Genomic DNA, 576,716 nt, shown 5'->3' on the forward strand with positions numbered 1-576,716 from the left:
AGTCTCCTGAATACCAAGATTACAGGCCATTGTTACCAGAATCAGCTAGTGCACAACTTTAATTTTTTTCTTGTGCTATGTAAGTACAGGTGCCTCTGTAGAGGCCAGAAGAGTGCACTGTATCTCCTGGAACTGGAGTTATAGGCATTGTGAGTCACCTCTGTGGGTGCTAAGAATTAACTCTGGCTGCCTGCAAGAGCTCTACAGTTAAGAGCTCTTAACCCGAGCCATCTCTCCAGATTCCAGTATGTACCTTAAAAAAAAAAATGTTTTATTGATTTGTGGTAAATTTCACACCATGCACCCAATACCACTCTTCACCGTCCCTTCTCTACCCTTTCAACTTCCCTCCCAAAAGAAAATACAAACACACATACCCCAAAACAAAAACTCCAAACAAAACATGTTTCTTGCAATGAGTCACTGCTGCAGTTTGAGGCCTCTGGCTTCTGCTACCCCATCAATACTGGATCCTTATGGGGACTCCACTCAGATACCCTGGAGCTTTGGATCTGCGGGACTGGCTCCTTCACTCATTCCAGATGTTCAAAGATGCTGGATGGAGTAAGCTAACTCAAAGTCTGGATCTGGGCGTGGGTATCAACTGAGTTGGTCAGCCCACAGCTCTCCTGAACCCACACCACCAGGGCACACTCTCCAGCCCTCCCTGGCAATGCTGAAGCAGGCAAGGGGTAGGGCCAGCTCTCCTGCCCTTGGGCTGGCTCATCCTCTCTTTTCACCACCAGGGCCAGCTACTATGCTTGCCCAGGTGAGGTACAGGGCCTGCTCTCCTGAGTGCCCTAGTATGTATCTTTGAAATACATTTTTGAATACTTGACAATTTATATTACCATCTTGATTTTACTAGATCCATTGTTCACCATCATTTTTCATTATTTGTAGTACTGGGGAATGAAACCCAAGGAAGGCCTCGTTTACGCTAGGTAATCAGCCTACCACTGACCCACAGCCCTAGTTCTTTTGGATTTATTGTTTGTGTATGAATGCTTTGTTTCTATGTATTTATGTGCACTACATACATGCTTGCATAGTCTGCGGAGGTCAGAAGAGGGCATCATATCCCTTGGAATTACAGATAGGACAGTTGAGAGCCATTATGTGGCTGCTGGGAACCAAACTCAGGTCCTTTCCAGTCCAACAAGTGCTCTAAACCATGAGTCATCTCTCTAGCCCCAGGCTTTTCCACCACCCCCCACCCCGCCCAGACAGGTTTTCGCTGTGTAGCCTTGGCTGTCCCAGACTTGCTTTATCTACCAGGCTGGCCTTGAACTCAGAGAGATCCTCCCGACTCTGCTTCCCTGAGTGCTGGGATTACAGGCATATTCACTTTGCCTGGCAGCCTTTCTTTCTGACAAGTTTACTATGTAAATTAGGCTGAATGTGAATTAGAGACCATCCTCTCTGGGCTTCACAAGTAACTGACGTTACAGGCCTCAGCCATGCTCAACATCCACCCTTGTCTCTTATATTATCTTCTCTTTACTTGATACATTTGAATTTTACTATTAATTTGCATGAATTTATTGTCACATTTCACAGAAAAAGGAATGAAGGAAATGGGTCACACATGCACACACAAAAAATCCTTTGAAGTTTATGTATGTCATTCTATGAACATGCAGGCCCAGGGAATCCTAATTAACATAGCTACTGCACTTGCTACCTGCCTTTTTGGGGACTTGATCCTGGCAACTTGCGCAGCCCTTGGAATAAGAGAACAGCAGTACTTTCTAAAGGATCAATTGCTGCCACCAGCAACCAGGATCTATTCCCAACCCACAGGAAGCTGGACTTTTTTACAAGAGAAAGAAATGAGGATGCAGAGCTTCTGGATGGCAGAATCTGTTTTTAATTTTCTTATTTTCCGTATAAAAAATTTTCTGTATAAAAGTATTTTGCTTGAGTGGATGTTCATGCACCATATACATGCCTGGTGGCTGCAGAAGAGGGCACGGGAGCCTCTGAAACTCAAGTTACAGATACTTGTGAGCCATGATGTGGTTCCAGGAATCAAACCTGGGTACCTTGGAAGAGCCACCAGTGTTCTTTATCAGTTATCTTTCCAGCTCCCTGTTCTGTTTTAACTTAAATTTAAAAGACTTTTTTCCTAAAGTTTGCCTGGAATTCTGCATTTCCAAACCACTGCATGTTCAAAATGTCTGTTGCATTCATATGAGTAGAAACTTTAGTTGCAATCAAATTTTTAGATTTTTGTGATTCTAGTAAACAATATAAATTATTTCAAGTTTCACTGCCATAGGAAATTAATTTTCTTCCCCTTGTAAATATCCTGTTTAAGACTGGACAAAGAGCCAAGCATAGCACCTCATGCCTGTAATCTCTACACAGCAGAGGATCAGATCTAAACTGCAGGCTTGCTTCGGCTATACAGTGTAAGTTCAAGATTAGCCTGCATAACCTATTAAGACGACACTTCAAAAAAAAAAAAAAAAGTAGGGGGAACCCATTGGGCTGGGAATATAGCACAGTTAGAGTGCTTGCTATCTTGGAGCTCTAAATTAATCCCCAGCACCACAAAACAAGTAACAACCCACCTAAATAGGATAGGGCTGACAAGGGATTTACAGCACTTACTAGCCTGTTACATGGGTTTTAGCATCAATATAAAAGGTAGGAGAGGAGGAGACAGAGGTTTTAAAACTTAGATTCATAAATTTCACTAGACTTTTTTTTTTTTTTCCATTAATGCTGCTTAGAAATCAGCTAAGCCCTTCAACTTAGGAACTTATTTTCGGTAGACCATGATCTTTTTGTTCCTACCTGAAATTCCTCACATACTGGTTTCCAGAAGTATTCTTTTATATTGCTATTAAAATTTAAAATATGGTTTTACTATCTTTCTCCACTAGTTTCATCTCCTAAGAATTTTCATTAAAATTCAAATAGAATCATCTGTTTCTTTCATTAATTTGTCTTCGCAGGCATTCACCTTTCTTCGTTAGACTGTACTCTGAACCGACTCCTTCGCTTTAAGCACTCTTTATGCCACACACACAGTCTACCAGTCTCTTCAGCTATTAAGTAAAAACAAATATCCCATTAAGGCATGGTGATGCACGCAAGGGGTTGAGGTAGAAAGACTGCCCTGAGTTTTAGGCCATCCTAGACCACATATCAAGTTCCAGGCCAGCCTGGGCTATGCATTAAGGCTTTGTCTCAAAAACAAAACAAACTTCACAAAGGAGAAAACTATTTTCATTCGTCCTTTTCCACACAGAAATTTTTGGGAAGCATGACATTTCTGTCTTAATGCTTAGAAGAGCATCCTAAGAGCCAACCAGTGAGGCACACTTGTAATCTTGGCACATGGGAGACTGAAGGGGACAAATCTGGAGTTTAAGGCTAGACTGTACTACGAACATAGACATAGTATTTTCAAAAGGAAAAAAGAAAAACACGGAAAGGGGAAAAACCAGCAAGGGGGTGCTGAGTGAAGGATGCCTTTGATCCCAGTACTTTAAGAAGCAGCTCTCTAGAGTTTCAGGTAGGCAGGGCTATACACCAAAACCCTGCCTTAAGGAAAACAAAACAAATGGAAGACAGCTATCATCAGTCTGCTTTACTCTAATAATGTGTAAGGACAAGTTTCACTTCCTCACAGGTAAAATGGGGAATAATGACAGTACCCAGGGCTGGAAAGGTGGTTCAGCACTTCAGAGCACCTGTTACAGAGATTCAATTCCCAGTACCTGTGTAGCAGCTCACAACCATCTTTAGCTCTGGTTCCAGGAAATCCTACTCCCACCCTTCTATCTCTGATGGCACACATACATATATTCAGGAAAAACACTCATAGGCATGAAGTAAAATAATCTAATAAAGTTTTTTTTTTAAAGATTAATTTTACGTGTGTGTTTTGCCTACACATATTTTACATGGACCCTCTTCTGCCTGAGGACAGAATTGAGCAACAGATACTGAATTGAAGCTCACAATGTGGATGCTGGAACAGAATCTGAGTTCTCTGTAAGAGCAAAGTATTCCTAACTGCTGAGCCACCTCTCCAGCTACCATCTCTCTTTTTTCATACAGGGTCTTGCAACCCAAGAATGGTCTTGCTCCTGATGTTTCTGCCTTCATCTCCAAAGTGCTAGGATCACAGCTATGCAGCCCTGGTGTCTCCTTATTTATAGACAGGGTCTCACCGTGGCTCTAGCTGGCCTTTAACTTGCTAGGTAGACCAATCTGGTCTCAAACTAAGAGAATCCACCTACCCCTGCCATGAGTGTGGGTGTATACATATATCTGTATACGTGTGTGTACATATATGTATTTTTATTTTTTCACTGGTCTTATACAGTAGGAGTGAAATAATGTTAAAGGCTAGAACCTGCCAGTGTGGTGGCACATGCCAAAAATCCTAGCTACTTAGGAAGAAAGAGGTAGGTGGTCTGGTCAGTTTATCAAGACTCTGCCTCAAAGGGCTGGAGATGCTGGTTGTTGCAAACAACACAAAACAAAAAGCCAAAAGCTATAAAACACTAACCTCTAATGTTAAAAGAGTAAGGGATGGCTCATTATTCTCTATCATTTTAGTCAACTGAAACACTATTCTATATAACTAGGTATTAAAATTTAAGACTTAATTCAACCCCTTTAGCCATGTACCAATTAAAGTCACTTTAATTAAAACATACTTTAGTTGAACCTGTCATATTTCAAGTATTCCCGCCCACACACACGATATCACTATGTAGCTATGGTTGGCCTTGAAACTCAGATATTTGCCTCTGCCCCCCAAGGGCTGGAATCAAAGGCGTTTGCCACCACATCCAGCCACCATATCTAGTTTAATTAATATTTACAAAAGTACTTAGACCAATGCCTAGCATTATTATTGTAGTTTTTCAAGACAGGGTTTCTCTGTGTGTTGCCCTGGCTGTCCTGGCTCTCACTTTGTAGACCAGGATAGCCTCGAACTCATGGAGATCTGCCTGCCTCTGCCTTCCAAGTGCTGTGATTAAAGGCGTGCACCACCATGCTTGGCTGCCTAATATTATTAAGTGCACTTGCTAAATATTCTGTCATGCTCCTGTTTTCTCAGCTTTAAAGTAGGTAAGAAAAAACTTGCTCTATTTCACAAGTTGCCATGAATATGAAAATGCTTTATAAATTACAAAATAATGTGAAAGAGCAAAAGCTTATTAAATACTACTGTCAATCTTGCACAGTATCCATTAAAGCTGCTATAACAGTGGACATTTTAAAACTTTCATTAAAATGAAGGCATCACTAGCTAGGGTCATAAAGTGATAAACCTGAATAAAATTACTTATTGTTGGAAAAACCCGCTATAAACTTACTCTGTTCCAAAGAGGATAGAAATTACCTACCTCAGATTGAGTTCTCAAGGACCAATATGCACAGCCTTTAACCATTACAGTGAATCGCCATTCCCCCCATCCCCTAAAGAAAGATAAATAGGGTATAATTTTTTGAAAGTTACCTATCTTTGTGATACATACTTCTGAGACTGGTTTTGTTCAAGGTCATTAACTAACACAAAGAGACTGTTCTCAATATCCTGTCATTCACAAACCACAATCAGAGCCACAAAACAGCAAGTACTGGATCTCATGCAAGTCCCTTTTCCTAGCTGAAACAACCTACAGCTGAAATTTCAGATGCTACTTAATGAACCAACACCTATTAACTGCTAAATGAAACGTGCCAAAAACGTGCCACCGTGACACAAGAAACGCTCAGTCAGCACAAGCAAAATGAGCATTTACTGAAATAAGCATCAAAGGCTGTCAGCAAATTGAAAACCAAATGCTTTCTAGGGCTTGGGAATGCAAAATCAAGAAAAGTAAGATAATAAACCAAGTCTTTTAGCGCGTATTAAGAAAGTACCGCGGGCTGCTGCAACACATTTTAAAAAATTAACTACACCAGAATCCCTACTATCCTCTTTCCTTTCACTGAGCTAGTAGTAGTGGTGAGTAAGCACATATTCATGAAAAGTGAGAGGAACAGCATCAAATAGTAAGAACTGAAAGGACCTTTTAAATTCATCTAGCTAAAGCCTTGCTGGTTTAAGTGTTCCCAGGGCCCCCAAACAAGAGGCCTATCTGAAGCACGTAATAAAGCTTAAAATAAAGGGGTAGGGATGGTGAAGGAATGGAAGAGGTGGAAAAAGATACAAGCCGTTCGACCGTTACAGAGTGCTCCCCTGAGACACCGCCAGCCTGCCTGTCCCTTTTCTCCCCAAACCCCAGCATCGGCAGAAACGCGCAAGCGCAGCAGAAGCGGCAGCGCGTGGCAACGCGCAGGCGTACAGTGGGTAGAAACAATGAGCTTTGTTGCCCAAGCGGCAAGGGGGGGGGGCTGGGGGACGCAGGGAAAAAGGTACTGGACAGGGTTAAAACAAAACAAAACAAAAAAGAGACCGAGGAACACAAGAAAGTGCTATCCCGGCAACACTCGCGCGCCACTAAAGACCCGGATAGAGGACTGTGCGACCGAAGTAAGTACTGAGAGAAATGAGCGAAGGCCATTTCGGATAGATGGAGCCTGTCCCAGCTTATCCCTCCGACTCGGCGGAAATGGTTCAGGAACAACCGAGGTCAAACCGGGCTCGGTGGCCCGTGGCCTGGGCGGCCCCTTTCGCCCCCCGTGGCCTTCGCTGAGCGTGGCCTCTCGACCGCCGGAGTCGCCGCGCCCTCACAGCCTTCCGTCCGAGGGGACCCCTCACCCAGTGCACGGCAGCGGGGACGGCAGCCAACGAATCTTGTCGGCCTCCGCGGATCTCCACAGGCAGCGCCGCTCCCCCGCTCGACGTGCGCTTCGCCCGCCGCCTCCCTTCTCCAGTCCAAACAAACAGCCCAGCCCGGAAGTGACTTCATTTCCGTCATCCCGGCCCCACCCACTCGTTCTGCCTTTGCTCCCCGGCTAGGCCACTAGAGTGCGCAAGAGAAAATGCGACTGGTGTCTGTGTTGTGCTCTTGTACAGGAGCAGAGGCCTTCCCGGGCTCCGCAGAGATCCACCTCGGGTTTTTCTAGTTCTGTTGACTTCTGTGTGAGGCAGGTACGGCTCCTCACTCGCCCGCCCTACCTGACGATGGATTCTGTGGATATGGGAGCTGGGAACCAAGGTATGCATCTGTGTCCTCAAGTATATATACCAAAAGGAACATTCCAAGTAATGACTCTACCCCGATATACATACTAAAAGTGTACAAAATAAAAGAACACGCACTGATGTCACATTGGGATCCTGACCTAAGCAAAAAGCAAATCAAAAGCATATGGCTAATCCACAAGAACTCGTACTCATACACCTTTTAAAGACCTTTACACAGTCACAGAATACCAGCAGGTGTTTTCTATTCAGCCTGCAGAGCCGCAAAACAAAACTAAGGAAGGCTCAACATTTTCCATGCCAGTAATTTCAACACTTGGGCGGAAGCAGGGATACAAGAGCATCATTTGCACATCAGTTCTTGTTAAAAAAAAGAAAAAGCCATCAAGATGTTTCAGGGAGTAAAATGCTTACAGTACGTGCTTTGTGACCTGAGTTCCATCTCCAGGACTTACATAAAGGTAGGAAAGCAGCAACTTGTCTTTGATCTCCACACGTGCCATAGCAAGCAACCAAACAACCAAAGGCAAAATCTTTTAAGTTTATAACTACCTTCAGTGTACTGGCCTATATGTCCTTAGTTACGTTTCCATGTTATCATCACTGGCTAGCTCTTAAGATCTATGTCTAGTGACAAAGATGTGTGAAAAACTATCGAGGCATATTTTTAAGAGGACATATAAACGCCATTAAATCTTTCTCTGATATAGGAAAGATGAACTTGGAAATAAAATTTTAATTCTTAAGTTCATATGCTTGTATTATTCACTGAAACAACCAAATTCTGGGAATTTCGTTTTTGGAAACAATGCAATCAGCTTTGTTTGAATTTCTATAGTATTCAAAGGTGACATTACCTTTGAATTAATGTCTTCACTTCCCCTCAGGTAGCATTTTAATCCTTGGCCAGTCTTGGTGACAAAGGGGGGGGGTAGGGTTTACTCCTCAGTTCTTTCTGGCCAGTTCAAAGCCCCACAGAAATCAACATGGGTCATCTAACATGGCTCAACTACTTCACTTACATTTACAGAACTGAACGCTAAACTGTTCTAATCTTAAACCTCTCATCTGTAAGATAAGCGCAGCCTGCTAAAGTCCCACAGTTATAGCCAGGGAAAATTTGTCTTTGTTGCTGCTGAGTAAGTGTACAGCTATGAGAGGAAAAACTGTTACAATTTATCCAAAGGATGCTGATAGCCAGCTGTTGTGCACAACTTGTAACCCTCGCACTCAGGAAACAATATGGACTTGTTGTAAATTTGAGCCTCAAAATCAAATGGTATTGGTGAGGAACCTGGAAGAGCAGTCCAAAGTAAAAAACACAACAGAAATCGATATGTTTACATGTTCTATAATTAATCTAATTAAAAACATTTGTACATGAATGTTAATATATTTGCCACATGTTGGTGCCTGAGCCTTTGAACTGGATTTAAAAGGTGGTTGTGAGCCTCTTGGGTGCCGGTAACTGACCGTCTGCTAAGAGCAGTACATATATATTGGTAACCTCTAAGCCATCCCTATAGTTCTATTCCCCCCACATCCCCAAAGACAAGGTTTTACCTTGTAGCTCATGTTCACTTTGAACTCATGGCAGTCCTGTCTCAGTCTCTGGAGTGAGGTTAGACTGAGATTACAGGCAAGAGACCCCACACATTTGGCCAACCCCACACCCCTAAAAACTCAGTACAAGCCAGACCTAGTAGAATCCCAGCTACTCTGGAGGAAAAAAAAAAAAAAAAAAGTAACTCGGGCCAATTTGGGCTATGCTGCAATTGCAATCCCAACTCCGAAAACTTAAAGACCTTATCCCAAAATAAAAAGCAAAGAGTTGGTCCTGAGTTCAACTCCCAGGAACCACATGGAGGCTCACAACCATCTAAAATGAGATCTGGGCCTCTTCGGCATTCAGTCATACATGTAGGCAGAATTGCTAAGTCTTAATTAAAAAAAAAAAAAAAACCCAAACACACGAAAGAGTTATGGGAAGAGTATTTGCTTAGCATGTTCTGAGTTCAATCTTTAACACTGGGTGCATTACTAAGAAAGCTTGAGTAAGATGATTCCAATCTCAATTCGGTGAGACCTGTCTCAAAGCAAAAACCAGGGCTAGGAGTACGTGTGTGCCTAAGACATGTAAGACCTAGGTTAAATCCCCAGGATTTCACAAAAACAAACACCTAATCTAAGCATGCCAGTCTAGAATCCCAGCACTCAGAAGCAGAGGTACATGACAGAATCTGCTTTGAAAGAAAAAAAAGGGGGGTGGGGACACAGGTTAGCTGAGTGCCTATCATGTTCTAAACTTTTGAGTTTGATCCCCAGCAATAAATAAAATTGGGCATGGTGGCCCACACCAGTACCTTGGAGGATAGGAGGATCAGACATTTAGATCAGTTCATTATCCTCAGCTACACATGGATGACAACCTAAGCCATACAAAACTTTTAAGTCCAGCATGATAGCAACATATCTTTAATCCCAAAACTCAGGATAAAAGAAACAGGCAGGCCTCTGTAAACTGAAGCCTGTAAACTAAGCTACATAGTGAGCTCCAGACCAGTGAGGAATACTTAGTGGGAACCTGTCTCAAAACCCCAAACAAAAACCTTGTTTCAAAAAGGACAAAAGTCTGCAAAAGAGCATGAATAATGGCCCTATGCCTCCCTCAATCTCCCAAATAAACAATGTCTAGTTAGTTAATACTTTTCAATGCTTCCATGTCTTTTATTCACTTTAGTGGATAATTACATAGCATTTTTCCCTAAAAGAACTTTCAATGAAAAGTAAAACTAGATAACCTAAAAAGGGTTATTTCTATGTAGTTTGAATGAGAAATTTGAATAGCATGAATGAGGGATAGACTAATGATGACCTGTGCAATATTGTAAAAGCAGAACAAGTCACTTCTCCAGTCTGGGTTGGCTTTCTACAGCCCAGCTTTAGAAAGATGGGAGAGCTACACTTAATGTCCATGAGCATCAGGCACACCAAAAAATTAGGAGTTATATTTAATCTCATAGCTCATTACATTAATAATTAATTGAATTGTAATCCGTTCCACAGGTTCACATGGCATTACAATTTAGGTGGCTTTCAAAGACACAAACAGGTTTCTTAGTGCTGAGAACTGAAGTACCCTTGGACATGCTAGGCAAAGGTTTTAAGACAACTCTGACTCCAGTCCAGGATTATCCACCTTAAAGATCAATGTATAACTTGGTAGGTAGCAGCTGGAAACTCTATTTACAGTCAAATCTAAATTAGGGTGTAAAAAAAAAAATCTTCAATTTAAATGTTTCTCACTGGGCAGCCGTGGCACACAGCCTTAATGCCACCACTCAAGAGGCAGAAGCAGGTGGATCTCTGAGTTCGAAGCTAGCCTGGTCTTTACGTTACAGGGCAGCCAGAGCTACATAGAAAAACTGTCTTGAAAAACCAATAAATGACTTTAGAAGTTCTCATTATGCTGTTGAAACTGCTCTTGACCTGTGACTTGAGTAGGCTGAACTACAAAGTGATCACTGTAGTGTTATCTAATCTTCCATTTCAGGACCCTGTCTCCAATCAAATAACTAAATGAGAAACCATGATTTCTGATTTATTCCTGGTAACTGAGCAGACCAAAACTGGTCTTCTGATAGGTGGCACTGAAACTCAAACCGTATTTTGTTCAAGTCAAATCTAACTCTTAAAGGAGTGGGCTCAATCCCAACACCAAAATTTAAAACAAAAACAAAACAAAACAAAAAAAACTCCAGAGGATTAGTAACTCAGTGGTATTTTGCACTACCTACCTAACATGTACATTAAAGTCCTGGGTTAGCTCTTTTACACTACACTGGACATCTTAAGATACCGCTTCAGGGCAGGACGAAGCACACGCCTATAATTCCAGCGCTCAGAGAGGCAGAGGCAGTCAAATCTCTGAGTTCAACGCCAGCCTGGACTACTAAACAAGTCCAGCACAGCTAAGGCTACACAGAGAAACCCTGCCAAAAAAACAAAAACAAAAGATACAGCTCCAGTTATGGAAGATTCTCAATTAAGGGTATCATGTTCAAGCCAGCCACCAGGAACTCCTTATCCTTCTCCCAACTTTGTACTTACCTGTTCTACTCCCTCACACTCAAGTTTCCGTTAGGCCTGGCTGTCCTGGAACTGGCTCTGTAGACTAGGCCGGCTTTCAAATTTAGGGATACCCCTGCCTGTACCTCACAGTACTGACTGGACTAAAGGCATGCGTCACCACCACACCCATGCTGGATGCCCAAAAAATTTGTGAAAAATGCTAAACAAATGTCACAATTCTTTATCTTATTTATGACATTACCCTAAAAAAAGAAACATTCAAAAGGATAAGGGCATAGCTCAGTGGTTGAGTGCTTATATTCAGCATGTAAAGGCCCTAGCATTGCAATCAACTATTCAAAAAAAGAGTGGGGGTAGAAAGAAAAATCTTTCCCTCCTACATAATGGATATAATCTTCAAAATTCTTAGAAGCCAGGTGTAATGGTGCATGCCTTTGATCCCAATATTTGGGAAACAGAGGAAGGCCTCTGAGAAGTCAGACTGGTGTACATAGCAAGTTCCAGCTACATAGTGAGACCATGTCTGAAAAAGCAAAACAAAACAAAACCATAGAGGGTTCTTTAATACGGCTCAGTGGGTAAACACATTTGCCATATAAGCCAGACCAACTTGAGCTGATCTGGGGAACCCACAATAGGAGACAAAATAAACCCACAAAGTTTTCCTCTGATTTCTACAAATGTACATGTGTCCACATTCCTATACAAGATTAAAAACCACGAACTTTCTTAGGTTTTTACTAACTAGTGTTGTTGGCATATGTTATACCTAGAAATTAATCTTTGTGTTTCCCCTAACTCCAGAACATTTATGCTACTGAGGCTGGGCTTAAACTGAAGCTTAACTCTGGGTACCTGAGTACCTAAATGGGCTGAACTTCTGCACAAAATAAAATAAAAATAACATCTGGGATACACAAAGCAACTCAAATGTCAACAATAACACTACCAGAATTCAAATTTCTTAACAATGAGTAAAAAAGGATTATAAACTAAATTGAGGCCATCTCTAACCTACACTCACTTGTATAATAGTAAGACTAAATAGGAGAAGTATGTTTAACTTTGTAGCAGGTATAAAATCAAACATTTCTTTTATAGGTTTGCCATAAACTAGATCTGGAGGAAGCAGGCATGTGATCACATATGTACAAGTTTGGGCAGGATCCCAAGTTCAAGCCCAATCTGGGCTATATCATATAACAGACTGAACTCAAACTCCCTATGTTGCTAGAAGATTATCTTACTTTTGATCTTGTATTTCCTGAGTTCTGGGAGTAAGAGCATGTGCCATCGCTCCTTGTTTATTGAGTGGACTTGGTCAATGCTATGAGAGCATTACGATATAAAATGAGCTGTATCTACAGATATCTCAAAGGTAAAAAAAACACCTGCCAAGTTGGACAGTGGTGTAACACATCTTTGATTCCAGCACATGGAAGACAGGCAGGTGGATCTCTGTGAGTTCAAGGTCAGCCTGGTCTACAAAGTGAGGCCAAGACAGCCACGGCTACAGAAAGAAACCCTGTCTTGAAAAACAAAAACAAACAAAAAAAACAAACAAAGAACAAAAAGATTGACATAATCTGGAAAATAGTATTACAGATTTCTCACAAGCATCTTATTTACAAAAAACAAAACACCAATCTGACACAATTTCTCATTTTTTGGGTTGTTTTTGTTTTGTAAGACAGGGATTCTCTGTGTAACAGCGCTGGTTGTCTTAACTCACTTTGTAAAATAGGCCAGCCTAGAACTGATCACAGAGATCTATCTACTTGCCTCTTCCTCCCAAGTGCTGAGATTAAAGTCCTGTACCACCATCACCCTAATGAAACCTGATTTCTTAAGGCCACAAGTAAAGCTAAACTGTTCAATTCTTCAAGTTATTAAATCCATATAATAAGTCATACAACATGTTTCCATTTATATGTGCACAAATGTTTTCTTGTTTGTTTACTTTTGAGACACGATTTTACAATTTTGCCACGACTGGCCTGGAACTCTATCTATGTGAGGGGAGGTGGGCTCTCAAATCAAAGGCAAATCGGGCTCTGTCTCCCAAGTGCTGGGTTTAAAAGTATGTGCTACCACACCTATTCCTGGCCCTTGTCCAGTTTTTAATAGCTGCTGTTAGATCAAAACAAAACAGAGAATTAACAAAGTGAATTATTAGTAACAGCTAAAATTAAACTGAAGAAAATTGGCAAGGATTTTTTGTGCATGTTACTCAAGAGACTAAAATTTTACCCAACAATATATTTGAAATACCCTTTTAAAACAATTAGGCCGGAGAGTTTGAAAGATAATCATTTGTCATATGATTTAAAACTGTCCTTTGGATTTTAGATTATCCAACAACATCAAAAATCTTTTTCTGATTCTGAAAGTGACAGAATGAATTTTTCCAATGCTATTTTTCAATTTGATTCTTAAAGGCATGGATATGATTGAATTTGAGCTTTTACAATTTCATTACCCACAGTATTTAAAATTGTAAAGTTAAAGAAAAAAAAATCTCATTTTTAGTTATGTAACAAGAACAAGAAATCCATCAGGACTAAACTGAGATTTTTAGTAGCTTTTAGAACATCCAACATCCACTTAAGAATTTGTTAAAGCATGCACAAAATTTAACGGTGAATAAAAAAAGTCACAACTGACAAATATTTTGGTTAACATTCCAAACATGTTTAACCAACCAATCAACATTGCCTAGATTTGTTTTTTATTTTATTGGTATTCACTTCAGTAACTTGAATCCACAGATATAAGCAGTATATAACCAGAGAGTTACAAGTAAACACAGATTATACATGCAAACTTCTGCTCACAAAGGTCACATGTGCAGGTACATGAATTAGAAGCGTGCGTCTAGAATTATGGCCAAACTGTTTTTAAAATGCAGAAATGTAAAATTACATCCTGAAAATATAGAGATGGTTTACACACTTCAAAAATCAAATGTTTGCTTATACCAGAGATGTATGACAGCTACAGGATTCAAGTAACAAGCAATAGGTTCTCAAGAAATTAATACTGGTCAAAGAGAACGGGAGTATTTTTACATTTCACTGAAATAACATTGACTACTGGAATATGAAACCTAGTAGGAACTGAGGGAAAAATATTACAAATCTAAAGCCAATTACTTATTATTTCTTATCATCTAAACAGCATGACATTAAAAGAAAACTGCACCTGCATTTGAATTGTCAATCTCACATGAATGAAGTTCTCTAAAAATGCAATGCAACCAAAGAGCTTCCAAAGTCAAAGGAAAAGTCTGCAAGGCTCAGATTAAAACGTGGAATGTTTCAGATGAAAAGTAATAAAAAATACAATTGGTTTTGTTCTTTATTGAATGGAATCAAAAGTTGACATTTCTTTGAAGCCTCAAACTACTAAATTTTCCGAATGGTTCTATGTTATCTTTCTCTTAGTGGTGCAAGTTGTTTTCCATAGCTTACAACAGTCAATCTCTACAAAGTACTTTTGTCTGTTGTCACTTTGATGAAACAAAAACATTTTCATTAACTTAACCGTATGTGTACTTTTTGCTATAACACTTAAAACACATGAACAGACACCTATTATTTTCCACTAGAACAAAAGAGTACAATAGTTCTAACTATCAGTATTGTATTTAAAAAAGGTTAACATTATAATCAAAGAACCATTGTTTTCTTTGAAATAATTAAGCTTCTTGTACATCTTTAAGTTTCCTTCTTCTGCCTCCGTTCTTCTGCCAATTTATTCAGAAATTTCTGAGGGGAAAAAAAATTATAGGGACTAAGTAACTTATGAAACACCTAGTATATATTAATTATAAAATATTCAGTCCAAGTTTAGAGACTTACAATATTTTATGAATGAGTTAATTTTAATGTACAAAACTAAACTGGCTCAGGACACAATAAAGCATGAAAAAAAATGGCAAATGTGGAAAATGGATATTCAATGTGCAATTAACCCTAACTTTTAGAAATGAGAAACGTTAAGAACATGATAACATAGGAAGACAGTTAGACTAGATTTTTACTATGACAATTTCACTGACCTAAAAGTGCCATAGACAAGATCTGAAAGACCATCGCTATGATTGATTGTATAATAAAACTTTATTTACAACAGAGGTGACCGGGCTACAGAGTATAGTGTGGTGACCCCTGCCACCTATAATCTCTAATGTACAATTTCTTGACACAGATTAAGGAACTATGAAAGATATTTAAAAAGCATTTCAATTTCTTTACTTCTGGTTAAAATAGATCAGTGCTGGTTATTGCAGACTGATGAAAGGGTTAAAAGCCATTATATCCTTAGAAAGAAAACGAAAACAAACAAACAAACAAACAAAAAACAGAAGGAAAAAAACCCCACAAAACATCTAGTTAAGAAAAGTGTCAAAATGAGCAACATAAACTGCTTAATGACTTTTTAGTGCAGCTGATTCATCTTTTTCTCTAAATATAGAAGGAAATACTTAGTCATTAAGCATATCCTTCTAGGTTAACACTGGTTTTGACTTCACATAGCCTAAAATCCAAACAGTGTATTTGTAGTCTGAATGGAGCCATACTCATTCCCCTCCCAAAATAAATTGTTGTTAGCACTAAAAATTATAACCACCCTTTTCTTACATTCATAAGAAACATATAAATTGCAAAGATATACTTGAAAACAGCAAAAATGATATAACCATGGACTAAAATTATTTTTTTAAATTTAAGGCTACTATTAGCCAGTCAAGACAGAAAATGTGCTGAGGTAACTCATCAGGTTGAGTTTCTCTTGTTTGAAACACTTGGGATTAGAAGTGGTCGGATTTGGCTAAGACCCCATGAAACAGCCCAGAAGTAATAATTTTTCTTTGCTCTTTTTGAGTCAAAGCCAGTATCTTAAACATGTTACCAAGAGCTCTGCCACAAGGCTACATCTCTATTCCCCAGAGGTAATTTTATTTTTAAGTTCATGGTTGGGAATCAGGAATCTCCCTTGATTGCCCTTCAACCTCATTTATTGCTGCAGGGTCTCTTAACCAAATCCAGACCTTGTTGATAAAGCTGGTTTCACTAGCCAGCATGCTCCATTTCTAACCTTTGACAGCTAGAATTACAGTCCAGCTGTCACCCGACTAGAAGTTTACTTGAGTTCTGGTGAACAGTCCTCTTGCTTTTACAGCAAGCAGTTTAACCACTGAGCTATTTCCCCAGCCCCCAAATATAACTTTACACACTTTTTAAAAAAAGTGTATCAGCATTCTGACTAAAATTTGTTACTAGCCTTTGTTGGCACTTTGTTGGACTGTCAGGGTAGGAATATTCAATAGGCAGCAACTTTTCAACACAAGTGAAAAAGTTTGAAAAACCAAGTCACCTATGATTGAGTTAAGTATTACTTTCAAGGTTGCTTGTATTACGTATTCATGCCTTAAAGAGGCTCCTAACTAAAAAACAAAGTAGGGATTCTTCTTGCTTTCTGTTGTACTTTATTCATTTAGGCTGTGATGCAGATATAACAATCTGTTGGTTATAAAAGTGAGAGCATCATCAGTAAGTAGCATTGGAATAATAATCTTTAATGGTGGCTCACACTTGTAACACTAGTCCTTTGGGAGGCCGAGACAGAAGGATCTCAAAGTATGAATATGGCCCAAGGAAGGAGAGCCAGGCTCTAACATAAAGAAATACAACAGGGACTCTGTACTCTACAAACTCAAAAGCTTTTAATTTTCTTTGCTTGTTTTTGTGACAAGAATTCCCTAAATATCTTGGACCTGGCTGGCCTCAAACTCAATCTACTGCCTCTGCTGGGATTAAGGGCGTGCAGCACCACCACGCCTAATTTTTTCATTTTATGTTTGATCTCTAAAATTTTTAAAATTTGAGATTGGTTTAAGAATACTCAAATAACATTACTACCTATTTTATTTTTTCTCAATTCACCACATAGCAAAGGGATGGCTGTGATCTCATGATTTTATCTCCCAGGTCTAAGAATTATGGGTGTACACCACTAATTCTGGTTTTGAGTGAAAAGAGGCTCAAGTTTATAGAACCATTAAATTCCTTAAAGCCCAGGCAATTATTGAAAAATGTCTTTGAGATAAAGCATTATGCTGGGTCCAGAAACACACACACATTTTACTTATATATCTCATTTATTTCCATAACTTAAATCATGTTAGTTTTCACAAAATGTCCTCTTATATCCAGCCTTACCTTTAATTTCTGATAATGAGGAAGGCTGCTGCAATGAGTATTCTTTGCAACTTCTTCATTTGTATAAAAGAGTGAACACAGCTTACAGTAAAACCCTGTTTTAGGTATCACATAGTCTATACCTAGAAACACAAAATACATTCTTACAAATTAAGTAAACTTAAATTTTACTTTGTAGACTCAAATCTTTTTCCTGTCAATATAATTTGAATCAGACAACATTATCTGTTAAGTCCAGTATGGCCTAAGCTAAAAACATGAACAATAATTACAATACTCTTTTTTTATTTAAGTGATGTTTAAGGTTCCACCTATCTGCACTCTTAAAAATGAAAGACAAGAATATAACAAACACAAAACAAAAAGCAATGTGTAATTTTGGAAATCATTATGAGGAGAGAACATAGTGGAATGGTAACAACACAAAATCAGGAGACATACAGAAGATAAAAATAGAGCAATATGTCAGTGAAAATTACAAATTAATACACAAGGGGATAGAACTTTACACACTACCAGAATTTATATAACATCAAGTTTAAAATCTATTTTAATCAATTTGTTGGGAAAAACAGAAAGGGGGAAGAAGAATGTCTAAAGCTCACCAACAGGAACATTAGGTTGATATGGTCCAATTCTATACTCATCTGGAATAGTATAGTCCTCCTTGTTTTCATCATTTTGGCCATCTGCATTCTCACTTGTGTCTTTGTTCGGATCATCAGCATTCTCAGCAGACTCAGCACCTGGTTCTGTATTTTCCTCATTTTTAATCCCATTTTCCAATGCAGCTTCATTTTCTTGATCAAGTTCCTCGATCTTGTCCACCTTAATTTCAACAAAACAAACATTTCTATCAACTGGTTTAAATACTCATGCTTGATTTCTGAAGTAGGGAATTTTCTTCATCACCAACCCCGTCTATAGTGACAGAACTTTCCATACTCCCTGGGAAACAATGCTGTTAAGACAAATTTACTCTGTAATAATTATTCTGCAGCATCCCTTCGATCTGTTTTACTTGAAGGGAAAAGGAGTGTGTGTTTGTCTTTTTTTTTCTTGAGACAGGCTCTTATAAGTATATAGTCCTGGTCCAAACTAAAGATCATCATCTTTCAACTTCCCTTCATTGTCATGCCAGCTGCCTTTGTATTCATTATCTCAAAAGAACCTTTTCTTGGGTTAATAAGGCAGTTCACAGATGATACAGGAGTACTTTTCTAGCATGTATAAAGCCTAGGATCAATCCTCAGCACCATAAATCCCTAAGAATAAATGCATTATTTATGAAAGAAAATAATTTTTCTGCTAGATTCACTAATGTCTTCAAAAGAGAACTCAGCTTTTCTTTTTCTTTCCGAGACAGGGAATCTCTGTGTAGCTCTGCTGTCCTCAACTTGCTTTGTAGACCTCAACTCACAGCAATCTGCCTGCCTCTGCCTCCCTGAGTGCTGAGATTAGAAGCATGCCACCACAACTGACAGAACTCAGCTTTTCTTGATTTCTTTTATTTTTAAAGGGCTGTTGCTCAGTGACGAAATTTTGTCTTTTAATATGCTACCATTAGTTTGACCTCTAACATAAAAGAATCCAAATAAATAAACCAAAGAAAAAAATCCAAGCTTCAACAACATGACACCCACTAATACCCACTTCATCAAGCAAAAAGCCTAATTAAAAAAAAAAAAAAAAAAAAAAGGAATATTTGGCCATGAGATGGCTCAGTGCTGAGCTGTCACTGCTCTTACAGAGGACATGGGCTCAATTTTTAGCACTCACATGGCAGCTATTTGTAATTCTTAGTTCCAAGGGCTCTGCCACCCTCATACAAACAGATGTGCAGTAAAACCCCCAATGTTCATAAAATAAAAATCATTAAAAAATAAAAAAAGCCCACAATTCACAAAAATGTTAAATAGAAAAATGAATGCATTTTATTGAGGGTGAGACTCAGTGGTAGAAAGACTTGTCAGGCACAGGGTGGAGAGATGGCTCAGAGGTGAAGACCACTGGTTGCTCTTCTAGAGTTCCTGAGTTCAATTCCCAGCAACCACACGGTGGTTCAATCTATACTGAGATCTGGTGTCCTCTTCTTGCCTGCAGGTGTACACGCACACCTGTAGTCCCTCCCTAGCCCTCAGGAAGGCAGAGGCAGGTGAGTTCAAGGCCAACTTGGTCTACAAAGCCAGGAAAGGACAGCTAAGGCTACACAGAGAAAAAAACAAAACAAAACAAAACAAAAAAACCTTGTCTGGTGATGGAAGGAAAAAAATAAACAACAAAACCACAAACAAAAAAACTTGTCAGGTCCAAGGTTCACTATACTTAGCATTATTAAAACAAACAGATTTGTTTTGCTTTGACTTTTGAAGGTTCCTCTGTGTAACTGAAACCTGGCTGTCGGCTAGCCTCAGCCTCTGATGAGGGATTAAAGGTGTGTACCACCACTAGCCAGGAAGTTTAGATACTTTAATGACTTTTAAGGGAATTTCATTTGAAAATGAAAGCTGGAGATATTGCTTAGTAAAGTGTTTGCTTAGCATTCACAAAACTGAAGAGTTCATTCTGGGTGGTAGTGGCTCACACCTTTAATCCCAGCACTAGGGAGGTAGAGGCAGGCAGATCTGAGTTTAAAGATAGTCTAGGCTACAGATCAAGTTCAGGGATAGCCAGGGCTACAAGAGAGAAAGTTTTGTTTTGTTTTCAGGTGTTGAGTCACCGCCACCTGGCTATTAATATTTTTTATGTGCATAGGGTACATATATGAGTTTCTGTGTACCATGCACATGCAGGTGCCTGAAGGGCTAGAAGAGGGAATCAGATCTCAAACTGAAGTTATAGACTACTTTAAGCTACCAGATATTGGTGATGGGAACTGAATCTGGGTGCACTGGAAGAACTGTACTGCTGACCCATCTCTCTAGCCTTTAGAAACATTTCTGCCCATAAATAAGTAAGTAAATAAGTAAGTAAGTAAATAAATAAATAAGGCAGAATCTCTGTATGTATCCTCTGTCTTGGAATTCAGAGGGATCTGACTGCCTCCACCTCCCTCCTAGATTTAAATGCATATCTGACCCTGCTTGAGGAGGGGAAAAATACTGAGAAAAAATTGATTTGACCTGGTTCTTATTAAAACATTACTATAAAATTTTACCTTTTTAACTTTTTTCTTAGATGTTGCTGAAGCACTTGAATCTTTTTTCACAGCTTTATCTGAAGGCTCCTTTTTCCCATCAGAAGATACATCCCCTAAATTAGCAAGATCGGTCTCATCGCCCACTGAACTACCACTTTCTAGGAGTGCTGCAGCTTCTTCCTCATCAACAAGCAGCTCATCTTCAGACTCAAGAAGCATATTGGGCTCTTGTTCTGTCTGGTCATCCTTGGTGTCTTTCTCCCCATCTTCACCTGACTTGTCTTCTTGTTCTTTACCCTCAGCTGGACTCTCAGTCTTCTGAGCACCATCAGTTTTAGACTTCTTATCACTTGGGGATTCTTTCCCATCTGGAGAATAGGATCTTTTCCTAAAATGAGTCAGATGCACATTTTGTTTGCCAAGTTGAAAAATAAAAGCCAATTGTCAGCTTACATGGTTAATACTGATTCCAATTTGGTAATATCTGTCTAAGCCATGCCAGCTGAGATAGGAAGATCCACCCTGAATGTGGGTGGTACCATTTCATAGACTGCCTGGGTTTCTGACTGAATAAAAAAGACAGGTAAGTTGAATAGAAGCATTTATCTTTCTTTACTTCCTGACCACTGATGCAAAGTTTGTGATTAATTTCTTCCATCTCTTACTGCCACTACGTCCTAGCTATGACTTTATGTTTTAACTTCCAGCCAAATATACTGTTCTTTCCTAACATTGCTTTGTTCAGATACTTTGTCATCGCAAAGACTAGTAATTACATAATAGCATGCGAAATTAAATTACCGGGATTTATCTTTCTTCAGTAAGTCAATTCCTCTGTTAGGAATCTGAAAGTTAAAAAAGCCATAAGTTAAATACACTAAAATTTACTAATTTGTAGACTATATAATCAATCAAGTGACAATCTACAACTCTCCTTTATATAATCAATCTGTATAAGCATAACCAAGAAAATCTGCCTAGAGTTTAAAATTTCATCTCAACCACTAAAACAACATAGAAACAGGCAATAAAACATTTTGGTGCTATAACTGTCCTAATAAACTTTGGAAGATGCGTTCATAAAACAAAACCTCTCTACTGGAAAGAAAAAAAGGTTCTTTTTAAGATTAAAAAAGAAAACAACAACAGCAACTTTTTTTTTTTTTTTTTTTTTTAGCTCTGACTGTCCTGGAACTTGGAGAGCTACTTGCCTCTGCCTCCCAAATGTTGGGAGACAGGGACAGATTTTTCTCATTTAATATGGGTTGTATTTTATAAGGATTTTGTCTGAATGTATTTAGTGCAGTGCAAGCATGCCTGATGTCCACAGATACAGGGTCAGATCCTAAAAAAGGAGTTGCAATTGGTTATGAGTCATGTAGGGGATGGAGCTGAACCTGGGTTCTTACAAGAACAGCAAGTACTCTTACCTAAGTCACATTTCCAACCTTTAAGATTTGTGTGTCTACCTGTCTGTGTGACTGCATGCCAATTAAATCCAGGGACTCACAGACCAGAAAGGATGTTGGATACCTAACCCTGAGTTACAGGTAATTGTAAAGCACTTGACTTGGGCGCTGGGAACCCAATCCTCTTGAAGTGTTTTTAATTGCTGAGCCACCTCAAGCCCCAAATCTTGTATTTAGTATGCAAAATGATTAAACTAGAACAGTGAGATGGCTCAGTTGGTACTGGTGGCTGACCCCAAAGCCTAATAACTATATGTGCACAGTGGCACTCACACATCCAAAAATAAATGCAAAAAGGATGGCAGTACACACCTGTTAATTTTAGCACCCAAGGGGGGCCTGACTTACAGTAAAGCCTAGCTAAGGTTCTTGGCAAAACTCTATCCTCTCCCTCTCTTCCCCAAAAGGGGGAGAGAAAACATTCTTGTGGCTTTTGCCAGGCATATGGATTTATCACCTTAGCTGTTTAAGAAGCAGAAACAGCAAGATGAGTTGAACCCAGCAGCTTAAGGCAGACTGGGTTACATAGTTAGACCTTGTCACCTAAGAGATCAAAACTATTAAGCACTACATACCCGCAGCACCAGTTTCTTGTATTTTTCAGACAAGTCAACTTTAACACATCTCCCTTGAAACCAAAGTGCCTTCTTTAGACAATGGTCAACCATTGCCATTGCATCTTCTCTGGTTTCCATTTCAATGAAGGCCTGGAGAGACGGAGGGAGAGAAACATACAATGACATTACTTTTCATGAAAATGAATTAAAACCATTTTATTCTATATCATGAAACCATCAAACAAACAAACAAACAAACACTCCAATACTCTCCTGACTGAGTCTGGGGATTGCACCCCAAGCCTTATACTTCTGAGCTTCATCTCCTGTTCTCTGAATCCTTTACATAAAATTTCCAATATGAGTAAAGTGAATGAAACTGTTAATTCTGAAAAGCTGGTTGTGGTGACTCATGTTTTTAAGTCTGGCACTACAGAGGCCAAAAGACAGTGATTCGTTCAAGGCCAAACTGGGATACATATTAAATTTTAGGACACCAAGAGATATTTAGCAAAGTTTACAAAACAAAACAAAGTCTATAACTACTACCCAACTCTGGAAAGCTGGGTGTCTACATATGTATCAGATCTGTAAGAAGAAAACTCTAAAAGCAGATTATGTTTCTACTATATGACAAGAGAAAAACTTTACTTTCCACTTTGTACTTTTCAAAACTTTAAGGCGTGACCATGAACTAAAAAAATTTAAAATTGCATATGTTAATGATTCAACCTACAAACTAATGCATTTCTACTACTGACACCTACTCCCAGTAAACCAAACTGTCTTAAAGCATATTAAAAATTACTCTTAAAATCTTATGAATGTGTATTACCTGACTTTTCATCCTCATCAATATGTAATTCTTTATTTTCCCGTAAGGCTCAGCAAGCTTGAGGACAGCACTGTCAGAATAGCCAGAATGAGGCAAATTGCTGAGATGGATCACACGCCCAAGTTCTTGCTTTTGATCAAACTTCTGATCTGGTTTTCCTTCAGGTTTCTTAAGGAAAAAAAAAGAAAGAAAGAAAAGGAAATTTAAAAAAAAATAATTAAAAAGCAAATAAAAGGTTGATAGACATGCTACAATTATCAACAGCCTAATTTTAATTAACCAAGGAAACATATTAAATAGTATTTATTAAGCTGATTTCATATAACCTAGAAGAAAGAGAAATAAAAGGCCACTACCTTTATTCTCTTATACTTCTGGGATAAATGAACCCTCACTGGCTTGCCAAATACTAACGCTGGTGTAGTTGTATAATAGTCCACGGCAGCCTGAGCATCTTCTGTGGTTGCCATTTCAATAAATGCCTGAAATTACACAGAAAGAAATTCCCAAAAATGTTACCCAATTTTCATAACTTTGTTAGTGTATTTAATCATTTTATAGAAAGCAACTTCAATAAAAGACCACTTGTCAAACTAATATTGTACTCAAGAATAACAAACCACGCATTTACTAAAAATCTATTTAGCATTAAGATCTTTTCCTGGTATTTCAAAATGATTTAAAATTACATGGAACTCTCCATAATATACCATTCAATTTCATCAATAGATAAATGGTATGAAAAACTGATGTCCAACACATACCTCATTAATTTTATTTAAAATCAGATGATTTGAAATGACTCCAAATGGTTCTACCAGTTGTAATAGTTGGTATCTCAAGTTTTTTCCTCGCTGAAAATCCATAATGTGAACAACTCGGCTGGTTTCCTACATATTTTGGAGAGACAGATAAAGTCAATAAAAATCCTTTTAAAAACATACTGAGAGTTGCATATGTACTTAAGAGGCATTATATATACTTAGCATATGGTAAGCATGGGTTAACACCTAGCATTAATTTGTACACATACAACTTTCACATAAATTTGTTTTTTATTATATGTATGGGTATTCCCACTTGAGTGCCTGTGGAGGACAAGAGAGGGTTAGATTCCTTGGAGCTGGAATCATAAATCATTGCAAACTACACAACACGGGAGTTGGCAAACAAACCTGGGTCACCTCCAATGGCAGTATGTGGTACTAACTGCTGAGCTATCTTTGCCCCTATTAGTCTTTTATCTACTTTGATTTCATGCGCACATGTGTACTTGTGTGTGTAAAGGACGGAGAGTGAGAGACAGAGAACACAAAACATCAATTTGGGTACGTGAGGAAGAAAAAAAAAAACACAATAAAAACATTGCTCTGTTTGTTTTTTGAGACAAGGCTTCCAGAGCCCTGCCTGTCCTCAAACTCACTTTGTAGACAAGGCTAGCCTTGAACTCAGGCCTCTAATTTCAGTGCTGGAATTAATAAAGGTATGTACACTCACACCCATCTACATCTACAACCAAAATGTTCTGTAAAAAAAAAAAAAAAAAAAAAAAAAAAAAGCTGAATTTGGTGGTAGAGCTACACTGGAGGCAGAGACCACATGAACAACAACAGTGTAAGGCCTGCCTAAGCAACTCAACTCAAAACAAAACAAACAAAAACTGTAGTGAATTACTAAGTACTTGGCCTAACATACCCAAGGCCTTAGGTTTGATTCCCAGTACCAAAAAAAAAAAAAAAAAAAAGTTTGTCAAAAATATTATGCATTATTATTACTATTATTTTGCTTTCAAGACAGGGTTTCTCTGTGTATCCTTGGCTGCCCTAGACTCACAGGAAAGCCTCCTAGAGTACTGTAATTAAAGGTATGTGCTACTACACCTGGCTGCCCATTAACTTTTCTTCTATAACCAACCTGGAAAAGTTCTTAATAAAGAAAATTTAAAGCTACACAGCATATTAAATCTTATTGGAATAAATTCATTAATTTTTTCTGAGACAGTATCTCACATGTAGCCCATGTTTTGGCTGACCCCAAAACTCACTATGTAGACTAGGTTAGCCTTGAATTCAGAGATCAAAACTGCCTCTGCCTCCTGAGTGCAGAGATTAAAGCTGTGTGCCACCATGCCAGGAATGGAATAAATAATTCAATAAATCAAAAAGTAGTTATTGTCAAGTTTCAAAATCAGTTTACTGATCCTCATTACTTTTTCTTCCTCTTCTTCCCTTTTTGTATGTGTGTGTTTAGAGACAGGGTTTCTATATAGCCCTGACTATCCTGGAATTTGCTCTGTAAACCAGGATTGCCTTGAATTCAGAGACCCACCAGCCTCTGATGGGATTAAAGGCAGTTGACACCAATGCCTGCCCTTATCACAGTCTCAAAAATTACATGTGCATAGCATATGCGTGGGCATTTGCATGCTATGCTGTTAGTGTGGAGGACAGAGAATAATTTGTAGGTCCTGGTTCTTCACTCCACCAAGTGGGACCTGGGAGTCAAACTCAGTTGTTGCTGCTGTTGAACCATCTTTCCAATCCGGATTCTGTTAATGAAAACTATACACACAACTGGCAATCGAAGCTCCTAAGATTCACGTAAAAGCCTAACAGCTTAAAAATATGTACTATTTCTTTGAGACAGGCTTTCCCTGTGTAACTGCCTCAGCTGTCCTGAAACTCTCTGCACATCAGAATGACTTCCATTTCTGAGATCTGTCTGCCTCTGCCTCATGAAAAACAAAAAACATTTTCTTGTGGTTTGTTTTCTTTGGTTTTTAAAGACGAGGTCTCATGGGGCTGGAGAGATGGCTCAGAGGTTAAGAGTACCAGCTGCTCTTCCAGAGGTCCTGAGTTCAATTCCCAGCAACCACATGGTGGCTTACAACCATCTATAAAGAGCAGATATGGTGCCCTCTTCTGATATGCAAGTGTACATGCAGAGAGAACAATGTATAAACAACAAACAAATAGATCTTAAAAAATAAAATAAAATAAAATAAATAAAAGATGAGGTCTCATTACATAGCCCTTGGCTGGCCTCAAACTCAAAGAGATCTGCCCGCCTTTGTCTCCTGAATGCTGGGATTAAGTGCATTGCCATCATACCCAGCAAACATAATAGTTTCCAAATTAAAATACCCATACTGTTACAAACACTGTGATTAATTAAATTAATAAGCAGTCAGACACGGTGGTGCATGCCTTCAATCCTAGTACTTGGAGGCAGAAGCAGGCATATCTCTGAATTTGAGGCCTGGTCTACAATAGACACCGCTACAGAGAAACCCTGTCTTGAAATTCCCCCAGGCTCCCAAAAATATTCAGTTAATAAGCATTTAAATGGAACAACAGCAACTATAATAAAAGTAATAGCTGTATTACGGACCACTCTGCCTTTTTGCATGTGTCTTGGTCCCTGTAGGTTCCCATTACCAGCACCTGTGTAGAAGGAAAAGAAAATTTTTTTAAAGATTCACAATAAAATTATTTCCTTTAAAATGCAAAGTAGCTTAATTTTAAAAAATGGACTTCTTTCAAATACAAAGGGAAAGACATTTAGAAGTGATTGCCTTTCATGCTATGTTACTTTAAAAGAACTTTTCAAGAAACACTCTTATACACCATTTACATTAAAAACAGTTAAGTTTAAGTTTATAGAAAAGTCAGTATGAATTGTATATAATCACCCAGATTTCCTCTTGGTCCAACCGCTGGTCCTCCAAGGTGAAACGAAGGAGGTGGAGGTCCCAGAATTCCTGGTGCTGGGTTTGTAGACTGCTGCAGCATGAATGGATCACCCCTAGGAATAACAACAAAGTAAGTAAAACACAACAAAGAGATTAATCAGAAATAAAGTAACTCTTAGTAACATTTTAAACTTTAAAAATATTTGTAAAGAGAGTAGAAAATGTGAAAAGTGAAAAGAAAAATTAATTATTTTCTGAAACTTCTTTATACTGTACTTACAAAAAAAATTCTTTTTTTTTAAAGATTTATTTATTATTTATACAACATTCTGCCTGCACACCAGATCTTACTATAGATGGTTTGTGAGCCACCCTGTGGTTGCTGGGAATTGAACTCAGGACCTTTCGAAGAACAGTAAAAGTCCTTAACCTCTGAGCCATCTCTCCAGCCCAAAATCAAATTCTTACTGGTGAAGAAATATAGAAAATATTTTTACAAAACGTTGAAAGTTAAACCTGGATTCCTCACATTGATCTCCTTTATAAACAATGCCTAAAAAATTTTAACTTACATTGTGTGTCCAGTATCATTGTCAGGATTCCATTCTGGGTAGCTTTAAAAAGATCAGAAAATTAATTTTAAAATCAAATGGTTCTTCTCAGAAAGTAGCCTCTTTAAGCCTCTAAAACAGAGATGATTAGTAAAGTTATCTGAGAATCTACATGTCAAAAGCACGAGATATTTCAAAAAGATCTTCACACACCAAATGACTTGGAATGAACCTACAGTACTTGTAAATGAATGCATGCTGAAACGTTCCTTTATTTGTTAAGTTGTAAGCAGGGAAAGTGCTGCACAAAGAATGGATGCAGATACATAAAAGTTCCCTGCCCTGATATTAGGTGTAAGAGCGGAGTTAAGCTGTTGCCCCGAAGGACGGACAGCCTCAAACGAGTTAGGTAGGTAGGGTAACATGTGCTATAGTGGGCAGTTTCTAAATTCAGAACTAAAGCCATGTATGTCAAAAGCTTTTCGCGGACAACTTCACTTGGTTTCTAGTAATTTCAACTGCTACTCCATATTTTCTGTTCTATAGCATATATTAGCTATTATCAAAGTGCTATCTTTTCATTAATACTACTGAATTTCTTTGATTAATAGTCCAATGTGCATTTATCCTAGGAATTAAAAAGCAAGTAACAAAATACCTTATTGTTCATTAAGACAGTTTTAGTTTATATGTAATTAAATATCAGACATTATCAAATGTGACAGTAACACCATATATATAAATAAATGATGATATTTCCCAAACCAATACTGGCTGTTTCTGATTCACAATAAGGGATGCTTTATATGTATTTCAAATTCCTACATTTCAAGAAGAAGCTGGCACCGACGACTGTGACTTGCTCCATTGATATGTTGACTCCACTCCTGCAGCAAAGTAAATTAGTAGAATTAACAAAAATTAAAAGCTAAAATATTTTATATGAACCATTAAATTAATATGTATGCAGTATCAGGTTGTACAAATACTTCCTGATTTCATTAAATCACAGTGGTTTATTTTAAAATCATTCCTGAGTCTTTAAAGCTTGATCCTGCCCTCAAATACTCTATGCACATTCTTGGAAAAACTGGATTAACTTGGTCAACATAATAATTGAGACCTCACATTGAAAAGATGTAGGAAGGAAAGATCATGAACAATGGAACTTGAGGTCAGCTGAACACAGTAACTGCTGTGGACCAAACTCAAGTATCCATTGTTATTGGAGCTGATATTTTATAATATTCTGCATGTCCAAATAGCCACATACCTAGACTTCTAGAAAATGGTGTATGAATAATTAGTTTAAAGTAGAATCTTTATTTTCACCTAACCTTTAGGCAAATTCCAAGTATAGTATACTTTCTACTACAGCAAAATCAAAACAAAAACCCAAACAAACATAAAACCAACCAACCAAACAAACAAAAATCCCCAACCCTCCAAAAAAACAACTACCCCATCATCATCATCAACAATAAAAGTACTATCAAAAAAGGCCAACATGATTTAATGGAAATGGCTTATCTACATTTATCAAAAGTTAAGTTCCCATGTTTCCCTAAAACAGAATCAATTGTAAGGAGTGCCTTTCCCAAAATTTGAGGGAAACACTATCAGTATTTTCTTCTTTGTGATTTATTTTAAAATACAAGGCAAACTAAGTTTATTTGATTTAATTTTCTTTTCTCTAGGAATAAAAAAATCCAGTTAACGTTTTATCCAACAGTAAGAGCCAAGAAAGGTAGCTTTGCTGCCAAAATGCCTTAGTTTATTTCCTAAATTACAATATAACTAGATATGATCTAAGTCTACATTATTTAAATTCATTACAACATAAGTCTCCTAACGTGGTGAAAAAACCAAATTAATTAATAAAAGGTAGACAAACTATCAGAACAACTGCCAAGCACATGAAGTTGTCTATACTGGACTGTTTTAAAAATCTAATTTTTTAATAAGTAGTTTTGATTTTTCACAAATTCCCACAAATCAGGCAATTTCTAAATATCCATTCTTCTTGAAAATAGAATATAAATCATGCAATGTATTTTTTTCAAACAGGGGGATTAGAGAGTTTCTTTTAAAGGAAAATAGAGCATTAAATCATACAATTTGCCTTTTATGAAGACTCAAAATGGCACTTTATAAATTGGATACTAATTCCTAAAGTTTTACTTATAACAGTCTTCATGTTTTGTGCTCTAAAAAAAGTCAACTAAAACCCCGTGAAAGAACTGAAATGGAACATAGCCAAACCAAATAGTAATTAGAATGTGAGGTGCTATCCACTACTATTCTTAGTATCTGTAACAACTAGATTGTCTCTCAAAAGCAATAGCTAATAGGAACTTGAGCAATTCCTATACCTGTTATACAGACAGATGAGCTAAAGCTTCTACTTGCAACACAATAGACCATTATTAGAAGCCATTTTAAAAATGGCTGTAAGCAAGAAGCACCATGGGTAAAGTCACAAAATTCAGAAAAGGGACTAAATGAAACCATCCACCTAAAGAATTTCAGAACAACTTCAGATACAAGTATCTATCCTTAATAAGCAATGTTTTAGGGAAAGCATGCTTCTGAATTTATGGGAAATGGAAAGGACACAGAGCTGAAAATAACCCAATCCCCCATGTCCTTAAGTTTCAAGTTTATGGTAAAAGTATGGCTGGTCTTTCAGGTAGTAGAAAGAAGGCCAAGATCAGAAAATCAGTTGTGTACCTCCCAACCCATCCATTATTAATCAGCTCCACTATACTTAATCTCTTAATGTCTAATTTAAAATGAAGACTAAGAATCCAACAGTTAAAAAAAATAAATAAATAAAAACTTTGTATCTTTCTTGACTCAATTCTAACCTAATTCCTACATGAGATAAAGAACAGGGATTCACTTTTTGAAGTCACAAGTTTAGTGAAAAAACTACACTACACTCACATTCGAGTATCTTTTTTTTTCTTTTTCTTTTTCTTTTTTTTTTTTTTTTTACTTTCTGAGGCAGGGTCAAAGATGGCCTTTTGAGCACTGAGATGAAAGACCCGTGCGTGGCACCATGCTCTTTTGAGATAGGTATTTAAATTTATTATTTATTTATTTAACTTTATTTTAGTGTGAAGGTGTCAGATCCCTTGGAATGGGCATTATAGACAGTTGTGAGCTGCCATGTGGGTGCTGGGAATTGAATCTGAGTCCTTTGGAAGAGCAGATAGTGCTCTTAACCACTGAGCCATCTCTCCAGCCCCGAGATATTTAAGTTTTATACTAATCATTCTAGGAGCATTTCCGAAGTGGCAAAATAGAATGCATTTTAAAGACCTAAGTAATACTAAAAGGAAAAAATAGAAACTCAATGATATGATATGATAAAAAAGGGACAGTGGGCAAAATCTTCTTTAAGTGAAAGGAACTTGAAAGAAGTCTTGAGATTGTATAGATATGCTACTTAATGTTTTTAAATGACCTTGAAATAAGAAAAGCCCGTTACTTAAAAATTACCTAAAAAAATAAAATGAAGGCACTCCATCATAACACGTTACATCATTCTTTTCACTTGAACTTTGTAAAATGTAGGCAATTTAACATTACCATTAAGTGAAAACAACAGATTTTCCAAGTTATGCAGTGATACCAGAGAGCAGGATACTTAGTTTTTCATCGTCTGTGTCCAGCACAGAATTTTTTTAAAAGTTCTATCTTTATCAGTTAACAGTTTATTGCTGAAGTAAATAACTGTTTCTTTAATGAAGCAGATACACAGAAAACATCAGCTAAGTTGAAGCAACTATAAAACACTAAGAAATTCATGTGCTTAAACTTGTTCCAAATTGGTCTAACCTACAAACACCAATTGTATAAATCCAATGGTTAAGCAAAAGCCCTCTAAAATAAGTGTTAAATATACCTAATTATTTTGAAAAATATGCAAGCTAACTAGAACCCAAGCATTTTTATAGGCTAAAAACATTCTTCAATCCAAAGTGTCAACAAGTATTTCAATTTAGATTCATTTAAGTCATTAGCCTTCCTTGGGAACTAGAAAGTCATAAAACTTGGAGAAAAAAAATAATAATCTTATACAAAATAGAAACTTTTATCTGACAAATCCTCTTATGGTTCCTTTTTGTGTTCCTTTCATCCAACAGCAAAGATTCACAGTACTTTAAGATCACTTTCATTTGATCACTGTAACTCCCTTGATTAGGGATTTCTGAGAACACCAGTCATGTAATTTCTGCTTTATTTCTTGGGAAAGAGGTAAAGAAGTAACAAAGATGTCAATCAAATTTAATGGACCTTTTTTCATTGCTATAATTTGCACTAGACTAAAAGTTTAATACAGAATAAAAGCTAAAATATTCGATGGCATAGTTAGCACATCTAAAAAAATTGGCAAAAGTAAAAATGTCTAACAAATAAGATTTTCTGACTCTTGAGCTCCAGGTTCTATTTTTTTGTTGAGACAGGGTCTCACCATGTAGCTCTTGCTGGCCTGAAATTTATTTTATACATCAGGCTGGCCTTGAGATCCACCACACCCAGCAGCTCTATTTTTAAATAAAAAAAAATCTACAAATCTAAATTTGGCATTTATGTTAATTTATCTGATATAGATAAAAATGCTGAGATCTATCACAGAAAAAACAATAAAATGTAAAAAATTTAACAACAGGGTTTAATGGATTAAAAAAACACTAAAAAAAAAAAATGAAGTTAAAAGAAAGTGATATGAAAAGAAAATGTCCCAGATGTTGCTGTAAAGAAAAACCCTGTAACAGTAACCATTAAATCAATTCATAGTAGCACTTATTCCAGTTAGGTCAGTTACTACAAAAGCACATGGGGGGAAAAATGGATGGTCATAGACCACGAATCAAGCTAGTGAGTGGGGTGCTGCATCATTGACTTTAAGTCAACTGCAATATATACTGAAAAATAGAATTTAAAAATCCCTCTTGAGAATGAGTAACACTGAAAAAGTTGAAAGAGAAGGTCAACATATTTAAAAGGACATTTTGAAAAGGTTTCCATTTTGCCAGATATGATAATTAAAGGAGAATTAGTTTTGTTTTGCTTTTTTCCCCCACAAATAACTATACTAGAAGTACAATAAGCCTAAGTCAGAAAAGATTTTTTTTAAACAAGGAACACAGAGCAGGATACTGTAGTCAATGATTCATCAGAGTCTCTAAAGGGACAGATGCAATAAATATGGGATAATAAAAAGTGAACTTTGAAGTATGTTTAAGGAAGTTGTGGAAACGGAGAAAAAAATGATGAAAAATTTCAGTCATAGTATGAGAGTTTGTGTTAAAGGGAAATTAAAAAAGGAAGAATGAACTAATCTAAAATATGAAACATACTGAAACACACACCAGGGCTCTACATTAACTCTTTCCCTGTAGCCACAGATAAGAAAAAAAGAGAATTGTACAAGAATATATATTTGACTACATACAAATCAGCAATCAAGACAGATGGAAAGCTGAAATCTAGCATCCTAAATGGAAAGCACATTGACTTTGGGGGAAAAAAAATGCTTAAAACAATTCAACAAAGCAGACCAGGGGGGGGAAAGCCTGCTTAAATATGATTAAGAAGAACATACTGATGCCAAAAAACCCAACAAGATAATCCCAGTAGATGACAGGTCTGTGGCTAGAAGCATTCTAGGTAGATTGTATTATTAATGTAAAGCCCTGGTTTATATTGCTCAAAAAAACAATTACCTTCCAAATAAAGTGTTCTCAAAAGTATATCAATTCTTGATCAACTCAATGTCATCAGACTACAGAATTAGAGTAAAGATATAGGTAAATACAGAATAGGCACTACAATGTAAAAGAAATTAGAAGCATCTGTTGCTTTAACTCACCTTATTAGAATGAACTGGCAAATCACATATAGAGCACAGATGGGGATAACCCTTCGGTAAGAGTCCATGGAAGTCTTCAATATTGCTACTTGGAGGAGCGCCCCTCTTTTTCTCAAAGAGAGATCTCTCTTGTAAGGGGCCAGGACCACGTCCCATTCTCTCATACTCACTGTCAAATTTATGATAGTTATGCGAGGTCTCACCAAAAAAAGAATCATCCCTACACCTTTCTCCATCTCTTAATCTGTCATCTTCATAATCCATTCTGTCATAATAACCAGATTCTTGAGAACGACTTCCATGGTCATAATCAAGTACTGGGTTGAGACTAGGACCACGATCATCAAAACTATCTCTTCTAAAGTGCCTTTTTTCTTCCCAATCATCCCTAGGTACTCTGTATGGTGGCTCCCGTGTAGCAGATCTGCCATCTCTACCATAACTCAATGTAGGGCCTTCTTCAGTTCTCCTCCTTTTAAGCTGTAGAAGAATTTGGGGCAAGTTCTCAGGAGTAATCTTGTCCTCTGGATAACGACTCAGTTCATCTAAGTCTCTAGCAGACAGACCAAAGCTGGCCAAAATATTACTGGCCTGGTCTGCATCTCCACGGTGTTGAGAAGACAAAGGGAGCGGACCTCTACTTCCAATGTTAAATATAGACTGCAAATTATGGGAAGAAGTACTAGCAGAAGACAGTGCACTATGAGCTCCTTGTTGATTCAATGAAGAACTCATTCCAAGATTCATTAAACTAGCAAGGCGTGCAGTACCCTGGTTCATCCTTCCAAGAGATGCTGGCATACTTAAAGACTGGGTAGCAGCAGCAAGAAGGCCTATTCCTGCTGCAGACAGGTCACGCCCATGACCCTGTGAGTCCCTACCGAGAGATGACTGCTGGAATGACTTGGACATTGTAGAACTAGCTCTTGTCTATTTTATAGATCAAAAAGGAAAAAAAAATGTTTTAAAAGACGGCCAAAAAGAAAGCTCAAACTAGAAAGCTAGGTTAACTTTGCTTCAAAAATCGTAACGCCAAGAAAAAGGATCAATAAGGACTGTAGAATCTTCTTCAAGCTGAGAACCAGCAGACAACTCTGTAGAAAAATAAGCAGTTTTAGTCATAAATCCCTTTAAGTAGATGCCGTTTTTTAAGAAAAAAAAACTTACGCATCATGTTGATTTAAAAAAACCACTTAAGATCTCAAACTTATAAGGAATTCATTACATATCTTAAACAGATTCCAGATGTATGCAGAGCCTGCATATAGATATTTAAAAAGTAGCTTTTCATGCTGAAATTTAACAAAGGGAATTTCATATTGGGCTTAAAAACATTTAAATCCAAGGGCGAGATGTTTGGGTGCATCAAAATTTCAGTGAAAACATAGATGGGTTTCTTCTTTTAGAAGAATAAAAATATACTCTAGTATAATGCTTAAGTTCTAGAAGACTAAAAAAAAAATTAAAATTAAAAAAAATCAAGGTCAGCAAGTCAAAGATGAACCAGTTGTGTTCTGCTTTAGAAAATGAGACCTATTATCACTCTCAGAAAGAACCAAGTAAAACCACAAGTAAATGAAGCTTAGGGGTGTCAAGCATCTGATGTAAGATCTAAGATCAAGTAACAGTTGAGACCTTCAGGCAGCAAAATTAACTCGAGGTGAAGACAGATGTGAATAAGAAAAATAAGTCATTTCCTACAATTTTAAGGATTTCTGCCCAAATTTAAGCCACACAACTAACTGCCTTCTTACTGACCATCCTATACCAGGCAGTGCTTACTTGATAACTATTCTTTATAAGGTAAGGAGAACAATTTTGGTCAGTATAGAAACAGATCTACCAAGAAAAAACCCAGGTTCAGGAAATACAGGTGATTTAAAGAAGGGAAACATGCCCAAGTTAGCACCTATTATTGCTCATTCATTTATTTTTCAGGGCTATACCATCTCTAGAGTTCAAAGCACATAAATGAAATCTAAGATCTTGTTAACAGATTTCTGCAAACTTTTCACAAGAATAGCCCAACAGCTTGAAAACTTTTAATTCTGATTATGATCCTTCAAGATGTGCTTCTGGATGAACCTTATTTTATTAGCACTGCATCTCAAAACTGTAATAAGAGTATGCAAAGCATTAACATTTGATTCCCATAAAGCATTAGTTAAAAGACATAATACAACCAAGGTTTTCTGTAAGACAATTGTATAATCACAATCACATACAAGATAAATCTGACCAATTTGCCACAGACTTCTCCTATGATGCATTGCTTCTTCATTTTGTATGCTTGATTAGCCATACACCTAAGCATTGGTAGTTTAATAAATTTTATTACACTAAACCCCCAAAAATATCCAAAAGTTAAAAGTCAGTTATAGGATCAATTTCATCAATGATAGATCAAAGCAAAGATATACCGGACAAACACAGTGGCAGAGGAAGAATTTAAAAAAAAGTTACAGGCAAGAAAGATTTGGACTAGAGTAAAAAAAAAAACTGATGTAATAAAGTAAGACACAAATGCTATCAGTGGTAGCTAGAATTACAGATGTTTTTGTACACCAAGAAAGATGAATTTGAGAAAAGACACCAAAGAAACTAGTTCTAGACAAGATCCACTTATGTAATCTATTTAAGATTAATGAAGAGAAGAGTTAGTGATGAAAGCTGTGTTTTGTTTTGTTTTAATAGTATCTTTAAAATGCCACATAGGACAGCAGACTGAAATACTATGCACTTTGGCAATATTACTGTCTACATCGTATAAACACTATTAAAAAAAAAGACGAGTCATTTTCAAAATAAAACTTTTAAAAGACTGGAGTTTTTATTTATTATGGCTTTGACTTTCATGTTACAGCCAAAGCCTTTTATTATTCAAAAGCCTGTCTTAAAATAAAAACAAAACCCTACTTCTATAATAGTATTTTGTTGTGCCTAAAAATTAAAATGACCATATCTTAAGGAACCAAGTTCATTAAGTTGCATGTACATCACTTATATTTTTGTACTTTACATGAGAACAGTGGATCTGGAAAACCAAGTTAGGGTAAAAGATAATTTAAAAGACAAACAGATAATGGATGTTAGAAAAACTCAGAAAAGGGAGGACAAACAATATAAACCTTGACATGGTGCAATTCTGCAAGAACCTCTTTACTACTTTTAACATAACTTCAAAATGCAGCTACGCACACAACACTGAAGTATTATTACTGAAAAATGAACTTAAGTTGGATTTTTAACTGATACAAACCAAATAAATTGTCACACTCCACACTCTCACCCTGGGCCAGTAAAGTTCTCTTAACTATAAACACAGCACTTTGGAAGCTGGGGCAGTAGGACTGCTATGAGTTTGAGGCTACACAGCCACACACAAATTCTAAGATATCTTGGAATCCAGCTTTAGAAAAACTTAAAAGTATGTTAGAAGAAAGAGAAATATAAAATGAAAACACTGCTTAGAAAATATAGAAATGGTCCCACATTTTTTTAATCAACAACCCTAAAATATATAAGCTATTAAGGGCTCATTCCCATGGGACTTGCTGCTCATCAGTAAAGTTAGCACAATACTGGAATACTTATTAAAGATTTGTTAAAAATCTTTAATAGGGATTTATTAAAAGTCTTTAATGAGAGCTGGGAATCATTTAGATGGCTCAGTGGGTAAAGACCTGGAAAGACCAGTGACACAAGTTTGATCTTTGGAACAAAGATTTGAAAAAGACCACACAGTTGTTTTCTTGTTGTGGCATGTGTCCTATCTCCCAATAATAAGTAAACAACATTTATTTTTTAAAAATTAGGGGATTGAAAGTTTGAGACGTTGCCCAGTGGGTAAAGTGCTTAAAGCCCCACGAGCTCAAGCCCCAGCCCTAGTATAGTGGCACATGATTTTCATCCTGATGTTATGTCTACTGTCCCAGCTTGGCTTCAAACTCAAGATGCTCCTGCTTCCACTTCAACAGCACTGGCACAGTGAAGGCAGGAAGATCATGAACGCAAGGCCATTTTCAGCTAGGAAGAGTTTGAGTACACACTCCCTGGGCTCTCTTCAGAGAACTAACCTATGACTGTAATGTCAAAATACAATTTACCCATAAATTCTAAATGTCCATCCATGAATACACAATTTCTACTCTCAAAACACAATTCCCCTAAAACGAGAAAAACAACAACAACAACAACAAAAAAAAAACCTTTACCAAGATGACCTATAATTTCACTTTAGGTAGGATGAGAGGGGAATAGTTTAGTGGAACACTTGCTTGTCTAACAATGTGTAAGGTCCTGAGTTCAAGTGCCAGCAACACACACACAAAAACAAATAAGTACAACTTACTACAATATGAAAACCAATTTAAAATTTATTCTAAACTTGGAAGAGGCAGAAGAATCTTAGTCTACATTCTGAGTTTAGAGCTACATAGTGAGACATGTCTCAAAACAACAACAAAAAAATTATATATATATATATGGACATGTCTGTGGTCATGAGACAGCTTGCAGGAATCAGAATTCTCCTTCCACTATGTGGGTCCTGGGGATTAAACTCAGGGTGTCAGGCTTGGCTGAAAGCAACTTAGCCCAATATAAAAACTTTAATCAATTCATTAAAATATATCTTTATATGTAAAACCTCTGATTTAACTGATTTAACAATACAACTTCCCTGAGGATCAAATGTTCTTTACTGGATTTTTTTTTTTTTTAAATTAAAAGAGTACTAGGTATGGTTTGACAGTTTAGTCATTAAAGTGCTTGCCTTGCAAACACACTGTTAAAAAAGGCTGGGGCATAGCAGTAGTTTATAATCCCTACACTGGTCAGACTTGCTTGGCCAACCATTGTAGTTTAATTGGTGACTTCAGGAAAAATGAGACACGGTCTCAAAGAAGATAGATGGCATGAGGACACCTGATTATCCTACCCATCTCCTCACACACTTTAAACACACACGAAAACACACAAAAAACTAAAATACGCTTTTAAAAGGTATGTATTACTGCCATATCTTGAGCTAAGTTCTAAATTATATAAAATTGCTTCTTAAAAACAAGTCTTTTAAAAAAATTTGTATATGGTGTTCATATTATCATCCCAGTACTTGGCAGGCTGAGAAAGTAGAGAATTAGTAGGATTTCTAGATCAACTTGAGCTACAGAGTAGGTACCAAGACAGTCAGGGTGACATAGCAAGAAAAACCTCAAAAACTAAAGCAACACAAAACAAATTAAAACCACTAGAAGCCCAGTGTGGTGGCACACACCTTTAATCCCAGCTTTCAGGGAGGCAGAGGCAGACAGATGTCTATGAGTTTGAGGCAAGCCTAGTCTACAAAGCTGAGTCCAGGATAGCTAAAGCTACAAGGAGAAACTCTGTCTCAAAAAAAAAAAAAAAAAAAAACACCAAACCAAACCAACAACAAAACCACTAGAGAAGTCAACTAATTTGAAGGTGATGTGACCACAGTGGTAGTTTATGGCATAACCAAAAATATAAAAACACGCATATCTTCATTGTACGTTATTTAACTCTTTAAATCTCACACACCTTAAAAAGCTATACAAATAGCCACAAAACACAATTTTTGTATTATCTTCTTCTGAGCCACACACAAGAGGATGGCAAGAAACTTTTAGATTTTTCCACTTTTGGTTATGTGCTTGTGAAGGCAGGCATGTGTGTCACAGTGCACGTGGAGAAATCGGTTCATAACTCTCAAAAGTAAATAATTCCAGGAGGTGGAGAAATGGCTAAGCGGTTAAGAGCAGTTGCAGAAGACCTGGATCTGGCTCCCAGCACCTGCATAGCAGCTTACAAGTATTGCTAACTCCAGTTCCACGGTATCTGCAACAGTTTCTGGCTTCTGCAGGTACCAGGCATGAATGCAGTGTACTTGCATACATGCTGGCAAAACACTCATATACATTTGTGTCATCTCAATGACAATGAATGTTTTACTGACTTTATTCATGTGAGAACACTCTAAACATGCTTAAACTAACAATAATGGTAAGAAAGATGTCAATAATGGTATTGACAGATGGCATGGATAGTTCATTACCAATCTCAAGTCAACATCATTTATAAAGGTTGCAGCTTTAGATTACAAGTGTGAGCCACCATATATGAGATTAGACTTCTAAATTTTCTTCCACGCTGCTGAGGTTCAAACCCATGGTCTCACACATGATAAGCAGATATTCTACTACAGGGCTATATTCCAAGCCCCAAGAAATTTTTATGCCAGTATGAAATTCATGTTCAAAGACAGGGTTGACAATTATCCTTTAAAAGTTTCGCTTGGTGGTACTGGCAATATGGCTGAGCAGTTAAAGAGGTTACTCTTTCAGAGGATTCAAGTTCAATTCCCAAAACCTACAGGGCAACTCACAATCATCAGTAACTTCAGTTTCAGGGTATGCCCTCTGTGGGCATCAGGCACATATGTGGTGCACAGACATACATATAGAGAAAAACATCCACACACACAAAATATTTTACAGTATTTCACTTGGAGGCTCAGTGGAGCACTTAATGTGCAAGGTCCTAGGATCAAACCTTAGAATCACAAAAATAATCTTTAAAAATTGTCACTCATTAAACCTTACAGAACAATTAATAAAAGTTACTAGCATAGGGCTAGAGATGACTTAATGGGTAAACCAGTTTCCTGTGCAAGAAAGCATGAGGACAAGTCAAATGCACAGCATGAATGTGTGTAAGCCCAGCACTCCTACAGGGAGATGGGAGTCAGAGATAAGATCCCAAAAGTTGGAAGGCCAGCTGGCTTGGAGTACAAAACAGGTCTGGATTGGGGATATGATTCTGTCTCAAACAAGCTAGATATAAGCCTGCACTTGCTCCTTCATAAACACAAGAAGTTACACAGCAAGACCCTGTTTTAAAAACAAAACAGAAACATTGTATTTTCTATTATGTGCTCCTGACTGATACCACAGTAAGACATATACCTTACTGAATACCTTAACAGGATGGAGGAGGAGGAGGTGTCATACTATGCATTGCATTCCAGATAGTCTTAAAATAAACTTGGGTCCCAAACCTCCCATACCAATTTCAATTTGAAAAGTTAGGTGTAAAACTCTTAAAGACTACATATCTAAAATTTTCTCCATTGTAGTTTCTTTCTGATCTACTTTAGTTTTCACAATGTTTTTTACACAATGTTTTTTATTAAGGATTTCAGAACAGCTGAGTATGGTGCTGAATGCCTTTAATCCCAGTGTTGGGGCAGCAGCGGCAGTCAATCTCTGAGATTGAGGCCAGCCTGATCTATACAATGAGATCCAGTTTAAAAAACAACAACAAAACAAAAAACAAAGCCTGGCTCAGTGGCACAGACAGTTGGATCTCTGTGAGTTCAAGGCAAGCCTGGTCTGGTCTACAAAGTGAGTCCAGGGCAGCTAAGGCTATTCGGAGAAACTGTCTCAAAACAAAAAAAACAAACAAAAACAAAAAAACAAAAAAACAAAAAAAAGGGAATTTTAGAAGAGAACATATTCTGTGCAGATATACTAAAGACATCTAACAAACCATTGTCTGATACCTACTCTTATTATTAATACAAGTACTAGGGTTTTTGCTATTTCTGATTATTCCACTTTCCAGATTTTGTTACAAGCTCGTCTACTTGTATCTTAAAAACATGTGAGATACTAAAACCTCCAAGAATCTAACCTGATAAGGGCTTCTACCATTTATACCTACACACTCATTTCGCAATACAAAAGCAAATGCAGGCAGGTTTAGTGGTACATAACTACTGTCTTAGCACTTGGGAGACAGAGGCAGGAAATTGGAGAGTTGGAGCCCAGCCTGGGTTATATACAGCGACAAAGACCACAGACCGTGATCTAACACAAAAAAACCCCCAAACAAATAGTAAATGCAACTTCTTGTATAAAACAGAAAATTACCAGGCAAGAAATATAAATCAACCCTAGTATTAACCTTCAGAGACAACATATTTTGGGTACATATTTTTTTACAAATTCAAAGCTGACATAAGCAATACTGATTTCCATTTCCATGTAATAATGCATAGCATAACTGCTTCCCAGTTGTATAGATTTCCACTCCCCCAAATTGAACTTTTCAGAGTCAATTTACCAACAAGCCCGGAGCCTCTGTGCATAAATGAATATTAAGAGTGAAACCACCCAACTACAATAATTATCATTATTAATATTTACCTAATACAGCTTAGCTATTAGGATGAATTCCTTTACGTGCAACCCTTCCATTTCAGGACCATCAAGGACCATACTGGTCCTATATGGTTAGCACTTGGGTCACTATAAAATTAAGACTTAACACGAAGGCTGGGCATGGTAGTGAACACCTTTAACTCCAGCACTCAGAACAGAAGCCAATGGATCTCTTGTGAGTTCAAAGGCAGACTGATCTACATACTGAGTTCCAGAGAAAACCTGTCTCAGAAAAACAAACGAAAACAATACTTTCTTCTCCCATACCATTTATGTGACCCATGATACTTCCACAATTATGTAAGCTATTATCACTGCAGTCTCAATTTAAAAAGTTTACTTATCACCTTATTGTACCATAATAATCTAAAGGCATCAGGTAAAAAGTTAAAATATTTTCAAATTCGTTTGTTTAAAATGCTACATTAAAGTATTATTTGTATATAATTGATGAAGTGAAAGCTAAAGTATAAACTAACTCTTGTACAATGCCAAGAAATGTAAATTAATTTACATTTAAATGTAAAAAAAATTCACAAGCAAAACACGTTGGGTAAATGCTATCTTTTTAAAGGATTATATAATCAATCACAATCTTCTTGTAGTAATTCGATGACATCTAGGTTTGTAAAAACATTTAAGTGCAAAGCCAACCTTGGATTTTTTTTCCTTTTTTCTTTCTTTTTTTTTTTGGGGGGGGGGTTAAATACTTTCTCCTCTCTTCTAGATCCCTGAAATACTAATGTTCAAAAGTTATGAAGCTGTGGGTGTGGTGGCACAAGCCTGTAGGTAATTCTGCTCTAGGGAGGTTGAGCCGGGAGGCCTAGGCTCTCAAAGATAGCCTCCAGCTGTCTCGAAAAATTTACATAATGCGTTGAGTGACTTAACTGTTAGTACAATAATGTTTTGAGACAATCTTGATGTTACCCAGACTGCCCCCCCCCCCCCCCGAAGTCGCTGCAATTCTTCCGGCCTTGGTCTCTTGAGTGACGCTATCACAGACAGGTATGCGTCACAACGCCCAACTATTAGGAGCTTTTCAACACCTATGGAAAACCGCCTAAGATACAATTTTTCCCCACAGTCAAGTCTAAATTTGCCTGAGCGAAACACGTTGTACCGACTGACAGTATTTAGCCCACTTAAATGCGCAACACACGCAGAATCAACACAAAAATCCCACGACTACTTCCTAGGAAATCAGCGACACCAAATTTTCAGAGCTCCAGAACGACTGGAAATTTTAGAACCACAACTGTTCTAGAAACGTCTAGATGAATAACTGTAACCTACCCAATAGAGAAATATTCCACAGTGGCTATTCCACAAGACACAGGACACGCGCGTAAGGGACAACCACCTACGGAGAAAGGAAAACACAAAAGCATGGCACAGCACTAGCAGTGAAAAGAAGGACTGAAGGACTACACCACGGTCCTCCAAACCCTTTGTCTGGAAACCGGAAGGTCCCACAACCCACGGTCCTGGCCAGAGGAACCTGGACTGTTTTGATAGAGAAAAGAAATGTGAGGTAACTAATTAAACAAACAAACATCCCACCTAGGAGCATGCAAAAAGCTTTGCCCGAGACGCAATCCAAAAAAACCCAAACGTTAACGCTTCGTTTCGGCCATTTTTACGCAACTGGGGGGATGGGGGAGGAATTGTTCCAGATCTCTGGCTGAAATCGCGCGCGGGAGAGGGACGCGGGAGTCTCGGGGATGGGGCAACACGAAGCGAAGGGTGAGAAATGACGTGAAGGCCATTGACGCCAGAGGAGGGGGAAGAAAAAAAAACGTTAGTGAAGACACGCAGGCTTTTCCCATCCCACGGAATCCTCCATTTTAGGGGCATTTTTCGGGGGAAAACCGGCACGCGCGCCCTCCGAGCCTCACGCCCCCACGGACTTGCCCTGGCCTAACCAGCCTCCTCGGACGGCGGGCCCCGGCGGCCCGGCGGTCGGTCCCCAGGCTCCGAACGCTCCTCCCCTCCTCCCCGGCGCCGCGGCCCGCGTGTAACGGGCTCGGCCCGCCCCCGCCCACTGCCAGTCCGGCGCGCAGGGCGCTCGGCGGCCCGGCAGCCCGGCGGCCTCCCCGCCGTCCTCCCGGGCCGTGGGCCGGCGGCGCGTCGTCCAGCAGAGCCGCTCACCTCGGCCGCCCGCGGGGGCCGGCTGCGCCGCCGCTGCGCTCCTAACATGGCGGCCGCCGCTCGGGCGGCTCACATACGCAGCGCCGGAGGAGGCAGAGCGGGCGAGCGGGAGAGAGCGGGAGCGGCTCCCCGGCTGCCCACAGCCCCGGCCGCGGCCGCGCCGCCGCCCCCGGCGGGCCCCCGGCCACCCACCCGAACTCTTACCCTCTTCACGCCTACCTTAGGGGAAGGGAGAGGGAAAAGGAGAGATACCTCTCTCAGAGAGCGGGACGCGGAGGCTCCCACAATCCCCCGCAGCAACGGCGCTGGCAGGAGGTGGCGACAGAACGAGAACTCACTCTCGCGAGAGGGCCCGTTCCCACCCCCGCCCCAGTTCTGGTTCGGCACGCGCTAGGCCCCTCCCCCCGCGCGGGGTGGGCACCAGACACACGAGGCCTGCGTTGTTCTCCAATGCCGAGGCCATCTCCCTCCTTGCACGAAGGCGGGAAAGGCTCGTCTACAGGTTCGAGCCCTCCTAGAAAATGCTCTGCATCTTAATACCTGAGTAATGCTGCAAAATAGCAGTTAGGCAGGCGTTTCTGCCGGAGGAACTAATTTTAGTACTGTACCATAAAATTAAGTAGGGGTGGACAGGGCAGGCCGACTCTTAAGGCCATCGCACCAATTAGAAAGCCGTCCGTTCTAGATAGGACTCCTGGATATAAACTGGATGCTGGCCACAGACCCGCCCTCTAAGAGTACTCACTCTTAAGCGCTGAATGCTTGCCAATGCAAAGCGCCCTAGGACCTGAGATGCTGGGGGCAGGTTAAAGTCGGCTTTGAGATTCTTCCTTTTGAGATAACTTACCAGTCTGCAACTATTCTCCAAAAACTTGTGAATTTGTAAGGCAGAGAATCTTCTACATAGATTAATGGGATGCTTTCTATGAGGTAGCAATGCTATTTACATGTAACCAGTTTGTTTTGACAGGCGAAAAAAAAAATGCAAGGCGCAGGCTCATAATTACTCAATTTATTACTTCATCAGTGCCTCAGAAAAGGTGGATTGTTATTTTTCTTCCTGGAGTGTACACTTATGCAAACTTATGTACATTCTGAAACAAATGTACAGAAATTTAGCCAGATGAATGAGAAAGCTAATGCCTCGTGTTAAACTGTTAGACAAGAGTGAAGTAGTCCCAGGTAGATGGAACATCAGGGGTAAAACCAGTGCTTTTGTAGGTAGAAGTCACTAAATTGCAGAAAAGTGTGAAGTTAATAAAGATCCATTCTCCTTAGGGTTGCAAGTGCAAAGGGAGGCAGTCAAGTGACATGCAGGATGAATTATCAGATACAAATCCTGGATATTAACAACAAAAACCAGAGGATGCACAACCATATTTACATCCTTGAAAAAAAAATTTTTTTTCTAGTCTGTAATCCTGGACAGAGATCTGAGTTCTCAGTGAGGCCAGCTGAGTTTAAAGACAAGGCTACAGAGAAACCCTGTCTCAAAAAAATAAAAAAATTATGCTTCCACTGTGAAGAAAATATAGGAAGGGCAAAGAGAATATGTATTTTAAAGACACCCTAAAGAAAACCACTATGGATTCCAACTCTAGGACAATGTTGTCAAGGACAATTAACAGAAATACTGGAATTTGGCTGGCATTTCTGCTCAGGTGACTAGAAAGCCAATTGTTGCTACACAGCATAGCATTCTCCAAAAATAGCCAACAGAAGCGGAAGAATACTTGGAGAGTAAGTTCATCACAATGAGTAACAAGATCAAGACTAAAAATAAGATTTAGCAACCTGGACATGGTAGGAGATGCTGAATGTATCGACCCATTCAGTGAAAATGGGTACTGTTTCTGTAGGAACAGAAATAAAGTTGAGGCAAGGTCATTTTACTACAGCAGGAGCCACAGCTACTAAATCCAATTGGTATGAAGAATATCTTAGGTAAAGAGAGGTTGGAAAGAGGAAACCTACAATAGAGGCTACTAATAGAAATGTTTCTAAAGACACCAGTATAATAGAGCTGAAATTTCAATTCTTGTTGCAAGACAAGGCTCAAGTGATTTTAATTTTTCTGACAATTATGTGGAGGGAGTAATTTCTCAGTGTTGGAGGACAAGGAATAAGGCTTTAACCAAAATCACACAGGGTTTCAAGTGATAGCAAGACCCAAAGGTCATTGAAATATCAAGATTTCCCTATCAAATCTTGTCACAATATACTTTACCAAATGTTTACAGCTGAAATGGTATGTGACTAAGAAGATCTGCAGTGAAAGACAGATTTTCAAGATTTTATTATGAATACAATGCATTCATGAAGTATATTGTAGTTTGGGGATAAAATGGGAAAGACTACACCCTGGAGGATTGCCCTCTGATGAGGCAGACTAAGAAATCTAGCCTTAAGGAGGCCCTGAGACAGACAGGGGCTCCAGATCTGACCTGGTAATGAAGACCTTCCTACCATAAAAAGGAATGTCTATGTAGGAAAAAATGCATTGAAACATCCGTTTTGATGGCTCCTGCCTTCAACCCCAAGCGAAGCAAGTTCAAACACACGAGACCCAGCCTTACAAACCACATCCACTCTGTATTTATTGGAAGCATATTAATTTATTTTTGGGCACCACAGATTAGATTAAACAGAGATTTGTATATTATAAACAAGAACAAAGCCGGGGATGGTGGTGCACATCTGTAATTCTAGCACCCTGGGAGGCAGAGGCTGACAGATTGCTGTGAGTTCAAGGCCAGCCTGATCTACAGTGGGTTTTTGAACAGCCAAGGCTACACATAACTTAGGCAATGTCTCTAAGAAGTCCTGTAAGGAGTCTCAAGGTCATTCACTATAGACCAAGGCAGGTGAGTTTTGGCTAGAAACTAGGTCACAAAAACTTTACCTGTCAATCTTTAATAAAATCTACCATTTACTTCTATATAAACAGTAAAACTGCCTTCTCTACCAGAGTGATGAGTTTTGCCCATTGCCCTAACATGTGGTCTTGAGTTCAGTTCCCAACAATGGGGAAAGAAATATCTATGTCTTGTGTTAAGCAGTTTAAACTAGATGCAGAGGTCCGCCATGCTGGCAACTCCAGTCCTTGGCAACATGGAAAGAGCTTATCTTAGACACACACCTTAGATGGTCTGGTGTTCTTGTAAAGGACTAAAGTTTGGTTTCTAGACACCCACAAGAAATTTAAATTCGTCATAATTAACATAACCTTTAAAATAAAGCACCCAAGGAGATTAAAGGGCAGAAGGTACACTTTTTCAGTTAAGCAAGTACTTGGTCCTGGATTCTATCTCCAGCAACCCTCCCCTAAAATGCTAGTCCACAGTCTCTGTAGGTTAAAAACAGCTCCCACCAATGACCAGGTAACTGGAGCCAGGTGGCTGTAGCCCACAACAGAGAAACACGCAGCTGACTTCTGGTCATTGCCTTTACCTCCAAATTATGGGATTAGATGTGACAACCGCCCACTGACCTTTAACACCAACAAGTAACCTTTAAACAAGGTCTCACTATGTATCCTTGGTGGCCAGAAGGCTATCCCCGAAAGACCTGCGAGTGTGTCCACAATGTTACTTCCACACAACAAATTGCTGATGTTTATTTGCTTGCTTTCCTTTTCAGTACAACTTGTGAGTGGGGTGGCACCTGAGAAACTATTTAGCAAATTGTAGGTGTTCCTACACAGTAGTTAGGGCAAGGATGCTGCTGGGCAAAAATCCTCAAGTATCAGTTCCTTAACTCAGTGAAATTGTTTCCTAAGAGCATACCAATTCCATTAACAGGAGCTGTTCACAACTCTCAAAAGAGTCATTTCCACTCTTTTCAAGTCCTTAATTAGTTGCTCTTACCCTGTCTTGTGCTTTGTGTAAATTCCTAGGCACTGGAGAGGTCTTGTGTCCCTTTGGGACCAGTAGAATTTATCCCTCTGGGTTTTGCTTTCTAATTATAATTTGAGACCTGGCCCAACATTAAGAAAGATCTAATGTCACTTGTTTAAACTGAGTGTCAAAATAACAAATGGCTTTTAGAATGGCTATAATCAGTGGGAGCACTAACTAGTTTAATGTGTCCCTTTGAACTTAGGCAGACCTGGGCCCTAAGATTTGCCAGCATCACTGTTGCTCAGGATGTCAGTGGTTCAGTTCCCAGCACCCACACATCATTATCTCCAGTTCAGACTTCATGGGCATCAGGAACGCACATGGATGACATATATATGTGTGTGTGTGTGTGTATATATATATATATATACATGTAGGTAAAGCACTCATGCATAAAACAAGTTACAAAGCTTTTTAGTTCTTCATAAATGGGTGTTTTGCCTGCATGTATGTCTGTGCATTACAGGAAGTGTCCACAGGAGCCACCAGATCTTTAACTGGAGCTAAAGATGGTTATGAACCATTTAGGGGCTGCTGAGCATTGAACCTGGGGTCTCTGGAAGGGCAGCCAGGGCTCTTAACTGATGAGTAATCCCTCCAACTCCTCCCACACACATACAAAATGTAAGCTGTTTTGAATGCTTTAATGATTCAATTTGAATTACCAGGACCTAAAGGACAACTTGGATAAGTAATAATTAGTTGACTCTACTTGTCAATTAGAAAACCCCATTAAATTATTTCAACTGCACTATTTATGTAATTAAAACTCACTAGGGCAGTGAATCCATACATTAATAGCCACAGTATTATCCTCTTTCAAGAAACATCACAGGAGGGTCTGCTCTTCCATAGATCCTGAGTTCAATTCCTGGCGACCATATGGTAGCTCACAAACATCTACAATGTGAACTGATCCCCTCTTCTGACAGGTGTAAATGCAGAAAGAACACTCATATATAAAACAATTCTAAAAAAAAAAAAAAAAGGAAGAAACATCACAGGAACCTCTGTGCTTGTTTGTGGGTATCCCTATGGCCAGGAAGGCAACCAACGCAAGACCCTATCCTATATCAAAAACCCCGCAGACAAGAAGAGAAGCTTATCGGGAGAAGCTGCCTGCTGCCAAGTCTGACAACTTGAGCTGATTTCCAGGACTCACATGGTAGAAAGAGAATGAATGCAGCGTTGCCCTCTGACCCTCAGTAGCGAGGGGCATGTGTATGCCCAGGTACACTCACGAAATGTAGATACAAAATTAAAATTCCCGCAGATTGTGCATGGTGTTACTTGCCAGTCATCAGAGTGCCTGCAAGGTACAGGGAGGTACATTTAAGGCCAGACTTGGTTACACAGGACTATCTCCATAAAAGTGGGATCACCAGATGTGGCCTATATAACCTCATAACTCAGGACACAGGCTACAGGATCTGCCTCATCTAATCCTAACACTTCAGGGATGGAGACAGGAATGCGATGCCAGCCAAACACAGGAGGATCTGTCTCAAAAGTGCTGGGTTTGGACAGATGGGTCAATGTTAATCTTGCCAGTCCTCTGGAGCACCCACTTCTCAGCACTCAATGTCTTCTTCTGGTTCCCCCCCCCAGCACCTGCATACATGTCAAACATGTTTAAATCTCCCCCTTAAGTTCATCACAGAACCAGTGAAAGCAGCCATGTAAAGCCCATATAAGAAACAAGGGTGATTTTTTTTTTCTGTTTGGATAATTTAGTCACCTGACTTCCCTGTAAGATAAAGAATGCCAACAAAAGCTTGGCATGTGATTCATAACACTTGGGAGGCTGATCCAGAAGGTTTGAGGTCAACCTGGGTTACACTACCTAAAAAAATAAAAGTGTGAAGATGTATTTCGATAGTGTGACTAATGCTGTTCAATCCTTTTGGCCTGAATTTCAAAGGTCAGAAATGTTACTAATCCCATCCTGCTACCTCTTGCTCTTCTTCCACAGGTCCTGAGTTCAATTCTTAGCAACCATGTGGTAGCTCACAATCATCTATGAGATCTGGTGCCCTCTTCTGGCCTGCAGGCACACATGCAGGTAGACCACTGTATAAATAAAATATTTTAAAAATTCCAATCTCAGTGTTTATCAGAGCCACCACTGCTTCTTCCCTCCCCCCAAAGTGTAGCATCCTCTGGAATCATATCACAGCTCTGCAACTCCCCATCTGAACCGAAGTACCTCCACATTACAGGGACAACATACATTACTCAAAACAGGGTGTCGCCAGAAACCTCAAGTCCTGATGGAGTCAGTTCTCATTCAGATCTAGAATTCAAGGAGGAAAAGGTCACATGCAGTCAGTAAGGTACAGGGCCTAGTAGGTACAGCCCCATTTTTTTTAACATGGAAAAAAAAATCTGTTTGCACCTAGACCAGGACCAACTCCACAAGGAGTCATTCCACTCTCAGGGATGCAAATCACTGCCTGAAGGTACTTAGCACCTGACACCAAAACAGTGCTCGGAGCTAACCCTTAGTTCAACAGCGTTTGCTCTTCCAACAGTGTAACACAATCACAGGCACCACATAGCCCGGATAGCTGACAACTGTTGGATTTAGGAAAAATCTCCCTTTCCTGTATACCTGGAACCCAGTCAGCAGACTTGTGTTTGTACACTGGCCTCACTATCACTGGGTGTTGACTCTAGAACGCATAGTATTTTCCATGTGTGCTTTCAGTTCATCTTAGTCTTAGTCAAAAAACATTCCTTTTGCTTCCCGGGATTCACAATAACTATATATCATTCCCTAGTTGGAATGACAGACACCAAAATCCTTTATACCTTCAAACAAAAATACCAGAGTTCAACAGTCACTGCCAAGAGTCAATTTGTTTTCCAATTGTTTCCTGATGTGTACCAAGTAGTGCTCCTGGCAGAGGCAGTCAACGCTAGAATAGACACTTACCCAGAACTATACTTGTACTTTTGTGAGTCATTACTTCCTTCAGGGGGCCAAAGACCACCTTACTTTCAAGTCATCCTAAAATAAGACAAGCAAGTAAGCTTTAGCAACTCACAAGAGAAGTGCCATAAACAATGCACAATATATTTACAGTTGTAAATAACTAGTTCAGTCCTTCCCTGGGTCCCACACATTCAACAGAGAAACCACTCCTGCAAGTTGTCCCGAGTTCTCCCACACAAATGGAACATACCACTATTCCTTTTTCCTACTCACTGCCTCTGAAGCTCTGTTTATCACTGGTCTTCAGAGCATTTATGTAAGTCTATTCACAGCTAACACTTGAGCCCATCTTCCACACAAAGCATTAGAGGCTCAGCTCTAATGTGAGTCCTTTAAAGAGAAGGTGAACTGACAGAACACTGATGGCCCGCCACCCACATTGTCCCTGAAAGATGAATCAGGAAGTAAAAAGGTTGGGATAGTTTTATTTTAGGACAATAGCAGTTGAGGGGTTGACTGGGGTTGAGAAATAAGGTTTAGTTAGCAAAGTTATTCTGAGTTGCTAGAAGCGGGATCAGTGTCAGGGGAGGAGTAAGAATTTGAGGGACAGGAAGTCAAAAACTATAAGACAAAGTAACTATGGGTATGAATCCAAAGGCAGGTAGAGGCTCAGGAGTGCATAATACAGCGCAGTAACTTTCCTGTAAGATCAGTTTTGGTTGCTGATTGGTTAAAAGTAGATGGCAGGTGTGTTAGATTGAGGAGGTGGGTGCCAAGTGTGATTAATAAGGCGAGCAATGTCAGAAGCACATATGGGGTGCTTGGTGGGCCAGCACTAGGCCTTTTAGCCTAGTTACTCAAAAAAGGTACCTAACCGTTCACATGGTACTGTTTGACCTAAGCTTAGTTCCCAGAACCCCACGATCAATTCTGAAGGGATCCAGCCTGCCCCACCACCAGATTTCAGTATTCCCAACAGTGAGCGCACTCCGTGGACACCTAGTTCTGAAATCCCTTAAAAGGGGGATCACGACATAGCTCTTATTACTGTGGGGAAGAAGAAGCTACGGACTTTTAGTGAAAGCACAGTCCAACAGCACATCCTCCATCGCCTATGCCCACTTTCATGAATTCACAGGCACGAAATCTCCCTTTTTCTATTCATCCCCAAGTTGTGATTTATGTAACCTCTCGGTCAAACCTGCCAGACCAGAACCATTGAGAAAATCCTGGATTCTAGGTATCTTCCTGCTGAGTTTGCTCTTACCTCAGTGGGTAAAGCAACTATGCTGACATCCTGGTATAGTTAATAACAAGAGTTGGCATGAACCAGGCCCAGAATGCCAACCAGCTATTGGCTGCTGTTCTCCCAGCAGTGTAACACTTGCCTAGGTACAAGGAAACCTAGGTAGCTGCCTACAGCTGGGCCAAGGGGAAACTAGCTCAGTTGTACTCACCAGGGCAGCCATCTTCTGAAACCAGCAGCTGGGCACTATGAAATCCAAACATTCCAGATTAGAGGCAGCCAGCTATTAATACCTGCGCAGTAAAAAGACAGAAACACCCTGCCCTCAAGCTCCCCCTCACTTCTGGGCCCGAGCCGCAGAAATAGTAGAGAAAACAGCTTGTGTGGGAGCTGTACCCCTATTCAGCCATTCCATTAACAAAACCTACTGTCATTGTAGAAATAGGAGTAGTATGACAGTACCCCATACATCAGGTAGACTGGGCCACAGTACCCCGATGTGGTGGCTAATGTCTGTCATCTCAGCACGTGGGACGCCAAGGCAGGAAGAACGACTCCAGAACCGGCCCACACTGCCCTGTACGACTCGTGTCTCAAAAAGCCAAACTGAGCAACAAAAATCCCACAGGATACATAATACTCGGTGTAGCGTGGGACACCTACTGAACAAAATGACTTCTTAGTAAAAGACAAGAGGGGATATGGGTGAAAAGAAGTGAAAAGCTAACCAGCGCGCTAAAGCTGGAGCGCAGGCTTGGAGACGGACCCTTTAAAGGACAATGAAATTACCACTTGGAAAAATAATTGAATGTAGCAACGGTGTGAAGGGACTTGTGCCAAGGACTCAACGGCTGGGGGTTTATATACCATTATAACACGTATAAGGGCACGTTATCCAACCCCAAACTGCACATACAACCCACTCCAACCAACTTCAAGGAATAGGAAAACGAGTACAGGCCTCATTGTTCGGATCTAAAAACCCTTTCAGGGTGTAGGCTGAAGCCTCTGTTTCCCCGCGGACCGGTGGTCCTCGTAAGCCTTTCTGGGTCCCTGCCCGTGGTTCCGGGAATGCTAAACGCTGAGCCGGATTCCAGGTGACTCCCTGGCTGGAGAAGGACCGCACCTCACTGCTTCGATTTTCCCTCGTCTCTTCAAGATGACCTCCAAGGCCGGAGGCGGCAGAAAACAAGCCCCAGTTCCTCCCCGCGGCCAGGCAGAAACCTTCTCATCCTCCTTCCCACCCGAGCCAGTAGAACCTCCAGGCCCTCGGCTCGCTGGGCCCTCACTCACCAGCATGTGCTCGGAGCTCCGCAGGACACAGCAGCCTCGACAGAGGCCGCGAAGGAAAGGGCGGATGAGAGCTGGCGGGAGCCCCGCCCTGGGGCGGCTGCGGGGCGGGGCCACGAGTCCCGCCCAGGAAAGGCGGGGCTAAGAGCTCAGCCGATGACGTGGGAGGTCAGGACTGACCTGGGTTAGGGAACTGGTTAGTCTGTGCACTAAGGGCGCGTTGCCTGGGATCCCTTTGGGTTCTTTCTGTATACCGCCCCGGTTTTGCTCGCTGCTAAAGGCAGAGCCCCTTGTGTTCTGGTTGGACCAGGCGGACGGCCTACCTGCGCCTAGTGCTCGCGGTCGCTGTTTTCCTTCCACGGGGGGCGCCTCTAGGTTGCTGTAGATCTAGCCCACGCTTTTTGCGCCTCCAGTGCAGATCAGATCCTCTTTCTAGCTTTCAGCATTTGCATTGTCATTTGGTTACTGGAGCTCCTACCCACGCAAGTGGCTTGGTCACGTTCTCTGGGTCTTTTCTGGAGGTTCATCAGATTAGGCGGTCAACCCTGATGTTCTTCAGTAAGATCTTTAACTGAGAGGCAGCAGCTAAGACCTGCTTTCTCTACCAGGTTTGGGCTGCTCCAGAGGCACAGTCAGCTAACGAAGACCTTATCCTTGGTCTGAACAGACACCTCTCTGTTACCAGGTTTTCTTTTGAACACTAACATTTCCTTTCCCCTGTAATTAGTGATGTAAAACTATCCTGCTGAACAAATGGTGAACGCTGGGGCCCAGAGGCGCAAGGCCCATCAACAGTAATTTCTGAATCCGTTTTGTATCGTCTTCTTCAAATCTTGCTTTCTGACTCCCACCCCATCCTCCTTTCCCAGCATCTCTGTTGATTATTACACCTGTCAATAGTAGGCAGTCAAGCCTCTGGGACTCAGCCACTGTCCTTGGCATCTGCCAGCATGATTTATTATCTATTTCCTCAGTTCCTTCATAGTGAAAGGTGGCAGGAAGGGTCCTGTGCATCCCAGCCCTAGCATACCTCCCTTGAAAACACGCGGCGCTCCAAATTGATTCGGACAAGAGACCCTAGGCTACAGAGCCAAAAACCTACCAGATGGGTAGCAATCCCCAGTCCCCCTCCCAGGTTTGATGGAGTTGGACACTGCTCCTGGCTAGGGAAAGGCTTACATAAACACAGTAATTTAAAAGGTCACATGATCAGTGCTGGGCTGGAAGACAGGGGCTCTGTTTCGCTCTTAAAAAGGAATGTAGCTGAAAACTGCTGCCATAATCAATGCAGCATCCGGCTGTCACAGTGTATTCATAAAAGGAGTGTTATGAGACCTATAAAGCCTAGCAGATTGGCAGGGTAATTGTCCTGCAGAGCAACCCTGAAGGAGGAAGTGCTTGGCACCTCAGATGTTTTGCTATCTTCCTTTCCAAACCTACAAATTAGACAAAACAGGACTACCTGAAGAATTCATGAAAGGGAGAGATGAGGGTAGTGTGTGTGTGTGTGTGTGTGTGTGTGTGTGTGTGTGTAAGAGACAGAGAATAAATGAGAGACAGGGTTTCTCTGTGTAGCCTTAGCCATCCTGGACTGGCTTTGTAAACCAGGCTGACCTCAAACTTACAGAGATCTGCCTGCCTTTGCCTCCCACAGTGCTGGGATTACAGGTGTGTGCTACTGTGCCTGTTAATTAAAAAAAAATAATAAAGACAGTGTATGTAGCATTGGCTGACTTGGAACTCACTACACAGACCAAGCTGGCCTGGAACTCATAAAGATCCACCTGCCTCTTCCTCCTAAGTGCTGAAAATGGAACTCAGGTCCTCTAAAAGAACCAAAAGTGCTCCTAACTTCAGCATTTCTCCAGCCCCCCTCTTTCTTACTTTCTTTCTTTCTTTTTTTTTTTTTTAAGAGAAAGAGAGGATTTCTCTATGTAGACCTGGATATCCTGTAACTCACTATGTAGACCAGGCTGGCCCTGAACCCAGGGACCTCCTCTGCCTCCCAAGTGCTGGGATTAAAGGTATGTGCTGCCACCACCTTCCTTTCTTCTTTGACACAGGGTCTCACTATATAGCTTGGTCTGACCTCACATTTCCTATGTAGCTCAAGCTGGCCTTGAACTCTTGGTGATCATCCTACAACAGCCTCTGGAAGTATGGGTGTGTACCACTGTGAAGGACTGAATTGTAGACTTTAAATGGCTGTATAATACGGTATGTGAATTATATCTCAAAGAAGATGTTAAAATAATAATGAGGAAAAAAATTGAGGGTCTGGAAAGACGGCTCAGAAGTTAAGAGCACCGGCTGCTCTTCCAGAAGACCCAGGTTTCGTTCTCAGCACCCACATGGCACTGTAACTACAGTCTGAGGGGATTCAACGCCCTCTTCTGGCCTCTGAGGTCACAAGGCATGTGAGTGGTGCATAGACACACAGTCAGAAAACCCATACATATAAAAATAAATGTTAGAGGAAAAGAAAAGAATACTTGAGGACTGGAAAAATCTGCACTTCTGCCAAGGATTTTTTGTTTTGTTTGTGCCAATTTTAAGGACTAGAAAAGACTTTTCCCTCTGTTTCCTGTGGCTTCTCAGCATTTCTTCCTTGGTCTCTGGGAAAAGGTAAGGCTTGTGGGCCAGAAGCATAGCAGATTGAAGAGTTCCGTTCATTCCCACCCTTCCACGCTCTAGCTCAGCTCCCTTCTCATGGCTCCATTCAGCATGTTTGCTGTACCTACTATGCACAAAGTAGGTAGGACTTAAAAGAGCCAATGTGTCTTTACTCTCTCCAATGTTTAAAATGAAATTATTATGTTAATGAACTCTCTATAAACAAATTTAGCTCTTTAGACAAAAGGGCAGTTAGGTGCCAATGATAGTCACAAGGCAGCCTGGGAGATTAGGTTCCTTCTATTGTATGTAGGGGAACATAGCTGAGCAAGCTCCAGGACTTGGCTCCCCCCTCACATTCCTCCAACCACCCCTTTATTTGGTTTCTAGACTCAGTTTGTTAGTCTATTTTCATACCCCTCATTTTCTCACCATCCCCACCCCCACACTGTCCAAATTGACCTTCCCATACTGAAACCATTTGCCGGAAATTCATTAAGCTGAACACATGGGAAATTACAGAGGAGGTCTCACTTGTCACTTAGGCTCAAATATAGAAAGTAATTTTAAAAGGACAGTGCTGAGAGGCTATTTTCATCTTGTATGTTTGTGCTGAGTTCTCTTATCTTGCAGTCTCTCATTCTCTTCCTGGCTATCTCCTGCCCCCTACCCCTTTTCCCCCTCAAACTAAATGGCGCTCTTTTAAATCCATATTCCAGCTTCACACTTGAGCTGGTCAGAGATTCTCTTATCTCACAAGTTACAGCCTGTTTCTGACTTCATTATTCATCCAACATGCAGCAGGCCCTGTGCTAGGCACCAGGAGGAAGAAGTGGAAAGATAGAGTCCTTGCTCTAATGGACTTACAGCCTGAAGGTGGGCCTCAGGGAGAGTGAATTTAGATTTGGTCCCTGGAAAGCTGGCAGGGATATACTTGTATTATTCTGATTTTCATATGAATTTTACCATCCGGTAAGTGGGGGTGTGAAAATAGCCAGAGGCCTGGAGTGTTTATCAAAAGGGGTAAGAAAACAAAAGGCCTTGGCTTGCATATGACATACAATTTCCCTGAGCAGAGAGAACATGGCTTTGGGAGCCAGATACAGGTTTGATTCTGACCACCCCACTCACAAATCTATAGTTTGCCTCTGAGATAAGTGACCTCTGGGCTTCAGTGTTCTCATCTATAAATTAGCAGCAGTATCTGGATCCGAAGGCCTGTACCTAGTCACAATTACTGAAGATACCCAGCTGGGAGGCCAGAATTTGGAGCTAGCCTGGGCAATGTATCAAGATGCAATCTCTTAAGAGGAAGAAGAAGAAGGAGGAGGAGGAGAAGAAGAAAAAGGAGAAGAAGAAGAAGAAGGAGAAGAAGAAGAAGGAGGAGGAGGAGGAGAAGGAGGAGAAGGAGGAGAAGGAGGAGAAAGAGGAGAAAGAGAAGAAGGAGAAGAAAGAGAAGGAGAAGAAGACGACGGCTACATTGTTTCATAGTGTAACCTCTCCCACTTAAAATGTTTTTTTTTTTGAAACAGGGGTGGAGATGGTCACTCTGTAGTCCAGGTTGTTACTGTGTAGCTCAAGCTAGACTCAGGGCCTGCTGAGCGCTAGTGACCGCCTTTTAGTATATATATATATATATATATATATATATATATATATATATCTGATCTGGGCGGTGGTGGAGCACACCTTTAATCCCAGCACTTAGAAGGCAGAGGCAGGCAGATCTCTGTGAGTTTGGGGCCAGCCTGATCTATAGAGTGAATTCCAGGACAGGCAGAGCTACACAGAAAAACCAATTGGTTTTGAAAAACCAATTCAATAAAATAAGGATGTGGGTGGGGAGGAGACAGCTCAGGCGGTCACGTGTCTGTGTGAGCATGGAGCCACCACGAGCCAAGTGTGCTGAGCTTTTATAATCCCAGCGAAGTCAGGTAAATGTCCCTAGGGTTTTTGGGCCAGACAGCTTAGAAAAATCAGGTCTCAGGCCAGAGAGACAAGAAGAGGTGGACAGCTCCTGAGGAAAAGCAATAGCCAAAGTTATCTTTTGGTTTCCTCACACACATGCACACCTGCACATATGAACAAACACATTAAAATCAATGTGTTCTCACACAGAGGAACAGTAACCTCATTTTAGAGTTGTTGCATGGATCAAAATGCCATGTCATAAATAATAATGGACCACACAAATGTCTATGTATGTCACTCCTCTTCTCTATCCTACCCTTGAATTTCACAATTAAAAGCTATACAGCTCGGTGGGCCACCGAGACTGTATGGCAGGTAAGAGTGTTCGCTGCCAAGTTTGATGACCTGTGTTTGATCCTTAGGATCTGTATGATAAAAATGGCCTCCCACATGTGCTAAATGGTACATGTGTGGCCGAGCACACATACACACATGCTCATTCTTTCTCATTTACATACAAAACAAATAAATGACGTTTGTCAAGGCGAGTAACTGTGGGCTGGGGTGTAGTGCGGCTGAGAGAGTTAGGCAGAATGCAGTGAACCCAGCACCACACTGGCCCAGGCTTCACGGCGTATTTCTTTAATTCCAGTACCTAGGAGGAGGAAGCAGAAGAACCAAGTTCAAGGTCACCCTGACGTACACAGTTCCAGGCCAATCCGAGCTAAATGAGACCCTGTCTCGAAACAAACAAATTAAATAAATAAATGCAAGACAGCTCTGGCGGCACAGACCTGAGGAAGAGAATCAGGAGTTCAAACCTGACTGACCTACACAGTGAATTCAAGACTAGACTAGACAACTCAGGGAGACCTGTCTCAAAATTTGAAAAAAAAAAAAAGTGGGGAGACTGTGTGTGTGTTTGTGTATGTGTGTGTGCATATGCATTTTTGCACCTACCTAATAGATCCCTGCATAAAAATCAGTTCAAAATGGATCATGGACTTTAACACAAGACCTGGTATTTTGGACCTGTCTAAGGAAAACAGGTCAAACAATTGAAGATGTGGACAGGAGGGAAGGCTTCTGAAAAGGGCTCCAGCAATACAGAAAATGAAACAAAACAAAACCCTCAAGGATTAACAAATAGGATGAAATTAAAAAGCATCTGCACAGCATAGAAGACAATCGGCAGTGAAAAGACAGCCTACAGAATAGGAGGCAATCTTTGCTAGCTATATATTGAATTAATATTTAGGAGATTAATATCTATAATCTATACAGAACAGTAAAAGATAATGACCAAAAACCTCTAAGCGTACAGTTACCAAATGGGCTAATGAATCAAAAGGACAGTTCTTAAAGGAAGAAATGTAAATGGCCAATAAATATTTGAGAAAATGTTCAACAACCTTAGCCGTTCAGGAAAATGCAAATTAAAATGAGTTTGCGATTCTATTTCATCCCAGTCAGAGCTGCTATCACAAAAAAAGAAAGAAAGAAAGAAAGAAAGAAAGAAAGAAAGAAAGAAAGAAGAAAAAGAAAGTATAACAAATGTTAGTGAGGATGTGGAGAAAGCCTCACTCAGCCCTGGTGAAATGTGACTCAGCTACTGTGGACTCCAGTACAGACATTCCTCAAAAACAGAAAGCCAGACCTGCTCTATGAGCCTAAAGAATTCTAAAACAAGTCAGCAAATCACGGAAGTACTTAAACATCTGTGCTTATTGTTGCACTGTTCACAGCAGCCGGGGCTATGGAACTAGCCATGGGTGAATGAATAAGGAGAATGTAGCGCATATACAAAATGGACTTTTATTGCGCTATAGAGAATAAAGAAGCTAATGACACTCACAGGAAAACAGAACTGGAAATCCTAAGTGAAATAAGCCAGACTCAAAAAGACTAAAGTCAATTTTTTTAGATAAATTTAATTTTTTTTTTTGAGACAATGTCTCACTATGTAACCATGACTGGTCTGCAGCTCTCTCTGTAGATCCGGATGGCCAAAAAGGCACAGAGATCTGCTTGCCTCTGCGCCCTGTGCGCTGGGGTTAAAGGCCTGCACCGGGTTCCAGGTGGTGGTGGTTGTTTGCAGCTGCTGCTGATTTGGTTCACCTGATTCCTCCTTTGTCAGAAAGAAATTGTTTCAACTGGAGGCAGAAATTGGCAGAGGCAACATTCAAAGGTGGGCTAGCAGCAGGGAGTGGATTCTCCTCCTGTGTGCTCCAGCCCGGGAAAGCTCAGTTTCCCTTTGTTCTACACGGTACATGCAAAGGGACTTAGAGGTTATACCTCTCTCCTCTTGGCAGCACCACGCCTTCCTTCCTTCTCCTTTTTCTTATTCTCATTTTCCTTTGCTCCTCTCTCGTGCCTCCTCCGTTTCTGTTTCTTCCTTTTCTTTCCTCCTAATTTCCATGTCAGCTGTTGGATCTCATCACCCACTCTACCAAGACTTCTGTTCCGAGAACACTGGCATTCCTTCTTGATCGAAAGTTTAATTTTATCCTGGTCACAAAGGCAACACTATATATGTGTAATCACATATATTATAAAGGCAGTAATATATACTACATATATTATATGTATGTATAAAGCTTGATTATTATATATAACACATAGTATATATAATAGATATCATTATATAATATATGTCAGTTTATTATACAATATAAATTTTATTATATCACATATAATACACAATATATCAGTCAAGCTTATATAATATAAATCGATTTATCTATCTACCTATCAAGCTTTCCCAATGTGTAGGCAGGTGTTTGGGGAAAGACTTTTGGGTATGAAATTTTTGAAGCTCTCTGTTTTGCTTTGTGTTTGAGACAGGGTCTTTCTGTAGCCCTGGCTGTCCTGGAACCTCGTATTCAGACCAGGCTGGCCCAAGTTCACAGAGGTCTACCTGTCCCTGCCTCTCAAGTGCTGGGATGAAAGGTTTGCACCACCGCACCAAACCAAGCCAGGCTGCTTTTTGAAAGGTTTCGTTTGTTTTTATTTTCTTCTGTTTTTGAGACAGGGTTTCTCTGTGTATCCCTGGCTGTCCTGGAACACTTTGTAGAGCAGGCTGGCCTCAAACTCACAGAGATCTGCTTGACTCTGCCTCCCAAGTGCTAAGACTAAAGGCGTGCGCCACTACTGCCTGGCTTGAAAGTTTTAGTATGCTGATGTGAACCGTCAGGAAGGCTAGAATACTGGACCGCACATTTCCCAGACTTCTTAGACTTTTTTTTTTTTTCTTTATAGAGCTCACCCTAGACCTGGGTTTTTGTAACAAAATTCAGAAATGTGTTCATCCTGTGTATTGGTTACTTTTCTTGTTACCATGGTAAGGAAGGGTTTAGTTCAGTTTGGCTCACTGTTTAAGGGTTCAGTCTATCATGGTGTACAAATTATGAGGCAGCTGGTTGCACTCCATCTGCACTGGAAACTGAGAGAGGTGAATGCTGTGCTGAGCTCCACCTCTTCTCTATTCAGCCTGGGGCCCTACCCTATGGATTGGTCATAACCCACATTAAGGGTTTAGCCAAACCTATCTGGAAACATTTTTATTTAGGTGTGTTTCTAGGGACAGTTAAAATACTCTCAAGTTGACAATCAAGATGAACTATCACATCACTTACTAGATTTTGTTTTGTTTCTGTTTTCTTTTGTGAGTATGTGTCTGTCTGATCACGCAAATGCTTGTTATTCCCTGGAAGGCATCATCCATCTTTAAACTGTGTTTTATCTATCTGTCTGTCTGTCTGTCTCTCTCTCTATCTATCTATCTACTTACCTACCTACCCACTGTGTGTGTGTGTGCCTGTGTGTGAGCACGTGCGTACTCGTGCGTTTCTGTGAGCCATGGTGTTTGTGGTCAGGAGACAACTTGTAGGAATTAGTTCTCTTCTTCTAACATGTGAATCCCAGGGACTGAACTCAAATCTTCAGGCTTGGTGACAAGTGCCAACAGGCTACTTTCCAGCCCCATCCACTTTTCTTTATCTTTTTCTTTTTACTGATCTGGAACTCACTCAGCAGGCTACGCTGGCTTTCTTGTTTCACCTTACTGTCTTTCTATGTGCTTTTTTGGGATCAAGCACAGGTCCTTGTCCTTGCAAGGCAAGCATATTAGTGACTGAACTATCTCCCCACCCCCTCCCTTTTCCCCTCTCTTAAAACAAAACAAAACCCCCAAACAGATTTTATCTTGTACTTAGACTGGCCTTAAACTTGTGTTTTTCACACTTGTGCCTCATGCTGGGATTATAGGCTTGTTCTATTACACCTAGATAGATTTTTTTCTTTAATATGTTCTTAAAATTTTCATTTTATGTATTTATGGGTAGTTGCCTGTATGTCTGCATACCACATGCATGCAGTACCCCAAGAGGCCAGAAGAGGGTAGCAGAACCTCTAGAACCGGAGTTACAGAGGCTTCTGAGCCTGGATGTGGACAATGGGAACCAAATCAAGATCCTCTGGAATAGCAGTCAGTGCCTGTAGCCACAAGGCTATCTCTCTAGCCTCTCCATCTCTGTCCATCCATGAATTCACTACATAGTTGAGGATGACCTGGAACCTCTGATCCTCCTGGTTTTGCCTTATGAGTGTTGGGATTACAGTTGTGAGACACAATAATTAGTTTTGTGTGTTACTGATTCCATTCATGCTAGGTAAATACTCTACATTCCCAGCCTTAGATTTTTCTTCTTAAATGCTGCCACATTCATTTCCTTATTTGATCACTACAACTATTATAAGAGAGAGAGTGTGTATTAGTCACGTTTTATAGGTGTGAGTGTGAGGCTCAGAGAGTTCTCATGTCCGATCGATAGTCACATAATTAGGCAACAAGCACAGAGGCAGGTCTTCCTTTGTTGTTCGTCTGCGTGTGTGTTTTGAGATAGGAGTCTTACTACACAGCTCAGGGAGGCCTCAAACTCATGATCTTCTTGCCTCAGCTACTGCCTGCACCACCGCGATACCCAGCTCAAAGTTATTTATAGTCTTAGTCTGTCTGAATTGCCTTGAAAGGAGTTTAAAGATAATGTAACTATGGCCTACCATAATATGGGATGTGCTGTACTATATGAGAACTAGAAACCATACTATAACCTGGTGAATTTGACGTCCAGTTTTTTTTCTAGTTAACTAAACTTGTACGGTAAATCCGCTATGTTCTGATACTACTGCGTATACTGGAAAGAGAGCAATAATAAACAGCAGTGAAAACACAAATTCTTGCCTTTGTGAAACTGAGGTTCTAGTGTATGTCTAGGAATAGAAATAACATATACACAGGAAATGTATTTATTACCCATTTATATTATATATTATATAAGAGATAAGAATTTAAAAAATAAACTAGAGGCTAGGACAGGAAGACACGGAAGTTGCAATTTAAGGAGGGGAAGGGTCGGTGAGCTGGCAGAGTGGGCAAGGTGTTTGCACGTGGCTGAAGGAGAAAACTAAGTTCCTCAAGGGGGCTGGGTCATGGAAAGCTACTCAAGGGGCTGGAGAGTATTTGCTTAAGATTGTTGCTCTTGCAGAGGTCCCCATTTCTTTCGGTTCCCAGCTTCACATGGTTATCTCATAACCAGTTCCAGGGCATCCAATACCATCTTCTGACCTCTGAGGTCAACAGGCATGCGTGTGATGACCAGACACACATGCATCCAAAAGACCCATGCACGTGAAATAAAAAAAATAAATAAACCTAAAAGTAGAATGAGGAAAAGCTGTTCTGGGATGTAGCCTTTGAGTGAAGGCCTAAGGGGTTGGGCTGGGGCTCAGCTGGTGGGGTGCCCGACACGTGTAAGTCCTGTGTTTCATCCTCTACACTGCACAGATCAGGTGAGGTAGCTCAGACCGTGATTCCAGCACCTGGGAGAGAAAGCCGGGACAAGTTCAAGGTCATCCTCAACTTCAGTAGGAGTTCAAAGCCATCCTGACCCACACTCTGTCTCAAAAAGAAAGACAAACTAATTCAAAGGGGCCAGAGTTAGAGCTGAGCCAAGGGTGAGACTAAGCTGAAGAGGCAGCTGGGTACCAGGAGGTGAGACCAGAGAGACTGTGGGGAGAGAATCTAGCCAGCTTTATAAGGTATTGAGGTGATATAATAAGATGATATAAAAATACCATATGGCAGGTCTGCTATGTTGCTTCAAAACAAATTATCTCAAAACTTTAAGAGCTTAAAATAACAAAAAGCAAATGTCTGTCTCAGAAGTTTCTGAGAGGCGGGAGATGAGCTGGTGTAGGGTCACTCGTGAAGCTGCAGTCAAGGTGCCCTAAGGCCTGCAGTCAGTCGTTGGACAGGAATCTTGTAATTTTGTCTTTTTTGCCCTCTGAAGTGGAGGACCAGACCCAGGACTTTGTGATTGCTAAGCAATCACTTTCCCACTGAGCCAAATGCTGGACCCAGATCTGATGCAATCTTATCCAGGGCTGGAGGACCTGTTTCTAAGGTTGTACACATGGCTGTTGACATGAGCTTCTCCATAAAGCGAATTACTACATAGCAACCGGCTTCCCCAGTACAAGTGATCAACGAGGCCAAAGGAAGTGACCAAGAAGAAACCGAGTATCTTTTATAATCTAATCCTGGAAATTAAACACAATTACACCTGCCATGTGTCATACAGACAAATCCTGGCACCAGGTGGAAGGGGACTACAAATGTCTGAAAATCAGAATCGCCACGGAGTGTTGCAGAGGCTGCTCTCCAAAGCCCTCTTCAAGGGCAGGCATCAGTGGGTAAAACTTCTTCAAGGGATAGTGCAGTGGGTAAAGGCGGCTTCTGGAACCTGCAACCTACGATGGAAGGAGAGAATGAACTCTAAAAAGTTGTCCTCTAGGGCTGGAGGGATGGCTTAGCAGTTAAGAGCACTGGCTGTTCTTTCAGAAGTCCTGAGTTCAATTCCCAGCAACCACATGGTGGCTCACAACCATCTATAATGTGATCTGATGCCCTCTTCTGAAATGCAGGTGTAAACGCAGATAATGCACTCACACACATAAAATAAATAAATCTTAAAAAATAGTTCTCCTCTCATCTCCAAACGTGCAACATGGCACGTGCATACCATTATCGACCATCAAACTATATCTTCAACCACGTGGCCATCAAAGCTCTTTCTGGGAAGAGGCGGAAACAGGAATAACAGATAGGGAGCTTCAGAAAGCTGCTGAGAATCTGTGTCAATTCAGCAGGAGCAAGCTTGTTTTTGTTTGTTTGTTTGTTTTCTTCTAGGCCTGTACTCCTTATCTTGCCCATCCAACGAACTCAACTTGCAACAGTCTTAAACCTGCACACAAACAAAAGTCACTTTGAGGAAACTACAGACTTTCAAAGGCAGGCTGGTGCTCCTCTGGGTAGATTAACCTTGAGAGGACACTGGAGTTTCTATGAGAATCAGAGCAGACTCACTATCTTCTCAGAACCCCCAGGTTCCTTTTTGTAGAAGATAGGCGCCCTGCCTTGTCTAAGATGAATGACTGACGACAATGATCAAAACGTTTGCCTTGTCCCCGAGGGCCAGGACTGGATTTGTCCAGAACAAAGACGCGGTTCTCCTGAGGCCCGGAGGGGGCCTCACAGCCAGCCTTCTCCTCCCAGGCTCAGCCTTGCCCTTGCAGTCTTAGCCAGTTTCCCCAGCTGAGCAGCAGATGGCGGTGCAGCCTCAGCAGCGAGCCGCCGAAGCTGCTGGCAAGTGCAGGGCCGTGCAAGGAAGGCAGGCTGCGGGTTTGGCGTCTGGAGGCTCCTGAGGTAGACTGTTGTGTTTTGTGATTGCAAATGAAGATACTGGCAGGCTGGAATATCAGAGAGCGGAGCCTGAGCCCTCAGTCTGAGAACAGATGGCGCACAGAGAGCCTCCAATAGCTGCAGGGCCTGTTTTCCCTTCAACTGGCCTGGAGGTTTGCAGGGAGTATGTCCTAGTTCAGGGATAGCCAGACCGGGAGAATTTCTGGGATGGCCAGATGCAGCCAGGAAGACTGGAGGTAACACCCACTACCGGAAAATATTTAGGGAATTTCCAGGGTTTAAAAACACTGATTATTTTCTTACCCTCAGTGACCAGATGAGAGGCTACTCTTAGTCCTGTCTACCAGCGATTGGCCTGGAATCCGACCGTGCTCTGCACCTGTCTCCTTCCCGCCCTGCTGTTCCTTTTTCTCACCTTCCCCTTTTCTCTGTCATCTCCGTCCTTTTACGCCTTTCCCTCTAGAAATCAATTTCGTTCCTCTCTCCACTGCAAGGAAGAAACCCCGGTACCAGACAAGAGAAGTGGCCACGGCACTGGGCTGCCGATACCATCACCCCTTTTCAGGGATCCGGAGCCTTCCCAGTGGGCTCTCCCCTTCCCTTCTGCTGGGTGATGGCGGGTTCCCACTGGGCCTAGATACAGGGAAGTCCAGAGGTTATCAAAAGAGTTTGTTTTCTTTCTTCAGCACCTGCGCTCCCTGCCTCCTGTCTCCAGAGATGAAAGGGACCTCTCAGTAGGGCTGAGTTTCACCGGGCACTCTTCTGTCACCGGAATGTCAGCTGGGAGACAGGCCCTGCCTGTTCGTTCCCTACTGCATCCACAGAATTGATACACTGGAGACTCAATAAACAGTTATTAAAAAAGCAACTGAGTGAGCGGGGCTGTTAAGATGGCTCAGCAGTTAAGAGCGTTTGCTGCTCTTGCAGAAGACGGAGGTTTAACTCCCAGCCCCCTTGTGGGGAGGCTCACGGTTCCTATAACTTTAGTTCTAGAGACTCAAATGCCCTCTTCTGGCCCCTGACGGAACCTTGTATGCATGTGGTATATATACACACACACACACACACACACACACACACACAAGCACATGCACACGCACACGCACACACACACACATACCACAGAGTAAAAATAAATAAAAATTTAAAAATAATGAGCGAATGGTGATTCAGTCGGTAAAGTGCCTGCCATACAAGCAGGAGAACTTGAGTTGAAGTCCCTAACACCCATGTAAAACAAAGCCAGCACAGCTGGGGGTACACACACCATGACCCCAACACAGGAGGGGTGAAACTGGCAGAGCTCTATTGCTCCTCCGCCAGCCTAGCCAGGTTTCGTGAGAAGCCCTATCTGAAAAAATCTGGTGAAGAGCAATACAAGTAGACACTGGATGTCTGGACTTGACCTGCACACATGTGTATGTATGCCAGCATACACAGATGCACACACATGCATGCACACAGAGTGACAACAGGATGATTTCTCAGCGTTGGGGGTAAAAACATAAAAATGCAATCCCAGTAACATAAAAATAGACGAAAACCTAATTAACCATCTGTAATCTAGATTAGATGCCGAAGCTATTGGTAAAAGCTACATGGCTCCTGCATTTGTATTGTGAAGGAGAAAGCTTGTTCACTTACCCACTCACCAATTATTCCTGTGACCTGCTAGGCTCTTGGCTACAGCCCAGATGCGGGGCTGTGGTTAAAAATACACTCCTTAGCGGGGCTTGGTGGTGCATGCTTTTAATCCCAGCACTCAAGGAATCAGAGGCAGGTGGATCACTGTGAGGCCAGCCTGCTCTAACAAATCGAGTCCAGGGCAGCCAAGGCTACATGGAGACACTGTGTCAAGAAAAACAAAAAACAATCAAACAAACAAAAGTTACTACTTGAGAGTCCAGTGCAGTGGCACACAATCTTAACCAGCAAAGGTTGGCAGATCTCTCTGAGTTTACCATCAGCTTTGGCTACACAGCAAGTTCCAGGACAGCCAGGACTATATAAAGAGACTCTGTCTCATAAAAACAAAAACTGGGCACTGTGGCCCACGCCTGTAATCCCAGCACTCGGGGAGGCAGGGGCAGAAGGATCTCTGTGAGTTAGACCATTCTGGTCTACAAAACAAGTCCAGGACAGCCAAGGCTACACAGAGAAAACCTGTCTCAAACCATAGCCCCCCTCCCCCCCAAAAAAAAACCCCCAAAACTAGGGGCTGGAGAGATGGCTCATCAGTTAAAAGCACTGTTTGCTTTTCCAGAGGACCTAGGTTTAATTTGCAGCACCCACATGGTATCTCAAAACTGTCTGTAACTTCAGTTCCAGAGAATCCAACACCCCACAGACATAAACACAGGCAAAAAACACCAATGCACATAAAACAGATAAATAAATTAAAAGATCGGTTGTAACTGGAATTTTTTTAAAACCCCAAAACATTTACACATGTATGTATGTGTATATATGTATATAATATATGTATATATGTGTGTATATATATTAATATAGCCCGTCTCTCACAATGGGCTAGGCCCTCGCACATCAATAATTTAGTTAGAAAACGCCCTACAGGCTTGCCTATAGCCCATGTGAAGTTGAGGTACAGTTACCCAGCACAGAGTTTAAGCTGAGAACCACCTAAAGATTTCGTAGAATTTACCTGAAGAAGGAGAGAAAGATTCTAGATCAAATGAGTATTATGCAGAGTCAAGGGAGAATGGTAAATTTCAAAGCATTGAGCAGAGGTATTGTGACTGGAGTAGCAGTAGGCTAGTAAGGGTTATTAATGGACTATGTAAAGAGACTATACAAAGGAGCAAGGGGAGTGGGTGGAGGTAGGCAGGATAGCTCTAAACTGTGCTATTTTGGAGTGGAGGAAACTTTGAAAAGTTGTAAGAAGGGAAATGATAAGACTAAGTTTTAGATTACATTAAATATTCTCTCTCTCTCTCTCTCTCTCTCTCTCTCTCTCTCTTTCTCCAAAGATTCTCACTGTGTAGCACAGGCTGGCTTAGAGCTCACTGTGTAGACCAGACTATCCTTGAACTCATAGAGATCTGTGTGCCTCAGCCTCCTGAGCGCTATAATTAAAGGTGAATGTCACCATGTCCCCCAGTCTTCTGTGTGCTTTCTGTAAAACAGAAAAGGTAAGATCAGAGGGAAAGTTATCCTGGAGACCATCTAGGGAGTAGTCCAGTTAGGATGTGATGGCCTGAGTGATGATGACATCAATGGAAGGAAAGGTCACTGTCAAGTTTAGGAGAGCTACAGATATTCATGGCTTCAAGAGTCAAGCATCTCCTAGAAAGCTCACATGGTTGTGTGTCTTTGGATTGAGAGAGGGGGCACAGAAGCAGCTGGTAGGAAACTAGGTCTGAAGAGCTAATTTTGAAGGTTTTGCTAGCTAAGGGTGAGACCAGACCCTTCGTTAGATCTGAGGAAGGAGAGAGGAGGAACAGCAACCCTCTGCAAGGAGGGAGGGAACAAATATCACACAAAGCCCCAAAGATGAGTGCAAACAGTGTCCATGGAGGTAAATGAGGACGTGGGAACTAAAGCAAGCAGGTGGACCAAGCAAGGGGTAGCGAGAGTAGGAAGAGACTGTCTGCTTGGCAGATAAACAAGCAAGGTTGGGCTAAATGTGTTCTTTCAAAACCTGAAAATCAGCTGGGTGCTGTGGCACACGCCTGTAATCCCAGTCCTCTGGGAGGCAGAGGCAGGTGCATCACTGTGAGTTCCAGGCCAGCCAAGGCTACACAGAGAAACCCTGTCTCAAAAACAAAACAAAAACAAAAACAAAAAAACAAACCAGAAAACTCCCTAGAAGTTTAGCTCATTGGTAGCATGCTTGCTTTCCATGTGCAAGGCTCTGGATTTGATCCCAGCACTGTAAAAACAAATAAACATACAAACAAAAATCCTAATACCCCTATCCTAACATGAGTCACTTGGGCCAACATGATGGCTCAGCAGTTAAAAGCATTTGCCAATAAGCCTGATGGTCTGAGTTTAATCCCAGGAACCCACATGATGGAGAGAACTAACTCCCTTGCTCGTTGTCCTCTGCTCTCCATCTCAGCGTGCACACACACGTGGGCATACATGCACATGCACGCACGCACGCACGCACGCACGCACACGCACACGCACACACACACACACACACACACACACTCACTCCACAAAACACAGAATAATGTACTTTTTAAAATAAGACAAGTTCCTGACTTATTCTCTATTCTGCCTCCAGACCTAAAGGCATCCTACAGATATTTCTAATTTTTCCCCCAAAGAAAAGACTTAGAAAGAGACAGAGAGCACGAGTCACTTAACAGAGCAGTGAAAAGACTAGGCTCTGCTTCTTCCTTGTTTTAAAACTCAGAGCAAATAATTTAATGGAGCCATTTTTCCTCACCTGTTGGTGCTGAGAGCTTGAAATGAGCTTAATGGGAACAGAAAAACTCCCTAATGAAGCTTCGCTATAAACTGCTGGTGTTCTCAGGAGTTTGGTGTCAGCCAAATGGAGTAGAGCGCACAGGGCGGAAAGAGATGTAACGGGAGAGAACGGAGTGAGGAGGGGAGTGGGTTCCAACCCGCTCAGGAGAAGCCTTGCATGGTCTCCACAGTGCACACAGCAAAATCCTCCACTGCTGTGGTTCAAGTGTCTTCCCCCAAAGCTCGCACACAGGCAACCATCCCCAGTGTAACACCGCCAAGAGGTGGAGCCGGAGGGGAGAGGTGGCTAGCCTTGGACCGCTTGGAATGCGGCGCTGGATTTCTGGAGTGGACTGGTTAGAAGCGTGCGTTCGGCTCCTTCTTGCTCTCTTCCTTTTCTGTTTCTTTATTCTCTTCCTGTGTGTGTTTGCACATTGCTGTGGTTGCAGATACATGCACATGTGTTTGTCTCTGCGTGTGGAGGCCAGATGTGTCATTCCTCAGGGGCTGTCCAGCCTACAGAGATTCTTGAGACGGAATCTCTTCCTTGGACCTGGAGCTGGCTGGCCGGTGGGCCCTAGGGATCTGCCTGTCTCTGTGTCTCTGCTCCCCCAGCCCTCAGATTACGGCTTCATGCCACACACCTAGCTTCCCGGGTGAGGAGTGAGCTCAGCTCTTCAGGCCATGCTTAATGGCACTCACATTACTGACTGAGTTACCTCTGCTACCCTTCTCCCCATCTTTGTTTTTGAGACAGGGCGTATCACTTAGCTCAGGCTGCTCTGGAACTTGCTCTGTAGACCAGGCTGACCTCAGAATCACAGAGATCCTTCTGCCTCTGCCTCTCGAATGTTGGGATTCGAGTGTGCACCACCATGCCCAAGCCTTTTCTGTTCCCAGCACTCACATGGTGCCTCACAACCAGCTGAAGCTCCAGTTCCAGGAAATCTAATGCCCTCTTCTGGTCTCTGCAGGCACTACACATGCATGACACACCTACAGACAGAGAAAGCACTCATACACAAAAGAAAAATAATTAAGTATAAAAAAAACCAAATAAGCAAAAGATAGAGTTTTATGTAGCTCAGGTCATCCTTGCACTCACCATGTAGCCAAGGAGGACACTGAGTTTCAGATCCTCTTTCCTTTACCCTCCAAGCATGGGGACCAAAGTCTTGTATTATGGGTGTGTGCCACCACACCCGGTCCATTCCGTGCTTGGAGTTAAACTCACAGCCTTGTACATGCTAGGCAAATACTATACCAAAGGACCTACATCTCCAGCCCTTTGATGCTTTCTTGCCATCTGCTTTCTGCTATGGCAATACCAGCAAGAAGACTCATCGCACATCAGCCTTTAATCTTGCCTCTGAGATGATAAGAAGCAGCCGTCCCCCGCCCCATCCTTTATAAGTTAGCCACTCCTGGGTACTGTGCTATGATAGGACGGCATAGTCTAGCATATCAATCAAAGACGGTTCCACCTGGCTATCTGGGCTCCTCTCCCTTCGCTTACAACATAATTTTCTAGATGAAACATGACACTACCACTTACAAAAACGCACCAGGCTCTCCAAGAATCTTTTGGAAACAAAGTGACCCTCCACCACTGTCTTCATATCAAATATGGAGAAGCCAAAGCCATCAGAGACCTGGAGCAGGTGCTGGGAAAAGACTTGCGTGCTCCAGGAGAGGCAGAGTGTCCTAAAGAGAGAGGAGCAGGAGGAAGTTAGTATGGCTCGAATGATGACATGTGACAGAGCGCTTAATGAGACAGAGGGGCAGACAGTGGTGGGCGTGCTTCTTTTGGCTGTGAGACTGAGATTGGAGGAGAAGAAAAGGAAGGGCTTAGCAACCTCAGCATATTCTGAGCCTTCAAACCCTCCATGTTTTCTCCCTCCTGCCTTCCTCTGAGGTCCGTGTTCTCTGGGAAGAATTGTAGACCTGCATACTGCCCAGGGGCTCATTTGTTCCAGCCAGGAGCCTCAACTGAGGCCCCCGATGCAGAATTGAGCTGTGTGGAGACACAGAAAGGTGTGTGCACGGGGATGGAGATGTGGTTGGGTCCTTAAAGCTGCTCTTGCAGAGGAATTGGGTTTTCTTCTTCATGATGGCTCACACCCACGTCTGTGCACCATGTGGGTGGTTTTCCATGCAGAGGCCAGTAGAGGGCGTGAGTTCCCCTGGGAGAGTGAACTCCAGTCCTCTGGAATACTAGACGGTGCTGTCAGTGGCTGAGCTACCTCTCTAGTTTGTTTTCTGAAATACGGTTTGACATTAAACCTGAAGATCAAGCTGGGTTCGGTGGCTCATGCCTGTGATCCCAGCACTTAGGGAGGCAGAGGCAGGAGGATCTCTGTGAGTTCAAGGCCCTCGTGGTCTACAAAGCAAGTTCAGGACAGCCAAAGCTACACAGAGATACCCTGTCTTGAAAAACAAAACAAACAAACAAATAAATAAATAAAAACCAAACAAACCTGGAGATCACTGATTGGCTAGTTTGGCTGGCCAGGAAGTCCCAGGATCCTCCCGTCTCTGCCTCCCCGTGCTGGTATTCCGCCCCTCTGCCATTTTTTTTCTTCCTCTTCCTTTCACTATCCATTTTTTGTCTTGCTATTTTGGAGGTGCTCACTTATCTGCCTCTGTCTCCAGCGCGTTCCGTTTAAAGGTGTGCACCGCCATGCCTGTCCCTCTCCCCCAGTTTTTGAGGATGGGTTTCTGGCTGTCCTGGGAGCTTGCCATTGCCGCCAGGCTGGGTGGGACCCACCTGTCCCTAAGCCCTCGGGTCGCAGGCAGTTGCCACAGTGCTGTTTGACATGGGTTCTGGGGAGCCACTCAGGTCTTTATGCCTGCACGGCATGTGGTTTGAACATGAAGCATCCCCCACAGGCTCACACATTTGGAGTTGGTCTCCATTTGGCGGTGCTGTTTGGGAAAGTTGGGAACTTCTAGGAGGTGGCGCCTCACTGGAGGAAGTAGGTCAGAAAGGGTGGGGCTTGTGATATCATTCCCTGGCTCACTTCCTGTTTACTTTCTGAGTGTGGATCCAAGGCAAACTGCCTCCTGCTTCTGCCACCATTTCTTCCAGGCCTGCTATTATTTATTTTCCACCAGAACGGTGTCCTGATGTTATAACAATATATATAAAAATGCCACGCACAACAGATCTGGTATGAAGGGATTTATTGTATGAAGGTAGCAGACACACACACACACACACACACACACACACACACACACACAGGCAGTGGGAGACCATAGGAGAAGAGAGAAAAAGGGAGAGGGTGAGGTACCCCAAGAGAGAAAGTCAGAGATGGAAAGAGAAAGTGAGGCAGAGAGAGCAAGGACAAAGGGGGGGGGGGAGAGAAGAGATGGGGGGGTCTTTTATCTTAGGCCCCTGGTAGGCAACAGGTGATGACTTCACAGGTTGCTAAGCAACCTAGAGGCAGGCTGCCTATATGCTAACAGGTAATATAAGCCAGAACAAACCCTTTCTCCCTTGATTGCTTTTGTCAGCCCAGACTGGGCTCGTTTGAAACAAAGGACTTGCTTTCTATTGTATAATGAGCCATTATAGCCCGATGTGTAGCACACAATCTGTAAATATTTATCAGATAAATAAATAGGTTCCTATTTCATCCACAGAGAAGCCACGGTTATTGAGAGTGGTGGTGTGTGTGTGTAATTCCAGACCTGGAGAGGCTGAGGCAGGAGGACTGTAAGTATGAAGGCAGCCCGAGTTGCACCGAGAGACTGGGCAGGAGGACAAAAAAGGTCACAGGATTAAATGCATTCAGTTAGGGCTGTGTTTGGAGATTCTTTGAACTCAGTTCTGATGCCTGAGGGCACACTTACACTCTGAATAAAGGCTTGTGCGGAAGGGGGGCTATGGGGCTCGATAGGATAGAATATGAGCCTTAAAGGACTTTGATACCTCATCAAAAGTGAGCTGAAAAGGAGCCTTCTGGCTCTCCTTATTTTCTTACCTTTTCCTAACTAAGGACAAAAGTGAGAGCCTGGCACAGCCTCTAAAGACCTGGGAATTTAGCTGGGCATGGAGGTATACACCTACCATCCTAGCATTTCAGGAGGGTCAGGAGTTTCTGTTCATCTCCGCTGTTGAAGGAATTCCAGTCTGGCCCGGCATATGTGAGGCTCTATCTCAACTCTGTCTCAAAAACAAACAACAGCAACAACACAGGATTGACCTGGAATCTTTCTCACCCTCCCCAGCAGCTGGTCTGGCTTCTGTGTCCCCATCTTATTTCTCCTCTGCTAAACCTTGGCTGCCAAGACGGTGGGCTTCCTTCTGTCTATTCCTTTTGTCCACCTCACCCAAAGCTCCCTTGTCCCCTCAGTATCTTCCCCCCTATTCATTCTTCTGTTTCTGGCTCTCTCATCATTGTCCCTCCCCTTCTCCTCCTCCTTCCTGCCCTCCCTTCATAAAGCAATAGCCTTGCTCTTTCCTCCCTAAATTGAAGGGCAGCAGTGTAGTAAAACAAATTGCTGTCAACAAAAGTACATTTTCACTGTATTTATCCTCATGCGAGAAAGATTTACAAGGGTCCCTCACCCTGCACTGTTATGTAAATGTGGTAATCCAATGGAAATATGACATCTAAGGAGCCCGAGGATAGAGTCACCATAAAAACTATCAATTACCCACTGAGGCTCCAGTTTGCTTAACTCATTCATTACCTTGCCTGCTCTTAGGGCTACATTTTGACAGGTTGTGGCAACTAATAAAAGATGCTTCCCGCTCTTGGGTCCTAGCAGGTCATCTAGAGGATCAAATGTTTGTAAAGTGCCTGAGAAATGATCAAGTGCTGCACCATTCAAGGTTATTATTATTTCTGCTTTCCTGTGGGTCATCTCTGTGCTTCTGGTTTGACAGATGTCAGCTCTGTCTGCAATTCAGAGCACACCCTGGGCATGTGTGTCTGTAGCTTCCTTTTGCTGTCTCTATAAGCAATGCTCCCTCTGTCCTATTTTTAGATAGGTAGTCCCTAGGCACCACAGAGTCACACAGATGTTTGCCTGTCCTGTAAGTCTGGTAGGAAGATTAAGGGGGTGAAAATTCTCAGAGCAGCTCTTAGTGAAGCTCTGGAGTGCAGAGTGAGATAGGTCTGCAGGAACGATGCAGAAGCAGAAAAGAGGTTAAGGTTGGAGTCCCTCCCTCACCACCCAAGCAGGGGTGCTGAAGGCTGAGGATGACCTACAGTATCCACAGTTGCTCAAAGGTTGTGCTCATAGGGGACCACATTGTCCTGCAGCCTCAAGGCAGGTAGGAGAGGCTTTTGGGTTAGGCGTAGGATGTAAGATGTGGGTTTGAGCCCCAGCTTTGCTTCCTTCCAGTTAGTTCTCTCTCACTTTTCTCATTTGCAACATGCCAGTGATACAGTGACTGTTTCGTAGAGTTGATGTGAGGATAAATGAGACAGAGCATGTGAAGGGCTTAGCAGGTAGTAAAACAATTTTGTTTTAAGTGACAGTTAGAGCACTTTCTAGATCATGAGCCTTCCCCTTGCAAGACCTACTCATCTTCCCCAAAAAAGGGTCGTAGGTCTGAGTTGTGCCTGCTTCTCTTGGGATGAGGATGTTTCAACCCAGCAGCCCCTGGGGGATGCGGTTGAAGTTCTGGAGGAGGCAACAGAAAGGCAAGAAGAGTTTTGGGGGAGGTGGGTGTCTCTTACTTAGAAATGTCAAGAGTCAGAGCTGGAAGTGAGGGAGGCGGTGGGGGTGGAGGGAGGAGGGAAGGGTATAGGATGTCTCTGAGCTGCCAGCCGGATGGGGCTGCAGTTCTCGGGGCCCTGGCACTTCCTGCCACCCCCAGTCTTAGAAATGAGTCACTAGAAGGAGGAGTGATGGAGGCGGCATGCTCTGCCCACAGAGCATCAGGTTCTGTTCCCCAAAACAGGACTGGTAGGAGGGAGATCCAGAGCTTAGGGGTGAGAGGTGGGCTGGGTGGGGCCTCAGGGCAGCAGGGAGGAGCTTCCAAGGCTCCGCTTGGATACTGGATCAGGCCCCGCCTTCCACTTGGAAGGCCAGTTCAGGGTCCACAGAGCCCAGGCAGAACCCTATCTACGGTTGTTCTTCAGACCTCTGCCTCTTTTTGCCCAGTTTTCTCCAGAGGTGGGTGCTTCTCATCCTTTCTGTCACCCACGGTAGGGGAGGGGACCAGAATCCATTCCTCCCTCTTCTACCTGGCCAACTCCAAGTCTCCTTCCATCTAAAGTCTTTTCCTTTAGCCTTGACTATCCTGTCCATAGTTCTGTTGTATCTCTTGGCTCATTTAGAGGGATTTTTTTTTTTTCCCTAGCAATGCTGGGTCCTTCTGTCTTCCAGTGCCTCAAAGTCGCGGTCTTTGTTATGTCCTTAAAGCCCCACCAAATGCTTACGCATAAATAACACAGTTCTCCTTCTCTCTTTCTTTTCCCCATTCTTCCGCCTCCTCTCCCTTACTTTCCCTTTTCCTCCTTGTTTCTTGAGACAGTGTCTCCTGTAGCCCAGGTAGGCTTCAAATTTTCTATGTGGCCAAGGTTGGTCTTGAACTCTTGTTGCTTTTGTCTGAGCCACCTAAATGCTAAGATTACAGGTATGTGCCGTCACCATACCTGACAAGAGGGTGCCTTGCTGTGTAGCTGTCACTGAACTGTTTATTCTTCTTTCAGCCTGTAGTCATTGTTATCTCCTCCTCCTCCTGCTCCTCTACTTTTTCCAAGACAGGATTTCTCTGTGTAGCCCTGGCTATCTTGGAACTCACTCTGTAGATCAGGCTGGCCTAAAACTCAGAGATTTGCCTGCCTCTGCCTCTGCTGGGTTTAAAGCTGTGCACCACCATTGCTTGACTTAGTTTTCTTTCTTTCTTTCTTTCTTTCTTTCTTTCTTTCTTTCTTTCTTTCTTTCTTTCTTATTTATTTATTATGTATACAATGTTCTATCTACATGCCAGAAGAGGGCACCAGATCTCATTATAGATGGTTGTGAGCCACTATGTGGTTGCTGGGAATTGAATTTAGGACCTCTGGAAGAGCGGCCAGTGCTCTTAATCTCTGAGCCATCTCTCCAGCCCAGTTTTCTTCTTTAATTGCTGTTTTCTAACTCTTCTTTACCATTTGCATTTGCTGAACATTTGCTGTAGCTAGGTTCTTTACACATATTTTTAAAGTACATAATTTTCATGTGGTCTAATACCTGTTTTACAAATAAGAAAACTAAGGCCAATAAATTCCTAAGGTCACTCAGTCAACAGGTGACAGAGCTGACGTTTGATGACAAAACCCTAACATTTTTATTATTTTAAGAGTTTTGAGGCCTGGATTATTGCTGTTGGTAGAGTTCTTGTGTAGCATACATGAAGCCCTTGGATCAGCCTCCAGTACCACATGAATCTGGGCATCATAACACGTGCCTATAATCTCAGCACTTGGGAGGCAGAGACAAGAGATTCTTGGCCAGTTCTTGGCAAGTTCTTGGCCAGCCTGGTCTACTTAATGAATTCCAACTCATTCAGGATTTCATGGAGAGACAAAATAATAATAATAATAATAATAATAATTTAAAACAGAGTAATCATCCATCTTAGCTATAATGTTTTCTGCTCACTCTTTCTGCCTTAGACTCCCCAGTTCTGGGATTATAAATGTGATCCACTATGCTCGGCCTTAAATGCTTCTGAAACATCCTGTCTCTCAGTATTAGACTTCATGGACTTTGGAGGAGACAAACATTCAAACTAGAGCATCCTTCATCTTAAGTGAGACACAACCCATCCAAATTCCTAAAAGAAAGGAAAAGGGAGGAGCATGTGAAGAGAGGAAGAAGAGGAGGAGAGGAGCGAAACGATCACCCAAAGAGAACAAACAGAATTCAGACACAGGAGAGTCACAGGCCAGTCAAGAGGGAGAATCTTGGGGAAATTGAATCCTTCCTCATCAGATGTGTCTTTGGTACTCTCATTTCAGATGATCAGTAGATGGCCCAGCTCCCCAACCCCATGAATATTCCTGCATTTTTTTTTCTATATCTTTTCCAAATACCTAGTGGGTATAAGGACACCAATTATGCCTTGATTTGTGGATTTAATGAGAGGTCCCTGTTGAGAAGCCTGTCTCAAAATGAACGTGTGCTTGGAGTGTAGCTCAGTGGTAGAATAGCGCGTAGCATGCCTGAGGTCCTGGGTTCGAGCCCTGGAACAAAACAAAACAGGGTCATGGCAGCTTATCCCTGTAATCCTACTCCAGACACTGAGGCAGGGGGACTCCACAGACGAGGCTGTACATCGAGTTTTAGGCTAGCCATGGCTACACAAAGATAGGCTGTCTCCAGAAATCAAAGCGATGGGGGAAGGTTAGGGAAAGACATGAATTTCATTTTCCACCAAGGCCTCATGAGGGCCTCATGCAGCCTAGGCTAGCCTGGAGCTTCCTATGAGAAGGAGGATGACGTTGAACTTCTGATCATCCTGCTGCCAGGCCCCTGGTGTTAGACCTACAGGTTTGTGACACTATGGCCAGTTTATGAAGTGCTGGGGATTGAACCCAGGGCTTTGTGCATGCCGGGCAAATACTCTATCAACTGAGCTACATCCTTAGACAGCTACAATCACGGGAGCGGCATGTACTCTGGCTTCTACTCAGGAGACGCTGGCGTATGGAGGGTAGGCACATATCTCCAATGGTGCTCTACTCTTGGGTGTATGGGGTTGGGATTAAGACTGTGACTTACTTTCTCTCTCCCTTCCTCCCTCCTTCCTTTCCTTCCTTTTTTTTGACAGGGTCTCATATAATCTAGACTGGCCTCAAGCTCTGTGCCCAAGGATGATCTTGAAGTTTAAGATCATCCTTCTTCAATGTCAAGTGCTGGGCTTTGCAGGCATGGGCCACAGGGCCCAGTTTCATGGGCTGTTGGGACTGAGCAACAGGGCTTCCTGCACTCTGCTAGCTGAGCTGTAACCCTAACCGTTACCTTCTGTGTCTCAACCGAGACCATCTTTGTAACTAAAGGCTGGGGAGGGGATGAGGCTGTGAGAGGTGGGGGGTTCAGGCTAGAGGAAAAGCAAGCTTAACTCCCTGCTAGTGAATAGAGGAAGGATGGTGGAAATTGCTCACTTAGCAAACGATTTAGCCAGCTGTAGAAAATCCTATTAAATGACAATTCTTATCTCAGTGTCTGGCTTCTGGGAAGCGCAGTTTTGGGCTTTCATGAGGACCAGGGCAATTTCTCCTGAATCCAGTGAAGCGGGCATTGCTAGTAAGAAGCTAAAAACCAGAGATGAGCAAAACCTCCCCAGTCTTCTGCTTTTTCATAACCCTTAGACCCGTCTCCATATCATCTGTCAATTACCTGGCCAGCTGAACCTTTCCTTAGCCCATTGTAATATAAATAGAGAGCATTTTATTGCTCCCCATTAAACAATGCGATCAGCACCAATTACTTAATGAGACTCTGGGAAGTCGTGATTTAAAATCCTGCCCTCAGTCGTGACTGGCTTTGTCTGGAGCCAATGTGATAATGGCAGCGACAACCAAACAAATTGTTCTACAGATGTGCGGTCTCTACCTCTAGCCTAGGTTTCATCCTGGTGAAAATTCACCCCCTCTCAAGGGACCCAAACTCTGTACTTTGCTCTAAAAAAGAAAGCTGTATATATCCTCCAAAAGCTTCAATGGTTGTGAGTGGGCCGGCCCAGTTCAACCCTACAGACTCCATGCCTCTGGGCAGGAAGAAAGCTTAGGCCTTGAAGGCAGTGCAGGGACAGTGGGGATGTTGGATCACAGGTGCTGCCCCTGTAGATGATCAGCCGTGTCTTACATCCTACCTAGTAGCTTCCTGCAGTTGCTAAACTCCTAGCTTGTATCAGCGTCCAGCTAGAGTGAGACAATAGCATCAGCTTCCTAAATTATGGCCTTATAAGGTGGCTGCTGCCTCTACTGATCTGCCAAAGTGATACCCTTCCCTTGTAAAGTTTAAGAAAGTAAGGAACTTTCTGTGTTCTGTTGGCTGCTGTTTGTCTCCATCATTTTCCTTTGCTGTGAGTGGCCAGAGTTATCAAAGGGCCTGATGGCCTGAGATTCCGCTCCCTGCCTGTCTGTAGTGAGCCAGTACTCCAGGTTTTTTCTTCTTCTTACTAACAGGTCGGTTCTCAAGGACTGGGTAAACTGAGGTAACGCTCTGGGCCTTGCCACTTTGACACCCTGTCCTGGGGAGCTTGTCCTTTCCAGCCTTTCAAAAACACTCTTCTCTTTCCTCTCCTCTGTGACCCTTTTGTTCTGAACCTTCCCCCTGACTGTTTTGCTCTGTTGTCTTCTCTGATTCACACAGCCTCCCCTTCTGCCTTTTGCTATCTACCAGCTCCAGATTGGGCCCCTTCGTGTGGTGAACTACATGTAACATATGGATGGTGAACATATGTAGTTCCAGCAGTTGAGAGACTGAGGCAGGTAGATCAGTCCTTCAAGATCATCCCTGGCTACATAGAATGAGTCTGAGACCAATCTGGGTTTACACATGAGACCCTGTGTAAACAAACAAACCCAAGCGTGCGCACATACAAAACAAAGAACTGGGCTTGGTTGTGTATGAATACATTTAGCATTAGAATTCAGTAGTGCTGTGTGTGTATGTGTTGCACACTTTTAATCCGAGCACTCAGGAGGCAAGAGGCAGGTGGATCTCTGTGAGTTCTAGGATAGCCAGAGCTTCACAAAGAAACCCTGTTCCAAAACAAACAAACAAAACAAACAAACACACACACACAAAAAAAGTGGGGTGTGGTGGTGCATCCTGTAATCTCAGGACTGGGGGAGGTGGAGACAGGATCCCTGGGGCTTAACTGGCGAGCTCTGGGTTCAGTAGAGACCTTGTCTTAAGCACTAAGGTGGAGAGTGACAAAGGATGACACCTGATAGTGACCTCTGGCCTCTCAAGGCAAGAGTGCTGGGTGTGAAGAATGGTGAATTGTACTTTACATGACTTTGTACCTCAGTTGAAGGCAAATACAATAAACCAAGTGTTGCAGCTTATGTTTCTAACCCTAGCACTTAGGAAGATGAGACAGGAGAATATCTAGTTTGACTCTAGCTGGGCTACATGACAAGCTCAAGGTCCCGTTGTGAGACTCTGTCTCTAAGTAAATAAATAGGCGTTCTTCGTGATCTGGTTCCTTCCTACGTTTCTACGTAGCTTTGTCACTTGGTTTGTCCCCTGACTCACAAACATCTACTGATTTCAAGACTTTAGTGTTTGTTTATGTGTCTGCGTAGTAAACTCTTCTCCTTAAAACATGTGTGGCTTCTTGTCTTACCTGAGTCACACGTCTTTAAATCACATTTTTACTTTATATTCTATTTTGAGATCTTGAACTTGTGATCCTTCTGCCTCTGCCTTCCAAGTGCTGAGATTACAGGATTCATCACCATGCCTGGCTTCAGAGCACATCCCCCTTCCCCCACCTGTGTCTGTACCTAGGCTGAACTATGAATTCAGCATGTAGCCCAAGCTGGACTCAAACTCACAGCAATCTCCCTGTCTCATTATCTCAAGGGTTGAGATTACAAGAATGATCTTTAAACAGAGATATTATGCTGGGAGATGGCTTAGTGGGGAAAATTTCTGCTGGGCATGCATGAAATCTGAGTTTCAATTCCCACTGGCCATATAACCCTAGTGCTTGGGGACAGGGGTGAGGTGATCAAGGGCTTGGATGGTGATGACAAATAGATCTCTGGAGTTCATTGACCAGTCAGTCTAGCTAATTGATGAATTCCAGGTTGTGACATAGCCACACGAACACACCAAACACATACACACATACACACACCCACACACAAGATATTTAGAAATAAAGGAAGGGGTCCTGAGCATGGTGGTACAAGCCTTACTACCAGTATTTGGGAAAATGAAGGGCAGGAGGATTGTTGTTAGTTTGAGGCCAGCTTGGGCTACATATCAGTTTAAGGTCAGCTGTGACTAAGTAGCAAAGATAAATTTAAAAAGATAAATAAAATGAAAAATAAAAACATGTCTCTGATTTGTTTTGTCCCATGAGACGATAAGTGTTTACAGATACACGAGGCCCTTGTTTCTGTTGAGTTCCATTGATTAGATAACGTAGTTTATTAATTTTATTTTATTTTTTGATGCCTGATTAGACATGTATTCTGGCTTAGTTTGTGATCAATTTCTTTAGATGGTCCATGGGTACTTGAAAGAATAATTGTTGACTATTTGATGGGGCTGTAAGTGTAAATATTAAATAATGCATATAGGACACTTCAAACTGTGCTTAGCACTTAGTAAGTAAAAAATTGGCAGCTTGGGCTGGAGAGATGGCTCAGAGGTTAAGAGCACTGGCTGCTCTTCCAGAGGTCCTGAATTCAATTCCCAGCAACCACCTGGTGGCTCACAACCACCTATAATGAGATCTGGTGCCCTCTTCTCGTCTGCAGGCACACATGCAGACAGAACATGTTATAAGGGAGGGAGGGTGGGATTGGGAGGGAATGAGGGAGCCGGATACAGCTGGGATACAGAGTTAATAAAATGTAAATAATAATAATAATAATAATAATAATAATAAAGAATTGGCAGCTCTTGTTTTTTGTCATTACTATTATTCCTGGTGGATGACAATCTTGGTCATTGCTCTGTCACTAGGTGCCCTAGGAAGAAATTTGAACCCAGTTCTACAAGTCAGGGCTCTGCAGCTCTTTTCCTGATGGTAGGGTTGAGGAATCCTTGACACACAGAAAGCACCATTCTATTCATTATATATAGGTACAAAAGTTCAGAGCTGGGCTGTGCTCCCAGCACTTGTGCGGTGGTAGAGGCAAGCATACCAGAAGTTCAAAGTAATGCTTTCCTATATATGGAATTTGAGGCCAACCTGGGCTCCATGAGACGCAGCCTCAACAGACAAAGTCCAGTTCAGAATAAGGCATGACTACTTGCACTGGAGCGCTTGCTGCCCCTCACGACGAGCTGTATGACTTTCCTACATTCACGCTCCTCTTGCTGAACACGTAAGAATATATATCATCTCGGACTTGAGGGGCTGCTGGAGGAGTAATGGGAAAGCCTTTGGCATGGGGCTAGCCAGAAAGCAGACCTCTGAGAAGTGTTGTTTTCTCCCCTGGGCGTCTACTGAGTCTCCAGGGACAGAGGAAGTGAAGTTGGAGTTGTAATGGTACAGCCGCCTCCGCTCTCCTTTCCTGGACTTCTCTCCTTAGAAAAGCCTCCTTCGCCTCCCTGCAAGACTGCGCTTGTCTGATGCCCTTCCCCAGAGAGCAGCTTGGAAACAGCTGTGACTGAGGGAGAGGGGAGAGGATATTGGCACATTCAAATCAGCACCTAGCCTCCTGCCGAGTTAGTACGACACCTGCTCAGACAGCATTCTCTCTCTTTCTCTCTCTTTTCATCTTATGTGGAGCAGCTTAATTAATTTTTCAGCCCACCAGTTACTATATCCTGCAGATGACAAACTCCTCACGCCCCGATAGCAGAGCCATCCAAACTGGGGATTTGCCCCTGCCCTGTCTCAGATTGCCAGGTCTCAAAGGCACCCACCCTGCTTTTCCGTGGATCTGCTGCCTGTGACCACTCCGGTCTCCCCTCCTTGAAGCCTCCATTCCAGTGTGCAAAGTGAGTCCGCTGATTTTCCTACCTCTGCATCCAAGGAGAGGAAGGCGTGACACATAAGCACCATGGGTAGGCTAAAGGGAACCTTGGGACTGGGGAGTTTCAAACGTGTTCTCAAGATGAGGCCGGCCATTTGTTCCCGTTCCCACACCCACCTCTCTTTCCCCTGCATCCTCTCATTTCATGCCTCCCACTCTAATTCTAGTGCTGACAAGGTTCATTTTCTCGGCTCCTGCCTCCAGGCTGCTAGGGAAAACGACAGGGTCCTGGTCACTGGCTTCAGTGTCTGATTTCCCAGACATTGGAACCTTCCCTGTTCTTTTGGTAATCTTTATAATCTCTCTCATTGTCCTGTTATGGACGCTTGGAGTTGTTTCCAATTTTAACTGTTGTGAATTATGCTGCTGTGTCTTTCATGTCCTCTTTGTGGGCATATATGCCTCCCTCCTTGGGTAAAATAGGAGTGGATTTGCCGGTCAAAGAGTTTAGCTTCATCAGAAACTGCCAACAATTTTCCAAATCGGTGCTTTAATATTAGTTGGGTCTTTCATTAAAAAGAAAAATCCCTGGGCTCTGTTCTGCACTTACTGATTCAGAATACTGTAGTTACGAAGGCCAGGAAATAGCGTGCTTAAAGGCTCTCCTCCATAATGATTTTTCTGTAGCTGTTATTGGCTGGTGTGGAATTAGCTGTATATAGACCGGGCTGGCTTTGACTTTGTGCGACACTTCTGTCTCTGCTTCCCAGCTTGAGGTCGTTGGATGTCCTTAGCTGTTCTGTCCAACGCACTTGCTCTCCTTACTCTGCTGTTCACCATCTTTGGCTCTTTGACTGGCTCATCGGAGTAGGTGGTAGAGACTAAGCTGAGAGCGCTGCAGGAGGTGGGGTCCCTGCCTTAACCTTCCAGCTCCTTCCTTAGAAAGCCACTTTGTTTGCTTTGGGGACAGGGACTTGGGTAGCCTAACCTGACCTTCAACTCTTTATTTTGCTGAGGCTGGCCTCGAACTCCCAATCCTATTGCCTTCATATCCCAACTCTTGGGGTTCCATGCATGTACAACCACACCCAGAGCTAACTGTTAGATCCATCAACTTCTTTCCAGGTTTCTTTGTCCTTGACCTCTCCCTGGTGCCTTATTTTGCTGGCTCAACTTTCTTGGAAATCTCCCAGTTTCTGCTATACAGTCTCTTTGCTTCTTTATCAATTCCCCATTGGGATCCTCCTTCTCTCCATCCCTTTCTCCCTCCCTCCCTCCCTCCCTCCCTCCCACACTCCTTTCATTCTTTCATTTCTTTATCTTTCTTTTCATTTAGAGTTTATGTTAACTCTTGCTTTTGTTTTGATATTTCAAGACAAGGTTTCTCTGTGTATCCCTAGCTCTTCTGGAATTCTCTCTGTAGATCAGGCTGGCCTGAAACTCAGAGATCCATCTGCTTCTGCCTGTGTGTGTCTGTGTGTGTGTACGTGTGTGTACGTGAGTACAGGTGTCTGAGGAAGCCAGAGGTGTCAGATCCCCTGGAAGAGATGGAGTTATAGGTGGTTGTGAGCTGCCTGATGTGGGTGGTAGGAACTGAACTTGAGTGCTTGCTCATCCAGAGCAACACATACTGCTGTTAAGTGGTGAGTCATCTCTCCAACCCCAAACAGTGCAATAATCCACGTGTCTGCGGATTCACCTGTTGTGCCACATGGTTGCTTTCTCCAGTTTAGCTACAGGTGATCTAGTTCCAGATAAATGTAGGAGGAAGCCAGGGACAGACACTCTTCAAAGAACGCCAACAGCCATCATAACGAAGCCTCTAAGCGAGAGAAAGAAGCCATGTTGGCAATCATGTCTATCAAAGGCCTACCAGTAAGGACTTGGAGTATGCCACCCAGAACAATTCTATAGTTTCATTTTGTGTTTTTGGAAGAAAAAATCAAAATATTCAACAAAACAACCACAAATACAACATTGCTAGTCCTCAGTAGTGCTTTGTGAAAAAAGTTGTTCCAAAGAATAGAAAACAAAATAAACAAGCAAAGCCCCCCAAAACCCTTAACATACTGTTAATCCCACTTCACTTTTCTGGGTGTCTGCTAGAGAGATAGTGACTGTAGAGGACAGCTGAGTCTCCAGAAAAACTCATAGAAACAACTCAGAAGAGAAGCCCCAAGTCTTTCAGAAATACTCCACCACTCACTGCCATCCCTTGTTCTTTATTTAAGCGTGCGTGTGATATGTGTGCATGTTTGAATGCGTCAAGGCACCTGTGTGCTGGTCAGAGGACAAATCTGTGAAGAGGCTCATCCCCCCATGTGGGGTTGTGAGATCAAATTCAGGTAGCCAGGCTTGGTGGCAAGTGCCTTTACATACTGAGTCATCTTTTTGGCCCTTGAATCTTTTTGATGCTGCTCCAGTTGGTGTTTTCCAAACCCAGGGTTCATGAATACTTGGTGTTTGGGAAAGTTTATTATTTAATTTCATGATTCATCTTTAAAACTAATAATTGAAGCGTAATGTGTAATACCCAAGCAACCTTCTGATTCAGCACTTTCAGGGAATTTTAGTGACCTGGTTTGCATTTATGTTATTTATTTGAGGTAAGGTCTTGGGTAACCCAGGCTGGCCTCAACCTTGCTGTGTAGTTATGGTTGGCCTTGAACTCCTCATCTTGCTTGTACCTCTCAACTACTGGGATTACAGTTATGGACCACTACACCTGGTTGCATCTGTATTTATTGATTGGATGTATCAAACGGTCTTCTGAAATGACAGCATTTCAATTCTGATGATGTAATTATTTTTATTTCATGGTTTGGAGATACATCCTTTGCATTTGGAGCAAACATGCTTGGCAATTATAAATGTGTGTTTTTTTTTTCTTTCTGGGCAAAGCAGCACACATCTGTAATCCCAGTACTTACGGCAGAAGGGTCGAGAGTTTGAAGACAGCTGTGCTACATAGTGAGATCATGGCTCAAGAAAAGACTGTATCTTAGGCTGGCAAGATGGCTCAGCAGGTAAAGGAATTTGAATTTGATGCCTGTGATTCACATGATGGAAGGAGAGCAGTGACTCTCACAAGCTGTCTGGCCTCCACATGCTTACTGTGGCATATCTGTCTATCTGTTGATCTATCTATCCATCGATTATTGTCGTATAAACATTTCAAAAAAGACCATACATCACAGGCTGCCTTTGGATTCACTACCCTCCTGCCCCTGCTTCCTGGTTGCTCGGATTACAGGCACACACCATCAGAGCATTATTAAATTTTATTATTTATCTGTTTATTTTTAGGCAGGGTCTCTTACGAAGTTCAGCCCGGCTCCAAACTCTCTAAGTAGGCCAGGATGGTGTCGAATTCATGATGTTTCTTCTGCCTCTACTTCCTGAATGCTGAGATTACAGGCATGGCGTGTATCACCATGCCCCCTGCTTTTACATTTTTATTTGCTTATTTATTTGAATGAAATTTATCAAATGAGGTTCCAAGATCCCCATGGATTGCTACAGTTAGAAATCTTCACAACATGACACATAAGCTCTTTACAATCAAACTAGGAATATTCAACCTGTAATTTTACCAGACAGTCTGGGCAGGATGTGGGGGTGTAGACCTTTTTAGAAAATTGAAAAAAAAAAAAAGTGAAAGTATAAAGGATTTATATACATTCTGACAGGATGGATGTGATATGCAAATGCAATGCAAATATAATGCAAATGAAGCACAACTACTCATGCAAATGAGCATCCTGTCTTTAGAATCAACTGCTGGTTATTCACTTATTTGTCTGCAGCACTGACAGTAAATCTTTCAAAAGCTTGGGATTCAAGTTGCTTTGGTGGAGACATGGATGCATTGTAGAGGAGGGAGTAGCCGGAAGGGGGCTGTCTCTCGAGGAGTCCGAGTGACGCTGTGAGCCTGGAGGCTAGCATTAAGTCTAATATGGCAGAAAGTTTCATATATAGTTATTCTGCCATGGTACTCCAAAAGCTGGTCTTTTGGGGAATAAGCTGAGGACAGAGGCGAGGATATTTTCCTATAGCCTTTCGAGGCTTCACCTCATCTGATTCTCCATCCCCCATCACACGCCATCTGGGCTCTTGTCTAGAGGAGCAGAGAATGGGTAGCCCCACATCCTCACCATAAAGAAGGACCAAGGAAGAGCTATGATTTATATGAGTTAAGAGCTCATATAAATCATAGCTAGATGAGGCTAAGAGTGTGGTGTGGCTCTGCATTTGTGGATCCCCCAGATGCGGAATGCAGCTGAAAGGTGGATTTCTAGGCCTGTTAGGACAACTCGGGAGGTACGGGAAGTGGGACTTGGGAGAAGCAGAGCTGTTTAGTCTCATGCCAGTGATGCAGTAACTGACAACACCAGGACACTTACTTGGAAATCTTAAAGGAAAAAACTGTCAACGGGTTTTGTTTTTGTTTTTTTTTGTTTTTGTTTTTTGTTTTTGCCTCTTCCCAGTATGAAAACCTGTTTATTTATTTATTTTATTTTTCTCCTTCTCTTGGCGTGAAAGGAAATTTCTGGTCGCACAGGCTCTTTCCTGTTGAGAACAGTGATAATGCACACACAAAATAAAAGGGCTGTTAGCAGATATATTTTAATAGAACTCAAAAATTATTATTATTTTTCTTCTTGGATACTCGCCAATCAGTCCTGGGTGAAAACATCACTGCCTACCTGTATAAACTTGGGCAACTTTCTCAACTTTTCTCAAGCTCAGTTCCCCATCTTTAAGGAGGGAAGAATACAGCTACTCTAGCATTGCTATGAAGGCTAAAGGAAATAGCATGTACATTTGACACAGTGCTTGGGTCCCACATTCAATAACATAGCTATTTGTGGTGGCCATCAATGGATTTGCTGTAAGAGTGTAGTCACCTGCGACCACCAATAACTGCCTGCACAAGGAGCTGGAAATTAAAAGAGACAGAGAACACGCAGAAGGACACCAAAACAGTGCCCTGATCAGGGTGCCATCTTTATTACAGAGTAAACCACCTATATAGGCAAACCACACAAGTAAACATATCCAAGCAAAACAGGAGGCTTAACCAAGCCAAACAGGAGGTGTCTCTGAAAACAACAAGAATAGCGAGCCAGCATGACTTGCATGCACATGACCACCTCAGGTCCAATGGAATGGCTACCTCACAAGAGCACTTTGCCCTCTACCTGGTAACTACATCCCACTTCTCCCCAGTGAACCATAATTCCTTCTCCAGTCTTTGTGGTTCTAGTGATGTCACCTGTCTCCCCTGCTCTAGAAGCAGAATTGTATAATTCATGTTCAAACCAACCACGTGTAAATCTATTAGGTTGAGCTGGGCCTGGTGGCACAAGCTTATACTCCCAGGCACTCAGGAGATTGCTGTAGGACTTTGGAAAGTTCAAGGCTTGCTTTGGCTAATCTAGATAAAGCGGGCAAATTTATAAAGAAAGGAAACAGATTAGTGGTTGTTGGAAACAGGAGGGAGAGGGGCTGGAAGTGACTATGGAACACAGTTCGGAGGCTGGTGGATTGCTCAGCAGGTAAAAGTGTTCGCCACGCAAGCCTGGCTACTTGAGTTCATATCCCTAGAACTCGTTTAAAAACTGGAGTCAATGGCTTGCTTGTGTAATCCCAGCATTACTGTGGCTAGAAGGGAGGAGGAGACATGACATGCCCTCGAAAATCTAGGACCTGCTAGCCTCGAGTGTGTAGCTCAGAACTACCTCAGACAGGGTAAAAGGCAGGAGCCAATACCCAAAGTTGGTCCCGGCCCTCTGCATGTGGGCTTGTGTCACATGTGAACTCTCACACATAAACATGTCTACACACACCGTATACACAAAAATGAATACATAAAGAAAAAATTTTAAAAATACTTTCTCTTAGCCAGGCATGGTGGCACACACCTTTAATCCCAACACTCAGGAGGCAGAGGCAGGTAAATCTCAGTTTGAGGCCAGCCTGGCCTACAGAGTGGGTTCCAGGACAGCCAAGGCTACACAGAGAAAGAAACCCTGTCTTGAAAAACCACACACAAAAAAATTTCTCTCTTTGGGGTGACAAAAGTGTTTTGGAATTAATACTATGTTTGCAACATTATAAAGACCCTAAAAACAACTGAATTATATATATAAATTATATATATAATTATATATATAATTTATATAATTATTAATATAAATATATTTCTATAATTTTATTATATTTATAACAATTTATTATATTTATAATAATTATATTTATATAATTTTTATATTAAAAATATATTTTTTTTTGGCAAAAGGACAAAGTCCTGATATGTAGATTGGCCTGGAACTCACAATGCAGAGCAGGCTTGCTTTGCACTTGTGGGTGTTCCTTTTGAGTGCTGGGTTGTAAGCATACCCCACATGTCCAGCTACATATGTATATGTATATTTAAACTTGTAATCCTCCTGCCTCAGCTTCCAAGGTGTTGGAACTATAAGCATGTACCATTATATCAGGATTGGATTTCAAGCTTTAAAAAGATTAATTTTATGGTATGTGAATTATAACTCTATTTAAGAAAGCTAAATAATGGCAATAACAAAGAAGAAGAATGTCACATGCTCAGGCAGTGAGGGCCAATAAGACTGCCCTACCCCTTAGAGCTGTGGGAGGGGCACAGTAATTCCTTTCTTGCATAATCCAACTTGAAATGATATAAGATATAGATGAGCTGAGCTGCCTTACTATGTGCAGAATATGAGGATGAACTGTTCAGCTCAGCTGAGAATAGAGCCAAGACATGGCAAGACTATAAGATCTGGGGTCTCATAGCTCAGGAGTTCAAGATTGCACCCTTCCCAGAAACTCCCCCAGACCAAGGCTCATTGCAAAAGCAAGAGGTTTATTAACCATTGTGCAATGGGGTCACCCCTGCCGGTCAGCAAAAAGTGGCACCCGGAGACAAAGGCCTTTAGGTTTTTAAAAGAAAAATTGCGGGAGATTTGAAGTTCCAGTCTTGGCAATTTAGGATTGGATGAGGAAGCTATAAAGTAAGATAATTGGTTAGTCTTAGGTGCTCAAGCTTGGCCAGTCCTGCCAAGTGTGGATGCAGCTGCAATTGAAGGTGGGGGTGGTTAGCTCATCCTTTGGCTGGAGGTCAGGAGCTACTCAGAAGAAGTCTGGGTTCGTTGCTAAGAAACACTATCACAAAGACAAGGGTCTGGTCGTTCTTTTTGCTGAATGAAGGTCATTGCTTGCGTGCCTTTTTTTTTTTTTTTTTTTTGTTTCTGTCCTCACAGATAGGGTCACATTTTTCCATTCTCTGGAAAAGTACTAAGAGGCTTTAGCTTAACTTGAACCTAAAACTCAAAAAACTATAGGCTTTAGAAGACATACAGGTTACAAAGTTAGTCTAACCCTTTCCAGACCACTAGACCTGGGTCATACAGGAGCTCTGTGACTGAGGCAGGCAAGCACAGGGAATCGTGTAGAAACTTGGTGCTCTGCTTGGTTTATGTTGTGTCTGCACACGCATTCCTTTCTTTGAAAAGAGTTCTGCATGGATTTTATTACATTTGTTCATTTGTGTGTGTGTGTACAGGTAAGTGTGTGCCACTGGAGGTATGTGGAGGTCAGAGAACAACTAATAGGAGTCCATTCTCTCTTTCCACCATGTGGGTCCTAAGGTTCAAACTCAGATCATCAGCTTAGTAGCAAATTAAACCCACTGAATTATCCCAGAAGACCACATCCTATTTTTTTTCTTTAAAAAAAAAGTTAATCAAAGATTTATTTTATGTGTATGGGTGTGTAGCCCCATACATATGCATACACTGTCTATGGATGCTGAAAGAGGTCAATGGATCCTGTGAAACTGGAGTTGTACACAATTTTGAGCAGTTATGTGAATCAAGTCCTCATCCTCTGGAAGAGCAGCCAGTCCTCTCAACTGATAAGCCATCTCTCTTACCCTCACTGTGGAGAGCTGCTTGTTTGTCAGGCTGCTTTGTTACTGAGTTCTTAGCGAAAAACATGGTTTCACCCTGCCCTTCACCTGGAGACAGGAATAGGCAGGATGTTTTGCCAAGTTACTTCCCCTTTGTTTGTGTGAGGATCGCACAGACAGGTGGTTGAAGTAAACAATTTTGACTTCTTGTTGGAACTGCTTCACTGTATTGAGGTTCTTTGCTCTGACTATAAAAAGGAATTGTGGAATAAACCAGGTGACAGTTTTTACTGGCAGCCCTCTTGAACTGATCTCGTGTATGGTGTGTGTGTGTGTGTGTGTGTTGTTTGTGTGTTTAATTTTCTTTCAGTCCTCACTCCCCACTCAGGAACTGTTGGACTCTGCCAGAGGGCTTCCTCACTCACTATGTACACTTACATGCACACACACATGCACCAACACACATGTACCTGCTTTAAACAATGCACCTAGCAACATGTTATCAACCCAAGATCCCTACTTGTATCAAATTGCATGCAAACTCCACTCCAAACAATGGAATATCCTTCTTTTCCTTAGCCACCAAGACACATTCTGTCCAATCCAGGTATGACGATGGGGGTGCCAATTTGGCCTAGACTGGTTTTGGGTGCATTGGCCATAAAGCAAGCTGTGTCCTTAATGTGAACTTTTAGGGGAGAATTCCCTCTTCTGTCTCTACACAACTGAGTATGAGAGACCAAAGAATTAAAAATTAGTCTTTTGAGTTAATTGAATTAAGTTTAAAGCACAAGCCTGAACAAAAGCCAGATAGGTGGAGCTGCCCAGCCACCTGCAGAGAGGAACCAGCCTTACTGCATTCTTTTCTTGCCCACCTGAGATACAGTTGCCTGGCCCATATGGCCAGGCCAGAACCATGTATGGACTTGGCACCTAAAGTTATCCAATTGTGTAAAGCTTGTGTAAGCAGGGGGCCTGGAGGCCCCCTGCTTGCAGTTTTGCCCTTTAAAAACCTTGTTCCCCTAGACTGTCCCACTGCTTACCTCTGTTTCCACAGGGATCTTGTGACCCAGGCTTGAATTTATATTCAATAAACCCTCATGTGTTTTGCAGCGGAGTCAATTCCTGGTGGTTTTGGGGGAGTCTCATAAACTGGGCATAACAGGTATGTATATAATTAAAATCAAGTGCATTATGAGAAAGGATATGTAACTGGAGTTTGCCACTTTGTGGGTTCTTCTTTCACCCTTTTCCACTCCTTCTTCTCTTTGAACCCCCTAACACTAAATAAGAGAGAGAGAGAAAGAGAGAGAGAGAGAGAGAGAGAGAGAGAGAGAGAGAGAGAGAGAGAAAAGGAGAGGAAAGGAAAATGATCCTTGAATAAAGTCAGGGGTCATAAAGGGGGTGACTTCATTGTTAGACTACTTCCTGCTGATTAGGGACATAAAGGTCCTTGGGCAAGTTTGATCTTTGATGACAGAATATCTAATTTCTAATTGTTGTTGTTTCTTCTTTGCATACAACTACTTAAATAACTGACCAACAGCAACCAACAACAACCAACAACAACCAACCAACAATCTTCCCCCCATACCTCTCAGGGCTCTAGCATTTATATACATAACCTTTGAAAAGTCCCCAGAATTCCAAAGGTCACACAATCACAGAAACTATCTGCAGCTGGCAAAAATCACATCACCACCAGAGCACAAGGCAAATTATAGTCAGCTGCAGCAAAGCAGCCCCATGTCCCCATACCTGGAATTAGAACAAAAACATATTCTTATACTGTTTCTAATTTTTGTTTCTTTGTTTGAGACAGGGTTTCTCTGTGTAACAGCCCTGCCTGTCCTGGAACTCTCTTTGTAGACCAGGCTGGCCTCAAACTCACACAGAGATCCACCTACTTTTGCCTCCCAAGTGCTGGGATTTAAGGCATATGCCCAGCTATTTCTGAGTTTGTAAAGAAACCAAAATTCCAATATTCACACTGCAAGGAAATGCACAATTGAAAAAAAAGGTTGTCAGGCATTGGTGGTGTATACCTTTAATTCCAGCACTTTGGAGGCAGGCCTATAGATCTCTGTGTGTTCAAGGCCAGCCTGATCTACAGAGTGATTCCAGGACAACCAGTGCTACACACCAAGAAACCCTGTCTCAGGGGGATAAAAAAGGTTAAATAAATTAATCTCTCAATCAAAATAGAACCATTTGCATTATACCTCTTAGTAACTAAACTCCTTCTCTTGAACCCTATAAAAGGAACCTCAAACAGCAATCAGGGACTTTGAGCAGCTTCACTTTTTGTGGCACACCATTGATCTCTACTATGAATTCATTTGTAATATGTACCATCCCTTTGCTTTCAGTAGAGTATTCTTGCTATGTCACAAAAATCTGTGTTCCTTTATGTCATTGAACAAGGTCCGACTACCAGTAACATAGTCAGGAGTTTGCCTGGTACTATCTTGGCAAAAAAAAAAAAAGTCTATTCATCATGCTGGCTGTACCAGTTTGAGAAATAAAGATAAACTAAACAAAACAAACAAATAAAAAAAAAACCCAATATGTGTGTCAGAGATTGTATATGGACTAGAAAGCTGAAAATATTTACTACCTGGGTCTTTTTTGAAATAGTGTGTGGCTCGGTGTATTAAAACAAACATCCCACACTCCCACAAGCCGAGAATTCAGACAGGGTTTGACTGGCCAATCACTCTGCTCTGTGTGGTGCCGTCTGATCTTTTGGGTGTACTCAGCTGAAGAATGAGCCAGTCTAGAGCTTCGGCTCCCAGCTTCATTTACATATCTGGGTCTTGGCTGCACGCCTAGAAAGGTAGGCTCGGTGGGGTCCCTCTTCCTTTGTACACTGTCTTTCTATCAGGCTGGTTGCAGTTATTACAGAACAGCGAAGGCAGGCCTTGAGGTAGGCTTACATCGGGATGGCATTTATTTCATCTGTAATAGATTCAAAGAGAATGGAAAATTTGAGGCTATCTTTACCTTGGGACCCAGTATGTTCATTCACCCTGGGAACCCTGGTTCGTACCATATCTACTGGAACATGGACTCTGATGGATGGAATAAGACTATTTTTAATATGAAGATGATTAGATTTTGAGTTAAATCTAGGCTGGGGTCTACTTGGAACCTTAGGGAGCACCCCTTGCTGCCCGTTCTAATCTGTGGGCTGCCCTGTGCCCAGCACTGAGCTGTATCAGCACATTTGAACCTCAGTTCCCATTTTGGTTAATGAAGAGCAATAAAACCTGCGTATCACAGAATTAAACAACATAAGGGATTGGAGAAGGCTGCAGATATGAGCCGTAATGTTCTCTTTAACGTTGGGTTGTTATTGTTGTCATTTGCCTGGAGTGGGGAGCAGACAAGGCTAGAGGCGCCCTGCCCTACAGAATGGCTCCTCAACCTTGTTCCATTTCCCAAGCGTGCACCAGCCTGTTCCCGAGAGAACCACGTGATAGGAGAGTGAAGCCGAGTTCCTACGGCTCCAGCCAAGGAAGATTTATTTCCCTATGGTGGCTCTAATGATGGTTCGATGAGACTCATAATTCCATAATGATCTTGGTGCCGGCGACTCTCCTCCCGGGGTGTCTCTGTAGAGGCTGTGGGAAAACAGGAAGCCACAATGGCTAAGCAAGTAAGAATGATGAGTCGCATCTAGCAAGCTTCTTGTTGCCTGGATGGGCCCATTGTGTGCTCCAACATACGGAGTGATAAAGACGCTTCCGAGAAAAACAGCGTTCAGCTTGTCATCTTCACCTGGCTGCGGGAACGCGGCACTCCGTTCCGGGAAAGGCCCCTGAAGCCCTCCGTCTGAGAGACACTTGCACGCCTCGGCTTTCCTCTGCGCCTCGCCTCACTTGTCTCTGGAGGGAGGGTTTGTCTACTTGAGCAATGCCCCTTCGTACAAGCCTTCCACAAAGGCTGCCCGACAGCCTAGGAATGCATAATGGCTGTTGTGCATTTAGGTCTGAAAGTGAGACCGTTACTTGGAATGCTAAGCAGCTTTGTGAAGCGGAGTCCCTGTGACCTCCTCGATACCCAGACGTGTGAATGTGCTATTTGACTTTCTCAGCCACGAGCGTGATGTCCGCAGGGCCAGCAGGGATGGAAGAAAACACCACCACCAACACAAATTGCTGAGGTTAGTTTGCACTTCCCTCTGCCAGGCACTGCGTGGAATGCCTCCCATGTGCATACAGCCACTGACTCCCTCCCTCACTGCTCTCCTTCCTTCTTTCCCCGCTGAAGATCCGACGCACGCGCACGCTGGGCAAGTGCTCTACCACTAGGCTACATTTCTAGTCTTCTATTTGTAAAATTAAAAACATTATTACAGTTAAGATTTTCACTGGGCGGGGGGCGCAGGGCACACGTGCCCATGTGGAGGCAGGAGGACAGCTAGCTGAAGTCTCTTCTTCCCTTCTGCCAAGTGGGTCCCCAGGACCGAATTCATGCTGTCCCGCTTGGCTGCAGGTGTCTCTACCTACCACAGACCGTCTCTCTGGCCCGCTGGGTGCTGTCAGGGGAGAGAGCGGTTCTCCCCTCCTTAGCTTGCTGACCCTGAGCTGCGTTGCGGTGCTCAGTTCTGGGCCTCCGGCTCCGGGATTCCAGGAGCCACCAGTCTTTCCGAAGGCCCCTGCCTGGAGATGCAGCCTTCTTGGCAGTTGGTGGGAGGCTAGTCAAAGGTTAATCCAAGGAGCAGGTAGAGCTGAAGAGCAGATGTGCAGTGACCTGGTTTTTAGGACTTTTTCCAAATATGCCTGAGGGGCAGGGGGAAAATTGCACAGAATTGTGACAGTCAGCTTGGTTCACCCCAAAATGAAACATTGTGTTCACCCATCTGACTTTTTCTTTTTCCTTTTGAGACAGGTTTTGATTTATCCCGGGCTGGTCTTAGGATGTATAGCCAAGCATGACCTCAACTTTCTGATCTTCATGCCTCTACATCGTCCGGAGGATGGAATTACAGGCCTTCATCACCAAATACATCCACTTTCTGCTTTTTGTTTTTGTTTTCCCTTTTCCTGTTAATCTTGCTCGCAGCCCTGGCTGTCCTGAAACTCCCTCCGTAGACCAGGCTGGCCTTGCACTTGCAGGGATCCACTTGCCTCTGCCTCCTGGATGCTGGGATTATATCAACATGTGCCACCATGCCTGGCTCTGACTAGTTTATTTGTTTATTTTTATTTTTAATTATGAGTTGTACTTGACAGTTTAATGTCAACTTGACAGAAGGAAACCTCAATTGAGAAAACATTACCATAAGATCCAGCTGAAAGGCATTTTTCTTTCCCTCTTTCCTTTTTTCCTTCCTTCCTTCCTTCCTTCCTTCCTTCCTTCCTTCCTTCCTCCTTTCCTCCCTCTTTCCCTCCCTCCCTCCGTTCTTTCCTTCCTTCTTAAGACAGGGTTTCTCTTTGTAGACCATGCTGGTTTTGAACTCACAGAGATCCATCTGGCATCAAAGGCATGCACCACCACAGCTGGCTTGCATTTTCTTAATTATTGACCAATGAGGCAGGGCCCAGCCCATTGTGGGTGTGGCCATCCCTGGGCTGATGATCCTGGGTTCTATAAGAAAGCAGGCTGAGGAAGTCTTGGGAAGCAAGTCACTAAGAAGTACCCTCCGAGGCTTCTGTATCATCTTCTGCCTCCAGGTTCCTGCTCTGTTTGAATTCCTGTCCTGACTTCCTTCAAAGATGAACAGTGCTATGGAAGTATAAGCTGAATAAACCCTTTCCTCCCCAAATTGCTTTTTGGTCATGGTGTTTTTGTCACAGCAATAGAAATCCTGACTAAGACATGTGTATATATGTTTATGTGTGCACGTTAGTGCAAATGAGTGCAATGCCCTCGGATGCCGCCGGCATTGGTGCTGGGAACTGAACCCAGGTCCTCTGTGAGAATCATGTTCTAGCTTTGCTTCTCTGCTGCTGTGATAAACATCATGTCCAAGAGCTCCTGGGGAAGGAAAAGGTTAATTCCCTTCTCACACTTCAAGGTCAGGTTCCTTCACTGAGAAATAACAGGGCAGGAACTCAAGTAGAAACTGAAGCGAAAGACATGGAGGAATGCTGTTTTTGGCTTGCTTTCGAGGTCATGCTCAGCTAACTTTCTTATAAAGCCCAAGCCTGCTTACCTAGGGACAATGCCACTATGGGCTGAGCCCTACTAATCAATACAGTCTCCCACAGACATGGCCATAGGCCAATCTGATGGAGGTGATTCTTAATTGAGGTTTCCTTTTCCCAAGTGACTCTAGGTTGTATTAAGCTGACAATAAAAACTAGCCAGAATTAGCAGAATGCACTTTATTTATTTTTTTTCTTTTTTTTGGTTGGTTTTTGGCAATTGTATCTCTGAGTTCTAGGCCAGCCTGGTCTACAAAGTGAGTACAGGATAGCCAAGGCCACACAGAGAAACCCTGTCTTGAAAAACCAAAAAAACCCAAACAAAACAAAAACAAATTACCCAGTCTGTGGTATTCTGTTATAGCAGTGAAAGATGGATTTAATAGGCCACGCAGAGACATGGAGAGGTTTGTCAGTGTCCTGGATGACAGCACCTGCTGAGATTCCAGCCATCATCCAGTGTCAACTCAGCCCCAGGATTGGGCATCTTGTCCTTGTCATGACATCCCAGTTGCCAATGCATGGAGTAGAGTCGATGCTTCTCTGCTGTCTCCTGCCCAAGCTGCTAAATAAATTATTGTTTTAAGAGACTGAATTGAAGGATGCTTTGTTGTGTAGCAATGAGTAACTTGAACAGGACTAACACTGGGTCTGCCCTGTGCGTGTGCTCACTCCTGCAGTTCCAAGCCTCTGTGGGTGCCCACAGGCAGTCATTTTGTCAGATGTCTGTGTACACGAATAGATGTGTGGCTGAAGCCCTTCTGCTGACAGAGCTGTGGTTCTTGGAGCTTTGCTTCAGCCTTGGTGTGAAAATACTTTGAAATCTTGTCTGTCTTCTGGCTCTCCCTCTCTCTTTTCAGTATGTTCCCTTTGAAACAGAAAGGCCTATTTAGCTGAGAGCTAGTGCAGTTTAAATTTACTGACCTTCCTCTGGCCCAAGCCCCTTGGAGCTGCCAAAGCCTTTTAGTGGGTTAGAGTCGGCCATCAAGAAACCTTTATAACCCTTTCATAAGGACTCAAAATACTGTGCTGTTTCATTCCTCAATCTGTTCTGTCTTTGAGGCCTTTAGCAATGCAGTCACGGGGTGTGGGGGGTGGTCCTGGGTATTGAAACTAGAATTAAACAGAAACTTGGTTGTAGTTTTACTTTTAATTATTCATGTGTATGTGCATATTTGTGTAGGCACGCTAATGCCACTCATGAAGGAGCAGGTCATAGGATAACTTATTGGGGTTTTTTGTTTTCTCTTCCCACCACAGGGGCCCCTAGGACCAAACTCGGGTCTTCAGGCTTTGCAGCATGTGCCTCTAGCCACTGAGCCATCTTGCTGGCCTGAGACTAGAATTCTTGACTTTCACCAATGAAGCTGGTGATACAGGCTCATGTGTGCCCAAGTCTAAGGAGAGGTCAGGTGGATTCTACCCTGCCTTGGCTTGAACTACCTCTTCCCAGTACGGCGTGGGCAGTTGTGGATCCCAGTTCTGAACATGAGTGCTCCCCTTAGTCTTTTCTGGACTTTTCCTTGAGTTCAGCTTCTCCATGCTAGCTCTCTGACTTAGCTTTTTTGGGACTATTCTCATCCTTGCACTCAGGTACTTTCTAGTCTAATATCCAGTAGTCGCAGCTGGACAGCACATCTGTAAAGGATTCGGAGATTTTGTTTCTATGGCAATGGGAACAAAATCCTCCCCACTACCTCACAAGAGTGTCTGGAACAGATCATGTATGTGAAGACTTTGCTCAAAAGGGGACCGGGGGAAGGAAGGGTTGGAGAGACGTCTCAATGGTGAAGAGGACCTGAGTTAGGTTCCTAGCACTCATACTGGGCAGCTCACAATTAATTGCCTGGTGGACACCCACACTCACACACACATATCATACACAGGCACACAGATACATACACACATATTTTAAAAAATAAAATTAAAAAAAAGTTTGAGGCAGCATCTCTCTTGAGCTATGACTGTCCTAGAACTCACTATGTAGACCAGGCTAGCCTAAAACTCATGGAGATTCACTTGCCGCTGCTTCCTGAGAGCTGGGATTAAAGATGTGCATCATCCACCAATACCCAGCAAAACAAATTAAAAAAAAAAATAAGGAGAGGGATTTTGGACAACTGCAGTGTGAACAAAGTGGATCGTAGTTTGAGCCCTTTGTTAATGTTACTGTAAAATGGTACTTTCTGGTTGTTCAATTTGCTCTCTTTACATTTTTGTGTTTCTTACTTGACCCCTGAGCTCTTTGAGCTTAAGGACCCAGAGGTAACACTTCACATACAGCCGCATTTCCACAGCCATGGCTGCATATAACTTGATGCTCACATCCAAGAGCCCCAGAAGTCTAGAACACAGAGGGGATTCCTGGCAGTAGGATTTGAGGTATGTGGTGAAAGTTCCCCTCTCGCTAGGTTTGGTAGCTTATGCCTATATTATCCTGCCTCCGAAGGCTGAGGCAGGAAGATTGTAAGTTCAAGGCCAGACTGCATACAAAGTTAGTAGTAGTCTGTCTAGGGTTATGAAGTGAGACCCTGTGTCACCAAAATAAAGACACAAATAAACACATGTATTCCCTTGTATCATTACTTTTTTTTTTTAGATAAGTACCTGTTGGAAGCAGCTGAAGGACAGAAGATTTTACTCTGGTTTGCAGTTTGCTGTCCTTTATGGTGGTAATAGGAGTACGAGGAGGCTGGTCCTATGTTGTCCCAGCCAGGAAGCAGAAAGAGATGAACACTGATGTTCGTCTTACTTTCCACGCTCTTCTCTCTTTAAACACTGTAAGAGATGCATCCAGAAATTCATCAGCGAGATGGTTCTAAATCATGCAAAGAAATCGATGATGGAGAGTATCTGTCACATCCCTCAAGATGCTGAGTAGTACTGGTTTCCAGTCAGCCATGTGATCAGCGGGGTGAGCAGCAGGCGCTCTATGGTATATGTGCTGCTAAGCTACTGTAGGGTAGGTGTAGAAAATGCAGTTCTCGTTTTATTTATTTTTTATTTATTTATTATTTTAGTGGGGTGGGGGGGTCGAAGAGCTTGCCATTGAGTTCATGTCAGAAATAGTCCCTGTTCCCCTTAATAGAGAACCCCTTACTAGAGATAGAGCCTCACTGTGTAATGCAAACTGATCTCAAACTCTCATCCCACTCCCTCAGCCTGCTAAGTGCCGGATTGTAATCCATTATTCCCAATGTTAAGTGCATTTTGGACTTACAATATTTTTGACTTAGTATAGCAATGACACAAGGTAGAATTATTCCTGGCTCCACCTCCTCCCACTGCTTTTCTGAGCATGCCATAGGAGGGTAAACTGTTTGCTGCTCTTTCCTATCTAGAACCCAAGGAAATGTTTTTAACATTTCTCATTAATTGGTACTTTCTATTCAGTTACGCACAGGAGCTCATTCTCCTTCCCTCGCTATGGATCAAGGCTTTGCTCAGTGATGATGAAGTCAGTTTTCCACCTGCTTGACATAACTAAGACGGCAAATTGAAAGTGGAAAGCTCACCTAATACACAAAGAAGGGAAAGGAATTCCAGAAACGAGTTGATAGCTGTTTCTTAGGGAACACTTGCCAGTTGAGGACATTGCTGGCTTAGTTTATCTTTTTCTTCATTAACAAATGGCCTAGAATCACTGGTAACTATTTTACTAGTCAGGTTTCATGGTTCTGTATAGATGTGGTGTAGTAGCACGAAAACAGGACTATATGGGGCTAGAGCGATGGCTCAGTGGTTAAGAGCACTGGAGGCTATTCCAGATGACCTGAGTTCAATTCCTAGCATACACAAGACAGCTCACACCTCACTATAACTCCAGTTCCAGGGGATCCAACACACAGACATTCATACAAGCAAAACACCAATTCACATAAAATAAAACTAAATCTTAAAAAAAAAAGGGAACCATGGCTTTGGAGGTGTCCCATCCTCTCTGAATCCCCGCTTCTGCCATTTTCATTCTATGTTCTTGTGTAAGTCCTTTATTCTGTTATAGCTAACTTTAGTTAAAGCTGCCAACTTGATGCACCCAGGAAGAAGGAACCTCAGTAGAGGAATTTCCTCCAGCAGATTGGCCTTCCATATTTCTAGATTGGTAATCAAGAAGGGCCCAGATCACAGTGGGCAGTTCCATCCCTATGAAGATGTAAGAAAGGTAGCCAAGCAAACCAGAATAAGAAAGACAGCAAGTTGCATTTTTCAATGGTCTTTGCTTCAGTTCCTGCCTCATGTTCCTGACCTGACTTTGTTAGATGATTAACTGTAACCTGTAAGTCAAATAAACCTCCCCGCCACCCCCCAAGCTGCTTTTAGTCATTATTTTCTTACAGCAATGGAAAGTAAACTAGAACATCCTTTTTGAGCTCTGTTCTATTTGTAAGAAAAGAGGACAGCAATCCTTTTTTTTTTCTTTTTTATATTAATTACATGTTATTTACTTTGTATCCCAGCTGTAGCCCCCTCCCTCATTCCCTCCCAATTCCACCCTCTCTCCCTCATCTCCTCCCTGCCCCTTTCCAAGACCACTATTAGGGAAGGACCTCCTTCCCTTGCATCTGACCCTAGCTTATCAGGTCTCTTCAGAACTGGCTGCAATGTCCTCTTCTGTAGCCTAGTAAGGCTGCTCCTCCCTTGAGGGGTGGGGGGTCGAAGAGCTTGCCATTGAGTTCATGTCAGAAATAGTCCCTGTTCCCCTTACTAGAGAACCCAATTGGGTACTGAGCTACCATGGGCTATATTCTGGCAGGGGTTCTAGGTTATATCCGTACATGGTCCTTGGTTGGAGAAACAGTCTCATGAAAGACCCCTGTGCCCTGATATATTTGGTCCTTGTGGAGCTCCTGTCCTCTTCAGGTCTTACTAACTCCCCCTTCTTTCATACGATTCCCTGCACTCTGCCAAAGGTTTGGTTATGAGTCTTAATATCTGCTTTGATACACTGCTAGTTAGCGTCTTTCAGAGGCCCTCTGCGGTGGGCTCCTGTCCTGTTACTTGTTTTCTCCTACCTCCAATGTCCATCCCATTTGTCTTTCTAAGTGAGGATTGTTCATCTTACCCTGGGTCCTCTTTCTTGTTTGTCTTCTTTAGGTGTATAGATTTGAGTATATTTATCCTATCTTATAGGTCTATATAATATAAGTGAGTATATACCATGTGTGTCTTTCTGCTTTTGGCATACCTCACTCAGGATGATCATTTCTAGGTTCCACCATTTGCCTGCAAATTTCATGATTTTCTCCTTTTTAATTGCTGAGTAGTATTCCATTGTGTAAAAGTACCACAATTTCTGTATCCGTTCCTCAACTGAGGGACATCTGGGTTGTTTCCAGGTTCTGGCTATTATGAATAAAGCTGCTACAAATATGATTGAGCAAATGTCCTTGTGTACTTGAGCATCTTTTGGATATATGCCTAGGAGTGGTATAGCTGGATCTTGAGGTAGCACTATTCCTAATTGTCTGAGAAAGCGCCAGATTGATTTCCAAAGTGGTTGTACAAATTTGCATTCCCACCAGCAATGGAGGAGGGTTCCCCTTTCTCCACAACCTCTCCAGCATGTGTTGTCCTTTGAGTTTTTGATCTAAGCTATTGTGATGGGTGTAAGGTGAAATCTCCGGGCTGTTTTGATTTGCATCTCCCTGATGGCTAAGGACATTGAGCATTTCTTTAAGTGTTTTTCTGCCATTCTACAATCCTCTACAGAGAGTTCTCTGTTTAACTCCGTGCCCCATTTTTTAATTGGATTACTTGATTTGTTGCTTTTTAACTTCTTGAGTTCTTTATATATACTGGATATTAGCCCTCTGTCAGATACAGGGTTGACAAAGATCCTTTCCCAGTCTGTAGGCTGTCGTTTTGTTTTGATGACAATGGAGGACAGCAATCCTAATCTTGTAAAATTATTCTGTATGTGCATCACTTAGTAAATATACAGTGTTACAGCAGGATCAAAATGCAGATGACAGCTGGAACGGTGGCGCAGGCCTTTAATCCCAGCACTCCGGGAGGCAGAGGCAAGCGGATCTCTGTGAGTTTTGTAGTCAGCCTGATCTACAAAGCTAGTCCAGGACAGCCAAGGCTACACAGAGAAACCCTGCCTCGAAAAAACAAAACAAAAAGAAAAAGAAAAAAAGTGCAGGCGATGTATTTATTTTTAAAATGATTATTTTATAAAACACACTCAAAACAGAATTATATAAAGCGAGTGGCTTACAGGTGCTCTATTTTGCATGAGTTTTTGAAAGGACTATTTATTGCTTGAGGATTCAATGTGTGTCACAAACTGAGTCATAACATCGTGATTTAAATTTACCTCCCACCCACTCGGGTTTCTTTCTGAAACCCTTACGCTAGAAAGAAGTTACGATCTTGGGAAATTAAACAAGAAACTGAAGTTCTAGAAGGGAAACAAGACCAGGCCCACGGATATCTCTTTTTAGACACTGCTCCCAGCGGAGGGACAGCATTTCAGCGTTGGAAGACGCTAAGGGCGGGGCTTAGCAGCCGCGGAAGGCGGGGCTAACAATGCCGCGCGGAGCGGGAGGTGCCGGAGGCTGTTCTGGCAGGTTACCATTGGGCCAGCTTGGGGATGACGTAATAGCCACGCGCCTCCGGACTCGGGCAGCCGCTGCCGCCGCGTTTGCGCATGAGGAGCTGGTTGCCGCTGCAGCCGCCTGGAATTGTGGGGCTTGTGTTTGCCCCTCGGCTGCGGTGAAAAGCCGAAGGTAGGGGGAGGTGGGGCCCCCGGGCCCCGGAGCGGGACGCAGGGTGGACGGCGCCGGCTCGGCCTCCTGCCGTTAGCGGCCTCCTCCCTCCCGCGCTCTCCGCACCTTCCCACAGTGTTCCGGGTCCCCCCACGTCCACCTCAGTGCCTCGCGGGCTAGACGTCCAACTGCGCCCTAGGCTGGCAGCCCCAAAGCTGTGCTCGGTCCTATTGCCGCTGAGCCACGCAGCGACGGCAGAGGGGCAGTGGCTTTGGGCTGCACGTCAGTTTTGTGTTTCCTTCTTGATTCTTCCCCTCCGGCCTCAGTTTTGCCACATCTGTCCAAAGAAGGGGTGAATTTGGTGTTGCTCACTGAGACAAACATTTTGGTAATTGGTCAGGACCTTCTGAGTCTCTTGACGAATGAAAGTGCACCCTACCCCTTTGGTATCCTACCTCTTCCTTTGCGTGGTTTCTTTTCTCTGGTAGATGTGAAACTTGCCTTTGACGTACAGGTAAACAGATGATGGATTTTGTTGTGATTTCAAATTACTTTGTGCTTAATCTCTAGGCTTCTCCCAGTGACTTCGGTTAAAGTACTATGTGGGCGCCTGCTGCTCACGCCTCTGTTGTTTCCATTCAGGTGGCCCCAGAATCCTTTGGATGGGAAAAGACTGGATTCCAGAAATGTCCAACAGCTGAGAAACCAGTAGGAACTCCTTTTGCACTGTTAGATGACTTTAAATATATATTGAGGGCCGGAGCTGTAGCTCAATCGGTGAAGCCCTGGATTCAGTCCTTAGCGTCGCATATTCCAGGTGTAGACGCTGTAGTGTATGCCTGTCATCCCGGCACCGAGGAGTAGACGCAGGAGCATCAGCAGTTACACCCTACACACAGCTACAGTGTAGCTACACAGAGTTCCAGTTTGACCAGGAAGGCTTGAGACCATCTATGTATCTAATCTATGACCCACGTGTAGGAAAAGTTTATTATTTTTTTCCTTTTGTCTTTTGAGACGTATTTTTCTGTGTGGCCTGTCCTGGACTCGCCATGTAGACCAGGCTGGGTCGAACTCACATCGATCCGCCTGCCTGAGTGTTGGGATCACAGACGTGCACCCAGTTGAGGATTAGTTTCTAAAATGTATTTATAATGCCAGGTTTCCGTTAACCTCCCACCTCAAACAAAACTGTTTCGAAGGAATGATTAGATTAACCCATGATAGGACGGAAATGAATCCTTCATGTTTGCTAAGAGAAGAAACTTGATGTGAACACAAATACTAGCAGTATTTGTTTTGAGGGTATGAGTGTGTGTGTGGGGGTGTGTGTGTACGGTGTATGGCCTTTTCAGCTTTACTCTCAAGAATTTCTTTCTGATAAAGTATAGACAGATTTAGAGATTAGGTAAAATTTTAATGGGATCCATAATGTAACATTAGGATTGCTGTTTGTGTAACATGGGTCAGGAATTGGCCGCTGGGCCTTGGCTCTTGGATGCTTAAGACATGCTGCCCTATCAGCTGTGTTATAACCTCTCCGTAACCTTTTCCGATAGTAAATTGGATCTGCATATTAATTCCTGCGCTGTTTCAAGGAAACTGGCAGTAGGGAAGACCGAATATTTTACTGGGAATGGGAAGGGGGAATGTGTTAGTAGGCATATGACAGCTCAGAAATAAAAATTGCATGGTATTTAATGTTGTTGTTTTTTTTCCCTCCTCTTTCCTGTTGTTTTTGTGAAGGCTGTTTCATCTCTACTGAGGCCAGCTTTGAGCCCCGATATGTCTCATGACAGGGAAAAAAGCCAATTAAGTAAAACTGAAAAATAACAAAATGGATTTCAAAATAGCAAACACACTAGAACCACCAGGCTTACTATCCTCTCAGTGGTGGTGTAGGTGTGGGCTTTGGGGGCTGGAGGTGGGCAGCATCTAAGCGATATGGCTACCCTCCAAAGCAGTTTTGAAAAGTCCATACCCGAAAATTGTTTTCACTGACATTTGACACTATTTCTTCCTTCCTTTCTTTAAATCTCTAAATGGCATATTTATAAAACCTTGATACTGGTATGTTCTCAGATGAATTAAATAGCTTTTTGTGTTGTTTTGTTTTGTTTGAAACGGGTCTCACTATGTAGTCTCAGGTGTCCTGAAATTCAGTATATACACCAAGCTGGCCTCAAACTCAGATCTGCCTGCCTCTGCCTAAAGGTGTGTCCCGCCACCACTTGCCTCCTGTCTCCCCTCACTCTGTCCTAAATAAAGCTGTTATGGAGGATGTCTTACAGGCCCATGGGGAAACCTTTCTTCAGAGAACCAATCTGAATATTCTCTTTTTGGGGGGTGGGGGTGGTGGAGGTTTCCAGACAGGGTTTCTCTGTATCCTTGGCTGTCCTGGAACTCACTCTGAAGAGCAGGCTGGCCTTGAACTCAGAGATCAGCTTGCCTCTGCCTCCTGAGTGCTGGGATCAAAGGTGTGATCCACCCAGCCTTAATGCTGTTATTTTTTAAAAAGGCATGGTTTCTCCTTTGTAGCCTCGGGTAGCCCCAGATTTACTGTGTAACCTAGGTTGGCCTCAAATGTGTGATCTGTACTGCATCCTCCCAGCAGGTGAACGAACAGTTCTTTGTATACAGTATGTATTATGTATACATGCCAGAAGAGGGCACCAGATCTCATTATAGGTGGTTATGAGCCACCATGTGGTTGACTGGGAATTGAACTCAGTACCTTTGGAAGAACAGTCAGTGCACTTAACCTCTGAGCCATCTCTCCAGCCCCTACGAACAGTTCTTTGGAGCAGGGCACGGTGGGTTTTTGAGCGAGGTGGAGAGGAATTTTAACTCCACCTCTATTGGCCATAAGACCTTGGGCAAGTCCTTCGCCTCTTAGGCTCAGTTTTCCACTGCTTACCATGGGGACATTCCTTAAAAGGATAGTTAAATAAAGTGACACACATGAAAACTCTCAGACATAGGAATGCAAGAAAGGTTTTCACTCTAGAAGAAACGAAACAGTTTTTTTGGGCTTGTTTTCTTTTCAGTACTGGAGATCAAACCCTACAGCCTTTGCATGCCAGACAACATGCTGCAGTTGAACCACATCCTAGTCCAAACATTTGCTGTTAATGAAAAAATTTAGAACATGGCAATCTATAAAGGGGAAGCTGTCCTTTTCTCCAAGTAGGTGGGTGCTGTCTGCTGTCTTTTTCATGTTTGTATATTTATACTCCAACACTGACTCCATCCTAAATGAAAGTGTTATGGAGCTATCTGCCAGGTCCTTGAGTTAGCCTCACTACAGAGAGCCCATCTGAATGTTTTTAGGATGCTTGCTCCTTGGTTGTAGTTCCTGAGGATTTTGCCCAGGGCCCCAGCTGGTGTTCCATCACGTTCTATAGCACAGGCTTCTCTAGTTCCTAGATTGGGTGTCAATTTGGAGACTCCTCCTTGTGGTGCTAATTTTTTTCTTCCTGAGTGAGGATGTACTTTAGCCTTGTCCGAGTTGGCCTTAAGCTTCAAGCTTTAGTCTTCTATAGTAGAGAGCTTCATGTTTTAATTACCTGCGGTCTGAAGAGGAGATATTCTGCCCTCTTTTTTTTATTTCATTTACGAGTTTTATTATGATAGCTTGTTATTCATGTAATGGGCCCTCCTGGTTCATGTTATCAACAGTAATGTTTTCTCTTTGCTCAGGTTCATGGAGAACCTCATGGACTTTTCTTGACCTGTGAGGAGCTAGTCTTTTGACACACTTGCGTAGTCTTCTAATGGAGACTCCTTAGGGGGACCTTCATTAGGCTAGGCTTGTAGTTCCTTCAGGTTCCACCAGCAGCCAGTAGTTTAATTTCTGTCACTGTGATAAACTTGCCCTGGTGAGAGCAACTTTAAAGAAAAAAAAAGTTTATTTTAAGCCCACAATTCTGAGTTATAGTCCTTCATTTTGGGGAAGTCAAGACAAAATGTAAGTCACTGGTCACATATTCACAGTCAAGGGCGGAGAGAAATGTATGCATGCATGCTCACCTGCTTAGCTCACTCTTCACTGTTGCACAGTTCACGGTCCAGACCATGAGCCGGAGTTGTCTGTAGGAGGGATGGAGGTCTTTGTGCTCACAGATAAGCTCTGGGGAAGCCTGAAATATTAAACACGCAGGATTGTCCCTTCAAGAGAAGGAATGCATAACCAGAGGATGGGGGTTGGCGTGTTTAAAGCCTGGTGACCTTTGCTCTACCTTTAGGGATGGAGACTTTTTGGATACTAGATCCTCTCCGAGACCCTTATCATAACTTTGTTTTTCTCAGTCTATAGAACCTGTCTCTATGGACTTTACAACGAGTTTTAATGTAGTCACATCTAATGTATATTTAGCTTATTTTGTTCCCAGAGAGATTCATGACCTGTCTCTATGGACTTTACAACGAGTTTTAATGTAGTCACATCTAATGTATATTTAGCTTATTTTGTTCCCAGAGAGATTCATGGATACTTTGTTGTGCATGCGGACTGAGTTCATTATCACCAGAATAGCTTTTCACCAAGTTGTGCTGTGCTTAAAACGCCTAAAATAAACTACCTGGGGTCAGATTCCAGAAGTTTGAACCAACACTGGCTCCTGAGTTGTGTTGACCCAAACTGCCGTCTGCCTCCCGGGGGTCCTCACTCTGCTGGCTGTGGAAATCACAGAAGACCCCTGCAGTTGTCTACATGCGACATGCAGAGTGGCTCTTGCCACATCAGCCAAATTAAAGTCTCCCTCCAGGCCTGGAGAGATGGGTCAGTGGTCAAAAGTATATGCTGCTCTCACATAGAACCTTGGTTCTCAACATCCATGTTTGTGGCTCACAGGTGCCTGAAATTCCAGTCCTGGGGAGATCTTATGCCTCAGACCTGTTTAGGTACTGACACACAGGTGTGCATACACAGACACACAATTAGAAATAGTAAAACGGGGCTGGGGAGATAGTTTAGCAGTTAAGAGCACTGGCTGCTTTTCCACTCAGGTTCAGTTCTGGGCACACACATGGGGGTTCACAACCATCTGTAACTCTAGTTCTAGGGGGTTTGATCCTTTCTGATCCTGGAGGGCACCAGTCATGCACACTGAAATAAAATAAAATAAATAAAATAAAAACTTTAAGGTCAACCTGATTGAGGTGGTCTCTTATTGAGACTTTCCCTGGGTGATTGTACATTGAGCTAAGCTGACAATTAAAACTAGCTATCACACACCGCTCATAGGTGTAGTGCTGGCTGTCCCTCCCAGCCTGCCCCCAGCCTCCTAATCTTGTCCTTGGCTTTGTTATTGAGAAGTAGCAGAGTCAATGCATGAAAAGTGTTTTGTGCCAAGGCCTTAAAGGTGAGGGACAGGGAGCTCTGAGCTTTGGGTGGGCAACTGGAAAGTGCCAGTCTTAGGAATGCTGCTGAAGTGCTGTGTCCATCGTATTGGTGTCACTCATTTGTGAATGCCCCATTAATCTCTCCCATAAGTGAGCGACCATTCCATATCTTATATGTGGGGTTCAATCCAGCCAAGGCTAGGGCAAGTGGAAACAGTTGGTCATCCTATCTTTGACCAGTTCACAAACTCAGTAACATGTCCATACGTAGCTTAGTCCACCATTTTGGGTTCATCAAGTATTTCTCAACCTTGGTGTGTGTGAGTGTTTTGCTTGCATGTATGTATTGTGTACCACTTTCGTAGTATTAGCAGAGGTCAGAAGAAGGCAATGGCTCCCCAGGAACTGGAGTTACAGAGAGTTGGGAGGCACCATGTGCATGCTGGCTGGGAACTGAACCTAACTCCTCAGTAAGTAGTAACACATGAGCAAGGGTGGGGAAGGGGTTGGGGGATCATAGGGGTGGCACACTCTTCAATCTCAGCCCTCAGGAGAGAGAGGCAGGCAGATCTCTGAGTTTGAGGTCAGCCTGGTCTACAGAGCAAGTTCCAGGACCCGCAGAACTACACAAAACACAAAACAAAAACGGCATTCTCATTTCTCTCTCTTTCACTCTCACTCTCTCATTCTCTCCCTCCTCTCTCTCTCTCTCTCTCTCTCTCTCTCTCTCTCTCTCTCTCTGTCTCCAGGGTTTCTCTGTGTAGCCCTGGTTGTCCTGGACTGGCCTTGTAGACCAGGCTGGCCTCAATCTCACAGAGATCACCTGCTTCTGCCTCCCTGAGTGCTGGGATCACAGGCGTGCCCCACTGCACCTGGGTGTATGTTCTTAACTAGTGAGCCATCTCCCCAGCCCCATTGTTTGTCATGTTTTGAGGACTTCTCCCCACATATTTACCCCATATGAGATTTAGAATAAAATTTTTTTTACTCATTTTGTATGTCTGCCACAGAGCACAGGTAAGCAGTGAGATGCATTGTCCAGAGTGGTTCTCTCCTTCCATCATGTGGGTTTGGGAATGAAATTCAGATCGGTAGCCTTGGCACCAAGTGCCCCTACCCACTGAGCCATCTCTGTGGTTCCCATATGAATTTTAATGCTTTTGATATTCTGTGTATCCCTTTGTATTGTGGCCTTCTGGATGGCCATGAATCATCGTACTGTTGAAGATTCTTCTTCCCTTGAAGCCAATTTTTACCATCTTCATGATGCTATCCTACAGGTTTTCTCTTGTATAGTTATCAAAGCCCATTTTCCATCTAAAAGATACAGCTGTTACCATCGGTTTTTTCAGTGCCTCAAACACAAACTAGTATAACAAAAATTTTTTTGTTGTTTTGAGACAGGGTTTTCTGTGTAGCCCTGGCTGTCCTGGAAGTAGCTTTGTAGACCAGACTAGCCTCAAACTCAGAGATCTGCCTGCCTCTGCCTCCTGAGAGCCGGGATTAAAGGTGTGCACCACCACTGCACCACTGCTTGGCAGGTTTTTAATAAAAAAAAAAAAAAGTGTATGATTGTTTCTTTTGCATGCATGTTTGTGACCATGTGTATGCCTGGTACCAGAGGCCAGAAGAGGTTGTTGGATTCCCTGAGACTGGAGTTGTAGATGGTTGTGAACAGTCATGTGGGTGCTGGAAATTGAACCTGAGTCTTCTGGAAGAGTAGAAGTGCTCTTAACTGCTGAGCCATCTCTCCCACCCCCCTTCTTTTTAGATGTTGTAAGACAGGCATTTCTGTTTTGCTTATGAATATTCCTAGTATTTCAAAATAGAAGTTGTTCTTTTTAACGTTGTTGGGGATTGATGTCTTCAAGATGGGCATGATGGCATGGCCTTTTCATCTCCAGCACTTGAGAGTCTGAGTCAGGAGAAGCCTGAGCTGCAGGTCAGCCTGGGCTTCTTAGTTCGAGGCTAGTCAGGACTAAAAGGTGATATCTTGTTTCCAAACTTGAGAACAACAAAAGCAGATTGTTTTCTTCAAGTCCTTATGCCAGGAGAGTAGCGAAAGGAATGCAGTGAGAGTAGAGGAGGAGGTGGAGAGAGAATTTCTACCTGGGCTCCTCCAAAGAGGCTAGAATTGGCTTTGTTCTTCATTGTCTCTATTTCAAACCTTAGACTTTGAGGTGTTTTGATTTACCATCTGCTTCTCTGGCGCCTCGTGGGCTGTCTGTTTTCACAGCTGACTCTGTTCCCAGACTGAACATTGTAGTCTTTGGAGGTTTAGGTTACTTTCCCGGTCCACAGGGAAGTGGGAAGGAGCATGCTTTTGAGGTTTGCTCCCTGGTGGGGAAGCTCACCAAGGAGCTTCTGTGTGTTTTAGCTGTCACTCATCACTGACAAAGTAGTAGCAAGTTGGTGAACCGACCTTCATATGCAGCTACTTCTCTCTAGGCTCTTTCTGCTTTGTATGTTAGTTCTAGAAACGGAAAGAAGAACCTGAAATGTACCCAAAAGATCTGGTGAAGACTTTTAAAATGAGCATTTCTTTTTTAAAAAGTACTGATTTTAATTTAATATGCATGTATGTCTCATGTAGCCCATATTGGCCTTGAACTTAGTATGTCGTGAGATTGGGCTTGAACTCTGATCCTTCAGCCTCTAACTTTGTGGTGGGGTTACAGGTATGTGCCACTATACCTAGCTTAATTTTAATTTTATATTTTGTTGTTGGGTTCCTGCTAATAAGCTTAAGCTAGCCTGTTGTTCAAACTGACCTCAACCTTGTGATTCTGTTGTCTTGGCCTTTTTTGTGCTAGAACTGTAGGCGTGTACCTCAGTTAAATGGACATTTCTTTACCTCTTGGTACTGTCTCAGGCTTAAATTCTTACAACCAGGGCTGGAGAGATGGCTCAGAGGTTAAGGGTACTGTTGGCTCTTCCAAAGGTACTGAGTTCAATTACCAGTAACTACATGGTGGCTCACAGTCATCTATAATGATATCTGGTATATCTGGTGCCCTCCTCTGGCACACAGGCATACATGCAGACAGAACACTGTATGCATAATAAATATATATTTAAAAAATAAATTAAAAAAATTTAAATAAAATTCTTACAACCAATTAAACTGGAGGTGTGACTGATCAATGCTAGTCCTCTGGACTGAAGCCTGCTAGTTTTCTATAGAGTTTTGCCTTTCTAGAGTTTCGCCAGATATCTGCTTCCGTTGTGGAAATCCCATAGAAATTATGTATGCATAATTATGTATGCATAATTATGTATGCATAAACACTGTATGCATAATAAATATATATTTAAAAAATAAATTAAAAAAATTTAAATAAAATTCTTACAACCAATTAAACTGGAGGTGTGACTGATCAATGCTAGTCCTCTGGACTGAAGCCTGCTAGTTTTCTATAGAGTTTTGCCTTTCTAGAGTTTCGCCAGATATCTGCTTCCGTTGTGGAAATCCCATAGAAATTATGTATGCTCTATGTGCTTTGTATGTTAGTTCTAGAAACTGAAAATGTTCTGCCTCCATGTATGGTTGCAAGCCAAAACAGGGCACCAGATCTCATTCTAAATGGTTGTGAGCTACCATGTGGTTGCTAGGAATTGAACTCAGGACCTCTGGAAGAACAGCCAGTGCTCTTAACCTCTGAGCCATCCCTCTAGTAGTCTCACAGAACTGTGTGAGATGGTTCTCAGAGGTGGAGAACTCATGAAACATCAGGACTAGCTCCTGAGCAGGTATTCAAGGGTAACTTCAGTGGTTAGCAGGGGTGTGATCATCTTTGTGGTGCGAAGTCTCCATTCTTAGGCTCTTTTGCTCATGGTACTTCATGACTGGAAGGAATCGCTGTAGGTGTTTTTCAGTTCTCACCCGCCTTGTAAACATGGTTCCCATGCAGTGAGTAGCTGTTGATGATTGTTATTCTGTTTCTATGAGCCTCACGTAGCCCAGGTTGGTCAAGTTGAAGATGACCTTGAGCTTTTTGAAACTCTGTTTGGTTCAGGTGTGTCATAGTGGTTGATGTGGTGCTGGGGTCAAACCCAGGACTTTGAGTATCTAAGCAAATACTTTACTAGTTGAGCTGTATCTGTATCTCCTGTTTGTTTTCGTTTGTTTGATTTTGTTGTCAGCTGCCAGGAGATACCTCTGTAGGTTTTTAATGCCTAACGTGTCAGTTTTGTGATTAATGGGTTCTCTCATTGATGATAAAACTGAGCCTCAGGGAAATTAAGTGGGCCACACACCTTTTAAAAAGCTCTTTGCATTTGTGATATTCTAGTGCTAGTGAAAGCCAGGATTCAAGCCAGGAAGCCAGCAGAGGGTGACCATAGAAATTATTAGGATTGTTGAGAGCATTGTAAAGAGGCAAGATGCTTTTGTGGTTAAAAGCCTTTGGTAACAGGATAAAAGAAATCTGTGGAGAAGGAGAAAACCTTTCCTTTTCCAAGACATGCCTCATCTATCTCATTGTTAAGCATTTCCTAATTATGCTCATGTGTTTTCTGCTCACACAGGGGTGTCTTCCTTCTTGCTCTTACCTCAAAGGAAATAAGAATTGAAGTCTTTCTCTGTATTAGAAATAGTACTCTGGCCAGACTGCTTTGTTTTCCTTTTGTTGTTGTTGTTTTTGGTTTTTCGAGACAGGGTTTCTCTGTGTAGCTCTGGCTCCATTTGTAGACCAGGCTGGCCTCAAACTCACAGAGATCTGCCCACCTCTGCCTTCCAAGTGCTGGGATTAAAGGCGTGCACCACCACTGTCTGGCTTGCGTTGTTTTCTATAAGGTAGGACTGTAGACACCAGTGGACTGTATCTGGCGACCTAAGCAAACCTTGGGTACATCTCTTATAGAGAAAGGAAGGAAGGAAAAGAAAGAAAAAGAATTTATGTCAGAACAGTTTTATACAGACTTACTTGGGCCGGCGGTGTAATGCTATCTATTTGCTAGCTACCAGATTTAAGTGTTTTCTGTAAGCCTTAGTTTTGGGTCTATAGAAAGGGAATAACAGTACCTTCTTTTGTAGCTATGTTGAGAAAATAGATATGGAAAGTGTAACTGCTTTGCTGTCAATAGTCACTAGGATGGAGATTTTATTGGGTTGGTGCTGGCTGTTCAGAGCTTGTAAGGAGGAGGTCCTTTGACACAGTGCATTCATCTCTTGCTTTCCGATCTTCAGGCAGATGTGAAGCAGCAATCTTATTAAAGGATCCTGGACTTTAGTCACAGCTTTCCTCTGATTTCTCTGCTCGTTTCTGGCCTTTGGTACAGGACTAGGAAGACAAAATTTTGTGCTGAAGTTGACTTTTTTTCTTCAATATTTATAGTTTATGAGCTAGGTTTGTGGTACACACCTTTAATCCCAGTATTTGGGGCAGAGGCAGTTGGCTTTGTGAGTTCGAGGCCAGCCTGGTCTACACAAGCTAGTTCCAGGACAGTCAGGGCTACACAGAGAGACCCTATTTCAGTCTCCTACAAATACATATTTATATCTGTATTGGGTGTGATGGCACATGCTTGTAATCCCAGCACTAGAGTCAGGAGTTTAGGGACATCTTCAAATATGTAATGAATTTGAGGCTAGCTTGGGCTACATGAGACACCATTTTCTAAAACCAAAACAGATGTGGTTGGTTAGCTCAGTTGTTTAGAGCATGGTGCTAATAAAACTAAAACAAACAACGGAAGGTCTTTCTAACTGATAGAATGGGGTAGATGAATGAATGCACCGAAGCCCTTCTCACTATGCTAATCTCAAACTCTTATTTTACTCTTTAAAGAATTTTAAACCTCTGTCATCTATCTATCTGTCTATTAATCTATCACAATTTATTCACTTTGTATCCCAGCTGTAGCCACCTCCCTCATTCCCTCCCAACCCCACCCTCCCTCCTTCTTTTCCTTCCATACTCCTCCCCTAGTCCACTGATAGGGAAGGTCCTCCTTCTCTTCCATCTGACCCTAGCCTATCAGGTCTCATCAGGACTGGCTGCATGTCTTCCTCTGTGGCCTGGTAAGGTTGCTTCCCCTCAAGGGAAGGAGATCAAAGAGCCACTGTAACTGTAGCTGTGCCTTGCTCTTCGGAATGAAATTATTCTGTGGGAAGCCAGTCTGACTTGGTTTAAAAAAAAAAAAAGGAATTAGAGAATTTTCAAGCAAATGCCATTGTTTTGAGCGTCTTGACAGGCCTCTGTGGTTCCTTTCTTACCTCATCTCATTGCTCTGTGTTTCCCATTACTGTGTTTCTCAGTCATTACAGAAACCACCTCCTATTTCTTGCTTCTGATTTGCTGCTTGTGGTCTCCCTGTACGCAGCAGACCTGGACGCCTTCCATGACACCCATTGCTGTAAAGTTGTCCTGGTGTTCCAAACCTATGGCCGTGTACCCTTGTCCTACAACTTGAATTACACACCGAGTTGTTACTCACTTGTGCCCTCTGCTCCTGATAAACTGGTGTGCTAAGCGTGCCATATGCTTGTGTTCCTGCCTGTTCTTTTGCTAGAGTATGGTGGGTGCCTTTCTTTCTGCTGCAGAGCTGCCTTCTTTGGTGAGCCCTGTTAACTCCTCATCTGTATCCCGTAGCAACACTTGCTAATTGAATCTGGCACTCCTTATTCTGGCTAGTTATTTGTTCCTTACTGTATGAGCTGCTCAAGGACGTGGGCTATACTTTGATTTTGTGTCTCTTAGCATAATGCTGAATATATTATAGACACCATAAATGCTGTTGAATTCATGAAACCTGAACACTGATGGTGAAATCCCATTTTCTCGATGCTCAGCTGCAGTGAGTTCACCGTGCTCTGTTCTTAAGCCAAAGCTGACCGATTTCTTAGCATATGTCTTATGCTTTTAACTGGATTAGAAATTGCTTTAGAGAGTGTTTTCTTGTCCCTCTTTGGTACTCACCCCTCAGCACAGTCTTTGCAAAGAGATGGTGTTTGATGGTTATGCTTATTAATACAGAATTCTGCTGTTTGCTCAATTTAAGGACCTGTTCAGTTGTGCCGTTTCTTCTGTTATTCACTGGATGGGAGTCATCACCTCAGGTATTTTCAGGGCAAAGTCAGTATGTAGCAGCAAAGAACGGTGGGCCAGTGTCAGACTGAAGCGTTTAAGGGAGTCATGAGGGGAGGCTGCTTGTTAGCTTGTCATTGTCCTGGGTGAGCACGGCTCCCATGGGCTTCGTTATTCCTACTACAAGACAAGCTAGAAGGAGGTTTAGTTTTTAATTTTAATTTAATTTAATTTTATTTTTGGTACAGTCTCTTGGGGTTACCAGAGCCCATTTGTGGTCTGTTTATCGACTGTAGGCTATGCGTTTGTGACCTTTGGGTAGAGACTAGAATTTACATATTTAATTTTCCATAGCTGAATAAGGAGAGTAGAGGACCTACCTGGAGGCTTTTGAGGGAGTTTTGGTGAAAGCCTGGCTCTGGTTTAGAGTACCTATTTTTTTATAGTAACTTAGTCTCTTAGGCTGGTGTTATAGAACATCACTTGAGTTCTGTGCTCCATTCACCCTTATATTCTATACTGGGTTATGAAAAAAACAACTTACAATATTAAACTATGTGTATGTGTGTGTGTCTGTGTGTGGTATGTGCTCATGAGGGCAGATGCCCTTGGAGCCATCTGATCTGTTGGAGCTGGAGTTATAGGCAGTTGTAAATTGTCTGATGTGGGTGCTAGGAACCTAACTTAGGTCCTTTGCAAAAGCTGTATGTGCTCTCTCTTTTTTAAAAGTGATTTATATTCATTTTATGTGCGTTGGTGTTTTGCCTGACTGTATGTCTGTGTGGGAGTGTCAGATCCCCTGGAACTGAAGTTACAGAGAGTTGTGAACTGCCATGTAGCTGCTGGGAATTAAACCCAACCCCCTGAGCCATCTCTCCAGCCCATCAAATTTCTTTTTGTTCTTTCTTCTTTTTTTCTTCTTTCTTTCTTCTTTACTTCTTCCTCTTCCTCCTCCTTTTTGGTTTTTTTTTTCTGTGTATCCCTGGCTGTCCCGGAATTCACTTTGCAGACCAAGCTGTCCCTGAGTTTACAGAGGTCTACCTGACTCTGCCTCCCAAGTGCTGGGATTAAAGGCGTGCACCATAATGCCCAGTACAGTGTGTGCTCCTAACCACTGAGCCACTTCTCCAGCCCCGGAAGCAAGTTTGGAAAGACGGCTTCCCCGAGATTTCTGGAAGTCCTACCTTCTTGCCCCGTCTCTGCTGAGGTGCTCGTGGACTGCAGTGTTCCAGCCGCTGTCGCGCAAGGTCCGGGCAGCACTCTGAGAAGAGCCCTGCTTGAGCAAACACAGGGAGGGAGTCCAGTGTATGGAATGATGGCCTAAATGTGGCCAGCTAAAGGGCAAAGCAGTGGAGTTCCTAAGGGACTTGGTAACTCCATGGAACCTTTTGCAGGGCGTGTCTTCCCTGCTGGCAGTCCCTGGAAGTGCTTCCTTATTTGGCCTTATCTTCAGGGAATGAGAGTGTTGCTGCTGCTGACCTTCCCAACCGGGGCAGACACTAGCCAATTGGGACATCTCTGGAAGAACATACGAGACACTGAAAGCAGTCTTTGGTGAGGGATGACCGAGAATTGGGGAGAATGGGATGAAAATTGGTATTTCATCATATACCTTTGTTTATATTTTCAAATTTGTATTGTTGGTGCTAGGAGTTGAGCCCTAGACATGCATTTTGCCCTTGAGCTATGTTTCTCCCCTGTTAGTAATAATATGTATTCATTAATTTTATTTTGTGTATGAGAGTGCAGTTGCATGTGTGCTATGGGGTGGCCGGATGGTAATGCTCCAAAGTCCATTCTCTTGCCATCTTGCAGGACCTGGGGATTGAATGTAGGACAACAGGTCTGTGCGTGAGTGCTGAGCCATCTCCCTTGCTGCTGCTGCTTTTATTATGTTATTATTGTTGTTGTTGTTATTGGGAGACACTGTTTCTTTATGTAGCCCTGCCTGGCCTGGAACTCATATAGAGCAGGCTCGCCTTGAATATTTGGGTAATTCTGCCTTTGCTGAGCCAATAATCATGTACTACTATGCCTGACATTTTCCCCCCCAAAAGATAAGAGTAATGTAGCTAAGCCTGGCCATCAGGTTGCTATGTAGCTGAGGATGACCTTAAACTTCTTGCAAGAGGATCACAGGTGTGCAATGCCACACCTGATTTATGAGGTTTTGGGGATTGAACCCTGGGCTGTGAGTATGCTGGGCAAATACTCTCCCAAATGAGTTATGTCTCTAGCACTCATCATTAATTTTAAAAACATATCTACAAGAGACTTATGTGTAGGTTTCCTTATTAGAGTTCACTTAGCTTTATTCCTGAGTTGTAAATATCTCTGAAAATACATGGACCCAGTCACTATAGACTGTAGTTCAAAGGTGACAGATTGGCCTTGGTGTTTATCATTCATTGGAATGATAGTCAGGACTAAGATATGTTCAGCAGTTTATTATTTTCAAATTTTAAAGTTTGAAGGCTTTCAAACACATTATTTTAAAAAGACTTACAAATATGCTATTTTATCTGATCCCTCGAGCACCTTTATTTTATTATAGTAGAAAGCTGAGGTTTATAGAGTCTTTCAGAACCACAGAGCCACAGTGATAGTGTTGTGAGTGTTCAGCAATTTTACCTCATGTCCACATCCTTTGCTTCTCATTCTTGTGGTCTGGTAGACTTATTTCTCTGGGTTTCCAGGGCTGTTTCAGCTGGGTTAGGAGTAGAACCCTCATGTTGTGTTTCTGCTTTTGCTTCAAGCCTTCCTAATTCAGGACTCTAAATTACATCAGCTGTTGGAAGGAATCGGTAATATAGTCTTTATTTTCAGGATGAGGTAATTCTAAGGCACTATTGGAATAGTGTATTTTGGGGGAGTTTGAATTGACAGCCTGGTTTCCTAGGCTTTGCTGAGACTTATTGCTGCTATAGGTAGAGGCTTTGCTTCCAGGTTACAGATCTTTTTAGCAAAGAAGTTAAGTATGGAATAGAATTGGAAGGACTCATGCAGTCCTTGGATATGCCAATTTAATCTCCACAACCCAGAGAGAGTAAGCGTTGTAAAGTGTGCAAGATGGGTTTGGATTAATATCCTGGCAATATATGACTTAGCATGTGGGAGATTCCCTGGAGACCCTCCTCGCTATGCAGGGCTTTCTTTTGCTGGGTGGCCTCTTCCCACAGGTCTTTCTAGCAGCTGTGTGCACCTGGGTGAGTCATCAGCTTTCCTGAGCTTCAAAAACAAACCCACCTTTAACTGATGGAAGCCCTTCTACAGAACCCTTAGACAGTTAATCGTCCTTTGCTGCCCCTGAATTTGTGAAGGATATTCACCTCCATTAGAAACACCAGTTTATCCTTATTGCTGGTCTCTTGAGAAATATACATTATACATCACCCGCTTTTCATAACTCTGCCACTCCTGAGGTCAAGGGTGTGAAGGTCTCTGGAAACTAGGAATTTTTTGCATGAGCACCATGGTAGGAAGGCTCTTTTATTTCTAAGGACCAAGAAGAAATCCTTGGCATGTAACCTCTGCTATTTCTACTTGAATCACAATTTAAAGCTTTTAAAGCTAATTCTGTGTGTCACCGACATAGCTGGGAGTTGGGGAGGTTCCTTTTTAATCTTTGAAGAAAATTTGTGTGTGTTGGTGCATGTGTGTCACAGTGCATGGCATGTGGATGTCACGTGTTTTTTTGTGAGACAGGGATTGTCTATGGAGCCTGCATCCCCCCTGCCCCCCCCCCCCCCGTCCTGGAACTTGCTAGAGCAGGCTGACCACGACATCAGAGCTATGTCTGCCTCTGCCTCCCAAATGCTGGGATTAAAGGCATGTGCCCTCCCCTCCCCCCTTGGACTTCACTGGGAGCTGGGGCTTGCCAGTTAGCTTAGGCTGGCTGGCGGGTGGTATCCTTAGTGATCTGCCTTTTTTTTCTACTTCCCCTGTTCTGGGATTATATGCCTAGGCCAGTAGGCCTGGCTTTTTATGTAAATCCTGGGGATTAAACTGAGGTCCTCATGCATATGCAAGAGGCACTTCACCAACTAAAGTATCTCCCCAGCCCGAAGGTCCCCCTGTGCTATGCCAAAGAGAGTTGTACAGATGTACAACTGGTAGCTTTTATGACCTCTGCAGACTTAGCTGGTCACCCAGGTTTTAGTTCCAGAGGGCTTCCACAGACACTTGAAATTCATAAAAACATGTTGAAGCAATAGTTCCAGTTAGCAAACTCCAGGAACATGCTTACCAAGTTGACTTGTGTAAACTGGTAAGAGCATTCTCTCTATAAGAAATCAAAGCCAGTCTGCCTTTGGAGAAATCAAAACACAGTGTGGTGGAAAGCTTCTGGTCATTGCATTGTTATGCCCAATGCTAGCTGGAAGACTTCCAACTTCCAGGGTATTTAAACTCTTTGCTCTTATTCCTTTCCTCATTTGTACCCATGGGGTTTTCAGGTTTATCTGTAAGTAGGCACATGGGCAATGTTTTGTACCATTTGTTCTCCTCTTCTCTTTCACCTCTTCACTCTTCCTCATTGTCCTTCAAGGGCCTATCTGTAATTTGACCAGACCCCTTCTGTCTGTTAGGACCCCAGATATTATATATACTCACTTTAATCTCCAGGTTCTCCTTTATTTATTCTTTGCAAATCATGTCTTTCTGTTAAGATTCTAGTAACTGATTCTAGGTTTTGTGATTTTCTTCCAACCAGTATCCTTTCTAGTTAGCATTTACTATACTGTTTGCTGAGTACCCACTGTGTGTCAGGTTTGTTTGGCTATTGGATAGTAGTAAATAAGACAGATGTGGTCCTTGTCCTCAGTAACACTTCTCAGAACTCCCTCCTTAGATGGCTTACTTTTGATTAATCTTGTTCATTCTGTGTGCTTATCTATGGGTTTTTTTCCTGAGAGGGCAATCTTCTCCTTAGTCCTAGGGGACAGTGCCTCTTTGTGCTGCATTGGCTTTGCCTACTGACTTGCCTGCTCCCAAGAGATGAAAGCAGCCTGTTGAAGCAAAAGGAAAAAGCCCCCAGGGCCACCACTGCCTTAGCCATACAGGTCCCATGAGCCTGTGCTTGGCACCCCTGAATATCCCTTTCTCCTTGTATATAAATTATAGTGTTCACTGGTAATTTAAATTCAAATAACCTTCCGCCCCCTCTCCTCCTTATTAAAAAAAAAAAAAAAAGCCCTGTGTATTACAGGGTAGAGAACAAAGCAAGCCAAGCCTGCTCTCCTCTCCTGGTGGGGTTGATTTTCTCTTCTGTTTTTAGCTAGCTTTGCTGTGAGCTGCCTTTGCTTTAATAGGGCTGATGTGTAGTTCAGGCATATTGATATTCTACAGTCACAGAGTCATATCTCTTCCAACCCTGTTTATCATAAATAGTGTGACAGGTAGATTCAGGGGCTTTGGCTGACAGGCCTCCTGATTTGCTTCTTTGCTTTGGGCTCTAAACTCCTTCTAGCTCCTAGTGGGCCCTGCATTAAAAAGGCCCTGTGGCCAGGATGCTGATACTCTGCTTCAAAATAGGAGCCCAAAGATATCCTTCTGCTTTCCCCTCCTCTCCCCATTGACAGGTTCAGTGGCAGTTGCCAAGAAATGTGTATGGGGAAGCAGGCAAAATAGCTCTCTGGGAACCACTTATTTGAGAACTCCCAGTGGAGAAATGCATTGTCCTTCTCACCCTCTCTTGTTGTGATTGGGCACTGCTTGTCCTTCTGTGTATGGTATATGACACCTCCAGCCTTGTTGGTGTTTTCCACAATAAATTGTTTTCTGGTTGGTGTTTCCAATTCCTCCTCCTCCTCCTCCTTCTTGGGAGAGTGGGCAGGTATGTTGACAATCAGGGACCCAGCTGAGCTTTTTGTTTCTGGTGTTATGACCACCAAAGGCCTGGTGAATGCTCCCTGAAGCACCCTGTTAACATCGTTGGGCTGATCATTCACTGTATTTGGACTTAGTGTAAAGAGTCACACTAGAGGCTTGGTTGGAAATGAGAAGGCATGGCATAATTATTGCTTCTGTACCAGTTAAACCTATCAGCCAACAGATGTCAAGTACAGGAAAAAAGCACAATAATGTTATTATAATGGAATAATAGTTATCATTTTAATAATCAGTTGACACAGATTTTGATAAGAGGCAGATTCTGAAATAAGTGCAGGGGGTGGGGCTAACCCTGAACTACAGCACAGTGAGTGGGTGTTACTCCTTGTAGGAGATGCTGTGTAGATGACGATTGAGGTACGGATTTACTATCCTCTCTACCCACGATTCACCTGGGGTTTATATCCTGAAAGTGCTTTCTGAGGAAGTGGTGGGGCATAGCGGATGTTGGTTTAAGGTGCTCTGGACATCATCTTAGTGCTTAGCAGTAGTGGCTCCTGGGAAAGGCAGAGACATCTTTGGGGTGAGGGTCATTGGTATTGTTTTTATTTAGGGGACATGGCTCTGGCTGGCCTGCAACTTGCAAGGTAGACTAGGCTGGTCTTGAACTCACAGAGATCCACCTTCCTTTAACTCTTGAGTGCTGGGATTAAAGGTATACACACCACTACATATAGCTTTTAAAGAAGATTTATTTTTAAAAGTGTAAATGTGTGGGTTTGTGTGTATGCACGAGTACTAGTATCTGTGGAGACCAGAGCATCAGATCCCTCTGGAGCTGGAGTTACAGGTGGTTGTGAAATGTCCAAATTATGGGTGTTGGAAATTGAACTTGAGTCATTTGTAAGAGCAGTATGCATTCGAAATCACTGAGTAATCTTTCCAGGACCTCATTTAGGATTTTAAGGGAACCCTGTTGCGGTTTTTCCTCCTGTCCTCAAGCTCCCAGAATAAAGACCTGTGAGACTCAAAATATATTTATAAATACTTAGGCCATACAGATAGGCTCTCCTTTGACTAGCTCATAACCCATGTATAGTAATCTACATTCTGTCACCTGGCAGGTTGCCTCTGTTTAGGTACCACCTGTGTGTCCTCACATCTTACTGAACAAATTTCTTGTGCCTGGTTCAATTCCAGAATCCTTTCTGTCTACTGGATGTCCCACCTTCTATTAAACCTATCCTATAGGCCGAATGTTTTTTTTAATTGATAGTTGATAGATGCATACAATACATAAGATATTCTCTCTACAAAACCCAACTTGATCTACTGTTGTACAGTGGCCACCCTCTTGGCATTAGATCAGCTGTGCTTGATTGTGAAAGACTATCCCAGTGATTCAGCTTGTTGGTGGTTGACATTCCCTTCTATCAAGAGGGGTAGGGAGGGTTTTTGGACCCTTACTTGATGTTTCAACCATTCCTCCCAAGCACTGTATGCATGTGGAATCTGGGAAAGTGCTAGAGGATAGAGGCTAGGGAAGGTTAGCTGGAGGAGGCTCCGCCCACATGAATATGGGGAAACCGTCATGCATGCTGAATGAAGACTTTCTAGTGTGGTTGCTTCGTGGTCATCTGTGTCCCTGTAACCAACCCCTTACCCATGCTCTGTAAATCGGTGAACTCGATGGTTTCCTAGGGCGAACTTGGGTGGAGTCATGTTGTTGTGTTCTTGTAATGAAGGGTAGATGATGTTTACATCTCTCCAGGGAAGAAGTTATTACACTGTCCCCGTAGCTGCAGATGCTGTCTCTGCTCCCTGCGGTGAACCGCTGTAGGAAATACAGCTGCAATGCATTTTGTCCAAACCCATGTGGTGGTCTTGTGTAGAAGACAGGATTTTTCTTTCTTGGAGAGCTTTGTCAAGAGCTGCATTCCCAGTTCTGGCTTGGAAGATGGTGGCGAAGGGATGAAGAGCAGACACATGACCCATATGGCACTGAGAGAAGAAAAAGTATTTGCATTCAGGGTGATCTAGTTTGTTTTATGACCTTGCTATTGGACTAGTTGCTTAATCTTGCAATATATCAAAAATTCATGTTTATGCTCCTGATTTGCATTTAAGGAATCTTTCACTAGCCTGACACTGTGTAAATATTTCTCTCTCCATATTCCACCCCTGCCACCTAAAAAATAGAAAGGTAGGGGGAAGATCCTCCGGCTTCTGCAGAGGAGAATTTTGGCCTCAATTAGAGCTTTATACGAACTTCCTGAGCTGCTGATGTCGCTTTGTGAGCCAAGATCTGTAGTCCTCTGAAGCTGCCTCATCAGGGGAGACTTTGATATTTAATGTTTGGGTACATTTATGCTTTCTACAAGAAGTAAAAGAGAGGATTTAAAGTCCCTTTAGGGAGCAGTGTGTGTGCTTCTGCAACCTTTCTTCCCTTCCCTTTTCCTTTGGGTAGGTCACTTGGGGGCACTGCCTGCCCTGAGGATCATTTATTTCTTGCAGGGGCAGCTGGTTGTTTGGCTCTGTGTCTTTACTGGGTAAAGGATTTTGTGTTTCTGCTTTGGCCTCTGCTGTGGACTTTTATTTTGGAAGACCAGATAGAACACACAGACAAGGTGATATCTTTTTAGACTATTTTTGGCAGTAGGCCAGCTTGTCACTATGGCTACCGCCCTTGGAAGAATGGCAGGACATAGAAAGTAACTTCTGTAAGAAATTTGGAAAAGAAGAGGGGAGAGAGAAATGATTGGGCTTAAGGTCATTTAGGGAGAACAGCTTCTCTAAGCAGAATCTTTTGACTTGGACAGTTTCATTTCCTGTCTCTGAAGTTTTGCCTTTTTAATAATAAACTTATATAGAACATCTGTTACATTCCTAATACTTGGAGGCCCGAATATTCATTCATGAACTATTCAGATACAGTTCTATTAAAGTGTATGTATGAATGTCTACATTAATCAAATGACAATCACACAAATATAAAACTGCAGCAGTGCCTGGAGAAGAAAGGAATGGCTTACCATGAAAATATTTGATAGGGATAGTCTGTGGCAAAGACTTCATCAAGGAAGGCTATCCTGAGATGATGGTTGGATAAAATTGTGAAGAACAAACAGTTAACTCTATGCAGTGTGGCATGGGGTTGAACATTTCAAGCGAGGGCCCAGCTTTTGCAAAGGCCCCACTCACTTTTTCTGTTCCTGTAACAAGTGCCTGGGGAGAACAATTTAAAGAACGATTGATTAATTTTGGCTCACAGGCTTAGATGCTAAAGTCTATAGTCTTTGGCTTCATTGATTCTGGGCCTGTGGTGAGCAGGATATCATGGTGGTCAGGCATGTGTCAGAAGCATTGCATGGTAGACAGGAAGCAGACAGAGATAGAAGAGGTCAGGACAGGATGTGTTCTTTAGCCAAGTGGTGGTGCCTTATGCCTTTAATCCCAGAACTCAGGAGGCAGAGGCAAGCAGAACTCTGTGAGTTCAAGGCCAGCCTGGTCTACAAGTACAGGACAGCCAGGGCTACACAGAGAAACCCTGTTCAGAAAAACAAAAATAAAAGACATGCTTCCTAAAGACTCTTCCCAGTGACCTCCCAATAGTCTGTTCAGATTGCTTATTTATATTTATGTGTGTGTGTGTATAGGTACATACACAGGTATGTGTGGAGGCTAGAGGTCAATCTTTTTTTTTTTAGATTTATTTATTTATTATGCATACAATGTTCTGTCTGCATGTCTAGCTGCACACCAGAAGAAGGCCTCAGATCTCATTATAGATGGTTGTGAGCCACCTTGTGGTTGCTAGGAGTTGAACTCAGGGCCTTTGGAAGAGCCGCCAGTGCTCTTAACCTCTGAGTCATCTCTCCAGCCGTAGCGGTCAGTCTTAAGTGTTGTTCTTTAAGTACTAGTCACCTTGTTTTCTTGAGACAGGGTCTCTCATTGGCTTGGGACTCACTGAATAGGCTAGGCTGTCTGGCCAGTGAACCCAAGGATCTTCCTGTCCCTGCTTCCCTAGTGCTCAAATGACAAGCATTGACCACCACTCCTGGCTTTTGGAGAAGGTTCTGGGTATCAAGCTCAGTTTTATCAGGCTTTTGTGCAACAAGAACTTTTACTCCCTGAGTCATTTTGATGGTCCTATTTTTATTTTTGTGTTGTGTGTGTTCTTGTGCACATGCGTGCAGCATGTGTGCCATAGCACTTAGAGTCCTTTTTCTCTTTTCTCGTCCTTTTTCTCTTTTCTCCTCCTTTTTCTCTTTTCTTCTTTTCGGTTTTTTGAGACAGGGTTTTCCTGGGTAGTTTTGGCTGTCCTGGAATTGCTTTGTAGACCAGGCTGGCCTCAGAACTCACAGAGATCTGCCTGCTTCTGCCTCGTAGACTGCTGGGATTACCAGCGTGGGCCACCCCGCCCTGCTGGTTGATTCTCATTCTACCTTGAGGGTTCTGGGAGTGGAACTCAGATGGTCTTGGCATCAGGTGTCTTTACCTGCTGAACCATCTTGTCTGCTTCCTAGTTTCTGTTCTTTTTTGTTTTGTTTTGAGCAAGGTCTCACTATGTAGCTCTGACTGTCCTGGAATTCACTATGTAGACCAGGCCAGCCCCGAATTCACAGAGATCTGCTTGCCTCTGCTGGGATTAAAGGCATCACCACACCTGGCTAGTTTTTGTTCTTTTGAGTCAAGGTATTGCTGTGTAGCTGACCAGCTGCAATCCTGTAGTTGCCCTCTTGCTGAAAGCCTGCTGAGATTATTAGTTTGTACTGCCATGTTTAGCCTGTTCAGACTTTGATCCATTGATTAGATCAGAGCCCTCACAAATGTAAACAGCAGTGTGCAGTGTTTTCCTGTGTGTCAATTCAGTTAAGTAGACAACCAAGGTTTATCATCACAACTGGCTGAGGTGGTACAGGCTTATGGTCCCAGCATTTGGGGGCAGAGACAGGATCAGGAGTTCAAGACCAATGTTGACTACATAAAACTTGCCCCCCCCCCCCACGCCCAGATTTATCATCACAGTTAGGGATGTGGAGCTTATTAAGGAGCTGAGGATATAGCTAGAACACAGAATTTGAAGGGAGGTGAGTGATCAGGTGAGGTTGGCCTGGCAACCTCCGATTCAGTTGTTTTATATCAGAAGCCTCTCCTCTACCTCCCTCAATCCATAGCGAGGAGAACTACTACAACTCATTTCTGAGGCTCTAGACATTAATTGCTGCCAAGAGAGAATGTGTGTACTCCTAGACCAGTCAGCCATGCAAGGGACCTCGCATTTGCTTATACAGAAGGAGAATGCCTTGTGAGGGCTTGTGGCTGTGCGGTGAGATGATTGGATTTGTAATGCATTGGGTGGGTTTTGATGAAAAAGAGAATGAGGATTTGAACAGGATTACTGTTATAATAGATTGCTTATTTTTCTTTAATCAGCAAATGGACTTGGGGAGGGATGAAAGGCCAGGGGAAGAGATGGGAGGATAAGATAAAATCAAAGCACACTATTTTCATGTGTATGTGTTACAGGAAAACCCCACTAATATTAACCATTAACACACATTAAAATTATAATCAAAATGAATAGAAAAAAGTATTTTTTCCCTCTTGACTCTATTGCAATGTCATAGTCAGTGTATTGTGAGGGCCACCTGGCCACTCAGCAGATGTGGTGGCCTAATTTGGCATTATTCCACCTGCCCTAGGAGATGGAGAGTTTTCAGTTCTGTCACTTGCTAAATGTCTGATAGCTTCAGGGCCATTTGTAACCTGCTATGTTAGCAGCATTCTGTTAGCTGTCATTTCTGGGTGGGAGCTACTTATTTAACCTTGAACCCCTTTAGCTGTTGGCACTGGTGACTCCCTGAGATGCAGGATCAAGTTAGCAAAGCTAGTGCCTACAGTTGGTGTAACGTTTGGTTTTAGCTGGTATAACAGTACACATATTCTTCCCTGGTAGCTGCTAATATCTGGAGGGGCAGAAACAAGCTGAATTGTTCCCAGTACGTGGCAAAGAGGATTTGTGATGTAAAGGAAACTGAGTTAGTGAGTTAGTGTTACATGCTACCAGCTAGTTATTACATACATGATGGGCAATTTCAGACCCCTGGCCCTTTGGGCTCTTCTTCTTTTATACTGTGGCCCTACCTATTGCCCCTCTCACTTATACAGGAAAGCTGTGCTACAGCATAGTGGTTAAGAGTAATGCCCTTTGATTTGGACTGACTTGAGTTAGACTTCAGAGCAGAAAGATCCAGCAGGGTGCAGCTTCATCCTGGGAGAGAAGCAGGAACCAAAGTCCTGTTTGTGAAAGCCGTGATGTGGTTTAGCCTAGCAGAGCTGTTTTGGTGGGATCACTCAGAACCTTGGGTGCCCATTGTAGCTGGAAGGCAGAAGATATAGTTAATGAAAATTTTTCTTGAGTATTAAAATTTAATCTCTGTCCTGTTTGGGTTTGGACTCTGATAATTTGTGCTCTTAGTTCTGGTCCAGTGACCATACTTTTGCTTACTATATCTTTGTAATAAGTTTTGAAATAAGAAAGGTTGCTGCTGTTGAGGGTGGGGTCTTGTACTGTAGTCCAGGCTGGCTTCAGCTTCCGAGATAACTGGACATTGATCTGACCATATGGTAAACTGGAACACTCTTACTTATTTTTATTTGATTGACTCTATCATTTACATCTCAGTTCTGCTGTATTCCCCACCCCCATTTTATCTTATTTTTTGACTTTTTATTGATTCTTGGTAAATTTTACATCATGCACCCCAGTCCTACTCATCTCCCTATCCTTCTATATCTGCTCTTGCAACATCCCCTGAAAAGAAAAACAAACAAACAAACAAACAAACAAACAAAACCATTTCACCATGGCAGGCATGTCTTAACAGTGTACACTTTTGCCCAAACAGCTTTATTTGCAAATGTTCATTGCAGTGAGCCTTTGGTCTGGTTTGAGGCCTCTGGCTTCTACTGTGCTATCAATACTGGATTCTCATGGGATTCTTTTCAGATATCCTGTTGTTGCCCTGTGTCATGGAGACCCTTCATCTTTGGTTTTGCAGGACCAGCCCCTTCATGAGTTCGAGCATCTTATAGATGGGGTAGATGATAGGGTGGGCCACTTGAAGCCCTGAATCTGGGCCTGGGGGGTAGCTGAGTTGGTCAGCTTGCTAGCTCTCCTGCTGCATTGCCACCAGGCCAGCTCTGCCACTTTTCCCAGAGGTAGGCCAGCTCTCCCTTGCTCATGCCAGGGAGTTGGGGACAGCTCTTCAGCATGCATGCCGCCAGGGCCAATTCTACCACACTGCCCAGGTGAGGTGCTGGACCACTCCCCCAGTGCTGCAGCCGGCAAGGTGTGCGGGCAGCTCTCCCACACCAGCATGCCCATGCTACCATGGATGAGGCCAGCTCATCTACTCTCACACCTTGGGGCCAGCTCTCCTGCACTCATGCCCTCCAGGAGCTCTGCTAGTATGAAATGACAAGTCAACATAACTGTCTCTCTTAATCCATTTTCTGTTGCTATAGCAAAATAAGCTAAAACTGGATAGGGCAGAAGTTTATCTTAGCTCATGATCTGAAGTCTGAGAAATCAAGAGGATGGGGCCAGCATTTTCTTGACTGGTAAGGCCTTCATGTTGCTTGAACTCATGGCAGAAGGCGTAAGGGCAAGGGAGCTTGTGCAGGAGAGACAAAGGGTAAAGGCAGGAAACCCACTTTATATCAGCCTCCTTTCTGGAAAACTAGCCCATTTTTGCAAGAAAAAAAGATTATGGAGGTTGTGTCTTCATGACTTAATCACCTCTTACTGTTCTTCTATTTTTCAGTACTTTATTTGCTACTGACTTACTATTTACTTTATTTGCACGGGTATTTTGCACACCTGCACCGTGCGGAAGAGGGCATCAGATCCCCGGGAACTGTAGTTGCAGGTGGTTGCGAGGGGCTAGAAATTGAGCCTGGGTTCTCTGGGAGAATAGCCATTGTCTTAGCCATTGAGCCATCTCTCTCCAGCCCCAGACCAGATTTTAATAGGAGTTTTTGCTGGGACTAATCATATCCAAAACCTGGTATTCCCCTTGCTCGATTGCTTCTTGTTGGCTCTGTCTTCCTTCCTTCACAGTGAGTGTACCTGTCTGCCTGGCAGTTGTTTCCTGTTGTCAGGAGCAGTACTGGACGGAGGGTAGACCACTAACATTTGCTGAATGAATGAGCTTGTAAATGAGAACGTGTTCTTTCATAACTCAGAACCTGGCCTTACAAGTGTTCATATTTGTACGGTGTTGTTTCCTAAACAAATGGAATCAAAATGATTTCTTTCTTGCTCATTATTTATTAAGGGCTTCCCCATCCCTTTGTATGGGCATGTTCTGAGGAGATGCTGTTGCCTCCTTGCTTCATTTTATGTAGTTCTTTCCTTTCCTGACGTTTGTTATTGGAAAGAAGAGTTTATAGCTGCTGTGGTTCAAGCATTGATTTTTAGGTTTTGTGTTATAAGGAAGCAAGCTTTAATGTATTTGCTTGGAATAAAACAAACACAAAAGCACACCAGGATGTGGAAAATTTATCTCACTCTTGATTTTCTCCTGGCTCTTTCTACAGTATTACTGAAGTTCTTAGGCAAAGTCATTAGCCAAGAATTGACAGATTGACAGTGGCCAGATAGAAGCACATTCACAGAGTGGAGTGGGTAGCAGGGTGAGGCATGGCATAGAAGGGCTTCTCTTCATTACAGCGGATTTTACGTGCCAGTTATTGGCTGCGAGTGAAACCCTGGCCAGTTTACTTGTTCTCTTGATGGTCCCAGTTCTTTTAGTCTCTTCTCACCAACTCTATTTCCTGTTCCCTATGTTGTTACTGTAGTTTTTTGTCAAGGAAGTGTTGTTTTTCAGAAAATTACACAGTTGTCTTCTGACAGGGTTTTAGGTAATATATTGTGTTCCATCTTTTCTACTACGGAGGTTATATCATGGTTTTTTTGTTTTGTTTTGTGATCATAGAAAGGTGGTTGGGACAGGAAGATGCATCTCCCACCCCATTTTGGTTAACCAGAATTCCATGTCATGTAACAGCGGATTAGCTGGCCTCCAAACTGAAGGTGCTTCACACCTTCAAGCTTTCTATTTTACTCTCTAATTCCGGTTTTTAAAACCAGAACCGCTGTTTTGTTACTGTGTTGTTAGGAGGGAACAATTGCACATCGTTGTTTGGGTTGCCGGGTTCCCTGGTCTTTGATTAACTCTCAGGTGAGAAGTCCAAATCAGTTGCAGCTTTGTCTTGACACGGATTTGGAGGACAGGCTTCTGAGTTCTGTTCGGCAGTTCTGTATCCACACCCCTGATGGATAATAGCCTGCTGTGGAAACAGCTCTCTGATGTCCCTTACACATGTGCTCACACACGCATGACAGCTGGGTCCTGAGGAAGAAGCTCTTGAAGAGGGAGTTCATCCTCATGCAGATGCCTGCCTTTGCAGCAAAACCCACAGGCTCTGAAAGATAGAATTAGTGACTTTCTTTCCCCCAAGAGGCCTCTCAAAGCTCTTAAAATAAACCTTAAAAAATCTGGTACTCAAAACCTCAGCTCTGAAAGCAGACAAATTGCAAACCTGGTACAGCCAGACTTGCCTTCTCTGATCTTTTTCTGTTTTCTCTCTCAATTTATTTTAATATTTCCTTTCATGGTCTTAACCTTTCAGAAACTTGACTCAGGCCTTCCTTGCCAGCTGCTGGCAGGAGAAGCAGCAGGACTTCCGATCCTAGTTTTTGTGCCTTACATTTCTTCTGTGTCCCCTTGCTTTGCTGCCCTAGATCTTCACTGGCCAGCAACCTGGGTTATTGTGATGTGGCTTTGGAGTATGGATGGTATAAGTTCTGGTTTGGTGATCTGTGGAGAATCTAGAAAGCAGTTCTAAAATTTATTATTATTATTATTCTGAGACAGGGTCTCACTGTGGATCCCTGACTGGACTAAAACCTGCTATGTACACCAGGCTAGCCTCAGACTTGCAGAGATCTTCCTGCTTCTGTCTCCCAAGTGTTGAGATTAAAGGCTTGTGTAATCACAGTTTTTATGCAAGTGCTGCTAAATGGGCGATGCGTCATCCCTGCCCCATCAGTGTAGTCTTTTGTTTCCCTTGCCCCTCTAGCCTCCATGAGCCCTGTTATCAGGGGAAATAGCAAATTCTTTACTTTGATTAATTTGGAGTATTAGCCTATGAAGTTACAAAATATCATGTCAGAGCAAGATGTCAGGGAGGCTCCTTGCAGTTCCCGTGGAGCAAGTTGACCTTTCAGTTAATTTTTTCAACATCTTTGGGGACCCGTTTGAAAAGAGCTCAAGCAGTAATTAGGACTAAGCAAAGAAAATGAATGTGAAGCCAGAATGTTTAATAAGACTCTTTAAAACTCAGTACCTCCCGATACATAATAAACAGGAGTTTGAACTTTGTTCTCTTATTCCCCCAACCCCAACTTTGACTTGAGGACTGTCTTGGATTTTCTTGTGGTAGAATAAGAATCTGACTTGTAACAGCCTGCTAAGACCCAGCTGGGAGACACTAAGGTGGACTGCCTTCAGGTACTGCAGATTCTTCATCTGGGAGGGGGTAAGCCTGATCGCCCGTCTGCTTCCAAAGTTTTCAAGGATTAAATATTTCCCGATGGTTCTTTGTGAGGAGTGGAAGAAATCTTCTGGACAGTTGTTAGAGTCTCTGAGACTTTGAACACGGCAGAGACTTCAAACCAAAGATGTGTGGCTTTTTCTCTGGTCTTTTCTAAGGTCTTTATAGTGATGGTGGCAGGCCCTACCCCCTAGTTCTTCTGAATCAGGTAGGCACTTTGATACAGTGCAGAGCTTTCGGGTGTGGTGGAGAGGTGGAGGCAGAAGAATAAGTATTCATGACCAATTTCAGTGTGTGCCCATGCCCACGCCCACACGGGCCAGAAAAGAATGTTGGAGCTGGGAGTTATACAGAGTGTGCTGCTTAATGTAGGTTCTGGGTCAGAGCTCCGGCCTCCTGAAAGAGCTGCGAGTGCTCTCCATCTGTGAGCCACCTCTCGAGCCCACTCAAGCTAGTCATTAAGAGAGGGGAAGGGAAGGGGCTTGGGGGAAAGGAGAAGAGGAGAACCTAGATTTCAGTTCTGCTTTCTAATTCTGGCTCTGATTAACATTGTGACCTTGGGGAAATGGCTTAACCTTTCTGAGTCTGTTTCCTCACTTTTAGTGGGTGGGTACTGATGGTCCATATGAAGTGGTCTGGGTGAATTAGTACATCCTGGGTAAATACCTTGCATGTTAGCTCTCATTGTGGTTTGGGGAGACAGATTTGCTGTGGCTGCCCAAGCTGGCATGTTAGAAACTTAATTCCGGGTGCAACAATGCTGAGAGCTGGAGCCCTGCCCTCAGGAGTGGGTTACTGATTAAGGGGTAAAGTTGACCTTTTTCCAGCTGTTTCTGCTCGCCAAGTGAGAACACAGCAAACAGGCCCTCACCAGGTCCTGAATTCTGAATTTTAGGCTTCCCAGCTTCAAAACTGTAGGAAACCTGCTCTTTATGAATTATAGTCTTAGGTATTCTGTTATAACAGCCTCATATGGACTAATATCCTTCTTGGCAAGAGAAAAGATGGTGCAAAGTAGCTAAAGGGAACTTAGAGAAGATAAGGGCTTGGAGGAAAAGGAAGAACATCCAGCAAAATGAAAAATGGAGAATTCTAAGTGTTTTAATTTGTTAGCTGCTGTTTTACTACCTTAGTAAATTCTAGGCCTTTCCTTTGTCAGTTTATGAAACTGATGTGTTTTAGGAACTGCAGACTGATCTTTCACAAAGAGTCAGTAATACAGCAGCCATGGTGTCCTCTATCAACAGAACACCATTACATTTTACAAAACATTGCTGTGTTTGTGACTTGCCTGCCCCCCTCCCCCCCTTTTTTTTGAGATGGCCTCAGTACTCTAGGATGATCATGAGCTTCAGCTCTTCTTGCCTCTCCTTCTAATCCCACCTTGGGATGATAGGTGTTTACTACTACACATAGTTTACTGTGAAGTGTGAAGATAATTAAAGCTGCACTGCACTTGTCAAAATTGCTTCAAAAATGTGTTTTAGGATGTTATACCTTTGTCCTGGCACATTATGCTCATTAACTTGTTTATTAATTCCAGAGTGGGTTAGCTTGAGGCACCTCCATGCCAATCTACTCAATACTGGCACTCAACCTGAAAGCTTCCAGAGAGGGGCCACCTAGCGTTCCTTGGAGTCTAAAAGTAGTCAGCAGTAATCTCTTTGGGGGCAGAAGGGGAGGAGAACTGCCTGGGGCTGTTACTCCTCCCCGCACACGTCTCTGTGGAGAATGAATTGTGGACTAGGTGGAGCAAACATCACAAGCCAGGAGCTTCTGCATGAGGACAACAGTTAAATGCCAACAAAGTTAGGCAGTTGCACGTGCTGTCACGTGATGGATCTTGGATGCTCTGTGTATGTATGCTCTTGAGAACACCGAGAAGTTGGTTCAGTCTCTGCTAGGTGTCAGCTGTGAAAGAAAAGGGAGGCTCCTCTGCGGGCCCCGCAGTGGAAGAGCTGTCAGTCCTGGTGCTTCAGACCGTGGCGGAGGCACTCACAGCCGGAGCAGTCTGCTGTTAGCAGAAAAGGACAACACGGTGCTCAAGAATGCAAGCTTGGAGTCACAGGATCCAGGGTCAGAACTGGCTTTAGCACTTGCTCTAGATTCCTGTGGCCGCTGTGACAACAGAGATCTATTTTCTTAGAAGAAGTGGGTATTACTAGCCTGAAAACCAGATGTTGGCAAGGCTGTATTTCCTCTGGAGGCTTAGGGCAGATTCTGATCCTGGTTTTTTTCTGTTCCTAGTGGCTTCTAGTGTTTCTTGGATAATGGCCACATCACTCTTAAGTCTTCACAGGTCTCATTTTTGAATCTATTTTTTTTTTTTTTGCTTTGTCTTCATTGTCACCATCCTCCTAGTCTTTGTCAAATCTTACTCTGCCCCTCCCCCCTTTTTCTTCTCTTTTAGAAGAAAGCAAATTTATTGAGTATACTACAAGAATGTAGCAAGCATGGCAGGAACAGAAAAACCACCTGCCTGAGACAGTAGGCTGGGGAACACCCAGAGATATTTTGGAATTCCTCTGTTTTAGCTAGAATTTTGGAAATCCCTCAACCTCATGCTATTTCCACTATGCAAATGAGGGAAGTCCTGGCTGGCTGATTATTTTGTTCTAGGTGGAGGTTGGGTTTGTAGAGTGTACTCTTGACTGTAGTAAATTGTACTGTTAATTTTATTGACAGTGTTTAGTTATTAATTCCACTGCTTCCGGCTTGACTGGAACCAAGCCACAGTTTTCTTTGGTGGGCTTCCTTTTTGGACCAGGCTTATCTTGTAGAATTCCAGAAAAGGATTTGTTTCCTTTCTACACTTTCAATCATGGCCTCCTCCTCCTCCTTTTTTTTTTTTCAAATGCAGCAGTATATCTTGATCCTATCCATATATTCACCTCCCATTGTCCCCTTCCAATTCTAGTACTTGACCCAGCGACACTTGGCCATGGCTTCTTGCCACATTTTTCCCTGATAAAGCAACAAGCCCAGGCTCAGCTAGTCAGTTGCGGGGCTTTGTTTTGTTTAATTCAGTAACTTTTTGAGCTGTTCAGGGATGACACATTAGTCCTTTCTGTCACTTGTTACTCTGACTGGTTCTCTGGGGTGCTATGAAAAGAGAGACATACCTGGGGTACTTTATTAGAAGACCTGTGTTGCCTGGCCAGGGCACTTAGGGGCATTGAGGACTTGGGTGGTAGGAGCTGAAAGCCTGATCTGGAGGTGGAATTGTTGGGCTCAGTCTGGTTGTTCTGTGGGGCTTTGAGTCTCAGGCAGTTGTCCAGAAGAGATGAAGAAGGGAAACTATAGGTTGGGGGAGCAGCTGCTATAAGGTGTGTAGATTGTGTAGTAGCTGTGAACAGAGGGAGAGAGAGAGGAGAGAGAGAGAGAGATTTCTCTTTCACAGGCTAAGGCTGTCCCAGGCTGTCAGATCCTACCAATAGTTGTCTGGCTAGAGATCCCTGGTTGCTGAGAGAGGAGGACATTTCCACTGCAAGGTGTGTTATGGAGGCTGGGTTTCTCACCTCTGAGAACTGTGTGGTTGTCTTGGAGAATAGGACGGCCTTTGGATCCCACCAGAGAGTTGCTTCAGGTCAGAAATCACAGCTCCTAAGCTGCAGTGGAGTCCCAAGAGTCCTGAGACAGGATACTGGGTTGCTCACCTCTCAGTATGTATTGGAACATGGGGACTGGGCATGCCCCTCCCCCTCCCCAGGCCTAGCAGCATGGAGAGAAGTTTATGAGAGTGGGTTCTCCTCTGCCATGTGGATTCCAGGGATGGAACTCAGGTCAAGACTGAGCAAAAGCACCTTTAATCCCTAACATCACCTTTACTCCCCTAACCACCTTTACCCACTAACCATCACCTTTACCCACTAACAAACACCTTTGCCCACTAACCACCTTCTTTACCCACTAACCTCCATCTTTACCCACTAACCATCACCTTTATCTACTAATTATCATCTTTACCCACTATCACCTTTATCCACTAACCATCTGAGATATGATCTCACTAAGGTAGCCCCCCAAAATTAAATAAGTGAATACAATAAAACTAACTTTACATAGAGAAAGAAAAATAGCCCACAAAATAATTCTGTCTTCCCCTCACAACCCAAGAATATTTATGCTATGCATGGTAGGGCAGTCCTGTAATCCCAGCAATTGAGAGGGTGTGCTATTTACTTTATTAACATGGCAAACTCCAGTTACCTGGAAAGAGGGAACCTCAGCTATGGAATTGCCTCCATAGACTGATCAGTAGAGCATTTTGTGGACTAATGGTTGCTGTGGGAGGATCCAGTGAACTGTTGGCATTACCATCTCTGGGCATATAAGAGTTGTTAAAAGTGCAGCTTGCACAAGCCAAGGGGATCAAGCCAGGGATTATTGTTTCTCTGAGGTCTCTGTTTCAGTTCCTGTTTCCAGTTCCTGAATTGGCTTCCCTCCATCATGGACTGACTGTAAAGCATATATGAAATAAACCCTTTTCTCTTCCATCTTGCTTTTAGTCATTGTTTATCACAGCAAAAAAGCAAACTAGGACAGAGGGTGAGGCAAGAGGATAACTAGTTTGAGAATTTACAGCTAACCTGGGCTACTTGGTGTCTTAAAAAAAAACCAGGCAATGGTGGTGTATATTTAATCCCAGCACTCAGGAGGCAGAGGCAGGCAGATCTCATGACTCCAGTTTGAGGCCAGCTTGTTCTACAGAGAGGGAAAGTTCCATGACAGCCAGGGCTACAAAGAGAAACCATGTCTCACAAACCCAAAAATAAATAAATGAGTAAATAAATACATAGGAAAGAAAGGAATTTATTGTCATCACACCTGTCTCTCAGCTTGGGCCTTTTGGTACTTGGAACCTTTACTATACCCTCATGGCCACTCCCATTGTAAACAGGTTTCTCCAAGGTTACTTCATTCCAGCCTTCCCTTTTTCTTTCTTGGACTGTGGGCTATTCTTTCAGAGTGTGTTATATCTGAATATGTGTCCCCCCAAGGGGGGGGGACTGCAAGCCTTGTCCCAGCTGGGTCTGGGTCTGTGTGGAGAATGGTAGTAATTAATTATGGGTGTGGCCTTGATTCCATAGAACTAGTGATTCTGTAAGAAGAGACACCAATGAGCTTGCTTGCTTGCACTCACTCACTCACTTTTGCTTTGTTTTATTGTGTGCTTTCTTTCATGTTTTCTGTGCATATATTTGGGAGAGGTCATGTTAGGACATTGTAAAGAGACAGCTGTCAGCAAGAACGCTAGGATGAGGTCTTCCTCCAGAAATTGAATTGTCTACAGCCCAGACAGATCTTAAACTTCCAGCCTCTAGAACGCTGAGAAAATAAACGTTTGTTATTTAAGACACTAGTCTTTGGTAGTTTCTTGTTTTAGCTGAAGCAATCTAATGTAGGGAGCTATAATCTGGCTTTTAAAAATCATCTGCTTGTGCCTAGATATTTAGAAATAAGCAAGGATATAAAATTAATCTTAGGTATTCAAAATGGCCATGTTGTTGTGTTCCTGTGGATATTTGTAACTCCATAGTAAAGAAGAGAAGAATATAAATTTTTACAGTGGTATTTAATGTCTGATAGCTATTAGCCAAAGGTAGCGGTCCCTGTGAGTTACTGTGAATACACTTCATCTGTTCTGCTACCTGCTGTTTCATGAATGCATCCTGGAAGCATCCTGTCTTGTTTTTCATACTTGTCTTCTAGTGAGAATTGTTCTGATTTGCAACTTCAGGGGATAATTACAATGTTCATTAATTTCTGTTCTTTTCTTCCCATTTATTTCTGGTTCCTTGAGAAAAATTTCCCCGCAATCTATACTAACAGGTGTAAGTTCCTTCATTAAAAGGGTGTTTTACAACTCTGGTTTCTCTCTTGGCATGGTAGTGGAAAGACTGTGTCAGCACCTTCTCACAGGAGAAAAGGTCTCTCTGGTATGGGCTAAATTGATTAAGAGGCTTGAAGCAGGAAAGGCAGGCCTGACCTCAGGCTACACTGGAGAATTTATTGTTGTTGTTATATTGGAATTTCTGAACAGGAGAGGATTATTTGGTTTTCATACCAAGGACTCAATCATAAACATTAATCATACATATTATGTGCAGGATATTGAGCATGGTGTTATAGGAAACATGACTCTTGGTTCATATTGATTAAATGAATGGATAGCTATATAGAGTAATTTTAGCATTCAGAGACCCAAGGACAGGCCCATAGGGTCAATGCCTATGCTAACTCTTCCTGGAATGTAACAGAACTGAGAACATCCATGTGGGGGCTGCTGTTCTAGTTTCATTTCTGTTGCTATGATGAAATGTCCTGTTGGAAAGCAACTGAGGGGTTTATTTGGCTTACAATTGGAGGTTACAGTCAATTACAGAGGGGAGGTCCAGGCAGGAACTCAAACAGCTAGTCACATCACATCCATGGCCAAGAACATAAAGAAATAAGTACACCAGTGCTGCCTTTGTTCTGCCTTAGACCCCTTGCCAAGGGAATGGTACCATCCACAGTGGGCTAGCTCTTTCTATATCAGTTAATAGTCAAGACAATCTCCCACAGACATGCTCACAGGCCAACATGATCTAAACAGTGCCTCAATTAAAACTATTACCAGGTGATTCTAGGCTGTGTCAGTGAGCTGACAGTGGAAACTAAGCCAAGAAAGTAAGGACAAAGTCTGTGTAGAGGATGGCTCATCACACTTTTAATTTTTCTTGGTATTTTGTCCATTTGTGTCCATTCTTTTGTGTGTGTGTGTGTGTGTGTGTGTGTGTGTGTGTGTGTTTGAGACAGACTCTCTCAAGGTTGGCCTTGAATTAATTGGGTATGTAGCTGTTGATAGCCTTGAACTTCTAGTCCTCCTCCACCTCTTTCTCCTCTTCTCCTCCCTTCCCCTTCCTAAGTGCTGGGATTACAGGTGTGTCATAACTGGGCACAGTGGTGTATGCTTGTAATCCCAGCACTCAGAGAGGCAGAGGCAGTCAGATCACTATAAGTTCGAGGCCAGCCTGGTTTACAAAATGAGTTTAGTATAGCCAAGGCTACACAGAGAAACCCTGTCCCTAAAGGAAAACAAAAACAAAACCCCAAAACAAACAAACAAACAAACAAACAAAAACCAAACACAGGCGTGTCACATCATGCTCAATTCAGGCAGTGCTGGGAATTGAACTCAGGGCTTCACACATGCTAAGCAAGCACTTTACCAACTGAGCTACACCACTGTTGTGTATAAATGCAGATTTTAAAATAAATACTAAGTGATCATTTAAGACTGTTGATAGTTCAAGGCCAGTTTAGGATAGGGCAGAAGCAAGAATATCTGTGAAAGATGCCAGAGAAAAGAACTGAAGAGAATGCGAAAGCAGAAGCCAAAAGAAATTTGAATTAAATGGAACAAGTAGAAACCCAGAGTGGAAAGTAGGATCTGGATTCGAGACCTTGGGGGTTGTGGAGAGATACTGGGAAAATTCCTGTCTGTGAGATGGAGACATGAATAGTTAGCTTGGGATGTACCGGGAAAACTGGGTTAATTGTCAGGCCACTTTTGCCATGCCTCCTCCATCCTGTATGTCTCTCTGTTGTGGTGCTTCTGATACTACATGTGGAGGATTCTTGTAAATAACCCTTCTGTCTTCTAAAAGGCATGAGGGGGCCCTAGTCTGTATCACAGTTACTGAACAGTGTCCATTGCTTAGCAAGAGCTACATAGACTGCTGGTGAACATATTCAGAGTCTGCGCCTGTTGTCTGTTAAGGGCAATGAAATGTGAGGCTTAGGTGGTGGGTGGTGATGTTGGCAGCACATACAGAACTGGCTTTGGGGGGTGAATCAAGACAGAATAGAGAAGTAAGGCTGGCTTTTCCTTTGTGTCAATTGGCAAGGTGGTCAGTCCATACTGTTAGGGATTTAGTTAGGACCACACACAGAGTGGAGTGTGGTCCCACCCTTAAGAACCTCACAGTCCACCAGGGAGAAGACCAGCTGAAAAGGCAATGCACTATGGTGACAAAGACAGGTGCTCTGACAGCGTTCAGTCTCCTCCAGAGGAGAGGATTGGAGAAGCGTGGAGGAAACACCTTTCAACCTAAGCAGGAAAAAGCCAGGTGAAAACTAGAAGGAAATGGTATTGCAACCAAAGGGAGCAACGTGCAAAAGCCTGCTGGTGAGAGACAAGGTGCTGCGCAGCAGCAGAGAAGAGGCTGTGCAAGGGCAAGGAGAGTAAGGCTGCAACTTTGACTGGGGCTGGGGCGCAGGGTTGGAAGCTAGAGTTTGCTCTGTGTGTTGGTTCTCTGGATAACAGAATTTATAGAGTGAATCTCTATAGTTATAGGAAGGGGATTATTAGAATGGTTTAAAGGCTGTGGTTCAGTTCTAACAATGGCTGCCTGTGAACGAAAGGTCCAAGAATCTAGTAGTAGTTCTTTCAGTCCAGGAGGCTAGATGTCTCAGCTGGTCTTCAGTCTATGCCAGAATTCTGAAGAAGTAGGCTCTAATGCCAGTGAAGGAATGGACTTGTTAATGAGGAAACAGGAAAAGAGTAAAAATTCCTTCTTTGGGTGATTCCAGCAGAAGGTGTGGCCTGGATTAGAGGCAGGTTTTCACACCTCAAACGATCTGGATTAAAGGGGTGTCTTCCCTGCTCAGAGATCCTGATTAAAGGGTGTCTTCTCACCTCAGAGTCAGATTGTGAGTGCATGGTCCCACTTCAAATTAAGCAAAAATCACTCACGGTGTGCCCCATTAGTTACTTCCAGATGTAGTCAAATTGACAATCAAGAATAGCCTTCACAATCTGTATTTTTTTTTGGATCATAGGAAAATACAGGTTTTCAATAGGGTGGGGGACGTAGGGTCAACTGTATGCAGTGGCTATTGAGTGATCCATGTAATCAAGGTATGTGTACATCCGCCGATCTTGATATCCAAGATCCTTTTGACAGAGTAAGGAGGGCTACCTGTTTATCCCCAGATTGTCACCTGTATGTGGGAGTCTGAAACAGGAGAGAGGGGCCTGCCACAGGCCTGGGGCCTGGTGTTTGATCTCAGCCCTGTAGCTCAAGGCAGTGCTGTTGAGCACTGGGTGTTCCATGAGAGCCACTGCTCACACCCTCTCAGCTCTTTCTGCCGTCAGCTCACTGCAGATGCCTGCTTAAAATTCCTCAGCCATGCGCTCTACAAATTGAAAAATTTTACAACAGTGTCATATCAACAGAAGAAGTCTTGAAAAGCAAGACTGAGAAATAAAGACCTCTCTGCCTTTTCTCCCTGCAAGGGAGTTTGAAAAATATAGAATTTCTAAGTTTCATGTTAAATATCCTTGGGGTTTTTTTTCTTCCCTTTAAAAAAGGTTTTTTTTTTTTTTTTTTTTTCCTACTAACTAAAAATCCAGCAGAGATGCTTGTGGGAAGATAATTCTTTTTTGCTGGAGCTTAAGCTCCATATTGTGAACTTTTTAATTTTCTTTCATCGGCAGTGGGTTGGGACCCAACTGTGTAGCCACTGGGGTTCAGCACAGCCCTGTTGTTGGGCCAGTAATCTCTGGGAATCTCTGTTTTCTCTTTGTACCTACCTAATGAAAGCCAAATTAAATCAATTTTTAATCAAGGAAATGAATGACAGGGTTTTCCTTACAAAAGAAATCATGAGGCTCCACAGTACTAGATACATTAAAAAGTGAAGTTTTTATTTTCATTGTGTAAAGCCTGGCATAATGTCAGGAAAACAGGAGGTGCTGTTAAAGACACATTCAGAAAGCTGCCGAGCCAGGGAGATCAAGGGGAAGGCTTGTCTCTCTGCTCTTTCGTTTCACAGTTTGGGCACACCTGTGTGTTCCAAGCATTTTGCAGAGATAGTGTTTAGAGGCGATGGGTAAAAGAAAGGTTGTTTGATTAGGATCTTCTTCCTCTCCTGTATCTCCTCCTTCTGCCCCCTCACTCTGCTGTGTGTTCATTTTTTCATGCATTTGTTCATTCAGTATATATTTATTTCTGCTGAGGTTCTGTGAGGATCAGTTTCAAGGACTAGGGTGAACAGAACATTTCCATTGAGTTGGGGTTGAGAGACACGTTTAGTTAGATCTTTCCTATATTTTGTCTTTTATTTTGGAAAGCAGAGTTCCAGAGTACTATCGATACCAGCACCCTTCTGAAAATTGCCTTCTCACATCTGCATTGGCAGAGGCAAATGCTTCCACCTACTGATTTTCCTTATGGCACTGTAGGACGGAGGATGAAGTAGGAATGGAGACTTCAGCCCAGTGGCTAGCCTTGGGATTTGCCTCCATGGCCAGTGAAGGGTGAATGTGTCAAGCCAAGCTCTCTTTGCTTGGGATTTGAGTTCCATCACCATAGGCCTCACTTATAGGTTCTGGGCTCTTAAAGCAGTGACATTTCTAAAGAATCGATGCATCTTCCCTGAAGCCTCTGGTGTCTATTGCTGCTGAATGGGCTCTGTAACTGCTTTTCTTTATCTGAAGAAAAAAGGGATTTTTTTTGTTTTTGTTGTTTTTGTTTGTGTTTTTTGTTTTTGTTTTTTTTTTTTTTTTTTGAGACAGGGTTTCTCTGTGTAGCCTTGGCTGTCCTAGAACTTGCTCTGTAGACCAGGCTGGCCTTGAACTTTTAAGAACACCTGCCTCTGTCTCCCAAGTGCTGGAATCAAAGGGGCAGCTGCTGCTGCCACTGGAAAAATAAATAAATAGTAATAATTGAGTTTTATTGGGAGCAATTTAAAGGGGTTCAGGAGAATGGATATTGGTTATTCCAGCAACCCTGGGTTGAGCAAGTAAAAGCTGCGTGACTCCTGCTTCCTCACTGTCATGTTCCACCTGAGTCTGACCTATTGAAAGCCTCTAGGGGCTATGTTCAGCCAAAACATGAGAATGGCTTCCAGCAATTAGGGATTTGAACAGGAACATTGGGAACTGGAATGCTTGGTAAATAAACTGATAGTAGCTGATAAGTATGGATAGAAGGAAGGGAAAGGTGGTCTCCAGAGCTCATGTGTTTCTGACTTGGGTAGGATAGCTAGGTAGGCAGCTCTTGAGGGGGAGCAAGCTTATATAGTGGAGAATAAGGGGCTCAGCTTTGGACTTGAGTGTGAAACATACAGGAGGAGACTATAGTAGGATTGTTCTCCAGGGAGAGGCAGCATGAAGGTTATGTTGAAAATCTCATGTTGCTTCCATGTTCAAATTAGTCACTATAGTATGTCTCTGTGGTAGGTGAAGTGATCCAAGTCCAAATTCTGTTTACTGCCTTCTTCTATTAAGAAAAATAGAAGCTGAGGGTTTGTAAGAGGTAGCCACTGAATTACAGGGCTAAGGAATGAGTTCATGGGCAGAGTTCACATATTAGAATGATCCATTTATCTAGATGCAGGCTTCATTCTGTCCCTCTGTTTCTCCTTCAAGACCATTCTGAGAAGAGAGTCCAGAGATTTGCTAGGATGGTGCAACGAGCTGTGTGTGCAGAACTTAGCAAATGAGTTTTGGATAGCATGGTATTTGCTGTCAATCAGCTTGTTGCTCCAGCACATTCTTGTTGAAATAAGTGCATATGCCTAGTTTTGGGTCTCCAGGTCTTCAAAAAGCACCGAGGCTTCTATTTGAGTTGTCCCCTTCATTGTCTCATGGCTAACCTGTTTTCCACATTCAGTCTTCCAAGCTCACTTCTTTCAGTAAGCCTTCTATGACCCACAGAGCAGGTCTGCACTCGAGCCTGAAAGCGGTCTTTGGCAGGGCCTTTAAGCTAGTGTGTCCCTCGCTCTTCTGGGAGCTCCTAGAGTAGAATATCCCTGTTTGTTTGTTTGTTCTTTGCATCCTCAGCATGTGGTACATATTTAGGATGTGCAGGCCTTGACAAACACACATGGAAGGAAGTGTTATCATCCAGTTGGATGTGTTGACAACTGGATATGAATGTTCCATTTAAAATAATTTTTTTCATAATGTATGAATTTTTGCTCTTCTTATAGTGTTCCTATTGGGAGGGTGAACAATGTCTTTGCAAAAAATACTCTTTTGGGATTGGCCTAACTGTTAACTGCTTTTCTAGGGTTGAGATGGCTTTTGTGTGGGTGTAAAACTCAGGTAGTAAGTGGACTGTGCATCAGGGCTGTGTGGGCACAGTACTTCTTTGTGTTTTTTTGGATGCTCTCCACATTTCCATGAATTACAAGCCAAACATCTGGCTTCTCTGAAGCCAGGGCTTATGTCTCTGTGGGTTGTTTATGGGAGTGTTTGTCTTTCATGGTGAGAGCCTGCAGTATTAACCAAACTTCCTGAACCTAGTATTTTCTCCTGGCATTACCAGAGCCTGCCTGCTACTGCCTGAGCGTGACCACAAGAGGAATCTGAGATGTGAGAGGCAGAATGGAATAATTACGAAGAATGGCTTCTCACCTGGGGAGGACAAGCTTTTTAGGCAAAATAGATGAAGGCGTAGGGAGGGACTGAGCAGCAGAAACAAAGCAAAATCAGCCAGGACTGAGGTGGCTGCTCTGTCGGGATGCCAGGGTAAACTGAGGTACTTGTTACAAAGCTGAGGCAAGGAGAGGACTGGGCATCTCTCATAACCCTGTTGCTCTTAAATGATGTTATCTGAGGGCTGGAGCACTGGCTCCTCTTCCAAACAGGTGATTTCTAGCACCTATGTGGTAACCATCTGGTTCCAGAAGATCAGACTCATTCTTCTGTCCTCCACAGACACCAGGCACACATGTGGTACACAGCCATACATACAGGCAAAACACCTATATACATAAAATAAAAACAAAAAAAATGATGTCTTATTTATGACCACCTGGGGTTGGGTCATGACATGCTTTCTGATTGTACCCAGAAATACTCTTCCTAAAAGCAGTTGGTATAGTGGACTGTTTCTAGGATGTGTTTACCTTGGCAAGTAAGGCTAAGCACGCACACAAGCACTCACGAACACACGCAGTGCTTGTCATTCTCTGTCAGCTAATCTAGTTCATCGAGAAGGCTAGCTGGCAAGCCATCTCCAAGCTTACTGTGGTAAGAGAGACTCAAGGGTCCTGTTGGCATCCCCATCAGAAGCTTGCTCATTGGAACCCAGAATCCCTTTGCAAATTCCAATTGTGGATGCTGCTGTTGGCTAGCTGTTCCTCTGTCAGTTGCAGGCTGTTGACTCCTGGCAGGCTGGGATTTGGTTGGTGGTATCTTGCAATGCCCCTTGACCCTGCCTGCTGTCACCAATCTTGCTGTGCATCCTCGTTCACATGCATGAATATTCCTTGATATATCACTCTTAAATCAGTTACCAGATGGGGACAGAAACTCTCTTGGGGTTATGTGTGCTTTTAAAAAAACTACACTAAAAAAAAAAAAAAATAAATTGTAGCTGCCTTTGGTGCTTTTCCATGCTTAGAATGTATGTATTTGTCGTGTTCTTGCTGCCCTGTGGAGACCAGCAGAGCTGTAAAGAGAGACAACCTTGTTAGGAGACGCTGGAAGAAAACCTGGGTAGCTCTTAATGCTCCCCCTGGGTCTACATCCTCCATTACTTGCCAAGGTCGGTGCCTGAATGACTTCTCAGAGCAGGCTACTGTTGTCCAAAGACTGTAAGTAACTAATAAGGGATGTTTGGCCTCCAACTCAGAGATCTGCCTCCCAAGTGCTGGGATTAAAGGCATCCACCACCACCTGGCTAATTGGTGTTTTAAAATACTGTTCCTTGAACTCAAGTTTAGTTACTGTGGTTGACGTCGATACTGGACAAATGCCGGTTCAATGTTGAGGCATGGGGTATAGTTGAACACGGACTCGGAGAAGAAGTGACAACACTCAGTGTACAGCTGCTGACATATTCGGCTGTTTCCCGAGCTGATTGCTCTCCCCTGTAGTGCTGATGCAGTGGATTGTTAATGGATAAGCTCTCGCTGTGCCAATCAGGGTTTCAGTGAGGCCATTTGGATAGTTGGAAATAAACTCTGAGATTGGGAGGACATTTAAAGCTTGAAGCTAATACCATATTCTCCCTTAGTCCTAGTGTAGGACCTAAGCTTTAGGGTGTGCTTTGATTTGAGGGCTGTGTTCCCATCACTTAGGGTAGTAATGAAAGATCAAATATTCAAAGTTTAAGTTCCCATTTTCAAATTGGATTTGTTTTTCTGTTGTTGAGTTGTATTATGTATTATATTCTTTTTTTTTTAAATCCAGTTAAAATGTTTCTATGTGTATCAGTGTTTAGCCTGCATATATGTTTGTGTGAGGGTGTCATATCTTGGAGTTCCAGACAGTTGTGATCTGCCCTGTGGTGCTGGGATTTCAACCCTGGTCCCCTAGGAAGAAAAGTCAGTGCCCTTAACCACTGAGCCATTTCTCCACCCCCTGATACTATATTCTTATCGGATATGATCTGCAAACATTTTCTGCTCTTCTCCCCAGCCCCATCTCCCCGTTGTTGGGCATAAAAAGCCCTGGCCTCTTGCATGCTGAGGGAGCACTTTACCAACCTAGCTCTGTCTCCAAACATGTTTTTTTTCTCCCAATCTTGATTATGTTTTTTTTTTATGCAAAAAGGTTTTGAAGATAAAATTTTAAAATAATTTCTGTGTCTTTATAAATGTATGTGTGCATGTGTATGTGTGAGGCCAGAAGGGAGAGCTGGATCCCATGGAGGAATTACAGGTTCTTGTGGGTTGTCTGGAGTACTGGGACCTGAGAACTCTTGTTCTCATGACTGAGGAGCAAATGATTTTTATGATTGAGCTATCTCTCTAACAACATGTTTTTAAAGTTATTAAAGTTCAGTTTACCTATTTTTCTCATATTACCCATGATTTTGGTGTTATATTTGAGAAACAATTGTCAGATTAGCCTCATAAAAGTTTTCTTTAAAGAGCAGTATAGTTTTTAACTTTTAAATTTAGGTCTTTGATCTATTTTTTAAGGCCTTGTTAAAAGTCAGTTGAGGGGCTGGTAGGATGGCTCAGTTGGTAGAGGTCCTTGTAAAGATTTATAACCTGAGCTCAGTCCCTAGGACCCATGATTTGGAGGGAGAGGACAGGCTCTCTCTTGGGTTGTCCTCTGACTGCCACACATACCCTATGGCACAGGTGCTCATATACATGCACACACATGTACACGGACATGCACATGAATGTGGAGAGGTAAACAGAATGTTTCTTAAAAGTCAGTTGCCCAGCATGGCACAGTGGCACACGCCTGTAATCCCAGCACTTGGGGAGGCAGAGGCAGGTAGATCTCTGTGAGTTTGAGGCCAGCCTGGTCTACAAAGTTCAGGACAGCCTTGGCTACACAGAGAAACCCTGTCTTGAGAAAAAAAAAAAAAAAAAGGTTAGTTGCCCATAGATGGTTGTATTCTGTCCTCCCAGTTTGTTTCCATTGGTTAATATGTTTATCCTATATTGGTCCTTTATTTTTTATTGATCTTTGTAGTAAATTTTGAAATAGAGACTTGTAAATTCTTCAGCTTTTGTCTCCTATTTTGTTCTTTTTCAGGATTGTATTTAGGGTCTTTTAAAATTCCATGTGAATTTTACGATTTTTTTTTTCTGTGAAAAAAATGCCACTGGGAATTTGAGAGGAATTTTGTTGAATCTGTGCATTGCTTTGTGTGGAACTGTCATTTTGACAGTGTTGAATCTTTTAATCCACCCCAAGATGTCTTCCTGTTTATTTAGGTCTTCTTAATTTCATTAGCAGTGTTTTACAGTTTTTAGTTTGTAGTCTTTCACCTTTTTTGTTAATTAATTTCTGAGTATTTTATTCTTTTTGGTAATATTTTAAGTGACCTTGCTTTCATCCCTTTCAGTAGTTTGTTTTTGAATTATGTATTCCTGTCAGTGTCTTTGTGGGTCAGTGAGCTCAGGTGCTCTTGGAGGTCAGTGCTCTTGGAGTGCTGGAGTTCCAGGCAGTGGTGAGCTGCCTAATGTGGGTGCTGGCGAGCGCACGAGGGTCCTCTGTAAGAGCAGTGTGTGCTCTTACCCACTTCGCAGTGAGCCATCTCCAGCTTCATTCTCCACTTTCATTCCTTTTTGATTAGTTCACCGCTGGTGTATAAAAATACAACTATTATTTTTCCCTTCATTTATGAACTCTAGCAGAATCTTTGGTTGATTTTTCTAGGTTTTTTTTTTAATTTTAATTTTTAAACATATAGGACCATGCTGTGTTCACATGGAGATAATTTACCCTCTTCTTTTCTGTTATAGACACCTTTCCCCTAATTGCACTGGCTGTTACTGTGCTTTTTTAGAAGTGCTCAAAGCAGTTTTCTTGTGCCTGATTTTAGTTGAAGGACTTCCGTCTTTATCAAGGAATATTGCATTAGCCATAGGTTTTTCATATGTGTTCCTTGTTATATGGTGAAATTCTATTTTGGTTTACTTTGTTTAGTTACTGTGAAAGAGTATTGGATTTTGTTAAATGCTTTTCCTCTATCAGTTGAGATGATCATGTGCTTCCCACTTTGGTCAAACTTCTTAGGACAAATATGATTTGATCATGTTGTATAAGCCTTGTAGTATGCTGTTAAACATGGTTTACTCATGTTATGTTCAGTATTTTTACATATGTATGCCTATGGGGGACATGTAATTTTCTTGTAGTGTCTCTGTCTGACACTAATAGCAAGGTTAGGCTGATCTCATAGAATGAATACGGAAGTGTTCTCATGCTTTTGGAAGAGTTTGAGAAGGATTTGAGTATTGCTACCTTTTATATAAACCATTCTTTGTCCCTCCCCGCACATGTAATACAAACTCACTGGCCCATGAGTTTCCCAGGATTTACCTGTTTTCTTGTGTAGTTAACATTTCAGGATAAAAGATTCCATTGAGCATAGCTTTCTGTAAATTTAGGTGTATATGTGATCATGGATGTGGCCACACATATTTTGTTTAAACTAGTAATTCATATCTATCTATCTATCTATCTATCTATCTATCTATCTATCTATCTATCTATCTATCTATAATAGCTCTGCTTCTTTCACTCAGTATTTTGAGAGGGGATGCATTTGAGACAGGTCTCACTGTGTAGCTCTAGCTGGCCTTGGACTTCAGCGATCCTTCTACTTCTGTCTCTTCAGTAGTATTTTATGTACTTATTTTCAATGATCTCAATAGATGTTTTTTTTTAATTAATTTTTGTGTGTATAGGTGTTTTGCCTGCATGTATGTCTGTGTACCACATGTGTGCCACTGCCAATGGATGCCAGAAGGTGTTAGATCCACTAGGACAAGAATTATAGACAGTTGTGGGCTGCCATGTGAGTACTTGGAGTTGAATTCAGGTCCTCTGGAAGAGCAGCCAGTACTCTAACTGCTGAGCCATCTCTCCACTCCCCTAAACAAAATTTCAAATGGCTAATCATTTGCTAGTCTATGATTTTTTAAAAAAACATTTTTGCTTTTTCTCAATTAATGGATTTTTTTTTGAGTGCTAGTTAGTGTTGTACCTTGAAGATATAAAGAATAGGTTAGGTAGACAATTATCCCTAACCCTTGTGGATTTGTCACTGAGATGGGTTTCACTTGTGACAAACCTGTGGAATAGACCTTGACTACCCAAAAGGACCCAGATGTTCTAGTTTCTGTTGTTAGGCTAAAATACTTTGGCTAAAAGCAAATTAGGGGAGAAAAGGGTTTTATCTTACACTTTTGGTCACAGTCTGTCACTGAAGGGAGCCAGGTGAAGAACCGTGAAAGCAAGGCTGCTTGTTATCCCACACAGCGTTTCCTCTGGTCCAGGAACTGTCACTGTCAGGGCAGTACAGCAGAAACTATGGAAAGATGCTGCCTGCTGCCTTGTTCTCTGGCGTACTTGTCCACCTTCCCCATAGAGCCCAAGAATCCCTGCACAGGGAATGGTTCTGCCCATGGTGGCTTTCCCACATAAGTTAACAATCAAGACAATAACAGACACGCCCATAAAGTACCTGATACAAGATAGTTAACTCAGACCTTCTCCAAGTGATGCTAGGCTGTGCCAAGTTGACAGTTAGCGCTAACTACTAGACTGTAAGTAGGCTTCCTTCCTCCCCTCCCCTCCTGTCCCCTTCCCTCCCCTTCTTCCCTCCCTCCTCCTTTCTTTTGACAGGCTCTTGTGTTTCTGAGGCTGGCCTGGAAACTGGCTGTTTTTAAACTTGTGCTCTTCCTGCTTGCTGATTCTGCTGGGATTACAGTGTCACCGCCCTCCCCCCATTTTGGTCACTTTTAATGTTTCAAACTTTACATTAGCATATATTATACATAAATAATTGATCTTATGATATTTTCATGTATGCATATATTGTATTTTTATCATATTCACCCCATTAACCACCTTATCCTGTCTTTTTTTTTTAAATAGTCTTTACTAGAACTCAACATATGATCTCCTTTGACCTCAAACTTCCTCCTGTCTCAGTGTGCTAAGTGTGTGATTATAGGCTAGTAGCACTGTGTCCATCCTTGTCTTGTGAGATGCAAAGGAGACTTTGGCAAAATGGTGGCAGTTCTACTTATAATGACTATCTCAGCAAAGCCCAGGAAGGCTAGTTGGGAGCATGGCAAAGGTAGTTCTGAAATAGGGCTGTAGCAGCAGAGAGGACTGCCGTTTCCAAGGCAATACTCTGCTTAATATTTTTAGCATGTGGTCACGGCAGAACTAAATGTAGTTTCTGATCCCAAATTGGTAATAAATGTAGATATATTTAGAGTCAGAAACAATGCATTTAAAACTCCCTTCTCCTTAACTGTGTGCCAAGTGCTGAGTTTAGGTTTCTTTGTTTCTTGGCTGCCTACCCAGCCTCCCACCATCTTTTGGAGAAGGCCCCTAGATTTTCTCTGGGTGTTGGGTGGGATTGTTAAAACCGTGAGTTATGATTCTCCGAGTTATGTTGAGAGGCATCTGATTTTTTTTGTGTGTTTCTGCCCACATATGTAAATGTGTATGTTTTAAAATTCCTTCTCTCTTTCAAATTTTTAAGGATGTGGTATTATAAATAGCTGTGGGCTCTCAGGCACTTTAAAAATAAAATGTAACGTTTCAGTTACCTGAAGACAGTCAAAGCCAACATGGATAGTTGTAATTGTTTGGTGGCCTGTCTTCCCATATTGTCACAAACTGTTTTTGCTGTTTTGTTTTGTCTTGTTTGTGGGTGTCCTCTGTAAGTTGAACATCCTAGTTGTTGCCTATCTTACAGTTACAAAGTTACACTTGAGGTGGCTAAAGCAGTGCTTGTTTTCTCATGGTATTTCCCCAGGAAACTTTCTTTAAATAACTGTACTACCTGAGCCTCAGATGTGGAAAGCCATATTAGCTGTTGATTGTGAAGAGGATTGTAAACCTCTTGAGGTCAGTAATGACAACTGTGGTATAGTCTGTTCTGTAGAATGTTGTACAGTAGGCTTAGGATACTGAGGCTAATGCTGAGATTTATCTGTTGTGGGAATGTAGAGATTTGCTGCTCTTGCAGAGGACCCGGTTTCCAGCACCCACATGGCACTGACAACTATCTATAACTCCAGTTCCAGGTAGTCTGATGCCCTCTTCTGGTCTCTGAGGGCACTGAATGCAAGCCATGCATTTACATACATGCAAGTAAAACACTGATACACATAACAAATAAAGATAAATAAAAACATAAACTGTATCTATATGAATATGAGTGCTTATAACTTACACCAGCACAGAATAAGGTTTGGTTTGTTATTTAGAGCTATGAACTGGAAGTTTTGCCTTCCTCCAGAATCTTCTGGTCCCACTAAGAGATCCGGCTGTCCTCTGGAAGCCTAGAGGCATTAGGAGAAAGGAAAGATGAATTCTGATCCCTGCTCTGCTGTGGCTGCCCCCGAAATCTTTGATACTCTGTAGAAATAGAAGAGGAATACAGCAGGAATGTAGAGATAGCACTGAGTTGTCCAGAAGCTGGGCTCTGAAGCACCTTTGTGCTTTTGGTCAACTGGCACTGATTCAGAGGCAGTCAGTGTCACTTAGGCTTCAGTGTGTATACCCACCCATCGTGTGGTCCAGGTGTGTGGGTAACTTGTGGCTCAGGACTGGGCTCCAAGCAGGAACTAAACTGGGAAGCAGAGACAATCCTGGGTAGCATCAGAATGCTTACTACTTTGCTTTGCTCAAAATGTTCTCTAATAATAGAAATTTAACTATAAGCTTTTTAATTTTAATTTTGTTATGAAAAGGTCATACTATGTAGTCTTAGCCAACCTGGAACTTGCTATGTAGACCAGGCTGGCCTTGAACTCATGGAGATCTGCTGGGCTCTGCTTCCTGAGTGCTGGGATCAGAGGCTTGTACCACTATGCTCAACTCAGCTACAAGATTCTTTGAACCTTTTTGTCTCAGACACTGTTCTGTATGTTTTGTTGTCTCATTTAATCTCATAACCATGCTAATAAGTAGTTATTTTCAAGTTTCTTTAAGAAGATATTGAGACTTAACAACGTTAACCATCTAGCCCGAAGTCACTCAGCTAGTCCAGGGAACCTGAATCAATCCAGAGCCATTATATTGGAGTAGAGATGAGAGAGTAGAGTTTCTTGTAACTTTGTCATCATCAGCACAGCTGATCACTCTCAGGCAAAGCCAAGGAACTGTTAGAAAGGAGTGCCTTCCTGGCCCATTCCATGCTCAGAGCTTGTCTAGCAGAAGCATACTAACCAGGCTGAGGCTCTTCCCCTCATAGCGTGTGTGTGTGTGTGTGTGTGTGTGTGTGTGTGTGTGTGTGTGTTTGGCACAGTAACTTGGACATGATAGAAGTAGGTATAGCCACAAGAGGGCCCCAGTAGGCTCATTTAAATTTTTCTGTCATGACTTAAAATGTGAGTTTTTATTTATACTATTGCAGAACAAATAAAATGATGGGCCCAGTTTCTGTGGCTGATTTCACAGATCACTGGAGAGCCAGCATGGCCTATGGAAACAGCCCTGGTTCTGGGGCCAAACTGGCTTTAAATTTTCACTCTATTGCTCTCTGACTGCATGAACTCTGGCTAGTTACTTAACCTCTGAATTTTTGTCCCCTCGTGGGTAAAATGAGCAGCATATTAGACCCACCTCAGAGAGTTGTTGGGAAGAGTAAATGAGCTTAGCACTTTGCTCAGAACATAGACAGTGCTCTATAAATGTCGGATGTAGTTCTTATTTGACAATTCATTTTCCTCTGGGATGCTGAGTTATTACATTGGAATACCGGCAGGGGAAGGAGTGTGGCTGGTGTGTTTCTCTTCCACACCAATTGCTACAGTTGTAATCAGGACAACTAACAAAAAACAAACGATTCTGAGCAGGCTAGGATATGACTGAGGGCTCAGAGTAAGTAAAATCATGTCTGACTTGAGTTTTTCCTTGGAGAATTTGCCTTCCTACCCCATTTTTCTCTGATGGGTGACTGTTCCCCTCCTGGGAATGTGTTAATTGGGACATAACTATATATTATCATAGTAACCTGTTTCATGGCATTGGAGAATCCCTCTATGATACCTTTAGAGTGTGTCTTTTGTTTTGGTTGCTTTGTTTTTTATACTGAGACTCCAGTGGAATGTTGAAAATCTCTAAACTCTAAAGTGTTCTGCCTCGTGCCTCCATTTTCTTTTAAACGTGTGACTCCTCTTTGAGCGGCCCTCTCGCTGCCTTATTGCCAAATCCTTATCAACTCCTCCTTATTTGGATTGATCTCTTGGCATTGCTGTCTACCCCTTGAATTTTTTTTTTTTTTGTAATTCTCTCTTTTCAAAAATACTTATTTTTATTATTTTTAATCGTGTATGTATGTTTCTTTGCATGTGAATATGAACATGTGGGTTCAGCTGCCCACAGAGGCCAGAGGGGTCAGAGCTCCTGGAGCTGGAGTTACAGACATTTCCAAGCTGCCTGACATAGGTATAGGAACTGAGCTCATGGCCTCCGGGGAGACAAGTACTCTTACCTGTTGAGCCATCTTTCCAGCTTCTTCTCTTGCTTTCTTTTTAAAAAAATATTTTAATTTATTGTTTGACAATTTTTCCCAGCACTTAAGAGGCAGAGACAAGTGGATCTCGGAGTTTGAGTCCAGCCTGGTCTACAGAGCAAGATCCAGGACAACCAGGGCTACACAGAGAAACCCTGTCTGGAAAAGAAAGCAAACAAAGGACAACTTTATAATGTATATAATGTATTTTGATTATACATCCCTCTTACTCATTCTTATCCCCTTTCTGTTTTCTTTGATTCCTTTTCTTCCCAGCAAGTTTTTCTCCTACTTTTATGTCACTTGTTTGTTTATTATGACTCAGCTTAATTACAGTTGCTTGTAAGAGTATGTAGATTTTGGCTTATTTACTAGAACATAGGTAACTTAACTAGTGGCTATATGACGAAGGAAAAATATCTTCTGCAGTACCATCAGTATTGCCAGTAGCTCTCTAGCTAGGGTGGGGCCTCGTGAGCCTCTCTCCCATCCATGTTGGAGCTCACTGGCTTAGTCTTATGCAGGTCTTACGCAGGGAACCACAGTGGCTGTGAGCTCCTGAGTGCAGTGGCCACGTCTCACGTTTAAAAGAGAGTTTCTCAGCACTCCTTGCCCATCTTCTGCCTCTTTTCTGCCTCATCTCTGGTGAGACTTTCTGAGTCATAGGAGAAGTGGGAGGAGGGAGGGGGGAGTGAGAGAGAGGGAAAGAGAGGAGAGGAAGAGAGAGAGGAGAGGGAAAGGGGAGGGAGAGAGAGAGAGAGAGAGAGAGAGAGAGAGAGAGATTGCTTGATTCCATTTAGGGAATTAGCATTCAAGAGTACTCAGTGGTCAGTTTTTCTTGGCTCTTTGACCCATATGAGTGCGTTAACTACTGCCTACTGCAGATAGTTTCTCTGGTCAAAGCTGAGACCAGCACTAATCTATGGAAGTAAATATATATAAAGGCAGTTTGCTAGCAGATCCATTTTGCAAAACAACAGCAGTAGATTCCCCTCTAGGGCCTATGACCTCTTTAGTCATGAACTTTTGACCAGATTTATAGTACTAGTTAGGAATTCCCTCCTGAGGAGTGAGCCTCAAGTCCAGTCAGAAAGCCGTTGATTACTACCCCCATATAGGCATGTCACTGTTGCCCCAGGGTTATATCTTGCCCTACAAGCTGGTTTTGTAGCACTCAGGTTCATTCCACTGTTGGATAAGGTGATTGATGATGATTCTTTTCCAGAGCACCTTCCAGCAGTCTAAAAGCTAGCCAGCATGAAGGAAATTGTCAGGTCAGTTCCAGCTTGGTTTCTTTATGTCCTCCAACCAATGTGTGATGCCTGCAGCATGAGGGTCTTACTGTCTTATTTTGGTGTGTAACCAAGATCAATAACATTAACCTATATTGTTTTGGGTACCTCTGGGGCCTCTCTGACATGGGAAGGTACCTCATAGTTGGCACTGGGATTTTCATTTAATAACTCATGGCTTCTAGGAGCAGCACTATTCATCCATGCTATGGTCTCTTGGACTGTGTAATTCTACATACTAATCTTACTGATGCTCTTCTGGTTTCTCAGCCTGATGCCTTCCTTTTCCTAAACTGCAGTGGGCACTGAAGACTATTTTTGCTCTGCTATCCTTTGCACTTTGTCTCCATGAGTCAGTGACTCTGCTTTTGTTGTTTTGGTTTTCATTCCTGTTCTAATGGTACCCAAATCCTTGCCCTACCCATTTTTCCTTTCTTTTTATTTTCAACAGGCATGATGTTACCAGAACCTTCATGGATCTGCTGCTATGCTCTGTGCCTGGTTAAGTGGCTGCCTTGTCATATGGATTTTAGCAATCCAAATGAAAACTGAGCCTTAGCTTCCAGCATTCAGATTCTTTGAAGGCTGTGGCCAATCTGGAGAGGGACAGGCAGGGCTTTCTTTTATTCAGTCACTTTACTTGTCTCTTGATTGCTCTTAGATAGAGCCATTATCTTTTGTCTCTGAAACTGTAATTTTCTGATAATCTACTTAAGATACTTTCTTGAAAATATGTACTTCATCCTGCTGGAGTGGGCATGAGGTAGGTCATGTTCTTCCACCTCCTGGAGTACAAAGGATTGAGAAGAGTCAAGAATGTGCCTTCACTGCCCTTTCATTTTGTATTGTTTCGCCCTCCTTCCAGGCTCTGGTTCCAGTTGGGCCCATCGAGCTCTCTTGGCTTCTCATGTTCTCTGGCAGAACCGGAATCTGCCCTGTGCTGCTGTTGGAAAGGCCTCTTGGGCTGTCTCTTCAGAACTTCAAGAGTGGCCTCTGACAAGGAAACTTCTGTCTTCTAACAGTCTGTCTTCACTTTTGCTCTTGGCTGCCTTGGATTTAAGAGGAGTCCCTACTCGCTTCATTCTAGGAATGGCTTTTCCACTTGGGGCAAATATAGTACCTGCTGTACAGATGGCCGGCTCTGAGTGCAATCTGGCCGGCAAGGGGGTGAACTGCAGCAGTCAGCCATATTGCCTTTGATATCCACAGACTCTGTGTTCTGTTCTTTCTTCGCTTTCAGCTTAGTTTGTATATTAGGGAAAAGCCCAGTTGACCATTCCAAATCTATTTTTCTTGTCTTTCAAGTTGTTCTTTAACACTCCACTTCTTTTCTTAAGCCTTTGTACATAGCCCTTCCATGTCAGGGCTGTCCTTTCAGTATCCTCTTGCATTTTCATATTTGTCTGCTTAATTTATGAGGCTAGCTTCTGTTTGTGGAGAGGTGAGTGACTGAGTGTGTGTTTGTATGGCCCATAAATAGTAATGAATGTGTCTGTGGGAAGAGCTCATACTCTAACCTTCAGTTTGCAAAGCACGGCATGGTTTCACAGCTGTTCCTGCAGCTGGCAGTTCTGTGTGCTTGGGCCTGGCTCTTGAGATGCTAGTATGCCGAGAAAGCTCAGAGCGGGCCATATTCAGGTGTGGGGGTTTTCATTAACATGTATTGTCTTTCCCTCCTAGGAGCAGATATGCAACAAAAGCCATGGGTTAGCTGGAGACTTTGTGGAGCTTGGAAGGGGTGTGGGCTCTAGAATGTGCTTCCTGGGTTCATGGTTGGCTGTGGTGTCAGGGACCACATGAGAGTCTTACCATCTCGTTTTGGTGTGTAACCAGGAGCAATAGCATTAGCCTATATTGTTTTGGGTACCTCTCGGGCCTCCCTGACATCCTGTTCCAGTGACTGAGGATAATTAAGTATCCAGTGCTATACTAAACACTTCTTATTCATTGCTCATTTAATTCTTCTGTCCATTCTTTGAAATTAAAACTCTTATTGTGCCCATTTTATAGATAAAAAAGTAAAGCTTAGCAATTTTTAATTTTTATTACATTTATTTATTTTGTATGTGTGTGGGTGCATGTATGGCACAGCATGTAGGTGGAGATGAGAGGACAAATTGTGGAAATCTTTTCCTTCTGCCACATGGGTCCTTGGGATTGAACTCTGATCATCAGGCTTGTTGGCAAGTGCCTTTACCCACTGAGCCCTTCTGCTAGCTTTCCAAGATGGTGTTTGAGATTCCGTAGCTAGGAATCTTTCAGTTGTTAAGTTAATCAAATGATGTGGGGCTAAATGTTGCTTATTATTTGCCCTATAATTATTTGAGTGGTTTTATTTAATCCACTCTCACAACTAATAAGACACAAACAACTGTTAAATGTCATAATTGCCTTATTTACCTTGGGCTGGGCAGATATGTTACCTATGCTGTCTCAGTAACCTCACCATCCACCCCCTAGCCCCATCCAATGCCATCTGACTTAACAATTCTTATTGGCTACCTTTCATCCATAGTCTTATGCTTGTATTCTTATCTGGGCCTTTCCACGCCATTATTGGAGTTCTTTCTTCCAGGCCCACGTGGTTCCTTCTCCATGCTAACCCATTGTGGCATCCTCCTTCCCCCTCTCTTCCTGTCCTTCTGTCTGTTTCCTGTGATTCTCCTGTTCCCCAAAGCCAGAAGAACCTAGCCAAACCTACCCCATTCTGCCCTGCCCAGGTTTTAGGCCTTTTAATCAACCAGTCAGGTATAAGGTCTTAGGCAGGTTTATACAACAAGGATAGGTGTGACCAGGCAGTCTCCAGATCTTGAGGGCCAGTAAGTGGCATCAAAATAGAAGCATCAGACCAACCCCCAGCAGTCAGCATTGATCTTTTTAACGCTGTCTGATTTTAAGTCACTGTGCTGTGCCTTCTCCCCAGTCTTTTTTGTCTCTTTACTCTAGTTTCCTTCTTATAAATGAAATGTGAAATTCTTGCCCTTTCAGTTCTAGAAGAGGGAGGAAAACAATATGTTTGCGTATGCTATGGGCAGGGCCAAGCTCCAGGGACACTAAGGGGCTGCTGGTACAGCTTGCCTTATACTCGACACTTACGTTTCAGGTTCTCTTGTTCACAGGGCTCCGTTCCCATGACTGGGGTCAGCTACTCTCTGTTTGGGTCAGCCAGCTGTGTCAGAGCCTGCCTGGGATCCAGAAGTCACCTGTCTCTCCCTTCACTGGTTTCTGGGTGTCTTCTTTCCATTTTTTTGTTTCCTTTTCTTAGAAAAGCCTAAAGTTACTATAGGTTGTCTTGTTTACACTGGTCCCAGACCTCTCCCCAGTCTGTCTGAATGGAGTAGAGGACAAAGCAGCATGAAGTACCAGGGAGGTGGCATCTCCTCAGCCATACCCCGAGTACCTGTTCTGGGCGACAGTAAACTGACCATACAGATTGCGGAAAGCACCTGGCCTCTGCTTAAGTAGAGGAACCGCCTACAAATGGCCAGATTTGATAGGAGAACTGCCATCTCAGGTACCTTATTATTTCCCTGTCTCAGAGCCCAAGGGTACTGAGGAAAGAGTCACTGAAATAGTTTCTCCTTTTCTGGACTGAGTGGTGCTTCAAGTTGGATGAAGGCCATAAAAATAAAGTTTGCTGATGAAGGCCTGTGAAGGCCAAGCCTGGTGGGATGGGTTGTTCACCCTGCATGGCCTGGGCTTGTGGGTGGCAGGTGCTCTGGGAGAGCACTCTGCTTAGGCCTAGTGGGATGCCATGACTTTAGCTTCATGTTCTAGTTTTATTTTGTGGTCTCAGCTGCCTGAGTCCCTGCTTGTGGCTTGAGGATTGTCCTGTCAAAATGCAGCTATGTACTGCTTCTGCTTTGCTTTCTCCCTCTCCGTTGGCTTCAGCCATAGCTCAGGGCAAGCTTTGCCTGCATTCTCTCTACCAAAACCAAGTGTCCTGGCTGTAGGCCAGGCCTTAAAGACAGACATTTGCTTGCTACATGCTGCAGAGTTTGTGCTTGTTTTCTGGATATCCCTGCAAAGCCTGGAAAACTTATTCCTTTGACCTAACCTCACTTCACCTAGATCTCTCCTCAGTCTTCCCAGCGGCCCACTCCTAACTCCATGCTACTCTTTTGCAGAAAAACAAATGGAAGCAATAAATAGGTCAGTATGTGGTCTTTGTGGTCCTTGAGGGGAGATGAAGGATCCATTTTCAATTGATCTGTAACCCTTTGTATTGGCAGAAAATGTTCCTGCTGGCATGAGTGTGTAGAGGATGGAGGTGATACAGGAGCCCTGTGGGAGCTGCCGTTTCTCTGCCCTCTATTCCCCTTCCTGCTCTAGGAGCCAAGGAAGCTGTTGTGTGTGCATCAGCTGTCCCTGACCTACTGTTCCTCAGTCTCTTCTGGGCCTCTTGTTCATTTGTCATTTTACCCTTGACTTCTTCCTTGTCATTTGTCTTTCCCATTGCCAGTTCCTTGTTTGCCCCTGGCTGTAGGAAGTGAGCTTGTGACTGCATGTGCATGTGCATTGCCACACAAGGAAGGGGTGGCTTAGTGTGCTGTCTCTTCTTTCCTCCTCTCCATTCTCTTCTCTTAAGATAGCATCTCGGTCTGTGGGCCAGCAGCCCGGCCTGGAGCTTGCAGTGATTTCCTTGACTGAGCCTTCTAAAGGCTTAGATTGCAGATGTGAGCCACTGTGCCTGATTATTTTCTTTTGTTTTATATTTTGATAATGTTAGGTTCCTCACATTATCCTGCCTCCCATTTGGGAGTTGTAGAGCTGTGTCCTCTTGAGACCCATCTCCCTGGGTCTCCCTAGTTTCTCTTAATGTGACAGCCCCTTTCCATCCTGGACATGGACGAGCACCTGCTCAGAACAGTGCAGTTGCTGTGAACTTACCTCCATCTCTCAGGGTGATTGGTGCTCCCAGGAAGCCAAAATGCTGGAAGGAACTTGTGTGACACTCAGCAGTTCCATTTTGTGATAAAAAAATAAAAATGGAGAGGGAGACTGGCAGAAAGCAAAAGCTGTTGCTGCTGGGTGAATGTAGCAGCTATTTTTAGTCCTAAGCCGTTGCTTTTCCGTTTGGCTGTGCTTTTTTAGCACAGTGCTGGTCCAGCAGGGCTGTTTTCTTTCAGGGCTGCAGATGTCCTTAGGGAAGGTTTCTGTCTGCCCCTGGGAAGACATGGGCTGGTCAAAGGGCAATAACTTCTGAGAGTACATCCATCTTGCTTCAGTAATGTCACAAATCCAGCAAATTAGAGCAGAGTAGAGAGTGGCAGGGGTAGGAGAGAGAAATGTAAACACCACATTCTTCTTGTATACAGAAATCCTTTTCTGTAACTGATTGAGTTACACCACTACCGAATAAAGTGCTGAGTGAGTTGCATCAGCTCACTATGTGTTGGTGGGCACCTGAGTTAGGTCTACTTGTTGAGAACTGTGAATAGTGTCTCTGAATACAGATGTACAAGTAGCTGCTTGAATTCCTGCTTCTTAGTTTCTTTAGGTGTATTCATAGGAGCAAAATTGCTGTATAACAATTTTATTTGCAGCTTTTTAAAAGATATCATCTATAGCTTTTTTTTGTTTAATGTAGTCCAGGATGGCATTAAATTCTTGATTCTTCTACTGGCTTGAATGTACAGTTTTTGTTTGTTTCTTTTGTTTTAGGTGTATTTTTAACCCCAATGTGTCAGTGTGTGAGTATCTCGCATGAGTGTGAGTGCTGCAGAGCACAGAGGGCAGGGCATCAGTTCCTTGGAGTTACGGGTGATTATTAGCTACCTGGCCTGGGTACTAGGAATTACAGAAAATTCCATGAGCTTTTGATAGCAGTTGCATTGACTTTGTGTGTCATTTTAGTTAGGATTGTCATTTCAATGATATTTTCTCCAGTCCATGAATATAGGATAGCGTTTTTGCCCTTATGTTTTAAAATTGTTAGCGTCTGCTAATACTTACACTATGATTTGTTTGGTTGTTAAAAAAAAGTAGTGTAGAAGACTTTTCTGGCTTGGACAGGTTGAGCCTTGCTAGGTTGGAGGATGTTTGCTGACGCTTTCTGTAATCAGCTATGATAGTGGGCGTGGCTAAAAGATGTCATAGGTATTCATGTGGGCTTGTTCCTATCTCTGTTCACAGACAGCTCAGGTGGTTAATTTCTTTCTTTCCACCATAGCCGGTAGCACTTTCCACAAGCCCAGATACTGTCAATGAGGAAGGAAGGGCCAGGGCTGTTAAAGCAAACACATTTCTAATCAGGGCATATCGTTGAGAGCTGCAGAGATTTATCTAGCAGTAGTAGAAGGCCTATTACACTTCTGTGCAGGAACTGGCTGACATTCGTGGAGTAGGCACTGTGATGGATCGTGATGGTGGGGAACCAGGCACTGACCTTCTGTCTCTGTGCTTGTACCCTCAGGTCCTGGGTATAGTTCTTCATTACCTGCCTTCAGCTAGAATGGCTCCTCGAGGAATACTACTAGGGCTGCTGTTGACTTCCTGTTTCACTCTCTGCCTCAGTTGTCAGAACTCGGTAAGTGTCTACCTGCTGATGGGAGCTGGCAGGAGGAGGCCTGAGACAGCCCCCTTGTCCCCAAGACCACTGTGGGGTGGGCCAGACTTGGAGTTTTCTGTTTTATGGGACTATGCTCTTTTTCTAATTTCTGGTTCCTTTAATCCATGTTTAAAAGTCATGGCAGTTTCCCTTTGGGGGCACAATGGTGATAGCAATGATGATAATAAAATAATAATAAGCTTTCACGCACCAAGCATTGAATTAAATGTTTTATATGTATTCTTTTTAAAATGTATTTATTTATTTTATGTGCATTGATGTTTAGTCTGCATGTAAATCTGTGTGAGGATGTCAGATCTTGGAGCCACAGACAGCTGTGAGCTGCATGTGGGTGCTGGGAATTGAACCCAGGTCCTCTGGAAGAGCAGCCAGTGCTCTCAGCTATTGAGACATCTCCTCAGCCTCCTTGTATGTGTTCTTACCTAACCATTCCAGCAGATCTTTAAAGCAGCAACTGTAATCTTACTCATTCTGAAAAGGAAGAGAGACTGAGTGTCAGGGATTTAAGTACCTTTGACACAAGCTGTGTGAAGAAGACCTGGGGTCAGCTGAGGCGGGTTGTGGGGGTAGTCAGGATTAACCTGAGATGGCAAGGTAGAAGAGAATACCAGCCCCCAAATAGACTCTTCTTCTCTGCTTTCTTTGTCCTTGTATTTTCTCTTCTGTCCAGATCATCTACTTTTCTTGTATTTTCTGGGCCTGTCTTGGTTAACTTTGCCGTCATTGTTCAGAGCTGCACTGAACAATAGCAAATGCCCATAGAAGCCAGGCCTGGCGCTGAAGCGCCTGCAGGGCCTTTTCCCCTGGGTTGTCCTAGCAATAGGCTGCCTTTGACCAGCTCCCAGTATCTCCCCTTCTCTACAGCTTTCCCTCCCAGCCACATTTTCCAACTCCCCTCCCCCGCTAGGGCTCTCACTAAATTTTGGGTAAAGCTTTGGAACCAGAGTCCCTTGAAGTGCAAATGATAGTTGTGATGAATTTAATAACAATCCAGCTCAGCTAAGGTTCACCTCTGGCTCATGGCAAGCTTCCACCGTCTCTCTGAAGTCATTTGTTTTCTCTTCCTTCCCCTCCCTTTGTGGACTAGAAAATGTACAGTTAGGAGTCACGAATCCTTTTGAGCTTTTGATGTTCTCTGACTAAGATCCTGTTGGCCTTGTTCTGCAACCCCCTCTCCATGCACCTTTTTTTCTTTTCCTTTTCTTTATTTTTTCTTTTTCTTTTTTCTTTTCCTTTATTTTCAAAGTTCTTTCTTTCTCTCTCTCTCTCTCTCTCTCTCTCTCTCTCTCTCTCTCTCCCCCCCCCCCCTCTCTTTCTTGGCTTTTCAAGGACATTGAGAATGGAATCCCTGGATTCCTGGGGATAGGACTAGTTACAGCATAATTCTCTGGCATAGCTTAGTAATAAAAAACGCCCAGAAAAGCACCCAAGAGTCTTGAGGGATCAGAAATGTGTCCGCTTCTCAGCTTACAGCTCAGGAGGGTCCTGTGATCCCTGTTGAGCGCTAAAGCAGATGCACAATTAACAAAGCTGGTGAATTTACTTAAGGACTGCATCTTAGCAAGTCCCCTTTGGATAATAGTCTAACGAAACAGATGAGCTTTCAGAACCGTAATTATTCTGGCCCATTTATATTAGCTCTATTGAATCTAGTCTCAGAAAAATGTTAATACTGACTCTCATCAAGAGAAGCTGCTTTTATCTTTGTCTGTTCCTAAGCTGTGTCTGTTTGTCATAATCTCTCATCATGTGTTAAGAGCAGTAGGAGCTAAAGCATCTTTTCTCTCAAACCATAAGAGTGTTGCCCTGATGGCATTTAAAATCCAAACTGCACTAACCACCTTCCCGGTATTGTAAATGGAACTGGTGCTTCAGAGACTGGAATCCAGAGTTCTTGCTGACCTGGAATTGTCCTGTGTGGAGGTATTTGTGATGGTTGATACCTACCCAGGACAGGGTATCTGTGTTTCAGTATGACCAGGGGACATCTCTACCCAGTACCTGCTGTAGTACTCCCTGGTGGGATAGTTAATATTTGCTGTCACCTGATAGGCTGGAGAGTCTCCTACGAGACAGACATCTGACGTGTCTGTGAAAGAGTCTCTAGGTGGGTTAACTGAGGTGGGAAGACCCACTCTAGCTCTTGGTGACACCATTCTATGAGTTGGGGTCCTGAACTACATGGAAAGGAGAAAAAAACACTGCACAGTATTTATTCCTCCTTGCTTTCTGACTGAGGATGCAGGGAGACTGCCTTAAGCTCCTGCTGCATGCCTTCCGCCATGATGGACACTGACATCTGCTTCCCTATTTAAGACACTAGCCAAACTCACCCTTCCTTTCTTAAGTGGCTTTTATCAGGCATTTCGTTACTGAAACCAGAAGTGTTAAATTGGATGTCACATCTTAAGAGAGGTATAAAGGGCTGAAGGACTGTGGCTATGATGTACCTGTCTTCAAAAATGGTGGTGAGTGAGTGGGGCAGGCTGTGGAACTTAGACGAGCACAGCCTGTATTTTCTCTTTTATTGTCTAATTGACAATTTGACCATGTCTGATGTTTGTTTCCTCTATTGAGAGACTGGCTGCTATCTCCTTTTCAAAAATTTATTGAGACTAAATCTGATTATATAGATAAACACTTAGCATTGGCACTAGTACAATATGGCCAATAAATACCCAATGTTACTTTTAGGATGGCGAGCCAGCTCCAGCGGTTAATTTTTCAAATAGGGTTCTATATGTTACCCCAGAAGTCTTTTCATGTCATGGTATTGTTAACACAAAACCCACAGCTCTCATCTTAAAGGGAATAAGAGATAGCTTATTTGTGATTTGTTCTGAGTGGCCTTGGACTGGGAACATAGATTTATTTAGGTTACCCAAAATTACATGCTCCAACATGCAAGCAGTTTCACAAAGTTTTTACAGGTCATAAATGAAGACAAGTTTAAAATACATGGGTGTGTCTATCAGAGATGAAGTTACATTGAGATGGGTGAAGCTTTCTTATAGGCCCAAAATGCTATCTGATTATATTTTTAGCTTTTGGATTGATACAAGCGAATTTTCTGCTGAGTCAGTAGATTCTGAAAGGTTTTTATCTTTTGTCACAAGATGTTGGTTATGATGTTTGTGTGGGGGTGGTTGTGGGAAGCAAGACATCGCTATTCTGGAGGGCCAAAACTTAGCCCAAGAGAAGGTAATTAGCCTCTTGACCTGTGACATTCCAATCTCTCCACGGCACTGAAATTATAATCAGCCAATCAGTTCCTGTGGACACAGATTCCTTCTGGGAATTTTTGCTCACAGACAGATGCATCTTCTTTTTAGAACTTTTTGTTCACAGTGTTATTAGGATTTATTCATTCTCTTTGATCTTGAAGGTTTTATTTAGGTTTAAGACTATCCTACTCATCTACAAGCACCAGAAAGTGTGGTTTGTTAAGCTGTTTGTTAGCTAACACCTTTGCTGGGCGTTCTTGCTAGTCAGATGGGAGGATATTAATACTTGGAATGATGTGGTAAGGAGGAGAGTGTTGTGAGCAAGAATGGGAAGGAGAGCACAGGAACACAGGGCAAGGGCAACTTGCCTCTCATCTTTTGGTTTCTCTCTGAGTCAGGGTACTGTTTTGCTTTCTTCCCCACCTATGGAGTTGTGGTTTTCTCACCTGGCCCATGAACATCTTTGCTTGGGAAGAGGGATGTGCTGATTGTTAGGACATATTTTAAAATGCCACATACAACAGATCTGATAGAAAAGAGATTTATTGATAGAGGAGGAGAGAGAGAGAGAATGCCGCAGGAGAGAAACTGAGGCAGAGAGAGTACAAGAAAAGAGAGAGAGTGTATGTGGATGGGAGTGGCAAACTGGTTATATCTGAAGCACCTGGCCCAGGTGATGTCATAGGACACAGGTAGTGACATAGGACGTTGTTAGGACCCTAAAGGCCCCTAAGGGCAGGGCAGTTGAATTGCCTGCAAAATATAACATTCCTCCATTTTTGTTTAATTAAAAAAATGAGGAGCTAGGGAGTGGCGGCAAGGTGGGAATGAGAATGTTGGACTGCTTCTCATGCAAGGCAAGTTAAAGTCTATAAATGTAGGCTCATTGGAAGCGGCTCTTGGCTGCTTCCATTTGATCTTAGCCTAGCTGGTCTCATCAGGACTCGCTTCACTTCTTCCTCTGTGGCTTGCTAAGCTTGTTCCCCCCATCACCCACTCCTCAGGGGGAGGTAGGTGAGAGAGAGAGAGAAGCAAGAACACCCAAAATGTCCCAATTATATGGTGAGAGGAGGGGAAGCCTCTGCCCTGGAAAGCTCAGGGTAGAGGGTGTGGTTTGCCAGTCATCCCCAGCAGCAGATAGGGACTGAGGAATGCTGGGAGAACCTGGAGCTGTTTGTCCTGGGCCTGAAGCACACTGTTCCAGCCTTTTGACATAAGGCAGGCACAGAAGAAGGCACCAGGAAGCAATCCCAAGGCTAGGCAAGTACTCAACCACCAAACTACATCCCTAGACCACACAGAAAGACCACATATTCTTAAACATACTGAGGCTAAACAGTTACTTTCATGGTAGGGAACAGAGAAAGGTACTTGGGATGGAGAAATGATTGGTGGATACAGGTGCTGTTACAATACAGATACAAGCTCTGTAACACAGTAAAATAACTGTGTTTGACAACAGTTAACTGGACACTTCAAAATAGCTAGTGGAGAAGAATATGAATGTTCCTGGTATGAAGAAATGATAACTATCTAAGGTTGAAACAGGACATTTACCTAGCCTGGTCATTATACATTGTGCACATGTACTTATATCTCAAAAATGTGTATGATTACTGCATTGTTTGACAATAAAACACATCCAAAGAAAGAAACAACATGCTTTAAGCCCTAAGCAAGCCTAACACTTACAATAATCCTTTCTGCTCAACATGTTTTTTTAACATATTTCTTAATATCATCAGATTTTAAGATACCTCAAATTTTAGTTGAAAATGATACAAAATCAGTGTTCTTCTGCTCAGTCTGACAACTTTTATGAAAAGAAAACATTTAATTGAGGGCTTCCTTACAGTTTCAGACAGTTTGTCTGTTAATCATGGTGAGAGTGAACATGGTGCTGGAATAGTAGTTGAGAGCTACATTCTGATCTGCAGGCAGAGGGAGGGAGGGAGGGAGGGAAGGGGAGGAGAGAGAAGAGCCTGGGAAGGGCTTGGGAACCTTAAAGCCTGCCCCTAGTGATACACCGCCTCCAACAAGACCACACCCCTTAATGCTTCCCAAAGGATTCAACCAACTGGAGAGCAAGCATTCAAACATAAGAGCCTATGAGGCCATTCTCATTCTTAGCAGCACAATGGTGCCAAACATTTTTCACATACTCCTTAGCTGTGTCTAAGCTATATCTATCCAGGGCTTTGTGCACAGCAGGCAGGTACTCTATTACTGAGCTCTACCTTTAGTCCAATAATTCCACACACTCTTTCCCCTTTTATTTTCTTTCCTGTCCAGTACTGGGGATGAAACGTAGGGTCCTCATATATGCTAGCCAAGCATTCTACTATAGAGCAACATCCCAGTCCCATTTGCCCATTAAAATTTTTTTTCCTATTGATTTGTTTGGTCTTCTTACATATTCTTAGCCTTGGTGGCTAAGAATCTTGTAAATGTTTTTCTCTTACTCTTTATTATTATTATTATTGTTGTTGTTGCATGTATGATGTTGTTTGTAGGGACACATGTATAGAGTCAGACTATAACTTAGTTGGTCCTTTATATGGATTCTAAGGCTTGAACTCAGATCTTTAGGCTTTGTGCCACAAATACTTTAACCAACTTTCTGGCCCCCATTCTTGAAATTGTCTGTTCAGCTGAGAAGAAGATGCAATACCAGTGTTTGAGTTTTGTATTTTGGGATCATATAAAATACAAGAGCCCTTTGTTCAGACCAGTGTCCTCATATAGTTCCCCTCAAGTACTTGTTTTGTTTGTAGTTTCTTATTTTATTTTCCTTCTCCTCCTGCCCCTCTCCTCTTGTCTCTTTTCTTTTTTAAAGTTAGTATCCTGACTGTTTTTCAACTCTGTATGTAGCTGAGGATAACTTTGAACTTCTGATCTTCTTGCCTCTACCTCATTAGTGCTGGGGTTACAGGTGTATACTACCAGTTTATGTGGTGATAGGATTTAACCCATTCTAGACTCGTGCATTCTAGATAAGCACTTTTGTGTCACCTGAGATACATCCCAGCCCTCACCAGCTTTGTTGTTTTGCTCAGGATTGTGTTGACTGGGCTTTTTTGCTTTTTTTTTTTTTTTTTAGTTCCACACAATTTTGTTCTTTTGTTTTGTTTTTTGAGACAAGGTTTAGCCTTGGATATGCTGGAACTCACTCTGTAGACCAGGCTGGCCTCAAACTCACAGAGATCTGTCTGCCTCTGCCTCCTGTGCTGGGCTTGCAGGTGTGTCACCGCAGCCTACTAAGTTCCACACATTTTTTTTTTTTTTTGCAGTGAATTTCTCTCTCCATTTGTTTATTTTGTGTGTGAGTATATGTGTTGGAGCATGTGTGTTTCATGACATGTGGAAGTCAGAGGAAATTTTGCAGGAGTCAGTTTCCCCACCATGTGAGTCCTGGGGATTGAATTCATGTTCTAAGGCTTGGTGATGAGAGTGCTCACCTGCTGAGCTATCTAGCCAGCCCAAATTTTAGCAATGTTAAAAAAAATTATCAGGGGCTGGAGGATGGCTCAGAGGTTAAGAGCATTGGTTGCTCTTCCAGAGATCATGAGTTCAATTCCCAGCAACCACATGGTGGCTTACTGCCGTCTAAAATGAAATCTGGTGTTCTCTTCTGGCATGCAGGTGTACATGCAAACACACTTGTATACATAATAAATAAATAACTCTTAAAAATTATCTGTAAAGTCACATGAACTCTGTAGATCATTTTGGGTAGTGTGGACATTTTGACTTTATAAAATCTGATCTATGAGTATAAGATGACTTGACTTTCCATTTTCCTAGGAGGGGAGGTTCAATTTCTTTTATTGGTCTTTTATAATTTTATTGTAGAAACTCTTTACTTCCTTGGTTAAATTTAACCCCCCACTCTCCCCACTGTGTGTGTGTGTGTGTATGTGTGTGTGTGTGTTGGTGGTGGTGGTGGTGGTGGTGGTGGTGGTAGTGGTGGTGTGTGAATAGGATTTCTTGGCAGTTTTGTTGTTGATATATAAAAGAGCTATTTATTTTTTGTATATTGACTTTGTATCCTGTAACTTTATTGAATTTGCTTCTCAGTTCCTTGTATGTGTGCACGTGTAATGCTGTTAAATTTTCTTATGTAGGCAGTCATGTCATATGCAAATGGATAATATGACCTCTCTTTTGGTTTGATGTCCTTTAGTTCTTGCCTTGTTTCAGATTTGCAAGGAAACAGTTTTACTTTCTGTTGCAGCATGCTGTTATTAACTGTGGTTTACTGTACAGAAGTCTGTTTCTGCTAGACCTAATGTTTTTAGAGTTTTGAATCATAAGCACCACTGAGTATTACTAAATGCTTGTTCTGTATTTGTTGAGATGCTCATGTGGGTTTTGTCCTCAGTTTTGTTGTGTGATTAATTGTGTTTATTGACTTTTGTTTGTTGAGCCATGCCTGTACCTGTGGAATAAATCTTACTTGATAACCCCTCAAGGAAGTAATTCCTTTTCTTTCGCCATGGAATCTGGGGGTCTAACTCAGGTCTTCAGGCTTGTGGGGTAAATGCTTTTACTCGTTGATCAATTCCAACAGCCTTGTAGTTTTTATAATTATTTTTTGTTTTGTTTTTGATATCTTGTTGGTTTTGATTTGCCATCAGTTTTTTAGAACTTTTGCATTTATGTCATCACATATATTGTCCTCTAGTGTCATTGGGTTGTTGTGTTCTTGTTTAGGTTTAGCCCACCCCACCCCCCAAAGACCAGTTTTTTTTTTGTTTTTTTTTTTGTAGCCTTGGCTGTCCTGGACTTGCTTTGTAGACCAGGCTGTCCTCGAGTTACAGAGATCTGCCTGCCTCTGCCTCCCCAAATGCTGAGATTACAGGTGTGTGACACCACGCCTGGCTTTTGATCTAGTCTTGGTATTTAAAATGATGCTGACCTCATAGAAGGAGGTTAGAAAAATTCTGAACCAGTTAGTTCTTTGGAGATTGTTGGTTTTAGTTTGTTGAAGGTTTGGTAACCTGCGCTGTGGAGCCTTCTGATCCTACACTTTTCTTCTGTGGGGAGCTTTTAGTACTGATCTGATCTCATTACTTTTTATTGGACTTGTCAGGCTTTTTAGGTCATGATCAGCTTCATAGGTTGTGTGTCTATAAGTTGATCCATTTCTTGTGGACTTTTAGTTTTTAGTATTTAGTTGTGTATAATAGTACTTCTATTTCTGTAATATCTCTTGTAATATCTCCCTTTTAACCATTTTCTTTTTTCTTTTTTCATTATATTAATTATCTTTTCTATGCACAAATTACCTGACAGAAAAAAAGAAGAAAAGTGTGTTCTGAATGATGGTTCCAGGGGCTTTGGATCCATTATGACAGGGATGGGTGGCCTGGTGGAGTGACTCTGTGGTGACAGGAACATGCAGTGGAGGCTGTTGACATTGTGGTGGACCAGGAAGCAGACAGAGACAGATGGCAACCAGAGTCAGTAGTCCCTGGAGACCTTTTCCTAGCAACCTGTTTGGTTTAGTGAAACCTCGTAAAGTTCCTCAGCCTTCAGAATAGTACAATGAGCCAGGGAACAGATGTTCAAAACATGAGCTTGTGGAAAAAACTTTAGATCAAACCATAACATTTGTGATTAGTCTAACTAATGTTCTGTCAGTTTCGTTTATCAAGAAAGCCAACTCTCCAGAGCTGGGCATAGTGGCATGCTTCTGTATCTCAGGACTCGGAGGTGGAGGTGTTCAAATCCAGCCTTGGCTACTTGATGAGCTCACCACCAACTTGGGCTGCATGGGGTTAAGTCTCAAGGACCAACCAATAGAAAAACCAGCTACAACTCTTTTTGCTGATATTTTGCTTTTCTTTTTTTGCTAATATTTTGCTTTTCTTTTTCAGTCTGTATTTTATCTCTGCTTTGCTCTGCTCTCGTTTTCTCTCAAGTTTCCCCACCTATGGGTTTGTCTGATTGCACTGTTGAATTGTTTGAACTTTTTTTTTTAAATGTGAACAGCCATGCTATAAACCTCTCTCTTAGTATTGTATACTTTGTCACAAAGGCTTTAATGTGTCATGGTTTGATTTTCATTTGTTTTAAGAAGTTTTGTTATTTATTTAGTTTTTTGAGATAGGTTCTAGAGTAACCTTGAAATCACTGTGTAGTTGACTCTGACTTCCAAGTGATGGTTTACAGGTATTCATCATATACTTGATGCAAGAAAGTTTAACTAAAAAAAAAAAAAAATCACCATTGGCCTGTTGGCCATTTAAAAGAATATTAATTTTCTCCTATGTATTTGTATAATTTCTTCTTAAAATTTAATCACATTTATCTATTTATTGTATGTAGTGTGTGCTCACCATGATATGAGCCTGCAGTGACTGGTAAGAATCAGTTCTCTCTTTCTACCATGTGAGTACTGGGGATTGAGTATTAGTTGTCAGGCTTGGTGGCAAGTTGGTGCCCCTCCCCAAACAATTTCTAAAGTCCCTCTTGTTGATTTCTAGTTTTATTCAATTGTGAGGAGAAAAAATATAGGTTATTTCAGGTTAGTTTTATTTTCTTTTTTTAAACTTGTCACCTAGCATTTTATCTATCCTGAATAAAATTCCATGTTCTGAGAAGAAAAATGAATGTCTTGAAGCTGTTAGATGAAGTGTCCTGTAATTGTCTGTTAATCTGTTTGGGCCACAGTATAATTCAACTCAATAAAGAGTTGAACCAGTGGTTGTTTTTTTTTTTTTTTTAATTTTTTTTATTGATTACCTATTATCTCTCCTTTGGCAAAAGTGGGTGTTAAGGTCCCATGATTATGTATTAGAGCCTGATTTGTACAATTGGATATTCCAGCATTGGGTGTATATACACTTATAACTGCTAGTGCATCTTGCTGAATTGGTTTATTTATTATTATGTGGTTACCTTATTTGTGTTTTAAAGTGTTTGGTTTATTTTATCTGATACCTGTGTGGCTACTGTTGCTCATTTTTTTCTGCTTGCATGATATTTTCCATCCATCTTTTCACTTTCAGTCTATGACCACTTTAGTGATGGAATGAATTTCTTGTAGGCAGCGTATCATTGGTTCTTATTTTCAACTCCATCGACCTGTTAACCAATTTTAACTGGGAAATTTAATCCAACAGGATAGGTTGCATTGGCTTTGATTCTAGATGAGTACTTTAGTGCATGTAGCTTCTTTATAATCAGTGTAGGTGATGCATTGGTGTGTTTGTAGCCTAGGCTGCAGTGTTTTTTTTAAATAGTACTTAAATTCTCTTAGGTGGATTTGGTTGTGGGTGGGGTATACCTGTCAGTTTCTCCTGGTCATATGATATTTCAGTTACTTGAGAGGACCTAGAAAGCATGGCAGCCAAATAATGATTCCTGTCTATTTGCAAGTGTCTGAGCACTCCACAGGGGCTGGGTAGCACCAATGGGCCCAGAAGGGGTATTTGTGTGTGACCATAGGTATTACTGGCAGTGCTTCAAAGGACCACCTGCCTAAAGTAGGCTGTCTGTGTGCTTCTCAGGGCTCCAGTAAGTGGAGAGTCAGAGGATGCAGAGCCTGGTTGCTTCTTGGAGCTGCAGGAGGACAGGCAGACCACAGAGCTGTTTCCTTGGGAGCTTGACCAGCTACACTGCTCAGTGCTGGTTGTCATTCTGCCTTCAGAGCTCAGTTGGCTAAACTGCTGGGATGGGTGTCCCACTGCTTCTCAGGATCCTAAGTGGGCAAAGCCTAAAGATAGCACAGGAACCTCTGAGGAGGAAGGCAGAGGATGGCTGGGTTTGTTCTCCATGGCAACACAGTGGTAGCTCCCAGACTGGGCTCAGGACCTGTGAAAGGTACAAAGGTACAGTTTAAAGCTCTCACAATAAATATTGCAGGTGTCAATGGCCTGAGGGAAAACTGTGGAGGGGCAGGGGGATGGGGGAAGCTGCTTACTCTTTCCCCACCAAGTGATTCAACTTGATTTTAAGAGATGGGACAGAAGACTGTATATACTTTGTTTCCTTCTTATTAAGACCATGATGCATCTTCATTCTTTGTACCATCTCTGCCACATCCTTACTATACTGAAGTGCTGTGCTTCAAATAGTAGGGCAAAAGCTATTGTGTTCTACTTTTTGGTCCTTTATTACGGAGGAAAGCATGTCAGGTCCATGTAGCAGCTTTGTTGAACCTGATCTGTTACCTTTGTTAATGAAATCTGGGGTGGGGGTAGGGGGAGCTTTTCTTACCAATGAGTCATCAGCATGAACACTACTAGCACGCCTGGATTTTGAAGTGTCATATTCCTCCAAATTATATGCCATTCCCTTCAAGTTGCAGCGTTTGCCCAAGGAGGGGGAGGCTGATTAACTTCAGGTGGTAGACAGGAGGGACACAAAAAGTCACACATCCAGGAAGAATAAAAGCCTGGAAGATTCTTGGGGCCTTCTACCAACAGCGTGAAAAGGAGTAAGTGCAGGGGTGATGGGTGTGTGGACATTCTGACTGGCCAAACTGCTAAAGAGCCTGGGACTGTGGTGTTGCATCCAGGTTGTGTAGAGAGACCAGGGTGACAGGTTGAGGAGTGGTCACCCTTGTTGGTGTGGGCTTTCTGCTGATGCAGCTGCTTCTGAGTTATCCTGCTCCCTGTAAATAATCCCTCCCTTACTCCTGATAGTAACCTCAGTAAAAGAGAACAAAACAAAAAACCAAAACAAAACAAAAAAAGAGAACAAAACAAAAAAATTGGGTCACCAAATTGGACTTTGATGCAGTCATTACCTTGGTTTATTTATTATTATGTGGTTCTGGGTTCCTTTTCTGGCATGAGTAGACCTATGTGTTGCATCTTACCAGGAAAAGTCTGTCATACAACAAAGGACTTCTTGCTTCTCTAGGTTATCCTCCTGCTTACTGTCACACATCCCAGAATTACCTCTTGGTACACTAAAGCAAAGTTGCAATTTAAAGCTTAGGTGTTTGGTTTGGTCTTCTTAGCCTTCTAAAAATGAGAACAGTTCGCAAACCCAGATTTCTGTTTGTGTTCACGTTGTGTGCCAGGGTGGACAGTGGAGCAGCAGCTGCCTCAGTGAAGCGGGGAGGGCTGCGTGTCATAGGCCCAGAGGTCCCTGTTGTGTCCACCTGGCCCACTTCACTCACTCTCCATTTCTGCCTGGCTCCTGCAGGCATGTGATCTATACACCTCTGAGGAAAATTTTATTAATACTGCTCTAACTCTGTGGTCTAGCACTTTTGGCCAAGGGCTGGCAGGATGGCTTGGTCCTAGAGTATGTAGGCTCTGGATACTTAGCAGATAAAGTAGTTAGAATATGGTACTGCTACTTGTCTGCAGAAGACTCAGAGTCAGGCATTGCCTTATTTCAAGGCAACAAAGTCATACTTCCCTATGAAGTGTGATTCATTAACTCATTCACTCCCTCATTATGAACTAAGTCTTGTGTGCTGGGTCTTGGGCATACAGTTATAACAGATGGACCTAGCACCTGCCTCAGGAGACTTGGTAGTTGACAGGTTCTCACAAACACATCTGCTATTCTATTCTTAATTCAATTTTTCTCTCTCCTTCTTCCTCTGTCTGTTATTTCCTCTTCTCTCTCCTTAACATTCCCTTTTGTGGGGTCTTCTGTAGTGCAGACTGGCCTTGCACTTGCTTATATAACTGAGGCTGGACTTGATCTCCCCTGACCCTCTTACTTTTACTTCACCCCTCTAGTGGTGATTACAGATGGATGCTGTGTATCACAGCCAGTGTCTAATTTTCTTTTCTTTAAAAACACATTTAGCTTGGTGCAATGGTGCATGTCTATAATCCCAGCACTTTTGGGGAGGCAAAGGCAGACCGATCTTTGTGAGTTTGTGGCCAGCCTGGTCTTCAGAGTGAGTCCAGGACAGCCAAGGCTACACAGAGAAACCCTGTCTTGAAAAAACAAACAACAAACAAAAAATCCAAACAAGGGTCTTCTGGAAGAGTTGCCAGTGCTCTTCACCACTGAGCCATCTTTCCAGCTCCAGTTTTTTTTCAAATTATTATTATTATTATTATTATTATTATTATTTGTGCAGACTTAAAATTGAATAGACAAGAGGGGCTTGAGCTAGGCGAATTCCTGGGGCACAGAGTGACCTCCCTCAACCTGACCTGCCTGAGTGAAACTGTAGTTGTCATAGCATAGGTTTCTCTGACCTGGAAACTTAGACTGCTTTTGTAAGTAATGTGATGATGAGGGTGATGATGAGAGTGAGGATGGTTATAGTGACAGTGATGGTGATGATGATGATGGGTACCATGTTCTCAGAGCTAGCGGCTTACACTATAGTGTCTCATCTAAAATATGAACTAGAGATTGGCATTTGTACTTTACAGATGTAGAAAGTCTTCAAAAGTTTAAATACCTGGTCCAGAATCACACACACATACATACACACACACACAAAATGGGGTTTGAACTTGTGTTATATGACAGAGAGCTCCAATTCTTTACCACTATGCCATAATCAGTGTTCTCATTAATTGTGAAATGATTTAAGAGCCGCCTTCTGCCCAATATACTTTCCTTTCAGGTCCTTAACAAGGTGTGAAATTCTGCCACCTGAATTTCATGCTTTTATTTCTTGTTAAAATGTGAAAATTCTTGGAAGGGCTCTGTTTTGTCATTAGCAACACCTTAACCCTTCCTCTGACAGCTAATTAAAGATCAGACACTGAGGGACCCAGGCAGGTGGAAGTCCCTTTCTAGGAAACTACTTGAGGACATGCATATAACACTAGCCAGGCAGGCTTAGACTTGAGAAATCAAGCTGAGGTCTGTGTAAAGTACTCAGCACAGATGTGGCAGAGAGGAAGACTATAAGAAATACGCCTAGTATAGTAGGAGTTTGGAAATAGATAAAAAATAATGTCACGGAGGTGGGAGGGCTGGAGTAGCCTCCCTGTGTGGTAGCATAACCTCCTCCTTACTAGCCCAAATGTGATTTTTTCCAAGCTCTGGAACCTTCTGTTTCCAGGTTCTTGAGGCTTAAAGCAAGACTGCTTTTATCCAAATGCAGGTTTAAAAATGGGAAGCCAGCTCTGTAGACACTCATGTGCATGTATGTACATAATTACATACACACTCACTCTCACATATATTCTCTCTCTCACACACACACAGTTTCATACACATAAATGCATGTACACACACATCAGGCAAACATACACATAAAATAAAAATAAACATTAAAAAAGGGAGACCAGGAAGAGTACTTGGTGTTCGTGCTTCTTCTCTTTCCTAAGCTCAGAGGGCTTCGTAGATGCCATCACACTAGTCTCCCATGGTGTCCGTGGGTGAAAAGAAGCAGCTTTGGGGAAACCGTTTTCAACTTGGCCATGTTCTTGCCTTGGCCCAGTTAGAATCCCATGTTCCCACTTGCAACTCTTGGACTGTTCTGGGACATTTATGCCCTGTTGGTCCTCATGGGATTTGGCAGGCTACTTGGGAATCAGTTAGAACTCAGCCACCAGCCTATTTCAAGCAGTTAAACAGAAAGGAAAGACTGTGCTGACCCTTCTCCCTAGTATTTTCTCTAACCCCCTCAAGAGAGTATGCAGTCATCTGCTGGTATTCCTTGAACATATATGAAAGTACTGTATACACCCGAAAACATTTAACTGTATAGCATCACATGCTGGTTCTGAGGCTGATCTTGTGAAAGGAACTGCAGTGTTGAAACAAGTCTGAAGACAGGGAGGGGCATATGGATGCAGTATATCACTTCAAGCTCTCTTTCTTCTCGCCTGGAGCCTTGTAGTGGTGGGTTCATGCACCATTTTCTTTTCTCAGAATAATTTTGCACTCATCAACACAGAGAAGAGCATCCACAAGGAATCAGAAACAAAGGAAACGAGGGGAGAGGAGGAGCTGGACACTGAGGTCCTGGAGGTGTTCCACCCCACGCAAGAGTGGCAGACTCTTCAACCAGGTACCAGACCACTCTGTTCCTTTGAAATACACAGAATTAAAACCACAAATGCCATTTGTTCTTGAAGATTGGGAGCAGCCATTCTCAAGGCGACCATTGGAGTGGTTGTTGTAGCACTGTGGGGTTTGGGGACCTTCATTCTCTAGCAGAGCAGAGTTTGTGGTATATGAGTGCCCTGGAAGGGAAGCATGTGGTGGGTGGCCGTGCTGTCTGAGCAAGAGATGGAAAACTTTCTTTCCCTGCACAGGAGAGGCAGTGACATGTGCCTTGCTCTGCAAGTGCTATTTTGGTCTCTGCTGCTCGGCTCAATGCTGCTGAAATAGTGTTCACGGGAGAGTCCAGAGCACTGATGTGGGGCCCAACTGTTCTGTTAAAGGAACCTGTGCCAAGAAGAAAAGGGCTGGTCCTTGCCTGATCATAACTGGGGCATTTTCAGAAGCAACAGCTTTCTAACCCTTTTATGACCCTGTGTTCAGGGTTTCAAGTAATAATGACAAGAGGCTGCAGTTGTGAAATGCTTATTCAGGCCCACTACTAAGTTTCTTGTGTGCACTGTCTTTAGTCTGCAGAGGAATAGAATTTACTTTTGTTTTCCAGTGGAAACACTGAGGCTTGAGAGTTAGATGACACGTCCTGTGATTTACCTGATGTCGTATGTCATGGACTTGATCTGTTCTCTTCCCACTTCTCTCCCCATCTCCAGCTGTCTTTGGCTGGAGCCTACTCTGCCAACACTTGAGACTATTCTCAGGTGCAGACTGCTTGTGTTCTGAACTATGGCAAAGTGGATGGCATGTTCTGGCAGCAGCCATAGTATGGTTCCATCAGGTCCTTGCTGATATTCATCACTATGTCCTCACAGCCCCCATTGCTGCTGTGCTGCCAGGGATAGCATTTGCTGTGCCAGCCAGCAATATCACTCCTGCTAAGCTCGCATATGGGTAGTTGCTGCCACGGAAGACTGATGAAGCACCAGAGAAGCCATGTGGAAGCTCATGGCATCAGGCAGAGGGAAGTTTGAGAACAGAGGTACTTGATTCAGGAGACACGACTCTGCCTGCCCTCTCTCAGCTTCCCTGAGAACAGAATTTAGTCTTTGAGGAATAGCTTAGAGGGGCTTCTCAGGAGTGGGGAGGTAAAGGATGTGGCTATGTCCTCTGATTTTATGTGGGGTTGCTGGCCTGAAATAGATGGAGGCTGGTGTTATGCATTCCTACTTCAACTCCATTCCTTTGGCTCGGTCAGTAGCCCCCGGTAAGCCTTTGGTCCACACTGCAGACAGAACAGGGCTTGTAGTTCTGATCTTGAGCCTTGCCTATGTCTCTGGCAGAGGCACTGCTGCCAATGGTTCAAGAGCTCCTCCCTGCATGTATACATTGGAAGGAAGAGCGAGAGAGTGTGACTAGAGTAAGGAGTGGGCCCCGAGAGCCCTCAGGAGAACTGGAGCAGAGCACTTGTCTTACAGTTAACTTGAGGCTGCTTTGACAGCACCCTCCACCTTGTAGTTTCTCAAGAGCTCCTTCTAAACTCTCCTGTACAAAATCCTCCTGAAGCTACTGCGAAGGCTGTCGCCGCTGAAGCACACTGCAGTGAGTCCTTTACCGGCACATGTCATGAAGGCATCGTTTGGATTAGATATTGTGGTTTTTAGAGGAAAATGTCCCCCTTGTACACACTTAGTTCAGTTGTGGAATTGCACACCACTGAGAGTGCATGAGCATGTAGCCTGCTTTTCCTTGAGGTCTTTACCTGGGGAAGATGATTTAGGGTGTGAGGGAAAGACTTCCATGGTTATGAAACGCTCTCCCTTCCTCTTTCCATAGCAGTTTTGGTAAGGGAGCAGGAATAAGCACAAACAGAAAGTTTAGTGAAGCATTTTTTTCTGCTTGAGAGCCAGAGGCAGGCACAGGAAGATGGTGGACACCCCTGGGGATTTTAAAGACAATGATGGTAAGTTCATGTCCATAGTGGTTGACCCTATCCAGGCCCACCAGCCCTGCCCTTCTGTTCAAAGGACTTTTGGCCTTTGATGGGAAGGCTCTATCTCTGATTTCCTTTTGCCTCAAAGGGAAGAATACTAGGGTTATGGGATGTTTGGGTTAGGGTATAGGTTCATTGGAAGGCAGATTGCCAGACTACCTGCTGCAGTCTGGCACACTAGGGAAACAATGTATGACTTATCAAATCTTCCTACTAGGACAGGTGGGAACTTGGATTCAGCCACACAGCAAAACGGAGACAGCTACAGGTCTCTGCCCTGAAGCCTGCCTGCCTCTGTTATTACTGTCAGCATCTTCACTGGGAGTTGCTCGTTCCTGGAAGTGATTTTTCCTGTCTCCCTTTCTTCTGGTTTATTTTGGGATCTGCCTCACCTAACGAAGGCACAGCAAGCATTTGCGTGTGGATTCATCATCAGCTGTTCATAAACAAGCAGGGAAAGCTGTTTGCTGGCAGGTCCTTTTGGTTCTGTGCAGGGAACTGAGACATTTGTCCTGGAGCTGAGGACTCCTGGAGTCTAGAATTTTGTGCCTGTGCACTTGTTGTTATAGAATACTGATTACAGCCAGAATCCTTGGCTTTGTCTTTCCTGAACATTTTTTGAGCTCCTACTTTGCTCTCCCCCCAACCTTTTTTTTTTTTTTCTGACTTGAAGGAGAAGTGGAGTTGATGAAGACACCTGGACAAAGGCTACTCCTACCCTTCCTGTTTGTCAGTGCTACCCATCGGTCCCCCTGGGCTCAGGAAAGCACAACCTAGCTCAACCCAAGGCTTCTTATTGACCCGATTTGACTTCAAGGTGGCTGTGAGAATCCTTGAAATATTGGCATTAGAGCCCACTCAATGGGAGCATGCAGGAAGCCTGTGCAGGAACACGTTATGTGAGGGGTGGAAAAGAAAAAAAATCCAAATAATCAACAACTGATGAGAGCAATTCAAGAATTATAGAGTACCAGCCATCTGGTCAGATCATTTCAGATCTGCACAAGCAATAAGAGGGAATTGAATTTTAAAAACCTCATTTATAGTAGACCAACTACTCTGACTTCAAGTATTTAAGAGAGGAGCCTGATTTCCTTCAGCCTCTGGACATCTGTCTGAAGGAGCATGTGATCCTAGTCAGGGTGATGGCAAGGCTGTTTCTCTGGAGCTTTGCAGCTTCAGAAGGGCTGTGTGGTTTTTTATTTTTGTGGTACCACTTGGGGGTCCATTTCAGATGTCACTTCTAAATCTTGGCTACCTGTACTTCTCACTCATCAGGATTCTCATACTCTGTTCTCAAGTTTGATGACTTTGATAATTAGATAACCTCAGAACTCAGAACACACTATGTATTTATATCTGTTTGGTGTCAAGAATGTACTCGAGGAGCAGTTAAGGGGAAGAGGTGCAGACTGTGAGCTCTTAGAGTGCATGTGGAGGCCAGTCTGCCCAGCTCCCATGCCTTCTGTGAATCCATCACCTTCCAGTTCAGGACGTGCTCTGAAGCCTATTCTTTAGGACCCTAAATGGAAGTTTCATTACCTAAGCACGATTGATGCCAAGCATTGGCTATAGCTGGCCAGTCGCCAGTCCCCCTGCACTCTCCAGAGATAGAGGATGGATAGTAAAATTTCAACCCTCTAAATTGTCAAGTAGTCTTTCTGGTGACCAGTCTACATGCTGAGTTATTCAAATCCCCACCAGAGTCACCTATTAGCATAAATTCTGGCATGGTTGAAAGGCACTTGTTGTGAATACAAAAGTCTCTGTCACTTAGGGAAATTCTATGCATTTTAGAAACACTGTGCTGAGGGGTGCAGGGCAAAGAAAGACTAGTTTTTTTATGCATGCCACAGATTGCAGCTGAGGTGAGACTAAGGTTCAAAGCTTCTCCTATTTCTGCAACCTCTTCTGGTCTGTGGTTGAGAAGCAAAATGACCATACTCTCCTAGAATCGTCTTTATAAGATACCACATTCTTCAGGATTCTTCCAAATGCCTCAGCTCTCCTGTTGACTCTATCTCATACCAGAACAGTAGAGCATCTGTGAGCCTAGTGGAGGACTAAGTGCAGTCCATATCTAAACATTTGTGAGGTCTGGGACTTCTTGATTGCCTCTAGGAGGTCATGACTTAAAGGAGGAGTCATCTGTTAGATGATCTTTAACTGTGGCTTAAATGTAGTGCTGAAAATGTGGAGGAGAGACTAGAGAGGAAACTGTAGCTTTGTGAGGGGTGTGTGTGTGTGTGTGTGTGTGTGTGTGTGTGTGTTTCTGACCAGCCTTTCTCAGGGTGAACTTTTAAGCACAAAACATATATTTTAGGTTGACATTTTTCAGTCAACAAGAACATTTAGAAGCAGAACTATAGGAGGAAGTTTTGTATATTTGTGACTTTCCCAGAATTATGAACTTCGATGGAGTAGGTCTTTGATTTTGTTTTGGCTGGTAGTGCTGTCTATGTGATGAGTTTTAAGGCCTGAATGGTAAGATTACTTATGTATAAGGTTTTAATTATTAACCCTGTGTTATAAGTTTTAACTCAATTTTGTTACAGATTTTATAGATTTTAACCATATCTAATGAACTTATAAATCACAGGGTTCAAAAAAATTAATAAATCTTGAGATAAGATTTATATCTTAGCAAAAGTTTTGGGCAGCAGTCTAATTGTTTTTAGCTGTTCTGCCTTGCTCTTTTTTTATGTATTTATTTTCCTGCCACAAAGTCAGGTGGCTCACCTGATATTAGGACAGAAACTTTCCCACTCCAGAGCCAGCTTTTTGATCCAGCACAACAGTATAAAACAACATTTCAGCATTATCAATACCCAAAAAGACATTTGAATCCCTGCCAACCTGAATCCAGTAACCAGAAAGCTCAGAGATAAGGAACTCTGAGCCCTGGCTGTCAAAGTAGCAATGGCACCTGGTGGGGGCAGATTCGGGCTTGGGAGGTGGGAGTGCACGAAGCTGCCCTGGTTTAGCAGGACTGCCTTGAGGAAGGCATGACGCCAGGCTTCTCAAGGCTGAGAAATGATTGCACGAGGAGAGAAGAGTGGCGGGCTGGCCTATCTCAGGAGACTCTGAGGACATTTTAGATTTCTTCATTTCAGAGAGGCCTCATTTCTCTTATAGGGAAGTTTCTTCTCTAGCCTGCCTAGATAGCTGTGCTGGCCCTTAGCTACCAGATCTGAGCCCCACCCCAAACTGAACAGGCAAGTGGCTTAGACAGCAAGACTTGTTGCCTCCATAGCAGAGACTGCGCAGGCTGAGGCCACTTGGTACTGTTGGCTGAGCTCTGCACTGCCACCAGAACATGTCTGCTCAGGATTTGGCTTTATTACCTAGACAGGCCAGGCCAGGGTCCAGGGTACAATCTGTGGGTTTGAGTGTGATAGAGAGCAGCTGCTGGCCAGCCTCTTCTTACCAAGTATTTGTATGCTTAATGCTTATCCTATGGCCCTTCGCCCCCCCTTCCTCTGCTTCCATCCACCTGTTCTCCCCAAGGTTTAATCAAGTGTACTTATCAGAGTGGCACAGCCTCAGCTTTCAAAGGTCAGCTCCCAAAGTGGAAAAGATGAACAACGTAGCTGAGCAGGGATGACAGAGAACTAGCTGCCAAAACCAGCGTCAGTCTTCGTGCCAAGGACTCCGCTTCAGTTCAGAAAATCTGTGTAGCTCCAACTGCCCTTCTTCGTTTAGTATTGGCTCACCCTGTGGTGAGATAGCTTGATCCGATCCCAAAGGTACTAAGCAGGGCTTACAATCGCTCTCAAGGGCTGGCCTAGAGCTAGAACAAGATGCCCTTTTCTAGAATGTCTTGCATGTCTAGAACACATGTAGGAATTAATCTGTAACTTAGAGAGTGGTGAGGAGGAAAGAGGATAAGGGAGGAAGCAAGAGTGGTGGGGAAATGGCATAAATAGTGACCTGAATGTGAGCGCGTACTTACTTGCTTTCCATTGGCTGGAGAGGCAAGGCATATTGGGAAATAATGACATGACAGTGTCCATTTTGTTATGGCTAGTATCCTATAAGAGACAAGAAGTGAGGAGAAGCAATAGCTAGTCAATTTTCAAGCATGAAAGTAAGTGTAGCCCATGACCTATCATTGAGTCCAGCCAGCGATTGGCACCAGCAGACAAGGAAATACAGAAGGACAATGTAGAGGCCTAGGTTTACGAGCACATTTGAAACCTAAAGAGTAACCTTAGAGAGAGCCATGTCAGAAAAGCTGTTTTGTTTCCTGTTCCATTAGTTGAACTCCTACAGCATTCCGAGGATAGCATCAGGAAGTCTCTAGCAGCATACAGCCATAGTAGAGGCCTGCCTGTCTATGGTACGGGGAGGACCCCTAGACAGGGACGTGGCTCGGTGATAGCATCACAGTACTCGAAGGAAAGACTTCCCAAAGGCACTCATTGACGATTCTTGAAGAGAGATTTTGCTATGTGTTGGAAAAGAGTTCATACAGATGGATTTAAAGTCCAGGCTGGGCTGGGCACTGATGACACATAGCTTTAATCCCAGCACTGGGAGGCAGAGGCAGGCAGATCTCTGTGAGTTTGAGGCCAGCATCTTCTACAGAGTGAGTTCCAGGACAGCCAGAGTCATACAGAGAAACCCTGTCTGGAAAACAAAACAAAACAAATCCAGGCTGAAACCCAGGTATAGTAGGACATGCCTTTGATTAGGAGGCAGAGGCAGGCAGATCTCTACGAGTTTGAGGCCAGCCTGGTCTATATAGTGAGTTCCAGGACAGCCAGTGTTAGAGAGACCCTGCATCAACAACAACAAAAACACAAAAACAAACAAACAAAACTCCAGGAAATTTCTGATGGGACAAAGTGATTTTGGTGACAGATGGAAAAGTCATGACATGACCTCTTAATTGGGTTGAGCTTTAGAAATTAGGACCAGGGGTGGGAGGAAAACATGGAAAGGTGAGAAAAGTGGAAAGAGGTTGAGGAAGCTTCCTTTATAAGAGTCAAACCAGAGGGTGGTTTCTGCCTTGGGTGATGAAAAGGAGGGGCTTGATTGTATGCTTGAAAAAATAGAGTTAGCTAGAAGTGTTGTGAGAAGTTGGAAACGATCAGGGCCCAGCATCTCCAGAGCATGAGGAGAAGGGCCTTGTAGAGACACCTGTGAATACAAGTTTGCGGTAGGTCAGGACCCACCTTTTAAAACAAGCTGAGCCCTGGACAGTGGCTGGCTAGAGTGAGATAGCAAACAGCTGAGGAACAATGAGCAAATTTCTCCCCATTGTCCATGGGTTGCTAATGGTGCCTGTGTCTGTACTGACTGTGGGCTTCTGTGAGGCAGGTCTCTTCTCTGCTAGGCTGGAGAGCTGTGAACCAGCTCTGACCACCCCTTTTCTGAAGACAGAACATCCGTGGGATGCTTTGAGGACCTTGACAGTGCTTGTCAGGGGCCCCTGTACTCCTCTAGCCCCTGCTCTCAGTGGCCTAGACAGAATGGCAGTGAGGCAGGACCCTGTGCAGGGGCTCTGCCAGCCTCCCGTTTCTGGGCTGATTGTGTTTCTGCTCATGGCAAGGCTTTCACTGTTATTGCTCATAAATTCACAGGCTATTGAGATTCCCTTATTTCCCATACTATGTTAATTTGGGCAAACCAAAATTTGAGCTTTATGTAATATTTTTTAAATTTTCAGAAAAGCATGTTTATATTTCGTGTAATGCCATTGTTTAGAAGATGGGAACTATTTTTTTGGATTAAAAAATTTGAAATTTGATTACCTGTGGCTGTAATTAGTTTATCAGGGCAGAGGGGAGTGTTTATGGAATAGTAATATGGTATATTTGTAAAAACAACCCTCCCCTAGGAGCGTGGAAAGAAAGAAATCTCAGGAGCCTCACCCTAGCAACAGCCTCAATGTTTCAAGAACATCTTTGCTTCTCCTTCTCTTAGCATTTCCTTTCCTGGTTTTGCCAACTCTGGCTTTGAGACCAAAAAGCAGAGGTTGTTTATTATCTTTCTCATGGCTGAGCATTATTAACAAGCTCCAGGAATTTTAGTCTAGCAATTAGGTAGAGAAGAAAATTTTTCTGTTTTCTTTTTTCTTAATTTTTTCTTGTTTTTTGTTTGTTTGTTTTGTTTTGTTTTCCCTGTGTTCTTTGTGCATACTGTTTAAAGGGGTCATCTCCTGAGTGTAGGGGTACACACCTGAACCCTGGCACAGAGGGTCACTCTTGGCTACGTATGGAGAGTTGAAGCTGAACGCTGGGCCATAGGAGATGCTTTCTCAAAACAGCGAACGAATAAAAAAGCAAAACAAACAGAGACCTGTGAAGAGATAACCTGAAAACAATCCAGTTTGAAGACCACGTGAGAACAAAATAGTGTGACATTTGGGGGCTTTTGATGTGAAGAGGGAGCAGTTACTCAGGCAGAGGCAAAGTCTTCATGCTGTCCTTGGCTTTCTAGATTAGACCTTGGGTTTAGATCCAGATGACCCCAGTGGAGTAGGCGGCTCTCTCTGCAGGTTAGAGGACTGTTTGGCCTCAAATCTAGGACTCCCGTGGCCCCCGTTTTAAAGCTGTCTGACTGTGATTAAGCCAGTCAGTTAGTGTCTTGGTGTTACAGTGATTGTACTACATACTCCTTTCTTTCCTCACTGTTTTTTGTTGTGTATGGTGTGTGTGTCATCACAGGTGTGGGAACATGTGTGAAGGCCAGATGTCAAGGTCAGAGCTGTCCTCAGTTGCTGCCCTCTTTGTTAATTTGTGTGTGTGTGTGTGTGTGTGTGTGTATCTGTGTCTAAGTGTGTGGTGTATATGCCTGCCTGTGCCCGTGTGGAGGCCAGAGGAGGGTGTCAGGTACCCTGCTCTATCACTCTACCTCATTCCCCCTGAGACAATCTCTCCCTGAACCTGGAGTCAGGCTGGTGGCCAGCAGACCCCAGCAATGTCCTCGTACCTGCCTCCTACAGGCTTGCCTGTGGCTATGTCCATGGATGCTGCCATTTGATTTCAGGTCCTCCCACTTGTGCAACAGGTACTCTTACCTTCGGGTCCTCTGCTTGAGCTTTTGAGACAGGGTCTCTCACTGAACATGGAGAGACACAAACATTGCTTGTTTGGCACGGCTGTCTACCGATGAGCTCCAGGGGAATGCTTCTCTCTGCCCTGCGAGCACTGGGACCCTAGACAGCATCATTCATTGTTTTCTTTGAGGAGGCAGGGGTCCTGAATCAGGCTTCATGCTTGTGCAACAAGCACTTTATCACATGAGCCGTCTCCCCAGCCCCCTCTGGTTTTCATGCTCTCAGCTTGTCTCCCTTTCCCCCTCACAGCCTGCCGTTGTCTCCTCCTTCCCTGCCTTGCTGTAATGGCCTCTACCTGCAGCTGAGTGGCAGGTGGCAGGTGGCAGCGATGGATAGATGGAATGTATGTAGCTAAGGGAATAGTTTCTCAATTCTGTTAGCATCAAAGAAAAGACTTCCAAGCCAGTCCTTCCAGCCATGCATTTCACTGATCAGTCAAAATGAGAGGGAAAACACATTAGTATCGCTAGAGAGGGGATTTGGGGAAAATCACGTCTGTGGAACTGAGTGATCTAAAGTCATAGCATTAAAAACAAATCTTGAAGTGTAGCTGGAGTATTTCCTAGTCTGTCTCCCAGGGCCAGGTCCCTTGATACATACCCTCTGTGCTGTATGAATGGTATGTGCTCAGCCTGAAGGAACCTCAGGCTGAAGAGGGGGTACTAGCCTGAACTGCCCATCATTAAATATTTCTGGGCCTAACATTGAAAACAGCAACCCCAAGGTTTTGTTTTTTTCTTTTAAAAATGATTTATGTATTGATTTTATGTGTATGAGTGTGTGCCTGACTATATGTATGTGCAGCGTGTGTATACAAATTGCCTGGAGAGGCCGGAAAAAGGTGTCAGATCTCCTGACACAAGTTCAAGAGGTTATGTGCTGCCCAGTGTGAGCACTGAAAACAGAACAGGGGACCCCTGGAAGAGCAGCAAGTGCTTTTAAATGCTGAGCCATCTCTCCAGCTTTGACTTTCATGGCTCCACATATTTGCAACGGTCTTATAAGAGTTCTCTTGAATTAAGCATGCTTTCATGATCATTATTATTTTTCCCCCTGCCTTGTACCAATCCAGAGCGAAGTCCCTGGAGAATAGCCTCTTTGTCCTGGTCTAGCTATCTGCTTCTTATTATAAAAAAGAAAACTCATTGTAAAGACAAAACTAAAATAGAGTTTGTCTCTTTTGTAAAAGAAAAGCAAATATAAAAATGCTCCTCTTTCCCCCCCCCCCCCCCAGTTCATTAAGTTCTTAGAGAAGGAGTGACCAGAGGCAGAGCTTAGGATGTATTTTAGCATTTGGTGGTTGTTGCAGTACCTTGAATGTCACAGCCTCCCTAGGTTCATACTTTGACCTATGTCTTTTATAGCTGTGTAGCCTTGGGCAAATTACTTAAATCACCAAGATTTAATGAGATATTTTCTCATTAAAAAAGAGGTTGGTAGTGGTGGCAGAGATTGCTCAGCACTTACGAATCTTGCAGAAAACTCAAGTTCAGTTCCCAACACCCCCATCAGGCAGTTCACAACTGCCTGTAACTCCAGTTCCAGGAGATCTTACACCTTCTTCTGGCATGTACATGGTATACAGAAACTCATGTAGGCACACACATGTACACAGGAAAATAGGTAAATATTTTTAAAAGAGAAATGTTCATCTATAAAATAGATACAGGGAAAAAATCAACTAACATTTATTGAGAAAATAATATGAACACGGCACTTTTATAAATTAAGTACTTTATAATACTTTAACAGTAAATACTAGCAGCTGTTGTTTCTGTTGTATTAAAATTGGTTGTATATTAGGCAAATCAAAATTGCAACAAGGACTGGAGGGGTAGGTAGCTCAGTGGTAAACCACTTGCCTGGTTCCACACTAAAGGAAATAGTAACAGATTCCAAAATGGGGTAGGGCATAATCTGAAAACAGTTGACCAGTACTCCTCAGGAGTGTCCAAGCCAAGAATGACAAACTGACGTGTGTAGGTCAAGAATAGCAAATGTGAGGAAGGTGTGGTGGCACACGCCTTTAATCCCACACTCAGGAGGCAGAGGCAGGCAGATTCTGTGAGTTTGAGGCCAGTCTGGTCTATATTGTGAGTTCCAGGACAGCCAGGGCTATAGAGGGAAATCCTGTCTCAGAAAAACAACAACAACAAAAATTAAAAACCCCAAACTAAATCAACCCAAACCAACAAAAAGAGAGAATAGCAAACATGGAGCTGATGAGATAGCTCAGCAGTTAAAACACTTGTTGAACAATGATGACTAGTCTTCTGATCCTGTCACTTTAATAACAAGCTAGTCACCCACAAATGTCTATAACTCCAGCACTGAGGGATCCAATGCCTTTTTCTGATAAGTATGCATGCACAGGCATGTCCATCTGCACATATATACAGGTATACATTCACACAAACACTTGAACATGTGAAGAATATAAATCTTAAAAAGAATGGCCAACACTGAGGATTGTCACAAGCTGAAAGGATACTAGGAAGATAAGACAATCAAATACAGTGTCATATCTTAGATTACGTTCTGGGACAGAAAAAAGTAGACAACTGGTGAAATTCACATAAAGAATATAGTTTAATTACTACTGCTTTTTTGTTTGTTTGTTTGTTTGTTTGTTTTTCAAGACAGGGTTTCTCTGTGTAGCCTTGGCTGTCCTGGACTCGATTTGTAGACCAGCTTGGCCTTGAACTCATAGAATGCTGGGATTATAGGTGTGCATCACCGTCCCTGTCTGCTACTGCTTTTTTATCAGTGCTTTTTATCAATTTTTTAGGTTTGGTAATCATTATATAATTATGTAAGATTTTACTATCAGGGAAATCAGGTAAAGGGTATATGATATCTGTGTGGGGTTTGTGTATGTGTGTGTGTGTGTTGGTTTTTTTGGCTTTTTTTTTCTACTTTTCTGGAAGTCTAAAAATTACTTCAGGATAAAAAGTTAAAGTACCGTAAATACATGTCCAGAAGACCTAAGTGGTAAAGAAGAACTTGACTGGAACATAGCCCTGTCCCTTGTCTAGCAAATGTTACGTGATTCTATCTCATACCCCATGGCAGAGCGAGGGCTCCTAGTAAACAGCCATTACCAGGCTGTTTTGTACCTGTACAACTCCCGTATCCTTAGGAGACGGCTGCTTTAGGCAGGTGATTGGTCAGACAGCAGTACAGACGTGCTCCGCAGTCCCATCCTGTGGCAGTGCTGCACATCAACTGCTGAGGAGGACACTCATTTAATATTAGAACTCTGTGGATCCCAGTGATCGGGGCACTTGCCTCAGTTCTTTGAAATATCATTTACATTCTGCCTGTTTCATCCGTCTGTCTAAGCACCCAGTCACTATGGCAATATGTTTTCAGATTGCAGTTCCTACCCCTACGCTCACTGTTTGATCATCCAGAAGAAGGAAGATAAGTTCAAACCCAGCTTGTAATAATTTATCACTTTCTTTCCTGCTCTGTTTCCTATTTTACATGCCCTGCCCTTGCATAAAGCACGTGTTTTGCTTGCTTTTTTTGAGTGCAAAAGGTACATGTGCTCTTTTTTTTTTTTTTTCAGGTTTCCAATATTTTATTTACCTCTCTATTATGTGGAAACACTTGAAATGTGAAATATATAGTCATATATTTGTTAAATAGTTTAATGTGGAGACGTCACAATTTCAGGTCCTTCTGGGCATTCCAGAGTGTTTCTACACTCTTCCTGAGAAGGGCCTCTTCCTCGGGGTTCAAGTTCACCTTCACAATGTCCGTGATGCCATTTTGTCCCAAGATGCAAGGGACACTGAGGAAGATTTCTTCCCTTATCTCATATTAGCCCTTAACCAGCATCAAAACTGGATGCACCCTCTTGGATTCTTCAGCATGGATCCTGCCAGATCACAGACAGCCCAAGAGCCCAGGAGGTGTAGCCCATCAGCCCAAGGACCTCATAGCCATTTTTTTTTCATCTGGGCCTTTTCTCGCAAGTATTGGAGTCCTTTCTCCCAGCCCTCAGTGATTTTTTTTTTTACCCCAGGCTAACCCATCCTGGTATCCTCCTTCTTCCTCTCTTCCAGTCCATCTGTCTCCTGTGATTCTCCACATGTGCCCTTCTTAAGACTGATATGGCCATCTCTGTCATACTGATAGCAGGGTGTGGAGAAGAAAGTCATTGTTATCACTGGGAAAATGTGAGTCTTCCACTTTTTATTTTTGCTTTGAAGTTAGCTATCAGGGGGGTATGGAATATATATTTCTGTTCTAGCCCATAACTCCCTTACAAGTAGTTATCAACAGCAGCCCATATTTTCTAAGTTAAAAAAAAATCAATGCTAAAATTTGTTCTTTGCATTTTAACTCAGTAACTGAGGTGTTCTGCTTTCTGTTATTGATTTTCAAATGTTATTGTCAGACCCTTGGGATGTTCGTGGATTACTCAATACTATGACAAATGACTGGGCTCTGAATTATGTATTGTGTTATGGGGGAGTTCATAAACTCTATTCCTGTATTGGTTATTTTAGGCATAAGACTACTGAACTGTAATTTCTCTTTTAATTACATGTGACTAAAAAGAAGATAAGGGGTGATGGTTAGAGGGAAAAGTGTCTGGTTCAAGACTGAACAGTAGTTTCCCTCCTGCTCAAACTGTGAATTCAGAGGTCTTAGATGGACAGGTTTGGGGTAGGGACTGGGAGAGTTGGAAACACCTGGGGTAGAAGAGAGAATCTATTGAAAATAAGCCCTTTTGCTGTATCTTTGCTGAGCAAAGAAGGGAAGGCTGATTAAGCTCTCTCTGGGCCTCTGAGGCCAGAGCCCTGATGTGGTCGTCTTTGCTGTTGCTTCTCCCTCTACCCGCAGCCACTTGAGCTGATGGATGTGCGAACTCTTCACAGACGGTTTGGCACTGCTTGGCTTGCAGAGATCATCTGTCTCTTTTGAATGAGCAACTTTATGCTTGCAGCTCCTTTTCCCAGCACAGAGAGAGATTGCCTCTGCTGGTTCCTGCCTTCTGATGAAAATGTTTACTTTCCCCAGGGAAAGGCACTATTTTTCGGTGTTAATGTCTACTAGCACTCTCCAACCCTTGTGGGAGCAAAGCCTGAGCTCAAGGGTGGACAGGAAGAGGTGGCCATTGGAGCATGCACAATTGCCACTGGGGTAGCCATCTGCTAGTGTTGTGACTTGCAGCCTGCCTCAGAGCAGGCTGTTGGGAGGGAGAGTCCATACTCCAGGGCCTGAATACATTATGCACAACCCATTCCCTAAATGAGCTTCCTAAGTGTATATAGCTCCTGTCTACCCTGTTCTTGTATGGCCCGCCTCAGGGCACTGTTCAGAATCTCCCCTAATTATACTTCTAGTGCAAAGCATTTAGAGTTTCTGGTAATAGCTGATTTTTTTTTGGGGGGGAAGTATATTTTTAAAATTGCAGTGAGGGATTGATTTATAGTTATGGGAAGATTTGCTTCTTAGAGGGAAATCATCACGCTGCGATGATACAGTTTCACAGCAGTGGTATTTTTCCTCCACCCAAAGCCATAGCCACCCTTCCCCCGCCCATATAGCTTCTAGAATGGATTCCCTGTCTTTGGTGGAGGCTCTCGACCATTAGAATGAAGTGTCTTCTTCCCATTGCAGACCACCACCCTGTTCTCATCACAGTCTCCTCCCCACCTTCTCTTCCTGAAATGAAGGAGTTTTTTACATGCTGCTTAGAAAAAGGAAATTTATAACATGACTCAGCCCTCGCCCACACAGTGAGGATGCCTGCTATGGAAGCATGCTGTGTATGAAGAGCAAGTCCTGCTTTTCATCCCTGTGCTGTTCCGTTTACTGTGGCATATGCCTCTTGGACGGAGTCTGGGACCTAGCTCTTTGTTTCCACTGCTCCCCTCCCAAGCAGTTATTTCTTCTCTTCAAGTATTGACTTGTGGTTAGACAGTTTTATGTATCTCAGGGACTTCCTTGTAGACACATGTTGACAGCTGAAGTCTGGAGGTGTTTTGTTTTGAGTGCTTGTCATGTGTTAAGTGCAGTGAGGGTATAGTAGAATGCCTTGGCCCACTTGGGAACCTGCTCAAACAAAATGTGACAGTCTCACCACCAGCCACTCCCAGGGTCTGATTTCCAGTGTCCTTGTTCTTCTCATAGTGTTGACATGTCAAGGTATTTGAGGCCTTGTGTTGGACCTTGGTTGCTGGTGATACTGGGTTCTTCCTGTTGTCCGTTTGCAGGACCAGGTGTGGTGTTTTGTTTTTCAGCCGAGCCACTGGCAAGCTCCTGTGAAAACCACATGGGTGTGGCTGGGTCAGCACAGCGGCAATATCAAGCTGAATTTTCTCCTCCACACTGGCTTCTGTAGGATTTCTTCCCATTTCTGCCCTTAGCTAACTGATTTGTCCCAGGTTCTGGAGCCTTCCTAGCCCTGCAGCAAATCTGGCTTGGCAATGACACTCTCTGTTGGAGGGATGCAGTTATTGTATGTCCTTTAAAATTAACCTGCGAGATATTCACAAGTGCTCATGGGAGACTCTTCCCTGACTCAGTATCTATGCTAGCTCCCATACAAATTGCTGTGTTTTTCATTCTAAGCAAGGTTGGCAATGACTTGGGGGATGGGAGTGAGGAGTTGCTTTCCTCTGCTACAGGAGTGAAGTATGTTTAATTTCATTTTTCACACTCTGTCTCGAGCTGAACACATTCCTCTGTGCCCATGTTTAGTACTGCTATGTTGCCGGACTCTCCTAGCAAAAATTAGGCTAATGTCTCCAACGACTACATTAGGCATCAAAATGAGGTTCTAAATTGTAGGTACTATACCAAGGCTCTCTCCAAGGTATTGCCTTGTTCTGGTTTTTATTATTCAAATTCATTCTCTCTGTGATTCTCTGCAGACTGACTGGCATACTGGTTCAGTGCAGTGCATTATATTAGCTAAAGTCAAGATCACCTTTTAAGAAGAGGGAGAAAAAAAAGCAAAAGGCAAAAGATGAATACTGCGGTGCAGATAGTTAGCATTAATCTATTCTGAGCTTCCAGTGGGTCTTGATGCCTAAGACAGAAAAGGAAGGGCCCAGTCCTAGTAGGCAGGGTGGCATTGGGTGGCACAATAGCATTGTAGCAGTGATACCTACCTTCTCTCTTTGTGGCTCCTTCTTCCCATCCCGTGTATTAGCCACCATGGTATTTGCTTAGCTGTGTGCAGGGTATCCAAATTCAAAACCACAAGTCTGAGGCTCTTGCTCTTCGGGAGCTGTAGTCCTAGAGATTCACCAGTTGTTTCTGTTGTGCCTGGAGGGGTGGGGGTCGGGAGGTAAGGGGAAAAGAAGGGACTGGACCTTAGGATTCTTGCATTTTATATGGGAAGTAGAAGTCCCTTGGCAGTTGGATACTTACAGAATTGAGAATTTGGCTCTTATATGTTTGTTTCTTAGAATGACTCTCTCCCACCCCCAGTGAGGAAAAAGTAGTAAGTATTCAAAGCAGAAAAGTTAGAAAACAGAAAAGCGCAAAGGGAAGCTTAACTAGACAACAGCAAAATTGCCCAAAGCCTACCATACAGCTAGAAAATCAACACTATGGCACTGTTTCTCCAGTTGTGTTTACGAAAGTGCTCTCATACTGCACTTACTGTTGTAAAGTTGGTGCTTTCCTTGCACAGATGAAGAAATTTTTAAGCCAGGCTTGCTAGCATCTATCCATAATCTTAGCCTGGGTAGGAGGCTGCCAGAGGATCATTCATGAGCTCAAGATTAGCCTGGGCTATCAACATAGTAAGCTCCTGTCTATCCCAGGCTACAAAGCAAGACTCTGTCTCAAAAAAGATAAAAAGAGGAGGAAGAGGAGGGAAGGAGAGAGAGGAGGAGGAGAAAGAAGAAGAAAGCAGGAGGCTGGGACTAGAACTCTGGAGGGCTTTCCTCATATGCTCAAAGCCCTGGGTCTAATCCTTATCACTACATAAACTGGGCATTGTCTTGTATGGCTGTCACCTCAGCACTAAGGAGGGTTTGAAGTTGAAGATCATCCTCAGCTGTAGAGTGAGTTCTAGGCCGGCCTGGGTTACATGAGATTCTATCTCAAAAGAACAACACAAGGGCTGGCGAGAATGCTTTAGTAGGCTAAGGCTCTTGCAGCCAAGCCTGATAATCTGAGTTCAGTTCTTAGAACCCACATGGTGGAAAGAGAGAACCAATTCCTGCGAGTTGTCCTCTGGCCTCCACACTCATGCCACGGACTAGCAGCCCCCTATAAATAAATGTAATGAAATGAGAGAGATTTTTGGCTTGTTTGTTTGTTTTTGAGACAGGGTTTCTCTGTGTAGCCTTGGCTGTCCTGGACTCACTCTGTAGACCAGGCTGGCTTTGAATTCATAGTGATCCCCTGCCTCTGCCTCCCAAGTGCTGGGATTAAGTGCCCCACCACCATCCATGAAGAGAGATGGAGGTTTTAAAAAGATCATTTCATTTTTATTTGTGCGTGTATATGGATATACCACGTGTATGTAGATATCTGAGGAATCCAGAGGCAGACATCACATCCTCTGGAACTGGAGTTACAGGTGGTTGTAAACAACATGACATGAGTTCTGGGAATCAAACTCTAGACTTCTGCAATAGCAGCACCATTAATGTAGCTAAGCCATCTCTCCATTCCTGAGACAGAGAATTTTGAAAGTTAAAGCCTCTGGTACATGATTAAGTATGTGGCAAACTTTTCTGGATGTAGTATGATTATGACATTTCATTCAACATAACTATGCTGAATTGATTATTGATGATAGGTAGCTTCCAGATTTTCACCTTACAAATAATTTTTCAGTGAACATTCTTGTATATATTTTATTCTTTTCTGAGTGTATATGTATCACACATACACAGGGATTTGAGTATTTCTTAACCTGTTTTGTATCACACATCAGATTCCTTGGGATATGGCCTCTGGATTATTCTGTTTTGACTGGGAAACAGCTAGCTTCCAATGAGACAGGACAACAAGTGCAGAACGCATGTCCTTACTGTGCCAAGATCGTGCTGTCCCCAGGGACAGAGACATTGTCATCAGCCTATTTAACTGTGAACAGTTATTGACTATCAGATGTGTCTGACCCAGCACAGTGGGGAGATACAAACAAGGCCCCTGCCACAAAGAACTTCCTGTGTCTTTGTAACAGTGTTGACATTAAGAAAGCCTATCACTTATGAACACTCACTATGTGGTAGGTACCAACCGAGGCTATTGTTGAGGGAAAGGAGGATGATGGTGCAGAAAAGGTTGTTCTCCCCTTCCCTTCCTCTTCTTCTTCCTCTCTTTCTCACACACATTCTCTCTTCCATGCTGGGGATAAACCTAGGACTTCTTGCATTTAGTCAAGTGCTATATCATTAAGGCACATCCCCAGCCCTTCCTGTTTTTGAGACAGGGTCGAACTATGTAGCCTAGGCTGTCTCCTGCCTTTGTCTCCCCAGCCCCAGCTATGCTGCCTCCCTTTCTTCCTTCTCTTTCACCATTCCCACTCCACCCAAAGCTCTTCTTACAAGAAGCTATAGTTTTAGGTAAAGTTCACTATCCATGTAGGGTACTAAGCAACATAGAGATACAAAATGCTATAGGGTTAATAGGCATTATAGAACTAAGGCTGTTCTGGAGAGGAAGCTCATTCATTGTACTAGATAAATTTCAAAGAGAAGATAGGACAATAGTTGTGGTCTAAAAATAGTTGTAATTTGATGAAGTGGGGTGGAGAGGGTTTTCCACATGGGTGATGGCAGCAGTGATTGTTTAATAATGACTGTCAGCTGTACAGCAGTATGGACGCAGAGTGAGGGTAGAAGAGTTGTAAGGGACCAGAGGAAGGCTAAGGTTGCATATTGAAGGCATTCAGAGTTGCAGGATCCATAGATACAGTAGATATGTAGTAAGAAGAAAGTTGCAACCTTGCCTTTGATTAAAGCCTTAGTGTTTCAGTACCACCGTGCCTCCAGGCGCATCCTTGGGCTTTCTCTACCGTTATCTGTTCACACTGTGTGCTTGGTGATCTCATCTAACCTAATGGCTTTATGTCTGTATGCCGATGACTCCTAGCTTATTTATTTATTTTCAAATCCCCAAGCCTGACTTCTTTAAACTGGAGATCTCTCTGCCTGCTAGATAATTTCTGCTTTGGTGAGTGCTTCAAATTTATTGTTTCTACAACTGAATTCCTGTAACTTTCGCCACTTAAGTTAATGGCAACTCTTTATCCTTCCAATTATTCACATTAAAAGTTTTGGAGCCACTTTCTATTCTTTCTCTAACATCCCACATTTATCTGACAGCAGATCCTGAAAACTGTCTTCAAAACACACCCCCAATTTGATTGCTTCTCATCACTCTAAATAGCTAACATCATTTCTCACCAGATTATTATGATAGACTCCAAACTTGGCCCCTTATCACTGACAGTCAGCTCTCAATTTTCACTCCCCTTCCAGTCCCTGTCCTCTAGTTAATCTGGTCCTTTCGTGTTCCTAGAGCACACCAAAGGCCACCAACCTTGAAATGTGCAATGTTCCTTCCTGACATAGCCCTAGGCCTGGCTCCCTCATCTCCTTTAGGTCTTTACTCAGAGATGACATCTTCTAGTAGCAGAAACTGGATTGATTTTCAGAAAAAAAAAAAAAAAAAAAAAAAAAAAAAAAAAACCAAGGTAGTTGTATTAGTCAGTTTTCTGTTACTATGGAAAAATACCTAAAGCTAAGTAAAGAAAAGAAACTTGGGCTGGCAAGATGGCTCACTGGGTAAAGAAGCATGCCATCAAGCTAATGACTTGAGTTTGATTTCCAGGACTCAGATGGTAGGAAGAGAGAATGGATTCCTGCAAGTTGTTCTGTGACCTCTACATACATGCTCTAGCATGTACACACCTCCTCAATAAGAGAAAATGGAATGAAAGGGAAATTTTATTGTTGTTGTTTTGAGACAGGGTTTCTCTGTGTAGCCTTGGCTGTCCTAGACTTGCTTTGTAGACCAGATTGGCCTCAAACTCACAGAGATCTGCCTGTCTCTGCCTCCCCAAGTGCTGGGATTACAAGTGTGCACCACCTCGCCCAGCTGAAATGGAAACTTTTAAAAAGAAGCTTATTTTTAAGAAAGAAAAAAATTTAACCAGGTGTGGTGGTACATGTCTATAATCATAGCACTTTATAGGTGGAGGTAGGAAGACCAGTAGCTTAAAGTAATCCTTTCTTGGTCTCCAATGCAAGTTTGAGGCCACTCTGGGCTACAGGAGACCCTGTATCAAAACAAACTAAATAAAATAAGAACAACAAAAAAAATAAGAATAAAAAGCTAAAAACCTTTTTTAGCTTATAGTTCTGAAAGTTCAGTTTCATTCTTTGACATCAGCTTTGTTCTAGCAAAGACCTCATGGAGGATGGAAGCATCTGTGAGTGGGAGAGGTCCTCTGGCAAGACAGTAAACCAAGGAACAGAAAAGGGCAATCTTGTACCTTTATATCACTCATCTAAGGAGGGTCCCTGGAGAACAGTATTAACTCATCCCCAGGACAGCCGTCTGTGTTGATAGTTGCCTTACTTCCTAGAGTCCTCACTGCCTTTTAACACCGGGAACCAAGCTCACAGCTGAGCTCTAGCTTTGGGGATTTTTTTTTTTTTTAAAGATAAGGTTTTGCTATGTATCTCAGGCTAATCTGAAACTTGCTATGTATTGTAGGATAGTCTCAGACTTGTTGTCCTTCTGCCTCTGTGTCCCTGACTCCTGAATTCTGGGAATAAAGGCCACATATCACTCTACTCCACCAGGAACACTCTTAAACCATGTCCAGTATAGATTTTAACCCAAAATATAAAATAAATGCTTATTAATCCAAACTGAAATAAACTATAAGCGAAGGATAAAAGCTAAGACTCTCTAAGAGGAAATCCAGTAGTCTATGAGATACTTCAGGTAGTATATATCTTCTTGAGCCAGCTGGACTTAGTGGCTCACTCCACAGAACAGACTTGAGGAAGGGAAAAATAACGACTCTCAGCTGTAGAAACTTGGTAACTACTGTTTGTATCAAGAATACCAAGAGGGGCTGGAGAGATGGCTTAGTGGTTAAGAGCACTGAGTGCTGTTCCAGAGGTCCTAAGTTCAATTCCCAGCAACCACATGGTGGCTCACAACCATCTGTAATGGAATCTGATTCCCTCTTCTGGTGTGCATGAAAACAAAGTGTTCACATACATATAATAAATAAAATAAATCTTAAAAAAAAAGAATACCAAGAGACCAATGGTAACAGCAGTGCTGTTGGGCAGGCATGCTGTGCCACTGTTATGATAGAGAACACTATGCCTTCTCAAATGCAGTAACACCAGTGAAATCACGGATAAGTATCAGACACACCAAAGTAAGGGTTTGGTAGTTCCTAAAAAATTAATTATATGTATGTTTTGTCTTTATGTATGTGTGTGCACCACATGTATGACACATAACACAACAGAGGCTATAAGAGGCCATTGGCTGTCTTTGGACTGGGGTTACGTACAGATGGTTGTAAGTCACCATGCAGGTGCTGGGAGTTGAATCGGGGTCTTATGGAAGAAGACTAAGCCAGTTGTCCAGCCCCTTGGAAATTAGTTTTGTCACCTTAACACAACCTAGACATAGCTCTGAAGAGAGTCTCAATTAGGAATTGAGAGGAATTGTCTAGATCAGGTTGGACTGTGGGCATGACTATAGAGAGATTTCTTGAGTTTCTCATTAATGTGGGAAGACGCAGGGTGAAAGTGGGCAGCACCACTCCTTGGTTTTGAGTCTTAGGCTGAATAAGAGCTGAAAAAGCTAGCTGAGTGATGAGTGAGTGAAAATGAGGACACGACTATTCCTAGGTATACTTGAGGAGGCTTTATTGTAGATACGAGGGAGAGCATAGCCAGAGGCATCTGGAAGAGTCCAGGCTGAACATGGCCAGCAGAATAGACCAGGCCGTTCTGGGGGTGGACAGCAAGAGAGGAAGAGAAGAGGGAAGAGGAGGCAGCAAATGGATGAAGAGTGGAGCCAGAAACCAGGAGAGGAATGAAGAGAGCCCCTGGGCAAAATGGCTGGGTTATGTAGGAATCAGAGAAGCTGGGGGAAGAGAAGGAAAGCTTGGCTTGGTTTAGGGTGTGGGTGGGAGTGAGAAGTGGTGAGAGGAGCCTGGACCCTGTAACAGGTACTTGCACTGCTGAGGGAGCCTGGTGGCCAGCATCTGCTTTGATATGTTAATAGACATCTCAGTTAGCCATTTGTCTCAGGTTTCCTCAGGACCTAACACCAGGTCATCTCTCTGCTCTTGACTGTGGTATGTGAGCTGTTTTAAGTTCCTGCTTTGTACTGTGTTAGGGTTTTTGCGGTGATTGAAGGACCAAGGAGTTCCATAAAGTCAAACCATGCAACAGATTTTACACAAGAGATTTATCAAGGGGAGGGAGTATATAAAGGCTCCCTCTGATTGAGGATGGGCGAGAGAGAGGGAGAACAAGCCATAAAGGCATGTGCTTTATAAAGGGAGAGTGCACATAGGGAGAGTATGGAGCTTGTGGTGACAGTGGGAATGTGCGATGTTTGGCAACTGGTGATGATGTGACTGTTGGCACTGAGTTGCTGAAGGCAGGCTGGGGGCTCACCTTGTTCTAGAATGTAGTTGATTCTTGGTTTACTAACATTCCTTTCTATAAAAGGTGAGGGGTACCCTCCTCCCCAGATCTGGGGAATCCTAGATCCCCTAAGGAGTGTTGCATAACTCTCAGGGAAGATTACAGGCCTGACCCTTCCCTGATAAAAAACCTGTTCAGCCAGCACCTGGGGATTCCTGGAAACATCCATCCTATGCTAATGAGATGTCTTAGTGTCTTGCCTTTCAACCAATGACTTTTAAGTGTACCTGGAGAGTCTTTCCACCCATAGGATAATTAAGTACTGCTTTTCCTGTCCTATGATAGGGCTGTGTTTTACATGTAAATCAAGTATCCCTGGCACGAGTAGCCCCAACAAATCAAACACCATCACCCTCAAAACTCCTCCCATTGCCCAAGGTTTATAAGTCCTTGATTCACGAAATAAAGCTTTCTCACCCCACTTCACCATGACTGCCTGAGATTCATCATTTATTCTGGGGAAGGGAGGGCTCCTCTCCTCCCTGGAAACTCACTGCTGAACTCCCAGGATTTGGCTGCTGTCCAAGCCAGCTGGAACCTGCCCGACAGCCATGAGCTCTGCATTGACTGCTGGGGAAGCACCCACTGGGCCTGGACCTGCCTTCCAGCCCATGGGTCTGCACCTCACCAGACCCACCCTCTGGCCCGCCAAGCCGATCAACCAAGCACCAGCTTTTACCTGAACCCCTGCCATTAATACAGCGGCTTAACTAAAGGGCTGTACTACTTTGGCATCATCACAGGCTTTTGGAACGCCTGAGTTTCCACTGCTGTCTGGTACCAGCAATCTCATTATAAAAGAGCTAACTCATTTCTACCTCCCCCGTGAGATTGGGAGCCTTGCCTAAATGCACAGGCCTCAACCTAAAACACTGTAGCCATTCTTGAGAGAAGCAGAACCTTTGATCCTGGGGATTTCTCTGTTCCCATCTGGAAGCAAACAGTGCCCAGAAACACGTTCGCCTGTTTCCAGCCCAGCAGCCCAGCAGTGGGCAACAAAGTATAACAGCCGAACCATGGGACACCCCAGGCTACCCCTGGACAAGGAACAACAGTGAGGCAGGAAATGAGCATATTGTATTCTTTGGACTGTTTCCTACTATCTGGGATCATCAACATTTGGGCACTGTTGATCCTCATCATCAGGACATATTCAGTAGTCATAAGTCTCGACCACTGTGACTGAGAGTTGGTAGTCCTATAACAACTGGTTAATTGTTTGATTAGAGAGTTTTTAAATTTGTTGTTGGAGAAGCATAGTGAATAATTCGATAAGGCAGGGTGCAATTAATAAAAATAGGAAAACAAGAAGGAAGGGGTCAGGAATGGTAGTATCCACTGCCATGTGGGGCTCCCAAAGGCCCAGTGGCTAGAGGTATCCAGTTGTTCTTTACATTTTTAGAGGTCTGTTTGAAGTTGTTGTATTTTGTTTTTTAATATTCTAGGTTGATTGACATCAAAGCAGCATTCGTCTGCTTCATCCTGCTGTGTGAAAAACGCACAGCAAGCAATCCCCAAAGCCGCCAGGTTGGGTGACATTAAGGAACTGGTAGGCCAAGGTCAGAGTCTGAGGCAGGAGACGAAATGTTAGGTTTGTATTATTTAGGAGAGGGTGTTTTAGAAGCTACAGTCTTGGAGGAATGTTGAATCACTTCCTCTATCGCCCCTGTCTTTATAGGTGGAGTAATAGAGCTAGCTTTTCTCTGGATTTTAATTGTGCTCACCAGGTGCCAGGGGTTGAAGAAACTTAGGGGTAACACCTGTTTCCCATCTGGGACCCTGTGGGTCCCTGATTTAGAGGTGGAGGGCCCCATCTTGTTGATAGAGGAGAGAGTGAAAGTGAGACCTCTCGTGTGACATATGGCAAGACAAATGTGGACAGCCACTCCACAGTGGCCTCTGCCTGGCCATGGAGGGAACACATGAAAAGGTCATGGAAGGAAGGAGGGGTAGACACAGGGGTCATGGGGATTTTAATTGGCTGACAACCTGCTGTGGAAGGGCTGTTTGTTAGAAGTAGAGGGTCTCTTGAACCTCGAATCTCCATATGTATCTCTGGACAGAATCAGACAAGAGGGGAAGGAGCAAAAGTTTATGTCCAGGCCATTAGGGTTGAGCACAGTTGCCACAGTGAAGCCTCATTCTTCTGAAACCAGGACTAAGATTGATCTCTGTGTCCTCTGAAACTTAAGGGAGCAGGGTCCTGTTGGGGTTGATATGTGGGAAGGGAAGTTATCTTGCGATGGGGGAGTAAAGGGATTGAGATGGAACAGGTGAGTTCAGTGAGGGAGACCCTCAAGCTTACCAGTTGTGGGGTTACAAGAATTACCTTGAAAGGGCCATGCCATTTACGGGAAAGTGCCGAGGGACATTGGTCTGGAGGGGAGAGAAGTACTTGATCCCCAATGCTGTTTGAGGGTGGATAAGAGTTGGCATAAGGCCGGGGTAGGTAGTGGTCAGTAAATTTCCATAGGAGGAAAAGAAATGACAGAGTAAGGGGGTGCTCAGGGAAAGGAGAGGGTTTGGGTAAAAGACTGGGGTTCAGAGCTGGTCATCCATATATGAGTTCAAATGACAAGATGGAAAGAGGTTGCTTGGTGAGAGCCTGTAGCCTGAGAAGGGCCAGTGGTAGGAGCTTAACCCATCTGAGGTGAAGTTCTTGTGAGAGTTTGACAAGGGTGTTTTAAGGAGTAGTTAGATCGTTTTTATCATTTTTTATCCTTCCTGAGGACTGGGGATAGTGTGGAATATGGAAACGCCAAGGGATGTTGAGAGCTTTAGAGAGGGTTTGGGAAATCTGAGAGGTGAATTCAGGACCATTGTCCGACTGAAAGGAGACAGGGATTCCAAGATGGGTATTGATCTTCCAGAGGAGGAGGTCAGAGACTGAGCACTTTCTCTGGTGATGGGAAATGCTTCCACCCACCCTGAGAAGGTGTCCACCTAGATCAAGAGCTACCCAATGCATTTGACTACGGACTTGTGAGTGAAGTCAAATTTCCAGTTGGTTCTGAGGAGAGAGTCTCTGGTCTGGTGAGTAGAAAATGGGAGTGGGTGGCAGGGGCTGCAATAACTGGAGTTGAGGTTTGACATTTGACAGATTTTACAAGAGGCAGTAACAGCCCTTAAGAAATGAAAACCTCAGGGGTGGGCTGCAGATGTACCTTAAAGAAGTGAGACAAAGCCAGGCAGTAGTGGCACAGGCCTTTAATCCCAGCATTCAAGAGACAGAGGTAGGTAGATCTCTGTGAGTTCAAGGCCAGCCTGGTCTACAAAGAGAGTCCACACAGAGCACTACACAGGGAAACTCTATCTTGAAAAACCAAAAACCAAACAAACAAAAACAAAAACACAAAAACAAACAAGTGAGAAGAAGTAAGACAAGGCTTGGCTATAGGATGAAAGACAGGATTTGTTCAGTGTCAGGGGGATAGTGGGGATGTGGTTTGTAATGCAAGGATGTCCTGCAGTGGGTGAATTGGATCCAGGCCTTCAAGGGATGCAACTCTAGTAAGCTCATTGACTCAGTTATTTCCCTTAGTGATGATGGAGTTGTCAGTCTGGTGGGACCGACAGTAGACAATTCATATAGCCATGGGAGATGGGAGGCTTTTAGCATGACCATGATATAGTCTGAGTTTTTTGGTCCTTCTTTTGTTTTAAGTAGTTCATGTTCTTTCCAGAGGGGAGCAGTGCACAGGAGAATGTGAAAGGCATGTCTGGAGTCTGTAGATATTTAGGGGTTGTCTTTGTGCCATTTGGAAGGCACCGTTCAGAGCTATTAGTTCAGCCTGCTAATCAGTGGTATAAGCAGGGCAGGCTGTGTCTCAGCCACCTCAGCATCTGACACTATGGTATAGCTCACTTCTCCAGCCCCTTTGCATACAAAGGAGCTTCCACCTGTGTACCAGGTGTAGCTGGCCTGAGGTAGTGTGCCCTCCTGAATGTTGGAGGGATGGGGCAGTGGTTTCTCTAAGGCTTCAATGCAAGAATGAGATGGGGAGTAGTCTGTGTTTGGTCAGGGAAGATTTGAGAAGTTAAGGGATGGGTATGACTGGAAAGTAAGTGTGGCAACTTTTACTAGTGCCAACTGGAGAGAGAGAACCCAGGAAAGAAGTAGATTTGTAAGCTCTTATATCGTAGGATATGCAGATTATGGGAAAAGAAGATAGTGGTAGGTAACCTGAACATTAGTTTTGTTGTTGTTGTTTGTTTGTTTGTTTGTTTTTTGATTCATGAAGAAGGAACTCAGTAGCTGCTAAAGTGCATATGCAGGGTGCCCATTCCTGGATGGTAAAGTCTAACTTTTTTTTTCTTTTTTACAGATATGCCATGGGTGCAAAGGAAGGTCCCGGTTGGTGGCCTAGGACCCTGAGGGCATATTCCTCTTTTTCTGTTACATAAAGGGGGGAGGGTCAGGTTAGGTCTGTTAAGTCTAGTGCCAGGGACTAGATGAGGGCCTGTTGGAGCTTCTGAAAGGGCTTGGTAGTGGGTGTGAGAAGGGGCTGCCTCATGTAGGGGGCAGGCAATGAGAAAAGGACAGGATCCAGGAACATAAGAAGCCAGCTATTCCCAGGAATGATAAAATCTTCTCTTTGGTAGAAGGGATTTAGAGGGACTTGATTAGGTTTTTTTAATGGCTTTGTGGGTTGGGGGTCATAGGTGACTTGAGGGATAGATAATTGGACCTTATATGGTGAGACTCCATCCCTGGTTGGGCAAGAAATTTGGAAAAGCAGAGATGTCAGTTTGGCCAATTTGTAGGGATAGACTGCAGAGAAGAAGGTCATCTACATATATAAGTTTAAATTTGGGGAGAGACAAAGAGAGTAGAACAGAGGCCAGGGCCTGGCCAAAAAGGTAGTTAGGACATTGTAGGTGTGTTGGGTAGAGAGGTGAAAGCAAAGATGTTTTGTGAGTGGGTGTGGAGGGGCGTAGAGAAGAAGGCATTCTTGAGGTTTAGGACAGAGAAATGGGAGACTGTAGAGGGTATAGCAGAAAGGAGTGTTACAAGGGTCAGCTATGATAGGGTGGAGGGAGACCACTGCCGAATTGAGGAGCCAGAGATCTTGAACCAGGTGTTAGGTTCCATTGGGCTTTTTAACTGCAAGTATAGGTGTATTAAAGGGGGAAGATGTGGGCAAAGTAGTTTTCTTACTTGGGAGATCAGAGATGATAGGTGTAAATCCTATGAGGCTCTGGAGCGAGAGTGGGTATTGGGCTTGGGTGATGTCCCAGGTGAGGTCCTGTAAATTTGATGATGATAGGGAATGGTGTTTGACAACAGAGGGGTTTTGGGTATCCAAGCCTTGGGGGTCCACGTGGGAGACTGGCAAAGGAAATGGTGTGTTGAAACCAGTAGGTTGAATGACTAGGAGGAGGTGAGGGGCTGCTGGTGAGCTTGGGGGTCAGGCAAATGGGGGAGGGGGAGCAAAGGAAATTGAGGCTCCCACCTAGAAGATCTTTTCCCAATAAGGGGATGGTACAGGTTGGCACCACTAGGAAAGAATGAATGAGAGGAACACCCCTGAAAATACAATTGAGGGTAGGGTCTGATGAGGTTGGGTCTGCCTCCCTACCCTGACAACAAGGAAACAAAGAAAGATGGGTTCCCAAAACTCCATCAAGACCAAGTAAGTAGCCCAGTGTCCAGGAGGAAGGAGATGGGTCAACCTGATAGTGCATTGACTATCCAGCCCCCCACCCCCTGTCAGAGATGACAGTGGTTGGGACAAGGGAGCCCAAGCCCCTTCAGGCATCATGGCCAGGCCTAAGAGATTGACTAGAGGGTGATCTGAGTCTGATGTTCCCATGCCAGGAGGGACACAGGTGCAGTCAACAACCCAGTGTTCCTCTTGATGGCACTTTGGACATAGCTAGGGTAGCCTGCAGGGGTTAGGGTTAGCCTGGGCCCAGTGACCACATTTGAAACAGGGAACCCAGTGGCCTTGAAGCCTTAGGAGGCAAAGGAGCCCAGGTAGTTGCCGAAGCTGGTTGAATGGCCTTGGCCAGCATTTGATATTTCTGTTTACGGGCTTTTTCATCTCTCCCATAATATACCTTGAAGGCCAACACCAAGACTTCTGTGTGTAGAATTAGGGGTCCCTTCTCCAAGTGCTTAATCTTGGCCCTAATGTCGAGGGAAATTCTGGAAAAGAAACAGATCATTAGAAGCTGTTTACCCTCTGAGTTTTCTGGGTGTAGATTGGTATATTGTAAGAGGGCCTTTGTGAGGTGTTCCAAGAATTGAGATGGGTTTTCCTGTTTGTCCTGGGACTACCTCAGCCTCAGTTGAGTGTGCTGCTTCAGTTTGGTGGATTTCCTCTGCATGTGCTGTAGCCTGCTTCCAAACTCACCTGTGCTCTTCGGGAAGTAGGTTGTTAGTTAGAATCATACATATGCCATAGAAGGTGAGACTATAGGATTGGGTGATATATTGGAATTCTTTAATGAAAGTAGAGGATTTAGAAGTATAAGACCCCACTTTGGTTTTTTGTGTTGTTTTTTACCTATTTGAGTGTTCACTTAATGAAAAGGGTATGTGTACCTTGAGCAGGCTGTCTACCCTGGGAGCCTCCCACAGTGGGAGAACTGGGCCATGTTGGGCAGGGTAGGGAGAGGTAGAGGGGGTCCCATGGTGAAGCAGGACTGAATAGGAGGGGGACTGAAGTCTACTGGTGGGTGAAAGTGGGTGCCAGGGTGGGATGGTTAGATCAGCCTGTTGCTGGAGAGGTAGGCAGGAGACTGAAGGAGCTGGAGGAACAGACGGAGCTGTGGGTTGAGGCTAGTAAGGTGGGGGGTTCATTAGCAGGCCCTGTTTCATAGCATGTGCTGAGTTTCCCCACTGTGCTAAGCACTAAAGATGTGGGACTGAGGATAGGCTTGAGAAATCCCTGCCAACAGAACCTGACAAAACCATTCGATCTCAAGGGGACTAAATTTAGGACAACCTAAAGAAAATATACCTTACATGGTAATAAAAGCATGGACTTAAAAATCCCTTGAAGCAGTATGAGGGTGACAGCAGTGTGAGGAAGAAGCAATGGAAAGGGAATTCACAGAACCCCCGAAGAACATCATGAAGAAGGATCTCTATCTTCTGCCCCTAATGCCCTTTTGCCAGGTGGACCTTTGGCATTCCTAATATGTTCATTAAGGGGTGGTGGTAGATGACTTACATCATTGCAGTTTTTCAGGAAAAGGCAGTGGGCTTGTGCAGGGGAAAGATAACTGGACTGTGAGCTTCGTCTGTTCATAGCACCTGCTTTTTCCTGCGCGGGAACATAATTATCTCATAATGTATTTGAAGCGTTCATTCCAGAGAATAGAGTCATACCAATCTGAGCCTAAATAAAGTCATGATGAATAACAGAACTATGAAGAATAAAAGCTATCTCCCTGTACAGTGCACTTTTGGCTCCCGTTGTTTTCAGTCCCTCCTGTCTTGAGCTCAGGAATGTGGCTTGTTTGTATTCTGTTTTTGGTGCAGTGCCTGCCACACCTGGGGTGCTCACTAAACAAAGGCCTGCTCCCCGCAGGGCACAGGAATTGGGCTAGGCCTGGGGTTGAATTCCTTTTGGAGAGAAATAAGCAGGGCATCTTGCAAGCCCTTCCATTTTGCTTATCTTACAGAAGAGGCCAAGGGTTCCCATCCTTTGCAAGTAAAATAGAATGTACTTTCCTCCAACTATTCAAATATCACAGTTGGATTCAATTATCTGCAGAAATAGACTTATATAAAAGGAAAACTTAAAAAAAAATTTGTATCAAATAATGGCTACCTTTTTGTTAAGGTTGTTATCCTTTTTTTTTTTTTTTTCTCTTTTCCTTTTTCAAGGCTGTCCAGTTTGAAGTCTGAGTGTCTGGAAAATAAAGTGTTGGGGGAAGGAGGGAGCTAGAAAAAATAAACAAAAACCCACAATAGAACTTGGAAATGCTAGAAGGTAAATTAGAAGTCTCAGTCATTGTGTGCTCTGAATTCATCTGCAGTGAGTGCAGTGTGCCAGGGCCTTCTCCACCCTGACTGCGTCCCTACTGGACAGTCAGGCAAGGAAAGCCCGACACAATGACCTAACCCTGCCTGATGCAGCCAAACTAGATGGCTCCGGGTCACACAGCCCATTATTCTCACCCTATGCTTTCTGCAGGGCAGTTACAGTGCTAATTACAGCCTGGAAACCAATTAGCACAAGCTCAGTGGATTTAAACCACACCGCATGCATTATCTCAGTTTATGTAGGTCAGAAGTCCAGGTACTGGTTAGCTGAGGATCTCATATTCTGAAACTAAGGACATAGCTAGGCTTTGTTTCCTTTTGGAGGCTCTGAGGGGAAATCTGCTTCCAAGGTTTATTGAGGTTGTTGCCAGTTTGTCTTTGCAACCCATTCCTAGAAGTCAGATACTGGGCCAAAAGTTTAACACAGGGTTTTATCACATGTCCTTGAATTCCCCACTGTGAGGTGTACCCTTTTGTATCCCAAGTACCTATGTGTGCAGTTTCTATAGACTAGATATAGGTAAGAATGGCTTATTCTATGGTAGTCTCATTTTACCTTTCTCCGCTGGAGCGAAGCTGAATATATTTTCATGTTCTTAAAAGGCTATATTAGCTACTTGTCTCACTGCTGTGACAAAATGTCTGACAGAAGCAACTTAAGCAAGGAAAGGTTATTTTTGGCATACAGGAGGAGGTACCATGCTTTCCCACCATGATGACAGGAGCTGGAGGCAGAGCTGGTGGCATTGTGTCTGCAGCAGGAAGCAGAGAGTAAGGAATGCTTGTGCTCAGCTCATTTTCTCCTCTTTATTGAGCTTAAGACCACATCCCATGGAATGGTGCCATCTACAGTGGGCACGTCTCCCCGTCTCCCCGTCTCCCCGTCTCCCCGCCTCATTAAACTCAATCTACAGGCTCTGTTGCAGGCGTGCCCCAAGGCTCGTCTCTTCAGTAATTCTAGTTCCTGTTAAGGTGATAATCAACGTTAACCATCACACAGACATAATATTTCTCTTCCTGTGAAATGCCTAGTCATGCCTAGTTATTTATAATAAAGTTGCTTTAAGCTCTTTCTGTCAGTTATTCATTTCATCTGTGGTATTAAGTACTTTACCCAGTTTGTCATTTCTCTTTCATTTTGCTTATGATAGTTTCCCACAGATCTTTGCTTTTTAAAATATTGTGTAAGTAAATGTATTTTTAATTGCTTCTGGATTTCAAATCATAATTAGTAAAGTTAAGCACTATTCCCAGGTAGTAGGCCAGTTCACCTGGGTTTTTTTTTTCTGTTTTCATTATTCATACTTAAAAACCTTTTTTGTCAGCTGGGTGCGGTGGCACATGCCAGTGATCTCAGCACTCAGGGAGACAGAGGTAGGAGGTCACTGTGAGTTCAAAGCCAGCCTGGTCTACAAAGTGCCAGCCTGGTCTACAAAGTGAGTCCAGGACAGCCAAGGCTACACAGAGAAACCCTGCTGTGAAAAACAAAAACAAAAACAAACAAAAAAAAAAACACAACCTTTTCTGTCTTGACTTTCTTCTGGTGTATAGACATAAGGAATGGAATTAAGATTACCTTCTTCAGTATAACAATGAAGTTATTCCAACACTGCTTATTAAAATTTTGATCACTGCAGCCAGGCAGTGATAGCGCACACCTTTGATCCCAGTGCTCAGGAAAGAGAGGCAGGTATATCTCGAGGCCAGCCTGGTCTACAGAACGAGTTCTAGGACAGCCAAGGCTATACAGAAAAACCCTGTCTCAAAAAAACAAGAAAAAGAAAAAAGATTGATCAGCATTAGAAAAATAGTTCTGTTATTTAGAGTACTTGCTATGTGTTCATGAGGATGGGAATTCAGATCCCAGGACCATCTAATTAACATCCTGCACACGCCTGTAACCCCGGCTTTGGAATCAGACGCAGGATGGTTGCTGGGCTTACTAGCTTCCTGCGTAGGTGAGAAAGTATGAATCCCTGTTGAGCGAGGCTCCTGGCCTGAGGGGAGTCAGTGGAGAGTGAGAACACCGCGTATGGCTTATGTTCATGCACACGCATCACACACACACACACACACTCAAAAATAACAAAGGCTATTTGTGGCATAACAGTTCCAGGGACCATGCTTTCATGATGACAGGAGATTGAGGCAACTGGTTGCATTGCATCTGCACTCAGGAAGCGGAGAGTTAGGAATGCTTGTGTTCAGCTCATTTTCTCCTTTTTATTCAGCACTATTTATCATTTACACACAGACACAAATGAATAAACAACTCTTTTAGAAGTGAGCCCTTTCTCACGCAGATTCTGTTCTACTTATTACTTGTGTGTATGGGTGTTTTGTCTGCATATATGTCTGTGCACCACATGTGCCTTGAGCCCAAGGAGATCAGAAGGCTTCGGCTTCGGCTTCGGCTTCCCTTAGGACTGGAGTCACAGACAAATGGGTGCTGGGGACTGAACCAGGATCCATCTCCCACAAGTTTTAGATGTTATCATCGTTTTATACTAAATTTCCATATTCAGTTGAGTCTTTTTAAATTTTCTTTTTTGTTTCATTGGTCATTCTCTCTACTCAATTGCTAAACCAAACCATTTTTGAATATAGGGTCTTTAACATTTATTAGCTTGTAAATTCTTCTGGTTTTTGTTTCTGTGCTATGCTATGCTCTCTCTCTCTCTCTTTCTCTCTCTCTCTCTCTCTCTCTCTGTGTGTGTGTGTGTGTGTGTGTGTAGATGGGATTTGGGGATTAAGATCTAATCAGCACCAAAGAAGAGAGCCTAGGATGACTTTTTAAGAAATTGTAGCTCTCAAAGGTCAGCTAGAAAAGGACACACTAGCAGTGGAAAAGGGTATCACAGAAAGTGCTGCTCTGATGTGTTCCATGCAAAAGTCAGGGCAGAGCCCTTCTGGGCTGAGATCCTGCTCTCTATTAGGCCCTCTGAAGTCTCTTGAGGTGAGGAATGAGAAGCCTTAGCGGCTGTCCTCGGGTGTTGGGTAGCGTGTCATAGGTCTGGGAGAGTGGGAGTTAAGGGGATGGAAATGGCAAGTGTAAGAAAACCGTTGAAAAATTTGGTTGGTCTAAAAGAAATGAAGGAAGTAAGAAAATGTGCTTAGAAGGGGTCTAAGGGGGGTTGTCTTTTTTTGTTTGTTTTTAATTGAGGTGAGATTCGTATAACAAAATCAACTTAAAACGAAAGCAAATAGAGCTAGGCTGAGGTGGCTTAGGCCTTTAATTTCAGTACTCAGAAGGCAGAGGCATGTGATTTCCTGAGTTCAAGGACAGCCTGGTTTATAGAATGAGCTCCAGGACAGTCAGGGATACACAGAGCTACCCTGTCTTAAAAAACCAAAAACCAAAACAAACAAAAACCAAACCAAACCAAAATAACAAAAGCAAATGGTTTAATGGCATTTATTATGTATACAGAGTGGTCTCTTACCCCTCACGCTTTCATTATTACAAAGGAAAACTCCAAATTTATTGACAATTACTCTCATTCTAACCAGCTCTCCCTTGAAACCACCAAGCTTCCTTCTGTACTTATGACTTATTGGTGTATATAACGGGTGTCTCTCATTATATTTAGTCAGATGTGACGTTCTTTTATCTGGCTTTTTATTTCTATTTTTTAAAAAGGATCTACCTACCTACCTACCTACCTACCTATCTAGTAGACTGTGTTCTGTACTGCATCTATAACTGCATGCCAGAAGAGCACACCAGAACTCATTATAGATGGTTGTGAACCACAATATGGTTGCTGGGAAAGAACTCAGGACCTCTGGAAGAGCAGCTAGTGCTCTTAACCTTTGAGCCAGCTCTCCAGCCCTTCATTTATATTTTTAAAACTCATCCATGATGCAGCATATATCAATATTTTTATATTTCATGTCTAACATCCTATTGTATGGATACACCATCTTAGGAATAAACTTATTTGTCTACTCATCTACTAATGGACTCTGTATAACCTTTTGCTTTGATAACAAAGAACTGGGGACCATGTATAAATGCTGATGGGAAAATACTCTAGTAGTTAAAGCCAAGTGCAAGATTAAGGAGAGGGGCTAGGTAGGAAAAAGGTTCTTAGAAACTTAAGCTACATTCATTTGAAAGTAGAAAGCTAGAAGACTCCATCTGCTATTTTTAATTGGCTCTATGTGCAGAAGGCCAGGCCTCAGCCCAGTGCCTGTCAGTGTACTTTAGACTCAGAGGTCCTGCAAAGGCAAAGATTGGAAGCTAGTGAGTGACTAGACTGTGCTAACTAGAGGACATGGACATGGTCCTAATTGGTGGGTGATACCAGATGCTATTAGTCTTGGTCTGCTGTTTTATTTCAGTTTGTAAAGTTTTTTTTTTTTTTTTTTTTTTTTTTTTTTTTTAGGAAGTCCTGCTCATATTGCATAGATACATGTTTATTATTGCTATTTCTTCCATGGTGGTGTTCTAGTCATACTAGAGTGTCGAGGTCTTCATTAGTTAGAACCACAGCATATAGCTGGTTCCCAAGTTTAAATAGTGTCTTGTAATTGGGGATTGGTTTCTTCTGAAGCAGATGTTAAGATGACAGTTGGGAATGTAGTATATTTATTAAGGTTCAATCCCCATGAAATATAGAGGAAAGAGCAGGATTGAACAAAAAAGTAACACTTGATAGCAGTCTGAATCCTTGGCCGCGTCCCATTGAGATATTCTGGAGTGAATCTTGTGTTTTAGATTGCCTGTATTTCACCAAAATAGCTTTGGTTTTTTTACCCCTACCTTGCTTAGTTTCCAATTACTGGTTTGCTCAGAAGTTCACGACCCTATGCAAAGTGGCAGTCTACAGTGGAGGCATACTATTGACTGCCAACTGGTACAAATCTTCCCTTGAAAGGGGGTCTGGATGCATCTGCCCTGGCAGCGGCAGGGTCGTTGGGAACCCAGCTGCAGAGCCCGGGCTGGGGACGCGTGGGAAGTAGACTTCAGAAGGCTCTCTCCTTCGGTGCCTCTGAAGTTGCTCTTAGAAAAATGAGCTAATAGGAGCGAGCTGGGCTGGTGCAGGAGTGGCATACTGCTTCTCAGGTGGGATGAGCTGAGCCGTCGCATTTGAGGATAGGGGCATGTGTGCCCATGGGGAACGAAATCTCCCCTATTAGAAAGGCTTTATTCTTGGCCAATCAACTGTCCAGGTTTGGAGTTTAAAAATGTTTCATGATGTTTTTGATTTTACTGTTCTTTGTCAGATACGTGACAGAAAGAAAAGGGCACCTAGTCAGCAGTCAGCAAATATTTGCTGAATGAGTCAATGAAAGGACCATTGTGGGAAGAGCACCAGCAGGAAGCAGAGGGTCAGATTCTGTGTCATCTTTTCACAGAAGCCTGATCTTTAGCAGTAGCAGCTCAATAGGAATTTTAATAATTGCTCAACACAGAAAGGGAGGGTGATGGACAGAACATGGAGCAGAGACAGCATTCCAGGGTGGGGTGGAACTACTCCAGTTACAGTAGACATGGGTACCAACTGCCTCAGCTGGCTTGGAGGAGGAGAGAGTGGGGGTGAACCAGACTTGCGTCACATGTAACTGAGCAATAGAGGTGTGCACTGTTAGCATTCCCCAGGCTGTGTTTGAGACCTTGGTACAAGGGAAAAGATACTCTCTTTTGTCTACTTTCTCCTCTGTTTTGAGAATCTTCAGAGACCTGGTTGCTTCTTGTTGTTTCCCTTTGGCAGCTTTCTCACAAGGCCTCAGGGCCCTACCTCCTATTCCTTCTTCCTTCAGTAGGCCTTAAGACAATGTAACCGACTTCCCACTATGGTCCATTGATTATTACTCCCCACTCCCCCATCCTCCCACCTCCCACCTCCCACCTCCACCAGTTCCTAGAGCTTCTTTTTCCTTCCTGGTTAGGTCTGTAACCCATCAGCCCTGTCTTGCTTCTTAGTTTGTGTCTTTGTTTCTTCCCCATACAACAGGGCCCTCATGGTACTGTTGATTTCCAAGACATTATTGCCAGCCTCCTTAATTTCCTCACTTTGCTGAACTGTGGAGAAAGAATCAGGACCAACAGATGATGTTGGACTAGGAGTGAAAAATGGCTATTGGGTGGAAGTTTGAGGTTTGGGGTTTTTTAGATGTTATTGATATCTAATTACTCTGGTTACTGAGGCTGGGAGGTTGGAGAAAGAAAAAAAAATAGGTGTTTTTTTTTTTTTAATTTAATGACCCCTATTTATGAAGTGGATGCATGTGAATGTGCATGTGTGCTTGCATATGGAGACATGTCCTTAATCTGTAGCCCTTTGAGGCCTGGAATTCAGTATGTAGCCTGGGCTGGCCTTCAACAACTCTCCTGCTTTAGTATCTGGGATTATAGGCGTGAGCCAGTGTGCCTAGCCAGTATGTAATCGCTTCTTCACGTCACTTTACTGGCATCCATTCTTTTCCTTTTAGGAATAATCATGTATTAAGGTTGTGAACATTGTCTCTTCTCTACTTACTTTCTGTCCTAGTACCTCTGGCATCAGCCCTCTTTGCCAAGTAGATGACTCCCAAACCTGTGTGTTTCCTGTCACAGTCTCAGCCCTTGGACTCTCGTCCATATTTTTGCTGCCTAATATATGTCTGTCTGATGTGTTGATACTATACATAGATAGCCTTATAAACCAAATATGATGATGTTCCCTTAGGCTTGTTCCTATTTAATTATGGCATCACCATGCTCCTTTGGCCCTCCAGGTGCTCAGTCTCAGTAGTCACCTTGCTCTGCCATGTGCCATCTCTTAACTTCCAGTGCACTGTCTTCTCTTGTTCCATCCTATGACTTCTTTCTCAGCAGTGGCAATAGCTCCTAAGTACATACATTTCTGCTAATAGGTGCAGCTTACACTCACTTGCCATTGAACTACTTGTTCTGAGTCCTAATTGTTTCCCCATTATCTAGAGAGTTAAGCTGTGCCTTCTCAGCCTGGACTGGAAGTCCCACTCCTTTGTCTCTCCTCTTCCTATAATCCTAGATGCTCAGCTATTGTCATTTTATCCATTGCTGTGATAACCACTGTGACCAAAGGCAACTTAGGGGAGGAAAGAGTTTATTCGGCTTCCACTTCCAGCTTACAATCCATCATTGAGGGAAGTTAGGCAGGAACCTGGAGACAGCAATCATGGAAAATGCTCACTCTCCATCTGGCTCATAGCTAGCTTTCTTATACAGCCCAGAATTGCCTGCCAGGGAAACAGTCACATCCACAGTGGTCCTCCCAGCTTGATCAATAATCAAGACTGTTCCCCACAGACATGGCCACAGTCCTGTCTTGTCTAGGCAACCCCTTAATTAAGGTTAACTCTTCCCAAGTTGTGTCATGTTGATGATAAAAACTAGCTAGCACATTATTCAGTTTTGAGGAGTTAGAGATCTGTTTCTGTATCCCCTGACAGTCCTGGACTATCCTGTAGTTGCCTCTTCACTTCTCTCCTTAGGCCCTTAGTTTATATATTTTCTACCTGTTAAAAACGTATTGGATGTGTGTTCTCTGCAGTGGAATGAATACTGTGACTCTGCAAAGAAGGCAGTGGGATGTGTGGTGCCAAAGTGATGCTCAGGACATGTTGTAGTGATAAAGCATGTTGCCCGACAGTGTGTAACTTCATTCTCAAAGAAATTATTAGTACTAATAAATGTAGATGAGTGTATAAAGACAAGATTTTTAGAAAACTATGCTCTGTTAATGATTATGCTTGAAGAAAGGTAATAATTAAGAGATTTTAGGGTGGTATTTAATACTTTAAAAAGCACTAAGGATTGTCTAGTTCTATAGTTACCAGAACACTAATGCAAGTTAAAAAAAAAAAAAAGGAAAAAAGAGTTCAAGTGTTGTTTTCCTAGTTCCTGGTGCTGTGAGCTGCTCTTGTTTGTGTTCGCCCACCTCACACCCTCGAGTGCTGTTCTCATCAGTGCTTGGATTACACTCACTTTAGGATTTGCATTGCCCTCTTTTCCTTGTTGCTGAGTCAAGAGCAGTCTGTGCCTCATGCAAGACTCAGCCCAGAGCCTGTGGTCAGCAATCCTCCATGAGAGCTTGTTGAGCAGGCTGCCATGCCCCAGGCATGCCCAGGTATTGTTCATGCTCACCTAGTTTAGGAGGGATTAAAGACTTTACTCTGCTGTTTGTATGGCCAGAGCTGTATGAGGGATGTGGTTGATTGTGAGCCTTCAGCTCTTACTAGCTTCCTGAGTAGAATCACATTGATTATGACTGATGAGGGTATAATTGGAAACCTCTTGTGTGTTTGTACTGATCTTGAGGAGAATCTGCTTTTGTATAGCAGCCTAGATACTGACCTAGTATTAGATTAATTCGGTTCAGCAGTCTCGCAAGACAAAGCAGTTCACATGTGGATTAATACCTGCAGGCTTGCTAGGTGGAATGAGAGACTGGTGCTCTTGGTTACTTTCCATCACTGTTACAAATAACCCGAGAGAAGTATTTTTAAAAAGGAAGAATTTATTTGGGCTTATGGTTTCAGCCAGGCATGGCAGGAATAATGTTACTGTTGGAAGTCTTTATGGTAGGCCAGCGAGAAAGGAGAGGAGATGATGAATGTGAATGAATGAATGAATATGAATATCTGTGCTAGCTGGTGATCGTTTTCTCCTTTTCTTTTTATTCCATCCAGGCCCCTAGCCTATGGGATTGTTCTGCCCACATTCTGGATTGGTCTTCCATTTAGCTCAGGAAACGCTCACGCAGATACACCAAAAGGCAGGGCTCTTGTAAAATAAGAAAATCAACATGTACTTAACTAGTATTCTAAGTGCTTCTCTATCCAATAAAGTTGGCAGTCAAGGTTTACACAAGTCTACCCTGCCAACTGAACACCTATACACTTCTCCTTGTATCATAATTCTTCACTCTTGTCTCCTAATAGGCTCATGTCCATCTCACCGTAAAATGTATTCAGTCTTTCTCCAAGAGTTCTGTAGTCGTAACAGTTCCCATATTCTTTAAACATTCTCTGAGACTCTGTGATCTGGGTGTAGTGGTGCACGCCTTTAATCCCAGCGTTTGGGAAGCAGAGGCAGGCAGATCTCTGAGATTTCAAGGCCGGCTTGATCTACAAAGCAAGTCTAGGTCAGCCACAGCTTGTTATACAGAGAAACCCCATCTAAAAACACCCTCCCCCCCAAAACAAAAATTCTGTGAGACTCAAGGCAGACTTAGCCGTCAGCCCCCCAAAAATAAAAAAACAAGTTGTATACTCCACTGACACAATGGCAAGGAGATAAAACATTCCTGTTCTGAAGAGGGAAAGTGGGCCCTTAGAAAGGAAAACTGGGACCAAAGCAAGACTGAAACCCAGCAGGGAAACATCAAGTACTGTGTGTGTACAGGGCCCATGGCGGATAATGTGAGCTCTGAAGTCTTAGGCAGACAACCTTACCATTTTTGGACCAAATGATCTATCTCTTGTGTTGATTTTAATCATTTCCCATGGCTTTCCTTGGGAAAAAAAATTTCAGTTCCTAGCATTTATAATTTTTCTAGGCCTTGTGATTGCATTTTCAGTTCTCTCTTCCAGCTTCATACATCATCCAGGACTTCCTGCAGGGGTTCTGACACTGTCACACATTACTTGGCAACCTAGATCTTTCTTTGAAATCTGGATGGAGGTATCCATGACCTTGAAATCCTTATATTTTGCATGCCTGTAAAACTAGCATCACATAGAGGATGCTAAAGTCTCCCATCAGCTCAAGCAGCTGCAGGGCCCCTTTGATGGTACCCACGATGGCTTTTGAGTGTTGAGGTGGCTGGATGTGGAGAAACACTTCTCTATGTGGACTTGTGTGAGCAGTGTATCCTGGAGCTTTCCTCTTAAAGCAGTCTTCGTCCCTCCCTCCCTGTCTGCCTCCCTCTCTCCCTCCTGTGTGTGATATGTATAGTGAATGTGTGTGGTATGTAGTGTTTGTGTGTGTGCACACATGTGAGTAGGTGAGTACAGAGATCAGAGTAGACTTGAGGTGTCTTCCACTGTCACCCTCCACTTTATCTTTAGAGTGAGAGCCTCTCACTGAACCTGCTATTCATTGATTGGCTCATTGATAACCATTGAGCCCCGAGGATCTGTTAGTATCTGTCCCCCAGCTCTAGGGTTACAGATTACCCAGCTCTTTACTGTGTATCCTAGAGATCTAAACTCAAGTCTTCATGCATACATGATATACTTTACCAAGCTAGCTATCTCCCTGCCCCTATTAAGCTCTGCTTATAGCACTCTAGAGCATCTCTAACCTGTGTCTCCAGCCTTTCCCTAATTCACTTTGCAAGCCAGATTGAAAGACTTTTGTACTACTATGGTAGTAATCGTAGCAGTGACCATACATCTCCTGTCCCAGTTTTCAGTTTTACTCAGTTGTTCATCGCTGTGACCAAATACTCAAATGAAACAACTTATTAAGAACAGACAATATATCTTGGCTCATGGCTTTCGAAGCTTCAGTCATGTCAGGAAGGTTATGATGGAACAGAATGTCACCTTACAGCTACGAGGAAGTGGGGTGGTTGTGTGTTGGAGAGTGAATATGAAGAGACTGTGGAGCTGGCTTTCTCCTTTTATCCTATTCAAGCTTGTGATACCACCAGTATTCAGGGTGAGTCTCTGCCATCAGTTAAATCTCCTCTATAAATTCTTTGTAGACACAGCTATTTTACTACTCTCCTAGGCACTTTTATACCCAGTCAAGTCGAGGCTGCCTTCTAAGAAAAGGACTGTAAGTAGCTCTTAATGGTAAGAACACACACAGAGGACCTGTTACATATGTAGTAGGGGAGTTTAAACTGCTGTGACAAAATACCTGGTGACATCTGAAGCAAGGAAGGCTTTATTCTGGCTCATGAGTTCAGAGGCTTCAGTCCATAACCCTTGAGTCTCCAACCTGAGTCTCCAACCTTTCCCTCCTTCACTTTGCAAACCATTGATTCTGGGTAAGGCAGAATATCAGGACAGAGGAACATGGAGCAGAAGCTACTTGTGTTCTGACAGGCAGGAAGGAGATGAAAAGGGGCCAGGAACATGATATAGACCCAAGAACATGCCTTCCCCCTCCTCCCCATCCCCTGAACCCTGACCCATTTCTTTCACTTAGGCCCCACTTCTTGCAGTTTCCTGAACTTCCAAGTTTTCAACACATGAGAAGAATGGTCCTGGTAATAACTGATCTAAGAGCATTTTTATAACAGACATGAGACTGTTTTGGAAAATGCCTTTTGAAACAATGTTGTCTTAGAAAATGGAGGGATTTTTTTTTTGTAATCTGATGCTTTTATAGACCCCTAATAAAATCTGAGGGCATTCAAGAGAGGATTTAAAGATTTGTTTCTTAGAGTCACAAATCTAGTGAGCATTCCTCTTTCTAAAATTGGTTCTAGAAGCATAGCATCAAACTGCATTAGCAGATAGTATAGTATCAAATTGCCTTATCAGATAGTGTAGTATAGAATTGCCTTAGAAGAATGTGTAGACGTGCCCTGTTGGCTGTATTTCTAAGTATTTGGTTGATTTTGTTTTTGAGGGGGGGACAGAATCTGAGTAGATTAAGACTGAAATCATTAGCTAGGACTCGGAACAGTGCAGCTACCAGTGTCTCACCTTTAAGAGAGCCTTGTCCCCACTCCACACCTCCTTATCTGCAGTGATCAATTTGTCTTCACTCTGTGTGTAATATGGCAATGTGAGGATGAACTCACGTTGATTTTTGTAATAAAAATTTTTCTGGAAGAATGTAAGAGCCAAAGAGAGGAATGCTGTGAAATGCTGTCTTCTGACCATGCCATGGTCACTGCACTCGTGAACTCATAGCAGCCGCGGTCACCTGCACAAGAGCAAGCCAGTCACACTCCAGCACAGATAGGGAAGAAGGTCCTGAGCCCCAACTGTCACTGAAGAACTGTCATCAGCTGATGGCTGCCGGGAAAAGAGAGTCTTTTCTTCTGGTGTGACCTTTGATAGGTTGCCTGTGCCCAGTGCCTCACATCTATGTTCATGTGGGTGGCACTAATTGGACCCAGGAAGTTATGTATGTAAAAAAAAAAAAAAGACATGAAGGCTAGAGGTGAAGAAGTGGAGCTGAGTTATGAAGGGGGAAGTGGGGACGGATGCAATCAAGACATAGACACATGCGTGCAGTTATCAAAATAAAGTTTTAAACTCTCCTAGGTTGGTAGTGTGTATCTGTAACTCCAGCCTGTAACTCCAACATTCAGGTAGACTTGGGAGGTTGATACAGGAGGATCACTAGTTCAAGATCAGCCTGTGCTACATAACAAAATCCTGTCTTGTATAAACACAAAACAAAAATCTAATAATTGGGTCTGGAAATGGCTCAGCAGTTAAGAATATGTACTGATTTTACAGAGGACCCAGGTTTGGGTCCCAGCACCCAAATCAGGTGGGTCATTACTGTCTGTAACTTGAGTTCTGGCGTATCTGAAACGCTCTCTGTCCTTCATGGGCATCCACGCAGAGGTGGTATATATATAAACATATAAGGCACACACATACACATAAAAATTTTAATGACTTGTTTAACTGTTTTTATTGGGTTGTCCAACGTGTGGTGTAGTATTGGTCAAGTTTTGTGTTTATATATAGTTTCTCTTGGAGCAAAGTAAATTATTTACAGCCTCTTGCCAAGAACGGCAATGTGGCATCGTCTCTCTCCTCTCACCTGATATCATAACCTTTAAACATATTATTCAGCCTTCAGCTACACATATTCTTTTTTTTTTATTAGCAATGATACAGAAATTTTATTTTCAACATTGCCGCTCATTTGAAGGGACATTATTATTTTTTCTTTATTAATTACACTTTATTCGCTTTGTATCCCCCCTGTGGTTCTTTCCCTCCTCCTATCCCAATTCCTCCCTTCCTCCACCCTCTGCATGTATGCCCCTCCCAAGTCCACTGATAGGGGAGGACTTCTTTTCCTTCCTTCTGATCCTAGTCAATTAGGTCTCACCAAGAGTGGCTGCATTGTCTTCTTCTGTGGCCTGGTAATGCTGCTTCCCCCTCAGGGGGAGGTAATTAAAGAGCAGGCCAATCAGTTCATGTCAGAGACAATCCCTGTTCCTATTACAATGGAACCCACTTGGATACTGAACTGCCATGGGCTAGGCTACATCTGTGCAGGAGCCTTAGGTTATCTCCATGGAATATCAGTCTCAGGAAATACCCCTGTGCTCAGATTTTTTGGTTCTGTTGCTCTCCTTGTGGAGTTCCTGTCCTCTTCAGATCTTACTGTTTCCCACTTCTTTCCTAAGATTCCCTGCACTCTGCCCAAAGGTTGCCCATAAGTCTCAGCATCTACATTGATAGTCTGCAGGGCAGAGCTTTTCAGAGGTCCTCTGAAAACAAGTCCGGCTCCTGACTTGTTCCCTCTTTTCTCCTTCTTCTGATATCCATCCTCTTTGCCTTTTTGGATAGGAATTGAGCATTTTAGCAAGAATAAAGGAAATGAGCCTCTACAACCCCCTCTTTGATGACCTCCCCACTTACAGACAATGTCCTCTGTGCTGTATTTGCCAATGAAAGTGGATAACAGCTATCCTGGGTTTGTGTGGTGATTGTAATTTCAGGTCTGTCACTCTTGTCACATTGTGTACATTCAAAAGGAAGAGAGAAATACATATGATAATCATTTCCACTTTACTAACTTTTACTTCTAGCAGGTAAATGTAGATAGCAGTGCAGGGTGATCTCAGCTTCCTGTGCCTTGACATGCAAAAGGCTATCCTAACACATATTCTTTTGAGATCAAATGTATAAATACAAGGTTTAGAGATGTGCTGAGAAATGTTGCTTGTGGCCCTATGAGGAGAAGTAGAAGGTTTCCTCATTCCTTTAGCTTTCTTTTCTTGGGATTATGAAGTTAGGTATGAGTATGAGCAGCAATCAGGGCCAGAGAGGTGGCTCAGAGGTTTAGACCACTTGCTTTTTTTTTCAGAGGACCTGGGTTCAATTTCCAACACCCTCACCAGGCAGCTCAGAACCACCTGGAACTCTAGGTGTTTCAGGGGATCCACCATCCTCTCCTGGCATCCAAGGACACTGCATTCACTCAGGTGCACACTTACATATAAAATATACAGACTTTTTTTTAAAAATATGAGATTTATTAGAAAATGTTGCCATAGCCTGTGCTTGTTTCCTAAGGTATATGACTCGTTCGCACATCTGAAATGAAGGAATCACTAGTTTTCATATGAAAATGATGATTATAAAGTGATTTTCCTTGTTGAATCTTTGGGTTTTGGTTAGTCTCATACTCTTCATTAGAGTATAGGTGTTCTTTTAGCTACTCCTGGGACTGAAAAAGTGCAGGTCAGTCCCTTTGCCCCTCATTAGAAAGTTCTGTTTTCATTTCTGAGAGGGTTTTCTGGGTTACTTGAGAGGGCAGGGCATCCCATACATGTTTTTATCCATCGTTTATGTTTTTGTTCAATTACGCTCAGCCTTCCTTCCGGCTATGGAGATGGCTCTTGGGCATTTTTGTTTCAGGGAGTAAACAACTGTTGTAGTAACAATTGGCTCTAGAGAGTTGGGGACATTATTGCCCATAACCCTTGCCCTAGAGAAGTGAGGGAGGTGGTTCTACTGGACCACTGGTCTGTCCACCTGCCGTGCAGAGCCGCTGCTCTTACTTGCTCTTTGCTTCAGAGGCTCTTAAGTTGGAACTCACAGGAGGTGCTTGCTCAGTTGTAAACTAGATACAGTCTCTTAAAGATCTACTGCAAGGCCCAGAATTCTGGCTTGTACTTTGCCTCCCAAAACATGTCCTTCTTGTAACCTCTCCCGATCCCATGTTTCCCTGGGTCCTTAGTATTCCAGTCATGCAGCAGGTATGAAATAACAACCTGTTACACTTTTTTAGTACGGCAGTCACTAGCCATTTATGATCGCCTTGATTAAAGCTGATTACCATGGAAGATTGACAATGCAGTCTCAAATGCTCAGTGGCCACTAGACCAAGGACTACTGAACTAGACAGTGTGGATATAGAATGCTTTTGTCACTTCAGAAAGTTGTGTTGACTCGTACTGACTTGGAAATTGGATGCCTGAAGCTGGTCCACCTTCACTGATGGCTGGTGTGGAGCACAGCCTCCTCTCCCTGCATGGAATCTCTTTAAAGTTGCTTGATAATGATCATCAGCATTTTGCTGCTTGGTTTAAAGTCACAAAATATCCTATAATCTTTGCTACTCAGGATGCTGAGGCAGGAGGATTGCTTGAGCCCAGGAATGAAGGACAACCTACCAACAAAGTAAGATCTCACTCTAAAACAATTTAAAAAAAAAAAAGCAATATCTGGGAGTGGCAGCTCATGCCTGGGGTGGAAGACTGCATCAGTTTAAGGCTGGCCTGTGCTACAAAAGTGAGTGGGACCCTATCTCAGAAGCAAACAAACAAGCAAAGACAAATGAATAATAAAGTCCCAGGTGGAGCAAGCTGAATACTTCTGGCTAAAGCTGTTGGCCTGTACCAGGTTTCTGCCCGGAATTTGTGTGTGTATGTGGTGACAGTTGTCATTTGGGAAGATGCTTGGCTTTCAGGCCATATATTATAGAAGCCAGATCCATAGACATTCCAGGAGAGTCAAGATGACTTCATAATTGAATTTTTATTTTAGATTTCAGAAATGTCAAAGAAATATTGGCAAGCTTTTTTGTCAATTACAACTTGATCCCTTATAAACTCCCATAACTTTTTCTAGGCTTGGTATGCTGGCTAACTATTAGGGACATAAGAATATATGTGACCCATAGTAACCAAGTATTGATTGCTTGTGTACCCAGAAATGCAAGTGTGGGACGTGGAGAAGCACAGCCGCAGCGTATAAGTGACCCTGGGCCGTGTACTGCATAGCCCCATCTCCCAGGTGCCTCCTTGCCCTGTGTTTTGTTTGTGTGGAGTGAATCAGGGAAGTAAGACAGTGGGATGTACATTCATAGTCACCACTCTTTACACTTCGCCTTCCCCTCCTCCCAAGGTGTACCACAAGATTTTTGGTACCATTACCTAAAGATTTTTTAACTTAAATTTATTTTTTTTTTTTATAATTTATTCACTTTACATTGCAAAGTAGGCCCCTTCCTCATCTACTCCTGGTTTTACTCACCTTCCCTCTTTCTTCCTCCGCCCTCTCCTAGTCCTCAGAAATGGGAAGCCCTCCTCCCCTACCATCTGACCCCAGCCTATGAAGTCTCACAGGACTGCCTACATCCTCTTCCTTTGTGGCCTGGCAAGGCTGCACCACCAGGAAGAAGTGATTAAAGAGCAGGCAACAGAGTGCATGTCAGACAGCCCCTGCTCCCCTTACTGGGGAACCCACATGGAAACTGAGCTCCTTGTCACCTACATCTGAGCCGGGGGTCTGAGTCCTCTCCATGCGTGGTCCTTGGTTGGTGCATCAGTCTCTGCAGACCCCCATAGGTCCTGATTTGTTGGCTCTGTTGGTCTTCTTATGGAGCTTCTGTCTCTTCCAGATCCTTTCATCTCCCTACTCTTGCCTACAACTCCCTGTGCTCTGCCAAAGTTTGGCTGTGAGCAGGATGATTCTGAGAGGATTTAATTAGCAGGGTCTGAGGGGCACTGGGCACATCAAGCTATCCTCTCAGATCCCAGTGCATCTGTGGGTTTGGCACCTCTGAATAGGACAGTGCTCACTGTTCAGCCTTTGAATGACAGGTATAGGTTCATTTGGAGGGGGGTCTTTGGGAAAAGTTCTTGCTATGTGGTGAGATGTCAGTTTCTGAACTCAGGTAGCATGATGGTTATTATTGGGAAAGACTAAGGACTGAACAGTAAATTCCTAGAGAGAATGTTTGGTACATAGGAATCAAGATCTAGACAAGAACAGTTTAGGGAGATGAGATTTTATTAGAGACTGGGACACATAAAGTATCTAAAAATGTAAAATATTGAGTAGTTGTAGGGATTGGATAATAGAAAACTTGGAAGAAGGGAGTTGAAATATGTGACACTTACTTTTTTTAAAAATCATTTTGAAGCTACTTAGCACTAATAAAGTATTTTTGTACATAAAGGTATTGTGTATTAAGCAACATGAGATCCCAGAAAAATGTCGGAAGCAGCTTAGAGTATTCAGGAAGGGATAAAGAACTAGTATCGGCCCTGAGGGGAGAATAATAGCTTTTTTACTTCTTTCTGGTGGCTCTTTCATTGCTCATTTTGGGTCACAGTGATCTTTGTGTAACTGTGACCATTAGCCATGTCAGTTGAAAGGAAATTGGTTTCTTAGTCCACTCTACTGGTGAAATAAATGGGTCGATTATAAATCTCTCTTTTTGACATCATGTTTCCAGTTTTTTTCACTGTCCACCCACCTGTCACAAACCCTAGAAACAATCCTTTACTCTTCTAAATGGAGGTGCTCTGAGGTACTGTAGCACAGGGATTGACGAGATTGATTGTGGGATGTGACAATGTGTAAATGACTATCAGTATCAAGTTTTGCTGTTCTCAGGGTCTATATATTCTGCTGTTTTAGTGGCTTTCCATGTAATGCATTTGACTTTTAGCTTCTGTTGCTGGAGTAATGGTAACACATTCTGTTTTCCATTTGTTTATTTATGGTCTTGTTTTCTACCCTTGCGGAACTTGATATAGGTACAAAGCTTCAGAAATGTACACATACTGGAGTAATAGATAACTCTGATTTTGTTATAAGGCAATAATTTAAGTTGGCAGGTTTAGCTGATAACATAAAACACAGGAGAGAAATAGGACCAGTTTATAAATGTCAGCAGAACCCCTGAGGGAGTTGCTGCCTTGGTGCTGCCTCCAGGACTGTCTTTCTGTCTGATAGAACGTGAAATAAACTGATGTCTATGAGGATCTGGCCGGTCAGATTAAGACAATGGGACTATAAATTAGCTGCTCCCTTTATGTCACTTTAAGCAACTTGCAGAAATGACTAAGTAATAGGAAATTGGGGTCCTTAGAAGGACTTGGGGTCTAGATCTTCTGGTAGGTCATGAGGTCAAAAGAATGCTTCTAGTGAGTGCTGTTGGAAACTTTAGTTCTCCAGCTCTCCTTATGCCACTGTGTCTGCTCTGGAAGAATAGATCTTAGACGAGGGGATCCCTTGAAGTTCAGATGCTCATTCAGGCCTGTGCAAGGTCTAAAAGCTTCTGTCACTATGATAGCCATAGCCATAGAAAATTATGAATATGGAACTTTTTAGTCATTTGCTAAAACTAACATCACTTCAGCATAATGGGGCATTGACACACAGGATCATCACCTCCTACACAACAGATAAATATTCCTGCCTTACCTTGACATTTATTTCCCACAAACACTCCAGAGCTTATGTGGTATTATCTTACGAGTGTGTTTTATTTTCTGAAATGTGCTTTTACTGGTGTCTGAAGAGCTGGGGACGTGGAGGGGACTGCTTAGGGCATTCAGGAGCAGGTTGGTTTTAGGGAACTAGTTTCAGTATTGCACAGTTAGGACAAACATAAAAACTAAGCACACACACTGGAGGAGGCAGAGGCAGGCAGATCTCTATGAGCTTGAGGGCAGCCTGGTCTATAAAGTGAGTCCAGGACAGCCAAGGCTATGCAGAGAAACTCTATGCTGTTTTTAAACAAAATACCAAACATTCAATTTTACCAATAAAGACTCAGGAGCCAGATGGCTGGGGTGAAAGCCTACCAGCTCAGAGAGGCAGAGAGAGCACTCAGATGACCTTTCTATTCAGGTGATATCTCAGAAGGCAAAAGCCCTTTCTCCATCTTCATGCTGTCTTAAATACCCTTCAAGTCAATGTCATTTCTTCCTGTGGTTTTTTGTTGTTTGTTTGTTTACTCCCTGTCAACTGGGTGCTTTCTCTGCTTTTTGACCTATGGTTGGCTTTATTTAGCCCTTGTTTACAGAAAGCTCTTGGGTCAAAGGTGTATGCTAGGGCTGAGCTACACTACAACAAGAAACAGGTTGATTTCCAATGCACAATCTCGGGGTTCACTGAGTGATCAAATATCCTGCAACAGTCATAGTGTCAACATTGTTTCAAAATCCAGTCTCTTTCTAAGTATAATGCAATCTCTTAACTGTAATTCCCTGTAAAATCAAAATAAAAAAGTGTATCACGTACTTCCAATATACAGTGGCACAGAAAATATATTACCATCCCAAATGGGAGGAAAGTGAGCATAGTGAGGAAATACTGAACCAAAGAAAGACTGAAAAACAGCAGGACAAACTCTAAATTCTACATCTCCATGTCTGACGTCAAAAGTGCTCTTCAGATCTCCAACTTCTTTCAGCTTTGTTGACTGCAGTACACTTCCCTCTCTTGAGCTGGTTCCATACCCAGTCTGCAGCTTTCCGTGGCAGTTTTCCACAGCTCTGGCATGTCTGACATTTTGGAGTCTCCAACACAATTCACCTTCACAACTTCATGCAGTGGCCTTGCTGGGCCTCCATGCAGTGACATCTCTGCCATACACCTGACCTTAGCAGCTTTTCTTTTCTTTTCTTTCTTTCTTTCTTTCTTTCTTTCTTTCTTTCTTTCTTTCTTTCTTTCTTTCTTTCAGATTTTATTTATTTATTTATTTATTTATTTATTTATTTATTTATTTATTATGTATAGAATATTGTCTGTATGTACACCTTCACACCAGAAAAGGGCATCAGATCTCATTATAGATGGTTTTGAACTACCATGTGGGTACTGGGAATTGAACTCATGACCTCTGGAAGAACAGCTAGTGCTCTTAACCTCTGAGCCATCTCTCCAGACTCTCAGCAGCTTTTTTTTTTTTTTTTAACCATGGAAAACCCTTTCTTGTATTCTTGACTCTAAAGCTAGAACCACATGGCCAAAGCTATCTAGTTCTGCTTGATGAGGCTGGAGCTTGGCCCTTCTTTCCATTACATTAGTATCAATTAAATTTGATGGTTTCCCTCTCTGCTTAAGCTTTTTAGTTGGATGGGGTCTTTCTCTGAGGTTGCCACTGCCTTTATTCTTGTAGTGTCAGGCTTTTCTTTACACTTTGTATCACCTTGAGCGCTGGACTTAGCTCCATTTCACTTCCTGGTGTCCTTCCTTCTCACACTGTATGTTTTGTATTTCTCTTTGTCTAGTTTGCTTACCTTCATTTTAGAGCTACATAAGAGTGATTACTAATAACCACACAACGGAATCTATGCTAGGCTGTCTTGAAATCTCTTTTGCCAATGTCATTAATACAAATTCTTCAATTTATCCTCAGGCAGATTTTTAGGACAAAGGCAAAAAGCAGCCACACTCTTTACCAAAATATTACAAGAATAATTTCTAGGCCATGTACTAATATTGTTCTCCTCTGAAACCTGTTGACTTGGCCCCCACAGTTCAAATTGTCCACAGCACTATTTTCCATGCTCCTACTAGAATTGCATATTTAGCCCTGCTTAATGCATCCAGCTACTTTTACAGTCCAAAGTCCAACAAATAGCATGGTCAGGCCTGACACAGTAATACTCAAGTCTTTGGTATCAACTTCTGTCTTAGTGACAGTTTTATTTCTGAGAAGAGACACCCCAAGGCAATTCTTATGAAAGAAAGCATTTAATTGGGGCCTTGATTAAATTTCAGAGATTTTAGTCCACTATCATCATGGCAGGAACATGGCAGCCTGCAGTCAGACACTGGAGCAGTACCTGAGAGTTTCATCCTGATCCATCAGGAGAAGAGAGAACCTGGGCCTGGCATGATCTTTTGAAAGCTCAAAGATCACCCCCCAGAGACACACTTCCTCCAACAAGGCCACACCTTCACCTTCTAATCCTTCTAATCCTTTCAAATAGTACCACTCCCTGGTGACTAAGCATTCAAATATTTGAACCTATTTGGGGGGCGGGGCATTCTTATTCAAACCACCACACATTATTTCCAATTTTTAAGGTAATGAAATGGGCCCTAGTCATCCTCTGAAGAGATTCTTAAGTTTTTTTCCTCTTTTGAACCCAAAGATTTAATCATATTTCAGTTTATTTTATCACAGTTACTTTGAAATTATTTATTCATTTGTTATCTATTCTTACATGATGGAGATTGCACCCAGGATCTCATACATGCTAAGTAAGTACTCTACCACTGAAGTTTAAATTGTCCCATCTTTTATCGGATAAAGGTTTTCAGGTAGACTCTTTTGATGTTACCCTCGTACTTTGGTCATTTACTTGCTATCAAGTGTGGCAAGATATTATAGCCTCACCTTGACTACTTCCTGCCTCTTCTCTAAGAAGCCTTGATTTCCTAATAGGAAATGATACTTTAAGAGTAAATTTTAGCCATTAAGATAGCTCTTTGTAACCATATTGGTCATAATTCCTAAGCCATTTTTTTCCAGGTGTTAGTAAAATCATAAGACATATCTGGTACATTTAAATATACTTCCTACTTACATTCAGGACTGCAGGGTCTTCATTTAATTCATTCATTAATTGATGTTAATTTCTTTTCTGATACATCAAGTCTTGGTTATAAACACAGGAATTATACCATTAGAATATCTAATAATTCCTCATCTGCTTTCTTTTATTCTACATAAGAGTTTCGGAGTGGCAGTTCTACCTTCTTTGATAGGATTATTGAAAACAATTTGAAACCTCTTTGTGTGTGTGTCTTTGTGTTTTCATTATTCTTAAGTAGCTGTACTGAATTGAGGTTGTCAGTGTGTGTTTATGTACTTTCTCTTTAACTCTCATTTTATCTCATTTCTACAAATAAGTATAAGCAGTGCTCACCACCAGGCCTATCTGGTTGACAGCATTATGTTCCTTGATAAATTCCTTAGGAGGGGCTCATGTTCTCATGTGTAAGTGTGATGTTTATACTCAAAAGTGGCTTGCCTCACATTTGCTTTTTTTAAATACTCCATCCCTTGCTGGCAGTAGGCTTTGCTGTTCAAACAAAAAAAGCAAAAACCGCTCATGACAACCTGATTTTCTTTAGAAGTAAGTTTTTCTGCTTAATACATCATTTTTTTCTTTACAATCCAGTGACTTTCTTAAAATATGTCTTGTGGGGCATTATTCTCAAGTACACATTGTACTGTTTTAAATATTTTTTAGTTTAGAAAAGTTTTCTTGAACTGTGGGAAAGTTTTGTTGCTCGTTTTATGGGAAATGAAATCTCTTAAGAAGTGTGGCTTTGGGTATTCTCTTCTCTTGTCTGGATTTTCTTCTTTCTGTTAGATGTCTTTACCTGTCTTCATTGTTTGTTACTTTCTTACAGATGTTTTTTCCATTTGCTTTGTATTTTTTTCCCCAATTTTACTCTTTTTTACTGATTTAATCTTAAGAGAGGACATTTTCTGTTGTGATTCTTATTTCTGGTAATTTTTGACTTGCACATCATTTCTGGGTTTTATTTTTTGTATTGTTTATGATTAAAAAATATTTTTGTGAATTTCAATGGATGTTTTCATTCAGTGAACTATAAGTGGAACCCCCAAGTCAAATGGATGAATAGACAGATTTAATGTTGCCGGATGCATAAAAGCATTTGACTAATTTTTACTCTTCTTGACAAGGTCAGGTCCTATCAATATTGCCAAAGCCTGAGTTATGCATGCTTGTGTATATATTTAGACAGTAACTTACATTCCTCTTTAGGGAAGTTTAAAATATGGACATCATTATTTATTTTTTATTAATTATAGTTTATTCACTTTGTATCCCAGCTGTAGCCCCCTCCCGTGTTCCCTCCCAATCCCACCCTCCTTCCCTCTTCTTCTTTCATGCCCCTCCCCCAGCCCAGTGATAGGGGAGGTCCTATCTGACCGTAGTCTATCAGATCTCATCAGGACTGGCTGCATTGTCTTCCTCTGTGGCCTGGTAAGGCTGCTCCCTCCTCAGGGGGAGGTGATCAAAGAGCCAGCCATTGAGTTTATGTCAGAGACAGTCCCTGTTCTTATTATTAGGGAACCCACTTAAGAGACTACGCTGCCATCCATGCAGGGGTTCTAGTTTTTCTCTATGAACGGTCCTTGGTTGGAGTATCAGCCTCAGAAAAGACCCCTGTGCCCGTATACTGGCATCTTGAACATTAGCAGGGGTATCGATACTTAAGAGGACAGCGAGGAGAATGGAGTAAGAAGGCGGTGCCATCCACACCGTCCTAGGGATGTGACACTTGACTGCAGTATAGGCAGGTGTTGTCCCAAGGGGAAAACACATCTTTTAAGTAAGAATTAGGTGTCAACATTGCCTCAGGTTTGTTCCTTGGATGATAGGGTCACTGTTGAAATTGGACACCTCTTTTGCAGATTTTAAATGGGATGCTGAAAGAGGGTGCCATGGAGACAGCGTTTTGTGACATGGCACTCTGCACAGATTCTAGTAGGACCTGTACATCGATGCAAAGTTCATGCTGGATAGTGGGGGTTGGGAGTGCAGGCACCTGTGCAGCCGCTCTGGCGGGGTAAACAGGTGGCTTGTCAGAAGTGTGTGCACCAACAGGTTTGCTAGGCTTCTGTCTCTGTGCCCACTGGACTGCAGTAGGCAGGCCTCCTTGCCCAAGCTTGGGCAGACACCTGCCAGGACTACCCAGTGAGGAGCAGAATGCCAGAGCGGGGCAGCTGTTTTCTGATCTCTTTGGTTCATTGTTACAAAACTCTCTTAAGCTTGTGATTGAGCTAAGCTTCCTAGAAACAAGAAGCTTCTCCCCTGTTGCTGGCATTTGTTCTAATTTAAATTCTTACCCCTGCATTCATGTAAGCTATACTGCTGGATTTGACCTCTTCGATTTTTAGATAGGTTTGCTGACCTACGGGAGGCTGTAGTACTTTTTTCAGTGTGGTCTTGGCTTGGCTTATCTAGCTTATTTGTTGCCTTCTCATTGCAGATACCCTGTAGCTTTCATTGTTATTGATTTTTTTTGTAGTGTTAATAAGACAGTTTGGCATGAAAATGCTACAAAAATCATGTGTTCACTTCTATTCTGTAAAACTTAAGCAGGTGTTTGTTGAGAACTGTTAACAGTTTGAGCATCTATCATGGCACAAGTCCCTGGCTCATAGCTGGGAAAACTGAACAAATCAAGCAAAAACAAGGTAAATGTCATATTGAGAGCTCTTTAATGTCAGCCCTACACATCTTCTGTGCATATTTCTTACTCCTTATGGTGAACTTTATTAACCCTGTCAAATTGATACCGTGATGCCCGATCTGTAGATGGGTTTCAGATTAGTGCAAGGTGTTAGACTCTAACTGGTAAAGCTATTAAGTGGTGGAGCAGGGTCTTCGTGAGCTGCTCCCTCTGCTGTCCAGGCTGAACAGCTGCTCAGGTCATCCACATGGCTCAGTGCTGCAGCTCAGTTTGTGAAAGCAGCAGTGCTAATGAAAAGAAAGCATAACACGGCGATACACACACTCAGACTTGCACATGCATTCACGTATTCACACACACTCACTCTTACAGGTAAAAGAAAGCTTAGTTTATTGACCTCATTTTGTTGTTGAAGGTGACCATAATGGGAAGGGGCCAGGTGTTGTGACCAGTTGTTTCTGTGGCTGTCTTCTCTGCACTGTACCTGTAGTTCCACCTGCCTTTATTCTTACTCTGGCTTGTACCTCAGGAGGGGAGAAGGACGCCCCATTTTTTGTGGATAATCTAGAGAAAAATTCCATTCTAGGAATTTTGCTTCTCCAGTCATCCCTATGGATCTCCTTATTTTGTGCTGCTGAGAGCATATAAGCAGAGGGACTGAGGGGCTTTTGTGGTTGAGAAATTACAGAGGTCAGTAGTACTTGATTCTGTTTTGAAATGATTCCTGGACCGTGCTTGGCTGTGGAAGTAACAAGTGCTATAAAGAGAACAAACAGTGCCAATTATGCTACAGGATCCCTGGGGATTGATATGGCAGAAAGGAAAGAGATTAAAAATTAAATCTCCATACCTTGGCACTTTGGTCTTTTAACCCTCTTATTAAATTATGATTTCTCCTGTAGGAAAACAAATGAGGACAAAACGCATGTTTAGAATGCAGCCTTTGTGTTTTACATTCGATAATGAGCAGGTTTAGCACTGTTTGGTTCTCTGTCAACCTGTGTTTAAAGTGTCAATTAACCAATAAATATTATGAGAAACAAGAGTCAGAAATGGCTGTGTCACTCCTGCTAATGAGCTGCTAATGAAACTGTGCCTGGGTGGGAAAGGCACACACTCTGGAGTCCTCAGGAGTCTCCTCTAGAAGATAAGCAAAAGCAAAACTGAGACCCTGTCCCTGAGAAACAGGCACATTAGTTCCTTCAGTCCCAGTCTGTCGGTTTTTCACCTCTTGATTATGAAGGGAAGCTTGCTGCTACTGTATCATGCCCAGCTTTAGTTGTGGCAATAAAAATTTTTTATGATCTTTATTTTACTGAATAGCTTTAATGCAGGTTTAGAGGCCAAAAGAACTGCACTTGTGGCATAGTATTTCCCCCAAACTAGTTGCCTTGAGTCTGTGGATGATTCCTTTTTCTTTTTTTTTTCTAATTTTCTTCTTACTCCCAACTTTTTCTCTCCTTCCCTTTCTCCCTCCCTCTCTCCCTCTGTTCCTCTCTCTGTCCCTCCCTCCAATGAAGTCTGAGTAAATTCAGGATGATATAAAAATGATAGAACAAGGAGTGGACTGTGGAATATATCTTACAAAGAGATATGGCAGTAAATAGTGAGCCCTACCAGAAAACTAGATACTCAACATGAGTGTAAAAGCCCAGGTGCCTAGATTAAGGGGTTCTGTTGAACTTGCTAGTTTTACTTGCCTGGGATTGTAAGGTAAGAAAGAGGGAAGAGAGAGGAGCATAGGCAGTGAGCTGGTTGGGAGCTGAGAACAGCTGTGCATTACAGGCGTCACCTTATTCATCCCACTCTCCTTTATTTTACCCCTGGAATTATTAAATGTTGGCCTGCGGTAGTCCCTGGGGCTGATGTGAATAGCTATTGCACATGCTTAAAGGTCTGATGCCTTTGTGGGGGAATGCTGATGGAAAAGTGGTAGAACTCTTAGTTTTTCTGGTTTTTATTGCTACTCAGTCTTCTCATTTCATCAGGCTCTGTTGTGTGTAAGAGGATGGTGAAGACAGCCTGATGATCTTTTGCTCCTTGAACTCTCCCAGTTTTTATTCTGAGAACCAGATTCCTCAAACATGCTCAGACATTGCTTTCAGGAAAGCATAGTTTAGATTTTGGATTTTAAATATCCTTCTCCCCCATTTATTTACTGGACCTCCATAACCTAGATTGTTCTTGTTTATGGGTATATCCTTCCTGGTGGGTACCAACACAAGTGGCTCAGCACATACACACTAGACCATGATAGAAGGAATGTCTAGAAAACATTAGGCTCTTGTCCAGACCTCCATAAATGTTCACTGGCAAGCTAGTTATAGAGCAAGGGGAGCACTATGTTTAGTTATGCTCAGCAGAGCCCATGGCATCATGCCTGCTTCAGGCACTTCTGTTGTAATGGAAATCTCTTCCTTGTTGTTGATGGTGGTGTACCCGTGTGTTTGTGGCTGTGTGTGCCCATGTGAATCCGTAAAGAGACTAATACTGGTAGTTCTTCCTCCATTACTCTTCACCTCATTTTTTTTTTTTTTTTTTTGAGAGAGAGTCTCACTGAATCTAGAGTTCACTGTTTGGTTAGGTTGGCTGGCCCACGAGCCTCCAGGACCCTCCTGTCTCTGCCCCTGCCAATGCTGGGGTCACAGAAGCCCGCCACCATCCCCAGCTTACAATGTGAGTTCTGGAGTCCAGACTCAGGTGCTGTTGCTTGCACGGAAAGCCCTTTATTCATGGAACCATTTCCCAGCCCCAGAAATCCTCTAAATAACTCCCATAGTATTTGTCCTTGGAGATTGTATTAGTTAGAACAGAACTGCCAGTGTGTGTGTGTGTTGTGATTTATTAGGGTGGCTTACAGGCTGTGGTCCAGCTAGTCCAACAACAGCTGTCTCCCAACAGAAATTCCACAATCCATTAGAGTGAATGCCTCACCTGCTCTTCATTATTCATTGGAATCCTGAGGAATAGGCTCTAATGCTAGTGAATCTAGACAGAGGGCAAACAGGCAAACAGCAAAAGCTTTCTCACCTTGTCCTTTATATAGACTGCCAGAATAAGGTGTGGCCCTGATTTAGGGAGGGTCTTCCGACCTCAAATGATCTGTTTAACTAAAATATTCCTTGCAGGTGTCCCCAGTGACTTGAGTTTCTCCTTAGCTCCAGATGCACTCAAGTTGACAACCAAGCATAGCATCATAGAGATGCTTGCTTTTGTGAATTCTGCATGGTAGAGCTTGGAGACCAGCAATCAGCTTCGTGCTGCAAAGGAGACGTTGGTTTGGGTACAGCAGTGAGGTTTTGAAGGTTCCTTCTGGGAGGATCATGAATGTTGATGAGATAGCTCTTTCAGGGGCTTTACTGCAGCCTGCAGAGCTCTGCTCACATGGAAGCCACCTCAGAGAGCCCTTAGGAGGCCCCATGCAGAGTCTAGATTCTATGACTCAGATCTTAGAAAAAAAGATCAGTTTGATAGAATTTTTATTTTTCTCAGTTTGTCACTGTTTAGTCCTTTAAAAAATGTGTCAGTATAACCACAACCCAGAATATCTCATTAAATGTTTTGTTGTTTAAAAAAAAAGTCTGTAATTCACATAAAAAATAACAGCACAAAGTACAGTTCAGGGTTCAATGCCCGAGAGATCTGTGCACACTCTCCTGTCCCTTATTCAACTTCTGCCTTGGAGACAGCGATGCTCATCTGTGTGCAGCAGGGACCTTGCCAGGGCTTGTTTGGGGTTTGAATAAAAAGGCAAAGGCAGAAGGATAGGGCTGTGGTTGTCATGGCAACCGGGCCTGGGCTGTCTCAGGGCTGACCAGCCCTTGTTAGGGAGTTAGCTGCCCCAGTGAAGCCTGTGGTGTTACTTCCTATGGCATATTCTTTCTATTCCTTTATTTCTGGTGTGGCAGAAGGCCTACTGTGTGCCCTGGAGCTGAGCCTGAGCTGTGGGCCTGAGTAATTGGTCCCTGCCCTTCAGAGGTTCAGTTATTTAATGGGGAGATTTTACTCTTAATATACCTGCAGAACTTAAAAAAAAAAAAAAAAAAGGTCTGTGTTTCATCTTGGTTGACATTTACCTTTTGGGGACTTTTGCGTTGCTTTCCTGAAATACTTTTTACTTCTCCTGAACAGTTAGTTCTCATTTGTTCTCTAAAAAAAGAGAAACATTAGGTAAAGCAGATATAGTACATTCTCTTTATTTGCTACAAAGGGCATAAAGATTCAAAAAGATAAGGGAATTTGGGTAATTTCACCTTGGTTACCAAAGGCAAACAAGCCTGAGTAGCAGGGTTCTAGGCACATGGGAGTATGATGTACTCTGTGACAAGTACAACTCACTTGTCACAGAGAAGCAGGTGGTCAGCTGTCTTTTTTAAATGCATAGTTTATTGTTCACACATCAAGAAAATGGAAACAAAATACAGCAAATGAATTTAACAGCCTCACAATCTAGTGCTAAGTAATGCCACCAACATCTGAGGGAAGGCAGGATTCCCTCACCAACAGTGGGAGAGGTAGCAGGTGGAAAGTCTGAGTCAGGCTGTCAGGTGCTTAGTGAGCCACCATGTCCACATCTATTGGTGGGGGAAGGACAGGAAGGGCTCCTTGAAAGCGATTTCTGATAGCCGGGCAGTAGTGAGGCTCCCCAGGTGGATCTCTAAGTTTGAGGCCAGCCTGGTCTATAAAGTAAGTCCAGGACAGCCAAGGCTATACAGAGAAACCCTGTCTCGAAAAACAGAACAAAAAAGAAGGAAGGAAGGAAGGAAAGAAAGAAAAAAGAAAGAAATAAACAAGGAAGAAAGAGAAAGAAAAAAAAAGAAGGAAAGCTATCTGAAAGAAAGATAGAAGCTATCTGATCAAGGCTTCAGTTGTGCTTAGCCCGGTCAGCTAGGTCACAAGGTCAGAGTCAGGCCAATGCTAGGGGATCCTGCTGGGAAATACAGTCACTGGAATGGCCCCTTGTTAAAGTCTGTGGCTGTGTGCTTGATTTACAGTGGAACCAGCATCTCTGGAGCTGCCTGTAGTCTGGGTTTTTTGTGCCATTAGAGGCTTATCTTGTCCTTGTTGCGTTTTGTTGGTCCTTGCTTCTGAGTGGGGCAGGCAGTGGCTCCCAGGCATTGCTCATCATGATGTCAGCACTTCCGTGTTAGGGTATTGATCGAAGGGCTTCCATCTTTGTCTTCTTCTCTCCCTCCCTCCCCGAGACAGGGTTTCTCTGTGTAGCCCTGCTGTCCTGTACTCTTTGTAGACCAGGCTGGCCTTGAACTCACTGTGATCCTCCTGCCTCTGCTTCTCCGAGTGCTGGGATTAAAGGTGTGCGCCATCACAACTGCCCCATCTTTTTTTATTTGTTGTTGTAAGTGTTCATTATATGTGGCCAGTGGAGCCAGCCTTTTGGCTTCTCTGTATCCAGGTTTAACTAGAAGCCCTTGGAGTGGAGAAGCTCTTAGTAGGAACCCACAGAATATACCTCATACCTCTTCCCTCCTGAAGCCACAAAATGGCGGTAGCATCTGCTGCCAGGCAGGCACAAGAGCATCCATCTTACCCGGCACTGTGTCTGTGGAGGCTGGGCAGCCAGTTGACATCACACCTCATTGCCTGTGATATCCCTGTGGTTGTGAGTCCAGGAGGGACAAATTTTAATCACTGGGCCCTAGGAAGAGCTAGGACAAATACTGAGTCAGGTAACATTTGTTAATGGGTGAGATGTATCTTTTCCAGCAGTGACAAATTGGCACCTGTGGGCTGAATTCTACTTATGGTTATGTTTTGTTTAGCTTTCATATGTGCAAATTTGACTGAATTTGAAAGGGTACTTCTCACAGGCCCTACCATTCTCTGTGTCCTGACAGATGACCCTTCTCTTCTTCACCAGCCTTCCTTCATGGACAGGTGTCTCCTTTCCCCGGGATCACCCTTTCTTATGTGCTCTTCTCCCAAGTCCCTCTGCCAGGATGCTTGATGGTCTCAGGCTTCCTGACTCTGTTCTCTTGTCCTTCCCAGAAGTGCCTTCCTGGAACTGTTTCTAGGCTCTGTGCTTAAAGGCTGTCCTGGCCCCTGGAACTATTTGCTACCATTAGATTGCATCTGATAAACTGATTACTGTGCAAGGATTAAAAGGATAGTATTCTTTATCGGAACAAATAAAAATTTTGAACAAATTTATTGAGAGATAGTTCATATACCATCAAGTTCAATCATGTAAAGTATACAGTGGGAATAATTCTCAAACAAAATACAAGTATAGTTTCTAGACTGTGGTGTTCCATGGAGCAGAAAAACTTCAAAAGAAAATTCTGGGAATCAAAGCCAACATCTTACTTTGCCGAGTTAAAGATTTTAGCATAGAAGCAGCCAACTAGCATCTATCATCATCATTATCACATTTGCAAAAGGACATTTTAACACTGAAAAGAAATTTTTTTTATTAGTTGTTCTTAATTTTCATGTTTCAGGACCACTGGGGTGAATTGCTGCTGTAAACAAAACACCTTAAAGCTTGTTGGCTTAAAGCATCAGTAATTCCTTCTTGTGTACCTCTGACTCTTAGAAGCAGTCATAGCTCATATACCCTTCATATAGCCCAGAAAAGCAGGTAAAGCAGCCAGGATATAGGCGGATGGGAACACAAATAGTAATGTAAATACCGAAAGTGAGCCAGCTGCCACAGATTTAATGATAGAGCCCTGCCAGAGAGGGTAGGGGAGAAACAGCAGCCTAAGTGGTGTTGAGCATAAAGCCAAAGACAAAAGTGCTGCACTTTAACGCTGGGGCCTGGTTTGGTAAATGTGTTTCTCATAAAGGTAGAGGTTGGCATTGCATTTTTGTTTATAGCATTTTACTGTGTTTATGCATACCGTGGCTCATGTATGGAGGTCAGAGGACAACTATAGGAGTTGGTTCTCTTCTTTATTCACTGAGCTATCTTACCAGCCCATAGCTTAGCATTTTTGAAACTATTTGCTTTACATTGTATCATTAATTTTATTATAAATGTGTCATAGATAATGAGATACAGGTTTTTCATGGATGGAGAAACAGTCATAGATAAAGATATCGAGAAGACAGATGTTTCTGTTATGATTGGAGTCTGTAGTATCAGTATAGATTTGTAAGTTTTGACATTATAGATAAGGGCTGGTGGAGTGCTTGACTAGCATGAGGCAGGGTTCAGTCCCCAGCACCACAGAAAGTAGACTTGGTGATACACATTCATGAAGGAGGGGCCCATGAGGAGCCTGAGCGTGGGCTACATATGTGAGACCCTATCTCAAAAGCATATATTAAATATACACAGACAAACAGAAATAGAGCTTTGTGTATATGTGTACTACTTTATACATGGATGATTTGTGTCCCCTCAGAGGTGCTAGGAGTAATGGCTCCCTGGTAAGAATGAGCATTTCTGTCATTTCTATCATTAATGTTGGTTTCTAAACACTGTTCTCCAATAAGAAATGAGGGCTGAGAAAAAGAGATTATAAAGTGAGGATGGAACTTCTTATGGTACCAGGAAGTAAAGAAATACTTGGAAAAAGAAAATGGTGTTGAGGAGGCAAGTACTTGTTAAAGTAATGTAAGAGCCAACCAAAGGAACAGTTTTAACAAACTAATTGTTAAAGTTGAAATAATTTGAGCAGCAAAATAATCACTCTTCTTGAGCTGGAGAAATGGCTTTAAGCATAAGGACCAGCATACTGATTTCCAGAACACACATAAATGGGGGTGAGCATGGTGGCTCCCCTACCATGCTCCAGCCTTAGAAGGTGGAGACTGGGTGTGGAGGTTTGAATGAGATGTCCTCCATACCTGGTCCCTAATTTGTGGCTGTTTGGGGAGGATTTGGAAGTGTGTCTTCTTTGAAGGAAGTATGTCACTGGGGCTTTGAAGTTTTCTAATGGCCATTTTGAGTTAGCTCTCTCAGGTTCCTATTTTGTGGTTCCAATTATGAGCTGTTGGAGGCTTTTTCTGCTGCCACATGTTCTCGCTCTGAGGGACTCTCATCTCTCTGTCTCTGGAACCATAAGCCCCAAATAAACCCTTCTTTTAATAAGTTGCCCTGGTTGTGGTGTTTCTTCTCAGCTATAGGAAAGTCACCAATACAGAGGGGATTCCGAGGGTGACCTTGCTAATGAAATTATCTTATTTGTGAGTTCTGGGTTTGATTGAGAGAGCCTGCCTTAAAGAATAAGGTGGAAAAATAAAGAGGACGATTCTGATATTAACCTTGAACTTCCACAAATGTGCACCCACACTTCTGTGAACATGCATATATATACATACATGAAAAGAGGGGGGAACCCAAAATAAAACCCAGTAACTTCTACAACAAGGAAATCACTGGATAATGGTAACTTTGATAAGGCTTGAAAGTAGTCTTTAATTACTTAACACTATTATTTTTCTATGAGTATGTCAGCTATTAACTTTGGGAAAGGGTATTTGTAATATGTGGAAACTGTCCCCCCCCTTTTTTTTTTTTTACAAATTTCAAAACAAATTTAAAAGTGGCTCAAAATAAATTTCTGCAGATCAGCTTGATGTGGCTGATTATGCCTGGACTTGGTGCCTGCCTCCAGCCGGCAGGTTTTATCTGATTGGCTCCATAGTCTCTAGGCTGCTTTGGACAGAGGTCTAGCAGTGACAGGGTTTGATGATAGAAACTCAAGGAATGAAAGCCTGCTCCAAATGGCACATTTGTTAGTATCTTGTTAGCCAAAGCATCTCCTAAGCCAAGTCCAGTGGAAAGAGCACTCTGTCCTTAGTTAAGAAGAAGTCCAGGGTCACATGATATAGTAAAGGGAGAAAACTGGTGAAACCTTGGAATCTGCTACAGATGACAAAAGCAGGAGCCACAGGCCTGTGTCCTGGCCTGTGATAGAAAGCATTGACAGTCAATGGAGGTAAAGCAGGAGGTGGCTTTCTTTAGAAATGAAATCACTGTGGAATGGGGTATTCGGGTTTAGACTCTATCTCCAAACAGTCAGTGGGGGGTCAGTAGCCTCTGTAGGCTTTGGGGCTTGTACGGGTTTGGGATCCCAGTCTTCTGCCCTTTGTCTTAGCTTCCATCCCAGCCCCTCTTTCTCTTTGGGGCTGTCTTGTGGCATTTCTGCTCTTTCCCAGTGCTTGGATTGTTTGTTTGTTTGCTGTTTTTTCTTCTTTTATAGACGCTAAGAGATGCAGGTCAGATCACACTCCAACTTGGCATTTTTCCCAGCAGGGTGGAAACATTTGAAATGCTGTTTTCTGCTGTCCCTGCAGCTGCTGCCACACTAGTTTTATAGACTAAGTGAACTTAACCTGTATTCTGAGTCAGTGCTATTGTGCTTTCTCTTGCCCCCTGTGGCGGCTCATGTGAAAAGAGCAATTTTGGAATTTTCTCCAAATAAAATAATTATTCACATAAGACCCCTATTCCTTCCAGGGCTGTCTTAGCACAGTCTAATCTGGTATGTCCAGAGCTTATGTATTCTTGTTATTCATATCTTTTCTTTATCCTGTTTCTAACTGAGACCAAGATTAGAAAATGTTAAGATATCACTATTGTTATTATAAACTTAGTACTTTACTACTAAAAATAGCTCTTAATGTGACTAATTGTTATGAATTTATTTGCTCTAGTAAAAATCTGTCAGTCAACAGATTTCTCTTTCTGTATTAAAGTTTTCACTCAACAAATTATTGAGCATTCACGGCGTACTGAGCCTGAAGTAATCGCTAGGAAGAAAATGGTGAACATAAGACCAGATACCCTTTACAAACATATAAAGATGGTTGTGGTTACATGCCATAAAAATGATTTGTGGTGCTGTGAAACCTACTAGACAGATATATCTGTCTGAGGATGTAGCCTCTGCTCAGAGCACGTGAGTGACCCTTAGCTAGGACTGGAGAGCTGAGGTGGAGGCTGGCACTAGGTGTAGCATTCTAGGCAGAGAGAACAGCTGGTAAAATGGGCCTCAATTGAGGGACATGTTCTTCCATAGAGCGGATCATGGAAGTAAGGGGTGGGCAGGGCTGAAGAGGCAGTCACTGGTGGACCTTGCTGACTCTTTTTGTCCTCCCCCAAGAACCACAGGAAACCATCAGAAGGTTTGAAATGGAAGGGTTACGTAGATTATGCTCATCAATTCTCTCTCGCCTCTCTTCCTCTCACACAGGGAGGTAGGGGAGAGGCTTTGGGAAAATTTATGATAGTGTCCAGATGAAAAATGGTGATAGTCTGGACAAAAGCCATTGTGGAAAGATGGAGGAAGGATTTGTTGTTGTTGTTTTTTTAATTAAATTTTTATTTTTTATATTAATTACAGTTTATTCACTTTGTATCCCAGCTGTACCTCCCTCTCTCATCTCCTCCCATTCCCCTCTCCAAGTCCACTGATAGGGGAGGTCCTCCTCCAGAAATAAATCCACACATTTAGAGATACTTGATTTTTGACAAAGAAGCCAAAACCATACAATGGGAAAAAAGACAGCATCTTCAACAAATGGTGCTGGTCTAACTGGATGTCTACATGCATAAAAATGCAAATATATCCATATTTATCACCCTGCACAAAACTAAAGTTCAAGTGGATCAAAGACCTCAACATAAAACCAGACACACTAAATTGGTTAGAAGAAAAAGTGGGGAAGAACCTAGAACTCATTGACACAGGAGACAACTTCCTGAACAGAACACCAACAGCACAGGCTCTAAGATCAGCAAGTAATAAATGGGACCTCATGAAACTGAAAAGCTTCTGTAAAGTAAAGGACACTGTTGTCAGAACAAAACGACAGCCTATAGACTGGGACAGGATCTTCATGAACCCTACATCTGACAGAGGGCTAATATCCAGAATATATAAAGAACTCAAGAAGTTAAAAAGCAACAAATCAGGTAATCCAATTTAAAAAATGGGGTACAGAACTAAACAGAGAATTCTCTGTAGAATAATATAGAATGGCAGAGAAAATTTTAAAGAAATGCTCAACGTCTTTAGTCATCAGGGAGATGCAAATCAAAACAAACCCTGAGATTTCACCTTACACCTATCGGAATGGCTAAGACCACAAATTCAAGTGACAACACATGCTGGAGAGGATGTGGAGAAAGGGGAACCCTACTCCACTGCTGGTGGGAATGTAAAGTTGTACAGCCACTTTGGAAATCAATCTGGTGCTTTCTCAGACAATTAAGAATAGCAATTCCTCAAGATCCAGCCATAGCACTCCTAGGCACGTATCCAAAATATGTTCAAGTACACAATAAGAACATTTGTTCAACCATGTTCGCAGTAGCTTTATTCATAATAGCCAGAACCTGGAAACAACCCAGATATCCCTCATTTGAGGAATGGATACAGAAATGGTGGTATATTTACACAATGGAATACTACTCAGCAATTAAAAAGGAGAAAATCATGAAATTTGCAGGCAAATGGTGGGATCTGGAAACGATCATTCAGAAGCAGAAAGACACACACAGTATATACTCATTTATAAGAATTTGTTTTTATTCTTGGTTTTTTTTTCCCCTTTAAATAATTTTTATTAGCCAGGCAGTGGTGGCTTACGCCTTTAATTCCAGCAATCGGGAGTCAGAGGCCAATGAATTTCTGAGTTTGATGCCAAGTCACTTTCTGGTCTACAAAGTGAATTTCAGGACAGTTAGAGCTACACAGAGAAACCTTGAAAAATCAAAGTAGATAGATAGATTTCATTAGCCAGGAATGATGGTGCAGGCCTTTAACCCCTAAACTAAAGAGGCAGAGGCAGACGAATCTCCGTGAGTTTGAGGTCAGCCTGCACTGCATAGTGGGTTCCAGGACATTCAGAGCTCTACATAGTGAGACCCTTCTCATAAAAGAAAAGATGGAGGAGAGATAGCAGAAAAACAATCAAACAAACAAACACACAAACCAAGAGCAGGTTTTGGAGATGGCAAAGTTGTGCATATCAAGGGTAATATACAGCCAGGAATGAACTGTGCTAGTCTGTGGTTTCAAATCTCTGTCATATACATCCAGAAGGGACTGTGCTGTTTGTTTTGTTAGTTTGCTGTACCTCTGGGTGCCTTTTTTTTTTTAAAACAAGGAATTTTTTGCAGACTGTCATTTGTTTTTAAACATCTCACTATGTAGCTCAGGGTGTCCTCATACTCACTGAGTAGCTAGGCTAGCCTCAAACTCAAAATTCTTTGGTTCTGAGTGTTGGGATTGTAGGTGTTTCTGCCATGCCTGTTTTTCATTTGTGTTCCTGAATCAAACTCAGTGCCAGTATGCAGAGAAAGCAAAGGCAAAGTGCAAGTGCCAGGATCATCTACCCGTCTTCCTTCCTTGCTTCCTGCCTTCCTTGCTTCCTGCCTTCCTTTCTTCCCTCTTCCTCCTCTTACTTCTTCTTGTTCTTTTTTACAGAAAAGCTCCCACCTCATGCTTCTCAATGCCAGGGTTAGAGGTGTGTGCCCACCATTCCCAGCTTTAGAAGCATCATTTTTGCTTCAAAAATTTTCAGTTTCCAAAAATCTCCTTCTGTGAAATGTTCAGTCCTGCAGCCATAGATGCTTATTTTTTTGTTTGATGTTTTGGTACATGTCTGTAATCTCAGCACTTAGGAGGCTCAGGCAAGAGGATCAAGAGTTCAAGGTCAGCCTAGGCTACATAGTGAGTTCGAGGCTAGCTGGGTTACATGGTGAGAACCTATATACTTCTATCTCTATATCATATCTATATAGTTTTAAAATAATTTTCTTATTCTTAGAACCTAAAAATATACGTTTGTATTCCTAGAAGCTGCTATGGTGGTCCACTGTGTAATGGCTGCCTGGTGAATCCAGTTTCTGTAAATGATTGAATGAACGAGTATAACATTCTATTTGTAGGACATAATATTGCATAGTTGCTTGTAAACTATCCCTGAGTACTTTATTGCATGCACATAACCCATCCATTCACAAAATTTGTTTCCCTAGCTAACGGATCTGTTCCTCAGAGATAAGTGGGCGTAGTTTTTCCGTTTCTCTTAGCTCTGCTGTCTGCTCCCTTGCTGCCTTCATGGCTTCCTTTTTTTTTTTTTTTTTTTTTTTTTTTTTTTTTTTTTTTTTGACAGGGTTTCTCTGCATAGTAATGGAACTCTTTCCGTAGACCAGCCTGGCCTCAAACTCAGAGATCTGCCTGCCTCTGCCTCTGCCTCTGCCTCTGCCTCTGCCTCTGCCTCTGCCTCTGCCTCTGCCTCTGCCTCTGCCTCTGCCTCTGCCTCTGCCTCTGCCTCTGCCTCTGCCTCTGCCTCTGCCTCTGCCTCTGCTAAAGGTGTGCACTCCCATGCTTGGCACCTTTCTTTCTCTTGAATAATTGTTATGAACCACGTATTTTATGTCCCAAACTGTAGCATACAGGCTTTGGACCCCCCCCCCAAAAAAAAAAAAAAAAGATATATAGTTCTGTGATCAGGGAAAAAAAATGAAAAAGAGCCTGGCTTTAAAAAATGAGGATGATGAGCTAGGAAGCTTGCTAGCGTTCTGAGATATCTTGGATGCTGTGGGACTGGCAAGGGAGGGGCAAGAAGAGTGTTAAGGAAAAGGACGGTAATGTCTCAGTGTCTTGATAGCTGGTTGAGGAGTTACTCACCATTTACTACTGCGTATAGCAACAAAGCGTGTTAGCCAAGTTCACAGAAGATACAAAGTGGACTCGATTATCATGTTCTTGATCTTGCTATGTTGGTCCTTTGATCACCTTGCCTTATCATCTTATAGATTCTGTCATAACAGTAAGGAGTCAGGATGAGCAGTGTGTGGGAGTCAGGAGAGCGAGTTGGGTTTAAGAGGTAAGCTGGACATGGTACTCTGATCTTCAGGAAGTGCTCAGGCCTGTTGGCATGTTAGCTGTTCTACCCTGCTCTACCCCAGTATCCCACCATGGTTCCTGTACCCCACACAACTCTTCTCTTCTTGACTTTCAGGTCAGGCTGTTCCTGCAGGATCCCATGTGCGACTGAATCTACAGACTGGAGCAAGAGAGGTGAAACTCCAACAAGAAGACAAATTCCAAAATAATCTGAAAGGATTTAAAAAAGGCAGAAGGTACTGTATTGATCCCAGGGTCTGGGAAGCTGAGTGATGACATTGATTTGGAAATAATAGCAAAGCCACCCAAATCCATGGGTGTGAATTGTTAGTTTGCTTGTTTTTTTCAAGACAGAGCTTCTCTGTGTAGTCCTGGCTGTCCTGGAACTTGCTCTGTAGACCAGGCTAGCCTTGAACTCAGAGATCTGCCTTTGTCTGGGAATAAAGTGTGCTAGGAATAAAGGCATGCCCACCATGTCCAGCTAAGTGTGTTATACTTTTTACTTGAAATTCAGTAGAATTTGTGATAAAATTGTCAGGGTTTTATGGAAGTTTGCTTCCACAATCTTTGGAAGGAAATATCTTGCAAAGATAATAGATTCTTTTTAAAAGGCAGTAGGGGGAAGGCTTAACCTTCCTTAAAAGTGAAGCTGTTTCCTCAGTACTTGAAGAGCACCCATTTGAATCCCAACAATTAATGCACTGATTACAGATGAGTCATCTGTTCATTAAAACAAGCCTGTTAGGCCTTCTGCTTTGCACTGATACTTCCTTGGTGAACAATAAAATTGCCTTTAAAAGTCTTTAATTCAGACCAACTTTTCCTCTCGTTAGTCAGTGTTAAAATAGGCTTTCTTGTAGTATGTGAGTAGAATTTAACACATTTCCCAGTGGGTATAGGTTTCCTAACTTTTTAATAACCAGTTTGAGAGATTTGATTTTACAGAATTAACAGTTTCTATTTTCCCTTTTAATTGCCTTGAATTAACAAGTTTTCCTTGCTTGGTATTTGCTGAATGAGAGGTAAGGAAATTTAGGCACAGTTGGCAAGGATTTCTAGACCCCTTTTCTTGACATACCTGACATACAGGTCATTTATGGCCCACACACTTGTTTAGTCAAGCTGTACTCGCCTGACAGAGTAGCGTGTCAGATGTGGGCAGTGAGAAGAGTTTACAGTTAGAAGATTCTAATTTACCTTAAGATGGAGGCAGCTGTCGTCTTCCCAAACTGGGGAAGCTCTCTCCTCCTCTCCATCTCTGTATATAGGCCTGACTTGAAGAGGACCAAATATTACAATTATTCCTGTTCCACAGTCATAGAAGAATGATCAGATATCATTGTATAGCCCTGCTTACTGTTTCCCACCTCCAGAAAGCATGCGTGCACACATACTTCACACCTACTTCATTGTATCAAGGTACTTTAAACTCTTCTCTCACATCTAGTCCAATTCTTATTTTGTAATGAAAAAGCCAGGGTCCTTGTCTTAAGACTATTGACCTAGGAACTTGATGAATTTAGAGCTGTTGGTGTATTGTTTTATATGCAATCTCCCCTGCCCCCGAGTGCAGGTCATCAGTAGAGGCACTTACTAGGTTGTCTTTGCTCCTTTTACAGCAAAAGTCTTTCTTGTGATATGTAGAGACACCATAAGAAGAAATACCTGTTCCTACTTTTCCTCTTTGCTTTTCTCCTTTGGACTATTTTCTGAGAGCTTTGCCCTAGGATGGCCTTCAGGATGTGCTGGACATTTCCTCTTCTCTCTCAGCTATTACAGGCTTTTCTGGGCAGAGCCCCCACCCTACCTCCTTTATCTTCCTGGCTATTCTACAGTGGCCTGGTGCCAGCGTCCTGGGATCGGCACATTATTCTGCTTATCTGACTAGTGTGCTTTGGAAGACAAGGCATGTACTTTCTATTAGCTTGCTCAGATGAGCTGGGAAACTGCTGTGCAGGAGAGAGATTGGGGGTGCCAAGCTGCTCCACCAGGCCTGCTGGCTGTTACTTAGAGCTACGATGCCTGTTGGGCTCTAGGCCTGGGTAAGGTTTTCCCAGAGGGTACTCTTGGCATTGCCTGACTTCAGGCATATTTTTAGGCATAAAAAACATAAAAGTTTTATTCTATATCCTGTCAACATCTTCATAGAACAAACATCTCTTTGCCCTGGAATCTTCCTTGAAGCTTCCTTCTATGTTAGAGGAGTGAAGGACAAACTTTGCTCCATCTGAATTGTACCATCTTGAGTCGGGTATTTGCCATGCTGCGGTCTGGTAAAATAGTGAAGAGAAAAGCCAAGGACAAACTGTTTACCTGCTGTATTAATTCATTTCACAAAGGCTATTGAAAGCCTGTGGGACAGGTGTTGGGGAAGGAAATCGTAAAACAGATGAAGTGGTAGCCTCCGTAAGGTGAGTGGAGGCCTCGTGGAGATTGACAGGCATAAAACCAAGAAAATAAACATATGAGTAAGATCATTACAAATTATAATAAGTTCTAGGGAAGAAATGAGCCAAGGTAATGAGTCTCTGCAGAAGACCAGGCTAGATAGGATGATTTGGGAAGGAAGGCCTCAACATATTTTAATTAAAAGCTAAAGAAAGAGAATTTAAATCCTATAAAGAATTAGGTTTGTGAGTTTAGGGATTATAGCACTTCAGGAGGCAGATGGAACAAAAAGAGCCCCAGGTTTGTCAGGTTTGAGAAATAGGGAAGTGATTCAGATGGTTAGAGGGGAAGAGAAGGTAGGAGACATAAGAGATGAGAAGAGGAGGTCGATGTGTGTCGGGTGGCACACAGCGTGTAGAGCATTAAGGGAGCATTCTGAGTGTTCTCCACTCACCTTTCATTAGAGTAGGAAGGACTAGAGCACTTTAGGCAAGAGAGTGACTTAGTATAGCTTAACAAATAACTGTAGTGTCTGGATAAGAGACTGAAAATAAGCAAAGAAGCAGATACCAGCAGCATGCCATTCAGTAGATCAGACACAATACAGTGGTGACTAAGTCCAGGGCATCACGGTGGAGAGTGGTGAATGCAGAGTTAATTTGAAAGGGCAGCTAAGAGGACTTGCTGAAGAATTGGATACAGAGGTTAAAGAAAGAGCAGAAGATTTGGAATAAGGCCTCATTTTGGGATGGAGCCTCTGGGTGCTTAGAGGTGTTATTTTTTGAAATAGAAAAGTTGCAGTTGGGCCAGATTTTTAGAGACAAGTATCATGAGTGATGCTTTTTATTAGATAAGTGTGAGGTATGTATTAAGCATCCGAGACTTGCTTGGATGGGCTGGCTTGCTAGCTCAGAGGGTAAAGGGACTTTCTGCCATATATGATAACTTGAGTTTTATCCCTGGGACCAACAAGGTGGAAGGAGAGGACCAGAACCAACCCCTGCAAATTGTCCTCTTAACTGCTGCATATATGCCATGTACCAAGCCAGAATCATAAGGGAATACATAGAGGTTGTTGTTTTTGGAAAAAAAAAATCTGAGACCAGAGGAGATTACATCAGTTAATATACTATCCAGTTTCCCCTTTTCTGTGAGCGCACACCAAGAATGATAACTTAAGGAGGATCTACCTTCTGTTTTCCATCACCTCTCCCAAATGCCACTGTATTGTGAACCCATCAAGAATCTAAGCCCTCGGTTAGGACAGGGTCCTCATGACCTAATTCCACTAGAAATTCCTTTATGGATACACTCAGAGGTATGCTTTATAAACCCATAGATATTTTGTCGTGAAATGAGGTTTAAAATTAATCACGAAATTAATCGTGATTAATTTAATTAATTAATTAAAATTAATCGAGATTAACCCTAGCAGGTTATCTGTAAGATCCTGCTGTTTGAGGGAGCTGAAGCTATTAGTGTGGGCATCACTGTCAGATAAATATTTTAATGTCTTACTTTAGAGTTAGGAAAAAGGTTGTTCAGGACCTAACTGTGAGGTATTCCAGAATATAGGGTTCAGGTGGGAGGTGAGGAATCATTAAAGAGATGGAGGAGGACTGAGGAGTCAGGCAAGCATCGTGAACAACCAGGAGAGTCAGAAGGAGGGAGGGGTGCACTGTGCAAAGGGTGCTAATTGGTGAAGGAGCACCAAGTTAGTGGAGGGTCCATCAGGTCTGATTATCAGTCATTGATGATTTTGATGAACTGTGTACTCTGCTTCTCAAGCAATAAAATCTCAGTTGTGAAAGAAAATGAAAGTCCTACTTTGTCTTTAACCTTACCACAGCTGGACAGTGTGGCTAGACATCAGCACACTTCCATCTGTCTGCCCCATGCTTACACTTGCCTCTGAGACTTCACCTTCTCTCCACCAAAAAGACTCTGCCCAGTCAAGATGGTGGCTGAAGCTGATCAGCTCCTGGGAGGTGTGGCAGAGACCTCTCTAGTCTCTGTAGGTTCTTGAAAGTACCCATTGTTTCCTTTCCTCTGTCCTCTTGGGCAGTGGCTGTGGAAGGTGGTTGTTGGTTCTGCTCCTGGGTCTGTCAAATCTGTTCATTGTTAGATTGACATAGACCACCTGTACTCAAACACTGAGACAAGTTAGCTTGTCAAATCAAGCATGGGAGATTTTTGAGGTCTCAGGTCCCTGTTGCTCTGCTTCCTGGAATATTATAGTCAAGGGTTCCTGTTACTCTTGTGTCTGAGTGCTTTTCCTCCAGGGGCCTTTGCTGGAGCAACAGGCTCTAAGCCTGTCCAGAGTCAGCCTCTGTTTGCCCTGTGCCTTGTCATTCTGTCTCATGAAGAAGGAGAGAGAAACAGAGAGAGACAGACAGAGAGAGAGGAGAGAAAGAAAGGCAAAGCCCATTTTGGTTTCAAGTATGGTTACCATGCTGGATCCTGGCTGCCCACGGCAGAGGTACAACAGTGTACTAAGAGCTAGAACTGACCTGGCCAGGCTCACTCTGGGTGCCAGTCACCCACAAGCACTGTCTTGGAGAAATTCGTCCCTCTGACTCTCAGCTTCTCTGTGGACAGGCTAGACATCAACACCAACACGTACACATCTCAGGACCTCAAGAGTGCACTGGCCAAATTCAAGGAGGGAGCAGAGATGGAGAATTCAAAGGATGAACAGGTATGTGATGGTCTTTCTAGTTAGTTTTTGCCAGGTTTGACCTAGAAGCTTTTGTGGTAGACATGCAATAATATCGTAAAATAATTTGAAAATGACTTGTGACAAATCACTTTAAAAGAAAAATCCTTCATATGCTATTTTTAAAACTGCTCAGAGCTGAGCGTGGTGGTGCATACCTGTAGTCCAGTACTTAGGAAGCCAAAGGCAGGAGGATCTCTGTGAGTGAAGACAGCCTGGTCTACAAAGTGAGTCCAGGACAGCCAAAGCTACATAGAGAAACCTTGTCTTAAAAAACAAAAACAAAAATGAATAAACAAAAGCCAAAAAACTGCTCAGAGCATTTCTGGGTTTTGTTTTGTTTTGGAATTTTTAGGTTAGGATTAAACCCAAATTTGCTCTGGTTTTCTTTGTTTTTAAAAATATATGTCTTGGAGAGGTGGCACAAGCCTTTAATCTCAGCACAGCCTTTAGTCTCAGGCAGAGCCAGGAAGATCTCTGAGATTGAGGCCAGTCTGGTCTACAGAATGAGTTCCAGAACAATCAGGGCTACACAGAGAAAAAAACAAAAACAAAAAGTGTGTTGGGGGGGTGCTTGTAGAGATAGCTCTGTGGTTAAAAGCAATGTCTGCTCTTGCAGAGGACCTAGGTTCAGTTTTCAATATCCACATGACAGCTAACAACTGTTTGTAACTCTGGTTCCAGGAGATCTGATGCTGTCTTCTGGCCTCTGCAGACAGTGCAGACATGCTTGCAGATAAAACACTCATGCCCATAAAAGAAAAATAAACCTTATTTTTCTTAAATAAGGAGTAGACAAGAGAGGAAGAAGCCCAAATCTTTGTCCTTTTTTTTTTTTTTTTTTTAATGTAGCAAATGTATTCTTTTTTCGTGGTCTCCAGTTTGTTTCCAAAGCATAAAATCAGGGTGGGACAAGAGGGTGACTGAATTTTCCCTAGCCCTAAATCTCCACACAGGCTAAGGTGTAAGAGGGAAAAGCAGGAGAATTTGTGCCCCTAACTTCTGGGATGGCTCACTGATACAGCTCTTCCCAGAAAGAAATTCTGCTTTGAGGTGGATGGTAAGCTCACATAACACCAGGGAATATCACAAAATACTGCTCTGTATTCTCAGGTGAGTCCTGTGGTCCTGGAAAAACCTTCTTTGACAGCTGCTTTGTAGATTCAGGTCCTCCCTCCCTCTTTTCTTCCTCATAGCCCCTTTTGCCTTTGTCTGCCTCTTGGCCCTTTTCCTTAAAAAAGGGGAGAATCTTAAAAGGGTAGCATTAGGTCCTTGGCAGTTTGTTTGTTAGTTCAAAATGGCTTAGGTCCCTCAGATTTAACAGTGTTTATTTTGCAGGGCTGTGGGGAGTGCACGCTGTGGTGCTCTGGTTTGGAGCAATTTATGGGGACTGGTTTTCTCTTTCTAACATGTGGGTCCTAGGAATCCTTTAGACTCTCTAGAAATGTTTCTGAGACTACCAAGACTTTTATAGTGGAGCTAGTGCTGACCTACTTAAGATGTGCTAAAGCCAGATGTTATGACACACAACTGTAATCTCAGTGCTCGGGAGGCTGAGGCAAAAGGTTATGACGTTTGAGTCTTTATATATATTGCCTAACATTTATCCTCAGGACCCAATGAGGCAGCCAGCTGTTACCCTTTCAATACCTTCTATCACATCTGATCACAACTAATCCAGGATGTGTATTTTATCAAATGTCCAAAAGTCAATATGCTAATCAGTAGAACTCGACCTCGTGGATCTGAAAACACTTCTGCATTCACAGGGCCAACAACTGTCAAGATGGAGATATTAATAAATGAAAAATGAGTTGTCAAGCATGGTGACCACACCTGTAACCGCAGTGCTATAATCCCAGCACTCTAGAGGCTAAAGTGGAAGATTATTTGAGTTCTAGGCTCATCAGGACTACGAGTAAATTCCCAGGCCATCTTGGGCTATATAGAGACTGTCTCAAATAACCAAGCCACCCCAATACAACCCCCCCAAAAAAGTGTTCATGTCTTTAGTTATCTTACAAAGTCACATGTCTGTCATAGAGACAATGCATGTTAGAAGGTAGCGGCAGGACTGCAGAGCTGGCCCAGAGCTGAAAAGTGTTTGTTGTTCTTCAGAGGAGCCTGGTTGGCTCACAGCCTTTTGTAACTGTACTCCCAAGGCATCCAGTGCCGCCTTCTGATCTCTGGAGGCACCAGGCACACATGGGGCACATACGTAGGTGCAGGAGAGTCACTCATACATGTGAAACAATAAAATATGTAAGTCTAAAAATCAAAAGGAAGGGACAGGAAAGAGCTGTGGCACATGAAAGAATGGTGCTGGGACTCTCCCCTACAGCTGTGCTGGTGGTCGGCTGGACAGGGTGAAGAAAAGCGCGTGTGCCGCCCAGTGAGGCAGAGGCTGGGACACGCTCATATCTGCTGCTCTGTGGCCAGGGCTTTACAGGTTTCCCACTTGTCACCTTTGCTCTGGGCATCACGTGGGTCTGTAAGAAGTTAGAAGTTGTTCCAGGTTCCGTGTATTCTGTGGATGAAAACCTACTTAACCTTACTTCTCTGTTTTCCTGAGAAAGTATGATTGAATTTTTGTTCTCAGACAATGACATTTTCTCTTCATAATTTAGTTAGTGTAGAAAAGCAAGAATAATTTTTTAAAGGTTTGAAAATGGAAAGGCAAAGATTATTAGTTTTCCATTTTTGTCTAAAAATCCATTTCCCTGTGCAAAGGGATCCACGGAACAGCACAAAAACATGACCCTCGTACCTGCTGGCCTGAGCCACGCCTTCCTCTTTCCATGCTCTGCAGTCTGGGTACTCAGGAGGCTGAAGTTAGTTAGGTCCTTAGCTCTGCACTGGGTGCCAGGACCTGGCCTTCTGCTCACATGGAACCAGTCTGTCCATGCCCTGTCAGCACTGGCTCTGGCACAAGCAGATTGACTTGAAACAGGTTTGCGTGCATTTATTTGTTTGTTTTTTAAACATGTCTCATATTCCTGGCTACAGATCCTTTCACACTTTTGGATAACTCATTTTTAAGTCCATCCTATGAGGTAATGCCTCATATATACAGGGTGATGCTTTCGCTCTGTTTACTAAAAGCAATCCTGTCAGATATTGGCCATGTCTCTGTGTTTCTCAGATTTGAGATGAAATTTGCAGGAAGAAGGGTATCAATTTTCTTGAATTGATAGTAACTTTAATCAATTTAGATGAAGTTTCTTTCTTCTCAAAAAAGTTGTTTCAGGGCTAGCCAGATGCGCCAGTGTATAAAGATGCTTGCCAGTAAGCCTGATGACCTGAGTGCAATCCTGCAAGTGTGTCTTCTAATCTACACACATGCATGCACACATACATAACATATATGTATGTACACATATACACATTAAAGAAATAAATATTAAAAAAATTAAGTGTGACTTTAAAAAGGTATAACATTCTTTAGCTTTTCACCCTGTGGCAAGCTCATGTCTCCTATTGCACCCACTAAGGATAACTAAAACCTGGGTTAGATGCAATATGGGAATTTCTAAAAGGTACCACCAAGAAAATGGCAGATTGGACCAGGGATCTTGGAGCCTTAGGAACAACATGGCAGTGTCTGTCTTGGGTCTTCTTTTAGCCCTACATATTCTAGCCTGGACACTGGAGAATCTCAGCTGTTGAAATTCCAACAAATTTTAGATAATCTAAAATATTTTTTGTTTCCCAAGACAGGGTCTTAGCACATAGCCTAGAGTGACCTGGAGTGCACTGGGGCCCAGGCTGGACTCAAACATGTGATACTTCTGTCAAAGCCTGCCAAGTACTGGCATGTGCTGCCAAACCTGGCTTAAGTAGTAGATTCTAAAACACTGAAAGAAGCTTTCGCTTTCTAGTTAGAAAAGGAACAGTCTTAAAACGAGAAAGAAAGAGAGAGGGGGAGGGAGGAAAGGAAGGAAAGGAAGGAAGGAAGGAAAGAAAAAGAAGAAAGAAAGGAAGGAAGGAAATTTTTAAAAAAGCACCTGTCTTACTTCTGTCACAGACCATCGCACCCTGACCAACACCCCATAATATACATTCATTACCAGTAGAAGATGAGTAAGGAAGTCTAGAATTCTACTTCCTGCTTGGTGGTAGCAGCAGCCCTGTGTTCTGATTCCTGTACCAGACTCAGCAGAAATCACCTGGGAAGCCTGAGCTTGCACCTAATCACAGTGGCAGTATGAATCAGGACTCTGCAGTGTTTCTACCCTCTGCCCAGTAGCTCCTCTCTATGGTCTTTCTTGTCATGCATGCATATGCGCACACACAGACACAACACCATACACACACACTCTCACACCACACATCTACATACCACACACACACACACACACACACACACACATTCTAGGCATAGAGACTGGTTGTGGTGCTGGGGTGGTGTGAGCAGAAATCTGATGGGGAACTTGAATACCACCTCTTACCTGGCAACAGTGAGATGACTTTTTACTTCCTCTCTGATGAAGTGGTGTAAATGGGGCTGATAGGGAATCGGTCCTTCCATTCCCACCCTAGTGGCAACAGAAAGCTGCCCTCTGTGGTACGGTGAATGGTGTAAGTGAACAAACAGCAGGAACTATTAATTTCCCCAAATGAGCACATCAATTGCCCTACAAGGGTGGTATTAGTAGAGGCCAATAGGGGGAGCTATTCTTCCATTAGCAAGATCCTGCACCTAGTGATCAGCCAAGTGTTCTTTATTCTCTCAGCCTAGAGTGAAGGACCAGGATTGGTTTAAGAATATATCTGAAAAGTTAAAATTTACCTACAAAGTTCTGGGATAATCCTTCATTTATATCCAGAAAACAAACAAACAAACAAAACAAGAACAACAACAACAAACTGACCAGCATCCACACAGCAAAAGGTTGAGAAACTGCCGTGTGGAAGGTTGCACAGGAAGGAGACAGGCTAGACTAGCACTGAAAACTGAACTTGCTACTTGCTAGAACCAGCCAAAACAAACAAACAAAAACTAGCAGGCCACTGACTACCTACTAAAAAAAGAAGATTAAATAGAATTTAAATATTAACTCTTGTAACCTTAGATATCTAGCATATACTTGAAAATCGTTCATCTAATTAAGAACTGGAAAGGCCACAGCTTGAATAAGGTGAGACAGTTTCACTGATGGTGTTATGAGTTGAATGTTTATGTTCTCCTCAAAAGCATACGTCGAAGTTATAATCCCCCCAGTATGATCCTGTTTGGAGGTACAAGCTTAGGAGATAATTAAGCTTAGGTATAAAAAGAACTCTTGTTTTCCTATTTCAGTTGTTTTGGAGGCTTACTGCCCCCTTTTGCTAACCTAGGCCTAGTCCTGGAAGCTTCTAGTCTTACAGTCTAACCTAAGCATAGAATATTTTCAGCCTCTGAGACTTAACTGCTTTATAAGCTCACCCTTTCTAGTTCTTTCTGAGGTCTGGGCTGGCTGGTTCAACTTAGCTATTCCGGCTCAGACTCCTCTCCCAGCTGATTTACTCAATCTGGCTTTTCTCTCGGCCTCTAAATTGCTCTGCTTGGCCTCAAACTGATTCTAGCTATCTTTTCTAATCTTCTGGATCCGTCTCATTCTCTGACTTGTTCTGTCTTTACCTGTGCCTACAGTGTTCTCTTATTCAACCTCTCTCTGTAAAGCTGTCCCAGTGAAACTGTTCTTGCTCTCTCTCTCTTCCTTCTCTCTTCCCCTCCTTCCCTCCTTAAGTTGCACATATCCTATTCTGTCAAATCTTTCTCTGATTTATCACTGTTTCTGCCACTCAGTTAGACATCACTTTCAATGGGTGTTTCCTTCTGCAAACTAAGTTTACTTTCATTGTTTGGGATTAAAAGCCCATACCAGGGGCTGGAAAGATGGCTCAGAGGTTAAAGAACATTGGCTGTTCTTCCAGAGGTCCTGAATTTAATTCCCGGCAACCACATGCTGGCTCATAACCATCTATAATGAGATCTTTTGCCCTCTTTTGGTAAGCAGGTGTACATGCAGATAGAATGCTGTATAAATAATAAATAAATAAATCTTAAAAAAAAAAGCCTGTACCACCATGCCTGGACCTAAGTTTTTCTTTCCCTGAAACTTGCTCTATACCAAGCTGGCCTTGAACTTAGATCTTCTTGCCTCTGTTTCCTGGATCAAAGGCATGTTTGTATTTCAGCCAGATGACACAAACCTAGAAGATCTTTGGATGTACTCTCTTGCTAGAGCAGCTATGTGTGAATTAAAGTTCCTCAACGCTTTGGCCATGGGTGTGGGATAGAGCTCTCCTGAGAGGGAGAAGAGAGAGCATCACTCCTTTGGGTTGTGTCATCTACACCCTGGGAAGGGCCCTTCAGTGAGGGAACGGAACTGGCCAACAACTTGGGTTTATATTTCTTAGTCTCTAGAACTGAGGAACAAAAGTTTATTATTTAAATTACTCTTAGTTTTTGGTATTTTGTTATAGTAGCCTAAACAGACTAAGAAAGGCACTAACACTGAAACTCAAAAGTTGAAAATCTAGTAACAATTTTTAAAGCAGCTATCATAAAATTGCCTAACAAGTTGTTATTAACACTCTTAAAACAAATGAAAGCATCAGCAAAGAAGTGAAACACAAACACACACACACAGAAGAATCTTAATTAATATTCTATTGCTGTGAAGAGACCATGACCATGGCAACTCTTATAAAAGAAAGCATTTAATTTACAGCTTCAGAGGTTTGTCCATTATCATCCTGGTGAGAAGCGTGGCAGTACAGAGGCAGGAGGAGTACATAGTGCTGGAGGAGCTGAAAAGGGTATATCCCTATATGCAAACAGCAAGAAGGGAGAGAGAGCCACTGGCTTGGGCTTCTACAACCCCAAAGCCCACTCACATATTCCTTCAACAAGGCTGCACCTCCTAGTCCTTTCAAATAATGTCACTCCCTGTGAGCCTGTGGGTACATTTTCATTCAAACCACCACACAGACCATGTAGAATTATGGCAGTTCCTCTTCCCTGGGAGAATATGTACTGGACTCCTTGTGTATAATATTGAACTGTTATATAGTACATTCCTGATATAAAAGTTTAAGTTATAAATTAGGTAATTCCTATATACTGTAATCGAACTTCTCTAGTGTGTAAGAAGTTGCATGGTTATGCTGGACAAAGGGGTGTTCATGTGTGTAGCAAGTAGAAAGCATGAGAATTTGCTGTTCAAAACAATGTGTAAATTAAACCTTAAGGTTTTTTTGTTTTGGTTTTGGAATGAAACCCTGTCTCAAAAAAGAACAAAACTAGAGAGAGAGAGAGAGAAGAGAAAGAAGAGTAGAAAGGTGAGTTGACCTGAACACAAGTAAAAATGCAATTGGTAAACCAGCCTTGAGCTGCATAGAGAGACCCCTATTTCAGAAACCCAGGCATCATGGATGAAGCTCAGCAGTAGGGTGGTTAGTAAGCACGCTCACAGCTCTTAATCCACTCCCAGCTTCAAGGAATCAAGTATATGCTGCCTACACTTAACATAGAAAACAATGTAAAGAGTCTGATAGCCTTTAAGGAGGTTTGATTTGTAGTGGGAATGGTCCAAGAAAGAATTCCTTAGGTTCAAATAGTTTTACCAGCAATATCTACCAAGCATTGAAAAGTAGTTACCATCAGCTCTACAGTCTTTTCTGGAAAATGGAAGCAAAAGTGATACTTCCTAATTTATTTATAACTCTGGTACTATGCTTCTGCCTAAACCAGATAAGAATTAAAAAAAAAAAAAAAACTATTCAGAATAACATTCCTCATGAATGTAGATGCAAAACTCTCCAACAAGATAGAGACAAGTCAAGTTCAGTAATTTATTCAGTAAATTATTCTTTCAGAAAAAGAATAATCACTGAAGGGTTGTTGTTGTTAGTGGTGGTGGTGTCGTATGTGTATGTTTTGGTTTTTCGAGACAGGGTTTTGCTGTGTAGCCCAGGCTGTCCTGGACTCACTCTGTAGACCAGGCTAGTCCCAAACTCACAGAGATCTACCTGCTTCTGCCTCCCAAGTGCTTGGACTAAAGGTGTGTGCCAGCATGCCCAGCTAAAGGGGTTTTATTACAGAAAGGAAAAGTTGATTCTATGTGGGAGTGTTTTAATCACACCTTTAATCACAGCAGAAGCAGGAGAATCTCTGAGTTCAAGGCCAACTTGGTCTATAGAGTTCCAGCCAGGGCTGCATAGAGAGACACTACCTCAATTTTTTTTCTATGTAACAAAGTCTAGTCTGTCTGGATAGGGTGGTGTACACCTGTAGTCCCAGCACAGAGGGTTGTAAATTTGAGGTTAACCTGGCTGCATAACAAGATTCTGACTCAAAAAATCAGAAACAAGCAAGCAAAAACCTAAAACCCAATGTTGTAACCACTAGTCAGCAGCTAAAGAAGAAAAAATACCTCATCATATATCAGTTGAGATATTAAGAACATGTGACAGAAATTCAATAGGTTTATGATGAAAAATCAAAAAATCCAGGAATAGAAACTTTCCCTGACTTGATAAAGAGATGATGAAAATGCAAACATGTAGAGGCTGTCTTTGCCAGTGAGATCAGGAAGAAGATCACCACTTTTGATGGCTACTCTTGATTGTCAACTTTACTACATCTAGAATTAACTGAAACCTAAGTGGCCGGGCACACCCGTGAGGGACATTTTTCTTAATTAAATTATTTGAAGTGGGAAGACCCACTTGTAATATGGATTTTTTTAAAAAATTTTTTTAATTTATTTAATTTTATTTTATGTGTATTAGTGTGAAGGTGTCAGATTCCTTGGAATTGGTGGTATAGACAGTTGTGAGCTGCCATGTGGGTGCTGGGAATTGAATCCGGGTCCTTTAGAAGAGCAGACAGTGCTCTTAACCACTGAGCCAACTCTCCAGCCCATAATCTGGATTTTTGAGGTGGGAAGATCCACCTTTAATCTGGGCCACACTTTCTGCTGCTAGCCTATATATAAAGGACACGGAAGATGAAAGGTGCCTCTCTCTCTGCCTGCTTGCTCTCACCCTTGCTAGCAAGTCCCTGCCTTCCCTGGTATATTAGTAGTATTAGAGCCTACTTCTTCCAGTTTCCAGTGAGATGAGCAGCTGAGACATCCAGCCTCACGGACTGAACAACTACTAGATTTTTGGACCTTCTGTTCATAGGCAGCCATTCTTGCCTGTGACCACACTCTGTAAGCTATTCTAATTCCCTTTATATGTATTTTATTATATATATTTTATAAATATATTTTAACAAATATATAACATTTCATATTATATATTTATATGAGTATCTCTGTGTAAATATTTAAATATATTTATGTAAATATATGTCTGTTCTGTAAGTTCTGTGTCTCTAGAGAGTCCTGACTAGTATACCACTCATTCGGAGCAGTCCCAATTTACCGAGACAAAGAAGAGAGACAAAAGGCATTAAACTGGAAAAGGAAAACAAAACAAAAACAACCCCAACTCTTCTTATTTTCAGATGACATAGATTATCTAAGTATAAATCCCAGAGAACACCTAATTAAAAAAAAAATACCCTTTTAGAGCTAGTGAATTCAGCTAGGACACAGGTAACAAAACCAACATAGTCCAATCATATTTCTATATACTAGTTATGAATATCTGGAAATTAAAATAAAAAACAAATTCCATTTATATTCTCCCCAAAATAAAATATTTAGTCATAAAGCCAAGAAGGCATATACCTTCAGTATAGGATTTCTGTGCCAGGTTCACGGGACCCTCAGAGAACACCAGCAGACGACTCAATGCAAAAGCAAGAGAGCTTTATTACCAGAGTGATCGAACTCGGGACCCAAGTCTCACTGATGCAGCAGTAGAGAAGTGGGACTCCGAGCCCTGGGTGAGCGGGGTTTTTAAAGGAACAACTTCAAGCAGGGGGTTTCATGCCTTGACGTTACAGGATTGGGTAAGAGTCAGAGGGATGAGATGACCTTCTAGCTGAAGTCTAACTTAAAATGGCTATTTTTCTAAACTACATCTGGAACATTGGGGAGAATTTTCCCAACCGATTCTCATTGATTGTTGCCAGGGAGATTGTCTCTATTTTCTATCAAGTATTTATTCTGTGATATTTCCTGGAGGCTGCTGCTAGGAAAGTTAACTTTGTTTTCTGCCACATGTGTATTCTGTGATATTTCCTGGTACCTGAGTTCAGCTCCCAGTCAAGATGGCTCCTCATTTCAAAATGGAGTCACCCAGGCTAACTTAAACTATTTCAGATCTATACTGAAAGTCAAGGGTTGATAACTGATGATGTATTTAAACTAAAGAGTTTAAAAGTAGACATGCTGTGTAGATGAATTGGAAGGTTCAACATTGTAAAATTTATATGTTTATATGTTTAATGCAGTTTCTATCAGAATCCCAGAAGTTTTTTGAATGTTACAAGCTTTTTTTTTTTTTTTTTTTTTTGGTCCTAAGGCTCCATATAGCCAACTGAACTCTGGGTCTGCCTCCTGAGATCTGGAATTACAGGAATGAGCTACTGCCACCAATTTATGAGGTTCTGGGAATTGAACCCAGGGCCTCACACACGCTATCAATTCCTATGAGGTATAAATGTATACAGAAATGAAAAGTAGCAATACCAATATTTACTTAGTACTATAAAGTATCAAAAACATTGAAAATTTAACTTCTTTTGTATCTTGATTAAAAAAAAAAACAAAAAACAAAAACAAAAACCTTACCAAAGAACGGAGCAGTCTCCACCCCGCTCAGCTCTCAATCATAAAACCTGGCATAAAGCAATCACTTTACATGGCAGAGTGTTGCACTCCTTTCTAAATGTGGATCAGCTTCTAGAATTTTACCTATTGAGCTTTCAATGTTGTGAATTTTCTGAGTTTCTCTGACATGAAGGGCTTTTGCTAATGTCACTTATCCTTTCTGTTACTTTATGAATTTGTCTTATTAAGTTATTTTTTGGTACTAGAAATCAAACCTAAGGCCTTATACTTGTATGTGCTACATCTTCAACTCTTCTTAAATTTTTAAAATGCATTTACTTAGTGCAGAGCTCTTAACATGTAGATTGTGATCCTTTTGGGGGTCAAATACAACCCCTTTTCACAGGGGTTGTATATCAGATATCCCAAATATCAGATATTTACATTATGATTCATAACAGTAGCAAAACCACAGTTAAGTAGCAGCAAAATAATTTTATGGTTGGGGTCACCACAACATGAAGAACTGTGTTAAAGGGTCACAGCATTAAGAAGGTTGAGAACCAGTGATTTAGAATGGGTGTGCACATGCATGCGTGTGCAGGGGTGTGTATGTAAGGCAGCAGACAACTGATGTACAGTGGAAATTTGATTTTCTCTTTCTACCATGTGGGTTCCTTGGACTCTGAGGATTGAACTCATCAGACTTGGTGGCAAGCGCCTTTATCCACTGAGACATCTTGCATGTCTCAGTGTCTCAGTCTAGCCCTCTTTGAAGGATTTGTTAATGTTACTTAATTAATGTAGAGCCTCACTTTATAGTCCAGGCTGGTTTGGAACACACTGTGTAGCACAGATAGCTATCAGTTCCTACTCTTCAGCTCAGCTTCTCAAGAGCTGGAATGACCCACCACCTCTGGCTTCATTGTTAATTTTGAAACAGGGTCTCATTAAGTTGCCCCATGAATCTTTTAATTCACTCTATAATCTGTTTGCTAGCCTCGAAGTTAAGAGTGACCTTCCTGGGGTTGGGGAATTTAGCTCAGTGGTAGAGTGCTTGCCTAGCAAGAGCTGGGTTCAGTCTTCAGCTCTGGAAAAAAAAAAAAAAGTGACCTTCTTTAGTCTCTTGTGTCACTGAGATTGCAGCATTGTGCCAATAGTCCTGCCTTACCTTAGTAATCTGTGTTCAGAAGAAACAATGACAGCATTATCAGCACCCTAGAGCTGCCTGCCTTTTGCTTTGTGTGTCTTCATCTTAGATCTTGTTGCCAAAGCTAACAGCATAATTAATACTGTATTTAAAACAAACATTTTAAAATTTGTCTATGAGGGGATCTGTCTTTGTGGGTCTTTGTGTCTGTGCGGAGGTGTGGGGTTTGTCCATGTGAGTGCAGGAGTCCATGGAGGCCAAAAGAGGGCACCAGATCTGCTGGAACTGGCCTCAGAGGCACTTGTGAGCCACTTGATGAGGTGCTTTCTTATTGAGACACTGTCTTACTGTGTAGTCCAGGCTGGCCTTGAACTTACAGACTTCCCCTGCCTCTGCCTCCTGAGCAGAGGAATAAAAAATTAAAAGGATTAATACGACGTCCAGCCATTGTATTCTCTTGACTGCTGAGCCATTTCTCTAACCCTCATTTTTACATTTGAGACAGACTCTCATGTATCTCAGTTGGCCTCAAACTCAAAATGTACCCGAGGCTGACTTTGAATCCTGATCCTGCTGGCTACACTTCTGAATGTTAGGATTACAGGTATATGCTACCACACCTAATGTATTTGATGCTAGGGATCAGACCCAGGGCTTTGTGCACATTAGGCAAGTGCTCTCCCCACTGAACTGTCTCCTCAGCCTTAAAAAATGACTACTTAGGATAGTTGCAGCTGATATACTGTGGCAGCTGGAATGTGAGCACCCATGGGTGTGAAGGGCGGCCTGTCCCTATCTAGCAAAGTAGATGTGCTTTCAGTGCGGTGGGCCTGGCCCTGGAGCCCTGTGTTGTTCCCATGCAAGTGTCCTTCCTACCATTTAAATTATACACTCAGCCCCACCTAGGAACTTTACCTAGAGTATATAAACAACCCTCAAAGTTCCGATAGTTATAAACAAACCACTTAGAAAGTGAAAAATTAAAAAAAAAAGTAAAAAAATGAAAAAAGAAACATTTTGCCAAAGAGAATATGTGGGTGGCAGATAAGCCATGAAAACCTGCTTAGCATCATTAGCCATTATAGAAATGCAAATTAAATCTATAGAGATATTGGTAAATATTTCTTAAGAGATAAAAAATGATGATAGTACTAGATGCTGGTGAAGATATGCTTCAACTGGACTATTTCATACATAGTTTATTGGAATGTAAAATGGTACAGATCCTCTGGGAAAGTTTGTCAGATTTAAAGAAATAACATGTATTTACCATATAACCCAGCAGTTGTGCTTATCTGTGTTTACCGTAGAAAAATAAGATGTATGTTTAAACGAAGATCTGTATATATACTTTAAACAAAGGTATCACGTGTTTCTGTCGGTTCTGTTTACTTACTCACCTGTCGTGTACATGACGTGCGAGAGAGTGCAGGTGTGCAATGCCGCAGCGCATGTGGAGCTCAGCGCGCAGCCCTTCGGGAACTGCTTCCCTGCTTCCCCCCGAGTTCAGGATCGGACTCAGCCTGTCAGGCTTGTGTGGCATTTTTTTTTTTAACCATCTGAACCATCTCTCCTGCTGAGCAGAGGTACCATAATGGCCAAAACCTAGAAACAGTTCAGATGCTCATAAGCAGGTAAATGATTAAGCAAACTGTACAGATGTGATGAAATACTCAGCAGTGAAAAGAAATGAACACTTGAAGTGTGCAGTAACTTGGGTAGATCTCAAGGGCATAATGCTTAGTGGAAAAAAATGCCAATCTTAAAAAAGCCAATCTGTGTGGTTCCATTTATATAACATTCCCCAAATGTCAGAATTATAGAGCTGGAGAAAAAAAAATCAGTGGTTATCAGGGCTTCGGGATGGGACTCAGTGGGAGCACGAGACGAAGCTATAAAGAGCTTGTACCGTGGGTTCCTCGTAGGGGTAGAGCAGCTCTATAGTTTGATTGTACTGACAGCTACATAAGTCTGTAACCTGTACAAAACTTTATAGAATGATACAGCTGTACATGCAAACATGTATATGTAAAAGGGACATAATGTAATAGATCTTGTAGTATAAGATCTATTTAAGACTTAGATTATAAGACCTGTTGACCTGTGTTCTTTTCTTGCTGTTGATGTTATCATTATATAAGATGTTACTATTGGGGGAAGCTGGCTAAAGGGTACATGAATACTCTATTCTTGTAATTTCCTATGAGTTTATTATTTCAGATTAAATTTTCTTTTTTTTAAACAGGCTTTCTTTAGAACCAGGAATCATTATTTTTGTGAGGCAGAAGTCACTTTGTTTTTCTTTTTCAAGACAGGTTCTCACAATGTAGCTCTGGCTGTCCTAGAACTCATTATGTATACCAGGCTGGCCTTGAACTCACAGAGATCCCACCTGAGAAGTCACGTGTGTTTGTTGTGCTTCCTTGTCTATTGTTTCCATTGTTCCTGGCTCTGAGAAGTGACTTAGACAGCTCAGACTTCCTTGCTGGCTTTGTTCCCCATTCGTAGACCTCTGCCCGAGACTTGCAGGAGCCTTTCACAGGGCTTTAGCCCAGAGTTGGAGTGTGGGACCACAGAGCTGAGATAACTCGGCTGAAGCATCTTTTTTAAGAGAGGGTGATTCATACTGTTGGTTGGTGTTTCTATAGAATACTTACGCCAGGGAGAGAAACCGTAGGTAATAGATGAATAATTAGGTGCTGACAACTGCTCATCACCCTGCTTTTTATAAATACCCATGCCTTTTAACTCTTCTTGTAAGATAGATACATAAACCACCACAACCTTTCAGATTCTCTGTAAGCACTATCCACTAAAATTGGGAAGAAAGCAGAGGGCCACATGTATAAAATACCCCATTAAAATCTTCTATTCACCTCCAGCATAACTTCATTTTAAAAACCTTTACATGTGTGTGGGGTAGAGAGGATTGAGACAGAACTGTTTGAGATTTGAGTATAGTACATACAGTAATTTAGCCATTTCAAACAGTTGAACAAACTGTACACCTGTGGTTGGATTGACAGTAATGACAGTGATTTAATTTTCATTGGCAAATCGCTTTTGCTCTGACAGCTCTTCCCCACAGTTTTCCCCATCCAGTTTTCCCTGCACCATGACTGGGTTGGGCAGTACAAGACCAGGAGTGTGATTGTTGCACAGTTCTGATTGTGGAAGTTAGATCCATGTGTGGATCCTCTTACCTTCTCCATCAGCTGTCCTGTGATGTTAGAGGTTAAAAGTGAGTTTGTCCTGCTTTCCCTCACCTCAGTGGTTGCGCCAAGAATACTTAGTTCTTCCAGACCTGAATAAGCATGACTAGAAAAGTCCTAGGTATGTTTTTGGAGCAGAGCCCTGTGTGGGTAGACCCTGGTGGCTTTTTCTCTGAGTCTCTTGGAAAGTAGCAATGCTTCTGTTCTAACAGATTTGATCCCCGATCTTGGAATGGCAGTTCTGTAAGGAGGGGTATCCGTGGCAGACTATTTGCATTTTAGGGAGGCAGCTCTAGCCCCTTGGACTAATCATGACTTTGCTGTTCTCTGTAGGCAAGACAGGCCACAGTAAAGCAGTTCTTCCGCCCCATCGAGGAGCTGAAGAAGGAATTTGATGAGCTGAATGTTGTTCTGGAGACTGACATGCAGATTATGGTTCGGCTGATAAACAAGTTCAACAGCTCCAGCTCTAGCCTAGAAGAGAAAGTGGCTGCACTCTTTGACCTTGAGTACTATGTCCATCAGGTATTGTATTTCCTTGGCCGTAAATCTGACTTTTTAATCAATAGCTCCAAACATAAACCACTATCCTAAAAACTGAGAAAACAGCATCAACAGTTTTACTTCTTTTCCATGGCACAGACATTTTAATATAGGCCAGTGCCTGTGTACTTACTTAGATATGTTCTTAGAGGCCAGAACAAACGTTTTTTTGTGCTTGAATTATTAGCCGTTTTGTTTTGTTTTGTTTGTTTTTAACATTAAGACAAAATAACCGTAGTCTCGTGCCACTTACGGTCTGGAAGGGGGAGCACATATAATGAACAGCTGAACAGATTAGCAAATAATGAGCTAACTGACGATTGTAATAAGGGCTTCAAAGGGTGATATGGGGTGATATATTACAGGGGAACTTAGAACTAATTGACTAGAGTCCATATAAGATGGCTTCTCAGAGGATGTGTTGTGTAGGCCCGAGTATTCAAGGAGGGATAGAAATTGGCTAGATGAAATAGAGAAACTCTTAAAGAGGTGATGGGTAGCTGTTGCCCATGGACCTAGTCTGGAGCAGTATCTGTATTTGTGATTCATATTGTATTGTGATAGCTACGCCCATTTGTTGACATAGTATTTATGATTATTTTATACTATAGTAGTACAGTTGAATAGTTGTACAGAGACCATGTTTACAAAGTCAGAAGCATTTGGTACTTAAATTTTCTTCCCACCGTTATTCCCCTTTCCCCCTTCATATCACCTGTGTTCTCCTCACCTTCCCCACAACACTCAGGAAATGTTGTGGAAGAGGTGACAAAAATACCATGAGAGCAGGAAGTCAGAGGGAGCGGGAGTGACAGTGGCCTTTGGACATAACAGGACACTGTACTCACACTCATGAGCTCACAGCCGCTGTGGCTGCCTGCACAAGCCCACCCCTAGCTGAGAAGCTATTGATCATGGATGGCTGCTGAGAGAGGGGGAGGAAGTTTTCTTTACGGGCATGGTCCCTCGTGGTTGACCAGTGCTCCAATGGATGGGCCCCACCTGTGCATCCATGAGCAACACAAATTAGACTCAGGAGGTTTTTTTTAAGGACATGGAATTGGGAGAAGTGGGAGTGAATGCGGGAGCAGTTGGGGGAGAAGAGGAGCTAGTGTGGTCAAAGAACATTGTGTGTGTGTGTATATATATATTTCTCAAAAAATAATAAAACTACTTTATCTATTTATTTAAATTTAGTTTGAGGCTGGACACGGTGGCACACACCTTTAATCCCAGCACTTGGAAGTTAGAGGCAGGCGGATCTCTATAAATTCAAGGCCAGACTGGTCTATGTAGTGAGCTCCCAAACAGCCACGGCTACACAGAAAGACCCTGTCTCAAAAACAAAGAATCAAAGAAAAAGGGAAAAAAAGCAACTTGGAGAAAATTTACTTACTGTTAGGAACTTTAGAAAAGTTTGTCAGTCCTTGACTTGGAACTTTCCAGGCAGAGTAAGTTACAAGCATAGACTCAAGGGCAGAGACGAGCTTGGTAAAGTGAAAGGCCTGGAGTGACTGCAGCACAGACACAGTGGGACTCCGGGAATCTGGGAGGCAGAGCTGGGGTGTCCTCGTACTCTTGGTGGTTGTGCCTTTCATCCCAAGAATGGAGAGTTTGAAGTGAGAAAGTAGCCATTCAAACATCTAATAGCGAATATTGAACACTCGGTACTACCTGCTGCTTCAAGCCCTTTGTGTATATTATTCCCCTAGGTGCCTATGAGTAGATGCCACTATTAGTCTCATTTTTTTCTTGTGTATTTTTTGTTTGTTTTTGAGTTAGGGCCTCTCTATATTGTTATCCAGGGTGCTCTCAAATTCTGGGTTCCTGTGGGTCATCTCACCTCAGGCTCCTCCTGAACAGGGGAATTGTAGCACATTTCACCCTGCCCGCCTGGCTGTTCCCACTTTTCAGTTGAGGACAGTGGAGCTCAAAGAGATGGTGTTGACTGAGGACCAACCAGCTGATGAATGAGAATGAGGATTTGTAAAAAGTTCAATCTAATCCTGAATTCTAAACTTTTAGACTTTGACCAGTGTACGTCTCACAGAACACTGGTATCTTTTACATGAAGATCAAAAGATAGAGGTAAAGAAGAGCTAAGGCACACCATTCATTTATTCAACATTTTTAACAAGCGAATTTATGGAGTGTCTGCTGAGTCTCAGGCACTTGAGATACATTTATGGACAAATTTGAAGCTTACTTTCTAACAGGCAGATAGGCATATTTACCAGATAATTTGTTTGAAAGGTAATAAATATTATGAAAAAAATAAAAAGAAGAGTATAGAAATTAATGGACAGGAGGTGGGAACATGCCTAGTATATTTGAGGAACTACAAGGCAACCCTGACTGGAGCTGAAAGAAAAGGAAGAGACCGTGGGTCCTCACCAGCTATGGAAGAGTGGCACTGGAGCGCAGAGGACAGAGGACACTGTGAAAACAGCCCCTCCAACTGTTGTGTTGAGAATCTGACCAGAGGAGGGAGCTTTGGTGGGAACAGAGCCCAGAAAGGAGACAGTTGGAATGGTGGCCCAAGGTCTGTACAGTCATAATCAAAGGCTTGTTTGAGATCCTTACCCAGCAGAATATAGCCCAGTGTTCCACAGACACACATGACAGTGTCCTTGTTCTCTAGAAATGAGGCTAAGAGACATTATTTTCTTCATTTGGGGTTTTGATAGCATCTGTGGTGAATGTGTGTGTGCTATCTGTTCAGAACTTTTTCTCAGACCCCAAATAGCAAGACTGTGACCTTCTTACGAGATGGGAAAAAATGAACCTAAGTTCTGTTTCCTCTTCCTAGTCCTTCCTTTGGGGTGAAAAGGCCTCACCCCCAGCTTTTCCATTAGAGATATTTAAGTGATCAAGGCTTGTAGGGGTTATTGACCAGCTCAGTCTTCTTTTGATGTTAGCAGTTTTTATTACTCTTTCACTTTTAACGCACTTGGGTAGATATTTAGGTATCAGCTTTCCAAAGGGTCTTTGCTTTTGTTAACATGAAAGGCTAAAATCACTAGAAAGCTTATCATGCTTGGGAGGGGATGAGTTACACAAAGGGTAAGCCAGTAGTGACCCAGCAAAATATCCCCCTGCAGGTCCCATCTGCCAGTGTCATCCTCAGGGTGGCATCCCATTCCACTTTTACACTTCGTTGGGCATCACCAGACTCAGCCAGAGGTCATCACAGAAACATTCCATTGGTCATTCCATTGGTTTCCTCTGTTGGCAAAAGTGCCCTCAGTGTTCTGGGCCATTGACTGGGGCTGGGCATTAAAGTGCCATGTGACCCTGGTAAATTGTGATTTCTCATGGAGATTCCAGGATACACAGCTCAGCCTGCTTTCCAGTTATGATGGAGACTTGGGTGATGTAATGCTAACTTTGAGGCAAATAGAACTTTTCCAGCCAGGACTTTCAGTTGATTCCCACTCTAAATTCACTGAATAGAGGTTTAAAAAGCCATGGGCTTCAAGGACCTGAACTGGGTCTGCCAAAGGATTCCTTGCAGCCATATTTTAATTATTAAAACAGGATATGTGAAAAGCAAAACCTTGTGTATAGAAAACAGTTTGTGAGTTATTTATGAAAAAGGCCTCTGTGTGGCCCCTCTGCCCTGGGCAGACTATCTGCTTTTTTCGTGTGACTCCTCAATTATTTACCCACATCTTTCCTTCTCAGATTCCTGTTCTTTCATCATCTTGTGTGCTCTGAATTTTTCCTGGTGTTGGCTTAGTTCCCTCCATCTCCTTCCTGATGGTTTCTCTCCCTACACACCTTTCCACTGGTTTTGCCCCATCCTGAAAGTAGCCTGAGAAAATTTCTGCCTCTCAACTTGCCATCTGTGTGGCTCTGGGGAGAACCACAGAAAAGAAACCACAGAAAGAAAAGGATAAACCTTTTCTTTCTCATTGTCAGTCAGATAATGATAGAACACCTTCGAAATATTTACGGAAATAGCAGCAATTTGTATCTCATGGAATTGATGTCATATAGAAAGCAGAAGCCAGAACAGTCCCTTGGTGACTCTGGCTGTGTTGCTTTGGGGTCAACAGAAAGGCCAACAGCTCTGCCAGGTTTTGGTAAGTGGCCATTCCTATGGGACTTGATGGGATGCTGAGTAATGAGTCTGGATCTTGGAAACCTGGAACAAGGAGGGTCAGAAGATAGATGTGAGTTGTTAAGGCCAAATGTGTGAAGAAGGAAGATGTATCAGCAGGGTGCCCCGGCCTGAGTCTTCCTTTTTAGCTGGGCTTTGGCTCTGTAGTCGTCCTTGCATAGGGACGGGTTGAGACAGAGAAACCCTAGCTCTTGGCCATCCTGTGGCAACCAGACTTTATACTGGATGGATACATTCTTAGCCTGAGGTAATAGGGCCACACACTTTGTCAGTACAAATACCTTGGGTTTTTTGTTTGTGTTTGTTTTTAATTTACAGATCATTTTCTTTTGGGAATAGTTCAAATTTCTATTCCTCAATTCAAGGATTAATCATTGAACACTGAGCCAGGCATGATAGCTACATGCCTGTAATCCCAGCACTCAGAGAGACAGAGGCAGGCAGATCTCTGTGATTTCAAGCCCAGCCTGGTCTACAAATCAAGGACAGGACAGCCAAGTCTACACAGACTTGGCTCAGAAAACCACCACCAACAACAAAAAAAAATCACGGAACACCTAACTCTATGCTAATCATTCTTCTAGTCACTGGACTGCAACAGTTATGAGAAAGCCTGCTCTTTTGGCAGTTCCATCAAAATGTATGACTGTAATTGTCCAAGTGCTAGAAATAGGCCAGGTCCACCCCAAGCATGGGCAGAGTCAGATAATACACTTTATACTTGCTGTTTCTCTCAGAACCTACTTTCTGGTTTGGAGGCAGAAGCAAGGAGAGTCAGGACCCTGAGTTCTAGGGGAAAGATCAGCATCCATAACAGTGCTGCTGGGCTTTAGCTTCTGACACTTTTTTATTTGCTGTGTAGTGGCACCAAAAGGGCAAGAGGTCACCTTTTGGGGCCAGTGATAGTAAAATGGTAATTTAATAGCAATTTAAACTAATAGTTTAAGTGCCACAAAAATCAGCATAACCATTACACCTCAAACTAGGATATATGATAAGACATCAATGTAATAATTTAGTATTGATTTCATTGTAAGGTTTTTTTTTGCAATTTTTTTTACAATCACTTGGGTTCATTGTTTGAAGTTATTCAGCTTATCAGTTATTATATGATGATAAAAATATTCTGCACTACTGGCATATAACCCTAGTTAGTAAAACAGACCTAGGCCAAAGCCTTTGGGAAACTGACTTTTGTATAGATTTTATTAAAAGTGTCCTGATTCAGCCAACCTTATCAAAAAAGGGGTAATATTGTTACTTTTCTCTTAGCACACTTGTAGCACATCTCCCACCCCCAACACACACATACACACACCACATACACACACACACCACATTGCATCGCACCGCACCGCACCGCACCGCACTGCACCGCACCACAGCCAAAACCTGCCACATTAGGAAGACTCATTTTCTTGTCCCTGGTTCTAATAAAAAGTCAGTTTTTTTTTTTTCTGCTCCCATTGTCTTTGGACATCCACAGGAAGTATGGCTCTGTTTAGTTGTGCCATGATGCCAGATTCTTTGTGTTAACAGCTTGCATGTTTGGAGTAAGCTTTGTGACTCATTGCAGCATTAGAATTCTCTGAGACATCCTTGGCATGAGCAATAGCTAGGTGCCATTTCCGCCGAATCCTACGCAGGTGCTTTTAAATGGCGCTATGTGAATGAGAAGTTCTCAGATGTAAGATTACTTTAAAACTTAGGCTGTTTTAATGCCTCCTTTGCAGTTACTCAGAAAGGCCACTGTCGCTTTTCGCATGTCCTTTACATTTGTTTTTTTGTAGTCATTAAAGAAACGATGTCCGAACAGGCCTCTCTTCCCTGATGGCTGTCCTGAGCTAAGCAATGCCTTTGTTGCAGATGGATAATGCACAGGACCTGCTGTCCTTCGGTGGCCTTCAGGTGGTGATTAATGGCCTCAACAGCACAGAACCCCTGGTGAAGGAGTATGCTGCTTTTGTGTTGGGGGCTGCATTTTCCAGGTGAGCAGCATGGATGGGTTGCCATTGGCCTGAACATTTTCCCTAATTGGCTTGAGGAAAGGTTACTGTAGGCTTAGATTTTTCAACAAACCTACTTTATTAGGGTTTTTTTTTTTTTTTTTTTTTTTTTTTTTTAATGTTTCTACCTCTCTTCCAACCCACTAGTAGGGGGAAAAGAAGGTTTTTAAAAAGGGGGAGTTGTAGACCTTTTTAGAAGTAGTTCCTTGGGATGAGTCCACTCTTCATTTTCCGGATACCAGCAGTCCAGTCCAAATGCCAACACCAAACAGCAACACGAGTGAGCAGATTGGGACAAGTCAGTGAAAGCTGAAAGACTATTGGATTGCTCTGAGAAGTTCTCTGGAGCATTTCCTTTTGCAAAGTCATGTCAAAGAACGAAGGCTAATGCAGCAATGTCAATCCGAAAAGGGTTGTCTTACTGTCCATGGGCTTCTATATATCTCTTCTCCTCAGAGTCCACCCACAATGTTTTCAGCTGGCCAAAGTCATGCCCCTAGCATGAGACAGCTCACAGCAAAACATCTCATGCCCTCTCACAAGCTAGCTTCCAGCTTCACATGACACAACTGAGTCTTCAGAGAAACTAGAAACTTGTACTTCAGGTTACTCTTGTCCTTCCTTCTACTCACTGGTCAGTGTGGTGCTGGTGAAGCTACAGTTGAGTCAATTTTGGTTTGTTTGTTTTTTTTTCAAATAGAAGTTTTCACCCATGTTATCTTGTTCTGTGAAGTCTGTTTCCTCCATCATATGTGTGTGGGTGTGTATGTATGTATGTACGTATGTATGTATGTATAGACACTTAATAGCAGATCTCAGGTCATATTTTCTCTTTTTTTGTAAAAATGAATAAAGTGACCGCTCACGTGTAGTAAGTAGTGAGAAACAAGAATAAGCTACAGGAGTTGGTCCTTCAGAGAGTGAAGCTACAGCTGGTGACTGAGTAATGAGGTTGACCAAGACGATGGGCCTTTGGCAGGGGCTGTGACTTCCCCTGGTTGCTGGAATCAGTCATGCAGTCAGGCTGTTGTATTGTCTGGATGGAGTCTTGTTAGTCCGTTATATACTGGGAAACATATTAGGCAAGATGAGCAGTAGAGCTTCTTAAAAGAATGGATATGGAGAAATATGTAGGTATCAAGCCATTTTATTCATTTAAAAAGGTCAGGATATCTTTATACTGCCACAATGTCATAAGATCATCCATATTTCTCAAATAGAGACAGATGCTCTGATTCTTGCTTCGGGGTGGTGACTGTTAGTGTTGCCTTGCGTAGATAGTTTGTGGTAAGATAGGAGAAAGGCTAGTCTGAATGCCATTATGTTGCTTGTTATCTTGTTTGTTTGACAAGACTTTAATTTTTTAAAATCCAATCTTACTTATTTAATTAGAATCTTGATCTGATCCTTTCTTTTCATAGCAGAATGAAGGATGGTTGTCCCATGGGGAGGGAGAAGCTGCAAGCAAGCAAGCCTTTGCTCCTTAATCACTTCCTGCCTTTAATCTTCAGGCTCTGGCTGTCCTGTGGTAGTGCTGTTGACAGAGGAGGCTCTGGCCTCCAAGACAGCTCCATCTCCCTTGGTCTCACGTTCCAAAGCCAAAGTTTTTCAGGAAGCCCAGGTTCTCCTGTGCAGCCTCTGAACATAGCTATGGTGTCAGTTCAGGATCTCCCCTCATACGGTTGTAGAGACTTGAGAATGTACTCAGGTTCACTGTTTGCTTCTCAAGCCAGCAGTGAACTAACTCACCTCTTCATCTAGACTCATTTTTTTAAATCTTTGTCTTATTCCAAAATATTTCCAGCATGAATATGATATTCTGCATGTCTCTTGCCATTGCTTCTGGAAATAGATTTTGGAGAAACAGTAGCATCTTCATGCCACTTTCTTGTTGAAGGGTACCCTGACTTGAGAAGCATGCATTTAGGCATTCTTAGCAAACCATACCTCAAGAGATGCTGTGACAATGTGTGGATTTACGATGACGTCTCCATGACTGGACTTTGTTAGTGTAAGATCTTATTAGCATTCATACAATATGCTAAAATTAATAGAGATAAATATAAAATATTACAATTTAGTGATTTGATGGCAAGCACACTTCTGTAGTTGGAGTGTTCCAGCTGGGTTTTTGATAGCTCACTGGAGGGCTGTTACAGTGACAGCAGGGTATGGCGCCAGAGCTTTTGGAAGCCAGCACCAGGCTTCCCAACACCAGGAAAATGTCAGTGTTTTATGCAAAGAGAAGCTTGACACAGTGAGACTATTTCTGTGCATAGAGGCTGGCTTCAGTGCTGCTGTCTGCTTTGCATGACTTACTTTTGATGTCCTAAGTATCGACTCTGCACCTCCCTAACTGCTGCAGGCTTCAGATGTGTAGTCACAGTGATTACATAATCCTGCTCTTTGCCAAAGGGCATTCAAGAAATAGCATCCTGGAGTCATAGACTTGTGGGAAACCTTTTGAACTGGGAACAATAATAGGTGTCCAGTGAATTTCATAAAGGTGAGTAGCAAATAAAAATATATAAGCACTTGCCCATAATAATGATATCAGTATCGTCGTTACCTCACCATGCTGGGTCCTTTTCTGCTATCAATTTTTCCTATAGGGAAATTCTTGCATCATTTCTTCCTACAGTATACTCTTTCCTCCCTGTTGTCCTGTTTGTCTTTGTTAAGGTGTTTGTGTCCCATCATGTCTCTTGCTGCTGACGTGACGTTGCTGCTTCATGAGAGTGTTTACTTGCCTACCTGGGTTAGTTGCTTAATAAGTCCTTCCATACACATTTCTGTGGACGAAGAGATCTCTTCCCCGATGTTAAACGTCAATTATTCTGAGATCAAGAAAAAAGATGACAGAAATATAATTGACATGGCTACTGAAATAGAATTTGTTCCTTTACTTAAACATGATTAACACCCAACTGTGGGTCACGCATACTCATTTTCTGCTGTTTATTGCCCATGTATAATAATGTAGGTGAAGTTCTATATAAGATATGCAAAAATTGGTATGGTGATCATTATCAGATTCATATTTTCATAGCTACTTTCTTTTAAAAGTCCCTTTCCTCTTCAGGTCGGTTATTTTCATTGGCCTTTTTGTGACCTGATTTCACCCCCCAGTGGCCCCTGTAAGTGTACCTGCAATCTGAATTACCAGGAGTCTCAGACAAGTCTGTTTTGCTTCTGTAGAAAGGAAGTTTTAAAAAGCCTTGCGAATTTCAAAAGCTCTATAGCTTTCTGTAATCTGGTTTTATTGCTTCTCTGTGAACTGGGTGCTCTTCTTTGCTCTTTTCTCCCTGAATGTAAGCTTTACATTGAACTGACAAGAGTTAAACTATCAAGAAACTGGTTTGCTTGAGCCAGTGAACACTGGCTTTGCTGTTCTTGCATTCTCTTCTCATGCACTTTTGTTGTTTTCTATCTGCATTTAGTGACCCATATTTATATTTACACGTGTATGAATTTTATGCATTTATACGACTGCGTGTAATGCTTTTATTTGAACTGTTCTCAGTGTGTATGATGTGATGAGACTTAGCCAGTACACAAAGGGTATACATGTATTATCAGCCACAGAGAAGGGTGTGTTCTACAACTGCTCTCCTTGGCATCTACCTTGGAATTTTCATGGCAGATTTTGAGTTGTATCCATTTCTTTAGAGAATGAGTGTGTGCCTGGCATTGCATATGCCCACCCTATGTTCTTTTGGCTGTGGTTCCCTTATTTGTGCTCTTCCCAAAGGTTTACCAATTAATTTTAAAATAATTTTTTAGATTGTTTTATGTATATGAGTATTTTGTCTGCTGTATGTGTGCTACTTGTGTGCCTGGTGCCCAAGGAGATCAGAAGAGGGCATCAGATCTCCCCGAACTGGAGTTATGGATGGTTGTGAGCGATCGTGTAAATGTTGGAAACTAAACTGGAGTCCTCTGGAAAAGCAATGGGTACTCTTAACCGTTGAGACAGCACTCCAGCCCAGTAAAAAATTAATTACCAATTTTTAATTATCTGGCCAGTGTCTTATTACCACGACTTGCCTCTGTGTTGAGCCTTTCATTCCCGGGTTCTTGCCTTGCATCCCTCGGTGAGTGTCTGTGCTGAGCTGTGTCTTCTCTCTGCCTGATGGACTTGTGGGCTCACATACTATCAATGCTGACAATTTCACAGGCTTTTTTTTTTTTTTTTTTTTTTTTTTAAAGACAGGGTTTCTCTGTGTCATAGCCCTGGCTATCCTGGCCTCACTTTGTAGACTAGACTGGCCTCAAACTCACAGAGATCTGCCTGCCTCTGCCTCCCAAGTACTGGGATTAAAGGTGCGCACCACCACTGCCTGACTAGCCGTATTTCTTATGTCTTCATCTTATGCTTTATATCCTTTGTCTTCATAATCCCCGTGAACATACTTGTTGCCCCTATTGTGGCCTGTACCCTCTCTGTGTTTTCCCCATCTGTGTTCCTCAGTTTTCCTCCTCTAAGTCATGGTCCTCCTAGTCCACTGAGGAATTCAGTATACACTGACTCTGTTCTACCTCCAGTACAACTTACTAACTTATTTTCCTTCTCTATGTTTCCAAATTTCTTAAAAGAATAAATAAAAAAAAAAAGGATACTAACAAGTTGCATATGTTAATGTACTCAAACCCACTACAGTTATTTTCTGGTTTCTTTCCCTCTGTCCGTGAACATTATCATAGGTACTTTGCCATCATTGACACCTCTATAGCAGTCAACAATGTCAGCTAAGATATTTCTTGGAAACTGTTCTTCTTAGCTGTTTTGTCACTATAGCCTCTTGTCTGTAATTATTGTTTTCCCCCTCCTTTTTTTCTGTGTTAGTGATCTAATCTGGGGCTTCACAGGCCAGGCATGGACTCTTCTACCAAGCTACATCCCAGCTCACCTTTTCTTTTATGGTGACATCATTCTTTTACTGTCTTCCAGTTGTAACTACTCATCAGGATTCTTCCAGCCTTGTCCTCCCTACTTATCTCCTAATGACTCTTTCTCTTCCTGTGGTTTCAAATCCCCTCTAATTGTGAGGCACTCCAAAGTCTGCATTCACGTTCAGCCCTTTTCCTGAGATTTTCTGATGCTGGATTCTACCAAAGTGGCTGAAACTCGCACTCTAAGCAGAAAAAGTAGAATCCACTACTGTTTCTTTGACAAACTAGATTTTTCTTCTTACATTCCCTTTTCGTTTATTCTTGTCACAATTATTATAGTTACTTATTATAGTTACTCCAACTTAAAACTTTTGAATGATATCTTGATCTCTGCTCTCCCTTCATTCTCTTGTGGATTTTTATCTCCACTGTTGTTCTCTACTGAACCATTTCTCTTTTTCATTAACTTTAAGAATCTTGATAAACGATTTCCTCTTTTCATTGACTTTAAAGAACCTTAACATTGTAAGTTCAGTATCTTGTTCAAAATGGGAGCTCCCTCCCCCTGTGCTAGGAAATGAAGCGTGGCTATTCTAAGGCAAGCATGGCAATCCCATTCTCCATGGATATGGGTTGGTTTAGAGATGGGCATATGATCCAGTTCTGAGTGATGCTACATAAAGAGATATCAGTTAGAAAGATTTCTGGAAGGATTGTGCTCCAGTGAGTACAAAGCTCAGAGGCAAATCTCACCCTCTGCTTCTTGCCTTGACTGCCTCCATTTTGGAGCCTTTGGACCAGTGAGGTGAGAAGTACAAGGACAGAGAGGGGAAAAGACAGGAGCCTGTGTCTTCTCTGATGCTTTGGAGACACTACAGTGCTGTTTGGAGATGTTCATGTACAAAGTAATTAAATGATTAAATGTCTTTATTTTTTTAATCACAGTTAATGTTCATACTGATCCTTGTAACTGAACTAAATATTGATAAATTTTCAAAATCCCTGTCATATTTTTCTCCCCAAGAGAGGGTTTTTCTGTGTAGCCCTGGCTACCCTAGAGCTCTTTGTGCCTAAGTGCTGGGATCAAAGGTGTGGGCCAGCACTGCCCAGGTCTCTCGGGTTTCTTGAAGTCTCTCATGTTCCTCTTGCTTCTTCAGAGTACTTGTCTCAGTTTGCAATTCTGTAGTTGTTTTATTAGTTATTCATATCCCTTACTCTGTAGTACCAGGAAGGATAGGATAACTTACATTTTAACTTCACTATTTATTATAGACATGGGGTCTGGGATAAAGTGAATGGTCATGAAGAGGAAATGAAGAAACGAATGAAAGGAAGTGATACCTAGGAGATGAGTTATTTCTGAGATAATGAATGAGGCTGAATGGAGAGTGCTGTTTTTTATTATTAATGATGTAATAGTGGATGATTCAGATGCCACACCTTGAACCTTTAAAACCTAAGATCATGGAAATGAGTATGTTACCCCACTGGCTGAAGGCCCAGAAAATAAGGCTAGCGACTGGGATGAGGTCAGACATTAGAGTTGCCAGCATTTAAATAAAAGTTTAAATTTGACCCTTAGGACCAGTCTGACATCTTGCCTCAAGTTCTTAATTTTCTACACTCTCCCAGTGACAAGGGAGGTGCTCAAATAATGTTTCTAATAAATTGATTAGTATAATAACCAAGACTGGCCCAGGCAATTGGATAGCCATAGTGCCTAAGCTGCATTCAAAAGCTGATTAGTGTTTTTCAGATGACAATTAATGACAAATAGAAAATGAGCTTTAAGCCTGACCAGCTGCCTTGAGTACTGCAGAAATCAAGACTTCATTCTGGAGAGGGAGGCACTATTTGCTTAATGAGCTTGTCCTCTCAAATTTCTTTTCACTCTGTCTCTGTGATGTGCTCCTGCCTCCTCCACATTCCCTTTGTCGCGCCTTCAGACTTTTCACTATTGAATGCTTCTTTTAATTTCTTCCTTGCATAGCCCCAGCCCTCAAAGTTCTTTTCTTTATCTTCAGTTTTATTAGTATTTATTGCCTGGACACCTAACCTCACTCTTTAATACATCAACTTCTTTGTAGCTCACCAATTAATTCTTCATTTATTTCCCCAACAAAATTAAATGCTTTCGGTAGTAAAAATGGCTACCCAAGTCTACAGTACTTTACAGAGTATAAGTCTATGTGGCTGCTTTAAGCATAAATGGTCTAACCCAAAACTAAATCACTAAAATTCAGAGAAGAAGGGAGTCACCAAGAGCATGGACTTGTCATTTTCTATACTTCATTTTATTTGATTTTTTACTTTTACCTAGTATGTATTATTTTTGTAGTTAAAATTTGAAATAGTAACAAAACAAAGCAGAGTAGATCAGGGATTTTTACATTTAATATTTTTTTCAAGAACCAAAATACCTGGAAATGCTAGATTAGCTATTTAAACATTTCTTTACATGCTCAATTCACCAGGCAAGAAAATGGTAGAACAGTATTGTTACATAACTTCAGGGGAAATTAGTAACGTCAAACCTTTATGTGGTAGCTCTAAAAGAAAATACAGAAATCCTAAATCCAAATAGAATTTAAATCCTAAGGGGCACAGAACACTGGAACAGACAGCTGCCTCGGGACATTGCCATCCTCTAGTGGTTGAAAGTTTCCAGTTTCTGCTCAAAAGTTACAGGAGACAAAATTTAAGACCTATGAATGACATAAAAACAAAATCTTCTAGTCAAAAGGAGTTGTTCATATGGCTTTGGGCACAAAGAGAAATATTTGTGCCAAAATTCTAACCCCCAGGGCAGCTCTGGAATACACTTGTGATAAAAACCATCCGTTTATAGTCTGAGAACCTCAAAGCACTATACTATGGTTGTTTCTGTTTCTTCCTAGAATCACACGTTTTGGGCCATATTTTGAGCTATTATTGTTACATGCTCATGTGGTTCTAGGAACTTCATATCTTTACCTTGTATATCTTTAGATAGAAGTATCTTTGTTTCTATGGAAGTTATTTTTGTCTTAAAGTTTGTTTGATATTAATACATCCACTAACCTTGTATTTTCTTGCATGTATCTTTTCCATGTCTCTTTTTTCAGTCTTTATTAGCATTGCATTTTTGACATATCTTTTATTAGACATCATATAGTTAGACTTTGTGTGTCTTAGTTACTTTTCCATTGCTATGAAGAGACACCATGACTGAGTCAACTTATAAAAAAAGGCATTTAACTGGGTACTTGCTTACAGTTTCAGAGGGGGAGTCCATGACCATCATGGTGGAGAACATGGCAACAGGCAGGCAGGCATGGTGCTAGAGCAGTAGCTAAAAGCGTTTATCCTAACTTGCAAGTTGAAAGCAGAGAAATAGAGCAACTGAGCCTGGCGTTGGCTTTTGAAGCCTCCACCTCCACCACAATGACACATCTCCTTCAACGAGCAGTTACAACAGGTGGAAGGACCAAAAATTCCAGCAGTCTGAGCCGAAGGGCCTTTCTCCTTCAGATGATCACATGATGTCTGTCTACATGTGTGTGCTCGTTCTTATGCCTGTGAAGGCTAGGGTTTGATCATGGTGTCTTTCTCAATGGTTCTCCATTTTATTTTAATTTTTAAAATTGATTTGCTTAATTTTGTCTGCATGAATGTGTGTCACACATGTGCCTGGTGCTCTCAGAAGCCAGGAGAGGGCTTTGCACTCCCCTGGAACTGGAGTGACCCAGCTGTGAGCCACCTTGTTGGGAACTGAAGCCAGCAAGTGCTCTTGACTGCAGAGCCATCTCTCCAGCTTTCCACTTCCTTTTTGAGACAGGGTCTCATGCATGCCAGGCTGTCTTAGACTCCCTCTGTAATTGAGGGTGGCTGTGAGTACCTCCTGAGTACTGGGTTATAGGCATGTACCACCATGGCAAGCATATTGCCAGTTTTATAATTTTGCCTTCTAGGGGCAGTTAGTTTTACAATTTTTAAAACTATTTTTATCCGCATCTAATTATCAGCAAATTTCATGATTATATGTCCAAGTATGATTTGTTTTAATTTGTCCTCCTTGGCTTTCGGTGTGCTATTTTAATCTACAGACTTCAGCTATGGAAATTTTCTGGTTTATTACCAGTACTATGTGGTTCATTGGCTTTCCCCCATATTCTCTATTTGCGGATGATATTAGGCCATCTGTTTCTAACATCTCTCAAGTGTTCTTTTTTTTCTCTTTTTCCCATGTCAGATGGATAATGTGCTGACATCATAACAAAATCTGAGGCAACACATCTCACACAGGAGCATGAAAACCCAATCATCACACTTAGAAAACCCAAAGGATCTCTAAGTGTCTATGTCTATGTCTTTCTGGACGAGTTCATTCACTTAACAGTTTTTTTTTCTTTAGTGTGTCTAATGTATTTATCACGTCCATGAAGTTTTTAGTATTACATGACTATATTTTTCACTTCTAGGACTTTCCTGCTAATTATTGTTTTAATTGAATTGAGAATTTCAATATGTAGCGTTTTGATTATTGTTCAATTGAAATGATTTAAATTTTAATTGTGGTTTCTTTGGTTTATATGAAATTATATTTCTCAATTTCCAAGTATAGTGGAAAGTTTCTAGTTAGTGTTTTGTTATAAACATGGAGGCTGTAGCCAGATAAATGCCCTCAATTACTAGTCCTTTGAAATACGTTTGAGATTTCTCTATATGGTTAGTTTTCTGGTAGGGTTTTGGATGAATGTCCCCTAAAAGCCTGCGTGTTAGAGGGTTGGGCTGCAGGGTAGCCTCTTTGGAGATAGTCAGCCCCTGGGGAGGGACGCTAATGGGCAGTGCATTGAGATAGGCCCTGGAAGTGGGTTGTGTCTGCCTGCCTCCTGGCTCCTGAGTTCAGTGTTTACTCCAGTACTTGTGACTTGTGCTCAGCAGAGACGGAGAGCAGTGCGATACCTGATCATGGACTGGGACATCCCAAATTGGCTCTCTCAGATATTCCGTGATAGTAATGTGAAGCTGACTGATACCGTAATATTCTTCTTTTGTAAATGTCCTGAATAAATGTGCCTGAAAAGACTGTGCACTTAGTTCTCCAGGAATGCAGTGTCTCCGTCTCGTATAACCCCCTCCCTTCCACATATGCTAACACTTGGTGATAGTGCAGAAACAACACTCATTTATGCCAACCGCGGTTCATGTTGTGAAGTCTGCTCTTCCCTACCCGGGTTAGCAGGCTCGGTTCAGCACTCTTGTCATGCTGAGCAGAAGCAAGCCCAGCTCCCAGTCACGAGGCAGTCGCGGGTAGCCAGCAGCGTTGTTCAGTCGAGTGGGGGCATTAAATACATTTTTAAACTTCGAAGGGGTCTGTTGAAATGTAAGTATCACACGGCAATACCCGTGTGTGCATTGCATTATACACACATATATATCCATGTATGTATGATCACACTTATTATGCACACAGTCTGTGCATAGAGGCACACATTATGTAAGGTGTCAAACTCCATTCTGTCTAAAAATGTTATGATTTTGTTCTCAACTTCAAAGGGTGTTTTCTCTGAGTGTAGAACTCTAGATAGCCTTTACTTAAACAGTTAAACATGCATTCTCTTGTGCCTTCCTCGCGTTCCTTTTGAGATTTGCTATCACTGACTTTGAAAGAACCACCCCCCAGCTAACGTGAAGACTTTCTCCTGAAGTTTCTGGTATTTTGCATGATTATATGTGTAGTTGTGGCTAAGACATATTTTCTTGAAATGTGTTAAGTTCATGTAGTCTGAATTTGTTTCTTTCACCTTTCTAGACTATTCCCAGCAATCTCGCAAATACTGTCTCTGTTGTCTCTTTTTCCTGGGGCTCCAACTGACTGTATATGTTGGGCCTTCTTACTTGGTTGTCCTGCGTTTTAGCCTGTTTGCTTAGTTTCTTTTCATGTCACATCCCTGATGGAGTCTGGATAATTATTTATAGCTTGTTTTTCTGTTTATTAATATTACCTTTGCTGTACCAAATCTACTATGGAATCTTTCCATTAAATGTTTAGGCATGGGCGTATAATTCTAAATTTTAGAAGTTTTGTTTCTGATTGCTGGAATCTGATCCTCTTTTTTGCAGATGCTTGTTCACTGTGACACTTGCAAGCTGCCTGCGTGCAGGAGAGCTAACGCTAGCACTCCTGTTATAGTCCAACTCCGCAGCTGTCATTTGCCCTGTGGTGTCTTCCCTCTATTCAATTGTTGTTTGTTTGATTTTGTTCTTTTGCTGTTTTGAGACAGTCCGGATCTATGGTTCAGGCTGTCCTTGAATCCTTGAACTCACTATTTAGTTCAAGGCCTCTAATTTGGAGACTTCTATTTTGCAGCCATTCCTTAGTGTTAGGATTATAGGCCACTATACCTGAGCTACTCATTTAAAAAAAAAAAAAAAAAATTGAGTTCAAAGGAAATTTCCTTTGTTAAGAAAGGATTGATGCTGTCTTCTGATAGGTGCCTGGAGTTAATTAATAATCCAGGACCATTTCACATGAAGCTCACACTTGACATTTCCCCAATACTCACGGTTGTCAAACAACATGTGGCTGGCCTGAGCTTGAACTTGTCACTTCTGTTCTGTGCTTTTCACCCATTCTTTGTGGCTCTGTTGTTCAGTTATTGCTCACACAGGTGCCCTTTAACTAGGACCCGAAGTGATAAACTCCCAGGATAAATGTTGAGATGATTCCCGTGTTGGGAAGGGGCTCTTATCTTGGCATAGTTGCTTTTTTCTGTACATAGTTAAATAAATCCAAAGTCAGTTTTATCTATTGTTTGAGTCCCAGCGGGGAGGCTTCAATACCATCCTTCCTTCCCTGGGCTCTTTCTCAGCTTTTGACATAGTGGTTCCTAAGTTTTGTTGCTTTTCTTTTTTCTTTTTTTTAATTAAATTTTTATTTCTTTACATTAATTATATTTGATTTGCTTTGTATCCCAGCTGTAGCTTCCTCCCTCATTCCCTTCCAACCCCACCCTCTTTCCCTTATCTCCTTTCATGTCCCTCTCCAAGTCCGCTGATAGAGGAAGTCCTCCTCCCCTTCCAACTGACCCTAGCTTGTCAGGTCTCATCAGGACTGGCTGCATTGTCCTCTTCTGTGGCCTGGCAAGGCTGCTCCCCCATGGGGGGCGGGCTTCAAAGATCCAGCCACTGAGTTCATGTCAGAGACAGTCCCTGTTCCCCTTACTAGGGAATCCATTTGGATACTGACTGAGCTGCCATGGGCTACATCTGAGCAGGGGTTCTAGGTTATATCCATGAATGGTCCTTGGTTGGAGTATCAGTCTCAGAAAAGACCCCTGTGCCCAGGTATTTTGGTTCTGTTGCTCTCCTTGTGGAGCTCCTGTCCTCTCCAGATCTTACTTTCTCCTACTTCTTTCCTAAGATTTCCTGCACTCTGCCCAAAGTTTGGTTATGAGTCTCAGCATCTGCTTTGATACCTTGCTGAGTAGAGTCTTTCAGAGTCCCTCTGTGATAGGCTCCTTTCCTGTTTCCTGTTTTCTCCTTCCAGTGTCCATCCATTTGTCTTTCTGAGTGAGGATTGATCATCTTACCCAGGGTCCTCCTTGTTTATGAAGCTCAGGCTAGCCTCAGATGTTCAGTCAGTCCCGTTAGCATCCTATATGATGGGAATTTTGTTGCTTTCTTATGCTAATTGAGAAGGGTTTTTTGTTGTTGGTTTTTGTTTGTTTGCTTGTTTTTGAGGAAGGTATATAGCAAGACCTTATTTGAAATGCATCAAAAGCAAAACCTTCAAAAATTTTGAAGTTAAAGCAATGATATCATTTACATTTTCCCCCTCTTCACTCTCCAAACCTTTCCCTGCTGCCTGCCCCCCTTATTGAAAGGACTGAAAGATATTCACCGTTTGTTTTTAAAAGGTAGGTGTGTCTGAATGTTATTGGAAATGGCTATTGGCCGTTGAAAGAAAGAAAGAAACAAAATCCAAAAAAAAACAAAAATCAAAGTGCCAGCCAACAATATTAAATGTTCCTCCATTTTTACTATAATGGTCCTAACAGATATTTTCATTTATTTCTGTTCTTGACAAGCATGATTTCTCTGTGTTTGATCATAGGCATGATGTTGGCATTTAATTGTATTTGTATTTATGCTTTATCTACTTATGTATATGTGTTTTTATTTACTTAGGTAGGTATGATAAAGTTGTGTGTGTTGATTTCAGCAAGGGCTGCTTAGGAATTTATGGTGATTTTATTTCTTTTTGCCTCTATTAGGATGATCATATAATATATTTCTGAGACTTCTTTTTGGTGAACCTACTTATATATTACCTAACAGCGAATCATCCCTACATTAATGAATGTTCTTGGTCATTGTGTTATATATTGCTACTTAACAAATTACTATACTCAGTGGTTGTAAACAATATATAGATATTTTTCATCACAGTCTGCATGAATCAGGAGTCCACATGATTTAACTGTGTCCTCTGAGGTTTTGTAGCCCAGCGTGTCTCTTGGAGCTGGAGTCTTATGTGCTACTTGACTGGGAAGCACCTTCCTCCGAGCTTGTGTGATTGTGAGCAGAATTCACGTTTTTTATAGCTTGTCAGACTGGAGGCATGTTTTGTGCTTGCTGGAAGGTTCCCTCAGCTCCTTGTCACATGGCGGTCTCAATCCACTGCTCACACCTGGCAGTTTGCTTCTTCAGACAGTGAGTGGGCGACACAGAGGCTCCGTGAGTAAAAGCCTTCACTGTGGAAGTCTCATGGCCGAAGTTTCCTCTCCAGAACCCTGGCTGGAGGAAAGAACCAACTCCTAAATGTTGTCCTTTGCTCATTACATGCATATGCTTTCTTACACACACACACACACACACACACACACACACATTCTCTCTCTCTCTCTCTCTCTCTGTCTCTCTCTCTAAAAATGTTTAATTCAAAGACATTTTTTAGAAAACCACTAAGGAAGAATATTTCTTAGCAAAAACAGATGTTAGTCTTGTGTCCATGTGTGTCCATGTGTGTCCATGTGTGATGGTACGTGTATGCTCGTGCAGTGTGCGTGTATGACTGTGGGGACCAGTGGTCAGCCTTGAGTGTTATTGCTTATTGAAATAGTTTCATCTCACTGGTTAAGCCAACGAGCCCCAAGTAGCCTCCTGTCCACAACCCCCCAGCACTAGCATTACAGGAGTGTGCCACCACAGTGATATGGTTGCCGGACACCAAATTCAGGTCCTCCTGCTTGAGTGACAGTAACTAGATGCTAGTCTTTGTAGGATAATCACATACATTAGCATCTATCTTGTCCCCTTTACTACATTCTGTTGGTTAGAGGCAAGGCAAACATTCATACTCTGGGTAGGGGGTGTCTGGCTTCAGTCTGCTCTTGGAGTTTGGCTGCAAGCGAGAGAATGCCATAAACAAAATAGATGTAAACAGCTTCAGATGCCTAGGACACCGTGTCTAAGAAGTTACCTTTTCCTCCAAAGACCAAGGAAGAAGAGAGCTATGAAAGTGGGCAGAGGTACTTGAGAGTCTCCTTGGGAGGATACAGAGGCTGTCAAATAACGCTTCACAGTGGCCCAGCCTAGGGAGGCTGAGAAATGCAGTCTTTTGTTTGTTCAGCAAAGATCCTGTTGCTGTGGAGGAATGCAAAAACAGATCGTGGGCACCACTGAGAGCCTCTACCACATGTTTCTTTAAGCAAGATAAGGCTTATTTGCTCTGTTCTTTGAAAAAGTATTTCATAAAGTTACCTGCGTTTTGAAATTGGAAAAGATAATTCAGGGCATTATCAGTGACTCAGCTTCTCTCTTTTTCTGTTTGGTGCCAGTATATTTTTATTTTTGTAGTGCTAGATATTTACAGACAAAGCCCAGGGCTTTGTCTACGCCAAGTACAAGTTTCACTAGTCTAAGGGTTCATCTTCATTGTCAGCCCTCCCTGGATTTGGAATCAACCCAAAGATACACCTCTAGGGTATCTGTGAAAGTGTTTGCAGACAAGTTTCACTGAGGGGAGACCACCCCAGACTTGGGTGGCAGCATCCATTGTCTGTGGAGAGAGTGAGCATCGGCATTCTTGACTGCAGATGTGGTGTGACAGCCAGCACCCCCCCGCCACGCCCTTCCACTGTGGTGGCTGCTGTAAGCCGGCGCACTCTCTCCCCACAGGCTGCTTCTGTCAGCTCTTCTGTCACATCGCCCAGGACAGTGAGTGATACCACTGTGGAGATATAGTCCTGGGCTCCTGGAGTTTGTTTTGTTTTTAATTAATATGGGTATGGTGGTTACACACATATAAATCCTGTTACAAGCACTATACTTGGGAAGTTGAGGCAGGAGGATTACTATGGGTTTAAGGACAGCCTGCACTACATAGTGAGTTAAGTCCAGTGTCCACTGCTTAGCAAGACTCTGTATTGAAAAAAAAATGGCAGGATATGGTAGCACATGCCTCTAGTCCCAGCTTCAGGAGGCAGAGGCAGTAGAGTTTGAGGCCAGCCTGGTCTACAGAGCAAGTTTCAGACCAGCCAGTGGAAAGACAGTCTCAACAAACAAACAAAACCCTCAAAAAAAAAAAAAAAAAAAAAGAAAGAAAGAAAAAAATTGTGTAAGCTTTTTAATTTTTCTATGTATTTATTTATTTATTTATTTTAGCTGTTCTGGAAATTAAACCCAACACAAGTTTGTTAATATGTGATTTTTAATTTTTATTTTGTATGTATTTTTGCTGTTCTGTAAATTAAACCCAGTGCTTTGCAAACACTCTACCATTGAACCACATGTGCTCAAGGGTCCTATTAATCCTTTGATGTCAGTGGAATGGGCAAGGTTTGAAGAACCTGTGCAAGGAGGACTGAACTAACGTAGGTGTGTTTGGGTGTGACAGGACATGAGAAAAAGGAGCTGGGGAGGGGGCCAGGGACTTTCCATATAATACAACATTTAATCACTGTAACAACCTGAGAGTAGTGTCCTGGTTTTGTAGAGAAGGATATATTCTAATGGCCCACAGATAAGTTATGGTAGCGTTGAACTGTAAACTCAGATGACCAAACCTATGTTCTCCTGTAGTGTGAAGATCTGGCAGGGAGATTCCTTCGAGTGTTTTTTATGAGGGCTCGTGTGTCCTTCTTGGTTACACAACATTTGAAGATGATATTAGGGGATTGTGGAGAATGATATGAAGAGAAAAGGGTAGGGATTCTTAGAGTCTCTCTATTCAGGCTAGTTTCCATATTTAGAATGGTGGCTACGATGCATCTAAGTCTTCCTTTCTCTGTGCATTAGATGTGCATCAGGAAGTCTTAGAGTTCCTCCCCAACCTCGTCAGCATCCTAATTGCTGTGATGAAACACCATGACCAAAGCATCTTGGGGTGAAAAGGATTTATTCAGCTTATGCTTCCATACCACAGTTCATCATCAGAGGAAGCCAGGATAGGAACTCCAGCCTGACGAGAAGCAGGAGGCAGGAACTGATGCAGAGCCACCTGCTTACTGGCTTGCTCCTCATGACTTTCTCAGCCTGATTTCTTATAGAGCCCAGGACCACCATCCCAGGGATGTGTCTACCCAAAATGGGCTGGGTCCTCCCCCATCAGTCACTAATGAAGAAAATGCCTTACAGCTAGATCTTATGGAGGCATTTTTCTCAATTGAGACTCCCTCCTCTCTGATGACTCTAGTTTATGTCACAAAACTAGCTAGTACAGGAGGTGACTGTGAGCCCCTCCTAGGCTAAGCTTGATAATTTCAGGATCCCCCATTGGCAGTGTACCCTGAAAACAGCTCTGACCAGCCTGTTTAGGGGCTAAGGAAGTAGCTCAATTGGTAACATGTTCAAGCAAGAGGACCTGAGTTCAGATCCTCAGCAGCCATGTAAAATGCCAAGCATGGCATTGCGTGTCTGAACCCAGTGCTGGGCAAGCAGACTAGAGGACCCCTGAGCCTTGCCGGCCAAACATGTGGGTTCCAGGTTCAGTAAGACCATGTCTCAAAAACCAACAACAAAAAAGAGGTAGCGAGTCATTGAGGAAGACACCTGTTAGCACCCTCTGTCCTATGCATGCGCACACACACACACACACACACACACACACACACACACCATGTGGGGAAAAAAGGAATAACCGTGATTGGACTGGAGTAAGCATGTTTTTAATTAAAAACAGGGTGGTGGCATATTCCTTTAATCCTAGCACTTGGGAGGTAGAGGCAGGCAGATCTGTGTGAGTTCAAGGACAGCCAGAGGAGAAACGCTGTCTCAGCCTTCCCCCCAAATAAACTAATTAAATACCATATCCTTTCTAAGGAGTTTTTCCCTAATTATTTAAGTCATGATGCCATAGATGGGACTCTTCCTGCATTGCACTGCTAAGCTTCCAGTCAAGCACTTTTTAGCGTTTTACTTGTTGAATTTTGATCAGCTAAAAGTTCTTTCCCATCTCCCCTTGTGCTGGTAACAGTATCCATTACTTAGAGAGAGGAAATGCAAAGGCTAGGGAGAGGGCAGTAATTGAAAGATGGCAGGAAATACTGACCCTTTTGCCCTATTGACTACCATCCTTCTCAGCCCTGCACTGACGTTTTGGTGGGAGGGCCTCAGTTTCAGGAAGTTGGCTGGATCTCATTATCTCAGAAGTATGTAGTGTGTTTAATGAGCAGCACTGAGTAAAGAGCCTGTCCTGTGCCTGTAGAACATAAGGAGTTCCTTGTATTGGACAATCCATAATTCCTTTGTTTCACGGAACTCTCCAAGAGCTACTTCCCAGCCTGCATTTCACTTGCATACACAACCTTGAGGTTTAAGGCTAATTTATTTCTATCCCATTTTCTCTCCACTTTTACTCTGCATTTAATCAGTTGCTGTAGTCCCATAGCCACACAGGCAGGCTTCTGGGAAAGGATACCCTAGGGCCCTCACTTCCATCAGTGGCTTCTGGTCCCCATGCCAGAAAGCACATTGTCTTGGACTGGAAAGTGCAAGATAGTGTAGACTACAGAGACTCCTGCCCCGGACTCTGCCCTGCACAGCACCCACAAAATGAGAAGAGTATGGAAGGCTATAAGCTTAGCAGAATGAAAAAGCAAGATAAATGGGGAAAACTAGCTGGAAAACATAGGGAAAATAAAGTGAAACCATCTGTCCAGTCCTGGGAGCCCTCTCTGAGTTACCTCTCATTTTCATGACATGGAGTAGTGTATAAGACCGGGAGTTCTGGCGGTCCTAGAGACCTTGACACCTAGAGGGACGCTGGCACCCACATTCTAAGGAAGAGTCCTTTTACAATCCTTATTTTGATGGGAAATTCTTTTGGGTAAGCTTAGACCCAATTTAGAGTAGGAGCTGAGATTCAAAGAAAAGCATAGGCCAAGGAGAAGATAGGCCCGGAGTAAATTTGTGGGACAGTTCTCCGCCAAGAAGACAAGAGTGGATAAGCTTTGGAGCATACATGTGTCGCTTAATATGGAATTCTTGTTGCTTAGATGCCTTTGCCAAAGGACTGAGAACAGCTGATCAGTGGCTGCATGGAAGGGCCTCACTTCCCACTCAGTGCCTCTGCAAAAGAGATTTGTTCAAAACCACTGAGCCAGCTGGCGGCAGAATGAGAAGATGAGTCAGAAGCTCGGTTTCCAGGCTAGGATGGGCTTTCATGTGGCATTTCTTGCCCATTTAGAAAGCTCCTGGGATCTAAAGGGATGTGTTCCTGCCAGGATCACACAAAGCCCCTTCCCAGCCCCATGACTCACAGGGAATTTTTACATCTGTAAAGGTGAGAAGCTACCGGAGGCTGATGGACAAGAAGGTGCCTAGTGGACAACTGGGCGTGCTGTGACAAGTCCAGCTTCTCTCTCAGCCTCTCCCCTCTCACCTCCCCTCTCTTCCTTTTGTCTCCATACTCCCCTTCTTTGTCGCTACAGCCTGTCCACAGATAGGTGTCAGAACCACCCAGGGTCTTTTGCTCTTGCTGCGGCTACACTTGCTCCTGTGCTCTTGAAGTCTGTAAACAAAGGCTCCCTGGAGCCATGCAGCTGAGGGCTGAGAACGGAATGTGGTTGATTGGTCAGTGTCTGAGGTAATTCACTTACCCCTTGTATCTTCAACTCTGATTGGTAATATGGTCACATGGCTCAAAGTGCAAAGGGCACAAAGAGCATGCTGACTCCCAGTCCACCCGTGCCAGGTCCCTTCCCCTCAAGGCAGCCACTCTGGCTGTTTCTGCCAGAGACACTTATTCATGTTTGAGTCACTTTCACATAAAAGGCAAATGCATGATTCCTCTCTGTGAAGTTCTTTTTATTTAATTAACTTCTTAGTTGGTGTGAAAAATAATGAGTTTTGTTTTAGTGTTTTCATATATATATATATATATATATATATATATATATATATATATATATAACCTGTACTTTGCTCTCTTATAGACATAATTCTATAATGCATCTTCTCATCCAGTAATATATTTTGAACATCGTGTTTTATCAATCCATGAAGATGTTCTTAGGAGGTAATTTTTTTTGTAATTATAAAATGGCTTAGCTGGAAGGTTTTGAGAGAATGCTTACATTGACACATTTTAAAATGACAGTGCTCTAATTAATTAGAGTTATTACTAGGCAAAATTTATTGTTCAGATGGAGGAGGTATTTGATTGTCGTGTCTATGAAATGATTGCTGGTGGCTTTTTAAAGCCAGTATGACTCACAAAGCATCTTTGATGTTAAGTTTGGAATGGCTGTCATTAGTTCTGATTGGGAGTTTGTGTAATTCAAGATCTTATTTTGAAAGCTGTTAAGGCATAAAGAAACCACATGCTGGGCCTTCTTGGCTGCAGTGCATCCCTTATGGGACCATTTAAAAACAAAACAAAACAAAACGGTTCAGAACCCATGCTAGGTACAGCTCAGCCACTAGAACTGTAGACGTGAACAGGCTGCAAGCTATGACCTCACAGCTTCTTAAACTAAGAATAAGGAGCCTGGCGAAACCCGCTGGTGAGCTAGGACGTTTCCCCCTTCCGGGGGGTCGATTGCCTAAACCCTGGCCACTTCTCTCTCATGGTCCCTTTAAAGAGACTGTCTTCAGGGGCACAGGGGGTGATTGAGTGGACCCAAAGTATTTGTCAGGAGAGCTAATATGGTTTTTTGTTGTTGTTTTTTTGAAGGGGGGAAGACTAGGCTGCTTACATAAGATGAAAGCAGCCACATTTCTTGTATTGTAGAGGAATGGGAGGACTTAGAGACCTCAGGGCCAGCTGGAGATTTTCAGAGGTTCTGAATGCTAAAACAATATGGTTCCGTTTTCCCCCTCCTGAATAGATTATTTAAAATAAAAGTAAGTCTGAGCTTTAAATAATTTAGGTCCACTAGCCCCAAGATGGATGACTAATTAGATTTCTTAAAATAAATCTATACAATATCAACTCAGCTCCATTTCTTCCCTCAATTTTGAGGGTGTCCACGCTTTGTTCAAAGATAGATTGACTGTTGTATCATCCAGCTCTAGGTTTGCTGATTCTCCAAGGAACTGCCTTTTTCTTAGGGTTTTTGGTGGTGCGCGTGGTGTGTGTGTGTGTGTGTGTGTGTGTGTGTGTGTGTGTGTGTGTGTTACGATGTAAAAAATTCTGAAGTTTCAAAAAATGTCCTATTAAAAAGTATCTTTATACAAACAAAAAGTTAAAATATCTCTGAAAATTTCTTCAAGAAATAATTTTGTTTTTGAGTACTCTGAGTTGAAATCAGTCTTAATTTCAGCTCAACTAGTGTGTAAAAACACAGTGTGAGTGATTGTTAGTCCCTGAAGGAGACAAGATAGATGGAGCCCAGAATGGAATTGGCTTTATGATTAATTGAATCCTTAAAGAGTTGAATAGAGTTAGAGCAGATCTGGCCAAATCAGGGCCCTGAGACTTCTGCTCTGCCTGGGAGAGAAAAGGGCACAATGGCCTAGATTTATTCTTCACTAAAACAGACTGGATATATGCGGCAGACAGTTCCCATGTTTAAACCGTTGATGCAGGATAATTGGAACAGAAGCACACAAGATTAGAACCAGATCACAGGTATTTGTGCACATTGCCTCCTAAATCAGTCAGAGCCCATGGTTTGTGTCGAGGGTGTTTTGTCATTAGAGTGAGTCTCTGAAACACCTCTGGAGCTGCCCAGCTAGGAGCAGAAGAGAGGAGAGCTGTGAGCTTTGTGGAGTTGGGAATTAGGTGTAATTCCAGACTGCTTTTCTGTTTTGGGGGGCAGAAATTTGTCACAGAGGATTATAATGTGATTTTGCTCTTTTTTTTTTCTTTCCAGTAGGGATGCATAATGTATAGATTCAAAATAACTGCCTCTTCTCCATAGTGAATAGATGGGAGTGTTCTTTTTTAATGTTTGGAGCAGTCAGCTAGGACAGCTGCTGCCTATGGGGTCCCTGCAAAGCAGGGAGAGGGAAGGGAGAAGAACCTGGTGCTGTGAGGATCACAGTTACGTTAATTACCAAGTCTGTGAGGACTGTGGGTTCTATGGGGTCATGCTGGGGCCTTTGTTAGTGTTGAAAATTGTCTGGTGAGCTAGATAGCCTGGGTTTGGCTTCACAGCCAGGCAGAGCTGAGGGTAGGAGGGAAGCTGCATTCCATCCCAGCATACCAACTGACCCGTCTCCAGCCATGGTGAGAGATAGACGGTGAGACCGGGGCGGGGGGGGGGGGCGGGAGGCTCAGACCCCAAGATCTGGGCTCAGAAGACTGACATATGGGACACAGACTCAGTTCTACAGAAAGATGATGATATATTCTCATTTTACTTCTCTAGGATTTTAATTTCCTTTGTGTAAAAACAAGAGGAATAGATAGCTAAGGCCCTTGGTGGCCTCAGAAATGTGCCAGTGAGTTAGTTGTCTTTCAAGTGCTGGTACCCATGCCAAGTTCCTGGCAGCATGCTGGGTGTCAGCAGTGAAGCTTCACTGCATAGGCGAGGCTCGCGTTTACCTTTGAACTATACTGTTTTTCTCTGTTTTTTCCATTTTGAGTTCCTGTGAGTCAGGCTGCAGGCAGCTCATTTACATAAGAGTCAGCCAGAGGGAAAGCCATTGAAGTCTGCTTTCATTTTGTGGTGGGAGGTGTTTTCCTGTTGAGTTGCTACCCAGGCAGGTCAGTGGGAATCATTATCCCTAGATGGAAACTAGCACAACAGAACCAGAGGGGTTTGCTCATGAAACCTAGGGGAAAGGTAAAAAGAAGGGAGAAAAGGAGGGGAGAATTCATCCTTACTGACATTTCTCAAACTGAACACACTTAAAAGTATTCCCAGGGGAAGGAAAGACGGTTCCTTACCCTCACATTAGCGAGGTTAAAATCAGGACCCATGTCCAACCCTTGAGTTGTGAGGTGTCTACCAGAGAAGAACACTTGGACGCCTGTGCAAGCCAATAAATCTTTAAAAGCTTACCCGTGACTACACTGGGTGTTTGTTTGGGACCCGGGTGCAGTCCTGAGTCTCAGGGTGGGCTTTTAAGCACAAAAACCAGATCCTGGGTTGACACACCTCAGCTAGCTAGAACAGTGAGCCAGAAGTGGAACTACAGAAGCCAAAAGCAAGGTTAGTACACTTAGGCACTCTCCCAGAACTATGGACTTTGATGGACCGAGTCTTTGTTCTCTTTTTAGCAGGTGGTGCTGCCTACGTGCAGGGTTCCAAGGCCTGAATGGTACTCCATCATGACATTAGCTGTGCTGAGGGCTGGGGGCCTGTTGCACCAGGGTCACAGTAACGCGCCAGTCTCTACTTGCATATTGCCATGTTCTGCACTATCCTGATCTCACTGGCTGCTCTGGCTATAGCTTTCATGGAGTTTAATTTGCCTATACTGCTAGGGTCCCTTTTGTGAACAGTAGCACTGAGACTGGGACGGCCTTTAGTCTAACAAGAAATGTGCCCTCCTTCACAAGTTCAGTCTCACACCCTCACCTAGGCCCCAGGAATAAACACCACTCCGGTTTTTCTCTCTACTTTTCTCGTGTATGAGGTATGACATGGAACATGGCAATACCATTCCTGATTGTCTGGAGCTCAGAGGCCTCAAGGAACTCAGAGGAGAGGAAAGCTTGGTAGTACAGTATCAGTCTTTCCTTAGGACCATGCAACTCTTGCCATTCAGGGTCTAGGCAGCTTTCTCCTGTCCTAGAGCCTGGTTCTTATTTCCCATCTGCCTTAAGCACCATTTCTCCTGGGGTTCTGGTAATGCTCTCTTCAGTGTCCAGAGGACCACTTAGATTCCTTATTCTGTTGGTTATATAAAGCAGAAGAGGAATTTTTTTTTTTTTTTAGTGTTTTTCCTAGCCTTTGATATCTTAGACCTTCCTTGGAACATATCCTCTAGGCTAGGAAACCATTCTGGCTACCTTCTCCAGTACACCTCAGTGTGATGAAAAGCCTTCTATTTTGGTGCCCAGGATGACACGGCTCCTAGCATATTCTGTGTTCCATGTGTCTATAGGCAAGGTATGTCCCAGGGTAGTTGCTATGTTCACTGTTTCCAACAGGGATGGGTAGTTAGGACCTAGCTGTAGTCCATGGCAGGAGGGAGGCCAAAGAGACTCCCTCTGCTTGGGCATTGTTAGCATGCACATTCACAGCTCCTGCCAGGCCTCCCTGAACCTCCTTTCTTCCTGGGCCACTGTTCTGTGTTGTATCCAGGAGGCTGAATGACTGCATATGGCAAGGGTTGGCATGGGATTCTCATTACAGTAGAATGAGGTTGCAGGACAGGCATCTGCTCTGACGTACGTCTACGAGAGGAAAAAGTCTCACCCTCGCCTTGCTCCTTTTCTGCATGGCATTCTTCCGGGCTGCCTGGTGAATGTAATTCTTCCAGGAGGAGAGGACCAAGCCAAGCTGCAGTCATAACTGAGGGCTCCGAGCTGAGGTAGATGCTTTGGAGAATTGTATCCGATGCCATTCACACCACGGGTGTTTGGTTAAACAGTTTTGTTCACAGATGTCCCAAAAGATTCGTACTGGGGAATCCCAGGACTGTAGTTATGCCATCCAGGGATGCAGAAAGACTCAAAGGCTAAAAGTACCAGGGTCTCACTAACTAGTACAATAACCTTGGCCAAACCCTTGGTCTTACTTAGCAACAGGGAAATTCTTCCTTCAGCTGCTGGGGCAATGGAGGGATAGATGAGTGCCACTGTAAGATAATGCGATCATCTTAGAACATTCTGTCTCTGCCAGTTATTAATAATGACACTTGAAAATCAATAGGACAGCACCCTGGGGAGCTGGGATACTGCCCATGCATTTGTTTTCCTGTTGACTCTCACCTTTCCTTCATGCCTATGGGACAGGCTGCCTTCCCGCATACCTTACTTGTGGGTAGGAAGGAGTGTTAAGGTATTGAGCAACCAAGAGCTGTGGACAGGAGAAACGCATTTTCTACTGTGCTTGCTGCTCGTGGTACACGCTTAGGGAAGCCAGCCGATCTGACAAATGTTTACTGAATTGCATCTCTGTTATGCTCTCAGGAGATTGAAAGATGCATTTGGCACAGCCACTGCTTTCCAAATGTTTAAGAGTCAGGGCAAGAAATGAATGCTTAGAAAATATGAGCACCTATATGGCAGGCATCAAACTAAGACATTTGCCATACATTCTTATTGGATCTGGGCAAGTGAACACTCTTGTGAAGTAAATACAATTATTATTTTCAGTTTATGTACTAAGAAGCTGAGGCTTAGGGAGGTCTTGGCTAGGGTACATAGATGGTCCATGCTACAGCTGGTGTATGAACCAGGCAGTGTCTTAAAATCCAAGCTCTTGCCACTTAAGCATTGAAGAGAGTGCCATATATCTATGGTCTTTCTCCACAGTAGGTTGTGTTGTTTTTGTTGTTGTTTGGTTTTTTGAGACAGTTTCTCTGTGTAACAGCAGCCCTGGCTGTCCTGAAACTCACTGTTTACTCCAGACTGGCCTCGAACTCATAGAGATCTGTCTACCTCTGCCTCCCGAATGCGGGGATTAAAGCCACTAAGGCATGCACTACCATGCTTGGCTCGCAGTAGTTTGGTATGTTTGAGATACAATCAGAACAGTGCCCTATGCTTACCACTAGCCTACTGTAATGTGGCTCCTATTGTTTTCTCTGCCTGTGAGTCATAGACCGCTGCCATGTGACAGAGGTCACATCTCTCTCAGAAGGAAAATCCCAGGCTGTGAACCAGAAGTGGGCACCAGAGAAGAAACTTGATTTCAGTGGCTCACCAAGCCCACACAGTGTCAAGCACCCCTGTTAGGAGGTGTGTTTTGATTGTTCCGTGGGGATAGTAGTTGAGGATTCTCCTGTCTGTTTAATTCACTGGTTCCATAAAGTCTTGAAGGCCTCCATTCTCTTTTCAGCTTCTTCACTGAGACTCCCTTTGGGCTTGATAACCTGTCCTCTAAAACATGAGTGCCCAGCTCAGCTTCAAAATCAGAGTCCCAGATGCTTTTCACAGGAGCTGTCCTTGCTGCTGCAGCCAGGTACCCAGGGTGAGCCTCTGGAGCAAGCATGAGGCTGCTGTGGCACAAGGAGGGGTGTCGAGGGGTTTGCCATTGTCACCAAGCACAGAAGAGTACAAGCCATGACTGAGAGGGTCAAGTGCAGGATTTTTATTTTTTATTTTTTATTAATTATACTTTATTCACTTTGTATCCCCCCATAAGCCCCTCCCTCCTCCCCTCCCCTTCTTCACGAATGCCCCTCCCCAAGGTGCAGTATTTTTAATGAGTGATCTTTTACCACTTTTCAGCCACTTTAAAAATAGATCCACCTTTTCTCTTTAACTGGTACCGTGTGTCATCCTCTGTCCCTGTTCACACACTGAATTATTCATGAGTATTTACTTTCCCAGAGGCAACTCCACACACACACACACACACACACACACACACACACACACACACACACACAGATGTGTGTGGGCAGCCAAGTCCAGGATCCCCGAGACGCTTTGGTAAGGATCCCTGGCTTGGACATTTGGCTTTTCAGGTAGTTCTTGGCGAAGATTAGGTGAGAGAAATAAGAAGGCAGCCTTGCCTTCTCCTTTCCCCTCATAAAAACCAGCCCTTGTCAGCTACATGACAGGAGCCCTAACAGTCTGAAGAATGGGTGCCCAGAGCCTGCCTCAGAGATGCTGCACTGAGCTGAGGATTCTGCAGGTGACCTTGGCTTTGTTTACACTGGAGAGCAGTGGCAAAGAGAGGGCGACTGCCTGAGCATTTAGATTATGGATGGTGATGCATGCTTCTCAGAGCACTTGCGTCAGGTACACCTCCGTGCTCCTTCTTGTTCTCTGGGAGCACCATAGTCTTTCTCCTGCTAGACATCGTCAGATTCACCCCTGTCCATGCCAGCATTTATATTGTTTGCTCTTAAAACTCCATTAATTCAAAAACCATGTGTTGAGGGACTGGAGAAATGGGTGAGTGATGAAGAGCAGCACTGAGGCCTGGCCTAGTGGCTCACTCCTTTAGCCCAGCATTCGGGAGGCAGGGGCAGGCGGATCTCTGTGATGGTGAGGCTTATTATATTAAAAAAAAAAAAACCCTGTTTGGGGGTGGGGGGCACTGAATTCAGTTCCCAGAATTCAGTTGAGGCATCTTACACCTACCTGTTCACTCCAGCCCCACCTCTGCTAACTACCTGCTAACTCCAGCTCCACCTCCATTAACTACCTCTTAACTTTAGCTCCACCTCCACAACTTTAACTACCTGCTAACTCCAGTTCCATCTCTGTTAACTGTCTGCTAACTCTAGATCCGTGATGCCTTCTTCTGGCTTCTGTAAGCTCGCACACTGTTCACAGACCCACAGGAGATCACACACATAATTTAAAAATGAAAGTCTTTAGAAGAGAAAAATATGTCCTGAGGATCTATTATGTACAATGTACTTTTTGTTGACCAAATATACAGTGATGAATAAAATAGGTCTTTCTTCCTTTGTGGCTTATCTTTAAATCAGAAATTAATTTTTAAAACTCTGTCATCAAAAAATCAATGCTTCTTTGCTTTTACTTTTATTTTTTATTTTTTTGCTTTTTGGTAGGATGCTACCAAATAGTGAGAAAAATAAATAAATAAATAAAAAGACAACTCACAAAATGAGAGAAGAATTTAACAAACTGTGTATCTGATAAGAAACTTTTATCTAAAATGTGTGAAGAATTCTTGAAAATCAACAACAGATGGCTTTATGGGTCAATAATGAAAAGACAACCCATTTTTGAAAGCAGAGGATCTGAAAAAACAACTATTCAAGCGAAGTTTGAGATAATATTCCCTACCCGGTAGCATGGCTCTTTTATCAGATAGACAGGCACTAACAAGTGTTGGCAGGGATATGGAGAAATTGGAACCTCATACATGGTCAGTGGGAATGTGGAATGATAGACCACTTCAAAAGACATTCAGCTGGCTCTGAAGTTAATCCTGGATCTGGGACCAAGAGAAGTAAAAACATATTATGCTCCTTGCCCCCCAAAGAACATGTATGTGAACATGGGTAGGAGCATCGTTCATGGTTGCCCCAAAGTAGAAGCCCCAACTGCCCACCAGCTGATGAATGAATGAATGAATGAATGAATGAATGAATGAATACAGTATATATCCATGTAGTAGAATGATATTCGGCAGTAGAAAGGTCCTGTTACCGAAGTGTGCTCTGAAATTTGGCGTGGTTGAAACATGCTAAGTGAAAGAAGCTGGTCCTGAAAGATTCGTAGTTTATAATTCCCATTTATATGGACTGTCTAGAATATGTATCTCTAGATAGCCAGAAAATAGATTAGTGGTTATCTAGTGCAGGGGGTCAGGGAGGTAAGGAGACAGGGGAGTAGCTGCTAATAGGGAGAAGGTTTTGTTTTGTATTCATCTTTGCATACCTTATGAATATATTAAAAGCCATTGAGTTTAGTCTTTTTCTGGTGATGCTGGAGAGAGAACCCACAGTCCCGTGCATGCTAGCCAGGTATTTAGCACCGAGTTGTACTCCAGTCCTGCGTTGTATACTTCAAGTGGGTAAATTTCATATATGGGTTTTTATCTCAATAAAGCTGTTTTCAAAAGCCAGTAATAAAATTTATGAAGAAAATAGAGCGTGTAGGGGTTTGTGGATGGATTAGTAATGGAGACTCTGAAGAGATGCCATCTGGACCCAGTGCTCACGTTAAAACTGAAAGCTTTCTAGGCAGAGGCAACAGTCGGAGCAGGGACCTGAGGAAGGACAAACTGAGCTGGCCAGTGGAGCAGAGGGCAGTGTGGCAGGAATTGTGAGCTGTGGGGTCTAAGACTAACAGGGTACATTTAAGGGTATTGGCAATGCACCTCAAGACAAGGGCATTATTTGGATATTTTTCTAGGACTAATGAGAAGGTCCTGGTGGCTTTTGATTAAGAAAATAATGAGATGTAATTTACCTGGCTAACGCAACCCTGGCTGTGTTGTGGAAAGAATCTTAGGCTCCAGCCTTGCGCTACTCTCTGCAGCAAGTTCTTTTTGATATCTAGCTGGAATCACCCCACTACCACCACCAAATTGCATGTCAGACCTTGTGGCTGTGATACTTGATACTGGGAACGTTTTTATTAGCCAAACTGGAAAATGTCTTTGTGGTTTTAGCTCTTCTGTCATAGAAACATGGCTGTCGGGCTTGGGACCAGTGTCTGCCTGGTTTTCTGGCCATCTCCCCTGGCTACCAGCACACCTGCTCCTTTTCTCTAAGGTCAGGATTGGGCAGAGCACAGTACAGGAGAGGCACAACCCAAGGGCAATGTTCGCAGCTTCTTTTTTATGGCTCCTGGTAGCTCTTGAGAGGCCATATGATATGTTATGTAAATAAAGAGTAGGGACTGTGTGGCTGGGATTGGCATCTGAATAGCTCTGAAACCTTGTAGGCAGTTTCACGTCTGTAAAATGGGGACAGCGGCGTGGCCTAGGGTTGGCTGTTGGAGAGCTGAGGGCTGATGCACGGCACCAGCTCTCTGAGAGCCAGGCAGGGGGGGGGGGCTTAGAACGGACGTGCCCTGCTGCCCTTTCTTGGTTCACCCTCACAGGTCCCCCGCCTCAGCTCAGGAGTTAGGCTTCTCTGGGAAAGTCCCATAATCACGAAGTTTTGTTGTCTCTGCTCATATTTCTTTCTAGTTTCATTTGTATCATTCCTCTGACCCTGTGAGTTATAGACGCTGAATAAGCTTTTCAGACATTAAAATAACATGGAATGTAGGAAGTTGGAGTTGTAGCAGAAGGACGTGGATTGATCGCAGAGAACTGCCTGACACTCATTCTTTACTCACGTATCAAATATTCATTTAGCGCCTACTGTGTGCCTCCTCTGAGGGTTGCCATGAAGGACCAGGAAGATGACAGAAATGCCAAGCACATGTTGGGAGCCAGGAACTGCTCAGTAGCTTTTGTTACCATCATCATCACCCTGCTGGGGACAGAGAGTTGCTCATGATGGGATACGTAATCTCTTTCTTGATTAGACTTCTAGGACATCTGGGACATGGAGGTCATTGTTCTCTCAGATGTGAACGCTGGGGCTTAGTATTGTTCTCTCAGATGTGAACGCTGGGGCTTAGTCAGGGCTTCAGTAGCCTCTGGCTCTAACACCAGGCCTGCCTTTGCCATTGATGTAACATTTGTTGGAAACATTTCTCTTCCTCCTGTCCATTTGTTTTTGGACAGACAAATGGCTATTGATGCTATTTCCCCTGTAACAAGTTATTTCCAAAGTTAATGTTAAATAACAATCCATAGTTTGTCATAGTGTGTGTCGATCAGGAGTGTTGATGTCTATCTACATCAGGTGTTGTCTGGGACTGAGATGGAAGTTCTGCTTCCGGGTCCTCGGCCTGCCATACTGGTGCTGACTTGGTAAGAGCCTCTGTTTTTCTCTCCACAGGCCTCTAATAGCACTGCCCACACACATTCAGGTAGCTAGACAGCATTGCACCGAAGAAGACAATTTCTCAAAGGCTCAGGTGTTTTGGAAAGACCTCCTTACAAAGTTGAAATGATAAAGTAGGTAGTAAAGAATATTTTGGGTAAGACCTGGGCTCTGGAAAGACAGTTTGAGATGGTGTGTCCCCAGGTGAGCTACTTAAGCCACCTGGGTCTCGACCTCCATAGCTAAGAACTAGAGAGGCAGCTTGCATCACAGACTCCCCGTGAAAGTGAGCTGTAATGTGTAGAGTGCACATGAAGCCCAGAGTCCAGGGCACAGCACATGGTTGGCAGGCACAGAAAGAGCTGTTCCCACACCACTGCTATCCCGCTGTCGCCTTCCTACCACTGACTGAGAGAGGGCAGCAATTTATTATGACTGTAAGGAGACCTGAGCTCAGGAGTAAGATCGCTACCATATTGTAGCATTCATTCTTTCCAGCTTAGTGTCCTTCAATGTGGTGCCTGAGCCTCTAACAGAAGTGTGGGCAATTCCCAATTATCTCTCATGTGAATATTTCACTCTGAGATAATCTATGTTACTGGCTGGCTTCCCAAATCAGCTGAGTGGATTATTCTCCTCTTTCAGTTTTTCAGCAGCAGAAGTAATTGGGGGCTGGCACTGGAATGTGAAGGCTATGAGGTCATCTCCTGTTGTTGTACATTTGCTCAGCCCTGTCAGTGATGCTTCTCAGAGGAGCTTGGAGGCTACAGTGCAAAGCTCAGAGAGGGGAGGACACCAGTGGTGAGAGCTACGGCAGTAAAGAATGAGCGCCCCTGGGTAGCTGGGACAGGCGATGCTGACAACTATAGGCAAGAGACTAGGGAAAAGCCATTTACAGAGACTCCTTCCCTGTCTAGGCCAGCCGAAGGGATCCTGTTGGCACCACGTTCACCCTGTCTGGAGGAGCACTTTGGTTTTGATTCCGGAATGCCAGGTCTCCCTGGAGTCTTTTAGGATGTGGTTGACCGTCCTCTTCTCTTCTGTTTACTGCTCATTTGACATTAAGGAGCTATTCTGGGGAACTGAGGAGCCTCCCTCCTGGGAAGTAGGGTCTTTATATCAACAATCACATGGATAGCAGTGGCTCATTAAAAGAGAAATGGGGAAAGATATTGTATTTTTTTTTAACTGAGGGATAAGATTTTTTCCTTTGTATTTTTTTAAAGCAGAGAATGTTTTGTTTTAAGATTTATTATTTATTATGTATACAATGTTGTGTTTTCATGTACACCTGCACACCTAGAAGAGGGCACCAGATTTCATTATAGATGGTTGTGTGCCACCATGACCTCTGGAAGAGCAGCTAGTGCTCTTAACCTCTGAGCCATCTCTCCAGCCCCTGTATTTTATTTTTTTATATGCTTGGACCTATCTTGTTTTCTAATTAAAAGAAGATAGTAATATCAAGACCATGAAGATATTGTTGGATTTTCTGGCATGAATCCTTTGAATTTATATGTCAACTCTCATGGTGTCTGTGCCACATCAGCCTTTCAGAGCCTTGAGTTTGGCTTGAGTTTGGGGTACACTCAACAGTTGGCTAAACCAGCCTGGTGACAGGTAGGTCCTCCCTTGTGCTGAGCAGCAATGCTCCGACATCATCACAGTGCTGCTCTTGGGTTGCCATCCTTCCTGCTTATCCACTCCTGTGTTTGCTTCCTGCACTGAGGACCCAGAAACCGTTTGTCAAGGCTCTGCTGGACCTAGCTTACAATGGGGCTCTCTGTGCAGTCTACTCCTCAGCTATGTTGGAAAGGAGTATTAAATTTTTAATTCAGTCTGTTTTGATTTGTTTAAGCTCAGTAGTTTTGAAGAAAAGGGTTGGCTAGCTACCTTTTAAACTGTTTCTCCAGGACTGATAAAAAAAAAATCTTTAGCTCAAGAAGAACTACTTGAGCTCAGTCTGGGGTTCAAAGCAGCTAGATTCACTAAGATGTTGGCTTGTGATTCATTCTGTACTGAGGAAGGCCAGGGCCAGAGTGGGAGGTGTGAACCTGCTTGTCTCTGGGGAGAGCTTAACCAGCAGTAAAGTGCTGTCAATGGGAGCTGGAGCAGGGCCAGCTTAGAGAGCTTCCAGCCAGAGGGCCGTCCATGTGCAAGCTGCCCTTCAGCCCGGCCCCTGGTTTTTACATCTGGGCTCAGGATAGCTGCTCTGAATTAGACCCTCCAGTGTGCCAGGGATAGGCGGAGGATTTAATTGTTCCATGTTAGCACTTAGCTTCATATTCTTACACTTCTCGGGTGCGCCTGACAGGATAATTAATGGAAGTGGAAAGAACTTGTTTGCTCAGTGTTGACTAGTTCCACCACTTAGGACAGACCCCAGGTTCATGGTGAAGTTGGAAAATCACTTAGGGATATGCAGAGCTAGGAGCTCAGGCCTAGTGATGGTCCTGCAGGGACCTGCCTCATGATGCCCTCACTCTCTCTGGCCCCCTGAACATCTTGGCACCTAGAGAGCCTATACATTTGTTCTGAGTTGCTGAAAGAAAAGTGTCTTCTGTGATGTGTGAAGTTAGGCCTAAGTCCCTGAAGGCCTTTAAAGGGGAAGGTCTTTGTTAACAGGCAGGTGATAGCTATCAGCTGGAGTGTATGTTATGTATGTATGCTGGAACTGAGATAGGAAGGCCTGTGTCATTTTTCTCTTGAAGATGTATGGCAGAGAGAACCCCACTGTGAGCTGTTGAGCAAAAATGGTAGTTTGTTTTTTTTTAATTTTTATTTTATGTGTATTTAATGTGAAGGTGTCAGATCCCTTGAAATTGGCGTTATAGACAGTTGTGAACTGCCATGTGGGTGCTGGGAATTGAACCCAGATCCTTTAGGAAGAACAGGTAGCGCTCTTAACCACTGAACCATCTCTGCAGCCCCGGTAGTTTTAAAGTTGTATGTGATGATGCATACTATAATCATAGCACTCAGGGTGCTAAGGGCAGAAGATGGTGAGTTCAGGGCTACCCTGGGCTACATAGCAAGTTCTAGGCCATTCAAGGATACGGTACTAATCCCTGTCTCATAGAAGAAAAACAGGATCAGGCAAGATGGCTCAGTGAATAAAGGTGTTTGAAGACCTGAGTTCAATCCCCAGGACCAACATAGTGGAAGGAGAGTTATCCACTGACCTCTCAGTGAACACTCAGACACCCCGACCCCCTAATTAATTCAATTTTTAAAGGAACTTTAAAGACAAGGGAAACCTCTGTGGATTGGGAATATGATAGGGCATCTTCCCTTGCAAAGAGGCAGAACGAGCTCCTGGGTCCACTGATGTGAACGGGAGCAGTTCATCCTGGTCCTTGGGTTCCTGTTAAAAGTGCTTGTGTTTACAGATGAGGAAGAACTTCTTCCAGTCAGTGCTCTGAGGAGATTCAGCCTGAAGCCTTATAAGGAACTGGGGGTCCCTCTTGGGGTTTCAGTACTCTATGAGTTTCCTAAGTGAAATAGTTTGTAAGTGTTATCTTTGAGCCTTGAGGACTGGTCTGCAAGGATGTGCTGCTTTTAAGAGTATGAGCAGCAAGACCTTTGCAGCACTTCCCACGTGCTAGAGTCAAATTGGATCTCTGTAACCAGAGCCCTGCTCTGGCTGCTAGCAACCCGCCTGGCCTCCTAATCTAGCCCCAGATATCCAGTTATTGCCTAGTAACTTGCTTTGAAGGGTATAAAACAGTGTGAACTCTGAAGGCTGTTGATTCATACAAATTTGGGCCTCTTCACATTTCTACGCTATTCCTTTGGGAAACAATACTTTCCTTCTTTGACAGTATCCTCACCAATACAGTGTGATCAGATGAGGCGGCTGCGGTCACCTGTCCACTTGCCAGATAAGGCCAATCATTTGCCTGAGATTAGCTCCTCACTTCCATTCATTTGTACAGTGACTGGCCCAGGATGGCCACACATATAAACAAGGTCCTTCTCCTGGAGGACTCTATGTTAGGATTGGTATATGTAGTGCCAGTGGCCATCAAACTCATCCCTGCCTGCAGAAAGTAACCCTTCGGGGAGGGAAGCCACACATAGGCAGCCCAAGAGAGTGGCCTCTCACTTCACATCAGTTGTGTTGCTTCTGCCATCACGTCTTTCGATAGGACCCAATAAATTTCATTTTCCTTAGATGAGTTTGAGTTTAATTTAGTCGTTTGTGGTGGTGCATGGCTTTAATCCCAGCAGTTGGGAGGCAGAGGCAGGCAGATCTCTGAGTTTGAGGCCAGCCTAGTCTACAAAGTGAGTTCCAGGACAGCCAGGGCTACACAGAGAAACCCTGTCTCCAAAACAAACAAAACCAAACAATCCATAAGCCCTTACCTAAAACAGATTCCAGATGATCTGTTTGCTCCCAGCTATCACCTGCCATGCTCAGGGAATCTGTTTTCTTGGTGCAGTAGCATACCTAATCTGTGCCTTTCACACAGTGGGTGCTTGTCCCCCTTCATTGCTACCAGCTTCTGGGAGGAAAGTGAAAGTCCTGATTCTGTCATTTGTTCCATGTGTGTTTCCCTTCCTCTTTGTCTCTGTTTCAGAAAGGTAAGTTCAGTCAGTCAGTCTCACTTTGCAGGGGCCCTGCCAACCACACTGGTGGAGGGGGCTTTAATGGTTTCCCAGGGCTGTGGTCTTCCGGATGTCGAGAAGAGACCATTTTTCCGTGGTGTAGCACAGCATGCAACCAGAGGAATGATTGTCTCTCTGAAACCAGGCCGTCCCCAGGGCCCAGCTTAGCTGGTGCTTAGTTTATTGTGCCTAAACATGAGGAAATGTGAGAGCTTCTTGCCCCACCACTCTCTCCCAGTCTGCTTGTGCCAGCTGCAAGGCCCTCATGAGGCTGTTAGGTGTCTCTCTGTGGCAGATTCATTGTTCCATATTTTTATTTAATTACTTACTTTTACAGCTCTCAGAATAAATCTAATTATCCATCTGTTATGCTATGTTATGCCACTGCAGTTCATGCAATTCTTTCTCATTGTGTGATATTTGTCAACTTGACCTTGCCCTCTCCCAGTGTGCTTGATCCTTTGTATTGGCTCAGTGCCAACTCCTCAGTGGGTCCCCTGCAGCAGTCAGGCTGTTAGGACCCCAAGCAGAGCTGACTTCAGGTTGCTCTTAGAACCGTGGTTTGTAGAGGACTGGTGGAAGAAGAGAGGGCCAAGGGGCCAGCCCTGAGGTTGTGCAGACCTGAGAGAAGTCCGGAGAGTTCGATGGAATGCCAGAAAGAGAGCAGAAGTCCTAACCACAGCTCCAGCCCTCACTGGGGGAAGGAAAGTGACAGTGGCCCCCTGTGGGCATGTGTGTGCACTGCGTAGCCAAAGGGTTGAATAACAGCTGGCTTCATACATGGCAGAGGCAGACATGTAATTTATTAGAAATGATTTCAAGAGCCATGTAGAGGGTACTAGCCTTCCCGTCTTTGTTTCTCTTTCTCCTGCCTAAACTTCTATTAATATGATTAGAAATTAGCTTATTGGTTTAACATGCTAGCTTTTTGTTTCCAGGCAGATGTAGATATTCCCAGACATACTCTGGCAGGTATTGACAGCTCTCTGTGTCCCTTTTCTCAAGTAGCCAGGGGATCAAGGATGGGGGCGGCAGAGGAGGGGCCAAACAGAAGAGGAAGGAGAGGAGGAAGAGGAGGTAATGTTCAGGACGTTGGTTGGGTGGTTTTAGTGAGCTCATAGGGTTGTCCAGCTCTCAGTAAAGGAGGGAGATCATGTAACAAACCTCTCTCCATACCTAGATGATGAGGCAAGACACAACAGGCCCCACTGTCTCGGCGGATACAAAGCTGGCACAGTCTGAGTAGCTTGGTAACACATGCCATGCACTGGATCAGGATGGACACCTTCAGTGACGCTGCATGTGATACAGCAGCAAAGCGCAGTCCATATTTTCAAGGGAATTTGTGTTTTGGCAGAGAAGCCGAATGAGCAGACCGATGGAATGTTGAAGGTGGGTAAAGTCACCTGGAAGGCAGAGCAGGGCTGCAGGGACGGCCACACGGCCCTCAAGTATGTTCCTGTGGAAGTGGTATTTGAGATGAGACTTGAAGGACTAGAAACTAGACAGCCGACGAAGGACTGGAGGAGAAGGGCAGGTAAGGGCCCCCAAGGGGGCTGCTGAGGAGCGCACAGCATGATTAAGTTGAGAATGTCACTGGGAGAAGGAGGCTCTCCTCCGCTACCTGTAATCCTGATAGGGTTATTTTCAGCAGATTCCCTGGATGGCAGCGGTAGGATGGTTACTATCCGCACTTCCAAAGCACACGCCTCAGCCAGGAGGGGTGAAGTATGGCATGCAGGCTGTCCTCGGGAGGCCCTCTGCTTAGGCTCTGTTGTGCTGGCTCATCCACCAAGCCCCTGCTCAGTTGGTGTCACTGGGTTTCCCCTGTACACACATGCTCTACTTCCTGTTAGGACTCCACCAGGCTGGCGCTCGTTATGGCCCAGTGGCTAGGCCCTCCATTTTTCCATTTCTGGTTAAAACTTGGCAGGCATCAAAGGCTTCAGCCTTTGCAGTCACTTTCCCACCCCAGCCACATGGCCTCCTAGCCAAGCTTTTCCTATCATCAGAGCCTCTGGTGATTTTCTCTAAATTCCCCTCATCCCAACAAGCAAGATTCAGTGACTAATTGCTGGTATTTTTTCCCTTAAGACTCTATTTATATAGGTTGTCATGTTGAAGGGATGGGGGAGGGAACCCAGTCTCTGAGAGGGCGGGTGGTGCTGTTCTCTGCTGCCGCCATGCCATCGCAGCCCATGTGCCATTGATGTCCACACTTTGTCTTTCTTCTCGTGGTGGTTTTTTTTTTTTTTGTCATTTCAACATTTGGCTCTTTGAACATCTAACATCCCTTTTATGCTTCCCATCTCCACAGAAGATTGTTGTATTTTGTCCCCCACTGAAGCTGCGTTTTCCTTTTGTCAGATTTTTCACTTTCTTCTTTATTGTAGTTTGATCAGTGTGGCCATGTAGGTCTGGGTTTTATTGGGAGCTTTTCATCTTCTTGGCAGTGGCCCTCACAGCCTGGTCTCTGCAAAAGCTGGGCTCTGCTGCCTGCCTGGAGGCCAGCCTTTCCTGACCAGGGCATGAGAGAGCTCAGCTTGCTGTGAGCTGGTAGATACTCTTGCCTAATGCTTCCCACGAAAACATCAGAGGCACCTGGAAGGTTTGGTAAATGCAGATGGCCACGCCCCTTCTCTACAGTAACTGATCCAGCAAAGGTGGCTTGATGCCTGAGAATTTGCATTTCTGCCTAGTTTCCAGATACTGCTAGTGCTGCTGGCCAGAGAGCAGACTTTAAGAACCGTGCTACAGAGCCTTTTGTCTCAAGCCTGGCACCCAGCACGGGAGACGTAGATTAGCAGGACACGCAGATAGTTCCTTTTCTCCATTCTGAGTCAAGCTCTGAAATTAAACAACGATGATGTTGGCAGTGGCATCGTGATGTGCAGTGATTCCACTTGCCTTATCTGTGTGATGCTCAGTGCTCCCAAGTGGCTTGGCGTCTTGACAAAAAAATGCAGGTAAGAGAGACACGGTTCTTGGCCTCCCAGCTAGCAGCTCACCATGATGCCTACTTGAGTCCTTTGAACTCCCATGCTAGGGCCTCCAGGACTCTGCCCCTTATGAGTCATGTGACCTTGGAAAGTTATCTTTCTATGACTCAGTTTGTTGGCTGGTAAAATGGGAGCAATAGCATGTGCTTCATTGGGTTGTTGCAGGAGGACATGAGCTGGTATTTGAGAAGTACTTGAGAGTTCTTGAACCCAGAAGCTGTTCTCCTTGGGCCCAGAGAACTGCCTTTATCCTTGCATTTCTGTCATCAGTGGCCCAAGGAGCTAAGGAGGGTATAGAGAAGTACCAGAGCCTACAGTGTCCAGAGCCCTAGAAATGAGGTTTGCTCACGGGAAAGTCACGTCTCTCTGTTGTCTACCCTGAAGAAACAGTGCAGGGGAATGGCATTTGCCACTGGGAGCTGAAGATGGCACAGTGGTGGCTGGGCCCAGTGTGTGCACTCTAGACCAGGAAGAGTGCTGCCTGAGGGTTAGTTTGAATGGGGACAACCCAAATCCACCCTGTTGGTGTGTTGTTCTCCCTGCCGTCCTTCCAGCTTCCAGCCCCAGCACTGGCAGAAGTGGTTGGTCTTAAGTAGATGGCCAATGTTAATAATGCTAACAACACCGACTTACTGAAAATAGTATCAGTTGTCTTATCATTAGTTCTTATTTAATAAGAAACTATGAAATAAGCTTTGTTTTATAGATGTAGAAGCCTTGGCAAAGATAGGCTAATTACCTTGTCTCAAGGTCATGCAGAAAGGAAATCTGGATTCAAATTCAGGTCTGTGTGACATTTTCTTCTTCAGGGCCATTTCTCCCTCTTTGTAGTCTGGCTTTAACCTGTTCCCAAGAACCCTCCCCCCAAGTCAGCATCCAGGTTCTGTGGAAAGTACTTTATTCACCTTTGTGTCTTCCATAGAGCCCAACACAAAGCTTCCTACAGACAGTGGCCAGCCATATGTTTTCTTTACGCCTTTCGTTCCAGTGCAGCAATTAATGGAAACCATCTTTCACTCTTATTGTCCTCCTTGAGTGAATAAATTATACGATCACCCTCCTTAAGTGTGACTGTTCCTCCCAACCAAGGGGCACTGGCATTTTAATGGGGCGCCCTGAAAGACTGAACTGTCTTTAAGACTTAAAGAGATAAATGCCAGGTGGTAAATTTTGAAGCTCTTTTATGGACTAGTGGGCAAGAGCATTGTCCCACAATCCTGTCATGGGAGATCAGTGTGCCTGCACTTATATTCCATGGGACAGGTGTCCTGCTGTGCTTCATGCAACTTTCTGACACACAAGGCAAGAAAGGGCAAAGCTCCTGCCTGCCGTTTATATACTCTCATCTTCACAACCCCACCCCCACCCCCACTAAGCTCCCGGCTTGGCCTTGTCCATAGTGCCCTCTTCAGCTCCTGGTGGGACCCTGATTCCAGTTTCCCAGGGTCTTCTGTTTATGCTTTTGCTTACCTCAGGCCCTGCCCCCGGATCCTGGCTGTGGGCTGTGCTACGATTGGGGTCCAGGCCCAGCCACGGTTCATACAACCCACACTCAGGCAGCTGTTCTTGTCCCATTTGCAGGCAGCTGGAAAGTGCCGTGCATATGGCAGTCCACATTTGAGCTGGTTTAATGTTTTCTCTTTGTAAGTTGTGATCTAAAATTCAGTCTGTAAGGAACACTAAAGCTTCAAGCCTTTGTTTCTCTTGCTATTTGGGCCATAGAGATTTTGTGTTTGATTCAGTGACAGTTGCTGAATCTTAAATAAACCATTCACATTCTGACACTAACTATTTTGAGTGCAACTTTTTTTTGACATTAGAATGATCCTTGCAGAAGGCCTTTTAATGATTTATCAGAGACAGAGTTAAAGAGCTTATGGAAAGCAATTTTTAACATTTTCTTAAAAGGAGAAAGATCTTCCTCCTTTTCTTTCTTTCTTTTTTTTTTTCTGTGTAGCCCTGGCTGTCCTGAAACACACTATGTAGACCAGGCTGGCCTCGAGCTCGCAGAGATCCCCCTGCCTCTGCTTCCTGCTGCCACTTAAAGGCATGCAGGACCATACCCCCCAAAAACTGGACTCTTCCCTGACTTCAGGTAGACAGTGTTAGCAGGGTTTAGGCTTTCCCTCTGCTCTTAATGACTTTGGCTCTTGCCAAGGCCATTCTTCCTGGACGGTTCCATTCTCAGGTTGCCATATCTCTCTCCACACATCTCTGTTGGCTGTTAGTTTTGCTAACAGAGGCAGGAACTGTTTGCATTCTTTGCTCTGGACCTAAGATGCTTAAATGCATGCTGAGCACAGTCACTATTTGTAAACAGTTGCAGGTGAACCTCATCTGGGTGCTGGGAAACAAACCCAAGTCCTCTGTAAGAGCGGGCAGTGCTCTTAACTTTTGAGCCGACCCTCAAGCCCCTTTGTATCCTTTGCAACCCAGAGTAGATCCCTCGTGACCCCTGAGCCAGGTTGGGGAGGCCACAGAGCTGTATCACCCAGTGCTGTCCTCTGGCACAGCATGAGCAGAGCTGCCTGGGTACCCATGTTAGTGGACTGTGAGACCTTCCTCACAGCTTGCAGCCAGCCAACGAAGCCATGTTGCTCTAACCCCACAGAAAACCAGGAACCTGGTGTTACATGTGCCTTTTAGAACCTGAACTAATTGTTTGTAAAGAACTTTCCAAATACCAATGATGTAAAATATTTGGATGGTTCACCATATTGTTCACCATATTTAAACTGTCAGAAACCTTAAATATCTGAGCAAAACCTCAGCAAACAAAGGATATTTTGAGTCTTGTTATGTATGTTGCACAGCAGAGACATTTGTAGACTATACGACTTCCAAATCTTGTAAATGAAGCTCTTCAGTGTTGTCATCTTCAGCTGCAGACCATCCCACGGCTGCTGCCTTTCTTTTGCTATTAAGAGATTGCTCATTCATAAACATTTCTACAGTTGTGTAGCAAAAGCACTCCAATTGAGATGATTTTCATACAGTGAGATAGGCTGTGTTTATCAAGCTTATTAGAGCACGGAGAAGGGGAGGGGACAAAGGTCTTTGGTTTCCCAGAACATGTCTCGCAAGGTATGGGCGAGTGGAGAATGTGTCCTCAGCCACACAGGACGGTGGTTTGTCTGTAGCTTGAAGCAGGGACTGACTCCACAGTTTTCTGGGAAGACCCCCTTGCTGGGCAGGATGTGGCCGATTCTGCTTCCCTCCAGCCACTGGCATGTGTGGGGATGGCAGACCACTAACTGGTTAAATAAACCAATGTGCACCTTCTCTGAGCTCAACGGTAAACTCGGTAAGTCAGTGTGGAAAAGAATCACCCCAAGCTTTAGCCCAAATTTTCCTCTGCGTAACCTTGTTATTCCTACCACACCTCCCTCACTGCCAAAGACAATTGCACAGAGACTTCTTAGAATAATTAGAGGCCACAGATTAATTCTCTTTAGCCTTCTCTTTTCCATGTTCCCCACTCTGTAGTCTCCCTCTAGCCCGGTCTAATTAGCTGCTTTGATCCTTCCTCCCGGTCTTTCCCTCTAGCTTGTTAATTACATTTCTCCCCCTTGGATTCTTTTAGTACTGCCTTTGTCTATCCAGCCACAGGAGCTGAGAATGAGAAGCTCAGGCCTGCTTTCAAGCTGACGAGTCTTCCTTGTTCCCTGCCACAGGTGGACACTCCCACTTCTGAGACAGCTGAAAACCCAGGCATTTTCTCTTAGCAGAAACATAAAAGCAAACATAAAAGCAGTGTGACGGATGACTTACTCTGGGACATCACAGAGCTTTATTAATTGCCTTTCATCACCTATAATTCTGTGAGGCATTATTGTCCACCCCCATTTGAGGCACACAGATTAGAAATGTTGGGTGTAGAACTTGAACCCAGGTTTCTCCAAGTCTAGATGAGTGCATTCTTCATTCACTTCACTCACTGAAGTTGGAGTTTGAGTTGAAAAATAAAGTGTTATGGTGCTTCACACCCATAATCCCCGGATTCAGGGAAGCAGAGGCAGGCAGATCTCTTTGAGTTCGAGGGCAGCCTGGTCTACAATGCAAGTCCAGGACTGCCAAGGCTACACAGAGAAACCCTGTCTCAAAACACCCACCTTCCCTCCAGAAGTCCAGGCTTTTAGCTGTCAAAGGACCTGCCATTTCATCAGTGGTCCTCAGCTGGGATCATTGTCCCCTTTTGTTCTCACCACAGGCAGTAAAACTGCTTCAGAGTAACCCACAAGGCTCTGCACAGCTATAAAACTGTTTCTGCAGAAAGTAGGTTCTGATCAATCCTTGGCTTGAATTTATTTATTTATTTATTTATTTATTTATTTATTTGAGGTAGGGTCTCGTGTATCCCAGGCTGGCACCACATTCACTCTAAAACCACTGATGACCTTGAGCAGGCGATCCTCCTGCCTCCACCTCTGAGCCTGGTTTATGTGGTTCTAAGGACTGAACCTAGGGCTTCATGTATGCTAGGCAAGCTCTCTCTTAACCGAGCTAACTCCCCAGATAACCTGCTCACGGTTTTAACTTGCTTTCCTGACAGTTACATCTCTCAGAAGGTTAGAAAAACAAAGAAAAATCCCCACCAAAATGGTACTGTGAACAGTAATTCATCTGGTGTGGTGAGAGTTTGGAGAACCTTTTAGAAACAGACTGTGTGGAGAGGCCAAGGGGAATGCAGAAAGTCTCTGCCTGTAGGTTTTAGGGAAAGCAGATTTTAGAAGGTCCCAGAAAAAGTAGATATGATGCCTGAACGAGATCTTTGAAAGGAAGGGTGACTCAGTCTGAAAACTGGAATGAGCTGAATAAAGTCCGAGTGATTGCTGCAGAGCAGGGGGAGCTGTCTAAAGAGCCCCACAGGCTTCGTGGGGACCAGCTGGAGTTGGGATTTTATGTAAAAAAAAAAAAAAATTAAAGCCCCAAAATAGGAAAGGAGCAAACCTCTGAGAACACTGTGAGGATGGGTGAGGCTGGGAGCACAGAAAGACGTGAGCAGCTAATGCTGAGAAGAGGACCAGGCAGCAGACCCCTGTCAGGGGACATGAGTTGGGCAGCCATGGTCCTTGTTCTGCTCTCCCAAGGGCAATGGGCTTCCTGCTGGAAAGAGTAAACAAGCACAGAGAAGGGGAGCTTGAGGTCAAGAGCGAAGGAGCTTCTGCAGATTAAGCTCTGAAAAGTCCAATGTCAAAGGAAACCTTCAGAACATCTTCGTGAGGCCTGGGTATGTGTGAATCTTTGTGGTGTGTTGGGGACAGAGAGGGACAGGGAGGTCAAACCTTGCAGACTAATTTAATCTTTGAGTCCTTCCCCCTCTCTTTAATGAAAAAAACAAATATCAATTTTAATGATCTCAGCCAACACAACACAGGATTATAAAACACGTTAGACTCATGCTAACATGAGTTTACAAACCTCTTATTATTAGTGCCCAGGACACCCTCATGGCTCACTCCTAGTTTTAATTTCCTTTTTCAGAAAAATTTTCCAGCCAAGAGATTAGTCCAGCGATAGAAGCTCACGGGAAGTCTGCATTTCTTAGAAACTCACGCAGCGAGACAGTGTGAGTTGTAGCAAGGGCCTCCACGATGAGAACTCACGCCACACTCTGTCCAGTCTGAGTTCTAGATCTTTTTTCTCCTCTCCCCCTCCCTCCATCTTTCCCTCTGTCCCTCCCTCCTTCCCCCTGCTCTCGCTTTCCCTCTCTTACTCCATTTTTTCTTTCATATTCTGGTACCTCTATTAAGGCATGGCACCAGATGACACAGAAAGGAGTGAGTAATTAGCATGTTGGATCCATGACAGGATGAAGACCAAAAAAAAAAAAAAAGTGACAGGCAAGGATGAAAGGCTCAAGTAGCAAAGTGATGTTCTAAATTTTGCTATTAAAAATTTAACTTTAGGCAGCTGGAGAGATGGCTTAGGGAGTAAAACCAGTTGTTGCTCTTACAGAGGACCCCAGGGGTTCAGTTCCAAGCAGCTACCTGTCACTTCAGTCCCAGAGTCCCAGTCAGGCCCTCTTCTGGCCTCCAGAGGCACTGCATGTGTGTGGCACACAGACATCCATGAAGATAAAGCACTCACACATAAAATTTAAAACAAATGTTTTTAGATATCTTTAAATAATTTCTCTTTTGAGATTATAATATAATTACATCATTCCTGCCTTCCGTTTTCTACTTCCTAACCCTCCCATATACCCTTCCTGGCTCTTTTTCAAATTCTTGGCCTCTTATTATTATTATTATTCTTAATTGTTGTTATGTGCGTATATGCTCATAAGTATAGCCTGTTCAATCTATGATTATTTGTATGTGTGTTTATTGTATGTTGTATTTGTATTATGTGTATGTGTGTTTGCAGCACTGACGTTTGGTATTGGACCTCACTCTCAGCATTCATGAATGGCCTGTAGATTTTTTTTTGGTGGATTGAGACTTCCTGGGCTCCCTGTTTCAGTCCATGTCTGCATGTGTACTATTGCGGTCTGTCCTCAGCTCATGTTTAGGTAGCCGTGTCGGTGAGACTTCACAGGTGTAGCTTCGGATAGTCCCTGGAGAGACACTCTCACAGTAAACTCTCTGTTCCTCTGGCACTTACAGTCTCTCTGCCCCTCCTCCATAGTGTTCCCTGAGCCATAAGTTGAGTCATATTCTGGATGTAGCCATTGGGACTGGACTCCACATTTTGATCGATTGTGGTCTTCTGTAACACTCTCCGTATGTTGTAAAGAGAAGTTTCCTTGCTGAGAGGGGAGACCTCCGCTTATCTGAGTACTAGGTTGTAGCTGTAGTTGGGTGTTATTCTGTCTTAATAAAGTAGCATTGTCAGTTCTTCTCCAAGATCTGTGACCTCACCACCCCTGGGTAGGTGACTAGGTTTCCAGTACCAGACATGGTTTCCCACTTGTTGAGGGGATCTTTTCTTTTCTTTTTTCTTTTTTTTTTTTTTTCCAAAGACAGTGTTTCTCTGTATAGTCCTGGCTATCCTGGAACTCACTTTGCACACCAGGATGGCCTTGAACTCAGAGATTCACATACCTCTGCTTCCCAAGTGCTGGTATTAAAGTTTTGTACCACCACCACTACCCAGCAGTGTTGAATGGGTCTTAAGTCTAGTTTGAAAGCTGTTGGTAACTGCCAAGATATGTGTGCCAATACTGTACCTTTAGGATTTTAATACCATGTTGGTCATTCTTTAAAAATCATTTAATTTAGAGACCATGGGTGGTGATATATACCTTTAATTCCAACACTTGCAAGGCAGAAGCAGGCAGGTCTCTGAACCAACTTTACATAGTGTGACCCCATCTTAATTAATTTTTTCTTTAAAATGCTAAAAAGAACTTATTTAATACATAGAATAATCTGTATTTGTTGTTTAGAGAAAATCTGACCACTGGAAGTAAATGTATGGGATCATAACACTCATATTATTTGTAACTTGATTTTTGCTTTCATATATAACATTTGTTCTTTAAGAAGCCGTATATTTAGTTTCTGAGTCATGTTGGGAACCCCAGGTTCATCAGAGGATCATGTAACCAGCCTCCAATGATTTAAGCAAAGTCAGTTCTATGAAGTATTGTCATAAGCATATGATAGCCTCAAGTGTAGGTACAGAGTGGCTCTATGACAGAGATGGCCGGGCCCACTGTGCTCTGGGAGGTTTGACCCCCGAGCATGGATGGTGGAGCATCCCTCGGAGCACTCACGGGAAGTCAGGGCTGCAGGGTCACAGTGAGAACACGAGCAGGTTGCTGTGGTGCCTGGCCGGGGATGGAGAAGCTTCTCTGGGCAGGTGTGCCCTGAGCTTCGGAAGGGCTGAGACCTAGCACGGCAGACTTGGGATGGCTGGGCAGGAGCTCCATGCAGGTGGCCTGCAGGTCTGTGTCAGAAGGCCGCTTTACAGCAGGTGGGAACAGGCAAAACTGCCTGCAGCTCTCTTGTCTGATGGTGATCTCCCTCCTGCTCTTCCAAGATAGACAGCAGGTTATCAGAGATGATGTACAGGGCCACAGGTGAGGCACTGGGGCTAGTTACCACAGATGCTGGTTCTTGGGATACAGATAGGCACAACACTTAGGGAAAAGCAAAGTGTAGGGCCAGTATCTTCCAAGACTGCAATTTAATATATGAAGGTAAGGTTTAGAAATTGTATTTTCAATAAGCACCCCAAAGAAGTGTTCCTTAGAGAAATCATGGCAATGTGCCTATAGTAGAAGAAATACAGTGTTTCAGATAAAAGTGTCTTGTGCCAGAAAATGAGAATGAAAAAAGCGCATCAGAACTGGGTGTTGGTGATGCATGCCTTTAATCTCACGCTTTAATTTGTTCTGGAGGCAGAGGCAGGCAGATCTCTGTGAGTTCCAGGCCATCCAGGTCTACAGAGTAAGTTGCAGGCAGCTGGGGTGACACAGAGAAACTCTGTCTTGAAAACAAACATGTCAGAAAGACATAAGCTATGGTGAAAGGGTACTGGTGATTGATTCAAGAAGAGTTTGAGCATCAAAATATTGGCAAAGGTGAGTTGCTAGCTTAGATAAGAATCTGTGACTCCATACTGATTTGTAAATGGACAAATGGAGAAAGACAGACCTATTTCAGGTCCAGCGCCAACATGCCAAGATGGAAGCCATGGTGGAGTGGGGTTGTTGCCATTTGACAGCACAGAAGTAATTAGGCAAGAGTTGCTGGTGAATGCCAAGACCAGTGGGTGAAACACTGGTAAGAAACCAGTTGTCTTACCTATTTCAAAGTGTCTCTATTCAATAGTTATTACTTTCTAAGGAATAAACAATATCATAGCAGAGAAATCTGACAAGAACCCCCATAATCAAATATTCAAAGTGAACATGACTAGTTGAGGGACTGATTGACACCTTTTGTCCCCTGATATGATGTACTGAGAAATAAACAACATGTTTCTTGTGATATTCCTGCCAACATGAATAACCTCAATCTCATCATGAGATAAATCTAAACTGAGGGACATTGTGCAAGTGGCCTGCACTCTTAAATGTCAGTGTCATACAAAATGGAACTATCGGAGTAAAGGAGACTAACAAAATATGCTTCTGCTATGGGCTTGGACTAGACCCAGGATGAAAAGTATTTTTCTAAAAAAAAAAAAAACATTATTGGGATGGTTGGCAAAGCTGGACATCTTGTAAACCACTCTGTCGGTGCTGGTTCCGACCTGTGCTGGGTAGCATATCTGCAACTTGCTCTCATATGTTTGGGGAACGTTCTGTGTAAATGTTTCTATAAAGGGTTAGAGTACAGCTCAGTGGCAAAGGCTTTGTGAGTGTGTGCAAGGCCCAGCACTGAAGACAGTGCTGAGAGAGATGCGGACAGGGGAAGGGAAAGAAAACAGAAAAGCTTATGTGAAAACATTAGCAGCTGGAGAGTCTTGACAGGAGGGTTCTCAGTAAAATACTCTTCTGTTTGTTGTTACTGTTGCTGTTGTTCTGAAATGGAGTCTTGAACCCACGAGTTCAAGTGATCCTTTTTTCTTATGAGACCCCTGGGATCACACTGCGATCTGTGTCTGGCTTATTTTTCCGTAATTTACAGTGCCTCATTTGAAATGACTTACAAAAAATAAACATTCCAGGGGCCGTATCTTGTGTGATTGATTACATACCTGCTTGTCCCTAAATGGCCTCTATGGCTCCTTCCTGCCCCCAAACTTACAGGGCTACACATACTGCAAACTGGTGCTTCGTAGAAGCTCAGGCCATGCATTGGGCCTAGACCAGGTGAGGACACCAGAGAAAGCTACTGTCTGCAAGAAATGAGTGCACAGTTCTCTCAGGCAGAACCATACGGGGTCCAGGCTGGGACAACCACCCAGAGATGCCTTTGTCCTGTGACGTGGCATCTTCTTAAGACTTTCTAGAATACGATGAAAAGAAATGTTTGCCCCCCTTCAGAGTGCAATGAGGCCCCATAAAAAAAGCACACCGCCCATGCAGTGTGTGCCCAGTGTCTTGTGGAGTGCCAGGGCCCATGCTCCATCTGGGAGTCTAGTGGATGCAAGGTGAGCTCCAGGCTTTTACCTGAGCATTTTGTGGTCCCATCCAACTTGTCAGCCTCCCTCATTTCTCATCCCAGTATCCTGTCTCCTCCTCCATCTTTTCTCCCTGTTCATAGATTCATACCCCACTTTCAGTCAGATTATCCCAAGCAGAGTTTCTGTGTCTCCTCCACACTGCATATACCATGGCCTGGAGACAGTGCAGTGGACAGAATACACACTCAAAAGGCCCATGTCTGATCCAGGGCTCTCCTCAAACCACCTTAAATTGCTAACCTCTGAAAGAGCCCACATTTCCGTGTTGTATGTGGGCCTGAGCATCATGCAGCTAGTCCTGAGGGCCAAGGCTGAAAAATGCAGGCCTAAGACCTGTGTGAGGCCATGTTGTCATGTGGTCTCTGGCCTTGCCTGGGTGCTCTTAAAGTCAGGCGTTCTGCTGGGAGCCAGACACTCGCTCAGCTTAGCTAAAATATGGCCAGTGGCCCCTGACAGATTGGCATATCGCTGTCACCTGACCCAAACTGTTTGATTTCAGCAAATGCCATCACTTCCAATTCTGAGATCCACCTCTCTCCCTGACTGCCCCACTTAAGATTTACAGAGTAGCAGCTGCTGCTGGCCCTCTGCGCGCAGCTGACTCACCTGCTGACTGTGAACACCGCAACAATCCAAGTGCTAACAGTATTTATTCAGGCCAGCCGGCTTAGCCCTAAACAAGGGTTATTCTCATCTCATTTATCACACCAGAGACAAGTGCCATCCTCACTATCCTGTGGACTTGGAGGTCACAGGCGTTGCTGGCATGTAAGGGGCAGGGAGGGCTTCTGACTGCTTAGCATACTCAGGTCCCCGGTGTGGACACCCCCTTCTAGCCAGGACTGGCTCAGCAGAGCTCTGGTCCGAAGCCCAAAGGCTGAGAAGGACGGAGCTGGCGTAGATACAGCTGTGCTCTCAAGGACTTAGGCAGGCCTCCTCGTGAAGCAAGTCCGCTATGATTGTAGTCTTGCGACAGCGTGATAGGAGGTCGCCCTAGCTCTGACTCCCAGGTGAGGAAACCGTCCCAGGATTTATCCAGGTCGTCGGCTGCTATTGACAGATTCACTCTGACTGTCCTCCAGGGCTTGGCCCTTCCACTTCCTTAGAACTTAGTCTGGGCTATTTGGGCACCCCTCACCACCACCACCCCGTCCCCCAGGTACACAGAGCCATGTACACTGAGGACCTATGGCTGGGTGGCCTGGAGAAAAGGTCTGTTTCTGAGAGCAGCATGTCTGCTCAGGGCTGACTGCAGACAACCTCCCTCTTGTTGTCTGCACCTGCCTTCATAGTCTGACGCCAACCTTCTTCCTTGTTTCCTCAACCCTTTGCCTGGAGAGCACTAACAGCCTGTGTGCTCTAACAGGGTGTTGTGTGGAACCCTGAGATCATGAGATCCCAGGGCTAGGGCCCAAAAGTTGACTCGGCACCTTGTGGAAGGCTAGGCCGCAGACTGCCCAGCTGCCGATGCCATGTCCTAGCCCAGGCACTGGGTAGTGTGTCTGTAGTCCTGCTGTCCACAGCCCCTTTGGGACTGAGCTGCAGATGAGAAGGCAGCTTCATCGCCCGGGAAAGCTGTTTCAGAAAGTCTTGAGAAGTCTTTAGCTTTCTTTTTCTTCTCTCAGATTTTCACCGCAGGGTTGGGAAGCCATTCTCCCTACTCTCCACAGGCTTCGCTTCCTGGGGGGAGGGGGCTGTGGTTGTCTTGGCTGTAGGTAGTCCCTGGTTTATGGCAACCTTCCTGAGAAGAAAGCCTTTGTTCTGTTCTGTGTGACCTGGGAGGGCTCTGACACTTAGCCCTGCCTGGTCTAAGGTCCTAGAGTGGGTGCTGCGGTGCATTTGCTTGTTCTGTTCAGAGGGCCTATGGGGATGGGGTGCTTCAGAGGTGTTTCCTGGGGTGATCTACTGTCGGGCCTCGTAGTCCCCCTTCTTTGGGAGACAGCATTTGGTGTCAGTGAATTTCCCGGCATGGCAGTCTTCCCTTCCTAGCCCCTGTCTGTTGTGGGTGAATGTTCCTAAGCCACATGATGACAGAAACGGCCCTAATTAACTCACACATTGATGAAGCAGCTGCCTGTCTCAAGTAGGGGGAATGGAGGCAGGGAAGAAGCTACACCCCAGCCCCCTCACAGACTGCCTGGCTGTCTTGAAAGGAGCTGTCAGCGTGCCATCTCCTGGGACATTCATTTCTTCTCCAGGCTGCTCCCTATGCACAAGGCTGGAGCTGCCAAGGAACTGGCCAGCACCCTCCACACCTCCCTTCTGATGGGAGGGCGCCAGGACAGAGGCATGAAGGAAAACTGGTTATGTGTCTGCTCTCAGGCTTGAAGCTGCTTCCTGGCAGGAACAGAGGGGCAGGCCACTTGGAGGGGGGTGCTTGGGTTCTCAGAGTTCTATTTGTCAGCTTTGGGGGTTACCAATTGTGTGCTGGGTCCCTTCCGAGGGCAGCAGTGTGCTGCACCATTTTTCCTGTTACCTGCCTGTCCCCCTCCTTCTGGACTCTGGACCAGGACAGAAGCTGACTGCCTCTAAGTTGTTCTTGCTTCCAGGTGGCCCACCACACTGTTCAGCTTCCCAGCTAGGAAGTTTGGGAGGGCAGATGCTTTGGAGGCGCTGGGGTACTTGTGGTCCCTGTGATGAACTTAAGCCAGGCAGAGACTCTTGAAGATTTTGGTACCCTTTATGGAATGCCTGTGTGTGTGTGTGTGTGTGTGTGTGTGTGTGACAGAGAGAGAGAGAGAGAGAGAGAGAGAGAGAGAGAGAGAGAGAGAGACTGTCTGACCTCTGTCCTGACCCTTCTGTTCCCTGGGAACTCCTGCGTGGGCCTTTTGAGTAGGAGAACCTTGGGTTTGCCTAAGAACCTGAGCACATAGGCCTCTGTGCTTGACACATGCTCCATAATTGATCATTAATATGATCTTAGAAACCTAAGGACCATGACGCATATGTGCAATCCCAGCATTTAAGAGCCCGAGGCAGGAGAATTGCAATGAAGGTGAAGTTAGCTTAGGCTTCATTAGCAAGACACTACCTCAAAACAAAAACATACATAAAGAAAGAAAGAACAAAAGAAAGAAGGAAGGAAAGAAAGAAAGAGGAAAGAAAAAAGAAAAGGAAGGAAGGAAAGAAAAAGAAAGTAAGGAATGTGCCAGGCATAGTGGTGTACACTTTAATCCCAGCACCTTGGTAGGCAGAGGCAGGTGGATGTCTGTGAGTTCAAGGCCAGCCTGGTCTGCATAGTGAACTCCAGTACAGCCAGGGCTACACAGAGAAACCCTGTCTCAAAAGGAAGAAAAGAATGTGAAAGGAGTCTTTCTACGGGCTTGCCAGCATCCCCTGCCTGCTCTGCTCTTTATGTTCAGGAGGGCTGGGCCTGAGCTAGTTTTTAAGGACTTATTTATTTTGTGTATGTGTCTGTGTGTGTGTGTGTGCACCATGCATAGACTGCTGAGTGGGGAGAGGATGAGCTCCTGGTCCCGGCCTCTTGCTCTGTCCTGGAAAGCACAGACCATTAGTGTGAGGCCTAGTGTGAGGCTGCCTGCCATCATGGAAGATGAAGCTCCCGGCGCTGGCTTTGCACGGAGGGAGAGAACCTCTAGATGCTGCTCCAATTTCAGAATGGCCGGACGGTGGTAGACATGATTTCTCTCCTAGAGTTCCTGAGTCGGTTGGCTTCTGGGGAGCCGCAGGCTGGCACGCGGCCCGTGGCCCTCATCTCTGCCATAGGCCACTGTACCCAGGTGGGTCCGCACACATTTATCTCTTTTTCGGCAGGTGAATAATAACTTCTCTAGGATAAGAACCGCCCCTTGTTCTCACTGCCTCTTCCAAGGAAGGCTGGTGTGGTATTAGCTCCCTAGCTCCCGGGATCCTGAGCCCAGCAAAGTGTCACAGTTTCATATGCTTGTCTCCACAGCAATCCAAAGGTCCAGGTGGAAGCCATTGAAGGTGGAGCTCTGCAGAAGCTACTGGTCATCCTGGCCACAGACCAGCCTCTCCCCGCCAAGAAGAAGGCAAGCCTGCCCCCTCCCCTGTCCAGTATCCAGCATAGCCCCAGGGCCTGACGGGGAAAGGCTCCTTTCCACTCATGCTGTGCGCAGGGTCCTGAGCACTGTCCATTGTCATCACAGAGAGCTCACAATATCTAATGCCGATGGCAGTAGCATCCGGAGGCTTGGGTACAGCTGCAGCTCGATGACCTTGCATTTCCCCCAGTCTCCTGAGCCATGCTGTTTGTCCCCCATTTGCCTACTCTGTTTTGTTGGGGTTATCTGAGGTCCCCTTGGCTTTTATCACCCCGAGTTCTGGGGTACAGATGGACCCAAGGGGATAAAGGGGCCAGGAATGGAGGCTGGGCTGGCTGACCGCAGCTGGCTTTTCTGTGCCTTAGCATTGGTACAAATCTGTGCGGCTCTCACTTACCCCTGGCCTGTGCCCCAGGTCCTGTTCGCACTGTGCTCCCTGCTGCGCCACTTCCCCTATGCCCAGCAGCAGTTCCTGAAGCTGGGAGGGCTGCAGGTCCTCAGGAGCCTCGTGCAAGAGGAGAGCGCGAAGGTACTGGCCGTGCGTGTGGTCACCCTGCTCTATGACCTGGTCACCGAGAAGGTGAGTGCCCACACCTGCCCCGTCTGCTTCTGGCCAGTTGACCGAAGTGCCCCCTCAAATGCCTCTGTCCAGCTTACTGGACGGACACATGGATGGATGGAGAGAGGAGACATGTATCAAAGAGGATGTCCTATGAGACATGACACTGGCTGCGTCCCGAGGGCTGGGGAAGAAGGGAGGAGGTGCTAGCAGTGGTTAGTGCCAAGTGTGCAGGCAGTCAGGCATGGTGAGGAAGGCATGGGAGGGATGGAGCCTCAGAGCCCGGGAGCCATGCAGCAGCCAGGAGACCAAAGAGCTAGGCTGGCCTGGTACTACCTCTGGATTCTGGAACCCTGGGTACACTTCCTCGGGGAGCTTTGTCTCTGAGCAGGTGCTCAGGTGGACCTATGTTTGTTACCTGAGGAGATTTGGTACCGGTTCACTTAGGTCTTGAGAAGAGAGAGTCAGGCGTGGGTTCTCAGCCTCTGCTGAGGGCTCTCCTTGGCTCTGTGCCCACTACTGACTGGTGGGATGGGGTTGGCTAGTATATGGTGGGCCTGAGCCACATGCCAGGCCTGGAGTAGGAGTCTGAACCCAGGCTGTGTGGCCCTGTGTCATGCAAACTGTTAGGACATTTAGGTATTTTTAAATGGTGTGTCTAGTGTATGTTTATGGGTATGTGTGTAGCCTGCACGTGTAGGTGCTGACGGTACAAAGTAAGTGTCGGGACCATAGGACATCTTAATGGCTTAGTGTTCTGGGGACTGAGCTCATGTCGCCAGGTGTATGGAAGTAGTGCCTTTACTCACTAAGCCATCTCATCAGCCACATGTAGGAATTCTTACTCACTTGCTAGACCCTGGGAGCAGGGACTGGGTCCCCATTTTGGCTTCCCAGAGCCTAACACTGTGAGCTGGTGTTCCAATGAATGGATAGACAGATGGACACACAGATGGATGAAGGCGCATATAAGAAGTCAGGAATCTAGTTGCTTGCCTCCCAGGAGGTCCCCAGAGGCCCAAAGTCATTTAGAAAGTAGCTAAGCATCCCCTAATGGGAACGGCTAGCCCAGAGCCAGATGACTGCTGTCTGTATTCCCCCCCTTACCCTGGCTGTGCAGATGTTTGCTGAGGAGGAGGCAGAGCTGACCCAGGATTCACCCCCGGAGAAGCTGCGGCAGTATCGCCAGGTGCACCTGCTGCCAGGCTTGAGGGAGCAGGGCTGGTGTGAGATCACCGCCCACCTCCTGGCCCTTCCAGAGCACGACGCTCGGGAGAAGGTGCTGCAGACACTGGGTGCCCTCCTGGCCACCTGCCGGGATCGCTACCGTCAAGACCTTCAGCTCAGCAGGACACTGGGCAGTCTCCAAGCAGAGTACCAAGCGCTGGCCTCCCTGGAACTCCAAGAAGGCGAAGATGAAGGCTACTTCCGGGAGCTGCTGGCCTCCATCAACAGCTTGCTAAAGGAACTAAGATGAGGCTGCCACCGTGATAGCAGGACTGGAGTTGGGATGCGGTAGTGTGAGCTTGGGTGGCTCTTCAAGGTACATCACCCAAGAGGGAGGACTTACTGACTGGGGCATGAGCTTTATCTGGACGGAGCTGGCTTGGCCATTAAACCGACGTGAAGAGTATGGTCTGTCTCTCGTGTCTGCAGATCGGGCTCCACCCTGTGACAGGGGACCCTACCTTGAGCCCTGAGGGTAGTGAGCACTGGTGATGGGCCTGTAGGTCATGCTGGCCAGCCCAGGGCTTGCAGGAACAGGCTGCTCGAGGAAGGCCTGGCCTAAGAGTTGGCAACCTTGGGTGGTTTCACTTTGAAAGTCATTTAACCTAGATAGAGAAGAATACTGTTAGTAACAACAAAGTGCGTGCCTAAAGACCCACACCAGCACTGGGAGCTCAGCTGGGTCCCTCCCTGCTCAGGCTGGAGGGTCATCTCATTGTCCTTCCACCTGGGCCAAAGGCTCCTGGTACTGATGAGGCCTGAGGGCATCTCCACAGGGGACTGCTCTGTCCTGTCCGCCAGGCAGCAAGTGAGCCTGTGCCGCTGAAGCCACAGCTGCCGCAGCCACATGCTGGGAGGATACGGCCCTTGCCTGTGGTATTGATCTGGGAGAGAAGTAATCTTGTTTCAGCTAACAGTGGATGCCGGGCAGGCCCCTAAACAGGGCAAAGGTGCCCCGTCTTGTGCCCTTGCCCCATCCAGTGTCTAGGGTAAGCCTAAGGAGGGGCAGACTCCGCCTGTGTGGACCCCCACCCCAGAGAGACAGAGTGCCAGGCTGGGAGCCTGCTGCAGGTTGCCATGGCAACTCCAGCTCTGGGCTTTCCTGATTTGGATTCTGGTGAGTTTGTTTTTCAGTCTTTCCCAGTGCACCAAAGGCTGGCTCTTGCTGGCTCCTACAGCCCTCCCAGCCCCAGGAGGGCAAGTTGGGAAGGTCACTGTTGGGCAGCCTGTGTGAATCTCGCCTTCCCAGACCCAGAGAAACAAAGGGTGAGTGGGTGGTCTCGCTCCTTGGGGGGCAGCTCCCCGCCCCAACCCAGGTCTTTCTCACACCGTCCCTTGTCCACTTTAGCCATAAAGAAGCAGTGAGCTGTGGTCCTCAGAGCAGCCCTCAGATGCTTTGGGAAGGTGCTTTCCACGGCAGGGATCAGAGTTCAGTCTGCCAAACGCTGGGCACCACCGCCTTTTGGCCCTAAAGACCCTCGGTGCATTTGTGGTGGTGCATTTTTCAGAGGCACGAACAACTCAGGAAGCCTGTGTGCTGCCTGCGCCGACACACTGCGGCCGAGCACACTGTGGGACGTGCACACGTGCTGTCGGGAAGCAGGCTCAGGAGAAACGGTCCTGCTGCCTTAGTCACCTGCGGGGCATGGCTCAGAAGGGCTGCACTAGAGCCTGGCCGTGGACAAATCAAGACGCACCTTGGAGATAGGGTCAGCAGTGTCTATGAATGGAGTTTTAGAAAAGAGAAAGATGAGGGGGCTGGAACAGGGCTGGCCGGGATGGGGGCACCGCAAAGGAGGCCCAGCCAGGCCTCTGTGCGGCAGCACGCATGCCGAGCCCTGGGGACCGCTGCACGTGCTGGGGGTTGGGCTGATCCCAGCCGCTGGAGGCTGATGTAGGTCCCCACTGCCCTTCTGTCCTCACATAGGATGCCTGGACCAGTGTAGGCCTCTGAGCCACAGGCCTGTTTGGGCACTCCTTCACACCTTTCCAGTGAACGGTGCTTAAAGCATCAGCGAAGGTGAGCTTAGCTTGTGACCTGCTCGGCATCATCCAGGCTGGGAGCCAGGGAGCCAGCTCAGGCTTCTTGTGGGTCAGCTCTGGGCCTGTAACCCCCGACAGCATTGCTGGGGTCTTCAGGGTTACAGAAAAGCCCTTCTTTGCCTCACCTTTAGGTACTGGGAGTGACAGCCAGGAAGCACAGCCAGCACTCGAGGCTAGTGAATGTGACAAGGCTGCAGCCACCTAAACTGGGGTGAAACCACCTCATTCCCCGGCCTCTGTCACACAGTGGGATGTCCTAGAGCTGTGAGCCCCCTACGACTGATGGCTAGCGCCCTCCCCTGGGCTGCATGTTCCCTGTGAGGATGCAGAGTGCGGAGGTGGGCCAAGGCCCCATCCCATCCCTCTGCAAGCTTGGTTGCTGGTCACTTGCTTGTTCCCTTTGTCATCCAATCTGTACTGACTGGTTCTGAGATAAATTGGACACAGATTCCTGCACCAGGGGTCGAGGCAGGTGGTGGGGACTTGGAGGGTAACAGAGCTGAGCAGACCCGGGAAAGAAGCCCCCCCCCCCCAGAGACTGATGGCGCCCAAGCCGAGGCTTGAAGAATAGCCCAGGTAAGGTGGAGAGGGTCTGAGCCAAGGGGGAGGGACCCCTGCTTGCGAAACCCACACTTGAAGGTGCTAGAGGAAGTGGTGGAGGGGCCAGGCTGCCTAAGGTGCAGCCACAGAGGCCATTAAGGACCAGGTGATCCAAGGCCCTGTCAACCTTGCCACGGAGCTTGTCATCCTGACACAGTGCGGAGCAGCCTGGCCGATGTCCCTCCCTCATTTGTTCATTTCTTTCACACATGTTCTGGCTTAGTGCCGTGGGTCAGGCCGTGAGCAGGATGGAGAGAGATGAGGAGAGTGGGTTCCATAGCACTGAAGGGAGCAGAACCCTGTCAGGGGCCCCAGGGGAGCCATAAGCCTGTTGGCCGGGGGGTAAAACAGCCTGTTAAAAATTAAATGATAGAAACCATAGTTCAGCAATAGATTGCAAAGCCAATGGTAATTTTATAAATTAGGAAAAAAAATCAAACAAACAAACAAACCCAAAGTGGGGGGAACCAATAAAAGTGAAAACAAAAACGTGGAGAAAGATTAATGAAACTGAAAGATGGTTCTGTGGAAAAGAGTCACAGACAACCAGCATTATGGATGAAGCGGCTCTCGCTGTGAGTCTGCAAGCATTAAAGGGTAAGAGGTGGACAGACCCCAAACGACAGATGCGTCACAAGGTCCATGTGACAGCTCGGAGGAAGCAGCGGGCCGTTCCTCCGAAGCGTGGACTCTGCCTGCCGCCTGGCTCTGTTGCTGCGCCATCCATCTCCACGAGCTCAGTGCCGGGAGCAGCAGCGACCGCCCTGCAAGTCCACAGGGTCTGCCTGACAGCGCTTCTCACGGAGGAAAAACCGAGGTGTCATGGGGCCTTTCCCAGCTTTGGAGGAAACCCCTTAGCGCAGTCACCTTTCCGAGCCACAGAACGCCGGCCAGGCTCCCACGGGGCACCACGATGAAAGCCGCCGTCCCTGCGGCCTCTTCACGCACTGAACAGTCCTTCCACCTGTTGGTTTTAATGTCAGTTTGCCACAAGTTAGGATCGCCTGGATAGGGAGGCTCACCTGAGCAAGTCACCCCAAATGTGGGCGGAACCTTCTGATAGCAGCCCAACAGAAAGGGGCGAGGAAGAGGACCAGTACTGGTCTTTGCTGGCTCGGCCTTCCACCCTCTGCCTGGCTCACCTGCCCTGGTGCCGCTGCTGCCTCCGTAGCTGCCATCAGAACTGGAGTTTCCACGCTTCCGGCACCGACCAGCAGCTCTCCGGGTTTTTGGCACCGGATGAAGGCTGTTGAGATGCCCAGCAGCTGCCGGGTCCCCAGCCTCTGGGGTGTGAGGTAGTTGCTGTGGCTATTTGCAAGTGAGCTGATTTAATAAATCCTCACATGTGCTTACAGCCACCACCCCATCTGTTCCGTTCCTCTGGGGAGCCCTAATGCACCACCCAGAACAAAAAGCTTCCCCAAACGGGGAATCGAGAGAACTTCCCAGACCTCCTGAGGGTCTCTGCAGAACCCACACCCGCCATCCTCAGGCAGAATGCTGAAAGACCGAATTCACCCCTCTAAGGGCGACACCAAGGGACTTCACAGCGCCTCAGTACTGTGCTCAAGTCCTGGGCGGGCCTTGGCAGCCAGGTGTCAGATGGTCAGTGTGTGGAACCCCCAGACTCCACGGAAGAAGGCCTCCCGGATCTGTGCGCCGAGCGGCTGTGTCTCCGTATACCGGCATAGACAGACACCAAAGTTTCAAAGTGCTACCTCACAGCGGCAGTGGAAAATGTGCGGCTGATGCCGGCAGAGGTGCAGGGAACCATGCTGGCAACTAAAACGCCAAAGAGGAAAATCAAACAAGAGCTCAGGAAATGAGACACCCTCTGAGCTCCCGGCCGGAAGGCTCAGTGCTGCGGGGATGTCTGCTTCCACAGTTAATCCTATGAGGAGAAATCATGAGTCTTGCTTGAAGCCTAAGTGGAAAGGCATTAGAATAGCTGAAATAATTTTGAAAAGGAGAAAGAGGGATCACACTACCCAATTTTAAGACTACGGGAGTCGGGACCAGTGGCTTGAGCCATGACAGGTAGCAAGACATGGAGGCAGGTGGATCTCTGTAAGAGCGAGGCTAGCCTGGCCTACATAGTGAGTTCAGGACAGCCAAGGGTTATGTGAAGAGACTCTGTTTCCAAAAAATAAACAGACATATAGATCAAGAGATCGGAGACCCCCCACAAATAATTCCCCCTATGGTCAGGGCTGATCTTCCGGGCTCCAGAGCAGGCCTGAAACACAGATCCTGCCTAACTCTCTAAAGCTGCCTACTTTCCCTTTCTGTCGGTGCCTCACTATGTAGACCAGGCTGGCCTTGAACTCAGAGTTCTGCCGCTCTCTGTCTCAGCCATGCACTTAAGCTGAGTAGCTGTTAACAGAACGAGAACAGCTTTCGTCTTCCTCCATAGTGTCCTGGGAAGAGGATTCATCCTGCTGCAGATCACAGCACATTCAGCAAGTGGACTTTCTTTTTCCTTCCACAAGAATGACCTTTCAAGAGAAGAGAGCGCGGTATCGCTTCTTGGAGGCAGACGGGAATTTCTCTACCATCACTGCTCTTGCGCTGTGGGGCCGTTATTTATTAAAAGTAAGCATTGCTTGAGCGTAAGAGCTGTGCTACCATGACTGGGGTTCCTCTGATAACCGAGAGCGACCACGTGACTCCTGGGCAGGGAGCAGACAGTGTGGACAGACTGGATGAAGGCCGATGCCCTTGCAGCAGGGAGGAGCTGAAGCGTGAGGTTGTCACTCCACACGGGCATGCAGCTCCAAGCTCAAAAATGTTAAACAAGAACCGGTGCCCTGAGCAGTCCATCCTGGTTTGGTTTTGCTTCATCTGTTTCAGCTACCCTTGGCCAACCACGGTTCAGTAGCCAATGGGAGACTGTAGAAATTGTTTGTTTGGTTGTCTGTCTGTTTTGGAGACAGGGTCTCTCTTACAAAACCTGGCTGTCCTTGAACTCAGAGATCTGCCTGCCTCTGCCTCCCCAGTGCCGGGATCAAAGGCGTGCGCCACCACAGCTGGCGATTTCTGACAAAGGTGCAAAGATGGAGAAAAGATTGTCTTTTCAATAAATGCTGCCACAGCGATTGGATCTCTGTGCACCCCTGTACTTCATGACTAATGCCCAGCTCAACTCGAAATCCATCATGGACTTAAATCTAAAACTTCTATTTACAAAAATAGATAAACTTTCATGATGTAAAATGTGGCAAAGAGTTCTTAAATGTAACACTGGACTTATCCAGATATTTTTTTTTTTAAATCTCATGAATTGTACTCAAAGTAAAAACTTCTGTTAAGAAATTAAGAAAATAAAAAAAAAAAACACAAACAAAATCCCTTGCAAATTACATATTTGACAAAGGGTTTGTAAGAGACTTTCAAAGCCCATCTGTAGAATCAACCCAATAAAAGACAAGAGATTTTAAAAGGCATTTCACCAAAGACACAGATGGCTGAGGAGCACGCAACATCCGAAGTTGCTAGAGAAATTCACGTAAAGCCACCATGAGACACCACCGCACACCTATACCCAAACACAGCCTGGGGACGCCATGTGCCAGAGACGGAACAGCTGGACGCCCGCTGCCGCTGGCGAAAAGCAAAATGGCGCCGGCTGGTTGTGAACAGTTTGCAAGTCTGTTACAGCCGAGCATTACTTTTTACAGAATACAACCTTCTCCTAGGTGTTTACCTGAGATAAGCAAAAATCTGTTTATACAAAAGTCTGTTCAAGTGCTTCTGTGAAAATGTATGTATTTAAAAACAAAACAAAACAAAAAAACACCTAGAAATAGTCCGTGCCCCATAAAGTGAGAATGAATGAACACACTGTGCCCCTTCTAAGGGAATACTACTCATTGCTGGAAACAGCCAGGGTGCTCGTGAGGGTGCTCCCCACAGGCTGTGTGCTCCCTGAGATGCACTGTAGTGTAAACGCACAGGCTGGGAACGAGGGATCTCAGTTCGAGGCAGCACGGGAGGGGAAGGGGGTGTGTGCGCCATCCGGGGATACCACAGAGGAGCCGGTAACTTTCCTTGTGTCATCACAAAGACTGGCTTTCCTACATGCAAGTTCCAAACTAATTTTTAATTTTAATTGTTTAAAATTTTTAAATTTTATTTAACTTATTATGTGTGTGGCTGTTCTGCCTGCACGTCTGCCCGTGCTTCATGTGTGTTCCTGGTACCTGCAGAGGCCAGAAGAGGGTGTTGGGCCCATGAAACTAGAGTTATAGAGGTTTGTGAGCCACCATGTGGGTGCTGGGAACTGAACCCAGACACGTACTCGTAGCCACTGAGCCATTTCTCCAGCCCCTCCCCAACCTAAATTATTAAAAAGAAAAAACAAACCAGAGCGTGCGTCAGCAAAGCCCTCGCTCTGGGGCGCCTATGCCATTCTTCCCAACTCCGGTTCAGGACAGCCAGCAGGACGGGCAGCTATCCGAGGTGGTGGCAGAGAAATTGAGACACCCCACAGACAGAAGCTCGACTCCTAAGAAAGTGGGGACACCAGCACGGGGCTCATCAGGCAGGTCGTTCTGACACTTGGGATCTCCAGAGTGGCCACACAGCTGTGTCTCTCGCTGCGTGGGATCACAAGCTCTGCAGGAGAGACAGGCGTATCCCGATTTGGGTCTGGGCTTCTTCGGTTGCCAGCTTTTCACAAAACCCTCCAATGTTGTGTCAGAGGACACAGCCAAGGCAGGCAAGCCCGGGAAGCAAATGTGCTGCTAATGGGCCAGGCCCCCAGGATCCCCAGGGAAGGCCTCTGTCTAAGGCGACGACAGATGGGCTGGTGTAGGTGTGACCCTCCGCAGCATCTGCAGATGGTTGGTGGCCTGTGCTGTTTTTACAAACAGACCTGAGGCGGCGTCTGTTATAAACAAGCACAGACGCTGCAGGGGAATCTGGTGGCGTCGGTGACGGGGGCACCCACCTCCCTAGGGCGTGTACTTTAGTAAGTGACCTAGGCCTTGGTCAAACTCGATCACTACATGTGAGCGGAGACAGACACGGTGATGTGTTCAATATACCGGTGACAGAGGGCAGGGGCTTCGTCACTCTCGTTAGGTGACCTCCACCCTGGAACTGCCAGCACACAGGCAAATCAGGGCGCACTTGGCAGGTTGAGGGAATGCCAGCCGAGGACACCGCTTTGCACGTCTGTGCTCAGGGCAGACCTCTGACTCACTTGGACGGGGATGACTGGCTGCGGTAGAGCAGAGGGGAGACGCTGGTAACTGGCTGCCCACCTACCGGAATGCACGCACACAGGCCCCTGTTGGTCACCAGCACAGTACAGCAGGGATGACGGGGAATAGCTTTCCAAAGAGCACCAGAGCACTCCGGAAAAGGAAGCGGACATGCTGGGTTTCTCTATGGAAGAGCCTATGCGGCAAGGAATGCGGCCTGGCCATGGCACCTGAGCAACAAGCCTCCTCTCCCTCAGCTGTGACGTCATGACCTGCAGCCCTGGGGCAGCTGCCGACCTCGGGGGAGGTTTGCCAAGAAGGAAGACAAGATGGCTCCGGCCACATGGTAATGCGCAAGGCGGTCACAAATTAGAGACTTTGCTTCATTTTAAAGGTAGTCTCATTTTGGTAGTTAGCCAACAAAAAAACAATGCGACTGGTAGTGCAAGCAAAGAGGAACACAGCAGGAGGGGCTTTAGGCTTGGGGAGCAAAAAGCAGGTGTGCTCTGGCCAGGGTGAGCATCTCCGATACCAAGCATGAAAGCAGCAGCCCAAAGCCAGGCACCCGGGCAAGAGCAGAAGAGCAACACGCGGAGGGTAAGGTTCAGGTTCCTCAGAAGAAACAGCTCGGGAAGGCAGGCAGGGAAGTGGACGGGTGTGTCCAGGAAGTGTGACCCACGGGGCACTCAGATGCAGGTTTGATAAGGTAACAAATGGCCAATCTGTCTGCCTGGGGAAGGCGGTCACCTCGACAAGGCGAGAGCTCACTGAAGTGGCAGAAAGAACAGGCTCCAGTAACAGTGCCACAGCCATCTTTAGGGCACTCCAAGGGGTAATGTCTAGTGCGAAGGGGCAGAAGACGAGGCCAGGGAATGGGGACGGCCGTTTCCATGTCATAGAGACGGCTGCGCCCATGGCTTTGACGGGCCCCAAAGAATGGTTACAAAAATCCTAAGGACAGGGATGCAGGGTGGGGCACTGACGGGAACCCGACCCTGTTAGGTGGCAAGAGCCCGAGAGGCCCCTCCCCCGGCTCCCTCACTGGGCAACCATCCCGGGAAGAAGCGCACTCGTGTGTGTGTGTGTGTGTGTGTGTGTGTGTGTGTGTGTGCGTGCGCACGCGCGCGTGCAGAGGCGTGGTGAGCCCAAGCATGACATTCTTCTCGAAGAAAAGGGAGTGACTTCTGTTTCTTAGACTTGGTTTCATAGTGGACTTTATTGGGAAAATTAGTGTAAAAAACAGTCAGATTCATACAATTTAAATAAGACAGTAAAATCTTTCCCTTGCAGCTACGGCAACTGCTACAGAAATCACAAACAAGGAAGAGTCGCTGCTAAGCAAACACGGTGCTGTCAGGCTTCTTTGCCAGCCTGCAGCAGGAAACACTGCGATTATTAGAAGTGAGCCCGAAAATGAATTTGCATTTGAAGCTGGAATAACGGGTGGGGGTGGGGCACGCCCTGATCACGGCAGCACAGCATTCTGGCCAGAAAAAAGCAACTCTATTAATGCCCTGCAGCAGAGGACATTAGTAACTGTAGCCACGCATCGTAATTCCCATTTTGTTTCATAAAGAAAGCAATCAATTCTTTGCGTAATGCATTATGTTTGTTTCCTATGGTTTCCTCCTCAGAAGAGGTCTCTGGTACCTCCTTCTCCAGGCTGTTTCAGAGGGTGCCCGGGGGCTTACCCGGGGTCACCCCTGGTCATTTAATTCCATCCCGCCCAATGGTAAGGCAGAAGGCGACCTCTCCCCTCAGGCCCTTACCTAGAAAGCAGACACCTCCGCCTACTCAGAAATGTGACTGAGACGTTAATGTGGTTGGTGCTCTTTGGTTACAGAACTTTTATTTCCATTGAAGCTTATAAAAATATAGCTAGAAATATATTTCTGAATTCTAAAAGCTTTTTTTTTTTCCCTAACCAGCTTTAACACAAACATGTCCTTGCAAAATTCACCACCTGGCTGAGTTTGAAATCTGCTACCTCCCTGCGGATTATAACAGTGTTCTCTACTTAGCAAATACATTTGAGTGAGGCACATGACTGCTTCTTAGGCCCCCGTGGGCTGTGCAGGCTTAGATGCTATCCATGGCTTTGAACTCGCTGAGGGCCTGCACAGGGTTCACGTGCTTCTTCTGAGAGGCTCGCTTAATCTTGGTCTGCGTCTCATCCTGCTTCTCTCTCTTCACCAAGGGCTTCTTCTCAGGCGCCTTCATCTTCCATGACACAGCAGGAAGGTTGAGGGACGCCATACCCTGTGACTTCTGGTATTTGGTGGAAGCCACATAGGACGCCTTCACCGTCTGCACTACGGCATTCATCAGGTTCTTGGCTGCCTGGATCAGGGACATGGCGCTGTCCACCTAAGAGGGACAGATAGAGTGGTGAAGAGACTGACTGTAGACCCCTCCATGCAGGCCTGGCCACGCCAGGTCTGAGGGTCCCCTAGCACTGTGTAGGCCCGTTCCTGCTTTCTCAATGGCAGTTCTTATCCATGTGGCCTGTAACACTTGCCTTTGGAAAGAAAGGTGACAGTACGCACACAAAGTCACCTCACCATCCCTGCCCCTCTGGGTGCTGAGTGACCACCACGCTGTGTAGCCCTGGCACCGTGAGCAGCAACAGAGAAGACAGGAGGTCAGGTGACTTCAGGTGTGGGGTCTTGTCCCCCATTAGAGAATGCAACCCTCTACAGACCTCTTGCCCACAATGAGAAGGACCTCAGAAATGTGACCTGCTGTGTTACTCCAACTTGGCTGTGCACAGAAACTGAGAAAGCAGCCTGCATAGTTCTACTTGGTAATTTCTGAGCGAGCTTAATTACTCTCTGGGGGAGGGGAGGGTTGAAAACACCTTTCCTTAAAGAACAGCTAGAGAGGAACAGACTAGTCCTGGTGATGGTTCTGAGTATCACCAACTATGCCACACTAAAAAGAGCATGTGGGTCAACAGAGATGGTGCCGGTGTGTGGCCTGTGGGCTCCAGGAACCGAGGAGGGCCTTGTAGTTTCTGTTCTCTGTACTTTGCATGTCTGGAGCAGGTGGGCAGTGTGTATTTCCACTGCAGACAAAGGTCAGCGAATCCCCACTGGCCACCACTCCTCATTGCTAACACTCACCCCAGAGACGACAAGCTCTCCACCCAGGTTCTGCACTTCTGCCTTGACCTTGCTACAGATGTTGAGCTGGTGGCAGTAGAGAGCGATGCGCTGAAGGTAGGCCAGCAGGTCTTGCTTACAGGCTGAGTCTGGGCACTGAAGGGACAAGAAGCTGAGCACTGAGTACTCCCAGCCCAGAGACAACCCCCCGCTCCCAGGGCTGTTTCTCAAAGGCTCCCTGTGGGCAGCAGCATGCTTCTTCCCTTGCTGAAGGAGCAAAGGGCGAGAGAGGGGTGAACTGTCCTATTCTCTAGGCTGTTACACTCCAGGCAAGTGCCCTCTGAGCAGCCAACACTTCCTCTCAGTAACTCGGTGCCCGCCAGCAGCTACTGCCTTGACTCCTAGGTTTCCACCCCAGAGAAGCTCACGGGCCAGCAAGCAAGGGCCTGGTTATACAGCAAAGCCAATACTCTAAGCTATGTACGTTAACCATCCAAAGAAACAATCTTCTGCCTAAGGCACTGTCTGCTCAGCAAGGGTACACGGGACAGACCTGCTCACAGACACACGTTAGGAACGGTCAGCAGCATAAGCCTGTAGCCCCGGCCCAGCTGGCACTGAAGCCTGGGTGGTTAGGCCTCCTGAGAGGGAAGCACGGTCACTCTCCAGTGTTTAGAACAGACATTTCCTTCCAGTGAGATGGAAGAGAGAGGCAGTGGGCTAGGAAATGGGCCTACTCCAAGCTGAAGGCTTTGGATTTGTTCTAAGATGTCGCAGAAGCAGGACGGACTCAAGTCTGATTTGTGTTTTATCATGACAATGTTCCTCCAGTGTTGTGTACAAACTGGAGGAAAGAAAACAGGCCGCAGTGGCCCATGTAGGTGAGATGACGGAGCTAATCTCAGAGAGGAGAGAAGAGGTGGTGAACTGGCCACAAGGCCTTAGTGGGTGCTCAAGAATGACTGTCAAATGTTGGGTTGAGTGAGGAGGGCCAGCCGTCGTTCATCCTGCAGCCTGGATATCCTGAAAAGCCCACACTGCTGTGCTTGAAGTCCAGCGCACCGCAGGAGTATGCTGTGCGGCTTCTTGGAGGTGTGCAGCAGCAAGCGCTGAGACAGAGAAGCCTGTGCCCCACCACACCCATGAGGCTTTCAACAGCAGCCAGAGCAAGGCCCACAGAAACCTCTGTATGAGGCTCTGACACACCAGTTCCAGTGCTGAGGCCAACAGAGTGTGCTTCTGCCCAGAACAGAAGTTCTGAGGAGGGAGAACAGAAACAACAGAAGAGGTTGGTTTTAAAGATTTAGTGATAGAAAGTTTTAGGATAGACACATCCAACTCCTGAGACTCGTCAAAGAAACAGGATTTGAGAAATCGTTAGGAATGCACGCTGGGATTAATCAAGTAAGTTAGAGCAATTTTCAAAGATGAGCTATGGCCCATGGAAATGCTCATTAACAGTTGCCTCAGCAGTGGGCCAAGCAGAGCGGCACTTACGTGATCCGCAATGGTTCGGCCAAGCTTATCCATCCTGGACCCTGCCTCAGCAATCTTCTTGGCAGCGCTGATCACATCTGATGTGTTTTTGAGTGGTCCTTTGCCTCTGAGAAGAGAACAGGGTCCCTGTCTGTGAGGCTCTCCTGGTTCTCGGAGTGGAGAAAAGATCTCTACAAAGCATCAGGGCCCTGGGGAAGAGAGCAGCCTCTCGGCTGGGCCTGCAGCAGTGGGCTTCTGCTTACCGGGTGAAGTCGGTCATCTCCATCATAATCATGCACATCTGCTTGGCCAGCACAATGATGTCATTGCCGCTGTCATCCCATTTGGACACCTCAGCATCCAGCTTGCTCTTTTCTTCCTGGAAACTGGCCACCTGTTCTGCAATCTTTGCTTTTTGCTCCTGAGGAAGCTGAGCCATGATCGCCTACAATCACAAGGCAAACCACTCTTAGGAAGTCCTCACAGTGCATTAGCCAGGAAGACTCTTAACAGCAATCTACAACATAGGGAGGATAATGCTTTAATACTTTCATTTTTGCCTGAAGGGCTATTTCCTCATTTTTGCAGGTAACTGCAACCTAAATTCCCGCCCCACTTTCAAAGCCATGTCTGAATGTGGAGGGAGCAGCATGGGGGGCTAACTCAGACGTTTCCCCAGCACATCTGTGCAGGGCTGACTGACTGACTCCTTCAAGGTTCAAGCTTGCTGCTGTCCCTGGGAACTAGGAAGGAGAGAAAGGGAGATGAGTGGTTGTTGGAAATGTCTATTCAGGGAGGGCTCCAAGTATGGAAGATCAGGCAGAAGGCGGGCGGAGTCTGCTGAGGAGCACACACCTTGGCTACCTGACAAGCACCGCTGTCAGTTGGAGACCAGCTGCCAACTGACGCCCACAGGCCTGAGCTCCACCCTCTCAGCTCTCCAGTGCTCACCACCAGGAGCAGGGACGTGCTCTCTGACAGATTTCCATGGAGTGAGAAAATAGACTCCATAGAAATATATCTTGGCATCCTTCCAAAAGCATGGATGCTATTGACTGAAGAGTTAATGATCCAATGCAATGGTGATGACTGCTTTTCTTGAATGTACCAGTGGGGTTTTTTTGGGTACTTTTTTTTCTTTTAAAGGCCCATGAATTTAAGAGCACATTCCCCTGGTTATCAATGCAATGGGCAGAAGCTTTTCAGAATTCCTTTTAGCGGATGTTATACTGACTAGATCCTCAGTCTTTCTGAACTCAGGGTGTACCATAAGCTGGCAGCCCAGCATGGATGGCCTCCTTACCCGGGCACTCTGGCCAGCTATCAGTTGGTCATCTTCTGTCTGGACACTTGTCCTACTTCTGACATCAAAATCTTCTGTCTCAAAGTCAGAGTCATCCAGTTCCTCGGGGGTCTGAAAAACAAAAGACTATGGATCAGATGCAGTGCCACCCCTCCGGCCTCCCTGAGTGGAACCTCCGGGCCAGAAGCACGAAGGCTCGGAAGGCAGGACTCCGCTCACCGGAGAGTAGTCTGCGTGGTACCCACGCTCACTTTCTTGTGTTGTTGTAAGCCAGCGTTTCTCTGTGTAGTGCTGGCTGTCCTGGACTTGCTTTGTAAACCAGGGTGGCCTTGAACTCATAGAAATCTGCCTGCCTCTGCTTCCTGAGTGCTGGATTAAAGACTTGCACCACCACTGGCTCACACTCACTCTTTAAAGAAAGCTCCCTTCATAGGGTTCAGGGCTCAGGCCGACAGCTGAGACAGAAGCTGTAACACTGTAACATGAAGATTCCACTTTAATGCTGTTTCCCAAAGCATCAGCATATGACAGTCAAAACCAATCCCTGGTCAAAAGTCTTTAAAGTAGGGATGTTTATACAACAGAAAGCAATCTCGTAACAAGCTCCACTTTACAACAAGAAAATAACACGAATTAATGCCAGGCTTTCTTTTGGGGTGCCAAAGGCTATTTTGAGGAATAAAAGAAGCAATATATTATTCCTAAAGTCTTATTTTATTTTTTATCAAAGGACAAGAGAATACAGTAGATGAGAGTTCAGTGCACGCCAAAGGGACTGACTGCTGGTCTAGTCCTCTGCTTTAGTCATTAGGTAAAATTTGTATTTTGTACTAACTACCAACCTTTCCTGATTAGCTACTGACTTGAAATAGCTCTAAGGAAGGGCCGGCAGGCAGAACAGCTGGGGTTGGCTTTTGGCCCAGATGGCTGGCCTGTGACAGGAGGACAGCGAGGCCTCATCTCCACTAGGCCCTAAGCCAAGCTGTGTCCAGAGCCTTGTTGTGAGATCAAATGACAGAACGTGTGCGAAGCACCGAGGACATGGCACTGAGGAAATGACAGGCAGAGGCTGGGTCTACCCCCGAGAAGAGAACAGTAGTGGGCAGGAATGACAAGGTGCCACAAAGTCACAAAGATGCTGTCCGTGTGTGGATCTGGAGCCCTCTGAGCTCTGGCCGCAGACTGCTGTAGTGCTGCTGGCATGCTAAGGCTAAGGAGCTTTTCAAAGCACCACTTGACATTGCTGCTTTCCTGCGCACAGCTTAGCTGGGTCCTGAGAACTGCTCTTGGCAAGAAAAGGAGCCCTTTTCTTTTGTTCACTCACTCACCTATTCTAACACTGAACTGGAGCAAAGGGCAAAAATAAGTAACTATACGACCCGACCCGCTACAAAGTGATCGGCACAACAAACAACCAGAGCCATCACGGTGACTAGAAACAGAAAGGTCCGGTGAGGCAGTGCAGTGGGAGAGGCCTGTTGGTAAACTGAGGTAAAAGAGCAGCAACTCGGCTTCAGGCTGGATGGCCGGCTCAGTTGACCGAGCCAAGGGAAGAACAGCAGCAGATGACAGGACAAATGATGTGGGAACAGGAGCCCGTGTCCAATGACTGCAGCGTCAGGGCTGGCTTGGAGGCCCTAGGCTGAGCAGACTTGGATCCAGGGCCTAGGAGGATCAGGTAAGTGATGCCCTGGATCAGGGTGGGAACATGCTCACATTCACTAGAGGGAAGATAAAGCCAATCAGATAGGAGGTGTGCAACAAAGCAATCCAAGGGAGGCCACAGTGTGGACGTGAGCTGAGAGGTGGTTAACTACTGAGTGATCTGTTTCTGAGGCTGGGGCTCACTCTTGGTCACAGTAAGTAATAAAAACAAACAAACAAAAACAAAAACAGTAGTAAGTTGGCTACATAAGTATGGATCTTAGCAAAATCAGTCTCTAAAGAAAGTATTTTTACAAAGGAGTGCAGGCAAAGAAAAAAAAGCCAGGGCTTCCCTGCCAGAGAGACTGAGACAGAGAGGGGCTCAGAGGTGTATTTTTCTCCACCTAAAATAAGGACCATAATCACACAGAGAAAAAGGATCCTGAGGAAATAGACTGAGTTTAAAGGTTGCTGTATCTAGTGCTGGGCAACCTCAGCCAGGAGCACTGACAGGGACCTCTTCCAAAGGAAAGCAATGGTCGCGGGGCACAGCAGCAGGGGATAGAGAGACAGTCCAGCTGCCTGGCATTGCCAAGAGAACTGGTTAAGACCAGACACTGGGTTAGAGGTTCAGGTGTGGGAAAGTTAAAGAGAAAAGGAAAACAGTTCTAGATTCTAGGGCCAGAGCTTTGAGGCAGCGACTTAAGCAACAGGATACCAAGGGCCCTCATGGGGGCCCAGCCTCAGAGACTGCCATCAGTATGGCTGTGTTGCTCTGATTTTTGCTCAGCAGGAAAGTGAGGGATACTAAGACTGCATTTTGAAATGAAGCCTAAAAAAAAGAAATGTGCCCAAAACCAAGACCTGGGGTTGGTAAGATGCCCAAGTGGATAAAGGCACTTGCTGCCAAGCCTGACAGCCTGAGTTCAATCCCTGGGACCCACATGGTAGAAGGAGAGACCAGGCCTTAACTTCCACAAAGTGTCCTCTGGTCTCCATACATGCGCACATAAAAATAAAAAGCGAGAGGTGGGGCCAATCAACGACCCTGCTAGCCTAAAGGACTGCTGAGAACCAAACGGAAGAAAGTCCAACACCAAAGCCTGTGTGCACACACGTGTTTGCATATGTGCACATGCGCGCTGAGGACGGAACCCTGGCTCAGGTTAATCAACACTTGGCTTTATCACTGACGCTCATTTCTAGCCAAGATGACTGCTGAATCAAAGGCAGTGATGGTCAGTGAGCAGGACGGTAGGCACACACTCAACTAACCCACAGGCAGCATCAAAGCTTCCCTTTGCCGGTCCCCTGACAAACCTCCCTTCTGCATTAAAGGCTTCCTCCCCTCGAGTCTATCACTCTACACACCTGGAGGTCCCAAGCGAAGTAAAGGCCTGTCATTCTTCATATCGGCGCAGAACAAAATATAGCAAGAAGCAGCCATTTGTGCTGAAAACAATGCCTATATTTCATCCAATAAAACCATTACTATTTTTAAACATTTATTTTGTGTGTACGGGTATTCTGCCTACATGCATGCCTGGCATCCTCAGAGGCCAGAGGAGGGGATGGGATCCCTTGGGACTGAGTTACAGATGGTTCCAAGGTATCTGTGGGTGCTCAAACTCTCAAAAAGCAGCTAGTGCTTTTAGCCACTGAGCTATCACTCCAGGCCCCCACTAAAGCCAGTTTTTAGAGATAATGACACATAGCAGAGGGACAAAGGAATTTTTTTGGAGAAGGCACCTAAGCTGCCAGATAGGTTTTCCCAGGACCCAGACTGCTGCTTCAGAATGGTGCTGAGCCTGGATCGCCTCCTAGGGAAGCACTACACAGCGTCTGACCCCAGTGGCTTTAACGTGGCATCCAGCTACACAGGCAGAAGTGGAGTATATGTAGTTTTGGGACCCATCTATATGGTATGACAGCCACTGGCTGCCATTGATAACTCAGACCAGCCTTTATAGGAGATAAGATTCTTCTGCTTTAACTTAAAAAAATATCTATTTTGTGCATGTGGAGCTCTGAGGCGAACTTGCAGAGCTAGTCCTTTTCAACCTATGGGTCCTGGGGATCACTGAAATTGAAGACACTATGTTCTATAGTTTCCCCCGTAACTCAGACTATTCTATGTTTACTCAACTAAATTCCCTAAATTAATTCATCAAGTCCAACTCATGTTAGATTTCTTTTTTTGGTCCATGCTTGAGTTCTATCTCATTCTAACACCTCTTAGATTCGTGGTTTTAATATACTGCCACTGTTATCTACTGAATTTCAGAATGACGCATTGCTTAAGTTAGCAAATGATAAAAAAGAAGCTGGAATGTGGTATTCACCCTTATCATCAGCACTGCTTTCCGGATGTCCCGGATGCCATCATACACCAGACGGGAGGCATCGATAAATTCATTCTCATCCATAGGCTGGGCTGGGTCCGAGCTCAGGGCTTCCACAGCTGCTTCCACTTGCTCAGTGAAACGTGGCATGACTACAGAGACAAGAGCAGGGCAGGTCACAGAACGCTGATAGCACTCCTCTAACCCTTTCCTGCATCCCTGGACAGGCAGAAGAGTCGCGCTCATGACAAGCCTATTTGCACTCGTGAGCCCAGGACTCACCAGCACAATACACTACCAAGTTCACATGAGAGCTAAGGCAGTATTCTCCAAGGACTCAGGCACCTTCTCACCAGTTCTGAGAATTAGAGCTGGGTGACGGAGAACCTGAAATGGTGCTACTTTGAGCCCTACAACAGCTTGGAATGGTTTAGTGGTCGAGTGCTTGCCTACCATCTAAACGGTCCTGGGCTCAGTCCCTAACACTGGAGGATGGACCCACCCCAATTTCACGAGTCCATAAACAAGAGACAACTCAAGCTCATCGCAGACACACAAAAGGAAATATGCTTATGAGCTGCCTGATAACCAGCTTCTCTGTGTGCGCCGAGCCAGTCGATGTGTGTCCACAGTTCTGTGAGCGAGCCACAGGATTTGGAATGAGGACGGCCTGTAGGAGCCAAGCCATGGCAGGACCAGGCAGAATGCTAGGAAGGAAGGCAGTCCTCAGACCTGTGTTGGAGAGCAGCTTGGTGGCTTCCAGAACCTTTTCTGTGTAAACTCCAGGCTCGTAGTTGTCCATCTCTGAGGTGACCACATGAATGACCCGAGCGGCCCGGCCTCGAATTGCACCAGCAGTGCGATCCAGCCCATCCACATCTTTTTCTTGGAGAGCGATAACACACTTGTTCACATCTTCCAAAATGTGGTTCTCTGAGGACAAACAGAAAGCTGAATGAAAGATCAGATCTTCTACTAGAGGGTGACTTGGTGCCATGGCATGCTTAGTTTACTGAGGAAGACCTTGTTGCCAACCCACATGTGCCAAGTTTTATGTATAGGATAAAGTTTTGTATGTGTACCGGAGTTCTGACTACATGCATGTCTGGCATCCTCAGAGGCCAGAAGAGGGCACGGGATCCCCGAGTGAGATGGCTCTGAGGTACCATGTGGATGCTCAAAAAGCAGTAGTGCTTTTAGCTAGCACGCATGGCACATATTTGCATACTAGCACTCAGGAGAGTGGGGCTAGAATCTAGAGTCTGAACCAACTCCTGCAAGCTGTCCTCTGTCCTAAACACAACCCATGAGCACCCCATACCCCAAATAAGCAATGTAATAAAAACAAACACACTGCCTCCAATAACCCCTTCTTTGCTGAATGTCATTGAAGAAGTGTCAGAAACCATCTAAACTCAGAACAGTTCTTCTTCCGGGAGACGCCAATAGTATTTAGGAGCCAGCAAGACCCTGCGATCAGTCAGAGGAGGTGCTGAAAATTGGGTTTAATCAGGGCACTGAGGGAATACATCTGAGATGAAAAAAGTTGAGCTTGTAATATCTGTGGTCTCTAGAGGAGGAAACCCGTGAATCCAGCTAAACTGACAAGAAGCTCCTACTAGGCATTTCCTTTCCAAGCCCAACACTGTTCAAAACCCTAAGAGCAAGTATTTCCAATCTCACCAGTAACAGCAAGGGAGAAACAAGGCAAAGGGCCAAGGGAACTGTGCTTAGATGAGCAAGCCACAAGTTGCACTCAGGCACCATGACAGGAGGAGCAGACCCAGAAGGGGGTGAGAGGCAGACACACAGCACACATGATGGGGCTGCAGGGGGTGGCAAATAACCTTCTCCTTTCCTAGAATGCATGACCGCTCTCAGAAGTTATGCAGTTAAAGACATGCTATCCTACCTACAACAGTGTGTGGCACAGCAGTAGAGAGTTCTAGCTCTTGGAGAAGAGCTGTAACAAATGTCGAAAATGCAATCTGGGGCCAGCTGGTGGTGACACACACCTTTAATCCTAGCACTCAGGAGGCAGAGGCAGGAGAGGTTCTCTGTGAGTTCAAGGCCAGACTTGTCTACATAGAGAACTCCAGGACAATCAGGGCCACAGAGAAGCCCTGTCTTGAAAAACAAAAACAAAGGAGGAGGATATTGAGGAGGGGGAGGAGGAGAAGGAAGGGGAAGAAGGGAAGAGGAAAAGGAGAGAAGTGGAGGAGGATGAAGAGGGGGGAGGAATGGACTTGAATGTCACTATAAGCATCTTTTAAAGCCAAACTCCCTACATGCTAACTAAACAAATGTATACTAAGCCTGATCATCATTCAAGGCCTCAGTGTTGAAACTGCTTTTTCTGAACCCAACACAAGACCAATGTGGAAGATGTATCTTGTTTTGCATAGGTAAGAAAGTCAAAAGGAAGGAAATATTCTGCTAAACAACCAACCAACCAACCTACAAACCAGTGTTTTTCCTATTATTTAAGTCACATCCCTGTTTTAGGGTAGTTGACACTCTGGAAGCAGTTAATGCTTCAGGTTCAGTGATGTACTCTACAAAAACCATCATCTAGATAACTGTATTTTCAAAAATAAACCCCAATTTTATTAAATTTATACTGACTTGTTCACCATCTGTGGCCACAACCAGAGAACGGGTGCATGCTTCTCTCTGGCAACAAAGGAAGTCCATTTAGAGAAGTTGGCCACGACTGTTAATCTCAGAAAATCTGAAGAGATGGAGAATGACGTGGGAGGTGAGCGATTTCCTTGGTTAGGGTAACTGAGGTGGCAAATTTTACCCATTGTTGGGGGAACCATTCCCTGGGTTGGGATCCTGTACTGAGAAAGGAGCCAGGCAGTGGTGGCGCACACCTTTAATCCCGGCATTCAGGAGGCAGGCGGATCTCTAAGTTTGAGGCCAGCCTGGACAAGTGAGTTCCAGGACAGTCAGGGTTACACAGAGAAACCCTGTTGGGGTGGGGATGGGCAGGGAGGGTAGAAGGGGGGAGGGGGGCTGAGTACAATTACTTACCCTTTGCCCTCCCCCCCACTACTACAGATAGAAAGTGGCTAGCTGCCTCAACCTCTAGCCACTGTAACAGACTGCACCCTTGAAATATAAACCCCTTTCTCTCAAGTTGCTTCTCACACCAGCATGGATAAAAAACAAAAACAAAAACACTAGTATTCTCTCTAGTGACTGAGCAGCTATCTTAATACTGCTTCCTTCCTCCAAAGAGAAATTTTCATCTATAGTTTTGCTTATTTTACTATAAAATAAAGTACAAAAATCCTTTTGTATGGAAACCAGACAAGGCAGGGAATAGACATTTTAATAATGGAAAATACTGTCAACTTGAAGGGATGCAGACTCACCAGGCAGATGAGACTGTGGACACACCTGTAATTGCTTACTTAAACTAGGTTAGCTAAGGTGGGAAGACCTGTCCTAACTGTGTGCGCCATTTCATGGCTGGGGTCTTAGAATAAAAAGAAGAAATGGCGATGTACAGCCAGTCAAAGCCCCAGAGCTGGGGAGGTCTGGGCCCTAGAGGTGACCTCACGACTGTTTAGTTAACCTGGTGTCACAACGCCTTCTCGGCACTTGTTTATACTCACAGGTGAATGCTGCTCAACCTCAGAGACCTTTTCTTTCCAACGAACAGTAGGGAACACAGGACATTTGGCTGCTCAAGATGCAGAGAATAAGGGATGGCTGAGTGCTCGGCCCTGAACAGGACATTCATACAACCCCTCTAAGGCTTGGAGAATGCCACAGGAAAAGGGACTCAACGAATGCACTAGCCAGAAAACAGAGAAAAGGCCCATCTTCTGGTTATGGCAGCCATTACAACATGAACTCAACAGGAGCAGTTGCCTGCAGCTGGCCTGCCAAGAGTCAGTCAAGGATGGGGGAGGGACTCACAGGACCCAAGCCATCCCTGCACTGTTGTCCACTGGTGGAATCTGGAGGAAGGGAAGGCAAGGTGCACCTGAGCGCTAGACTAACTGCTTATTCTCCTAGGACTTTACCCAGGCACCTACCTGGCCCTTCACCAGTTCTCTAAATAACCTCTTGCACTCCTCAGCAAGATTCAGACAGAACAATAGAAAAACACACCAGAGGCAGACATACAAAATCCAGATGCTCTGAAACACCACTAGTTCTTCAAGAGAACAATTCTGTGCCTGAATTCACTAAACAGAAACTGGCTTAACTGTTTTATACTAAGTCAGCCCTCTCTTAAACTCATATATTTACATAAAAGTTGAACCCATTCATCAGATAAAAGTATATCTGTTAAAGAATTTAATTTCTCTTTACTGGTCTTTTGTTTTATATTAAATAAAATTTAAAAGTCCTGTCTAAATCTCACCAAATACTGCTACCAAATTCCTTTTGTTATCTGATATGAAGAGTGTTATATGAGGGGCATTTTAGTTTATTATATTTTACTTTACTGTGAGAAAGAATGAAAATCCCTTGAGTCTAAGCCCCACCACCACCACCACCAATCTAATTAAAAAAAAAAAAAAAACTGTAAGAATGTAGTATTTATCCAGAGGGGGCTTTGCATTTAGATTTCCAAATTTGTTGTTTGCTTAAAAATGTGCTATGAAGGTGGAATGTTTTTCCCTAAACCTATGAAAAAGAATAATTCCATACTTCATTGGGAAAAACAACAGAAGGCCAAGATTTCCCAAAAAGGCCATTGCTGCATTTTTGGCACCTGCAACAATGAGCTCGCAAATGAATTTTTTGTTTTAAAGTAGCAGCATCTGCAATCTGGCAGTTCTGCGGCACCACGGTTTACCCTGTCTTTCTGCAGTTACCAGAAGGCCTGCACCCGACTTCCTCAAGTCAAAGCTCCCATCTCAAGGAGCTGATGCAAAGACAGGGGGCCATTGGTATGCAGAGCACAGAGCCTCCTTATATAGGTCACTGCTGGAGGACTGGGCTGTGCATGTACTTAAGTCCCGCTTCTCTTTCAAGCCCCATTGCCACTCACATCTTCCACATTCCAGCCTGTGCTTCCCTGGGGTGACAGGTAGTTTCGGCTCCACAAGAACCCAGTCACTAAATCTGCCCCTAGCCACCAGCCTCAGGAAGCCTGGCATTTCCAAGAAGACACAGCCAGGGGCAACGGAGGCCATATTAAATGGAGAATGCATTTAGTGTTACTCAATCCTAAGGAGATAGGACTGAATTTATTTCTGTGAGATAAACACTGAATTGCATTTGACAGACATGTTCTATATGAATGCAATTTGCTATGTCATTACCAGTTTATGTTTATATAATAAAATGAACTGTTTTTTTGTGAGGTGAATTACCCAGATTTACTTTTTGCAAGTTCATAATTAAATGGCACTTAAATATTTCCTCTCTGTTTTCTATCTGTGCATCATGCTCATGCAGACATGATCTTGGGGGAAGTAGTCAGTTAAACTACGATCACTTTCAAGAGACAGAAGCTTTCCAAGAAGGGAAAAAGGATTCTCTACAATAACCTAGCGGAGAGGATCCTCCCGAGTTTCACAGGCCTGTTATAAGTGACCAGTGACACCAGGATTCAGATATAAACTCAACAGGGAAGAAGGGCAGACTGCTACCTGCTGCACAGGCCCCAGCCAGGGTCCCAGTATACACACACAGTCAACAGTTCTGCTAGCCAGGGAACTACTGGTTTCAGGATGGACACCAGCCCCACTGTGAGGGAAAGAGCTCCAGCTCCAACTCCTGCTACTCAGGCCACAGTGCAGAACTTTGAAAAACTAGAAAACAGCATGTCATTGATAGAATTTTCTTGCCCAAGATAAGGTGTTTTGTCTGTGATTATGACTTAGACAGTAATTATACATGCCACACTAGGGAACCAGTTCATTACCTGAGACAGCCAAGAAGTCATCAATGGAAGTAATGTCATCAACCGCATCTGTGAGAACACGAACTTGTTTTTCCCATTGCTCTTTAAAGAGATCCATGTTCTCTTGGGCCAGTTTACTCTGTGGCTTTGCTGCTAAAGCCAATGCAGCATTGATAACCTGCAGAAGACATTAACACACATCACTCACTCTATCCCAAACCCTTGCAAATCAATCACGGGGGGTGATCTGGTCAGCACAGGAGCAAAGGCTGGCTCTCTGTCACCAGGAAACATGACTCTGTGTGCTCCACCAGAACTGGTACAAAGGGGAAGCACTGAACAGCAGGCCTTAGACTGTAACACCAAGTACTAAATTTTATTTGGAAACAATATAAAATAAATGAAGTCTCCCTCTAATTTCTCAAATCTGTGAAGGCAATCCTGTAATTTTTATCATGAAATCCAGGCTTCCAAATTTTTAACCATCCAAATACATCACCAAAGCTTACATATGCTACATATAATTAAGTTTGCTGGTTCCTTCTTTTAAATATTTATCAACATCATTAAGTATACAATAAAACATTATTCATTATTCTAGTTTATAGGTATCTTATGTTATTCTCTTACTGTGGGGTTTTTAGGTTCATCTCAGTTATCACTATTACAAAAGTAACAATTACATCCAATAAATGCATAATTAATGCCCAGGACCAAATGCCAAATTCACTGGAATTCATTCATCTTAAAGGTATTGTATTCCAATTCCAACGACTTTTTCCTTTGTCATGTTAACAGAGGTCTGTTTGACATATAAAAGTCCCACAGAAAAGTATGAAGTCCGCTCCCTGTAGTAAGCATGTAGGGCGCCACAGCTCCCTGGCAGCTGTGTGTGGCTCTAAAGTCCTGCCTCAGCACAGCATGCACACACGCTCAAGTGCTCTACCGAGATACAATTTATAGTTCATGCAATTCCTCCACTGAAGTATAAAACTCAGTGGCACTTAACACAGTCACAATGATATCACACTCAGTTATCTTTTTTCCTCCAAAAAAGCGGCTCCAAATGCATTAGCAAGCACTCCCATTTTCCTCCTCTTTCTCTATCCCCATCTTGAGGTAATTATGAAGTTACTCCCCCATTCCAAAAACACCAAGTGTCAAGGGTACATGTCTTCGTGTTCTTTCTCATCTCAAGGGGAAAGCACTTAGTCTCGGACCACTAAGTACACGTTCCCAACTCTCATTTTTCACAGATAGTCCGTACTAAGGGGTTTCTTCGGTTCCTAGTTTCTGAACATGGGTGGCCTACTGAGACTAGGGTACTTTTCTTTTGTAACTGCCAATAGTTTCTTAACAAAGGTGCTGTGAAACACACTCAGGTCTTTCCGAGTACAGTCCATGCACCGCCCAACCCCCTTTTAATGCACTTTAACCCTCTCTCTTTCCATTGATTTCTGCTGTCTCCAAGTTCATTTTCATACGTGAAGGACACACAATATATGATAAAAACAATCCCCACCCTTACCCATCAGGGAAATGTCAGCGGGGTCTCTTCCAATTTACCTAGATAACTGGAATTAACTTAAGAGAAGAAAGATAATTTGTCCACACGGTCCAATTTGTATCTGCCAATACTGAAGATGCCCGGCTCTGTGTGCAGAAAGAATAATCACCCCAGAAAAGGCCTTTTACTCAGGGCCTAGCCCTCATGTCAAGTGCAGCTCGGGTACTGTGTCTAAAGCCAGTCCTAAGGTCCATCTTAAGAAAAACTGAATGAGGAATTTGTGTGTGTGTGTGTTGGGGGCCCACCATGCTGTGACACAGGCCGAGTCCCATAGGCCATGCACTCACACACCGCCCTGAGGACTGACTAGACTCTCCCTCTGATTCTTTTTCCCTAGGCTTTAAGATCATTTATATAAATACTCTTGGTAGGTGTGATCAGCGTATGTTACCATCTGTCTCTGCAGATATGTGGAAGCATTGTCGCTTTTCAAGCATTTTAAAACGAAACGAAGAACCAAAGATATTAAAGTGTTGGAAGGATAAAATGGCAAACAAGAGGAAGAAAGTCTAATCTTTAGATATCTACTCTAAATTTATTTCATACAATTTAGTCATCCTGGAAGTAGATTAAATCTGCTGTGTTTATTATCTTATAGCAATCAGTCACTGGAAAAATTTATGACTGTATAAAGCTGGGGAAATGTTTATCAGATGGTGGGAGTTATAACTGGTCCACCACAGAAGGCTTGGAAGAGCTCTTTCACATGGAAGAGCCAAAGGGATGCTGACATGTGCATTTAATGTTGCAGACTCTACACAGAAATCTCATCCCTGAGACCTCTGGTTCATTACTCCAGGTCCTCTGCTTGTCCCCCTTTGTCGATGACTACCGCCAGTTTGGCAGGACACGCAGAGAGACGTGAACGTAAGTCCTAGACTGCTTCGAGCTTTCTCTACCTAGAAAAATAAAGACACTACTTAAGGTGCGTAGAACTCTCTGGTGACAGGGAACACTCCCTCCCAGGAGGCAGATACGCTGAATACCCAGAAAAGCATTAAGGGCATAGTGAGAGGACTCAGCAGGAAATGGTGCTTGCTGACAAGCCCAATGACCTGCGTTCAGTCCCTGAGCCCCATAGTGGTAGAAGAGATACAATTCTCACAAGCTGTCCTCTACATTCACACCATGAGTACATGCAACTTGTGTAACCACAGACAAATAAACTAACTGCAAAAAGAAAAAAATAAGCATTACTGTTTTATGTACTTTAGAGTCTTTCTAACGTCTCATACACTTAACTCAGCCCAATAACCCATCTTCCCAAGTGCCACTATTAAACAGAGGTTCTTAGCCTTTACTTGAGTGGTTGGTTCAACCAGGTTACTATTATCTGTGGAAGACCCTTCGACAAAGCACACTAGCTTTGTGACAAGAGTGTAACAACTATGCATAGGCTCACCAGACACCTGTGCACCACACATAACACACAACGACACATGTGTGGACAACAGAGGAACTTTGGAAGTCTGTTCTCCCCTAACCATCGTGTAGGCCCTGGGGGTGGAACCAAGGTCATCACACTTGGCAGAACTGAGCTATCTGGATGACCCCTCCTATGCATTTTAAATGAAAAGCAAAGAGGCATGATATGATACTTCAGTTTTTCTAAACTATGTGGTTTATCTACATCAGGATTTCTAGTTAAAATCCTTATTTTTCTTAAAGAGAAAGAGAAAGAGAGAGAGAAAGGGAGAGAGAGGGTAAGAGAGAAAGGGAGAGAGGGAGAAAGAGAGAGTGCAAGTAAGCTTAACAAAATAAATTCACACCCACCCTACTGAAAATTGACGCTAGAGACACTGTGAGCTTGCCAGCTACACTTTACCTGAGGACAGAGTGCTTCTAACTGGCTTGCAGACATTCGGACGAGTTTTACACCTTCTTCATTATTGGAGATTGAACAGGCCAAGTTGGCAACCTGCAGGAGGAAGAACATAAAAGTGCCTGTAAGCATTTTTCTCCTTTGACTAGAAGGCAGGCTAATGACTACCTCTTACCCTGGCCCTCCCTGAACAGAGAGGTAACAAAGCACCAAGGCTCTTCCCTTCCCAGACTGATTATCAATTCATTAGGAGACACTTAATTGCAAGGACTTCGGTGCTACATTGTAGGTTGGTATCGGAAGAGGTGGCTCATAGGCTTTGAAGGAGCTCTAATCTGCTTGAACAATGAGGCTGTCTATTGTAAATGATATGTAAGAAAACCCAACTGTCAGTATCCACAAATAATAAAATTTGCAGCTGTTCTTGAAGGGAGGAGATTAAAACTCCAAACTGCTGGTCATCTTGTCATATGCATAAATTACAGTTAAGTTTATTTGAACACAAGTCAATTAAGAAGATTTTAAAAACATGATAAATGTAACATTAAGATGGACCAAACGAACCCAGCACAGTGGTGCACGCCTTTAATCCCAGCACTGGGGAGGCAGAGGCAAGTGGAACTGTTGAGTTCAGGGCCAGCCTAGTCTACAAAGAGAGTCCAGGATAGACAGGGCTACACAGTGAGAGTGAGTAAAACAAAATGAAACAGACTAACAATACCACCCTTATAAGAAAAAGAAAGAAAAATGGTGACACTTCACAGATGTGAACAAAAGCATCCTTCAACTGAGTGGATGGACTTTCTTCTCTGGCAGTGTTTACTTTTAGTGGAAATCTTTACCTTCCCTCCCAACTGTCTCCATGGCACAGCTGACATAACCAGAAATGATTTTTACAGATTGTGTCACAGTTTAGCTTATGCTAATAAGCTAATAGCTAATGCTCTGGCTGCTCTTTAAGACTGGCCACACCCAAAGACCCTACCTCAAACCAAACAAATAAAAAACTTGATGCTCACCATAAAGCTCCCTGGTAAGATAAGATAGAAATGCAAAAAAGTCTGCTCACTGCCCTCTTTAAGGGCTCTCAGACAGGATCCACAGGTATAACGTTTCAAAAGAACAGGTATAACATTCTTTTGAAAGGTATACACCTTACCCTTGTTCATTCAAATGCTGATCCCTGACCCTCCCAATCACTCTCCGGTTTCATTCCCATTCCGGATATTGCATTATGATACTTATTCTAAGCATCCTGTATCAACTCTGTGTAAACAGGCCAAAAGAAAGCAACTAGACACAAAGTTGAGCTGGGAGGATCCAGAGGACAGGAAAGAGGGGAGGAGCTAGAGGGCAGGAAATGAGTGGGAGGAGAAAGGGTGAGGAGAGCTTGGAGAAGGGAGCTGGGGAGAGATCTGGAAACAACGTGAGAGATGGACTGGACCTAAGATTTCACAAAAAGCAAGTATAATGTGAGAAATGTAAATGTTAGGAAACTATGAGGGCTTGGAGGTTTAGGAGGGAGTAACTATTGCCCAGCATTGTGTTCTAGGTTAACTAAATAAACCCAGTCTCTGTGTGGTGATTTGGTTATACAGCTGTTTAGGATTAACAGCAAGTGTTACCAGAAGATATATCATTAGTAAATATTAATCACCGTCTACAACAATCCACCAAGGACCATCAGTGACCATCTCATTACTAACAATTTTATTTCAATTTATACTATCTTTTAAAACTTAAAAATACTTTCAAAATGAAGAAGTAAAGAATTATGTATTATTTACTACAAGTCAGATAGAAAGTGGTGAAGGGTACAGCTAAAATGGCCGAATTCTTTAAGCCGTTTGTTTCCTGCTATGATCTTACGACAAAGGCTACAGAAGACTAATTCTCTGTTTTAAACCATTACTCTGAAACGTTTCTGATGTACTGCTAGAGCAGTAACACTCTAGAGGAGGGCACTGCTTGTTTTAGCTGGCCTGGGAGGAGGAAGTGCCGCCTGTCACTGACAGTCTTTTCTGGATGGATAAGCTTCAATACACCCTCCAGCAACAAGACAACTCACTTCTCACAATGACAAACGTGCAAATGCAACAGCTAGACTACCCCTGGCTACCCTGAAAGGGAATATGGGGAGGGAAATCCTTCACACCTCTTACTCAGGAAAATCTGCACCTTTAAATTTGGAACAGCAGTCAATACAACTTAAAAAAAATCAAGTCTGTGGGGAAATGGCTCAGCCCAGTAAGCTGTTCTTCCAGAGGACTCAGTTTGAGTCCAGCATCTACATGGTAGCTCACAATGGTCTCTAACTCTAGTTCCAGAGGATGTGATACCCTCTTATGGCCTTCAGGGGCACCAGGAATGCACTAGAGACACAAAGACACACATTCACATTAAATAATAAACTCAGTGTGAAGAGTTTAGCTTTCCACACCCTGTAAACCCAGCAGCAGGGGAAGCCAAGGAGGGAAGATCCTGAGTTCCATGCCTGTCTCAAATCCTGGGCCTAAAGGCACAAGTTCTAACCCTACCTAGGTAGGAAGGGGAGTTCAAAACTAGCTTGGGTGAGTTATTAAGGCCCTGTTTTTCAAACCTTTAAAAAGTAAAAACAAAGTGTGGGATAGACCATTTACCTCCTAACTGTATGTCTGGGTTCAATCCCCAGTACAGTAGAGGTATTTATCAGGGGGATTTCAAGAGAATTCTGAAGTCTAAATAAAAACAAACAACAAATATGGGAGCATTTACCCCCACAGAAAACCTGAGGTAAGTTCTACTAATAAAACTGCAAGTATGCGGCATTGAAACTAAAGAGGAAAAGATAGAACTCAATTAAAAGAGAATTAAGAACAGAGAATGAGGGATGGATGAACAGGGTTAAGAAAGAAAGAAAAAAACTAATTGCACAAATGAATCCACCTATCAGTAATACTAATGAATGCTCCCAACTCTTTCACATAAAGGCACATACTGGATAGCCGCTCACATCATAGGTGGAAGCAAATGATCTTGCCATTAAAGAGTAATTATTTTCCTATATGTATGGTTAAAGTATTGCAGCGCAACTACTCCATGACTTATATACAAATCTCACAAAAGGACTCTTTCTCAAACTATTAAGATAAGCTTATTTCCCAGGGGAAAAAATATCATTACTCAGCCTACATGGCTGTTTAACACACTAACACACACACACACACACACACACACACACACACACGCACACACACACACACGCACACACACTGCAGTAATCCAAACCCCGGCATGACAATTGAGTTCAAATATACAATGCAGATCATTCAATTTGCAGTCAAAACACACATTTCAAACTCTTGAAGCCATGCCCTCTGCAGCTCCATGAGCAAACTGGGAGAGGGTGTACCCTACAGTTAAAGTTTCATCCACCTTGTAAGCCTTAATTCACAACAAGCAAATGAAATGCAACCTGACTGCAGAACAGTCGCCATCATAAAGACATTTTAATGCACGACCTGATTGTGAAGGAAAAAAGGATACTAAATGATACATGGTTTTTAGGCAGGAGTTCATGAATGGCATCTTCCTTGTTTTACTCTCATAAATTATAAATCTGAGGAGACTTTGATAGGTAAAAAATACTGGTTCCTCCTTGGCTCTTATGAGCACACAGTCAAAGGAGGAACAAAGGAGGGCTAGAAAGGAAGTCATCAAAAAGGACACATAGATGTTGCATTAGTGACAAAAAGGTTTCTAACAGCAAAAAATATTTCTGACAGCAAATAAATTTCTACCTTCACATACTTTCAATCAAAGACATCATTAGCTTGGTATGGGAGAAAAAGTCAAGCACACAAGGTGCTTTTGCCTGGAAGCATGCCTCACTATCCACAAGCAGGTGAGAGAACACAAGTCAGCCAGTTCAACCTAGCCTTCTGCTCCTCCACCCTCCTACCAATGGCGCTGGGGATATGGAACATCTATGCACGGTTTATTTAAAAAAAGAAAATGGCTGTCTCTCCTGCACGGGGCCAACAAGTTCTACTAACGACCACTACAACAAAGAGTCAGTCCTAGAGTCAAGGCGGAACCTCGGAAATAACAGTGGAAAGACGCCAGCAAAACTCTGCACTACTGTTTTAAGTAAAACCACAAAAGCACCTGAAAAATGATCGGAAAGGAACGGAAGAAGTTCAACGGAAAAAGTTGCTCAAACCTGAAACTGATCTTGTATGTTCACAATATAAGGTGCTCAATGAAGGCACCACACGATGTTCCCACTTTTGAGTGAAAGGAGCCATAATATCAGGACATTTGAGTAACTTCACAGGGGACTCCCACACTAAAGAAGTTTGTATCCTATTTTATATATCCTTTATGTGTTATAAAGAAAAAATATTTATAGTAAGGCATCTTTCTCTCTCTGACACACACACACACACCAGTACTGAAAAACAAGCTCTGTTCCAAATTTATGTTGGTCATGTATTAAAAAGAGTACTGAAACAATAGTTTTGTATTCGTTTCAAAGACTGATAAAATTGATAAAATAATAGTCCTCTAGTCCACTTCACATTTCATAATATAAAATATACTCACCTCATAAAATGCTATTTACTTTTACACACACCCCCCAGCAGAAGATAATATTCACAAGGGTAAGGACTTCTGTTATTTAGTGCTATACCTCTAGTTTTTTGCTTGCTTGTTTTGTTTTGTTTTACACAGTCTCACTATGTAGCCCTGGCTGTCCTGAAACTCACTATGTAGACCAGGGTAGCCTTGAACTCAGAGATCCACCTGTCTATGTATCTGTGCTGTGATTAAAGGTGTGAGCCACCAGGCCTGGTTTAGGAAGTCCACAAAGGTTTTGCTGACATAAACTTTGTACAATTTTTCTTTCTCTTCCAGTCTATAAAAAATTTGCTTAGGTTTTTGAAAGCTTAATTCAAGTTAAATAGAATAAATGAAACACTGTTCAATTCTGTCATTTAAACTTTCTCTCTTTTTTTTAACTCTCATATTTTTCTCAATTTCACATCCTAAAAGATGTGGTTGAGGCTGAAGAGATGGATTAGTGCTTGCTGATCCCTAAGAACCAGACTCGGGATATACTGATAAGCCAGGCATCCTGGAGTGCCTGTAAACTGTGTGTGCACAAACACACGCAAACACACATACAGATGTGCGTGCTATCTTCTATATAAAGATTACTTTAGAACAATCCATAATGCAAAGCTCTGTGTTTGTCAGACATCTACACACAGCGGAAGCAGAGGCTGCATGCTGGCTGAATCTGAAGAATGAGCATCTGCATAGCACTTATTAACACTGAGAGTGAGGACGTTCACTAGCCTGACAGCTGCTGGGGACCCAGTGTGTACTAAGTGTCATTCTAAGCCCACGCCCGAAAAGAACATTCAACTGCAGTGGACAGGGCTGGATAAATACGAAGATCAAGCAAACCTACTAACTTCAGATAGTATCGAGGCTGAGAAAAACATAAAAGACAAATATAATTACTAGAGGTGGTACTGAGAGCTAAGAAGATCTAGGGAGGCCTTTCTGTGGAGGTGACGTTGGGCAGAGACACATTTAGGCCTGGAGAAGGAGAGAGAAGTATGACGGGCCCGTCAGCAAGAAGACACGAGACTGAAGGCAGCTGGGAATGCAGGCGGGACACTTCATGGTTAACTACAGTTTCAAACTATATCACCTCTGCCTCTAGAAGCCATGGCAAAGATAGGTGAGAAAAGTTCAGAAGCAAAGGAATGACACGATCTGATTTAAGAAAACCATACTGGCTTCCTTCTCAGGAAAGAAGCTAGACAGGAATCAAAGTGCAAGCCAGACAGCCATTAGGAGCAGCTGCACAAATCCAACGCAGTGATAGTTAAACACAAAGAAAATGATGGGTGTTTACTGGTCAGATTTGGAGCTTGGGGAAGATAGAGGATGGGCCTTAGAATTTGGGTTTGGGAAGCTGAGTGGGGGCCAGCACCAGACAAACAGAACAGCAGTCCATCAGAGAGCGGCTTCGCTCCCTGGCAGGGACTGGTTACACAGACAACTAATAACCATTTGTTAAACGTGGCGCGCTGTGTGCGCTGCAGCAGCCACGACATAAGTGAGGTAGCCGAGGTCCAGGCCAGCACATCACACTGTTATCTGCCTTAGCAAACAGCCCTCCTCCGAGTCAATTCTGTATACATCAACCAAAGGGAAACAATGTTTGAATCTAATACATTTAATCTACTCTATCTTCTTCGTGCTCTGAAACCACATGCCCAGTTTCTATAAATGAGCTAACAAAAGCTGTATTTTAAAACACTAGTGTTCTACGACTGTGCCTATATCAAGTAGTACTTCCATTCCCAAGCCATTGGGCTACATCAACACGCTTCCAGAGACTTGTACTTTTTCCAGCAGAGTAAGATTGGGGGCATTAGGGTGTGTCTAGAACACTGCTTCAGCCAAATGCAGGCATATCTGGCTAGTGCCCTGGATGCCAAATTCAGTATCATAAACGGTTGCTTCAGTAAGTAGTAAGGTACTGCTCTACTCAGAGAGCACAGGACAGCTTTCAGGAGTTGGTTTTTTCCTGTCAGTGTGGTATCTGGAGACTGACCACAGATGGCCAGCCCTGCAAGGCAGGGTTTGTGCTGTTTAGTTTTATGTCAACCTGAAAAAAGTTAAGAGTCTTTTTTGGGAAGAGAATCTTCGATTGAGAAGATAGACCTATCAGATTGGCCTGTGGTACATTTTCTTGATTGATGATCAACGTGAGAAGTCCCAGCCCGCCATGGAAGGTGTCACCTGGGCTAGTGCCAGTTAGCAGGACTTTTCCATGGCCTCCACCAGCTCCTGCCCTCAGGTTCCTGTCCTGATTTTTCTAAGTAACGGGTTGTAACGTAGAACCATGGGCTGAAGTAAATCCTTTCCTCACCAAGTTGCTATTTGCTCATGGTGTTTTACCAGAGCAACAGAAACTCTAAGACTGAGCCACTGAGCCAGGTCTGGGGCGCATTTCTTTAAAAACTAAGAAATCAGGCTACACACCTCAGGAATTGGGTGTGAGATGGTGTCACCTGACTCCAGGAACAGTTCACTGCATGTATGTAACAGCAGCACCCACGTATTCATGGGAAAGCAAAGCAAAGAGCTTAAACTTTAAACATAGGTCAGAACATTCGTGAAGCATACCAATGATACTTAACACAAAGAGGAGCCAGAATCGTCGCCTCTAAGGCAACACTGATGAATCATGTTCCAATTACTGGCTAGCAGTTTGCAGAGCAGTTGTTCTCTATCATCCTTGCAAATTTCTTTCTTATTTTCTAGACTTATTTTTAATGACATGAAAACTGGACAGGACAGTAGTAAAACCTGCTCTAAGAAGAATATAGGGTGCCATCCACAGAGAAAACACCAGAACAAACTATGCTTTTCTACAATTATCTTATGCTTGATGCTGAAAGGGAGATGAGAATAGTGCAGACCCGTCCTATCTAGATGTCTTAGGAAGATAAAAATAAAAGGATTCTTGACCGGCTGAAAGACCAATTATACACAAGACCCATTCAATCAGGAGATTTCCAGTGCCAAGCTGAAAGGTTCTATCTTATCCTTTATCTTAGACAACATTTTAAAAAAATCAGATTAGATGAAGGGAGAAAAGATACATTTAAAAAAAAAGTAGAAGAGGAGATAGAAAAAAATGACACACGTTTGGAAAGAAAAGTTGGTAAAATAAAGAATTGACAGAGGCAATTCTGACAACAAATTAGAGCAGGTCTAAGTTTATACTGACAGTGTATCTAAATCCCACATACAGCAGAGTGTCCACCTGCACCCACACAGACAGAAATGGACCTCATGTCACTAAGGAGCAGATCCTCTATGGGGAAAACCTGAGCTCTAACTGACTGTGAGATCACTGGGAATCTCAGTGTATAGCCACTGCCCAGAAGGCCCTTACCCAGAAGGCCCAAATCATCCTGAGATATAATGATAAGTCGTTCTTTAAAATAATGAAGGCCTTGGCTACTGCCCTACCCTGCTTGCTGCCCCTGGGGCAGGTGCTCTTGAGTGGAGGATACTCAGGGGAGAGCTGTGATAAAAAGAGCTCCCCAAAGCCTGGAAACTACCTAGCATGTCCAGCAGAGATACAATGTGAACTACACAAAGATTCGTGACGTTTTTAGTAGTGACACTAAGAAACTAAAAAGGTGAAGCATTTAACTTAAAGCTATTATCATTTGAATATCTAATAAATGAAACAAACTCTTGTTATTTTTAAAAGAACGTCTTTTACACTGAAAGCACTCTTTAACTCACAAGTATGAGACTCAATGACTGGCACATATTGTCTGAAGACAGTGGGTTTTCTATGACTGAAAGATTGGAGGGCTCCCAGAAAGCCTACATGATGTTTAGATTGTAGGGTGGGGTTTTAGGGAAGCACAGACAACATAAGGTCCCATTACATAGCCCCAAGCTGGCCTGGAACTCACTACACAGACCAGGCTGTGTAGACCTGCCTCCCAATTACTGAAATTAAAGGCGTGTGCCACAATGCTAGGCATACATGATGCTTCAAAAAAGCTACACAGAAAGGGATTTACACGCCTGAGTAGAAAGCCTTTATAAGAAATAAACACTGAATAATCTCTTGATCCCTGGAGAGAACAGTAAATCTGACTGTTAAAGGCAGGAACTCAGCCAGGCAGCGGTGGCCCATGCTTTTAATCCTAGCACAGGAGCAGAGGCAGATGGTTCTGTGAGTTCAAGGCCAGCCTGGTCTACAGAGCAATTTCCAGAACAGCAAGGGCTACACAGAGAAACCCTGTCTCAAAAAACCAAAAACTAAACCAAATAAAAACAAAAGGCAGCTATTCCAAGGAATAGCAAACCTCAAAGCCAGTCATAGCATCTAAGACAAGTAATAAGTGATTAAGTGGGAAACAAACTTGCCTGCCTTAACCTCTTCTGTTGTATTTATATGCAGCAGCTAGGTAGACTGTGTGTACGCTAGAATTGATACTTTATGTTAATGAGGTGATCTGGGATAAGGAGTCAACCATCTGACTGAATAATTGGCTTTTGAGGCCAGCTTGACCTGGGGAAGAGTGAATGAGAAAAATGAGACTCATCAGTCAGGCACACACAGTGAAACCTGAACGGAAACTCTGGACGCAGAAGCTCCTGGGAGCGACCAGGCTGGTCTAGCTGCCAATGTTCCTGGAGGGTGGAGCACTGCAGCTTCATCTCTGCGAGGCACAAAAATTTTTCTGAAGCTCCATCCTATGTGTGTCTCTCTCTTTTCTGGTTTCGGTTTTTTGATACAGGGTCTCTCTGTCCTGGAACTCACTCTCTAGACCAGGCTGGCCCTGAGAGAGATCCATGTGCCTCCGCCCCCGTAGTGTTGGGAATAAAGGCTTCCGCCCCCACCACCTGTGTGTCTCTTACCTTGGCTGGTCCTGATTAAAAGTCTTGCCTTTCAAATGAAATGTTTTATGTGTTTGTTGTAGGAATTACCAAGCCTGAGACAGGTTATGAAAATGCCTAGGATTTGAAGCAAGCTGGTCAGAGTGGTAATATCTTGGAGCTCTAGGCTGGCATTTGAAATGTGGATCTTGCTGGGGCCTATGACCTTATCCTGTAGGTCTGCCCTAATTCCTGGCATATAGTGTCAGAACTCTGTTAGTGTTTCAGAAAGATCACTCCTTCCAAACACACCTGCAAATAGTGGTTGTAGAATGTGACCTTCTCCTTCCCAGTTATATTCATATCCCAGCAGCCATGCATATATTTTATATACGATTCTTAATTCTGCTGAACCAACAAAAGAAAATAGGCCCTCATATCAAAGTTGGCCTGTAGACATTTACTTCAGCTAGAAGGCAACTAATAAAATGAAATGAAGTCAAGGGATTAACAAAACACAGTGAAGCAAAAACAAGTCTGATTAGTTCAAGGTGTGCCATTATAATACAAAGGGTGGAGGGGGAGGAGAAGTCTTGTCATAAAAGAAAAAGTTCTGCCTTGAATGAGGAATTTGAAGCTTCCAAAACACTTTAAAAATTAATTTCCTTTTCATGGACATAGTAATTACATATCTTACTGTCTCAATTATCGTAAATATAATCATAACTGTTTGCAGAATGACACTACACAGGCTGGGGTTATGCCTCAAGTAATGAAAATCCTGTACCGTTTAATATACAGGTAAGACGTAGGAGAAGGTAATGGGTGTAGAGGGCATGCAGAGGGGAAAGAGGTGAGGAAAGGGTTAGATCTGAGCTCTGATGGGGAAGATCACACTCTCATCCCCAATCGAAATGCAATGAAAAGTCTGGAACAAAGTTGCCAATGACTCCAGGTCTAGTTAGTGACTGATTCAAACTGTCTTTCTGTCTTGCTTTTTTTTTTTTTTTTAATCCAAAACAGGGCCTTACTATATACTGGTGGGTGTCCCGGAACTCATTATAGAGACCAGGCTGGCCTTGAACTCACAGAGATCCACCTATCCCTGCTTCTCCAGAGCTGGGATTAAAGGCGCGTGCCACTATGCTCAGCCCAGTCACTGGTTCTCAGTGCTGTGGTCCACAGAAGCAACAAGCTCAGTGAGTTTGCAGGAGAAGTCTGCAAGCCAGGGGAAGCCCCGCAAGCCTCGGTTTTCACTTGATGAGAACTGTGGAGAGTCCTCGGTGCTGTATCCTGTAGGTGCTGGATGGAGAGGCTGAGGATGACCCAACTGGCCCTCCCATTTGGGTACAGACAAAAACTGCCCTCTCTTCAGCTGCTGATAGTTCAGGCCTTGATGACTATCTCTCAAAGGAGCTTTTTATTAAGTAGGATACTTATAAGAGACTGTTTTCCTGAACACAATTTCTGTCCACTTATGGCTCATATTATCACGTGACTGTTATGAACCAGATTATGCTTAATGAAGATACAAATGAAACTCTCCAATTTTAGTTCCAAATGTCACAACGATAACTTGAATAGCAGGCTGACCTGCTATTCTGTACATAATTCTAGTCAGAAAAACACTTCAATCAATACTCAATCAAAATGAGGTATAAAACTAGTAAGATGGTTTAATGTGATACTGCTATTTACCTTGAAATAGTTTTATACTGTTAACTTGGGCTGTATACTGTTACATTCAGGGCCAGTTTCTACTTTTACATAATGACCCCTTAACTAAAAAATATTGGTCTATCTATACAATATTTATTAATTATTGGGTTTCTGTACTAAGGTTATGTTTCGTGTCTCATTTCTAAAACACACTAATAATTAAACAATAAAAATTACTTTAACAAATGAAGAAACCTAACTATCTGGAAATTATGCAGCAACTCCCCTTATTTTATAATACAACCATTTCTACTCACAATTTTAGACAAAAGCAAGTCTAATTTAGTCGGTGTTGGGCTGGTTTACTGTTAAAAAAGGACTGGGCCGAGTCTGCCTAAAGCAGAAGACAAAACACCTGGCATATTGATCATTATTTTGGTCCTCAAAATGTGGGCATCACCTCAGCTTAAAAGCAGGAAATGGGAGCTAAGAAGAAGCAGGTAACCTGCTGGGGTGTAAGCCCGGGCGGTGCTCCTCAGGAAACACCAGTTCCCAGCTGCTGCCACTGTCTATGCTGTGTAAGCCTTACTATCAGGGTCTAGCTTTAGCCTCACTACCAGTAAGCAGTGTGTTACGTTTCCAGGACAAAAGCTATCCACGTGGTCAATGTGAACTGTGAAAAGAGTAGTTCTGATGGAGACCCAGGGATAATGAAAGACTGTTTATAAATGCGTGTGTTTGTGAGTCCTTGAAAGCTTACAGCTAATTCAATCATGTGACTAAAACGGACGACCTACCAAGTTACTTGCGTTCATCAGGCGACTAATGCACCTACCTCAATCAGTTTATTGGCATGCTCACGGAAGACTTGGGCATACTCCTTAACTTCCTTCTCATTTCCATTCTTGGCGGCTTCAATCAGCACTAAAAGAGGGACGTTGGTCTCCAGGAAAGAATCTGATACATGGTCCATGACAGCTTTGCGAAGCTAATAATAAAATCGTATACATATGATTTTATTTCTAAGAAGTTAAAGTATGACGTAACATCTGCTGGAAGCCTGTGAAAGACAGGCAGAACTCATACAAGTCCCCATATAAGACCACAGTGAAGCAAGCTCCAGCCCACGACTGCAGAGACCATGCTTTACACTACGCAGAACTTCAGTTCTGAGGCATTCCCTTTTCTTTGAAACTTACAAAACAAAACAGGACAATACTGCTCACTGAACTGGCACACAGCTTTGAAATATATATAATTACCTAATTAGTTAGAATGAAATGAAAAGGGAACAGTCTCTGCTACATCTACAAGAGTTAGCACACTATAAACTTTAAATGTTATCTAATGACTGTTGACTTGATTCAAAGGTATATAATTTTTAGTTTTATTTTAGATCACTATGAGCAATAAATATCTTTACTAGCTCTTGAATGCTGAATTTTCACCATAACTTAAGTCTTAATACCGTATGTATTACACTACATATTTATAGTCAACTCTAACCTCTTTTTAAAACTTTTAACACATAATTTAATTTGAAAATGTTAATGAGGTTATATCATTAAAGGAACAGAGTTTTAAATTTACTAACATGGAAAATTCAGTATCTCCAATATCACTGAACCGGAGATAAAGACACTTCTACCACTGCAAACAAACTGACAACATGTAAGCAGAATGGGCAGACATGAGGAGCTGTAATCGAGGACAGGGAAGCCTTTGAGGTTACTTCACAGATCCCCAAGTCCTGTTAAATTGGCTTTCCTGCCTATACATCTTTTTCGCACCGGAGCTAATTTATCCAGTCTACCCCCGAGGGAGCATAATAGTCTACATGACCCTCTGAGATTTTTTTAGACATTAATAAGCTTATTCGCAACAGAAGAGAAAGAGTCACTTTTCCGTGAAGATTTACCCTTTCCCTTAATTAAAAATATAAGCCTATACTTATTAGAATGTTAATCAAAGCTAAAGCGGAAAACATACAATTAACACTTTTTAAAGCTTACCTGTCTACGCAGGTCCCTGGTCTTCTTGGTCATTTTGTCTATGGCAGAGTTGAGAGCATCACTTCTTTCTTTGCGTCCAGCCTGAATAAAGAGACGCTCATGTGAGTACAAGAACCTTAATGACGTCTGTAAATAGTGTTAGAGTAGCGCTGAAAAAACAGACAGTAAAATGGGCACCCGCGTTAATTATTTTATTTCCATGTGCAGAGTGTTTGTCTGAAGACATGTCTGTGCACCTGCAAGTGTTGCTGCTGCCCACGGAGGCCAGAAGAGGGAGCTGGGTCTTCAGCCAGTACCCTTCACCACTGAGCCATCTCTCCAGCACCCCCTCCCCACCAACACACATACAGACAAAACAGTTTTTAGCCCAAAGATGGAAAAGATGCAATGGGAGTGTTCATATATGACTTCATCTAAAAAACACAATCTTGTACCTCTTAGGCTCATCATTTTAGCTGATCATTAAAACAAAGAGTTGTTTTTTGTTTTTGTTTTTTTTCCAAGAGAAACAAAAGACACTTGGGGAGCAAGGAAAGGTTTAATGAGCCTGGGGTACATAATGAGACCCTGTCTCCATTAAACACTATCCTTGACTCCAAAGTTCAGCACACAACAAGGCCGTGCCAGGACCCTTCTTCCTGTGCTACAAACAAGATTAAGTCACATCTGATGTGGATAAGCCACAAGAGTTAATGGCAAAGCTGTCGAGAAACAGCTAAGCAGGTAGAGTGCTTGCCACACAGTCCTCAGAAACAAATTATCTAGCATAGCAGAGGCACCTCTGTAATTCCAGAACTGAAGAGGTACCGATTGATAGATCTTTGGGTCTTACTGACCACCCAGCCACGTCTAACTGCTAACAGTTTCTCCATGAGAAACTGTTCCAAAAGCGCACAGTGGGTGACTCCTGAGGAATACCTGAGGCTGACCTCTGGTTTCCACCCTATATACAAAAAGACATGTACCTGCTATACATTCAAACTTTACATAAAAAATAAAATGTAAGCAAGTAAAAGATGGTTCTTGATATTAAAAAAATGTCAACAAGTTTTATTTCTTGAATTAAAAAAAAATTTTTCAAACAGGTTATGGTAGCATATGCCTTTAATTTCAAGACAGAACTCTACGAGCTGGGCCACCCAGAACTATCAGTGAAACCTTCTCAAAAGTTAAAAAAAAAAAAAAAAAAATTGGAGAGGCAAAGTTGGCAGGTACATGGACACGGGGGCTAGGGGTCAATCTTGGATGTCATTCTTCAAGAGTCAGCCACTGTGGTCTGTTTGTTTTTAAGATTTTGTTTATTTTTATTTCATGTGTATAAGTGTTTTGTCTGAATGCATGTTGTGTGCAACATGTGTGTCTATCGCCCACAGAGGTCAGAACAGGACGTCAGATCACCTAGAACTGCAGTTACAGTTGTCAATTGCCATGTAGGAACTGGAAACCAACCTGGGTCCTCTGCAAGGGAAGCAAGTGCTCTGAACCACTAAGCCGCTTCCTCACCCCACGCAGACCACTATGGGTTCTGAGACAGGGCCTCTGAATGAACCTGGAACTCATCACTGATTTAGCTAGACTGGCTAGATTTAGCTAAGAAAGCCTCAGGGACTCTCCTGTCTCCATTTCTTCTGCCACCATATCTAGCCTTTTTTTTTTTTTTTTTTAAATGAATTCTGGGAATCAAACTGAGGTCCAGGTCTTTGTGCTTGCATAGCAAGCAATTTACTTGAGCCATTTCCCAAGCTCCAAAACAACACATTTTAAAAGTAAGATGTGGGTTTGGACAGATGGTTCAACCATTAAGAGCACTGGCTGCTCCTCCAGAGGACTCAGGTTCACTTCCCAGCACCTCCTCAGTGGCTTACAACTGTCTGTAATTCCAGGTCCACACTACCTTCTGGTCTCCAAAGGCATATACAGATATATATGTAGGCAAAACACCCAACCACATAAAATAATAATTTAAAAAGTTTAAAGTAGGATATATTATGTTAATAATGTATTATACAGTTCAAATGAAAACGGTTTGTAAAATATTTTTAGAACTCCTATGCTAAGCTTAATGTAATTGTATTGAACAGGAAAAAAAAACACATTTGGCACTTAGAAATGTACTAAATCAGCATCTCTTCAAAGGTCAGGGGTTGAGATTTGTCTAAGTAATAAAAACTAAGCAAAAACAAAGCGAGAAGCTGAAATAAAAGGAATTAAAGTCCCAGGCATAGCCAGCTGTATCACTGGAAATACGAGTAGACATATGTATATTAAACTATTAATAGGAAATTATATTAAAAGTCTGTTTTCATACTTTCTATAACATGCTAGTACTCACTGGAGAGAAACAAAGGAACAAAGGAATTTAGTCCAACATTACGCCTCTGGGCACTCTTGAAACATTTAGGTGTGATGTGATGCCAGCACACAAGCCAAAAGCAGATGGACAACTGAGGCTGATACTTGGCTGTGCATACACTATAAACCATTGATGTAATTTCACACTCTGCTCTTATCTCCTGTCAAACAAGAACACTGTCACCTTTCTGTATTCCTCCATCTTATTTCTATGGCTTGTTAGAGTTTTTAAAAAGAATATTAATACAGGTGGTAATTTAACAGAAAGGAAGTAGGAGAAATCCAGAAGAGTTGAATGATACAATGTTATGGTATCAAATCTAGTCAAGAATCATGTTTCTTATTATTTATTATGTGTATTACTTATGAATGTAAGCACACATGAGCCATACCATATGTGAAGGGCAGAGAACAAATGTGCTGAAGGTTTTGTGTTTTGCAAATTGGTTCTCTCCTTTCACCTTGGGATCCAGAGATTCATCTTGGGTTGCTGGGCTTATTATACACAGCAAGGGCTTGTTACCAGACAAACCATCCTTCTGGTTCCAGGTCCCATTCTTACCCATTCCCCAAGTCCTCCTGTACTGCCAATAAAATTAAGCAGCCTACTAACACTAATGCCAGAGAGGGTGAGCCATTAACAAAAACAGGTCCAGATATGAGAATTACTATGTAAGGTTTGCTCAGAGCTATCAGTCAGAAAAAGACCTCAGCTAGAGCCTAATTACTCACTGATAACCTTAAGATAAAAACACCAGTATCTAAGACAAAGGTGGTGTGCTGGACAGTTTTATCTTGAATTGACACAAGCTAAAGTCATCTGAAAAAAGGGAACCTCAATTTTTAAAAATGCCTCCTTAAGATCAGGCAGGCATTCAGGCATTTTCTTAATTAGTGATTGCTGGGACCCCGCTTATTGTAGGTGGAGCCATCCCTGCAATGGTGATCCTGGGTTCTCTAAGAAAGCAGGCTGAGGAAGCCATGAGGAACCAGCCAGTAAGCAGCACCCCTCTACAGCCTCTGCATCAGCTCCTGCCTCCATGTTCCCTCCCTGTTAGAGTTTCTGCCTTGACTTCCTTCAGTGATGAACAGTGATATAAAAGTTTAAGCCTTTCCTCCTCAAAATGCTCTTTGGTCATGGTGTTTCATTGTAGCATGAGAAACAGTAATTAAGACAGGTATCCAAAAATTATATCTAAATAAAGCTGATCTAATTATTGAGTCTCAGAATATTTCTCCAATACTCAAGTCCTACTTTAAAAGAGGGCTTTTCTAAAGTAAATGACATAAAAATCTGTCATTGTTTCTAGCTAAATCTGGGGGGGCATTTGTATTAATTTCTTCAAGAAATTTTCTTAAGCTGAAACCCAAAGGTCAGAATCACTGACCTGGTAATAGCTAAATCAAACCTTAGTGCCCAAGAATTTCCTCAATTTGAGGAAAGGTTTACCACAGGCATTATTTAAAAAAAAAAAAAAAAAAATCACAGCCATGAACTGACTCTTGATGAAATAAATTAGTGACACAGAAATGTCCATTTAAGATACAATAGCACCACATGCTAATTCTCCCTTTGCTGAACTACTCTTTAAAAAAAAAATCTATTTGTCTTCTTGGGACAATAGGAACAAAAGTTTATGTCTCAAAAAAGGAGGCTGGTCAGGCTGGGAGGGTGGTACACACCTTTAATCCTAGCACTCAGGAGGCAGGCGGATCTCTGTAAGATCTAGGCCAGCCTGGTCGACAAAGCAAAACTGCAGGACAGCTGGGGGGGAGGGAGGGGGACTAGCTTAAAAAACGAAACAGGGAGGGATGAAGGGAGGGAGGGGAAGGGTCAGAAGCAGCCCTGACCCTTCTATAATGTTGTGAGTCAGTGTTCATTTGTTCTTCTTTGTTGTTCATTTTCGGTACAAAAATCAAGTTCAGGGTAGCACTCATCATCTAAAATGTAATGGGGGATATAATACACACATGCCTCCACCACCTAACACTCCAAACACTAAGCTTGACAAAAAGTTCAAGCGACTAAAGAGTTAAGAGCACCTGCTGCTCGTGGAGAGCACCCAGGTTAAGTTCCCAGCACACAGTGGATCATAACCACCTGTGCAGTTTCAGAGGCTCAGACACCGCTTTTAACCTCAGTGGGCACTGGGTACAGAAACACAGGCAGGAAAAACACTCATACACATAAAACTAAAACAAAAAATAACTTGTTTACTGCTTTATAAAATTGAATGTGTTCTTTTAAAATTAAAGTTGCTGTGAACTGCTCTTTATAAAATAAAGTAACTCAATATGAACAAAAGCAACACATGACTATTCAAAATGGCAAACCCAAGAAGTATTTCAGAACTATTTTTGGAATGTTGTATAGACGTTTGACCAACAAAACAAAAAATAAACACACACACACAAAAAACCCACACACATATTTTTGGAGAATCTAAGTTTTCAGATTAAGAATGTTGAACCAGTGACCTATTGTCAGGACAAAGAAACCAGAGTAAGTGACCCCGAGCTCTCACCAGACTGGGAACTGCTGCATGGAGTAGAGACCCCTGGGGGTGCTTCACGTGGGGCTCCGGTTAGCAGCGGCAGAGAGCTGCCGAAGCAACAGTAAAGCATGGTCCATGCTTCAGGATAAAGCCTCCCTTCAGCAAGTAAACACCAGCTGAGCGCAGAGAGGCGAAGGTTACTAGCAAGGCCAGCCCTCAGCAGCACAATTCTCACTAGAGATTAGGAATTCTATCTATCATAAACAATCTTTCACTCTTTGAGCCAAATTTGTGTTGCCGGCTTTCTTTGTAGTAATACGTCACAAATGTATATATGCACGCATGCATGCATTGCTTTGGCATATGCTGCTGCTCTTCCAACACCAAACTCTATTAAAGTTGTCACGAATGTGACTGGAACTCAATGATATAGTACTTGCTCTGGTTTGATCCTTGGTTCTACTAAAACATAAACAAAATAATTTAATTAATTAATTGGGGTTTTCTTGAGACAAAATCCTGGCTGTCCTTAACTGTCCTTCCAAGTGCTAGGACTAACAGCATGAGCCACCACTGCCTGGCATAATTATTTACTTAAATTTAAAAAAGTTCTCCGAGAATGCTGTTTCTAAGCTTCTGCAACCAATATACATGCCCTTTAAATTTAGCCAACTGGGTCAGACCCCACTAAAACCCAGGGATTCTAACTACAAGATCAGCGAGCATGAACCAGTATCTCACCCCTTCATTCTAGTCTGTGTAAATGGTTCTGCATAATCCACATAGGAGAAAGTGTGTCTAATTCAAAAGTTATTCAGAAATATAGACAGAAAGAAGCCAGGAAGGTCAACCCCAAAGTTGGCTGTTTTTCAAGAGAAACAAAAGCCTGCTAATAACAAAGAAGGGGCAGGGGAGAAACAGCAACCGGCAGGAGAAAAAAAAAAAATTAAATGTAGGCCATATACATTTTAATCCGTGTGTCAATGGGACTTAAAGACAGTTTGTACTACTTTTATTTTGGTGTTTATTTTTAAAGTACAACAACAAAAGACCCTCGTGCTAAGTTCAAGGATCCATCTGTCTAAATGTCTATAATCCCTCACCTAACTTCAGGTGTATCAAGCCAAGATTTATTGCTAAGCTGGTGGCTCTTGGCACAAAGTAACTCAAGCATAAAAAAAGTAGGGTGTTACATGATCCTGACACTTACCCAAGAAAAAATTCGAAAGTCTGCATGTCCCCAAACTAGAAGTTTTAAGACAGTAGAATATACTACTATTCAGAATAACCAATAAGTCTTTCTGTTTTATAAATCATGTTTACCAATGAAATACAAAAAGATTTTTCTAAAACTCAAGATCAGGAAAAGGGTCATGGATCTGAAAGGAGAGCCCAACCACCCCCCACACCAGAGAAATAACTAGGTTGTGTGGTGTAAACCAGGTTATGTGATGCACATGGTTGTTTTAGAAAAGAAAGAATCTTACTTCCTTCAAAGCACAAACAAAAACCCAAATCCTACTCCTTTTACCTCATACAATATAGTTTGAAGTTGCTACCTAAGCATTAAAAGATCAAACCAGGAGAAACACTGACACCCGGGCAATTCAGCATCTTTACAAGAAGAGATTTTCCAAGCAGTGACCAAGACTGCCAGCATAGTTTATCTCAACACGATACAGCCTCTGGTGCTGGTACTTTATTTTTTTTAGACTTGGGCACAATTAAGATTTTTTTTTTTTAGTCTTTTTTTTTTTTTTAAGATTTATTTATTATGTATACAATGTTCTGCCTACATGCATACCTGCCAGAAGAGGGCACCAGATCTCATTATAGATGGTTGTGAGCCACCATGTGGTTGCTGGGAATTGAACTCCAGACCTTTGGAAGAGCAGGTCATGCTCTTAACCTCTGAGCCATCTCTCCAGCCCCAAGATTTTTTTTTTTTACATAAAATATAAAGCTCATTGTCTACCTTAAAAGAATTGAAAGTTTCATTTACATATCTGTATGTCACTATCAAGTAACTCTAATCATCTATACATCTGTTAAAAACAAACTCTCATACGGAAGAATGTATATAACTACCACACTGCTCAGTTAATTTCCTTAAAACTATTTTATAGGAAAGTGTTGGGTTACTTTCTGCCTCCTGTGCCCCGATGCTAACACCTAAAGAAGTCAGAAGTGGTATGTACAATAAAGACCGTTTAAGTCAATAGCATCTATATGGAGAATAAAGGCACTCTAAAATGTCAAGGAAAAGTCTACTTCAGAAAGAACAAGGTGGAACTGGAGAGATGGCTCAGTAGTTCATTTGCTGCTCTTTGCAGAGGACCCAATTTGGTTCCAAGCACCCAAAGGGTAATGGATAACCACTTGCAACTCCAGGTTCTGGGGATCGGACACCCTCTTTTGACCTTTTCAGGAACCAAACATGCTTGTGTTTCACATATATACATGTAGGAAGAACACACATATAAACTGGACAGGAGCCTACCATAGACAACCTCTGAAAAACTCTACTGATCGAGGTATCAAAGCAGAGACTAAGACTCATAGCCATAATTTGGGCAGAATGCATGAAATTTTAGGAAACAAGGGGGCGACAGAAAGACCTGGAGGGTCAGGAGCTACAAAAGGAGACCAACAGAGCCAAAACAAAACAAACAAAAAACAAAACAACAACAACACACACACACACACAAACCTGGGCCCCTAGGGGCTCTGCAGAGACTGATACCTCAACCAAGGACCATGCATGGAGAGGACCTAAAACCCCTGCACAGACGTAGCCAATAGATTCAGTCTCCAGGTGGGTTCCCTAGTAAGGGAGCAGGGACTGTCTCCCGCATGAACTCAGTGGCTGGCTCTTTAATCACCTCCCCCTGAAGGGGTGGGGGCAGCCTTGCCAGGCCACAGAGGAAGACAATGCGGCCAGTCCTGATGAAACCTGATAGGCTAGGGTCAGATGGAAGGGGAGGAGGTCATCCCCCAACAGTGGACTAGGGGAGGGGCATGGGAAAAGAAGAGGGAAGGCGGGTGGGGTTGGGAGGAGATGAGGGAAGGGGCCACAGCTGGGATACAAATTGAATAACTTGTAATAAAGGCTGTTTCCTCAGGCACTCTGGTGAGGCACCCTCCTTTAGAGTGCAGCGGTGGCTCCTGTAATACCAGCTACTTTGGAGGCTGAGGCAAGAGGAGCTTTCTCTTATTTTAAAAAACAAAACAAACAAACAAAAAGAACATGACTTTCTATGGCACACCTGAACAATTTCTCTACAACAAAAGCTACTGTAACAGCAGAGATAATATAATTTGAATAGTTTCAGTTCAACAGTTACATCAATAGGTAGTAATATAATTTGAATAGGTTCAATTCACTCGTATATAACGGGAGATCAAGCAGACTAGAAATCAGAAAGGAACTTAAGAATCCTAAGAGTTTAAAAGTGAGGAAATACTTTCCATCTCGGTTTTTACATACAACCCATTCCTAACCATCGCTGGTCCAATCCAACTGGCTCACGTGTTTTTTCTATCTAAACAACTAAGGCAGTTACTTGTGTGAATAACACAGTTTCTGCATTAGAAAGGTTATTTTCATCAGAATGTGGTTCACTAAAACACTGACAACATCCTCATCCTATGGGCTTCCTTTCACTTAACAATATAGTGATAACTATGATGCTGATGACTGATGGTGACAAGACTATGAATGAATCTCTCTACCTTCTATCTTTTAGGGCCACAGCGCTCACAGTGAACCTGTCTATGAAACCGAGGCTCACAGACCCAGTAGGATCTGATTAAAATTTATCCGCAGGAAAATCAACAAGCAACATTTCACAATCCCATCTAAACAAAGACCTAAATTAAGAAGCAACAGAGCACAGAAAGGTATTACAGGAAGGATCAAGGTCAGTGGAAAAGCGGAACCTCACTCCTGAGGCTGTGGGTAACTTCTGCTTGGCAGTGGAACTGTAGTGCACCCCAGTCTGGCCGTGTCTGTACAGCCTTCCTTCCCTTCCTTCTCCCTCCACAGGTATCAGGTGTGCAATGTGGTCTGAAGACTTCACTGCCCCTCAGGGCATTGCTGCAGCCTTCTCACTCATCCTGTCTAGGCATTCACTGCCTTCCACACTTCGAAACCCATCTTGGGGTCACTTTAGAAGAACTAAAAAAAAGGCATCCTTGCCTTACTAGAGTTTCCAGAAAACCTTTACACATGACTCTAAGTAAGCGACCTTAGAGTCTTCTAGTCATTACCAGGGTAGCCATATTCCTATTCCAATACAGAAACTGTATCTCTCTCTCTAGATAATGACTTTTCAGAATCCACCAGTGGAATGAAGTCCTCAGAAGACCACATGCCAGTGAAGTGCTTGCTCCATGGACATCATAAACAGCTTGAGAAAGCTTTGAGGTTTCTGCTCTCAGGTGTGAGACAACTCATTAAGGGTAAGTGGTTATGTTATGGGGAAAATAAGTTCATGCAGCCAGATCACAAGACAAAGAAGTGTAAAGGGCAGTTCCTTAGTCTGGCCTGAAAACATATCCCTGATTCATGCTAGACACATCTTCTGCATTTATGTAACACTAGCCATAAACATTCCTATCTGAAAAGTTATCTAACAGGGAGAAGCTAGAGTTGTCGAGCAGGAACAACCAAAACAAAAATCCTACTCCAATACAAATGCACTTTCATATTCATGAGAGAAATTCAACAAAAGCTGGTATGAGATTCCAAGTCAGTTCATAAGTGTGCCAGTAAGAGGTGGTGTGAAAAGGCTCTATTATTTGGGGGTTACACATCCAATCTCAGCAGCAGCAGTGGCTTTTAGTTAAGGAATAGGTGAGGTGCTAAAAGTAGAAATCCTGAAGACTATGTCAGAATCCAGGCACACACACTACAATGCTTGTGCAAAACCGCCTGTTCCACTGTTAACATCTGGCTCACTGGTGTCAGTCTGCTCCTCTCTGGTAGGACATTCAAAGATCAACTCAGTGCTGTTTTCCAATCAGTGTGGTAATAAAACATTGTTATATAATCAGCAGAAAGAGATTAGAGTTCCCTTGAAATTCTCAATGGAAGGGGGAAAAGGCCAAAACGGTTTCTTTTGGACGCTACCCCCTTGTTCTGCTTTATAATGTCAAGTCCTTCAGGAGAAAGAAACTAAGCCGCTAGTTTACCCACACCGCCAGGCATACTCTGCTTTTTACCAAGCATGACAACAAGGCAATTGAGTAGCTTTCCAGACTACCAGAGCAGAGGCGTACCTTGCATAGGCTGGCATTAAATCAGACTCCATAAATCAATCGTGCCCATTTAGATGATCTCTATGCAGGATCGGCAGTCTAACACTAGCTCTCACACACACTAAAAATCATCACTCTGCTAGTCCAACTCACTGCGCAGACGGGTCTTCTTGAATGCAGCGTTTATTACAACCTCATTGTTGCTTCCTACACTGAAGGAATACCAAATTCTCAGATCGGGACTTCTTCTTTCTCAATTTAGTGTAAACAGGGGGTCTTGTAAACGACCCTGACACTGTTACAAAGCACAGTGCTTTTTAACAGTAAAGCTTCTGGAAAACCCAAACAAAAGACACGTCACCCGGTGACGTCAGCCTATATACAGTTCTGTGTGGTCGCAGCACATAAGCAAATCCATTCTTGTGCCGTTTCTCGGAAAAGCTTTTCAGTAAATGCACTCATGCCGCTCCAGAAGCTCTTCTCTGCAACAAGCCGCCCATCTGCCATCAACAAGTTAAGACCGAGAGAACTAACAGCTGCGGAAAGGAAAGCCTGACGCTCCGATGATCAGCGGTAATCAGAGGAGGAGGAAATTATTAACTTATAATCACAGCTGATTTAGGGGATCAGAGCACCATAGAAAATGAAACCAATGCTATCCAGAGGAATATCCTAAGGAGAAACCAATTCACCCTGACAAATTTGAATTTTACTTGGAAAGCCTGGGACACAGAAAACAGGAAACTGGTCAAAGGCTCCTGCATGTTAGAGCCTTTTACAGACTCACTGCGTGGAGTCTGACAACCTCGACTGAATGCAGCCTCCAATGTGCTCAGAAGAATGGGTAAGTCCATGCATTTTTATGGCTTGTACAATCAAAGAGGAATCACGCTTTTATAAAATAAGCCAGTGAATTCCCATTTTATGATGCAAATCACTTGGTTTTGGATTTTAAGATAATATGTAAAGGCATATAACACTAAGGAAAGGGACACACTGTAATCTCTCCTTTACATGCTTTAAGTTGTGTTCCAGACTATAAACAAGGTTAATTTTCTGCAGTAAATGAAAAATGTTCTATGCAGTGCAATCTTTCAGTATGATGTGACATTCTGTTGTTTTTATTAGCCCCCTGTATTCTGCTGAAACGTCTCCTATCTTCTTGTTTTCCTTAAATTGTATTCTGCAGGCTTACATTTCAAGTGGCCATTAGGGGCCCCCATGCTGGCAGCAATCTATGCAATGAGTGTGGTTTTAAAAATGCTGCCTGCCCTGGGCATGGCGTGTCCACCTAAATGCCGCTGTGAGAAGCTGCTATTCTACTGCGACTCTCAGGGCTTCCACTCAGTGCCAAACGCCACAGACAAGGGTTCTCTGGGCCTGTCCCTGAGGCACAATCAGATCACAGCGCTTGAGAGAGATCAATTTGCCAGCTTCAGTCAACTCACCTGGCTCCACTTAGATCACAATCAAATCTCAACAGTAAAAGAAGACGCTTTCCAAGGACTATATAAACTTAAGGAGTTAATCTTAAGTTCCAACAAAATATTTTACTTGCCAAACACAACTTTTACCCAACTGATTAACCTGCAGAATTTGGACCTGTCTTTTAATCAGCTGTCGTCTCTGCACCCCGAGCTTTTCTATGGCCTTCGGAAGCTGCAGACCCTGCATTTGCGCTCCAACTCCCTGCGGACTATCCCAGTACGCCTGTTCTGGGACTGCCGTAGTCTAGAGTTTCTGGATTTGAGCACAAACCGTTTGCGAAGTTTGGCTCGAAATGGATTTGCAGGATTAATCAAACTGAGAGAGCTTCATCTAGAGCACAACCAGCTGACAAAGATTAATTTTGCTCATTTCCTCCGGCTAAGCAGTCTGCACACACTCTTCTTACAATGGAACAAAATTAGCAACTTGACGTGTGGGATGGAGTGGACCTGGAGCACTTTAGAAAAGCTAGACCTAACTGGAAATGAAATCAAAGCCATCGACTTGACAGTGTTCGAAACCATGCCTAATCTTAAAATACTCCTAATGGATAACAACAAGTTAAACAGTCTTGATTCAAAAATCTTAAACTCCCTGAGATCCCTCACAACCGTCGGCCTCTCTGGCAATCTGTGGGAATGCAGCCCCCGAGTATGTGCTCTTGCCTCCTGGCTGGGCAGTTTCCAAGGTCGGTGGGAGCATTCCATCCTATGCCACAGCCCTGACCACACCCAAGGAGAGGATATTCTAGATGCAGTCCATGGGTTTCAGCTCTGCTGGAATTTATCAACCACTGTTACTGCCGTGGCTACAACTTACAGAGATCCAACCACTGAATATACAAAAAGAATAAGCTCATCAAGTTACCATGTAGGAGACAAAGAAATCCCAACTACTGCAGGCATAACAGTTACTACAGAAGAACACTTTCCTGAACCAGACAATGCCATCTTTACTCAGCGAGTAATTACAGGGACAATGGCTTTATTGTTTTCTTTCTTTTTTATTATTTTTATAGTGTTCATCTCCAGAAAGTGCTGCCCTCCCACTTTACGAAGAATTAGGCAGTGCTCAATGATTCAGAACCACAGGCAGCTCCGATCCCAAACACGACTCCATATGTCAAACATGTCAGACCAAGGACCATATAATGAGTATGAAGCCACCCATGAAGGACCTTTCATCATCATTAATGGTTATGGACAGTGCAAGTGTCAGCAGCTGCCATACAAAGAATGTGAAGTATAATATCTACTCACCATCAAAAGTCTCATCAGATAAGTAACCTATTTTACATAGTAGGGGCTAAATACATATCTAATTTTTACCAATGGTGACATTAAGCCTAATTTTCCAAACCAAGTGGAGACTTGAGTTTTTGAAGTGTTAAAGTATTTTTAATTTTTTAATGAAAACATATTTTAAGTGTTAAATGAAGCAATGCTCATATTAATTTGCACTCTTGTTGGAAAGTCTAAATGCTTACTTCAATATAAAACATTTCATGTATGTAATTATATACAATTGTATGTAAACATTTACATCAAGGTCTCCATATGTTATTTTTTTCTACTGAAAACAGTTCCAAAAGAAGCTACTAAACAAATATAGGTAGGGATGAAAACCTGTTTGATTATTATTCTCCATCCCATGGACCACAACTGGCTCCCTGCTTGAAAGGAGACAGCACAGTTCTCTTGTAAGATAATGTGGTATTTACTCAGACTATAATTTCCTGCCAGTGTGAGAAGTAGACTCACATGTGTGCTGAAGACTGGTACATATTAAACGCTATTCTTTCAGAGTGTGGCCTGGTTTAATAAATATTATCTAAGTTACATCATGAAACCAGCACCTTTTATATAACTCTAATAAAACCGGGTGACTCTTTAATGTATTTCAACAATAAATCCAAGCAATTATTAAAGGTCTCATTATAATAAATCAATACTAAATAACTACACTGACTTCTTATACAACTTCTAATGGACATGCTGATTTTTGTGGCACTAAGACTATTATTTTAAACTAGTACTAAATTAACATTTTACTAATTAACTTACTAAATCCGATACTTATGTGAAATTTGCATTTGGGAAAGAGAAAAACTGAATCAACTTAACAATCCTGATATACTTCATCTACTTTGAAAATACACCCCCTCTCATAATTAAAGATGCCTTGACAAACTGCTTAAGCCTCTTCCTTCTGGCTTTTTCTGATCTTTAAACATCAGGCTCGAATTAAAAATAATTGGCTACTAAAGGTGCCTAACCCTGATCCCTGTTGTATTAGAAAAAAAAAAAAAAAACAAAAAAAAAATTTGCTTTCAGAATATGTTCAAGCTTGCCCTTTAATAAAGATGCACATTTATATTACTAACTCCTTCTGAGACAGGACCAACCTATCTTAAGGCAGAACTCCATCTAGGGCCCTGCAGCCACACAGCAGTGAGTGAAGGCAGCAGGAAAGGGAGGGGGGGGGTAAAGAGCAAAGACTCTGAAGCCTGAACTCTCAGGTTAGGGGAAGTTACTAGGCAGCAAACCTGGCTGTGTACAATCTGCACCGAGTAAGCGAAGCTCAGGGGCCGGCATGATTTGGGAGGCTCTTCAGTGTAAATGTGAGCACTCCAATCAGAGTGCCAAATGACAATGATGCCACATTTGTCATGAAGAAAAGAACCGCAAGTGCTCGGTTCTGACTTCTTTACGGCAAACTGACTTCTTTATGGCATACTGGGGGTTTACATTCAAAATTATCAATTCACATAGAATTTTTTCTACAAAAAAAAGAGGCTCTACATAAAGGAGGAAAATGAAATTAAATCATTACTTTGCTTTCAGAAAAAAGTAAAAACCCAACCTTTTTTTAATGTGGAAATTATGTTCATCTTTAAAGAAAGTCACTTATTTTCTCCCCAGGACTGAATTGAAAATACTGCTGTAGACCTAGATTCAATCATCATTTTTCTCCTTTAGCACTAAAAAAAGATACCCACATTTCAAATCTCTTAGAAAAAAACAGACAATATTCAGGTTAAGTGAAAATATGCTCTTTATATTTCTGAAGGTGGGTGGATTAGTTTGGCAAAGCCTCAGAGCAGTTCAATTCGGCTGATTCTGAGTGGCGAGATTTTATCTCCTGAGAAGGCAGACGCTGGGTTTGTCTGAGCTGAGACAGATGCTGGTTTTCCGGCATAGAGCACAGCATACTGCTTCCCCACGGAGGGGCTGCATCAGAAGCCGGATTACAAATGAGCTCCATGGGCTAGAATTTACCAACTCATTTATCATGGTGACCACTGCCATTTGTCAGGTGACAGACAGCTTGTTCACAATACAGCTTTGAGCACGCAAGACTCCACTGGCTCTAAGGAACGAGTGTTTCTCATCAATTCAAATCACAACCAAAATTAATCCAAACTGTGAGTTAAAAGTAAGAAATATCAACTGGGAACTCCAATTAATCCTAAAGAATACCGTTAGTAAAGCGGACTCTACGAAGCAGAACAAGCTGGTTAGCCCCTGAGGAAGAGCATTGGAAGGCCACCGAGGCAAACGGCACACTGCTGGGGAGGGGGCATATTTATTCTCTCCTTGTTTTTTCTTCCACATTTTTGGTTAACAGTAGTCAGTAATGCCAATCAGGTATTTTTCTTCTCAGTTAAAGCACAAATTGCCATTTCTAACTGTCTACAGGAGACAAGGTTCCATTTAGTTCATATGTACTTGTATTGCAGTATCTGTGCTACAACCTGACCAGAGAACTGCCTCACACCAAAATCATACATAGTTCCTAGTCATAAATGCGAAAACTTTTAGGTGGGGTTCTATTCTCTAAAGCATTACTACCCAACTTCCCCTCTCCCCCATTTTAAAGGTTAGTGAAAAATGACCATCACAAGTAATCTCTCAGAAAAATGAAGTATCTACCTAGGAAATAAGAACTATCTGCAACTACTGCTACTTACTTCCTGAAACCTACAGGAATTCAAGCTTATCTCAAGCTTATCTTTCTGAAAAGAGAGTAGGCTGGTAAATCTGAAAATCCATATAAAACTCATAGTGCCAGCATAAAAAAGCAGACCCTAATTTTTAAACCAAAAAAAAAAAAAAAAAAAAAGAAAAGAAAAAACTTGTATTAACACATGTAATTTCTTAATGAGTTTAAATTAATTTCTGTACCAATTCAATGAATGGAATTGACTCAACTTCCTAATTCCACTAAGTATTAAAATCCATCTGCTTATGATAATGCTGGTTACCAAAAGCTAGACTCCATCTTTCCAATAAAAGCAAGCTCTATGTAGCTCTAGTCTGAATTCTAAAATATCAAACTGTCTTATTATTTTCTTAAGTCATACTTCCCACACATAGCTATGTAGGGGGTGGGGCTAAAAATCTCTCTCATATATATATATATATATATATATAGCTAGATAGATATAGATAAATAGATAGATAGATCATTTTTAGGAGTATTTTAACAGGTAACTTACATGGTAATTTTCCTAATACAGCAGTTCAGTGGCAGCACTATCTCAAGTCTGTTTGGGACATACTTTTCATATTGTCTCAGTTAAAATGCTTGAAATCAGAAAAGGTGTTTTCAAAAGGACAACATGGGTCATCTGTAGATAGTACATATTTCTTTAGCTAGCCTGGACAAACTCACAGCGCTTGAATAAAGTCCAAAACAGAAAATGACCACTCAAGCTTTCATTCTGCTATTGCAGACACTTGGAAGCGTCTCCAACGCCTTCAACTCATCTTTTCCTTGAGTTTTAAAAATCAGTATGATACATGGAATGTTTGGTGAACCTATGAACATTGAGACTGGAAACTCAAAATACAGTCCAAATCCACTTGTTCAGTTACCTTTAAGAGCCATGGGGGGTTGATGGGGGACAGGAAGAAAATACTATTAGACAAGGAACTGGGGCAGCGGGAGCACAATAGAGTGTACAGGAAAGTTTCGCTATTAAAATTGTGTATACTGTAAAAAAAGAAAACACAAATGTCTCCTTTGTTTATAATTTTCCCTTGAAACCTGCAACTGCTGACAGGAGAAACCTGAATAGAATTTTGACAGAAGTTACATGAACAGCTGTTGTGTACCATGCTGCTTTTCAGTGTCAAATGTGTGTGTGTTGAAAAACAGCAGTTAATCATGACTTTATTCACACAGGCAAAGTTTGGCTAAGGGGGGGGGGGGGCACAAAACTTGCAGCAAACCACACTAAGTAGTCACCACACAATTACTACTTCTAACAGCCTTAACGAGCAGGTAGAAAGTAAGGCTCACAAGCTGTGGGGCTGGTTGCTCCTCTCAATTCTTCTGGCATCATAGACTACCACAGCCTGAAACAGTTCAAAAAGCCATACTGGTATCTGGGCTTCATAAACAGAAACTTAGCCTTTACTTCAGTGGATAAATGCCGGGATCATTCGCATACCACTCCTGAAGTCCGTAGGTGCTAACCATGTTAGGACTTACTATGACTTACTCTGATGCTAGCTCAGTAGGTGTGAATGAGAAAATGAAAGATTGTTTTACTGGTCTGTGTTGCTTGGCCTGAATACCCTCAGACAGAATGCTATGCCTAGGCAGTGTTAGGGCAGAAACCATCTTGCCTTCTAGATACCACCTACCATGAACGGATTCACAGTTCTTGTTTGAACCTCCTACTTATCCAGCCCCAAAGCTGGCAAAGATAGCATTTCTAGTGCATCCACAAGGACCTGAGTTTGGATCCCAGCACCCATGTAACAAACCATGTTACACGCATGTTACAAACATCTTTTACACCTGCAATCCCAGCACTAGAAATGCGAAGAGATAGGACCACCTGGGCTTGTTGGCTGTCAGACTGGCCAAAACCCACTAGCTATAGGTTCAGGAATAAAGCCTGCCTCAAAGAAGTCAAAGGGCGAGTGAGAGAAAAGGACAACCCGCAGCTTCTTCTGTCCTCTCTGTGAGTATACAAATAGAATCTTGGCCTCACCTGAGCAGAGAGGCCTCAGCATCAACTTGTACACTAACGGAGTGTGTGCCCTCCACACACACATGCAAACCCTTCCTTCCCAATACTCCGTGATTCTCGCCAGCAGAGACTAGGACATTTCCCATGGCAGAAACCCAGTAACTACTGAGGGGAGAGGAAGCAGGCACAGCATACACTTTTATATCAAGAATAATTGTGTTGACACGAGCCGGCATCGGTAACAGTGATTTTACATTTTACAAAAGGAGCAAATTCCCATACTTTATAGAGCTAAAAATAGAGCTTATTAATACAGTTGTTTTATACTTTAATCTTCAAATCCCCATGTGGTTACACCTGACTTCTCTATCAGTTGTTCTAAGGTTGCCTAGATAACCACGGAATTTCAAGTTCCCAACGAAACACAAAGAAGATATTTCCATCAAGGTTAAAGTGTTCCCACATTCCTTTTATAAAAATGTGTCTGACCAACAAGGTTTAAGTCTCCCCTTAGACAAAATGTACCACAAATTATGTTTACAGAGAAGAAAAGAAGGGAAAGTCTATCTATTCTAAAGTTTCCCCATGCAAGCTTGACCTTCCTCTTCCCCAGCAGTTTAGAAATCTTGTAAGCAAATCTTTAACCTTTCTTCCACCGTCTAAAACAGACAGAATAAGAACAAGGCAAGAGTAATGAAGAATCTTACCCTGCAAAGCCTGTAAGTTATACCCTCCCTTTTCTCTCTGTGCCCCCAACCCACCCTGGCAACCAAGCCCAAGGCCTCAAAGGATCTGCAGGAGATCAGCACCAAGGAGCACCTGCGACCCATTCTAACTGGCAAAGGCGAGCGACTCCTCTCTTTCATGGGAACCGTATTTTAAAACTGCAGCTCCAGAAACAATTCTCAGGGCCTTTTTACAAGTGTCAAGAGACTTCGCCTAGAGGCACAGGGAAGGCATGCGAAAGGGCAGCGGTTAAACTACACCGCACAGCCACTCACACTTGTGCTTGAAGCACACCTCCATTGTTCGACTGGTATTTTTAGTTAAAGTAGGGTTATCAAAGCTCCAAGTTGCTTTTTCTAAAAAGTGAGCAGGTAAGAATCAATAGCTAATGTTTTGTTATTTTAGGGGCCAAAAAATTCTTGTGGGAAAAACAAACAAACAAACAAACAACTGCCGGGTGGTGGTGGTGCCTTTTACCTCAGTATTCAGGAGGCAGAGGCAGGCAAGATTCCTGTAGTACGAGGCCAGCCTGGTCTATGTAATGAGTTCTAGGATAGCCAAAGCTGTTCCACAGAGAACTCTGTCTAAAAGACATGAATGAATGAACAAACGAGATATTTCCCATCAGGATACAGCTCAGTGATACAGCATTTGCCTAGCATGTGTGAAGGCTGCCTCTCCATCCTCAAAGTTTTAGCTGTCAAATAAATGAAAACCAACTGGTTGGTGTCTAGAACTTTAAAAAACAATGTGGCTATAATTTACAAAGAACCTAATTCTACAGAATCAAAAAATGTAGAATAATACTATTTTTATGTGAAAAATAGCTAAATTGGATGTAAAATGATTAAAGCAAAGCTTCTTAACCCCAAAGGACCAGAATATATTTCACAGACTTCAAAAACCTTGAGAAATTAATACAATAGTATGTATGCATGGTTACAAAGATTAAACCAAATCCTAGAGTGCTTTTAAATAATTTGTAATTAAAGATTAGGCAACACTGACAGAACAATAAAATAGTTTTTGGCCTTGATCTTCCTCCTGACTAAGGCAAAAACAAAAACAAAACTAACAGCTCTCATCTGGTAAAAAATAAAACAAAACAAACAAACAACAACAAAAAACAGTTTTTAATCAGGTGTAAGGTAAATGCAGCATTCTGAATACTGAAGCAAAAGGATTACACATTAGAAGCCAGCCTGGGCAACAAGCAAAATCTTATCTCAGAACAATAAATCAAAAAAGAAAAGAAGCCCTAGTTTGTTTAGAGGACTTAAATGCAAACGTCTGAAAAAGTGGAGTCTGACGTGGAAACATTAAGAAAATGTCAGATGGCACCACCGAGGAGGTTTAGAAAACCAGCAAACCTGCTCCTCCGGTCAGTTCTTGACAAGCAGCCTACTGGTTCATGATACGTACTTTATGATCAGCCAAGGCTGGAATTCAGAAAGCCTAAAGAATGAGTAAGTACGCCTTTATCTCTAATGACGAGCTCCCCACACATATACAGAATGCCCACTAACCATTTAAATACATGTACACTTCTCTACTAGGAGTATGATTTTATTGTTTTTATTATTTAGATGTTATATAACTATGTAGGGCAGGCTGTCCTCCAACTCACAGAGATCACCTGCCTGCTTCTGCCTCCCATACTGAGACTACAGGCATGTACTGCCATAGCTAGCCCATATGATTTTAAATTAAGAATATGTGGTTGAGTTTGCCAAGCAAATGAAAGACTCCGGGTCTGAGCCCAGTACTCACAAAAACCCAGATACTTTCTCTAATGGGGAACAACAGAAGCTAGGTTTGTGCAACATGCCTAGCTGTGCCAACCACAGTCATACGTGTTCTCCTTGACAACGATGGCAACGAATTTCCCAGGAAAGAACAACTTAAAAATGAGAAAGTAATCACCAATTGACCAGCCAGAAATTTTAGCTTCTAACTCAGGCCATTATGTCTTCCCAGATTCGTTATGTTGCTGTATGTAGAAGAGAACTCTTTCCAGCCCTGTTAGTACTAATAATCAAACCTAGGCCTCAACATGCTAGGCAAGCCTCCTGAGACTGAGGTACACAGCTGGTTTAAAATAGCCAAGAAAACAACTCAAGAGAGGAAACAGTTTATTTTGGCTCGTGGTTTAAAGGACTTCAACCCATGCATGCTTAGCTGGCGACATTGCTCTAAGCGCATGCGGCAGACAAGGCTGTTCAACCTAGTGACCAGTTAACAAAGAGACACGGGGAGAGGGCAAGTCAGTGTGCCAGAGCACTCCTAGTCATCTCTCCCTCCAACTAGCCCATCTCCTCGTGTCTACCCCCTCCCACTAGCCAGTCGTGGCTACATCAACTGGGTCAGTATGCACGGTCCAATGCCTTACAAAGCAACATCATCTGGGTGGGAGCCAAGTCAGTTTTATCGGAAAAAAAGAAAACCAAAACCAAAACAAAACTCCAGGAATGATCTAAGCTACAGTATTAAGAATAAAGTTATATGTTGTCAAATGACTGAAATGCAGCAAAAGGTAGATCAGGGTAGTTAAGTATGTGATAAAGTAAATGTACCAAAACTTAATAGAATCAAGAAAATAGATATACACATGGGTGTCCAATGTATATTTTTTTTCAGCTTCTCTCTATATGTGGGTGTTTTCATAATAAAGTATTAATGGCAGAAAATGTTATTACTGTAATTTATAATATCAGCAATCCAACACAGTTTCTCTCAACAAGATACAATATTACATGATGGTTAAGGACAGAAATTCTGGAATCATGCTGGTTCAAAATGTAGCATTTCCAGTTTCTAACTGTGGGACCTTTTACTAGTCACTGAAGCATTATGCTTTAACAGTACCAAGTTTACACTTTAAAAATTGAATCAGACTGCATACAGCTACTTATTCTCGGCACATAGTAGATACAGGAGACCGAGTTCCTTTATCACGTTTATGCTGATACTATCAAATATCTACAACTAATTCAATGAGTGCCTCTTCTACTTCTACTATACAATTAATATATAAAACCCACAGGTCTAGGTCACTCCCCTCAGGAATTTATACCTAATCTAAAATAAAACTATTAACACTTATAGGTAACTAATGTAAGAGAATAAACCAGAAAAAATGAGAGGAGGTGGATCCCTCTTCACTGAATCTCCCTGACCAGCCAGCCATGCAAAAATGATGACGTTTAGATAAAGCTAAAGACTGTAATCAAAAAATAAAACTGGATGGTGCTGGAGAGATGGCTCCAGTTAAGAAGAGCACCTGGTGCTCCTGCAGAAGACCCAGGTTTGGTTCTCAGTACCCACACGGCAGCTTTCCAACTGTCTTCTTCCAGTTCCAAGAGATCTGACACCACAGGTACTAGAAAATATGTAGTACACACATATACATGTAAGTAAACACTCGTAAAAGTTAAAAAAAAAAAAAAAAACTTAAATAACTAGATCTGGAGAGCGACTGAGCAAAGCCGCTAGATAATACTCTCTGTCCTCCACATAAATGCGCTCACAGGAAGCCCATGCTAACACACACTACGAGAAGACAAAAGAAAAACTAATATGATAAATAATGGAATAGAGGAAGAACTTTTTTGTTTTAACTCAAGAGAAATGAACAGGCTGTTGAGGTACTGGGGAAAATAAGCAATCATTCATTTATCAGATGTACCTATGACATTCTAATTTTCTATGTATGAATGTTTCGCCTATATGTATGCATGTATAACACATGAGCACCTCATTAGTACACCTGGAGAGCAGCAGAGGGCATCAGTTCCCCTGAAACTGGAGTTGCAGGTAGCTATGGGCCACCACATACGTACTGAGAACTAAAAAAAAGTCCTCTACAAGAGCAGCAAATGTTCTTAACCCTAAAGCCTTATCTCCAACCCCTATCGTTTTTATTTATTAAATCTTTTCTTAAATTTTCTATGTATGGCTCTGTATGTGTACCAAATGCATACAGTGCGCAGTGAGGCCACGATAGGCTACTGAATCTCCTAGAACTAGTCACCGCAGACAGTTATAAGCACCATGTGAACACTGGGAGCAGCTGGTGATCGTAACTGTCGAGCCATCTTTCCTGTCCCTATTTGTTAGTTTTTTAAGAGAATTTGCCATGTAGTTTAGAATGGTCTTCAATTTCTGTTGTTTCTACCTCCACTTCCTAAATGCTGGGATTACAGGGGTGAGCCACCACAACCAGGCCCACATTAACTCTCAATGTTGATTACTCATTTCCAATTTAAAACTGCTTCCTGAAAAGACATATAATCTCTAAGATAGTTCCCTAATTCTGGTGATCTTTTCCATATCTCATAAACATATCCTCACATGGAAAAGCAAAACAATTATCTATTTGTAAAATACGCACTGGGACAGAGTAAAAGCTCTAGTTTCAGCTCTTTCCTCCTACTGGGTAAACTGAGTTTCAACTTCTTAGAACAATATCCTTCTGGCTCCCCAGTGTGATATAAATATTAAATACGAACAGCAGCATAGTGTAAAGACAACCTAATTTTGCTCCTCCTACTGCTACTAAAGAAACTTCTTACAAGGTTCTTATAAGGCTTTAGGCATTGTTTTAACATATAAGATGACATTAATGGCTTCACTGTTATAAAACTCACCAACTCACCAGAATTACTGATATTCTCAACAATTATTGGAGCTGGAGAGATTGTGCAGTGGTTAAAAACACTGGCTGCTCTTCCAAAGGACTGGGGTTAAATTCCCAGCACCCACAGAGCTCACAATCATGCGTAACTGCAGTTCCAGGGGAGTCCAACGTCCTCTCCTGTCCTCTGTAAGCACATACGGTGCAGACATGCGTGCAGGCAGAACATGCACAGTTTGTGCTGTGGCTGCCAGCATAAACTTTAATGAAAACCTCAAGCCTTTATCTACCTCCCAACTAAAGAGAAATTGAGACTGGAAAATTACACCTTATACGCTACATTTCATAACTGCCACTAGTTTCAGAATTTAAAATTACTTTATTTCTTACTGAAATTTAACTCTGGTGGCTCTAGTTATATCCATTATCAAATAGTTTCTTGTTCATTACAAAATATATATTCAAAACTCACTGTAATTGTAGTGCCTCTTTAACAACTCAAATAAAAAAGTTTCTTTCCAGATTTTTATTAAAGTCAAGACTAGCTCAAAACTCTAATTTCTCTACTTAGGCAAAGTAAAAAAAACATCAGATGAGCAGACAGTAAAATTCTACTAATTTAAATTTAACCAACCCAAATAAAGAACACCTAAGAGAAACCAATTCTTACTGTTTTTCCAAGCTTTCAGAACTAGGTAAAAGATGCTTTCTGCTCTGCCATTCGGCAACAGATTACTGAAGACTTGCCTCCCCTACAAACACTGAAGCCCAGAAGGTCCCAATACCCCCCCCAGGCAATGACAAGCAAGCAATTTAGGACAACGGGACAACGGGTAATACGATACTCTAAGGCCGTGGTTCTCAACCTTTCTAATGCTGCAACCCTTCAATACAGTTCCTCGTGTTGTGGTGACCCCAACCATAAAATTATTTCCTATACTACTTGATACCTGTAATGTTGCTGCTATTATGAGTGGCAATGTAAATATCTGTGTTTTTGATGGTCTTACGTGACCCCTGTGAAAGGACCATTTGACTCAAAAAGGTTAAAGACCACTGCTTTAAGGTCGAACTAAACCCTCTTTCTCCTAAGCAAAATAACTCACCAGGAAGCAATGGGAGGAGGGGGCCTTCTTAGTTTAAAACTGGATTTTCTTTTATCGACTATTCAAGAGATCCTAATAGTTAATTGCAGGTCCTCATGCCCACAGTGTGTAGGCACGTGTAGGTAGAAAACACAGGAGCTGGATCCCTGCCTGCAAGGTCAGACATCTAGGTTAAAAAGCCAGTCATGAGACTGATCTTTGTGTGATCAGACTTGCTTATCATATTCTAAACCCCAATATTTCTTTTGCCATTTGTCTGCTTTGTTTTTCTCTGAAATGGACAGTACTTGTAAATGATCAGAATCAATTCTCAAAACTATGAGGTGATCAATAAAAAAAACATTACCAATATTGAGGAAAAAAACATCAAAAAAGGGAGGCCTCAGATTATTTCCTAGTCTTGTACAGAATAACATTATTATATAAGCCATTATTAACTGTTTTAGTGAACAGTACTTACAAAGAATAAGACACAGACACACACACACACACACACACTTAGCCAAAGAGAAGGGAAGTGAAAAATGATGGAAATTTAATGACTTTTTTCTATTAGAAAGCCCTAATGGGCCAAATCAATTGTGCTATTACCATCCACTATCCTATTTTCAGATGCCTACATAAATTCTGTATTTTAATCAATGGCAGTCTGAGAAGTTTACCAAACTGTTCTTTCCTCTTCCTCCCCTACAACAGCTTTTCTTTGGTGATACCTGGCAGCCCACTCATTTAGCATTTCATTCTGTATTTCCTTATTTGAGAACGCTCACAAATTTACACTTTCTATTTAATATTGGGGGAGGGGGGAAAGAACACTTCATATACAAATCTGAACTCTAAGGGGATGGAGAGTAGGGGTGCAAATTGATCAAAACAAAAACCCAATTCATGTCAAAGAGAAAGCCACTACTTACCTCACTTCCTGTCGGTTTTATTTTACACCCCCCCCCACTATCTCCATTTTATTCTAGTACTGACTGCTGGATGGAATGAAGAACCGTTTACTTTAATATACACATAAAATGTGTGTGTAGCCACAGTCAATATTTCCAACCAGTGCTTGTAAAATCATAAATTATGTGCAAATTCTGCTAATACAGACAGAAAAAAATTAAAAAGCAAAACTATTTACAGGCCAATGAGATGTCTAAGGATCTGTACGCGCATGCACCCTCACAGAGGCACAGAGAGATACACACACACACAAACCAAAACAGAAAAATTATTTACATGAATAAATCCTTCCAATGTGGTATGAACAAGAATTATGAAAGGAATATCTATCACACAGAAAGACTCTAAAAACAACAGTAAAACAGCTACAACTTCGTTATTTCTTCCAGTCATCCAGGTCAAAGAATTTTGATCCAAAACAATTAAAATAGTCTATGTGAAAAGAACTTTTTTAAAAAAGCTAAGTACTCAAAGTGAGGCAATTAATTACTACCTTGTATTCAACCATGACATTTTTCAAAGGTATCTATATTTGGAATATGTCAATTTATATGAAACTCGTTTAAATGTAACAATTCTTTCCTAGAAACACCAACCTAAAAGTCCCTTTTCTTTTATAAAAGATATATAAAAGCAACAGCCTCACATAAACTTTTAATCTACTTCCATGATTACATAATGTTAAATCTCTATAATAAATCACATGCGCGCGCGCACGCACGCGCGCACACACACACACACACACACACACACACACACACACACTTTCCAAGTTGCTCTGCTTCCTGTGATTTAACTATGAAGTACTCAAATGTGTGTATACAAGACATCTAAAATAAGAAAGATGTTTTCATCCCAAACAAGAATTCCATTATCTAAAAAACAAAAAGTAAACAAAAATGAATGAAAATAAGAACAAACATTCCATGTGGACCATTTAAAATCTACCAACAGAAAGAGTTAAGAAAGCCAGGCAGTGGTGGCTCACTTCTTTAATCCCAGCATTCAGGAGGCAGAGGCAGGCAGATCTCTGAGTTCAAGGCCATCCTAGTCTACAGAGAGAGTTACAGGATAGCCTGAGCTATACAGAGAAACCCTATATCCAAAAAATTAATAAATACATAAGATGATATAAAGTAAGTGGAAGCTATTAGAAAAACAGCTGTGATATTCAAAGACTTCTGATTTTAAAAAAAAAAAAAAAATCCAGACTAGGCATGGTGGCACACACCTTTAATTCTGACATTTGGGAGGGAGAGGCAGGCAAATCTCTGAGTTCAAAACCAGCCCGGTCCACAAAGTGGGTTTCAAAACAGTCAGGGCTATTACATAGAAGTAATAAGTAAATAAATAAATGAACAAATAAATAAGCAGTGTGCTATTAGAAAAATGGTAGTTAACTAAAAGTACTTGACAAAAGAGAAAGACTACATGGAACACAAGCAAAATTCAGAAAAAAGAAAATCAAGTAAATAATACCTACTTTCAGAAGAGCATGAAGGTTATTTTCTTACACTGCTGGTTCAACAGCCACTAGGCTTAGCCCTTTGTGGAAAACAACTGCCCCTCTCAGTCCCCAACTCAACCATTTCCATAAAAATAAAACTGAAAATCTTTCATGCAAAAATAAAAGCACCAAATCCAACAGTATATCTTTCAAGGTTAGCCACTGCTACAACATATACAATGCTTTAGAACAATTTAAAAAGCAAATGCTCAAAAACAGCAAAAAGTAATGGCTAAATAATTTATAGTAAGCCCACATTCTGAATTGAAATACATTTTAAATAAATTATAAATAAACCCAAACTCAGCAATAAGAATAAGATTTTAAAGTTTCCTCAAGAGGGTTAGAGAGCTGACAGAGAGGTTAAAAGCACTTGTAGAGGACCCAGATTTGATTCCCAGCACCCACATGGTGGCTCACAACCATTCATAACTGATAACAATCAGAGAATCTGACTGCTTCTTCTGACCTCCATGGGCACCAGGCACATACATGGTATATACAGATAAGACACATGCAGGAAAAACACTCATACATATAAAGTAAAATAAGCAAATGCTTATAACAAAAAAAAAAAAAAAAAAAAAAAAAACAAAACCAAAAACAAAACACCTTTCCCATGAAGTACTTTTAATAAAAACATGCAAGATTGTAAGCAATGACAGCATTCATCTCCAACAGGAGAACATGCCAAGGGGGGCAATGATTACAGTTTGGTAATTTGGGCGAACTAAGAATTTATCATATAAGCAGAGGAAAGTGTGCAAAGTATTCATACCAGATTGCTAAGGACAGTTTCTTTGGGGGGAAGCATGTAGGAGAGATGTAGATAAAGGGAAGAGAAGAGGAAGACAATGAAAGGATCCAGCATGCATCAATGTAAACTAGATCTACGTAAAAGCTTTGTGTATAAAAATAGTAAGAGACAAATTTAAGTTACCTCTACATGACTTTTATTTTTATTGTACAGCCATATTTATTAAAGTGAAGCATAATTTCTCATTAAAAAAAGAAATATAGGCTGTATAAAAAGAACCTACAGTTGAACTATCATCCTCATGGGTCTCACTGGATCTTGAAATTAAGGGCGGGGCTCAGAAAAGGAAAAGTATACTGACAGTGGAAAATAAGATATATAATGGAAAAGAGGCTAGAATCGCTGTTCTGGAACACTGCTCAAGAAAGAAGTAAAGTGCATCCCTCAGCATCCCTGGAAGCAGAAAGGTCAAAGTCTACCATGGAGACTCACAAGCAAAGCTTACCTTCATGGGGTACACTGGGACACCTTTACAGGTACTGAAAGAGTCCACACCACTCAAGCACTCAATGCTTTAATGGCAGGTCCAGAACTATGACAATACTAATCAGGATTCCCAAGCCAACTGTGTAGACATATACTGAGTATCTCCCCTGCTTAGAGACAGAAGCTCTCTGTTCCCCTCCACTGTACAATCATAGCCCATAGGCAAAGTAGAACTAGCTGCCATGAATACCAGTACTGATTCCAGAAGCTGTGAAGTCAAGAATTCCAGAAAAATTATGGTCAGAATTTGGGCATACTAGTGTCCGCAGGATAGAAGAAACAAGGTCTCCAAATAGAGACTGAAGAAGGCAGGCTAGAATGTAGCTCAACAGAGTCAAGCATTTGGCTAGCATGCACAAAGCCTTACGTTTGCTTCCCAGCAACACAAAAAGGAAGAGAAAGGGAAGAGTTACTGTAGTCTCTCCTTTCTCCTAGTTACCTATGCCATGTTCAAAATAGAACACACTGTGAAATTGTCCTAAATCTCAACTTCCTGGACATCACTGCATATAAAACACTATACTGTGTGTTTTTACACTGATACCAGCTGGTACATGGCAGAGTGTACCTCCTGTTGATATACACTTCTTTTTCCCTAGAACACAGCATCCAATGACTTTTTCAGTATCCCTTAAACCAAACATAAAACTCTTTTTGCATGGTTACAGCTGCAATTCCAATATTAGAATGCAGACACTGCCACCACTCACAAAGAGAACTTATTAGACAGAAAGGGGGTCTTGTTTATGTTATAACAATGATTTAATAATAGCAACCAAAATTAAGAAAGAATAAAGTATGCATTTGTGTACAAGAACCAGATTTAGGAGTTAAAGACTATAGTAGATGAGCAAGCAAACTGAAAAAGACAGTACTAAAAAGATAAAGGTTCCAAAATTGTTAAAGTGAATGCTTTCAACAACCTATAATGACAAAAAGATAATAAATTAATAAAGTGTAAAAAAAACTACATCTCAAGAAAAGCATCTGAAAGAATATATTAAATGCCTAATAGCTGGAAAAGTAACACTAAGATAAATTATTATTAATTATTGGTTAAAGGAAATATCAACATTATAAAGAACAATTTATGTAAAATCACCTAGTCAAGGCCACTCAATATGACATGGCTGGAAAACAATTCAGATGTAAAACAAGACAAGATGGTGATTTCTACACTTATGACCTCTATAGCTCACTGTGTTAAGTAAGGGACTATAAACTGATGCCACAGCAGACACAGAGACAGAAAGTGAAGCACAGGGACCAAATCTAGTGCAGAGGCAAAGAGATGCGAATTATCTTCCTTGGGAGAAACAGAAAAAGAAACAGGTTTTAGATAAGAAGGGGTTGTAGAGCAAAATTGAGTGGTCTAAAAGCTAAGAAAAAAAGGAAAATTTCTTCAAATTATAGTAACACGTTCAATGACTCATTCATTATAAGGCTAGAAGGCTTTGTTTGTTTGTTTGTTTGTTTGTTTGTTTTAAAAGGATGTTTAGGAACTGGGTGTGGTGCTGCATGTGTGCAATTCCTGCACTCCAAGGGAAGAGAGCTGTAAGCTCAAGGCAAGCTTAACCAAACAATGAAGTCATGTCTGAACATATAAACAGAAAAACCTATAAACAGTTCAAGAAATACTACTTTCCTCTGTAAAGAGGTCTAGATTAACTTGCATGTGTATGCACATGACTTACTATATCCACATGTTTTGGAAGATACAAGAAGCTATATAGAAAACCTATATACGGCTATAAAAGAGATAAGAAAGAACTTCTTTTTACAGTCTCTTATACTCTTTACACTTTTTGAACATATAAATACAATGCCAATTTTAAGGATTTTTTTTTAATATGTTTTTCAGGGCCAATAAGATGGTCCAAGGAGTAAAGGTACTTGCCACCAAGCCTAACAGATCCTGAGAACTCGTATGGGAGAAGGAAAAACTGACACCTGTGACACACACAATAAATAAATGTAATTTAATTTCTAAGTAAAAATGTCTTACCAAGCATAAAGAAATGCCATGGGATGTATGTATTCCTCTAAACCTGAAAGCAAAGTCAGGTGTATCTCTGTGACTTGTAGGCCAGCCAGGGCTATATAGAGACAATTTGTTTCAGAGATCAGGGGATAGAGACAGTAGAAGATAACACATTAAACATCTCAGTTCAACACTAAGCTCTCTGTCAAAATGTGGATTATGTGCCGTTATTAGTTTTTGGTACGATTACCAAAGCAAGCAGCCACTGACTAAGTCCACAGGTCACATCTGAGAGCAACAGCTCACACTTCACACGCACAAGGTGGCAGCAGCCAGGCAGCAAGCCGGCTTCACAGTCAGTCCACCCATCTAGACAGACTCCCTCTCAGTAAGAATGTCCTCTCCATCTCTTGGAGAGCCTTGGAGAGAAAGACCCATTGTAACATGAAAGGAAAGGGACCTTCTAGACTCCACACTGCCTGCCCCACTGTCTTTTTTAGTAACATATAGACAATGTTTAAACTCACATGTGGCTAATTACTCATCCCGTTCCTGAAACAAGGAGCTAGAGGGCTTTTTAAATTAGGAATAAACGCTCATTCATAATAGCTTTCCCCTAGCATTAGATTTTTCTTAAATAAACTAGAGAACAAATACAAACACAACATATAAAAATGAGTAAGAAAAGAAACACATATAGTGTTCAAATAGCAAGTCTATTTCTAATTCAATCATCAAATAAATCGAAAAGGAGTAGAAATGAATAATGAAGAGATTTTTATACAGAGAAGCCTATTCAAAACTCAATTCAGAGAATGAACATTGATGATGAGTCTCGCTTCCCTATGCCAAATAACTCAGAATTAACTATGGAGTATGTCAGACTCCAGAAAAATGTAAATTTTAATAGTAAGGAGAATATAATATGAATCTGGGAACAAGGCCACCAGCTTCACTGAAGATAGTGGGACACAATAAAATAAGTTCTGCAACAGTCAGTGGAGATGTACTGACTGAAAATTAATATGTTCTTTAGCCATTATTACCAGGGTCCACATAATGACCATAGCTCAAAGCAGAGAGAAGGAAGTGGATCAAGAGAATAAGCTCTTTTACCAACAGAATGTTAAATGTAATTACCTGACAAAACCCTTGGAAACTTAAGTTTAAAAACAAAAGGAGGACTTGATGTTTGAACCACTTGGTTACAAAACAAAAAAAGTTCAGTAACCGCAGGGACATTACAGAGATGTGGCCACGCCCTTGGCGCAGCCCTCCAGCTTCACAGCCATGCTGTGTGCATAGGTACTACCGTCATGCCCAGCAGCCAGAGGCAGCAGCACACACTTGGGCACGGTTAGGTGATTTTCATCCTCAATGTAGCTGTCCAGGATCAGAACAAAGTCTCTCCACAGACAAGTCCTACACTAATGCAGTGCACATGTATTACAAGTCATTCAATATCCCTGAAAACAAAGCTTCAAAATAAGAATGTGTTTCTCCTACAAGCAAAACCAACCAATCTCACCAAGGCAAAAACGCAAATTTTTTCATGTGATTTCTTAGAACTTTCTACACTTTTATTTATGTAGTGCATGCCATGGTGTGGCATGAAGATGTCAAGAGTGGGTTTTATCCTTCTATGCTGTGGGTTCCAGGGACCAAACTCAGATCATCAGCTCGGTGGCAAGACCTCTCCCTGGCTGAGCCATCTCGAGGCTCACCAGATCTATCTAGAGAAGCACAGGTAACAAGAAGGACTCCTGCTAGCGTCACAACCACAAAAGACACATCCACCGGCCTGCACAGGCTTTGCCATCTTCAGGTTTTACCCTGGGCTCCTTGATCCTACAGGAGGAAAATGCCAGTGGCACACAGCCTTAAGAAGCAGCAGTGAAGAGCAGGCTCCAGATGTCCCTCCTCAAAATAAGCTTTGTTAAGTACTTGCCCACACAAATCTCTACCAAAAACTGATCTTATTTTCTAACACAGCAGTAGAAATACCATCAAGCTTCTTTTGAAAGAAAGAAATCCAATAAAGCAAAAAAAGAGGCATTATACTTGACTTTTTCAACCAATATGGCAGCACAATACGATGTAAGTGTGTGTGACTATGACAGACCCGGCATATTTTGTATGCTGATAAAAAGATTAAGTACAAATACTCTTTGAAAATTATGACAGGTTAAAGAAACATCAGTTTCTTTCTAGTTGCAGAAAAGGCTGTAGAATAATCTTTAAAATACCCTTTCACGCCGGGCAGTGGTAGCGCACCCCTTTAGTCCCAGGACCTGGGAAGTAGAGAGGCAGGGGATCTCTGTGAGTTGAAGGCCAACCTGGTCTACAGAGCAAGTCCCAGGGTAGCCAGGGCTACACAGAGAAACCCTGTCCTGAAAAACAAAACAAAAACCAAACAAAAAAATCCCTTCATATGAATTTGTTTTAGGAGCCTGTTAAATTTTTGTCTGGTTGCAAACACTTACATATCAATGTATCAAAGTAGGAAGCAGGTTAACATGGATGGGGAAAGCTAGCAACAGTACACAGTTATGGTGACCCTGACCTGCTGCTAGCAGCTATTCATTTTATACTTATATGATATATAAAATGTATATATAATTTATAGACGTATTTATATTATGTACACAGAGTATCTAAGGCTTGGTTTCTACTTATAAAATTCTTGCTACCTTCTACAGTGAAAATAAACTCATGCAACAAAGTTTCAGGATTACTAAATGCTGCAAAGAAGCTGCCAATTCTAACCACTCCTTCAACTAAAAAGAGCCTCCTTGAGACACACATGCACACCAAGAAGAAGGTACTCCCTCTTCGGGTTTGTCAAAGCTGACAAGATGGCAGCTTTGGCCTGCTGGACAGCACCAAACATTAGTGAATACTGCCAGGCGGGGAAGTCCCATAGGTGTATATGAAAGACCAATAAGGCCTGTATAACTACCTGAAAATTCAGGCTGTCGATGAACAAAGTACCACGGAGGAGACAAAAGAGAGTAAGCCCACAACTTCTGCTACACACTTTTTGTTTGTTTGTTTTATTTTGTTTTTTTGAAACAGGGCTTCTTCACTCTATGTAACCCTGGCTGACCTGGAACTTGCTTTGAAGAGCAGATTAGCCTCAAATTCACAGAGATCTGCCATCCTCTGCCTCCCTAGTGGATTAAAGGTATGTGCCACCACGCGTGGCTGTCACCATCTTGCTTACCAAGTCCTTCAGGCTCCACCAGTATTTTAACCCACATCTGTAAAGCCTTGCTCTCTCTGGCCCCTCTCAAATGCAGATATGTAGTTAACATAATAAAGTTAAACCCTTTTCACAGCTCTCAGAACTTCATAATCAAACTCTAGGTAAATATATGCACAATTTTCTATTAAGAACCAATATATGGTAATTGGGTCTAAGAGATGGTTCAACAGGTAAAATGCAGGTGGTATACAGGCCTAGAAACCTAATTTCAATACCTGAAACCTACAAAAAGAGAATCAATGCTACAAAGTTGACTTCTATCCTCTGTATGCATACAGACATATGCGCGCGCGCACAGCTATATACAAAATCCTAAATTTTTATAGAATATAAAGTACTCTAAAGGGAAACAATCTGCATTTTACAAATCCACCTGTTTTACAAAGGACATAAAATGTAAGTGAAAATTAATCAGCCTGACTTCTACTTCTCGGTTCATGAATGTTTTTGTTTTTTTCCGAGACAGGGTTTCTCTGTGTAGCCCTGGCTGTCCTGGAATTCAGAATTCTGCCTGCCTCTGACTGCAGGATTAGAGGCATGCACCACCCCCACCCAGCATTAACTATTCCTTTATATTGATTTATGTACTGGTGCATATGTCTGTGTAGGGCATGCTCAGGCTGCAGTGTAGGGGTGAAAGTCAGAGAATAACTTGTGGGACTCTGTTCTCTCTTGATGATTCTAGAGACCAATTCAGATCTTTAGGCTTAAAAGCAAGTACCTTTACCTGCTGAGCCATCTTAAACTATTTTATAATGAACAATTTTTGATTCAATAATCTTTAGCTCAACATTTGTATAATTTATGTAAAATAGCTACCAAAACTGTGGGCTATTACTGTACTCAAAACAAAGTTGGATCAACTTCGCACACAATATACGCTTTAAACACTACCCGTATAATTCTGTCTGCAATAACAGACATTGAAAATGTCCAAAATGGAAAAAACATTTCCTACTTCACACAGGATAAACAAACTGCCCAAATTCCTATAGAAATACCATTTAGTTATCACACCAGACAGGACTCAAACTCACAGAGCTCTGCTTGCCTCTGTCTCCCCAGTGCTGGGGCAAAGGCATGGGCCACCATTTCCAGTTTTGATGATATTTTTTTCATATAATATTGAGACTTAGTTTTCACACATATAAACAAACCATTTTTTCAGACCTACCAAGAAATAAAAACAAACTAAAGTCCATAAACAAGTTTAAATGTCGTCTGTCCAAAAAGATCTCCGTAACAGCAAATATCCACTCTTTTGTTCTGCTTCACTGAGATAAGAATCTCATTATGCAGCTTTGCCTGGCCTGGACCTCAATGTGTAAAGGAGGCTAGCATCAAACTCTCCGAAAGCTGCCGGACTCTGCCTCCCAACTGAACTAAAGGCATGTGCCATGCCCAATCCAAATATCTAGATTTTTTTATATATGTGTATATGTGTGCATGTGTACAAGAAAAGAGGATGTTGGTACCTGTGTGTCCACATGGAAGCAAGAGGTTGTTGGGTGTCTTCCTCCATTATTCTCCACCTTACTTTTGAGACAGGGTCTCTCACTGAATCTAAAGTTCACCATTTCAGCTAAGCTGGCTGGCCAGCAAATTCCCAGATCTATGTGCGTTCACATTCCAGTGCTGAGATACAAGCAAAATACAGATGTGCTTAACTTTCACCCAGGTGCCAGAGATCTAGAGTTAGAGTCAAGTCCTCCTGCTTGCCGGCCAAGTGCTCTTATCCAGAGAGCCGTCACTCATGCCCCATACCCAACTTTATTCTGTTGCATGTGCCTTTCTTGGGTTTAGAAAAGTAAAAACAGGCTTAACAGGGTATTGATCTTAACAGGGTATTAAAGAATGTTAGACATTCTCTTCCTTCGCCCACATTAAATACACACACCCTAAAACTGTTGATTCACCGGATTCTTGGCTGCCAAAAAAAGTAGACTAGCTTAGTGTTGACATTTCCTTTTGGCAGTCATTAGTCCTTAATGTGTCACTGTCTAGAAGATAAATGAAATTGTTTCCTTCATTTTTACTTCTGCAACTCATTTTCTTGGACCTCAGAATATGCATTAAAGACTAAATCTACCTTAGAAGAAAGCTGACAATTTAAAATTTCATAATATAATAACAATGATTATCAAAACATATCTTTCTCTCTCTTCCCCCCTTTCCTCCCTCCTCCCCCTCCTCCCCACCTTCTTTTCACTAGGGTCCAAGTCAGTCCTGGCTTCTTACACAGTAACTTCTACAGAGAGACAAATTAAAGAGAGAGGAAAAAAAACAATCCAACAGAGATTTACTAAAGTCTCTTGATGTTTGTTGGTGAGCTGCTCAGTGGCATGAGAAAAAGGACTACTAGCCAGTTTTGCTTGTAAAATAGTTTTTATTCCCACTAATCTAAATAGCTGCTGTTACTTGCTACCTAATAAAGCCCTGGTCCTTCCTGGTTCTATTATTCTCTTTACTCTCTTCCCAGTACCAACCCTTTCTTCCTATATGTATCTTACTCAGCATAAAAAGTTCTATGCTTGCTCTAGTGCTTTAGAAGGACAAGGTGCTTTACAGCCAAAGTTCTTCATTCTTACTTTTGTACCCCCAAAATGAGCACCAAAAAGAAAAAAAATTAGATAAAATGAGTAGTTATAGATGGGATGCTATCAAATAAGGCTCCCTTTAACTTTGCTACATTTTAATGATTAACTGCCAAAGCAAAGACTCTGAAATCATGCTGAAAAGAAAAGAAATTAGGTGTGGAATGTAGTTCAGCGGCAATATGCTTGTCTACCATGAGTGAAGATTTTGGTTCAATCCCAACACCTCCATCATACAGCCCCAAAATGCTTAAAGCACCTAAAATGGTAAGAATTTCTCAATAAAAAACTTTTATGATGTAAGCTAGCCCAAACAACAAAAACAAAAATACCCCATCACAATAATTTATTAAATTTCATCCAAAATCTAGAACCATAATGAAAATAATACCCAGTAAATTATTACAGTCAAATAAACACGCTCTTCTGCTATCCATAATAGCTCTTTTAAAATATGACTAAGGCTAGATGTGGCCATGGGAACATGGCAGCACATGCCCTGTGATCCCAACATTTAGAAAGTGTAAACAGAAGATCAGGAGTTCAAGGTCAGCCTTGACTACGTGGGACGAGAGGAGGGGAGAGGGAAGAGGAAGCCTTGGTATATTCCTCATTCACATTATTGCTCACCAATACTCGCGTGATCTGACTGTGCTCTATTATTTTTTCTCCTTTAGTTTCTACTGCTAAATGAACTATCATCCTATTATTGACATGCAAATCCTAGAATTACCTGAGACATCTCAGGGACTAGCAGGTCCACCAGTGGGGACTAGAGAGCTGAGTGGGATCAAGAGAAGCAGCTGGTGGTGCAGAAAGAAAATGATGGCAAGGACTGCCCTCCTAAGCATCTACTACAGTGACATGCAGCCACAATAATGGTCAGTGACACCTATTTCTTAAACATATCTTTTTCCAAACAAATCTTAGTCAGAGTTTCCACTGCTGTGATAAAACATCATAACCAAAAGCAACTTGGGAAGGAACGGACTTACTTCAGCTTACATATCCAATTTTTCACCAGCAATACAGCTTTTTTCCCCTCCCCAACCCCAACTCCCTATGTAGCCTGGTACTTACTATGTAAACCAGGCTGGCCTTTATCTCAGAGATCCTCTGCCTCCCAAGTTCAGAGATTAAATGTGACTCAAAGCAGTGAAAAGTAACTCCAACCATGAATTCAGTATTAAATTTAAAGAGTAATTAGCAAAAAAGCCATGGCATGTGATGACACCTGCACTATGCTTCACTGACTAACATAAACTGCAATCATCACAAAACCAGAAATTAGGGTATGTGTAACCATAAAACCACAGCAGAAGGCTAATTGTTGCAACACATCTGAAAATAAAACTTGTAAGACAACTTACTGGTCAGATGTTACTTCAGCATAAAGTAAACCTAAAGAAAACATTTTCCTTATAAGCTTCCAAATCACCCCATTATAAAAAGGTCACACAACCTTTTTTTTCTTTCTTTCTTGAGAATGACCAAAGAGAAATAGTCATTCTTTGGTTCAATAAGGCAAATGTTCTACTTTTAAATAAATAAGCTATTTAGTGATTGGCAAGTAGTACTAATTAGCAACCATCAGAGGTAACCACAGACATCCCAAAAATCAACAAAAAAAATGAGGACATACACTCAGAGAAGAAAAGCAGTATATCCTCTGCAAACTTCTGCTCTTCTAATTTTGTATTATGACAAAGATATGTCAACCAAAAAGGCAACTTTTAATAGAACAGGCCTGAAGCCAGGGCTGGAAACATCTTCACAGACAAGGTTCTGTGTCTGCCCTGGAGAAGGACAGTTCTGAAACTGTGCTCACAGAAGAGCTGGAATTGTGTGTCAGAGAGCATCTAAACAGACACCTCTAAGTACCTATATTTTGGGAACAGGGAGAGGAACATGCCACCCTAAAGGAAAAAGAACACACTCTGTTGCTGACTTGAGCTCTGACAATAAACATCCATCCCAGCCCCATTACCCTGTAAGAACACTTGGAAAGTAGAGGAAGGAGAATCAGAAGTTCAAGGTTCAAGGTAATCTTTTTCCTACATCAAATTCAGTTTAAGAAAATAAAACCATAATCTTTTTTTAATTTGTTTATTATGTATACAACATTCTGCCCGCATGTACACCTGCATGCCAGAAGAGGGCGCCAGATCTCCTTTTACATGGTTGTGAGCCACCATGTGGTTGCTGGGAATTGAACTCAGGTCCTCTGGAAGAGGAGCCAGTGCTCTTAACCTCTGAGTCATCTCTCCAGCCCTAAAACCATAATCTTAAGGAGTGCTTACGACTTTAAGCCCTCTAAGACACTCCACTATTCAAAACAAATTTTTACATAAACAAAAAAATACTAGTATACAAAGTTATCACTCATATGTGCATATGTATATATAATACATATCTGTGTGTTGTGATTGAGACTATGTACTGAGGCTGACTTAGAACTTACGAGGTCCAAGTGGGCCTCAAGTGTAACCCTCTTGTCTCCATCTCCAGGGTGTATGGATACCAAGTGTGAAACACAATTACCAGCAAACTTTTAGTTTTAGATATTTGTCATATATGGGGATCATGCATAAAATAAAAGAGGTAGCCTCCCCAAACCACAAATGTTATATTCAAACAATCATTATTTTAAATAAATCATTAGCAATATATGACAGCTTTGCCAAAAGCTAAAGCTATCTTGGACCAAAATGAATAAGGAAGAACTTGGGCCCAGACCCAAAGGATACATCTCTAATCCAACTCCTAGCTAAGGACGACTGCAGAACAGGGGTCAGAAAGACTGTAAGAGCCAGGGGAATAGGAGGTTTGCTGTGAGACTGTATCTCCTAGGAATATCAGAAGCTACACCCTTCAAGTCACACCAACATGACTGCCTAAAGATGCACTCAACAAAGACAACAACAGAAATCCTAAGCCAGATGGGAGAAAAGCCTACGAGGCTTCATTCCACATAAAGAACTGTAGGCCGCTAAGGACTGGAGAAAGTCTTACCTAGGAAAGAGCACACCAGTTGTTATCCAATACCAAATGGTCAGTCCTGAAGACATACATACAAGTAACATTATACAGACTGAGCAGGTTGTATTTATGTCTTTAGGAACACACACACAGAGAAAGAGAGAGACAGAAACAAAGAAAAAGAAAAGAAAAAGAAAAAGAAAAAGAAAAAGAAAAAGAAAAAGAAAAAAGACAGAGAAACAGGGGCGGGGGAGCTAAAGTGATTCCAGGAAAAAAAGACTGCAAAACTGAGAAGGGATTAACATCCAAACTGAGTGCTTCCCCTTACTATATTACAAAGTGAATATTAACTGTATTACAAATTCATGCATTCCACACCAAACTAGTAGCAAATTAAATTAAAGTGTTCTGCCTGATATATTAGCATAATGAAGGCTCAATACATGTCCAGTTCAATTCAAAAACTGGTCAGTTACTGTGTTCATCTTTTGAGATCTTACAACTACCATGTTCAATGTTTTAGAACAAAAACAAAGGAAGACTAGAGAGTTTGGAGCTCAGCAGTTTAGAACACTTGTTGCTCTTGCAGAAGACCTGGGATCAGTTCCCAGCACTCACATGATGGCTCATAACTTCAGTTCCACAATGTCTGATGACCACTTGCTGACCTCCACAGGTACCAGGAACACAGGTGGTACAAAGAAATACACGCAGGCACAACACTCAGACTCAGACACACACACACACACACACACACACACACACACACACACACACACACACACACAGAGATAAAATGGATACTTAAAGGGCCTGGAAAGATGACCAGCAGTCAAGAGCACCTGCTCTTACAGAAGTTAATCCCTAGCACCTACATGGTGGCTCATAACAATTCTTCATTGCAGTTGTTCAAGGGAGTCCCTAAGCTCTCATCTAACCTGAGCACAAACAGACATAAAAACAAAACATTTGTAATGCATACATGCTCATTAACGTATCCTTAGGAAACATCATCTTAGCTGGACACAGTGGTAGCTCACATCTGTAAATCCAGTACTCCGGGAGGCTGAGGCAGAAAGATTTCCCAAGTTTGAGGCCAGCTTGGGCAACAAATGGAAACACTAACTAAAAAGAAGAGGCAAAAGAGGAGAGAAAGGCAGCCAAGCAGGCAGGCAAACTCAGGTACAATAAATAGGCCCTGGACACCTTTAGCCTAACAGTACAGTTCTAAGCATCAGGAAATGCAAGGTATGATGGCTATAATGGATTATGGTACCATTCTAGGCAGTCACCCACCTGAGCTCGCTGGTTTCTCAATTAGAACTATCCAACAGAAATATGCAAGTCAGAAACACATACCACGCACAGACTTTTAAATTTTCTACCACTCATTCGTAATAAAGCACGGGTAAAAATAAAACTTTTTAATTCTTCTCTCATACATTACATCAAACCAGTTTTGTAAAAATAAACTCAAGAAGATATTTTACTTATTTTGATACTTATCAATGAGCTACATTACATTGTTTTTGCATACTATTTGAAATCCAGTATACACACACACACACACACACACACACTGGATTTATAGATATATATATAGAATATAGATATATATATTCTACATACACACACACACACACACACACACACACACACATAAAATAACTGCCTAAAATCTCACCTGTCAGCTTTCAAGTACTCTAAGGCTATAGGATGAATGGCTAACACAAGAAAAGGCACAGAGCTAGAACTGTGTAGGCCCATGCAAGAAGCTTTATTCTTGCAATTTTGCAAGCCCTCACTCCAGACATATATGACCAGACTGTTGAGTAAGACTGCTCAAGACAAAACCAAATGGATTTCATTTTTAAAACTGAGTGTCCTTTATGTCCCAAACATCCATTGTGGTAAACTGTAAATCCTACTTACTTGTTCTTATATACAGAACCCAAGTATTAAGGCTTAAATTTTTTTTTTCCTTTGAGACAGGGTTTTCCTATATAGCCTAGACAGGCCTCAAACTCAGTCTACCCATCAGTCTCCTGAGTAATGGGATTGATTACAAGCATGCCCAGCCGTAAAAGCTTATAATTAATTTCAATTCACTTACTTTGAAACCCTGAAAGATTATGACACTCATCCAAAGCTGTTTTTCTTTCTCTAGAGCCTCCATGCCCAGTTCAACTTTAGGCTGATAGATGAGAAGCGAAATAAATTGAACCACAATCAGCAGATATCATTTCAATGTAACTGAGTAGACACTTGTAAAGCCACAAGGCTCCACTCCTTACAATTCCTATATAGCTGTCTTATGACAGTACCACTGCTAACTCTTTTATTATTTTATGTGTATGTATATGAATTCTGCCTGCATGTTTTCTATATACCACATGTATACCAGGTGTCCTAAGAGTCTAGAAGAGAGTGTCATATCCTCTGGAACTGGAGTTGCAAATGGTTATTAGCTATCACATGTGTGCTAGAAATCAAACCTAGGTCCTCAGCAAGAGCAGCAGCCCATTCCCTTAACAAATGAGCAATTTCTCCAGGTCCCGATTCCTACAAAATTTTTCCTGCCCCTCTAATGATATTCTCAACTCCATGTGGAGAACCTGTCTGTTCCAAAAGGAGTCTCACATTCCCTTCTATATGATGCTCAAGACATTGCTCTACATGTGACGGGTGTTAACAAAAACCTGGCCAGTTAAATTCTGATGGTTACTGGGGGCCGAAATGTGTCCAGATGCTTCATAAGCAAAAGCCTATGTCCGGTTGCTTATGATTCTCTGGGCCTTTTTTCCATTCTTCCAGTTTGTTCCACTGGCCTTTTTACCACTACATTAATTCCTTATTTTTAAGGATTTTTTCCTTTTTTTTTTTTCTTTTTCTTTTTAGGTGAGATCTCACTTTGTAGCCCTGACTGTCCTGGAACTTGTAGAGATCCAGCTGCCTCTTCCACCCAAGTGCCAGGATTAAGGGTACATGCCACCACCTTACCCCACTTTTTATTTTACTTTTAGTTTCGCGTGTATTTTGTATATCTGTATGCAATTTTGTGTATGTGAGTTCAATACGCCCAAAAGTCAGAAGAGGGTATCAGACTGGAGTTACTGGTGGTTGTGAGCTACCCAACATGGGTACTGGAAACAAACTTGGGTCCTCTGGAAGAGGAGGAAATACTCTTAACCACTGGACCTTCTCTTCAAGCCCTAACTTCATTAATTTTAAGACAAGGTCTCACTATATATCCCTGGCTAGCCTGGAACTCATGGAGATTCAACTCCCTGTAGTGTGTGGACCACCACTCCTGAATTTCTAATCATTCTACACAAAATTGTGCCTTTTCTTGTTATATGAATTGATGAAATATAATACATAAGTTTTCTCTTTAGGAGAAACATAACAAAAAATAATTTTCCAATCTGAATCTCAAGCTTTTCCATGCATTTTAATGCACTTAATGCGGCCCATATTTCCACTGCGACTCATCAACCACTTCCTACTTAACTCAACTTCTAATCTCATTTTTTTAGATAGACCACCTACAATCAAAACATGGCAATGACTTAAAATAATACGCTTCCCTAACCTCACAATATGGTTGAATGTAGTAAAAACAGACAGGCATTCATCTGCGCCCTAGAACACCATCACGGCTCACCATCACCCTTTCATTTTAAAGGCATGTAAGTGAACAAAACAAGATGTGCAGCAAAAATATGAGAAAAAAAGCCAACAACCAATATTTTTATTTGGAAAAGTATTAATTAAATAAGTAAAACACCACTAGGAATAACTAATTTGTTTCATCACATCTCCCTCTAAAATACTTTACTTTGAAAAAGACTACAATGTATTACTAGTTAATGAAGCCGTTCTCTATTGTACACAGTAAGTGTCTTCACTATACCAAGCGCTCAGGGATGAGGTCATGCATACTCAGCACACCACAGGCAAAGGGTCAGAGCTGCCGTTATTTACACATGCAGAGCAGAGTGGGCATGGGGCAGTCGGCCTAGTGGTAGGAGCGCGGACAATACTTTGAGATACTTTTATTTATTTACTCCTCCTTAGAGCAGTAAAATATTGGGTAGAGGGCTGAGTCACAGTAAACTTAAGCTAGAACTAAATAACTGAAGTGGCAAAAGTATAAAGGAAGGAGAAGGAAAGGCACATAACTATAGAAAAACAACAGTTACAGTATTTTCTATGGTTAAAAAAGCCAAATACCAAATTTTATAATACGCTTTCTTTCTGATGTGCATTTTCTTACGCACCATGTGTGGAAGCGCCTGGTATCTTCCTCAGTTGTTCTATATATTGTCTTTTAAACAGTCACTTACTGAGCTGAGAGCGTACAAACTTGGCTAGACTGGCTGGCCAAGAAGACCCAAGTATCCACCTGCCTCCACCTCCCAGTCTAGGATTACAGGCAAGTACCATATTGCCTAGCTTTTCAAAAAAAAAGGTGTTAAGGACCTGAATTCAAATCATCATGCTTATAAGGTAAGACTTTACCAACTCAGCCATCTCCCCAGCACCATATGCAGATAAAGCACCCACATGATAAATTAGATTGATACAGAGATGATAGATAGATAGATAGATAGATAGATAGATAGATAGATAGATAGATAGATAGATAGATAGATAGATGGATGGATAGATAATCAGATAGACAGACAGACAGACAGACGGAGGCTGCCATCAGCCATAACAAATCCCTCGGATTTCTTAGACCAAAGGGGAGTTCTGACACTCACATTGCCCATGTATTCCGACAGTAAGTCCTGGAGAGCCTGGCGGACCGCATTGCACTCTGCCACGATGCGCTCACGCCGGTCATCACGTGTGCAGGATGAGTCGGCCATCAGAGCAGCTCCACTAATGATGCTTTCCAGGCGTTCCTCCAGTGAAGGCCTGAAACGCTCCTCGCTGAAGCTCAAGGGGTCCACAATGATTTGTTTCTACAGAGAAAGTGTTATGAAGTTAATATTCATGTCTGTTCCCTCAGTTATTCAAAAGGCAAGGAAAGCACTGATGAGGAATATCGAGATGCAATCCCAACAGCTAAAAAGCATTCATAGCAGACAAAGGCCTTCCCATTTAAGTTGTCAGTGATCACTACTCAAAGAGGGCACTGTTGACCAAACAGGGCCTGAATAAAGTATGACGTCACAAAAGCAAACACATGTATCATGTTCACAGTACTCTTCCTAAACATCTAAATGTCAGCCTGCAAAATATTGGCTATTAAAATTATCAAGTGAAAATTGTAGAGAAAGTAAGAACTCTACATGCAGTTTATAACTGCTACAAGACAGAACTGTTTCACTGTAAACAATTTAAGTTACTGACTTTTGCTCCTAAGGAAATTCATTTATAATAAACTAATAATCAACTACTTGCATACCTATTAAATACAATTGACCTTCACAACAGTAAATGTCTATGCAAATATTTTGGCTTTAATTTTTAATTTCCTTCCTTAATAATTTCTGCCAAAAGCTTGGTATTTTTCAGTGAACAAACATTTCTCCCTTTCTTTCCAAAGAAGCTTCAATTTTGAAAGTGACAGCGTAACACCTTCCGTTAATTATCAGACTACGATAATTTTAGCTGACGATTTCTCTGATCAAGGTGGAATCCAGAGCTGGAGGTGTAGCTCATTAACTGGAAGAGCACTGCCCTAACCATGTGTGTGGCCCTGCACTCTAACACTGTCAGTCATGGAGGAAGAGAATAAAATACAGAACATTCTGTACAAATACAAAATACATTCATATCTGGAGAACAGAAATGAAGAACAAATAGATCTTAACACTATCACTGAACTATAATGTAGTGATCAGTTAGTACAGTCCCTTATCTTGCAAATGAAGAAACTGTGACCATAAAAAGGTGGGTATTTCCAGTCTACTACTCTACTTAGTGTAAACATGTTCCTTACTTAGTACCTTGAAAAGACAATAATGCTACCAAATTTGAAACAGAAGAAAACGATACTAGTATGTTACAAGATATATCCTAACAATCAAAAAGGTCATTTTATGTTTATCTATAAGATAAGAACTAATGACCGAGTTCAGTAGTAATTTGCCGAATATGGATGAGTCCTTGAGTTTAATTTTCTGCAATACAAAAGAAAATAAAACTCCCAGGTAAAAACTCAATTTCAATACCATGGTCTTTAGGCAAAGCACTCCCTTCTCCTGCCATGCTTTATGAAATGGCCTGAATCATGCATATCAGCCAAGAACCAATTACCCAAGGACAGGGAAGACACAAGGCAGGGAGGTGGGGGCTCCTGAAAACAAAATATGTTCCATCAATTTGATGCCACAAAACATTTCAGTTATGAAAGATGATAGCTACCTACTGTTTTCTTCAACAACTGGCTTAAAACAAAGCTAGTCATGGTCGTACAAGGGGAGGCTAGGGAAGAATAATGGATTGGAGGTTAGCCTAGACTACATACCAGAACCAGTTTCAAAAAAGGAAAGAGCAAGACAGAGAGAGAGAGAGAGAGAGAGAAAGAAAGAGAAGGAAGGAAGGAAGGAAGGAAGGAAGGAAGGAAGGAAGGAAGGAAGGAAAGAGAGAAAGAAAGAAAGAAAGAAAGAAAGAAAGAAAGAAAGAAAGAAAGAAAGAAAGAAAGAAAGAAGAGAAAGAAACCACAACTGCTGCCATCTACTGGAAGCCATGACTCACTTTGGGTTAAATCAAAAACAAAGCCCAACACACTAATTAATGTTGAGAAGAAAGGATAAAAGAGACACACCATATACATAGGAGATATTTAGGGCACCATCTATAAAAGCATTATGATAAAAGAAATTTAAGTTAAAATCTGTTTCAAAGTGGTTAAATTTTTGTGTTCACAGTTCAAAGCAAACCCCAGAGAACAGCACTCTAACTAGGCAGTGAGAGAAGATTAAGATGATGGCAGTATGATTTGTCTCATTTCTCAGTAGATCGTGAGTTCCCCAGAGACAACACCTAACATGCTGCTTCTGTACCCATCACAGGTCTTCACTGGCCAGAGGGCCAAAATCCTGGTTGGAATGCACCACATTCACAGTCCCAATAAAAACCACATTAAAAGGAAGAACCACACAAGAAAACATAAGTTGCATAAAAGAATCCTGAAGTCTAACCACAGTAGGAAAGAGAGAGGAAAAATACATTAAGCCAAGTTACAATAAAGTAAACTTATGACTCATAACAATTTCTTTCCACTTATATTACAAATTTAATTGGAAAATGGGCTTTCATCACAAGCCTTGGTCATATTTCCCCAAGAACCAGTTATCTTTTGGCAGTTGATGAAGAGCCCAAAGTTTCCTCCAAAATGTAACTTACATCAAAGTTGTTGAGCGCATAGGCCAGCTCTCCGCCGCCGCCACCCTGGTGTTGGGAGGCATCATCTGATGCAGTAGCTTGGGCTGCATTAGAAATGCCTGTGACAGCCTGCTGCAGCTGCTTGTATATCAAATCCCGGTTGGCCTTATAGGCTGCAACGTCAGGGTGCTGTAGGCATGCCTGGGATGCAGTATAGAGGATTGGAACATTTTTCTGCAGGATTCCTCTAGCTGCAGCCATCTGGTCACGATGGCCCACATCTTTCAGTTCCTAAAGAAAAAATAAATAAATAAATAAACAAATAAATAAATAAATAAATAAGTGAAGGGTTCTTTATGAGGAGTCTATTTGTATCAAGACACACCTGCGCTAACCTAACAGTCACAAGCCTTGACTTGAATCTCCTAGCCTACTTTTTATTGTGTCCTTACTGTAAACTGTGTTCAGGCTTTTCCTTCTGTAAAACAGGAAGAGTATTATAGCTCTTTCAGCACTCTGAGGAATAAAATGGGATAATGTATACAAAGCATCTAGTACTAAATATGTACTAAATAAGGCATAAAAGTCACAACATGAAATTGCTTAACATCTACACAGAGAAACCCTGTTTCCAAAAACAAACAACAAAAAGCCTGCTTAACATCTTGATCAGGCCCAAATAACTAGCATAGATAAACGCACCTATTCTAACCAATCAGAAAGTCCATAAAGACATATTTTACCGGAATAACATGAGAACTTAAGTTACCTTAGTTCCTTACAAGAGTTTTATGAAATTTGGAACACAGTACCATGTGTGCATGAACTTTGCAAACCAACTAGGTAAGGGTATGACCAGCTAGTCTCACAAGTGCACACCTCCTCCCCCTTTTTACTCCAAAGACCATTCTGGATTATAAACTATATTATTCTCACAGAGTTCACTGGCCAGGAAGTCACAAAGTGGAGGCGCACGTGCTCCATGATTACAGTTCATGATCACAACATTCTGTCAGTGTGGCCTCAAGTGAAGATGTCCTTTTCCACTTCTGTTACCCCGTATTTCCAAGAATGAGGCTGCTGGCATTATTCTAATTAGCGATGTCTAGAACACAGGGGTCTGGGTGCGGGCAGTGCTATGGGAGGAGTCACTCTAAACTCTAAGTGTGCTTAACAGTATTTTATATGTTCGGGATGCAAAAAACATAAATGTTCAGTATTAATGTCACCAACTGAGTATTAGACACAGATTTAAATGTTTTTTTAAGATTAGTATTACATGTATAAACTGTAAAAGAATATATTTAAATAATGTAGAAAAGTCAATTTCTCAAAGTCTGACTTGACTATTTAATGGATCACTTTCCTAGATGACTTCTTTATATATACATATATTCTTTAAATTTAAGTTTTATCTTATGTGCATTGATGGGAGGATGTCAGATCCCTGGAACTAGAGTTACAAACAGTTGTGAGCTGTAATATGGGTGCTGGGAATTGAACCCGGGGAACTCAGGAAGAGCTCTTAACTGCTGAGCCATCATCTCTCCAGCCCCCTAGATGAATTTGTAATTAAACAGTAGAGATATCAACTGGTTTCTTTCTTCTGAAACTTCATCTCAGTATGTATTTGGGGATTTACATCTTTATTCAAAACTTGTACAGTGACAGCTTATTTTTCCACCTAGAATTCTTTTCTCATTTGGAACCTGAATTTGCAAGTAACAGCTCACAACACGCCAAATGCCCTGTAGCATGCCACATTAGGCTAAATACTAAGAAACAGGACCCTGGAGACTTAAGAGTGTGAGTCATTTCAATATTCTGGTTATGACAAGGGGCTGTGGCATTAATCTTAAACGTGTGGCACACATATTCTGTGGGCATTTTCTAAATATTTTGCCTTTACCACAGTGTCAAGGCCTCTTAAACCTAGGGCCACACCTGCCTTTAAGCATTTATACTGTGCTTTGTTTTATAAAATGCTTTACAATCAGCCTTAGTGTTCCTGGGTACTTAAAGGTACATCAGCACAGTTTCCTACAATGGCTGCACAGATATTCGTGATCACCCGAAGCTAAGAGGTACCAGAATGAGGAACCAACATCTGACTTTCCTAAGCCACTAATTACACTAATACAATACACTTCCACTTTTGCAAAGACTACATTAGGCTAAATATTCAGAAATATCCTGCGGCTTTAGAGATCTGGGGATCATTTCAAGAATCAAGCACAATAGGCACTGAGGCTAGTCATGAGGCTCAAATAACTGGAACGTATTTTCCATGTGCACATTTTCTGAACAAACTCTCATCTGCCAAGCATTAGGATAAATTTAAATCTATGATGAGAATAACAACCAAGTCTCATTTATCCTAGCTGTTGAAGGGTTCTACTTTCTCTCTTTAGAGACATTTTTATGTTGTACAAATAAACAAGACTTTTGTTAAAAAATAGGAAAAAGGACATTACTATGGGTTATCAGTTTTATATTATGAATAAATCAAAAAGAGTATTCCTTTCAAGCTTTATAGTGCTGATTAATAATCCAAATTTTGATGAAAAGCAAGCTATAAAGCAACATAACAAATTGCTTATAAAATAATTCTGTGTATTAGATTAAGTGTCATGATTTCTTGACTTCACCAATCTGGTTACAGCTCAAGCAGACTATGGACAAACTAGAAAACACACAGAAGAAAAACTACTTCCCATAAATCTGACTTATGCACCTCAGGCATTGTGAAAAGCTACCCTGTAAGTAATCTAACTCTAGCAAAAGAACTGGAAATCAAAGTGAAAGTTTCTTCTCATTTCTCTCCTAACAATTCAGAACTGCAGCCACAGATACATTTGATCACGTGTTTTAGATAAAAATGACTATACATGGTACATGATAAAACTCAACCAATACTGATCTTAACAAATAAAACCCCAACTGTACCAATGCCAAAAGAGCTGTTGAGGTTTTCAGAAAATAATCATCCAAGTCAGAGTACACAGACTAGCTAAGGAATAAGTTTCTCAAAAGCTTTCTGCATAGAAATGAACTTTTTGTTTGTTTGGTTGGTTGGTTGGTTTGGTTTTTTTGTTTGGGTGTGGTTTGGTTTTTGGTTTTTTTGAGACAGAATTTTTCTGTGTAGCCTTGGGTGTTCTAGAACTCACTCTGTGGACCAGGCTGGCCTAGAACTCAGAGATCCACCTGCCTCTGCCTCCCAAGTGCTGGGATTAAAAGGCTGCACCACCACTGTCCAGCCAATAGATGACATGTGAACATCAAAATACTCTGTATGTTGAGGAACCATAGCTGACAGTGTGGCAAAGGGATACTCTACAAAACTGCAAAGGGCCACCCTTAACTTTGTCATCACCTTTACTCTTGCTATGGTATTAATGTACCCAACCCCATATTTACATCTTTGAAACAATGCCCCAAATCACATTAATACTGAAGGGGCCTTTGAGAAGTAAATAGAAATTAAATACTTTATGAAAAGTGTAACCCCCCATGATGACATTAATGACTTTGTAAGGCAAGAAAGAGACCTGAGAAGTCTTGGGAAAATGGCCTCTGTCTGCTTAAAATGCAGTGAGTAGGGCCTTCTCAGATGCTACATGGATGGATAATGCACTCAGTTCTTGAACACCCCAAACCTCCAGAACCATGAGCTAAACAAAAATCTAATGGGAAAAGAATTAAGCAAACTACATTTAGCGATGTGGCTGATTATATAACACTTGCCAAGATACAAGGTTCAATCTCAGCATGGGAGATGATAGGGTGTATTAAGCATGACCTGTGACAACCAAAGAAAATGGTAGCATGTATCACTCAAAATCTCAACAAGAAAAGAGGCAATATACTGAGTAATTAAAATGATTACTGTTACAAAGTAAGATGTGAATATTGGGCCACTGGAACACTTAGCCTGACGGGACAAGAGGTGGCAATCAACAAAGTTTAGAAGCAAGGTTTACAGAGTATGCCTTTTAGCCACTTAACATGACCAGCCGGAAAGGGGCCTGTAAATAGCACACAGCTTCATTCTCCTTTCTCGTCAGATTTTCTGGTCATGTTTCCACTGGTCAAACCTCAACAGGAACCTAAGGAAAAAGGAGCTCGTGGGCACATCCAGAGAGGTTATGTTCCTGAGGCGGGAACAGGGCAAACTAAGGGTAAAAAGTAGACACAGAGAAACTAAGATTTTTGTGGTACCTTATTCCAAAAATATTTAACATTTACTGGTATTTCTCTTTAATACACCGAGTATCCTATGTAAGAGTAGTTCTCACCTTCTTTAATATAATTCCTCATGTTGTGGTGACCCCCAACCATAAAACTATTTCCTTGCCACTTCATAACTCTTAATTTTGCTACTACTATGTATCATAATGTAAATATTTTTGGAGACAGAGGTTTGCCGAAAGAGTTATGATCCACAGGCTGAGATGTGCTGATGTTTAAGGAACGCCTAATGGATTCAGGATACAGTATTAAAATTCAGGAATAATTACTTTCCAGTAAGTTTCTCTAATTAGACACAAATTCTGGACTGTTACTATGCTTTACCTCAAGAATGTCATCTAGCCAAGCATCCTGGTACACTACATGCCTTTAACCCCAGCACTCAAATGTTGGGAAGAACACATAAGGCAGGAAGATCACAAGTTCTAGTTTTTGTTTTGTTTTTGCTTTCCAAAACAGGGTTTCTCTGTGTAGGCTTGACTGTCCTGGACTCATCTTGTATACCAGGTTGGCCTCGAACTCACAGAGATCACCCTGCCTCTGCCTCCCAAAGTGCTGAGATTTCAGGTATGGACCACCTCACCCAGCTGGAAGATCACAAGTTTAAGGCCAGCTTTTAACTACTTAAAACAGAAACATTAATATGGAAATATGATAGCTTTGTTATTGATACAATATTGGAAATCAACCTCTCCTCTCCCTCTCTCCTTTTCTCCCTTTCTCTCTGCCCCGCCCCCCGCTAGCTTCAAACTCAAGAGATCCATGTGCCTCTGCTTCCTGAGTAATTGGGAAGCCACCACCGAGAGGCTGAAAAGATCTCTCTTAATTTAATCCCTTATTTTGAGCCATGAACAGGGAGAAAGTATGAATACCATTAAGGCAATTCAGGTCACCCCACTACATAATAAAATACACTCAAGCCTGGTATACAGTGAGTTTCAAGTCAGCTGAGGCTTCATAGTAAGACCCTGTCTCAACAAAGAAGTAAGTAAATAACATTATAAAATACTGGCAAATTATGCTCATACCTGTTGTCTCTTCGCTGCCATTATGTTCAGTTTATCTACTTCTGGTTTCAGAGCTTTGTACTGTATCCCTAGGTCTTGCTCGTTGCCAGCATTCCTCAGTTTCAATATACCATCTTCCACCTAAAAAACACAACCCCCCAAAAGCAAAAACTCTAAAACAGGCAAATCTAGATAAGACTACAAGATTCCATCTTCTTTGATAGTCATTCAAAAGCAATCCAAACAAGTATGTGTAGCTGATATGGTCCTTATATTATATTAGTGCTTTGAAGGAGAAAGGGGACACCTCATCATTTTATACATTGGTTTTCTAATTTGGGAACACGATTAGTACAAAGAAACATATAATGAGTACTATAAAAAGACAGTCAAAATACCTTTGCTATATAATTTCTTCAGTAAAACTGAGACAATAGGCTAGAACAGAGCCTGTATCATATATACTTGAAACAGAGAAGATATTAAACAATCCATCACTGATTCGAAATCAAACTAAATCTTAATACTAAACTAAGTATAGCCAGCATTGGCTTCACTATGACACAATGAATAAATTGTTTATGTAGACCCAAACTTACAACTTTCAGCTGAACAAGTAATTTGTAGACATCTGCCATGTCAGCCAAAATCAGCAGCCGGGTAACAGCGGAGAGCAAAGCTCGAGCTGCCCGCACCATGTTACCTCGCTTCACAGAAGAGCATGGATCATCTGCAAATTCCCCAGCAGCACTCTTCATCAAATCTCCTATTTTACAGAATAAAAACACAAGACCAGAAGAAATCAGCCCAAATTATTTATTTATTGAAAATTAATGTACTTTACTTAAAGGGTAAAATGGCTCACACACCTTTATTTCACATATACATGTATTTAAGAGTACTCATTTCTGTTTTTCTCCCTTTGGTTTGTACTATCACTTTAGCATCCTCACATAACACTGATCAAAACCTAATACCCACTTTATAACAATATAACAAAAAGGCTTAAAAATACTTCTTCCTTTAAACTCCATGACTGAAAGAAGTCAGATAAACGTTTACATCAGCTGTACGATCGTCTAGCTTTCAGCCATAACAACTCCTTAATCTAACAGGTGCTTATTAGTAATCAAAGAAAATGTGCAAGTCACAATGAACACCTAAGTGTGGAGGCCCGTAACTGCAACCCCAACATTCCAGAGGCTAAAGGCTGAAAAGCTACAGAGTCAGACCCAGTCCCCCATCAGATCCGGTCTCACCACCCAAAAGTCCAATACACATAACTGAACAATTCATGAAAACAATTTGTGTATTCACAAAAAAATAAGCTCTAAGAATAGTAAGTTCAAATGTCTGCTTAAAGACTATCCCTGTGACAATAAGATAAAATTATTTTAATTTCTTCTGCACGTGTGTGTGTGTGTGTGTGTGTGTGTGTGTGTGTGTCTCCAAGGTTAACAACACTCCAGTCTTCTTCAACCACCTTCTACTTTATTCACTAAGCCAAGGTTTCGTCACTGAATCCTGATCTGATCTGGCTTAGTCAAGAAATCTTCCCAGTGCTGCAATTACAGGTGTATGCCAATCTCATGCAAAATTTATGTGGGTTCTGAGGATTCAAACTCCAAGCCCCATACTTGCAGTATAAGCACTTTAACCACTGACCCTTTGTCCCAACTGAGTAAGATTTTAATAAGATTTTTTTTTCCTGTAAAATTAAGAGTAAAATGGGGCTGGAGAGATGGTTCAGCAGTTAGGAGCACTGTCTGTTCTTCCAGAGGTCCTGAGTTCAATTCCAGCAACCACATGGGGTCTACTACTACTCAGGGGTCTGATACCATCTTCTGGCAGGCAGGTGTACATGCAGCTGGAGCACTCATCTACATAAAATAATTAAGTGCAGGGCTGGAGAGATGGCTCAGGTTAAAAGCAGTGGTTGCTTTTCCAGAGGTCTTGCGTTCAATTCCCAGCAACTCGCATGATGGCTGGCAACCACCTATAATGAGATCTGGTGCCCTCTCCTGACATGCAGGCAGAACAGTATATACATAATAAGTAAATAAAAATATAAAAAATTAAAATTAAAAAATTAAGAGCAATTAAAAAACTCAATTAGCAATTGATTCTGATCAGCAAGATGATTCAGCAGATAAAAGTACTTGCCCCATGTCTGACCACCTTAATTTGACCTCTGAAACCCACATAACAAAAGGAGAGAATCAGCTCTCACAGGCTGAACTCTACCTCTCCATGCACACATACCTCTTTACATACACCTCCTGGACAATATATAAAATAAATAAAAATATTTTTAAATAAATTTAAGGAAGAAAAAAGAAAAAGAAAAAGAGTTCTAGGCCAGCCAGCAAAAGAGGGAGGGAGAGAGGGAGGGTGTGAGGGAGGGAGTGAAAAAGGAAGGAAGTATTTTTCAATTTTTTTTGGACAATTCCTTTTTATTTTTTATGTGTATTAGTGTGTTGCCTGCATGTATGTCTATGTGTGGGTACCAGATCCCCTGGAACTGGAGTCCGACAGTTGTGAGCTGCACGTGAATGCTAGGAATTGAACCAGGGTCCTATGGAGGAGCAGCCATTTTTCCAGCCCCAAATTAATTAATTCTTAGGTAAGACAAAATAGTTCATGCCTATCAACCTAGCATTTGGAAAAGCAACAGAACTACAAAGTCGGCTTTGAATACCTAAGTTCCGCCCAAGCCCGGCTCAGTGGGACCCTGGGTCTGAAAAAGAAAATGAAAGTAATAAGCCCATCAAGTGGTGGTGCGCCTTTACTCCCAGCAGCCGGAAAGCAGGAGTGTGGTGTCTCTGAGTTCAAGGCCAGGGAATCTCTGGTAGGTGTTTTTCACAATACTTTATCTTTTGAAAGTCAGCCCAATCCCATCAAGTTAACATCAAGTAATTTAAATCTGAACCCAGAGCCTAGAAAACCTCTCAATCTACCCTCCCTCCTACCCTGGTGGCACAGAAGAAGCTTTGCATTTTCCACTTTTTATAGTTGACAGAATATTTCTTTAAATTAAAATAGAGTGCCACACATATTCATGTTCTCATTTTCCTTTCTAATTCAAGTGTGCCCTGCTGCTATTCAGAAACACTCCAAAGAGAGACACTTGCTTCCTGATTACACATTCAAATAAATTCACAACATGCATTTCAACCTGGAATCACTTTCTTTAAGAAATTAACTAGTAAAAACCAAGTAACTGCAACATCACAAATGAAATCATGCCAAAGCCAAATGTTAACACCTAAATTAAGGTGGGTATGGTAGTGCACACCTGTAATGCCAGCACTTGGGATGCTTAGGTAGGAGGATTGACGCAAGTCTGAGGCAAGCCTGGGCTACAGAATGAGAGTCTGTCTCCAAAACAGAAAATCAAACCAGTTTAGTGGTGCATTCCTAGACTCTTAGCACTAGGGAGACAGAGGCAAGAGGTTCAGGAGTTTGAGACCATCCTCTGCTACACAGCCTACTGGAGGCCAGTCTTGGTGGCATGAAACCCCATCTCAAAATTAAAATGAGGGGTCGTGCAGCTGGCTCAGCAGTTAACAGCGGTATTTGGTTCTTCTCTCCCAGACTCAAGGAGCAAGGTGAGAAAAATGACTGTAACAAGCTGCCCTCTAATTTTGAAGTGTTACACAGCATAGCACACAAATGTACATACATGTATACATAAACAAATAAACATGTTAAAAGGAAGAAGATTTTAAACAAAAACAAAATACTGGGATAACTTCCTTTGCTGCATTGTGCAAATACGTTAAGCCAGTACTATTACCTGCCGTAACTTAAAAGCATTATCTCAGTGGGTGTTATTTTCTGAGTTTAACAAGATAGATCTTTAGAAGAGGAACAATTTGGAAATGGTAAGAAACATTAGAATTTAGTGATTTCACTTCTTTCCCCACTTACAAGCTGGCTGCATTAGCACTTGAATCTCTGCAGAGCAGCATATGCTCATACATGGGCACTGGTCCAGAAGCAGGCAGCATCTTTGACACATCCCAAGTCAAAGAAAGTACAGCCTCAACCCTGGAGACTTACAGTTTGAGACAGACAACTTAAGACGTAAAGCTCCCAGGTGACAACCAGTAAATGACTTCCCTGAATTTATATTTTGCTTCCCCTTCTCAAGTAAAATGAAGAGCAAGACAAGAATTAAGTGATGAGACTGGAGGCTTGAGGGTAAATAATGTATGAAGGAAATGGATGTACTGCTAACAGATCCAGACATAAACTCAAATGAGGAGACATACAAACAAAGAAGAAAAAAACTGGACAATTTCACTCATGCAGCAAGAGGGAGGGATGAAAAGCAAGACAGAGCTCAAAGACTATCAGAAAAATCAGTTGACTTATGAACCTAAAGAAGAAAGTTACGACCCCAATCTAAAATCCTAACTTAACTGAATGTTTTCATGCTCTTCCAGGAGCATCACTAACATGTCTTGAAACTCATACTCAGCATCCTAAAGCAGAAACATTTGTGAACTCTTTCCTATGAAAGAATCCCTGTATAAAATAAAAGCAAGTCCACAATCTCCACCTGACTAGAAAGGCCCACACACCCATACAAATCTCCTCATAGCTATTTTGTCTCTCTATCATAAATTCAGCAAACTCAGACTTCATTCTGCCTCTTGTTTACCTCTCAAAACCCTGTTCAAAGCAGTCATGGACAGTTACTCTGTCCTGTGCCTCTTAACAGCTATCATCCAGGCTCTTACACAGATGTGAGCAACATTATTCTGAAGCTGACAACATCTACACTCAACAGAGCCAATTTCCACTTCCTTCAATGTGACTTTAGTCAGATGCCAGAAGTAAAAGAAACATATATAAATATATACTTGCATATATATCAAAAAACTTGACAGCTTGCACTCAATATCCCTTTTGTTAGAAATGAAATACATCAATTAAAATTACCTTGCCCAGATTAACAATTTAAAAAATCTAAAATGCTCACCCCTACCACGCATGAAGACCGAAGTTCAGATGTCCAGAACCTACAAGCCTTAGCAGAGGTAAGAAATCCTCAGAGCAGACCGGCTTGTTGCACCTGCTGGATTGGCAAGCTCTGGATTCAGGAAGAAACCTGCCTCAGCTGGAAAGCACTCAAGGAGGACATCCAATGTCAACCTTGAGTTTCCACCCACAGTGCACACGCATGTGCATACACAGACCCATACAAACACTCGTGCCATCACAAACACACACACTCCCAAAATAAAGCCCACACACAATGGCACACATACACTCCCTACAAACAAATCATTTAAACCAAAAAGGAAGAGGCCTGCCTTACTACACAATGGCTAGGATAATGCTTTGATAACTACCAAATAAAAATAAAAACTTTCAAGCCGGGCATGGTGCCAAATACCTTTAATAAAGCAGTTGGGAGGCAGAGGTAGGCGGATCTCTGTGAGTATGAGACCAGCCTGGTCTGCAAATTGAGCCCAGGACAGCCAAGGTTATACAGAGAAACCCTGACTCAGGAGAAAAGAGAACTAAAACAAAAAGAAACAAAAAATTCATTATTCATCCTCTGTGGAATACTAAGAATACCAGTATTACATGACTATAAAATTGTGTATTTGTGAGTATACTTAAAAATAGCTGAAGATGGGCTGGAGAGATGGCTCAGAAGTTAAGAGCACTGGCTTCTCTTCCAAATGTTGAGTTCTTCCAAATGAATGAGTTCAATTCCCAGCACCCACATGGTGGCTCACAGCCATCTATAATGAGATCTGGTGCCCTCTTCTGGCCTGCAGGAACTTATGAAGGCAGAACACTATATATATAATAAATAAATAAATAAATCTTTTAAAGTAGTTGAAGATAACTAAGCCATCAGAGAAGTTCACAAAGCACCTATGTTTACAAAGTCATGAGATTCCATAGAAAAAGTTTCTTACTCTGAAATTAATCAGTCATGCTTTATATAGAAGGTGCTCAACAGACTAAAACAGTGGTATATGCCTGTTATGTCACAATTCAGGAAATGGTGGAAAACAATCAAGAATTCAAAGCCAGGGCCAGCTACATGGTGAGTTCAAAGCCAGCCTGAGCTAATAAGATTCTGTCTCAGGGAAGGAAGGGAGGGAGGGAAAGAAGGAAAGGTGAGGAAGGGAATGAGAGAGGAACTTACGTAAAAATTGATACTTAGAACAATTTTGTGGCTGGAGAATGGCTCAGTAGTTGAAAGTATTGGCTGTTCTTCCAGAGGACCCAGATTCAATTCCTAGCACCCACATGGCAGCTCACAACTGTCTCTAACTCCAGTTCCAAAGAGTCCAACACCCTCACACAGACATACTTGCAGGCAAAACACCAATCCACATAAAATAAAATAAATTTAATTTGAAAAAAAAAAAAAAAAGAATAGAACAATTTTGGTTGCTTTTAATAAGCTGAAATCTTTATGTCTACAAATGTGTAGCATTATTACCAAGGTTTGTGTAAAATGGAATACTAACCCAAATGCCAGAACTTAAAAAGTGCCCTCCCCAATCTTAAGACATTACTACTTAAATGCAAACAGGCATGAAGGGACACATTGCAAGCCAATATTAAAGCATTCTCTTTATATGTGCTAGACCACACTACTTACTAAACAAACTCTCTTTATCTAGCCATTTAAAGGTACTTGAGGTCCACACTACTGTTTCTCTGATACTGTAGAAAAGGCCGATTAGTCTATCAAGATGTTCTCAAGCTCAGCAGAACGAGAGTACAGACTAAGAAGTAACTGACTGTGGCTGATGTAACAGTCACAAAGCCATTATCAACCAAGCACGGTGGGGCACATCTTTAAGCCCAAGGAAAGAAGGGAGAAGGGAGATGATCAGGAATTCAACTCCCTGACTCAAAACTAAAAATGCTTGCAGAACCCTGATCATCAGAGTTCAATCTTCTGACTCTACCTGGAAGGAGAGAAGTGGCTTCCTCAAATTTCTCTGCTCTCTGTTCTCCACAAGCACATGCAAATGTGCTCTTTTCTCTTCTCTCTCTCTCTTTCTCTCTTCCCCCTCTCTTACACACACAAAACTTTTTTAAAAACTGGTAGAATTGCAATAAAACAACAAAGGCTTCAACAAATCAACAAAAGGAAACTAATGTTTATAGATAACCAGCACTGCTTTAAGTACTCACATGCACTACATTTCAGATAGAACAATAAAAACTTCAGCATCTATCACCACTAACTAGCGAAATTTCCCCCCTGTTGCTAATCAAACCCAAACTCCTATGCATGCTTAAAAAAAAAAAAAAAAAAAAAAAAAACCTTAACCACTGAGCTACACCACAGCTTGGCTAGAACAATTTTTTATTTATTCTATCACTTTATTATGTGTATGTATGTCACATGTGAACATTCCCATGGAGACCAGAACAGGGTGTTGGATCCCTTGGAGCTGGAATTACATACAAGCATGAGCTGCTTGGTGTGGGTACTATAAAACAAATTCAGTTTCTCTGGAAGTAGAGCAAATGTTCTTAACCCCTAAGTCATCTCTCTGGCTCCAGAGCAATGTTTTTAAAGGAAACATTTTAAATTTACAAAAGGAAAAAAATTCTATTGGGACATCCTAGTACTTATCAAGAATAATAGTTTTTTCCTACACAACATCACTTTATAAAGTAAATATGATCCTCTAGATAGAGAAAGAACTCTTCCCCCAGTGTCTTGGGTGGGGGTTAAAAATGTATCCAGATTTGTTTCACTGTCCTCTGCCAACAGAAAACCTATTCCAGACTGAGCATGAGTCAAGCTGGGCTCATTATAGACACTGAGAAAGAAAAGATTCTCTGCTGATGACCTAACTAAGATGACTGTCTAGTTGTGGGCATCTTGTCCAGTAGTACATGTACACAGAGTACATGAAAAATACAAGCAAACAAAATTACCAAAGCTAAAACAAGAGAATCCTATGATCAAGTCCCTGGATATTTGGCTGATACCTATACTCAGGAACCCTAACTGCAAAGGTTCGAATTCCCTCCTAGCTCAAGTCTGAACTGCATTTCTACAGTGCATAGTTGCAGAGGATATCTGAACATCACAAAACTGAAGGCAGAAAATTATTACCCGGGCTGAACAAATGACGACTCAGAGTTCAATTCCCAGCAATTACATGGTGGCTCACAACCATCTATAATATGATCTGATGCCCTCTTCTGGCCTACAGGTATGCACACAGATACGGTGCTCAGAAACATAAAATAAATAAATAAATCTTTTTAAAAAAATGCAAAGTGATTTACAAAACAATCTTTTAGATTCTTAGAAATTATGATTCTCAGGAAACTTCCTAAATGTTTACCAAGCTATAGTTCACCAAGATGTATGTTGAGTATATATATTTTGTTGTTCGTATCTTCTTTTTTTAAAAAAATTTCTGACCCAGACTGAAGACAGCTCAGTAGTTTGGAGCCCTGGCTGCTCTCCCACGGCAGCCCCCCCCCCATCAGTGAGCCTGACCCCTCTTCTAGGCTTCACAGGCACCAAGCATGTGTGATACACAGACACACGGAGGCACAGGCCTATACACATAAAACACAAACAAAAAATTATTTTAAAACGAGATCCACTGGGCCAGAGAAATGGCTCAGAGGTACAGAAACTTGCCACCAAGCCTGAGGGCCTAAGTTCCATCCCTAAGAGAGAGAACCAACTTCCTCCAAATTGCCCTTTGATCTCCACATATACACCACTGCACGAGCACACACACATACTTAATCAAAACATTAAAATAAAATAACACATATTCCTCTTGGAGCTGGAGAGATGGCTCAACAGTTAAAAACACTTGCAGTTCTTCCAGAAGACCCAAATTCATAACACAGTGCCCTTGTTAGGCAACTCACAAAAGTAAACAACTGCTGGGGATCCAACAACTCTGACCTCTGCAGGTACCCACACACCTGTGATACAAATACAGACCACACACACACACACACACACACAACTTTTAAAGCCTTAATAAAAATATTACTAATCTTAAAACAGTAACATGGGAGAAAAAATGCAATAAAAGGTTTCGGCGGTGAAGAGGGACATAGAACCATAGTAGAGGGCTTGCCTAGCATGTCTGAGGCTCCAAGGCTCAGTGTGCAGCACTACAAAATTAACAAATAAATAACTTTTCATTAAGTGACTATAGTTACGGTTAAACTTTTAAAATATATTAGTAAAATGTTAAAAAGCTAGAATTAAAGTAATATATTTATATGTAGCCAAGATTTTTAAAAAAATCAAAACTAAAGGAACTTACAATACTACTTATAACTGCTAACCTAGCTGGTAAGGCACCTGTTGCCAAGCCTGACAACCAAAGTCTGATCCAGGACCAGATCAGACTCTGGTACAGAGTTTTGAAAGAATTTTAAGGGCTGGAGAAATGAGTCGGTGCTTAGAAACACAGGCTGCTCTTCTAGAGGACCCAGGTTAGATTCCTAACCACATACCAGCTCGAAACCATCTGTAACTCCAGTTCCAGGGGGTCCAATGCCCTCTTCTAGTCTCTACAAGCATCTAGCATGCAAACGGAGCATAGATATAAATGCAGACAAAACATCAATACACATAAAATAAAATTAAAAAAAGTTGAAAGAATTTTAAATGCAATGTTCACATATAAATCTAAGCATTTAGACAACTCATATGCTAAACACTAACAAAAGAAATCAAAACAGAGTATCCTACTTATGGATTGGAACACTCAATTTAGTAAAAGTGTCATTTTTCGCTAAAATAATACTTACATTGAAAACTGAAACAAACTACAATACCTAAATAACTAAGAATATGTTCTAAAAAATATGTGCTATTATACTAGCTAATCTGTGGTCAACTTCACTGGATTTAGAATCACCTGAAAAAGCATGTGTAAAAAAGTGGGAAGAGATTCCCTGAGCTGGGGTGGTACCATCTCACTGAGTAGAAAGGGAAAAATGGAGGAAGGCAGCTTTGCACCAACATTCATCTGTTTCCTGATCTGCCCTGATGCCAGAAGAGCCCACTACCACAGCTGTGAGCAGTCTTCCTGCCTCACCTTGCCCACTCCCAGGTAGTCTACCCGTGAAACAAATAAAGCTTTCCTCCTTTAAGCTGCTTCTTCTGTTACAGAATTTTTTAAAAAAGTAATAAAGTGTATTACTTCTTTATACAGTGTATAAGCAAAGTTGTGTGGAATAGACAGAAGAAAAATGAAGATTAATAGATCAGTGGAAAGAAACAAAGAATCCAGAAATAACTCCATGCAAGTACAATCAATGGATTGTTAATAAATGTGCAAAATTAATTCAATTATAAAAGACATTTCCAACAATGCTGGAGCAACTGGGTTCTCCACAGACAAAAAGAGGAAGAGGGTGACATAAACATATTTGATAAAAATTAACAACTCAAAACAATTCAGATTTAAATACATAATTTAAAAATACAAAAGTAGCTGGGCATAGTGGCCCACAATTTTAGTCCCAGCAGGAGTAAGCTCTGTGAGTTGAAGACCAGCCTGGTCTACACTGTAAGTTCTAGTAAGAGCCAGTGCTACACAAAGAGACCCCGTCTCAACACAGACAACAGAGAGATGGATGGATGGATGGATGGATGGATGGATGGATGGATGGATGGATGGACAGATGGGCGGATAGGTAGGTGGATGGGTGGATGGATGGATGGATGGATGGATGGATGGATAGATAGATAGATAGATAGATAGATAGATAGATAGATGGAATGATAATGAAAGTTTTTAAAAGAAAATGGAAAAATCTTCATGAGCTAAAGCTCAAGAATTTAGGTCCATAAATGTATAGAAAATAATACAAAATTAATTCGTTAATTAATACGGCCTTAATCAAAATTAAAGTTTTGCTGTAGGGGGAATGAAAAGCTGGAGAAATAGTTCAATAGTTAAAGACTGCAGATTTCTCTAGTAGATGACCCAATTTTGATTACCAGCACTCATATCAAGCAACTCAAAACTTTCAGCTCCAGGGTATCCTCTGATATTTAAGTACACCTAGACCCACAAACATATATCCACACACAAATACAGACAGACAGACATATGCACATAATTAAAAATAACATCTTTAGAAACAAAACAAAAAAAAATGTTAAGAGGATAAAATACAAGAAGCAAAAAGTTTAAACCACACCTTTAATCCCAGCACCCAGAAGGCAGAGGCGGGGCTCTGTGAGTTTGAAGGCAGCTTGGTCTACAAAGCAAGTTCAGGACAGCCAACACAGAGAAATCCTGTCACAAAACAGATACCCCACCCCCCAAAAAAGTTTAAACAATCACTATGTACATCTACACTGATGGCCTTCAAGATCGGACAGTATTTATTCTCAGTTGAGAAAAAGCCAATGCCAAAAGATAAACATAACTACCTTAAGACAACAGAATTACAATGTGACTCAGGAAAGAGAAGAGGTAAATGAATGAGTAGATTAGATCTTTGAGAAAATTAACTAGCTCCTTGTATCTTGATTACAGCAGTAGTTATATATAATCTACAGATGTAATAAAAAGGACAGTTTTATATATATATATATATATATATATATATATATATATATATATAAGCAGTGTTAGTGACCTGATTTTTAAATCGCACTGTTATAGATAGTTCCAAAAGATGTAAACAAATGAGAAGCTGGATGAAGGATACACTGGACCTCTCCACTATCTTTTATCATGTCCAGTGAATTTATAATTATCTCAAAATAAAAAGTTAAAATAAGGCAACTTATTACTTGACTACTGTTAATGTAACTAAATTACGGAACCAAATATTGTCAAGCACTATTATTTAAATAATTTATTGAATTTTATGTACATTGGTGTTAGGGTGGACTGCTTACGGACAGTTGTAAGCTGCCATATGGGTGCAGGGAGTTGAACCCGGGTCCAGTGGAAGAACAGACAGCACTCTTAACCACTGAGCCATCTCTCCAGCCCCAGTCAAGCACTATTAGCCTGACTGAAAATTGGCCCAACTGAATTCAAATGGCTCTATGCTGAGATAAGAGTCTTCTCCTCATTTTATTTTCAGAGACTAGAGTCTCGTGTGTGTCAGGATGTATCGCAGGCTGGCTGTGTGCCTAAGGATGACCTAGAACTTCCTGCCTCCACCTGAGCACTGAGATTATTACATGGAGGTGCCACTACTGCCTGGTTTTACGTGATGTTGAGATCAGACCCTGGATCTCAAGCGTGCTAAGCAAGCACTCTCCCAATTCAGCACCTGGAACAAATACTTTTATCTTTAAATAATTTGTCTCAGTTCTTAGCACTCATTGCCTCAACATATTCCTACAATGATTCAGGTTACAAGAAAATAAATTACACAGTATATCATGTACTAAATTCCTTCATTTTATCTTCTAAAAGAAACAGTTTTTTGCACAAGAGCATGACAACTTACTCCTTTTTTGCATTTCTCCCTCATGTCCCCTATTACCACACAGCAATGACAATGATGTCCAGACTCAGGGTCCTGCCTCTCGACTCTCTCCTACCTTTCAACCTCTTTAACCTTTCTGTACAAAGATCTGTAGAGACGAAGCTCCCATGAAGCATCACCTTTTCTTATATTTTTATGTTGCCCAGATGGAAGAACTTCAACATAAAAAATTAAAGAAACATTTTGGTTTAAATTAAGAAAAAGGTCTAAAAAAATAAACACAAACCAATACAAGAAAGAGCTGCTTCCTGAGGGAAGGAGCCCTGTATCACTTGATGTACCAGGCTCTAACCCCTTCCCAACAACAAAATCCTGTGGTTCTACTTCATTCCCTAAGAGTCCTCCTTTCCATACATGGCATTCCAAGCTACCCTCTAAAATAGCACCCTATGCCAAGAACACAACCGTAACTCCAGGTATTTGAGAGGCTGAAAGGTAACTTCAAGGCCAGCCTGTGCCTAAAAACAGAACAAACAAACAAACAAAAATCACAAAAAAATAATAATTTTCTAAACCTAGGGAGATGTTTTCTGAGATCAAACCCAGGATATTGTGTGTACCTAGCACCTACTCTACCGTCTGAGCCAAACCCCAGACACCCTAGCCTTTCCTGTCAGCAGTGCTCCAGTGACAGCAAGAGCCTCCCCCAGGCATGACTTCCCTGGATGCCATTCTCCCTTTTTTCTCCATTTCAAGATCCAATGGACATTCTAACACATTAAGAAACACTTCTAACCTGTTTATCTTCTCATCATTCTTTCTACAGTCATGCTATTAATTTATGTTTCATGCCCATGTGTCTTAATTATAAATTCTACAACAAAACAGGAAAAACAGCCTATCTACTTGTTGTTTGAATGAGAATTGCCTCCATAGGTTCATATATTTGAATGTTTGGCTCCCAGTTGTTGGAACTGTTTAGGGAGGATCAGGAGGTATGGATGAGGTGTGTCCCAGAGGATGGGCTTTGAAGTTTCAAAAGTCCCCATGATCCTCAGTGTCTTTCTGCTTCATGCTTGTGATAAGGATGTAAGCTCTCAGCTACGGCTCTAGCACCATGCCTGCCTGCTACCATGCTCCCCACCACGATTGTCATGAAGTCTAACTAACCCTAGGAAACTTTAAGTCCCAACAAACTCTTCCTTCTTTAAGCTGTCTTGGTTATGTGTCTGTACAGCAACAGAAAAGCAGCTAAGCCACTACTAGAAGGGTGTCTTCCCCTTCAAAAGAACACAATCAGCCAGCTGGCCCCATTCTGCTTTCCCCCAACATATACTCTTCCCACAAATTCACATTTTCCTAGTTATGTGCTTATTTGAACCAGCTTCCATTTTCCTTCTGGTTTTGGTGGTGTTTTCCCCATCTTAGATAGAGTCTCCTTCTGTAATCCATGCTAACTACTTGGTCTCTTCACTGAACCAGATGCTGGAAGCAATGCAGGATTATATAAAGGTAGGCCTCTGTTTCTTTAAGTCTTCACTCAGACATGCACATGAGCAGCAGGGAAGAAGTTCCTGTTATTAGAGCAAGTCCGTACTATCAGCTTTTGAAAGCTAACCATCCAATATTACAAACCCTGCTGTTTTAGCTTAGTTCTTTTATATATAATTTATTTTTATTTTATGTTCACTGGTGTTTGCATGTATGTCTGTGTGAAGGTGTCAGAAGCCCTGCAACTGGAGTTATAGACAGGTATGAGCTGCCATGGGTATGCTGGAAATTGGGCCCAGATCCTCTGGAAAAGCAGCCAGTGCTCCTAACCACTGAGCCATCTCTACCCCACACCCCACACCAAGCCCATTTTTTAAAACTTTGAAGACTCAGTTGTGATATGTGATATTTTACTAGAAGCTGTCTTGTACAAAGGCATGAGATGTTTCGCTGAGAGCTGTCTCATTGCAAGGGGAATGATTTTGGCCAGCTGAAAAGATCCATGGGTGGACTCTGAGGAGAGGAGATATACAGAACCCCATGGACAGTGAGACAACGCTTTTTAGATCGATAACGCTTCACTGGTCTTTGTTCTTCGACACTCACTTAACAGAGAGAAACGTTCCAGAGAACTTCTTGGGGCAATCCAACTGAGTATCTTGGCTTTCACTGACTCGTTCCGATTCAGTGGAGTCTTACAGTTTCTGCTGAATCTGCTGATTCATGTTGCTGTTTGGTGTTGGCATTTAGACTGGACTGCCTATATCCAGACAATGAAGAGTGGACTCACCCCAAGGAAAGACTTCTAAAAAGGGCTACAATCCCCTTTTCCTCATAACCTTCTTTCTCCCCTACCTCTGGTAAGTGGGTTGGAAGGGAGGTAGAAGCGCTTCAAAACCCCAAATAAAGTAGGTTTGTGAAAAATCTAAGCCTACATACCCAGGCTTTCTAAAAGGTAAGATTATAGCCATGCCCCACAACAACCATCAAATAAAATCCTATTCCAATATGTAATAGCTATCTTGAGTGTTAACTTGTTCAGATTTAGTGTTATCACAGAAACTAATTCTGAGCATGTCTGTGAGGATTATCTAGATTATGTTAACTGAGAAAGACCTAAATGTGGACAATACTACCTAATGGGCACGGTACTGACTGAATAAAAAGGAAGAAGCAAGCTAAACCCAAGTATTCCTAACTCTCTACTTCCTGACTGGAGGTGCAATGACCAGGCACCTCCTATTTTGTCCCGACACCTTCCTTACCATCCTGGACAGCCTGTGTCCCCTGCAACTTCCAGCCAAAATAACTTCCTTATGTTACATTTGTCGGGTATTTTCTTTCAGCAATGAGACAAAGAAACTAATACAGAAACTATTCATCTCCCCACTTTCAATTTAATACCACTGGTCCTGTTTTTGAAATCTCTCCTCTTCTCATCATTTAAATCATCTCATCTGTCTGCTGAACATCCCCTAGCCAGCTAAATGTCTTCTTTTTCTAGTTGGAACTCTTATTATTCAAGGACTTATACACTTAAGATACCCAGGGGCAGCGCTCCTCTTTGTGAACTGCTGAAATACATATGCATGGGGCCAGGCATGATGGCACACATTTATAATCCAAACATCTGGGAAACAGGCAAAATGATCCAGTGTCCTGGACAAGCCTGAGCAGGGCAGCAAGACCCTACCTTTAGATAGATAGATAGATAGATAGATAGATAGATAGATAGATAGATAGATAGATAGATAGATGAGTAAATAAATAGATAAATAAAAAAGCTACTCTGTGTAAAAGACATTAGTGACACGATGAGTACAAGGCGTCTTTGGGGTGACAGAAATGCTCTGGACTTAAGACAACAAACACAGCTACACAACCCTATGAATATATTAAAAACACTGAAGCAATGAATCTTATACTGTACTCTTTAGGACATAGCTAATTATCCTAAAACAGACTAGGTACCATGTTAAGTACCAGAAAGAATGACCAGACTATAAAATAAACTGCCTACTAGAGACTGGAAAGGGGAGGCACAATCCATTTAATTTTTACTGTGATAAGAATTAGAAAGAAAACACTTGCCTGTAATCCCAGCACTAGGGGAAGCAGAGGCAGGCAGATCTCTGTGCATTCCAAGCCAGCCTGGTCTACACAGTGAGTCCAGAACAGCCAAGGCTACACAGAGAAACCTGTCTTGGGGGTGGGTGGAAAAAAAAAAAACAAAACACTTAAAACTAAAATTGATCTAATCAAACCCTGGATATGTGCGCAAGTGTCCCCTGAACAAGAACGGGCATGGATGAAAAGCTCCAAAATGCTTCAGCCCGTGAAGGCTCATAACCTAGCTTAAACAGATCGTCCTTATAATGTAACTCTACACCAGAGGAATTTAGGTGCTGTGAAATTGACAACTGGCTCCCATTTGCCATGGGAGGCTCATCTTATTACTCAGTTGGAAAACAGACCTGAGTTTTATGAATGCGGATGTTTCTGACCTACAGCACTATAGTGGTGTTTTAATGTACCCAAATTTTCATACATGTTATTCATGTAAGAGACTAATACAAAAAGAAAATTATGCTATAAAACTGTATGCATTCATTAACTATGGCTGCATTGAAAGCATGGGCACATACAAACAAACCCCAAATACAGAAGGTCTGACTTGGAACTCAAAAGTAATATAAATACATAAACAAATACTTCTTTGAACACAGCAAGCTTGTATTTTTAACAGTGTAGGAAAATCTTCCATTAGGAATTAACAATCTAGATTTTGTATATCCAAACAATGTGCCTTCTGCTTTTATAAAGCTTTATAGATCACATCTTGCACACTTGTGTATATATTCTCCACTGCAGGGCTAAATAGTTTCAACAGAGACTCTATGACCAGTAAAACTAAACCACCTGGCCCTGGACCTCCATCTACTCAAAAGTAGTCAGCGCTGACACTGAGCAAACACACCTCACACTTGCTTCAGGAACCAGGTGTTTCCACAGATCCCAAATAGGCACTTCCTTATAAATTATTTAATATTCTAGTAAAACAAGTTAGGACAGGGCTTAAGACACTAAAGACCTTCTAGAGAAGGAAATTATATTTTCTTCTGCTTACTAATAAATTATTCAAAAAATAATGGTAGCTTCAAAGGAACATTTATGATCCTTTGAGGTTACTTGGGAGTACTGTCTTCTCAATCTTGAATATAAATGGATTACATTTCCAAAATAGTTCATTCATATGCTTGGCAAAAGTATGCTGCTGGCTATTAGCAACAGACTTTACTTCCTTGCTACAGAACTTCCAAAATGTTCTCATGGCACACCTTCCCCTGGTGAATAACCCATGAGAAAAAAGCCAGTTCGGGCCAATGACATGGATCAGTGAGTAAGGCACTTGCTGCCACACCTGACCCCGAGCTCAATCCCCAAGACACACATGGTTTTTAAAAAAATTAAATATTAAAAAAACTGGTTCCCACAGTTGGCCTCTGACTTCTACGGGCTGTGACACCCAGGAGTAGAAAGCACGTATACAAGCACGTATACACATATAAAATTTTAATTTTTACTAAATTTCTAGGTAATTTAGTCTTCTTTCATATAAAAAGCAAATTATTGACCTACCTTGTTTTCGAACATCTTCTACAGCAGCCACAAGCTCCTCCTTGAGAAACTGGCTCTCTTTTGCAATTTTATCCCCCTTCTCTAAGAAATTCTCAGTTGCTTGTTCAACAGATGCTGCCAAAACATGGGCCTTCTTAGAACGGCCTCTCTTTTTATTAGAGGGCCCTTTACTATTGGTGTTTACCAGGGTTGTCACCTAAAAGTTTAATTAAAAAATATATATATAATCATTTAAAATGAAAAACAGCAGACGAATATCTTTACAGACAACCAGCATAAGTTCATCAGTAAGGCATCACACTTAGGAGGCCTTGCTAAGCATGAAATAACACTATTTTTTCCAGATCTGATAATAGAAAAATGTTGTTTAGTTTCCAAAATAATTTGTTCCTTAACGTGTAAGATAAAAACTGTAATGCATACTTTAATTTCTAGATAATCATTAGAGTAACTTCACAAACTAAAACTATGACTAGTGATAGGTAAAATGCTTTTTGTAGGTCAAAGAATTCCAGAAACAGGAGGGGCAGTTAATCTAGCTTTGCCCAAAGGCTACAGCTTGTCGCTGTCGCCAGTCTGAAAGTGTTCTAAGATAACTTACTTCGGAAGTCTGTTCAAGTTTATTAACATGAATCTTAGCGCTAATTAGTAAAGGTCCTTAATAAAGAAAAAAAATTGCCCATAGAAGCCTGTGATGATGCCTAAGTTCCAGAACATTAGCCATCATTAATAAGCTTAATATACCAGATGATCTGTAGGTTGAAGATGATGAAAGATTTGTTACAGTGTAAATCTGCTCCACACAAGACCTGAATGGTTCAGTATAATGGGTTCAAGAAAGCAAATATTCCACCTAACCCCTACACATCTACATATAGACATATAAAATAATAGTTTATGATTTGGAAGGCAAGTTTTTTAGAGACAGAAAATGCCACTCTTGTTTTCTCTCTGCTCTCATATATAAATACACACGTATCTTAACTATGCCAAGAGTAAAAATATATAGCTGCTAAGTTAATAAATGTCATCACATTATGACACATGTATTTGTTAATAGAATATAACAAACTTACAACCTCAAGTTAAATTACCTGCCAAGTAATCCTACACAGTGAATGGTGCATTAAGATGAGTGACGAACCTTAACTATCAAGTCCTACCTTCCTTGGATTTCCTCTCTAATGGACAGTGAAGTTATCTGCAAAGCACAAGTATTTGAAAATTTGTACTATATAGTAACAATAACCTTTGCTATCAGCAGTAAGACTTTAGAAAATGGTAGCAGCTATAGTCTAAAGAATTAAGTAAAATCAGGCATGGTGACACAGATTTACACTATAGCAAATCCACACAGCATTCAAGAAGTAAAGAGAGGGATCAAGGGAATTTAAGTCTAGCTTCGTGTTCCTAAGGAGTTTGAGGGCAGCCCTGGTGATATAAAACCCTGTCTCAACTACAGTAACAAGAAGAATTAAATAAATAATGTGCCAATATTCAATTAGTAGTGAAACCAAATCATCTGAGTACTGTCAACCTAACTAAAACTCAACTAACTCAAATTAAGACCTTGAGCTAAATAACCTTGTTCATGAGTTTGTTTGCCAGACCTATTGCTAAAGAATGTTAGAACAACTATGCATTTAAGTTTCCAGATTCTTACCTGTGTAACAAGAGGCTCCAAGAGTCTTTCAACAGCCAGAGTCCTGATCTCTAGGCTTTTGGGGTCCCATTTGAAATTTATGTTGCCTGTGTGGATGGCAGTCATTTCTAAGACAGAAACAAAAAGCCAGAGTCAGGCAAACAAACAGAAACATGAAATATATAATAAAGCCATCACAAAAACTTTACTGTCAGTAAAACAGCACAAAATAAAATAATTGCAACTAACCTGCAAATACCTCTTCTACCTAAAACTTTTGTGTTTACAAACACTAAGGGACAATCCAGAACACATAGAACCTTTTTTTTTCTTTCTTTTCTGCTACCAAGATGTTTCTAGCTCCAGTTTTTCCAGTCCAATCTTGGTGCAATATGAAAAGCTAAAGTGAGGGTTATTTGAAAATTAATTTCCACCAAGCCCGATGATGCCTGCTATTAACTCCAGCACTGAGGCAGAGGCAGGCAGAGCTCTTGAATTTGAAGCCAGGCTGTTCAGCATAGTAAGGAGGGAAAGAAGGAGAGAGAGAGGGAAGGAAGGGAAGAAGGGGAAAGGGAGAGGAGGGAGGGACACATGAAGGGATAGAGAGGGAGAGAGAGAATAAACCAGGGTCCTCTGCAAGAGCACTAAGTACCCTTAAACACTGAGGCCCCCCCACTTTGAATATATAACCTGGGTCCAAAGACATGAGTGAACCCTATTCCATGCCATGGATTTCTTTATATTTCACAGAATCTATATACCACAGAAATATAATGTGAGCCATTTAGGTAACTTAAAATATTCAGGTAGCCACAGTAAAAATATTAAAGAAAAAAATCTGGATTTTAATAGTACTTTATTTAACCCAATATAGCCAAAATATTCCAATATTTAGTCAATATTTTTTAAATTGGAGACATTTTATCTAGGCAACAAATGTTCAAAATATAGTATGAATTATTTTACACTTATGAAATAATTCAGACAAGACACATTAAGTGTTCAGTAGCCTTATGTAGCTAAAACATGTACCTCAAATACCCTGCCAAGCAGATAAAGAGCCCTGGTAACTACTTCCAACAGCGAGCATGAATGTTTTTCTTTCAAGACAAGCTCTACCATTACTACAAGTATGAGAAGCAATGATATTCCTACCGATTACAGAGTTACAGACAGGGCTAAAAACTGTAGCAAAAAGAAAGTTACTTTTACTGTAAGTAACTGTAAGTGGGCACTGAAAACAAAGACAAAATTTTTCAATACAAATGCACTGTAGATTAAGAAATCTCAATCTTGGCTGGAGAGATAACTCTGGTTCAGAGCACTCACTGGCTGCTCTTCCAGAGGACCCATGATCAATTCCCAGTACCCACATGGCAGCTCACAACTACTGTAACTCCAGTTCCAGATCTGGCACCCTCACACAGGCATACATACAGGCAAAACTCCATTGCACACAAAATTAAAATAAATTACATTAAAAAGAAATCTTAATTCATGCATGTGTGGTGGCACACACCTTTAATCCCAGGACTCAGGAGGCAGAAGCAGGTGGGTCTCTATGAGTTCCAGACCAACCTGATCTACATACTGAGTTCTGAGACAGCCAGAACTATATAGCAGAGACCATGTCAATACAGGACGGAGGAAGAGAAGAGAGAGGGAGGGAGGGAGGGAGGGAGGGAGGGAGGGAGTCAGTCTCATTACATTAATGAAGTCACTCAACAATTTAAAACACTGGCTGCTCTTCCAAAGGACCCTGATTTGGTTCCCAGAACCCATATGGCAGCTCAAAGCTGCCTGTAATCCCCAGCTCTAGCCACTCTGATTCCCTTTTCTGGCCTCGATCATTAGGCACACGTGTGGTACAAATACATACTTGCGGGCAAACCATTCATACACGTAAAATAAAAACAAATAAATCTTTCAAAAAAGATAAACCTCAATCTAAACTGAATTTCAAGTTTATAAATAAAGGGCATGCAGAAGTGTATCAACCATGACTATAAGAAAACAGATATAACTCTTAGCAGAGCATGGTGGTTCATGCCTGTATTCTCAGCACTAGAGAAGGGCTGAGGCAGGGGGGCTGTCATGAGTTCAAGGCCACCCTAGACTGCACAGTACATTTTCTGGCTAACTTCAAAGGTCTACACAGCAAGACCCTGTTTAAAAATTTTAATTGTGTATAGTGGTGTGTGCCTCTATGCTCAAGTACACTGAGGCAGGAAGTCATCTGAACCCAGGACTTCAGATTAACTGAGCATGTAATGGATCACACCTGTAATTCTAGCATCCAGAAAGCTGGGGGCCAAAGGACTGATGTAAACTTATGGCCAGCTTTGGCTACACTTGAGACTAAGTCTCACCAAAGAAAAAAGAAAAGTGGAAGAGCAGTCTAAGAGATTGCTGCCTCAGCAGATATCCCTGGAACCCAAATAAAGGTAGGAGAGTACCTACTCCAAAATTGTCCTCTGGCCTCCACAGACGTGACACTGAGTATGTGCGCACATCGCTATCATATAAACAATGCTAAGAAATAAAATGTGAAAGTTTTAAGTGAGGTAAACAAAGCTGGGTATGGTATAGCATGCCTGTAATCCCCAAAACTTCAGAATTGAGTCAGGAGTAATATGATGGGAGCTGAGCCAGTCTAAGCTATGGAGTGAGGCCCTATCACTGAAAAGGGGAAGAAAAAAAAAAAGGACAGAGGGAACTAGGAAACTGGCCATAATCCCAGCACTCAAGAGACCAAAGCAGGAACTTTGTGAATCCACAACTGCAGAGTGAATTCTAGGCCAGTCTGATCATAACAGAATAAAACACTATCTGAAAGGTGCCCTCCAAAAAGATTAGTAACATTTTGGAGAAGTGTGTGGAAAATGCTAAAAATGCACACTGCCAACTACAGAAAACAATGTGAAGTAGAAATGTAAAGAGGGGGAGGACAGCGTAAATGTATCCACCCAAATACTAACAAAGTCAAATATAAGAGTTGGGAATAACCTATTATGAGCAGTAGTAACATTTTCTTTTCCTTAATTGTACTTTCTAATATTATGGAACTACGTAATCATTCAGGGGGAAAAGCTATTTTCATAATTAACAAAATTAAACTCTTTACATGATATAATGAGAACAGAACCCAAGAGCACACTTAATCATCATAACTATTTTGAACTTAGACACTTACACAGGAAGACTACCAACATCACCTTTTCAAAAAGCTTCTCTACAGAGTTCATTAGATCAAACAGATTATGATCCTCTGGATGGCATGGTCTATGTTAGTATGAATTCCAAACAATGTTGAATTTCAAACAAAAGACCTAATAAATATAGAATAATGTATTTGGGTAAGACAGCACTTAGGTCAAGAATAGTTTACCCAATATAGTTAGTCCCAAGCACTCAAACAACTCAGAAAGAAAGATCACAAATTAAAGGCTAATCTAGGCTAAAAAATAAAACCCTACCACAAAATTCCATTATTTTGCCTTCGTGTGTGTGTGTGTGTGTGTGTGTGTGTGTGTGTGTACCGCACACCTGCAGAGTGCCATGAAGCCTGAAGAGAGCAGATTCAATCCCCAGCAGCTCACAGCTCTAACTCCAGCCCCACTGCCTGACGCCTCTGGCCCTGGTGGGTGCCCACACTCACACACACATAAACTCACACACACACATTATTAAAAATAAATTTCTTAAAATTACTTTTTACTACATCACAAAACTACATAACTTCAATCTAATATTAAGTAAACAACAGACATGTTCCACAAAAATTAAGAAAAGGTCAAGAAACCCAAAGACATAAAATCTGAAAATGGACTCTGGTTTTACACTAAACAATTGAGGTTAAATTTCCAAATTTTCATCATTTCACTTTAATTATCCAAGCATCAATAAAATGTTCAATTACACAATGGGAATGAGAAGGTGAAAAAAAGTAGATTTGCCTAATCTGACAACACAAAATTAAGTTTGCAGAGAATTTTCCCCTACACTTAAATTATGCCCAGCCTACATACTTTGGTTCTTAAATGTTATTTGTCCACTAAACTGATCAACACAAGTCAGGAAGCCTTAAGAGATGGGGTGGTCTAGGTCGTTAAAGACTGCTAACAGCTCAAGCAAATGTCATGAAATGTCACAGAGAAGACAGTTGAAAAGAAATTATTTGCCCTGTGGATCTTACTTTCCTAACATTTCAAAGAGACTGCTTCAATACAAATAAGAGAACCCTTCAGGATTAGAAGGCTAGACCTGTGATTAAGGAAGTAAACCCATTCAGAGCAACTCCTAGTCACTGAGCAAGCATAACACAAGTCACTTTGAGGGCAGAGGGCAGTAGTGCTTGCAACAGAATCCAGAGCCTGACACTAGGCAATTGCTCTAGCGCTGACAAAAATCCTCTTTCCCAAATAAATTCTTCTAATATTTTTCTGAAATAAACGGCTTTCTAGACACAGGGAAATCAACCACAAAGAAAACAAGTTTCACTGTTTCAAGTTTTATTATTTGAGACAGGGTCTCACAATATAGCCTTGGTTGGCCTGGAACTCACAGAGATCCACTTGCCTCTGTCTGTCATGTTGAGATTAAAGTTGTGCACCACCACACTTACAGTGAAATTAAAGATTTTTTTTTGCCTTCGTGTGTGTGTGTGTGTGTGTGTGTGTGTGTGTGTGTGTGTGTTGTGTGCCCATGAAGCCAGATGAGAGCATCTGGTTGCCTGGAACTGGATGAACTGCCATGTAGATACCAGAAACCAAACCCAAATCCTCTGGAAGAGCAGCAAGTACACCAGCCCCCAAATTAAATTATTTTAACAAGGTAGAAATGGTGGTCTATGCCTGTAATGCCAAAACTTCATTGAGGCAGGAAGGTCATCAAAATACAGCTTTAGCTGTAGAACTCAACCCAAAATAACTATCCCAAAATAACAAGAAGCCTTCTCAATCTTTTGCTTTCCTGATTTTGACACTTCAGAACCCCAGGGCTTCCCATGTGTTACGTGTGAGCTCAACTTACAAAATTAAGGCTCTGCTACTTTCAAAAATACAACAGCCACTAGCAATAAACACAACAATGAATGAATATTGAACCTGGCCTCCCCAGGTGGGTGATGGACAGACAGACCTATGTGAAGGAAACGACCAACTCAAAAGATTGTGCCCACATGATCAACTCCAGGAAAGAAATTATTATAGACTTCAGTTATTTCAAATGATCTGAAGCCAGACATACAAATTTCTATTTGAAATCTCCAAACTGTTCCAACAACTTCACCAAAATCTTCAGCTCCAAATTCCACAATCTCTTAAGTGAAGTCTCTAAGGAGCTCTCCTTTCTCCATGGAAATTCACCCTAATTAAAGAGGTTGAAGAAGAGTTCAAATACGAACACGGAGAAACATCAGTGTGGGGAGGCAGCGGCAGGCAGATCTCTGTGGTTCCAGGTCAGACAAGGCTACACAGAGAAACCTTACCTCAAAAAACCAAAAAGAGAAGCATCAGACACATAACAGAAGCTAATGTTTAAGACTTTTGAAGGCCATAATAGAAGCAGGCTGCCTAATGTAGTGTTTTTGTTTTTCGAGACAGGGTTTCTCTGTGTAGCCCTAGCTGTCCTAGATTCCCCTTGTAGATCGGGCTTGCCCAGAACTCACAGTGATCTGCCTGCCTCTGCCTCCCTGAAGGCTGGGATTAAAGGCGTGCACCATTAACCATATCTGGCTAATATAGAAGTTTTAGTGAAATGAAGTTTTATTTATAATATAAGGAAAATAATTTCAAGGTTGTTTAACTTTAAAGTATTAAGCCATAGATAGGTGAATAAAAATAGGCAAGTATCTGAATAAAAATGAGAATATGACTGCTCCTAGGTACAGTTGAAGAGAAGGGATTTATTGTAGGTATGAGGGAAGAACAGATGGAGGCATCTGGAAGTGTCCAGACTAAATAGTGCCATGAGGAGAGAGTGTGCAGGAGAGCAAGAAAGGAAGAGAGAGGGCAAGCTAACCAAGAGAGAAGCTGCAGACTAAGAGGCTCAAGAGCTGAGTCCAGAGAGCAGCATGTGGCAAACAAAGAGAAAAAAAAAGGCTGATTTATCGGGGAATCAGAAGCTGGGGCTTGGAAGGGAAGGGAAACTTCTCCCCTGGGCTGGAGAAGTTTAGGGTAGAGGATGGGGTGAGAAGTGCTAGAAGAAGCCAGAAATATTGAAGGAGCCTTGACCCAGGTTTCTTTGGGACACGACTATATCAATTTTGGAAATAACAAGTCCATTACTACAAACTGTACAGACTAGTGAACCCTCTATTTTGTTCAAATTTTATAAATTTGAAAGGCACGATCCATAACACAACTTTCCAAGCCTTGGACAAAAAAATCGGAATATGAATAATTGCACACACGCACACAGTGCACACACGCACACACAATAAATGTACTCTCTCCTGACCAAAGTGTCACCAAGCAATGTTCAGCTACACTACAGTGCCAAGTCAGGCTTTTGATGTCCCAAGATCCAAACAAGCTTACAGATCTTCAAATTTACAAAGATTGTATTCCAGAAAGACCACCAGTTTCTGACACCAGCTTTGTCACTAATTCTCTAACTTTGGGAATGTAATTTTTTCCTGTCTAGACGTTCATTTTTCTCATCTACAACATAAAAAGAGGAGTGCTGGAAAGATCACTCAGAAGTTAAGAGAACCTGCTGTTCTTATGGACAGAGCCCAATGCCCACATCAAGCAGCTCACAATCCCTTTAACTCCAGCTACAAGAAATCAGATACCTTCTTCTGACCTCTGCAGAGACATCCACATACACGTAGAATTCATTTACACAGACATACACACATACACATAAACAAATTTCAAAAATTGGTGCACACCTTTAATCCCAGTACTCAGGGAGGCAGAGGCAGGCAGATCTCTATGGGTTCGAGGCCAGACTGGTCTACAAAGTGAGTCCAGGACAGTCAGAACTGTTACCAAAGAAATCATGTCTTGAAAAGGGAAAAAAAAAAAAAAAAGTAAAGAAAGAAAGAGTAAATAAACATGATGGTATATGCTTGTAATCCCAGAATTTAGGAGACCAAAGCAGAAGAGTCATGAGTTCAAGGCTGGTCAGGACGATGAGACCCTGCCTCCAAAAACAAACAAAAAAACAAACGCTAAGGGCCAGTGAGACAGATGGGCTGGTTGGAGATTCCTGCCAAAACTGATGGTACAAGTTCCATCTTCATGGTAGAGAGAACCAACTCTCTAGTGTTCTCTAACCCTCACAGGTGCCACAAATACATCTGCACTAAATAAACAGATGTAATAAAAGCAATGTAGGTGTTAGAGAGGTGGTTAAGCATTTAAGAGTACTTGTTCAATTCCCAGCCCTGACATGGCAGCTCACAACTGCCTGAAACTATAGCTCCAGGGACCTGGATGCCCTTTTCTGACTTCCCCAGGTAATACATGTATGTGGTGCACACATAGCAAACACTCATACACATAAACATAAAATATACATCTTTTTTATTTTAAAAAGGTTAAATTCCATATTCTACATCGTTTCAAGCCCTAAAATTAAACTGTTCTTTTTTATATTAAATTTGTTCTTTGACACTTTCATACATGTACAAAATAGATTCTAACTGCTCTTCCCAGCCCTGTCAACCCTCCTTCCTACAAATCCCTTTCTGTGTGGGTGCCCTTGGAAGCCAGAGGCTTTGGACCCCCGAAAGACGAAGTTACTTATCAACTGTCTGATGTGGGTGTAGGAGCCAAATGTGGGTTCTCTGCAAGAGTAATAATGCATTCTTAATCACTGGGTCATCTCCCTGGGCCCAAACAAAGACATTTAAAGGACACTGTGATGCTATTCAATTTAAAAACTGTAATAAGTTCCCAATATGTATTTTTGACCAAGTTTACAGTATTGTGCATGGGTTTCTTCCTATGAGTAGGCTTCATATCTAACCAGAAAATGGTTGGTCACCCCCTTAACAGTCACATCACTATTGAACAAGAGGGCACATCTTTTTTACCAGGTTACTGAAGTCTGTAAGGTTCACATCTAATTGAAACCACTGAAGCCTTTTCTCCTCCACTAGCCTACAGAGACAGCACCTCTCACCATGACAGAAAGTAGCCGGTAAGCTTCGTTCAACTGCATCTTGCAACCAAGGTGTGTGGTATCTGCAGCAACAGGACCTTTCTAGAGCTCTTTTCACCTAGGTCAGCAGTTCTCAACCTTCCTAAAGGTGCAACCTTTTAATACAGTTCCTCATTGTTTGGATACCCCCAACTATAAAATTATTTTCATTGTTACTTCATAACTGTAATTTTGCTATTGTTCTGAATAGTAATGTAAATATCTGATATTCAGAATATCTGATATGTTACCCCAAAGAGGTCAAGACCCACAGTTTAAGACCCACTGACTTACATTCTCTCTCAACAACCTTTGAATTGTTTCATTCAACTTAATTTTCTCAAGCTTAGCAAGTACTCCCATGTTTTAAGTTTAGGGGTAGGAGACTAAGGAGACAGCTCAGTTCCAAGGTACAATACTTATACATTTTTATATTCCATAAGGTGCTAGCAAAGTACTCTGTACAGGGCATAGCAGTGTAAGCTGGAACTGAATTTATGCAACCCATTTGAAAATATTCACAAACCTACGAAGAAAAAAAAATCCTGCCTTCATCTTAATCATATTCTCCTGGTTATTTACAAGTAATGGTATTGTTTAGAATAGCTAAACAAATAACTTTTAAAGCTCTTGGCAGCTTCTAGTTTTCCAATTAACTTACAGAGCACTCTTTTCCAAAATCTATTATAAAATCTGTTAGAGCTGGCCAACCTTAATGAAAAACAGCAACCTTAAGTTTTTCCAGGAGGAATTATACTTAGTGGAATGAAATGAAAAGTTAAAATGCAGTTATTTGGTCTTCATTACCTTAAAAATAGGGATCTTGTCTAAAGCAAAATATTGCTACAAATTCCTCTGAATTAAATTGCTTGTCTAGCAAGCTGTATGAATAAAAAGAGAGAAAGGAAATACAGCACAGTTCCATCAGAACCCAAAGGAGCTGACTGTTGGCAAACTCTTTGTGAAAAGAGCTATATACCTTCTCACAAGACATTACAAGTTCATTTACAAAAGAATGGTCACATCATTCCTAAAATGTGTCTCTTCCAAAGCTTTTCCATCCTTGGGATGCTAGTCAATGCCAATTTTTTAAACAGCAAGGCTATGTTAATGAAATGTTAGGATGGTTCATTTAAATGTAAATCAGGAGATTGAGAAATTAAAAGCACCCAAAGCAACATTAACTGTCACACTGCACAGCTCCAGGATTGTGGATTACTCCGTACAGCCACAGGTATGCCAGGCTGTATCAGCATTAAGCAGACCTAACCCCAGTTGTAGGAACCTCAGCTCCCAAATCTCTTGGTAACTGCCAAAATACAAGGTAACCCTTATAATTAACTCACTCTGAAAACCAAATTTTGTTGGCCTAAATCTCCAAACCGCAGACTATCATCTTTGTTTTTGCACTATAAATTAGCTGAGGTTAAGGGAGTAGTAAGAAAATAAGTTTTAAATAGACAGTCCTCATAAACAAAAAGAAAATTATTTTCTTATAATTATAACCAATATTCCTAATTACAATTTCAGTATCATCATCTTGGTCAGGTTTGATGGCCAAAATATAACCAGAGCAAAAAGTTTCCCATACAGATGGAAAGAGGCTCTTGAAAAGGACCAAGAGTTCAGACCCCAACATCCATGGTGAGTAGCTCACAGTGAACCGTAATTCAAATTCTAGTGATTTACGTCTGGCCTGTGTAAGTACCTGTACTAATGCAGGCACAAACCCCACATACACTTGCATATATACATAAACAAAAGTAATAGAAAAAAAATTTCAAGTTTCCAAGGAGCTGGAGATGGTTTAGGAACACTGACTGACCTTCTTCCAGAGGACCTGGATTCGGATCCCAGCATCCACACGGAGGCTCACAATCATCTGAAACTTGAGTTCCAGGGGATGAGGCCTTTTGACATTTGCACACACCAGGTGCCCAGATGGTGCACACACATAAGGAAAAAGACACACAGAAAACAAATCTAAATATGTGTGTGTGTGTTTTAAGTTTCCCATCTGCTACAGAAGAGTAACTGGATTGAATGAGTCATCAATCGTGTCTTATGTGATCAACCCAGAGTATATATTTTATATCAGGTACTCATAAGGCACAAAGTAGATGTCACTCTATTAGCAATTATACAGAATTGTGATTTAAAAAAAAAAATAGGGGGAAAAAAATCAACAAAACACTCTAGCTAGGTGGTGGCGGCACACGCCTTCCACCCCAGAAGTAAGGAGGCAGAGGTAGGCAGATCAGTGGGTTGTCTCAGGCTGTGAAGAAGAACACAGGCACCTTCCAGCAACCACAGCCTAACTGAAAAACAGTGTGGGGCATGGCAGCCAAATCTAAAACAAAAACCTGAGAATTAGAAGGTATTACAGAGGATTGAACTTTGTTTCTCCTTACTTAAAATATTATAAAACCATTCTATTCTCATTATTTACAACAATTATTTTTGGAAATGCTTAAAAAAAAATAAGAAAAAAAAAAAAAAAAGGTTCCTCTCCAAAGGAGAAGAGAATCTATATTGAGTCAGTTTGCTATGTCTTTAACAAATACTTAGGATAATCAACTTTGTCTTGTTTTTTTGTTTTGTTTTTTTTTTTTTGAGACAGGGTTTCTCTATGTATCCCTGGCTGTCTTGGAACTCACTCTGTAGACCAGGCTGTCCTCAAACTCAGAGATCTGGCTGCTTCTGCCTCCCTAGCGGCTAAAGGTGTGCATGGCTACAGCCAAGTTTGAGACAGGCTTGAGAATAGCAACTAACTTTTACAAGATTGGTTTTGGCCAGGTGCAGTGATGCATACCTTTAAACCCAGCACTAACAGGCAGAGGAACAAAGAGAGCTCCAGAACAACCAGGGCTACCCAAGAGAAACCCTGTCTCAAAAAACCAAAAATATTATTTTGGGCTCATGGTTTTAGATATTTTAGTGTGTAACTAGTTGGTCCAACAACTGTAAACCTATGGCAACACATTAAGGAAAACATGGTAAAATAAAGTCTCCTGGCCAATTGGACCCCAATGCCCTCTAAGTCCCTTTGAAGACAGGCCTCCAGTGACTTAAAGACTTCCTACTAGGGGCCATCTCCTAAAGCAGTGGTTCTCAACTTGTAGGTCAAGACCCACTTAGAAAACCTCCATCTCCAAAACTATTTACATTACAATTCCTAACAGAAGCAAAATTACAGTTACGAAGTAGCAACAAACATAATTTTATGGTTGGAGTTCACAACATAAAAAACTGTATTGAAGAGTCACAGTTTGAGAAAGTTGAGAACCACTGTCCTAACCATCTCTCTGTGCAGTCCTGGCTGAACTAGGACTCAAAAGGTCTGCAGTACCCTCTGCCCGCTGAGCGGTGAGACTAAAGGATACAACACCACACCTGCATACTTGGGCCTTTGAAGGGTACTCTAGAGCCCAACTATACAGTATAAGCAAATCCTACTTTTTCCATCTCCTAAGTAAAAGTAAAATGTCCTTACAGTCATGTTCCTACAAGTCTATATATAGGATCTCTCCAAGCATTCAACTGCAGAGATGAATTCTTCAAACTTCACAGCGAACAACCCAACCATCCTCAGAATCCTACACTATCAACTCCTACAGCCTCCCCATCTCTGTGGCCAAAGCCCCACCAATCAGGTCCCCACAAGCAGACTCTCGGTTCTTTTCCCTCTCCTACTTCCCCCTCCTAGATCCTACCTAGTCAACACTTAACCCGTAACCCTCCTACTGGTACAATACACGCGGTTCTGGAAGCTCTGGCCTAGGTCTCATCTCTGGTCTGGAGGATGTGTGTGAGCCAGCAGTGTTCCGCTCAGAGACAGAGCACTTGCCTAGCACCAGCTGAGCCCTGGGCTCCATTCCCAGAACTGCTTATCAAGAGTGTGGGTGGAAGGGTTGTTACCCACGAATCTACAGTCCCCGCCATTCGACAAGCAGCTCTAGTTACCACTGTCACTGGATCACTCCTCTCTGAGAGGAAAAAAAGGATAAAGGCAAAACCTTACTCAGCCAACTTCACCTGCACTAGTTTGCTACCCTTCCCAGTCTGCACCCCATGAAAACAGGAGGGCCCCCAGATCTTTGCATTTACTTTTTCTCTGCCAAGAGAAAGAGCCTTCACATTTTTACACTGGAAAGCTACTCCTCTTCTTTCAAGACTCAGACACATCCTGTTCTACACTTCACAGAAAGGGTTGTCCCTGCTTCTTTAGATTCCCCCAGAATTTGCCATATGCAACTATAAAATGGAGCCATTATGAACACACATGGATCACAGCTGTTTGTTTGTTCTGAGACAAGATCTTGCCATGAAGCCAAGGTTGGCTTCATATACTTGTCAATCTTCCTGCCTCAACCTTCCACCCAAGTGATAAGACAACTGCAGGTATGTGCCACCAAAGCCAGTAAACAATCACTTTAAAAAAAAAAAAAAAAAAAAAAAACACAACTATCTTTCAGGGCAGTAATAGCACATGCCTTTAATCCCAGGACTCAGGAGGCAGAAGCCAGCCTGGGCTACAGAGCGAGCTCCAGGCCAGCTAGGGCTACACAGAGAAACCCTGTCCCAGATTCTTAACAATTATGTACAGGGGAGTGAAGGCCAGAGGACAACTTTGTTAATTCTCCCTTCTACTCTGTGGTTTCCAGAAATTCAAGCCGTCCTACCTGGAGGAAGATGCATTTACAAACGAACCATCTCATCTCTCTGGCCCATCTTCACTTTCCTGACCCAACTAAAGTAACACTCTAGCCAGGTGCAGGGGCACATGTTTGTAATGTTTCAAGTTTAACTTCAATAACTCAAAACTGTTCTAGTTTTCATCTAGCTACACTGACATCCAGAAAGCAATAAGGAATAAGATTAGCAAAAATAGATACAGATTGCAATTCCCACCCCTCACTGATATTACTAGGGTTAATCTCATTTAGCTGGGAAGCTTAACACCTCTCTAGCATCTTGCTTGTTGGCAGATTTTTAATGAAGGTGCTATATTTAATGGAATTCCTCCCAATGTTATTGACATTCAGCATAACACTTCCTTAAACTCTATAACACTACCTAGAAAACAGTTTTAAATAAGCTTAAATTTTCTTTCAGGGGTTACCTTCTTCCATTTCCTTGGATTTCACCACTTTCCAAGGGATTAAGCCCACATTTCATTTGACTACTTCCCTGTAAAATGACAGGCTTTTACAGATACACTTCAAAGTCAGTCTACAGCTTTTCTGAGAACCAAATGAACCCCAGGTCAATGACAGTAAGAAAAGGTGACACATGATTATTGGAAACCTTTGAAAATTTAGAGATCCTCAGAAACAGAAAATCCCAAACACTGCCTCCCTGGTGATTGTAACCTGTCTCTCCTTTTCAGCGTCCGGCTTTCTCACTCCATTATATTTTATAAACTATGATTATTTAGTACTGTGCACAGAAATGAAACTGAGCAAGTCAAGCCAGATTGTCCCAACTCATTACACTGTTGGGTCCTGACCTCCAACGTGAGGGCTGAGCAGACCCCTGCCAGGCTGCACAGGCAACACCTTCAGCTCAGGCTGCTCTGCGAGGACCTCCCTCATGCCTAATGGTCAACGTCCTGCACCCCAAAAGAAAACAGGCAAAGAGAAGAGGCGAAGTCTGTTTTAACTTGTGTCACTACCACTTTATCTCCATATAGAATGTAAGATGTGTTCTCCTATCTGAATTTAAGTATTTTCAATCTTTCCCTATTTTTGTGTATGTGTATGTATGTACATACATATATATATGTATATATAGACACACATATATGTACAGAGAGAGAGAGAGATGTGTTATTAGCGGGAAAAGGGAATGGTAGCAAATGCAGGCCTGAGCATGCTACAGCACACAGAGGTCAAAAAATAATCCATGGGTTTTCAGAAAACTGATGCACATGGAATGAGTCCAAAGACTCAAGAATGACTTAAGCAACATAGCTCTCTGGAACACTATTTCAAAAACCCCTTGCTTGGGGGGAGTATACACCCCCCAATGAATTTACCTCCAAGAGCTGCGCAAATATATAACTAAACCATACAATATTGCGTTTCAATTAATATTGAAATTATATAATATATAATCTGCTTCCAGAGACCCATCAACACAAACTCTAAAGAGGCTGAAAAAAAGAACAGCTGAGAAGGCGGGTCTGAACCCACCTGAGACACAGGGCACTGCTGACCGGACAGACACTAAGGACCATTGACACCATCTCCCGTGGAGACACACCACCTCGCAGACTTACTACATACCTACAAGCAGAAAGGACACTTCCACCCTATCCTAGGAGTGTGATCCGCCATCCAAATCCTCGAGCTTCACTCAGCAACCAGTCTACTACAAAATTGTAAAGTGCAAAGTGTCATGACATAACACATCTGACCCTAGCCTATCAGGTCTCATCAGGACTGTCTTTCATAGTCTGCTTCTATGGCCTGGTCAGGTTGCTCCCCCCTCAGGGGGAGGTGATCAAAGAGCCAGCCACTGAGTTCATGTCAGGGACAGCCCCTGCTCCCCTTATTAGAGAGCCCATTTGGAGACTGAGCTGCCACGGGCTACCTCTGTGCAGCTTATCTCCATGAATAGCCCTTGGTTGGAGTATCAGTCTCAGAAAAGCCCAGATTTCTTGGTTCTGTTGTTCTTGTGGAGCTCCAGACCCTTCCAGGTCTTTCTATCTCCCCCTTCTTTCATAAGATTCCCTGCACTATGCCCAAAGAACTCAAGAAGTTAAAAAGCAACAAATCAAGAAATCCAATTTAAAAATGGGGTACAGAGCTAAACAGAGAATTCTCAATAGAGGAATACTGAATGGCAGAGAAACACTTAAAGATATGCTCAACATCCTTACTCGTCAAGGAAATGCAAATCAAAACAATCCTGAGATTTCACCTTACACCTATCAGAATGGCTAAGATCAAGTGACAACACATGCTGGAGAGGATGTGGAGAAAGGGGAACCCTCTTCCATTGCTGGTGGGAACGTAAACTTGTACAACTACTTTGGAAATCAATTTGGCACTTTCTCAGACAATTAGGAATAGTGCTACCTCAAGATCCAGCTATACCACTCACAGGCATATATCCAAAAGATGCTCAAGTATACAACAAGGACATTTGCTCAACCATATTTGTAGCAGCTTTATTCATAATATAACCAGAATCTGGAAACAATCCAGATGTCCCTCAATTGAGAAATGGATACAGAAATTGTGGTACAATGGAATACTACTACTCAGCAATTAAAAACAAGGAAATCATGAAATTTGCAGGCAAATGGTGGAACCTAGAAACGATCATCCTGAGTGAGTTATTCTAAAAGCAGAAAGACACACATGGTATATACTCACTTATAAGTGGATATTAGACATAATATAGGATAATCACACTAAAATATGGACACCTAAAAAAACTAAGCACCTTGATAAGATGCTCAATCTTCATTCAGAGAGGCAAATGGGATAGATTGGAAGAAGCTGAAAATAAGGAGCCTACCACAGAGAGCATCTGAAAGACTCTACCCAGCAGGGTATTAAAGTGAATGCTGAGATTCATAGCCAAAGATTTATTTATTTATTACTTATAAAACATTCTGTCTGTGCACCAGAAGAGGGCACCAGATCTCACTATGGATGGTTATAAGCCACCATGTGGTTGCTGGGAATTGAACTCATGACCTTTGGAAGAACAGACAGTGCCATCTGAGCCATCTCTCCAGCCTGATCACCAGTGTCTTTACATATGGATTGAGTATGTTAGTCCCCAGTTGGTGGGGCTGAGAACAGTGGCATGACTGAAATCCCTAGCACTCTAGTATCAGCACTGGGAGGGCTGAGGCAGGAGGATCATGAGTTCAAGGCAAGCCTGAACTACATAGTGAGACTCTGTCTTCAAAATGGGAGGGTCTAGTGAAAGGTTATTAAGATACAGGGATGCTGCCCTCAGTAAGGAGAAAGCAAACATGGGTGCTCATGTGTGCATGTGTAAGTTTTCAATATATAATTCTGATTTTAAAAATTTAGAGAAATACAACCAGCCAGGCATGGTGGTGCATGCCTGCCTCTGCCTTCCTATTACTGGTGTGCCCACTTTCCGAGTGCTGAGACTCGGAACTCTGGCCCACGCGCTTGTGCAACACCACCATCCCCTGAACCATCCCCTCAACCAGTGACCTGCCACTTATTGGATACTGCCAACTATGAACAAGGAAACAAATCGAGTACCACAGGAAGCAGAAAGATAAAACATGAACATATTGACTTGAAGGACTTCACCATCTAGCAGAGCAGCTAGCAAAATAATTTCTACTATCAGAATTTTAGTAAAATTAAGTTAGCAAGCAGGGTGGTGGTGGTGGTGGTGGTGGCACACACCTTTAATCCCAGCACCTGGGAAGCAGAGGCAGGCAGGCAGCTCTCTATGAATTCAGAGGACAGCCCGGTCTACAGAGTGAGTTCCAGGACAGCCAAAGAAAATCTGTCTGGAAAAACCATAAAAAAAAAAAAAAGTTAGGTTAGCAACATGGTAATATTTAAATGATGAACTTGATTCACTGGTTTTACCTCTAAGAAACCCACTAATATGGATAAAAATATAGTTTGTCCCAGCACTCCATAACAGAAAGACTGTATTAGCATTTTATCACATCGGAAGTAAAAGTAAACACCCTTTATAAATCATCTTACTCATTAGACAGATGACAAAGTTCAAACTATAAGGCTGAGTCTCATAAGAATAAAAACTCCAAAGATTATGCTATCATAATTCATCAGGTTAACAAACATATAATCAATGACAAATTAGTAACAAGAAACAACTCATTCACATAATTCTAACTCTATTGTGTAATTTAACCTTTTAAGAATTATATATCAAGGGCTACAAAAATGGCTCCGTACTTCAGAGCACTTGCTACTCAAATCATTGAGGACCAGAGTTCAGATTCCAGCACCTACACTGGGCATTTCACAAATGCCTGTAACTCCAGCTCTGGGAATTAAACACCCTCTTCTGGCCTCTATGAGCACCAACACATACAAATGTGCATACATTCATGCATACACACAGATACACACGTGTACACACGTGAGTAAAATAAAATATACTTTAAAAATTCTATTATGCAGCCAGGTGTGGTAGTTCATGCCTGTAATGTTAGCACAGGAGAAATTGAGGCAGTATGATAGCCACTGAGCTTGAGGCCAACCTGAGTTAAAGAAACAATTCCAAAATAAAAGGATAGGGAATGCAGTCACATTTTTTTTTTTACCTTAGTGCTCACTGAGCAGACATAAAGCCGCTAGAATAACGAATTCCTTCCTGCCCAGAGTCTAAGTTAGCTGAGAGGGGTAGAAAGGAAACCACCAGGGGAAGTTCCAAGTCTTTGGATTTCATGATTTCTTAGAGCTGTAACACCAAAAGTAGTGAAAACAAATTCAATTATAAACTTTTTTAAGTTCAGCAGTAAGGTAAGTATTTAACCCCAGCACTCAGAGGGCAGAGACAGGCAGATTTCTGAGTTCAAGACCAGCCTGGTCTATAGCCAGGACTACAAAGAGAAACCCTGGGGTGGGAGAGTGGCGGACAGCAAGGGACTTCTGTCTAACAAAGGAATACTACAATCAACAGAGAGGAAAGAGAACCAGCGCAATCAGATAAAGTGTCTACAAATTACTTCTCTGGTAACGGATTACCATGCAGAATATTCTTTAGCACGAGAGAGGCACAGGAAGGCAGATAGCTGATAGTTAGAACCAGGCTGGTCTATATGTGAGGAGTTCCAGGATAGCCAGGGCTACATAGACACCCTGTCTCAAAAAACAGACAACAACAACAACAAGAAAGTATGTAAAAACTATCAAACACACCACCAAAAAAAAAAAAATTAAGCCCAAGCTAGGGATTTGGTCAGAGTATTGCTCTGACCTAGAACATGTAAGACACTGTGGGTTCAATTCCTAACACCCACATGCTAGCTTACAGTGGTCTTTAACTCTGTCAGCTTCACGGAAATCTGTGCAGGTTTCTGTGACCACCAGGCCAACAGAGAAACAATCCGCATGGAGCAAGAAGGAGATCTGGTTCAACACAATTCAGTAGTTGGTGCTGGCTCAAACTTTTATTTAGAGTCTAGCACTGGGCAGTTTGCTTTAGGCATATTTAAGTACAGTACAATTTGGAAAAATGTTTACTAGTGTTACATAATCCCCTGTATACAGGAGGCATAATCATATCAAAACTATTCTCAAAGTACATGTCACTTCTTCCATAAAGGTGGGTTCTAGAAACAGGCTACATGTACTATCTTAAGGGCCTAGGGGAGGATCTGGTTTAGTCTCAGTCATACAGATATAGTACAGAGGTCATTTGGGCTGTTAGCCACCTCCAGTCCTGGCTGTGGAAGCTTGCCATACAGATAACACAAAAGTCACCTAGACTATTAAGTATCTGGTCCTGATTGTGTGGGCCTGGGAGGGAAGGCCCTGGCCACACAGATCCTGCAAAGGTTGCCTAGATTATTAGCCACCTCCTGCCCTGCTTGTGGGAGCTTGGTGTGGCTTAACCCTACAGACAGCACAAGGATCACCTAAGTTACTAGCCACCATTCCTGGCCTTCTGGGCAGAAAACAGGTCATACATCTTTTCCTTTTAGAAGACAAGCCTGCATGTTTAACATTCCTGGTTTCCCTGGTGCCATCTGTGACCTCTGTGCTCCTGACAGAAATCTAACCCCCTCTTCCAGTTCCATGGCACTAAGCACATGGTGCAGATACCCATACAGGCGACCACCCATGCATATAAAATTTTAAAACTTAAAAAAAAAAAAAAAAAAGGGCCGGGTATGGTGGCACACGCCTGTGATCCCAGCACTCTGGGAGACAGAGGTAGGTGGATCTCCAGCCTGGTCTACAAAGTGAGTCCAGGAAAGCCAGGAAAAGGGAAGGCCACACAAAAATGGTCAAATTCAAAGAGACAAACAGAATGGAGAGAGCTGAATGAGAAGCTACTGTTTGAGGAGTACAGAATTCACTTTGTTCTAAGGAACAAGGAAACTTTTTTTCCAAATTGTACTGTACTTAAATATGCCTACAATAAACTGCCCGGTGGTTTGAACCAACACCAGCTGAGCTGTGTTGAACCAGATCTCCTTCTTGCCCCATGCAATTGTCACTGTCAGCCCCAGTGGTTGCAGAAACCTCCAGAGATTTCCCCAGAACTGGCAGAGATTGCATAATCACGTACACTTACTTAAAGTCAATAATCATACACTAAAAAAAAAGTTTAAATAGTAAATTTTGTTGTGCACATCTTACCACAAAAAAACTAATTGTTTCCCTGCACCCACATGGTAGCTTACAGCTGTCTTTAAATCTCATTCCAGATTAGGCACCTGTTCCAACCTCTCTGTGGATACCATTCTACATATGATGCTGAGATACATGTTCCGGCGCACACAAAAAATAAAATAAAATAAAAATCCTAAAAGCAAATGAAGGATGGTAAATAGCACTATCATTTATCAGTACAATTTTAGGATTTCTGGATCCTTTCTGCCATGGGGGGAAGGGTCTATTCAGTTTTTGGAGGGGAATAGAAACATTTATTACAAAACATTCCAACAAAATGGCAAAAGACCCAGCATAGGATACAAAGGACAAGGAACAACTGACAACAGAAAATCGGTCTGGTAGTCAAGGATGCAGCTCAGTTGGTAAGTGATTGTCTAGCATGCAAGTGGTCCTGGGACTCATGCCCAGTACCACATACACCGGGATTACAGCAGGTTGTAGGAACAGTTCCAGAAGTTCAAGGTCATCTGCAGCCATATAACAAGCTGAGTCAATTCTGAGCAATATGAGACACTGTCTCAAAAATAATAATTAAAGGCTCCCAAACAGCTCATTGGGTAAATGCACTTACTATTAAGACATAATCTGTGTTAGACCCCCAGGAACCACATGGTGGAAGGAGAGAAGCAACTCACAAAAGTTGTTCTCTACCTTCTGCATGTTTGTGAGAGTGTGCGTCTGTGTGTGCGTGCATGCGTATGTGTGTAAATGTGATTGTGAAAAAAAAATACTTTTTCTAAGACAGAATCTTATTATATAGCCTTAGCTAGCCTAGAACTCCCTATATGCAACAGGCTGCTTTGAACTCAATTCTGCTTCAGCAGTATGAGCAACTACATCAACCCTGCCCCACCCAGAAGAAAATTAATGAAAGGAAATTGGTCTGAAATTTTAAAAGCTAGAATTTAGAAGCTCTTGAATCTCAACATAAGACTAACCAGAACAGTTACAAAGCACTAAGTCTGAAAAGTAAGTGTATGAACTCTGGGCTGCCAAGACAGCTCAGCAGGCAAAGGCACCTGTCACCTGACAACCTCAGCTGGATCACTAGGACCCACAGAGTGGAAGATAAGCAACCTCCCCAAGTTGTCTCTTTCCTTTTAGGGACTTAAGAGCACAATCACCCTGAGCAGCAGAGTAGGACCTGGTTTCAAAACACAGAAGAAAAGAGCAAATAAAGTCAACTGATAGCAGGTATTCCTGGGGTGCTAACAGTTTGCTGTTTCTTAGTGGATACAATGATGTTCAGTTCCTACGAAATCACTAGCAAGTGACCATAATTCGAACACTTTTCTCTAATTGTACTTCAATTTCAAAAAGGTTTACTATTAAATATTAAAGACAAAGCCTTATACCAGGAGTACACACCTTTGATCCTGGCACTGGTCTATGCACAGCCTGGTCTGTGCAGAGTTACAAGACAGCCAGGACCACATAGAGAGACCCTGTCTCAAAACTAAGATAAAACCTTATTACCCACACACACTCACTTCCAAGAAGTCACAGAAGTCATGCACAGAAAATATTTACCAAACAATATAAAAGATGCAACTACAGAAGCTGTACAAGACATCAAAACAAGGAAAACCCAGGGGCTTCAAAACTATTAAAAAAAAAAAATTGCCAGGTGGGTGATTCATAGAAAGCAACATGGTCCAGAAGTTAAACCACAGGGGGAATAAAATTGAGGGAGTGTGGTGGTTCACAACTGTAATCCCAGTACTTGAGGGACTGCTGCAGGAAGACCACTAAATACAATCAAGACCCTCTGCTAAATGAAAAACAAATCAAATAAGCAACTAAACATCTTACTCAGATACTACTGAGTGGAACACAGCTCAAAAGTCTAGAACTGGAGTGGAAGCAAAAACATAGGAAAAGAAAGGCATGTAAATAAAACACTATACAGACGGTTCTGTCACTGATTAGATTTGGGTAGAAAAAAAGAAAAGGGATAAAGTTGATGAAGTTCAAGTTAACCAAAACAGCAGTTTGACTGGAATCAGTTACCTCACCTGTCACTGCACCATAAGCTAGACTCCAGAAGATCTTTTTCCTCATTCAATACAGCATCTAATTTGCCCTCCTTGCCAGATACTAAACCAAAGCCTAGGGCATGAGCCTTGCCTTGAAGGGGTTTACAAGGCTCACTTTCCAGCAAGGATGGCAACACAGCTCTCAAAACAGTACAACACGAACTAAAGTGACCAAGAAAACTTACCACAAAGTTTGCTACCAGAAATAAGAATGCTGGATCCTGAGACATGACTCAAGAGTTCACAGCTTCAGAAACTTTACTAACATGTCTTGACCGCCAACCACAATCCAATCTTCATTTGGGTCCTTTCCAAAATACAGCTCCATTCATCCAGATCACCTTCACCGGCATGACCCACCCTGTCAACCCCTCACTTTTACACCCGAATTCAAATCATCTGTCTCTAAGCACCAGCAAGAAATAAAAAGCTGCCCAGATCATGAATGCCCCTACAGTGGCATATTACAACTTTAGAATAAAATGTAAACACAACCATGTGTGACCTGGCCTTTGCCTCCCCTGACAATCTCAGGTGAGACCTCCTCCCTACTTCAGCACACACAATACACAGGTCTCCTCTAACCTCTAGGCCTCCAAAACCTTGCAAATGCTCAGGCCACTTGCACCTGTTAAGGATCCTATTCCTTCACTCCTGTCCCAGTTGTAGCCAGTACACATAACTTCAACAAGCAGCGATGTGTGTACTGTCATTATGTGAGTTTCTTTAATATTTTTTTCAAGGTACACGTGGGTCAGGAGAGACATCTACACTCAAAATAAGGTGCTGGATGTTAGCAACTAAGGTTGACCGCAAAGGTAGGGGGCGTGCAGCTCAATGGCAGAGCACTTGCCTTGCAGGCACAGGCTCTAGGTTTGTTTCTCCAACAGCACAGTAGTAGGGGGTGGGGCTTGATGAGAGAAGGCACTAGGCAGTTAAGTGATACTTTTTCCAGTCTTCAAAGAAAGGATTTTTAAAACCTTTTTTTTAACTTACTACGTCAGGAAGGATTAACATCTGAGCAGAGGCTACAAATGATTTCCCCACTCCATCCTTTTGTTAAAAAAAAAAAAAATAAACAAATTCCATTTCTTAGAGCAACATTCACCCGTAGTCTTTAAAAAAAAAAAAAATCAATGTTAAACATAAAACGTCCTTATCAAAACACCTACCATCAAGATACAATACACAACACAATGATATAAGCACAGGTTACATCGTGAATTGTAAAATTCTATACAAAACACATTTAAGAAACAAATGCTCTGGGGAGGAACATCAGAGGCCACCTATCAACAGCCGACCTGGGTCGACCGCAGATTATTGGGGTGGCCACTGCCTGCAAACCAAGGTTACAGTCAACACCCCGCCCCGGGCCCCCAAGTTCCACACACACGTTTACAAGTTCCTTTTAAAGTAGGAAGGCAGGGCGTGACCATGGCACGCCTGCGATGCCCGCCCTCGGGAAGCTGAGGCAGGCCGACCGGGCGTTCCGGGGCAGCCTGGGCTACTTGGCCAAGCCGCTCTCGGGGGCTGAGCGGCGCTAACTCCAACGACACTCCCGGAAACTGAAGCGTAAAGCCGGCCAGGCACCGCGCGAGGGAGGCGGAGGACGTTCAAAGTAAAGATGTAACCAACTCCCGGCCACAAGTCCACACGGACGCGGCGCACCTTAGGGACCGGGGCTCCGGGGGACGGGAAGCGGCGACTCCCCGCGTCGGCGGGCCGGACCGCCGGCCGCTCGGGCGTCGGGTCCCGGCGGCGGGGCGGGGGAGGGGAGCGGCCGGCGCAAAGCCGGGGGACAATCGCGCCCCCGGACGGCCCAGTGCCCGGCCGCCCGGGCCACGCCGAAGCTCGGGCCCCGGCGGGGGAGGGCGCCCGAGGCCCGACTCCCGCCCGCGCGCGCCCCCCGCCCCGGGAGACAAAGTTGACGGAGCTGGAGAAAGTTTTCCCAGGAAGCTTCGCTCCGCTTGCCCGGGCGCCGGGCTCCGCCCGCCCGGCCGCCCAGGCCCAGGCCGCTCCGGGAAGCCGCCCCGGCCCGACGCTCCGCGGGCGGCGGCGGCCCCAAGCCCGCGCCGTCGGCCCGGCCCCGCCGGGGGCCCGCGCGCGCCCCGAGGGAAGGTGCGGGGACTTACCTGCGGCGAGCGGGACGAGCGCGGGACGGGTCCTGAGGCGCCAAGCCGACGGCCGCCGCTTTGTCTCCCGCCCGTCCGGCTCCCGGGAGGAAATGGGCCGCCCTGCGCCCCCGCCCCCGGCCCGCCCCGCGCCCGCCCGCCCTTCCCGGCACCTCCCTCCGCGCGCTCTTCCCGGCGCCTCCCGCCGCCTCCGCGCCGCCCGGCCCGGCCGGCCGCGCCCCGGGCTGACCTGGGTGAGCCGTCCACGGGAGGCAGCTGACGACTCCGGGCCCGGACCCCCGCCCCGGGGTCCTGTCTGTGCGGCCTCGGGGCGCGCGGAGCCGGACCCCCGACGGGGAGGCGGAGCGGACACTCAGGGAACAGCCGGGGAGGGCGGGCGGAGGGCAGGTGAGTCACGGCTCCCAGCTCAGGTGAGTCTCGGGGCGCGGCCCCGCAAGACCCCGCCCCGTCCGGCTCCCCGGGACCGGGTTCCTGCTACGCACCCAGCAGAGGTGCCGCCCGGCCGGCTGCCTTGCTTTACTGGAGTTTTCCAAGTAAAAGTTCCGGACACAGTGGCCAACTTGTGGTTTCTCTTCTTTCAACCATGTGGACCCTGGGGATTGAACTCGGATTGCGGGGCTTGGTGGCCAATGCCAACTTACCCTAAACGCTTAGCCCTCCTGCACGCCTCCCAGCTGCTGGGATTCTAGGCCTGCACTATTACAGCTGGTCTTTTAGGGCCTCCTACAGTGGGCAGATGAGAAAGATGGCTCGGTGGGTAGAAGAGGTGTTTGACCCTCTACCAGCAATGCTAGCCTGAGATGTGGGAAGACAGAATCAAGGCCACAAAGTTGTCCTCCGACTTCCACACTGGTGCGCACACATACCACACATACACAATAATAAATACAAATGAATTTTTAATTTAAGAAAAGAAGGTTGGGACTGGTGAGATGGCTGCTCTTCCAAAGGGCCCAAGTTCAAACCCCAGCACCCGCGTGGTGGTTCACAACTTTCTGTAATTCCATTTCCGGGGGATCTGATAACTCACACAAATGGAGACAGAGCACCAAGGTAAATTATTGAAGAAGAAGAAGAAGAAAAGAGGGTTGGAGATGTCTCAGTGATGGAGTGCTTGCCTAGTGCTCCCTGAGTTCAATACTCATTACTACAAAAAGGAAAAAAAAAAAAATAGAACATACCTTCACAAGGCCATTCTTGTCCAACCACACTCTATTCTGCTTGTAGCTTTGGGATTTTTGATTCCCATAGTCTCCTCTGACTGGAGTGGCTATGGTTTCCCCTATTTCACTTGGCTATGTCAGAACATAATAATCACATAATAAATATTTGTGTTTGGCCTAGCTATGAGCACAATCTTCCGGTACTAAATCAAGAAAATTATCACTAAAAAGAATCTTTCTCAAAAAAAAAAAAGGCTTCTTTATTTGCCTAAACCAATAAAACAGTTAAAAATCTTTTGACTCAAAACCTTTTTAAAAAACTTTATTATTTAAAAACAAAAAAGCTGCCTTGGAAAGGCAGGGGGATCTCTGAGTTTGAGGTCAGCCTGGTCTACAGAGTGAGTTCCAGGACAGCCACGGCTACACAGAGAAACCCTGTCTTGAAAAAACAAAAAAATTTAAATAGACTAGTGAGATGACTCAGTGGAGAAAGGCTCTTGCCCAACCCAGACGACCTGAGTTCAGTCCCCAGCACCCACAAGGAGGAAGGACAGAACTGATTCCCAAAGGTTGTCTTCTGACCTCCTCGTATGCACCGTGGCTTGCATATGTGCACACACACAAATAAATACAATTTAAAGGAATTGAAAGAATTGGTGGTATGTGCCTGTAATCACAGCACCGGAAGGATTGAGGAAGTAAGATTGCTGTAAATTTATGGCCAGCCTGGGTCACATAGTACAGGCAGGCATGGCTACGTGGTAAGATAAATTAAGATTAAGTAAAGTAAGTGAATAAATAAACTAGGAAAAACAGTGTGAAGGGATGTTGGGTCCAGAAGGCGTTAAGAACTGTTGTGTCCTGGAGCCCAGTGACTGCCTTTTCTATGTGTTGTCAAGTCCTTGATGATGATCTTATCTACACTTGACAGGAAATATGCTGACAAGTCCAGAATTATGTTAACTCCTTATACCTTGTCTCTGAACTTGAGACTTAACATATTCAGGTCTCTGTTTGATACCTCTCTCCATTTGGCTTCCCTAGGCCTGTGAAACCTACATGACTACATAGCTAAAACTGCCTTCCCGATACCTCTCCAGACCTGCCTACCCCACAGCAGGGGTCATTGCCTAAATCAGAAGCTTTAATCCAGAGCTGGCGCTGTGACAGAGGCCTGTAATCTCGGCACCAGGGGAGGGAGAAGCAGGCGGATCTCTGTGAGTTTGAGGTCAGCCTGGTCTACAGACTGAGTCCAGGACAGCCAAGGCTACACAGAGAAATGAGCTCATTAAAAAAAAAGAAAGAAAGAAAAGAACAGAAAAGAAACTTTAATCAGGGGGCTGGAGAGATGGCTCAGTGGTTAAGTGCAGGGTCTGCTCTTCCAAAAGACCTGGGTTCAATTCTCAGCACCCGCATGGCAGCTCACAACTGTCTGTAACTCCATTTCCAAGGGATCTGACACCTGCACACTAATGCACATAAAATAAAATAAAAAAATTTAAAAAAAAAAGAAACTTTAATCATAAACCTTGGAGTTGGGGGTGGAGAGATGGCTCATTGGTTAAAAGCATTTGTTGCTCTTACAGACACCTATGTTCAGTTCCTAGCACCTTTAAAGTGGTTCGCAACCATCCATACCTCTGGTTCTAAGGGACCTCATACATTCTCACCTCCACAGGCCTCAGACACATGTGGTACACACACATATATGCGTATGTGCAGGCATCTCATGCTTATGAAATCAAATAATTTCAAAAAAAAAGCAATCTTGGAATTATCCTTGACTCTTCCTTCTCACACCTTTTGCCATCTTGTCCTCCTGCCTGAGTTTCACAGGAGACTCTTAGCCTGTCTCCCTTCTTCTGCCTTTGCCTGACTCATTTCAGCCTCAGCATTGCAGCATGAATGATCCTTTAAAGCTTCAGTCCGATACTGTTACCAGCTCTGCCCACAACCTCCAGTAGCTCTCACCCGTCAGAGCAAAAGCCAAGGTCCTTATAAGGACCTCAAGAGCTCACTTGCCCCTACACACTTCTCTGACACAGTGGCCTCTTTACCACTCCAGGATAGGCTCTTGCCTGAGGGCCTATCTTCCTGCCTGGAATGCTTTCCTCCAAATACCAGCCTGACTCACGGCTTTGTCTCTGCCAGGTCTGTGCTCAGGTTTCTCACATGAAACTCCCTCTCAACTCTCATATCTAAAACCTATCACCTTGTGGCATATAAAATCTTTTTTTTTTCTTTTTTGAGACAGGGTTTCTCTGTGTAGCCTTGGCTGTCCTGGACTCACTTTGTAGACCAGGCTGGCCTCAAGCTCACAGAGAGCTGCCTGCCTCTGCCTCCCTGAGTGCTGGGATTACAGGCATCTGCCACTGCGGCTGTCTTGAATGCATAATTGTATATATAATATATAAAGCCATATATGTGACAGCATATATGGTTTGATGTTTTTTCTTGATTTCACTAAAATTTAAGCCACATGAGGGATAGAATTTCTATTGTGTTCACTGTTCTATCTTTAGCGCCTAGGTTAGTACTTGGAACATAGCAGCCCCTCAATAAATACTTCCTAAATGAACTGTATGGAAGATGGGGATGGGATGAATTTCATTCTAGACCAAAGAAGTACGGAATAGGAAGCAGAATACAGTTCAAAGAGTATCCCAGCACTTAGGAGGCTAAGGCAAACATTCTTGCATCAAGGACTGCCTCATCTACAGAGTGAAACCCTGCCGCAAAAATACAAAAAGCGGGGTCCGGAGAGATGGCTCAGAGATTATTAAGAGCACTAGCTGTTCTTCCAAAGAGCACAGGTTTGGTTCGCAGCACCCTCACCGTGACCCACAGCCACCTGGAACTCTAGTTCCAGGGGCTCTGGCACTTCGGCCTCCCAGGCACATACAGTACACAGACAATACACTCATACAACTAAAATAAAAGAACTTAAAACCACAGACAACAAACGTAGACCAGGCTGGCCTGGAACTCACAGAAGCCCACCTGTCTCTGCCTCGTGAGTGCTGGGAATGACGGGATCAAAGGCTTATACCGTCATGCCCAGCTTCCTTTGTCCAGTCTCACTGTCCTGCTGTACTGAACGGCACTCAACACGCTATTTAGTTCTGCGTTCTGTTCTCTTTACTGCTGTGACTCCAGAACCTATTCCTCACAGATAACAAGTCCTCCACAGAATGAAAGAATGGCCACCAGTCTGTAAAGATAACAGCAAACTATTACAGCGTTTACATACAAGGAGGAGAGGAGGAAGGACTTCTGGCTTAAAGTTCAGGGAGTATTTAAATATGTGGGTGAAAAGAAGTAGGTAGATTTGAGAGCTATGCAGGAGGACAGAGGACTGGGTGTGGGACTCTAAGAAAGGGGTCACAGATGAGCCCCAGGTTTCCACTTTGAGCAACTAAGGAAACAGCAATGCCATTTATCCACATGGAGAGTTTGCACGTGAACCAGGTGAGAGAAATGCACATAGTTATTTTGGGTCGTGCAAACAGGAGAGAAAGTACCGGGTAGACAGGAATGTTAAAGGTGAGCTCAGAAAGGCTCCAAGGGGAACCAGAGATAGAGAAGTGAGCTGTGTGTGGCAAAAGAGATGACGTGGCTGACACAGCAGGAAACAAATCCAAACCAGGAAATTAAGTTCCCTCCTCTCTTTCTTCGCTAAAATGTGCCTGTTCCCTTCCTGCATCAAGTTCTGTGCTTTTGCTGGATTTGCTCCTCGGTGGCCAGGATTACATCCTCACCTACTGAGCTATCTAACCTGACCATCTCTCTTAGCTCTAGACTGGGTCTTTCCCTTCCTTCCTCCCTTCTTTCCTTCCTCCCTTCTTTCCTTCTTTCCTTCCTTCCTTCCTTCCTTCCTTCCTTCCTTTTATTCTTTCTTTCATTTGTTTGTTTTCATTTTGTTTTCCAAGACAGGGTTTCTCTGTGTAGCCCTGCCTCTCCTGGCACTAGCTCTGCAGACCAGGCTGGCCTTGACCAAGCTCCTGCCTTTGCCTCCTGTGTGCTGGAATTAAAGGCATGTACCCCTGATGCCCCCACCATCTGGACATCTTTGGAGCTTTCTGAGGAGGATAGATGATTGTCTCCCTGGGAAAGGAATTTTCACAACAGCTCTCTGCCAATGAGCAATATCGTTAGTTACTATTTTGTTTTTGTTTTGTTTTTTAGACGTCTCACTAAGTTGCTCAAGCTCTGCCTTGAATTACATCTGTACCCAGGCAGGCCATGTAAGCTTCCTGCCGTGGTCCTCTGGGTAGTTGGGAGTTACAGGCTTATACCCCCCAGGCTGGTACTTCATTTCTAGTCTTTGTAGTTTTGTTTTGTTTTTTTTTTTTTTTAGTTTTTTGAGACAGGGTTTCCCGGTGAAGCCTTGGCTGTCCTGGACTTACTTTGTAGACGAGGCTGGCTTCGAACTTACAGAGCTCCGAGTACCTGTGCTTCCCAGAGTTCTGGGATTACAGGCGTGCTCCACGGTGCCTGGCCAGTTCTCTCATTCTACCATGTGAATCCTGGGGATCAAACTCAGGCCCCTGGGTTTGGTGGCAAGTACCCTTCCTTGCTGAGCCATGTTACCAACCCAATGTTTCTCCCCTCCACCTTCTGTGTGTGTGTGTGTGTGTGTGTGTGTGTGTGTGTGTGTGTATTGTATACATGTATGTTCAGGTGCTTTTGCTTGTGTGTATTTGTATATGTCTAGGCCAGGGATCAATATTAGGTATCTTTTCTCACTTTCCATCGTACATTTTGAAATTAAATTCTGTTTATTTTTTTGTTTTGTATGGGGGAGTGGATCAGTGCCACGATGCATGTGTAAAAATCAGACCAACTTTGGGGCATTAGGCCTCTACTTCTACAGTGTGAGTCCTAGAGACCAAACTGGTCCTGGAGCTTGACATCCCACCTTTACCTGCTGAGATGTCTCACCAGCCCTTCCACTGATTCTTTAGACAGTCTCTAACTTAACCTAGAATTTGCAGTTTTAACCGGGTTAGCTAAGCAGTGATCCCGGAACCCATCTGCACCTTTACCTACCCACTCCCCCATCCTCACTCTGCCCCTGCCCAGGACTGGGTTCACAGATGCCACCTTGCCTGACTTAGGATCCAAACTCATGCCTATGCAGCAAGCACTTTATCTACTGAGCCATCTCCTCACCTTCAGTTAATTTTCTTCCTCCTCCAGTATGGGGTATTTCAGAAGGACACTATGTTGGTTTGTTTACTTTTCAGTTTTCTCCCATAATTTAGCGCAGTACTTGGAACATAAACACGAATTAAAACTATTTGTAGGGGCCAGAGAAATAACTCAAGGGTTAAGAGCAGTGGCTGCTTGCCAAGAGGTGGTGGTGCACACCTTTAATCCTGGCACTTGGGAGGCAGAGGCAGGCAGATCTCTGAGTTCGAGGACAGCCTGGTCTACAAAGTTCCAGGACAGCTAGGACTACACAAAGAAACCCTGTCAAAAAAAAAAAAAAAAGAGCTGTGGCTACTCTGTCCCCAGGTTCAATTCCCTGTACTCACATAACAAGTTAGAACTGTCTGTAACTACAGTTCCAGGAGATCCGATGCCTTCTTCTGGCTTCCATAGGCACCAGGCATGCTTGTGGTGCACAAATATACATGCAGCCAAAACACCCCTACACATAATAAAATAATAAAAAGTTAAAACTATGTGCATGGGTCAGAAGAAAGGGGCAACAGGAGAAATACAGCTTCGTGGCTATAGAGCAAGACCCCGTCTCAAACATTATCCTTTGCTGTGTGGTGTTTTCCATCTCTAATCCCAGTGCTCAGGACACAGAAGAAGAATTTCTGGGTTGAACCCCATCCTGATCTCCCCAGAGCTGTGAGTCTCAGCCTTCCTAATGCTGCAACCTTTCATACAGCCCTTCATGTGAATCCTGGGGATTCATGTTGTGGGGACCCCCAACCATAAAATTATTTCGTTGCTACTTCATAACTGTAATTTTACTACTGTTATGAATTGTAATGTAAATACCTGTGTTGTCCCATGGTCTTTTTGGGGGTCGCAACCCACAGGTTGAAAAATACTGATGTAGAGAGTTCTAGGACACCCAGAGACACATAATGAGACAGGGGTGGGGTCAGGAGAGAAAAGGAAATAGCCGTGATGGTACTATAATCCTTGTCCTCAGGAGGCTAGCACAGGAGGATTATGAACTCAAGCCAATTTACCTACAAAGAAGGGGCCATAGAAGGACATAGCTTAATGCACAGTGCCAGGCACAGTGGCACACGCCTGTAATCCCAGCACTCAGGGAGGCAGAGGCAGGCAGACCTCTGTGGGTTCCAGGCCAGCCTGGCCTACAAAGCAAGTCCAAGACAGCCAAGGCTACACAGAGAGACCTTGTCTTGAAAAAAGAAAGAAAAAAAAAAAAAAGCCTAGCACTGGTTAAGCCTCCCACACAGATTTACAAGAAAGAAAGAAGGGCCATGGACATAAAAATAAAGTATTTTAAGGTAAAGACTTAGTGTTTATGCCAACTGATGGTATCTAGGTTGGAACTTCAGGGTTCATTGTTTTTTTACCTTGCTGAAGATAGCTCACAAAGTTTACGCTGCCCTAAGGAAAACACAGGTCAGTCAGCACAAGTTGGAACATGAGGAGACAGTGACACTGACTCCGGGGGCTCTTTTCTCTGCTCACCAACCTTTTCCATTCTTAGGTGGGCCCTGTCCTCTTTTAATTTCTCTCCCATGTCTAACTAAAATTGCAAGACTTTTTTTCTGTCTCTCCTCCTGGCTGCTGCCAAGATTTTAACTTAAATTGTGCTGTTTTTCTTTTCTTAAACTCTTAATAAAAATTGTTCTTGGGGTTTAAAAAAGGAAACAGTAATATCAAAATGTCAATAAAGATGAACTAGCAAAGATTTTACAGATTCTCTGCATCAGGAGCACTTCATTATTATTTACCTACATCATGCTGGCAAATAGCTTCACAGTTTGCCAAGCACTCCCCTGGATGTTATTGCCTCTGAGACACCCGCAACCCTAAAGGAGGGAAGAATGATAAGGAAAATTCAAGAGTGATAAAGAAAAAGAACCAGTTCTGCAGCTTGTAATAAAAGTTACAAAATCTTGAGCTGGATTTGTTGACTCATGCTTGTAATCCCTGTTATGTTGTGCAGGCAATTCAGCTGGCCTGCCCTGAGGCACCTTTAGGGTCCTGACAATGTCCTATGTCAGTACATGCATCCTATGACATCATTTGAACCAGGACAATCCCAGCACTTGGAGGTGGAGGCAGGAGAATCATGGGTTCAGGGAAAACCATCTCAAAAAAACAACCAAAAAAAAATACTAATGTGGTCACAGGATAACATCACTCCCCACCCCCATTAAGTCCCAGAAGAAAAGATCAAAAGGGCTTTTAGCTGGGCCTAAAGAGAACCAACTAGAGAGCCTAGATTTGGAGGAAAGTCAGTAACAACAAAAGGGAAAGCCGAAATGTAGGATCTGTCCCTGCTGTCTTTCCTTTTCAGGTGGGGGAAGGCAGACCAACCCTCTGTCAGTTTAGGGAGCAGCAGGGTATTTTCCTTGTGTCTGTGGAGCTCACTTCCTCTCAACTATATCACAGGCAATATTTTTTTTTAAGCATTCCTAGGTAGCACCTCTAGCAGCTCAAATTCAAATCTTCAGGAGGGACTTAGCAGTTTTAAATCTCTCAGGATGAGTCTGGTGTTTAAGCCAAAGCTGAGAATCACATTGTCTAGGCCTGAGCAGGGAACAGTCAGTCATAAAAGCTTAATGTACTTAGTAATGTATGTGTCCTACACTAGTAATTGTTCTAATAATCTGAGTGATGAAAACTAACCACTGTTCCTATGCCCTTGTCATTGGGTAATAGCCCTCAGGTCATAAAGAACTGAGTCAGGCTGTACTTGGAAAAAAAAAATTGCTTGTCCCCAGCCTGACCTGTCCCGTCCACCTGTACAGACAATACGTTTGAATATGGAAAACAACCTACCCTGCCCCCATTAAACCACAAAAAGAAATCTGTAACTTCCTGGTAGCTACCTACGCATATGTCTATGTCCCTCAGCCCCTCTAAGAGTGTCCAACCCTCCCTCATCCCATAGAAAGGCTGAGCACCCCCTCCCCCACTGCTGCAAAAAAGCAGGTCAGCCAGGTGAGACGGAGCTTGTCCCCTGCTTCAGTTCTCTTATACTTGCTGTACTCGGTCTCAGTGCCCAGAGCATCAGACTTCATTCCAGCCTCTTCAGTGTGCTCAGACGGGCACTGTCGTAGTCCTCCTTCCGTAAGAGAACAGAGGCTTAGGCTACACTGACCCAGATCGGCCAGAATCCAGAACCAAACTTCCTTTTAAAGATGCACACATTTTTACTTTATGCGTACAAGTGTTTGCCCACATAGGTACGCATGTGGGCTACAGGCATGCTGCACCTGCTCAAGTTAGAAGATGGCGACTGAGCTCCTGGAGCTGGAGTTACAAATAGCTGTGAGCAGCCATGTAGGTGCTAGGAACTGAATCCCAGTCCTCTACAAGACCAGCAAGTGCTCTTAACTGAAGAACCATCAATCCATCCATCCTTTTTCACAAACCAAACTGTTTGTTTGTTTGTTTGTTTGTTTACCAGACAGGGTTTCTCTGTGAAACCATAGCTGTCCTAGAACTCACTCTGTAGACCAGGCTGGCCTTGAACTCAGAGATCCCACTGTTATTGCCTCCTGAGTGCTGGCATTAAAGGCATATGCCGCTACCACCACCACCCCAACTAAAATTTGTTGTTGTTTTTAATAAAGCTACATTCAGAATACTTTTCATGCCAAGACTATACCCTTGTAATCGAAATGTGTATTGCTGTGCCAAATACACTCTATCTTTCTGCACAGCTTCAAGAAGTGTGACAGGGGAGACTTAGGGGTGGTGGGGAATTTAGAGGACCCAGTGCAGAGTGTCATGTGTTGTTCCATGGGTTCTGAGAGGAGATCATTGGTTTTAATGGTAAGTTAAACTTGGGCCGAAAAAGGGAGATGTGTAAGCTTTTCTATTCATGTTATCCGTCTGTCTTACAAAACTGGCTTCCACAGTTAATTCTGAAAAGCTGTGGGAGCAGGGATTCATTCTTTCATCTCTGGTGAGATCAAAGCTTTGTACAGAAGAACAAATGTGTCCCACCCCTTTCATGTTTATATTTTAGTTGATAACAGCGTGGGTAGAGAACTTGTGTGGGAGAAAGTTAAAGGCTGACAACAGCAAAATTACACCGAAAAAGACGTCATTATAAAGAAGAAAGAGATGGAGGAAGGGAGCCTATATTTTTTTGTCTTCAAAGTATCGGTGGGATTTATTATGGAAACCTGGCTCTGAGTATTCAACCATTCTAAAGTTCCTTTTTGTATGGCATTTTCAGATTTTCATCAGGGTATGAAAAGGGCTATCAAAATAAGAATTGTTACATTGTACTATAAACTGAATTAATACATTTTAGCTCTCAGGTGCACCAGCAAATGAGTCATCTGTCTTCATTCATTGTTTCAGTTGCTCACCAGCATTTTTTTCTTAGTTCCAAGAAACTCCAAGAAAAAGAAAGCCTGCTGTAACAAAGTAGAGGCACAGTATGTCAGGAATCTTTCATATCCCATGGGTCCCAGTGTGGGCATTCTGGATATAGAGGGACATGAAGTAGAAGTCAAGGCAGTCCCTGGTTTTGCTTCATCCTTGTGAAATTGGTTGTGGGTTGGCTGGAGTCAGACAAGCTGAGCTGGCCATGAGGCTCAGGGTGCTGACATGGGAATCTGGCAAAGCCATGGTTCATCCTGGCTCCGCAGCTCTTAGTGGGCCAGGCTCTTTGTTTCTTTAATCACAATGTATCACTCTTACATCTGATTGTAAGTGTGACAGGACCTGCCCTCTGCCACAGAAGGCTATTATATTCATTCATTCATCCCTTTAATTTGCTTGATCAAATATTTTTAAGCTGAGCATGGTGACTCAAACTTCTAATCATAGTATTTGGGAGGCTGAATCAGGAGGATTACTAAAAATTCAAAGCCAGCCTAGATACAAAGTTAGACCCTCCCTTTCCCCCCCAACAGAAAAAGCACCTACCATGACCAGATCCTATTAAAACAGAGACAGTGACCTGTGGTGTCCTACGGTGGACAAAATGTCCAGAGGAACAAAAGTGATTACAAAATTCCTTGTGTGGAAGCAGGGGGGATGGGACATGATGAAGCACACACCTTTCATCCCAGCACTCAGGAGGCAGAGGCAGGCTGTCTCTATGAGTTCAAGGCCAACCTGGTCTACACAGTGAGTTCCAGGACATCCAAGCAAGATCCTGTCTCAAACAAACAAAAGGAAAAACAAAACAAAGGGCAGGCTAGTGTGCTGAGCAGCAGTGAATGGAATGAGCATAACAGTAATAAGAACAGAAAAGCAGACAGGAGTCAGATCATGGAAGATCTGACTTATGGTGAGGACTGAGGTCCTGATGGGAAATGCTCAAGGGAGTGAGTACACAAGATCAATTTGTAGTTTTTATTTTATCTTTTGAAAGAGGGTCTCAAGTAACCCAGGCTGGCTCTGAACTCCTGGTCCTCCTGCCTCCACCTCCCGGGTGCTGAGATTACAGACCTGTGCCACCATGCCCTCCATATGGCCTCCATCCCACCCCCAAATCTGAAATCTAGCCATACAGTACACACGTGTTCCAGCTACTGAGGAGCCATGACAAATGGGGAGAAGTCACTCCAATCCTAGAGGGCTTTCGCTATTGTTTTGCTTTTGCTGTTTTGGGCGCTTTGTAGCCAGGCAATAGGCCAGACCCTGGGAAATTATAGTAAGCTAACAGACTTCCACCGGACAAGGGGTGTCTCGGTTAGTTTTTGTCAAAGTGACACAAGCTGGGGTCATTTTGGAAGAGGAACCTCAACTGGGAAGATGCCTCCATCAGGTTGCCTGTAGGCAAGTAGGGCGTTTTCTGGTTAATGATTAATATGGGAGGGCCCAGTCTCCACTGTGGGGAGTGCATTCCAGGGCTACATAAGAAAGCAGGCCTGGGAGAGCAAGCCAGTAAACGGCATTCCTCCATGGTTTCCGCTTCAATCCCAGCCTTCAGGCTCCTTTTATTCATTTATTTATTTATTTATTTATTTATTTATTTATTTAGGTATTTAGGTATTTTTGAGACAGGGTTTCTCTGTGCAGCAATGGTTATCCTGGATCTCACTCTCACTCTGTAGACCAGGCTGCCCTCAAACTCACATAGATCTGCCTGCCTCTGTCTCTCAGCGTGCTGTGATTACAGGCGTACGCCACCAGGACCGGAAGTCATGGTATTTTATAACAGCAATAAAAAGCAAAATTAAGACTTGGCTTACAAGATAGCTGGGTAGATAGAGAAGTGAGGTCCTGGCGTTACAGTGCTGTCATAGGGGTAAGTAACCTCCACGTGTTATGAGAGTGCAAAGGCATCATTTAGTGAATGTTCCTGTCCAAGACTGCTGTAACACAGTGGTGAAGTAAACAGGTAAGCCCTCCCGCCAGGGTGTTTATAGAGTGATGAGGGAGAGAGAGTATATATGAAGGGAGTCTGGGATCATGAAAGAGGATCCAGAAGAAACTATCTGAGCTGACACCTGAAGGCCCCAGTGCTGGAAAAGAAGTTAGGGGAAGAGTGCTGTGGGTTGGGAAAGGTCCCGGCTTCTGAGCCAAATCCAGAGGAGAAAAAGAAGTTAGCCTGATGAAGAGGAATTGTCTAGGAAAAGTGACATCCCAGAACAACCCAGCATAGCCTGGTCAGAGGCATGGGGAAGCAGAACACAGTACCTGGGGGGAACAGCAAGGGTGAAGTATGGCTGGCTGCCCTATGGGAATGCAAGGGTCTAAGAGAATGGAGAGACGGGTGAAGTCAGCATCATGCCACGCTAAGAAAGCCTTTTGGGCGTCATTCCCAGCACCGATAAACAGCTGTTGATGAGTTTCATTAGCTTTTGGGTTTTCAAGATAGAGTCTCCTGTAGACCAGGCTGGCCTCCAGCTTGCCATGTAATATAGCTGAGGATACCCCTAATCTCCTGATCTTCCTGCCTCTGCTTTACAAGCACTCGGATTACATGCCAACAGCACTGGGCCTGGTTGTATGTGGTGCTGGGGATTGAAACCATGGTTCTGTGTGTGCGAGGCCACTTTAAACAGGACAGGGACTGGACAAGTGAGCATCAGGAACTGCTCTGGCCATAGACAGGAGGCTGGCACAGTCCCACAGGGTGCCGAACATCCTCTAACAGAGCAGACCCCGCCGAGCGTGCCAGTGGCGCCCTCAGTTAAGCAAAAACCAGTTAGCAAGAGACAGTGGTCGCCTCATTACCACTTCTGTGCGCTGGACCAGCAGGAGTCATTCAGTCATTTGCTTACAGTGTCAGACAGTCGATGTCCCCGGGAATGCCCCCCCCCCCCGCACTACCCAATCGCATAAACCTTCATCATCACAGCACAACACACGGTCCTCTTAGATAGCAATGGGCTGTCTCTTCTCGTTAATTTGTTTAAGGTAATTCTATATTCCTTACACACACACACACACACACACACACACACACTCACACACAACCCTGACTGCTGTCTGCCCTTGAAGCCTTTCTCACCTTCATTTTTCGGTTAAATATCTGGGTATTTGTACCAAAGATCTTTTTTTTTTTTTGATTGATTGATTGTGAATTTCACATCATGCACCCCCCTAGTCCCCCTCATGTCCCTGTCCCCTAGCATCTGCTCTCTACCCTTGCAAACGCCCCCAAAGAAAATAAACAATAGAAACAGTTTTGTCGTGGAAGCTGTAGCGTGTCACAGTGTGTCCACACATCGGCGCTTGCAGATGTTCCTTGCGGTGAGTCACTGCTGTGGTTCCAGGCCTCTGGCTTCTGCTGCCCCATCCATACAGGATCCTCACCAGGACTCCTCTCGGATATCCTGTTGTTGCCCTGTGTCATGGAAGTTCTGGTTTCTTTAAAAACTCAGTTATGGAAAAAAAAAAAAACATCTCAGTTATGCTATAAAAACATGTTTTTGTTTCAATCCCAAGTGTGGGGCTTTAGTTCGTCCACAGCCTATAGTTGCCCTCTGTAGGGGCGTGGTCTTTGCCAGCTGGAGTTAGTTGAATTCTGAGGACTTTGAGGGGTATAAATACCATAGCCCAGAGGGAGAAGGGGCGGCGGCCTGGAGGAGGCAAACAGACAGAGGACCGCTTGCTGCGTTTGCTAGTTAGCTGGAGTGCTGGATATCCTGACGGCTGAGATTGGTGTTGCCCCAGAAAGAACCCCAGGACACTACCCAGCCCGAAGAAGTAAAGAGGGCTGCGTCCCCTCTCCCTTCCAACCTTCCTTTCCCCTATCTGGGGCTGGGGGGTTGGAAAGGAGGTATAGGCTTTAAGGATCCCCAAATAAAGGAGAGTTTGAAAAGCTGGCACCTACAGCCCTGTGTCATGGAGATCCTGCAGCCCTGGATCTGCAGGACCTGTCCTTTCACACGCTTCAGCAGGTCATAGATGGGGTACCGGGTCAACCCAAAGCCCCGGACATGGGCCTGGGTGGTAGCTGAGCTGGTCAGCCCGCACCCAAACCATCAGGATGAGTTCTCCAGAGCTGCCCCAGCTAGCTCACCCCATGCTGTAGCCTGCAAGGGTGGGGGGCCAACTCTCCCACACTCATGCCCTCAGGGCAGTTCATCCATGCCCACCCCATCCCCCAAAACCTTATCCTATGATAAGGAAGAGCATCTTTTGGCCACCCTGACCTTCAAGAAGCCTTTAGATTTAAGGGGGCAAGGGGAGACAGCTTCTGTCTCCATTGAGGCTGAGACCAGTCTGAGACCAGACTATTTCTGAACTGAAATAGTCTGGGAGTATCCTCTCTGCCTCCAGTGCCTGGACCAGTGCTTTGGACTCTGCCTTTTCCCCACCATCTGTCCCCTCGCACGTAGGGCTCTTCCTTCCTGTGTCTACCTGTTAGAAGCTTCATCTAATGAAGGTCTCCAGATGTTGCCTCCTCAAAATGACCTTCCTGGCCACTCAGCCTAAGATATCTGAATGGCCGCTCCTAGCCCATCAACACAGCACATGTCATCATTTGAAACGACTCATTTGTCTACTTACTGGTTATTGAGCTTTCCCCTACAGGATGTGGCCTAAAAGCAATGACCTTGCCTGTTCTCTTTGCTCTCTATTTAGCTCAGTTCCATAAATAAACAAACAAACAAACAAACGGTGGGCGCTTATTTGATGCCAAGTGAATGAGTGAATAAATGGCCTTGTTGTGTATGTCCAGCTCATCCCATTCCATCCCTACACTCACTTCTTGGGGCTTGGAAGGGCGGAGGTCTACAAAGGTCTTTATATGTGCCTTCATAATGGAGGCCCCTAGTTCTTTAAGTCTACACCGTCTTTCTTCCTCTCCTGGTCATTCATTCCTTGTCACCACATTTACTCTCACTGTTCTGATGAATCCTGAAGTCCTTCCTGCTACTCAGTGCTGGCACACACCTCTGTCAAGACTCCCTCGCTGTATTTTCCAGGCACCTGTTGCACTCGTCTGAGCTAAAGAAAAGCATCCATTTACCTCCTCGTCCCCGGCACACCCTGACACGCCACAGGTAGCCGTCATGCAACAGCTGCTGCACTGTTTCTCCATTGGTGTGGTTTAGAGAATCACAAACTAGGTAGCTGTGGTCATTTTTATGGCGGTGGGTTGTGCCGAGGAAGGGTTGTTAAACTGAACGCTACAGTGGACCACACCAGAAAAGGAACATCATGTTAGCTGTTGCTAACTCGGAACAGAAGGAGGTGATGTGGCCTGCCTCTCACCACCTCTGTAGTGGTGCTCGCCACCTTCTCCCAAGTAGGAGGAGGCAATAAGAAAAGCACAGGAGCAGTTCTGTTACCACACTGGCAGGACCAGTCAGGGGTCCAAAGAAGTTCTCCCTCCACCAAGCCCATCCTAATCCTTACCTCACAGCGGATGGGTTAGTGAGCCTTAGTCCTCAGCCAACAGGAGAGACATGCTCTACAGCTATGCCTTTATTGTGCTACCCTGGCACCCTTCACTGGCTCATCTAAGCTTTACTTGCTAAGCTTCTAGAAGTCTCTGTGATTATTGTTGTCTAAAATATAGAACAGCAGGAATGGATAATTAGTTGCTTTTAATAAAGCTATTTTGTAAGATGTTGATGATGCTGAAGATGGCAGCAGTTTTGATAATGAGGAGTAGGGGCTATTGCCAAAGACTAAGGACCAGTTTTGTTTTTAAACAAAACAAAAACCATCTTACGGTGAATGGAGCCAGAGCCAGCATCACGGGCAAAGTTGATGGAACTTAGCATTCCAGCAGTTGAGCTGGACACCAACACCCTTGGCGCTGCCTGCAACTGCAGAGCTCTGTTTGCAGGACCTCGCCAAGTTTCAGCTTACCCAGTTCTAAATGAAGAAACCACTCCTTGACGCACAGGGCTGTTGGGAGCCCCTTCTGAACCAATCTCTCTACAGCATTATCGTGGGAGCCGTATGACACTAAGCAGACTGCATACTTGATAACAGGCCGTGTGCTAACAGCGTAACTTGTGTTAGCCTGTGAGTCAGGTTTGGTGTGGCGCCCCTGTTTTATAGATAAAGAAACTGGGCATACAGGCTCATACCTATAATCCCAACACTGGCAGGCTAATTAGGAGGCTCACCGAGGGGTAGAGGCCACATAGTGACTTCCAGACACTCACCGGAATGAGACTGGTACCTAGAAGACAGCAAGAGTGAAAGCCAAAAAGAGAGACAGAATAATTTGGTCCCATTAGAAAATAACCAAGGCAGCCTTAGCGGCCATCTCTTAATCAGCACAACTATGGCAGCCACGGGAGCGCGCTGCCCGTTGAAAGCAATCGTGGAAAGCAGAGCTGACTACCCAGGTATATGCCCCAGCATTCACATTCAGATCTCTCCTCCCACTGGGTGGTGGCACACGCCTTTAATCCCCTCTGGAGGCAGAGGCAGGTGGGTCTCTGTGAGTTCCAGGCCAACCCGGTCTACAGAGCAAGTTCCAGGACAGCCAGGGCTACACAGAGAAACCATGTCTCAGAAAAATGAATAATAAATAAATAAATAAAACAAAGAAGGCCAACAGAAGAAATGTCTCCTTTTGAAAGCTAAGGGAAGTAACAGCATGGAGGATCCCCCTTTCCTTCCTGCCTGCTGCCTGCCGCTCTATTCCACTGTGTCCTCTCCAGCAGGTGGACCGAAATCTCTGAAGCCATTAGCCAGAATAAACCATTCTTCCTTCAAAGAGATAAATAGTAGGGGCTTACAGGTGGCTGAGTGTCTTAAGAACTCTTATTGGTCTTCCAAAGGACCAGAGTTCAATTCTCAGCACCCACATCAAATAGCTCAGCGCCCCCCCCCCCCCCGCCCCATAACTCCAGCTCCAGGGTAATCAGATGCCTCCGGCCTCAGTGGGCACCTGTACTCATATGAATATATCCACACACAGATCCACACACATATTCGTAATTAAAATTAGTAAGTCTTTAAAAAAATAATAAAAACAAAGATAGAGTAGCATTCCATAATACATGGAGCACATTTTCTTCATTGGCTTCTTCCCCTTTTTTGGAGACAGGGTCTCTGTGTAGTTCTAGCTGTCCTAGAATTCACTATGTAGACTAGGCTGGCCTTGAGCTCACAGATATCTGCCTGCCTCTGCCTCTCTAGTGCTGGGATCAAAGGTATGTGACACACCTAGTTTCTTTGGGTCTGTCTCTTGTCGGTCAGTCTTTGCCAAGACCCTCAGTCAGCCCAGTGGAGACTTGCTCTGAAGTTCCTCCTAGCAATCGCCTCTCCCTTTTACAGATGTGAAATGTCTATCACAATCTTTACTACCTCCTGCTCCTCCCCGTCGTGCTTCACAGATGTTGTCCACATCTGTCTGTTGCTTACCTAATCCCTCGCTGTTTATCTCTCAGAGACCTAACCTAAGAGCCTCTCTTTTGCTTGTGGTAGTGGTTTTGAGACAGGGCCTCTGCACTCAAGGCTTGCCTCAAACACGCATTACCACACCCATATTCCCAGTACTCCCGGGGCTGGTGGGTGTGGAGGACTGCCGGTCCTATCCACCCTGGTCACGGAAGGCAACCCTATCTCACAAAACAAACTATGGTCTGGTGTGCACCTATAGTCCCGGTGCTTAGGAGATGGAGACTGGAGGTCTAGGAGGGAACTGGAAAATAGCCTAGAATGTGTGACTACAAAAGAGTCCGTCTCAAACAAACAAAATCCATAATAATTATGTGTGGTGTAATTTTTTAGCCTATTTTGGCATATACATGTAGATATTTGATTCCGTACATAAAAAGTTAGAAAATGTAAATAAGCAAAAACATGTTAAGTTAAGCTCACCTATTTTTATTTATTATTACATTTCTATTTATTAGGGGGTACTACTGCCACAGCACAGGTGTGGCCGTCAGAGGACAACTTGTAGAAGGCTGTCATCTCCCCTACCATGTGGGTCCTAGGCTTGGCAGCAAGGACCTTTTACTAACTGAATCATCTTGCCAGCCCACAGGCATCCGTTTTAGATTGCCACAAATTCAAGACTTACCTTATCTACACAGCGAGTTTCAGGAGCAAGAGCTACACAGTAAAACCTTGTCGTAAATAACGATAAGAAGAATTGAAATGTTTAAATTTGCGGGGGAGGGTGCACATCTTTAATCCCAGCACTTGGGAGGCAGAGGCAGGCCGATCTCTATGAGTTCGAGGACAGCCTAGTCTACAGAGTGAGTTCCAGGCCAGGCAGGGTTACAGAGAAATCCTGTCTCAAAAAACAAAAATAAATAAATAAAATAAATGTGAGTTCAAGATTTTGTTTGTGTATTGTACCCTTTGTTGGCTTTGAATTTATGATCCTCTTGTCTCCACCTTCCAATTACTGGGATTGCTGGTCTGGACCATTACAGCCATCTTAAGTTCACCTCTTTTTCTCCTATTCTGAATGTAATTTGATTTTCACAAGGATTCTTTTCTTTTCTCTCTCTCTCTCTTTCTTTCTTCCTGGCAGGATGAGTAGGGATTGAGGTACAGGTTGAGATAGGATCTCAGGCTGGCTTCCAACTCGTTTTTGTCCTCCTGCTTCAGACTTGAGTGCTAGATGACAAGCATGCTCTACCATGCTTGGCTGGCTAGTTTACAACCACTACTGGTTTCATCTTGAGGCATCTGACTAAGTCATACCTAACATATATAATGTCATATTTGTCAGGAAACCTGCTTTCCCCTCTACGACGAATTGGGTGGAGTTACCTCTGTCAAGCTTAGATTTCACAAGTTGACGATTTAGGAATACACCCATTCACCTATGCATTTACTGAGCATAAGAAATACAAAACATAGTTCTTATCAGTGGTTAGCCAAACACAGTAGTCTATGCTTATAATCCTGGCACTTGGGAGGCAAAGGTGATAGGATTATATATTTAAAGCCAGCCTGGACTATATAGGTGGTATTTTAGTTCTGAAGAATAACGAGGACATTACAAGGCTAGACGCTAGGAAGAGATCCTGGGGTATAAAAGGTCTGGCATTATGACTGACCATAACCACCAAAAAACACCAAGCATTAATGACTGTGTGTATGTCAGCTACTCAGACTGATCCCATTCAAGGTCTCTTGGGAAAGCCATCAGTGGAGAAAGTAGATACAGTCGCCTAGCAGAAGAGAGGTGCTGATTGATACATAACCTTGTACTGGAAATATGGACCAAGAAATAAGCTCTCTATGAGCAGGGATGGCAGCGTTTTCCTGCTCTGTGGAGTCCACAGTCACAAAATAACAAAGTATCCAAAGGACCCTTGGCTGGAGAGACCGCTCAGTAAAGCAGCTGCCTAGCATGCATGCTTGAGACCCTGGGATGATTCTCACTCTACAAAGCCAAGAACATTAAGACACTTGAGGTGGGTGTGCTGTTGCATGCCATTAATCCCAGCACTGTGGAGGCTGAGGCAGGCTGGATTTCGGAGTTTGAGGCCAGCCTGGTGTACAATGGGAGTCCAGGACAGCCAAGGCTACACAGAGAAACCCTGTCTTGAAAAACCAAGGGAAGGAAGGAAGAATGGAAGGAAGACAGGAGAAAGGGAGGGAGAAAAAGGGATGAAAGAAAGAAAGAAAGAAAGAAAGAAAGAAAGAAAGAAAGAAAGAAAGAAAGAAAGAAAGAAAGAAAGAAAACAGGAAAGAAAGAAAGAAAACAGGAAAGAAAGAAAGAAAACAGGAAAGAAAGAAAGAAAACAGGAAAGAAAGAAAGAGAAGGAAAGAAAGCTGGAGCAACAAGAAGACTCCAAAAAAATTCTGGTACCATCCCAAGCTGTCTCTTCAAAGAGGTGTAGTTAATTCTGGGTCTTGGAAGTGATGTAGGAAAAGAAATAAGAAAGCCCACTTTCCCCTTAGTTGTCTTGATCATTTATCAGCAGCACTGCCTGCTTGCTCCATAATGTAAGAAAAGATTATAGGCCAGCAAAAGTAAGTATTGTTTCAAATATTGTTTTTTAAGATTAATTTTTATTTGTGTATGTGAGTATTTTGCCTGCAAGGATATATGTGCACCACATCTCTGTGTAGGTCAGAAGAGTGTTGTTGTATCCCCTGGAAATGGACTTATGGACAATTGAGAGCCAACATGTGGGTGCTGGAACTTGAACGTGGACTCTCTGAAAAACACAATTACCGAGCCTTTTCTTTAGCCCCATGACATACATACGTTTATTCATTCGTTTGTTTGTTTGTTTTTGAGCCCAGAGTGTTGTCTCCCACTGAGCTACAGTCTGCCTCCAGCCCATTCTTTGTTTATTTATTTTTAAGGTACGCTGGTGCAATAGTGGCACACATGCTATGGGTGTAAATAATCATTTAAAAAAAAATTAGATGAAGGCCCATTCCATGAGATGGAAGCCACACTGAACGCTGCTACAGTGGCCAAAAACCTGAGACTACATAGATCATGGGCCCTGGCGGGAAGCCTACCACTCTTATTCTGCTAAAGGAACATAATAAAATGATTCCTAATGACACATTGCTGTGCCCAGTGATCAATGCATTACCCAACCCTTATCAGAGAAGCTTTTTCTTGCAGTAGATGGTAATCAACACAGAAACCCACAGCTAGACAATCTGTAGAAAGCGAGAGACCTAGAAGTACTCGCTCTTCAGTGGGATGTCTTTATCAAAGCCTTCCTGTGAAGGCTCAAGATCTACGCAGAAGAAAAGGTGGGAAGAGCAAGAGCCGGTGGATGACTCCAAGGAAACAGCATCTTCCATACACAATAGGACAGATACACATATGACCTCAGAGAGACCAGGATAGCACACACAAGCCCCACACAGTTCAAACCAGACAGACTTCCAGCACTGAGATGGGGAAGGAGACAAATTCTCCCTCCTAACCAAGAAGCTATTTGCAATTTATACCTGCTAAGAAAGGAAAACTTAGTTTCCATTAATGGAGTATCATTAGGTATATTAACCACTCCAGTACAGGACTCATGCCTGGGAGTGGTTGGCCAATGCAAATTGAACTCCATGTTTTTTTATGTGCTTTCTTTTTTTAAGATTTATTTTTTTAAGAAGTATTCTGCCTGCATGTACACCTGCACACCAGAAGAGGGAACCAGATTTCATTATAGATGGTTGTGAGCCACCATGTGGTTGCTGGGAATTGAACTCAGGACCCCTGGAAGAGCAGCCATTGCTCTTAACCTCTGAGCCATTCCTCCAGCCCTCTTAGGTGCTTTTTGTTTCATTTTGGTTTGTTTGTTTGTTTGTTTGTTTGTTTTTGGTCTCATTGGTCTTTTGTTTGTTTTGAGTGTCATTTTTTTGTTTTTTGTTTTGTGTGTGTGTGTGTGTGTGTGTATGTGTGTGTTTTTTTAAGAGACAGAGAAAGAACATGAAATTGTGCGGGGAGAATCTGGAAGTAGTTGGAGGAGGGGAAAGAATATGATCAGAATAAATTGTTTGAAAGATATTTTTAATTGAAATGTATTTTTTAAATTTTTATGTGCACATATACTTTTGTGTGTGAGTGAGTGTGCGTTTGTGGAAAGTTATGTCAGGTGCCGTCAGAGTAAGAAGAAGGTGTCAGAGTCCCTGGGTCTGGACTTACAGGATCTTCTGAGTTTTTGTCTTTTGTTTTGTTTTGTTGTTAGGTTTTTTTCGACACAGGGTCTCTCTGTGTAGCCCTGGCTGTCCTGGAACTCCCTATGTCGACCACGCTGTCTGGAATTCACAGAGAACTGCCTGCCTCTGCCCCTCAAGTGCTGGGACTAAAGGCATGCACCACCACCACCGGGCTCTTTTTTTCTTTTTTTTCTCTTTTCTTGGAAGCAGTTGATATTTTGTTTCCAGAATCCTGTAATTCTCACTGGGAAAGTTCTATTTTAGCATATCTATGTAAATACAACTATTCGATGAAATAATAATGAGAAGGTTGAAGTGTGCTGAAGGGCACCACTGTCTCCCTGCATGTATCTTAACAATGTAACCCGTTGTTTTACTTTTTAAGACAACCACAGTGTGGTACTTTCAGGTAGAGGTGAGGCGGGTACCACCACATCCCTTTGAACAATACAATTTGTTCTTCTCTCCTCCTGGCTTGGCAAGAATGGGGCCACAGTGACAGCACTTTCCTGGCAGCAGCACTTTCTCCATGTCCCTCTTCCTGAAACCCTGCGAGCCCCAACTCTCACCCCGAAATCCAGCAAAGCAGCTGACACAAAGCAGTATGGGGAACCAAGGATGAGCTTCTCTGACCAGGGAGGCCTGGCACCAGGATGGGCAGAAAGACTCCTTGGTCTGGTAGCTGGAGCCCTAAGCCAGGCAGCCACCAACAGAATTGCCTGAAGGGCTGTAGGCCCTGTGCGTGGGAGAAAAATACTTCCCTAAGAGACAGGCCTGGTGGGTCATCCCTGGGTGGGGGAACACCCACTGGTCTTCACAGCCAGTTTGATAGTCAGGATAAAAATACAACACCCACCACACCATTTTCCAAAATTAAGGGCGATGCTATAGCTCAATGTATGCAGATGTATACAGACACAGATGGGAACAAGTGTGTTTAATTGTAAGTGAGTCAGAATGGAGCAAATAAGATTTCCCTTATATTTGGGTTCCAAAAATTAAAGAGAAAATGTGCCTGAGGCAGAAACAAACCAAAAACTAAAAACCACATGACACAGACCCTTTGGCACAGAAGGGTAGATGGCTTTGGTCTGCTCTACCCAGATAACCTGATCCCGGGGGCCTTCCATGGCCACCAGGTTAATAGGGTGGACATGGCACAAGTGAACAGGACTCAAGGTACCTCACCATCATCTGTCTCATCAGTGTCAGAAGCGAGGGTTGTAGTTACTGTCACCCAAGAGAGCCTGATCAGCATCTGCCCTCAGAGAGAAACTGGGGAAGAGAAAAAAATGTCCAGGTCCCTACATCACTACGGAGCAGCTGAGGGCCTTGGCATGATGAACACATCGTTTATATCTAGAGAGCTCTGTTCCCGCTCAGCAGCTTCAGAGAGGGACCTCTTGGACTGTGAGGCTTTCGGTAGACAATGGTAAACATCAAGAGCCAGACATACGGGAGCATGCCTGGAATCCCAGCACTCAGGAGGCTGACACAGGAGGATCACCCTAACTGAAGGTCAGCCTGGGTCCCCTGTTGAGTTTAAAAAAGAGGCTAGGGGCAGTGCAGTTTATAAAGTTGCTGCCTGCCCCAGAACCCAAATAAAAAGCCAGGTATGGGACAATCCCAGCACTTGAGGCAGAGACAGGAGGCTCTCTGAATCCAAGGCCAACGTGGTCGACATAGAAAAACCCTGTCTCGAAGAAAGACAGGAGGAAAAATAATGTAGCATCTGTGTATAATCAATCCCAGTGATTGTGAGATGGGAGACAGAGGCTCTGGCAGGCCTTTCCCTTCTCCCCAGCTCCCTCAGCCTTGCTAAAAACAAAACAAACAAACAAAAAAACCCCTTTAGATTACATTCCTAAAGCTAGCCACCAAGGTCCAGTCCCTTCTTTGGCCAATTAATCTTCCTGAGGCTGACCACCAAGGTCCAGCTATCAAAGTATTGAAGTCCAGCAATCAAAAGCCCACCTAATTAACATGCTTTGGCTCACCTAATTAACCTGCTCAATTAAAATTAAACACCTAGTCCTAACACAGGGTTCCCCTTGTACCTTCATAAACTGCCATTTGCCGGTCTCCTCTCTAGCCAAAGGCAGTCCTTTGTTCCCCCCTCTGGGACAAATATACCTGTCCTCTCTCCCTTGCTCCCAAGCTTCACCTCACCCCTGTCTCCTATTCCCTGTCTTTTGTCTCTTAGGGGCAAATAAATGTCCTCTGTGCTGAGAACTTGGTCCTGGGTTCCTGAGTCTATCCTGGTCCTTTCAAGATGTAACCCTGGAAGCTCACGGGTCATCTATCCTAGACTGTGGGGCACAGTTCCAGGCCAGTGAAAGACCCTGTCTAAAACACAAGGAAGGTGGCACCTGAGGACGAATAACCTGGGTTGTTTCATGTCCCCACGGGTGCCATTCCCGCCTGCACACACATTTAAAACAACAGCAACCAGCTACGGTGACACAAACCTCTAATCCCAGAACTCAGGAGGCAGGGGCCGGCCAGCCACGGCGGCATAGTGACCTCCAGGCCAACCTGGTCTCCACAGCCAGCACCGCCAGCCTGGGAAGAGCCTGTCTCCTTCAAGTCCCACTCAGTACATGAAGAAACTGCAAAGGCCATAAGGAACACCCCCCCTCCCTTCGGGTCAAGACCTTGAGAGGGGGTGTGAAAGAGAGCCACAGCCCTGCCCCTGTAAAACCGTCCTTACAAAGGAAACAGTCTGGGAGGCACGTCTATACCTCTGCTGCCCCGGTAGTTGTTACCGGCCCCTCAGGACAGAAAAACAAGGCTGGTGATGTCATGACCGAGGAACTGGTGACTTCCTGAGACACAGGCAGACGTGCCTGGCAGAAGCTTTGATTACCAGAATGGGCCTGGCATCCTGTGGGCACCTAATAAGGAATGTGGATGAACGCCCCGAATGTGTGTGGGAGCGAGTGAACAGTACCGTCTACCCCCAGGCAAAAATGATCCTGGTCGGAGGCTGGGCTTATTCCTCTCCCTTTCAGGACTGTTTCCTCCCTCGGTGAATTGTTGACTTCGCCTCCCAACCGATGGGAGGAGCAAACCCAGCCTTTTTCTAGTGCATTCCGGGAGCTGAGAAAGCCAGAGGCTGCTCTAGGGGAAAGGGCAGGGGAGCTTTTTCCTCAGCCAACTCACATACTTTAGCTGATCACATGGGCAGGCCTGGCCTTATCTCTCCGAAAAGCCCAGAGGGCAAGATTGCCCTTTGCTGACATTTAAACCAAGGCAACTTCCAAGACCCCCGGCCCCATATTTCAACCTCTAAAATACAAAGAAATCGGGCTAGAGAGATGGCTCTGCGGTTAAGAGCACTGGCTGCCTTTCTAAAGGTCCTAGGTTCGATTCTTAGCCCCCACATGGTGGCTAACCATCTATAATTGTAGGCCCATGGGATCCAATGCCTCCTTCTGCTGTGCAGATTTATATACAGACATAACACCCTTATAGCAAAAACATAAATAAATGAGTCTTTAAAAAATATAAAACCAAACAACAAAGAAATCAAATCAGGTACAGTGTATCTGGAGTTCCACAGGTTGGCCTAAAGGGAGAGTGTTCTTCAGTGCCACACACCCAGGACGCCCTACTTAGGAGCCCACCTTGCCAGTTGCCAGTGAACCAAAAGTGAAAGCAGAAAATGAAAACAAAGCAAAATGAAAAACAGTTCTCAGCACCACCCAGCACAGCTGCCCAGGGTAGGCAGCTCTGCTCCCAGGCAGGTGGTTCTGGGTTATGTAAGAAGCTGGCTGCGTAAACCAGGAGGAGCAAGCCAGTAAGCAGTACGCACGGCACTCGTGGCTTCTGCTTCAGTCCCTGTCCCGACTTCTGTGGATGATGGACCACAGACTTTAAGATTAAATAAACCCTTTCCTCCCCACGTTGCTTTTTGGCAGGATTTGTTGTTGTTTGGTTAGTTTGGTTTGGTTTTTCGAGACAGGGTTTCTATGTGTAGCCTTGGCTGTTTTGGACTCACTCTGTAGACCAGGCTGGCCTCAAACTCGCAGGGATCTACCTGCCTCTGCCTCCCTGAGTGCTGGGAGTACAGGTGTGTGACACCACAGCCAGGCTTGGGCACCATGTTTTACCACAAACGTAGAGAGCTAAACCAGAGGGGGAAGAAAACCGTGGTGACACATGCCTGTAACGTCATAGGTAAAGAGAATTCCACATCAAAGGCAGCCTGAGTTCAAACACAGTTATATTGTCTCCAGAAAACAAAGAAACATGAGAAAAGTTACCAGAGCCTAGATCTGCTGGAGAACTCTGGAAGGCAATGCAGAACATGTCTCAGAGTCTGTCCGGTTGAGGGGGAGGGATCTGGGTATTTACCTCCCCACCAACATTACTGTCACTGATGACAGCTGCTTCCTGAGCTGAGCCATTAGCTCTGGCACTTCCTTCTTTCTCAGTACACAAACCAAGTATCTTCCTGTGGCCAGAGCAAAACCTCAGCACGGGCACCCAGATTTGCAGTGAGCAGCAGGGGCGCTGAGGACCTGGAAGGATTCTAGCTGAACCACATCTGCTGTGACTCAAAAGCTTTCTGGTCGGTTCCCTTTACCTGGAGCCAGGTGGATAGAGTTTGTATTCCTTGAAGCAAACAGCCCCACTCTGACATCACTCCCAGGAGAGTCAAAGCAGACAAAAGCACAGCCTCCCTCGCCTTCAACGTCTCCGTTCTCCACCAGAAAAGGTCTGCAAATGCCCATGCACTCATTTTAACTTGGATGTGCCCTGGGGACTTTCGTCCTTCCAACAGGTGAACTTGCGCACAGGCTCACACACATCCTGCTTTCTCAGAGGCTATTAGCAGTTTTCCCCTGGAGTGATGAGCAGTTGTTAAGGACAGAGAAAGAAGCAAGAGCCGGCACACACTTGGGGCCTCTGTGTGCCCCAACTCACCTGTAGGGGTGGCCTTCCATGAAACAAAGTCCTTTGGTCCAGAGCCTAAATGCGACACCCTTCTGCGGAGGATACCGCTTGATTGAGAGCCTCTCCTACCTCAGCATGGCCAGGAACTCGTTGTGTGGCCCAGGCTGGTCTTAAATCTCCTATCCTCCTCCCTCTGCCTACACAGCACTAGAATTACAGACACAAGCAACCAGACCTGGATGTAGAACTCAGCACCCAGACCCAGTTTACCAATTCTGCCTCTTTGCTTCTGCATTTTTCCTACACATCTCACTACTCAGCCAACATTTATAGAGGGCTTTACCTACCTTCACCAGGTGTAGGCCAGGCACCAGAGGACCAGGGAAAAAACAAGACATACTTCTTCAATTCTCAGAAGTTACGGCCAATGGTGACTGGAGCTGTCTGTGAAGAATGCCCTTTTCTAAACCAGACAGCAGACAGGACCCCAGAACCCCCAACTGTACTGAGCTCAGGGCCCTTCCCATCTGTGGGACCTGGTCTCCATCAGTCTCCACTCCCTGCTAGACAAATCTGGTATAGTTCTATAACTGCCAGCGCTGGTCTACGTGACCAAGAGAATAGCACAGACGTGATGCCATATCTCTTCTAAGATGCGCGTACCAGGATTTTTTTTATCTTTATTTTATGTGTTTGAGTGTTTGCCTGCATGTGTGTATGGCGCCCTGCGTGCCTGGGGCCCACAGAGGTCAGAAGAAGGTGTCAGATACATTGGAACTAGAGCTGCTGACGGTTGTAACCCATCTTTGCGGGTGCTGGCAACCAAACCGGGTCCTCTGCAAGAGCAGCCAGTGAGATTAGCGGCCCATGAGGTCTAAGACGGATCATGACTCTTACAGGGGACCTCAGCCCCTATCAGGAAGCTTGTAACTCCAGGGGACACAGGGCCCTCTTCTGGATTCTGAGACATTTGCACTCACACATGTACATTTCCACAGACACACATAATTAAATATAAAAAATAGAGGCTAATGATATGTCTCAGTGTTTGCTAGCGCAGAGAACCTGGACTCAGTTCCCAACACCCACATCCGGAAGCTCATGACCCTCTCTTCCAGTATTGGGAAAGAGAGGTAGAGAGGTGCTGGCCTCCATCAGCACCAGCATACATGTGGTACACTCAGACTTACACACATACATGAAATTTATTTAAATTTTTAAAAAAATAAATAAAAATATCTCTCGTTCTCCGTCATCGTCATTTGTTCTGGGATTCTCTTGCTGTGTCATAAGTGCCTTGTGCTGACTGGTTTATTTTAATGCTGTAATGCCAGGATCACGGGACCCTCAGAGACCAACAGGAGACGACTTAATGCAAGAGCAAGACAGCTTTATTACCAGAGCGATCGAACTCGGGACCCAAGTCTCACTGACACAGCAGTAGAGAAGTGGGACCCTGAGCCCTGAGTGAGCAGGGTTTTTAAAGGGCAAGACTGTAAGCAGGGGGGTACGTGTTTCCATGAGAGAAAGCAGGGAGGATTGCATGCCTTGACATTACAGAATTGGGTAAAAGCCATAGGGGAGAGGTGGCCATTTACATAATCACAATTGCCAGGGAGATTGTCTCTATTTTTTACTAAACATTTATTCTGTGAGTTTTCCTGGGGGCCGTTGCTTGGAGAGATAACTTTGTTTTCTGCCAGGTGCACATTCTGTGAGATTTCCTGGTACCTGAGTTCAGCTCCCCGTCAAGATGGCTCCTTATTTCAAAATGGAGTCACCCAGGCTAACTTAAACTCTTCAATGCCAACTTGACACAAGGTTGGGTCATTTTGGAAGAGGAAACTTCAACCCGAGAAAATGGCCTCACCAGACTGGTCAGTGTGCAAGCCTGCGGTGTGTTTTCTTGATTGGTGATTGATTCGGGAAGGCCTTGCTTCCTGTGGATTGTGCCCCTCCCCCCGGGCTGGTGTTCCTGGGTGCTGTAAGAAAGCAAGCAGGCTGAGCAACCTGCGTAGAGCAAACCATTGTGCAGCACTCCTCCACGGTCTCCCCTTCAGTTCCTGCCCTTCCAGGATGGAGGGTTACTGCGATGGTTTGAATAGGAATGACCCTCGTAGGCTCATGTATTTGAATGCTTAGTCATAAGGGAGTGATGCTGCATGACAAGGATTAAGAGGTATGGCATTGTTGGAGGAAGTGTGTCACTGGGGCTGGGCTTTGAGGGTTCAAAAGCCCAAGCCAGGCCAAGTGGCTCTTTCTTCCTGCTACCTTCAGATCTGGATGAAGAACTTTCAGTTACTCCTTCAGCATCATGTCTGCCTGAGTGACTCCATGCTTCCCACCATCATGACAATCGACTAAACCTCTGAAACTGTAAGCCAGCCCCAATTAAGTGATTTCTTTTAGAAGAACTGCCATGGTCATGGTCTTTTCAGAGCAATAAAATAGTGACTAAGACAGTGACTGAAATGAAACAAACCCTTTCCTCCCCAAGCTGCTTTTGGTCTGGGTGTTTATCACATCGACAAAAGCCCTGATACACACTGTTAGGATAGATATAAAAATGATGCCATGTACACAACAGCTCTTATATGAAAGAGTTTATTTGGGGTGGGGGGGAGGGGAAGCACAAGAGAATTAGGGCCTGTGTGAGCCATGAGGGCAGAGAGAGAGAAAGAGAGATGGGGGAGGGGTGCCCCAACAGAGAAACAAAAGCAGAGAAAGCAAGAGAGGAGGAGGAGAGGAAGGGAGCCCGGGAAAGGGGGAGAAACCAAGGCAGAGAGAGCAGAGAGAGCAGGTGGGAGTGGCAGTCCGGTTATATCTGAAGCACCTGGCCCAGGTGATATCAAAGGACGCAGGTGGTGACCTAGGATGTTGTCAGGACCCTAAAGGCCCCTAAGGGCAGGCTAGTTGAATTGCCTGAGCAACATAACACACACCTCTATGAAGAAACCGAACCCTGTAACAAATCAGTGACTCAGGAGTGAATCCTCCAGCCCACACATGCTTTCTGATAGCTGCAGCCCCAGTGTCACTTCAGAACTACCTTGCTCTCCAGTTTCTGACCTTCAGGAACTGTGTGAAATAAATCTCTCAGGCTCTCTCTCACCTCCGTGTGTGTGTCTCTCTCTCTCTCTGTGTGTGTGTGTGTGTGTGTGTGTGTATTTCTAGCCCACCTGGTACTCACTGTTAACTGTATAACCATGTAGCCTAGGCTGGCCTGATACTCATGTAATGCCCCTGCCTTTACCTCCTGAGTGCTGTGGAATTACATGATTGTACAACTGATAATGTCTATTCCTTAAACTTTCATGTTATCATTTGTTACATGATAATAAATGACCTTTCCCTTGTTATCCCCCTCCTCAGTGTCCCGGGGCTTCTGCTTGCATCATGGATTCCACCGTCCACCTTCTCACCAGCATCTCCCATTGGGCCCACCAGGCAGCGTTACAATATGGCTCTGAAGCTGCCCTCCATGCTTGTTGCTGGCTGAGATGCTGCACACGGCTCTTTCCTTGCCCCGCCCCCCCCCCTTAATTCATGTTCCCTTATACAACGCAAAGGAAGAAAAGCAGCCATCATTTCCTTATTCGTTTGCAATCACCCCTTCCCTGTGGCTCTGTGAGAGTGATTTTTCTCTGAGTCCCTTAAAGCTTCTACTCTCTCCATGAACAAAAGATGTTAGCTTGCCAAGAATAAATGGAACTTAGGCCTGCAAAGGTTAGAGTTGGGTTTTAAATTTGGAATTCCTGCTCTCTGAGTGGGCTCTAAACTTGGCAGCTTCCTTGGCCTCCTCTAATTCAATCTCTCTGCCTCACTAGATTGCTTTTTCCATCACAGCTACACAAACACTTCCCGGGGAGGTTTTCTTGGCGGTCCTAAAGGAAGCGTGCACTCAAATACTGATTTATCTCGATGCTGTAGCACAGAACTGTATATGCTTAGATTAGAACTGACTCACTGGACTGAGCTCTCAGTACCAACCCCTCAACCTTGCACCTTCAATTTTTTTTCTTATACTTTTGAGGCAGGGTCCTACTATGCAACTCAGGTGGCCCTCTAAACCATAATCCTCCTGCCTCAGCCTCCTGAGTACTGCTGGTAAGTGCCACCATCCCAGCTTTGGAGTTCCCCTTTTGTTGCAGTTTACTATCCCACGAAGCAAGAAAACCCAGAGACGCTGAACCTACCTACCTACCCCAAGGCATGACCCTAAGATTTGGCATTAAGTGCCCACCATTTCTTCAGACTTCAGTGGGGGGGCTGAGGCAGGTGAATTCTAAGTTTAACATAGGCTACGTAGAAAAACCCTCTCTCTCTCAAAGGAAGAAAGAAAGAGAGAGAGAAAGAAAGAAAGAAAGAAAGGAAGGAAGGAAGGAAGGAAGGAAGGAAGGAAGGAAGGAAAAGAAATAGAGAAGGAAAGCCCGAGGGGATGGCTCAGCTGAGAAGTGCTCTCCACAGAGCATCAGGACCCGAGTCAGGTGCCCACCCCACATAACATACAGGTGCAGCAATGTGTGACTGGAGCCAGCAGAGTCCTGGGCTCTCTGTCCAGCCAGTCCAGCTGAATGGTGAATGTGAAACCTCAAAAAATAAAAAAATATTAAAAAAAACCCCACATGCTCTTAATCCCAGCCCTTGGGAAGCAGAGGCAGGAGGATCTCTGTGAGTTCAAAGCCAGACAATCAGGGCTACACAGAAAGACCCTGACTCAAACAAACAAAACCATAAGGCCTGTGATTTTCCCATCAGGCATGAGGTGGAGGGAGGGACTGGCTGGTCAGGGGCACTGTTAACACTTCCCAGGCCAGCCGCACCCCAAATCCTGTACCCACTTCCCATCCCAGGGCCAACCTGCAGATACACTTTAATCCCTGGGGAGTATTTGCAAAAATGAGCCCAGTATCTCTGACAAACTGTTATCTGCATGTAGAAACCTGAGGACACCGAGGTCTGGGACCTCCTTTGCAGCAGCTCAGGCCTCTGGAGCCACGACGACCCATTTCTCCAGCGGAAAATGCCCTCCAAGAGATACCCTGAGCCGAGACCTCCCTGAGGATCCGCTCTTTGAAGCTGTCCACTGTGCAGAGGTGAAATAGGCAGGACCCTTTGCATCCTGAGGAGACCAGATGAGGGCCTGTCCCGTCGTTTCCCCCCCCCCCCCCCCCCCGTTTACAGTGGTGCTGAGGTTCCATTTCATTAGCCTTTATCCAGCCTCTGGGGGTTGTCAGATGCCAGGTGCTATAATAAGTGTGAAATTTAACTTCCTTTTCATCAAGACAAAAAAAGTCTTCTCCCAGCCCGAGGAGACTCAAGTGCTGCGAATCTGCTTGCAAAAGAGAGGAACCCTGTTGTCGACTTTAAATAAATTGCAACTGAAGCATGATCAGGCACCAAATTATCTCAGCAAGCCCTCTCAGGAGCTCTTGCTGTCCAGAAAGATCCACAGAAAGAAACTGGCCGGTGAATGAGGCAGACAGAAGCCACAGCCCTGTCACCTCTCTGGCCGGGGGCCTCCAATGTCCAGTCATTTTTCCCCTTCCCGATTATTGCTCTTCTCTTTACAGAAATTCTCCATTCCAATCTGCAGGACTTTGACCCCTCCCGCCCCACCTCCCACCCCGAATTCCAGCCCCACCTCCCTGCTGTTGCAATTACGGCTGCTGAGCACGGCCCCAAGGTTTCCCAAGGCACAACCCTGGCCATTAACCTTTGAAGAGCGAAATGCCAATAGTGCTGCGTCACAGGGAGCAGACTTTCTATTTACAGCTGCTTGTTCCCATCACAAGGCACTAGGTAAAGAGAGATTTGCTTTAATAACGAGCAGGTGCTTAGAATTAATGCCCAGGGAGGGGAAGCCCATGCAGGGATCTAAGCAAGCCATGACCAATCCAGGTCAAGCCTGAGGAGATGCTCAGTCTTATACCACAGGTGGGTCCCAGGATGGCTTTGAGGAATTCAGAAGGATGGGAAAGGATCATTTGCTCAGCTCTGACCATGTAACAATTACTCCACAACAACTTTTTGTTTGTTTGTTTTGTTTTCTTTTCTTTTTTAAGACAGAGATTCTCTGAATACCCTGGCTGTTCTGGAATTCATTCTGTAGACCAGGCTGACCTCTGTAGCCCTGGCTGTCCTGGACTCTCTTTGTAGACCAGGCTGGCCTCGAACTTAGAGCTCCACCCGCCTCTGCCTCCCGAGCACTGGGATTACAGGTGTGCACCACCACCGCCCAGCATCCCGCTTTCTATTTAGACAGAATCTTGCCCTCTAGCCCAGGCTGGCTTCCTAAAATGTTGGCATTACAGCCGTGAGTTACCACACCTAGCTTAAATACAAAAGGTCATCAAGTAAAGTCTCATTCCTCCGTCATACCCCATTCCAAGTGCTGGGTAGTCCCATGTGGCCAGTGCCTGCCATATTAGACAGAACAGATGCAAACATTCTCGCCATACCGAAAGGCCTACGGGATAGCACTGGTTTAGAGGATTTATTTTTATGTCCTGGCTGCTTGGAGCTAACTGGCTATTTAGACCAGGCTAGGCAGAAACTTGAATCAGTCTTCCTGTCCCCCCTTTCCATGTGCTGGGATCACAAGCAGGACCTAGCACGTGTGCACACTTGGCTGGCTTCGAAGCTGTGTTTGCCAGAAGGGAACTAATAACTTTAGAAAATGATCTGAGCAAATAAGCAAACTTCATGGCTTCCCGTCTGCACCACATCCCTTGCAAGGAGCGTCCAGGACATGTAGGGAATCCTGCTGCAGGCAAGGTGCCTGCTTGCGATCCTAGCACTTGAGGAGTTTATGGAGTAGGCTGGCCTTGAGCTCCCGATTCTCCGGCCTGTGCATCCCTGGTGCAGGAGATACCGGCGGGAGCCACCTGGCCCGATGGTGTCACTTCTGTAGAGCTCTGCTATGTGCTGTTCAGGTTTTTAGCCTTTTTAAATCTTTGTGTGTCACTGAGATTTTTTTTTTTCCCCTCACAGGTTCTGAGGAATTTTGCATACCTTGGTGATTTTTAGGTTCATACACATCACCCCAAAACAGAACTGACTGTAATTGGGTCTCTCTATCATCTTCAACAACTGACAATCGGTCCTTTAAGTATTCTTTATTCGTTCATGAATTCCATACCCTGCCGCCTAAAGACAGAAATCTAGTATGTTACGGATGCTGACCAGGCCTTTGCCACTGCCCCCAGCTTCATGACTCCATCTGCACCTTCAATGTGTCATACCAATCCGACTTCCTGTAGCCTGGTGACGAGGACCCTAGATGGAACCTGCCCAGGGATCTTGGCCCGCTCTCGAGTTTCAAGATGCACTGCTGAGATCAGTTCTCATCTGTGGTCCAGGGGGATGACACAGCCATGCTGAGGCAGGAGGCCCGCCTGGGCTGTACTGTGAGACTGTTAAACACACACACAAACCAAAATCAAAACCCTTCCAGTTGAACTAGCCAAAGCTATACCCTGCCACCACCCCCCACCCCCACCCCAGTCTGCTGCAGTGGAGCCTTTGCAGGCTGGTCAGGCAAACACATGGCCCCAGTGTCCTGGTCCTTGTAGAAGCAGCAATTCTACCCCCCCGCCCCCACCCTCACCCTCCATCCCCCACCAGCACCCTATGGATATAAAAGTTTGTACTAACACAGATAAAGTTAATGGACCAGAAAGGAAGAAATTAACATAAATTACCTTCCGCTGCCTTTTCTGGCAGCTAGGAAACAAGTCCCATGCATTGCCTGCGGTGGGAAGCTGCATTCTTAACAGGAACTCTCCATCTTCTGGATTTCTCTGTGTAGCCCTGGCTGTCCTGGAATTCACTCTGTAGACCAGGCTGGCCTTGAATTCACAGAGACCTGCCTGCCTCTGTCCCCTCCGTGCTGGGATTAAAGGCATGCGCCACTGCCACCAGGCTGTGCCTAGACTTTTTTAATTCTCCAGTGTCATCCCACAGGCTGCAATTACCCGCCTGAGTCATATCATGCCTGGTAAGGAAGTCAGAGTCTAACACACTATCTGCAGGAAGAGAGTCTGTGAGACAAAGGGTCCTACTCTGAAAGAGGTGATGTCATTTCTGCTAGTGTGCTACCTAGAACAAACAGAATTGCTCTCCTCCTGACAGTCACACCTTGTATGGCAAACAAGGCAGTAACAGGCTCAATGTGAGGATGTTTGCTTCAGAATGATGTATGTCAGATGAAATGCTTTACAGAAAGGAAAATCCAGGGAGACTGGGGGGGGAGGGGCGGGGAAGGCAGTCTTATTGCCCTAGAGTAGAAGTTAAGCTTTTCCCTCTTTCTTCAAGCCCTCCCTCCTCCCCTCTCTCCTTCCCTCCCTCCTTCTCTCCCTCCCTTCCTTCTTTTTTCCAGACCCTGTTATAAAATCATCAGAACACAGAATGGCACCTTGTGGAGAGGAGAGAGCCGGGTAGTCATTGTCCGGGTTGGCCAGTCAGTGCGCTCTGGTTCCAGAAAATGGTATGGTCTACAGACTGAGTCTGAAGGGAAATTCGGACTTCTCATCCCAAATTAATCTTTGATTTTTAGTTGAGATAGGATGCACTAGGCAAAACAGTAACCATTCTTAAATGCAGCACATAGGCGGGGCAGTGGTGTCACACTGCCCAGTACCGGCAAGGCAGAGGCAGGCAGGTCTCTGAGTTCCAGGCCAGCCTGGTCTTTGAAGTGAGTTTCAGGACAGCCAAGGCTACAGAGAAACCCTGTCTGGAAGAACAAAAACAACAAAACAAAAGTTCAGTGTAGACTGTGCTAGCCATCACTACGGTGTCCCTAGGAGGAAGGGCCCTGCTGCTGTGAGCAGGCCACCCCCATGCCCTACTGCCCCAGCTCCAATAACCACCGATGGCGTTCTGTCTGTCTGGATTGCCTCTTCTGGACATGTCCTATCAACAACATTTTATTTTACATGGTCTTTTGTATCTGGCTTTTTCATTTGGTTCATCCATTTGTGCCTTGGACCAAGATTTCATTCCTACTGTTCTAGCTTTAATAGCTGTCTTAGGGTTTCTATTGCTTTGATGAAACACCATGATCAAAGAGTAAGGAGGGGAGGAAAGGGTTTATTCAGCTTACACCCCCAGATCACAAACCTTCACCAACACCGGTCCACAGCCTGCTTTGAACCTTTTTCTTAAACTAGGACTTTGACTAAATAAATCTGCAGAATTCTGCCCTCACCAAGGCTCCGGTGACGCACTCTGGTGCTGGGCAGGTGTGAAAGAGCAGGCCCGCTGCTGTGCTGGGTCAACATTCGCTTGGCTCTGTCCCTCTCTGGCCACTCACCGACTCCCAGCCCTTAAATGCTGAGACAGGGGATTGTTCAGCCTTGTGACTCCAGGAAAGCATCTTCTCTTGGGCCAACCTGGAGCAGCAGCCCCGGTGACTTTAAAGTCTGGTCCCCAGATCCCGTATGTCCTTGAGTTTTCTTTTGCCAGGAAGGACAAGGTGTCTTCTCCAGGAATGTCATTTGCAGAGCCATGTAAATTATATTCCCCAACTTTTGCTAATCATATCAAAGTCCTATGCAAAGAGCCTCTTGGCCTAAATGGAATTTGATAATTACAAATTCTTTCTAGCAGAAGTGCTGACTGCAGGAGAGCAGGTTAGAGCTGACTGGATTCCTATTAAAGCCATGGTCAGATCTTCATGAACCTTGAGGGTAGTTATCCCATCAGCTCTCCCCTGGCTCTTCCCCTCCCACTTTGGTCTGGCTTTGCTGGAGACTGGCCTAATACAAATAACTGCATTAAAATAAAATCATGCGAGAGCTCAGGGGAACACGCCTGAGTAATGGAGAGGATAATAAACTCGGACAACCAGCCCTTAAGTCTCTTCTTACTCCCTCAAGGCTAGACAAAGGTCCGTGACAGATCTGGAATCACTTCTCACGGTAAACAGGAGGGGAGCTGGGGCTTAAGTGGTTTAAAGGGGGAAAAATGTAATAATGTAGCAGATTGCAATCCTCTGCTGACCCTCACTCAGTCCCCAGACCCTGTGTCTCTTAAGTCATTTCCACTTTCTCGGTGGCGGTAAGAACTGTGGTGGCGCACGCCTGTAATCCCAGCACTTGGGAAGCAGAGGCAGGTGGATTGCTGTGAGTTTGAGGCCAGCCTGGTCTACAAAGTGAGTCCAGGATAGCCAAGGCTACAGAGAAACAAACCCTGTCTCAAAACAACAACAACAACAAAATTTAGCTGCAGGCTCTGTGCCCAGCACTGTGTTGCTATGGGAGACTCAGGCTGCTCCTGGCCCCTAGCTGCTCTTCGTGTAAGAAGACAGATTGGAACCAAGAAGCTGCCTCCTGTGAACATCTGTTGCTTCCAATAATCTTCCACTTGCAGCTTCCCCAGCCTGGCTGCACTGGGGAAGGAGGCTGGTGAGAGATGGTTATCTAGTCTCAGCCTCTAGGATCCAGAAATCGGAGAAATCATTATTTTAAAAGCAAGCAAGGGCAGGGAAGTTCCAGGACAGCCAGGGCTACACAGAGAAACTCTGTGTGTGTGGGACGGAGGGGACTGGGAAGATGGCTCCATTGGTTACGCACCCACCTTGCAAGCAGGAGAATCCCAACTCCAACACCCTAAAAGACCAGGCAGCATGGCCTTTGGAATCCCAGCCAAGGGACACAGAGACAGGTGGGTCCTCCAGGCTTGGTGGCCGCCTAATCTAATGGGCCAGTAAGAGACCCTGTTTCAAAAACTAGACAAAATCAAAAACCAAAGGGGACAGAGATTGAATAACACCAAAGGTTGTCCTCTAGACGGCACACAGTCATACTCCCACACTCCCACACACACATACTCACACTCACAGGCATGCACACACAGACATTCATACTCACGTTCATACCTCCCCCCCACTCATACTCACATACATACCCTTCACACACACACACACACACACACACACACAATTATTATTGCGCTTTAGAGATGGCTTAGCTGTTAAGAGCACTGTGGCTCCTTCAGAGGGCCAGAATTCAGTTCCCAGAGCCTGTATTAGACAGCTCAAAGCTGCCTGTAACTCCAGCTCCAGGGAAATCAAAACTCTCTTCTGACCTCCTCAGACTGTGTTTGTTTCTTTGAGATGGAGTTTCTCTGTATAGCTCTGGGCTGTCCTGGAACTTGCTCTGTAGACCAGGCTGGCCTCAAACTCAGAGATCTGCCTGCCTCTGCCTCCTGAATACTAGAATTAAACGTTTGTGCCACCACCACAGTTCTATAAATTTATATATATATATTTGAGACAGTGCCAGCAGATGGCCAAGAAGGGCCAATGAAAAAGCAACCTGCAGCAGGGGTCTGGTCCCAGCAGGACAGCAGGGGGATGCAGCTGGGGCTACTTTACTTTATTAACACAAAAATGCCATGGCATTCTAAGGTTGGGTATGATGGCCAGATTTTTGGCTCCTCCAGTGCCTGGTTTTGGTGAGATTCATCCTCAGATCTCTGAGCTTGAAATGGATTGCTGCATTTCCAGGGCTTAATTGTCCACACCAGCTAAAAGCTCTGCCAGTAATGAAAATACATCCCGTCTTTTTATCAGGAAAAAAGGATAGCAGCTCAGCCAACTGTGTCTTACATTTTATTGAATATCAGCCTCGCTTGTTTCCAAGGACCTCTGATGTGGAGCACGGAAGGCTGACAGGCTGGGGTTGCTGAGGAAAGGTCTGGAGACCCGAGGGCCAAAGGGAACTAAGGCTGCCCTCCCCACCCCTCAGAGTACACAGCTTTTCAAAACCTCAGGCATTCCTCCCCACCCCCCAGGAGCAGGGCGCGAGTTTGAAATTCTCTACCGGGAGTGTAGCTAAGTGACAGAGCAGAGCCTCAGCCTGGGCCATGCCCTAGATTCAAACCAATAAAGTACTTTAAAAACAGAGAAAGCATCAGGCATGGTGGCACACGCCTGTAATCTCAGGAGCTCAAGGCCGTCCTTGGTGGCAGTTTGTCTTAATTACTATTGTTGCGGTGAAAAAAGCAACTTGGGGAGGAAAGGGTTTATTTCACTCACAGCCACCATCACAAGCAGTGAGGGCGGGAACTCAAGCCGGGCAGGAACCTGGAGGCCAGGAGCTGATGCCGAGGCCATGCTGCTCACTGGCTTGCTTTCCATGGTTTGCTCAGCCTGTATTCATAGAGCACCCAGGACCACTAGGCCTGGGATGGACCACCCACAATGGGCAGGGCTTCTCTCACCCACCACTAAGGCTGGATGTTTTTCAAATTTTATTTTATGTGCAACGGTGTTCTGCCTGTAGGTGTGTCTGTGTGAGGGTGTCGGATCCTCTGGACTGGAGTTACAGACAGTTGTGAGCTGCCATGTAGGTGCTGGTTTTTGAACCTGGGTTCTCTGGAAGAGCAGACAGTGCTCTTAACGGCTGAGCTATCTCTCTAGCCCCTACAGCTGGTTCTTATGGAGGCATTTTTTTTTCTCAATTGCAGTTCTTCTCGGATGACTTTAGCTTGTGTTAAGCTGACATAAAACTATCCAATAAACAGTTCAAGGCTAGGCTGTGCTACATAAGACCCTGTCTCAGCAAATCAAACAAACAAAGCAAATATGTGTGTAAGCCTATGTGTGTATCTGTTTCTGTGTTTGTGTCTATGTCTGTGTCTGTGCATGAGTGTGTGTCAATGTGTGTGTCTATGTCTGTCTATCTGGTATGTGTGTATCTATCTGGTGTGTGTATATGAGTGTATGTGTAGTTATGTCTGGATATGTGTGTATGTCTAGCTCTGAGAATGTGCGAGTGTGCATGCGTGTCTGTCTGAGAATGTGTGAGCGTGCATGTGTGTCTCTGTCTGAGAACGCCTCTGTTTCTCATGAAGATGAACTATAACAACTCTGGTCCATGCCATAGTTTCCTGGGGACATTCAGACGTCCTCTCCTTTGATGCTTCAATATCTCTGACTGTCGAGTGGGGGAAACAATGTTACTGAATATATGTGTCTCTATTTTTAAAAAACCGCAAACAAATACAGGTTCTCGTGTAGTCCAGACGTAGCTCGAACTCACTGTGCAGCTGAGGATGACCTTTTCGCTCCTAACACTCCTGCCTCCGGTGCCCACGTGCTGGGATCGCTTGTGTGTGCCCCCATGAGTGGCTTAGATCGTTTAATAGTCAATGAAGCCGAGACGTAAAGAAGGAAAATTGACCTAGCCAGTGTTCTTGGCTCATGTCTTAGTGTCTGATGCTGGCTGAGCAGTTTCCCGTAGCTCCACCCCTGGCGGTGGGATGTGTTCTGGAAGGTGGGAGTGCTAGAGGGAGTTTCCGGTGCAAATCGGGTGATGTATCTGGAGAGTTCGGCAGCTCCAAAAGATTGCATTCAAAGATTGCATTCAAATTAGTCCTGCGACCTCTCAGCTTCATCTCTGTGACCTCCTGCTGAGGTTGTGGCCAGTGACCTCCACAGCCCAATTTGACCCTTGGGCCAGCCCTTCCCCGTGTAAGCCGTGATGCATTTACTCTCAGAAGCCTGGCTCCTCCTCCTCCTCCTCTTCTTTCTCCTCCTCCTCCTCTTCTTAATCAGAAAGAGGAGGTGGTGGTTCTTGAATCTCTGTAGATACTCAGTCTTTTTGTTGCTCGATTCTCACATGGCACTAGTCACTGGTTCTTTCCTCCAGGGCCCAGCTAGGGAATGGGCATGCTGGCAATTTTTTTCCTTTCTTCCTCATTTGTATTATTGTGCACCTATGATGGTGTTGATTTGCAAAATTTACCAAGCTCAGAACCCTGTTTCTACATCCCTAGGCTTCTCTGTGTGTGGGGCTGGACTGGGGATGGGTATGTGTTTGTATGTGTGTGTATGAGCACAGGTGTACAGTCACATGTGGAAGTCCAGGTGTCTTCCTAGGTCATTCTCTAGCTTAGTCTTTGAGACAGGGTCTCTCACTGAACTTGGAGCACATCGATTTGACTAGACTGGCTGGCCAGCGAGCACCAAGAATTCTCCTCTTTCCACCCCTCTAACCCTGGCACTGGGCATATTCTTGTTGGATGTTGAGGCTCAAAACTCGGACCCTCATTTTGTGCCATAAGCATTTTGCCAACAGAGCCTTCTCTCCAGCCCCTTCACCCCCGGTGCTACTCTGTGTGGAGTCAGAAAACCCTTCCTCATTGTGCCATTTTAAATTGAGACTTCTCTTCAGAAGCATCCTCAGTGGCACACTTGCTTTCTGGTCCCCAAACCCTCTGAACTCTCTCATTCAAGGTATCTTTGCTTTTTTCACTATCTGGAAGAGCTTTCTTCTACCACATGTCACATGACAGTCATTTAGGTGTCACAGCAAATACCATTTCCCAGAGACACCTATACACCCTCCATCCAAATTAGTCTTCAGCCAGGCATGATAGCTCATGCCTCTGATCTCAGCTCTTGGAAGGCTGAGGCAGGGGGATTGCCATGAGTTCAAGTTCAGCCTGAGCTACAGAGTAAGGCTCTGCCTTGAGTGGAAAACAAAACACAAATGGTCTTCAAGTAACTGTTTTCCAGCAGCAAACAGCACCGTGGTGGCGCCTGTGATCCCAGCACTTGGGAGGCAGAGGGTGGTGGATCTCTGTGAGTTTGAGGCCAGCCTTGCTTACAAAGTGAGTCCAGGGCAGCCAAGGCTACACAGAAAAACCCTTTCTTGAAAAACAAAACCAAAAAAGGTAACTGTTTCCTTTCAACATTTATTTGGCATCAGAACTGATCTTTTCCTGTATTTGTTATGTTTTCCTCGATATGCTGTGTTAGGCTTGCTCATACTCTGCTCCCAGCACTCGGCTCAGGGCCCAGTACACAGTAGGTGCTCAATGAGTAGCTTGTGACTAAATAGAAGAATCCCTATGACAACTTCCCCATTATACTCTCCAGCCCCAAGTTTCCTTCTCCCTTGTTGGCTTTTATCAATTCTTTTACAAAAAAAAAAAAAAAAAATCTAAATATCAGGACCAGAAAGAAATATAGAAGGCAGCAGATAAAGAAAACATCATAAAGCAAAATTATATTTTAGGCTTAAATGTGAAAAGAGAGCAGGCTGATTGCATAACATATGTAGATCTATGCAAATTACCAAGCAGGTTAAATCGTAGTTTGAAGGAGTGGGAAGTCCAGAGATCCGTGCTGGGTTAGGTTTTTCTTCTGGTTGCTGGGAAAGGGCATCAGCTGCTCAGGCTCGGAAAGGAGGGATCCTGATGTTCCTCGAGAGAAAAATCAATACGTGTTTCAAAAGTAAAAAATAATTTCATCTAGATGGTAGGTTTTTCTGAGACAGAAATAAAAAGCATTCTCTCATCTGCTTCAAATAGTAGGAAAGAGCAGCACAGAACTCCATCCATCGTCAGGCTTTCAGAAGAGAAACGCCGACAGGGGAAAAGAGGAAGGACAAGAGAAGGAGACACAACCTCCACGTTACTCAAAGACTCCCAAGTCCAGAACCTTATCAAGGGTTAGGACACGGCTCGGTTGGCAGAGCACTGGCCAGAGCCCTGGGTTCGCTCTCCAGAACCCGTCATAGCCCCCACATCCACGTGATTCCAGCACTCAGGAGGATGAGGAAAGAGGCTCAGAGTTCAAGCTCGGCCAACATCCTTGGTTACAGTCTGGCAATTTTGAGACCAGACTGGGATACATGAGATCCCACCTCAGAATAAACAAAAACAAAACAAAATACAATACAAAAAAAAAGGATAAACCTAGGGCTGGAGAGATGGCTCAGCAGTTAAGAGTACCGACTGCTCTTCCAGAGGACCCAGGTTCAGTTCCCAACACCCACAGCAGCGCACAACTGTCTGTTACTCCAAGATCTGACGCCCTCACACAGACATACATGCAGGCTAAACAGCAATGCACATAAAAAATTAATTAATTAAAAACAAAAAATAAACCTACCCAGGCGGTGGTGCACACCTTTAATCCCAGCACTTGGGAGGCAGAGGCAGGTGGATCTCTGTGAGTTTGAGGCCAGCCTGGTCTATAGAGTGAGTTCCAGAACAGTCAGGGCAACACAGAGAAACCATATCTCAAAAAAAAAAGGAAAGAAAGAAATAGAAAAAAGAGAGAAAGAAAGAAAAAATAAGAAAGAATAAATAATGAGGAAAAAAAAAGAACTTTACAACATTCTTTAATAACTATTTTTTAAGAAGATTTATTTACTTTATGTATATGAGTGTTCTATCTGCATTCACATCTGCCAAAAGAGGGAATCAGTTTATATTATAGATGGGTGTGAGTCACCATGTGGTCGCCAGGAATTGAACTCATGATCTTCGGAAGAACAGACAATGTTCTTAACTGCTGAGCCATCTCTCCAGCCCCAACAACTATTTTCTGAGTATTGCATGTGTGTGGGCAGACCCATGTGTTGGTGAGAATCTGCAGCAGGCTATAGGCACAACACCTGTCCTCATGAAACTTGCAGCACATCAGGTCCTCTGATTGGCTAGGTGGAGAAAAACATCCTTTACTTATCATCCTTAAAAGAATTGATCATCCACCAAGTAACAGGGAAAAGATGTACTTTGGGGCGCCATGATCTTACATGCTGAATTTTCTACAATATTATTAATTTCAAATTCTATTTATTCACTATTTATTATTATTTTTGTATGTCTCTTTATTTATTCATTAATTTATTTTACATGTTTTTGGGCACATCTGTGAGTGTGGTGCCAGAGAGCCTTAAATGAGGAAGAAAGGAGGAGCCTGAGCGTCTGCAACACCATGGGAATCAATGCCAGACTGAGGAAATAGATGAAAAGAAAAACGTACCAGCATTTACCAGTCTCTGCTTCCTGATTGGAGACGTAGAAACTTGCCAGCCTCATGCTCCTGCTATCAAGCCCTCCCTGCCACAATGGACTACAGTCCCAGAAACCATCAGCCAAACTAAAATTCCCTTCCCCAAGTTGTTTCTGTCAGGTCTCTGGTCGAAGCAGCAAGAAAAGTAACTACATAGCCACCCTGTTGAGGTAGGGACCAGACTGTCTCTCCCTTTTTCTTTCTTTCTTTCTTTTTTTTTTTCTAGACAGGGTTTCTCTGTGTAGCCTTGGCTGACGTAGACTCTGTAGACTAGGCTGGTCTTGAATTCACAGCGATCCACCTGCCCCTGCCTCCCTGAGTGCTGGGATTACAGGTGTGTGTCACCGCGCCTGACTCTGGACTGTCTGTTTTGCGCACCAAACCTGCACTAGCTCCTTGCTCACTCAGAGTGAACGGTCCCCTCTTGCCCTTTCCTCTCCCTCCCCCACCTCTCCTTCCACTCATTCAGCTCCTGACCTGCTCCTTCCGCACTCCCACAGGGCCAGGCTGACCTTCCCTCTCAGCATCCCTCTGTTCAGAGCGCTGCCCCCACCCCGTGTTTCCCTCCTTCACTTCTCCAGGTCCTGACTTAGCTGTCACCTTCTCCTCAAGGTCTTCCCCAGATGCCCTATTTAAAGCCCAGACTCCTCCAGGCTGCGCACCCCGGTCCTCACTCCCTGCGTTATTATCCCCCACTGCTCCCGTTGCCTCTAACTTACTGCGTGTTTTACTCATTTGTCTTGTTTATTGCCTTGTCTCCCCCATAAAGGAAAGCTGTGGGGGAGTAGGGAGTGTGTCAGTTTGTTCACTGCTGTATCCTTCGTCTCTTGAAGAATGATTGACAAATTAAACGCTCGAAAGTACTTTCTATGGTTCTTTACCTTGAATTAACCGTTTTCTCACGGAAAATGTAATGATGTTATTGTTATTTTACCAATGACCTGAAGATTGCCGAAGGCTCACATGCATGCCTGAGAAGCAAGCCATGCCATGGGGCCAAGGCATGCAAATCCTGGCTCTGAACCCCTCAAGCAGGCCCCATAACGGTGAGTCCTGTTTGACACTCAGCTCATATCCTCTAGATGCCTGAACAGCAAATGCCAGAGCCTCCTCCTAAACTCAGGCACATTTACTCTGCAGACGGTGAGGATGCATTTTAATTTGTTGATGTGAAATCTTAATTGAACTAAACTGCTAGAGGTAGTCTCTGTTCTCTGTCATAGTCTTAATTTAGTTGGCAAAACAAGATATCATCAGAGGAAAATCACAGGCGACGAGGCTGTGCCCAGAGGGTTTGAGGAACACCCTTACGAGTTTGAAGGTGGGCTGTGTGTGACTGGAATGAACATAAGGGTGCCACCTCTGCTTTCCAGGGATGTGCAGGGCCCTGTGCAAGGGCTAAAACCCATACCCACTTCCCACAAGCACTAAGCACGGCACAACTCTTTCTCTCTCTGTTCCGTGCCCCATTTTGAGTATTAAAACTGGGGAGAGACATTGGGCTCAATACGCCAGGGTTCAGAAGTGTGGGAGATGCAGCTCTAGCACCCACTTCTGTGAGACCTTGAGAAGGTCACTTCCTGACCTGTACCTTGGCTTCTCTGCCTATGTAAGAGGTTGGAGCCTATGGGCCTAAAAGTTTCTGTCATCAGTGTGTCCTGATGACTCTCTCAAGATGCTCAAGTCTGTGGCAGTGTCTAGCTTGGGATCCTGCCTCTTGGCCTCCCCAACATTTACCTGTGTGGTTTTTGTTTTTGTTTTGTTTTTCTGTTTTGTTTTTGTTTTTCAAGACAAGGTTTCTCTGTGTAGTCTTGGCTGTCCTGGACTCACTTTGTAGACCAGGCTGGCCTCAGCGATCCACCTGCCTCTGCCTCCTTGAATGCTGGGATTACAAGCATGGGCCACTATGCCTGGCTACCTGCATTCCAGCATTGGTCTATCTTTGGCAAGAGGCCAGGATGTAGGATTTTTCACTAAAGTGGCCTCATCCCCTGCTCATAGAATCACAGGTTACCATTGCCCTGACCCAAAGCGAACCTTAGGAATCTCTGCTGCTCTCCAAGCTCCAGTCCTTGGGGGCCTTCTACCCAAGCTCCCTGCCCCACCCCAGCAGCTTCCGTCTTCTAGGCCTGTTCTTATCTGCAGACGCCACTGCCACTACAGCACTGCAAATAGGGAGAGACCGATACAGGTAGTGTTTGGCACGGTCTCCAGGTGTCATGCCACACCTCTGCGGTGTTTTATTCCAAATATATATAGGGAGATCCCAGGGGAATACTCAGACCTCAGTACCTAGCCCTAAAAGACAGCAGTGGCCCAAGCAGGCCAGGATCCAAGCTGGGTGCAGAACTCGTCAGTGTCATACATGTGGTACGGGTCTTGCAGGTGGGAAGGACGCATGACTGAGGAGGTCAAGGACTTTTGCTTCATGGTTTGTACAAAGCTGCTGAGACCAGGCAACATGTGGCAGGGTTGGAGTCCTTTCCAGGTGGCCCTGAGAAGTCACTGTATGAAATCATGAAGACAGAGCCTATGTCGCAATGGGGATCTTATGATGTTGGAGATGCCAGGACCAGAGACATCTGCCAAGGAAAGCTGAAGGCACAGGGTAGAGCTGGCCCAGGAGAGAGGCTATGTGTGCTGCAGGCAGCAGCTCTGGAAAGTCAGGGCTAAGCCCTGTAGATCCCAGATGGTCCTCTATGTCCCCAGATGTCCGACACAGAGCTGCAGGATTTGGTGTTCGGGCAAAGGCGTGCTTCACCACACTCGGCTGGCATAGGACTTTAATCCCAGATCCCAAGAGGCAGAGGAAGGTAGATTTCTGTGAGTTTGAAGCCAGACAAGTCTACATAGTGAAACAATCCCCACCCTCCCCCCAAAAGAAAAGTGCTAGAGAAAAGGCTCAGCTCTTAAAAGCACTGGCTCCTCTTCCAGAGGATCGAGATTCGATTCCTAGCACCAGCATGATGGCTCCCAATTGTCTGTAACTCCAGTTCCAGAGTATATGATGGATTGGACTTAGGTAGTCAGGCTTGGCAGCAAGCATCTTTGCCCATTGAGCCATCTTGCCAGGCTTCAGATGCTTTGCTGAAGCAACAGAGGAGGACAACTTTTGGGAGTGCTCTCCCTCCTCCATGTGGCTTTCAGGGATTTTCATCAGGCTTGGCTGCAAGTACCTCACCCCACCTAGCCATCTTGATAGCCATGTTATCTTTTCTTTCTTTCTTTCTTTCTTTCTTTCTTTCTTTCTTTCTTTCTTTCTCTCTCTCTCTCTCTCTCTCTCTCTCTCTCTCTCTTATTCTTTCCTTTCCTTTCTTTCTTTTTTTGTTTTTCTGAGATGGGAGTAGGGGGAAGTGCTCACTATGGACTCAGACTAGGCTGAAACCTGCAACATTCTATTCTATATCAAATTTCCTATCACTCTGTCAGCTAGGCTGACCTTAAACTTATTATATAGACAAGGCTGCCCTTAAACATATTCCTCCTGCCAGCCTGAGATATATAAAGAGATCCTCTCTCAAAAGAAAGAAAGAAAGAAAGAAAGAAAGAAAGAAAGAAAGAAAGAAAGGATACTTGCTTACCATGTATGAAGCCCTGTGGAGCTGTAGCAACCACACAAAATAATGTGGGAGTGGAAGGGGAAGGGACTAGACAGTGCTCTGGTGGTCTGCGGTACAGCAGTGATGGTATAGTGGTCAGCACAGCTGCCTTCCAATCTTAGTGCTTGTGGTTGAGCAGAAGAGGAAGTGGGTAGAAAAGGGGAAGGGATTGGGCAGCTCTGGTGTTCTGGGGTGCAGCAGTGATGGTACAGTGAGGAGGAACCAGCAGAAGAAAGAGACTGGCAGAGCAGAAAGCCAGCACACCATGATGTCTAGAAGCCACAACAAACCATGTCAAAGAGGAAGCAGCAGTCAACTAGGTTGGATGTGGCTCCCGAACCTGGCATCATGGTGGCCATTGGTGATCTTTACAGGATCCATTTAAGTGGAGTGGTAGGATTGGAAGCCCAACTGGAAAGGCCAGAAGAAAGAAGTATGTGAGGAAATGAAGATAATAACTACTAAAACCCTCTCAAGAAGTTTGCCATGAAACGCAACAGGGAATAAGAGTTGGCCATAGCAGGGGACAATTGGATTATGGGAGGGTCACTGTGGGGTTTGTTCTGTTGAGACAGGGTCTCATTATGTAGCTCTGGCTGCCCTAGAACTTGCTACATGGACCAGGCTGGCCTTGAACTCTCCTAGATCCTTCTGCCTCTGCCTCCCCAGTGGTAGGATTAAAGGCATACAACATAGTCATTTGTGTTTTAAAGCTGGCTTAGTAGAGAATTTGCATGTTCTGTTCTCTGTGCTCTTACCAGCTGAGCCAGCACTCCAGCCCCTAGCCTGAGTCTTATCTCCAGTGTCCAGAGGGTGAGATACTGCAACTGGGCAGAACTAGGTCACATGCCCACCTGCACTCAGAGGGGCTGGTGTTACAATTGGCACCCCAACCAGAATGAGCAAAGTAGTTTTCCAAAGCAAAACAGGGATGTGGAACAGACAACTGATATTTATTCTCTCTCTTTTAGAGTTGTCCTACAGTTCAATGAGATGCTATCTGTAGAATCTCATTTTGTCTGAAGCTGTACAAGAAGAGGGATTGTTAGCAGTGCGTGGTGACACATGCCTGTAATCACAGCGCTGTAGGAGACAGAGGCAGGCGGATGTATGTGAACTGCAAGCCAACCTGGTCTACAAAGTGAGTCCAGGACAGCCACGGCTACACAGAGAAACTCTATTTCAAAAATAAAGCAAAAACAAACAAACAAACAAACAAAAAAGGGGGGTTGTTGCAGTAACACTTAGTAATGCTGAGCTCATTTCTTTGTTCCCTTAGTTAACAGTTACTGAAGCAAGTCTTAGCCAAACTTTGACTATGTTCATGGAGGATCAGAGACAAATAATGAACAAAATGTGATTCTATCAAGGGACTGGACTTGCAATTCAGTAAAGATATGTTTTGTCTAAAGATTTATTTATTTATTACATATACAATGTTCTGTCTGCATGTGCACCTGCACACCAAAAGAGGACACCAGATCTCATTATAGATGGTTGTGAGCGACCATGTGGTTGCTGGGAATTGAACTGAAGACCTTTGGAAGAACAACTAGTGCTCTTAACCTCTGAGCCACCTCTCCAACCCCAGTAAAATGTTAATCAGGGCTGGAAAGATGGCTCAGCAATTAAGGGCACTTGCTCTTCTTGTAAAGGAGCCAGGTTTGAGTCCCAGCCCCTACAGGACAGCTCACACTGTCCTTAACTCCAATTCCAGTGGATCCATCACCCTCTTCTGACCTTGGTGGACACAGGGATTCACATGGTGAATGTGAATATATATAAATAAATAAATAGATAAATCTTTTAAAAATTTAAAGATACATTAGTCAGCTTCTGCTAGATTATGCTGTGACAACAAACAATGCCCAGACCAAGGGCACCAGCTTTTGATAAAGAGTCTCCTTTGTTCTAACACATGCCTCAGGTTAAGAGGATGTGATGGTGTGACAGGGAAGGACAGGCCGAGGTTCCATTTCAGGTTTAACTAGAGTTTGTTCTCCTTGATGAAGAATCTCAGGGAAAATTACACAGCTCTAGTCTAGGAACCTGAGGTCAAGATACCCAGCTAACTTATCTCAGCTTCTGCAAACTGCTTCTCCTCCAGCTAACTGCTTGTCCTAGCTTCTGTTAAACTGCTTGCTTGCATAAAATCTCCCTCTTCACCTTCCCAGGTACAGTTGTGGGTTTTGCCTTTTAAAATCCCTTTTTTCTGCTAGGTGGTGGTGGCACACTCCTTCAATCCAATTCAGGAGGCAGAAGCAGGCAGATCTCTGAGTTGGAGCCCAGCCTGCTCTACAGAGTTCCTGGACAGCCAGAGCTACAGAGAGTAACCCTGTCTCAAAAACAAGCAAGCAAGCAAGCAAACAAACAAAAACCCTTACCCTAAACACTTAGGTCCCAAATACTAGAGTGTAGTCCCAGTTGGCTGGAATACCGACTTTCAGCTGGTTGTAAACCATGTCTGAATGGTCATCTCTGGTGGGCTCCCCATAATAGTGCCTATCGCTTCTACTCACATCAACACAGCAGGTTACATGACCAAACTGTCCCCAAGGGGTGGCAAAGTGTCTTCCACAGGGAGTTATTGAAAGTCAAATGGCAATATGTTTTAGTTTTAACCAACAATACTCTTTGAACAAAGTGAATAATTAGAAAAAATATCATCACAAGAAACGTGTAAGCACATATATATACATATATATTATAAGTTAGAAAGACATGCTCCAAAGCCAGGTGTGGTGTCTCATGCCTGTAATCCCAGCACTCAGGAGGCAGAGGCAGGTGGATCTCTGAGTTCAAGGCCAGCCTGGTCTACAGAGTGAGTTTCAGAGGCCAGACAGAGAAACCTAGTCTTAAAAAACAAAAAGAGAGAGGTAGAGAGAAAGGGAGAAGGTGGAAGAGAGGGAGGAAGGAAAGAAAGAGAGAAAGAAAGAGATGGAAGAAGGGAGGGAGGGAGGGAGGGAGGAAGGAAGGAAGGAAGGAAGGAAGGAAAAAAGAAAGGAAGGAAGTTACGATCTAGATATCAGAATAGCAAGAAATGCAATACTGTCCAGTTTGAGGAGTCCAGAGAAGATTTCTGGGGGTCTTTTAGAATGGCCTTTGGATGGAGTTAGCAATGCTTTTATGTTTAAAGCAGGGTCTCAGACTGGCCTCAGACTTACTAGGTAGCCAAGGCTGACGCTGAACTCCTATCTTCCTGCTTCCATCTCCCAAGTGCTGGGATGATAGTGTGTGTGCACCACCACATTCTCTAACAATGGGATAGGGTATGGGAAAGGTAGCGCATGTAGCAGAGGGATCACATAAAGTTTAGGCAGGAGTAGTGGAGGCTTAGCTTAGGTAGCCCAAAACAGAGAAACCAGGAGGCAGCAATTGGAAACGTGACTCCTCTCTGAGATGTCTGAGGAGAGGCAGAGAGCCCAGCTCTACCCAGTAACCCTCCCACCTCAGTCTCATGAGTAGTTGGAATTTCAAGTCTATATTACTAGGCCTGATCCACATTATTTACAAGAAGTTCAGATTAGGCTGCTCTAGGCTGCATTCTTCTCTTTCACAGGCCACGGTCAACCTTCTCCTTTCAAACCCATTCCTAATGTTCTGTGTGTGTGTGTGTGTGTGTGTGTGTGTGTGTGTGCCTGTCTGTCTCACTCTCTCTGTGTGTATATGAGTGTCTGTAGGACATTAAATCCAGTGCTTCTTGATGCTAGGCAAGTACTCTGCTGCTGAGCTATACCCTCAGCCCTCTCAGAATGTTTCTATTTCCTCTGTCTACTTCAGCCAGCCTGCTGACCAGAGGATATTCCCAAACAGAGTTCTTCCCAAGGGCAGGAAGCAGGGAGGCAGGGAGGCAGGGAGGCAGGGAGGCAGGGAGGCAGGGAGGCAGGGAGGCAGGGAGGCAGGGAGGCAGGGAGGTGGGCAGGGAGGCAGGGAGGTGGGCAGGGAGGCAGGCAGGCAGGGAGGCAGGGAGGTGGGCAGGGAGGCAGGCAGGAAGCAGGCAGGCAGGAAGCAGGCAGGCAGGTGCCCTGGTGAGGCACACAGTCCTGCAAGGGACCCACAGTCTTCGCCACTTGCCTGTCAGTTCTCCAGCAATAAAATGAATTCTTGTTTTGCTTTGTTTCAGATGAGACCCTACCACTTGTTCACAGTGTCACAGCACCATCACAGTCACATCCACGACAGTGCACATCTCACAGTCTTTTTGGATTAAGCTTATTATTACAGCAATGAATTGGGTTAAGTGTTTACATAACAGGGATTTCCTGTTTTTACTCGATAAGAATGTGATGATCACTTAAAAATTAACTTTATAACAATCTCATTGGTTTTTCTTTGCAGTTATCAGATCCAGCACGCTTGTGGAGAAAACCTGGCCTTGTGAGGTGAGCGCTGGCTCGTTAGAATTAATGAGCCGCCCACATGGTGGGCGTGTAGCCTAATTGATACTGGCCCTGGGCAGGTTCGCACTTTTAATCGCTAGTGCCCTGCAGCCTGCTGGAAGCATGGAAAGGAAGAGGCTGTCTAGGATGTGCCAGGAGACAGGGAAGAGCCATGGGAGGCCACCCACTGCCCAGGAGAGGCCTGTCTGAAGGCACAAGGAGCTCAGAACCCAGACATTGGTAGTCCTGCCTTTGGAGAGGCCAGAGAGGTCACTCCCTGGGTGGCCTTCAATATCAGACATCTCAGTAGGTGCCAGGTGTGTCTGAGACTGGGGGTGTGGGGGGGGGGGGCTTGGTGTGCCATTCGGTCCATCATTTATTCTCTCAAAAATATGCAGTAAGTTCCAGCTCTGCACCTGCATCTGAGGAGACAGGAAGCTAAGGCTAGAAATGAGTGCTCTGAGGACAATGGCACGGGGCGATGGGAGAATCTGGGCGTGGAAGCCTCCTGCCGGACAGCGATATGGGAAGGCTGCTCCTCAAAGCTGACGTTGTGAGAAGGAATACAGTTCCTAAGCACTGCAAAGGCCTCCGAGGCAGGGAACATGTATCGCTGTGTGTGGAGCAGAAGGGAGACAAATGTGGATGCAATGACATGAGCAGAAGGGAGAAGGAGAGAGAAGGATGGGGAGATGGAGGGAGAAGGATGGGGAGATGGAGGGAGAAGGATGGGGAGATGGAGGGAGAAGGATGGGGAGATGGAGGGGGAAGGATGGGGAGATGGAGGGTGGGAGTCAATAAAGGTCAGACTACTTGAAGTCCTCTGCAGCCGCGTAAACTAGTAACCAGGACAACTCGGACACTGCCTCAGGTGTCACTATAGCATAGCAGAAGAAGTGCAAGAGAGATTGGTAGCTGACATGCTGGAAGGTCTGGAGGAGCAAAGGGGGATGAAGTTACCCAAAAATTAGTAAGCCAGGAAGTCCATACTGGCCCCGGGGCCAGAAAAGCAAAATGCAAAATGGGAACTTGTAATAACAGTTGAGAATTGCTGATTCTGCATGGTTGCTATGTAGGAACTGAATTGTATGGGTGATAACTTGAAAATAAGTGATGCAAGCCAGGCCTGAGGCTCATCCCTGCAAGTCTAGCTACCTAGGAGGCTAAGCAGGAGAATCAAAAGTTCATTCAAGACCTACCTGGCTACCAGGTATGGTAGGTAATACATACCTCTAAAGCCTGTAATAAACCTATCTCAAGACAGAGGAAGGAAGATCAGGAGATCAAGGCTAGTGCCTTTAATCTCAGCACTTGGGAGGCAAGTTTTAGGCCAGCCTGGTCTACAGAGTGAGCTCCTGGACAGCTAGAGCTACACAGAGAAACCCTGCCTTGAAAAAAAGAAAACAATATATATATATAGAGAGAGAGAGAGAAGCCAGCAACAAAGTGAGTTCAAGGCTAACCTAGGCAACTTAGTGAGGGATGGAGGGTAAAAGTCAGCAGTGATGCTCTTATTTAGAAAATAGGAGGCCCCAGGTTCATTCCCCGACACTGCAGGAAATGGTGATGATGACGACAATGATGATGATAGCACTGCCATTGCTACAGAGGCCATCAAAATGCAGAAAAGAGAATGGCTTTGGATCATTCTTACCTTTCAGAATCGCCATTGGGTCTAGTGGACAGAGCCTAAGAGGAAGCACATTACGTCACGGGGCTGCAGAATATTTTGCCTTCAGCTGTCAGGACTAGAGGTGAAAGTGGAGAAGAGATTCCTGAGCAGCTAGGAAGCAGATGGACAGCAGGCTTGAGCTCCCTGGACTAGCTTTCTTGCTGTGATAAACACTACCGCCAAAAGCATCTTGGAATTTTTCTTTATTTACTAGTTTGTTTTCCCAGATTTCTCTGTGTAGCCTTGGCTGTCCTGGAACTCTCTCTGTCTGTACAGCCAGGCTAACCTCAAACTCAGAGATCTACCTGCCTGTTTCCCAAGTGCTGGGATTGAAGGGGTGACCACCATCACCCAACTGATTTATTTATTTTTATTTTACGTACATTGGTGTTCTACCTGTGTGTATATCTGTGTGTGGATGTCAGATCTCCTGAGGGGCGTCAGATTCCCACTGAACTGGAGTTACAGACAGTTGTGAACTGCCATGTGGGTGCTGGGAATTGAACCCAGGTCCTTTGGAAGAGCAACCAGTGCTCTCAACTGCAGAGCCATCTCTGCAGCCCTGAGCTACCTTTCTCAGACTGCTCAGGTTCACCCGCCCAGAGAAGGTGTTGCCAGAAGTGGGCTGAGCCAACCTACATCAACCAAGAAAAGGCGCATGTAGGCATGCCCAGAGGCCAGTGTGGTGAAGTCAGCTCTTCAGCTGAGATTTCCTCCCAGATGCGTCAAGTGAACAGCCGAGATCAGTCATGACACCCTCTTCAGGGGATGGGCTTTGGATTTGATATGCGGTCCGTACTACCAAGACATTCCAACCTCTATTCATATCTGTAAAGTGTAAATGACACTTTTTAAAGGGATGCTGCTGGAATTTATTCTCCCCTGCCGTGTGTGAGTGTGTGTATGCACATGTGTATGTAGAGACAGACAGACGGAGAGACAGAGACAGAAATCAGTTACATTTTCAAACACGTGGAGTGCAGAGGTCAGCCTTGGTGTCGCTTCTCAGGAGCTGTCTAGCTATCTACCTTGTTTTCTGAGACAGAATCTGCCATTGGCCTGAGGCTCATCGATTTTGACTAGGCTCTGGCCAGCAAGTTCCCAGGATCCTTCTGTCTCTCTCTCCTACGTGCTGAGATTACAGTAAGCATGCATCTCACCAGGAGCAAGGCTTTTTAGTGGGTGTGGGGACTGAAGTCCTGCTCCTGCTTTCATAGCAAGCATTTTTCTAACAGAGCTATTTCTGCAGCTCCCAGAGTTGGAATTTATTAAGGAGAGGATTGAACACAGACTTAAGCATAGATGTCAGGGGAGAGAGTGGTGAGGGGAGGCTTAGGGGAAGCAGGGTACACATACAAGATGTGGGTACGGGCTTTCCTAGGAAGAACACAGACCTTATTAAAGTTCTTAATAAAGCCAGGCCTTTAATCCCAGCAGTCAGGAAGCAGAGGCAGGGGGATCTGAGATCGAGGCCAGACTGGTCTACAGAGTGAGTCCCAGGACAGCCAAGGCCACACAGAGAATCCCTATCTGGAAAAACCAAAAATAAAGTTCGTAATAAACATCAATTCTCAATGAAGCTCTCCTCAGAGTTCAACCATATCAGGGGGGACACACCTAACCGTTTTGATGAGACAAAGGCGGTCTCTTTTCGTTTTTTGGTTTTTCGAGACTGGTTTCTCTGTGTAAACAGCCTGCCTGCCTCTGCCTCCAGGGTGCTGGCATTAAAGGCATGCATCACCACACCTGTTGGCAAAGGAGGTCTTCATGCTCAAGGAGCTTGATAAACCAGTATTCCAGGGAGTCCAGCTGAGCAGATAAACCTCACGAGAGAACATCCATTGCAGTCTGAAGGTCCCAGAGCCTGCAGAAAACCTCTTTGGCATGCTTAGTTTGGGCAGGTTCTGTTTGGGACGATGTGGGAAATACAGCCTGTGTGGAGTGTGATGGGAAATGAAGGTGGCTGCAGGTAGAGAGGATTACAAACAAGATGGTAGCACTGTTTCAGTTGCCATGGAGTACAACAAAGCTTAGAGTTAAAACCGGCATTTTTTGTACCAACATTGGCCTGGGTTAAGAATTTAGACAGGGGGCCTAGAGGGTCGTTAAGAGCACTTACTGCTTTCATGGGGGGGAGGGGATTTGCTTCCCAGCACCCACACCAAGTTGTGCATACCAACCCGTAACGTCAGTTCCAGGGGCCCAATGCCCACAGGTCTTCAGGGGCACCTGCATTCATGTGCATATAAACACACACAGGCACACAGCTATACAAAGAAAAATGGAGAGATGGCTCAGTGGTTAAGAGCACTGGCTGCTCTTCTGGAGGTCCTGAGTTCAATTCCCAGCAACCACATGGTGGCTCACAGCCATCTATATTGGAATCTGGTGCCCTCCCCTGGCATGCAGGTGTATATGTGGTTATAAAGTAAATAAATAAATCATGCAGGTGTATATGTGGTTATAAAGTAAATAAATAAATCTTTTAATTTTTTTTCTTTTTTTTTTTTTTAGACAAGGCTCTGTATAGCCTTGGCTGTCCTGGAACTCTCACTGTAGACCAGGCTGGCCTCAAACTCAGAGATCCGCCTGGCTCTGCCTCCCTGAGCACTGGGATTACAGAGGTATGCCATTATGCCCAGCTTAAAGAAAAATCCTCTTTAAAAAAATTTAGACAGGGGTAAACCGGGCATAGTCATATATCTCTGTAATCCCAGCATCCAAGAGGTAGGGGCAGGAGGAACAGGAGTTCAAGCTCAAGGCCAGCCTAGGCTACACTAGATTCCATCCAAAAATTACCAGACCATATTACCTCAATGTGGGGCCATATTACCTCAAACAGAACCTGCAAGGAGTCAAGATGAATCATGGGAAGCTGGGGCAGGAAGAGCTATAGTTTGAGGCTAGCCTGGGCTACATATCAAGACCCTGTCTCAAAAAAAGAAAAAGAATTAGATACAGGCTTGGGGGTGTAAGTCAGTGGAAGGGCATATGCACCCTATGGGTGAAGCTCTGAATCCAATCCCCCAGCACCATAAAGAAAAAAATGGCAAGCAAAGGACATAGTTCAGTGGCAGAGTGCCTGGCTACTCTGTGTGTTACCCAAGACTCAATCCCCAATAACATCAACAGTAATAACAACAGTTATAATGAGTGAATTAAAAAGTTGGGAGTTGGATTTGTCTCGGTGGTGGTTTAAATAGGAATTGTCCCCATAGCCTTGTGTGTTTGAATGCTCGGTCATAGGGAGTGGCGCATTCAGGAGGCGTGGCCTTGTTGGAGTGGGTATGGCTTTGTTGGAGGAAGTATGTCACTGCAGTGGTGGGCTTTGAGGTCTTTTTTTTTAAACACTTATTTATTTATTATTTCTACAGTATTCTGTCTGCATGTACACCTGCAGGCAAGAAGAAGGCACCAGATCTCACTATAGATGGTTGTGAGCCACCATGTGGTTGCTGGGAATTGAACTCGGGACCTCTGGAAGAGCAGCCAGAGCTCTTAACCTCTGAGCCATCTCTTCAGCCCCCGGCTTGGAGGTCTTACATGTTCAAGCTACGTTCAGTGTGGCACACAGTCTCCTTTTGCTGTCCCTGCGGATCAAGGTGTAGAACTCTCTTCTCCTCCAGCACCGTGTCTGCCTGCCTGCTGCCATGCTTCCCACCATGACGATAGCGGATTAGCCCTATGAACCTGTAAACCAGCCTCAATTAAACATTTTCCTTTACAAGAGTTGCAGTAGTCATGTTCTCTCTTCACAGCAATAAACTGCTAAGGCAGTCTCATTTCCCATGTTTCTGGCACCCCTTAATAAGATTAGAAGGATCTCAAATGTCAGAACAGCTGGGAGTTGAATCAAGAAAGGCCCCATCATTAGCATGCCTACTGCCTGGGCTGCCTGAGAGATTAGGACTTTAGACAGAGACCCCTGGGCAGCTTCTTACAACACAGGGAGCCCTAGACTCCCTGAGCAGCTTTTAGCCACCCAGCTGGCGGCTGCACAGCTTTTCTTTCTCCTTCCTTCTTTTCTTCCTTCCTTTCTTTCTTGTTTTTGTTTTTCAAGACAGGGTTTCTCTGCATAGCCCTGGCTGTCCTGGAACTTGCTGGCCTTGAACTCAGAGATTCGCCTGCCTCTGCCTCTGGGATTAAAAGCGTGCCCCGCCATTGCCAGGCTTTTATTTCTTTTTGAAATAACTGGTTTTAATTATTTTTATGTGGGGTGTGAGCTGCCATGTGGGTGCTTGGAATCAAACCCGGGTCCTGTAGAAGAACAGCCACTGCTCTTAACCACTGGGCTTTCTCTCCACCCCCAACTGCATGGCCTTTCATAGGAAGGCCTCAGCAGCTCCTCAGCTTCACCTCTCTGGTAATCTGGTATGAGTCACTAGCCTGCCAGAGCCCAGGAAAATGGAATTATGGCCTGTCTCTTGATGGCTGAAGAACAGAGTTCTAGAGCAAGTAAGACTGGAGATATTATTGTGACCACCTTTGCAAAATATGATGAACCACGGGCCTTCAAGTTAGAATCACACTTCCCAAAGGGCCTCTGGCTTTGCCAGCCATCCCAGGAGGCTTAGGTAGACTATGGGAGCAAGCTGAATAAGAAGCATGTCCCCGAAACAAGCAGATCCTTAAGGGGTCAAAAAAGTCCAAATCCCAAGAACACAAAGTCTGGCTCTCCTCTGGGAAAGATAGAATGCCTTTCATTCTTTTGAAGCAAGCCTGCGGCTCAGAAAAACTAGACATGGCTGTTTTCTCAACATGTCATTCTGCTAAAAATTTTTGGTTGGTTGGTTTTCCTGTATTTTTGAGATAGGATCTTACTATGTAGTCCTGGCTGTCCTGGGACTCACGCTGCAGACCAGGCTGGCCTTAAGCTCAGAGATCTACGTGCCTCTGCCTCCCAAGTGCTAGGATGAAAGCATGCACTGCTATGTCCTGCCTACATTTAATTCTAAATAAGAAGCATGGCCTCCTCTGTGCCCTATCCTCCGTGCCTACACGGAGCCTCCTCAAGACCTCAGAAGGGAGGAGAACTGCTGCCCATAAACAGGTCCCCAGAGTCCCTGCCGCATGCCACATCCGTGGCCAAGAAGGTTGGAAACTGCTGGGGGGCTGTGGGTTCGCTTCCCAGCACCCACATCAAATTGTGCATAACAACTTGTAACATCAGTTCCAGAGACCCAATGCCCACAGGTCTTCAGGGGCACCTAGGTAATGTAAGGGCTGGGAATCTAGCTCAGCACAGGGCTTCTCTGCTATGCACACAGTCCTGGGTTTTATCGCCAGCACCCCATAACACAGCCATGGGGGTGCACACCTGTAACCTCAGCACTGGCAAGGTGAAGGCCGATGGGCCAGATGGTTAACAGCTTCAGCGACACAGTGACCTCGAGACCAGCACTCTAGAATTTCAAATGAAACTAACCAGCGAACGAACAAATAAACAAAACTCCTTGTTTGTGAGTTAGAATCTCAAAGTCCATGACAGTGCTCTGATCCCTTGTGCATTAGGAGAGGTCGGGACGCCAGGGGCCCTGTCAAAGCCAAGAGTTGAGCCCCAGTTGGCCAGACCCCAGAGCCCGCCGAGCTTAGCCATTATACCCTTAGCCCCCTTCCAATGCAATGCACGACCAGCAGCAGATAGGTGAGGGCAAAGGAGAGGGCCTGGGCCAGGAGTCCTAGGCACCAGGAGTTTGATTAAGTCCACTCTGAGAGGAACCCAAAGATCATCCCCAGGGCTGACCCACCATCTTCCAAATGCCAAGAAAGCACATCTCTGATCCTCTTCTATACCTTGTCTGCAGTGAACCACTGTTACCATGGCTTTTGCTGAGAATGCCTCAACCTCTTGAGACAAGAGACCCCAGTCTGAGAAAGCTGCATCAAAAAGATAAATGCTGGCCTCCAGCTATTGCTGGGGCTCAAAAAACTATAAGGCAGCTGCCATAGGCCTCTGGAACACCCAAAGCATGTTCCTGTTTAAAAGCATTTAAAGAGCTTTACTAAAATAAAATCTGAAAATGTAAATAACCTTGTATCGAACTTTGTGGCCCCTGAAGATAGCATCTCTTTACGACAGGCACTTTATTCTTTCTCTAAATCACAGCCAAATCCAGTCTTTGTGGGACTTTGCTCTGCCAGTAGGGAAGGACATTTTCTACACCTTGACCCTGGGTTCAGCCATATGATTTTGTTGTGGTGGCTGTTTTGAGACAGGATCTTGCTGTGTACCCTAGGCTAGCCTCAAATGTTCAGTGGTCCTCTCGCCTCAGCATCTCGGGTGCTGGGGTTACAGATGTGGGTCACCATGTCTGGAGACATGACATTAGGATCATGACAAACAGAAGGATAAAATGAGCTTGTGCTCTTGTGTTGACGAACGTAACGGTGGCCATGGCTGATGGATAGAAAGCCCTTCTTACAAGATTGCCAGAGACTGGCCGAGGTGCTGAGGCAGCTGCTCTCTTGTGTAACGTGTCAAGCTATGACAACCTTTGGAGCACAGGCTCCCCAGACTGTGTCCCTCTGTGGCCAGTCTTCACCGCCATACCTGGTTCCCAGTTTGCCTCAGACCTATAATCCTTGAGCAGTTCACAGCATCTTGCTTTGTGGTGTGTGTGAAATGAAAGCCACAGCGGTACCTACTTCAGAGAGTTCTTGTGAGAAACAGTGGAACAAGTGCTGAGCAAGCAGCTCAGTGAGTCGCAGTGCTATTGTGCTTGGTGCTTGTTTGTCGCATGGTTCTTCCTCCTAGAGCGCAGGTCCCCACCACCAGTAGATTTCCTGCTTCTGTTCCCTCCACAGCCCTGAGTTTAACTAACCTGCTTGAGCTAAAGGCATCGCTGTTTAGTCTGGAATCATTTGGCCTCCAACCCTACTTTTTGTTTTAAAAGCCTGTTTGGAAGTTTTCTTGCACTCAGCCTACTACTTACAGTATCTCTCTTTCTCTCTCTCACTCACTCTCTCTCTCTCTCTCTCTCTCTCTCTCTCTCTCTTCTCAAGACAGGGTTTCTCTGTGTAGCCTTGGCTGTCTGGAATCACTTTGTAGACCAGCGTGGCCTTGAACTCACAGAGATCCACCTGCCTCCCAAGTGCTGCGATTAAAGGCCTGCACCACCACCCCTGGCTAGTTTTTTCTTTCTACCCTGAAACAAGCAGATCCTTAAGGGGTCAAAAAAGTCCAAATCTCAAGAACACAAAGTCTGGCTCTCCTCTGGGAAGGATAGAATGCCTTTCATTCTTTTGAAGCAAGCCTGCGGCTCAGAAAAACTAGACATGGCTGTTTTCTCAACATGTCATTCTGCTAAAAATTTTTGGTTGGTTGGTTGGTTTTCCTGTATTTTTGAGATAGGATCTTACTATGTAGTCCTGGCTGTCCTGGGACTCACGCTGCAGACCAGGCTGGCCTTAAGCTCAAAGATCTACCTGCCTCTGCCTCCCAAGTGCTAGGATGAAAGCATGCACCGCTGTTTCCAGCCTACATTTAATTCTAAATCTCTATTGCTAGACTGTGTATCTCTTGGCTATTTGTTATGACCATATGCAGACCATAGGACACACCGCCACTTCATAGGTGATTGTGAGTGGTGGATAAATAATTGAGGATGACAGGTCACAGGGCCAGGGCGATGCACAAACGAGGGATGGAAACACAAACACGGCACATGCAGGTGGCTGTGGGCTTGATGAGGTGTGGGAGGCCGGAGGGAAGGAGGAAGCCGAGGTGACCTCAGGTCAGCAGGTCTGAGGGCTCGGAGGCCCTGGGTGGCAGTGAGTGTCAGCTTATCAGGTGTCCAAGGCCCTTGAGTTTGCTATCTGTGCCTGGTCTGCTGGGGGCCTTGGGACAGGGAGTCACGGGACATGGGAGGTGAGTGTGACTATTTTAGGCTTTGCACAAGTAGCCTGAAAGCCCAACAGAGACGAGATTCCTGAAGCGAACCAGTGTGACAGCCATCGGCTGGCAACTGGCACTCTTGTCTCCTCTCATTCCAAGGCCCGATAAGGTATTGTTTGTTGTGCTAGGGTACAAAGCCAGGGCTTCCTACATTCCAGGCAAATGCTCTGCCACTGGCCTGCCCCCATGCCCCCATGCCCCCATCCCCCCTTCCCTCCGAAAGAGACTGGAATCCAAGCCAGAGGTTCAGACATGAAATCCTAAGGAGGCAGTTGATGACATGTTGATGAAGAGGACTTTGGTTACAATGTCACAATCAGTTTGTAGAACTCTTACATGCTAATTTAGAAACACTTCTTTGCTTGCAAACAGCAAAAATACTTAACAAGTCAAAAGCAGTAACTACAAAGACTTGTATTAGAAAGGACGGATGGAATAGAGGTAGGTTGCAGTCAGTCAAAATGAAGATGTTCAAGAGGCTGTCCTGGGAGGAGCAGGAACCAAATCAGTGAAACCAGGATGTTCGTATTACATGTGAACTCAGTCCTCACAGTGACGCTGGGGACATTTCACCCCACCTAATATTCAAGTTTGAAAGGGCATCCAGGTCTCTCTGCCATACTTTTTTCCCCCCTCCAGACAGGGTTTCTCTATGTAGCCTTGGCTGTCCTGGACTAGCTTTGTAGACCAGGCTGGCCTCCAACTCACAGAGATCCTCCTGCCCCTGCCTCCCAGAGTGCTGGGATCACAGGCATGAGCCTAATCTTAGCACTCAGAAGACAGAGGCAGTCAGATCTCTGAGTTTGAGGCCAGGCTGGTCTACATAGTGAACTCTAGGCCAGCCAGGATTACACAGTAAAAACATCTCAAAGAAGTAAAAATTTGCTGGGTGCTGGTGGCACATGCCTTTAATTGCAGTACTTGGGAGGCAGAGGCAGGTGGAGCTCTGTAAGTTCAAGGCCAGCCTGGTCTACAGAGCAAGTTCCAGGACAGTTAGGGCTACACAGAGAAACCCTGTCTCAAAAAAAACCAACAAGGCTGATGTGATGGCATGTGCCTGTAATCTCAGCACTCTGGGAAGCAGATGCAGGCGGATCACGGTAAGTTCCAGGCCAGCCTGGTCTACAAAGTGAGTACAGGACAGCCAAGGCTACACAGAGAAACCCTGTCTCAAAAAACAAAAAACAAAACAAACAAACAACAACAACAAAAAGAAAGATTAGCGGCAGACATTTGTAGGCCCAGTGCTGGGAACATGGAGACAGAGGGGCCCTGAGGCTCACTGGCTGGCCAGCCTAGTCTAAACAACTAGCTCTGAGTCTCAGTGACAGACCCTGTCTAAAAACAAGGTAGTAGGCTGGCCAGATGGCTCAGCGGGTATCTTCGTCACTGTTCCATTGCTGTGAAGAGGTAGAATAACCAAGGCAACTCTTCTTCTTTTGTTTAAGTATTTAATCGGGGGCTCTATTGTGGTTTTGGAGGGTTAGTCCGGCATCATCATGGCAGGGAGCATGTCAACCTGCGAGCAGGCATGATACTGGAGAAGTAGCCGAGAACTAGATCCTGATTCACAGACGCCAGACACACACAGAGAAAGACACTGGGCCTCCTTCTGGCTTTTGAAACCTCAAGCCCTACTCACAGGGACCCACCTCCTCCAAGGCCACAGCTCCTTCAAGCCACACCTCCTCATCCATCCAAACAGTCCAACTGGGGACCAAGCCTGAAACTATGTGAGCCTGTGGGGGTCATTCTGGGTCAAACCACCACAGCAGGTGAAGGTACCTGTTAGTCGACAACCCGAGTTCAAGCCCAACGTGGTGCAAGGAGAGAACCAGCTTCTGCAAGTTGGCCCGTGACCTACACACGAGTCATGGCAGGCATGGCAGACGCCTTTAATCCCAGCACTTCGGAGGCAGAGGCAGGGGAATCTCTGTAAGTTCCAATACAGTCTGGGTCTACACAGTGAGTTCCAGGATAGCCAGGGCTAAAGAAACTATGTCTCAAAAAAAATTTTTTTTAATTAAATAAATAAAAATTAAAAAGAAAACAACAAAAACAAAAAACCAAAGAGTAAGGTGAATAACACCCGACAGTTAATGTTGTTCTTTGGCTTCCAAATTTGTGTACACCCCCTACATATGCACACAGGCACATCTGCACACACATTTGTTTCAGGAATGGGGCAGGTGGGTGCCAGATTAGGTCAAAAGGGGGCATCAGAGTCCCTAGAACTCACAGAGTTAAAGGCAGTTGCTGGCCGCCTGATATGGGTGCTGGGAACCGAACCCAAGTCCTCCACAAAGACAGCGAACACTCTTACCTGCTGTGTCAACTCGGCAGACCGGAGAGTCTTTTTTAAAAATGAATAAATAAAGAGGGGGATGGTGCTTAGAGCCTGGCACAGTGGCACACGCCTTTAATCCCAGCACTCAGGGAGGCAGAGGCGGTGGATCTCTGTGAGTTCGAGGCCAGTCTGGTCTACAAAGCAAGTCCAAGACAGCCAAGGCTACACAGAGAAACCCTGCCTTGGAAAACCAAAACCAAAAAGAAAACAAACAAAAAAAGGGTGTTGGGAGCGGAAGAGATGGCTCAGCAGTTAGCACTTACTGCTCTTCAAGGGGATCCGTTCCCAGTTCTCAGTATAAGACAGCTAACAATCATATATGACTCCAGCTCCAGGGGAGCCAGGGCGTCTTCTGATTGCCACAGGCCCTTGCATGCACATGATACACATACCTGCATTCAGTCATACATGCATACATATGATATGGTATATGTATTATATAAAATGTATGTATATATGTACATACATACATGCATGCATGCATACATACATGCATGCTTACACAGGCTGTCTACTGTTCTAAGCTCTGGTTCCTTCCATGCCCTTTCCTGTTTTCCAATAACCCGCCTAGGTGAGCACTTTCATTGCCAACTCCTTCGGCTTCCCCCTCTGAGCGCCTCATCTCCTTTCTGCAGGCCTCTGTGGTTACACAGCAGCCCAGAAACCCCCTGTCACCTCGGCCCCTAATTGGACATCCTTGCCCAGAGCTGCCTCGGAGCAACCAACAGCAATCAAGGCATCGCCAGTCAGTGTTCTGTGTTCTGTGTGGCCCTTAGAGGTTATCCTGTCAGCTCCACACAGGAGAGAACAATGACAAGCAGAGACTGGGCAGCCTGCGGAAGGCCTTCAGCCTGTGTCCTCAGTTCCCTGCTATGATGGATTCCCTCCCCTTATCCCGCCTCTGTTTCTACCGCTGCCATTTCTGCCTGTTCTTTGTCACTCAGTGAAAAACAGTCAATTCCGTTCTCCATGGACTCTTTGTAGCTACCCTAAATTTTAGCTGTCTTCCATTTCTTCCTTTACTCAAAAAAACTCCTTCCCCTCCCTCCCCACTGCCCTTAGACAGTGGTGGGTGCTGGGAGAAGATTGGAGTCTTCTCTGTGCTCTGTGTTCTCACTTGACCTTGGTTTCCCTGGGAAGCAACAGACCAGGGCAGGCCTACCTCAGATGGAAAAGACAGAGGCTCATTAAGGAAGCTGAGAACCAAGAGGGGTGACTAATGGTATCAGGAGCAGAGCCCAGCAGAGCAGATGACTAAGCCACTGGATCAAAACTGACCATGGGTGAAGAGGAGTCAGCACGCAAGGGCTGGCAGCGCTCTCGCTCTGGAGTCTCTTAGCAAAAAACAAACCACAGGGTGGTGACCCGTGACTATAGCTCAGCACTCAGAAGGCTGAGGCAGGAGGATAGAAAGCTGAAGCCTGCCTGGACCCTGCCTCAGAGAAACAGCAAAGCCAGGCTTGGTGACACACCCCTGTAGATACCAACACTCAGGAGGCAGAGGCAGGAGGATTGCCACAAGTTTAAGTGCAGCCTGGATACATACTGAGTTCCAAGGCCAACTACCTTCTGAGGCTATAATCCTAGGAGGAGGAACTGCTTTGGTCCTTTGTGTGGGGGAGGGGTGGCTGGGATACGGACACCCTCGATGATGTCATTCATTCACTTCACAATGAAGAGCCTGCTCTTCCCAGGGGTGAACAGTGAACAAGAGGAACAGGATCCTTGTTCCTGTGGGCTTGCATTCTGTCGCACTACGAGGGCACCGTCCTTGTGCCTGCAGAACCAGCTGTGGCCCGGCTCCTGGCCCCGTGGACTGTAAGCCCTTCTCTCTCACTCTGCACTCATTCTGTCCTGCTTTTGATTGTGTCATTCCCGCCAAAGGAATGGAGAACCCTTCTCCTGGACCCCTCGGCTGCTTCCTTCTGCTCATTCAAGCCTTGGCTCAACTTCCTTCGCAGAAACAAAAAGGGCTCCAGGCAGCTGGGAAGTCTTCTGGAAACCTTCTAAGATGAGGAAATCTGCAAGATTTTCTCTGAAAGAAAAGCTAATGGCTCCGAGGAGAGTGACTGAGGCTGAGTTCCCCTGAGAAAGGCTGGGATCCAGAGAGCAGAGGTGAAGTGGAGGAGGCACAGAGGTCTTTGTGCTCACAAATAAGGACCAAGCAAGCCTGGAACGCTAAACATGCAGGTTGTTCCCTCAAAGAAAAAAGGGTTTGCTTCATAACCTGTCATCCACCCAGAAGGCTGTGAGCCGATGTGGGTCCTGGTGACCCTTGCTGACCTGTGTGTCCTGTGACCCCATCGTCACAGCAATCCCCACACCCTTGTCTTTGTCCGTCAAGTCGTAGAACCCGTCTTTATGTAGGGTGTCAGGTGTACTTCACAAAGAGTTTTGAGGTGGCCCCGTCCCATCTTTATTTAGCTTATCTCATCCCTCAAGGAGATTTATGGATGCTTTACTGTGCACCTGGGACCGAGTGAGCTGATCACCAGGAACGTTTTCACCAAATCGTGCTGTGCTTAACTATGCCTGATATGAACTACTCAGACTCCAAAGTCTGAGCCAACCCCAGCTACTTAGTCATTTCAACAGAGTGCCTCCCAAGGACTGTTACTCTGCGAGCCATGGAGGTCACATGGACACCCCCACCCATGCAATGAGGGGCAGAGGACTGACACAGAGAGAGGGCCACAGGTTCAAGCACCAGGAAGGTTCAGAAAGACCTCTATAAACCGATCATCAGGGACTAAAAGGGGAATGAATGTACCCAGAGGTGCCCACCCTCATTGGCAAGAATTGTTCCCAAGGGATTAACCACCAGGCCCAGTAGTTCCCCTGGTAACAGAGGATTTGCAAAGAAGCCAAAGGAGACTGTCTGGGCCTGAGAGGACGCTGCTGTCGGGCCTGGGGCAGGGAGAGATGGAAGCCTATGCCCACCTCGCTGTCACTGCTGGTGGGCAGAATTCACAGCAGTGCAGAAGAGACATCTAAAAATGTGAGCGGGACACAGCAAGAGGCCGGCGATGGGAAGGTGTAAAGCAGGGTGGGGGAATGTTTCCAAATTGGGTGCAAGAAAGAAAGCAAGAGCGTGAGGTCTGAGACTGCGCCTCCTCTTTGTGGGTGGTCAGCTAGAACAGTGCCCACTCGGCCGTGTCTCCAGGAGGCCATTCCTCATATTTGGGGAGATTTACCAAACACCGTACAGCAGCATTCAGGAGACAGAGAAGCAGTGCTCCCGTGCTCTCAGGCTGGCGGTGTGACCTGTTGGGGAGGAAAGGCCTGAGGGATGCTCACTGTCTGTCAGGAGACGGCTGGAGGTCACCACAGTGTGCAATCGGCGTCTATGTTGAGCATCAGGTGGGGGCCAGGCACCGTCCCAGGGCACAGCAGTGAGCAGGAATGTGACTTTGCCCTGGGCAAGCCCAAATTCCAGAGGGTGGCAGGAAGACTTGGTATGTACTTCACATGTGTGTCACCGTGTACACATTAACAGGCGTGTGCTACCTTGTGGGGTCCTAGAAGGCCGTTTTATAGAGATCTCCTCTGTACCCACCCTCATGCCCTGTTCCCCCACCCGGTCCCATACCAAAGGCCCCAGGCTGGTAAGTAATCCCAACCCCCTTGGTGCCTGCTCCTTCTGATTTCTCAAGGAATTTAATTTTGCCAACAGCCAGAGGCAATGACAGCAGCCTGTGCCTTGCTCTGGGATAGGCAGCCCAGAAATAATTGCCTCTTTGAGTGCTTTATTGGAATGCGCACGTGCTTCCTGCTTCTGCGGGGGCTGGTCCCTCCCAGAGCTAGCTCGCTTCTTCCTGTGAGGAGCAAATTAGGCCTGTGAGGCTGGCGGGCTGCTTCAAGGACGGAGCAGGGAAGAGCGGCGGGCAGGCCTCAGGTAGCTCGTCCATCACTCACTTGCTTTCCTCGGAAATCACATTATTCAGGCAGGTGTGCGGAGAGCCCCTGCAATCTGTTTGTCAAACGCGCCAAAGCCTCCCCACCTCGCGGTCATAAAGTTTTCCCCAAAGCCTCCTCAAACCACGCCGTGCTGGCATCAGCTCCCTGCACTGGCAGAGGACAGGTGGCCCTGAGCTCTGGCGGCTGCCGAATCCTAGGAGGCTCCGCTTGCTCCTGTCCTCAGCGCAGACTGCCTGCCTCTCCTCGTTCCTGGTAGGTAGGCAGGATGCTAATGACGATGAGTCCACATTTCCCCAGCCTCAGGGCCAGTCCGGTGCATCCTGGCTCCGCCCACCAGACCAAGAGGGCACCAAGATGGCTGCCTTCTTAGTGGCTGCTATCAAAGGAAGAGAGCATGGAAGGAAAATGACTAGATCCAGCAAAGAGGTTCTTTCTTCCCCCTTCCTTCCTTTCTTTTTAAAATTTATTCATTTATTTGTTTGTTTGTTTGGTTCTGTTTTGTTTGTTTTGTTTTGAGACAGGGTTTCTCTGTGTAGCCCTGGCTGTCCTAGAACTCACTTTGTAGACCAGGCTGGTCTTGAACCCCAAGATCCTCCTGACCCTGCCTCCCGAGTGCTGGGACTAAAGGCATGTGCCACCACTGCCCAGCTATAATAAATTTTTCTTTTTGTTTATATATATATATATTTTTTTTTTTTTTCCAAGACAGGGTTTCTCTGTGTAGCCTTGGCTGTCCTGAAACTTGCTTTGTAGACCGGGTTGGCCTCGAACTCACAGAGATCCACCTGCCTCTGCTTCCTTAAGTACTGGGATTAAAGGAGTGTGCCACCATGCCCGGCTAATTTTTCCTTTTCTACCTGCTCCAGATCTGGTTGGAATTTCCCAAGGTTGTGAGGCTGTCCGTCTCTAGGCTAACCAGTGCCTCCTCGTCTTCCTGGGATCCTAGCCCCCATTTCTGACTTCTTGCAACTGGACCCCTAACCTAAGCAGCAGACATGAGGTGTCTGTGATTCAGCTGAAATCTTCTGGAATTATAGGCTTCTAACTATATCCTCACTAAAATAATTATCGTTCATCCATGCTATGATCTCTCTCAAATGACCACTCTCCAAGTGGGCTATGACATAGTTCGGAGAGACACTTGGGACTATTGGGTAGGAGCAGGGAACCGTGGGTACTTATGCTGGGCTCTAGACATGGGGAATGCCAGCGGGAGCTGCCAGCAGTTTGAGGTCTCCTGCAGAGCCACAGGGCTGCTGTGCAATGTCCTTCCTCTCTAGGCTCTGCTCCTCATCACGGAAACTGCCCCTGGTTCTTTTTCAGGCCCAGTGGATCACTCCCTCAGTACCGAGTCAACACATGATTTCAAAATTACCTGTTATTACGGAACCTGCATGAAAACGAGGTGGCACATCCTGTAAAAGGCTGCTGAGGAGTTAGGCAGCAGACCTCTAAAAGCTCGCGTAGCCGGGTGTTGTGACACATACCCTTAATCCCAGCACTAGAGAGGTAATCTCTGTGAGCTGGAGGCCAGCCTGGTCTCCACAGTAAGCTCCAGGCCAGCCAGGGCTGTATAGTGAAACCCTGTTTCAAAACAAACAAACAAAAACCCCCACCTTATCTATCTGGCACACCTCAGTGTTCAGAAGATGACAGCTTCTAGAGATGGTGGTGAGCACATGTTTTTCAGAGATCTGTTTACGCATTGTCACCTCTAACAAACTGTCTAAGGGCTGCAGTTCAACCATTGCTACCCTGCTTGGCCCAGGGGAAGCACCCAAACCAGGCTCACAAATTAACATTGGGATACCTCAGGGAATCCTAATTGGTCTTTAGCGAGTGTTTCCCACAGTTGGGCATGGCTCCAAGCAGTGGCCAAGATTATTTCACCTAATCTTTGCATAAGCCCTGCAAAGCGAGTGTTGTCATGCCCATCACGTAAATGAGTACACCAATGCCCGTTCAGGCTAGGCAACTTGCTCTGTCACAAAGGAAGAAATGGGGATGGAGGCAGTATTTCACCCAAACAGACAGATCATCTGAGCCACCTGCCACACTTGACCACCTCTCATGGTCTGTGTTGTATGGAAATCTTCCAACCACTTCTCTCTCTCTCTCTCTCTCTCTCTCTCTCTCTCATCCCTGGCAACAAGAGCCAGGCTTGGTTTCTGTGGGCCCTAACCCACACACAGACTCCAGCACAGAGGCTCTGGTCAATGTAGGTAGGCAGATGAAGAAAGACAGCCAGCAGCAGGTAGTAGGGGCTAGGCTAGGGCATACATCTCTTTGGAGTCCTGGGATGTGCTGTCAGCAGCAGTCAGGAAAGAATGTTCTCATGCCTTTCTGAAGGTTCCTGGCCATTCCCATACCCTGAAAGGCAAGTGTAGTTGAAAAGGTGCTCTGTTCTCATCATTCTGTGAGCATCCTGAGGTAGGGACGGGGTCCCATGAGCCATCTGACCTCAGGGTCCTTCCTTAGCTGCATAGTCCTGCTTCCTCAAGTTCACCTAGTGCTCGTGGGGGGAAAGAGAGGTTTCAACTTATATTTCTCCTTTTGATTCAAAGCCCGGACAGCTATTTTTGACTGCTTCACTGGAAAATTATTTAATTCTGAGTTTCTTTTTCTCATTACTCCCTAAAAATTAAAATATCTCTGCCTTGGGCAAGTGACGGCTGACTGAGGGACAGCCACCACACATTTCTTATTTAAGTCAATTTGGAAATACTGAGTGCTTTCCCTTGGGGCGGGTGACCGAGAGAAGAGGACATGGCAGACATTAGCGTCCCTCTTTCCCGTGTTGTGGGCATTAATCCTCCCATTATAGCAGCAGCTCTCACTGACCTGGCCTAATCACAGACTTAACAACACCGTGCTTTTAAAGCTCTTCTCCACGCAATACCGATTCCCCAGTGCCTCTGTACAGAAGCAAGGCAGATACTCTCTCTCTCACACACACACACACACCACTCTGAGCAGAATAATCTCAGGCAGCAGTGCCTGCTCACTGGGACCCTCACTTCAAAGGAGGCTTTCCCCAAATGACACGCAGACTCCTGCCTTGAGAAGGCTCTGTTGCTCGGCTCATCTCCAGGTTCCTGGCTCTCTGTCCTCAGATGGCCACTGCTCTCCCTGTGTGCGTCCATGGAGCTGTCCTGGCCCCACCCTTCCCTCCTCTCTGCATCTCTCTCCCTGATTTGTTCACGGCTCTCAGAGGAACATCTAGTCCCAGCGAAGCCCGAGAACATCCTCTCAGAGAGGGGCCTGAGATGGCATTCTGGTGGGAGGTGGCTTTGGGAGGACCTCAGAATCACAGCAGAAGGCTGGATGAAGTAGTGCAGCTAGTCTCAGCACCCTACTGAGAGATGCAGGTAGAGAGCAGAGAAGCCTCAGAGATCCAGAGGCCAGGCAGCCTGGCTACACAGCAACAAACCAGAGGCCTTGCCCCAAACATGGTAGAAGGCAAGCACCAACAGCCAAGGATGTCCTCTGACTTCCATAAGCATTATGATCTGTGCCCATGCAGATGCAGACACACAGATATACAGACACATGTGCACACACATACACACACAGGGGGACACACATACACAATTAAAAAACACAGCAACATGTCTTTCAATATTTTCCTGTTTCTCTCTCTCTCTCTCTCTCTCTCTCTCTCTCTCTCTCTCACACACACACACACACACATTTGTCCATCTGTCCATCTACCTGTCTTTACAAGATGCTTTCACTGTGTAACCCTGGCTGGCCTTGAATTCACAATCCTCCTGCCTCAGCTGCTGAGTGCAGAGAGACATGCAGAGAGTGCAGAGGTACTACCATGCCTGGCTAGCATGCTGTTTCTCCTGAGCTTACCAAAAAGTGCCTGTAGGACTTCCAAGATCCAGAAATGAAGGCTGCATCTACCACACAAATGAGAAGCTGTCACAGTCTGGTAGACACACAAAATCATCAAACACTAAGGACATAGCATCTGTTGAAAAAGGATCCCTTGCTCTACATCTGTCCATGACACCAGCTCCCTGCACGACGTGTAACTTCCTGTATTTTTGTGTCTCAAGACTCTTTGTAGGGCTTAGAGTTTTCACACACCTACTTTATTTAGGGTTCTTAAAAGCCTTTTCCTCCCTTCCAACCCCCAGACTTTAGGTAGGAGATTAGTAGGGAAAAGGGCTGTAGACCTTTTTTATCTACTTCCTGCTGATTAAGATCGTGGTCCTTAGGGGATTTCGGAACTCAGTCTTCAGGATATCAGCAGTCTAGTCCAATAGCAAAGCAGCACTTGCAACACTCGTCAGCAGCATAACAAAGCGGCTAGACCCCGCCTAAATGGCACAGAGTTCCCCTCAAAGCATAAAAATTCTGCCGAAGCAGTCCAGCAGTTCTCTGTAGAGATCAGCAAAGGATGCTAACCATAGCAATACAAAAACATAAAGATACAAAAAACATCGTCTCACTGTCTATGGATTTCTATATATCCCGTCTCAAAGTCCCACAAAGATGTTTTACAACTCACAACAACCATGCCTCTCACACAAGAGAGGTTTCAGCTGACCTACATCACTAGCCTTTTCACAGGAGCTGTTTTCCAAGGGGGCTGTTTTCCACAGGGGGGGAAAACATTCCTACATCTCACACTTGAGACTCACAACTGAGTTTCTGAAAACAAAAACAAAAAAACATTCCTACATCCCACACTTGAGACCCAGACTTAAAAACAAAAAACAGACACAACCGAGTTTCTAAAAAACCCAAAAACTTAAACTTCAAGTCTTGCCAGTGTCTGTCTATGGGAACCAAGGCCTGAGGCACCCTGTGACCCTAAATCATCCCAACAACCCCTGCTGCTGCTGATGTGAAGTGACAAGCCACTTTGACCTCCTTCTCCTCTTGGAGAAGGGGAGCTGAGGTCCAGGCTGTTCGTTTCATCACCATGTCAAACCCAAGCGCTACAGTGTAACTTCAAATCTAACTTGAGCCATCAGAACAGACAGTCTAGGAAACCTGGGGCTTTCTAGATGCCCCACAGGCCAGTGGGGCAGCTGAGATAGGGAGAGGTGAATGAATACTTCCTAGAGATGAAGGCTTCAGGTTGAAACTCAAGTGTCAACAAGATGGGTTAGAAAGACAGAGGAAGAGAAAACCAGCCAAGTGAGAGGCAGATCAAGATGCACATTTCAGCTGTATTGCAAACTGTGAAATCCTGGACAACCTCTGGGTCCTCAGTTTCTTCCTCTTTCCACAGTGGTGACTATGTCACAATGATGTAGAACTGAATAGAATAATGCACACAATGATATTGTAGCCTCTGGCATATATTAGGCATTTGGTAAATGCTGGCTCTTAGTATATCAGAGTCACCGTTGTTGATGATGGTGATCATGCACAGGCAGGAAGTGAAGACTGGCCACCAGACCCGTTTCTAGGATCGTTCAGTCAAAGGAAGTAGAAAGCTAGGTGAGTTCTCTGCTAGAAGTCAGTGCTGTCTCACAAGAGCCCAGTCTCTCTCTTCTGGAGCCATTTTGTCAACTCAGACATGGAAATAATAAAGGCTTTGATCTACTTTATGCCTTCCACTTTATGCTGGGAACAAACAGCATTTTGGAAAGTTAAGAGACCCAGAGACAGGGCAGAGTCCTCCTCTCTGTCAGATAAAGGGGCCCCTGTTCTGATTTCCGTCAGTGGCAAGAAATGACGCTCAGCCTGCTGCTGAGCACAAGGGCCCTGCCAGAAGGCACAATGACTGGGCAAGGGCCAAAGTCTTGGGGAGGTGGGGGACTAGGTCCCCAGAGAGAAAGCATAGCTGCCCCCATGGGCACTAACCTCCCTTTTGTGCCTCATTCTTTTTTTCACTTCCCACCCCACTCTAGACCTCATTTCTGAGGAGGGTGGGACCAACGGAGACAAGAGGTTACCTAGGTGATAGCATAGGCACTGAGCATCCCCGATTGGAGGGCCAGGAAAACAAGAGCGAGTGAAGACCCGGAAAAGGGAGAGCAATCCACAACTGTCAGCCCAGCCTCCTCCTCTTTTCGGCCACCATTCTGGTTTGCTGTTGTTTTTGTCGTGCGTGTATGTACGTGATGTATGTGAACATGCCTAGCTATATGAGTGTTCATGCACAATGTGGAGGGCAGAGGACAAACTGTCGCTTCTTGTCCTCCGCCTTAAGACAGGGTCTCCTTGCTGCTTGCTGCTGAGTAAGCCAGCCTAGCGGGTTTTCCATGGGCTCCGGCTATCTGTGCTCAGGTCCTCATGCTTACCACCAAGCTCTTCCCTCCTGAGTCATAGTGCCATTCTGCCCTGCTTCTCCGTTCTCTCCTCACACTCTCTCTCCATCCTCTTCTTTTGTTTTTTTCTGTCTCCTCCCCAGTTTGGCCTGCTACATTTTCAGCTTCTCTTCCCATGCTCCCGTCACGTACAAGAAAGCTGTTTGTTTTCTCTTCCTCTTATTATGTCTCTGCTTCACCCACTAGCTGCAGAGGCCCTGCCTTCCCTGATGGGGGCCTACAGGGCTGGGGTGTCTCAGGAACATCAGAAGCACATGGGGCAGAGGCCTAGTTGGGATAGGAGCATAAGGAAGGCAGAGACACGTGGAAGAGTATTGAGTGGGTTCTGTGACTCACTGCCCCAGGGCAGGGATCAGTGAGAGTGATGTCATTGCCAGGGTTGACACTGACACCCAATTTCCTGAGCCCTCTTCTTGCCTTTCTAACATCTCTGTGCCTCTCCATTGCAGGGTGGAGGCACACTGAGGAGGCAAGGTCCACCTTTGGTGACATAGAGTTTTCTTAAATGGAGGCTCCCCTTCCTCCATCCTCACCTCTGCCTCCTCTGGTGGGTACGCTAACGTGCTCATGGGCGTTCACAGACTCACATGTGCGCACACTTCTTATATGTGTATGCCAGCACACACACACAAAGTCACACAGTCTCCCACCTGCCATCTGCTTCTGACAGTCAGGGGAGTCATATAAACGAGGCTTCTGAACAATGCTGGGGACTGTGGCGGAGGTGAGGGGCAATCTGGGGAAGAAAGGGCCCCCTGTGTTCCTGTCTGCTGGCTTCTTGGCGACTCGTGCCTCCTGATTTAGGAGCCACTCCTTTGAGCCAAGGGAGCCCAACATCAGGGTGGGCATGTAAGTCCTTGAGTATGTGTTTTCAGTTTCCTAGTTAGAGGGAAACTGGGATATTATGATGAAGATGCAGAAATATAAGGAGAATGACAATCCAGGCAGGGAGGGCCAGAGACTTCAGGAACTTGTTTTAAGACATATCCATCTTCCCCTGGAATGTGTCTTTCCTGCTGCTCTACATTTAGGGAAGAAAGAAAGGTCTTTTTTTTCCCCCTTCTCCCTCGTTTTTTTCAAGTAAGTCCCAGGAAGCCAGCTTAAGTTGGAACAAAAGAAGGGTTCCCAAACATGTGTGTGAATATTAATGTTATGCAAATCACATGCAAATTCATCAAAGCACAAAAATAAATAGCTAATGAGTCATAAAAGTGAACAATTAGCATGAGATGAAGGCATTGGAGGAACCGAGCCCGGTAACGGGGTGACTTCTGGAGGCTGGGCCTCAATGCAGCTTCCTCCAGAAAGCCAGACCCACTGTGCTGGTGGAAGTGCTTTGGATATCAGCAGCTATCTGGTAAACCCAGCAAATGTCCACCCGGTGTTTCCAGGAAGCTGACGAAACTTAGGCATCGTGGCACTCCTCATCTGCACAGACCCTTTCCGAAGCCTGTGCTTAATTTTGAGGGTCATCATTATGATTATTTATTTGCATGGGGGTCTTGGACGCATTATCTGTCTACCACGTGCGGAGGCCATGGAAGGGGTAGGATCTCCAGAACTGTATTTATGGGTGATTGCAAACCACTGTGTGAATAATGGGAACCAAGCCCCCCAAAAACCAGTCTGGGCTCAGCTCAAGTTAGACTCTGACGGGGCAAACAGGAGGATTGTAGGTGAATAACACTCAGCATTCCTCAGAAACCTGTGACGTGGGTTTCTCTCTGTCCTGCATCTCCCCCTACGGTAGGGAAATAGGGCTTCTAGTCCCCTATCAGTACATACCTATAACACATGACAGAGCACCCACCTCCAACACAGACCTCTTCTGGCCCCCAAACCTCCCCTCTAGCTTCCAGGCTCTTCTAGTTTACAGGCTTCTTCTCTTCTCTGTGTGTTTCTTTAAAACTGATGAGAGCTGGGCTGGAGAGATGGCTTCGCAGTTAAGAGCACTGCGGCTCCTCCAGAGAGTCTGGGTTCAATTTGGCATCTACATGGTGGCTCACAACCATTTACAACTGTAGTCCTATGAACTCCAGTGCCCTCTTCGGAAGTGCAGATGTACATGCAGACAAAATACCCATACACGAACCGGGCAATGGAGCCATTGGCTTTAATCCCAGGACTCGGGAGCAGAGACAGGTGGATCTCTGAGTTCAAGCCCAGCCTGGTCTACAAAGTTCAGTACAGTCAGGGCTACACAGAAAAACCCTGGTTTGAACAAAAATAAACAAACTAACAAAATACATTAATAATGATATAAAATACATTAATAAATAAATCTTTAAAAAAAAAAACTGGGAGGTGGTGGCACACACACAGGAGGCAGAGGCAGGCGGATCTCTGTGAATCTGAGGCCAGCCTAGTCTACAGAGTGAGTCCAGGACAGCCAGAGCTACACAGAGAAACCCTGTCTTGAAAAACCAAAAAGAAAAGAAAAAGAAAGAAAAAAAAAAGAAAGAAAAGAAACTGGCAAGACTTTCCCTGTCTTTTGCTTTTTGCTCTACCTGCCCCTTCACCCACTTCCACCCGGAGAGACAGCCATGGCAGTTTCATATTTCCAATAAACCCTCCTTCTACCCATAGAGTGGTTTAGTTTGGTGGTTGCACTGTGCCCTTGCTTACACTCTGAAAGAGCAGCAAGAGCTTTTTTTTGCTTTTGTTTAGTTTTTTTTTTCAAGACAGGGTTTCTATGTGTAGCGCTGGCTGTCCTAGAACTCACTCTATAGACCAGGCTGGCCTCAGACTCAGAGACCTGTCTGTCCCTGCCTCCCAACGGCTGGGATTATAGGCGTGAGCCACCGCTGCCACCACCCCCGCCACCAGCGCCTACACCAAGTGTTCTTAACACCAATCTGTCTCACCACACCCTTTTGATCTTTTAGTTTTTAAGGTGTTTCTTAAATTGTCTAATCATACAACAGGTTTACTATGACCCTCACTTTTGTTGCTATTGTTGTTATTTTTAAAGATTATTTATTTATTATGTATACAGTGTTATGCCTGCATATAGACCAGCAGGACAGAAGGGGGCGCCAGATCTCACTATCCATGGCTGTGAGCCACCATGTAGTAGCTGAACTCAGGCCCTCTGGAAGAGCAGCCAGTGCTCCTAACCGCTGCTCCGAGTCTCCAGCCCCTCTTTTGTTGTTCTAAGGTCTTTTTGTGTGACCCTGGCTGGCCTTTAACTCACACAGCAATCCTCTCACTTCCCTGGCAACATTGTGGGTGTGCACCGTCAGGCCCAGGGGCGCTCCTCCTCTGAAGTCACCTACCAGAGGCGTGTTTGTCCATGTGGCCTTTGCTCTGGAACGGACGAGAACCCCAAGGCCGCCAGCCCCAAGTTTATCTGCCTTGAGGCTGGTGTAGGAGGAAGAAGGAAGCAATTGCAATGGCCAAGGAAATGACCCCCTTGCCCACACTCTGAGAATCCCAAGGAAACAAATGTAGATGGGTAACAGGAGGAGCCAGCCGGATGGCTCACCCTGCTTACATAGCCTCACGACCTGAGTTCAATCCACATTGCGGAAGGTGAGAGCTGACTCTCAAGGATATCTATGCAACACACCCGCACACAGCCTCGGCCAATCAATCAATGTAATTAAAATATTTGAAAAGAAATAAGGGGGCTGAAGCGTAGATCCCCACTGCAAAGCCTTGGGGCTGAGGACACGGCACCTGACTCAAAGGCAGACAGTCCCAGATGCAGCGCGGCCCTACAAGAGTGAAAACAGAGCAGCGTCTCTGTTTCCCACAGTTAGGGGTCATTTAATATTCACAACCACCCAAGGACAATGTTAGGAAACCAAGTATGGAGATTTGTTCCAGACAAGAAAGCAGAGGCTCAGAGAGGTCAAATTACAGTGATCACAGCTCAGGCACAAGACTATCGCGGGGTCTATAGTCACCCAAGGTGCAAGCTAGGTGCTACTGTTACTGCCCTCATTTTAGAAATGGGGAAACCAGACAGAGGCTCGGTCGTTTGTCCTAACCAAACTAGAGAGCAGCCCAGCAGCATCTGAAACCTGACAGGCCAGGCGCAGGCTGTCAGTGTATATGCTACTCAAATAACTTGTGCGGTCATGGGACAGAATTCAGATCCAGACCTGGCTGGCCTCTACATCCTGCCGCACCCTTGAGCCAGGAAGTTCAAAGTCAGAAGTTCAAAGTCACCCTCGGCCACATAGTGTATCTGAGGCCAGCCTGGGCTATATCCAGTCCTTGGAATTTTCAGACAATTTAAATTTAAGTTAGCACCAGATGTCAGAGTATGGTGGCAGCAGGCCCTTAATTCCAGCAGAAGCAGGTAGATCTCTGTTAGTTTGAGCCTGAAATATGTAGGGGGTCTAGGCCAGTTAAAGCTATACAACTGAAACCCTATCTCAAAATAAATAAATAAATAAATAAATGTTTAGAGCTATTACCATTGCAACACCTTAAAGAATGATGGATTAGGGGGAAGAGTGAGCTAGAGGTACAGGAATCTAGTCAGGCAATCATGACCAAAATTCAGGTAAGATTTCACAAGATGGGAAGAAGAGTAGCTGAGCAATAGGTCACCTGCCTAGCAGACATGAAGTCCTGGGTTTGAGCCTAGGATCTCCTGCTCAGTAATGGAAATAAAAAGATGTGGTCCCTGATGAACAAAGGCGGTGGCTGCAAAGCAAAGAGACGCTGCCAGGGCAAGGAATGGAGGACAGAGATGTCTCCAGCAACAGACACTGAAGTTGTTCGGAGCCCAGTGGAAGACAGTGAGAAATGCTGAGGCTGGGGGTGGGGAGTCAGCAGCGAGCTCTGTGGGATGCACAGCTCCTGGAAGCTGCCAGAATTAATAACAGCCCCACTTCCTCTCTGGCTCTCTACATCTCCAGTCAGGGAAGCCGGTTCCCAACGGGCTGCGTGTGGATGCGTGTGCATCCAGAAGTGTCAGCCCTGGGCTCTGGGGCCACATCACGGGAGTGAGCTACGGTGAGCAGCAGCGAAGTGTGATTTACAGCCTCATTCCCACTGCCCTTCAGGGTGCTGCAAGGACACTTCAGTGTGATGTGTGATTACCACTGCCCCATAGGGGGGCACCGTACTCAGACCCTTCCGTCCCCAACTCCTGCCGCCGGCTTGCACTCTATAAATCAGTTTCCGCTCCTGAGCGCTACGTGTACACGGTGAGGATCAGGATGCTCAGCTCCTGTTCCTGCGGCCCTGGGCGGGTAGTTCCGGCTCTGCGTAGCCCTTCCCTCAGTCCTCATCCTGACTTGTTCTTGTCCCCTGTCGGGGTGGGACAGGCATGGGGAAGCTGCGCTTGGGTCCAGGGGACTCTGGGACCATACTTCGGGTAGTGGGGTAGGTGTCTCTGGGTCTCCTTGACTCTGTCAGCCGCACTCTACCCAGCATGTGGTGCTGTGGCCCTATTCCAGATCAGTAAGGCAGAAAGTCATTGAAAATGGCCCCTCCCATAAATGGCAGCCTCTTCCCAGCCCTGCCAGAAGGGTGACAGCTTCCTGGAGAATATCCAAAAGAATTTCTGCGTGTTTATTTGGAAATGAGGAAGTGCCAGCCACGGACCTCTGCTGCTCAGGAACGGAAAAGTACTTAGTGGACCTTGGAGGTGACAAAAGGACAAATTAAGACAGAGATTCTTTTTATTTTGTTTTAATTAGGTTTATTTATTTTATGTGTATGAGTAGTGTGTGTGTGTGTGTGTGTGTGTGTGAATGTGTATATTTGCACTACATGTGTTTCCGGTGCTCTCTGAGATCAGAAGAAACCTCAGATCCCCAAGAACTGGAGTTATAGATGGTTGTGAGCCACGACGTGGGTGCTGGAAATCAAACCCAGGTCCTCTGGAAGAGGAAACAGTACCCTTCTCACTAAGCCATCTCTCCAGCCCTCTTGTGTTTTGTTTGTTCGTTTGTTTGAAGTACGGGCTCATGTAGCACAGGCTGGCCTCAAACTCAGTACTTGCTGACTGCTAGGAGTTCAGGCATATGTCACTGCCCAATATAATTGGTGCTGGGGACTGAATCGAGAGCTTTGTCATTAAGCAAGGACTCTATCCATTGAGCTGTCCTTCCCACCCTACGAGGAGGATTCAATGTAGACGTGGCTGCTTTGAACTCGTAGAAATGTATCTGCGCCTGCATCCTGAGCACTAGGATTAAAGGCGTACACTACCACACCTGGCCAAACAAAGATTCTTTTCTTTTTATTTATATGTCTATTTTATGTGGGGGGGGGGGGTGTTTTATCTGCACGTATTTCTGCGCACCACATGTGTGCCTGGTATCTGAGGACGTCAGAAGAAGGTATTGGATCCCCTGGGCCTGGACTGAGAGACATTTATGAGCTGTTATGTGGGTGCTGGTCCTTGAACCCGGGTCCTCTGAAAGAGCAGCCAGTGCTCTTAACCACTGAACCGTCTGTCTCTCCAGCCTCAAGACAAGGGTTTGATTCATACCTAGTAGGTAACAATGCTGTTTAGGGTGGCACACGCCTATAATCCCAGCACGAGGGGGAGGGGAGGCAGAGGCAGGCGAATCTCTGAGTTCCAGGCCAGCCTGTTCTACAAAGCGAGTCCTGGACAGCCAAGGCTACACAGAGAAACCCTGTCTCAGAAAAAAAAAAAAAAGTTTCCTTCTCCCGTTCACCATGATGACTGTAGCAGCCTCCTCAGTGATCTCCCTGTACCCACCTGCACCCTCTAAAAAGCCCTTCCGCTGAGTGGGAGTGAGGCCAAGCCTCTCCTCCTCAGGGCTTGTAACCTTCCTTCCTCTCCTAGGTTCAGATTCCCTGCCCTGCTGAGCCATAGCAGCCTCGAGCTTTCCACTCCTACCAAATCACCTTCCTAGCCACTCTGCCGTCTGTCCCTCCACTTACCCTGCCGTAGGGCTTTTGCCCAAAACGATCTTACTCTGCTCCTGTGCTCTGAGGCTTCAGTGCAGAGCCTTACACTTCCCCGGTTGGCCCCATCTGTTCTCTTTATAGTTCTTGCTATGATTTTGAATTATTGTCTGGTTTCCTCTTTTGTTTTCTCCAGGTTTTCGGCGTCTCCGTGACTGCAGGGAGAGCAATGTTGTTATCTCATTCAGTGCTGTGTTCTTAGTGCTTCGCCTCACACACGCTGGGTGTCTTAATAAATACTATGATTCAACTAACGGCATGTAGGTAACTGCCAAGAGCTTTAGAAGCTGAAACCACTCCCCAGCACCCTTCTGCCATCCCTCCTCTCGGATTCATCCTTCCATAGGCCATCAGGCTTGTACCCTCCTGGGGGAACTCTGAGGGCCTCCATAGCTCAGAACCCTTTCCTGTCCTTCGGGAGAACTTCACCTATGGCCTTTCTTGGCTGTGCCTGGAGCTGCCCTCTTGGAGAATGCCACCCTGAGTGGCCAGAAAGCCAAGGCAAGCCCAGATTGCTATTTTGTGTGGACCAGGCACTCCAGTTGGGTCCTGAGGAGGAAACTCCTTCAGGCATTATGTACCTATGAAGAAAAGGCACGTGAACTGAAAGCCCTTTTTGAATAAGCAGCCTGAATCGAGGGAGCTGCTCTAATCCCTAAATGGCTCTGCTGACAGCCAGAAGCTTCCTGGTGGCAGGGCGAGGGAGTGGGAAGTGAGGACGCATTTGTCAGAAACCAACTCAGCAGTGCCCTTGTCCCCGTGCTTTTCCATTCAGGACACGCTCCTTCTGGTTAATGGAACTCGGAGGTCTCTAACCTTGGCCTCCATTTTCCATTCCTGCTCCGCCCCGCCCCACTCAGCGCCCGGCAGCCTGGGCAGCCCGGGCCCAGCCAGTGTGGGAGGCTGAGGCTGCTGGAGCTGTGGCATTGGGCCCTATGGGGACTGTGGCAACTGTGTACCTGTCACGGCCCAGCTCCTTGGGTGTGACATGAAATCGCGCCCCCGTGATCCAATGTCATGGCGTGTGTCTGTATGCTAGTGGGTTTTGTCACACCCTGGGAACAGGTACCATTGTGCTGTCTGGGTGCCTGTGACCACCCTGTATCTCTGTCCACCTATACTCCTCTCCAGTGGTGGGGGGGGGGGCCTTTTCAAAGGACAGGTAACTTTTTCCAGAATGATAATGAACTGATGACAGAGGGAGGTACCTGGGTCCTAGAGACAAGCCAGAAAGGAGGAATTAGGAAGACAGTAGAGGCTGGAGGGGCTTGCAGTCTCCCAGACTTCCTTCCGGCACCATTCGGCCTTTAGAGGGCTTAAGGGGATGAAGACTAAGGTGGCCCAGGAGATATGGAAACACATTCTCCATCTCCCTGCTTCTTCCTGAACCTCATTCTCTGCTCTGTACTCTCTTTGGCTCTCTGGACAAACACACATGCACGTGCGCACGCGCGCACACACACACACACACACACACACACGCACACACGCACACACGCACACGCACATGGGTACACACACATGCGTGCACACACACACACCACTCTCAGCTTTAGGAGCTATAAAGGCTAAGACTCCCCTTCTACTCTCCCGGTCTCCTTTACCTTGGAGCTGAACCAAAGCTGGCTCCTACCCAGAGACGAAGGGAGGGCATTCCTAAGTACTGACTAATAGAATTCTCAGGCGGCGGAGACACACAGGACCCGTGCAGGCCTTGGGGCACCAGAAACTGGAAAGCTGCCCCTTGGACATGGAACTTGTCAAGGAAAATTAATCTCAATGCTGTTTTTTTCTTTTTCCTTTCTCCCTCCTTTTCCTTCCTTCCTTCCTTAGTGCAGGGGATAAAAATCAGGGCTCTTTCTTCCTCTCTTTCTTTATGTGTGTGTGTGTGTGTGTGTGTGTGTGTGTGTGTGTGTGGTGTACATACAAATGCACTTGAATGTGTAGGTGCATTCATTCACGCATGCGTGTGTTGAGTACAGAGGGGGATGTTGGGAGTCTTTTTTTATCGTTTCTCCCTTCTCTACTGTTTTAGCTTTGTTTTATTTGAAAAAAGATCTCACTATGTAGCCCTGGCTGTTCTCAAGCTCACCATGTGCCTGGACTACCTATCTGTCTGTCTGTCTATCTGTCTGTCATTTGTTTGTTTTTGAGACAAGGTTTCATACTGAGCCTGGAGCTACCTGTTTTGACTAGACCTGCTGGTCAGCTAACCCCAGAGATCTCTGCCTCACGGGTACTGGGGTTGCAGACATGTGCCACTGCCCCCAGCCTTTACAGGTAGGTGCTGGGATCTGGACTGAGGGCCTCATGGTCACACTCGCTTTACCCCTGGGCATCTCCGCAGCCCGGCACCTCTAGTCTGCTAGGCGGTTGTTTTACTGAAGAGCGGCATCCCCAGCTGGACCTCAGTGCTCTTTCCTAATGGACTTAGGTCAGTCGCCACCGGGAAAAGGACAGCAGAGTTCAGAAGCACACACAACATCCATCCTGAAAGTTCCAGGAGGGCATCAAACAGGACTCCCATCGCTGGCCAGAGATGATTAGTGATAACCTTCTCCGCAAGGTTTCAAGGTCCTCCGTGCAGAGGGCGAGCTTCTGCTCTCCACTGTAGAGGCAGACTCCGGTCCCCGAGCCCGAGCGCTCTGGCCTGCGGCACAGGCTTAGAGCCCGTAAGTGTTCAGCATTACTTGTTGTCAGTATCAGCACACCCCCTGGTGAAGACCTCTGACAACAGACAGGGCTCCTCTTCTGGCTGCCTGAGAGGCGGGTGTGTGTTAGGGTCAGGATGTGAAGGCTAATCTGCCTTGTCAATGTGACTGGACTTGGAGGTGTCACCTAGGAGACACCTCCAGGTGTGCCTGCGAGAGCATTTCCAAAGCTATTCAGCTGAGGGAAGACCCAGGCTCAAGGTGAGCGTCACTGTCTCCATATGCTGGTGTTCCGGACTGAATAAAAGGGGAAAGTGAGCTGAGCCCCAGCATTCATCTTCTTCTGCTTCCTGGCTGTGGTTGCCATGTGACCAGCTGTTCCTGTGACAGCTGCCATGCCTTCCCTCTCACACAACCTCAAACTGTGCAATAAAATAAGTCCCCTCTTTCTCAAGTTGCTTTTGTCACATAGCAATTAAAAAAGTAACTAATGCAGGTGGGAAGCTGGCCCCAGGAGGCCCCAGGAGGCAAGCATCATGGTGTGACAGGTGCTGTGTCCCCACTGGGCTTCTCCTTTCCCTTCCTTCCTTCCCAGAAATGCCTTTCCTCTGGACCTTGCAGAGACAGGAGTCCTCCTAGGCAGGCCAGGTGACCTTTCACTCAAGTCTGCAAATACGGTCTTTGCTAGTCTTGGAAATGAAATTGTGTTCAACATTTGTATAGGGCTTTTGCACCACCTGGTCCTTTATAGACATTAGCTAATTAAAAGGAGGAGGAAGGAAAGGAGGACAGAGGGGGAAAGGATTGGTGGGTGCACTGGGGAAATCCCAGCCTTCTGACCCAGGCAGCTCTTGCTCCTCCTTTGTTTCCCTGAAGACCGGACTTTCTCTGAGGAGTAAGTCATGGTCATAAAGCCAGGGGAGGTCGGAGCTTGGTGATCTGCTAAAGAGGAAAAGGCTTTCTATGGTCCCCTGTCCCACAGCCAGCTGACTCGAGGCTGGGCCCAATCTGAAGATGTAGGTTTGTTCCTGTATTTGGATATGAATTAGAAGCTTTTGCCCTTTTTTGAAGGAGGATACTGGGGACAGAGATGGGAGAACAGGACCGGATGACAATAACTGCAGCAGGTGCAACTGTCAAAATCCCTTCCTAGAGGACTAGAAAGAGCAGAGCACGCAGCTGAGAGCAGAGACCGGGAGCCAACCCTTCATTGTCTCTCTCTTCGAATCACAGTCCTGGAGAGTAGCATAAAGACGGACATGGAATCCTCTGCCCGCCACCCCCTTCTCTTCCTGCCCATGAGCGTTGGTGGGAAGCCACCCCTGAGCCAGCAAAATGCCTTGTCTTTCCTTTCCCCATCTATCCCCACCTTCCTCAGACCTCGCCTCTGCCAGCTCCGGGCAGTCAGTGGAACAGCACTCCAGCAGGCAGCTAGCCAGTTCCACCCCTGGAGGAGGTGGGGGCAGGGAGGGGGGACCGGAAAGGGATGGTCTATTACAGGATCCCTCCAGGAGGCCTAAGAAAGCTGCCCTAGGTCTTGAAAAGACAGCCACATAGGCACTCCTCCTGTCCCTGCTGCCTGCTCTCCCTGATCTCCCTTAGGTGCTTGGTAACGGTATGGTAGTCCAGGAGAGTGCAGAATGGGAATCAAAGAGGAAGGAAGTACACCTGATCCCAGCCAAGGGACCGGAAGGTAAAGGCAGGCCCTCCTCCCATGCTGAGTATCCCAGGCCTGGCTGCCCCCCTCCCCCCCGCCCACCCTGCTCCCATCAGTCTGTTTGGTGCTGATTGGAAAGTCAGCAGTTCTGGAGGCCCTGCCAAGTCTAGCAGAGGAGGGCCTGACCTCCCCTCACCATAATTATCTATCTTATAAAATACAGGCATTGAACTTCATAAAACCAATTAAGACTTCAGGGCCAGGGCATGGGAGCGAGCAGGAGTCTGTCAGCGCTGGGTACCAATGGCCGTCAACTCCAAGGACACAGCAGTCACCTCCTGGCTCTTTTCCTCACAGGTCTGACTGCAGAGAGCCCCTCCCCACCCTCCCCCAACAAAACTACTGCAGATGCAACCCAAGGCACCAAGGCCAAACCCAGGGAAGGACTGGCTGGCGGACAGGGGCATTGGGAGCCAGCACAGTTCCTTCCCTTTTGTGACCAGCAGCCAGCACAGCCTGGTTCCTCCCCCTCCCTGCAACATCCCTCTCTGGTTCCACAAAACCTCAAGAGCCTCCCATCAAGTTACCAAGGCAACCGCAGCCTTGCAAGATTCACAGTGATTCTGGGAGAGAGCAGGAGACTGACAGGAGCCCCAGACAGGAAGCCAGGATTGGGGTGTGCATCTGGGGGTAAATAAGGAGACAGGCTTCAGGCTGAGTGAGCAGCACCCCCTCTCTCCCTGCTCCACTTATTCTAGGCCCTGTGCTCAGGAGGTAGGCTTGTTTCCGAGGCCAGTCCCGTGTTGGTGAGAAGACAGCAGCTTCCCACCCTGGGGGTGGTTTGGGAAAAACCGGGGAAGGGCTCTTCCACAGCCTCCCAGGACTACAGTCACTCAGTTCCTGGCCTGCTATGGGCCAAGGGGACTTCTGCTCTCAAAGTCCAGAGGGACCTTCTCACCACCTGTTCTTCAGGGCTCCCCGTGGGAGGCAATTCTGCTGAGGGATCACGGCTTGTCTATGCAGTTTGGCTCTTGGCTCAGTTATGTTCTCGGACTCTGTTCTCTTAGATGGAAATGAGGATAATATGATAATATGATGAGTCCCAGGACTTACTAACCCTATACATATGTTCGCATAAGGCCCAACAACAGGTACACGGGTACGTTTTTCTTTAAGCTGCAAAAATTCCATCATTTTTGTCTTTTTTTTTTTTTTTTTTTTTTTTTTTGAGACAGGGTTTCTCTGGGTAGCCTTGGCTGTCCTGGACTCACTTTGTGGACCAGGCTGGCCTGGAACTCAGAGAGTGTGTACTAATACGTGGAAGTCAGAAGACAAACGGCAGGAGTTGGTTTTCTCTGTCCATCGCATGGGTCCCGGGGATTGAACTCAGATGATCAGGCATGCTGGCAAGTGTCTTTACACCCAAGCCACTGGTGGATTCCCATTTTGAATACTAAGTAGCGTTGAAGGCCAGCTTCAACATGGTCAGTGGTAAAACTGGGAAGGTGGGTGTAGGACTGGCAAAAGATCATTCACTCTTATTTATCTGTAAAATCAGAATCATGGTTAGAAATGATTCAATTGTGGCTTGCAGAGTCCATGAAAAATTACGTTTCTGACCTTAGCCTCAATGAAAAGAGGAGCCAGCCCTGTGCTCTCCAGTATACTAGAGAGTCATCACCAAGTGGCCCAAACTCCTGGTACCTAAGCAATAGGGAGACTTTGGGGGAGGGAGTACAGTCCACTGGGAGAGTGCATGAGGCACTGAGTTTGATTTCTAACACACGAGGAGGGGGAGGAGGGGCAGAGACTGACTAACCTCTGGAGCTAGAATGGGGTAGTAATGAGGTAGAGCTTGTGAACTCCAACTCACTTTCAGACCAGATAAGAGCCTTTGTCTCTGCTCTCTATCACCCCTTCTCTAAGTGGGAGGCCTCCAACAGGCAAAGGGCTATCTAGCACTCAGAAACCAGTAGAAAGGGCTTTTTAAATGGCCATTTAAGATGGAAAAGGGTTTTGTCCCTGTATAGAAAGGGTCAGGATGTCGGGCCAGGAGAACAGCTGTAAGGGAATGGCCAAAGTTTATGAATTGCCCCTTTTTTGTGTGGGTTTGGTACTTTTGGTTTTGTTGTTGTCATTGCTATTTGTTTGTTTTGTGGTTTTATTTAGGTTTTCAAGACAGGGTTTCTCTGTGTTGCCCTGGTTGTCCTGGACTCATTTTGTAGACCAGGTTGGCCTCGAACTCAGAGATCCGCCTGTCTCTCAAGTGCTGGGATCAAAGGTGTGCGCCACCACCACCTCTCTCACCACCATGACCCCCACCCCCACCTATGCTTGTTTTTTGTTTTTGAGATACATTCTCATTCTGTAGCCCAGGCTAACCTCAGACTCCTGCCTCAGCCTCTCAAGCACCAGTACTGTGTAGGCTCTCAGGTCTCATTCTGTATCCCAGGCTGGCCTGGAAGTCCCTGGTTTTTCTAGGCCCTGTTTTAGACACCAGTGTGCAAGGCAGTCCTCTCCCAACTGTGCTCCCCGGGCACAGTCACACTTAGGCATGTGTGTCTGTCTCTTTTGTTTTTCATTTATTGAATAATCTCATATAACGGAAACAGGAACTTACCATGTGACTGAGGACAGCTTTCAATTTCTGATCCCCTTGCCTCTGCCTCCTGAGTGCTGGACATGAGCTGAGGCTCAGCTCACATTTCTGACTGATCTTGGGTTTTGGAGCCCAAAGTAGCCTTCCTCATTCTTGGTCCTTCCCAAGGTCAAAACTCTTCGGACCTTCTATTTGAAGCTCTGTGCTTCAAACATACAATCAATACATACCTCCTTAATCCCAGCACTCAGGAGGCAGAGGCAGGTAGATCTCTGTGTTCAAGGCCAGCCTGGTCTGTGTTCCAGGACAGCCAAGGTTACACAGAGAAACCCTGTGGGGGTGGAGGGGAAGGGAGGATAGGGGTGGTGATTGACTGTCCATTCCCTTACAGCCTTCCCCTAGTCTGACATTCTGACCAATGGCACAAGAGTCCCAGGATCTTCAGTGTATGCCACATCCTAAAGTACAGCTGCAGTGTTATTATTTATTAAAAATGATGCCATGCACACAACTGATCTTATATGAAAGAGTTTATTAGGGGGAAGGGAAGCAGAAGAGAGTTAGGGCCTGAGTGAGCCATGAGCGTACAGTGACAGAAAGAGAGAGAGACAGAGACGGGGGTTGGGAGGTGCCCCAACAGAGAAAGGAGAGAGACCAAAACAGTAAGGACAAAGAGAATGTGAGAAGAGACAGGAGTCCTTTTATCCCAGGGCCCTGGTGGCGGCAACCAATGATGACATCACAGGTGCCTAAGCAACCTGGGTGTCGGCTGGTGCCTCAAGATTTATGAACTAACATGGAGGAATTCAGATGAAATCTCATGAAAAATGTCCTGACTGAGACACCTAGGGACAGGGCTACAGGCCTAAGGGCTTATGGGATTTACTTCTTTTCCAACCTTCCTCCAGAGAGAATGAACCCTCACAGCCTGCTACCCTGGAGTTAGCGCCTCTGTGGACTAGGGTAATCGGCACTGGGGAATTTGAAGAAAGTGGAGGCACACCTACCCCTAGGCAAGCCTGTGGCTCTGAGGGGGCCACCTGAGCGGCCTGCAAAGGTGCTCCAGGGAGAACAAGTGACTTGGTCTGGATGGAGCGGGCCAGATCAGAGGAGGACTGTCCAGTAACAAACACCCAAACTCTGACCTTCAACTCAGGGGGCAGCAGAGCCTGCGCTGGCCCAGAGCTTCTGTTCTTTCCAGTCCTGTGCCCGTGCTCTCCATCCCCAATCCTTTCCACAAATAAAACTCAGAGGTGCTAGAAGCCAAAAGGCCAGGCTTTTCTTTTAGCCTAGGCAACCTGACACAGACATTTTACCCTCCCTAAGACCACACAGGCCCTTTCACTGGCAAGGAGGAATTGTTAAGAATGAGGCATTTTGGGTTTGGGTGTGTCTAGCGCAGTGGGAGGTGAGGGGGAGGGAGTTAGTGAGGAGAAAATCTGAAAAGACAACTGGAAAAAAAACACACTGCACAGGGCAAGAGGGTGACTTGGGGAAGTCTTCCCCTTCTGGACTTCCTTTCACTGCAGCTGCTGCCCAGTTGTGTGTGCTCTGGGTGAGGAATGTGCCACACCCACAGACCTGCTCAGCAGCCTCAGCCTCAGTGTAATAGTAGCTGACTCAGGATAACACATGAAAGGTCTGGGGCTGTGCCAGATCTGGGAGAGATAGCTCCCATCCCCAATCCACATGATGGAGAGCCTAAGGGGCAGCACATGAGATTGACCTGGAAATATTTCTGAAGAAAGTTGAGATTGAAAGATGGCGCAGCAGTTAAGACCATTGGCTGCTCTTCAAGAGAACCCGGGTTCAAATCCCAGCACCCACATGGCAGTTCACAACTGTTGTAATTCCAGTTCGAGGGAATCTGACACATACATAAATGGAGGAAAAACACAATTGTAAATAAAATAAAATTAAGAAAGAAAGTCCTGTGATGAACAAAGGCCTGGGTCAGCTGCTGGGGACTGGCGAAGGGCCAAAAGTTATATGGTCCCGAACTAGGTTGGAAGCTAGCCATGACATCCCCACAGAGACCTGCTTCATAAACTGTTCTGTCAGAGATCAGCTTCCCACAGCCCATGGAGTCCCACACAAGATGAAAAAGCAAGTTTTCACTCAAGTTTCTGTCACTGTCTGCCAGAGACAGAGGATTGTTTCAGGTGGTTGAATAGTCTGCCCTGCTCACCTTCATATTGACAGGAAAATTTCCCAAAGCTGAGAGGAGACAGCACAGACTCAATCTCTCTCTCTCTCTCTCTCTCTCTCTCTCTCTCTCTCTCTTTCTCTCTCTCTCTCTCTCTCTCTCTCTCTCTCTCTCTCTCTCTCTCTGTGACTCAGGAGCACCCCCTGCTGTTTAGCTTGCCTGAAGGCAACTAGAGGTAGAGAAGAAAGGATTCTAGCTGCAAAAATGCCCAGATTCTGCCACTGCCTGAGGCCCTGCCCACCAGGAGGATCTCAAGACACTGCCAGAACCTGAATCAGGGCTGCGCTTCCCTAGGAGGCAGATGGACCTGACAGGAGGCTAACGGACACTGTCACACTCCAGGCCCCGCAGCGTGGCCTCTAGACATAGGCCCTGAAGAGAGGTGTCACCAGTTTCAGCAGAAAAACATGGGCCGTGCAGCAAGACCAAACCCTGTTTCTGAGCCCAGGAGAGCAGAAGTTAGACACGCGGTGAGTCACCTCTGGACTCTGAAAATGGGCCTTGAGGAGTCCAGGAAGGGACGGACATCCTGATGCTCCCAGCAGTTCCCCAGAGGCCGAGAGTACAAGTCCACATTTACCGATGGCAGGTGATAGCTGTTTCCAGAAGGGCGTCCAGCTCCTTGTGTGCAAGCGCAGGAGAGACCCACCAATCCCTCATTGTTTAATTCTTACATTCCACGAGCCTCCCAGAGTCTACAGGGCCGCCTCCTGCCCCAGACACCCACCACTCACCCCCATTCCTGGTTCCTTCCTCAACCCGATTGAAATTCATTTTGTACATCGCGAATAGTGGCAGCTGGGAGGGAGGTTCTTCTCTCCAACATGCTCAGTATCCAAGATCAGGAAGGGAGCGGGGAGAGAGAGAGGGTAGATGGTGAGAAATGGGTTAGAGGAAGAACCAGGGTCAGAGAGGTAAACCCCACGTGGATGTCTTGAGAGGGGCCCTCCGACTGGTGCTGGAGGTCAGGGACGCCTCAGGGGCGTGGCTAGCCATCCTCCCACTCAGCATTTTACAGCCGCCCTGTGTGTGCTCACGTTAAAGGCAGGCCTGGGACGTCCGAGCACACGCGAGCCTGTGGAGAGGCCTGGCAAAGGTGAGGCCGGTGGGGCAGTTCTCCTCACTTGACTCAGCGAGTCCCACTCCCATATGCAAGATTACCGTCTCCTCCCCCACCAGCCCTCCCACCTGGCCCTGGGCTCCCAGCACCAGGTCTTTGTGGTTTCTCCGAACAGCTCCGTCCCTGAGTGGAGGAGAGCTGACGGGGCAGGCGATGGAGTGAAGGTAGAAGACCTCCCTCGGAGCATCGGAGCACCATTGCACCAGCTCCCCCGCTGCCACCTCCCCACACTAAGCAGCGGGCGCAGGGGACATGCCTATCTTACAGAGCAGGGGCTGCATCCCTGGCTGGGGGAAGGGGAGCCATAATCTTCCCACCCCCATGGAAGTCGATACTCTCAGCCTCCCTCCCCTGTGATTAAAGCCTGTCCGCGCTATCCCTACAGCTACACTGCAGTGTATAATCACCCCAGGTTTATAGAATCCCTGACCAGGCTGCCCCCGGCCCTGTCCTCCCAAGGTAGCCTATATATTTCAGGTCTTGGGAAGTCTCTCCAAGATATATTACCCTGAAAGACAGATCCACTCTTGGAATGCAAGGAGACAGTGATGAATTTGCCCACACACTGGCAACCTACTTCCATTAACTCTTATGTCCAAATCATTCCTGTAAATCACCAAGGAGGAAGCTGGGAGGGAAAGCAAGTCCTGACATCCATCTCCAGCAGGGAAGCTGCCTTTGAAGCTACCTGTTTTCCAGGTAGGAAAAACACTCAGAACCGTAGGGCTCCTGGGACAGAGCAGTAGAAACCAGGCTCCCTCTCATCTACTGCCCATTCCCACGTCTCCCTGGCCTGGGTTTTGTCCATCCTTCCCTTTGGAATATGAAAAAAACAACACAGATCTGGGGTCAGCTGCCCTATCCTAGCTAGAGGTTTCAGAGCTCTGGCTGCCTCTGCTTGGCGTGGGGCTACCTTCTGGGAGCATCTCCATCCCCTTCCCTGGCAGCCATCTCCTGTGGGGCCATCACCAGGAAGCCCCAGAGACAGGCAAGAGAAAGGTAACAAATCTGTATTCAGCTGGCTTACTCATTCCTTTTCAAATGACTCTAATAATTTCCTTTTTCTCTCAGTACTTGAGATTAAACCCAGGACCTCGAGCATGATAATCGCTCTGCCACTGAGCTATATCCCCAGTTCCTCACCTTTCAAGAAACTTAATTATTTGTCTTAAGACAGTGTCTCATCATAAGCTAGGCGCAGTGGCACACGCCTGTAATCCCAGCACTGTGGGAGGCAGAGGCAGGCAGATCCCCTGTAAGTTCAAGGCCAGCCTGGTCTACAAGGTGAGTCCAGGACAGCCAAGGCTACACAGAGAAACCTTGACTCAAACAAACAAACAAACAAAAAACCCAACCAAACAAAAACAAAAGACAGTGTCTTATTATATAGTCCAGTCTGTCCTCGAACTCTGGGTTCTCTTGCCTCGGCCTCCCAAACCCTGGAATGACAATTGAACGTTGCTACTCCGCGCTACTGCCCTTATAAAGGTGTGGAGGGGCTGACTGTATTAGAGCTACCAGCGAAAAAGGTACAGATCAAGGTCAAGCATGGGTCTCCCACTTCCAAAGTCTGCTTTCTGGGTGATCACATCCTAAACGGGAAGGGAGCCAGGGACAGGTGGCATTTCAGTTTCTAAGTGTGCCCACCTGCCCTTAGCTCTAGGCCACAGGATCATCATCTCACACGTATGGTTGTAACCTGTGCCCTGCTCATATGGTCCTCCACCAAGCCAGCCTCCAGCTGGGAGGTTTATACATCTTGGGGACTAGCCAGGTGGCAGGAAAGAGAAGATCTGGAATTTCTGCAGGGCCTGGGAAGCAGGCTGGGCAGATGGGTCCGAACTGGCTGAGCCAGAAGGGCTGGTTAGTGGGGAGAGCATAAGGCACAATGTGGCCTGCCTTTGCCCAGTTGGCCATCGGAGCACTGTCTGTCTTCCTCCATTCTCCCAATCACTCCCTAAATTGCCTGCCTCAGTCGGACGTGATTGCATCCAAATAGGCACCCTCCTCCCAAGAAGAGACTGGCACGGAGAGGGATTCTGTGAACTCATTACTTCCTGGTTGCCTTCTAGCAGCAGCAGGCTGGGGAGCTGGCTGCCCAGACCACAACAGGAACAGTTTGTGATGTTCTGTTCCAGCAGATTGGAGAGGGTTCCCCGTGGCTCAGACCTCAGGATGAGTAGCCAGGACGGGGAAGGCAGGAAAGAGGAAGGCCCTGAGCTCTTGGCCAACCAGCCAGCTTGTTTGTCGCCTGGAATACTGATGTCCATATGGCTCTTCCTGCCTAGAAGGAGAAAAGGCAGCGTTATCCTGTCCTGGGATTCTGTCTCTTTTAGGGTCTGAGGTTCCCCAGAAGGAGAGAGGATAAGTCACTGGGTACTTGCTGGTTCCTTCTCTCTTAGAGAAGCTCACCTTCTTCCTCTCCCAAGTAAGGACGAGATGAGATTGGATAGGGATGGGAGCACAGTGTTGTCGGTGTTTTGTACATTTGCTGGTGTTTAGATTTAGGCCTCCAGTCGGATAATCTTAGTCATTTTGGGTTATTAAAACAAATCAGGTGACTTACAAACAACAGAAATCCGTTCCTCACTGTTTTGGAAGCTGGAAGTCCAAGATGAAAATACCAACGTACTTAACCCACTTCCAGGTTGTCAACGGCCAGCCTCCCACTGCATGCTCACACGGCAAACACAGAGAAGCAGGCTACCACGACTGGATGAGGCACGGATCCTCATTCGTGAGGTCTCCACCCTTCCACACCATCTAATCTTCATTATCTCCCAAAGGCCTGTTAGATAAAATACATAGGAGGCCGGAGGCCCAGACTGAAATCCTATACTAGGCTCAACTGGACAAACCAAAATGGAGTAACTCATGCTGAACAAACCTGAGGTATTTACCTGACCTTCAAAACAACAACAACAACAACAACAACAAATAACAAGAGATTGGGAGACTGTAGCCAAGTTCCCAAACAAGTCAGTAAAAAATAAAAATAAAAAGAAAAGACCATATAGCCTGGTCTGGCTTTGAACTCACTGAGAATGCTGAGAAAGCTTAAATTTCTGAAACTCCTGCTTTCCACCTCCTAAGTGCTAGGATTACAGGTATGTGATGTCACCAGCTTGGTTTTATGCGGTGCTAGAGATCAAACCTCCTTCCCTCCTTCTCTTTTAGAGGCAAGGTCTCATGTGTCCCAGGCTGTTCTCACATATGTGGCTGAAGCATGTGCTACATAAAACTACACTTGCATTTCTGTGCAGTGCTGGGAACTGAACCTCGGGCTTTCTGCATGCACTTTACCAACTAAGGTATAAACGTGGTCTAAGGCCACTGTTTTCTAAATTAAGGAAAGACAATAAGATGGGATATTACATGGTAGGGGCAAAGTCTTGCTACTTTAGCCAAGAGGACCAGGAAGTCTATCCTGGCACTACTACCAAATAGTCAGTAAGGGACAGGTCACCATTGGATGAACTACTGAGGAGGGAGGGATCATTAGCAGGCTACCCCTGAGCCCTCCTGGGACCAGATCTCTGTCTAGACACCTCCTCTCCAGCTGAGGCTGTGCAGCTGGTGTAGATACAACCCCGCTCTTCACAGAGCTGCAACTAAGGAGTCTGATTAGGAGAACCCCATGTGGGGCTGCTAATGGATTAGAGACATTAAGCGTAAATGGTTTCCCAGACATCAGCCTGAGCACAGCCCAGGAAGAAACAAGGATGTCTTAGCCTCAAGAAAGAAACAAATGTCTTAACCTCAGAGAATAGAAACATCAGAACAAAGGGGGCTCCTTCGGCTTACTCTGCACCCATGATCTCCTGTTCTTCACCTGCAACAGTTTCTGCTAATTCAAGTCCAAGATGCCCTGTCCAGGGCAGGGTATGAGGAGAAGGAGCACCGGCTGGGACAGATGCCTTGAATAACTCTCTAGTCAGAAAGCCACCGACATTTAAAGTGAATGACTCTGTGAAAACCTAAGCTCGCTTCCCCTGATTGGAGAGTGGCAAGCAAGGACTCAGGATCAGGACCACTAGGTCAGGAATTCTCTTTAAAATGAAATCATTTGCTCCGGGACAGTAACTGGGACCAACAGTGTCAGCACCAGCTGGGAACTCTCTAGAAATGTACATTTTCAGGTCCCACTTAAATCTATTGAATCAGAAAGTCTAGGCACACACCTGCATGCAGAAGAGGGCACCGGATCTCATTACAGATTGTTGGGAGTCACCATGTAGGTGGCTGGAAACCAAACCTGGGTCCTTGCGAGAGCATCAAGTGCTCACTCCTGACCGCCGAGCCATGTGTTTAGCTCCAGCAATTTTTTAAAAAAATATTTATTTATTTATTATAGATCAGTGTTCTGCTAGCATGTACACCTGCATGCCAGAAGAGGATATCAGATCTCATTATGGATGGTTGTGAGCCACCATGTGGTTGCTGGGAATTGAACTCAGGACCTTTTGGAAGAACAGCCCGTGCTCTTAAACCTCCGAGCCAGCTCTCCAGCCCCAGCTCCAGCACTTTTTATTATTATTTTTTATTTATTTACTTTTGGGTAGAATCTCACTATGTAGCCGAGGCTGTCCTGAAACTCACTATGTGGACCAGGCCTCCCAGCTGCTGTGATTAAAGGTGTGCACCATCATACCCTGCTTCTGACTGTCTTAGAAAACAAACAAGAAACACAACAGGAAAACTACTGAGGAGCCTATTCCTAGAGCCAAGATTGTCCCCAAACTTGTCCTCGCCTACATTTTACCTAGGCTCAGGAAAAAAAGGTTCCATTTCCTAACCTCCCTTACAGCTAAGTGGAGCCATAGGACAAAATGTCAGAAGATATATGATAAATGATATGAAGAGGGAGGGAGAGAGATAGACACACACAGTCTCTCTTTCACATGCACAGTCACACACACATGCACACATACACTCACACACACACACAGGTACAGTATATACAGATTTCAAGTCATGTTCTTGAGAGCTCAGCATTGCTGGACACTGTGTCTCCACCTATCCCCAGTTTTATTGAGATGTAATTGACTAATACAGATTGCAAATATTTAGGACACTGGGGAGATAGGTCAGTGAGCAAGGTGCCTGTCAGGCAAGCATGAAGACTTGAGTTGGATCCTCAGAACCCACCTGAAAAGCTAGGCACAATGGCATGTGTCTGTAATCCCAGCACTGGGAAAGCAGAGGCGGGCAGATCCTACAGGATTGCTGGGCAGCTAAACCTAGTCAGAAGAATGGAGGCTTCCAGTTCAGGGAGAAAGCCCTGTCTCAAGACAAAGCAGTGGGTGACAGAGAAGACCTTGATGTCTTCCTCGGGCCTCTGTACAATCATGCACAGGAATCACACCCATACAGACCAAATAAACAAGGTGGAGAGTGAGTGAGGAAGATACACACACACACACACACACACACAGTCTCTTAACACACAGTCTTACACTCACACACACGCACACAGTGTCACACAAAAACACACAAAAGTATATTTTTAAAATGTGATGCCTTGCGATACATATCATCATAAAGTGATTACCACAATCAAACTAATATATCCATCACCTCAAACAGTAGTGTGGTGGTTTGAATAGGAATGGCCTCTGTAGGCTCATATATGTGAATGCTTGGTCAGTAGAGGGTGGTGGGATTAGGAGGTGTGGCTTTGTTGGAGAAAGTGTGCTGCCAGAGGTGGGGTTTGGGGTTTCAGAGGCCAGGGCCCAGCGCCCAGCAGCCCTCGCTTTCCTTCCTACCGTCTGCACACCCTATGTAGAACACTCAGCTATCTCTCCAAAACCTGCACCTGCCGTGCTTCCTACCATGACAATAATGAACTAAGCCTCTGAATGTAAGCAAGCCTCAATTAAATGCTTTATTTCTCTCTCTCTCTCCTCTCTCTCTCTCTCTCTCTCTCTCTCTCTCTCTCTCTCTCTCTTTCTTTTTGTTTTTTTGAGACAGGGTTTCTCTGTCCTGGAACTCATTCTGTAGACCAGGCTAGCCAGCTGCCTCTGCCTCCTGAGTGCTGGGATTAAAGGCGTGTACCACCACCGCCCTGCTTAAATGCTTTCTTTTATAAGAGTTCCTGTGGCCATGTCACCTCTTCACAGTAATAGAACATTGAGTAAGACAAGCAGCCTTTTTCCAGGTCATACTCTCTTAAAAGGGGGTTTGCCCTCCAAGTCTTCCTTCTTTCCTTTCCTCAAACTGAAATCTCACAGGAACAATGGCAGCCGTTGGAGAAGCCAGCGACGAGCCTAGTGGAACAGACATTTCCGCCATAGAGAAGACTGAGGGCTGAGCGTGTGAGAGCTTTGAGTCACCTCTCACAAGTAGCTTTAAGTTATTGAGATAGGCTCAGTAAGGGAGAGCAAGAATGGACAGGAAGAACGGGGTGTGCGGAAGGTCTAGACAACCCCAGAGATGGGGAAGAAAAGAGATCAATAAAGGGACCAGAGAGACAGGACAGAGAGCAGAAGCAGGGAGGCCAAATGAAAAGACAGGGTTTGGTTTTGTTACCTTGAGACGCGGTCTTAGGGTCTCACTATGTAGCCTTGGCTGGCCTGAAACTCACTATATAGACCAGGCTGGCCTAGAATTCACAAAGATCCACCTGCCTTTGTTTCCTGGGGATCAAAGGGCAAGCACCACCCACCTGTCTGAAGAGACAGTTTTGAGAAGGGACAAATGAGCATTTAAATACTTCTAGACCAAAAGAGGACTTAAAAAAAAATGACATCTCAGGGGCTGGAGAGATGGCTCTGCGGTTAAGAGCACTGTCTGTTCTTCCAAAGGACCTGGGTTCAGTTCCCAGCACCCACATGGCAGCTCACAACTGTCTGTAACACCAATTCTGATGGATCTGACACCTTCACACTAATGCACATAAAATTAGATAAGTTATTTTTTTAAAAATGACATCTCTTGGCCTGCAAGATAGTTTAGTGGGCAAGGGCGCTTGCTAATCCGAGTTCAACTCCCAGGACCCACATGTTAAAAGTAGAGAACCAGTTCCCACAAGTTATTCTCTGAGCTAGACACACACACACAATAAGCGAATGAATAAAAATGTAATTAAGAAATTTAAATCGTATCTGAGAACACTGACGACACGAACAAGAAAAGCCCCTGTGGAGCAATGAGGACAAGAGAAAATGAGAAGGGCTGGAAAGATGGCTCAGCGGTGAAGAGTACTGCTCTCCCAAAGGACCTGGGTTCTGGTCTAGCTCCCACACGTGGCTCACAACCACCTGCAACTCCAGTCCCAGGGCACTCTCCTGTGACCTTCTATGCTCACTGCTCAGACGTGGTGCAGAGACATGCATGCAAGCAAAACATTCATATAAAATAGTGTTTTAGAAACAGAGAAAGAGAGGACATAGGAAGGACCCAGAACACTCTCAGATTCTAGCAGGCAGAAGTCATTAAAGCAGCTAGCTTCCTGCTACAGCCCAAGTCCTCTGAAGGACATGGGGACATCCAGCAGGCAGACCTCTCCATCTCTGCTTTGCCACGCGTCTGAATGGCCCTTCGGCCTCTCCTCTCAAATTCTCCCTGCAGAGGAGTCTTCCTGCAGCCTCGCCTCTGCCCTCCCAGCTCCCAGGGCTGCTCTGAAGGGCAGCTTTGGCATGCTCGGCACTCGAGCCTGTCTCTCCCGGATCATAATTAGTGTTGCTGCTAACAGTGCTCGGCCCCTGGAGAATAGCAAGTTGGAAAATTCTGATATTTCCAATTTTCTACCCTAGTGCTTTCCCAGATATAATTTCTTAGCCAATACCTTGTGTCCAAGCCCTGGTTGCCTCCTAGCCAGGGAGAATTAAAGCTTGGGCCTGGATGCCTTTCCAGAGGACCTAATCAGGACATCTCCAGGCCATTATCATGACATTATCATATTAACACAGACACTAACTGTGGAGCAGGCAGAGGGGTTGCTATGAGGAACGTGGGGGGGGGGGGAGCCAGGCCAGATTCACACAGCACGTAACACACGTGGCTAGCGGTACGATCAGAAAGCTGATGAGCGGTGAGAGAGGCACCTTCTCAGATGAGCTCTGAGTTTGCAGCAGAGCTGTGGCTTGATCATCTATTCTCCACAAATAAGGGGCTTATATGGTGCTCGGACTCCACAGGAGAGAGCCTCAGCAGCCAGAGCCCTGACCACTGCTCTGTGGCATGGTGTTCTAACAGCAGGCCCAGCCGTTCGCTGTCCCAGCATTTCTAATCCTGCCTTCTAGCTGGGAACGTCTTCAGCCCAGAGAAGCGCTTTGCTGCTGTTTTAGGTTTATTTATTTTTAGTTGTATGTGCATGGGTGTTTTGCCTGCTTTCATGTCTATATACCATATGTGTGTGCATTGTCCTGCAGAGACCAGAAAAAGGCATCGGATCCTCTGGAACTAGAGTTATACATGGCTGTCAGAGGCCTTGTAGGTGCTGGGCATCAAAGCCAGATCCTCCGGCAGAGCAGCCAGTGCTCTTAACCATTGAGCCACCTCTGTGGTTTTCTGTGCACGTATACTATAGCCACATCGGAGAAGTGCCATGATCTCCCAGGTTTCATTACTCCAACGGGCTCCAGCTCTCTGGAGCAAAGGACTATGCCTCAGGCTCTCAGAAGAAAGGCTGAAGGATACCTTTAGTTAGGTGTACCCAGACTGTCTGAACCCTGCTTTCTGCTGTGGAGATCAACACTGACAAGGCGTTTGCTCTGTGGGTAAAGCCATAAAGCCAGACAGGTTAGAACGCGTCTGCAAACCCCGTGCTCAGACAGTGAGGAGGGGCAGGCAGGAGAAATCCAGGAGCATCAGTGAACAGTTAGAGGCCGCGTCTCAGGTAAGAGGAAAGGCAAAGGCTCGTGTCCTTGGTTGTCCTCTGGGCTGTACACGTGTACCATAGCATACACACATGCAAATGAGTGCGTGTGCACGCACACACTTGGGGAGAATGGTCACTGTAGCCACTTCTCAGTGTCTAGTTCTGGGCGTTATGTATACGTTCTGTAGCATCAACTGTCACCACTAATCTCTGTCTGTCATCTTCCCCAACTAAAACGCTCCACCCATTAAACACTACCCTGCCCTCATCCGGGCCTTGTGCATTTACTTCCTGTAACTCACATTGTGATATAAGACTTGTACCTATCTTTATAGAGGTGAACATTGAGGAACAGAGAGGAAAAGCAGCTTGCCTCTCTCAGACAGACAGGAAGAGGATTTGAACTCTGCTCTCTGATTCCAAAGATAACACTGAGCTATCCCAGCAGGGCAGCTATCTGGATAGGGGTACCAGTGATATCATTGACAACCACTGGCTGCCCTGCCTTGGGAAAGCAACAGTCTCTTACACTGTAGAGCACTTTACAGCAGCCGAGAGAAGAGGGCTGCTTACACATCCTGCTTTGTGTTGGCATATCTCTCTGCCTGGGTTTACATCACGGCCCAGGGACTCACTCTCCATGTTAAGGATGAGGAGAAGATCAGGGCTAGGCAAGTAGACATGCCTGGGTTGAATAATCTATCTCCATAGTACTTTAAGCCTGACTCTTACGGACGGGAAAGAGCCCCTCAAGTTAGCTGAAGCACAGGTCACTATCAAATGCCCAAGGAGACACATGGGTCTCTTCAGAAAACTCCACGAGTAGACGTTAAATCTAGATTCAGAAGTAATGGCTCTTTCTCCGCAGACTGTCTGACCTGAGAGAAAAGCCACTGTCTCCCACCACAAACCTAGGCTTCCTAAGACAGTTCATCTGTTTGCATCAGGTCATGAGTGGCGGTGGAATGGTAGATTTTAGGTCAGAGCTTCTCTCTGGTTTAATTAACTAAGGCAAAAAGGATAAGGTCAAACAATGATGGCTAGGAAACTGAGGAGGAGTTGTGTCCTGTGGTCAATAATATGGCCTGTTGTAGGGCTTTGAGCAATACTAAATCCCTTAGATGGGGCTGTGGAGTAGGCGGGTAATAGTTCTAAGACATTGTGACATCCGATTTCAGAAGTTGGCTAACCTCTCTGGACTTTTGTTGTTCCCTCATCTACACAAATGGGACAATGATTTCTACCTTACAGAGTTGCTATAAAGACTAAATGACAAGAGTGTGATGACACATACCTGTAATCCCAGCATTTAGAAAGCTGGGACAGGAGAATGGCAAGTTTAAGCCAAACTGGGCTTATAGCAGGTTCTTATCTCAACTAAATAAACCAGGTATGGTGACCATGTACAATGTATAATCCCATGTATAATCCCAGAACTCAAGAGGTAGGGGCAGGGGACTGACACAAATCCCGGACCATCTGAGACTATGTGGTGAAACCTTGTCTCAAAAGAGCAAAAACCAAAAGGTCTAAGCCAAAAGGTCTAAAGAATAAAAGCTAAAGTGCCTGGCATTCAGTAGGTGCTTAATATATGTCAGCTTTCTCTCCTTCTTCCTATATAAAGTCCATACTTTGTGATTGTTTATTTTCTGATTTGTTTGTTTGTTTTTTGAGACAGGGTTTCTCTGTGTAGCCTTGGCTGTCCTGGACTCGCTTTGTAGACCGGGGCTCACAACGATCTGCCTGCCTCTGCCTCCACCTTCCAGAGTGCTGGGATTACAGGCATGTGCCACCTTGCCTGGCTCATTTTCTGATTTCTTAAGACATATTTTCTTCTCTCTTGCTAAAATGGGTCTTCAAGCCAAGCATCTATGAGAGAGAAGGATGACATCTTCTCTCTTGTGATCGTGAAAGGCCAGTGCTTCTAACTAAACTTCTTCAAGAGCAATTGGCAGAATGAGTGATAGGGTACAAAAGGTTTCCTGTGTCAAAAGGAAGACAAATGTGTCCCCTGCTTAGGAGGACACTTTGATGAAATGCCTGAGACAAGACAGAATTTTTCTTTGAAATGCTATGACACAATAAAAATAAAAATAGGTCTTCCCTCACCTTGGGAGCCTGGGGCAGAAGAGTTATTTCTAGCCATTAATCCACGCTCACAGGAGCCATACCGGGCCTCATCCAACTGTTGACTCAACAATATTTATTATCATGGCATGGTGGCTATTCTGTAAGTTTCCTTTGCAATGGAAATATTTCATTCTAGAGAAATCTCCTTACAAACAAAGTCAAAATAACTTCAGGAAGTTCCTGAAACTGACCAGATTCACTAGGGCTCTCCCTACCAGAGTAAGCAATAAAAGCTGCAAAGACATGGTGACCAGACTAGATGCCTGGAAAAAAACAGAAACCAGGAGAGCTGCCTGGAGAAGTTTGGACCAATGGAATCACTTGGAAAGGGCATTCTCCAACCTGTTGAGCAGTCTGCAAGCTGTGCAGCGTGCTCCGGGTTCCTAGCTTTTGTGAGCTATCGCCGTGCTGGGGTGGGCTTTGGGGACTCAGCCGCCTTTGAGTCATTTCTGCCCCTGTAACCCTACACCCATATTCCTGTGAGTAACCAATAAAACTGATTGATCCACCCAACTGGATTTTGGTGGTATCCATACTTTGGTTTCTAATGGCTCCCTAGAGGTGTGTAGTCTTTCCCCAAGAAGTTCTGTTACATAATAGTGGTTCATGCCTATAATTCCGGATCTTGGGAGGTTGAGACAGTAGGATTACTCAAATTTTGAGGCATGCCCGGGATACATGAGTGAGTACTAGGTCAGCCAGATCTTAAAACAGGGTATTGCTTAAACACACATACACACACAACAACAACAGCAAAACAAGACACTGCACACACGCACTGTATAGCCGTTTCTGTTTTCACGGAATTTATAAATTTTATTAAACATTAATCAAACTCTACTATTTTTTAAATCATTTTTATTTAATCTTAATTTTTTTTTTTTTTTTTTTTTTTTGGTTAGGGCACATGCCTTTAACCCCAGTGTTTGGGAGGCAGAGTCAGGCAGATCTCTTGAGTTCAAGTCTAACCTGCTATACAGAGAAAGTTCCAGGGCTATACAGAGAAACCCTGTCTCCAGAAAAAAAACAAAAGAAAAAAGGAAAAGAAAAATGTTTCCATGTATTGGGGCTGGGGAGCACATATTTTGCGGTGGAGTTGGTTCTCTCTTCCACCATGTGGATTCTGGGGCTTGAACTCAGAACTCAAGACTATCAGGCATGGTGGCAAGCCCTTCACCCACTCAGCCATCATCTCAACGTGTTGGGTAAAAGGGCCAAAGAAAGAATACCCTTACCCTGACTTGACCACAGGCCCACAATCAGGGCCAAGAAAATGAATCCCATCAATCTCTGAGCCGGAAAACCCACCAATCCCTGACTTGCCTCCGAATCAAACCACAGAATCCCACCAATCCCTGAGCCTGCCCCAAGAGCAGGCCACAAAAACTCAACCAATCCCAGGCCTAGAAACCTCCACCCCCTTCACCCCCCAAAAAAACCTACATAAAGTCCTCCTTCTGCTGCCTTCCCTGCTGCTTCTCACCTGAGCACAGGCAGTCCTGCCCTCCCCAATAAATGTCTTGTGTGAGGCTTGTGTGGTGTGATGTTTGGTATTCCTCGGCTCCCAGCTGTCAGTATCCCCCTTCATCGGAGCTGCAACATCGCCCTTAGGGAAGCTTTTCCCTTCAGAGCTGTGACATGTTCATAGAGGAAGCCTTTCCCCTTGGAGCCGTTCCACTTACACAATGGCCCTTACTTAACCTCTTAAGTGCTTTGAACAATGTAACTTCGGAAACCGCCCAAACCATCTATATATAGCTTTGTTGAGACATTTCAGTGCATGTGGTGAAAAGGCTCAGCAGGTAAATGCATCTGTCATGACTGGCAACCTGAGTTCAATCCCCCCAAACCATATAAAGGTGGAAGGTGAGAGCTTCATAAAGTGGTTCTCTCACCTCCACACACGTGTCACATACACATTGTGTGCACACACAAAGAATTTAAAAGCAAACATACTTACCCATTTTTGGTTTTTTTGAGACAGGGTTCCTCTATGTAGCCCTAGCTGTCCTGGAACTCCCTTTGTATACCAGGCTAACCTTGAACTCATTAATTTGCCTCTGCCTCCAGAGTACTGGGATTAAAGGTGTGAGTCACCACTGCCTACCTAAAAAAAAAAAAAAAAAAAAAAGATAGATAGATAGATAGATACACTTACATGCAACTCTCTTGAGAAGCCACACCCACCTACCTGTCTTTCTTCTTGTCTGATTTTCAAGACATGATTTTATTCTGTAGTCCTGGATCTCAAGGTATACCAGGCTGGCCCTGAAATCCCAGAGATTAGCCTGCTTCCCAAAAGCTGGCATTAAAGGTGTGTGCTAACACACCCAGCCAACACACCCTCCTTTCTTGGCTACGTATAACTGTCCTCTCCCTAAGCCTCTCTAACAGTACTATAGTCTATATTACCTAACAGTAATATATTCGTTGCATATATGAATATATATATATGAATATATATATTCATATATGCAAACCATGATGAGTATACAAAAAGAGAAGGGTATGACTTCAGTTCTTTCTTTTACAAAACTGAGAGAAAGTATCAGTCAGGCCCTGTACCACTGAGCTGTCTCCCTAGTCCTCAGACTCAGAGCGTTTCATCATTATTATTTTATGTATATTGGTGTTTGCCTTCATGTATGTTTGTGCATGCCTATCACTCATGGAGGTCAGAAGAGAGCTTTGGACCTTTAGGAACTGGAATCACATATGGTTCTGAGCTACCTTGTGGCTGTTGGGAATCAAACCCAGGTCATCTGGAAGAGCAGCTAGTGCTCTTAACTGCTAAGCCATCTCTCCAGCCCCCGACCCCAGAATTTGACCTACGTTGGAGAGCCAGACTGTGTCAAATATTGATCCTTATCCTGAGAGTAACGGGAAATTGTTGAAGAGTTTAAACAAGATTTTGACCTGTATTTATAAAGGATTACTCTTTCCACTCTGAAGGGGACACTGTGGTAATAGAACAATAGATAACAATGAGTAGCAGTGGTGATACAGAGAGGAAAAGGTACAGATTGAAGAGATATTTAGGAACTAACATTTATGGGACTTGATGTAATTGGATTTGGAGTGAGGAAGAATCATTGATAGCAGTGTAGAACTAGATGGGAGACTGGAGGTCAACTCTTACACACGTTGCCTTTGAGGTGCCTCTGAAACATCCAGGTGACAAAAATGAGTTGGCAGCTTGACACGTGGTTGAGAATTCCAGGGAGAGGCCGGAGCTGAAGATGTGAACTGTGTGGCTTATCTGCTCATGAGTAGCTTAAAGGCAGTAGATGTTTATCTAAGGAGAGAATAGAAAGTAAGAAGAAAAGAGTCCCGTGTTCCTGTCATTGTTGCTTCCCTTCCATGATGATCTGGACCCTCAAACTGAGCCGGAACAGGCCCTTCCTACCTTCAGTTGCTTATTAAATAGTTGTCAGAGCAATTGGAAAAGTCCCTAATACAGAACACCAGAGAACCACTGTGAGCCTCTCGGGAGTACATGAGGTTTCTTCTGGCTAGTCATGGTCAACTTGAGACACAAACTAGAGTTGCCTGAAAGGAGGGAACCTTGTTGAGAAGATCCCTCCAAAGATCCAGCTGTCAGGCATTTCCTTACTTAGTGATTGGCGGTGGAGGGCTCAGCCAACAGCGGTTGGCAGGTGCCATCCCTGGGCTGGTGGTCCTGAGCTCTATCAGAAAGCAGACTGAACGAGGGATGGAGAAGCAGGCCAGCAAGCAGCACTCCTACATGGTCTCTGCATCAGCTCCTGCCTCCAGGTTCAGCCCTGCTTGAGTTCCTGACCTGACTTCCTTCAGTGATGAACCTGACTATGTATAACCGTCCTTTCAATGATGAACAGTGCTGTGGAAATGTAAGCAGAACAAACCCTTTCTTCCCCAACTTGCTTTTTGGTCATGGTGTTTTGTCACAGAAACAAAAACCCTAAGTAAGACAAGATTGGAACCATTTTCTTAGCACTATACAATGCTTGCAATGGTGGCAGAATAGTCACTGCAGGCGAAACAGCCTATATATAGAAACAGACCTAAGGAGCGGTGGAGGGCCCCAGGAGTCACGGGGAAGACTCTTCACTATCTACGCTCACTTAGGAATATCCACGATAAAACGGTAAAAAAAAAGATGCTACTAAGTCCCCTGCCTGAATATATCTTCTGCACCCTCTGACAGAACGGGAAGCCTCCTGAGTGTAGCTACCTTCTCCAGCCATGACACTTCTGCGTCCATTACCATCTCAAGCTGAAGTAGCCTCGCTTTTTTTCATGAAGTGCCATTTTACTTGAAAGAATGACTGAGACACAAACTTCAATTATTCAGATTTGGCAGATAGTTTCCCAAAAATGAACAAAGTAAGCCTGCCACTTCAAGGAAAACAACTGTCAGTGTTTGTTGCCAATAATAAAAATTCAAGCTTTCATATGAGAAATTAGAATTTTGGAACACTTGCGTCTGCCACCATGAACTTGAATGCTTCCCAATACTTAAAGACTTCTCTTATGAGATTGATGGTGATTTAATGAATGTGATCTTTAAAGTAACTATATAATGAAATGCACCAACATTTCGAAGATCTGCATATTTAGTAGGCTTGTGCTTTCTACATGTCCAATGTACAATGTCACAAAGTCTCTTCAAAGTCTAAGATAAACCAGTACATTTTAATGTAATTGATGGGAATTACTTGATGGGGCTCTAGATTCCATATTGCAAATGATCTTTGAGAAACTACTATGTGGGATTTTTGGCATGGTAGCACACACCTTTAATCCCAGCACTAGGGAGGCAGAAGTAGGCAGATCTCTGTGAGTTCCAGGATAGCCAGAGCTATGTAGAAAGACCTTGTCTTAAAAACAAAACAAAAACCAGCCAGGACAGCCAGGGCTTGTTACATACAGAGACATCCTATCTCGAAAGAAGAAGGAGGAGGAGGAGGAAGAAGGAAGAAGAAGGAAGGAAGGAAGGAAGGAAGGAAGGAAGGAGGGAGGGAGGGAGGGAGGGAGGGAGGGAGGGAGGGAGGGAAGAAAGAAAGAAAGAAAGAAAGAAAGAAAGAAAGAAAGAAAGAAAGAAAGAAAGAAAGAAAAACTACTGTGTAGAAACCACAACTAAAGACACTGCAGAGATCAATGGATCCTGGGAGCCCAGCCCAATGGACACATCTACATCACAGCTCCTGGCTCAGAGAACATGCTGGAAGAGGATGTAGAAAGATTCTAAGAGCTGGAATAACAAAAAGTATACTGTGAAACAGTTTCTTCTAGAAATGGCTGAGAAAACAAGATCAGAACACTGGCAATATCAATGGACATGCTAACGTGGAAGGAGGAAAAAACAATTTGAGGTTACCACCCCTAGACGAGGAACTATAGGCAACTACTGACTGTGGGAGGAAAACAGACCCTCCTAAGGACGAGGCTCCTATCTGCCATCCAATTCAGAGTTGTCAGTCTTGAAACTACATATACACAAACAACCAAAACAGACTCGGAAGGTTCTATTTTTATATGCTTGTGTGTGCATACGTATGTAACAAATATGATCAAAGAAAAAGATGCTATCAACTTGAGAGCGGTGGAGAGAGTAACTGGAAGGGGCAGGAGGAAGGAAAGAGGCAGGGAAGTGATGTAATCCTATTTCGATTAAAAACATTCACATATTAAATTAAGCGGGTAAAAGTGCTTGTCACTCATCCTAGTTTGCTCTCTGTTGCTGTGATAAAATACCGACCAAAACAAACATGGGGAAGAAAGGGGTTCACTTGACTTACAGGTTACAGCCCATCACCGAGGAAAGCCGGAGCAGGCGCTGCAGCAGAGGCCGTGGAGTGGTGCTGCTGACTGGCTCTCTTCCAGGCTCATGGTCAACTACCTCTCTTTTTTTAAAGATTCATTTATTTTTATTTTTTGTATATGTAATATTTATGTTTATTTTTATTATATATATAGTGTGTATGTTTTGTTCACATGTACAGTACCCACATGGGTAGCAGAAGACAGCCTCAGATCCCCTGAATTAGAGTTACAGGAAGTTGTTAGCTGCTGTGGGGATGATGGGAACTGAGCCTAGGTCCTCTGCAAGAGCAGAGTGCTTTTAGGCCCTAAGCCTCCAGCTACCTTTCCAGCCTCCAGCAACCTTTCTTACACAGTCCAGGTCCATCTGCACAGCTCCCACAGTGGACCAGAGCCTTCTCCATTAATTAGAAATCAAGAAATGCCCACGGACATACCCATAGGCCAGTCGGATGGAGGAAATCTCTCACCCACCTTCCCAGGAGCCTAGTTTGTGTCAGGCTGACAAAGAACACACCATTTACACCTGACGGTCCGATTCCTAGTAGTCGGCCTGACTTCCAAACGGCCTGACTTGGCATGTACTCACTTGAAGCCACACCCACGCACAGACTCAGATGCAAACACAAACTCATAGTAAGTAAATAAGATTTAGAATCTAGTGTTCTTGGTCTATACAGCAAGTTCCAGGCCAGGCAAGGAATATAATGAGACCCTGTCTCAAAAAAACATGTGAGTTGAGGGTGTGTGTGGTAGGAGCAGTTGAAGAGATGGCTCAGAGAGGAGCCAGGTTCAGTTCCCAGACCTTCCATGGTGACTCGCGGGTTCAAAGGGATCCAAAGGCCTCCTCTGACGTCTTCAGGCACACACATGGGAGAAAAGCATCCATACACAAAACAAAATAAACCTTTAATTTTTAAAAAAAGAAGTAAAATGCTATGTTGAGTTTGTTTTATTCTTCTGAGACAGGGTCTATCTCATTTGTCCTGACTGTCCTGGAACTCACTCTGTAGACCAGCCTGACCTTGAATTCACAGATCTGCCTGACTCTGCCTCCCGAGTGCAGAGGCGAAAGGCGTGCACCCTCACACCCAACCTGGGTTTATTTCTTTAGAAAACAGTATTTTTTTTTTCATCAAAATGAGTTCCTTACATTAACATATAATGACTGATTACAGTATTTTCATGGATTCATTAAAAATGTCATTTTACTGTTCAGCTATTATTGTTTTGTTTTTGTGGACTGGGTTGAACCCAGAGCCTTGGGCATGCCTGGCAAGCTGAGCTGCATCCTAGGAGCTCACCACTACCTCTAAGGTTTTCAGTTTAGGCCAGGGTCTCACTAAGTTGCCCAGGCTGATTCTGTACTCACTCTATACTAAAGTAGGCCTTGAATTCTGGATCCTCCTGCCTCAGCCTCTCACTTACCTACCCCACACACAGACTGGAATAAGGAAGTATTCCATCTTTGTAAATGTTTTTTTATTTGCTTTGAGATGGAGTTTCACTATAGTTCAGACTGACCTTGAACTCACAATCTTCCTGCTTTGGCCTCCCCAGTTCTCATTTTGAAAATATTCTGACAGATGAGGAAACATTATGATCCACAAACAGTACTTCAGAGTTGTAGAAATGGATTCTAACAATTCCAAAAAGGGTCTGATAGAGCCTCTGACACCACCCCATACAGACTGGAAAGTTCTACTCTGTCCTCTGTTCCCTTCAGAAATGCTCAAGTTATTCAATCAAACCCAACATCTTACCCATCAATTCTATCTTTCTTCCTCACAGCACATTCACCCCCAGAGTTTCCAAGCTGAGAGGAAGGAAAGATGAAGGGGGCAGACAGGGTCACACTTGATTCTAAAATGCCAGAACATTCAATTTGTCCCGTATTTTGCATGAATTTCCTCTTGAGTTCACAGGCTCCTAACTCAGCAGAATTAAAATGGGATAAAGTAATTAGAGCAGCAGCCTGTGAGGATGTTCTGGCCTGACATGCAAAGGAAATGTGGGGCAGGGGGAAGAAGAGAAAAGAGAAGCAGAGCAGAGGCCAGGGTGAGCGTCCTCTCAGCCCACAGGTCCCTGGAAAAGCTTTCCCATCTTTGACAGTTCATCGGTCAGCCACTGCCCCTCACTCTGCCTTCCTAAGAGTCTACTGTAGGCTTGGCCTTCCCAGTGAGTGAGTGAGTGTGTGTGTGCGCTATAGTGTACAAATAGAAGCCAAAGGACAGCTTTCAGGGAGCCAATTCTCTCCTTCCATCATGCAGGTCCCAGAGATTTGGCAGCAAAGGTTTTTAACCCACCAGCCTCTCAAGTCCTCTTTCCAGGCACTTCCGCTAGATTCTTCTTACCTCTGCTCAAACCATTCCCTGTCTCAGTTCTTTGTAGCTTTGTGCGTGCACTGATAACACTGGATTGCAATTGCTTTCATGTTTCGCTCTCTCCTGAGACCACCGCTTTTTCAGCCTCTGGATTTCATTTCTATCCTGCCTCTTGAGCAAGCTGCCACATCATAATGAGAAAAGTCTCTCGGTCCCCGGGTTAGTTACCTTCTATTGCCTTGATAAAACACTACAACCAGAGCAACTTAGGAAAAGAAAGTGTTTAATTTGGTTGAAGGTTTTGGAGGGCTTCAGTCCATGACGTCAGCGCTAAGAAACAGCTGAGAGCTCACATCTTGATCCATGACCACTAGACAGAGGGAAAGAGAATCAAGTGAGTCTGCAGAATCTCAAAACCTGCCCGTAGTGACACAGCTCCTTCAACAAGGCCCTTTACTCCTTCCCGAACAGTCCAGACACCTGCAGATCAAATGTTCATACATATGAGCCTTCTCATTCGACCACAGCAGTTCCGCATGGCAATTCCTGTGTTTGCTTAGCCCTATACAAATTAATCTTCGTTGTCAACCTGACGGAATTCAGAATCAACATGAAGAAAACCCACTAAGGATATCTTGGTAGTTTGAACAGGAATGGCCCCCATAGACTCATATGTTTGGATGCTTGGCCATTGGGAGTGGAACTCTCAAGTGGTGTGACCTTATTGGAGTACGTGTGGCCTTCTTGGAGAAAGTGTGTCACCGTGGAGGTGGGCTTTGAGGACATATATACTCAAGCTACACCTAGTGCTGGACACAGTCCCCTTCTGCTTCCTTTGGAACGAGATGTACAACTCTCTGCTCCTTTTCCAGCACCATGTCTGCCTGCATGCTGCCATGCTTCCTGCCATGATGTAAATCAGCCCCAATTAAGTGTTTTCCTTTATCATGTCGTGGCGTGGTCATGGTGTCTCTTCACAACAACAGAAACCCTAACTAAGACATATATCTATGAGGAATTTTCTAGATTAGGATAGTTGATCTGGGAAGCTCCACCATGAATGTGGGATACCATTTCTGTAGCTGGGGTTCCAGCTGAGTGAAAGGAGAGAGCGAGCTGAGCACCTGTGCTCATCTCACTGCTCCCTGGCTGTGGATGAGTGTAAGCGGCTGCTTCTCACTCCTGCTGTCCTGTCTGCCCACCTTGTATGCTTTGCTGTATCTGGCTGCAGCGGTCAGACCAGTAACTAATTCAGACCACCAGCCCTCAGCTATGAGCAGGAGCTGTAGTTTAGCTCGGGTGCTAATTCCCTGGAGCAGGCCTGCGACTGGCGAATGATGATCCTTCAAACAAATCTGCAGCTAAGTTGTTTGTGCCCGGGCCACAGAAGCACTGAATGTAAGCCTCCTTTGGATAAAAGCTGCTGACCACATTCATTCATCTCCTGAATACAGAGTTGGAGGCTCCTCTTCAGAGAAGGCCTATTCCTGTTTGAGCAGTTTTTCCTGTCAGACCTGTGAATCCATCTGTAAAAGTGATATCCTTCCTCACTCAGAAGAAGAGCCCGGGGCTCCTGGGCCTGTGAAGTCCTGAAATGTTGGCCATCTGTTACCAAGAGTGGCCCTTATTTAGCACTAGCATGGGGACTGATGAATCTTGATTCCTCTTTCTCTTTTTCTCTGCTTTTGTGTTTGTTTTTTGAGGCAGGTTTGTTTGTTTGTTTTTTGATATAGGGTCTCTCTACATAGTCCTGGCTGTCCTGGAATTCACTCTGTAGACCAAGCTGGCCTGGAATTCACAGAGATCCACCTGTCTCTGTCTCCCAAGTGCTGGTATTAAAGTCATGCAAACCATGCCTGGCTTTGAGACAGAACCTTAGGTAGCCTGAGCTGGCCTTGACCTCCCTGTGTAGCAGAAGCTAGCCTTGAATTCGTGGCTCTCCTACTTTTAGCTAATTACAGGCATGCAATATTATGCTTAGTTTGAATCCCAAATCTGTTTTTTGTTTGTTTGTTTTTGTTTTTCTAGACAGGGTTTCTCAGTGTAGCCTTGGCTGTCCTGGCCTTGCTTTGTACACCAGGCTGGCCTCCAAACTCACAGCAATCCATCTGCCTCTGTCTCCCTGAGTGCTGGGATTAAAGGTGTTCAACACCAGACACAGCCAAAATTTATTATGTATTCTATGTAGATGAGTGCCACCATGACCGGCTTGAATCGCACATCTGTTAAGGCCTGGAAATCTCCCCTCTCTCCCATCTTAACGAAGGAAGTGTGACAGGTGGGACTAGACTGTGCCCTCAGTCATGGCTGGTAAACCCATGCTCCCTGGATAAGATCTATCTTAATAAGGCGAGAAAGGCCTGTTCTTTTCTCTCCTTTGAAATGTTCCTTCACTCAGAGGTGAAGGAACAGCATATGAGAAACAGAGAGACACCAAAATATCTGGAGGAGAAATGGACCAAGAGCCAGAAGGAAGATGAGAAGATCAGGGGGTTGGAGGGCAGCGGTCATGTGGGTAGAAACAGTGAATGGTCCGTTAGAGAAAGGGTTCCAGGCCACACAGTTTTTGCACTACAAGGATAAAGCTGCTCCCAGATTCATCCAGAAGGCGGGAGACCCAGGTTAGCCCACCAAACTGTGACTTCTCCCCTTTAGAAGCGCCATCAAGTCAGTCCCCAGGAGTCACTTTGTAAGTATCTTGGCACCTTATAATCTTTCTCAGAAAGTCTTCCTGTCAGGCCTAGTGGCATCTGCTTATAAATCCAGCTATGATGGACAGCTGAGGCATGAATTCTGGAGTTCAAGAGCAGCCTAGGGAACATACAAGTTTGAGATCCCATTTAATAAAAGAGAAAAGATGATTCTTAGCAGATCTCACTTCAGCTTTTTTGTTTTGTTTTTCCTTGGCTTTTCTGAGTCGAAGTCTCACTGTGTGGTTATACTTGCCATCTTCCTGCCTCAGTTTTCCAAGTGGACAGACTACAGTCTATATCACCATATCTTGGGCTCTTATTAATTTTACAGCCAAATCCAGTGCCAACAATGAAATAGATCCTACAAGACCAAAACAAAACCAACCTTCAGATACTAGAGGCCTGGCCCTGGTCTCCAACATCTAGGCCTCTTTTCTTGTGACTAAAATAGCCTTGAGCTATCAAGCTCCAGCACAGGCCCTGCACAAAAACCTCTTTCAGCTCTGCCATTTAGCTCTAGAAAGGCACTGAATCCAGAAGAGGGGAGGGGCGGGCTGGACATCGGCCCCTCAGCAGGCAGAGATGGTTTCTGTTTTCTCTAATTTATTCCCAGGCACCCTCCCTACCTTCACACGCTAGTTCCTATTTCAAAGAGTCAAAGCAATAAAGTAATGAAATTGCTCATCTGGCTCTGCACTCCCTCCTCGGCTGTTTCCCATCCCCTATCCCCACTTCCTCCTTCCAGGGGGAGTCCAGAAACATCACACCTTCTGAGCTTTTTCACATCTGAGGTGGTCAGTGTCCCACTCCTCCTCCTCCCCCTACCCTTCTTTTCCAGACAGTGTCTCACCATGTTGCCTCAGCGGTCTTGAATTCATAGAGAGCTGCGTGCCTATGCCTCCTAGGTGCCGGGGTTAAAGATGTGCACCACCAGGTGAGGCCACATATGCAGTCTGTAAGTCAATGCCTGGCTTATGATAAGCATTCACTAAGTCCTAGGAGTTATGATGATCATATGTGAACCTAGTAAGTCAGATAAACTTCAATTTCATTGTAGGCTTTTCAGTAGAAAGAAAGTCTTCCCGTTTTCTGCACGTATTGCCTCTAGGACTTGCTTTAATGAATTGCTAGACGGAAGTGATTTATAATTACCATTCTGTTGGAGTTCAAATAGATACTTCAAAAAGGTGAAAAAGAGCTCCATTTCTTGAGTGGGATGAATCTTCCCCTTGGGGTTCTGTTTACAAACTCAAATATTTTGTAAACAAATAGAACTAAGAACTAAGATAAACCCCAGCCCTCATTTAAGTGACATGATCATCAAGCTATTCTGAGCTTTAAGCTTCTGCCTTACAGACAAGGAACCGCTGCCCAGTGAAATTCCATCATTTCAGAAGTGCCAGGTGAAAAATTTCTGTCTTGAAGCATTTTGTTTCACACCTTTGTTTTGTTTTGTTTCTGTTTTTTGAGACAGGGTTTCTCTGTGTAGCCTTGGCTGTCCTGGAATCACTCTGTAGACTAGGCTGGCCTCGAACTCACAGAGATCTGCCCGCCTTAGCCTTCCCGAGTGCTTGGATTACAGGTGTGTACCACTGAGCCCAGCTATTGTTTTACACATCCTTATTTCAGGACTGCATAAAGTAGAATAATGGCCTAGCTGGGCAGTGGAGGCACATGGCTTTAATCCCAGCACTCAGGAGGCAGAGGCAGGCGGATCTCTGGATCTCTGTGAGTTCAAGGCTAGCCTGGTCTACAGTTCCAGAATAGCCAGGAATACACAGAGAAACCCTGTCTCAAAGAGTAATGGCCGACCTCTTCTACAAATATAGTCAAATTTCAAGCACACATATATGGATTATCCAAGGCAGGTATCTAACCAACAGTGTATTTGCTTCTTTCTCGTCTACTCGCCCTCTATTTTCACTGTCTCCAGAGCACACTCAGTCAACTCCCTAACACACTCACATTTCTTTTCACACAGATATACTCACGTTCACACATTCACAGGCATTCATGTATAACAACACTCCCCACACACTCACTCTCCCTCATACACACACACACACACACACACACACACACACACACACACTTTTTCCCAAAGCAGGCAGAGCTCTCAAAAATAGCAAAAATAGTCTTATTCCCCCTCTCTCTTCACTGTAGGCTTCCCTTTCCTGAATCACAGTGAGGGTGTGGCAGGGAGGGAGAGGGGAAGGAAGGAATGGAAACCATGGTATATATCCTGGCCCCGAGGCTCTGTGAGAAGCAGAAGGCGCCGGCTCCGAGTGCTGGCATCTCTCCTGCCATTTCACTGAAACTTGAGGGTGTTTTTCTCTCTGCAGCACCCACGCTCCCTCCCTT

General features: G+C 43.8%; 4 protein-coding genes and 2 non-coding genes across 20 annotated transcripts; 2 read left to right on the plus strand and 4 right to left on the minus strand.

The window, feature by feature from the left end:
* Positions 1 to 13,931: 13,931 nt before the first annotated feature.
* On the minus strand, positions 13,932 to 53,429 carry Matr3 (matrin 3). 12 transcript variants are annotated; one of them, XM_021646465.2, is made up of 18 exons: positions 53,327 to 53,414; positions 52,245 to 52,326; positions 50,788 to 50,862; positions 50,083 to 50,145; positions 33,563 to 34,656; positions 28,507 to 28,568; positions 27,703 to 27,744; positions 27,131 to 27,243; positions 26,830 to 26,882; positions 24,204 to 24,329; positions 23,796 to 23,921; positions 23,440 to 23,607; positions 22,623 to 22,754; positions 21,380 to 21,423; positions 20,597 to 20,966; positions 18,045 to 18,267; positions 17,440 to 17,561; positions 13,932 to 14,982 (listed from the first exon to the last, which is right to left on the minus strand). In XM_021646465.2, exons 5-18 carry the CDS (start codon positions 34,472 to 34,474, stop codon positions 14,932 to 14,934), a joined length of 2,544 nt encoding a protein of 847 aa, XP_021502140.1. In that variant the 5' UTR covers positions 34,475 to 34,656; positions 50,083 to 50,145; positions 50,788 to 50,862; positions 52,245 to 52,326; positions 53,327 to 53,414; the 3' UTR covers positions 13,932 to 14,931. The 12 variants fall into 12 exon arrangements, with proteins under 12 accessions (XP_021502140.1, XP_060233431.1, XP_060233428.1 ...); XM_060377448.1 differs by lacking the exon at positions 33,563 to 34,656 and adding an exon at positions 43,099 to 43,165 and having other exon boundaries at positions 53,327 to 53,407; XM_060377445.1 differs by lacking the exon at positions 50,083 to 50,145 and having other exon boundaries at positions 52,245 to 52,279; positions 53,327 to 53,429.
* Positions 50,237 to 50,434, minus strand: LOC132652571 (small nucleolar RNA SNORA74). Its single transcript, XR_009590172.1, has one exon. It is a non-coding gene; the product is annotated as a small nucleolar RNA SNORA74 (small nucleolar RNA).
* A 50,927-nt stretch (positions 53,430 to 104,356) lies between the features above and the next one.
* Sil1 (SIL1 nucleotide exchange factor) lies at positions 104,357 to 327,487 on the plus strand. 2 transcript variants are annotated; one of them, XM_060377457.1, is made up of 11 exons: positions 104,360 to 104,478; positions 152,525 to 152,616; positions 162,938 to 163,051; positions 178,132 to 178,270; positions 247,041 to 247,161; positions 251,912 to 252,011; positions 267,437 to 267,628; positions 273,636 to 273,757; positions 325,187 to 325,283; positions 325,711 to 325,875; positions 326,975 to 327,487. In XM_060377457.1, exons 2-11 carry the CDS (start codon positions 152,563 to 152,565, stop codon positions 327,329 to 327,331), a joined length of 1,461 nt encoding a protein of 486 aa, XP_060233440.1. In that variant the 5' UTR covers positions 104,360 to 104,478; positions 152,525 to 152,562; the 3' UTR covers positions 327,332 to 327,487. The 2 variants fall into 2 exon arrangements, with proteins under 2 accessions (XP_060233441.1, XP_060233440.1); XM_060377458.1 differs by lacking the exon at positions 267,437 to 267,628 and having other exon boundaries at positions 104,357 to 104,478.
* On the minus strand, positions 282,894 to 282,995 carry LOC132652672 (small nucleolar RNA U13). The gene has a single exon (XR_009590249.1). It is a non-coding gene; the product is annotated as a small nucleolar RNA U13 (small nucleolar RNA).
* Positions 327,488 to 336,125: 8,638 nt separating the features above from the next.
* Positions 336,126 to 461,429, minus strand: Ctnna1 (catenin alpha 1). Of its 3 annotated transcripts, XM_060377454.1 has the most exons (19): positions 461,275 to 461,351; positions 454,128 to 454,234; positions 437,593 to 437,699; positions 435,930 to 436,125; positions 418,958 to 419,124; positions 418,380 to 418,499; positions 413,125 to 413,394; positions 410,529 to 410,732; positions 367,138 to 367,218; positions 365,961 to 366,113; positions 354,059 to 354,151; positions 350,688 to 350,844; positions 345,527 to 345,727; positions 344,795 to 344,946; positions 340,809 to 340,919; positions 339,769 to 339,950; positions 339,527 to 339,632; positions 338,051 to 338,185; positions 336,126 to 337,295 (listed from the first exon to the last, which is right to left on the minus strand). In XM_060377454.1, exons 3-19 carry the CDS (start codon positions 437,695 to 437,697, stop codon positions 337,008 to 337,010), a joined length of 2,721 nt encoding a protein of 906 aa, XP_060233437.1. In that variant the 5' UTR covers positions 437,698 to 437,699; positions 454,128 to 454,234; positions 461,275 to 461,351; the 3' UTR covers positions 336,126 to 337,007. The 3 variants fall into 3 exon arrangements, with proteins under 3 accessions (XP_060233437.1, XP_021502150.1, XP_060233438.1); XM_021646475.2 differs by lacking the exon at positions 454,128 to 454,234 and having other exon boundaries at positions 461,275 to 461,429; XM_060377455.1 differs by lacking the exons at positions 410,529 to 410,732; positions 413,125 to 413,394; positions 418,380 to 418,499; ... (3 more) ...; positions 454,128 to 454,234; positions 461,275 to 461,351 and adding an exon at positions 377,265 to 377,404.
* Lrrtm2 (leucine rich repeat transmembrane neuronal 2) lies at positions 377,645 to 381,136 on the plus strand. Its single transcript, XM_021646477.2, has 2 exons — positions 377,645 to 378,087; positions 378,433 to 381,136. The coding sequence occupies exons 1-2, from the start codon at positions 378,084 to 378,086 to the stop codon at positions 379,977 to 379,979; spliced, it is 1,551 nt and encodes a 516-aa protein (XP_021502152.1). The 5' UTR covers positions 377,645 to 378,083; the 3' UTR covers positions 379,980 to 381,136.
* Positions 461,430 to 576,716: the final 115,287 nt, after the last annotated feature.

The sequence above is a fragment of the Meriones unguiculatus genome, chromosome 2, assembly GCF_030254825.1.
Source record: "Meriones unguiculatus strain TT.TT164.6M chromosome 2, Bangor_MerUng_6.1, whole genome shotgun sequence".
In the NCBI taxonomy this organism is placed as follows: domain Eukaryota; kingdom Metazoa; phylum Chordata; class Mammalia; order Rodentia; family Muridae; genus Meriones; species Meriones unguiculatus.

Coding starts and splice junctions, on each gene's coding strand:
- Matr3 (XM_060377445.1), bottom strand. CDS start 34,474: ATGTCCAAGTCATTCCAGCAGTCATCTCTCGGTAGGGACTCACAGGGT. Junction 26,883..27,130: donor TGGACCAAGAGGAAATCTGG/GTGATTATATAC, acceptor CCTTCTACACAG/GTGCTGGTAATGGGAACCTA. Junction 22,755..23,439: donor TGATGAGGATGAAAAGTCAG/GTAATACACATT, acceptor CCGTCTCTCCAG/GCCTTCATTGAAATGGAAAC.
- Sil1 (XM_060377457.1), top strand. CDS start 152,563: ATGTGGAAAGCCATATTAGCTGTTGATTGTGAAGAGGATTGTAAACCT. Junction 163,052..178,131: donor GCCTCAGTTGTCAGAACTCG/GTAAGTGTCTAC, acceptor TTCTTTTCTCAG/AATAATTTTGCACTCATCAA. Junction 178,271..247,040: donor GTGGCAGACTCTTCAACCAG/GTACCAGACCAC, acceptor CTTGACTTTCAG/GTCAGGCTGTTCCTGCAGGA.
- Ctnna1 (XM_021646475.2), bottom strand. CDS start 437,697: ATGACTGCCATCCACACAGGCAACATAAATTTCAAATGGGACCCCAAA. Junction 350,845..354,058: donor TAGAAGCACTCTGTCCTCAG/GTAAAGTGTAGC, acceptor TGTCTTCTGCAG/GTTATCAATGCTGCATTGGC. Junction 340,920..344,794: donor AAGCAGTGCTGATGATAAGG/GTGAATACCACA, acceptor TTTGTTTTTCAG/ACCCCCGAGGAACTGGATGA.